Source organism: Bufo bufo, chromosome 5 (genome assembly GCF_905171765.1).
Source record: "Bufo bufo chromosome 5, aBufBuf1.1, whole genome shotgun sequence".
Taxonomy (NCBI): Eukaryota; Metazoa; Chordata; class Amphibia; order Anura; family Bufonidae; genus Bufo; species Bufo bufo.
Window position 1 is genome coordinate 438,629,795 of NC_053393.1, and position 539,018 is coordinate 439,168,812.

At 43.0% G+C, this 539,018-nt stretch overlaps 1 protein-coding gene and 1 long non-coding RNA gene across 2 annotated transcripts; one reads left to right on the forward strand and one right to left on the reverse strand.

Annotated features, from left to right (window-relative positions):
* Positions 1-21,207: 21,207 nt before the first annotated feature.
* Positions 21,208-397,892, forward strand: RFTN1 (raftlin, lipid raft linker 1). Its single transcript, XM_040433534.1, has 10 exons — positions 21,208-21,606; positions 101,353-101,508; positions 167,602-167,788; positions 248,399-248,507; positions 304,459-304,864; positions 313,880-314,083; positions 334,781-334,896; positions 364,647-364,750; positions 387,397-387,478; positions 396,051-397,892. The coding sequence occupies exons 2-10, from the start codon at positions 101,364-101,366 to the stop codon at positions 396,507-396,509; spliced, it is 1,812 nt and encodes a 603-aa protein (XP_040289468.1). The 5' UTR covers positions 21,208-21,606; positions 101,353-101,363; the 3' UTR covers positions 396,510-397,892.
* Positions 370,460-398,020, reverse strand: LOC121002195. Its single transcript, XR_005779246.1, has 4 exons — positions 397,884-398,020; positions 390,761-390,770; positions 377,041-377,047; positions 370,460-370,470 (listed from the first exon to the last, which is right to left on the reverse strand). It is a non-coding gene; the product is annotated as an uncharacterized LOC121002195 (long non-coding RNA).
* Between the last annotated feature and the right edge of the window lie 140,998 nt (positions 398,021-539,018).

Below are 539,018 nucleotides of genomic sequence, written 5' to 3' on the forward strand. Positions count from 1 at the left end.
AGTGCAACTGAACCTCTAGGAGCAATGGGGGCGTTGCCATTACACCTAGAGGCTCTGCTCTCTCTGCAACTACCACACCCTATGCACTTTGATTGACAGGACCAGTAAGTGAAAATGTCATCACACCTGGCCCTGTGTGCAGAGATAGCTGAGCCTCTAGGTGGAACAGTAATGCATGCCACCATTGCTCCTAGAAGGTCATTTGCATATAATAAAACATCATTTTTCTCAGCAATGCGGTCACATATGAACATGGGACCAACACAGATGTTATCAGCTGCCAAGTGCACATGCTACAGGTCAGCCAGTTTTATAGGTACAAATCTGCTGACAGATGTGTAACACCCCAGAGTTGTGTTACTACACGCCTCTACCTCGCTACAATCTTCTAGGAGCTTTATACTGTCATCAGATGGGATTTTGCCTATGTCATCCACAAATATGCATACAAATCCATGTTTAATGCAATTGTTCAAGTCATTTTGCTGGTATACCAGCAGGTGGCAGCATCATTGGTAGAGATAGTTTAAATTTTATGGCAGTTCAGAGTGGAACAATCCTGTTCTATTCTGCCCCCCTGCTGAAGAGAGGTGTACTATTCCATCTTCCTGCAGTAAGGGAGGGAAAAGCCAGTTAGAACCAGATTTAGTTACCCCCTGCATAGGGAAGACAGCAAGGACGAAATCTCGGTCTGAGACTTAGGCCAAATGCACAAGGCCGTGTTCCGCGGCCGAGAGCGGTCCGTGGTATGCCAGGCTGGATTCCTGTTCAGAGCAGGAGCGCACGGCGTCATTGGTTGCTATGATGCCGTGCGCTTCATGCCGCTGCTGTACAGTAATACACTCATATAGATCATACGAGTGTATTACTGTAGTGCTGCGGCGGCATGAAGCGCACGGCATCATAGCAACCAATGACGCCGTGCGCTCTTGCTCTGAACAGGAATCCTGCCCGGAATACCACGGACCGCTCTCGGCCGCGGAACACGGCCGTGTGCATTTGGCCTTAGTCATATTCCCAGTCTGAGCTCCTTCAGCCTCAGCTGGATGAAGAAGCAGAAAACTACAGACAACCTCCAGAGTTCCAGGAAGAAAGCATCCCCTGAGAAACCATCTAAGAGATAAGTCCTGATACCTAGGAGAAGCCATTCCTCCTCAGCTAGTCTGTCCCCATAAAGCAGAAGTTATAGAAAAGTGCAGAAGAGTAATTCCTGTCACAATTACAGAGCTACCAAGCAGACGACTTATCCTGCCAGCTCCAAGTTTAAAGCAGAAGCATTAATTTCCTGCCAATCATTGCTAAAACCTGCTGGGACCAGAGACCAAATCTGTATACTGCTTGGATACAAATTATCTTCAGTAAAGAAACAGTTGAACTTCATCTAAAGGTCTGGACATCATTTCTGCTGCAAAATTCCTCTATTACTCCTACTATCACTACACTCAAATTTATTGCAAGTGAGCCAGGAGTCCAGCCGTACCCAGGTAGGAGACACTGTTGACACAATTATCCCCACCCTATAGAGACATTATAGGCCATTACACCACTCTGGCATTCCTAATCTGGGACGTGCGTTATAACACCTTGGAAGGGTCCTGGGGTAGTACCCTGCGCACGCTGCAATTGGCGTCGCGACAAATACAGAACTTTAAATACCCGTATCCTGGCCATTGCAGATGCGCTTTGATAAATGTCCATCACCTGAGCACCTGGAATTTTTAATGGTGTTTTTATGTGCCGGGTGGGATTTTTTGTATACATTTTTTTCCCTACTGTGATCTCTGTAGAGCTGCATGGCAAATAAAAGCACTTGTGATGCAAAAAAGCAATTAAAAAAACACGAACATACAATAATTTACAACAATGCACAAAACGACTCCAGCCCCCTGGTGAATGTGTCAGGATAATTGTCACCCCCCCGCCATGCTCCCGTCACTCCTGCGAACAACTGCGCAAAATACAGTGCAACAAAACAGGGTCTTGTAATTTTGTTTTGTAAAATGACTCCCTACGTGTGAACCTATCCGTAAAGAGGACCTTTCACTAGAATAAAAAATCTAAACTAACATATACAGACATGGAGAGCGGCGCCCAGGGATCCCCCTGCACTTACTATTATCCTTGGGCGCCGCTCCGTTCTTCCAGTATAGCCTCCGGTAACTTCATAGTTAGGCTCCACCCAGGGGAACCTGCCGGGGTCTCCTTCTCCCATGCTGTAGCGCTGGCCAATCGCAGCGCTCAGCTCATAGCCTGAGAGTTTTTTTTCTCTCTCAGGCTATGAGCTGAGCGCTGCGCTTGGCCAGCGCTACAGCATGGGAGAAAGAGACCGCGGCAGGTTCCCCTGGGTGGAGCCTAACATATGAAGATACCGGAGCCTATACCGGGCGAACGGAGCGGCGCCCAGGGATAACAGTAAGTGCAGGGAGATCCCTGGGCGCCGCTCTACATGTCTGTATGCTTAGTTTAGATTTTTTATTCTAGTGAAAGGTCCTCTTTAAATACTTTGTTTTAAGCAACATCTGAGTATGATTTTGAAAATTCCAATGCACTGTATTGTATTGATTTCTGATGTAAAATTGAAGATTATGCTAGCGTTAGTGTACTTATAATCTTCATTTTAATAATGACAGGAGGCGAGTATTTTGCATTAAACTCTCTTTACTAACTCCATATAGCAGTAAAGAAAAGAGAAAAAAAACGATGACCAATCAAAATGCAATAGGAGGTATATAATGCATCGCGGTGAGACTCCTCCCCCTCTTTCTTACGCGACATCAGGGAACTTAGAGTACAAAGTCCAACCGTCTATAACACGAACAACGGAAAAGTCCCAACCAGAGGAATCTCGCGGAAAGAAGGCTGATCCCCAAACTTGAAACCAGCGCCAAAGGGTAACTTGCTTATACGAAGATCCTCAGCAGCTGAAGGTCGACCCGAATACGTCCATCCTAAGACGACACTGCTAACATTGCGGATTTACACTGAAAAGAGAACATGAAACGGGTTAGGAACCGTTTTTGAATCCGAATGCAGTAATGACCTGACATATAATTACCGCAAACATCTCATCAATGCAATAAATATTGCCCGTACAATAGCAACACACCCCCAACCTGAAAAGGAAAGAACAAGAAAGGTGAGCAAACCAAACTAAAAAATGTACTTACGCGAGACCCCAGACCTGAGGGTGGGAGAAAAAAAAAAAAAAGGGGGGTGGGAAAATACTCGCCTCCTGTCATTATTAAAATTAAGATTATAAGTACACTAACGCTAGCATAATCTTCAATTTTACCACATGACAGGAGGCTTCCTATTTTGCATTTTTAACGCTGATTTAGTAGACACATAGCCGCACCCGAGCTCGGGCGAAAGTAAAATGTCCGGAAAGTAGATTCTCTAGACCAATCCGCCGAGCGAAGGATGTCTGAGAGAGAAGCGCCCGCCAAGAAGGCCGACGAGGCCGCTGCCCCGCGTACCGAATGCGCCCCAAAAGTGGGATCCACTCCCGCCAGAGATAGGATCCATCGTATCCACCTGGCGAGCGTGGTAGTAGAGACGGGAACGTGAGGTCTAACATAGGACACAAGCAGCTGCCCCGCTGCCGAGACCCGAAGGGCGGACGTGACCTCCACGTATCGGTGTAAAGTAGAAACGACACATAATTGTGGTTCAGAAGCAAAGAAAGGATAAAACACTGACGAAGAGTCCGATTTGGTACGTCGAGACACTCTAAAGGTAACTCTATCGGGAGACACCGAAAAGGCGTCGATGTCAAAAGCTCGTACATCAGAAACCCGTCTGAAAGAAACAAGGCAAAGCAATAGAGTTAATTTGGCCGATAGTTGTCTGAGAGACAATTTATCATTTGACGGCCAATCCCTCAGAAACTGCAGGACTAGCTCTACGTCCCACAGGTGAGAGTATTTAGGTCCTGGGGGCCTCTGTAGACGTATACCCCTTAGAAGACGACACACAAGCGGGTCCCTGCCAACCGGGATTCCCGAAGCGGGAACGTGTGCCGCTGAAATAGCAGAGTGAACTACATTGAGAGAACGATAGGAGCGGCCCATAGAGAAAAGGTGTGAAAGAAAATTAAGGATGGCCGTCACAGGAGCTGTAAATGGATCGAAGTCCCGTTCACCGCACCAAGAGGACCAGGAATCCCAAGCTGAAAGGTAACATCTTCTGGTCCCGGGTGCCCAGGAGTCCCAAATGAGGTCTCTAGCCGTCTGAGATAAGCCGCTGGTCTGCCAGGCTCCCCTGAAAGAGTCCAAGCCACCAGGGTGAGACGGTCCTCGAGCACCAGGGGATGGGGATTCCCTTTCGGATCCGTGAGGAGCAACGGATATGATGGTAGGAGCAATGGATCGGCGTAGGACAGCGCTAAGAGGTCCTGGAACCACAGTTGACTCCGCCAAATGGGGGCGATGAGTAGAAGAGAGACCCGTTGATTCCTCAGGTACTGAATCGCCCTCGCTATCATGGAGAATGGGGGAAAGCGTATGCCCCTACGACTGGCCATTGCTGAAGAAACGCGTCCACTGCCCTGCTCTCCGGATCCGGGAGCCAGCTGAAATAATCCTGAGTCTGTCTGTTGTTGCGGGAAGCAAACAGATCCAGTCTGAAGGGGCCCCTTCTGGTTGAGAGCCTTTGGAAGATCCGAGGATCCAGTCTCCAGTCGCTGTTGTCCCGCCAATGACGTGAAAACCAGTCTGCTGTCAGATTCGTTTCCCCCGGGAGGTATTCCGCTTTGAGCGAGATATTGCGGGGAAGGCAGAAATCGAATATCTCCTTCGTTATTTCGGATAGGAGTCGAGACCGGGCTCCGCCCAGGCGGTTGATATAACGAACTGCCGAGATGTTGTCCATCCGGAGAAGAATACAACAGTTCGATCTGCCCTTTGCCAGACTGCGGATTGCGAATGATCCCGCGAGGAGTTCCAGACAATTGATGTGGAGAAGAGTCTCCTGAGAGGACCAGGTGCCTCCTGTTGACTCGCCTTCGCCCTATCACGGTCGGCGTGGCTATCACATACGTGACACAGAGGGAGGGAACGAGGAAGGCCCTGCCCAAGTGAGAGGGAAGATGGTGACCCCTGACTCACCTGGCGGCTGGCACCTGGCTGCCCTGACGTCCCTAGACGGGTTCCTCACCCGTACGCCGATCACGTGCCTAAAGCCCTGGCTTTCCCTGAGCTGAGCCCTAGGTAGTGAACAGGGCGATGGGAGCACTAGTCCGCACCACTAACTCTAAGGGAAAACACCAAGGGGAGGACAGACAACACAGACTCAACATATATTCCCAGGTGGGCGACAACAGGAGACAACAATAAGCCAAACAGGGATCCGGAGGGTAGCACACAGGAACGACAACCAGGATTAACCACTCCAGTGGGTCAGTATAGATGTCCAGGCAGGAAGCTCTATAACTGGCAACTAGAGAAGTGTGAGGGGAGAATATAAGGAGGTAGGGAGTGGCAGACAAGAAACAGCTGAGGAGGAGACGCTACGGATCCCTGAGAGAGACAAAAAGGATAGCAAGGCAAACACAGAAAACAATCATAAAGAAACACCGTGATCTTTAGATATAGAGCGCGCAGCCACCCGCTGCGACTTCCTGACCCCGGGTATAACGGAGTCAGACGTGGGTCTTGATACCCTCGTGACACCCCCGTTGCGCCCCAGCCCCAAAGGCTGGCATCCGATTCCAAAACGATGTCGGGCGAGTTCCCGAAGATGGCCCGGCCGTTCCATGCCTCCATACTGTCGAGCCACCATCTGAATTCCTCTCTGACCTCTTCCGTTATCGGGATCGTTTGATCGTAGGAAGGATTCCGGTGGAGAAAGGAGGTCTTCAGATGTTGCATCGCCCTGTAGTGAAGCGGTCCCGGGAATATGGCCTGGATGGAAGCGGATAGTAGACCTACAATCCGAGCCAGAGCACGAAGTGGGATGGAGTGACACCAAATGACCCTGCGTAGCTCCTTTTTGATGGCCGTGATCTTTGACGCTGGCAAACTTAACGTGCTGGACCTGGAGTCTATCACGAAGCCCAAAAACTGTACCGTCTGACTTGGGTATAGCTCTGACTTCAAGTTTACCACGAAACCTAGAGATGTCAGGAAATCCACGGTAAAGCGTGTGTGTTGACCCAGTCTGGATTTGTCTGAGCAAAACAGAAGCAGGTCGTCCAGGTAAATAATGCACCGAATTCCTTGAGTGCGCAGATGAGCGACCACTGGCTTCAGCAGCTTGGTGAAACACCACGGAGCTGAACTGAGGCCAAATGGAAGACATGTGAACTGCCAGGGAAGGTCCTGCCACCGAAACCTGAGGAAACGTCGGCAGGCCATGTGGACGGGCACCGATAGATACGCGTCCTTGAGGTCCAGTCTTGTGAACCAATCTCCGTCCTGGAGTAGGTCCCTTAGGAGGTGAATGCCCTCCATTTTGAAGTGCCTGTACAGAACGAAGGCATTGAGCTTCCTTAAATTTATGACTGGCCTGAAATCCCCAGTCTTCTTCTTTACCAGGAAGATATTGCTGAAAACCCCCCCCTGGTCGTGAGCGGGTTCTATTGCTCCTTTCGAGCAGAGTTCCTGCAACTCGTGTTCGATGAGCTGGCCGTCTTCCGTGGAGCAGTTTAAAGGACGTGGCGGGACCGTCTGCTCCGGGAAACCCACGAAGTCTATGATGTAGCCGTGCACCGTTTGAAGGATCCAAGCGTCTGTCGAGATAGTCGCCCAGTTCTGGAAATAACGAGAAATACGACCTGCAGTAAGATTGGCAAGGGGTACCTGAGACCAAAGACTTACCTGTGGGGTTGAAACGTGCTCTGCCACGGGAACGCGATCCACGACCTCTGTCGGCACCTCTGGCGAAGGAGGAAGGCTGTCTGTAGCCCACTTCTGGGTAAAATGGCTGGGGTCTCTGTGACCGGGGGCCTGAAGGCCAGAAGCGGCTGGCTGCACGGCCCCTGTAGCGGCCAGCCCTGCCAAAAACACCCCTCTGGGGGTTGCCCTTGAAGACTCGTTTAATCGAGGTCTGTGCTTTGTTGAGTGACGTGAAAACATTCACATGCCTGTTGAGCTCCTTCAAGAAGGCGTCACCGAAGAGCTTGCCCTGTGCCAGTGGCCCGAGTTCCTTGGTGCCCAATTCCACCAACTTTCCGTCCAAACGGAGTAGTGCTGCTTTCCTCCTCTCAGCGGAGATGGATACGTTGGCGTTGCCCACGAAGCAGAAGCATCGCTGTGCCCATTCGCGAATATCGTGCGCCCATTCACAAACCATATTGGTATCGAACTGGTCAGCTCGCGTGAGGGCATCATCCGCCAAGTATAAGATGCGGGAAAGTGGACCGATGGAGTCCAGTAATTTGTCTTGTGCGCCATGGAAAGCCTTCTCCACCCCTTTACGGGGATCGCGACCTCCTCTAGACATAAAGGTGGTCATGACCTGATCGAATTCCGGTGTCTGTGCCACGTGATCGGGTAGTGAAGGACGAGGACACTCGGAACGCAGACGGTTGCGCACCGTCTTGTCCATAGGCTTGCGCAGCCACAGGTGCATAAACTTTGCTAAGTGCTCAGGCGGTGTCCATTCCCCTGAACGCGGGTGGCGGATGTTTCTCGGGTCAAAAAGACGTTGGTCCGAGGGGTCCAAGATGGCTTCCTCCTCGTCCAGAGTTGGTACTGGGTCGTCCGGAAGAGGCCTGTTGTCGGGAAAGGCGCCCTGTCGAAATCCGGCTTGCGAACCGTCGTCCGATCCCCAAAAGTCTTCAGGAGAGTCAGAGTCCGCGGCTTGCCACGAATCCACGATATTCATGGAGGGGGAAAGCTTATCCTCCTCGTCCGAGGAGTAATGGCGTCTTGGAGAGGGAGCGGAGGGAGCATGTGTGCTATGCTTAGGGGCCTTGCCCCTGTCTGAGTTGGTGGTCCCCTTATCACCTTTCCAGTGGCGTTTAGGAGATCGGACTTCGGCACAGGCCTGGGATCCTGAAGCCTCGGAATCGTAGTCCTGGGCTTGGGCCACCGTGGGGTTCTTCTGTAGATCGGTAGAGGCCGTCATAACCCTAGAAAGAGCCTTTTCCATTGAGGCCGCCACAGCCTCATTTATCATAGCCTGAAAACTAGCCGCGCTCTGATCCATGGCGGATGTTCTCTAATAGAGCACACGGCACAGGGCAGGAAGGGCTAGGGGTCGGTCTGTATGAAAAACAGGTACCAGCAGTACCTATAACCCCAGCAGGGTAATTGGGTTTTTGTCTCTGGGTTACACCCAGGAATAGTGGATGTATGAGTCACACCACGTCAGCAGCAGGAAAAACAGGGCCTCACCCCTAAGCACAGGGCAGTCAACCCTATAGTGCTGTAATACCGGCTCCGGTACTGACTTGGTGACCCCCGCCTGAGCGCCGTAGAATAGGCTGACAAGCTGGAAATGCTAGTCACCGCCGAACGAGAGAGGACACGGCGGTATCCAAGATGGCGGCCTCAGATCTCGCGATGCGAGAGCTCAGATGGCCGCCGCAGCCGTCGGGCGGGGAAAAACCCTGCGCGCGCCGGGAGAAAAGAGATGAGGTAGGATCGCTGGGATTCGATCCTGTTTGGTAAAAAAAAAAACGGGGTGAGCGTTACCCCAAGGGAGGGAGAGGGGAGAGCGAATCCGCCGAAGATAAAACGGCGGACCGGCCTGGCAGAAAATCGCCGATGCGCGGTGAGCCGGGATAGGGAATAACCACCTGCCGCAACAAAATACCACATAGGGAAACAAAAAACCCTTAGTACTAAAACCCCTCTAATAACCTAAAGATCAAAATCATGAGAAACCAAATAATGAATAGAAGAGCTGAAACTCTGACCTGTCTGCTTGATGGAGCAGTAAAGAAAGAGGGGGAGGAGTCTCACCGCGATGCATTATATAGCTCCTATTGCATTTTGATTGGTCATCGTTTTTTTTCTCTTTTCTTTACTGCTATATGGAGTTAGTAAAGAGAGTTTAATGCAAAATAGGAAGCCTCCTGTCATGTGGTAAAATTCTGACAATCTAAGACCTCATGCACACGACCTTATGTATTTGGCGGTGCACAAAACACGGATCCGCAAAAAATACGGATGACATCCGTGTGCATTCCGTATTTTGCAAAACGGAACAGCTGGCCCCTAATGTGGACAATAATAGGACATGTTCTATTTTTGGGCGGAACGGAAATACGGACATACTGAAACGAACTGCACACTGAATAAGTTCTGTTTTTTTGTGGACCCTTTAAAATGAATTATTCTGCATATGGTCCGTAAAAAAAACGTAAAGGACACGGAAAGAAAATACGTTCGTGTGCATGAGCCCTGAACCAAATGAGTGGCCTCACTGGCAATTACCAGAGCAAACTACTTGCCATTAAAGGGTCTCGTGTTGTTCACTACCTGGCACGTCACGGCTTTCAATCAGTTTCATGGCAGACGTGGGTTTGTACACATTAAACCTTTACAGTTAGAGAAAAGCAAGAAAACCTCTGGTTTCCTGTCCCACTGAGCACAAATGAATGCATTTCCTCCCAGACACATTCAGTGCATGTCCAAATCTGCTCACTAGAAGAAAGCTGCTCAAACAATACCCTCACCTCCCGCTTACTACTAATCCACAGGGCACTTTAACTACTTCTAGGTCAGCAATATCTGCTGCAGAAATTGTCAGGCTTTTTAAAATGAGGATATAATAGCAATGGAGGCCTCTGCTGAATATTATATTCTCCTATAGCATATCGCTATGATGTACCTTTCTGCCTCAGCAGATCAGGCAGCATATGCATAGTGTAAGGGCTCAATCATATGACCATATGGTCGACGTTGAAATATCAGTCCGCAAAACCAGGACACCCGCCGTGTGAACTCTGTGCTGCGGTGACTTGAATGGGTCGGCGATCCACAAAATACGGAAAAAGATAGGACATGTACCATCTTTCTCGGTGCGGAAGCATGGACACAAAAGCCCACGGAAGGACTTTTGAGTATTCCTGTGGGCTACCAATCCATGCCTCCGCTCCACAAAAGTTAGAACATGCCCTATCTTTTGCTGTATCTTGCGGATCGTGGACCCGTTCAAGTCAATGGGTTTGCATCTGGCCGGTGCCCAGGTAATATGGACTTGCTGTTTGCAACACAGACACAGGGGCCATATAGGCGTCTGAATGGTGCCTAAGGCCCCTTTCACACGGGGAGCGAGTTTTCCAGCGCGGTGCAATGCGTGAGGTGAACGCATTTCACCCGCACTGAATCCGGACCCATTCGCTTCAATGGGGCTTTGCAGATGAGCGGTGATTTTCACGCATCACTTGTGTGTTGCGTGAAAATCGCAGCATGTTCTATATTCAGCGTTTTTCACGCAACGCAGGCCCCATAGAAATGAATGGGGCTGCGTGAAAATCGCAAGCAAGTGCGGATGCGGTGCAATTTTTACGCATGGTTGCTGGGAGATGATAGGGATGAGCAACCCAGGACCTCATTAAAGTAAATTCACAGTATTATTTTCTCTTATAACATGGTTATAAGGGAAAATTATTGCATTCTTAATACAAAATGCTTACTAAAATGTCGATTGAGGGGTTAAAAGAAAATTTAAAAAATGAACTCCCCTTATCCACTTGATCGCGCAGCCGGCATCGTCTTCTTTCTTCTTCTTTCAGGACCTGCAAAAGGACCTTTGATGACATAATCGCGCTCACCACGTGGTGAGGTCAGCGCAGGTCCTGCTGACCCCAACGGAACTTCTGCCCACCTACTCTTTCTGCCCTGCCCCATCCACTATGCCCCTGCCGACTTTTATCTCACCACTGCTTGCACGCCTGCAGTGCGAGGGGGGGGGGGGGGTCGACTTAGAGATTGGGCCATATGCATTGGGGCTTGGGCACCGGATCTTTTGAGACCCTAGCAACGTCCCTGCAGTTCGGTCCAAAAGTCATCGTATGGCAATGTGCATGAGCCATACAGTGTTTTTTTTTTATGCTGCCGTGAAGTTATAGTCTGGTTACAAAGTTGTTTCCCAAAACCCATAACTATAAGGCCTCTTTCACACGACTGTATGTATTTTGCGGTCTGCAAAACATGCGGATGGCGTCCATGTGACATCCGTGTTGCATCCGCTTTTTTGCAGCTCCATTATAACAATGCATATCCGCAAAATGGACAAGAATAAGACATGCTCTTTTTTTTTTTTTTTTGCAGGTTTACGGAAGCGACATACGGATGCGGACAGCAAACGTGGAATGGGTCTGCATCCTATGCGCCAAAAATGCGGACGAGCTTTTCAGTCGTGTGAATGCACCCTAATATGTCATTATCATTTTGTGTCCTCCTCGTATCCCACTGGGGTATTTTCCCGGTGCAGCAGCTTGAAGTCAGACTCCACTGGTATACAGTGCTTGCTGCTGGATGTGGATTCCCTGCTGAGGACCTGCTCTATTATCGGAACGCTTCTGCTTTTCTACAGAGTGGTTCTAATAATAGGCATTTATTAGATGTTGAAGTTGGATATACTGAGGCAGGAGTGGAGGTTGTATGTGTCCTTTGTATGTTATTCACTTTATAACCCACACTTTAGGCCTCATACACATGACCATTGTTTGGGTTCGCGTGCGATCTGCATTTTCTGCAGAGCACACACGGACGCGTTCATTTCTATGGGTCTGCAAAAAATGCAGACAAGACACGGATGTCGTCCTTGCTCTGTCCGCATCTGTGCAGCCGTTCTGCAAATGATAGAACATGCCCTATACTGGTTCGTTTTGCAGACAAGAAAAGGCAATCCTATTATCAAAATGTGGCATGCACATGGCCGGTATCCGTATTCTGTGTACTGCAAAATACAAGTGGTCGTGTGCACGTAGCCTTATTCTGACATCTGTGAATCATGGACCTGTGCGGTCCGTGATCTCCACAGACAGAACACATATCTATTGATTTTAATGTGTGTGTTCACACATCCCTGATTTACCATGGTAAACACCAAGGAAGACTGTATTATTTCTGTCCATGTTTATGGATCCACCCCCCTCATTATAGCCTATGGGTCAGTGGAAAACCCGGATACAACACGAATGGCTTCCATATTTTGTCCGTGTTTCACAGATCATTGCTAGGAAATGCTCATTTTCAACGTAGCATTGTCAGTGATATACGGATGACACATGGAGAGCAAAAAAAAACGGACACACTGACCAAACACGGATGAAGCACTGACCATCTCGTCACAGAAGGCATCACGGATGTGTGAATAAGGCCGTTTCCACACAGTCAGTGTTTGGTCAGTATTTTGCATCATTAGGCCTCCTGCACACGACCGTTTTTCCCCCCCGTTTACTGGCCATTTTTTGCGTTCCGTATACGGTCCGTATACGGAACCATTAATTTCAATGGTTCCGCAAAAAAAAACGGAATGTACTCCGTATGCATTCCGTTTCCGTATTTCCGTTTTTCCGTTCCGTTTAAAGATAGAACATGTCCTATTATTGCCCGCAAATCAGGTTCCGTGGCTCCATTCAAGTCAATGGGTCCACAAAAAAACGGAACATATACGGAAATGCATCCGTATATCTTCCGTTTCCGTTCAGTTTTTTGCAGAACCATCTATTGAAAATGTTATGCCCAGCCCAATTTTATCTATGTAATTACTGTATACTGTATATGCCATACGGAAAAACGGAACAGAAACAGAAACACAATGGAAACAAAAAAACGGAACAACGGATCCGTGAAAAACAGACCGCAAAACACTTAAGAAGACATACGGTCGTGTGTAGGAGGCCTTATTTGTAGGCCAAAACACAAACGAGGCACATTCCATTGTACGTTTTTTTCGTGTTTCTCCCACTCCTGGTTTTGGCTTATAAATGTTGATGAAAAATACTGACCATGTAAAGGTGGCCCAGTGGTGGACTGGAGTTCCTGGGGCACACCAGAGGAAAGTATTTTTGAGGCCCAACCCCTGTATCATCAAGAAAGCTTAACAGGTTTTAAATCGCAGTGGCAAGTGATTGGCTCCAAAGGCAACCAAATGGGGCTTTTCTTTGGAATCTTTGGGGTCCACCATGGTATCAGAGACTGGGCCCATTGGAGGATCCTCTAGTACTCTGTTGGGTCAGTTTGACCTTGAGGTGGCCTTAATCTTTCTCTTCTATTCAATCACCATCCTAAGGCTACATGCACACAACTGTTGTGTGTTTTGCGGTATGAAAATTGCGGATCTGCAAAACACGGATGGTGTCCGTGTGTGTTCCGCAATTTGCGGAACGGCACGGGCAGCCATTGATATAACGGACAAGAATAGGACAGGTTATATTTTTTTGCGGGGCCACGGAACGGAGCAACGGATGCGGACAGCACACAGAGTGCTGTCCGCATCTTTTGCGGTCCCATTGAAGTGAATGGGTCCGCACCCGAGCCGCAGTGGATGCGGACCAAAACAACGGTCGTGTGCATGAGGCCTTATTTTGCCATTGAAACAAAAATCACTGCCAAAAAATCCCTTTTTTGTGGCCAAATGAAGATATCACGTGTGTACTGCATCATCATCACCACAGATCACTGCATGCGGTTTTTGCATCTATATCACGCTACATTTCTCTGTTGCATGACCTTGATGTGAGAGCAGTGTGCATGGCTTCTCTTCATGGGATGATTAATATGTATGTTGTGTAGGATTTTCCCAGGGTCATCCCTATTTTTGACATTGGAAATCTGTAACGTGATAGGTGTTTTTCCAGATTTCTGACTCCCAGTGGTATTAGCAGAATTGGTGGGAATAGATTTACTGCATAAGGCAATAAAACGGATGCTGATTGAGGGATATATTGACTCAGAATGAGTGTCCTAGCATATCCTGTGTAAAAAAATCGAACACAACATGCATGGTAACAAATGTTACCCCTAAAATAAGAATTCGTGTTGTCCATGAGCTAACACATAACAAACCGTATAATAAGGAAGGTCACGCCTGTAATTTCTAATCCATGTGTAATAAATTTCTAATTTTGAATCCATTTTCTTCCCTGGTTAATTTGTTTCAGCTATAATTAAAATGTTGCTGTTTTTAGGATCATTAATTAGTGGATAAAATATGAGGCGGCATTAATTATTTTGATTAAATCAGCATTGTTCCTAAAATCAACTGAATTAACAGAAAGCAGATTAGACCATATTATATTTTGCTAGCATTGAAAGTTAGATTGCCTCTGGCATATGATCCTCATAGATTACCCGTAAGAAATGACATAATCGTGCAGATAATTTAGTGGATCTGAACACTAAGGCCCCTTTCACACGAGCGAGTTTTCCGCGCGGGTGCAATGCGTGACGTGAACGCATAGCACCCGCACATGAACATATTTTCACGCAGCCCTGGCCCCATAGAAGTGAATGGGGCTGCAATGTGTTTTTCACTGATGATTGCTAGGAGATGTTGTTTGTAAACCTTCAGGTTTTTATCACGCGCGTGAAAAACGTGTCAAAACGCATTGTACCCGCGCAGAAAAAAAACTGAACAACTGAACGCAATCGCAGACAAAACTGACTGAACTTGCTTGCAAAATGGTGCGAGTTTCACTGAAAGCATACGGACCTATTCCGTCACGCTCGTGTGAAAGAGGCCAAAGGGCTGTATTACACTGGCTGAAATTTCAGCCGATAATCACTAACGAGTGTTCGCATGAACGCTCGTTAGCGATCATCTTTCAGTGTAATACTGCTGACAATTGCCCGATGAACGAACAAATGCTCGTTGATCGGGCAAAGATTTTTAAGCATACTTAAAAATCAGCACTTGCCGGCGGCAGATTGTGCTGTCTTAGGTCTCTTGCACACGAACGTGTGCGCCCCGTTGCCGTATTGAGGACCGCATTTGCGGATCCGCAATACACGGGTGCTGTTCCGTGGGCATTCCGCATCATGGATGCGGACCCATTCACTTCAATGCGGAACGGAGGAACGGAACGGAACCCTACGGAAGCACTATGGAGTGCTTCCGTGGGGTTTCGTCCCGTACTTCCGTTCCGCAAAAGGATAGAACATGTCCTATCTTTTTGCGGAACGGGCGGATCGCAGACCCATTAAAGTGAACGGGTCCGCGATCCGCTGCGGCTGCCCCACGGACGGTGTTTGTGCATTGCGGCCCGCAGCACGACCATGGGGCGCACACGTTCCTGTGCAAGAGGCCTAATAGCGATCTGCCGCCGGCAAACCAACTAGACAGTATGGGGACGAGCAATGGAATAGAGATCACTCGTCCCCGTGCTGCAAAGGGGATCTCGGCATGAAGGTCTATGGATAACATGAAACACAAGACACACCGCGGTTTTGTTTTCATTAGATGTCTTTCTTTTAAAAAACATGGCATGCTGGAGCTGGGGCTGTTGCTGTTTTTTCACATCACCATCTCTATAGGGGAAAAATGCCATGAAGAAAACACTAGTGATTTTACACTGTCTTTGTTTCCCCCCTGTGCGGCAGGAAGATTCGGCTAATTGTGTGTGCCTTGTCATAAATTAGGTGCACTCCCGGCAGTCCATGCGCCCGGAGTGAAAACTACTCAAGCCCCTGACTGCAGTAGTTTTCACTCTGCTTTTATACCTGTCTCCAGGCGTAAAAGATGGTAAATTTGTTGGCCCGAAGTCCAGCGCAAAAACAACCATTGCACAAGCATTAAAAAAGTTGAAAAGTGGGGCCTTGTGACTTTTTTTTATTCCAAAAAGTAGCATGGTGTGCTTTGTAAATGACCCCCAAAGCTTGCAAAAATGCCACAACAAATGCAGATGGAAAAAAAGTGCATGTGGGTATTATGGCATTGTTTCTATTGATTGACCTCATTGTCCCCCCTCTTCTTCTATACTTGCTGGCATCTAAATGTCCTCCACATGGCCCAGTTGTTATCTCCTCTAATAAGAAGAATGTGGTTAAACCTTTGCATAATATGGGGGGTTATTTGTCAATTGTGTTATATGTTAAAGGAGAATATTGATTTATTGATTCCATGTAATTAGCTTGGCCTTGGATGTGTTGCTACATTTATATATATTATGTGGCGCCACAATCCAGCTGAGCGTTCTTATATAATATCGCTGTATGCATGGGCATAATTATTTGCCTGTCATTAAATCTCACTTCGACATTATCTCTCTAATAAATATATGAATAGAGATGGCCTTGCGGTTCGCCCGGCGGTCGTTTCGCGGCGAACTTTGCGTGTTCGCAATTCGCCGAACATGTGAACATTCGGAGAAATTCGCGCCCGCCATATTGTTTTACATTGTGATGAACTTTGACCCATGACACATCCATCAGGTGGTACAGGACAGCCAATTGAGACATTTCAGCACATGGACATACCCCCTACCTTATAAATAAATCTGATCTAGCTGCCATTTTACATTCAGTGTTTTGCCAGTGTAGGGAGAGGTTGCTGTGTGGAGCAGGGACAGGCTGATAGGGCCACAAAAGTCCTTTTAAGGACTGGTATAAGTGTGCTATCGATATGTGTGATACACAGAGGGGTGCGATATACTTAGAATATACTTTTATAATAAGTCAAAAACACATAGATCTATATAGTGATCACCTGGAAGTCAGGGGCCTGGGGGCTAGGGGCTTACTAGGGCCATTTTTATATAGGGTAAGGTTCCGGACGAGGTCGATCTTATCAGGGCGGGTGGTCTGTGGTTAGGCTATCAGGGCCAGTTCTTTGCCCACTGTAGGGTAATATCAAGGACAGTTCTTTGCCCACCCTGTCCTTCAATACCACATCATCATCTAGCCCAGGGATGGATGTTTTTTTGCTTTCCCTCCTGGATTCATCGATGTGCACTGGAACCCCCCGGATTGTGGTAGGACATATGGTTTCTGATTTGGTGCCACCGAGCACCTGATTTGGTGCCGCCGAGCACTTGTTATTGCCTACCACATCTATGCTTTTTGCTTAACTTTAATAATTTAATATATTTTCATTTTGAGGGATATCTTTTCCATTCACACGTCTGCAAAATGGGTCCGCATCTGTTCTGCAATTTTGCGGAACGGGTGCAGACCCATTCATTTTCAATGGGGCCGGAATGTGCTGTCCGCATTTGCGGATCCACATCTGCATTTGTGGATACGCACTTCCGCATCTGTGCTTCCGTTTCCGCAAAAAAATAGAACATGTCCTATTCTTGTCCGCAATTGCAGACAAGATTAGGCATTTTCTATTATAGTGCCGGGCGATGTGCGGTCCACAAATTGCGGAATGCACATTGCTGGTGTCCGTGTTTTGCGGATCCGCAAAACACTTACGGACGTGTGAATGGACCCTCATAGTAACATTATTAAAGGTTATGTTTTATCTTCATGTATATTCTAATGGATTGCCTTCCTTGTACAATGTTATAATGTACTTTCTATGTTGGAAAGTATATTATAGTGCATTTGTATTGTGCGGCCGTTGTGTGCGGTTCTGCTGCGATACTGCAGGTATATAGAGGGACAAGCGTTATTGGAACAAATAATTTCTACTGGTGTGATATACCAGTCGTCCCCCAAAAAAACAGATTGAAGCGGGGTGTTATGTACCAATATACACTCTTTATAGTGCATTTCGGTACTGTATAGTGCATTTGCGCATGCGCGTAAGCGAAAATTGAATTGCCGATATTTCGCATTGAAAAAAAAAATGAATGGAGATCGCAAATTCGAATAATACTTCTGGTATGTCGCTGTCCATGTTGTGGGACTATTTGTGCACTTCTAGTAATTATTTCTTGGCTGCAAATATGAGCTGAAGGTTTTTCAGGTTCGCCTGCCATTAAAATGAATGGGACCCGCCGCGAACTTGCGGTTCGCGAACATTTGATCGTGTTCGCGAACCGTCCCGGCAGATGTTCGTCCATCACTATAATCACATTTAAGATTGGAACACATTGTTGGGAGGTGATCTGTATCTAGTGCTGTTGTGCGCATGTCAGGAACTGACATCAGAATGATGTGCGCTCCAGTGTTCATTGGAAGAAGCGACCGCCTGTGTGCGTATGTCAGGAAGAGAGATTCTAGTGGCGTATGTTCCAGGCTGCAGCACTTTGTATGCCGGAACCTGTGGACCATAAGGGTAATTAAAGAGGCGCATTTCAATATCATAATGCCGTCATCATCTCATGCTTAAAGAGGTTGTCCCACGAACAATATTCTACACTTTTCAAACCAGCACTTGGATCTAAGTACTTTTGTAATTGCAAGTAATGAAAAATTTGGCGTAGCCACTTAGTTATTCAGTAAAATATATAGATATAAATCTAGCAGAGCAATGAGGAGATCTCTGGGTCCATGTGAGGTAGAGGGCTGGTTCTAGCTTTGTTAGGGTACTTTCACACTTGCGGCAGAGGATTCCGTCGCCGGCAATCTGGACGCAAACAGATGGCATTTGTCACCGGAAAAGAAAAACGCTAGTGTGAAAGTACCCTTAGAAAGAGATTGTCATGTACTATACTGTATGATGTCTGATTTTCATTTTTTACATTATTCATGAGATAACCCCATCTTACTTTGGTCTCCTGAAGAACCATTCATCTTAGGCCTCATGCACACGACCGTTCAGTTTTTTTGTGGTCCGCAAATTGTGGATCCGCAAAACACGAAACGGGCGGCCCATTGTAGAAATTCCTATTCGCAAAACAGACTTGTTATATTTTTTTTTGCGGGGCTACGGAACGGAGCAACGGATGCGGACAGCACAAGGAGTGCTGTCTGCATCTTTTGCAGCCCTATTGAAGTGAATGGGTCCGCACCCGAGCCGCAAAAACTGCGGCTCGGATGCGGACCAGAACAACGGTCGTGTGCATGAGGCCTAACTGGAGAGACGTGTTAGGACTGTTTGGCAAAGCAATAGAAGAAAGTATCAGGCTCATCCAGGTGGAAGTGAGTATTTAACCACCAAGAAGTGGGGTCGTCCCTGCTGGGGTAGGTGCTCCCCTTGTAGGCAGGGGTAGTCCCAGGGACACTATAGGGACAGTCCTGCAGCCCCAACTTCTTGGTGGAGACTCAAATCTTTATTCTGTGCAATGTAACCGTGAGTAGAAGTGGCCAAATGAGTTATCACGTTGTGGCCGCATCAATCTTTTAGTCCTGCTAGTACTGTCATATGAAAGGGTGACCACTGAGAATTTTTAGATTGTGATATCTAAAGGCATATGCATCTGATCTTGATTTTAGCATTTTTTGCATCTAGTTTAAATTTATGGGGGTGTTATTTGTGTTAATAATGTTTTACAATATGCAGCACCCCATTACAGGAGGTATCTGCAAATGATGTGTAATGCTATGTTATGTACTGTCATTTAATGTCATGTACACCCAGAGTGACCTGGTATATTTGGTATGGACAGGGTTAACCACCCTGCCCCCCCCCCTCTCTTGGCAGGAGTGGGCTGGTCCTACATCGTGACTAGGAGTTCTCATCTAGTGTGTGAGAAGGGAGGAAGCAAATTCATGTACTCCTTCTCCTTAGGCCTCAGGATCCAGAGACTATCCGATCTCTGTGAGATACTGTTTCTGTTACAGCATAAAATAGAGAAAGAAAGATGAACTTAGAATATGTGTGTTAACCTGCCACTACAGCTAACCAAACTTTGCTGCTTGTGAGGGATTACAGTTAAGACACCCGTCACACTTAACCACGTAGTGGCCAGGTGTGCCTCTAAAAACCTGTATCCCACTGTGGACACTACAGCCATAATTGCTAGATTACAGTTATTAGTCAGAGATTCTACAAAGAAAGACTTTAGCCAGATAGCATACCGAGAGTACCATTATAGCCAATGGGCTAGCCTCCATACCTTGCCACATGTGGAAAGGATTTGCACTGTGTACAGATTGTTGGACATACTACAACTCTGATTTTAGAGTAAAAAGAGACCTTTATTCTACTACCTCTGGCCTGGTTTCCTGACTCCCACGACACCATACACTGGCCATTGCACTACTACACCTCCTGCCAGGCACCCATACAGCCACTAACATCAAGGGCACCCCAAACTACCATCAGCCAGGAGCCCCAACTACAGGGAGTGCCCTGAGAGAAGAAAGTATGCACCCTTCTCTCACTGCGCCAGCCCTAGGGAGCAACGGCCTGAGGGAAACCACTGTGAGCCCATCCTATAGCCTCTACCACTCCTCAAGGCCTCGATGCACGTCGGGATTTAATTACTGTGATTTTGATTCTTGTGAGTTCCTTCATCCAATGTGTGGTGATTGCATTGTTTCTGCCAAAAAAAAATACCAGTGCAAATTTGTGTAAGGACACAGCGAAGCCTTATAGAAGACAGCTGTACGGAGGTACATGGTATCTCTTTTTTTCTCCCCGTGTCATAAGCACTTGCCCTATATGATGCCAACAATAGCTCCAAACTATTGCATCTGATGGGGCATGACACCCTTTTTCTCTTGTATTATTAAGGAATCCACAAATAAAAAAAGTCTGTAGCGATCTGTATGATATTTGAAGGGATATGGAGGTACACGTAGGGCTCCATGAAATTCTTTGGTTGTCTAAAACGGCCATGGGCAGAGGGCTAAGGCTACTTTCACACCAGCATTTCTGCTGGATCCGTCATGATGATACAACCGTCTGGATCTGTTATGAACGGATCCAGTTGTATTATCTTTAAAATAGCCATAACGGATCCAGTTGTATTATGTCTTATATAGCCATAACGGATCCGTCATGAACTTAATTGAAAGTCAATGGGGGACGAATCTGTTTTAAATTGTGTCCGAGAAAACTGATCCGTCCCCATTGACTCAGCGTTATTCTGTCCGCGATGAGGACGCAACCAAACGGAGCGGAATACATTCTGGCGCACTCCGTTTCGTTCAGTTTTGTTACCTCTGACAATGAATGGGGACAAAACGGAAGCGTTTTCCTCCGCTGTCGAGATCCTATTACGGATCTCAATAGCGGAAAGGGAAAGTGCTGACTGTAGACGGTTCCATTCACTCATGGCAAGCAGGGCTCTTAAACTGGTGAGGTGTGAAGACACCAAGACTATTAGTAGCAGAACTGTTCATCACACTGTGAAGAATCTGACCTAGAAGAGGGAAGCCCCTTAATGTACAGCTAGCGGTGCGGCGGCGAGGAGGGAGGGGGCGCCAGAGAGTGACAGATGAGGATTTCCTGGAGGAGAGGGAGGCTGCAGCCTGTGGGGAATGCTCCTGCACATCTCCGGGCTGCTCCTTCGTGCTGCCTGTTCTCAGCTGCTAGAACTTGGCTCTGCTCTCATTCTCCGCTCCGCTCTCCAGTGAAGTGGGACTCAGGGCGGCTCTGCCAGTCTCCGGAGTAGGCACTGCCCGGGCAGCAGAGGATGTGGTTAAACTGAACATGCAAAGCTACATATTTTGTTCGTGAGTTCAGCGCTGAAGGAAGTGCAGAGAAGCCGCGGCATTAGAGCCAGTTCCCGGAGAGCTCCCTGTCATCCCCGTGTCACCAGAGAGAGCCCCTGACAGTCAGCTCTGCGGAGCCCCAAAACTTTCCCGTGCCCCCTGCTATGTGACTGCGCCTGCCGGCTGCGAGGAGACCCGGAGCGACACTGCGCCTCAGGTAACAGCGGGGAGCGAACCATGTACGTGGGGTCACGGGGGTCTGAGTGCCGGGTATGCGGGGGTCACGGGGGTCTGAGTGCCGGGTATGTGGGGGTCACTTGGTCTGAGTGCCGGGTATATGGGGGTCACGGGGGTCTGAGTGCCGGGTACGAGAGGTCACGGGGGTCTGAGTGCCGGGTATGTGGGGGTCACGGGGGTCTGAGTGCCGGGTATATGGGGGTCACGGGGGTCTGAGTGCCGGGTATGTGGGGGTCACGGAGGTCTGAGTGCCGGGTATGTGGGGGTCTGAGTGCCGGGTATACGGGGGTCTGAGTGCCGGGTATGTGGGGGTCACTTGGTCTGAGTGCCGGGTATATGGGGGTCACGGGGGTCTGAGTGCCGGGTATGCGGGGGTCTGAGTGCCGGGTATACGGGGGTCTGAGTGCCGGGTATGTGGGGGTCACTTGGTCTGAGTGCCGGGTATATGGGGGTCACGGGGGTCTGAGTGCCGGGTACGAGAGGTCACGGGGGTCTGAGTGCCGGGTATGTGGGGGTCACGGGGGTCTGAGTGCCGGGTATATGGGGGTCACGGGGGTCTGAGTGCCGGGTATGTGGGCGTCACGGGGGTCTGAGTGCCGGGTATATGGGGGTCACGGGGGTCTGAGTGCCGGGTATGTGGGCGTCACGGAGGTCTGAGTGCCGGGTATGTGGGCGTCACGGGGGTCTGAGTGCCAGGTACGTGGGGGTCACGGGGGTCTGAGTGCCAGGTACGTGGGGGTCACAGGGGTCTGAGTGCCGGCTACGTGGGGGTCACGGGGGTCTGAGTGCCGGGTACGTGGGGGTCACGGGGGTCTGAGTGCCTGGTACGTGGGGGTCACAGGGGTCTGAGTGCCGGGTATGTGGGGGTCACGGGGGTCTGAGTGCCGGGTATGTGGGGGTCACGGGGGTCTGAGTGCCGGGTATGTGGGGGTCTGAGTGCCGGGTACGTGGGGGTCACGGGGGTCTGAGTGCCGGGTATGTGGGGGTCACGGGGGTCTGAGTGCCGGGTATGTGGGGGTCACGGGGGTCTGAGTGCCGGGTATGTGGGGGTCACTTGGTCTGAGTGCCGGGTATGTGGGGGTCACGGGGGTCTGAGTGCCAGGTATGTGGGGGTCACGGGGGTCTGAGTGCCGGGTATGTGGGGGTCACAGGGTCTGAGTGCCGGGTATGTGGGGGTCACGGGGGTCTGAGTGCCGGGTATGTGGGGGTCACAGAGTCTGAGTGCCGGGTATGTGGAGGTCACGGGGGTCTGAGTGCCGGGTATGTGGGGGTCACGGAGTCTGAGTGCTGGGTATGTGGGGGTCACGGAGTCTGAGTGCCGGGTATGTGGGGGTCACGGAGTCTGAGTGCCGGGTATGTGGGGGTCACGGTGTCTGAGTGCCGGGTATATGGGGGTCACGGGGGTCTGAGTGCCAGGTATGTGGGGGTCACGGGGATCTGAGTGCCGGGTATGTGGGGGTCACTGGGTCTGAGTGCCAGGTATGTGGGGGTCACGGGGGTCTGAGTGCCGGGTATGTGGGGGTCACGGGGGTCTGAGTGCCGTGTATGTGGGGGTCACGGGGGTCTGAGTGCCGTGTATGTGGGGGTCACGGGGGTCTGAGTGCCAGGTATGTGGGGGTCACGGGGGTCTGAGTGCCGGGTATGTGGGGGTCACAGGGTCTGAGTGTCGGGTATGTGGGGGTCACAGGGGTCTGAGTGCCGGGTATGTGGGGGTCACAGGGGTCTGAGTGCCGGGTATGTGGGGGTCACAGGGGTCTGAATGACGGGTATATGGGGGTCACAGGGGTCTGAGTGTCGGGGAGGTGGGATACAAGCAGGGGCTCATTGTGGGTGCCACTGTGGCTGTTACCACATGATTTGACTATTGGACCCAGTGGTAACTTTGGGGTCTACAATAAGGGGGTTCACTGCTGCCTGAGGGTCACTATATGACTTCAGTGTATCTGAGTGATTGGACATTTACTCTGTGCAGTTTATTATGGGTCTTCTTTTATTTTAGTTGGGGTTCACTATGAGTTCGGACTGATTTACATTGGGGATTCACTGTGGTTTCTGGTTGTAATTTATCTACGTTGGGGATCACTATTGGTTCTGATTGTAAATTACATTGGGATCACTATGGGTGAGGTTGCAATGTATATATTAGAAGGTCACTATCCATTCTGATTTCACTTTTCATTCTGGGATCACTACGAATTCCAACTTAATTTTACATTAGGATCATTATGAGGATCTAACTGACATTAGGATCACTATGGGGATCTGGCTGATTTACATTGGGATCACTATGAGGATCTGGCTGATTTACATTGAGATCTGACTGATCTACGTTGGGATCACTATGGGAATCTGGCTGATTTACATTAGGATCACTATGAGGATCTGAGTGATTTACGTTGGGATCCCTAGAGGGTCTAGCTGATTTACAATAGGATCACTGGGGTTATTTATGTAAGGTGGCTCAGTATAAGCAGATACATTTTCCGTGGTCCCCTTCGTAGATGCGCGTGCTGTACGGGTAGTCGCTGACTTTAGTCCGATGATTTGGGATTTTGTGGAGTGACATTGGAGCTACAGGTGAGAGATCTGTAAGAAATCACATATAGTTATAGTTAACCATTCACCTGATACGTCCGTTATATGGGTATGTTCACACTGGCAGATTTGTTGCAGGAACGTCTGTGTCTCAATTATCTGAATGAGAGTTACAGAAACCCACAGGCTCCCTGCTGAAACAACCCCATTCAGATGAATGAAACCAATTTTCAGTCACCGAAATTTCGGTACCAAATCTGCCATGTGTGAATATACCCTGAGGAGTCCCTGGTTCGTAGGTGCACAGCTTGGAAATCCGTACAGCGCTTGGAGCAGCTGGAGACAGATACGGAATGAACAAGTCTTCTCCGCATGGTTACTGCTCGCCTTCAGTCACACATGCTGGGGACGGGGACGCCACTCATGTCACTGAAGAATGAGAGGGACTTATGTGGATGGCATTATTTGTGACGAGTGAGCGCGTAGTGGGATGCGGAGCGCAGGGGGCGCGTATTACAGCAATTGTGTTCGATTTTTTTTTTTTTTATAGTAGATTAATAATTCATACATCAGTTTTGTCACTTACACTGACTGTCCATTAGTACAGGGATTTCTAGGTACGGGTCCATGAAGGCATTGGGTGATGACACAAGAAAATGTTTCTTCTGATAATTGCCTTCAAGACATAAAAATGCAGCTTTAAAAATGTAAAGTTGCGTATAAATAAATATATATAACACAAAAGAAGACATAAACATGTGGAAAGAGCCTCTAGTAAGTATAGCAGTAATTCGCCGTCTTTGTGCAGTGTGAACAGAGCCTCTATATTCCTTCAGGATCTACTATTTATATAGGTGGTTTTTGTTTTGTTTTTGCTGCTGACATATAGGGAGTCATTTATGTAGACCAACGTTTTAGACACCGGTCTTAAAGGGGTTGTCTCACTTCAGCAAATAGCATTTATTATGTAGCAGACGTTAATACAAGGCACTTACTAATGTATTGTGATTGTCCATATTGCCTCCTTTGCTGGCAGGATTCCTTTTTCCATCACATTATACGCTGCTCGTTTTCCAGTGGTCGCGCTTGCACACTATAGGAAAAAGTGCTGGCCTCTCTGGTGGCCGGCGCCGTGGGAGCGCACATCGGCTACTGCTTTTTCCTATAGTGTGCACCCACGTCCAATCGCTGATGGATTGCAGGGTGGTCGTAACCATGGAAACGAGCAGTGTATAATGTGATGGAAAAATGAATCCTGGCCTCTACATAACTTCGGTGGATCCTCCGCCACTTCTGAATGTCCTAGCTGTCTTATATTTAGACCCTTTTATACGCCTGAAACAGACGGGCCCGTCCTCTTCCCTGCCCACACCACAGTGAGCAGGGAGAAGTCGCAGATTGCTTTGCGCTGCAATGAGCGCCAGAAATATGCCTATTTTAATAAATGACCCCCATAATTTTTTGGGGGTGTTTCTATGAGTGTCCTGCTGATAAAAAAAATAAAAATCTAAGTATCCCGTGTAGAGGTCTCACTGACCCCTAATTTGTCCGTCGCATTTCATAGCTGATCCTCCAGTGAATGGAAACCCAATGAGCAGTCTTCGTGGCTAGCTCGCTGGCACGTGGGTGGTCTTGCCCTAGTGTAGGCGAGACTTCATCTTTTGTAATGATCCTTGCTAAACTACATTTTTTCAAGAGAATGTTTAAATATACGATGAGTTAAAATAAACCAAGCAATTAAGTGTTCAGGCAGTGACAACAATCCACTTCACGTAGCCATGGAGGAACACAGCTGATCAAGGGCAAAGATAGATCCGCAAAACCTAATAATATTCCCTGTATTTATGAGGGGAAGTCAGAAATTAAGGTTCATTGCTATTCATTACTTCATTACTAATCAAGTTACACTGAATTGATTACTGAGATTAAGATGAATCTCGTCTATTTTTAAAGGGGTTCTCCGAAATTTACTTATTAAAGACCTATATGAGATTGGCGGGGGTCGACTCCTGGCACTCCTGCCGCTCATCTGTTTGAGGAAGCCTCAGCTCCTCGCAGCTCACCAAGCAAATCTTCATCGATTTGACAGCGGCTGTGCTTAATATCCCATTCACATGAGCTGCGCCTAGGCCGTCTGGCTTATAAACATGACATCACGTGGCCTAGGAAGAGGCCACAGCCTCTACGTACAGTTGAGTGGTGGGGTTCCCGGAAGTCGGCCCACCATGGATTTGATATTGATGACCTATCCTGAGGATAGGCCATCAATATGTAAATCCTGGAAACCCTTTTTAACCCCTTAAGGACTCAGCCCTATTTCACCTTAAGGACTTGGCCATTTTTTGCAAATCTGACCAGTGTCACTTTAAGTGCTCATAACTTTAAAATGCATTGACTTATCCAGGCCGTTCTGAGATTGTTTTTTCGTCACATATTGTACTTCATGACAATGCTAAAATTGGGTCAAAAAAGTTAATTGTTTTGCATAAAAAAATACCATATTTACCAAAAATTTTTAAAAATTAGCAAATTTCAAAGTTTCAGTTTCTCTACTTCTGTAATACATAGTAATACCCCCAAAAATTGTGATGACTTTACATTCCCCATATGTCTACTTCATGTTTGTAGCATTTTGGGAATGATATTTTATTTTTTGGGGATGTTACAAGGCTTAGAAGTTTAGAAGCAAATCTTGAAATTTTTCAGAAATTTACAAAAACCCAATTTTTAGGGACCACTACAGGTCTGAAGTCACTTTGCGAGGCTTACATAATAGAAACCGCCCAAAAATGACCCCATTCTATAAACTACACCCCTCAAGGTATTCAAAACTGATTTTACAAACTTCGTTAACACTTTAGGTGTTGCACAAGAGTTATTGACAAATGGGGATGAAATTTGCGAATTTCTTTTTTTTTGCCTAATTTTCCATTTTAACCCATTTTTTCCACTAACAAAGCAAGGGTTAACAGCCAAACAAGACTGTATCTTTATTGCCCTGACTCTGTCGTTTACAGAAACACCCCATATGTGGCCGTAAACTACTGTACGGGCACACAGTAGGGCGTAGAGGGAAAGGTGCGCCGTATGGTTTTTGGAAGCCAGATTTTTCTGGACTGGTTTTTTGACACCATGTCCCATTTGAAGCCCCCCTGATGCACCCCTAGAGTAGAAACTCCATAAAAGTGACCCCATCTAAGAAACTACACCCCTCAAGGTATTCAAAACAGATTTTACAAACTTTGTTAACCCTTTAGGTGTTGCACAAGATTTAATGGAAAATAGAGATACAATTTCAAAATTTCACTTTTTTGGCAGATTTTCCATTTTAATATTTTTTTTCCAGTTACAAAGCAAGGGTTAACAGCCAAACAAAACATTATTTATGGCCCTGATTCTGTAGTTTACATAAACACCCCATATGTGGTCGTAAACCGCTGTACGGGCACACGGCAGGGTGCAGAAGGAAAGGAATGCCATACGGTTTTTGGAAGGCAGCTTTTGCTGGACTGGTTTTTTGACACCATGTCCCATTTGAAGCCCCCCTGATGCACCCCTTGAGTAGAAACTCCAAAAAAGTGACCACATTATAGAAACTACGGGATAGGGTGGCAGTTTTGTTGGTACTAGTTTAGGGTACATATGATTTTTGGTTGCTCTATATTACACTTTTTTGTGCGGCAAGGTAACAAGAAATAGATTTTTTGGCACGTTTTTTTTTTTTTGTTATTTACAACATTCATCTGACAGGTTAGATCATGTGGTAATTTTATAGAGCAAGTTGTCACGGACGCGGCGATACCTAATATGTATACAATTTTTTTTATTTATGTAAGTTTTACACAATGATTTCATTTTTAAAACAAAAAAAAATGTTTTAGTGTCTCCATAGTCTAAGAGCCATAGTTTTTTCAGTTTTTGGGCGATTATCTTAAGTAGGGTCTCATTTTTTGCGGGATGAGATGACGGTTTGAGTGGCACTATTTTGGGGTGCATATGACTTTTTGATCACTTGCCATTACACTTTTTGTGACGTAAGATGACAAAAAATTGCTTTTTTTACACCGTTTTTATTTAAATTTTTTTACGGTGGTCACCTGAGGGGTTAGGTCATGTGATATTTTTATAGAGCCGGTCGATACGGACGCGGCAATACCTAATATGTATACTTTTTATTTATTTATTTAAGTTTTACACAATGATTTGATTTTTGAAACAAAAAAAATCATGTTTTAGTGTTTCCATAGTCTAAGAGCCATAGTTTTTTCAGTTTTTGGGCGATTATCTTGGGTAGGGTATGATTTTTGCGGGATGAGATGACGGTTTGATTGGTACTATTTTGGCGTACATGCGACTTTTTTGATCACTTTTATTACCTTTTTTGGGAAGTAAGGTGGGCAAAATTTCAATTTCCTAATAGTTTTTATTTTTTTATTTTTATGGCGTTCACCGTGCAGGGAAAGTAACATGACCGTTTTATAGATCAGGTCGTTACGGACGCGGCGATACCAAACGTGTAGGGAATTTTATTTTTTTCATTTTTAATCAGTGATAAATGTGTTTTTTTCAGTCTGATGTCTGTGTAATACAGTACAGTACAATATATATTGTACTGACTGTATATTACTTACACTTTGTCTGAACAGATCTCTGCCTTTAGCACAGATCTGTTCAGCACAATGGACAGCAGGACGCCTGAGCATGGGAACCTTCCCCGTCTGCTCAGTAGTTGTCAGAACTGCGCAGACGGGGAAGGGTAAGGACGGGGCTGTCGGGGGGCTGTCTGGGGGCTCTCTCCCTCTCCATCGGGGGGCTGCAAAGGCACAGCAGCCCCCCGATGGGAGAGGGAGGGAGCTCCCTCTTACTGTTAACTTTTTCCATACAGCGGTCCGTTCGGACCGCTGTATGGAAAGGGTTAAACGGCTGACATCGCATCATCGATGTCAGCCGTTTATACCAGGGTGCCAGCAATGTGCTGCCACCCTGGTATACCCACTGAACACCAACAATTATTCAAGGGGAGGCGGGCGGGGGATCGCGATCCCGCCTGCCGCACCGCCCGCCTCCCGCACCGCCCCCACCGCCCACAACTCCCCCCCCTGCACCACCCGCCGGCAAAAAATCATGCAGGGGTGCAGGGGGGGTGTAAAATATATATTTTAGGGACACTAAAGCTTCTGATCCCCGCGGTCAGGGCCCGCGGGGATCAGAAACTGCAGAAAGCGCAGCAAACCGCAGGTCTGAATTGACCTGCGGTTTTCTGCGATCGCCGATGCGGGGGGGTCAAATGACCCCCCCCCTCCTGCATTGTTACGGGATGCCGGCTGAATGATTTCAGCCGAAATCCCGTTCCGATTAACCCCTGGGGCGCCGGAATACAGATTTCAAGTTATGACGTACCGGTACGTCATGGGTCCTTAAGGACTCGGGACCCATGCCGTACCGTTACGTCCTAAGTCCTTAAGGGGTTGAAGGGGTTATCCTATGACTAATGTAAAAAATGACATCAGATAGGACATGACAATCTCTTTGTAACAAAGCTAAAACCAGCCCTGTACCTCACGTGGGTCCAGAGATCTCCCCATTCATTGCTCTGCTAGATTTATATCAATCTGACAGCTCAAGGGGTGTGTCTTTTCTGCTGCAGCTCTCTCCCTATCACAACTCAGGGGGCGTGTCTTTTCTGCTGTAGCCCTCTCCCTATCACAGCTCAGGGGATGTGCTTTTTCTGCTGTAGTTCTCTCACTATCACAGCTCAGGGGGCGTGTCTTTTCTGCTGTAGCTCTCTCCCGATCACCGCTCAGGGGGCGTGTCTTTTCTGCTGTAGCTCTCTCCCGATCACAGCTCAGGAGGCAGTTGAAGGATGAAACTGAGCCAAAGAAATAAGAAAAAAATAAACAGCAGGTGGCGCTATACAGATATATTTTATTGAATAACTCAGTGGCTATGCTACATTTTTAATTACATGCAATTACAAAATAATTCAGATCCAGATGCTGGTTTGAAAACTGTAGAATATTTTCATGGGACAACCCCTTTAATATAATCAACTTGTCTATAGAGGCACTTATATAACCAGTAGAAGTAATCACCCTGCTAGTAAAAAAAAAACATTTATCCAGCATTTATAGCCATTTTTAAGCTACATTCACACAATAGTGGAAAAAAATGCAATTAAAAACTGACTCACTGTAATTTTTTTTCATGACCATTCTGTATCTGATGAAAAATGGCTGTAGTGCCCCCAGTGTCCATAATGCTCACCATAGTAGCCCCAGTATATATAAGAATGCCCACTGTGCCCACTGTATTTGATAAGCCCCCACAGTACCCCTGTATATAAAATACTCCCCAATAGTGCTACTCTGCATATAAAATCCCTCCCAATAGTGCCCCCGTGTACATAAAATACTCCCAATAGTGTTCTACTAGTATAAAAAGGTCCCCGGTAGAGCCCCCTGTATAAATAAGGCCACCCCCATAGTGGCACCGATTATGCGGAGTACGAGAAAAAATACTCCGCTCATCCACTTGAAAGCGTCGATACTTGCTCTGCACTGGAGGGACGTGGAAGGACCTGACGTCAAATGTCACGTCATGATGCTGTGATCGTCAGGTCCTTCCACGTCCCTCCAGTGCAGAGCGAGTATCAGCACTTTCAAGTGGATGAGCTGAGTATTTTTTCTCGTACTCCGCTTTTAAGAGGATGAGCTTTTTCTAACTCCTGAGAGGCACATGGGTGCACTCCTGTCTATATAATGGCTCATGTCCTATTTTATTGACTTCTATTCACTGGCTCTTAAACAAAAACAGCCACATGAATTGCCCCATGGACTTTGGGTTTAAAAATGGCCGCGTGTCAGCAGTTACTAAAATGTCTGTCACGTGGCCTTTTTTTTAACTGTTGGGTGAGTGTAACATTAGGCTTTTTTTTGTGTTGTCATCAGGTGGCGTCCACTTTAGAGAAGCTCCTGCCCCTACCCCCCTCATATCATGCCGTCTTGGTCAAACGTACATGTGTTATGAATGGGTAGAGGGGAGAAAGCCTCTGGTGACTGCTTATATCTTGAAAAAAATGGCTGATTCTGCACCCCCTAACATCTACAATTGGGGTTAGCCAGGAGGAACCCATACACATTAGATGGTCAGCCAAGTTCTGCTGAAATTGGTTGGTTTATCTGACATTAATCTAATGCGTATGTCCAGCTTGAACAGTTTCTTAACCAATTGTGCCCCAAAAATAGTTTGCCATTGTTTCATAAGACACATTAGGGTGAATTCACGCACAGCAAATGTATACATTTAATCTGCTGCATGTGAACTCGCCCATAAAGGGGTTATTCAAGAGTCAGACAGAGCTCACAGAGTGGCCGACCCGCATTGGAGAACATACTTACCTGGTCCCCGTTGCTGGGTTTGGTGTCTAATGCTCCCGAGCTGGCTCTTCCTCTCCCTGCCGCACAGGGGGAGAGGGCACATGACCACTGCAGCCAGTCTGGAGCGGTGATCTGCTGCCCTTGCGTCATGTGACCAGTTGTGAGGAAACAATGTTTTTTCCATCTACTCGAATTCACTATTACATTAAGCTCTGAGCAACACATCCATAAGACTAAACCTAAAATACAAAATTATTCGGCACCTCCTAACAAAGTGAAATAAATTGGCAGGTGCAAATCTGCTGTTACTGCAGTGCAAAGGCAAACAACCACACCCCGAAAGTGCTGAGATGTCTGCAGGCAACTAATATTTGTCTAATGTTAGATTACATTACGGCTATATATACTGTACTTACGAAAGTGTGGTTCTTAGCGGACATTTTGATAAAATTTTGTAAGCCCACCTGCCATGACAAGATTTTTTCAGATGGGAAACCTTAAAGGGGTTATCCCATGGTTAATGTAAAAAATTAAAAGCAGACATCATATAGTTTAAGACAATCTCTTTCTAACAAAATTAGAACCAGCCCTGTAGCTCATGATCTGATCCAGAGATCTTACCATTCCTTGCTCCAATTGCCCTACTTGATTTTAGGTTGTCATCTCAGGGGACATGTTCTTTCTGTAGCTCTCACTGTCACAGCTCAGGGAGTATGTTCTTTCTCAGGAGGTGTGTCCTTTCTGTTTCAGCTCTCGTCCTGTAACTGTACCAGCTTCTAACAGTAGATAGGGCTGCCAACAGTTAAAGGATGGAACTGAGCATGTGCGTCCACCTCATCGATGTTACTGAGGTGGACAGAGAAATAAAGGAAAGAACAAACAGCAGGTGGCGCTACACAGCTACATTTTCTTAAATAACGGAGTGGCTATACTACAATTTTATTACATGTAATTACAAAAATATTCGGGACCAGTTGCCCTTAATTTATACCTTTGGCTGCCCATACACAATAGAAGGAGGGGCATGGCAATTAGCTGGGAGCCGCATGCGGATCCCGCTACTAGGATGCATCGTGTATGGGCAACATTGCTGTTTTGCTTCATACTTTGTACAAGACTAGAAAATAGTCTTTTTTTTTTTTTTCCGAAATGGTTGGGCTGTGTCTTACGTTGAACCCATTTACTTGTATGGAGCTAAGCTGCAATGCCAGACACAACTATTCATGAATGGAGTGGTTCCTGGGGGGAAAAAAAGTAGGCCATTTATTTTAAGGTTTTATGTTCACTTAAGGCCTCATGCACACGAACGTTTTTTTTCACGGTCCGCAAAAACAGGGTCCGTAGGTCCGTGATCCGTGACCGTTTTTTCGTCCGTGGGTCTTCCTTGATTTTTGGCGGATCCACGGACATGAAAAAAAAGTCATTTTGGTGTCCGCCTGGCCGTGCGGAGCCAAACGGATCCGTCCTGAATTACAATGCAAGTCAATGGGGACGGATCCGTTTGACGTTGACACAATATGGTGCCATTTCAAACGGATCCGTCCCCATTGACTTTCAATGTAAAGTCCGGAGTCCCTTTTATACCATCAGATCGGAGTTTTCTCCAATCCGATGGTATATTTTAACTTGAAGCGTCCCCATCACCATGGGAACGCCTCTATGTTAGAATATACTGTCGGATATGAGTTAGATCGTGAAACCTCATTTCCGACAGTATATTCTAACACAGAGGCGTTCCCATGGTGATGGGGACGCTTCTAGTTAGAATATACTACAAACTGTGTACATGACTGCCCCCTGCTGCCTAGCAGCATCCGATCTCTTACAGGGGGCCGTGATCAGCACAATTAACCCCTCAGGTGCCGCACCTGAAGGGGTTAATTGTACTATCATATCCCCCTGTAAGAGATCAGGGCTGCCAGGCAGCAGGGGGCAGACCCCCCCCCCCCCCTCCCCAGTTTGAATATCATTGGTGGCCAGTGCGGCCCCCCCCCCTTCCTCCATTGTAATAAATCGTTGGTGGCACAGTGTGCGCCCCCCCCTTCCTCCCTCTATTGTAATAATTCGTTGGTGGCACAGTGTGCCCCCCCCCCCCGCCTCCCCCCCCCTTCCTCCCTCTATTGTAATAATTCGTTGGTGGCACAGTGTGCGCCCCCCCCCCCCTTCCTCCCTCTATTGTAATAAATCGTTGGTGGCAATCATTGGCCCCCCTCCCTCTATAGCATTTTCAACATTGGTGGCCAGTGTGCGGCCACCCATCTTGCGCCCCCCCCCCCCCCCCCCCCGATCATTGGTGGCAGCGGGTTACTAGCAATAGTACAAGATTCATACTTACCTGGAAGCTGTGATGTTCGTGTCCGGCCGGGAGCTCCTCCTACTGGTAAGTGACGGTTCATTTAGCAATGCGCCGCACAGACCTGTCACTGTCACTTACCAGTAGGTGGAGCTCCCGGCCGGACACGAACATCGCAGCAGCAGGTAAGTATTAATCTTCTACTATTGTACTATTGCTAAGTAACCATGGCAACGAGGACTGTAGTAGCGTCCTGGTTGCCATGGTTACCGATCGGAGCCCCAGCGAATAAACTGGGACTCCGATCGGAACTCCGCTGCCACCAATGATGATGGGGGGGAGGGGGGGGGGAGATGGGAGGCTGCACACTGGCCACCAACGTTGTTAATGCTATAGAGGGGGGGGGCAATGGGGGGCGCACACTGTGCCACCAACGATTTATTACAATAGAGGGAGGAAGGGGGGGGGGCGCACACTGTGCCACCAACGAATTATTACAATAGAGGGAGGGGGGGGGGGCCGCACTGGCCACCAATGATATTCAAACTGGGGAGGGGGGGGGAGGGTCTGCCCCCTGCTGCCTGGCAGCCCTGATCTCTTACAGGGGGATATGATAGTACAATTAACCCTTTCAGGTGCCGCACCTGAAGGGGTTAATTGTGCTGATGAAGGCCCCCTGTAAGAGATCGGGTGCTGCCAGGCAGCAGGGGGCAGTCTTGTACACAGTTTGTAGTGTATTCTAACTAGAAGCGTCCCCATCACCATGGGAACGCTTCTGTGTTAGAATATACTGTCGGTTCTGAGTTTTCACGAAGTGAAAACTCAGCTTTGAAAAAGCTTTTATGCAGACGGATCTTCGGATCCGTCTGTATAAAAACTAAACTACGGCCACGGATCACGGACACGGATGCCAATCTTGTGTGCATCCGTGTTCTTTCACGGACCCATTGACTTGAATGGGTCCGTGAACCGTTGGCCGTGAAAAAAATAGGACAGGTCATATTTTTTACACGGCCAGGAAACACGGATCACGGATGCGGCTGCAAAACGGTGCATTTTCCGATTTTTCCACGGACCCATTGAAAGTCAATGGGTCCGCGAAAAAAAACGGAAAACGGCACAACGGCCACGGGTGCACACAACGGTCGTGTGCATGAGGCCTAAGACACAGTATAATGTTAGCAGCTTGTGTTTTGGCAAGGGCACGTAGACAATTTCAGTTGTGCAACCCCACCACAAGTATGCTGCCTGACCTGAATCAAGTGATGTCAGTGTTGTCTGTGACATCTTTTCCCAAGAGTCGGTATTCAGTGGCAGATATTGCATGGCTGTCACCAAACATTTCTATGACTTAGGGTCCATCCACGGATCCGCAAAACACGGACACCAGTAATGTGCATTTTGCGGACTGCACATCGCCGGCACTATAATAGAATATGCCTAATCTTGTCCACAAGTGGACAAGAATAGGACATGTTCTATTTTTTTCGGGTACGGAATTGCGGTCCCGGAAGTGCGGGTCTGCATTTCCGGATCCGGGCAGCACATCGTGCGGCCCCATAGAAATGAATGGGTCCGCAATTCCGTTCTGCAAAATGCGGAACGGAATTGCGGACGTGTAAATGGACCCTTAAAGGGGATTTCCAGGAGTACAATATTGATGACCTGTCCTCAGTATAGGTGATCAAGATCATATCAGTGGGGGTCCGACTCCAGCCGCCCCACCGATTGGCTGAAAGGATGCAGTGCTCCAATACAAAGCATAGCGCCATACATTGTATAGTGGCTGTGCTTGGTATTGCACATAGGACATGTAACAGATGAAGGTGATGTCACTGGTTTAGGAAGAGGCCACAGCGCTCACCGGAGCACCCTTAGCCTCCTCAAACAGCTGATCAGAAGGAGTTGGACCCACACTGATCAGATATTTACTACCTATCCTAAGGATAGGTCTTCAATATTTTACCCCTGGAAACCCCTTTAAAAACGTGTCTGCTTTTTTTTTCTTTGAGAAACAGTGCCACACGTCCCTGGGTTGTATCTAGTATTGCAGCTTCGCACCATTAATGTGAATGTGCTGAGGTCCAAAAGCACATCACAACACGTGGACTGTTTCTGTGGGAAATAGGGCATGTTTCTTTGTTGCTGGACAAACCCCTTTCAAGGGGTATTCTAGTTATTAACATTTCTCACCTATCCAAGAATAGGTAATACATGTGATATCAGTGGAGGTCCATCTGCTAGAAAAGGGGACCCTCAGTCCTTCCCACCAAGATGGCCAAGGTGAGATGAGTTGTTTGGAGCCATGGCCAAGCATGCATGTGTGATACAGAACATGTGCTCACTCTGAATGGCAAAGCTTTGGTTCCTTCTGTTCTACCAATCGATGGGGGTCCCAGAGTTGGGAGTGGATAGCAGTAACTGATAATTGCTGGTATACACCTTTAAAGGGGGACAAACCCTCCAATTTGGCTGGACCTGTAAAGGAACAAGGACTTGCCTGCTTTTGGGCGCCTGCTCCCTCCTCCAGGCCTACAATGCTCTGCTGGGCACCCTCGATGTCAACATCTGATTTGACATTGCTGCAGCCAGTCACAGCAGATCTAGTCTCTGCTGCGGCCAATGATTGGCTGCGGCAATGTCCAACTGGATGTTGACATCAAGGGAGCCCAGTGGAGCATTGCAGGCCTGCAGGAGAAGGAGTGGAGGGTCATTGCTGGAAAGCAGGTAAGCAATCTCTTCTTTACAGGTCCGGCCTTGTGGGGGAAGGGGTGTTTGCACAACCCCTTTAAGATCATGCATGTTTAGCCCTAACTATACAATAACATTTTGGTAACTGTAACCATTCACTTAGATGCAGGTTTGATACGTTATGTTACAGCGTGGCTTTGAAATCCATGCCTGGTTTGCCACACTATCCCGACTGTAACTGAACTCATTGTACCTGGATTATATCATGTGTTCCTCTTCGGCATAATGCTCTGTGCGGTATGTAAGGGATTTTTCAGTGCAAGTATGTTTTATTTCATGCATGAAATGTGAGTTAGCCAGCAACAGGTTGCAGAAGTACAAAATGCAGATCTAATTTCCCTTCATCTACTCCCTCAAAATTCCTGTCAAACTGCAAAGTCTCGTGTGTTTCAGTGTCAGCCACAGTGCACGACCACGTCCCACCAACTAACATCTCAAAGCGCGCAAAAGAAAGACTATTTTATTTGGAAGAATGTCACATCTACCCTCAGACGTTCTGGACAGGATTTCACTGTTATGTAGAATATAAGCAGAGAGAAGTGCGTTGAAGATGACCCTTGTCCTAGTCCTGACAGTCATCATCAAAAGCGCAATAGAAAGAATTCCAGGCTGCACGTATGACAAGTATTATATACGGTATATTCTGTCACTTGGGGAGTTATACAGTGAAATATTCAAGTAAAGAAGGAGTTTTACAGTTTTGTTAAAGGGGTTGTCCGGGTTCAGAGCTCGGCATGAATGAGTGGGGCATGGAGCTTTTTCTTTATCTTTGGGTATTCTAGGCAGAGACTTCCACCTAGTGTCACGTAACGGAGGCCCAAGGCAGACCTCCGGGACGTCATGCAAACAGGAAAAACAGACCAAGGACCCACAGAGAACTTTATTACACATGTAATAAAAGCACATGCCAGTAAGCAGGTTAGGCAATAGTGGTAGCACTACCAAAGAAACCAAGTGCTCCGGCAGACCAGAGGAAAAACCCAGAGAGCGGAGAGCCAGTGAGCCACGTTCTTCACAGAGCCCCTGGTGGTGGGGATGAACTGGGCTGAGGGCTCACTGGTCGCACCTCCAGGAAGGTCCTAGTACACTTGGCCCCTACTTGCAGAGAACTAGGCTGGTGAAACCACTAGCGGAAGGACAACAAAACTGGAACCCAAGCAAACACAGGACAAGGAACAGACAACAAGACGAACAGGAACCAGTACAGAAGCAAATGCCTGAACCCCAAGCGGAATGGAAGCATGGCGGTCTCAGGCAGAGCTGCACACAGACTAGAGATCCACACAGACTAGAGATCCTCCCTCCGGAGAACCCAGGGGCCCTGTCACGAAGGCAGGACAAACACAGGATAGGAACAGTAAGGCACTGCCGGACAAACAAGGGACGGACTAAATCAGCCTCTGACTAGCCAACCGACCTGATGGTTGGGTGCTTCAGTCCTATGGTGAATACACAGAATTCTCTATATTTCCCACCATAGGATGTCTCAGACGGCTCCTGTAGGCCAGCAAGGCACCCACTGGTTGTGAAATAACGGCAGCGCTATTTACAGCTCCAATTACTTATATATGACCCAATTAAAAAGTTTTTTTTTGTATTCAGGTGAGATTTTACTCTTGTGTTAACAAACCTCTGCACATCAGGAAATATAGTTCATGTGGAAAATCTAATTTCCAATGTTGGATGAAGAGTTCCCAGTTGTATATGAGAACAGGGGTTCTGCATAATAAGTCTCATGAATGGAGTCTCAGGAGGGCTACTAGCGGAGTTCTATTAGAGACTGCTCATTAGAATTTTTCAGGTAGAAAACTCTGAGTCTTCTGGGTCAATTCAGTTAGGACATGTTCCTGAAAAGAACCTGTCACTTTAAAAATGTAGTCCAATGTGCAGGCAGTGGGCTGCAGGGTAGGAAAAGTTGAGTAGATTGATATACTTTGTTGGTCTTTCTGACCTTTGGAGTCCAGCGGGTGGTGCTAATCAGTGGCTGTTAGCTATTTTTCTATGCACACTGATACAGGAAAGGCTGTCAGTCATTAAAGGGGGGTGTTTAATATTGATGGCCTATCCTCAGGATAGGTCATCAATATCAGATTTATGGGGGTCCAACTGCAGGCACACCTGCCGATCAGCTGTTCAAAGAGGCCATCGCTTCAGCTCTTCGCAGCTTACCAAGCATAGCACCATCTATTGGATAGCATCTGTATTTGGTATTGCAGCCCACGCCCATTCACTTGAGCTATGCCTAGGCCATGAAACCGATGAACTAAAGGTCTCTGGCCAATGAAAAGTCTGCGGTGCTTATGTAGCACCAAAGCCTCTTCAAACAGCTGATTGATGGAGGTGCCTGGAGTTGGACCCCCACCAATATAATATTGATGACCTATACTAAGGATAGATCATCTATATTAAAGAGGTTATCCCATGGCTGATGTAAAACATAAAAATTAGAGATCATATAGTACATACAAATCTCTTTGTAACAATGCCAGAACCAGCCCTGTACCTCACATGGATCCAGACATCTCCACATTCATTGCTCTGCTAGATTTATATCCAGCTGAAAGCTCGGGGGCGGGGGGCTTTTCTGCTGCAGCTCAGGAGGCGTGTCCATTCTGCTGCAGCTCTCTCCCTATCACAGCTCAGGAGGCGTGTCCATTCTGCTGCAGCTCTCTCCCTATCACAGCTCAGGAGGCGTGTCCATTCTGCTGCAGCTCTCTCCCTATCACAGCTCAGGAGACCGTTTAAGCATGGAACTGAGCATGTGCGGCCTTCTTAGTGAGCCGGACAAAGAAATAAGAAAAAAACAAACAGCAGGTGGCGCAATACATATACATTTTACATTTTATTGAATAACTCAATAGTTACCTTTTTAAATTACATGCAATTACAAAAGTATTTAGAGTATCCAGGACCTGGTTTGAAAACTAGAATATTTTTAGTGGAAAAAATCCCTTTAAACACCAGGACAACTCTTTTTAAGTAGAACCACCCACTTGATTCCTAATCCCACAACGAACAGAGGTTTAGAACAGTAAGTTATGAGTTATACATATTTTTTTCCAACAAAAGTATATATCTACTCAGCTCCCTCTGCTTTGTAGCTGGAATGGACTGCATTTTCAATGTGAGAGGTCCCCTTTAAGACTAATCGTACAATGACAGTATGATAGATATGTAAAATAAATTTGTCATATTTAAATTAGCGCCACGCATTGGGATCATTCGTCGTACCCATTCCAGACATTATATTGCAATACAGAATTAGGAAGCTGCCCCATAAGCCTGAATGTTACTGATTCCTAATGGTAAATGATCAGATTTTTATCAGATGCCACATACGTAAATAGTGAGTGCTTCCATTTTCCAGTGGAGGAGGGGTCTAAAAAATGACTTGTAGTCTAACCAACTGCAGGTGTCTGACTTTACAGGAAATGTCTTATTTTCTACTCCAGTATTTCATTACTAAACATTTCAGGAGCAATTTCTGTATTTCCTAATTGAGATCGCTGCTCTGTATGTAAGCGCCAAGCATTGTACGATAGAAAACCAGCATATTATGACAATGAGGGGGATATATAATTTTATTAAAGTCGTTTTTCTTCCAAAATGCTGTAGAACTCTCTGTTGAGGCACTGAAGGATTTAGTGTACTTTACAAGCGAGATGTTTTCATCCACGCTTGGCTAATTGGATGATATCAAAGCCATATATGAGTTGGCAGCAAGCTGTTCTTACTTTTCCTGTGCCCACTTTGCATGCATAAATGTGGCAATTACCAAAAATATCCTCTTGTGGGATATAGAAAATATGTTACTCTTTAAAATATATACCGCCTACTCCATTTTTATTATTATTTTCTTCATATCTTATAGTTTCTTAAAGAAGTTGCCTTCTTTTTAGGGTACTTTCACACTTGCGTTTTTCTTTTCCGGCATAGAGCTCCGTCCTAGGGGCTCAGTGCCGGTAAAGAACTGATCAGGCATATCCCCATGCATTCTGAATGGAGAGCAATCCGTTCAGGATGCATCAGGATGTCTTCAGTTCAGTCTTTTTGACCGATCAGGCAAAAGATAAAACCGCAGCATGCTACGGTTTTATCTCCGGCCAAAAAAACGGAAGACTTGCCTGAATGCCAGGCATTTTTTTCCATAGGAATGTATTAGTACCGGATCCGGCATTCAAATACCGTAATGCCTGATCCGTCCTTCCGGTCTGCGCATGCGCAGACCAAAAATAAGGTAAAAGAAATAAGTGCCGGATCCGTTTTGCCGGACGATACCGGAAAGACGGATTCGGCATTTCAATGCATTTTTCTGACTGATCAGGCATTTTTAAGACTGATCAGGATCCTGATCAGTCTTACAAATGCCATCAGTTGGCATGCATTTTGCTGGATCCAGCAGGCAGTTCTGGCGACGGAACTGCTTGCCGGATCACTCTGCCGCAAGTCTGAAAGTAGCCTTACAAATGATGACCTCTTTAGGATAGGTGATCAATATCAGATCGTGGCGGACCCTCGTCGATCAGCTGTTTAAAGAGAAGGCAGCGCTCATGCAAGCAGGTGTAATTACAAGTATGGCATCCCCATTCACAGCTATGTGATGGCTCTGTCTGTTCAAGTGAATAGGACGGAGCAGTTCCATACAAGTGAATGGGGACGCCATACTTGTAATTACACCTGCTCAGCACTGCAATTGCTGCGGCGAGCAGGTAAACAGAACAGAGAAGGCAGCGCTCGTAGGAGCACTGCCTTCTCTTCAAACAGCTGATTGGCGGGGATGCTGGGAGTCGGACCCCTGCCATTTGATATTGATGGCCTATCCTGAGGATCAGTCATCAATTGTAAGAAGCGGACAACTCCTTTAAGCCGACTACGTAGTGTTGTAAGGACATCATTATGGTACTGCCAATAGATAGGGGACAGGTACGTTGATTGATCGATACACTACAGTTGTCAGGATCATTGCTGATGGAATCTGAATGCAGATTGAGGACCCAGCGGCTGGCATAATGTATATTCAGTGCCTTTATTTTTATTCAAGTTTGAGTCAGAAATCTTTGGTGCTGACATTTTGAGTAGTTGCCTGGAGACCTAATTCACAAGTGCGTTATGGACAACAAGATTATAAGTGAGCATCAGCTATATTTTGTGAAAAATAGGTCACTTCAAAAGAACCTACTTATTGCAATTCTGATTAAAAACGAAGTAACAGCTTAGATCCAGGAGGTTTTTCTCCTTGCTGGCACTTGGATTTTTATTATTTTTCTGCAGAATATCCTTAGTTCTGATTTGGCAAGCTATATATTATGATGTTCTGTAGAACTCAATAATTGTAGCCCTGGCTCTAGTTTCTGCCTCTGTTAGGGTGTCGCTACACCCACTCTTGCCTTTGAACGCAAAGAAAATAAGAATACGAGTGCAGAAGAACAAAAGGCTGCACGCCATGTAAGTGTTCCTGTATTGGCCTTATTTTTCAGGACTATAAAAGTTATTTGGAAAAGAACAACTATCATATTCTTGCACTGTTAAAGGGATTGTCCAGGACTCATGTAGTGACGAGGATAGATCATCATCAGTATGTGATCATTAAAGGGAACCTGTCCCCGGGATTTTGTATATAGAGCTGAGGACATGGGTTGCTAGATGGCCGCTAGCACATCCTCAATACTAAGTCCCCATAGCTCTGTGTGCTTTTATTGTGTAAAAAAACTCATTTGATACATATGCAAATTAACCTGAGATGAGTCCTGTCCATGACTCATCTCACATACAGGACTCATCTCAGGTTAATTTGCATATGCATCAAATCATTTTTTTTACACAATAAAAGCACACAGAGCTATGGGGACTGGGTATTGCGGATGTGCTAGCGGCCATCTAGAAACCCATGTCCTCAGCTCTATACACAAAATCCCAGTGACAGGTTCCCTTTAAAGGTTTGGTTCGTGACACCCCTGCCAATCAGCTGTTGGAAGAGGCCATGGCGCTCAGTTGAGTGGACGGATGATCAATACAGGGAGTGCAGAATTATTAGGCAAGTTGTATTTTTGAGGATTAATTTTATTATTGAACAACAACCATGTTCTCAATGAACCCAAAAAACTCATTAATATCAAAGCTGAATATTTTTGGAAGTAGTTTTTAGTTTGTTTTTAGTTTTAGCTATTTTAGGGGGATATCTGTGTGTGCAGGTGACTATTACTGTGCATAATTATTAGGCAACTTAACAAAAAACAAATATATACCCATTTCAATTATTTATTTTTACCAGTGAAACCAATATAACATCTCAACATTCACAAATATACATTTCTGACATTCAAAAACAAAACAAAAACAAATCAGTGACCAATATAGCCACCTTTCTTTGCAAGGACACTCAAAAGCCTGCCATCCATGGATTCTGTCAGTGTTTTGATCTGTTCACCATCAACATTGCGTGCAGCAGCAACCACAGCCTCCCAGACACTGTTCAGAGAGGTGTACTGTTTTCCCTCCTTGTAAATCTCACATTTGATGATGGACCACAGGTTCTCAATGGGGTTCAGATCAGGTGAACAAGGAGGCCATGTCATTAGATTTTCTTCTTTTATACCCTTTCTTGCCAGCCACGCTGTGGAGTACTTGGACGCGTGTGATGGAGCATTGTCCTGCATGAAAATCATGTTTTTCTTGAAGGATGCAGACTTCTTCCTGTACCACTGCTTGAAGAAGGTGTCTTCCAGAAACTGGCAGTAGGACTGGGAGTTGAGCTTGACTCCATCCTCAACCCGAAAAGGCCCCACAAGCTCATCTTTGATGATACCAGCCCAAACCAGTACTCCACCTCCACCTTGCTGGCGTCTGAGTCGGACTGGAGCTCTCTGCCCTTTACCAATCCAGCCACGGGCCCATCCATCTGGCCCATCAAGACTCACTCTCATTTCATCAGTCCATAAAACCTTAGAAAAATCAGTCTTGAGATATTTCTTGGCCCAGTCTTGACGTTTCAGCTTGTGTGTCTTGTTCAGTGGTGGTCGTCTTTCAGCCTTTCTTACCTTGGCCATGTCTCTGAGTATTGCACACCTTGTGCTTTTGGGCACTCCAGTGATGTTGCAGCTCTGAAATATGGCCAAACTGGTGGCAAGTGGCATCTTGGCAGCTGCACGCTTGACTTTTCTCAGTTCATGGGCAGTTATTTTGCGCCTTGGTTTTTCCACACGCTTCTTGCGACCCTGTTGACTATTTTGAATGAAACGCTTGATTGTTCGATGATCACGCTTCAGAAGCTTTGCAATTTTAAGAGTGCTGCATCCCTCTGCAAGATATCTCACTATTTTTGACTTTTCTGAGCCTGTCAAGTCCTTCTTTTGACCCATTTTGCCAAAGGAAAGGAAGTTGCCTAATAATTATGCAGACCTAATATAGGGTGTTGATGTCATTAGACCACACCCCTTCTCATTACAGAGATGCACATCACCTAATATGCTTAATTGGTAGTAGGCTTTCGAGCCTATACAGCTTGGAGTAAGACAACATGCATAAAGAGGATGATGTGGTAAAAATACTCATTTGCCTAATAATTCTGCACGCAGTGTATTTGTGTTTCAAACTGACCCAAGATACAAGATCTTGGGTATTATTTATGAAAACTGCTTTTTGAAATCACTCAAATAATTGTTGTGCAACTTTGTGCAGCAGCTTAGCTAGAAATAGTTGTCCTCATATTTTGCCATGCTAAAACATATTTACAGGGATATTCTCATCACAGACAATTGGGGCATATCGCTAAGATATGCCACCATTGTCTTATAGGTGCGGGTCCCACCTCTGGGACCCACACCTACAAGGAGAACGGAGAAGGGAGAGCTGTGGCTGGAGAACCCCAGGTTTCCCGGGGTCCGTCCACCACCAATGCTGCTCCCCACTGCTCCCATAGAAGTTAATGGGAGCGCACCGCGCACGGGTGGCCTCTGCTCCCATTCATTTCTATGGGGCAGACGGAAATAGCCGAGCCAGCGCTCGGGTATTTTCAGCAGCCCCATTTAAATGAATGGATCGTGTCTGCGCATGCGCAGTGCGCCCTCCATTAATTTCTCTGCTCCGTTCTCGTTGTAGGTGCGGGTCCCAGAGATGGGGGCATATCCTAGCGATATGTCCCCATTGTATGTGATGGCAAAACGCCTTCAAAGGATCATGAAATTTCAAAAAAACTTTTTTTGATATGTCATAGCAACATATGTTGAGATCGTTGGAGGTCTGAGTGCAGAGACCCCCCACTGATTGCAAGAATGAGGAGAGAAAACTGCCTGCAACTCGCTATCGCTCTCTGTTCTTGCTGCAGTAGACAGGCTCAATAGAAAGTCTTTGAGCCTGTCTATATTCTGTCTCCTGTAGCGAGGAGAGAAAGTGCGCCATGTGAGCACTTCTGTCTCCTCATTCTAGCGCACTCAAAGCTCCACAACTTTTCAAAGTTCAGTGATGCTTTTAATGGGGTTGTCCGGGTTTAGAGTTGACCACGGACATACCTCCATTTTCACCCAGGCAGCCCCCCGGACTTGAGCATCGCGCAGGGCAAAGGCATTTTTTGGAGATCCGGTGACGTACTGGGTTCTCCATGGGGCTGCCAGGAAGCCTGGTGACGTCACCGGCACTGATGGGCGGCCTTTAGAGCTGCCCTAGCCAGTAAAACAGCTAGGGCAGCGCTAAAGCATGCCCATCAGAGCCGGTGACATCACCGAACACACTGCCGGGCGGAAGCTTCCGCCCGGCAGTGTGTTATTGTAAACAAAAGAGCCCTTGCCCTGCACGATCTAGCGCAGAGCAAGGGAGCGCATCGGAGCATGAGATGCTCCGATGCTGACATCAGGGGGGCTGCCTGGGTGAAATTATGGGGAAGCAGATTTGTACCTATGAAACTGACTGACCTGTTACTTGTGCACTTGGCAGCTGAAGGCATCTGTGTTGGTCCGATGTTCATATGTGCCGGCATTGCTGAGAAAAATGATGCTTTAATATATGCGTATACTTCTCTTCCGGGTGTAGGGCTGACGTCATCAGCGCAGGAGCACTGAGGAAGGAGCAGCAAAGCGAGCGCCCTTCTCTCAGAGCGCCTGCGCCGAATGACGACCGGTACAGCGCAGGCGCGGGATTTGAGGCTGCAGGCAGGGCCAGCGAGAGGAGGAGAGCGCTCGCTGGCCCTGTCAATCAAGTGGAGGAGGGGGCGTTTTTTTCAAACAGAGGATGCGGCGGCTACCAGCAAGTCCGCCCAACTTGCTGGTAGTGAAGAAATTTACATATAATAAAAGTACGTTTTTTTACTGTAATTACTGCACAGCCCGAGGGGCATATATGGAATCTGCTTACATTAGCAAATATAATAAGTCAAAAACTGAAAATTGGGCGTTGGGGGGTGACAGAAGCCCTTTAAATATGGAGCAAGTGCAATTTGGTTTAGTCCCTGACCAGTGGGTTTCCTGGCATGGAGATGCAATTTTTTAAAAAGTCGCACATCACATATGAGTCATAACACTCTCCTAATCTCTAATCCCAACGGTAGGTTTCACTCCACTTTTGAAAGTGGCAAATCTCACCAAATGTCGCAACATTTGGCACAAAATGCTCAATTTTACTCCACAAAACTGGAGTACCAGATTTGATAAATGTCTTATGAAGTAGCTTTCTGGCAACCTTATTAGCCGTCATACTCAAGGTCCATCACTGGTAGTGTTGAGCAAAGCGAGCTTCAGATGCTTAATCCAAAACTTCGGATTAATACTGTACAGAGATCAGTCTCCGTACAGTATTAGAATGTATAGGCTCCGATGAGCTAAAGTTATTCGCGAAGTCGCGCAAGGTAATAGTCGGAACCGAAGCCAAGTTTGGTTTTCAAGTTTTAAAGTGGTTTTTCACTTTTAAAATCAACTACCGAAGTTATTCAACGAAGTTATGTACGACTTCGCGAATAACATACTTCGGTTCATCGGAGGCTATACATTCTAATACAGTACGGCGACGGATCTCCGTACAGCATTATTCCGAAGTATTGAACTAAGCGACATCAGGTTGAAGCATCCGAAGCTCGCTTCACTCAACACTAGTCACTGGGTCATCCAGGGGGTCCTAGGTTCTCTATCTTTCGAATCTCCATGTAGTTGCAGCCAATCACAAGGAGTGAATCCTCCTCTCTCGAAACCTATGACTTTGCATAAACCTGTATCAATGTATCTGTGCCTGTAGATGGCAGAATATTTTGAAGAAAGCTTTGGTTCTCAGCTGCTTTACTAGCAGAAGACACCATGTACAATGATCCTTCCAATTGTCTACTTCATCTAAATGCCTGGAACAATATTACATATCTATTTATGGTCATCTTCTAAATGTGCCTTTATTTCATGACATTGGCACTTCAAGACAAGTCGGTTTGGCTACTCAGCATCCAAACAAAAACGTAACCAGAGTACAGGGATTAAAGGGGTTATCCCACTTCGCCTTTTCATACTTACCTTCTGCCAGCGCGCCGTTCACTTCCTGGATTCTGGCTGGGGGCAGGCTTCATCTTGATTGAAGTCTTTTCCCGTCCGGGCCGCTCGCTGTCCTGAACGCGCACGCCACCACGCATGCGCCATGGTGACTTATTCCTGGCCAGTATAGTACAGAGCCGGCGTGCGGGTTCGCGGCTCTGTACTATTCTGGCCAGGAAGAAGTCACCATCGCGCATGTGCGGCAGCGTGCGCGTTCAGGACAGCGAGTGGCCCGGCCAGGAGAAAAGAAGGAGTCTTCTGCGCAAGCGTGGCCACCGGGATTCCGGAGAAGAGTGGTGGCCGTAACCATGGGAGACCGAATGACAACAATGAGGTAAGTGGGGATGAATTTTCTCCAAAATGGTGGGAATTGGTTAATCAAATATATTTGCAAAAATGATCACTGTCAAATCATTAACAGATTTAACAGTGATCATTATGATGGGATAACCCCTTTAAATACTTGCTGATGTTGTACTTGTGAAACTGTGATGCATAGTGGTGAAGGTAGCTTCAGTATTAAACGTCATTGATTTGGCTTTTAGTGACCTAATTCTGAACCATTATTGGAAATTCATTGCATGTGGGATGCAGGGACCTGGTTTCACTTTCATAGCAGATGGTTGCCTTCACCCACACAGTTCAGTAGAACTCAGGTTTGTTAGTGCTTTGATACCTTCACAGTTTCGTTCTGTCTCTCTTATAGTCAGTGCTCCTGAAATAGACCCCTTAGCTGAAACGGGGTTCAGTTGTGATAGCACCTTGCTAAGGCCACAGTCTAAACAGGTCTCTTTATCTACCCCCGGCTACCAGTGGTCTCTCTTCTCTGCTAGACCTCTCAGTCTGCCTAGTCCCAACCTCAACGTCTACTCTTGACCCTGCTTCTCCCCAGAGGCTGTAACTTATTTAAGCACACACCCAACCTGATTTTTTTGGTACCAGTCTAGTCCTGTTTATCAAACAATACTGTTCGGCGCAAAAACCATTGCAACTTGAAGATACAGTAAATGGAAATCCTCTTTTATTGTAAGGACAAGCCAGGAAAAGAGTGTTGGGTTTCAAAGCTTCCCTTTCTCACATGAATTACAGAATCTATTCTTAACCTGAAGAAGGGGAACTTTGAATCCCAGAAACGCGTTGTTTCCTGGTTTGTCCTTATAATAATAGAAGATTTCCACTGATCTTCAAGTTGCAATAGTTTTTGCGCCGAACAGTATTGTTTAATGTACAGCTCTTCCTCTGGAGAACTTGGGCACCTCGTCTTCAGGCACCTACACTGCGGCTGCATACCTGGCAACTATATCCTCTCTGGGAAGCCTGAAGTAGAGTTAGTTGTGCCTATAATTTGCACAACTCCATAAGGTGAGCTTCCACTTGGAGACCATTGGTCTATGGTAAATTACCAAAGAAGTACTTACCCTTTGTTGTGCCTCTTTTTCTGTTCCTGATACGGTAATCGCTTGCCTGCCATTTGATATCTAGTCCTGTCTATGTCTACAGCTTCTTCCATACGGTGCTGGGACACAGTGCCTATGACCCCATATGTTACCGTGTCACTCGAGTTGCCCCTGATGACTGTCTCCTAAAAGTTCCTGTGGAATGGCCAGTGGGCATAAAAAGGAGGCAGGCAGTTTGCAAATGTCACTTTTATAATGAATTATTCTTGTTTGCATCAGGTGCAAAAGAACAAAAATTACCCAGGTGCAAAAGGAACAAAGAAACCGAGAGGTGGGCTGCCCACTACCGTACAAACAAATGGCACTTTTCCATGAATTTGTTATGTGTGGCAGCTCTTACTCACTGTGACAAGGCCACCCACCTAAATCTGAAAAAATATGCAGTCTGTTTACTTGCTATTCTAGAATCAGCAGAAGGACTTTCTGTAATCCACTCCTTATGCTCAGTGGATGATTTATTATACAACGCTGAAGTTCTTATTTACAGATTTATCTATTCTTTAGAAGAACCTCTAGAAGACTGTTTTGGACTGTGCAGATAATACTTTTTTTATTCATGGTTATTCAATAGTAATTCTGGTTATTACAATTTATCCCCTCTCCACTAGATGGGGACTAGCTGTTAGATATGTGGGGGTCTAAGCGCTGAGACCCTCACTGATCACAAGAATGAGGACCTCATGCCCCTATTTAAAGGGGTTCTGCAGTTTGTTTAAACTGATGATCTATCCTCTGGATAGATTATCAGCATCTGATCAGCGGGGGTCCGACAACCGGGACCCCCGCCGATTAGCTGTTTGAGAAGGCAGCGGCGCTCCAGGAGTGCCGCGGCCTTCTCGCTGTTTACCGCAGGCCTAGTGACGTCACAACTAGTATCAATGGCTTGGGCGGGGCTAAGCGCTATTCAAGTCAACAGAGCTTAGCCCCGCCCAGGCCATTGATACTAGTCGTGACGTCACTGGGCCTGCGGTAAACAGCGAGAAGGCCGCGGCGCTCCTGGAGCGCCGCTGCCTTCTCAAACAGCTGATCGGCATGGGTCCCCAGTGTCAGACCCCCGCCGATCAGATGCTGATGATCTATCCAGAGGATAGATCATCAGTTTAAACAAACTGCAGAACCCATTTAAATGGAGCAGCAGTCAAACATGTGCAGTTCTGCTCCATTCAAACTCCATGGGACATCTATAGGTAGCCACATGCTGTACTGAGATATCTCTGGCAGTCCTATGGAGATGAATGGAGTGGCAGAATACATTCTCGACCACCCCTCCATTTATACAGTACATGGGGACATAGGACCCCTGTTCTTCTTATTGATGGGGGTTCCAGTGGTCAGACCTCCATCATTCTAACAGTTATGCGCTATCCAGTCAGTAGAGGATAACTTGATGTTATTTGAATACCCCTTTAACCCCAATTATTATTTTAAATCAGGATGATGTTTTTGCACACCTCAGCAGCTCTGGAAGTACGTGTATGCCGTTCCAGTAAAGAAAAGTATGGGGTGTTTTAGTTTGCATGTCCTGTGACATCGAACGTGGTGTCCCCCAGTTGTTGAGGAGGCAGTTTTAGCAGAACTCCTTGTTTCCGCTTCGTTCACAGTTGCGTTGACATTTCCGGACATACTGCCAGATCCCCAATGACTGTAATGGCATCTGGCGGTGCTCCGGCCGGTTTCTGGTATAAATGCCAGATTTTGGCCAAACAAATGCAGCTGCATGCCGTGTTTTTTGGCGTTTATGCTGGAACACGCTTACGGATTAGCCTGCTGGATTCCCTACACAACTGTGAATGAAGCCTTAGCAACATACCTGACTCATTTTATGCCTATTTTAATGTTCTGATGGGCTGGGGAGTCAAATTTGGAGGCAAAATGCAATGAGCAGGACGGTGATACGGTGACACGGATGCCAAATTATGCAGTGGGTCCGGATATGGATATAGAAGTATATTGTTTTTGTTCGTGACGCCAATTGCAGCGTGCGCAGGGTACAGTCTCGGGGCCCTTTAAGGTGTTGCAACTCACGTACCAGGTGAGGAATGCCAGAGTGGTATAATGTCTCTGTGTAGCAGTAGTAATAGTGTCAACGGTGTCTCCTACCTTGGTACAGCTGGACTCCTGGATTCTGGCTCACTTGCAATAAATGAGTGTGTTGCTAGTAGGAGTAATTGAGGAACTAGGTAGCAATGAATGAGATCCAGACTTGGGATATAATTCAACTTGTCTTTACTGGAGGCAGCATTAATCCATATGAGATACAGCAATAGTCCTTGGGTCTCAGCAGGTATTGGCAATATATGGCAGGGATTACTATCTCTTCTGCTTCTATCATGTGCCTGGAGAATATGGCAGGAATCTGTCTTCTGCTCTGTATGGGACGGACTAGCTGAGGAGGAATTTGGCTTCTCCTGGTCTCTGGACGTTACTCACAGTTATGCTCACAGGGAATGGTTCGTCCTGGAGTTCTGGAGGTGCTGCTTGCTTGTCAATCAGCTGAGGCTGAAGACTCAGACTGGGGATGAAGATCTTTGTTCTCAGCCGAGACATGATCCTGGGTTGGGATCCCTAGAACTGGGAGCTCCTACCAGCACAGCCTTCCCCTAGCCGGGGTGGCTGACACACACTAACTGAACTTCCTTCTCCTCCCCATGAGGCAGGACATGGGCCAGCCCACTTCTGCTCATAGAGGGGGAGCTAAACTGGAATGAACTATTCCAGTCTAGATATGCTAAACTGTTGCTAAGGCCCTGCTAACATTGCTGCCACCTGCTGGTGTACATGGAAATTACAGCAAATACATGTAACAGGCTTAGAATATGCACATTATTGAGGATGAGATGTTAAATTACACAAGATGACAGTACAAATACACTTAACAGGTTGTAGCGGGGTAAAAGAGTTTAGTAACATAACTCTGGGATGTTACAAAAGTAATATCTGCTCTTTCCCTTTCCGCTATTGAGATCCGTCAAAGGGTCTCAATAGTGGGCGAAAAGCAGCGTTTTTCTGTCTGCGATGTGGTGCGGAGCAAGACGGATCCGTCCTGACTCACAATGTAAATGGTGGCTATTTTAGAGATAATACAACCGGATCCGTTCAGAACGGATGCAGATGGTTGTATTATTATGACGGAAGCGTTTTTGCTGATGTATGACGGATCCAGCAAAAACGCTGGTGTGAAAGTAGCCTAAGGTAATTTTCAAGTATTTTGGCATAGACTATGACCAGTGGTAAGGCGCAAGCCTGATTATGTTTTGGCTGATGAGGCTGCAGTAGAAAAAAGACAGAATCTAAGCCATTCCCAGTCGTAGCAGTCAGTGGCTGCATGATTTTGGAGTAAAATTGAGCCACCATTGGCCACCGAATTTGTGCAGGGCTTGGCCGTCTACGTTCAGTCTAGCCACACTGTGTGATAACTTTTGCTTGAAAGATTTGTCTCTTCAAAGATGCCGCTTTACTAGGATATGCCACCAATGTCTGATCGGTGGATATTGATGAGACAACCCCTTTAATTCCTGGTTTCCAAGGATGATGTCAGTGGACAGAGGGGGGAAGTTGTTTTTATTACTTGTGTGAGCATCTGAGCTAAAAGCACTATATGCAGCCTGTACTGCCATCAAATAAGGCATCATGCACACGGCCATGTTTTGGGTCTGCGTCCCATCTGCATTTTTTGTAGATTGCACACTGACCCATTAGTTTCTATGTCGGATGTCATCCGTGTGCTGTCTGCATCCATGTGGCTATTCCACAAATGATAGAACATATCCTATTCTTGTCCATTTTGTGGACAAGAATAGCCATTTCTACTGAAGCGTGTGAGAAAATTACAGATTGCACATGGCCAATGTCTGTATTTTGTGGATCCGTGGATTGCAGTCTGCAAAATGGATGTGGTCGTGTACATGTGGTCGTGTTGTACAAACTGCAGGGATATACATGGTCGAGTCACATTATGACCACTCCTTACTTTTGATGTCGCCAGCGCGTAGCTCATGAAGGAAGTCACGTGCGGTGTGCGATAGGCTGTCTGCACCTGTCCCTCATTGCTGTCATGAGTAAAAGGGGCGATTTATCAGATTTGCAAAAAGGGTTGATTATTAGCTTTCGGGCCAAGGGTGTCAGTATTTCTGAAACTGCGCGTCTATTTAAGGTGTATGGCCATTGTAACAGTGACTGATTTTGGAGACTTTTTATGCAAGTTAGAATTAGATTGAGCTGATCAATATAAACATTTACATACAGACACTATATCTACAGTCCAACACTAAGGGGTTTTTCCTCATGGAAGTAGTCACTCCGGCACTGATCTGCCATCTTACATGCCAGCTATTCAGATTAAGGCCTCATACACATGGCTGTGTCCAGATTTTGGCCCACAAAAGATGCATACCTATTACCTTCCATGTGCACTCCGCATTGTTTTCTCTCCCATCGATAGAAATAACTCTTCTTGTCAGGATTGCGGACCAGAATAGCACACGTTCCTTAATTTGCTGGACAGCCACACAGATCTGCAAAAAATACGGATGTCTGCATGACATTGAAATGAATGGGTCACAGAATGGATAGTACACAGATGGGAAAAAAATGTGTGCGTGAGACCTAATGGCCAACTGTGTACTGCATGGAAGGCCCAGGCGGTCTAGAGCAAGAGCCACTCTTACTTAGCAGCTGTCCGCCCTGGCTTCCCTCTATGATGTCCTTATACCCTATCTGAACATATGAACAGGAGTTGTCCTTATTAGACAACTCCTTTAAAGGGCATCTGTCAGCAGATTTGTACCTGTGAAACTGGTGGACTTGTTGCATGTGCATTTGGCAGCCGAAGGCGTCTGTGTTGGCCCCATGTTCATATGTGCCCGCATTGCTGAGAAAAAAAGATGTTTTAATATATGCAAATGAGTCTTTAGGAGCAACGGGGGAGTGGCAGTTGCAGAGAGATCACAGCCTCTATTTGCATATATTAACCTCTTAGTGACCACCCATACACCTTTTTACGGCGGTCACTAAGGGGCCTTAGGCTAGGCTGCCGCTTTTTCACGGCGGCCCAGTCTAAGTGATGCACGGCTCCCCCATGCAGGGGGGGAGCGGGGGCCCGACTCTCACATGAGAGCCGCAGCCCTGCTCTAACAGCCCGAACTGGCAGGAGTGCCGATCCGGGCTGTTTAACACTTTACATGCCGCAGGCAATGGCGCCCGCCGCATTTAAAAGGCTGACAGAGGGAGCGGACTCCCTCTGTCTCCCATCGGCACCGCACGAATGCGATCGCAGGGTGCTGATGTGTGTGAAGACTGGCTGGGGTCTTGTATAGGCCCCAGACCAGAGAGGCGCAGCCTGCTGGTCAATGTAAGAATAGCACTGATATTAAAATGCAATGCACTATAGGAATAATGCATTGCATTTTAAAATCGATCAGAATGCTGTCTGTTATAGTCCCCTTGTGGGACTATAAAGTGGTAAAAAGAAAAGTAAAAAAAAAAAACAACAACATTTATTCAATAAAAAAATCACATAACAAAAGTATGCTTTTTTTCCATTGAAAATACACTTTTCAATAAAAAAATAGCAAAAAAAAATATATCCCCCATATGTTTGAACGCCGTAAAAAAAAAAAAAAAGACAGAATTGATCATTTATTCTCAGTTGCCACCGAAAAAACGTAATAACAAGTGATCAAAAAGCGCCATTTACTCCAAAATGATACCAATGAAAAATACAAGTAGTCCCGCAAAAATCAAGCCCTCACACAACTCCATAGAAAGAAAAATAAGAAAAGTTATGGGTTTTGGGAAGCGGCAAAGCAAAAATATTTTTTTCTTTAAAAAAAAAAAAGGGGGGTTTTATTGCAAAAAGGTAGTAAAACGGAAAAAAATAAAACTATATGTATTTGGTATCACCGTAATCGTAATGACCCAGAGATTAAAGATATTATGCTATTTATACCAAAAAAATGAACGCCATAAAATTGATAACGTAAAAATGCAGTGGCAGTATTGCTGTTTTTCCCATCTCCCTCCCAGAAAGAGTTAATAAAAGTTATGTGTACCCCCAAAGTGGCACCATTAAAAACTACAACTTGTCCCGCAAAAAAACAAGCCCTCATAAACCTACATAGACGGAAAAATAAAAAAGTTATAGCTCTTGGAACGCGACAATGAAAAAAGGAAGAAAAACGCTTGGTTCAGTAAGGCCCAAAACAGGCCGGTCACTAAGGGGTTAAAACATAATTTTTCTCCACAATACGGGCACATATGACCCTGGGACCACAATAGATGCCTTCAACTGCCAAGCGCACATGCAACAGGTCAGCCAGTTTCACAGGTACAAATCTGCTGACAGATGCCCTTCAATGGTCAGTTTTTAACAATAGTTGCTACACATAAACCAACATTGAAGAAATTGCTTTGCAAACATATGATCAGCATATAATTTATTATAGGTCACTGTATAATAAGCAACAAAGAGAACCGCAGCCTTTACATAAAAATGAGTAAAGCACTGTAGCATTATTTTCTATACGATTAGGACGTAAAACCATTGCTAAAGAATCCTAATGAGCGGAGCTTATGTTTTATGAACCCACGGGAGATATATCAAAGCTCAGGGAAAGCGGTGCCCTCGGAGAATGAAATGGCAAGTTCAGTGCTTCGAGCTATAGTACATGGAATCAAGGGTTAATGTCCTTTCAAAATTGCACTGGTATGAGACCCAGCGGTTGGCACTCATGTAAAATCAGGTTGCAAATAAACAATTTTCTGAAAATTTTGATGTCCTATAGAGCATTTTAGTATTAGGCTTTTTTCCCCTCCGGTGAAATAGCCATCCTCATAAATATGCTAATGCGAGTGTTTGTTCCCTGCAGAGCCCACATCGCCGGCTACACTTTCAATATATGGCTGGCTTTACATCCACCAGCCGAGCATTTCTTGTAGAGGAGTCACCTGCATAAGCCGAAATTGGCCTCAGCCACTATTGTTGGATCTGCTATAAAGCTATATAATTCAGCGCTATTACTCTTTTATCCTTTCATGAAATAGAAAAATCCATCCCCATTAAAAACGTATGACTACAGGGTGACCTCCGCCACTTAATGCTTAAATCCCACGGCACGGATGGGAAAATAATGGTCCTCTTTCAATGTTTCTCACACAGAAAGTGGTCAAGAAAGGAAAGCAGTGTGACATATTTAGTCTGGCGATTATTTAAGGTATTATCGTGCCAGGTTTTACCCATCAATAAAAATAAAAAAAGGGGGGGGGGGGGATGCCATTGTGTGCATAGCGAATAGAAAGGGAAAGGGGATTCATTGTTCTGGCCGATGGTTATCATCCTAATGATTTGTTCGAAAAGTTCCAGAAAATTTATCAGTGCAGAAATATGTCATTATTAGGAGTGAAATTAGAAAGTAGTAGAATAAAGAAGGGAGAGAACTTCCGGAATAAAAAATAATGGCGTATATAACATTTGCTTATTGGCGAGCCATAATCCCACAACCACCCCTCCCTTATGTCTAATAGCTTTGATTCTGCTTTAGGCTACTTTCACACTTGTGTTTTGGCTTTCCGTTTGTGAGATCCGTTCAGGGATCTCGCAAGTGGTCCAAAACGGATCAGTTTTGCCCTAATGAATTCTGAATGGAAAAGGATCCGCTCAGAATGCATCAGTTTGCCTCAGTTCCGTCTCCATTCCATTCTGGATGAATTGGTTAATCTTTCCTGAAGTATCTAGTGGAAGGGAGACACACAGGGCAGACAGCAGCACCTCAGCCAGTTCAAGGGGGTATGGCCAGCACTGTGACATCTCGCCACAAATCTGCTCTCTCATAGCTTGTGCACCAAACATTATCAGAGCAGGGAGAGAAGCTGACATCACAGGTCATGTGACCCTCAGTGAACTCAGATAACGGAACCACTACAGATAAAGTAAGTGCATGGTAAACACCTTAAATTTGCCTAGTTAGAAACATACAAAGGACAAATAAATAACTCGGACAACCCCTTTAAGTTGGAGACCAAAAAAATATATTAACAATTGCTTCCTAAATGTTTATACTTAGGTGCTAAAGGTGCCTACACGACTTAGGTTACTTTCCCACTCGCATTTGGTGTGGATCCGTCATGCATCTGCACAGCATTTTTATGCGTTTCGTTGTTGAAAGAGGAAAACTCTGAGTATAATAAAGTATACTGAATGCTTTTACCTACGGGTCTGCTCTATGTTGATTTCCTTTAAAGGAACATACGCTAATGTTTGCTGCCGGCTGATTTTTATACTGGGGAGGAATGATGAATATGCTCGTTGCTGGTCGGTTCAGAGTCTGAGGAGGTGGAGAAAGAAGATCAAGTGGAACAGCCACCAAAGCGGAATGGAGACGGTACGGAGGCAAACTGATGCGTTCTGAGCGGATCCTTTTCCATTCAGAATGCCTTAGTCTACTTTCACACTCGCGTTTTGGCTTTCCGTATGTGAGATCCGTTCAGGGCTCCCACAAGCGGTCCAAAACGGATCAGTTTTGCCCTAATGCATTCTGAATGGATAAGGATCCGCTCAGAATGCATCAGTTTGCCTCCGTTCCGTCTCCATTCCGCTTTGGAGACAGACACCAAAACTGAGCCAAACGGATCCGTCCTGACACAAAATGTAAGTCAATGGGGACGGATCCGTTTTCACTGACACAATCTGGCACAATAGAAAACGGATCCGTCCTCCATTGACTTTCAATGGTGTTCAAGAAGTCTTGGCTATGTTACAGATAGTAGAAACGGATCCGTTCAGAACGGATGCAGACGGTTGTATTATCTGAACGAATCCGTCCAAGACGGATCCGCACCAAACGCGAGCGTGAAAGTAGCCTTATTGTTTTTGCCTGAAGCCTCGATAGTAAAATATCCAAAATATTTTTGCTCGGTGATCACTCATTACCTGTGCTCTTTATTGCGTCAAAAAAACTCTAGAAGTCCGATATTTCCATGCAGCGCTATTTTGATCCATTAAGAAAACCTCGCTGGAACCTGAAGGACAATGTTGGACAGACTCATTAAAGGGAATCTGTCACCTACTGTGAGCGTTTTAGACCACTCATATCACGTTATAGCACAGTTGCCCAACATAAAAATAGTCCCTGAATTGCTTCTTTCACACCTCTACAAGCTAAAAAAAAAACACTTTATAAAGGTATGCAGATTAGGTTCCGCAAGTGCCCAGGCCCACTCTGATGTTCCGGTAAAACCGCTCCCCTTGGAGTCCACTGGTCCGCTCTTCTCTCCTTATAATCCTTCTCCTCAGGCTTAGATCTTATGCGAGCGCTGGTCACCACTGGGTCCATGCACTGCTCTGGGCAGAGGCACTGATCTTAACAGTGCACATGCGTGGGCTCCAAGGGGAGCGGTTGTGCTGGCACATTGGAGCGGGTCCTGGGCACTTGTGGGACCTAATCTGCATATCCTTATGAAGTTTTTTTAGCTTGTAGACATGGGGAAGACACAATACAGGAACTATTTTTATGTTGGGCAACTGTGCTATAACGTGATATGAGCGGTGTAAAACGCTCAATGTAGGTGACAGACTCCCTTTGTGTCTGTAACACGCTATTGGCGTGGATCCAACACTGCATTGTGTTTTCCTTTTATAACGAAAACCATGATGCCAATGTGAATAGAGGCTCACAAAACTTCATATCATGTTACGGCAAATAACAAACTGAGCTCTACTACATCTATAGGTGATGTTTAGAATTTCTGTACGTCAATAGGGTTTATGGAGGGTTACCCATATACTCCTGTCCAGATAAATAGCTCGTAAATACCAGTCCACCCACCTACGCCATCTCCTTTAATCACTTGGATGGATTGCGTTTTAGCACTACATGTGTTGTGTTCATTCAACCCTCTTTATGTCGAGCCGTAAAATCCCTTTTCACACTCTGCTGTCATTTAACCCATGTTTATGGAATGACCTATTGCTTAGATATTTCCGTGTGTGACATAGTTATGACTGCTCAGCCCTTTACCCATATTTCTTCAGCATTGTTCCCCGGGGAAGGGTCTACGCTACGCTAGTCCTGCAGTGTTTATATGACAGGAGGTAGGCATTATGCATAATATATATTTTTCGTCTTTTGCGCGATTGTCTTTGCCAGAGACCCTTTTATCTAGTCAAAACCACAAAAGGATGAGATAAAAAGCTGTCTGTGTGCTGCTGGCATTGATATGCAAATTATGCTAATTACCCCATCTAAACAGAAAACCGCAGGGATCTTACCTTGGGAGGAGTTGACCTGTAATCTAATTAGCATAAGTAGCAGTTTGTTTGTTTTTCTTGAAATAAAAAGACCTAAAAAAAATAAAAATTTGCCGCTAAAATAGCTTGTCAATGTGAGAACTCCATAAAGGTACCTTTTCTGTGGGTCTGCCCATGGGGTGCTGGTAAAAGGTGTGAAGAAAAAAAGAGTAACGAGAAATTCTAATAATACATGGCTGTTAATCTGAGCCATACATATCGATAGCCCTCCCCAATAAGCATGCACTCCCGAGCCAGCCGAACATGCCACTTTACTGGCATATGGCTTATGCACACGGCCATAGCCGTTTTTTTGGGGTCCGCAAAACACGGATACCGGCTGTGTGCGTTCCGCCCATAATAGCACAGTCCTATACTTGTCTGTAATACGGACAAGAATAGGACATGTTCTGTTTTTTTGCCGGTGTTGCAGAATGAATGCAGACAGCGCGGTGTGTTCATTGATGTGAATAGGTCCGCATCCGACCCACAAAAAATGCGGCTCGGATGCGGACTAAAGCAACGGTCGTGTGCATGAGCCCATAGGAAGAGGAGGAGAAGTCTGCCTGCCTTGACCTGTCTACTCTCTATGAGTGGGATCTATATAGATCCGGGGTGCACAAGGTTTTCTGGTCCGAAGGCCACATTGTCATACTGAACCACTCCCAAGGGAAGGTTGCGGGCAAATCGCACTCTCACTTGACTTGCAACCAACAATCAAACAATGTTGGATTTTTTTTTTTTGCGACGGTCGTGTCACATTAAGTCACACATCATATCATGACTCCATGCAATATAACATCGCAATGTTCGTACCGCATGACATGTCTCCATGCAGTGCCAAACGAAAAACATAAAGAATTGTCACCACCTGAGACATTTATGGCATATCAAAATGTCTGGTTGGTGCTGGTGCCATTTCCAGGACTCACCTATTGTGACGATGAAGGTCTCTGTCACGACCGCTACCCCAGCAGCAGTCGTGTCGCACCAGACGGAGGGGAAGGGGGACCCTTATCTACGGATGGGAATAGTATGGCCACCCCTGACTAACCCTAAGCTGGCACCTGTCTGCCCTGATACCCTAGACGGGGTGTGAACCCGTGCGGCGATCAGGATGCCTAAACCCTCAGTCACCCTAACAAGCCTAGAGTGGGGGAAAGGCCGATGGGAGCACTAGTCACCATCACTCATGTCTAGGAGAACAGCAGGGGAAGACAGCAACAAACAAACTATATCAGAGATAGACTTATCCAGTCACGAGCAGAGAAGGCGATCCCAATCACGACAGTCCACGCCGGACAAGAGCTCCACAGCAACACCATCAAACGATCTCCTTCAAAGGTCAGAATAGAACTGGAAGTAAGGACTATATCTGCCAATGACTGCAAGTGAAAGTGAAACTAATATAGTAGCTGGGAGTGGCAGACAGGACTCACCTGAGAAGGATGCCTACAAACTCCCAGTCAGGTCAAAAAGGTTCACAAGGCAAAACCCAGATGACATACCCTGAACCACGGAGCAAACTTACAAGCTATCGCGAGTAGCAAGTCGCTGCGACCTTCTCCTTCCAGACCTGTCTGGATCAGTCACAGTCGTGACAGTCTCCTTATCTCCCAGTAAGCACTCCAGGGAGTAGGAGGCGAGGCATGCATGTGGATTTTTCAATCGTAGATTATTTGGGGGACTTTATCATCTTAGAATAGGCACATCCTCCGGCAGTCTGTGGACTTAAAATGAAATCTATGCCAGCCCAAAGTTGGTTTAGATTTCAGTCATCATTTACGTCAGAAAACTGCCGTAAATGATGATACATGTGCTGGTGACGACACTCTGCCCTCACCACACCCCCTTTTTGGAAAGTGTCGAGGGCGAAGTAGAATGATAAATTCCCCCCTATGGGTCTTAGGCCCCTTTCACACGGGCGAGTATTCCGCGCGGATGCGATGCGTGAGTTGACCGCATTGCACCCGCACTGAATCCCGACCCGTTCATTTCTATGGGGCTGTTCACATGAGCGGTGATTTTCACGAATCACTTGTGCGTTGCGTTAAAATCGCAGCGTGCTCTATATTCTGCGTTTTTCACGCAACGCAGGCCCCATAGAAGTGAATGGGGTTGCGTGAAAATCGCAAGCATCTGCAAGCAAGTGCGGATGCGGTGCGATTTTCACGCACGGTTGCTAGGAGACCATCGGGATGGAGACCCGAGCATTATTATTTCCCCTTATAACATGGTTATAAGGGAAAATAATAGCATTCTGAATACAGAATGCATAGTAAAATAACGCTGGAGGGGTTAAAAAAAAATTATTTAACTCACCTTAATCCACTTGCTCGCGCAGCCCGGCATCTCCTTCTGTCTCCTTCTTTGCTGATTGTAGGAACAGGACCCGTGGTGACGTCACTCCGGTCATCACATGATCCATCACATGATCTTTTACCATGGTGATGGATCATGTGATGACCGGAGTGTTCCCGCAACGCACCGGCACATTTTCCCGCAACGCCCGTGTGAAACCAGCCTTAGGCTTCTTTCCCACTCGCGTTTGGTGCGGATCCGTCATGGATCTGCACAGACGGATCCGTTCAGATAATACAACCGTCTGCATCCGTTCAGATCCCTTTGTATTATCCTTAAGGCTGGGTTCACACCAGAGCGTTCTGAAAGGAGCGCTCTGTATGCGCGATTGTACGGGCGTTTACAAGCGTGCATACAGAGACAAGTGAACACACATTGTCGCGCGTTCCCGAAAGTCTATGTACGGGAACGCGCGACAAACGCCCAAAAAACCGCTTATGTACTTGTTTGAGCGTCGGGCGTTTTACAGCGCGATCGTACGTGCTGTAAAACGCCCAGGTGAGAACCATTCCCATAGGGAAGCATTGGTTTCTCCTTGTTGAGCGTTTTACAGCGCATAGGAACGCGCTGTAAAACGCTCAGGTCTGAACTGAGCCTAACAGAGCCAAGACAGATCCGTCTTGAACACCATTGAAAGTCAATAGAGGACGGATCCGTTTTCTATTGTGCTAGATTGTGTCATAGAAAACGGATCCCTCCCCATTGACTTGCATTGTGTGTCAGAACCGTTTGGCTTAGTTTCGTCAGACGGACACCAAAATGCTGCAAGCAAACTGATGCATCCTGAGCGGATCCTTTTCCATTCAGAATGCATTAGGTCAAAACTGATCCGTTTTAGACCGCTTGTGAGAGCCCTGAACGGATCTCACAAACGGAAAGCCAAAACGCCAGTGTGAAAGTAGCCTTAGGTGACTGATTAGCATTTCACAGCTGCCATTAACTACAACGGAGAGAGCTGCATGTATAGAGGTCCACGTCCAGGGGCGTAGCTGTAGAGGAAGCAGGGGAAGCGGCTGATTTGGTACCCACAAGGGGCCCCCTTAGGAGAAAGACTAAAAGATTTTATTGTCAAGACCCCCTCAACAGTATTACACAATGACACTATAGGAAATGGAGGGACTGGCTGCCCGGCCTCGTCTGAGACTAGCCACAGGAGTGTCCAGTATGCTCAGTATAATCCTGAAAACTGTCATCCAACCTTGATCTTGAAGACATTCTCCCGTGTTATATTTTATATTTCCTTGGCTGTAAAGAGGCCTCTGACCATAATTAAACACATTTGCATCCTATAACGCGTTATGCTAGCCAAAAATCCGTCATTCATTGTTCAGCATTGGCATGTAAAACATACTTCCCATGTTTTCAGATGGAAAGAAGTGTATGATGTTAAAGTGATAATCTCAGTGGCCCCATAACACAGACAGCAAGACTTATATGCTTACAAGGGTAATTAAAGGTGTATTCAATTATTATTATTTTTTTTAAACTTGTTTATATAATAGGAAATTGTAAAATTTTCTAATATACATGCATTTCAAATTATGCATACATACCTTTCTTAGATAAGGCAGTTGACCCCTATTCTCAGGATAGGTCATCATCACATCAGCGGGGGTCCGAGTTCCTACATCCCCCTGCACCCCAGCTCGCGGCATCTTTCCAGGCACAGCGCTACAAATTGTATAGAGGCTGTGCTTGGTATTGCAGCTCATCCCCATTCACTTCTATGGGGCAGAGCTGCATCTAGGCCACGTGACCAATGTGATATCAAATGGCCTAGGAAGAGGCTGTGGCGCTCACGGAGTGCCGGCCTCTTCTAACGGCTAATCATTGATGGTCCTGGGTGTCAGAACCCCGCCATTCTGATATTGATGACCTTTCCAGAGGATAGGTCATCAATATACCGTAAGTTACTGGATAACCCCTTTAAGGCTACTTTCACACTAGCGTTCAGGTGTCCGCTTGTGAGCTCCGTTTGAAGGGGCTCACAAGCGGCCCCGAACGGATCCGTCCAGTCCTAATGCATTCTGAGTGGAGGCGGATCCGCTCAGAATGCATCAGTTTGGCATCGTTTGTCCTCCGCTCCGCTCAGCAGGCGGACACCTGAACGCTGCTTGCAGCGTTCGGGTGTCCGCCTGGCCGTGCGGAGGCAAATGGATAAGTCAATGGGGATGGATCCGTTTGAAGTTGACACAATATGGCTCAATTTTCAAACGGATCCGTCCCCCATTGACTTTCCTTTCAATGTAAAGTCAAAACGGATCCGTTTGCATTATCATGAACAAAAAAAAAAAAAAAAATGTTTTTTTTTGTTTGTTTTTTGTTCATGGTAATGCAAACGGATCCGTTCTGAACGGATTTAAGCGTTTGCATTATAGCAGCGGATCCGTCTGTGCAGATACCAGCCTAAGACATTTTCTCCAGGTTTTGACACTTCTTGGTACTGGAACATGTCTTGCTTCCTTCCTATTTAGGCCCATGCACTTAGTCAGAAAAGGGACTGTTGGCAAGTTGGGGTCCGCTATTTAGGGTAGATCGTCCAAGTAGGTTTGTGGGACAGTGGTGTGGGTGGCATTCAGGGCTGCACTGTTTCCTCCCTATCATTACAGATGAGCTATACTAAGTTCCCACCTTGCGCCGGCTTGGAAAAAGTGAGTGCATGGCAGGAGCTCAGCATAGCACACTGCCCCTCTGCTAAAGCTTGGCCTAGCACATCTATGCCTGGCTTCAGGAGAGCAGTGCTGGTACAAACAAGAGCAGCGATGGACTATGAAGCTCCTGCCTGTACAGTACTTCCATACACAGCAGTGTACCGGAGTATGGATTGCAAAGCGCTGTAGACACCTGAACTTCATGTGCCTATATCACACGGAAAACAAAAAATTTAAGTATATTAGAAAAAATCATTTTAGTAGTTTTTTTGTTTTTTATACTTTATATAAGTTTAGGTACATTTTTTCTCACAAATTGTTTATTAGAAAATCAGAGCAATAAGTTTAGGAACATTTTAAGCAATTAAAAATATTGAATAATCTCAGGCAACCTCTTTACCCTTGTGGCAGAAAGTTTTTATGAGCATTAGTTCAGCAGCCATTAAGTTTAGCAGCCACACTGTTGATCAGCATAGGTGAAAGTCTTCCAGGTTAGGAGATCTGGGAGAAGAACAGAATTTGGGGACAGCAGAACAATACTGTCAATCCGTGACTGTCCCACTAAATATGATGTGATAAAAATGATCTCTTAATAAACTTTGCACTTAGTACAATTTTTATTTTTAAGAGCCAATTGGTCTAGATCACAGGTGATTGACGTAGAAGAAATTATCAATATTTTGTCACTTCAGCTCTACCTAAAGCCATTGATTTTAATAGGCCAATGTATTGGAGGGACATGCAGCATAGTATAGTCTTCTATGCTACTCCACCTCAAAGAAATAGAACCATTTCCATTTACTGGAGATAATGGGTATGCATAAGGCCATAACACGCTGTCTCTTTGTTGTCTTTCCATCTATCCCTCACTATAGTTATTTACTTATCCTGATGCCTGTAAAATGTGTATATATGTTGATTTGATATGTACAGTACACTTTGTATGCTTTCACGTATGTGACATCCATTAGAAAAAGGGAATAGTTAAAACTTCACTTTTGACTTATTTAAAATATAATTCATAATTTAGTGAGTAAGGCCTCATGCACACGACCGTTGTGTGCACCCGTGGCCGTTGTGCCGTTTTCCGTTTTTTTTCGCGGACCCATTGACTTTCAATGGGTCCGTGGAAAAATCGGAAAATGCACCGTTTTGCAGCCGCATCCGTGATCCGTGTTTCCTGGCCGTGAAAAAAATATGACCTGTCCTATTTTTTTCACGGCCAACGGTTCACGGACCCATTCAAGTCAATGGGTCCGTGAAAGAACACGGATGCACACAAGATTGGCATCCGTGTCCGTGATCCGTGGCCGTAGTTTAGTTTTTATACAGAGATGGGAGGCCGCACACTGGCCACCAATGTTGAAAATGCTATAGAGGGAGGGGGGCCAATGATTGCCACCAACGATTTATTACAATAGAGGGAGGAAGGGGGGGGGGGGGGGCGCACACTGTGCCACCAACGAATTATTACAATAGAGGGAGGAAGGGGGGGCGCACACTGTGCCACCAACGATTTATTACAATGGAGGAAGGGGGGGGGGGGGGCCGCCCTGGCCCCCAATGATATTCAAACTGGGGAGGGGGGGGGGGGGGGGTCTGCCCCCTGCTGCCTGGCAGCCCTGATCTCTTACAGGGGGATATGATAGTACAATTAACCCCTTCAGGTGCGGCACCTGAGGGGTTAATTGTGCTGATCACGGCCCCCTGTAAGAGATCGGATGCTGCTAGGCAGCAGGGGGCAGTCATGTACACAGTTTGTAGTATATTCTAACTAGAAGCGTCCCCATCACCATGGGAACGCCTCTGTGTTAGAATATACTGTCGGAAATGAGGTTTCACCATCTAACTCATATCCGACAGTATATTCTAACATAGAGGCGTTCCCATGGTGATGGGGACGCTTCAAGTTAAAATATACCATCGGATTGGAGAAAACTCCGATCTGATGGTATAAAAGGGACTCCGGACTTTACATTGAAAGTCAATGGGGACGGATCCGTTTGAAATGGCACCATATTGTGTCAACGTCAAACGGATCCGTCCCCATTGACTTGCATTGTAATTCAGGACGGATCCGTTTGGCTCCGCACGGCCAGGCGGACACCAAAATGACTTTTTTTTCATGTCCGTGGATCCGCCAAAAATCAAGGAAGACCCACGGACGAAAAAACGGTCACGGATCACGGACCTACGGACCCTGTTTTTGCGGACCGTGAAAAAAAACGTTCGTGTGCATGAGGCCTAAAGCATATGCACAGGCAATCCGGATATGCTTAAAATCAAAGGGTTGTAGCTAGGGAGCCGTATCATTGCCTCTTACTATTACCCGACTCATGGACCATGTTACTTACTTCTCCCTGATGATCCTCAGTTGGTGAACTGCGTTGAAGATGCATTTAGGTCCTACTAGTACCAGGGTCTGTCAGGTTGGGTTAAGAAACGTGAGCCGGTTGGGGTTTGCCATTCTAATGGAGAGTGATCCACTATGTCGGTGGTAAGGGCAGTTTCTTGTGTGCAGTGTTCTCGTTGAGATTAGTACAGGGTGAGATAGATCTCAACCATGATACTGCTCGGACCCTACCTACAACCCTAACCCTATAATCTAAGTCATGTCTCAAGACCTTTTAAAAGGTCAAACATTGACTTATAGGATAGCTGTCTTACATCTAGTGGCATTAGAGGCAGAGCTTGTTAAGAGCTCATTTGCATCCCTTTCTTCCCAGAATTCCAGAGGACTGTTGCCTGGCCTGTAAGACTCCTCTCGCCATTTGAAGCACTCTCCATAATGAGATCTTTTATTCCCCATACCTACAACCGTTTGATTTTAAGCAGATCTGGATTGACTATGCACAGGCTCGGACTGGCCCACAGGGGTACAGGTAAATCCCCTGGTGAGCACCTAGTCTCCCACCCCCTGAACAACTGGCATATAAACACAGTAGACTTCCTGCACTACATACACATATTCAATGTACAGCACCTCAACCAGCCTATGTTCATATAAAAAAACTTGATAGATTAGTAACCCCTTAAGGACCCTGCCATATTTCACCTTAAGGATCAGGCCATTTTTTGCAAATCTGACATGTCACTTTATGTGGTGATAACTTTAAAAGGCTTTTACTTATCCAGGCCATTCTGAGATTGTTTTCTCGTCACATATTGTACTTCATGACAGTGGTAAAATTGAGTCAAAAATAAAATTTTTATTTATGACAAATTGCCAAATTTACCCAAAATCTTTAAAAATGTGCAAATTTAAATTTCTCTACTTTTATAATAGATAATAATGCCTCCAAAAATAGTTATTCCTTTACATTCCCTATATGTCTACTTCATGTTTGGATCATATTGTGAATGCCATTTTATTTTTTGGGGACGTTACAAGGCTTAGAAGTTTAGAAGCAAATCTTGACATTTTTCAAAAAATTTCCCAAACCCACTTTTTAAGGACCAGTTGAGGTCTGAAGTCACTTTGTGAGGCTTACATAATAGAAACCACCCAAAATAACCCAATTTTAGAAACCACACCCCTCAAGGTATTCAAAACTGATTTTACAAACTTTGTTAACCCTTTAGGTGTTCCACAAGAATTAATGGAAAATGGAGATGAAATTTCAGAATTTCACTTTTTTGCCAGATTTTCCATTATTTCCACTAACAAAGCAAGGGTTAACAGCCCAAAAAAACTCTTAATTGCCCTGATTCTGTAGTTTTTACAGAAACATCCCATATGGGGTCGTAAACTGCTCTATTGGTACACGGCACGGCGCAGAAGGAAAGGAACACCATATGGTTTTTGGAAAGCAGATTTTGCTGGACTGTTTTTTTTGACACCATGTCCCATTTAAAACCCCCTGATGCTCTATATTGCACTTTTTGTGAGGCAAGATAACCAAAAATTGCTGTTTTGGCACAGTTTTTATTTTTTGTTATTTACATTGTTCATCTGACAGGTTAGATCATGTGGTATTTTTATAGAGCAGGTTGTTATGGATGCGACAATACCAAATATGAAAAAAAGGATTTTTTTAGTATCTCCACATTATGAAAGCCGAAGTTTTTTTATTTTTTGGGCGACTGTCTTATGTAGGGGCTCATTATTTTCCGTATAAGATGACGGTTTGATTGGTACTATTGTGGTGTGCGTATGACTTTTTGATCGCTTGTATTACACTTTTTGTGATGTAAGGGGACAAAAAATGGCTTTTATGACAGTTTTTTTTTTTGTTTTTTTTTACGGTTTTCACCTGAAAGGTGATGTGATATTTTTATACAGCAGGTTCTTACGGATGCGGCAATACCTAATATGTGTACTTTTTTTTATTTATTTAAGTTTTACACAATAATAGTTTTTAAACAAAAAAAAAATCATCTTAGTGTCTCCATAGACTGAGAGCCATATGTTTTTTTTATTTTTTGAGCGATTGTCTTAGGTAGGGCCTCATTTTTTGCGGGATGAGGTGACAGATTGGTAATATTTTGGGGGCATACGCCTTTTTGATTGCTTGGTATTGCACTTTTAGTGATGTAAGGTGGCAAAAAAATGTTTTTTTAGCACAGTTTTTATTTTATCTTTTTGACGGTGTTCATTTGAGGGGTAAGATCATGTGATATTTTTTATAGAGCCGCTCTATACGGACGCGGCGATACCTAATTTGTCTACTTTTCTTTTTTCCCTATTGTTTACAAATAATTTTTACTTTATTTTGGGAAAAGGATGCTTTTTTTTATTTTATTTGAAACTTTTAAATTTTTTTGTAAAACTAAATTTTTTCAACTTTTTTTACACTTTATTTTTTGTCCCACTCTGGGACTTCAACTTTTAGGGGTCTTATCCCTACAATGCATCACAATACTTCTGTATTGTGATGCACTGGCTGTAAGTGTATTACCAGTGTAATACAGGTAAAACTCGGAAAATTATAATATCGTGCAAAGTCCATTTATTTCAGTAATGCAACTTAAAAGGTGAAACTAATATATGAGATAGACTCTTCACTCATTACATGCAAAGTGAGATATTTCAAGCCTTTATTTGTTATAATTTGGATGATTATGGCTTGCAGCTTATGGAACCCCAAAGTCACAATCTCAGGTACCCTCGGGGGGTATGGATTAATTAGCTGACTAGAGTGGGACACTTTGAGCCTAGGATATTGAACCTTTTCACAATATTCAAATTTTAATTAGCATTACTGAAATAAATGAACTTTTGCACGATATTCTAATTTTTCACACATCGCACGTACCGCGGTCAGATCTGGATCACATCAAGTGTTAATGCCCCGACATCTTTGATTTCACCGATGCCGGCGCATGCAGCAATCAGTGACTGCCGGACCCCTGCTGCGGATCGGCGCTGGTCCTTAAGGGGTTAAAGAAACTCCCCAGTTTAATATTATGGACCCGGTCAGAGCTGAGACGACTTCTAGGTATAGAGTAATGCTAGCCAGTAGCCAGTATCCGTTTTTCCCAAGCACCTTCCTTCTCAAAGTTGCTGCAGGGAGCCCTATTCAATCATCTGGTAGCATCTTGCTGCTGTGTGAACAGGTAATATTTGAATGTATCTGTATGGTGGGCCCCCAAAATAAATTTTACTGGTGGGCCCTAGGCACCCTAGTCCGACACTGACTATACGCATAGTATGCTCTACTCACTAAATTATGAATTAAGTAAAGTAAAAGTGAGGTTTTAACTATTCCCTTTTTCTAATGGACACTTTAATCTGTGATTCCGTCCGCTTTAAGGGCTCATGCACATGAGCGTATTTTCTTTCCGCGTAGCTTCAGTTTTTTTGGCGGATCTTATACGGAACCATTTATTTCAATGGGTCCGCAAAAAAAAACGAAGTTACTCTGTATGCATTTCGTTTCTGTATGTCCATATTTCCGTTCCGCCAAAAAATTGAACATATCCCATTATTGTCCGCATTACGGACATGGATAGTACTGTTCTATTAGGGGCCAGATGTTCCGTTCTGCAAAATACGGAATGCACACGGACGTCATCCGTATTTTTTGCGGATCCGTTTTTTGCGGACCACAAAATACATACGGTCGTGTGCATGAGGCCTTACACATGTGATCAGCTAAAATGACTTTGGTGTTTACTTGAATTTATTTCAGCAGACCTTGGAGGCGAACCATATTTTTACTCAGTAATTGAGAACACAAACAGTATACTGTATGTGTCTGAGTTCACTATTTTTTACATCCATCTACTGGAATCCCAAAAGGTTTGTGTTGTGTGACCTTGGAAATTGTTAGGGTCTGACTTTGTGAACTGGTGGGGGTCTCTTGAAGTGCCTCTTATCTCAGCGCTCGTTTTACAGGGTTTCATATTTCACTGGCATGCCAGTGAAAACAAAAAGGAAGAAGAAGGGAAAAATAAAAGATAAATCAGCATAACATGTAAAAACATCAGTGGTTTGACCCCGCCATGATACTATTAGTCACCTCTAGAGTTAAAAAATAATAAAATAGTTTATTAGTCAATAAAAGAATTCCCGTCTTCCATATTTAGAATTTAATAATAATTAGACAAAACTCAGTGTATTTCTTTCCTTCCTATATTCATGGATGTGAAGATTGATTTTTAATAGCAGAAAGCGCTTCTGCAGTTCTTCAGCCGTTGTGGAACTGGCAGGGAATGCTGGGGAGTCACTTCAAGGATAAGTTCATATTTAGACACCTCACCCTAAGAGGGCATTTCCATGACTGTATTTTCAGTCCGCACCTGATCTGCATTTTATGCAGATCCCACCTGGAGCCATTCATTTCTATGGCGCCGCAAAAGATGCGGATAGGAGACGGATATCATTCGTGTTTTATCCGCAACTGTGCCGTGAGCTTCAAATTTTGTGGACAGGAATTGGTATTTTTTCAATGGGTCCCGCGAAAATTGCTGTATGCACACAGATCACATCCGTACTTTGACAATCCGCAATTTGCAGACTGCAAAACAGATATGGTCATTTGCATGCCCCCTAAGTTAGGCTACTTTCACACTCGCGTTTTGGTCGGATCCGTCATGGATCTGCAAAAACTGAACCGTTACAATAATACAACCACATGCATCCGTCATGAACGGATCCGTTTGAGTTATCTGTAACATAGCCAAGACGGATCCGTCATGAGCTTCATTAAAAGTCAATGGGAGACGGATCCGTTTTCTATTGTGCCAGATTGTGTCATAGAAAACGGATCCGTCCCCATTGACTTACATAAGTGTGCCAGGACGGATCCGTTTGGCTCAGTATCGTCAAGCGGACAGGAAAACGCTGCAGGCAGGCAGAGCCCATGACGGATCTCACAAACGGAAAGCCAAAACGCGAGTGTAAAAGTAGCCTAATACTTCTGACTTAGGCTACTTTCACACCTGCGCTAGGTGCGGATCCGTCTGGTATCTGCACAGACAGATCCGCACCTATAGATGCAAACGATGGTATCCGTTCAGTACAGATCCGTCTGCATCACTTATTAAAAAAAAAAGTCTAAGTGTAAGTCAAACGGATCCGTCCTGACTTACATTGAAAGTCAATGGGGGACGGATCCGTTTACAGTTGCACCATATTTGTGTCAATGTAAACGGATCCGTTCCCATTGACTTACATTGCAAGTCAGGAAAAAGAACCGTTTGGCTACGCATCGCCAGTCGGACACCAAAACGCTGCAAACGCTAGGTGTACCGGATATCCTCCGCTATTACAAAGTGAATCTTATAGATCAAGCTAAGGAATGGCTGGAGGTGGAGTCAGCTTTCATGGTGAAGAACTCGCTCCTTAGCTTACTGGCTGCACATTCTATGAGTCAAATCTCTAGACTCCCCTCTCTCTTGGCCATGCGCGCAACCATCGGGACTTGGTGTACCTGCATTCAACAAACGAGCCTCTTTATCCCCAATAATACAGAAATTCCACTGCTTGCGTTTACATATCTTATACCAGACATTCGTACTGATGCATGGGATGAGGCAGGTATCACTTGCCTAAACCAGCTATTAGATAATAACATGTTGAGAACCTTTGGCCCCTTTCACACGGGCGAGTTTTCCTCGCGGGTCCAATGCGTGAGATGAACGCATTGCAACCCGCACTGAATCCGGACCCATTCATTTCTATGGGGCTGTGCACATGAGCGGTGATTTTCACGCATCACTTGTACGTTGTGTGAAAATCACAGCAGGGTCTATATTCTGCGTTTTTCACACGCAACGCAGGCCCCATAGAAGTGAATAGAGCTGCGTGAAAATCGCAAGCAAGTGCGGATGCGGTGAGATTTTTACGCACGGTTGCTAGGAGACTATCGGGACGGGAACTCGATCTTTATTATTTTCCCTTATAACATGGTTATAAGGGAAAATAATAGCATTCTGAATACAGAATGCATAGTAAAATAGGGCTGGAGGGGTTAAAAAAAAATAATAATAATTTAACTCACCTTAATCCACTTGTTCGCCCAGCAGGCATCTCTTCTGTCTTCTTCTTTAAGGAATAGGACCTTTGATGACGTCACTACGCTCATCACATGGTCCGTCACATGATCCATCACCATGGTAAAAGATCGTGTGATGGACCATGTGATGAGCGCAGTGACGTCATCAAAGGTCCTATTCCTCAAAGAAGAAGACAGAAGAGATCCCGGCTGCGCGATCAAGTGGATTAAGGAGAGTTAAATTATTATTATTATTATTTTTTTTAACCCCTCCAGCCCTATTGTACTATGCATTCTGTATTCAGAATGCTATTATTTTCCCTTATAACATGGTTATAAGGGGAAATAATACAATCTACACAACCTTGAACCCAAACCTGAACTTCTGTGAAGAAATTCGGGTCTGGGTACCACATTCAGTTTTTTATCACGCGCGTGCAAAACACATTGCACCCGCGCGATAAAAACTGAACAACGGAACGCAATCGCAGTCAAAACTGACTGCAATTGGGTTCCTACTCGCGCGGGTTTGCCGCAACGCATCCGGACCTTATCCGGACACGCTCGTGTGAAAGAGGCTTTTGAGTCCTTTCATCAGACCTATCAATTACCTAACTCATGTTTTTATCAATACCTGCAGGTTCGCCACGCCCTTGATGGACTAAAGCTCTTCCGAAATCCAGTACCTAGAACTACCCCAATAAACATTTTCTTCAGTAGGCATACCACCTCCACTAAAGGTCTCTCCACTGCTTATCTTGCGGGGGCCCTAAGTTAGAAGATAAGTTAGGTTTTATGTTGAAATGGGAAGAGGAACTAGGATGTGAGTGGTCGTGGGGAGAGTGGCATGACGCTTTTTATTGGATGGTGTCTGGTTCTAATTGCATTAACCATGCAGAGCTGAATCTTAAACTTCAACTCCGATGGTACCTCACCCCAGCCCGAATATCCCGTGTCAATCCTACCTATGACGCCTCCTGCTGGTGGGCATGTGAGGAGAGGGGCATACCAGCACACATGTGGTGGCTCTGCCCTCTCATACTGCCTTTTTGGCAAAAGGTCTTTCAACTCCTATCTGAGGTTGCTGGGTTCCCTCTCTCCCCTTCTCCCTCTTTAGCTTTGTTGTCCATGGGATTTGAAACTCTTCCTCACAGTTACCGATGGGATGTGTCTAATATTCTGATGGCAGCACGGAAACTTATCGCAAACACATGGGAACTACCACTTACGCCTAGTATTGTTGAATTGATTGCCTTGGTTAACCAATACGTACAACATGAAAGCATATATGCCTCCTCACACCAATCTAGACTTCGCTTGCTGCAAAGATGGAAGCTCTGGATAGCTTCTCCGTATGCGCTCCGTTTGTCGGCTATGGCTCTGTAACCTTTCTCTCCATAAGGCCTCATGCACACGACCGTATTTTGTTTCTGTGTCCGAAACGTTTTTTTGGCAGATAGGATGCGGACCTATTCATTTCAATGGGTCCGCAAAAAACAGACAGCACACCGTGTGCTGTCCGCATCAGTATGTCCGTTCCGTTGCTCCGCAAAAAAAATAGTGCATGTCCTATTTTTTTCTAGTTTGCGGACAAGGATAGGCATTATTACAATGGATCCGCAAAAAAAACGGATCTGCAAAAAAACGGATGCCATACGGAACGTCATCCGTTTTTTGGGCGGATCCGCAATTCACATACGGTCGTGTGCATGTAGCTTAATCCTGTACTTACACTATAGGGTCCATTCACACGTCCGTGTGTGTTTTGTGGATCCGCAAAACACGGACATCGGCGATGTGCGTTCCGCATTTTGAGGACCGCACATCGCAGGCATTCTCATAGAAAATGCCTTTTCTTGTCCGCAATTTTTTTCAGGATCGGAATTGCGGACCCGGAAGTGTGGATCCGCAATTCCGGATCCGGGCAGCACGATGTGCTGCCCCATAGAAATAAATGGGTCTGCAATTCTGTTCCGCAAAATGCGTAACGAAAATGCGGATGTGTGAATGGACCCTTAACGGATGGGAGGTGCGATGGGTAGATTAACTTTTAATAGGCACTACTTGCTTCATGAGATGCACTTGACACATTGTTGTGCCACTTCTCTTTTCTGTGGATCGCTCTGTCTTGTTTGCTTACTACTTATAGACATTGCGTTGTTATGAACGTATTGTTCTATGCATAGTCCAGCTGTGTTCTGTTCAGCTACATACTGTATTTCCTTCTTCTGCATACCTGCATTTCTCTGCATGATTTCATGGTGATAAAAAAAAATCTAATAAAAATCTAAAAAATGTTATACAGTATACCGTACATGTCTATCCTTTATTAGTTCTGATTATAGATGAGGGAATATTATGAATCAATTTGCTCATCTTTAGTCATAATATAGTATATTTCTCTCTGTGTTGGATATATGTTTCACGTCTGTGTATACTGCTTACGTTATATCCTATATATATTACGTTATAATGATCAATTGGGGCCTACTTGAGTTATTAAAACTGATTGACTAATGGCCGTAGTGAATAATAGTAGTAAATAAACTCTTTTAAATGACAGATTCAGCCTTGTTCCTTCGTGGTTTAGGCTAGCTCTACACGAGGACATGTGTCGCACGACACATAGGGCACAACTACACTGCAACATGTGTCGCGCGACTATTTTTATAATGATAGTCTATGGTGTCGCACTACGACATACTGCGACAATCGCAGAAAAATCCATTTCGAATGGATTTTTTTTGACTTGCAGTCGCAGCATGTCGCAGTGCGACACCATAGACTATCATTATAAAAATAGTCGCGCAACAAATGTCGTCGTGTAGACCTAGCCTAATCCCACAAAATGTATTACTTTGCAATAATTAGGGCATTTAAATGAAGTATCATTGCAATATATGTACAATAAATATACAGTTTTTTGGTTTTTTTAAGTACATTTTCCTATTTGCTAGCGCCCCCTGATGTTTATCCCTTTTCCTGCTTTCAGAGGTGGACTAACTTGCCCAGTAGCTTCCCAGCTCCGCTCCGCTCAGTGCTGGCATACTCCTCTCATAATGAAGCAGTTCATTCCTCCCTACTACTAAATTAATAGACATATCTCTCTACACAGTGCGAAAAGAAATTGTGGAGCCATTACAAACCATATGTATCTCTGTGGCTATATGTGAGGGACTATTTTCTATGCATGGGAGGAAGGGGTTAACAAGAGCTAATGCTTCCTGGGAGATGCAGATGCTTGATGAGCTACTGCCCTCCCTTAAAAAGGGAAGAAAGTCCTCCAGATAAGCAAGTAAAAAATCCAATGTTCTTTATTTTTTTTATCATCTTCTCAACTACATAGTGAGGTGGTGTTCAGAATCTCTGAACTTATTGTGAGATTATTATTTTTTTTGCTTGTGCTTTAAATGTTCTTTGGGATTTGCATTTCTCCTGCTCCATAAAGTGACATTAGTTCAATTTGGTCCCATCAGAGATTGACATTTTAAAACCTTCTGATAAAGGCAGGATGGATAAGGATTTGCATTGTATTTACTATATCGACCAAAGAAATCAAAGTTAAAAAAGGAAGAAATCCCTTATCTCACATGTCACACATTGCTCTTTTGATGGCTAAGGAATGAACTCGGTGACAAACCGTCAAGTAGTGATCCCTTTACCTGGCATACATAGAACATCTGTGCTTTGTACTCTGTCTGACTATACAACACCGGTCAATTAGAGAGAATAATACAGTGCCATCTACAACGTGATGAGCTTAGTTGCTTACACCTAGCATCCAAGGTGGATCTTGGCCATAGGGCTTATTGACCGGATGGCCATATGATGTCTATGGCCAAAACATAGAGTACAAGGATGTTGAGAGTGCTGGTATTAGTGCAAGTAAAACATCAAATTTTCATGAAAAGGGAAATAATACGAAATCACGGCATTGCATTAGAGTTCTTTAAATAAAAGCTCTATGAATAGAACAGAACATAATCCTAGCTCAATTTGACCCAGCATGAATATGAAGCGTATTATTTAAATGCACATAACCAAAATGTTATACATTAGTACAGATTCCCCATCAGCAGTGAATTCTGTTTCTTTTGAGGGTATAAGGTACAATGGGAAACTCATTTTCTTTTCATACTGCCTTCATATTGAGAAATACCCAAAGTGTTATCCCCTCTTGCTGTTTGGTTAATTGAATGGGTGCATTCGGTGCCGTCAGATGTCCCACCCAGAGTGTCGATAGCCCTGAATCAATAAGATACCAGGCAATAAAATTTGATATGAGCAGATGGCGACACAAAAGGAGCAGGGGGAAATGTCAGGATGGTTAAAGGTGAAACTCGCAGCAAAAAATAATCTATCTGGAACACAAGAAGACTATGAATTTCTTTCCCTTTGATCCTAACATCTCGTTTAGTGGCAGAAGATTTTGAATTTGTATATGAAAGTGGGTTAAAGATCTTAATTAGGAAAAGATGAATGTTATACGGTATATGTAAATGAGAAATAGCTGCTACTCTACTTTTCTTGGTGATCCCATTAAAGGTTTAAAGGTGATGCCGGAATATCCAATCTTCTCATTAAGATTTGGCTTGCTGTTTTAATTTTCATTTCATCTTTGAGAAAATATCAAAAGCTTTTAATCTGTGCAGCTTTCAAATAGTTTAAGGTGCAGCATGGAACAACTATAGTGACAGAAAAAAAGCAGGAAAACCTACAATATATCATTTAGAAAAAAAAGGTAGCTTTATTTTAATGAGTTTGTTTTATGCATGAAGAAAGGGCAAACCTCCAGAAATGATATTTCCTTAAAGGGAACCTGTCACCTCAAAATCGCATATAAAACTGCCAGCATTACCTTATAGTAGCCCCCAGTCTGTTATTAATGATGTGTTTGATCCGGTAATCTGATGCTCCATACATGCCAAAAACAATGTTTTAATCGCCGTCAGCGCTATCTCGCCGGTCAGTTTGAAGTCAAGGGGGCAGCGGCCTCCTTGCTGCAAGTCAAGATGAGCACGCCCCCTAATGGTTCCCTCTTCTGTGTGATTGACATCCTGCAGTTCGGCCGGGAATCGCATTAGTCTCGCGCATGCGCGGTGTGCTGATGAAACCCGGCTAACTGCGGGAGCCGGGATCGCGCAGTAACAAGGAGCGCACCGCGCATGCGGGAGACTAATGCGATTCCCGGCCGCACTGCAGGATGTCTATCACACAGAAGAGGGAACCGTTAGGGGGCGTGCTCATCTTGACTTGCAGCAAGGAGGCCGCTGCCCCCTTGACTTCAAACTGACCGGCGAGATAGCGCTGACGGCGATTGAAGCATCGTTTTTGGCATGTATGGAGCATCAGATTACCGGATCAAACACATCATTAATAACAGACTGGGGGCTACTATAAGGTAATGCTGACAGTTTTATATGCGATTTTGAGGTGACAGGTTCCCTTTAAAGGAATTACCACAGGGGTTTTCTAGTATTTTGATATTGATGGCCTGTGCTCAGGACTGCCCATCAATCTCAGATTCGGAAGGATCAGATACCCTACTTTCCCCACCAGTCGGCTGTTTGGGAGTGGCTATGGACCTACACTGTTCCATCCAGGGGTGTAGCTAACAGCTCATGGTCCCTGGTGTAAGAATTCAGCTTGGGCCCCCCTTCCCTCAGTGCATTGTGTGTCTTCTTATGTGGCACAAGGGTCTTTGGGCCCCCTCAGGCTCCTGGGCCCAGTAGCGACTGCTACCTCTGCACCCCCTATAGCTACGCCCATGGTTCCATCCTTGGTGTAGTAGACGGAGCTGGTTGATGGAGCACTGCTCCTACCAAAAGAGGGAAACAGGTGGTTGTGTGATATGCAGCCAAAAAATTAAAAACTATATATTAATAAATGCATAAAAATAAAAAGACTCTATTTTATTATATCACATAAAGGCATTCACTTCAATGGGAGCAGTTCTGCAGTAACCAGAACCATCTGCTACACAATGGATGGAGGTAGTTCCGATGTCTACATCTAGTTCCTGCGCTAATCAGTGAGGGTGCAGGGTGTCGGACTTTCAGTGATCAGGTATTAATGACCTATGCTGAGGATAATGAAGTTTTGGTGTGATGTCCCTTATATTTCTATAATAATAGTATAATAAGAATAAAACTATAATAATTTTAATGAATATAGCGCAATCATATTCTACAGTGCTTGACATTTCATAGAGTACATGTATTAAAAGACAGAGTAGCACACTTATTACAAATTCAAACAAGAGGAAGAGTGGGACTGAGATTAAGGAATAATGGTGATAAAAGGACAGGAGTGAATTCAGGGAATGATATATGCCTGTCTAAAAAATATATTATTTTAGGGTAGTCTTATATCTGTGGATGTTGGGAATTAATCTGGTTGTCCAGTGTATGACATTCCAGAGAACTGGTGCAGCATGAGAAAAGGCTTGGAGAGAGAAGTGAGAGATTTGGATTATGGAGGATGTTAATCTTAGGCCTCCTGTACACGAACGTGTGCGCCCCGTGGCCGCAGTGCGGTTGGGCCGCAATGCACGAACACCGACCGTGGGGCAGCCGCAGCAGATCGCGGACCCATTCACTATAATGGGTCTGCGATCCGACCGTTCCGCAAAAAGATAGGACATGTTCTATCTTTTTGCGGAACGGAAGTACGGGACGAAACCCCATGAAAGCACTCCGTAGTGCTTCCGTAGGGTTCCGTGCTTCCTTTCCACTCCATTCCGCATCTCCAGATTTGCGGACCCATTCAAGTGAATGGGTCCTCATCCGTGATGCGGAATGCCCATGGAACGGCGCCCGTGTACTGGGGATCTGCAAATGCCGTCTGCAATATGGCAACAGATGAGAGAGGAGATGTGGGGAGGTGTAGTATTTTAGAGAGATTTGTGGGTTCAAGTGATAAGTTTAAATTGTATTCTAAAGTGAATGGGCAATCGGTATAGTGGTTGGATAGAAAGATGAGCCTGGTGCATTCAGGATAGATTAAAGATTGGAAGACGGACTAGTAATGAGTTACACTAATCAAGACAAAAATGAGCAAAAATAAATACCAATTTGATATGAAGCATGGGAATGATGTAGTGTTTATAAGTGCTTGTGGTTGCTACTAGAATAAGGACGGTCTTGACATTTTTTAAATAGACCAAAAGCAATTGAGGTGAGTAAAACAAATACTGTGACAACATTACAAAAGACCACCTCCCTGAGAAGACCAACCCTTTTGCAGACCAGGTTTCCTATGACATATCTTCAGTTTCACCATATATTATGCATACTGGCCATCTTCTTTGGAAGTGTTTTATGTGTCTCTGGCTTTTGAATCTCTGAAAAAGGAGCCTTCTGATTTATCACATGTTATCTACTCTATGTACAGCTGTGCAAACAGGATAAGGGCTGTGTTAGGCTACATGCACACGACCGTGAAAAGAAAAGTCAGTTAAAAACTGACATATTTTAACAGACGTTTTTTTCACTGATGCCTTTCTGAGAAACGGACGTCAAAAATTGACCCATTCAATTGTATGGGGCAATCTGTCAGTGAAAAACTGACAAGATAGAGCATGTTCTATTTTTTGACGTCCGTTTTTCACAGTCAAAAAAACTGCCATGTGAATAACCCCATAGACTATCATTGGTCTTAAAACGGACGTGTGATGGCCATTAAAAAAATGTACATCACATGTCCGTTTTTCACTGTCATGTGCATGTAGCCTTAAACTGGCAGATGTTCGGGCAGTGCAAGCACCAATGGATGATAACGCATCCACAGGCACTCGTTTGCACCAGCTTAATTACACAGGCCGATGCAAACTGGATGTGGTAGGAATGATCACATTCTGTTCTATTCATTATCGGCAGCACATCCTGATTACACATGAAGATGTGCTGCCGATAATTCGGGCATCTTTCATCCTGATCAAAGATGCCCATTAGCCGACAAACATGTGTTTGCTTGTTCATCGGCGAATCAGCTGCTCAATTATATCAGCAATTATTAGGAATGAGTGTTTCTATGAACATTCGTTCCTGATAATTGCCCTAAAAGTTGCGCAGTATAATAGGGCCCTGCCAAAAAATATCCCTCACTATTATACTTGATGTAAAATGTATTTATTTTACGCACTTAAATAGCGCTGCTATATTACGCAGTGCTTTACAGACATTAGCATCAAGCTGTCCCCAAAGGAGCTCTTATTAGGAACCACTGAAACTCTAAGCAGCTGAGCCCCATTGAGTCCCAAGCAATAGAAGGTTGAAAAAGATCATAGGAGTATATAAGTGTTTAAAGTAGTTAAAGTGTCATAATTGTTTGCATACATTAGTATGAAACTTTGTAATTAATCTTACTAGAGGAAAGAGGCATGTTTTCTATCCTTCAGCAGAATATACAGTACAGACCAAAAGTTTGGACACACCTTCTCATTCAAAGAGTTTTCTTTATTATCATGACTATGAAGGTATCAAAACTATGAATTAACACATGTGGAATTATATACATAACAAACAAGTGTCAAACAACTGAAAATATGACATATTCTAGGTTCTTCAAAGTAGCCACCTTTTGCTTTAATTACTGCTTTGCACACTCTTGGCATTCTCTTGATGAGCTTCAAGAGGTAGTCCCCTGAAATGGTCTTCCAACAGTCTTGAAGGAGTTCCCAGAGATGCTTAGCACTTGTTGGCCCTTTTGCCTTCACTCTGCGGTCCAGCTCACCCCAAACCATCTCGATTGGGTTCAGGTCCGGTGACTGTGGAGGCCAGGTCATCTGGCGCAGCACCACATCACTCTCCTTCATGGTCAAATAGCCCTTACTTTCAAAGTTTTTCCAATTTTTCAGCTGACTGACTGACCTTCATTTCTTAAAGTAATGATGGCCACTCGTTTTTCTTTACTTAGCTGCTTTTTTCTTGCCATAATACAAATTCTAACAGTCTATTCAGTAGGACTATCAGCTGTGTATCCACCTGACTTCTGCTCAACGCAACTGATGGTCCCAACCCCATTTATAAGGCAAGAAATCCCACTTATTAAACCTGACAGGGCACACCTGTGAAGTGAAAACCATTTCAGGGGACTACCTCTTGAAGCTCATCAAGAGAATGCCAAGAGTGTGCAAAGCAGTAATCAAAGCAAAAGGTGGCTACTTTGAAGAACCTAGAATATGACATATATTCAGTTGTTTCACACTTGTTTGTTATGTATATAATTCCACATGTGTTAATTCATAGTTTTGATACCTTCAGTTTGAATCTACAATTTTCATAGTCATGAAAATAAAGAAAACTCTTTGAATGAGAAGGTGTGTCCAAACTTTTGGTCTGTACTGTATATCTGCTTACCATGCCTTCAGGCTTCATGTAAGTGTTGAGACTAGGGTTGCACCGGGTATCGAATTCTTGATACCCAGTCGATACTTTTGTACCGGTATCGATTCGATACCGGGATTTGCCTTTTACCGATACTAGGCTGCACTACTGCGCAGCCTAGTATCACAGAACATAGATGTCGGGTGCCGCCTATGTGATTCTGCCGCCAGCACCCGCCTCCTGTATCTGTATTAGGCTACTTTCACACTAGCGTTCGGAGCAGATCCGTCTGATGTTTCATCAGACGGATCCACTCCGATAATGCAGACGTTTGCATCCGTTCAGAACGGATCCGTCTGCATTATTACTTAGAAAATTTTCTAAGTCTGAAAGTAGCCTGAGCGGATCCGTTCAGACTTTACATTGAAAGTCAATGGGGAACGGATCCGCTTGAAGATTGAGCCATATGGTGTCATCTTCAAGCGGATCCGTCCCCATTGACTTCCATTATAAGTCTGGACGGATCCGCTCGCCTCCGCTCGGCCAGGCGGACACCCGAACGCTGCAAGCAGCGTTCAGGTGTCCGCTCACTGAGCGGAGCGGAGGCTGAGCGCTGGCAGGCGGATGCATTCTCAGTGGATCCGCCTCCACTGAGAATGCATTGGGGCCGGACGGCTGCGTTCAGGACCGCTCATGAGCCCCTTCAAACGGAGCTCACGAGCGGACACCTGAACGCAGGTGTGAAAGTAGCCTTAAACGTTAATTATCTTCATTGGTGGCGCAGTGCTCCTCCCCAGTATTAAAAACATTGGTGGCGCAGTGCGCCCTCCCCAGTATTAAAGTCATTGGTGGCGCAGTGGGCCCCCCCTCAACCCCTCCAGTATTACAGGGAGTGCAGAATTATTAGGCAAGTTGTATTTTTGAGGATTAATTTTATTATTGAACAACAACCATGTTCTCAATGAACCCAAAAAACTCATTAATATCAAAGCTGAATATTTGTGGAAGTAGTTTTTAGTTTGTTTTTAGTTTTAGCTATTTTAGGGGGATTTCTGTGTGTGCAGGTGACTATTACTGTGCATAATTATTAGGCAACTTAACAAAAAACAAATATATACCCATTTCAATTATTTATTTTTACCAGTGAATCCAATATAACATCTCAACATTCACAAATATACATTTCTGACATTCAAAAACAAAACAAAAACAAATCAGTGACCAATATAGCCACCTTTCTTTGCAAGGACACTCAAAAGCCTGCCATCCATGGATTCTGTCAGTGTTTTGATCTGTTCACCATCAACATTGCGTGCAGCAGCAACCACAGCCTCCCAGACACTGTTCAGAGAGGTGTACTGTTTTCCCTCCTTGTAAATCTCACATTTGATGATGGACCACAGGTTCTCAATGGGGTTCAGATCAGGTGAACAAGGAGGCCATGTCATTAGATTTTCTTCTTTTATACCCTTTCTTGCCAGCCACGCTGTGGAGTACTTGGACGCGTGTGATGGAGCATTGTCCTGCATGAAAATCATGTTTTTCTTGAAGGATGCAGACTTCTTCCTGTACCACTGCTTGAAGAAGATGTCTTCCAGAAACTGGCAGTAGGACTGGGAGTTGAGCTTGACTCCATCCTCAACCCGAAAAGGCCCCACAAGCTCATCTTTGATGATACCAGCCCAAACCAGTACTCCACCTTGCTGGCGTCTGAGTCGGACTGGAGCTCTCTGCCCTTTACCAATCCAGCCACGGGCCTATCCATCTGGCCCATCAAGACTCACTCTCATTTCATCAGTCCATAAAACCTTAGAAAAATCAGTCTTGAGATATTTCTTGGCCCAGTCTTGACGTTTCAGCTTGTGTGTCTTGTTCAGTGGTGGTCGTCTTTCAGCCTTTCTTACCTTTGCCATGTCTCTGAGTATTGCACACCTTGTGCTTTTGGGCACTCCAGTGATGTTGCAGCTCTGAAATATGGCCAAACTGGTGGCAAGTGGCATCTTGGCAGCTGCACGCTTGACTTTTCTCAGTTCATGGGCAGTTATTTTGCGCCTTGGTTTTTCCACACGCTTCTTGCGACCCTGTTGACTATTTTGAATGAAACGCTTGATTGTTCGATGATCACGCTTCAGAAGCTTTGCAATTTTAAGAGTGCTGCATCCCTCTGCAAGATATCTCACTATTTTTGACTTTTCTGAGCCTGTCAAGTCCTTCTTTTGACCCATTTTGCCAAAGGAAAGGAAGTTGCCTAATAATTATGCACACCTGATATAGGGTGTTGATGTCATTAGACCACACCCCTTCTCATTACAGAGATGCACATCACCTAATATGCTTAATTGGTAGTAGGCTTTCAAGCCTATACAGCTTGGAGTAAGACAACATGCATAAAGAGGATGATGTGGTCAAAATACTCATTTGCCTAATAATTCTGCACGCAGTGTATAATCATTGGTGGCAGTGGCCACAGGGTCCCATCTCCTCCTCTTCATTGGTGGTGTAGTGGTAGTTCTGAATGGAGCCCCAGCAGTGTAATCACGGGGCTCTGATCGGTTACCATGGCAGCCAGGATTCTATTGAAGCCCAGGCTGCCATGGTAATCTCCCTGCTGCTGTGTGCACAAAGCACAGGGCAGCAGGGACAGTGTAAAGTCCTATTCACTCAGAGCTCTATTAGAGTGAATAGGACAAGGGTTCAAAAGATCCCAGGCTCTAGCCCCTAAGGGGGGAAATAGTTATTGAATAGAAAGCAAAAAAAAAGTAAAAAAAAAAAAAAAGACAAAATATTAAGTATAAATCACCCCCTTTCCCAATTTTACATATAAAATATATAAACAATAAATAAACATATTACATATCGCCATGTCTGAAAAGTCCAAACTATTAAAATATTTAAAAAATCTCCTATGCGGTGAACGCCATAACAGAAAAAATAAATAAAAACTGAGCGATTCGGCATTTTTTTTGTCACCTTGCACCACCAAAAAATAGGATAGGACTGTTCTATTATGGGCCGGACGTTCCATAAAATGCAGCAGGCACGCAGCTTTTTTGGGGTTTTATTTTTTTCACGTGGTAACTAGTATCGCAATACTTTTTCAAGGTATCGAAATTGAATCAAAATGTTGGTATCCTGACAACCCTACCTGGGATCCCTGCCGATCAGCTATTTGTGAAGGCACTGGCGCATGCAATAGAGACGTGGCCTTCTCGTAGCCTACCCTATCCCAAGTAATGTCACATTCATTGGTCACATGGCCTAGGCACAGCTCAGGCCCATTGAAGTGAATTGGGATGACCTGCAATTCCGAGCACAACCACTATATAATGGACAGAGCTGTGCTTGGTGAGGTGAGAGAAGGCCGTGGCGCTACTGCGGGCACTGGTGCTTTCTCAAACAGGTGATCGGCAGGGGTCCCAGGTGTCAGATGCCCACCGATAAGATACTGATGATCTAACCACAGTACCGGTCATCAGTATAAAAGTTTCAGGAAACCCCTTCAAAGGAATATATTCATTCAAATCATTCCCAGTTTGTCTGGTTTCTGTTAAACTGCTTTACGCCATGTTTTTGTGAAATTCTAAACATACTAGTCACTGCCTGTGCAATGTTCTGAGCGAAAGCGTAACTTAAAGAGAACCTGTCATGTTGAAAATGGCGTCCGATTTGTAGGCAGCATGTAATAGAGCAGGAGGAGCTGAGCAGACTAAAATGTAATTTTTTATTACCACCTACACAGCTCAAAGAGCAACCACACAGAGAACCACTATAATTTAATTATTTCCTTTATTGGATATCCAAAAACATTATATGGTATATCAGTTAAAAATATACAAAAAACAGTACGTAATGGGAACGCTACGGTGTAATGACAATTATATAAAAACAGAGAAAGCTCCAAACCAATAAGGGACTAGTATCCCCCCATGCACAAATAAGACAGTATCAGCTTGGTGGGGCACACATAGCAACATAAGCACCCAGCATATGTATACAAGCACACTCTAAACAATTGAAAGGGTGTGAGTCTGGGTGCAGCCCACAACAAGCAGAGGCTGCCAAAGGAGAGGGGGGGAAGAAAAACACACACAATATAAAGTGCTAGTGCAATAGTACCTACTGACCCTGGTCTGAAGCAGCCGCCCGACGATCGTTTCGCTAGTGCTTCCTCTTGGGGCATATTTTTGTATATTTTTAACTGATATACCATATAATGTTTTTGGATATCCAATAAAGGAAATAATTAAATTATAGTGGTTCTCTGTGTGGTTGCTCTTTGAGCTGTGTAGGTGGTAATACGAATAACTCCATGCGAGATATTTATGATACAAGTGTTTTTTTGGTGTTTTATAAAATGTAATTTTGTAGGGAAACATTCAGTCTAAGGGCTGATTCACACGTGCTGTGTATTGCTGTCCGCAAAACACTAATGTCGCAATTAACGGAACGGACGGCCCATTATAGAAACACCTATTCTTGTCCGCAAAATGGGCAAGAATAGGACATGTTCTATCTTTTTTGCGGGACCACGGAACGGAGCAACCGTGTGCTGTCCGCATCTTTTGCAGAGTTATGCAGACGGATCCATTCTGAACGGATACCAGCGTTTGCATTATAGGTGCGGATCCGTCTGTGCAGATACCAGACGGATCCGCACCTAAACGCAAGTGTGAAAGTAGCCTAAACCGGGAATGAACAGGAACTAAAATGAAAAAAAATATATATACAAGTCACGCGGAATCTTTGCCCACGCACCTAAATATAAATCTGTTCAGCTCCCCCTGCTCTACAATATGCTGCCTGCAGATCAAAAAATATATTACAAAAATATAAGTGTAAGCCCTAAAGCAATTCACTGCACAATGTCACATAGGCTACAAAACAATGATCCTTTGCTTGAGGTTAGAAAGGAAGAATTTTTCAAAGATCCCATGTCGGTTTTCAAGCAAATAAAATTCCCAAATTGATGTGCAATTGAAATTTTGCGCAAAAATGTGTTCCTTGGTGGCTGGAGGTTAGCAGGGTGGGGGACGCAACCTCCTGATGCCCCATAGATTTGCTATAATGTCTGTAGAAACTGCCATAAATTATAGGGCAGATCTCTGCAATCTCATAGATTCGCGTTTCTTGAAGACTCCCAGAAAATGCGCCAGATTTATTAACAGTCTTAATTTGCCGCATCTTAATTAAATTCAAATGGGAACTAGCAGCTAAGCCCCTGGACAGATATGCTGGTGGAAAATAATCAATACGTGCTGGCTGCTGTCATTTCTATAGAAGCACAGTGCAGTCGTCTGCTAATAATACTTATGCACAATTACAGTAAAAGCCATTTGCTTCCCTTTAAGTGCATGGTGACATCCTAGCCGAGGTTTTGCTATTGTTTTTGAAAACTGACAAGAAAATGTGTTTCCATATCAATTTCATGGGAACATTAAACAAATCCACTGCACCAAAATTAGATCTAAAATCTGACCATTACTATGAAACAGATCATCTAAAATTGGCCCAATAGGCAGTTTGTCATTGGGATTATTTTCGTATAGAAAGCCGGAATTACAGATCATTGTGGTCCGCATTCAGCTTGTTTTTGAGATGGACAATATGCTTCCATGCAGATACTGGAAAAGTAGACGGCATCTCTCTTGAAAGAATTGGGACCATTGAAAACCCATCATAAAAACGATCACAGAGCCTTTTTGGTTCACAATGGCGTAACACAGCTCAAAGTGAAGCCGCCAATGTGTTGATGACTGTGGCTGCTCGTGTCTGTCCTGCAGGGTACCTGTCAGCAGCAGGCTAGAGACGGGAGAAGAAAGGACAGGGAGGGAGAGCAATTTCAGCTGGGAACATTGTAATTTGCTGTAGCTGAAAATCAGGGAAACTGTTAAAATAATCACAGCTAGAGCTGGCTATGCATGTTCTTTCACACAGTTTTTGTATTTTCAGCAGAGAAACATTCTGGAAGCAGTGATTTCCTTACAGATAAGCATTTCAAATGAAGATGCATGAGATGCTTAATGCATTCAATGATAATGGCGGGATAATATGGTTTAGTGTATTCACTGTAAGTCTATAGCAATAATCTCCTAAAGTAATAAGATAATAAATAAACTCAGATTACTAGGCAAAACCTTAAATACAGCTTTCATTTTCTAAATTAATCCTACACAGGTCCATCATTATATGCTAACAAAGAACATATCATTAATTAAGGGCTAAAAAAAACACTTTAACATATAGAAACATACAGGAATTCATTGGCTTCATCGGATAATTCGATTTTCTAGTCTTATTGACACCTGGCTGGAAGGATTTACCTAAGCTGTGTAAAGCCCTAAATGACTACTTCTATCAATAACCGGAAAATTATTCTAAGTACATGTATTTTGCAGCAATAACTTTCCACTTTGGCTGGGGAGGGTTTCTGTAATATGCAAGTCCTAGGGACTGCCAAGCCCTTAACCTTATCTTCATAGTTCATGCCTTCAAGTGATTTAAGGGAAAGGCCTTTCAGGAGTTCTTAAAATTTCCATTGTTGCAGCAACAATGCCTTAAGGTACCTTTTACATGAGGCGATGATCGGTACGATTTAGCGACAAACGAGTAGTTTCTTGGTGTACTGAACGTTTCAACAATGACCGATCATTGCTCACAAAATCTTAATTTCGATCGCATATTCCATCCTTTGTAAACAGGGGTAAACTGGGAACTTAAAGTGGCCCTGGAAAAAAACTAAAGGTGGACCCAGATACCACAGTGCAGCACAAAATACTGCCTAAATTTATTAATGCTGAGAGTAATCGGCTCGTGTAAAGGTACCTTTAGTATTTCCTATTTCTAATTCATCTGATATCATGGATGTTAAAGCGGTTGTCCTGTTAGATCAGCCAGTGTCCATTTGTCCTTTAGTGGAATATGGATGTCCAAGAAAAGATTTCTTGAGGACCATTGGAGTTGGTGTCATTGTAATACCAGATTTCTCCTGCAGTGGCCACTGTTAGAAGAAGTGACAGGTCAAGGGCCATGTATGAGTTGACCAGAACAGAGCTCCAAGAGACTGGACAAAACTTTCATTTGTCTGCTTATCCATGTTTCCATAAAAGGGGTTGTCTGACCACTGCCCAAAACAGTTGTTCAGTCAAGGTGCTGGATGTCAGACACAGCGCCTCAAAATCTAAGTAATGGAAATCTGCTTTAAGGAAATAAACTATGTAATACTCCCCTTACCAATCCCCTAACGCTCCAAAACCAAAGCGACCCTGGTCCCACATTGGTCTTTGTACTTTTTGCTCTATTTCAACACTGAAATGTAAGTGCTCAGTCAGCAGACATATGTTTGTATTGACGAGGACCAAAAAGTACCTAGATCAATGGTGGACCCAGGAAGCATCATAACAGGAACGGCAGTAGATCAATGAGGTATTATTGCTTTTATTATGTAATACTATTTTTTAAATGATGTGGCCGTAAAACCCTTTAAGATTCTGATGCAAAACGCAAAAAAACAACAGAAAAAGTAGTCTTCTTGACTATTAAAAAAACACATTTAAACCAAGACTGTACAATTCTACCATCTACTTTTATATATTTTGCTTCTGCTCTAACGTGTCTATCTCTATAGATCAATGCTCTGAACAAAAACTATGGTTAGTACTGGAGTTGCAATAATGAGCTACATACAGCCAAATGTCTAACATTACAACTTCATAGCTGAAGAACAGTTCTATGCCCTTATGATTAACAAATCTGCCATGTAAAGTAAACACATGAAAGGATTCAATTCTTTCCCGTAAACCATCTCCAGAATCTTCTACGCCAAGTCCTTAGGCCACTTTGAGTGAAAACTACACCCTTTCCCTCAGCTGCATTATCACATCATTTGGCATAGAATGCCTATATATTGTGAACTCCCAGTTCTTATGTCAAAAGTTCAAGTGAACCCTGGGTGTGCACTCTCTAGATGGCGTCATATGGAGGATGAAAAATGGCCAACTCCTTACTTGATGATGTAGTATGACAGAAACTGGATAATAATTTGAACTGTTAGGGTAATTTCAGACAATTGTGTTCTCTGCGGAAATCACGCTCCGTATAGGAGCGCAAATTCCTGTTATGGACACTGCTCCTTTCACAGGACCGACGGCAGTCCTCTCTATTATGTTAGCACGCCATGGCAGTCAAGACTGTATTTCAGCACAGCTCTGAGAGTGGACAGTGGGGAAATAGGGGGCAGTAGAAAAAAAAAAAACTGTGATCTGGAGTCATCTATATCACTACTAACATAGTACTGCAGGTAATAGTCCAAGATCATGGGGACAGGTTCTCATTCATTATGAATATTGTCATTTCCCTTTCCTCAAACAGATTAAGATAACATCTAAAGGTGGATTTACACGGGCCGACAGAGCAGCCGATGTCATACAGAATCATTGTTTCTGGGCAGCAGATCACTGTTTAGATGGCACAATCTGCTGTCCAGAAGCCATGATCGGTGGTGCCTACATGAATGACAGGATCACCCGATGAACGAGCATTTCGCTTGTTCATCGGAGGCACCATTTGCAGAAACAGTCGTTCCCAATAATCTGCCGATTCTCGGCCAGGTAAATAATGTGCTGCCAAGTTTACATGACGGTTTTGTAACACCTATATGTTTACATTACTGTAGCCGATTCAGACAGCTGTATATTTTGTCAGTGCTATCTATGTATACAACAGACCGGTAAATAGTGCAGTTTCTACGAAACTAAGGGCACACACTGCTTTGGTGGCAGCCAGAAAATGTATGTCAGACCTGTATTCTAAAATATTTCTCCACTCCTCAGCATGCTTTTTGAAAAATTTATATTTTCGCTCTTCCTGCCTGTAAAGAGTGCAAGCTCTTCCCGGTGTGATGCTAGAGGTGAACTCCACAGACCAATGTCTACTCATATATGCTCCCCCTCTCACAGCATTTAGTCTCGCATTCATAAACACAGAGAACCTGCAGTTGCATCCCCCTCCTCCTTGTATTCTACTTACTGTATTACTGTGGATATTGAGGGGACTGAGGAGGAGTCTCAACTAGGGTTGTCACGATACCACAATTTTGATTCGATTTCGATACCATAAAAAAGTATTGCGATACTCGATACCACGCGAAAAAAATAAAACACCAAAAAAGCCGCGTGCATTCTGCATTTTATGGAACGTCCGGGCCATAATCAAACAGTCCTATCCGATTTTTGGGGGGGACAAGGTGACTAAAAAAAACGTCAAATCGCGCAGTTTTAATTTTTTATTTTTTTTCTGTTGCGGCGTTCACCGCATAGGAGATTTTTTTTTTGATTTTAATAGTTTGGACTTTTTGGACGTGGCGAAATGTAATATGTTTATTTATTTATTGTTTATATATTTTATATGTAAAATTGGGAAAGAGGGTGATTTATACTTAAAATTTTGGTGTTTTTTTTGTTTGTTTTTTTACTTTTTATTTAATAACCATTTCCCCCCTTAGGAGCTAGAACCTGGGATCTTTTGATCCCTTGTCCTATTCACCCTAATAGAGCTCTATTAGAGTGAATAGGACTTTACACTGTCCCTGCTGCTCTGTGCTTTGTGCACACAGCAGCTGGGAGCTTACCATGGCAGCCAGGGCTTCAGAACTGCCACTGCACCACTAATGAGGAGGAAGTAAGGGGACCCTGTGGCCACTGCCCCCAATCATTATAATACTGGGGGAGTTGAGGGGGGGCGCACTGCGCCACCAATGACTTTTTACTGGGGTGGGGGTGGGTCCGCACTGCGCCACCAATGTTTTTAATACTGGGGGGGGGGGGGGAGGGGGCACTGCACCACCAGTGAATATAATTAACTTTTAATACAGATACAGGAGGTGGGTGCCGATGGCAGAATCACATAGGCGGCACCCAACCTCTATGACAGGGAGCTGCGATTAACGGCAGTTAACACCTCAAGTGCCACTGATTGCAGCTCCCTGTATCTGTATTAATGGGTGATTTATCTTCATTGGTGGAGCAGTGGCCACAGTCCCTCCTCCGCCCCTCTTTTCTCATTGGTGGCAGCGGCAGTAGCGGCACAGGGGGGAGGAAGAGACTGCTTCCTTCTCCCCTGTGCTGCTGAAGGAACATGGCGCTCGCTGAGCCTAGTATCGGTAAAAGGCAAATCCCGGTATCGAATCAATACCGTTACAAAAGTATTGATCGGGTATCGATAATCCGATACCTGGTGCAATCCTAGTCCCAGGTGACAGACCCTCACTGATCAGATACTGATGACCTATCCTGGCTGCAATTTTCTCTCTAGTTGCTTTCCCCTTGGAGCATGTGGACAAGTAATGGAGTCATATTTCCTTGTTTAATCTGGACATGGATCGTCCTTGCTAGGGTATCAGTGATTGCTATCCTGCAACTTGCTTCTGTTCTCTCTTTTCCCTTGTTTGTGTGAGAACATGGGGAAGTGGGAAAGGGAAATGAGAGCTTACTTCTGTAGTTTGCTTCATAATTTCATTTTCTTCACTTTATCTTGACATGTGGTTCTGTTTGTCATGTAATCTCTGATTATCTGTATTATCTTCTGTGAAATATAACAAAATTGTACTTGAGATATTGGTTTGCAAACATTTTGTAAAAATAATAAAAACAGTTTTAAAAGAAACCAATAGGATAATCTATTTGTCCTTCTCACAAGAGGGTATCCTTGGTATGTATGAGTCTATTTACATAGGCACATTTTTGGGACAATTCATAAGATTTTGGGAACAAATATTTGTACAAATGCTTCTGCTTTTTCCCCCCTGTAAATGTACCGCTAATCACCCAGCATCACCTTGTGCAAACAGAGATGGGCTAGCTATAAAAATTACCGTATTTTTCGGGAAGGGGGGAAAAATTGCAGTGCGTCTTATAGTGCAAATGCTAATGACTGCACCATTATGGAAGCGGTCATTAGTATGCAGGAGGCACAGGGCGCAGTGAGTGAAGTGCTGCAGTGGGTGTACTCGCAACTGTCTGGTCTTCTGGACCTCGCTCTGCACTGTGTCCTGACTGCTCAGAGCATCAGGACGTAGTGCATATAGGCAATCACTATGACAGTGCTGTGAAACATCAAGTCACAGTGCAGCACAGGCCGGAAGAAGACCAGGGAGCGGTGAGTGCAGGAAGAGCAGGAGAGATAAGTTAATTTATTTATTTTGTCTAATTGATCTTGGAGGTCTGATGGGGGTCTGATGGAGCTTGGAGGTCTGATCTGAGGTCTAATGGGGGTCTGGTCTGAGGAGGAATAGGGTCTGATACAGTGGTCTGATGGAGCTTGGAGATCTGATCTGAGGTCTAATAGGGGTCTGGTCTGAGGAGGAATGGGGGTCTGATACAGAGGTCTGATAGGGGTGTGATACAGAGGTCTGATGGAGCTTGGGGGTTTGATCTGAGGTCTGTGGTCCGGTACATCTTATAGTCCGATAAATACAGTAATCATAGTAGTGATCATTCATCCCCATACAGAGGGGATGATCTGCTGTAAGCACAGTAAATGCATCTGAATGATTGGGCAACAATTGGGCCCATTAGTATCATATCAACAATATTGTTCACTAGAAAAGTTAGAGATATTTTTGTTCAAGTGAACTCTATGTAGTAGATAAAGGAAAGTCTAAACAGTTGTAGCATCTGGAACTGCCATCATTCATATCATGTACGTTGTACACTTTGTATAAATTAGCTTGGACTGTTGTATCATTACTGCAACTAATACTGACATACACATCATCCATCACTGTGTTCTCCTAACACTTCATTATGAATTATTTCATTGTAACTGTTAATATTTGTTGCATGCTCATGATGTTTCTGTTCTCACATCTGGGATCTTTTAGGTGTGGTCTACAGTTACAAACATTAAATTACTTTAACATTGGCATGAGAAAAAAGGGCAAGTGATTGTCTACTCCTTTTGGAATGTTCAGACATTGATGGTGGTGTTTCCTCACCTCAGAAATTTATGCTTCACTGTGAAATCACATCCTTCTTTTTTCTACTCTATCTAAAACACTGATAATTAGAATTAGTTAGAAACCAAAATTGTATCCTCTCCAAGCGCTACCTGATATTTATTCCTTTATGTTTTTGGCATCCTTTGTATTTTCCTACATTGCATATAGCGCACTCGCCAAATGCATGTGTCTTTCTAATACTTGTGTTGTCCATCTATATGCACTATTATGGAATATGGATTATTATTCTCTATAGCTCTAGCTGGACTTGGGGAATTCATGGGCTAAGTTCACAAACGTTCATCTGAATGTCCATCTTGTAATACTATATGGCTCGCTGGCTGCAACCCCACAGCAAAATCGGCTTCATAGCCATGTATGCATGGAAGACCTAGACAGCTCCCATATTAAATAGTGTCGCCTGTGATGAAACTATCCCTTTTGAGCACGCTAAACTGCTAAAAGCACTAGGTAGGGACTGGGGGAAACAATAAAAACAGACCTTTTTTAGAGCTTTTCTCATCAGTAGTAGTGTAAATATGAACGTTTATTCTTCCAGGTTCTGCTCCTGTAAGTGCACTGAGCTGCTTCACAACCCCTCCTCTCTGCTCTGGGTGACATCTGCAGTGGTCTCCTGATTGGATGCTATAGCTGTCACTCAGAGCAGAGGGGAAGGGCTATGAAGCAGCTCAATGCAGAGAGCACTCCCCAGTGAAGCTTCAACTACAGCGCACTTGCAGGAGCAGAACCTTGAAGAATAAAAGTTCATATTTATACATATCCTGATAATAAAAGCTCCACAAACAGTATATTTGTACTGCTCTGCCAAGCCCCTACCTAGTGCTGTTAGATGTTATCATGGCCAAAGCTCAAACCTGCTTTCAGACCCCCTTTTAGACCCTGTTCTCAATTTGCAGTATTTGGACACATGTAAATGTGTTTAAAAAAGTAAAATAATTTTTACTGTATCAGTCACATCACCTGGCCTTGAAGGGGTTCTCTGGGCCTGTTCCTAAAAAGCCTCTTTCTGTTGACCTGTGGAGAGGATAGAAGATATTTTGAGCAGTACTTACCCTTCTATCACTCTGCCCATTCCACAATCCCGTCTGTCACGTGACAGCGAGTAACGGCTATTGGCTCTGACGTTGGGAGTGGATGTGCTTCTATTTTTTCCTATTTGGCTACATCTACATTATGCAGCAGAACAGGAAGAAAGAGAGCACATCCGGTCGCAACATCAGAAGAAGAACCTGCAGCCTGTTGACTGGTCATGTGATCCCAGCTGTGAAGCGATGGAAGTAAGTACTGCTCAACGTGTCTTCTCTCCACAGGTTAGCTGGAAGATGCATTTAAGGGTCCAGGGAACCCTTTTAACTAAGAAATCTCTTAGTATGACAAATGTTCCATTTTTGATGGTACTAGTTCTCATAGATATCTCAGGCTGTTCCAAAGTGACAGCATTTGGAACTGTTTGGTAAGAAACTTTGTTGGTGTGTTACCACACTATACGTTATACACTGTGAAATTCTTTGGTTTTTACAAGCGATTTGTTGAGGTTTGTTTTATTTTTTTGTTGTTGTTGCAAAAGCTTTTGTAAGATTTTCTTGCCTATGAAGTCTACTGGAAACTGTCTTAATATGCCACTGCAAAAAAGTTGCGTTTGTAGGCCATTGTAGACTATCCCATCAGCCAGCATGTAAGAACTAGCTGTGCCATTTTTTTGTAAAAATAAAAAATAAAAATAACCTGCTATTTAAAAAATTTTGTAATATAAAATAAAGTGTAATCTTAACATTTTAATATAGAATATAAGGATAGGCCATCAGTAGAGTTGAGCGAACACCTGGATGTTCGGGTTCGAGAAGTTCGGCCGAACTTCCCGGAAATGTTCGGGTTCGGGATCCGAACCCGACCCGAACTTCGTTCCGAACCCGAACCCCATTGAAGTCAATGGGGACCCGAACTTTTCGGCACTAAAAAGGCTGTAAAACAGACCAGGAAAGAGCTTGAGGGCTGCAAAAGGCAGCAACATGTAGGTAAATCCCCTGCAAACAAATGTGGATAGGGAAATTAATTAAAATTTTTAAAAAAATAAAATAAATTAACCAATATCAATTGGACAGAGGTCCCATAGCAGAGAATCAGTCTCTTCATGCCATAGCAGAGAATCTGGCTTCATGTCAGCAGAGAATCAGTCTTCATGTCATAGCAGAGAATCAGGCTTCACGTCACCCACCACTGGAAGAGGCCACTGTCACACATTTAGGCCCCGGCACCCAGACAGAGGAGAGAGGTCCCGTAACAGAGAATCTGGCTTCATGTCAGCACAGAATCAGTCTTCATGTCATAGCAGAGAATCAGGCTTCACGTCACCCACCACTGGAACAGGCCACTGTCACATATTTAGGCCCAGGCACCCAGGCAGAGGAGAGGTTCATTCAACTTTGGGTTGCCCGGCAATATAATGGTAAAATGAAAATAAAAATAGGATTGAATGAGGAAGTGCCCTGGAGTACAATAATATATTGTTAAGGGGAGGTAGTTAATGTCTAATCTGCACAAGGGATGGACAGGTCCTGTGGGATCCATGCCTGGTTCATTTTTATGAACGTCAGCTTGTCCACATTGGCTGTAGACAGGCGGCTGCGTTTGTCTGTAATGACGCCCCCTGCCGTGCTGAATACACGTTCAGACAAAACGCTGGCCGCCGGGCAGGCCAGCACCTCCAAGGCATAAAAGGCTAGCTCTGGCCACGTGGACAATTTGGAGACCCAGAAGTTGAATGGGGCCGAACCATCAGTCAGTACGTGGAGGGGTGTGCACAGGTACTGTTCCACCATGTTAGTGAAATGTTGCCTCCTGCTAACACGTTCCGTATCAGGTGGTGGTGCAGTTAGCTGTGGCGTGGTGACAAAACTTTTCCACATCTCTGCCATGCTAACCCTGCCCTCAGAGGAGCTGGCCGTGACACAGCTGCGTTGGCGACCTCTTGCTCCTCCTCTGCCTTGGGCTTCCACTGGTTCCCCTGTGACATTTGGGAATGCTCTCAGTAGCGCGTCTACCAACGTGCGCTTGTACTCGCGCATCTTCCTGTCACGCTCCAGTGTAGGAAGTAAGGTGGGCACATTGTCTTTGTACCGGGGATCCAGCAGGGTGGCAACCCAGTAGTCCGCACACGTTAAAATGTGGGCAACTCTGCTGTCGTTGCGCAGGCACTGCAGCATGTAGTCGCTCATGTGTGCCAGGCTGCCCAGAGGTAAGGACAAGCTGTCCTCTGTGGGAGGCGTATCGTCATCGTCCTGTGTTTCCCCCTAGCCACGCACCAGTGATGGGCTTGAGCTGCTTTGGGTGCCACCCCGCTGTGAACATGCTTCATCCTCATCCTCCTCCACCTCCACCTCCTCCTCATCCTCCAGTAGTGGGCCCTGTCTGGCCACATTTGTACCTGGCCTCTGCTGTTGCAAAAAACCTCCCTCTGAGTCACTTCGAAGAGACTGGCCTGAAAGTGCTAAAAATGACCCCTCTTCCTCCTCTTCCTCCTGGGCCACCTCCTCTTCCATCATCGCCCTAAGTGTTTTCTCAAGGAGACATAGAAGTGATATTGTAACGCTGATAACGGCGTCATCGCCACTGGCCATGTTGGTGGAGTACTCGAAACAGGGCACACAGGTCTCGCATGGAGGCCCAGTCATTGGTGGTGAAGTGGTGCTGTTCCGCAGTGCGACTGACCCGTGCGTGCTGCAGCTGAAACTCCACTATGGCCTGCTGCTGCTCGCACAGTCTGTCCAGCATGTGCAAGGTGGAGTTCCACCTGGTGGGCACGTCGCATATGAGGCGGTGACCGGGAAGGCCGAAGTTACGCTGTAGCGCAGACAGGCAAGCAGCGGCAGGGTGTGAACGCCGGAAGCGCGAACAGACGGCCCGCACTTTATGCAGCAGCTCTGACATGTCGGGGTAGTTGCGAATGAACTTCTGCACCACCAAATTCAGCACTTGCGCCAGGCAAGGTTGTGCGTCAAACCGGCTAGTCCCAGAGCTGCAACGAGATTTTGCCCATTATCGCACACCACCAGGCCGGGCTTGAGGCTCACCGGCAGCAACCACTCGTCGGTCTGTTGTTCTATACCCCGCCACAACTCCTGTACGGTGTGGGGCCTGTCCCCCAAACATATCAGTTTCAGAACGGCCTGCTGACGTTTACCCCGGGCTGTGCTGAAGTTGGTGGTGAAGGTGTGTGGCTGACTGGATGAGCAGGTGGAAGAAGAGGAGAAGGAAGCTGAGTAGGAGGAGGAGGAGACAGGAGGCAAAGAATGTTGCCCTGCGATCCTTGGCGGTGGAAGGACGTGCGCCAAACAGCTCTCCGCCTGGGGCCCAGCCGCCACTACATTTACCCAGTGTGCAGTTAGGGAGATATAGCGTCCCTGGCCGTGCTTACTGGTCCACGTATCTGTGGTTAGATGGACCTTGCCACAGATGGCGTTGCGCAGTGCACACTTGATTTTATCGGACACTTGGTTGTGCAGGGAAGGCACGGCTCTCTTGGAGAAGTATTGGCGGCTGGGAACAACATACTGTGGGACAGCAAGCGACATGAGCTGTTTGAAGCTGTCTGTGTCCACCAGCCTAAATGACAGCATTTCATAGGCCAGTAGTTTAGAAATGCTGGCATTCAGGGCCAGGGATCGAGGGTGGCTAGGTGGGAATTTACGCTTTCTCTCAAATGTTTGTGAGATGGAGAGCTGAACGCTGCCGTGTGACATGGTTGAGATGCTTGGTGACACAGGTGGTGGTGTTGGTGGTACATCCCATGTTTGCTGGGCGGCAGGTGCCAACGTTCCTCCAGAGGCGGAGGAAGAGGCCGAGGCTGCAGCAGCAGAAGAGGCCGAGGCGGCAGCAGCAGAAGAGGTAGCAGGGGGAGCCTGAGTGACTTCCTTGTTTTTAAGGTGTTTACTCCACTGCAGTTCATGCTTTGCATGCATGCAGGTGCCTGGTCATGCAGGTTGTGCTAAGGTTCAGAACGTTAATGCCTCGCTTCAGGCTCTGATGGCACAGCGTGCAAACCACTCGGGTCTTGTCGTCAGCACATTGTTTGAAGAAGTGCCATGCCAGGGAACTCCTTGAAGCTACCTTTGGGGTGCTCGGTCCCAGATGGCGGCGGTCAGTAGCAGGCAGAGTCTCTTGGCGGCGGGTGTTCTGATTTTGCCCACTGCTCCCTCTTTTGCTACGCTGTTGGCTCGGTCTCACCACTGCCTCTTCCTCCGAACTCTGAAAGTCAGTGGCACGACCTTCATTCCATGTGGGGTCTAGGACCTCATCGTCCCCTGCATCGTCTTCCACCCAGTCTTGACCCCTGACCTCCTGTTCAGTCTGCACACTGCAGAAAGACGCAGCAGTTGGCACCTGTGTTTCGTCATCATCAGAGACGTGCTGAGGTGGTATTCCCATGTCCTCATCATCAGGAAACATAAGTGGTTGTGCGTTAGTGCATTCTATCTTTTCCACTCCTAGTGAAGGGCTAGGTGGATGCCCTTGGGAAACCCTGTCTTCAAACAGCATAAGAGACTGCTGCATAACTTGAGGCTCAGACAGTTTCCCTGATATGCATGGGGGTGATGTGACAGACTGATGGGCTTGGTTTTCATGCGCCATCTGTGCGCTTTCTGCAGAAGACTGGGTGGGAGATAATGTGAACGTGCTGGATGCACTGTCGGCCACCCAATTGACTAATGCCTGTATCTGCTCAGGCCTTACCATCCTTAGAACGGCATTGGGCCCCACCAAATATCCCTGTAAATTCTGGCGGCTACTGGGACCTGAGGTAGTTGGTACACTAGGACGTGTGGCTGTGGCAGAACGGCCACGTCCTCTCCCAGCACCAGAGGGTCCACTAACACCACCACGACCATGTCCACGTCCGCGTCCCCTACTAGATGTTTTCCTCATTGTTCCCGTTCACCACAATTTTGAAAATGGCAAATTATTTCAACCCAGAACAAAAACTGTGCTTTTATAGTCACTACAAATAATTTGACCAGCTAAAACAGTACTGATTTGTAGGAATATAAATGTCAGGGCTATTTTTTAGGCGCTGTGTGACAGGTATACCTTTAATCACAGAATTAGACTTGTATCTGCACTGTAGCGTGTGTGTTAAGTTTTTCAGAATGACACTATCAGCACCTTGAATCTAATATACCCTTTTTGGGATAGATTTAAAGTAGGCCTGATATAGCAGAAACTACTAATTTTGAAAATGGCAAATTTGGGAATACTTTTTCAACCCAGAACAAAAACTGTGCTTTTACGGTCACTACAAATAACTTGACCAGCTAAAACAGTACTGATTTGGAGGAATATAAATGTCAGGGCTATTTTTTAGGCGCTGGGTGACAGGCTCAACTTGCCCCTGATGTAGTATATGGCCAAAAAATAACCACACTATTGATGGTTAAATGCACTTGGGTGACACAGGCTCAGCCTGCACCTGATGTAGTATATGGCCAAAAAATAACCACACTGTTGATGGTTAAATGCACTTGGGTGACACAGGCTCAGCCTGCACCTGATGTAGGATATAGCAAAAAATAACCACACTATTGATGGTTAAATGCACTTGGTGGTAGCTTGTGCTGGCGCACCACAAGCCACAAAATGGCCGCCGATCACCCCAGAAAAAAGTGATCTAAAAACGCTCTGGGCAGCCTAAAAAAAGTGAGCAATTCAATATCAGCACTTCAATGTTCCACAGCTGGAGATCAATCACTGAATTAAGTCTTTTGGAGGAGTTAATCTGCCTAATCTCGCCCTAACGTCGCAGCAGCAACCTCTCCCTATGCTTGAATCAGCAGAGTGACGTGCAGCGCTACGTGACCCAAGCTTATATAGAGGCTGGGTCACATGCTGCACTGGTCAATCACAGACATGCCAATAGTAGGCAAGGCTGTGATGGCCTCTTGGGGCAAGTAGTATGACGCTTGTTGATTGGCTGCTTTGCAGCCTTTCAAAAAGCGCCAAGAAAGCGCCGAACACCAAACCCGAACCCGGACTTTTACGAAAATGTTCGGGTTCGGGTCCGTGTCACGGACACCCCAAAATTCGGTACGAACCCGAACTATACAGTTTGGGTTCGCTCATCCCTAGCCATCAGTATTAGATTGGTAGGAGTTCTACTCTTAGCATGCTGTGGCTCTTTCAAGCACTGCAGTCTCTTCTCTGATTACCCGCATGCCATCGACATGCTGTAGTGGCGGCAGTGCAGGGTAATTACAGCTGTAATTTCCCTGCATTACCACTGCTATGTAAATGGAATGGCGGTAAACATCAATGAGGTTGCAGCAGTTTCATGAACACCATTGTCCTTTCAAATAAGCCATCAATATTCTGAAACTAAAGAACTCCTTTAAGCTGTTGCCATTTACATTTAATCTGTTTCCAGGAAAGCTTTGTATGTACCTAACGTTTGACTCTCAACCTTTGAGATCAGTAGATCAGAAGATGTTGTGTCCTGTAGTACAAATGACGTTTGTTAATTATAAGCCAGTTCCTCTTTAGGGCTGCTTTGGGAAATCTGGAACTATTAGTTTTCAATTCTGGTTTCTAGTTTTTGTCACAAGAGTTGTGAACTTTACATCACAAAAACAAGCGCTTAGGAACAATACCTACTTTATTTTTATTATGTTGATTCGTAAATGATTAAAGTTGCTATTAAATATAATTTTTTTTTTATTACTATGGATTGATTTATAAATATTTTTCATTTTAGCACCTGATACAATGGGCTGTGGATTAAACAAGTTTGAGAAATTTGACGAGAAAAGACCAGGAAACATATATTCAACGTTGAAGCGACCACATGTTGAAACCAAGATAGATGTGTCTTATGAGTACCGTTATGTGGACTTTACGACAATCGTCCAAGGTAAGCCGATGTTCGTTCTTCAAAATTCATTGTAGTCCTACATAGTAACGCTTTTATATGTCCACCTCAGCTTAGGGTTTGTTTATATACGCGTTGGCGGGTCCATTTGGGGCCTCCATTGCAGATTGTGTCAAAAACATCAGAAAAAGGTCCTGCTTGTAGACCGGCACCCCGAAAGGGAACAGACCTCATTGTAGTCAGTGGGGTCCATTCACCAACATTCAGTTACAGTTATGTTCCGGAGCCGGCACTTCCGTTATTTTCGTTCTGCTCCTATAATGGAGCAGAATGATGGAAATAACTGGGATTGATGTGAACAAGCCCTTAGCATTCTGAAAAATGTGTAACAGCACTAAGTAGCTATTATTTTTGGAAAATGTGCAAAAAATATTACCAGCATTTCCTGATGTAGACTTCCTCCATGTTTAAAAAAAAATTGAAATTTGTTAAAAACCTGGAAGTACAAATTAAAAAAATATATACTTTGGGAACCTTTTTTTTCTATTATTGCATTCTACTTATCTTGGGCTAAAAAATCCTTTTTAATTGGTCTTTATTAAATGTTTTCAGCAGTTTTTCCATCTACAGCTGTCAGAGAGCTGCTCTGTTAGCTGGTTCTGTAGCCCATATCTTGGAACTCCTGACAGCTCTTAAGCACTCATTAAAGCAACATTTTTAATATACTAATAACAATTTAGCTATATTGGATGTTTATGAGCTGTTAGGAAAGTAGAGATAAGGGCTACTGATCGAGGTGTAAGGGAAGTTCTCTGATTGATTTAGTGTGAAGCAGAGGGCTTGCTAGTCTGTAAATGCTTTGAAACTGAAAGCTGTAGAAGAAAAGCGATTGGAAAGCTGTAGAAGACCAATAGAAAAATTTATTTTAAGAGCAAAATTAGTACAGTGCGATAATAAAAAAGTGCCCCTATGGTGTCCTTTGCCTTAAAGCTCATGGGGGGTATTTATCCCAGCATTTGTATTTCTCTACATCTTTTAGATCCGACTTGGTGCGGTCCGTTGCATCAAATGGTAATAATAAATTTGCTGCAAGAAGTTAGCCTATAGTATAGTAACTATGTTACTGTGTAAGGGTACTTTCTCACTTGTGTTGCTGGATCCCGGCAGGCAGTTCCGGCAATCTGCATGCAAACGGAAACCATTTGTAGACTGATCCGGATGCGGATCCGTCTCACAAATGCATTGCAATACAGGATCTGTTTCTCCAGTGTCATCCAGAAAAACGTATCCGGAATTTATTTTTATTTTTTTACATTTTTAAAGGTCTGCGCATGGAAGAAAATGCCGTATCCGGCATTCTGGCAAGTGTTCAGGATTTTTGGCCGGAGAGAAAAATGCAGCATGCTGCGGTATTTTCTCCGTCCAAATACCATAAAAGGTCTGAACTGAAGACTTCCTGATGCATCCTGAACGGATTGCTCTCCATTCAGAATGCATTAGGATAAAACTGATCAGTTTTTTCCCCGGTATTGAGCCCCTAGGATGGAACTCAATACCGGAAAACTTTGATGCAAGTGTGAAAGTACCTTTACTATGTTATGTTGCAATATAGTTGCAACTATTTCTTTGCAAGTAATCCAGGGAGTTGTGTGGCATGGCTTTGCAAGTTTTTTTTGCAACATTCTGAAAGTCACAAATGTTGCTTAACCTCCTTAGGGTACTTTCACACTTGCGGCAGGACGGATCCGACAGGCTGTTCACCATGTCATGTCTGTCCTTCCGTTGGACATGCAGGACTTTTTAGTCCGGCGGCTTTCGCCGTGCACCGCCGTACTGCGCTGGAGCTCCGCCCCCGTCCCCATTATAGTCAATGGGGAGGGAGCGGCGGCACGGCGAAATAGCGGAAGGACGGATCCGACATGGTGAACAGCCTGTCGGATCCGTTCTGCCGCAAGTGTGAAAGTAGCCTTAAGGACACTGCGAGTTTCCATTTTTTTCTTTTTCATAGGTGTATGAGGCATTGTTTGTTGCGGGACAAGTTGTTTTTTTCTATTTGCACCATTTATTAATGCATAAGATCTGGTGATATTCCAAATGTGGTGGAATTGGGGGGAAAAACTAGTTTTATGGTTCCAATAGTCTCTTTTGGTGTCAGTGAATGGAAATATTGATTCTTTTTACATCTAGAGGTTAGTCCCACCTTGTGGAAGTGGCTCCCCAAGAGTCAAAATCTGACTTTTTAACAATCTTTGGGACATGACAAGGGAAAATAGCCTAGTCAGATATCCATCCATAGACAGCCACTCATCAGTACAGAGTAGGATTTTAGCTGAGTGCAATGCCTTGAATGCAGCTAAGGTAGTATACTGGTTCTTCTTATAGAGACCAGCCCAGTATGGAAAATTACTGGAAGTACTCCGGGGTATGGAGATGTTTTGGCAATTCCCCATGAGAAAACAATATGCAAAGAGTATCTCCCAAGGAAAGAGAACCATCTCACTAGCGCCACCTTATGGAAGTGGCTCCCTTTGCATCAAAATCTGACTTTTTAACCAGCCTTGGGACATGAGAAGAGAAAATTATCCAAGCAAAATATCCATTCATAGACAGATGTTTCAGGGTGGTTTCCCCTCATCAGTACAGAATAGGATTCTGGCTGGCTGAGTGCAATGCCTTGGATGTAGCTTAGGTAGTATACTGGCTCTACTTAAAGAGACCAGCCCTGTATGGAGATAAGTCTTTATACAAATTGATATTTTGCTTGGCTATTTTCCCTTGTCATGTCCCAAGGCTTGTTAAAAAGTCAGATAGGGAGCCACTGTCTGGTGGTACTATTGAGATGGTTCTGTATCCTTGGGAGATACCTTTGCAAAACTATGGTTGTGTGCATGATGCCTTACAAATAAAAATGCACCAGAATTGTAGCATACATACTAAGTATTTTAGACCGTTTTTGCACCCCACCTGACAAGGGGCATGGCTTAGTGGAAAAGAAGGTGTGACTTAAATGATGTGGGCTAAAATATTGCCATAAACTTTTAGCCAACTAAAAATGCTGCATATTTATCATACAGAATGAGCCGCTTTGATTAGTTAAAGAAGCACTCCCACAAAAAATGTAATTCTCTGACCTGTTATGAAGGTACATGAAGTAAACTGTAGTGAAGGTTATCCTCTTACCAATGACTGTATTTCTGAGTTATAACCTCCCTACTGATTTTCAGTTGTGTCGTGTGAACAATACTCTGACTTTCCAAATAACACAGCATCTTATGTGTGGACAGGAAGCCAGTTTCTTTATGTATTTCCATGGGAGCCTCAATGTCAGTCTCTGACTTCCTGTCCCGAGTCAGTTGTAGATCAGAGTGTTGGTCACATGACATAGCTGAGGATCAGTAGGGAGGTTATAACTCCCAAATACAGTCACTGGTAAGAAGATTACCTTCACTACAATTTATATCATGTACCTTTCTAATGGGTCAGAGAGTAAAGATTTTTGTGGGAGTGCTTCATCAAGGAAAATTCTTTCACATTATTTTTCAGTCTGTATTATGTGTACTACAGTTTGTAGTGTCTTGTTTGCAGTGACTTTCAGAAGTAACAGAGGCTTTACTTAATGAATCGTACATTTCTTTATTTTTCTTGTGGAGTCCGCAGACATCAGAGGCATCTGGGATCAGTAACATTGTGTACTGTGTCTGTTTGACAATGCAGCATTTTTTCCATTGCCAACATCTTGTTTTTTTGTCGTGTAACTGTTTATATGGCATAGTGTCCTTTTTATGGTCTTTAGTGTAATAAGTACAGTACATGGCTGGTTTGTCCAGTGACTCACATGCAATGCAGCAATTCTCCTATTTTGTTTCTTGTACAGGAAATGACTTTAGTTACTTAGTGGTGTGCTGAGAATGGTAGATTTCTGTATTATATTACATGCCATTTATATGAGTTAGATAATGTCTTCAGAATGCTAATCACGACAGCCCAGATTCATTCTGGCTCCTTAGGCCCCTTTCACAAGAGCGAGTTTTCCACGCGAGTGCAATGCGTGACGTGAACGCATAGCACCCGCACTGAATCCTGACCCATTCATGTCAATGGGTCTGTGTACATGAGCATTTTTTTTCACGCATCAGTTCTATAGGCCTCATGCACAGGGCCGTGTTCCGCGGCCGTGAGCGGTCCGTGGTATGCCGGGCTGGATTCCTGCTGACAGCAGGAGTGCACGGCGTCATTGGTTGCTATGACGCCGTGCGCTTCATGCCGCCGCTGCACTACAGTAATACACTGGTATAGATCATACGAGTGTATTACTGTAGTGCAGCGGCGGCATGAAGCGCACGGCGTCATAGCAACCAATGACGCTGTACGCTCCTGCTGTCAGCAGGAATCCAGCCCGGCATACCACGGACCGCTCACGGCCGCGGAACACGGCCGTGTGCATTCGGCCATATTCAGCGTTTTTCACGCAGCCCTGGCTCCATAGAAGTGAATGGGGCTTCAGTTAAAAATGCAAGTGCGGATGCAGTGCGTTTTTCACTGATGGTTCCTAAGGCCCCTTTCACAAGGGCGAGAATTCCGTGCGGGTGCAATGCGTGAGGTGAACGCATTGCACCCACAATGAATCCGGACCCATTCACTTCAATGGGGCTGTTCAGATGAGCAGTGATTTTCGCGCATCACTTGTGCGTTGTGTGAAAATCGTAACATGTTCTATATTCTGTGTTTTTCACGCAACGCAGGCCCCATAGAAATTAATGGGTCTGCGTGAAAATCGCAAGCATCCGCAAGCAAGTTCGGATGCATAGCGATTTTCACGCATTGGTTTGCTAGGAGATTATAGGGATGAAAGCATCCCCAGACCCCATTAAAGTGTATTCACTGTATTATTTTCCCTTATAACATGGTTATAAGGGAAAATAATAGCATTCTTAATACAGAATGCTTACTAAAATGTAGATTGAGGGGTTAAAAAATAAAAAAAATTAACTCACCTCATCCTCTTGTTCGTGCAGCCGGCATCGTCTTTTTGCTGCTGCTTCTTTCAGGACCTGCAAAAGGACCTTTTATGTAATCTTCTATCTTCATTCAGCAGGACCTGCGCTGATGTCACCGCGCTCACCACGTGGTGAGCGTGATTATGTCATCAAAGGTCCTTTTGCAGGTCCTGACAGAAGAAGAAAGAAGACAATGCCGGCTGCTCGAACAAGAGGATGAGGTGAGTTCATTTTTATAAATTTTTTTAACCCCTCAAGGCACATTTTAGTAAGCATTCTGTATTAAGAATGCTATTATTTTCCTTTATAACCATGTTATAAGGGAAAATAATAAAATGAATAGAACACCTAACCCAAACCTGAACTACAGTGAAGAAGTCCGGGTTCGGGTCTGGGTACCTCACTCAGTTCTTTCTCACGCGCGTGCAAAACCCATTGCACTCGTGTGGAAAAAACAACATCGGAACACAATCGCAGTCAAAACTGACTGCAATTGCATGCCTACTCGCACGGTTTTCCCGCAGTGCACACGCGACGCATCCGGAGCAAATCCGGGACGCCCGTGTGAAAGAAGCCTAACGCTGGGTTCACACCAGAGCGTTCTGAAAGGAGCGCTCTGTATGCGCGATTGTACGGGCGTTTACAAGCGCGCATACAGAGACAAGTGAACACACATTGTCGCGCGTTCCCGAAAGTCTATGTACGGGAACGCGCGACAAACGCCCAAAAAAACGCTCATGTACTTGTTTGAGCGTCGGGCGGTTTACAGCGCGATCGTACGCGCTGTAAAACGCCCAGGTGAGAACCATTCCCATAGGGAAGCATTGGTTTCTCCTTGTTGAGCGTTTTACAGCGCGTAGGAACGCGCTGTAAAACGCTCAGGTCTGAACTGAGGGTTACTGTTTCAGTGCTCCAGACTAAAAAAAATACCTAGTAGCCATTGGCTCCTGAACTGAAAAATTTAGGAGCCAAATCAAATTTTTAGTCGCCAAATCGAAAGCGAATCAAAATTTTGGTATCGTGACAACGCTACGCCGATCAGATCGGCGTAGGGTTGTTTCGATACAAAATTTTTTATTCGCTTTCGTCACCATAAATACTGCGCAAAAAAAAATCCTGCATAGGAGATATTTTTTAATAATTTAATAGTTTGGACTTTTCGGACGCAGCGCTATGTAATTATGTTTATTTATTTATTGTTTATATATTTTATATGTAAAATTGGGAAAGGGGGATTTAAACTTAATATTTTAGGGTACTTCCACACTAGCGTTTTTCATTTCCGGCATAGAGTTCCGTCCTAGGGGCTCTATACCAGAAAAGAACTGATCAGGCATATCCCCATGCATTCAGAATGGAGAGTAATCCGTTCAGGATGCATCAGGATGTCTTTAGTTCAGTAATTTTGACTGATCAGGCAAAAGAGAAAACCGTAGCATGCTACGGTTTTATCTCCGGCGAAAAAAACTGAAGATTTGCCTGAATGCCGGATCCGGCATTTTTCCCCATAGGAATGTATTAGTGCCGGATCCGGCATTCAAAATATCGGAATGCACCCGAACTGAATCCGGACCCATTCACTTCTATGGGGCTGTGCACATGAGCGGTGATTTTCACACATGACTTGTGTGTTGCGTGAAAATCGCAGCATGCTCTATATTGTGGATTTTTCACGCAATGCAGGCCCCATAGAAGTTAATGGGGCTGCGTGAAAATCGCAAGCATCCGCAAGCAAGTGCGGATGCGGTGCGATTTTCATGCACGGTTGCTAGGATGAAAGTCTATTCACTGTATTATTTTCCCTTATAACATGGTTACAAGGGGAAATAATAGCATTCTTTAATACAGAATGCATAGTAGAAGGTCAATATAATAAACATTATATACACCCCAGTATAATAAACATTGGTGGTGCAGTGCGCCCCCCCCAACACCCCAGTATAATAAACATTGGTGGCGCAGTGTGCCCCCCCAGTATAATAAACATTGGTGGCACAGTGCACCCCCCCAGTATAATAAACATTGGTGGCGCAGTGTGCCCCCCCAACACCCCAGTATAATAAACATTGGTGGCACAGTGTGCCCCCCCAGTATAATAAACATTGGTGGCACAGTGCACCCCCCCAGTATAATAAACATTGGTGGCGCAGTGTGCCCCCCCCAACACCCCAGTATAATAAACATTGGTGGCACAGTGTGCCCCCCCAGTATAATAAACATTGGTGGCACAGTGCACCCCCCCAGTATAATAAACATTGGTGGCACAGTGTGCCCCCCCCCAGTATAATAAACATTGATTGACTAGATGTTGTTTTATCATGCATTCTTCAAAAGTACAGTACACATGATTTAAGAAATGGAAACTAGAGCTATGTTCACATGAAAAGCTTATGTCGTATAAACTAAGGGGGTCATTTAATAACCCGCGTTTTGGACTGAAATTGTTTGAGTTGGCCATGTTTGAAATTTTCAAAGAAACACCATTCACCCTGCGTCATTGAACATTTATGGCCATTTTAAACTGCTGTAGTAGTAGTAGTAAATATGGCTGCAAAACAGTCCTACACAATCCACTCAACAGTTGTTTAACCTTCAACCATATACAATTGTTTGTCTGCATATACTTCACATACATAATGATTTCCCTGTTTAAATGAAGCTTTAAAGGGGTTATCTTATCTGAGACATTGGTGGTGTATCGCTGGGATATGCCGCCAATGTCATATAGGTGCAGGTCCCAGCTCTGGGACCGTCCGTCACCTATGTCCAGAACAGGACCCCCTAAGTGAGTGGAGAGAAGCTGCGCATGCACGACCACCTCCATTCATGCTTTACCTGCAGACTGTCAGCTTTAATTTGAGGGTAATTTACATCCAAATCAGGTGAACGGTGCAGGAATTACAACAGTTTGCATATGTGCCTCCCACTTGTTAAGGGACCAAAAGTAATGGGACAGAATAATAATCATAAATCAAACTTTCACTTTTTAATACTTGGTTGCAAATCCTTTGCAGTCAATTACAGCCTGAAGTCTGGAATGCATAGACATCACCAGATGCTGAGTTTCATCCCTGGTGATGCTCTGCCAGGCCTCTACTGCAACTGTCTTCAGTTCCTGCTTGTTCTTGGGGCATTTTCCCTTCAGCAAGTGAAATGCATGCTCAATCGGATTCAGGTCAGGTGATTGACTTGACCATTGCATAACATTCCATGTCTTTCCCTTAAAAAACTCTTTGGTCGCTTTTGCAGTATGCTTTGGGTCATTGTCCATCTGCACTGTGAAGCGCCGTCCAATGAGTTCTGAAGCATTTGGCTGAATATAAACAGATAATATTGCCCAAAACACTTCAGAATCCATCCTACTGCTTTTGTCAGCAGTCACATCATCAATAAATACAAGAGAACCAGTTCCATTGGCAGCCATACATGCCCACGCCATGACACTACCACCACCATGCTTCACTGATGAGGTGGTCTGCTTAGGATCATGAGCAGTTCCTTTCCTTCTCCATACTCTTCTCTTCCCATCACTCTGGTACAAGTTGATCTTGGTCTCATCTGTCCACAGGATGTTGTTCCAGAACTGTGAAGGCTTTTTTAGATGTCGTTTGGCAAACTCTAATCTGGCCTTCCTGTTTTTGAGGCTCACCAATGGTTTACATCTTGTGGTGAACCCTCTGTATTCACTCTGGTGAAGTCTTCTCTTGATTGTTGACTTTGACACACATACACCTACCTCCTGGAGAGTGTTCTTGATCTGGCCAACTATTGTGAAGGGTGTTTTCTTTACCAGGGAAAGAATTCTTCGGTTATCCACCACAGTTGTTTTCCGTGGTCTTTCGAGTCTTTTGGTGTTGCTGAGCTCACCGGTGCATTTCTTCTTTTTAAGAATGTTCCAAACAGTTGTTTTGGCCACGGCTAATGTTTTTGCTATCTCTCTGATGGGTTTGTTTGTTTTTTCAGCCTAATGATGGCTTGCTTCACTGATAGTGACAGCTCTTTGGATCTCATCTTGAGAGTTGACAGCAACAGATTCCAAATGCGAATAGCACACTTGAAATGAACTCTGGACCTTTTATCTGCTCATTGTAATTGGGATAATGAGGGAATAACACACACCTAGCCATGGAACATCTGAGAAGACAATTGTCCCATTACTTTTGGTTCCTTAACAAGTGGGAGGCACATATGCAAACGGTTGTAATTCCTGCACCGTTCACCTGATTTGGATGTAAATACCCTCAAATTAAAGCTGACAGTCTGCAGTTAAAGGACATCTTGTTCATTTAATTTCAAATCCATTGTGGTTTGTGTATAGAGCCAAAAATGTTAGAATTGTGTCGATGTCCCAATATTTATGGACCCAACTGTATATTATGCCTAATTTTCAATTTTTACAATAATCATGGGATAACCCTTTTAATTGTACTAATCTGTGACCCTTACAAGTAATCTCTATAATGGAGGGAGTATGAAGTGTGCTATGTCCACATTGATGTGCTGCATATTGTCAGTCAGGGGAATAATACATAGGATTTTTCCACTTAACATGCTGAAAATGATGTGTAATCTAGCAAAGCAGGACTCTACTCTGATTTTGGGGCAAATAGCCCTGGAATCACATATTCTGGCATAGCTGATGCCAAAGTGCACTTAATGACTTAAACTGGGCAATTTTTGTAATAGCGCATAGGTATCTTGTAGAAATGACAGTCCTGTTATAGTCGTGTTTGGAATGAATAACTGTGTACTGACAGTAGGATTTCCAGACATGCTTTCTTGAATAAAAGCCTATTTTTATTCCTTCTTTTCTTTTTGCTTCCTTATTTTTCATCCCAGGTATTGTCAGAGAGCAGGCAATGCTTTCACTTGCCATGGGCACATTTTTTTTTTTTTGTGTACATGTCATGAACAAAAGACAGATTTGATGATTTCGGTATTATTATATTCAGAGAGCTTTTTTTTCCCTATCCAGCAGATTTTGAATTTGCAATTATTTTACGTTACGCTCGTTGTTGTAAACTTGGACAGGAAATGATTCTTGTACTTTTGCTCAAGTCAACAATGCCAGGATCAGAGACAGCTTTGGCATTAAAACTTACCCACATTTCAAAATGTCAGTTTCCGAAGTTTTGCTACATCTGTTCTCCTCATGAGCATCTGCTTGTGATTTGGGAAGTGACAGCACAAGGAGACACTTATTGGGATGCGGAGGACATGGTATTTCTATATGCATGTCATGCTATAGGTTAAAAAGTGCACTTGCCAAGAACGTATAAACTAAACTAACAGTTCCGAAAGTATGTTGTCCGGTTTCCTTTGTTTTTGTAAATCCACCCATAGCTATATGTCATTGTTCTCTGCAAGTTTATGTTCAGATGAGCGCAAAGCCTACTGTAGTGTGTTCAGTGTGTGTTTAAGTTGGATTTGTGGACCATCACCAAAAACTCCTTCACCAACTGCTGTCTCCTGACTCCATTATGAGGCCTTGTTCACATTTCCGTGTCTGTTTGGAATATCCTTCTGTGTTTCGTGTTTGAAGTTGTCTGTGAAGGATGCATGTTTCGTCCATGTGTCCCGTTCTTTTGCGTGTTCCACGGACACTGCTCAGCTGAAAACTAATTTCCAGAGCCTCTCCTATCAGTGGTCAGTGAAAAACGGACAGATGCCATCTGTGTTGTGTCAGTGGTTTTTCACAGACCCATAGACTTCAATGGGCACGTTTAGTCCACATGTTGGACCAAAATAGTGCATGTCACCAGCGGTCAGTGAAAAACTGCTGATTAAGAGTTGAGCGAAGTGAGAGCTTCAGATGCTTAATCCAAAGTCACTTAGTTCAAAACGTCGCAATAATACTGTACAGAGATCCATCTCCGTACATTATTAGAATGTATGGGCTCCGATGAGCTGAAGGAAGTTATTCACGAAGTCGCGTGTGACTTAGTTGAATAACTTCGGTAGTTGATTTTTAAAGTGGAAAACCTCTGAACTTGGCTTCGGTTCCATATTATACATCAATGTATAATATGGGAATATAGGGAAGCTGGTACACCGCTGATAACAGGAGAACTAAACATTTCTGATAGAACATAATACAGAGTTTCTTGTGATCGATTGTACTATTCATCTATGCAAAGTTGTGTGAATAGTTGGTGACCATTTAAGGCGGCCATACACATTCAATAGCTGTCAGCCAAATGGCTACCTTCCTGCCGAATGTGTATATGTATTTAATGGGGAGAGAGGAGAAAGATGCTTCTATAGACATCTGGCGGTGGCTTATCTCCAGGGAGAACAAAAGGATCGGGTTGAAAATATTCACTTCACTCGATCCTGCTCCGACATCATCTGTTGGGGAGAATTGGGTGCTCCCCATACGCATTAGACAGTCACCCGAAGCCGCCGTTCTCGGCAAAACACTAATGTGTATGGGGTCCTCTGTGAGGTCTCTACACAATAGTAACAATTAGACCTACAATGTCCATGTAACATGGGCAAGATAAATCCATACAGTGCAGTCCCTGAGATCTTGGCTGATCTCATCTGTGTTCATATCTGCATTGATGCAGATTTGACAGGAGAATTAGTTCTGCAGAACACAGTCGACTCTATTGCAAGTCTAAAGTAAACTGGAAACTGCAGGTGTGAACCTTGGCTTACAAATATAGATTACAGTGCTTGCAGCCATTGGCCCAGTGGCTTAGGAGCCCCACTCCGGTTCGGGAATGTTGTTCTCTTTAGAGAAGAAATAGATGGTAGCTTTCTGCTGTCTAGCACTTCTACGTGGATTCTCCTTCCCGTAGATCAGCTTCATTGGAGTACTACCCACCCCTTGATTGCTTCTCACATAAAGACACTTGTGCTGCTGATTGCACTTACTATACTTATAATTCATTCTCAACAAGTGATGGCTGCACATATTGAAAGGCTCTATAACCAGCAATACACAGGCGGTCATTTCAGTACTGCTATAACACACAAAATTGGATTGTAATTCTACCCTATGTGAACCATAATGGTTGATATTATAGCCATCCTGTTATTGGTCATTTTAGTTGTCTATAGGTTTTTGTATTTGGTCCACCCTATATAACTATAAATGGGTGAGGCAGAGGTACTAGGTATGTGGACGGCGTCCATTTCCATGAGTACTTCATATCTGGTGTGTCAGTTCCTGGATTTATTTAGTTTAAAGGGCCATTTCGGTAGGTAAAAGTTGGATCGGTGGGGTCCTACCGCTGGTACCGCCACCAATCATGAGAACTGGGGCTCCATACCCCCTGCAGGCCTCCTGATTCTCCCCTGAAATGACTGGAGCAGCCGGTCGCACATGCACGCAGCCGCTCCATTCATTTCTGTGGGAGTTTCGGAGATAGCCGAGGAAAATGTAGTAGGACCCCCACCAATCTGGTAGTTATGCCCTCACTATCCTGTGGATAGGGGATCACTTTTAGCTACTGGAATACCCCTTTAAGGCCACAGACACACAATACTTATTACATGTGGATTTTCCGCATGGATTTACATGCAGAAAATCCACAGCACACACGAACATATTTTGCGTTCCGTATATGGGCCCTTTTCTGCGTTCCACATATGGTCTGTATAAGGAACAATTCATTTCAATGGGTCCGCAAAAGATGCGGACAGCACTCTGTGTGCTGTCAGCATCCGTTGCTCCGTTCCGTGGCCCCGCAAAAATTATGAGCCCTCTCCTATTCTTGTCCGTTTTGCAGACAAGAATAGGCATTTCTATAATGGGCCTCCTGTTCTGTTCCGCAAATTGCGGAAGGCACACGGGCGGCATCTGTTTTTTGCGGATCCACAATTTGCGGACTGCAAAAAACGGCACGGTCGTGTGAACAAGCCCTAATACAGTACCAGCTAAGCAGATGAGATTTTCTCATATACACAGTGCGGAAATCATGGCAATGCAAAGGGTGAGATCTGGGGCAAAGCTGCAACAAAATCAGCAAGTAAGGCTAGTGCTTCATGGCGACATTTGTCGCAGAAAGATCTCGCAACATTTTTTATAATTATAGTGAATGGTGTCGCCATGCTGTGACACGACAGACAGTTGGATTTTTGTGCGTCGCAGCATGGCACAGTGTGACACCATTCACTATCATTACAAAAAATGTTGCGTGACATTGGTGCGACATGAATGTCGCGTGACACAAGTCGCAGTGTAGTTGTATGTCTAGCCTATGACAAGTAGTTTTTGGTTTGGATTGGGTGCGGAAGTGTAGCAAAATCTGCTCAGCAAATCTACATAAACTACACTGCTGTGTGCATGCATGCTTAGTTTATCCCATTCTTCCTTGTAGTTTATGTGGATTTGGCTGTGTTTTCCCACCAAAATCCACGTGTTACTTGCCGATTTTGACACATATTGGTACTGTATTACGCTGCGGATTTTCTGCGCACGAATGCACGCGTAATGTGCACTGTGTATAGGTCTCTAATGTGCTTTGTATACTTAGATGCTAATAAATCCATTAAAACATGGTAACATTACGGATTTCAAGAGTCTTTTTATTGTTTTTTGAATATTGTCCAGAATATATTTGGTTCAACTGTCCACTCCGGGCACATTTTAGATAGAATTGTTCAGCTTCATTAAAATGCAATTATCACGTTGTCAGCTCGATTTCAGACGGGCACGGCTTATTCTGAGGCCAGACACAGAATGTGCTAAAATCGGTTCATCCTGCGAGCTGGAGACTAGTGTAGGAAGGAAACGTTCTTTAGACTTTGTGAAAGATTAGTGTGTTGTGACAATGTCAGATTAAGATTGGAAGGGAAATGGGACAGCAGCCGCTGAGAAGCGATCAGGCTGGTTATGAAGAGGATATATTTTTTTTCATAATGTTTCCTGTTTGAATCTGTCAAAAAAATATTCGAAATTCTTCAATTCACGATTACAGTTTATTACAGTTGTTTTTTTCTTGAATGTAATTATCACCCTGAACTAGAGATCAAGATGGAAGACTAAGGTTAACGCTTCTGGACAGAAGGGATTTTATTTTCCAGTTTTGTTTGTCTTAATTCATTTTCGGGGGCCAGGGGAGTCGGGCGTTCTTAGGGCTAGAGCTCCAAGCATTGTGTATCCGTAAGCATTACATTCTGCTTGACCTCAAAGATAAAGTGAAACGTCTTGATTTTGGATTGCAGTTTTAAAAATTCTTACTATTTTGTGCGCACTGACAGCTCCCAAACTTTGCCTGCAATATCATTTTCAAACAGCTTAAAGGGAGTCTGTAATTCACTATTAATGTCTTATTCGCACAGTTTTAGGGCTCATTCAGACGGCCATATGTTGCTTTCCACACCTGATTTTGCAGATGAGATGTTGACCCATTCACTTCTGGTTTCGTTATGCAGGACTGAAAACAAAGTCCTGCATAGCAGAAACCAGACAGATCCGTTATGCTTGCCCATAGACTTCTATTATGACGGATCAAAAACAGAATGCCTCTTAAAAACTTAAGTTTTGCATTCCATCATCAAATTCCGTTATAACGGAATCCATTACGGAATTCCTTCACTACCAGAACCTGGTGAGGTTTGGGTTCGCTCATCACTACTGATGACCTATTCTCAGGATAGGTCATCATTATCTGATCGGTGGGAGTCTGACTCCCAGCACCCCCGCCGAGGCTGTGGTGCTCTGGAGAGCTCTGCGGCCTCTTCCTAGGACAGTGATGTCACGTTCACTGGTCACCTGGCTTAGGCATAGCTCAGTCCCGTTCAAATTAATGGGGATGAGCTGCAATACCAAGCACCGCCGCTATCTAATGGGTGGAGTTGCATGGCCTCTTCAAAGAAATGATCGGCAGGGGTGCTAGGAGTCCGACTCCCACTGATCAGATAATGATGACCTATCCCCAGGATAGTTCATCAATATTAGGCATCTTGCACACGACCATATGCCATCCAAGACATACGGTCCGTGAGCAGGCCATATGTCCTGGAGCGGCATTGATCGTGCACACGGGAGTACACAGCATCATAGATTACAATGATTCTGTGCACGTCGGCCGCCCGCGGGACTATTGTCCTGCGGACGTCCACGTCCACAGCATCATCAATGCACGATCAATGCCACTCCGGGACATATGGCCCACTCACGGACCGTATGTCTGGGAGGGCATACGGTCGTGTGCAAGAGGCCTTAGGCCTCATTCCCACTTCTGGTTTTAGCTCACAAATCACTGACCAAACACTGAAGTGAAGCCTACACAGAGATAAGGTATTATGGAAAGATCAGCACTTGTTCTGTGGTTTTGACCCATACCTGGATTTAGCTCACAAATCACTGACCAGACACTAAAGTGTGAATGAGGCCTAAACACTCGGAAAACTCCGTTAATATGGGAATAACCCTGACTTGGATTTGTGTATTATGTTTTTTGCTTTTGAATCTTATGTGACTATAAATCGTTAAATCATTCCATTGAAATATCATCTGTTGAAATGAAGTTATTATAAAAGCAAATGAGATGCCAAATTACTGCAGCATTTTATGATGACTGCATTATCATAATTACTGCGCTTAGGGAAAAAAATTGCAAACCCCTTTATATTCTGTATTTTCTTCACAATGTTTTAATGGGAGATTGTGTTTCTATACACAAATATTTTGTGCTCTTTCTTTGTTGCCAAAAAGTAAAAAATAGATTTTGCACCTGTAAGAAGCCAATCACTAAGAAATAGATTTACTACCTGTAGGAAGCCAATCACTAAGCCTCTGTTCACACTTGCAGTTGGTTAATGCATGCTGTGCTGTTCTTTCTTGATAAGAAAAAAAAGAAAATAAATGAAAAACATGTTATTTTCAAGCATGTCCATTTTTTCATTGCACTGTGTGGGTGATGGATTGATGAAAAAATACATTAGTCATGTTATTCGGTTGCGCTAAAACAGCATCCACTATTTTACTATAAAAACTGTCTGAACCCAAAAAACAACACAAACCCATCTACATAGCCACACTGCTATATGTATATATAGTGTGTGTGTATATGTATGTATGTATGTGTGTATATATATATATATATATATATATATATATATATATATATATATATATTACAGTGGATATAAAAAGTCTACACACCCCTGTTAAAATGTCAGGTTTCTGTGATGTAAAAAAATTAGACAAAGATAAATCATTTTAGAACTTTTTCCACCTTTAATGTGACCTATAAACTGTACAACTCAATTGAAAAACAAACTGAAATCTTTTAGGTAGAGGGAAGAAAACATAAAAATAAAATAATATGGATGCATAAGTGTGCACACCCTTAAACTAATACTTTGTTGAAGCACCTTTTGATTTTTATTACAGCACTCAGTCTTTTTGGGTATGAGTCTATCAGCATGGCACATTTTGACTTGGCAAGATTTGCCCACTCTTCTTGGCAAAAACACTCCAAATCTGTCAGATTGCGAGGGCATCTCCTGTGCACAGCCCTCTTCAGATCACCCCACAGATCGGATTCAGGTCTAGGCTCTGGCTGGGCCATTCCAAAACTTTAATCTTCTTCTGGTGAAGCCATTCCTTTGTTGATTTGGATGTATGCTTTGGGTCGTTGTCTTGCTGAAAGATGAAGTTCCTCTTTATGTTCAGCTTTCTAGCAGAAGCCTGACGGTTTTGTGCTAATATTGACTGGTATTTGGAACGGTTCATAATTCCCTCTAGCTTAACTAAGGCCCTAGTTCCAGCTGAAGAAAAACAGCCCCTTGGCATGATGCTGCCACCACCATGCTTCACTGTGGGTATGGTGTTCTTTTGGTGATGTGCAGTGTTGTTTTTGCCCCAAACATATCTTTTGGAATTATGGCCAAAACGTTCAACCTTGGTTTCATCAGACCATAACAGTTTTCCCACATGCTTTTGGGAGACTTCAGATGTGTTTTTGCAAAATGTAGCCTGGCTTAGACATTTTTCTTCATAAGAAAAAGCTTTAGTCTTGCCACTCTACCCCATAGCCCAGACATATGAATAATACAGGAGATTGTTGTCACATGTACCACACAGCCAGTACTTGCCAGATATTCCTGCAGCTCCTTTAATGTTGCTGTAGGCCTTTTGATAGCCTCCCAGACCAGTTTTCTTCTAGTCTTTTCATCAATTTTGGAGGGACGTCCAGTTCTTGGTAATGTCACTGTTGTGCCACATTTTCTCCACTTGATGATGACTGTCTTCACTGTGTTCCATGGTATATCTAATGCCTGGGAAATTCTTTTGTACCCTTCTCCTGACTGATACCTTTAACAATGAGATCCCTCTGATGCTTTGGAAGCTCTCTGTGGACCATGGCTTTTGCTGTGGGATGCGACAAAGAACATTTCAGGAAAGACCAACTAGAGCAGCTGAACTTTATTTGGGGTTAATCAGAGGCACTCTAAATGATGGCAGGTGTATGCTGACTCCTATTTAACATGATTTTGAATGTGATTGCTAAATTATGAACACAGAGCTACATCCCCAGTTATAACAGGGTGTGCACACTTATGCAACCACATTATTTTAGTTTTTTTTGTTTTCTTCCCTCCATCTAAAAGATTTCAGTTTGTTTGAGTGGTACAGTTTATAGGTCACATTAAAGGTGGAAAAGGTTCTGAAATTATTTAACTTTGTCTCATTTTTTTACATAACAGAAACCTGACATTTTAACAGGGGTGTGTAGACTTTTTATATCCACTGTATAGATTGTGGGGACTCGCTCTGGTAGACAGGATAAGCGGACGCAGTATAGAGGCAACAACAAGTTCATTGGATCAAACAGTTCAGTGTTTTATTCACACTTTAGGCAAGTGACAAAACAAGCAGTCATATTCAAACAAAGTCACTTTGCGGTGTTGGTGGTAATTCACACCATGCGGCTATTCTGCCTCAAAGAGTCCTTGCTGATAGCAAGGTAGCAAGCCTTCATCCAGACACAAGGCTCCCAGATCCCAACACAGAGACCTCGCTTCTGAGCCCAGCTGACTATTTAGGGACAACCAGGTGCTGCCAAAACCCGGACCGGCACTTAAAATCCGGTCTGGTATTTGACCTCACCTGGCTGTAAATCAGCCCAGCAGCACATGCTGGGAGGAAAATACCTGTTTTCCCAGACCAAACATCTCACTGTGTCACACTATATATATATATATATATATATATATATATATATATATATATATATATATATATATATATATATATATATATATATATAATATATTTACACATAAATCATTAGTATGTGAACATATGCAATGGGACTAATTTAAAAAATTAAAATTAAACATCATATAGGACATGGCAATCTCTTTCTAACAAAGCTAGAAAGCTAGAACCAGTCCTGTACCTCACATGGATCCAGAAATCTCCTCCTCATTACTCTGCTAGATTTATATCAAGCTGAAAGCTCAAGGGGAGGGTCTTTTCTGCTGCAGCTAAGGGGGCATGTCTCATCTCTCCCAATCACAGCTCAGGAGCCAGTTGAATGATGAAACTGAGCATCAGTTATTATCAGTGCACTGGACAAAGAAAAAGAACAAACGGCACTCTACAGATACCATTTTTGAGGTTATGCTAAATTTTTAATTACATGCGATTACAAAAGTATTCAGATCCAGGTGCTGGTTTGAAAACTGTAGAATATTTTTTGTGGGACAACCCCTTTAATATCTCTTCAGGTGTTGTCAAGCATAGTAGAGTTGCTGGTTCTTAGCAGGCTCAGATCAGCTCTACCTGTGTAAAATGCTCCAATAGGGTTTTTTTCCCCCGGTAATTGGGGCTTCTTTGGTTGCCTCTGTTACAGTGGAAAGTGCAAAATAAAAAACGGGTAATCTTGTCCTCCAGAACAGTGGCATACCTTCAGTGGAGGCAGACCACGTTACTGCCACGGGGCTGGTCGTTGAAGTCTTCCTTCTCTTCCCAATGTAAAAACACAGCATTTTCATGCAGCTGCCACTAGGAGGAGCTCAATGAAAACAGATTATTACAGCTTCTAATTAAGTCAATTGTAACAGCATTAAAATCCTGTGCACTGAGCTCCCCCTAGTGTTGGATGCATGCAGGTGTGTTTTCTGGTGTAAAAGGCATTGAGAAATAAGGTGTTCAGGACGAGTGACATATTTATGAAGCAACTATTCCTCTTTTCTGAGACAGATGTTGGGTAAAATTTCTAAAGCTTAATAAAAAAAGTAAATTAATTGGAAATCTAGAGAATTGTGCTTTGCATTGCTTTGAAGAGAGTGATGCAAGTGCACTGGGAAACTGGGTGGAGCAGGCGGGCTTATGCACACAACAGTAGCTTGCTGCTTTTCCATATAGCTTGCTGCTTTTCCAAGGCTGCTATTCCAAGTGCTGATTTACAAGTGCATTGGAGATATTCAGGAGATACTCAGGAGGTAATCTGGAGGTGGATACAATCTAAACAAGTAAGATTTGTTTGTTTAAAATCTTTCCCCTCTTTACAATGGCAGACCTGGTTCTGTGCAGGAATTGTTGTGCTTTTATTTCAGGTTCCACTCTTCAGAGGTTTGGATACTGTCTGATCTGTAGACAGCTCTCCATAATGCAGCAGGAAATTACCTTTTTGAAATATGAGATTTGTAAATTAACCATTAAACAAACTCAGGCTGAGAACATTGCAATGCCACTGCCACAGAGGCCCCCTAGAAATGGAAGATGGGTTTCTGTAGGTTCTGGTAGACAGAGTTGTGGATAGAAGACATGTACCACAGTCTGTGGCTCTCCATAATTCATTTTCAGCACTTTCAGAGTGCAAGAGCAACATGGAGGATGGCTCAAGCACAGTCGGTGAGAAACAATCATCTCCCATGCCTAAAGTATGCAAGACTGCAGCCAAAGACAAAAAGGAGAAGGTGAGGATTGATAGTAAGCAGCTGTTGGGTGATTCCATCATAAGAGGTGTGAAGTTTGAGGAGAATGGTGTTGTGAGATGTCTCCCTGGTGCTACCGCCAGCAGGGATAGACGACGGATCCTTAATATTGTTAGGCAAGCAAAGCAGGAAAGGGAAGTGGATGTTATTGTCCATCTTGGGACAAACAATCTGGCTTGCAATGAGGTTTCAAAGGTGAAAGAAGCTTTTCACACACTTGGAAAGGATATACGGGAGGTTGCATCAACTGTTTCATTCTCTGCAGTTTTGCCTGTGCATAACCTTCAGCATGACAGGAAGATGTGCATTAAGGAATTCAATGTATGGCTTGGTGAATGGTGTCTGAACCAATGGTTTGGCTTTGTGTCTCATGTTAGCTCTTGTTGGAATGGAAAAGAACTGTACAAGAAAGATGGTTTGCATCTTTCTCTCAAGGGAACGAATGTCCTCGGTGAACAGTTCCAAGTATTTGCTAAGGAGCATTTAAACTAGGAAAGGGGGGCAAAAGAGTGATTTTCCAGCAGTCCAATTGCCCCCCGGAACAATGCCAGAAGATGCCAGTAGCACAAAGGTTAAGAAATGAAAAGCTCAGATTCTTGTCTACAAATGCTCGCAGTTTAGGGAATAAGATCAATGAACTTGAGGCTATAATGGCATCTGAGAATATAGATGTAGTGGCTGTTACTGAGACGTGGTTCAAGGGCAGTAATGACTGGGATATAACCATACCAGGGTTCTCTCTATACAGGAAAGACAGAGGAGGCAAGAAGGGGGAGGGGTGGCCCTGTATGTGAAAGAAAATTTGATACAAGTTAGCGAGAACAATTTAGAGTCAGTTTGGGTTACCTTGCATGAAAACTGGAAAACCAAAATAGCTAGTTCTGCCAGGAGTACAGATATTCTAAATTCCCTACTTGGATTATCTCTACAGCAAGTAGTTGAGGAGCCAACCCGGAAGGAGGCCATTTTAGATTTAGTATTCACAAATGGGAATTTGGTATATGATATTGCTGTAGGGGAAAGCTTGGGATCTAGTGATCACCAGTCAGTGTGGTTTACTATAAGTACAGTGACTGAGTCACACCACACAAAAATAAAAGTTTTAGATTTTAGAAAAACTGACTTTTCTAAAATTAGATTACTGGTATACGAGTCCCTATCAGATTGGAACAGTTTTATTGGAGTCCAGGAGAAATGGGACTACTTAAAAGTGGCACTATTGAAGGCAACAGAAAATTGCATTAGGCTTGTCAGTAAAAGCAAAAAAAGGAAGAGACCACTGTGGTCAAAGTGACTAGAAGTGGCCAAAATCATTAAAAACAAAAAGATAGCATTTAGGAATTATAAAAAAAAACAAACGAGGATGACAGGCAAATTTATAAGATTAGGCAGAGAGAGGCCAAACAAGTTATAAGAGCTTCTAAAGCACAGGCAGAAGAGAAATTAGCTCAGTCAGGGAAAAAAGGCGATAAAGCATTCTTCAGATACATAAATGAAAAAAGGAAACTAAAACAAGGAATTACCAAATTAAAAACAAAAGAAGGAAGGTATATGGAAGAAGATAAAGAACTAGCTGACTGCCTCAATGAATACTTCTGTTCAGTTTTTACAAAGGAAAATGAAGTTAAAGGACCTCAGTTAGGAAAGAAGACTAATGAATCTTTTGATGCATATGTCTTTACAGAGGAAGAGGTTCTAAGTCAGCTGTCTAAAATTAATACAAATAAGTCACAGGGGCCTGATTGGATACACCCAAAGCTATTAAAAGAGATCAGCGGTGAACTAGCAAAACCATTAACAGATTTATTTAACCAATCACTGGCAACAGGAGTCGTCCCAGAAGATTGGAAATTAGCAAATGTTGTGTCCATTCACAAGAAAGGTAGTAGGGAGGAATCGGGCAACTATAGGCTAGTAAGCCTGACATCAATAGTGGGGAAATTAATGGAAACCATACTTAAGGAGAGGATTGTGAAACATCTAAAATCCCATGGATTGAAAGATGAAAAACAGCATGGGTTTACTTCAGGGAGATCATGTCAAACTAATCTTATTGATTTTTTTGATTGGGTGACTAAAATAATAGATGGAGGAGGTGCAGTAGACATTGCTTATCTAGACTTTAGTAAGGCTTTTGATACTGTCCCACATAGAAGGCTTATCAATAAATTGCAGTCTTTGGGCTTGGACTCCCATATTGTTGAATGGATTAGGCAGTGGCTGAGGGACAGGCAACAGAGGGTTGTAGTCAATGGAGTATATTCAGACCAAGGTCTTGTTACCAGTGGGGTACCTCAGGGATCTGTTCTGGGACCCATATTGTTTAATATCTTTATCAGCGAAATTGCAGAAGGCCTTGACGGTAAGGTGTGTCTTTCTGCTGATGACACAAAGATTTGTAACAGGGTTGATGTTCCTGGAGGGATACACCAAATGGAAAAGGATTTAGGAAAACTAGAGGAATAGTCAAAAATCTGGCAACTAAAATTTAATGTTGATAAGTGCAAGATAATGCACCTGGGAATATAAAATCAGTGATACAGTCCTAACCTCAGTATCTGAGGAAAGGGATTTAGGGGTCATTATTTCAGAAGACTTAAAGGTAGGCAGACAATGTCATAGAGCAGCAGGAAATGCTAGCAGAATGCTTGGGTGTATAGGGAGAGGCATTACCAATAGAAAGAGGGAGGTGCTCATGCCGCTCTACAGAGCACTAGTGAGACCTCATTTGGAGTATTGTGCTCAGTACTGGAGACCATATCTCCAGAAGGATATTGATACTTTTCAGAGAAGCTACTAAACTGGTACATGGATTGCAGGATAAAACTTACCAGGGAAGATTAAAGGACCTTAACATGTATAGCTTTGAAGAAAGACGAGACAGAGGGGATATGATAGAAACTTTTAAATGCATAAAGGGAATCAACAAGGTAAAAGAGGAGAAAATATTTAAAAGAAGAAAAACTGATACAAGAGGACATAGTTTTAAATTAGAGGGGCAAAGGTTTAAAAGTAATATCAGGAAGTATTACTTTACTGAGAGAGTAGTGGATGCATGGAATAGCCTTCCTGCAGAAGTGGTAGCTGCAAATACAGTAAGGGGTTTAAGCATGCATGGGATAGGCATAAGGCCATCCTTCAGATAAGATAGGGACAAGGGCTATCCATAGTATTCAGTATATTGGGCAGACTAGATGGGCCAAATGGTTCTTATCTGCCGACACATTCTATGTTTCTATGTTTTGGGGTCTGTATTTTGCCGAGCGGAATATCCGACCCATAATAGAACAGTTATCCTTTTCAGTAAAGAATAGGACATGTTCTTTATTTTTGCGAATAACACGTGCAAATAAGGAAAATTAATTTAAAAAAGACCATGAAAACCATCACCATAGCCACTCTGTTCACACGAGACTATACATATTATACTGTACATTAATATGACCAACACAAAATAGGAAACACATGTTAATGTTATGTTGGTGTCAGTTTGCAAATTTAAAGAAAATAGAGCAAAACAATTTTATTTTAAAAAGAGAACAAATTGTCACTGTGTGTCACAGAAAAGTTATGGCTGTTAAATCACCACATGTGCTAAATCACAAAAAAGTGTGGTCATTAAAGGGATTCTTCGAGATAATTAAATATCTCAGACAACCCCTAAAATTGCCTAGAATGAAAAAACTAAAATAAAAACATGTTAGAGTCACCCCTGCCACTACTGACTGTCTTCAGTGGTAGACTATCTTGACCACTATCATGCAGTGGTCACAAGTTGCATCCAGTTCATTCCAGTGTTGAGGGTCCTGCTCCTTCCATTCCCTGTAGTATAACCTTCCAGGAGAGGTCACAAGCGCCGATGAGGGGACTGTCCACAGTAGGGCACATCCCGCACCACGTCCAGAAGTTCATACACTGGGAACGGACAGCGCAGGACTGGAAACTTGTCACAGAACAGCTATAAGGAATTTAAAAGACTTTTTTTATGTTATGTACAGCGCTGTCCAAGGCCCACATAAAATTGTGATAAAAGTGGACAGCCCCTTTTAAAGACTTACTGATAAGCAGTTTTCGGTACTGTAGGAAGTAGTTTGGGAAGCGCAGTTCTACACAGGCACGTTCACTACTACAGCCATTTGCTGGCCTCAGCAGTCACGTGCTGCTTGAGGACACATCACCAATTAAACCAGTGAATGGCTGCAGCTGTGCACGTGATGACAGCCTGTCACACTGCCTTTCCACAGGGGATTGGAGGCAGCGGGGATAGGACCATCGCCACTGGAACAGATCCACTTTCATGGCACAGCTTGTTACAATCCACATATTTGCATTTTTAAGTTTAAAGATGTGCTAAAACGTAATAATATTTTTAATGCTAAGGTATAGATAAAATGCCTTTAGATTTGCCAAAATTTACATATAGCCTACACATCCATGATATAATATAGTCTACTTAATCCAGAGCCATCTGACAGCAACTCCCAAGACAAAATCACGATTTCATATGTAGGACTAATTGTACACTGACACGTACAAAGAGGAAAGTGCTGATATGACAGACAGGCCTAAGCCAAAGCTGCCGCCTGATAGACAGAAACAAGCCAACACATCAGTGTGAAGATCAGAACCAAGCCAACCTAGCAGACACAGCAGTGTTAATGACAGAAGAATGGGATGGAGACACCCAAGACATCACAGGTTCAGCAGTTCTAAAGACTGTGGCTTCTTTGTGTTGAAGAGAACACACAGACATACATCAACCATGTCTGTATTAAGGGACATAGAAAAAAGTCCACTTAGACTATTGAACTTCAATTGTGTGGGTGGAATAATATTTACCTGACAGCACTACAGACGAACTGTCATTCTTTAAGAAGTCCCTGTAGTCCTGGGCGATCTACATCATTTTGTGCATTAAACACATCTGCAACTGATTTATTGCATTATAGTTGGCTCGAAAATGTGACTCGTGATGGTATTTCCATAAAACGGATGACATTTTAGATGTTAAAATAACAGAAGGGAAAGTTTGTGTAATCTGACCTAAAACAATAAAATCCAAATTGCTCTTGTGGTTTACTTCATATTTGTTTAGAGGCAAATTTTGCGATCCAAATATTTGCCTGAGGAGGGACCAATACTCAGTAGCGTCATACATTACTGTAGGACCATCTCATGGAGCCGTAAAGGTCCACACCTATTCCTCAGGCCATTAGTTGGCATTACTTTAGTATATGACGCAATGATATGACTTAGTTATGTTGGTTTTATATATCATTATGTGAAACGTAATACTTTTGAAATCTCATAAACAATGTGGGAAAATAAAATATCTTTTATTGTAGTTATTGTGTATATTGAAAATTATTGGAAAAAATTACAGAGTTTTGCAGATATTTTTATTCCACATAGTTATTATTTAAATTATTCTGAAATTTAAAGTTGAGTGCTGTATGAAAGCTGGATATCTGACCGGACTGCAGGTCATGGCAAGAAACCCGCAGAATTGCAGATACATATTTTATATATGTACAGATTTACTATGTGACATCTAAATAGTATAGCTACAGTATGGTAAAGGAATTGGCGGCTTGATAGGCTCAGCATTGCTTCTGTTGATTTTAAAGGGGTTGTTTCATCTGGGACTTATGGCTAGGATATGCCATCAAAGTCAGGTTCAGATTCCACCTCTGAGACCTCCAACTATCTCTAAAATGGGCCCCTGAAAGCGAATGAGGGCACACTGTGCATGTATGACCTTCTCTCTGTTCATTTCTATAGGAGTTCCGAAAATAGATGAGTGAGTGCACTGAGCCATTTTTTGAGAGTCCCATAAAAATAAATGAAGACCACACTACTCAAGTGTGGTCACCTTTCCATTCACTTTTGTGGTACTGCCAGAGATAGTCAAGCCAGTGTTCAGTTATTTTTGAAAGTCTCAAAAAAATGAATGGACGACGGCTGCACATGTGATGCACTTCAGGGGTCCCGTTCTGGAGATAGGTGTGGGTCGCAGAGGTCGGGCTCGCACCTTTCTGACATTGGTGGCATATCCTAGCGATATGTCACCAATGTCTCAGATGAGACAACCCCTTTAAGCAGTTGATGGTAGTATAAATAGCTGATGGCTACAACAGATATGACCGCATGTGCCGTGCTTTAAAATGAAAATTAAAAAGAACAAACGTGCCCATGTTACGCTTTGCTCACATCTGCGTGGCAGGCTCTGTTAGGATCCTCTGTCGCAGATTCCAGAAAGATTAGCGGAAAATAGCTGCAAGACGATAGACACCACGAGGTCCATTGTAAGTCAGTTGGGTCCATCATGCGACAAGCCCAGCATAGTTAGAAATGGAAGCCACAACACGGTATGGAGGGAGCCTTAGGTGCATGTCTGCAGGACTTCAAGTTCATGAAACAATTGTCTAACAATCTTAGACATTCCCTCAAGTATAAGACTCTAAAGGAATCACTATATTGAAAAGTAGCAAGTTTTTTACATCCAGACAGCCACACAGCAGTCACTATGGGCAATGTAGAGACGGTGTGTCTGCTGAAGCCGCTGCATCGATGTAGATATGTAACCAGACCCATCACCCCAATACAGCAGTTCCTTAATGTAAATTTGGAGATTGCGTCGTGGTTAAATTTCACTTCTCTTTCTTCCACCACATATTTGCATGGGACTTATTTCTCCACATTATATATTACAAGTGATCCTGTGTGACAAACAAATACATTAGTTAAACTGTACAAGCCGCATTCAGCAGGAAGATTTCTACTTGCAGTTTATTCGACTTGTTACTATAATGAAAGAATAATCAGCAGTAGTTTCATGCGATTGATGAAAGCCCTGCGGTAAACATAGCTTTGGATCCTTCAGTCATGCTGTCACTGAGCTCTCATCTCCTCTCGTAAAATATATTCTTCGTATTCATATCCGTCACATGAAAAATTTAACATATTTTGTATGCAATAAGTTCCGAAGGCATGTTTCCAAGAGCAATGATGAAAGCTTCAGGGTTTTTAAATAGAATTAGCAATGAGGTCTATGGATGATGCGAAAACAGAGATGAGTGTTCATTAGAGGAGATTTATTTGCCTATTTTCAGCAATGGTTGTATCATTTTCTGTGCTATACGTAATGATGTGAATCTAACACCAGAATCCTGCGCATAGCAGTAAGATTATGCCTCTCAGCAGGGCCGTTTTGCCACTTTATAATGTCAGAGGTGGCTTTTTTTTTTATAATTCCAGTTACAAGCCATCTTTCTTGATATATCCAGTGTCCTTTCGTATGGGTCCATAGATTTGGTATTGTTTGCACGGTCTTCTCCTTCTGTTCATAAAACATCCTTCCACATTACAGAAATGCAATGGCAAATTAAACTGCAAATTAAACTGCTGACGTTTGGCTGTGTATGAGCCATATCAGCGCCTCCTTTATACTGGCTTTGTGTGTGACACCTATTTTCTACTGTCCCTGCCGGATGGCAAAGTGCACGGCCATCCTCTAGGTGATATCAGTGCATCCAATTTGTAGCTTGTTGCTCTCATTGAGTCTGGCACTGGATATTTTAGGTCTCAATAGTTTAATGTTCACTTGACCAACAATGAAGTAATAGGTGTGAATAAAAACAGAGCTCTACCTATTTGTCATTGTGAACTAAGCGTGACCTCCCAGTCAGCCTATTACACATTTAGTTTTTTAGGTCACACACCTCTTTATATATTTTTAATGCTGATGATTGATAAACTTCATTTGTTTTGCGTTTTAACGTCCTAATTATATGTGTTTAGTGCATTTTTTAATACATTAAAATGAATTCTATTAAGGACCCAGTTTTCTGAAATTGCTTATAATTTAAAATCTTCCAAAAACCAATTTCAAAGTACTCGATAATCAAGTTACTGGGGGCAAGAATGAGTGTGGACAAAATTCCTCTGCACCATTATTTGACATAACTATTCACATACACTGCGTGCAGAATTATTAGGCAAATGAGTATTTTGACCACATCATCCTCTTTATGCATGTTGTCTTACTCCAAGCTGTATAGGCTCGAAAGCCTACTACCAATTAAGCATATTAGGTGATGTGCATCTCTGTAATGAGAAGGGGTGTGGTCTAATGACATCAACACCCTATATTAGGTGTGCATAATTATTTGGCAAAATGGGTCAAAAGAAGGACTTGACAGGCTCAGAAAAGTCAAAAATAGTGAGATATCTTGCAGAGGGATGCAGCACTCTTAAAATTGCAAAGCTTCTGAAGCGTGATCATCGAACAATCAAGCGTTTCATTCAAAATAGTCAACAGGGTCGCAAGAAGCGTGTGGAAAAACCAAGGCGCAAAATAACTGCCCATGAACTGAGAAAAGTCAAGCGTGCAGCTGCCAAGATGCCACTTGCCACCAGTTTGGCCATATTTCAGAGCTGCAACATCACTGGAGTGCCCAAAAGCACAAGGTGTGCAATACTCAGAGACATGGCCAAGGTAAGAAAGGCTGAAAGACGACCACCACTGAACAAGACACACAAGCTGAAACGTCAAGACTGGGCCAAGAAATATCTCAAGACTGATTTTTCTAAGGTTTTATGGACTGATGAAATGAGAGTGAGTCTTGATGGGCCAGATGGATGGGCCCGTGGCTGGATTGGTAAAGGGCAGAGAGCTCCAGTCCGACTCAGACGCCAGCAAGGTGGAGGTGGAGTACTGGTTTGGGCTGGTATCATCAAAGATGAGCTTGTGGGGCCTTTTCGGGTTGAGGATGGAGTCAAGCTCAACTCCCAGTCCTACTGCCAGTTTCTGGAAGACACCTTTTTCAAGCAGTGGTACAGGAAGAAGTCTGCATCCTTCAAGAAAAACATGATTTTCATGCAGGACAATGCTCCATCACACGCGTCCAAGTACTCCACAGCGTGGCTGGCAAGAAAGGGTATAAAAGAAGAAAATCTAATGACATGGCCTCCTTGTTCACCTGATCTGAACCCCATTGAGAACCTGTGGTCCATCATCAAATGTGAGATTTACAAGGAGGGAAAACAGTACACCTCTCTGAACAGTGTCTGGGAGGCTGTGGTTGCTGCTGCACGCAATGTTGATGGTGAACAGATCAAAACACTGACAGAATCCATGGATGGCAGGCTTTTGAGTGTCCTTGCAAAGAAAGGTGGCTATATTGGTCACTGATTTGTTTTTGTTTTGTTTTTGAATGTCAGAAATGTATATTTGTGAATGTTGAGATGTTATATTGGTTTCACTGGTAAAAATAAATAATTGAAATGGGTATATATTTGTTTTTTGTTAAGTTGCCTAATAATTATGCACAGTAATAGTCACCTGCACATACAAATATCCCCCTAAAATAGCTAAAACTAAAAACAAACTAAAAACTACTTCCAAAAATATTCAGCTTTGATATTAATGAGTTTTTTGGGTTCATTGAGAACATGGTTATTGTTCAATAATAAAATTAATCCTCCAAAATACAACTTGCCTAATAATTCTGCACTCCCTGTATTAAAAACTATCTGATTAGCAGTACAGCAAAAGTCTAGACAACTGTTAGGTTATTCTTGGTCTGCATATGGTGTGACTAAATAAAATGATCGGAAGAAAGGGATGCAAATGAGCTCTAAATGAGCTCTGCTTCTAATGCCACTAGATGTAGGGCAGCTATCCTATAAGTCAATGTTTGACCCTTTAACCACCTCCGGACCGCCTAACGCAGGATCGCGTTCCGGAGGTGGCAGCGCTGCGCACAGTCACGCATATACGCGTCATCTCGCGAGACGCGAGATTTCCTGTGAACGCGCGCACACAGGCGCGCGCGCTCACAGGAACGGAAGGTAAGAGAGTTGATCTCCAGCCTGCCAGCGGCGATCGTTCGCTGGCAGGCTGGAGATGTGTTTTTTTTAACCCCTAACAGGTATATTAGACGCTGTTTTGATAACAGCGTCTAATATACCTGCTACCTGGTCCTCTGGTGGTCCCCTTTGTTTGGATCGACCACCAGAGGACACAGGTAGCTCAGTAAAGTAGCACCAAGCACCACTACACTACACTACACCCCCCCCACATCACTTATTAACCCCTTATTAGCCCCTGATCACCCCTAATCACCCCTGATCACCCCATATAGACTCCCTGATCACCCCCCTGTCATTGATTACCCCCCTGTCATTGATCAACCCCCTGTAAAGCTCCATTCAGACGTCCGCATGATTTTTACGGATCCACTGATAGATGGATCGGATCCGCAAAACGCATCCGGACGTCTGAATGAAGCCTTACAGGGGCATGATCAATGACTGTGGTGATCACCCCATATAGACTCCCTGATCACCCCCCTGTCATTGATTACCCCCCTGTCATTGATTACCCCCCTGTAAAGCTCCATTCAGATGTCCGCATGATTTTTACGGATGCACTGATACATGGATCGGATCCGCAAAACGCATCCGGTCGTCTGAATGAAGCCTTACAGGGGCATGATCAATGACTGTGGTGATCACCCCCCTGTCATTGATTACCCCCCTGTAAAGCTCCATTCAGATGTCCGCATGATTTTTACGGATGCACTGATAGATGGATCCGATCCGCAAAACGCATCCGGACGTCTGAATGAAGCCTTACAGGGGCATGATCAATGACTGTGGTGATCACCCCATATAGACTCCCTGATCACCCCCCTGTCATTGATTACCCCCCTGTCATTGATTACCCCCCTGTAAAGCTCCATTCAGATGTCCGCATGATTTTTACGGATGCACTGATAGATGGATCCGATCCGCAAAACGCATCCGGACGTCTGAATGAAGCCTTACAGGGGCATGATCAATGACTGTGGTGATCACCCCATATAGACTCCCTGATCACCCCCCTGTAAAGCTCCATTCAGATGTCCGCATGATTTTTACGGATGCACTGATACATGGATCGGATCCGCAAAACGCATCCGGTCGTCTGAATGAAGCCTTACAGGGGCATGATCAATGACTGTGGTGATCACCCCCCTGTCATTGATTACCCCCCTGTAAAGCTCCATTCAGATGTCCGCATGATTTTTACGGATGCACTGATAGATGGATCGGATCCGCAAAACGCATCCGGACGTCTGAATGAAGCCTTACACGGGCGTGATCAATGACTGTGGTTATCACCCCATATAGACTCCCTGATCACCCCCCTGTCATTGATCACCCCCCTGTCATTGATCACCCCCCTGTCATTGATCACCCCCCTGTCATTGATCACCCCCCTGTCATTTAGCACCCTTCTGTAAGGCTCCATTCAGATATTTTTTTTGGCCCAAGTTAGCAGAATTTTTTTTTTTTTTTCTTACAAAGTCTCATATTCCACTAACTTGTGTCAAAAAATAAAATCTCACATGAACTCACCATACCCCTCACGGAATCCAAATGCGTAAAATTTTTTAGACATTTATATTCCAGACTTCTTCTCACGCTTTAGGGCCCCTAGAATGCCAGGGCAGTATAAATACCCCACATGTGACCCCATTTCGGAAAGAAGACACCCCAAGGTATTCCGTGAGGGGCATATTGAGTCCATGAAAGATTGAAATTTTTGTCCCAAGTTAGCGGAACGGGAGACTTTGTGAGAAAAAAATTAAAAATATCAATTTCCGCTAACTTGTGCCAAAAAAAAAAAATTTCTATGAACTCGCCATGCCCCTCATTGAATACCTTGGGGTGTCTTCTTTCCAAAATGGGGTCACATGTGGGGTATTTATACTGCCCTGGCATTCTAGGGGCCCCAAAGCGTGAGAAGAAGTCTGGTATCCAAATGTCTAAAAATGCCCTCCTAAAAGGAATTTGGGCACCTTTGCGCATCTAGGCTGCAAAAAAGTGTCACACATCTGGTATCGCCGTACTCAGGAGAAGTTGGGGAATGTGTTTTGGGGTGTCATTTTACATATACCCATGCTGGGTGAGAGAAATATCTTGGTCAAATGCCAACTTTGTATAAAAAAATGGGAAAAGTTGTCTTTTGCCAAGATATTTCTCTCACCCAGCATGGGTATATGTAAAATGACACCCCAAAACACATTCCCCAACTTCTCCTGAATACGGCGATACCACATGTGTGACACTTTTTTGCAGCCTAGGTGGGCAAAGGGGCCCATATTCCAAAGAGCACCTTTAGGATTTCACAGGTCATTTACCTACTTACCACACATTAGGGCCCCTGGAAAATGCCAGGGCAGTATAACTACCCCACAAGTGACCCCATTTTGGAAAGAAGACACCCCAAGGTATTCCGTGAGGGGCATGGCGAGTTCCTAGAATTTTTTATTTTTTGTCACAAGTTAGTGGAAAATGCTTATTTTTATTTTTTATTTTTTTTTCATACAAAGTCTCATATTCCACTAACTTGTGACAAAAAATAAAAACTTCCATGAACTCACTTTGCCCATCAGCGAATACCTTGGGGTCTCTTCTTTCCAAAATGGGGTCACTTGTGGGGTAGTTATACTGCCCTGGCATTCTAGGGGCCCAAATGTGTGGTAAGGAGTTTGAAATCAAATTCTGTAAAAAATGACCTGTGAAATCCGAAAGGTGCTCTTTTGAATATGGGCCCCTTTGCCCACCTCGGCTGCAAAAAAGTGTCACACATCTGGTATCTCCGTAATCGGGAGAAGTTGGGGAATGTGTTTTGGGGTGTCATTTTACATATACCCATGCTGGGTGAGAGAAATATCTTGGCAAAAGACAACTTTTCCCATTTTTTTATACAAAGTTGGCATTTGACCAAGATATTTATCTCACCCAGCATGGGTATATGTAAAAAGACACCCCAAAACACATTCCTCAACTTCTCCTGAATACAGAGATACCAGATGTGTGACACTTTTTTGCAGCCTAGGTGGGCAAAGGGGCCCACATTCCAAAGAGCACCTTTCGGATTTCACAGGTCATTTACCTACTTACCACACATTTGGGCCCCTAGAATGCCAGGGCAGTATAACTACCCCACAAGTGACCCCATTTTGGAAAGAAGAGACCCCAAGGTATTCGCTGATGGGCATAGTGAGTTCATGGAAGTTTTTATTTTTTGTCACAAGTTTGTGGAATATGAGACTTTGTATGAAAAAAAAAAAAAAAAAAAAAAATCATCATTTTCCACTAACTTGTGACAAAAAATAAAAAATTCTAGGAACTCGCCATGCCCCTCACGGAATACCTTGGGGTGTCTTCTTTCCAAAATGGGGTCACTTGTGGGGTAGTTATACTGCCCTGGTATTCTAGGGGCCCAAATGTGTGGTAAGGAGTTTGAAATCAAATTCAGGAAAAAATGAGGAGTGAAATCCGAAAGGTGCTCTTTGGAATATGGGCCCCTTTGCCCACCTAGGCTGCAAAAAAGTGTCACACATCTGGAATCCCCGTACTCAGGAGAAGTTGAGGAATGTGTTTTGGGGTGTCTTTTTACATATACCCATGCTGGGTGAGATAAATATCTTGGTCAAATGACAACTTTGTATAAAAAAATGGGAAAAGTTGTCTTTTGCCAAGATATTTCTCTCACCCAGCATGGGTATATATAAAATGACACCCCAAAACACATTCCCCACCTTCTCCTGAGTACGGAGATACCAGATGTGTGACACTTTTTTGCAGCCTAGGTGGGCAAAGGGGCCCATATTCCAAAGAGCACCTTTCGGATTTCACAGGTCATTTTTTACAGAATTTGATTTCAAACTCCTTACCACACATTTGGGCCCCTAGAATGCCAGGGCAGTATAACTACCCCACAAGTGACCCCATTTTGGAAAGAAGAGACCCCAAGGTATTCGCTGATGGGCATAGTGAGTTCATAGAAGTTTTTATTTTTTGTCACAAGTTAGTGGAATATGAGACTTTGTAAGGAAAAAAAAAATAAAAAAAAAAATCATCATTTTCCGCTAACTTGTGACAAAAAATAAAAAGTTCTATGAACTCACTATGCCCATCAGCGAATACCTTAGGGTGTGTACTTTCAGAAATGGGGTCATTTGTGGGGTGTTTGTACTGTCTGGGCATTGTAGAACCTCAGGAAACATGACAGGTGCTCAGAAAGTCAGAGCTGCTTCAAAAAGCGGAAATTCACATTTTTGTACCATAGTTTGTAAACGCTATAACTTTTACCCAAACCATTTTTTTTTTTACCCAAACATTTTTTTTTTATCAAAGACATGTAGAACTATAAATTTAGAGCAAAATTTCTATATGGATGTCGTTTTTTTTGCAAAATTTTACAACTGAAAGTGAAAAATGTCATTTTTTTGCAAAAAAATCGTTAAATTTCGATTAATAACAAAAAAAGTAAAAATGTCAGCAGCAATGAAATACCACCAAATGAAAGCTCTATTAGTGAGAAGAAAAGGAGGTAAAATTCATTTGGGTGGTAAGTTGCATGACCGAGCAATAAACGGTGAAAGTAGTGTAGGTCAGAAGTGTAAAAAGTGGCCTGGTCTTTCAGGGTGTTTAAGCACTGGGGGCTGAGGTGGTTAAACAGGCCTTGAGACATGGCTCAGATATTAAATAAGCCAGCACTTCATCTGCAGACAGCTGTTTTGGGGTGATTGCCCCTCTTTAATACAGAGCAGAGAGCACTGGCTTAACTGAGTGAGAGGCCATATCAGGATTTGGGGGGTACTATCTCTCCTTGGGGAGAGAGCGCCCTAAACGGTGTGAAGAGACTTATAGGCCAGTTCGTGAGAGGAGTGGGACTAATGTCCTCAATCAGCGTTACCCTTTTAAGCCTTCAGATACTGTTGTCACATGTGCCGACGGCATCTAAGGGAGCAAAAACCTGGAAACGCGCACTTCCGGATGAACTCCGGCTCACCCCGGAGCAGATTAAGGATGCATTGTGCAGCAGCTTCTGAGCTCCTGAATGAGCAGAAGCCGTTGCACATTAGTTCCTATGAAGACTCTACCTGTGGCAGGGCTCCATAGGAACATAGGGCGCCATTTATTAAGACTGGCATTTTAGACGCTGGTCTTAATATCCTCTTTAGCCGGCGGTAGAACTGCCGGAGTTATGTAGAAGCGCCGACCTCAACATTACTTCGGCGGATCCACCCCCACTTCTAAATGTTAAATGTAAGACCGCTTCCTTGCTGTCTTACATTTAGACAATTTTCTACACGTTAACCAGGTGTAGAAAATGGTAAATGAGATGGGCCTACCGGCCCATCCCCTTGGCCGCCCCCGCCACGTCCACTTTTATAAACCTCCACTGCATTGGAGTGTATGAGAGAAGCAATCTAATGATTGCTTGTTATAGTTCCCTATGGGAACTATAAAAAAAAAGTTTAAAAAAAGTTTAAACATTTTTTTATTCAAATCCCGCCGTTTTCCCCAAAATGTAAATAAAAATATGTAAACAGTAAAAAAAAAATACACATCATCGGCATCCCCATGTGCAAAAAAGCCTGTACTTTTAAGATATAAAAATACAGCAAAAGCTGAAACTGGGAAAAAAAAAATCGAAATGGCCGATTCGGCATTTTTGGGATATAATCACACCACTCCTTGCTTTTTGTTGAGTTTGAAACCCTATGTGTACATTTCCTCTAAACTGTATTACTCTTGAACCCTTTTATCCCATAAATGATGCACTCAGCAAAATGATAGCACCATCCGAACCGGCATCATCCTGGAGTTTCATATTAGGCTATGGAAGGGACTGAAAAATTCATAGAAAATTCCTTCACTGATTAATCAAAGAGCTGTCAAAGAAATAAAATCGCCGTCCAGCGTAACACACAAGTGATCTCCCAGTGATGCTCTCATTAGCATTGATTGTCTTACACACACTCTTTTATCATACCAATGGAGTGGTGTTTTCTCTCCCTCACAATTCAGCTATTGCCAAATGAATACCCAAATAGCACAGCCATAAAGAACATATGTTGCTAAATTACACTGCTTCATAGTGATCATCAATTACCAGACTGAGGCGGTTAAGAAAAAATGCTTTCAAATTAACGTCTACTTGTGTTGTAGATAATAGATCCTTCCCTTGTTGTGCTATTGTGGAGTGAAGTTTGGAGCGGTATCAGAAGATGTATTTTTTTCTCTTCCTCTATACATCACTCTTTATCCGGGAAGATAAACTTCCATGCAGCATCTGTGTCTAAATGCTTTCCATAATATCTGCAGCTGGGATTGTTGACTTGTGGATGAAACCATGAAAGGAACCGACGCGTTTTAAAGACAAGTAAACACTAAAAATATGTAGTTAAAGTTTTTCTGTTGTCCTCTATTCATATACACAGCATGAAAGCCAGAGATGCTGGATAAAAATGTAATTACATACACGGCCCTTAAGACTTCTGAAGCTACACTTTAAATCTCCTTAGAGTAGACAGAATGGAAGAACATCTTCAAAAACGCCTCTCAGACGTGTCTCTAAATAAATGTCTGTAGTTACTGTGCAGCTCTTCCGTTAAAAGTGTCATAGGTCCAGATTCATTCCATTCATATATTGATTGATCTTTTACAGGTTAAAATGGTTTTTCAGTCGATTATGTCTATTAAAAAAAAAAAAGTCTATAATAGCATAACAGCTTCACTTTTTTATTGTGTTCTAACCCTTATTATGATCTGCTGGACAACCCCTTTAAAGGGCATCTGTCAGCAGATTTGTACCTATGAAACTGGCCGACCTTGTTACATGTGCGCTTGGCAGCTGAAGGCATCTGTGTTGGTCCCATGTTGATATGTGCCTGCATTGTTGAGAAAAATGTTATTTTAATATATGCAAATGAGCCTCCTGGAGCAATGGGGGTGTTACCATTACACCTAGAGGCTCTGCTCTCTATGCAACTGCCGTGCCCTCTGCACTTTGACAGGACCAGTAAGTGAGAACATCATTATGCCTAGCCCTGTCAATCAAAGTGTAGAGGGCACAACAGTTGCAGAGAGATCAGAGCCTCTAGGAGTAACAGCAACGCCCCCACATATGAACATGGGACCAACACAGATGCCTTTAGCTGCCAAGCGCACATGTCAGCCAGTTTCATAGATACAAATCTACTGACAAATGCCCTTTAAAGGTAAACTGTCAACATGGAAATGCTGTGTAATCTGCCGGCAGGAGGAGCTGAGCAGATTGATATATAGTTTGTGGGAAAGGATTCAGTAAAACCTGTAATTTACACGTTTAAATTCCTGCTCATTCTGAGCTTTGAAGTCCAGGAGGCGGTCCTATGAGTGACTGACAGCCTGCCCTCTATAACTGTGTATACAGAGACAGCTGTCAATCACTGGTAGGACTGCCTCCTGGACTTCAAAGCCCAGAATGAGCAGGAATTTAAAAGTGTAAATTACAATTTTTACTGAATCTTTTCCGATAAAACTATATATGAATCCGCACAGCTCCTCCTGCTCTATAACATGCGACCTTCAGCTCAGATACTGTGTTCAGTGTAACAGGTTCCCTTTAAGGCTGTATTACACTGCCTGATATTTGAGCAGTGTGAGTGCCCATGGATGATAACACATCCATCGGCAATTTTTGGAACCCGCCTGACTATACAAGCCGATGCAAGCTGAATGTGGGAAGATAGATTGCTACCGCAGTCGTTCCTCCTTCATTCAGTTCTACTGATTGTCGGCAGTGCATCCTGATTACACAGTAAGATGTGCTGCCGATAATTGGACATATTTTCTTCCTGATGAAAGACGCCCATCAGCCGACACACAAGCTCGTTGCTGATCGGCTGGCCAATTATTCGAGAACGAGCTTTCCTATGAAGGTTTGTTCCCGATAATTAGCCCGAAAATTGTGCAGTTTAATAAGGCCCTAAGTCCAATACACTTCTATACAATCTAGAAGAAACTGACTAAAATACCCAGTATAAGTCAGTTTGGGATTTTATGCATATTTTTGCACAAATGGCATTCTGAAATCTGCATAAAATACTATGCATCTGAATGGGATTTCCACAACCACATTCTCACCATATAGAAAACGTCTGCACAAAAGCAATCCAGAAAAATAGATTTCATGTGTGGATTAACCCCATTGACCCCCTATCTCCTCATAGATTGTAAGCTCTTGCGAGCAGGGTCTTGTCTTCCTCTTGTTGTAGTTATTGACTTGTCTGTTGCTATGTTATTTATGACTGTACATGACGATTGAACTGTAAAGAACTGCAGAATATGTTGGCGCTGTATAAATAAAGATTAATATATATATATTAATAATCCTTTGTGGCTCTGTGGCGCACCTCCTGTACATCAGTTATTTTTCAGCATGTTAATTTCAGTGGAAACCATGTAATGCGTCATTTTTACTGGGGGAAAGCCCCCAGCCGTATGTGAAATTTGAGTGTCTTTGTGCCATAGTTGATCACATAGAAGAAAAGCAGTAAAATGATGTATTTTACAGCATTGCAACGTTTCCAACCTTTCTTATTTAAAAGGCATTTTTAGAACAAACTGGCCTCTCTAGGTTGGTGTCACGTAGCCCATTAAAAACCCATGCCCTTTAGGACATAAAAGGTTTTCTTATAATTCTTTCCTTTACTTTGCTGCTGTAACAATGTGTGCATTTACAATATCTCTATGGGAGCACAAGCGTTTGATATGCCATTAAAAAGCACACTGACAGATACACTGAGCAAAAATATAAACGCAACACTTTTGGTTTTGCTCCCATTTTGCATGAGCTGAACTCAAAGATCTGAAACATTTTCTACATACACAAAAGACCCATTACTCAAATATTGTTCACAAATCTGTCTAAATCTGTGTTAGTGAGCACTTCTCCTTTGCAGAGATAATCCTTTCCACCTCACAGGTGTAGCAGTAATCTCATCATCATAGCAGGCAAGCTTACAATGAAAGGTAAAACCTATATATAGACAACACAGGATTTGCTATTCACCACAGGTGATGGTCACAGCTCCATCTGTTCAGGTGACAGTGCTCTCTCACATAAGTCAGTGAAATACCAGTGTAAAGGTAAAGTAAAAAAAAATCTAGTTGACACTTGCCCTTTAACCCTTTTAGGATTGGCCCATTTTCCTTTTTTCATTTTCCTTTTTTACTCCTTGCCTTCCCAGAGCCATTGTGTGGAGGAAATGTTTGAGGTGCGTGCCAGGGTTGCTTGCGTCTCTGTTTGGAGGTTCTGAGTGTATGGGCACTACTTAAAGGGGTTCTCCGGGCTCTCTAATATTGATGACCTATCCATCGGCAGGGGTCCGACACCTGGCACCCCCGCCGATCAGCTGTATGAGGAGACGGCGCACGCTGTGTGCACTTGCTATCTCCCGTCTCTTCCTGCTTGCTGCAGCTCTCTATGGTAAAGCAGCGGTGAGCAGGAAGAGAGACAGGAGATGGGACGTGCACACTGCGTGCGCCGTCTCCTAATACAGCTGATCTTCGGTGGTGTCGGACCCCCGCCGATCTTATATTGATGGCCTATCCTGAGGATAGATCATCAATATAGGAGAGACTGGAGAACCCCTTTAATCCGGGTGCTTCTGAGGGTATTATAATGTTTTGTAGCCAGTTCAGGAGAAGGAAGAGATTGGGGACAATGATGACTATAAATTTATGAGGGTCAATGGTGTGTAGATTTCTGAATGTGTGATAAATAGGAGTGTGCTGAGGTGGATGAGAATTAGCAATAGTGAAGGAGAGAGGATTGTGGTCAGAGTGGGCGAGGAGAGTTAGTAAAGTCAGAAACCAAGGAGATAAATGTCTTATGGCTTGGAGCTCCACCACTGGGATCCCCACCATCAGTAGACAGCCGAGTGCTGTACTGGACGGTTTGCAGAATGCATGTATGACCACCATTAAAACTCTTCCTCACTGAGGTTATACAGTGAGAAGGAATAGAGGTGTGAAGACCCTCATTCTAGTAATCAGTAGGGTTCAGTGGATCCCTAGTAATCAGACATTTATCAATTATATATTATGCTGTCACGGATTGACAAAAATGCTTTAAACGCCTACCTGAATGGAAGTCCCAAGGGATTGTGATGACGACAAACTATCAAGAAGCTGCCAGACTGTCTCTCCTATGCAGTGAGCACGTTTGCTTATTTATTTGTGGAAAAACGTTTTACATTTTTGTGTTACTAGTCCATTATTTGATAATTTGTAGCAATATTCAGAAAGAGCTAAATGTGTTTTCTGGGATCAGAATGCTCGTGGCAACCAATATTAGATTGGTGAGGGTCTGACTCTGAGCACCCTGATTAGCTATTTGACGAGGATGTGGTGCACGCAGGGCCGCTGATAGGCCAGTACAGCTGGCCCAGTTGTACCGGGCCCGGCTGGCAGGGGGGCCCGGCAGTGGCGTAGCTATAGGGGTCGCAGCGGTCGCAATTGCGACCGGGCCCCTAAGTCAGGGGGGCCCACGGGGCCCCCTCAGCCAGGAGAACGCGGCCCCAAGCTGGTGAAATCAGATTCACATGGGGCGGAGGCGGAGCGGAGGCGAGGCCCTGCATGACGCGCACTGTGCAGGGCAGGGCAGGCTAAGTAGGAGGAGGGAGGGGGAGTGGCTTCAGTTGAGGTCAGAAGACGAAAGAGGAAGCTGTGTGCAGCCGCCGGTACTGACTGACTCCGCCTCCTCTCCTGGCTGAGAGCTCCCCTCCTCGGCTCCTCCTATCCTGAGCCTGCGAGTGCGGCTGCCTGCCAGACTGTCTGCTGTGCTGAGGTGAGCGTGGCTAGCTGGACCATCCGACTGGACCAGGGTCCTGGTGGTCCGGTCCAGACCAGTTAAAGTGTGTGTCTGTGAACTGTGAGTGTCCCTGAGTGAGTGAGTCCGGTCCGGGGGCCCTAACCCGCCTGGTGGAAGCGCCGGTGGCGGTGACATAGTCAGTGATAACTAAGCCCAGCAGCCCCAGACCAGACCAGTCAATACCCGCTCCTTTAGGAAAAAACTAATCAGTACACTCATCACTCAGATGTGACTGCAGGCAGCACAGCAGCAGGCCAGAAGCGATCGATCAGCCAGGATTAATGTGCACAGCCTGGGTGGGAGGCCCCCCTTACCCTGGCCTTAGGCAAGTGACAAACTGCCCCCCCCTCCTCAATCTGAATCCACAGATCCCCTCCATAACAGTGCCATCCACAGATCCCCTCCATAACAGTGCCATCCACAGATCCCCTCCATAACAGTGCCATCCACAGATCCCCTCCATAACAGTGCCATCCACAGATCCCCTCCATAAAAGTGCCATTCACAGATCCCCTCCATAACAGTGCCATTCACAGATCCCCTCCATAACAGCGCCATTCACAGACGACCCCCCAGCGCCATAAATATCACTTGTAGACAAATCTGCATGTTGTTTCAAGGCGGCGTCTGGGGAGGGGCCAAGGGCGGGGCCAGGGGTGTGGCTGAAGGAGGGATCAGGGGGTGGAGCTGAAGGGGGCCCCGTCATGTATGCTGTACGGGGCCCCATGATTTCTATCAGCGGCCCTGGGTGCATGTGTGAGCATTACGGCCTCATCACTGTTGAAAGTCACCCGTCTACTTTTACACCATCTACTTAATAGTGGTGCAGCAGCTGTTGCATTTTTCTCTCGTTCACGTGAATGGGTCGAAGCTGCAATATCTTAACTACTACTAATGGTTAGGGTTAGGAATGTAAGCAGACAAACCAGTGTAAATAAAGAAGAGTAGAGATGGCTTTGTGGTTCTCCCGGTGGTCGTTTTGCGGCGACTTTGCGTGTTCGCGATTCGCCGAACATGCGAACATATGGAGAAATTCGCGCCCGCCATATTCTTTTACATTGTTAAGAACTTTGACCCATGACACATCCATCAGGTGGTACAGGACAGCCAATTGAGACGTTTCAGCACATGGACATACCCCCTACCTTATAAATAAACCTGATCGGGCCACCATTTTACATTCAGTGTTTTGCCAGTGTAGGGAGAGGTTGCTGTGTGGAGCAGGGACAGGCTGTTAGGGACACTAAACGCTGGCTAATAGGGCCACAAAAGTCCTTTTAAGCACTAGTATAGGTGTGCTATCGATATGTGTGATACACAGAGGGGTGCGATATACTTATAATACACTTTTATAATGAGTCAAAAATACACAGACCAAAAGTTTGGACACACCTTCTCATTCAAAGAGATTTTCATGACTATGAAGGCATCAAAACTATGAATTAACACATGTGGAATTATATACATAACAAACAAGTGTGAAACAACTGAAAATATGTCATATTCTAGGTTCTTCAAAGTAGCCACCTTTTGCTTAGATTACTGCTTTGCACACTCTTGGCATTCTCTTGATGAGCTTCAAGAGGTAGACCCCTGAAATGGTCTTCCAACAGTCTTGAAGGAGTTCCCAGAGATGCTTAGCACTTGTTGGCCCTTTTGCCTTCAAGTTTGAAAGTTTGAATCACTTATTCTGCTTTATGTGATTGTTGCATAATAAAGGCAGAAAAGATAAATGATGCTGAGAAATGTGCACATTAATAGTTCCTGCATCTGGAACCAACAAGACTGCGGGTATCTATAGCTGTTCCAGTTCTGTCAGTATCCTCCTAGCAAATCCTTTGGTAAGGGCACAATTATGTGTGAGTAAGAGGCCTGGTGCCTGACAATGCATACTGAATATAAACACAAATGACAATAATGAGGATTGCAACAATGTGGTTTCTAAAAAGCTTTTATCTTCACAGCTACCCATTGTGCTAGCAGGCGAGCAACCACATGTGGGTTACTAAGTTGTCCTGCCGTTTGAATGTCTTATCGTCTCTTCTGCTGCAGGCCCGTCTTTGCACAACAAGATACTGTATTGTTTCAAAATGCTTCTTACCAAGCGGATTCTGGCTCTAATATACAGCATTCCAAAGACAAACCAGTTCTATTAAACATACCAAAAAATGTGTGGAAGAGATTATTGTAAGGGAGCATTATAATGTACTCAAGAAGCCGAACACGTCACCCACATGATCCACTGGTGGATGGATAGGCCAACACTCAAAATAGTAGGGGCTGAAACTCAGCACCCTTGCAGATCAGATGGCACTTGTGCGATCACTGAGGTCTCTTCTTTAGTGATGGACGAACATCTGCTGGGACGGTTCGCGAACGCGCAAACGCGATCAAATGTTCGCAAACCGCAAGTTCGCGGCGGGTCCCATTCATTTTAATGGCTGGCGAACCTGAAAAACCTTCAGCTCATATTTGCAGCCAAGAAATAATTACTAGAAGTGCACAAATAGTCCCACAACATGGACAGTGACATACCAGATGTATTATTCAAATTTGCGATCTCCATAACAAATAGAAATGTGTAAATACGCCACCTGTTAGATATCGTTGCCCTTCAGATATAGTCTTTGTTTAGGACACTCTTTTTTCCTTCAGTGGTTGAGTAGAGAGCCTTGTGGATACCAGGGGCGGATTAAGTGCATGATAGGCCCAGGGCTGTCTACCCAACTCGGGCCCCTCCCTCCATTTTAGTTAATTTTTTTTCTGTATGAAGAGGTTGCGGTGCTTCGTGAGCGCCACAGTACTTCCTAGGCCATATGACATCACATTCATCGTTCACATGGTCTAGGTGCAGCTCAGTCCCATCTGAGTGATTGGGGCTGAGCTGCAATACCAAGCACAGTGCTAGCGAATGGACAGCGCTTGCTCTCCTCAAACAGCTGATTGGCGGGGGTGCAAGGAGTCTGACACCCACCATCTCATAACTCTCTGAGTACAGATCTCATAGATGTTACCTGCAGTCCTATGTAACACCCCACATAACATAATGAACTATTGTGTTATGTGGGGTGTTACATAGGACTACATCTACTACATTATCTGCACACAGAAAGTTATCACTGTTATCTGGGCTGTTACATAGGACTGCAGGTGACAAATTAAAATTTTAGTTGCCAAATATAAAATACATATGATTATGATAAAAAGACTTGGAGGAGAAGATGAGATGCAGGTCACAGTAGTGAGCCCGCTCTACATATAATAGAATACAGCACCACATACCTCTCACTTCCAGTGACATCTCCTGTCATGTAGATCTTCTCTTTCATCTTCTCCTCTGTTTGACCCAGACCGCTATGACACATTCTTTCAGCCGCATCTCGTCTCTACAGAGTTTGGTACACACACATCTTAGATTTCTTATAATTGGGGTCATTTATCAAACTGGTGTAAAGTAGAACTGGCTTAGTTGCCCATAGCAACCAATCAGATTCCACCTTTCATTTTCCAAAGGAGCTGTCAAAAATGAAAGGTGGAATCTGTTGCTATGGGCAACTAAGCCAGTTTTACTTTACACCAGTTTGATAAATTATCCCAAAGGTCCCTATAGTGTATAGCAGTTATAATGTTCCCTAGAGTGTCCCCAGTAATAACACCCTATATTTTGCTCCAGGTAATAATACCTGTATAGTGTCCCCAAAAATAATGTTGCCTAATAGCAACACACCACATTGCCCCATATAGCAATTTCCCCCACACTGCCCTCCCATGAAATAATTTGCCCCCACACTGCCCCCATGATGTAATTTGCCCCCACACTGCCCCATTAAGTAATTTTCCCACACACTGCACCCCTATGAAGTAATTTGCCCCATGTAATAATCTGCCCCCAAGGAAGTGATTTTCCCCCATGTAATAATCTGCCCCCACACTGCCCCCCATTAAGTAATTTGCCCCATGTAATAATCTGCCCGCAATGAAATGATTTGCCCCATGTAATAATCTGCCCCCACACTGCGCCTCTTGAAGTGATTTTCCCCGACACTGCCCCCATTTCCTCCTCTGCCCCCCATATTTGGCACACACCGAAAATAAAACCTAATACTTACCTGTGTCAGGGATGGTGAGGCAGTCCGCAGGCGCGCAATCTTCATTGTCCTGCGTTCCGGCGCAGTTGCGCAATGATGTCATCACGCATGCCTGCGTCGGGATTATACTACCACATAGGCCTCAGGTCTACTAGGCCTGAAACCTATAGCGTTGATTGTCGGCGGGGCAGGGAACTATGCGCTCCTGTGCCCCGCCACAGTATGTGGGCGTTTGGGTTGGCGTTGGGCCCCCCATCGATGCCGGATCCGGAGCTGCCGACCCGAACGCCCCTATGTTAATCTGCCACTGATGGATACATTCATGCTTGTTATAATGGGATTGTCCACATGGATCCATGGGACTTCATGTATGTGTTCTAAATGGGCAAAGGTCAGTAATCTGCTGCCACATACCTCTGGCTTATTCCCCCGAAAACAAAAAGATCAGCCTTGTTGAAATCCAACTGTTGGGAAGGCCCCACAAACTAGATCAGTGATGGCTAACCTCCAGCATTCCAGCTGTGATAAAACTACAACTTCCAAGATGCACACTTGCTTGGCTGTTCTCAGAACTCCATAGAAATGATTGGAGCATGCTGGGAGTCGTAGTTTCACCACAGCTGGAGTGCCAGAGGTTAGCCAACACTGCACTAGATGGTTGACAATTTTTGACAACTTCAGCCATCATTAATCTAATGTGTATGGCTAGCGATAGGCTTTATTTCTGCTATCACAGATGAGCTAAAAACAAAAAGTGGTACTGAACATAGCAATACTGTCACTTCTGGTCTGGCAGGACACAAAGGAGCTGTAGCACTTGATTTGAGGATGTTGACAGGTGAGCAAGTTTTTTTTATTTAACATACCATTGCCTGCTATTCATTTTTTTAACTTGGCCGGACAACTTTTTTAGGTTGCATTCACACAACCGTATGTATTTTTTGGTCCGCAAAATGCGGATCTGCACAAATACGGATGACATCTGTGCCCCGTCCCTGTTGTTTTTTTTTTATTTATTTTTTTGCGGACCCTTTGTAACTGCATATTCTTGTCCACAAAACGGAGAAGAAAAGGACATGTTCTATCATTTTTGCAGGAATGCGGAATGGACATACTAATACACACAATGTGCTGTCAATTTAGTTTTTCTTTTGTGGATCTATATAAAAAATAGATGCGAAAAAAATGTGAATGGGGCCTTAAGTTGTACATAACAAGGAAAAAAGGTGTGTTCTATCAAAAATTTCCTGTTTAAGTTAAGTTTGTAGTATTGGCAATATAGAGGTCATATTTGCAGCCGGAGTGGAGTGGTGGAGCTGCCGAAGGTATGAATAGGAGCCGGCCTCTACATAACTTCGGTGAATCCACTGCTGCTTCTAAATGTAAGACAGTTCCCTAGCTGTCTTACATTTAAACCATCTAAACCAACCAGGCGTAGGAAATGGTAAATGAGATGGGCCTATCGGCCCATCCCCTTCCCTGCCCATGCCATCCCCACTTTTTTAGACCTGGCGTGAGCTTGGTGAATCGCAGATTGCAGCACAAAAGAACTTTGCTCCAAAATATGTTCCAGAAATACGCCTGATATACGTCCATTTCTAAAAAATGACGCCCAAAGTATCTAAGTGTAACATTGGCTGCTGTGCACCGCTGTTCCCCTGCTTACCTCCGCGATCCTGGGCGCCATTTTCAGCTACCAGTGTTTCCTTTCAGCCCTGGCCACAGCATGCTTGCTGTTTGTTTCCTGCAGCATTTACTTAAGGGCTGGCAAGCGTCACTTCCTGTGCTTTATGGGTTGGATCATGTGACCTCGCTGACCAATCCTAGCCCTACTGCACATATATAAGTGGCTCAGCCCCCTTCCCAGATGCCTTATTGTCAAGGTCCTTATGACCTGTTAAGGTTCCTGATATCTGCTTGTGTTCCTGACTCGTACTTGTATTCCTGGACAATGCTACCTATTTGATCCCTGCCTGCTTGCCTTGACTTACCTGTTGCTGACCCGTATTGCCTGACCTGTGCCGCCTGCCCTGACCTGTTGTTGCCTGTTTGACTTTGCCTCTGCCTCATCCTTTGGTCTTGCACTGTTGCTCCTGGTTACGACTCAGCCTGCTGACAATTCCTGTACCTCTGGTACCTTGCTCAGGTACTCCTGGACCAGCTGCCTCGTGTACCTATCCTCCTCAAGAGGTAGCGACCTGGTGTTCCCCTCAGGAAAGTCTATCCCCACCATCTGGGGTACTGTGAAGATCGAGGGGTTCACTTAGACAATGCCCTTAGAGGAGGTAGGACACGTGGCACAGTGGGTTCACACCCGCTGGTTCGTGACACTAAGGCACTGGAGAGTCCTAAAACTTCAGCATTTGACTAATGCCATTTTAAAAGGCGATGTTTCAGACACACAAGGCATTTTTCAGGCCAAGACAAAATATGTTTTGCTATTTCGTCTCAGATTCAAAAAGATTCAAAAAGACACAAGCAAAATGTCACTTTATAATATGACAAAATATTGGAAGCTGTAAAGAATCTCTCTTGCCTTGTACATATACTTTGTACCAAGGCTCTGGTTGCAGACCACTCTACTAGAACTTTATAATGTTTTATAGCATGACTTATTCCCTGCCCACACTTGATACCGTAGCGACTAGCTTACTCCTATAAGGGCTTTTTCACATGTTGAGATTTCTGTTCTTCTGATCCTAAAAATTTGAAAAAAGGGTCAGTTTTATGCCCCATTTGTTTGAATAGGTGCTTTTAGAGCACCGTTATGCTCAGTTAGTGTCCACTCTGTTATATATCCGCTGTTTTTGGCAAAAGGAAAAGTCCTGTTTGCAGGACATTTGTTTCTGTAAAAGATAATGGATACATGATGGAATTGAGCTTTTTTTTTTTTTTTTTTATAACATGAAATAAGGATGATGAATGCGAATGGAATATGCCCCGTTTGTATCCGTCATTCAATTCATTTAACGGGTGGCTTTTTTTTCAGACAGATCAGAAGAGGAGTAAATGAAGTGAATAATAATGAGTGCTTCCATTCCACAGTAGGACCAGAGAGCAGTGAATATAGTGCTCCTGGTGCTGGTGCACTATGACCTGATGCTGTGCAACGTCAGGTCACAGTGCAGCGCGGCGCTGGCAGAACTCCAGGGAGCGGTGAGTACAGGAAGAGCAAGCTGGATCTCGTGTGTGGTGGTGCCATCTGGAGCAGGAGAGGTATGTTCATTTATTTGTTTTATGTCTGATCTGAGGTGTGATTTGAGATCTGCTGAGGAATCGTAGGTCTGATTTAGGGTTGTAAATAAAAAAATAAAAGGACTTAAAAAAATACAAGCAAAGCTTCAAAAGAGTGAGTATTATTTACACCTCACGAATAACCTTTTAAACAAGACTAATACAACTATGTGGATATAATTGTGGAGCCTGAGTGAGGTTCTGAATCAGGTCGTGGTATACTACAGGTGGAGCAACAGTCAATGATTGAAGAGGTCTGATTTAGGTGCCTGATCTGAGGTCTGACGAGTATAGGAGTATTTGAGGTCTGATCTGAGGTCTGCTGAAGATTTGAGGTCTGAATTTAACGATCTGATGAAGATTGGGGGTCTGATCTGAAGTGTGCGGATTGGGCGTTTGATTTGGGGGGGGGGGGGGTCTGATAAACATTGGGGTCTGATCTAAGGTCTGCTGAGAATTTTTTTTTCTTATTTTCGTCCTCTAGATCCTAGGTGCGTCTTATGGTCTGGTGTGTCTTATGGAGCGAAAAATACTGTAATTACATAGTGTATAATGGACAATCTCTTGCTAGAATGTGTAGCTTTTTTCAATTACGATTCGTATTTTGTTAATAAAAAAATTAATGTAGTACATTAATCAGTCAGTTGCATCTAAATTGCACTTTTGTGAACTATGATAAGGTAAATAATAAACACGTTGGAATATTTTCCAAATGTTCTTATTCAACATTAGTTGACATTTCAGCACTTGGAAAAGAAAAACCCTCCATCTTCTTACTCCCCCTGCCAGATGACCCCTGCTGCCAAACAAGATGATTAAAAAGCCTTTTTAAAAGTCAAATATCCCTCTCTGCGCCCCGTTTTAATGTAATTAAATTAGCATTACGAAAACAGCAGGCATGTTTGCTGATAGACGTCTGGGAGAAGGGAGTGTGTGCTTATGTTTGAGTATAACTCATTATATGCTTATGGCGGTAACTAGAGCGGAACTGCAAGAACACCTGTCAGTTCCATAGCTCTTGCCCAGATGCTTTTCAAGTTCATCACCCAGAGAAGGCATACTTGGGCACAGGAAACTAAATCCATATTTTCCACCATGTAACGTGATTAAGCCCACCAAGGGATAAGAATGCAGATTACAGATATTAATGTCTTGAATTTACCAGGGAAAGTGTTGGGAGAAAAAAAAAATTTATCTTAAAAGTGCGGTTGTCAATTTGGTTAGTGTAGAGATAAAACAGTTTTCTTACGTAAATTCCCTTGCAGTTCCCCAGTCTCATCTCTCTTTCTCTTTTAGTTGCTCACACTCCGCATCATTTACATATGCTCCCACTTGATATATAGACACAGCTAAAGAGGTTCCACTGGGGACGAATCCTAAATAAATATTCACACTTGATAGCTAAAAGAGTTTGCTGCTGGCTATAGAAAATGTAACACTTGCTATGTAGTGGCTGAATTGACACCAAAGAAGAAAAGACTGTAGTTCCCCCACCCTTTCCCACCATCTTTATCATCTAAAAGGAGCGCTTATTAATTCTCACATGCATTAGCCAGCACGGCAGAAATTGATTTATGGCAGAAATAAACTTTTCAAAGAGCAGCAGTTCTCCAGTTATTTGTAAAGTTCTGCATCTGCGTTCAATCAGTTTAGATAATGAATTGTGCATATTATATAGTGCCAGTGGGTTAGAAATGGTGAATGTTAACTACGCCATAAACCCTTGCTTGTATAACGCGCTAATGAAGTGTTACTGCAGTATAGTACTGTAATATAATTATTACATAGTATTTGGGTAGGGTTGAATATAAGAACTGGAGCTTGACAACTCTAGAGGTGAAATTTACTACTCTATCTACATTGGTGACCCTCGGTCCATAAGCAGACCCCTCAGGACCATGTGGGAGCTCAGCGACAAGATTTCTATTTATGCTGGCCGTAAATGTGGCTAAGTGCGTCAGTGGAAATTTGAGCTCTAAAGCTGGCCATACACTCGAAATATTTGTCGACCCAACCGCAGTTTGGCCCATGGCCATCTCTCGTAATTCCCCCATACATATGCATGCTCGACTTGGCTAAGCATACATACTTGTATGTAGAGAATGGGGAGAAGGGAGGAATTTTCTGCTGAACACCTCCCAGGTGTCCAGGTGAAATCCAACATGTCTGATTCCTATCCTCTGGGGAGAGTTGGGAGACCGCCATAAACACTAGCAAGCCAGCCAGACCCACCAAAATTTATAATCTGCAACATAGTCAAAAATTATCTGCACTCCGGCTGTAGAATTTATTTTAATCAACTTTCAGGAAAAAACTGTTCATCATTTTTCAGCACAATCTCCCTGCTTTTGAATACACTTTGTCCATCTGTCAACCAGCTTTCGTATTCCCTCAGTAAAAAATTTTTAGGCTCAGTTGCGAGCCATGAATGCACCACTGTCTTCACCTCTTCATCAGATGTTCATCTTCGTCCTTGTAGGACTTCTTTAACTCTTAATCCTCTGTCACTCGTCTGTCCAACATGACAAGACTATGAATCCTATAGATGGCGCTGTTCATGAGTAGTGTAGATCGCAAATTTTCCATGCAAATGGTTTTTCAGCTGTAAAACAAGGCAGATTCTTCTCATTTGTATTTCTTTCCCATATGCCCATGTTTAGGCAAATGAGTTTTTACGTGACAAAACTGTATAGAAAGATTATTGAATATTATGTTAGGACAATCAGAAAACTTTTTGTCACCCTCATGATATTGATCTAGGTGCGCAGGTCCACCCAAGCCATCCAACAGATGCAAAGCAACTTTGAGGCTTAATGGCTCTGAGTCAGATGAGAGCTGGTTTGGAATGTCTCATAGTGAACAAGGCTGCTATTGTAAGGTATGCTGACTGTTATCTGTCTCATGGCTAGATTGATGGCTTGCACATACCTGGCTTTTGGCATATAGCCTTTGTGTGGTTGTCTATTGTATGTCGTACATAATAGGAGTCCAAGACGCATCCAGCTATCCTCTTAATGCTGTTTCCAAACCATTTTGATGGGTTTTCCATCAATTTCTAGCCTTTTTTTGTGAACCAGACACCCTCTTCTCTTCCGAGCAGGGGGTGCCTGGGGTTCTCCAATTGACTTCCATTATGCTCGGGTGCTCCGTAGAGCACCCGGGCATACCGATGCTTCATGAGCACTTTGGTGCTCGATCAACACTACTCATTACCTTTTAAAGAAGTAAGATCTTTTCTGTGGGAAAATATATTTCAATGTTATATAAAGATTTCAAGACTGAGTCAGAGAGTTATCACACCTCACAGGTGCAACTGAACTAGGGAATATGGTGAGTGGGTGTATACGTATTGTAACTTTTATATGGTAAAGGTATGGCGACATGACTGCCCCATATTTCCGCTGCCCACATCAGTCTCTGTTATAGTGTGCTAAAAATGAATTTTGTTTCTTAAACTGTTGCAACATCTGCTGCATTTCTCTGATAACTGAATTATGTTTACTCAGGTAGAGAAAACCTTCCTGGAGCAGTGAGGCTCTAAGCACCCTGCGCTGCTGCTCTTGCTTTCCTTAAGGTATATGACAGGTAATTAGGCAGATTGAGAATTGCAGCAATCTCACTAGTTGTTGGCCTTGGGTAAGAATAAAAGGTAACTTTGCAATGTTATCCTTACTCACATTTCCAGCGCTTGTGGCAAGATATCAGCTAATGAATTATTTAGTACAGATCGTTGGATCATCAATGGCAACAGAAGAAATAGGGAGAGACATTTGGCAGTTGTGACTTCTGCATGAAAATCTTCAATTGCAGGATGAAAAACAATCACAGATGTTGTCATTAACTCGATGACATCAAGGGAAACTGCATGAAATATTCAGAACCGCTGGCTCCATTATTTGTAGTCAACATTAGTTGTTTTAACCTTTCTGGAAGTAAGAGTAAGGCCTTGTTCACATCTCGGTGGTGAGATTCGGCAGGCTGTTTCGACACAGAGCCGCCTGCCAGAACCTCTACTTCTGTCCCGGATCCCCATTGTCTGCAGTGGGATTCAGAGGTGATCCTGCCAGCATTCTCGCCGGATCCGGTAGACAGATCACAGAAACGAAGACCTGAGTTGTTTTACCTCACATATCTGTGATCCCTTCTGCTAATGAATGAGAGAAGACCATACAGCAGGTCAGGCGTGAGGTTTAGGTCAAGTTCACATCACCGTTTAGCTTTCCGTTCTTCTGATCCATTATTCTGATCTGTTAATTTGAGCATCAGTTTGTATCAATTCCGTCAGAGATCAGTTATTTTGGACAGGATGACTTTTTCTCCTATCTAGGGTTGGTTTCATATATCCGGTAAGAGATCCGGAAGGCTGCTTGCAACGATTTTTGTCTGGCCGATTCTCAGCATATTTGCCAGGTAGCGGCTGGATCTCCACCAGACACTATTATAGTTAACGGGGCCGGCGTGTATTCTGGTACCGTCTGGCAATGCCATATCCAGAGAACTCCTTCAACTTTAGACAACCAGCCTAAAATAACGGATCTCTGACGGAACTGACACAAACTGATGCGGATCCGGTTGTATTATCTTTAACATAGCCAAGACGGATCCGTCATGAACTCCATTGAAAGTCAACGGGGGACGGATCTGTTTTCTATCGTATCAGATTTGCTCCGCAACCCAGGATGGAAAGCAAACCGCAGCTTGTTTGCTCTCTGGTATGCGAACAGAACGGAATGCATTTTGGAGCATTCTGTTCTGTTCAGTCACGTTTTGTCCCCATTGACAAAGAATAGCTGGTTTGTACCCACCTGCTTGTCTGCTTGCTTTCCTACTGGGTACAAAGGTGACCGCAGACTGCAGGACACACATTTCCTTATTTATCACCCTAAGGCCTCAACGGTTGTTGTCCGCATCCGTTGCACCGTTCCGTGGCCCCGCAAAAAAAAATATAGCATGTCCTATTCTCGTCCGTTTTGCGGACAAGAATAGGCATGTCTACCATGGGCCGCCCGTTCTGTTCCGCAAATTGCGGAAGGCACACGGGCGGCTTCCGTTTTTTGCGGATCCGCGTGTGCATGTAGCCTAAGATAGTAAAATGAATGACATTTTTTTTGAAGGAACAGTTTTTCAGGATGTGTCAGAGATGTGGATCTGTACGATTACAGTTGTTTTTTATGTTCCACTACTTGCACAATAAAGCGGTTTAAAAAAATAATTGTTTCACCACATTTATTTCACCATAACATTGTTATTTTTCCACCACTGGAGCTGTCTGCTACTTTCACTCTAGCATTTTTACTTGGTCCGGCAGGATTCAGCAAAAACGCTTCTGTTACTGATAATACAAGCATCTGCATCCGTTATGAACGGATCCGGTTGTATTATCTTTAACATAGCCAAGATGGATCCGTTATGAACTCCATTGAAAGTCAATGGAGGACGGATCAGTTTTCTATTGTGGCAGATTGTATCAGAGAAAACGGATCTGTCCCTATTGACTTGCATTGGGGGTCATATGCCGGATCCGTCTTGCTCCGCATCCCAGGACGGAAAGCAAACTACAACATGTTGCAATTTGCTCTCCGGTATGAGGATGGAACGGAATGCATTTTGGAGCACTCCGTTCTGTTCAGTTCAGTTTTGTCTCCATTGACAATGAATGGGGACAAAACTGAACCATTTTTTTCCGGTATTGAGCCCCTATGACGAATCTCAATACTGGAAAACTAAAACACTAGTGTTAAAGTAGCCTAAGGGCTTGTTTTTTTTGGGATAAGCTGCCATTTTGTAGTCACTGCTTGGGTTATGTGAATGTGAAAATGTTATATTTCTAAAGGTTATAGATAAGAAAGAACAATATTACATTTGCTTAGCAGTTTTTATTTTCCATAATAAAGCCATAATGAAGCCTAAAAGGATTTTGTAGATGGCAGACCTGGAGACCATTGTCAGGGTCCTGGCTCCCATGATAACCCATAGGAACCCTGCAGTCACATTGCGAGGTGGCTGATGTGCTGACAGAGGGAACTTTTTCCTCCTGTATGACCTCTCGGATGCTGTGGTTGCTATTGACCACACCATCCAAGGGGTTAAACTGCTGAGATCACAGTTATCTGTGATTCTGGCAGTTGCAAAAGGTGCCTGGTTATGCGTTTCGGCAGTGTTCCTTGGTGCTGATCTCACGGTTACAGTGGCAGTGCAAGATCACTTTGATGTATGGCTCAGTGGTTAGCACTGTTGCCTTGCAGCGCTGGGGTCCTAGGTTTGAATCCAACCAAGGGCAACATCTGCATGGAGTTTGTATGTTCTCCCCGTGTTTGCGTGGGTTTCCTCCGGGTTCTCCGGTTTCCTCCCACACTCCAAAGACATACTGATAGGAACCTTAGATTGTGAGCCCCATTGGGGACAGTTGGATGATAATGTCTGTAAAGCGCTGCGGAATATAGTGGCGCTATATAAAATGCATAAAAAAAATAAAATAAATGTATATGTATGTGATAGAGCCCCAAGTACTATGCGGTCATGAAGGATATATACATCATAGAGAGAGTTAAAGTGTTAATATACCAGTAAGTTTTGGAAAATAGAGCAACCAGAGGAATATAAATCAAATATGGGGAAAATTCTGGGTCAGATTTTACCTCGGTTGGATTTCAAGAAGACCGCACTGCATGGAAACAGTGCTCCAGTGAGTTTGTAGTATTCAGCAGGTATGGAGTGTAACGTTGGCAGCCGCCAGCGTGCAGTGCATCCTGCTATGTACCTCAGCCGAACTGCACACAAGACTCTTCTTCTCCGGATCCGCTTTCCTGCTCTGTCGCAGGCGGCGACAGCTTCAGTTGCACCTTGTAGGAGCCGCACGCGTCCTGTTTCTTTAAGGGTTCGTGCACGCCTCTGATTCCGCCTTCTCTCCAATCCCGGCCAGGCACCACCTTTATAAGGGTGCTTCCCCCTTCCTGTGATGCCTGAGCAATATTGTAGTTTTCTACAGCGAAGGTTCCAGCTTGTTTCCTGCTTCCGACCTTAGCCTGTATCCTGACCTCGTTTCTGCCTGATCCTCCTGTACCTCGCTGCTCTCAAGTGTATGATTCGGATTGTTGACCAGGCCTCTGTATGCTGTTCAGCTCGTTACACCTGCTATTCAGCTCTGCAGTTCTAACAGCTCCAGCTCTGCGAAATCACTAACTCGGCTCTGCTTCATCTGACTCTGCTGCTGCACTCCTTCCATCCAGTGACAGCTCGCTCCACCTGCCTGTATCCCCAGTGCTTGCACTGGGGCGTTCTGGCCTGCTCGGGACCACTCTTGCGGTAGCGACCTGGTGTCTCCCTTGCAGCTATGACCAGCTTCCACATCTTGAAGCGGGATAAAGGTCGAAAACCAGGGGAACACTTAGATTCCGCTCCCAAGTTTTGCCCAAAGCCAAACCGGTAAGTGGCACAGCGGGTCCACACCCGTTGGAGCGTTACATGGAGTCTACTGCATGCTGTGGGATTAGATTTATCTGTGCTGTAGCAGAGGGTTTCAACATTATTTTTTTTTATATTCTATCCATTTGTAGTCATGTTTTACATTTAGAGTAATAAAAAAACTATTCAACACTATGGGCCTTAGTGTTACCAGTTCTGCATGTAGACATATGGATAAATCATTTGATTGGCGGGTGTAGAAAATCGTGTCTAATTCAGCTGTGAAGATGTCACTTTATCTTCAGAAAAGATTTCAGTATCACAACTCTTCATATGTTTGTTAAAAATATCTCCTCCAATATTTGCTTTGCATTTGGAACAGATGTAGGACACTTGTTTTAAGTTCTAGCAGGACTTTAGTTATAATAATTTGCTCTGTAGACTAATGGAATAGCTTCCAAGTTTTACCGCTGGAGTTAGGCTGCTCACTAGCTCCAATAGAAATATGCACTCACAATGCTGTGGAATGCCAAAACTGCTAATATAGGGATTACACTCAGGTTTCAATAATATAATTCTATTCCATGTACTTTATATACACAGGTTTATTTTACCATTTATGGTCAGTAATACTAAATCTGTGTTGTTTTCATTCTGCCGATGGAGATGTCACATGAATCTGTTGGTTATTCCAAGATGTTACTAGTGATGTGATGCCTTCATAGATTGGACTTGCTTTCTAGCATATCCCACACGTGATTGAGATCTAGAGAATTTGAAAGCTAACTCAACATTCTTTGTACTGTTCCTTAATTAAAGTCTGTCATGTTTTAATAAAAATAAAAATAAATAACAATTTTGGCATATGTTACTGCTGCTGCAGTATTATGCATAAAGCAATCTTTAGTTTCTTCACATACAACTGTTTTTCTTTAGTTATGGCTGTTTTGAACCCAACAATATGAGTATCTTCTCAAGATGGCTCCTCTGCCAGTTTTCTGCGGCCAAAACTGCCTTCCCTCACTTCACATACACACTTGCTGTAGCCAGCAGCTTTCTGCCAGCCAATCAGATTGGATTATTGAAAGACACACCTCCTCACTCTAAAGCCTAATGCAGGCATGCAGTGTGAAGGACCGCCTCTGTCTTCTATTTACGGTCTTTTAAGAGACCAGTGGAAAGGGGCAGGGGACATTTAAGGGGTATTCCCATCACATACAATGGGGCATATCGCTAGGATATGCCCCTATTGTCTGATAGGTGCAGGTCCCAGAGAACGGAGCGGGGAGAGCTATGGCTGGAGGACCCCGGATTTCCAGGGGTCCGTCCACCACCAAGCACTGCTTCCCGCTGCTCCCATAGAAGTGAATGGGAGCGCACTGCACACGCGAGGCCCCTGCTCCCATTCATTTCTGTGAGGCAGATGGAAATAGCCAAGCCAGCGCTCGGCTATTTTCGGCGGGCCCCATAGAAATGAATGTGTCACAGGTAATGGGGAGGGGATAACACCAGATAACACACGCTGAGGGAGAGGGATGGTGACCTGCTAGGAATCAATAGACCTCTCCCTGACTCCTGCCAGTATGAGTAGACCCTGAAAGTGGAAATACTCATACATCGGAACCTTAGCCCTGGAGACCCTGGAAGGCCTTGGAGTGCTGGCAGGGAATGAGACTACTGGTTCCATCCCAGATGAAGGAACCAGCATCTCCCTGAGGCCTAGACAACAACACACACAAGCGAACAACAAAATGCAAAACAAAATGCACTTAGGTTAACCCCTTAAGGACCAGGCCATTTTTCACCTTTCTGCCTAGGCCATTTTGAGCAAATCTGACCCTGACTTGTCACTTTATGTGGTAATAACTTTAAAATGCTTTTACTTATCCAGGCTATTCTGAGATTGTTTTCTCGTCACATGTTGTACTTCATAGTAGTGGTAAAATTGAGTCCAAAAATGTAATGTTTATTTATAAAAAAATACCAAATTTACAAAAAATAAGGAAAAATTTGCAAATTTCTAAATTTACATTTTGCTATTAAATAGTAATACCTCCAAAAATAGTTATTGCTTTACATTCTCCATTTGTCTACTTCATGTTTGGATCATTTTGTGAATGCCATTTTAATTTTTGGGGACGTTAGAAGGCTTAGAAATTTGGAAGCAAATCTGGAAATTTTTCAGAAAATTTCCAAAACCCACTTTTTAAGGACCAGTTCAGGTCTGAAGTAACTTTGTGAGGCTTACATAATAGAAACCACCCAAAAATTACCCTACTTTAGAATCTACACCCGTCAAGGTATTCAAAACTGATTTTACAAACTTTGTTAACCCTTTAGGTGTTCCACAATAATTAATGGAAATGGAGATGAGATTTCAGAATTTCACTTTTTGGGAAGATCTTACATTAAAAAAAAAAATCCGCTAACAAAGCAAGGGTTAACAGCCAAACAAAACTCAATATTTATTGCCCTGATTCTGTAGTTTACAGAAAAACTGCATATGTGGTCGTAAACTGCTGTACGGGCACATGGCAGGGCGCTGAAGGAAAGGAACCCCATATGGTTTTTGGATGGCAGATTTCACTGGGATAATGTTAAGTTGTCATGTCACATTTGAAGACCCCTGATGCACCATTAAAGTAGAAACTCCAAAAATGTGACCCCATTTTGGAAACTACGGGATAAGTTGGCAGTTTTGTTGGTACTATTTTAGGGTACATATGATTTTTGGTTGCTCTATATTACACTTTTTATGAGGAAAGGTAGCAAAAAAGAGCTGTTTTGATACCGTTTTTATTTTTGTTATTTACAATGTTCATCTGACAGGTTAGATCATGTGCTATTTTTATAGAGCAGGTTGTTACAGACGCGACAATACCAATGTGCTTTAACTGCAGACTGTCATCTTTAATTTGAGGGTATTTACATCCAAATCAGGGGAACGGTGTAGGAATTACGACAGTTTGCATATGTGCCTCCCACTTGTTAAGGGACCAAAAGTAATGGGACAATTGGCTTTTCAGCTGTTCCATGGCTAGGTGTGTGTTATTCCCTCATTATCCCAATTACAATGAGCAGATAAAAGGTCCAGAGTTCATTTCAAGTGTGCTATTTGCATTTGGAATCTGTTGCTGTCAACTCTCAAGATGAGATCCAAAGAGCTGTCGCTATCAGTGAAGCAAGCCATAATTAGCCATCAAAAAACAAAACAAACCCATCAGAGAGATAGCAAAAACATTAGGCGTGGCCAAAACAACTGTTTGGAACATTCTTAAAAAGAAGGAACGCACCGGTGAGCTCAGCAACACCAAAAGACTCGGTAGACCACGGAAAACAACTGTGGTGGATGACCGAACAATTCTTTCCCTGGTGAAGAAAACACCCTTCACAACAGTTGGCCAGATCAAGAACACTCTCCAGGAGGTACGTGTATGTGTGTCAAAGTCAACAATCACGAGAAGACTTCACCAGAGTGAATACAGAGGGTTCACCACAAGATGTAAACCATTGGTGAGCCCCAAAAACAGGAAGGCCAGATTAGAGTTTGCCAAACGACATCTAAAAAAAGCTTTCACAGTTCTGGAACAACATCCTATGGACAGATGAGACCAAGATCAACTTGTATTAGAGTGATGGGAAGAGAAGAGTATGGAGAAGGAAAGGAACTGCTCATGATCCTAAGCATACCACCTCATCAGTGAAGCATGGTGGTGGTAGTGTCATGGCGTGGGCATGTATGGCTGCCAATGGAACTGGTTCTCTTGTATTTATTGATGATGTGACTGCTGACTAAAGCAGCAGGATGAATTCTGAAGTGTTTTGGGCAATATTATATGTTTATATTCAGCCAAATGCTTCAGAACTCATTGGACGGCGCTTCACAGTGCAGATGGACAATGACCCAAAGCATACTGCAAAAGCAACCAAAGAGTTTTTTAAGGGAAAGACGTGGAATGTTATGCAATGGCCAAGTCAATCACCTGACCTGAATCCGATTGAGCATGCATTTCACTTGCTGAAGGGAAAATGCCCCAAGAACAAGCAGGAACTGAAGACAGTTGCAGTAGAGGCCTGGCAGAGCATCACCAGGGATGAAACCCAGCGTCTGGTGATGTCTATGCGTTCCAGACTTCAGGCTGTAATTGACTGCAAAGGATTTGCAACCAAGTATTAAAAAGTGAAAGTTTGATTTATGATTATGATGTTACTTTTGGTCCCTTAACAAGTGGGAGGCACATATGCAAACTGTTGTAATTCCTACACCGTTCATCTGATTTGGATGTAAATACCCTCAAATTAAAGCTGACAGTCTGCAGTTAAAGCACATCTTGTTTGTTTCATTTCAAATCCATTGTGGTGGTGTATAGAGCCAAAAATGTTAGAATTGTGTCGATGTCCTAATATTTATGGACCTGATTGTATACTTTTGTTTTATTTATTTAAGTTTTCACAATAACAGCATTTTTAAAACCAAAAAATTCATGGTTTAGTGTCTCCATAGTCTGAGAGCCATAGTTTTTTATTTTTTTGGATGATTGTCTTAGGTAGGGGCTCATTTTTTGTGGGATGAGGTGACTGTTAGTTTTGTACTATTTTAGGGGGTATACGCCTTTTTGATCGCTTGGTGTTGCACATTTATTGATGTAAAGTGACCAAAAAATTGTTTATTTAGCAGTTTTTATTTAAAAAATTTGACGGTGTTTACCTGAGGGTTTAGTTCATGTGATATTTTTATAGAGCTGGTCGATATGGACGTGGCGATACCTAATATGTCTACTTTTCCTTTTTTCCCTATCTTTTTTACAATTTTTTGAAACTGTATTTTGGGAAAAGGATGTTTTTTTTTTTTTTTTTTTAATACTTTATTTTTTTCAAATTTCTTTTGTCCCACTCTGAGACTTCAACTTTTGTGGGTCTGATCCCCTTTACAATGCATTACAATACTTCTGTTTTGTAATGCATTGGCTGTAAGTGTATTACTCAATGTAATTCACTTACAGCCTGCTTGCCTGTGAGATCCAGGGGGCTGGATCTCACAGGATCTCCCAGAAGGCAGCCACGATGCCTAAGGAAGGTTTTTTCTGCCATTGGTTCCCCGTCACAGCAGCGCAGGAACCTGATGGCCACCCTGCACATGTCTGAATCCCGCACGTGCCGCGGTCAGCGCTGACCGTAGCCATGCAGTGGTTAATGCGCCAGCATCTGTGGTTTCACCGATGCCGGTGCATACAGCAGGGGTCCGGCTATCAGTGACTGCTGAACCCCTGCTGCTGATCAGACGGGCGCAGCTCCTTTGCAAAGTCACTCAGATCCTTAAACTTTTTTCCGTTGCTCCTGTTTCCAACACGTCGAAATCAAGAACTGGCTGTTCACTTGCTGCTTAAAGAGATTGTCCCAGACAAAGTATCTGATCGTGGAGTGTCACAACACTGGGACCACTGCTGTTCACAAGATCGGGGGTCGTCTCCCATGGTTGAATGTAGTGGCAGTCACGCTAGTGCTCTGTTTTATGGATAGAGAACAATTTGTCTTAATGGGACAAATCCTTAAATTTATTCCATATTTCTTACCATTGTCACAAGATAATCAGTTTTATTCACCTGTTACCTGCCAGTAATCTTATCACTGATATATACAGTGAATAAAAAAGGTTTACCCACCCCTGTTAAAATGTCAGGTTTCTGTGATGTAAAAAAATGAGACAAAGATAAATCATTTCAGAACTTTTTCCACCTTTTTAATGTGACCTATAAACTGTACAACTCATTTGAAAAACAAACTAAAATATTTTACAGTAGGTAGAGGGAAGAAAAAATATAAAAATAAAATATGGTTGCATAAGTGTGCACACCCTTAAAAAATACTTTGTTGAAGCACCTTTTGATTTTATTACAGCACTCAGTCTTTTGGGGTATGAGTATCAGCATGGCACATTTTGACTTGGCAAGATTTGCCCACTCTTCTTTGCAAAAACACTCCAAATCTGTCAGATTGCGAGGGCATCTCCTATGCACAGCCCTCTTCAGATCACCCCACAGATCGGATTCAGGTCTGGGCTCTGGCTGGGCCATTCCAAAACTTTAATCTTCTTCTGGTGAAGCCATTCCTTTGTTGATTTGGATCTATGCTTTGGGTCGTTGTCTTGCTGAAAGATGAAGTTCCTCTTCATGTTCAGCTTTCTAGAAAATCACAATGAATGGGTAGCTTTATAAAGTATTTAAAACATGACATTTAATTATGTATAGGATAAAATAATGGGCCCTACTAAATTTAGTTTAGTAGGGCCCATTATTTTATCCTATACATAATTAAATGTCATGTTTTAAATACTTTATAAAGCTACCCATTCATTGTGATTTTCTATATTGATTTAGGGTCTAGCCCAATACTTCATGATAGTTTGACCAACTAGAACTGGTTGTGTTAAATCATGTTCAGCTTTCTAGCAGAAGCCTGAAGGTTTTGTGCCAATATTGACTGGTATTTGGAACGGTTCATAATTCCCTCTAGCTTAACTAAGGCCCCAGTTCTAGCTGAAGAAAAACAGCCCCAAAGCATGATGCTGCCTCCACCATGCTTCACATGGTGTTCTTTTGGTGATGTGCAGTGTTGTTTTTGCGCCAAACATATCTTTTGAAATTATGGCCATAAATTTCAATCTTGGTTTCATCAGACCATAACACCTTTTCCCACATGCTTTTGGGAGACTTCAGATGTGTTTTTGCAAAATGTAGCCTGGCTTGAATGTTTTTCTCCGTAAGAAAAGGCTCTCGTCTTGCCACTCTACCCCATAGCCCAGACATATGAAGAATACGGGAGATTGTTGTCACATGTACCACACAGCCAGTACTTGCCAGATATTCCTGAAGCTCCTTTAATGTTGCTGTAGGCCTCTTGGTAGCCTCCCAGACCAGTTTTCTTCTTGTCTTTTCATCAATTTTGGAGGGACTTGGAGGGACCAATTCTTGGTAATGTCACTGTTGTGCCATATTTTCTCCACTTGATGATGTCTTCACTGTGTTCCATGGTATATCTAATGCCTTGGAAATTCTGACTGATACCTTTTAACAATGAGATCCCTTTGATGCTTTGGAAGCTCTCTGTGGACCATGGCTTTTGCTGTGGGATGCGACTAAGCAGCTAAACTTTATTTGGGGTTAATCAGAGGCACTTTAAATTATGGCGGGTGTATGCTGACTCCTATTTAACACTATTTTGAATGTGATTGCTTAATTCTGAACACAGCTACATTGCTCCAGACTAAAAAAAATAACCAGGAGCCATTGGCTCCTAAACTAAAAAATTTAGGAGCCAAATAAAATTTTTTAGTCGCCAAATTTAAAATGCATATAATAAAAAAAAAGGACTTGATGGAGAAGATGAGACGCAGGTCACAGTAGTGAGCCAGCACTACATATAGGAGAATACAGCACCACATACCTCTCACATCCAGTGGCATCTTTTGGGGGACAAGGTGACTAAAAATGGCCAATTGCTCGGTTTTGATTTTTATTCTGTTACGGCCTTCACCAGAGCGGAAATATTTTTAAATATTTTAATAGCTCACACTTTTTCGGATGTGGCGATATGTAATATGTTTATTTTTTATTGTTTGTAAATTTTATATGTAAAATTGAGAAGGGAGCAATTTAAACTTTTTACTTTTTAATCCATTTCCCCTCTTAGGTGCTATATCCTGGATCTTTTCATCCCTTGTCTTATTCACCCTGATAGAGCTGTATTAGGGTGACTAGGACTTCACACTCTCCCTGCTGCCCTGTGCATAGTACACACAGCAGCAGGGAGATTACCATGGCAGCCAGGGCTTCAGTAGCGCCCCGGCTGCCATGGTAACCGATCGGAGCGCCAACAGTGTAATCTACCACTGCCACCAATGGAGGGGAGGGGACCCTTTGGCCACCATATAACAATGAGGGGGGGGGTGGCCACTACTAATAATGGGGGGGGGGGGCGGGAGGGCTTTGGGAGGGCGCATTGCACCACCAATGATACTAATGCTAAGGGGGGGGGCGCACTCGCCAACAATGAATGTAATTAAAGAGGACTTTTCATGGGTCCAAAGAATATGAACTATGTTGCAGGCTACATAGAGCGGCGCCCTGGGATCTAAGTGCACATACTATTATTCCTGGGCGCCGCTCAGTTCGCCCGCTGTGGTTCCTGGTATTTTCAACATTCAGAGCAAGGAGGAGGAGACGCCAGTGTCTCAACTTCTCCCTGACAGCAGCGCTGTCCAATCGCAGCTCAGAGCCAGGGAGTTTTTTTTTCTCTCTGGCTCTGAGCTCTTGAGCTCTACGCTGCAATTGGACAGCACTGCTGTCAGGGAGAAGGAGAGACACTGGCGTCTCCTCCTCCTTGCTCTGAATGCGAATGGAGCGGCGCCCAGGAATGATAGTAGCCTGCTACTTAGTTCATATTCTTTGGACCCATGAAAAGTCCTCTTTAACTCATTTATACAAGTGTCGGCAGCAGTATCACAGACCCAGCACCCGGCCTCAATAACAGGGCATGCGATCCGCGGCAATTAACCCCTCAGATGTGACACCTGAGGGGTTAATTGCCGCGTATCGCATGCCCTGTTGTTGAGGCTGGGTCTGTGATACCGCTGCCTATACTTGTATTAATATGTTTTACATTCATTGTTGGCGCAGTGGCCACAGCTCCTCCCCTCCGCCTCCCTGCTATCTCCCCATTGGTGGCAGTGGCAGCAGTGACTCCCTCCTACTCCACTGTGCTAGTGAAGAGAACATGGCGCGTGCCATGTTCTTTAACTGATACTAGGCTGCACAGCAGCGCGGCGGTCCAATCGCAAATGGCGACAATACTAAAAAGTCTTGTCGCCATTTGCAAATTTTAAGGCGCGTTGGTGACCATTTTGGTCGCCATCTGGAGCCCTGAGCTACATCCCCAGTTATAAGAGGGTGTGCACACTTATGCAACCACATTATTTTAGTTGTTTTTTTTTCTTCCCTCCACCTAAAAGATTTCAGTTTGTTTTTCAATTGAGTGGTACAGTTTAAAGGTCGAAAAAGTTCTCATTTTATTACATCACAGAAAGCTGAGATTTTAACAGGGGTGTGTAGACTTTTTATCCACTGTATATATATTTATAAGACTTATCAATTTAACTTTTTTTAAATCCAAGCTCCTGGGATTTGTCTGAGCAATAACACATTTACACCTTTGTTTGTGGCTCCTAGTGAATTTATAGTGAACAGATATGTAAATTTGGTTGAGCAGATCAAATAGTTAAAGAATTTAAGATCTGAAAAAAATCTATGTCGGGGAGCTTATCTGAACTCCTGACAGCTCATAAACACTCTTTTAAGCCATATTCTTAGAAGATTGATAAGAATATTACAATGAAAATGCAATATTCTATCACAGTTTTTTCAATCATACTTTTTTCACTTCTTTATTATATTGTATTGCTACACAGACACAAAAAATTATATATATATATTTTTTGTATACCTGGTTGCCACAGTGACTACAGAACTAGTCCTGGTGACCAGATCTTGCTCTACATGCATTTGGCTTCTGTATCAGGCACCAACTGTACTTGTATTTTCTGAACAGATTTAATATTGCATGATAACTATATAGTCTGCTAATCCAGTGGGAAAACTCCAACTCATATTTAGCAATCTTCTAATGTTCTAGGTGAGCTTTCATATCAAGCCATGTGAGAGCCATGTGAGAGGAGAAATTGTTGAAGGAAAAAATAAAATAAAGGTCATTAGATGCATATTTTAAATAAGGCAAGGAACAATTTCTCACAAAACAAAAGCGTTGCATAAGTGGAGTTGATCCTTTGGTCATGCTTGGATACAGCACAGCAGAATACATTGGAGAATATGTTTCTTTATAAGAATGTTTATGGATGGATTGTACAATCCTCAGTGGGATCGTCCAGCTCTATTAATGGAAGTTAGAAGCAGAGTGTGTTTCCATTTAGCGAGTCAATGGAGATCACATTGTCCTACTTTTTAAATTGGGGAGTAAAAATATCTTGTGTCTTTTCCATGGCTTTACACCATGTATGGTTTATTCATTAGCGGACTAGTAACATGTAGTAATATGAAGAAGTAACACTTACACATCAATATATTGCTAGGATTGCATTGTAAACATAGTGCTGGGTGTCTGTAGCCACAATGTTGTGGGCCCCCCTGACTGACGATGACATGTGGCAACCCACATTTGGTTTTTGCACTATAGTGCATTTTCTCCCTCACTATAAAGTCGTGATGATATATTGATTGCTTTAGTTGAAATTGGCCCCTGTGTGTGTCTGAATTTAAATTGTGCGCCTCTTTGAAGACAGGGATGGATGTGAATGGTGACAATCTATGTACATCGCTGTGGAGTATGTTATCATTATATAAACAATGGGTAATAAACATTGGTTGACTAGGGCCTCCATTATAGTATTGTCGGCTAAACCTGACATTTTTGGCTTGACAATGGACAATCTAACATGTATGGGGATCTCCTGACTCCCCCGCCCCCCCCCCCCCCCCCCCATACAAACACACACATGATGATGGAGGAGAAAAGGACAGAGCAAGTTGAATTCCAACGCCTAATCCTTTTGTTCACCCAGGAGATGTCTCTTCTTGTACCTGTGTATGGGGGAGTCGAGAGAGAGCTGTCCACCAAACCAGTGTTCAGTAGACAGATACTGAGTAGGAGCCACCAGTATTTAGTTACTCACTGTATGAAGGTCTATGCAGTACATGATTTTATATTTACGATGCCTATGTCTTTTAAATCGTAGCCCAATTACCAGGATCATCTGCTGTCCGAATTGCCTCTCTGCGTGATTTACCTGAAAAGTTACAAGAACTGTACCAGCAAGGCTTCACTGTCGTTGCCATACATCCGTTTGTTCTGTACACTGAAGGAAATGAGAGAATTCCTCAGGAGGAGATGTTCCGGGTAGTCCTCATAAAGAAAACAGAAAGGTAATTATGGTAACTGTTATGCTGTCATAGCTTTGTGTCTTCAATAACCTGTATGTTCAGAATGGCAGAACTTTTAATTTAAAGGGGTATTCCCATCTCATACAAAATGCAAGTGCCAACTACTTCTGCTCAGATGAAATCTGTGTTGGGGATTCAGTAAAAATGAGCTCCGTTTCTCCTTGGCTCTCTCTGCAGCTATGTGAAGCTTTGGCATCAACACCCTGTTGATGGGGCCACTTGACCTGTCACCCATGCCGTAAGTCACTGCTGCAGTCGGTGATTGGTTGTGATAGTCACGTGGCACCCGTCAACAGGATGTTGATGCCAGAGCATCGTGGAGCTGCGGAGACGGCCGGGAAACAATGGAGCCTTGAACCCTGCAGCGGCCACCAGGTACGGTAAGTATGAACCCCACCTTGGGTCAGCCACTCTTTAAAGGGGTTGTCCGCCTTCTGCATATGTTTTAGAAATGCGTTTCACTGACTGACATGCACTACATTATTTCAGGGCTTACTGTAGTCCACATGGAGAATCCAACCCTTTGCACCCTGTTTGCAAAGATGGCGGCTGTGTTTCCTGCTGTGAGGGTCCTGAAAGCATTCAGTGCAGGTGCAGATACGTACACGGAAGTTAATGATGTCCTTTCAGCTTAGTAGAGGACGTAGCCTCCATTTTGGAAAGCTAAAGATGCTGCGTCTTGTTTACATCAATTACCAATAGGCCTCAGGTGGAGGCTAAGGTAAACCCTGAAGTGATGTAGCGATTTCTTATGCCATTGCATGTCAGAAACGTATGCAGAGAGCAGACAACCCCTTTAATACAAACCGTTTTTCCCAATTGTAGAGATCTCAAGGGGGAGCAGTAGTAAAAGTGGGTGTCCTGGTGAGTGGTCAAAATGGAGTATTTTTAATAAATGAATGCCGGTACTGTCAGCAGAAAACTGTCATATCCAGGGTCATTGGAAGACATAGATGAGGTGATTAGAATACATTTACTGGCTCCTTAGTCAGTAGTGAAGTAACAAGTGACATAAGCCTGCTATGTACTTAGTATTCACCGCTAATAATTGGTTAGCAATGTGAATATTATGTTAATGAGCATTAGCCAGAGTTGCTCTAAGATATGAAATTCTGCCAATGACAAGTTAATTGTATTAAAATTAACCTTTCACTATTGTAATATGGTATATTAGTATTCTACTTGTTGTGTGTCAATCAGTATTCTTTACGGAAAGCTCACAGGCACTGTTGCTTGCCTGAAGGCAGAAGTGGGCACCCAGATTTGTCTAGCAGTGTTCACAGTACACACTGATTAGCTATTACCAGGTAGGCCGCTTTCACAATGCCGGTGCATTCTCATTTTACCGAATCAAACTCATTGTAAAACCTTGTAGTGAACTGTCTAAAGGGAATGTGTCATCAGAAAATCACCTATTATTAAAATCATGTTTTATGTTTAACATATTTTTTAAGAATTGTTGATTTTATTTAAAATTTTAAACAAAACCATAAAATCCTGCAGTTTTCGCATTCATGTTTAGGGAACAGAATAAAAAAATCTGTAATCAGAAAACAAAATTAGATTAGAAAAAAAGGCATACGGCAGAATACATTGGAGAATAAGTTTCTTTATAAGAATGTTTATGGGTGGATTGTACAATCCTCAGTGGGATCGTCCAGCTCTATTAATGGAAGTTAGAAGCAGAGTGTGTTTCCATTTAGCGAGTCAATGGAGATCACATTGTCCTACTTTTTAAATTGGGGAGTAAAAATATCTTGTGTCTTTTCCATGGCTTTACACCATGTATGGTATATTCATTAGCGGACTAGTAACATGTAGTAATATGAAGAAGTAACACACATCAAATTATTGCTGGGATTACATTCTAAACATAATGCTTGGGTGTCGGTAGCCACAATGTTGTGGGTCCCCCTGACGGATGATGACATGTGGCAACCCACATTTGGTTTTTGCACTGTAGTGTATTTTCTCCCTCACTATAAAGTTGTGATGATATATTGATTGCTTTAGTTGAAATTGGAAAAGTTTATATAAACATACTCTTATGACATTTAAAATAACATTTAAAATAACATTTAAAACATATAAGAACAATATTCGATTAATTTTCAAATAATTTTCAATGGATGTTATAATCGACTTTGATGGTATAAATCGATATAATAATCGACTCTTAGGACTAATATGAGATGGTCAATTTAAAGTATTCAAAAGAATCGATCGAGAGCATCGACTATTTGAAAACATCGACTAGTTGAAAATAGCCACAAATAATACTGGAGAAGCAGCAAAAACACAGAAGCTCTAGATGACTTTAGAAGCGATCTTTTCAAATAATGACTTTAGAAGCGATCTTTTCAAATAATGTTCCCAGTTTTAGCATATAAAACCACTTATGCTTTTTAGCACGTTGATGAACATATGGAAGAAAGGAAAATAAGCAGTCTCTTTGTTATGTCTTCACCACTATCAGTGGTTTTTGTTCGTCAGGATAGACCGCACGCTTAGTCAGCGATAGTTTCTTTTTCCATTAGTTTAACATGGGTAAAGGCTTCAGTTGAAACTCTCAGAACTTTCGAGTGGTGATCCCAAATTTTTCAAATGGTAATCACGTACCTGGTGGCGTCTCACGTGGTTTCTGTACGTCACCTCTTTACAGATTGCAGCGCGCGGTTTCTTTCGGATGAAAGTCTGTAAATACTGTAGTTAGAATCAGATAATTTGACTACAGTATTTACAGACTTTCATCCGAAAGAAACAGCGCGCTGCAATCTGTAAAGAGGTGACGTACAGAAACGACACCAGGTACGTGATTACCATTTAAAAAATTCGGTATCACCACTCGAAAGTTCTGAGAGTTTCAACTGAAGCCTATACCCTAAGCGTGCGGTCTATCCTGTCGAACAAAAACCACTGATAGTGGTGAAGACATAACAAAGAGACTGCTTATTTTCCTTTCTTCCATATGTTCATCAACCTGCTAAAAAGCATAAGTGGTTTTATATGCTAAAACTGGGAACATTATTTGAAAAGATCGCTTCTAAAGTCATCTAGAGCTTCTGTGTTTTTGCTGCTTCTCCAGTATTATTCTGTGGCTATTTTCAACTAGTCGATGTTTTCAAATAGTCGATGCTCTCAAGATCGATTCTTTTGAATACTTTAAATTGACCATCTCATATTAGTCCTAAGAGTCGATTATTATATCGATTTATACCATCAAAGTCGATTATGACATCGATTGAAAATTAATCGAAAATTAATCGAATATTGTTTTTATATGTTTTAAATGTTATTTTAAATGTCATAAGATTACGTTTATATAAACTTTTCCGATGCAACACCCTATGACTTGAGTGCCCGTTTTTCACATATATTCACTTTTCTATTTGTTTATTGGGGTAAACATTTACGTGAGCACCTGATCCCATTCGGATTGGAGGTGAGCCGCCTTGTTTTCATTTTAGTTGAAATTGGCCTGTGTGTGTGTCTGAATTTAAATTGTGCTCCTCTTTGAAGACAGGGATGGATGTGAACGGTGACAATCTCTGTACATCGGTGTGGAGTATGTTATCATTATATAAACAATGGGTAATAAACATTGGTTGACTATGGCCTCCATTATAGTATTGTCAGCTAAACCTGACATTTTTGGCTTGACAATGGACAATCTAACATGTATGAGGATCTTCTGACTCCCCCACCCCCCACCTCACCCCCATACAAACACACATGATGATGGAGAAAAGGACAGAGCAAGTTGAATTTCAATGCCCAATCCTTTTGTTCACCCAGGAGATGTCTGACAGCGTCTTTCTCTAATTGTACCTGTGTATGGGGGAGTCGAGAGAAAGAGCTGTCCACCAAACCAGTGTTCAGTAGACAGATACTAAGTAGGAGCCACCACTATTTAGTTACTCACTGTATGGGCAAGCCAGTTCTGCTTTACACCGGTTTGTTTTTTGACAATAAGTGGGAGTCATGTGTTGCAAATATAGTGAATTAGTAGCTAAAAGATGTGCGAGTGGTTGTACACTGGGGGGTGGAATCAACTTCCCTAATTAGCTAGATGGTTGAGACATGGGGGGAGATGTACTATAATTTGCACCAGATACTGGCGGAAATTGTAGCTGAAATTTACACTGGCTCCTACGTTAGCTGGTGTAGATATCAGTTTCTGGTGCATGGACAGCCAGAAGATGTATAAAATTTAATACAAGGCGTGTGCCTCTTAAGAAATGTGGAGCATTTTACTTGAGCACAATATTAGGAAACACCAGTTTTAGTAAATCTCTCAACATGACAACCCCATTCTAAAAGCTATTCCTCAACCTGAATATGCTGCCGAATTCCGGACTAACAGTTACTGCTCATGTACATGGCCGTTTCCTTATTTTGCGCCACAAAAACTGGATCGACAAAATACAGTTAGCTTTCATGTGTTTTCCATATTTTCTTGTTTCACTTTCATCAATAAAAAGTTCTCGTCAGCAAATACGGACAAGAACAGGACCATCTGTAACACTGGAAACCTGGATCCACCAAAAATATGTGTAGAGTCAAAGTGCTATCTGCCAAAATCCAGATAGCACACTGAAGAAATATACAGTCATGTGCATGAGCCCTTATGCTAGTATATAATACCACCATATTAACAACATGTTGTCATATGTCAACTTTATTTTTAAAAGGGGTTTTCCTAGATTTTTTTAACTTGTGATCTACCCTGGATGGGTCATTAGTATCTGATAAGTGGGGGTCTGGCACCTGGTAGCTGTTTGAGAAGGCAACGGTGCTTGCAATAGTGCAGCGGCCTTCTCTCAGCTCACCAAGCACAGCACTGTATATTGTATAGCAGCTGTGCTTGGTATCGCAACTCGGACCCATTCAGCTCAATGAGTCTGAGCTGCTCCTAGACCATGTGGCCAATGAATGTGACGTCACATGGCCTAGGCAAAGCTGAGGGAAGCTGTGGTGCTAATGCAAGCATCGGTGCCTTCTCAAACAGGTGATTGGGTGTCGGTGTCACGGATGGTGTACAGGAAACAAGACAATACCATATAAACAATGTCTCTCTGGATCCACAACTAAGGAACAAAGGGAGACCCCTGCAATAGACCTGCCGCTCTCCCTCAATGCTCAGCCTATGCGAACACCCCAAAGGTGGATGGCCGCATATCCACGTTCCTCGGCTATCTATTACTTGAAGACCCTACTATAGTGAAGGGAGACGACCACCGGCTCCCTACACTGACACGGAGGGAGTCAGGGTCACCTGGATCCAGAAAAGACAAGATCATAAATACATAAACAGCACTTATCTTGCAGACGACTGAGGACTGGGAACTGGGAACAGCATGCGCACACACACTCCAGGAAGTTGTATCAGCCGCACACTACTGCATTATGGGGAGGAACTTAAAGGGTAGCAATCAGTCCAACTGCATGACAGCTGAGATAAACTAACGAGATGAGAAACTAAACCAAAACAAAGAAATTCAAGGAGGAGGATCTGAGAAGCTCCTGTGAGCGCTTCTCAGCTGTCTGGCTGTGACAGTACCCCTCCCTCTAGGAGTGGACTCCGGACACTCAGAGCCCACCTTCTCAGGATGGGACCTGTGGAAAGCCCTGATGAGACGAGAGGCCTTAATGTCCGTCACTGGGACCCACATCCTCTCCTCAGGACCATAACCCTCCCAATGAACGAGGTACTGGAGGGAACCGCGGACAAGACGAGAATCCACAATCCTAGAGACCTGAAATTCAAGATTTCCATCAACCATAATCGGAGGAGGAGGCAAAGGCGAGGGTACAATAGGTTGAACATAAGGTTTCAATAAGGACTTATGAAAAACATTATGGATCTTCCAAGTCTGAGGAAGATCAAGACGGTAGGCAACAGGATTGATGACAGACAGGATCTTGTAAGGCCCAATAAACCTAGGACCCAACTTCCAGGAGGGAACCTTCAATTTGATATTCTTGGTAGACAACCACACCAGATCACCAACATTCAGGTCCGGACCAGGCACACGTCTCTTATCCGCCACACGCTTATATCTCTCACTCATGCTCTTTAGATTATCCTGAATCTTTTGCCAAATAGATGACAAAGACGAGGAGAATCTGTCCTCATCAGGCAAACCAGAAGAGCCCTCTCCCGAGAAAGTCCCAAACTGCGGATGGAACCCATATGCACCAAAAAATGGTGACTTATCAGAGGACTCCTGACGACGGTTATTTAAAGCAAGCTCAGCAAGGGACAAAAAAGAACACCAATCCTCCTAATTCTCCGCCACAAAACAGCGCAGATATGTCTCCAGATTCTGATTGACGCGCTCGGTCTGGCCATTCGACTGCGGATGGAAAGCAGAAGAGAATGACAACCGAACCCCCAAGCGAGAACAGAAAGCCTTCCAGAATCTGGAAACAAACTGCGTGCCCCTATCAGAGACTATGTCTGAAGGAATCCCATGCAATTTGACAATGTGGTCAATAATGCCTGCGCCAGCGTCTTAGCATTGGGCAAACCAGGAAAAGGGATAAAATGCACCATTTTGCTAAAACGGTCCACCACCACAAGAATCACAGACTTCCCCGAGGAACGAGGCAAGTCCGTTATGAAGTCCATAGACAGATGTGTCCAAGGACGGGAAGGAATGGGCAAAGGAAGGAGAGGACCTGATGGCCGTGAATGAGGGACCTTGGCACGAGCGCAAGTCTCGCAAGCTGCCACAAAACCCTCAACCGACTTACGAAGCGCAGGCCACCAGAATCTCCGAGCGATGAGATCCAGTGTGGCTCTTGCCCCCGGGTGCCCAGAAAGGACCGTGTCGTGGTGTTCTTTAAAAATCTTGTGTCTCAAAGCGAGAGGCACAAACAACCTCCCAGGAGGACAAAGATCAGGAGCTTCTGATTGGGCTGCCTGCACCTCTGCCTCCAATTCAGGAAAAAGAGCAGAGACCACCACACCTTCAGCCAAAATGGGACCCGGGTCTTCAAAATTCCCACCTCCCGGAAAACAACGTGACAGGGCATCTGCCTTCACATTCTTAACCCCAGGGCGGAACGTAACAACAAAATTAAACCTTGAAAAGAACAAAGACCATCTGGCCTGTCTTGGGTTCAGACGCTAGGCCAGATTTTTATGGTCAGTAAACACGGTAATAGGGTGTCTGGCTCCCTCTAGCCAATGGCGCCATTCCTCAAAAGCCAACTTGATGGCCAACAATTCCCTATCTCCCACATCATAATTTCTCTCTGCGGAGGAGAGTTTCTTTGAGAAAAAGGCACACGGTTGCCATTTGGCAGGAGAGGAACCCTGAGACAAGACCGCACCCACCCCTACCTCAGAAGCATCAACCTCAACTATGAAGGGTAACGAAATATCAGGTTGTACTAGGATGGGAGCGGAAGCAAAACTCTCCTTGATATTAGAAAAGGCCTTACGCGCCTCTACCGACCAGGAAGAAAAATCTACCCCCTTTCTGGTCATATCAGTGAGTGGTTTAACAACAGAGGAATAATTCAAAATAAATTTCCTGTAATAATTGGCAAAGCCCAAAAAACGCATCAGCGCCTTCTGATTCTCAGGAAGCTCCCACTCAAGCACAGCGCGGACCTTCTCGGGGTCCATGCGAAAACCAGAAACGGAGACAAGAAACCCCAGAAATTGGATTTCTGGAACCGCAAACACACATTTTTCCAGTTTCGCGTATAATTTATTCTCCCGCAGGATGAGCAAGACCTGACGTAAGTGTTCCTTATGAGTCTTGAAATCAGGAGAAAAAATCAAAATGTCATCCAAATACACTAATACAAATTTTCCCATTAAATGATAAAAAATGCTGTTGACGAAATGCTGAAATACGGCTGGGGCATTCATCAAACCAAAAGGCATAACCAAATTCTCAAAATGGCCCTCAGGGGTATTGAAAGCCGTCTTCCATTCGTCTCCTTCTCTGACCCTAACCAGGTTGTATGCCCCTCTTAGGTCTAATTTGGAAAAGACTTTAGCCCCAACAACCTGGTTAAACAGGTCCGGGATCAGAGGAAGCGGATAAGGGTCACGAATAGTGATACTGTTCAGCTCCCTGAAATCCAGACAAGGTCTTCAAGAACCATCTTTTTTCTTAACAAAGAAAGAACCAGCGGCAACAGGTGACTTCGAGGGTCGTATGTGTCCTTTTCTCAGACTCTCAGAGATATAAGCCCGCATAGCGACCCTCTCAGGTTGGGAGAGATTGTATAAACGAGATTTAGGCAGCTTGGCGCCTGGGATGAGATTAATAGGGCAATCATACTCCCTGTGCGGAGGTAAACCCTGAACTCCACTCTCAGAGAAGACATCCAAAAATTCAGAGAGGAAAGGTGGTACAGTCTTAGTAGAAACCTCAGAAACAGATGTTATGAGGCAATTCTCTCTGCAAAAGTTACTCCAATTATTTATTTGCCTCGCTTGCCAATCAATGGTGGGGTTATGTTTAGTGAGCCAGGGTAGCCCCAACACTAGAGGAGTAGGCAAACCGCTAAGGACGAAATATGACACATCCTCAACATGAGCATCACTCACAATTAAACGGATATTGTGAACTATGCCCTTTAATGATTTCTGAGAAAGTGGAGCTGAATCAATAGCAAAAACAGGAATATCCTTTCCCAAAGTGCATACCTGGAAACCATGAGTTATTGCAAATTGATTATCAATGAGGTTGACAGCTGCTCCACTATCCACAAAAATCTCACAAAAAATGCTCTTGCTCTCTAGCGCCACCCTAGCAGGCAGGACAAAACGGGAACTACAAGCAAACGGAAAACCTTCAATTTCCGCCTCAACCCTGCCAATAGTAACAGACGGAACATTTTTAAAAGATTTTTTCCTTTTTGTCTCTTTATTACTCCCAGAAAACTGCCTGAATCTCCTAGAGGGACAAACATTTGCCAGATGATTTATACCTCCACAACAAAAACAAACCCTCCCCTGCGGGCTGAATCTTCTATTGTCAGAGGCAATCAACCCCAGCTGCATGGACTCCTGCTCAGAAGGGGCTGACAGCGACTGAGACCCCTGTGCACAGAATGAGACCGCTGCACTGTCCCGGGACTGAGTATGACAGAAAGGAGAGATCTCTCCTCTCTCTCTAAGACGCCTGTCAATACGAACAGCCTGAGACATAGCAGAATCCAAGGAGGTAGGTCTTTCATGAAAGGCAAATGCATCTTTCAATCCCTCTGAAAGACCATAGCAAAATTGACTTCGGAGTGCAGCATCATTCCAACCCGTATCTGCTGCCCATCTCCGAAATTCTGAACAGTATATCTCTGTGGATTGTTTACCCTGGCATAACAGACGTAGTCTAGACTCAGCCAGAGCAATACGATCCGGATCATCCTATATCTGACCCAGGGCTAAAAATAATTCATCCACTGAACGAAGGGGCCGTGCCCCCTCCGGCAGCGAAAAGGCCCAGGACTGAGCGTTACCCCTGAGCAGCGATATACAGGGAGTGCAGAATTATTAGGCAAGTTGTATTTTTGAGGATTAATTTTATTATTGAACAACAACCATGTTCTCAATGAACCCAAAAAACTCATTAATATCAAAGCTGAATATTTTTGGAAGTAGTTTTTAGTTTGTTTTTAGTTTTAGCTATTTTAGGGGGTTATCTGTGTGTGCAGGTGACTATTACTGTGCATAATTATTAGGCAACTTAACAAAAAACAAATATATACCCATTTCAATTATTTTTACCAGTGAAACCAATATAACATCTCAACATTCACAAATATACATTTCTGACATTCAAAAACAAAACAAAAACAAATCAGTGACCAATATAGCCACCTTTCTTTGCAAGGACACTCAAAAGCCTGCCATCCATGGATTCTGTCAGTGTTTTGATCTGTTCACCATCAACATTGCGTGCAGCAGCAACCACAGCCTCCCAGACACTGTTCAGAGATGTGTACTGTTTTCCCTCCTTGTAAATATCACATTTGATGATGGACCACAGGTTCTCAATGGGGTTCAGATCAGGTGAACAAGGAGGCCATGTCATTAGATTTTCTTCTTTTATACCCTTTCTTGCCAGCCACGCTGCGGAGTACTTGGACGCGTGTGATGGAGCATTTTCTTGCATGAAAATCATGTTTTTCTTGAAGGATGCAGACTTCTTCCTGTACCACTGCTTGAAGAAGGTGTCTTCCAGAAACTGGCAGTAGGACTGGCAGTTGAGCTTGACTCCATCCTCAACCCGAAAAGGCCCCACAAGCTCATCTTTGATGATACCAGCTCAAACCAGTACTCCACCTCCACCTTGCTGGCGTCTGAGTCGGACTGGAGCTCTCTGCCCTTTACCAATCCAGCCACGGGCCCATCCATCTGGCCCATCAAGACTCACTCTCATTTCATCAGTCCATAAAACCTTAGAAAAATCAGTCTTGAGATATTTCTTGGCCCAGTCTTGACGTTTCAGCTTGTGTGTCTTGTTCAGTGGTGGTCGTCTTTCAGCCTTTCTTACCTTGGCCATGTCTCTGAGTATTGCACACCTTGTGCTTTTGGGCACTCCAGTGATGTTACAGCTCTGAAATATGGCCAAACTGGTGACAAGTGGCATCTTGGCAGCTGCACGCTTGACTTTTCTCAGTTCATGGGCAGTTATTTTGCGCCTTGGTTTTTCCACACGCTTCTTGCGACCCTGTTGACTATTTTGAATGAAACGCTTGATTGTTCGATGATCACGCTTCAGAAGCTTTGCAATTTTAAGAGTGCTGCATCCCTCTGCAAGATATCTCACTATTTTTGACTTTTCTGAGCCTGTCAAGTCCTTCTTTTGACCCATTTTGCCAAAGGAAAGGAAGTTACCTAATAATTATGCACACCTGATATAGGGTGTTGATGTTATTAGACCACACCCCTTCTCATTACAGAGATGCACATCATCTAATATGCTTAATTGGTAGTAGGCTTTCGAGCCTATACAGCTTGGAGTAAGACAACATGCATAAACAGGATGATGTGGTCAAAATACTCATTTGCCTAATAATTCTGCACGCAGTGTAATGATCCCCACCCTCCGTTCTTCATCACCAGAAGAATGGGGAAGAAGGCGAAAATGGAGTTTGCAAGCCTCTCTAAAACGCACAAAATTCTCACTACCCCCGGAGAATGTATCCGGGAGCGAGATCTTAGGCTCAGCACAAACTCCATGAACGCAAGCTGAACCGGTCACTTGAAACTGAGAAAAAGTCTTACGGAGATCAGCTACCTCCAAAGAAAGACCCTGAAAGCGTTCAGCCAAAAGGGAAACCGGATCCATGCTTGAGACGGTTTTGGCGGCTGATAATGTCACGGATGGTGTACAGGAAACAAGACAATACCATATAAACAATGTCTCTCTGGATCCACAATTAAGGAACAAAGGGAGACCCCTGCAATAGACCTGCCGCTCTCCCTCACTGCTCAGCCTATGCGAACACCCCAAAGGTGGATGGCCGCATATCCACGTTCCTCGGCTATCTATTACTTGAAGACCCTACAATAGTGAAGGGACACGACCACCGGCTCCCTACACTGACACGGAGGGAGTCAGGGTCACCTGGATCCAGAAAAGACAAGATCATAAATACATAAACAGCACTTATCTTGCAGACGACTGAGGACTGGGAACTGGGAACAGCATGCGCACACACACTCCAGGAAGTTGTATCAGCCGCACACTACTGCATTATGGGGAGGAACTTAAAGGGTAGCAATCAGTCCAACTGCATGACAGCTGAGATAAACTAACGAGATGAGAAACTAAACCAAAACAAAGAAATTCAAGGAGGAGGATCTGAGAAGCTCCTGTGAGCGCTTCTCAGCTGTCTGGCTGTGACAGTCGGACCCCCATGCTCAGATACTAATAACCTATGCTGAGTATAGGTCATCAGTTAAAAAATCTCGGAAAACCGCTTTAATGAAGGGCATAAAAACAAAAGAAGTGATAAATAACTGATCCCCCACATCTCCTATGTAGACGTTTCCTTGGTTTCTACTTCCTGGTCCCTCTCAGAAAACAGGAAATGACAACTCATCCAATTGCTGGCTGCAGCGGTGACTAAGTGGTCATTTCCTTTGTGTCAGGAGAGATTAGAAAGTACAGACTTGTTAGGTTCCAGAAATAGTTGGAACGGGAGTGGCAGAGTAAGGTATCACTTTTTTTTTTTTTTTTGCCACAAGAGAAGGCAGTCGTCATACATTTCTCCAAGGTCTGTTTCTTCCATATCAAGGTATAGATGACACCTGCACTCCCAACAGTGGTGGTGCTTTGTGAGCTTACACAACCGGTAAATAGAAGGAAATACCACAGTACTCTCACTCATTATTCTATCTCAAAAGCTTTATTAAACCAAACTCCAGTTCATTCCAGTCAAATTAAATCAAGAGTTTAGATGAATTAGTCATGGATAAAATGAACGTTTCGGTTAGCATGACCTTCATCAGGAAATATGAGTCTATAGAGCACTGTGTGACTGCTCTACAGAATCATATTTGCAGTGACTCATTTTGTCTATGAGTGATCTATTGATCTAATCTCTTGATTTAATTGACTGGATCAAACTGGAGTTTTATTTTGGGCCTTACTGGTCAAGCGTTTTTCTTCCTTTTTTCATCGTCATGTTCCAAGAGCTATAAATTTTTTATTTTTCCATCTATATAGCTTTATGAGGGCTTGTTTTTTTGCGGGACAAGTTGTAGTTTTTAATGGCACCATTTTGGGGTACATAATTTTCTGATTAACTTTTATTAACTCTTTCTGGGAGGGAAAAGATAAAAACAGCAATACTGCCACTGCTTTTTTACATGATAAATTTTACGGTGTTAATTTTTTTTGTATAAATAACATAATATCTTTATTCTCTGGGTCAGTACGATTACAGTGATACAAAATACATAGTTTTTTTTACGTTTTACTACTTTTTTGCAATAAAACCCCTTTCATTTTAAAGAAAAAAAATGTTTTTCCATTGCCACTTCTCAAGACGCATAACTTTTTTATTTTTCTTTATATGGAGATGTGTGGGGGCTTGATTTTTGGGGGACGACTTGTATTTTTCATTGGTATCATTTTGGAGTAAATGGCGTTTTTTGATCGCTTGTTATTGCGTTTTTTCGGTGGCAACTAAAAATAAAGTAGCAATTCTGTCTCCTTTAAAAAAAATTTTTTACGCCGTTCACCGTGGGGGATAATTTACATGATATTTATGTAGTCCGGGTCATTACGGATGCGGCAATACCAAACATATGGGGAAGATTTTTTTTTTGGAATTTTTTTCATTGAAAAGCATATTTTCAATGGAAAAAAAGCGTTTTTTTTTTATGGGATTTTTTTATTGAATAAATTATTATTATTATTATTATTATTTTCTTTACCACTTAATAGTCCCACAAGGGGACTATAACAGACAGCTTTTTGAAAGCTTTTAAAATGCAATGCACTATCCCTATAGTGCATTGCATTTTAATGTCAGTGCTATTCTGACATTGACCAGCAGGCTGCGTCAGAGAGGTGCAGCCTGCTGGAATTTACTCAAGTCTGGTCTGGGGCCTATATCAGACCCCAGGCAGCCTTAACACACATTCGCACCCCGCGATCACATTTGCGGGGTGCCGATGGAAGACAGAGGCAGTCCGCTCCCTCTGTCAGCACTTTACATGCGTCGGGCAGCATGTAAAGTGTTAAACAGCCTGGATCGGCACTCCTGCCTGTCCGGCCTTTTAGAGCAGGGCCGAGGCTCTCATGTGACAGCTGGGTCCCCGTTCCCCGCTGCACGGGGGACCCGTGTACCGCTTAGACTATGCCTAAGGCCCCTTAGTGACCGCCGTAAAAACATGTATAGGTGGTCACTAAAGGGGTAATGAAGGGATAGAATAAAGTGTTAGGTCTGTTTCTCCTTCATTTCATTTATTTTTTCATTATTTTCAGATGACCTTTTGGAGAGAATTTATTAAAAGGGTTGTCCGCTTTTTACTGTTGATGACATATCCTCTGGATGGGTCATCAATATCAGATTGGCGGGGGTCTGACACCCAGCACCTTCGCCGATCAACTGTTTGAAGAGTACGAGTACTGCCTTCTCTGCTCTGTTTACCTGCTGGCCGCAGCAACTGCAGCAGTGAGCAGATGTAATTACAAGTGTGGCCTCCCCATTCAGTTCTATGGGATGGCTCTGTCTGTGCAAGTGAATACTACAGGTCCTTCTCAAAAAATTAGCATATTGTAATAAAGTTCATTATTTTCTGTAATGTACTGATAAACATTAGACTTTCATATATTTTAGATTCATTACACACAACTGAAGTAGTTCAGTTTTAATATTGATGATTTTGCAGGGCTGTGGAGTCGGAGTCGAGGAGTCGGAGTCGGGGGAAATTTTGGGTACCTGGAGTCTGAGTCGGCAAACAATGCACCGACTCCGACTCCTACTAAATTTAGATTGGAATAAAAAAAAAAGCAAGTTTAAATGTCCCAATTCACAAAAAGTTATAATTAATGACTTCTCTACTGTAAGAATAAAGACCAATGCATGCAGTGCCTCACGTAACCGCAAAACGAACACGTTAAGTGACCGTGAAGAAGCATGCTTTTCATGTGCTTCACTATATGGCACGCAACGCACAATTAGGAGCTGCAATACTTATACTTTCCATAGTGTTGTGTTCTGCTTTTACAGGGAACGCAGCGTCCATGTGTAACCTAGCCTCTCACTGATAAGGGATTAAATAAATATGTTTTTTGCAGGACTAGAGAGTGAGACACTTGTATAAGTGAAGGGAATGGAGGGCCAATAGTTCAAGACTGAAGCTGTAAACCATTGGAAAAACTGCTGTCATTTAGCTAAGGCTATAAAAACTAGCTAAGGCTATAAAAACTTGTTGGCTTCCCAGCCAGTAGTCCTGTGGTAGGTTGCGTTTCTTTCCCTCAAGGAATGTATAAAATACATTTGCATATTAATACAGAGGAGTCGGGGAGTCGGAGTCGGAAGTACATAAAACTGAGGAGTCGGAGTCGGAACATTTATCTACCGACTCCACAGCCCTGTGATTTTGGCATACAGCTCATGAAAACCCAAAATTCCTATCTAAAAAAATTTGCATATTTCATCCGACCAATAAAAGAAAAGTGTTTTTAATACAAAAAAAGTCAACCTTCAAATAATTAACTTCAGTTATGCACTCAATAGTTGGTCGGGAATCCTTTTGCAGAAATGACTGCTTCAATGCGGCGTGGCATGGAGGCAATCAGCCTGTGGCACTGCTGAGGTGTTATGGAGGCCCAGGATGCTTCGATAGCTGCCTTAAGCTCATCCAGAGTGTTGGGTCTTGCGTCTCTCAACTTTCTCTTCCCAATATCCCACAGATTCTCTATGGGGTTCAGGTCAGGAGAGTTGGCAGGCCAATTGAGCACAGTAATACCATGGTCAGTAAACCATTTACCAGTGGTTTTGGCACGGTGAGCAGGTGCCAGGTCGTGCTGAAAAATGAAATCTTCATCTCCATAAAGCTTTTCAGCAGATGGAAGCATGAAGTGCTCCAAAATCTCCTGATAGCTAGCTGCATTGACCCTGCCCTTGATAAAACACAGTGGACCAACACCAGCAGCTGACATGGCACCCCAGACCATCACTGACCATCCTCCAGACTCTGGCACCTTGATTTCCGGATGACATGCAAAATTTGCTTTTATCCGAAAAAAGTACTTTGGACCACTGAGCAACAGTCCAGTGCTGCTTCTCTGTAGCCCAGGTCAGGCGCTTCTGCCGCTGTTTCTGGTTCAAAAGTGGCTTGACCTGGGGAATGCGGCACCTGTAGCCCATTTCCTGCACATGCCTGTACACGGTGGCTCTGGATGTTTCTACTCCAGACTCAGTCCACTGGTTCCGCAGGTCCCCCAAGGTCTGGAATCGGTCCTTCTCCACAATCTTCCTCAGGGTCCGGTCACCTCTTCTCGTTGTGCAGCGTTTTCTGCCACACTTTTTCCTTCCCACAGACTTCCCACTGAGGTACCTTGATACAGCACTCTGGGAACAGCCTATTCGTTCAGAAATTTCTTTCTGTATCTTACCCTCTTGCTTGAGGGTGTCAATGATGGCCTTCTGGACAGCAGTCAGGTCGGCAGTCTTACCCATGATTGCGGTTTTGAGTAATGAACCAGGCTGGGAGTTTTTAAAAGCCTCAGGAATCTTTTGCAGGTGTTTAGAGTTAATTAGTTGATTCAGATGGTTAGGTTAATAGCTCGTTTAGAGAACCTTTTCATGATATGCTAATTTTTTGAGATAGGAATTTGGGGTTTTCATGAGCTGTATGCCAAAATTATCAATATTAAAACAAGAAAAGGCTTGAACTACTTCAGTTGTGTGTAATGAATCTAAAATATATGAAAGTCTAATGTTTATCAGTACATTACAGAAAATAATGAACTTTATCACAATATGCTAATTTTTTGAGAAGGACCTGTATAGAGCCATCCCATAGAAGTGAATGGGGAGGCCATACTTGTAATTACATCTGCTCCCTGCTGCAGTTTCTGCGGCCAGCAGGTAAACAGAGCAGAGAAGGCAGTACTCGTACTCTTCAAACAGCTGATCAGTGGGGGTGCCAGGAGTCGGGCCGCTGCTGATCTGATATTGACCTATTCTGAGGATAGGTAATCGATAGTAAAAAGTGGACAATTCCCTTTATGGGTAGTGTTTCATACATCAGTTTTACCAAGAAGTGCTACATTTAGCACATCCTCTGGTAGTCTGGGTGCCAGAAAAACATATTTAAACCAGCTATGAGCTAGCATACAGTTGTGCTCTAATTTGATTGTTAAGACACCCCTATCCCCCAAACTCTGTGATTTATTTATTTATTTTTTACACCAGAAAACTGGCACAAGTCACACAATAAGAGCCACCAATTGTCTTGAGGGTAGTGGTGTGGGGCATAGATGCTTGCGTTTTGAAAATCTTGCCATTTTCATTTCATTGCCTACAGTTTTCAGGGGTTTATCTTTTACTATTTTAATCAGTTCTGTATGGCCCATAAAAGTAATGGAGAGAGGGGCAGATGGCCATAGACCATTTCCTGTTGGGCCCTTACCCACGGGGCTTCCTGAGCCTTCCTCGTAGCTACTAGCTGGGTACATCATGTAATCATGTACCTGGCTGGCGGCTGTAGGTGCCTAAATTTAATTTTATTGCCGTCTTTAGGACTGTCATACAAGTGAATACTGCAGCAGGGCACAGGCTCTCTGCCCCGTTGTTCACCCTCATAAGCCAAAGGCCGCTATATGAGGCAGTGTACAAATGGCACAGGGACGCAGGCTGGAGGAGGCCTGTGGACTACATTGCACACAAAAGCTTGGAACAGGACTTGACTGGGGGCATTTTATGGGTCATTACCAGGGGAAGTTCGGGCAGCATGCTGAAGGTAGTGCACCTTCAGACGGTTTTGCCACATATCGCACTGTGCTGCGTTTTAGAGGTGGAAAAACGCATGGAGTTTTTGCAACAACATACCTGCAGTTATGGAGCTTTTCTTTCCAGCAAACACGTGAAAACTACATTAATTACAAAATAGAGCTACATGGATGTAATTTAAAGCGGCTGTCCGGGAATTAATATTGATGACCTTTCCCCAGGTCTGCTGTGTGTTTTCCCTTTGCATTAAGAAAACGCACTGTAACCACAAGTATGTTGTTGCAGAAACCACATGCATTTTTGGAAAACCTCATGCATGTTTTTTTAATTATGATTTTTTTTTGCCACATCCAAAACGCAGCACAGCCCCGACATGTGGCAGCACCCTAATCCCCTACTCCATATCTTAATTCGAGACATCTTTTGGGAGGTATTTTGTACCGCACTATGGTATTGCTGATACCGCCTACTCACATTGCCCTACCTTCTGTCAATTTGGACCCACTACAACATGGGGCTACTTTTAGGTGAGTTTTGAGTTCCCAGTCTGCCCCTGAATGTAGATCATTATAATTATTTAGCTGTGGGAATCTGCACTTAAATATATTCTTAGGTTGGAAACTATTGCTGCACTTTCCCCCACTTTTTTTACTTGCGGTAACATGGCTAGAGGAAAGCTATGCAGATAGAAAGGAATGCAATGTCTGGTGATTAGCAGCACTGTCCCCTCATATGCACAGGCTCTCATTAACCTCTTGGACCATAGCTGAGCTTGCACACAAATTGATATATTTTTCTGTTTTGCAGAGCTGATAGAGGTTCTCTGAGTCATATCAGGCACTAAATCAAATAAGACCTTTTTGATGTGTTTATATTTTTTGCATATATGTTACTCAGAATGGTGTGCTACAATTGACTATTTTTCTCTTGAGTCAAATGATTTTATCTATGTCCAACCAGTTACCCGTAAATTTTACAGGCCTTTGAAACCTCATATGCTGCTGGACAATGCGCAGGCCGAGCACCGGAATGAAATCTATGGCAGCACGGAGCCGCCGTAGATTTCTGTCTTCACTTGCACCGGAAAACAGGCACAAATAATGATTAATATGGCAGACCCGCTGGCTCTGCCAACTCCCCACCCTCATCCAGGCTCGGACTGGCGCACAGGGGTACAGGCTGCACAAGTGGCGCATAACACAGTAGACTTCCTGCACTATGTACATCTATTCAATGTACAGCACCTCAACCAGCCTATGTTCATATAAAAACTTAAAAGATAGATTATTTAAGAAACTCCCCAGTTTATTATTATAGACACGATCAGAGCTGAGATGACTTCTAGGTATAGAGGAAAGCTACCAGTGTCCTCTTTTCCCCAGGACCTACCTTCTCGAAGTTGCTGCAGGGACCCCCATATTCAATCATCTGGTAGCATCTTACTGCTGGGTGAGCAGGTAATATTTGAATGTATCCATACGATGGGCCCGCAAACTAAATATTATTGGTGGGCCCTAGGCACCCCAGTCCGACACCGCCCTCATCACACCTCCTTTTAGTGAAAATGACGAGTGCGGCACAGAAGTGCCACTTGCGACAACATTAGCAAATTTGCAAACACATCGTTTGTGACTTTTTTACACCATAAAAGTCATGCAGGGAGATGATAAATGTCCCCCAATATGCATATCGGCCATAACATTAAAATCACCGGACTAGTTAATAACAATGATTATCTCTTTACAATGGCACCTTTTAGGGGTGGGATACATTAGGCAGCAAGTGAGCAATTGGTTCTTGAAATTAATTTGTTGGAAGCAGATAAAATGCACCAAAATGTGATGGCTAGGAGATTGGGTCAAAGCATCTACAAAACTTCAGGTCTTGAGGGGGTGTTCCTGGTATGCAGTGGTTAGTACCTACCAAAAGTGGTCTATGGTAGAACCAATTTTGCAGCTATAATAAGATGTAACTTGACCAAACTATGTTAATATACCCTTAGGGCTCATGCACACGACCACGCCGTGTTTTGCATACCTTCAAAACACGGATTCCGGCTGTGTGCGTTCCGCAATTTTCGGAACCGAACGGGCAGTCCATTATAGAAATGCCTATTCTTGTCCGCAGAAACGGGCCACAGAAGTTAATGGGTCGGCATCTGTGCCGCAAAAAATGCAGCTCGGATGTGGACCCAAACAACGGTTGAGTGCATAAGCCCTTAGGCAGCGACCAGGCAAACAGAAATGTATGGATGAGATTTATTAAGTCTGGTGCTTCTAATTAGAGATGGCCTTGCGTTTCACCCAGTGGTCGTTTCGCGGCGAACTTTGCTGAAAATGCAAACATATGGAGATGTCCGCTGGCGCCATATTCTTTAACATTGTAAAGAACTTTGACCCATGACACATCAATCAGGTGGTACAGGACAGCCAATCGAGGCGGTTCAGCACATGGACATACCCCCTACCTTATAAATAAACCTGATCTGGCCGCCATTTTACATTCAGTGTTTTGCCAGTGTAGGGAGAGGTTGCTGTGTGGAGCAGGGATAGGCTGTTAGGGGCACCAAAAGCTAGCTAATAGGGCCACAAAAGTCCTTTTAACCACCTCCAGACCGCTGTACGCACAGACGCGTCCTGGAGGTGGTTGTTTCATTCCACCTGGACGCGCCGGCGCGTCCTCTCGCGAGACGCGAGATTTCCTGTGAACGCGCGCACACAGGCGCGCGCGTTCACAGGATCGGAAGGTAAGCGAGTGGATCTCCAGCCTGCCAGCGGCGATCGTTCGCTGGCAGGCTGGAGATGTGATTTTTTTTAACCCCTAACAGGTATATTAGACGCTGTTTTGATAACAGCGTCTAATATACCTGCTACCTGGTCCTCTGGTGGTCCCCTTTGTTTGGATCGACCACCAGAGGACACAGCTCAGCAATATGTAGCACCAAGCACCACACTACACTACACCCCCCCCTGTCACTTATTAACCCCTTATTCGCCCCTGATCGTCCCTGATCACCCCTGATCACCCCATATAGACTCCCTGATCACCCCCCTGTCATTAATTACCCCCCTGTCATTGATCACCCCCCTGTAAAGCTCCATTCAGATGTCCGCATGATTTTTACGGATCCACTGATAGACTGATCGGATCCGCAAAACGCATACGGACGTCTGAATGGAGCCTTACAGGGGCGTGATCAATGACTGTGGTGATCACCCCATATAGACTCCCTGATCACCCCCCTGTCATTGATTACCCCCCTGTCATTGATCACCCCCCTGTAAAGCTCCATTCAGATGTCCGCATGATTTTTACGGATCCACTGATAGACTGATCGGATCCGCAAAACTCATACGGATGTCTGAACGGAGCCTTACAGGGGCGTGATCAATGACTGTGGTGATCACCCCATATAGACTCCCTGATCACCCCCCTGTCATTGATTACCCCCCTGTAAAGCTCCATTCAGATGTCCGCATGATTTTTACGGATCCACGGATACATGGATCGGATCCGCAAAACACATACGGACATCTGAATGGAGCCTTATAGGGGGGTGATCAATGACAGGGGGGTGATCACCCCATATAGACTCCCTGATCACCCCCCTGTCATTGATCACCTCCCTGTCATTGATCACCCCCCTGTAAGGCTGCATTCAGACATTTTTTTGGCCCAAGTTAGCGGAAATTATTTTTTTTTTCTTACAAAGTCTCATATTCCACTAACTTGTGTCAAAAAATAAAATCTCACATGAACTCACCCTACCCCTCACGGAATCCAAATGCGTAAAATTTTTTAGACATTTATATTCCAGACTTCTTCTCACGCTTTAGGGCCCCTAGAATGCCAGGGCAGTATAAATATCCCACATGTGACCCCATTTTGGAAAGAAGACACCCCAAGGTATTCCGTGAGGGGCATATTGAGTCCATGAAAGATTGAAATTTTTGTCCCAAGTTAGCGGAAAGGGAGACTTTGTGAGAAAAAAATAAATAAAATCAATTTCCGCTAACTTGTGCCAAAAAAAAAAAATTCTATGAACTCGCCATGCCCCTCATTGAATACCTTGGGGTGTCTTCTTTCCAAAATGGGGTCACATGTGGGGTATTTATACTGCCCTGGCATTTTAGGGGCCCTAAAGCGTGAGAAGAAGTCTGGGATCCAAATGTCTAAAAATGCCCTCATAAAAGGAATGTGGGCCCCTTTGCGCATCTAGGCTGCAAAAAAGTGTCACACATCTGGTATCTCCGTATTCAGGAGAAGTTGGGCAATGTGTTTTGGGGTGTCATTTTACATATACTCATGCTGGGTGAGAGAAATATCTTGGCAAAAGACAACTTTTCCCATTTTTTTATACAAAGTTGGCATTTGACCAAGATATTTATCTCACCCAGCATTGGTATATGTAAAATGACACCCCAAAACACATTCCCCAACTTCTCCTGAGTACGGTGATACCACATGTGTGGCACTTTTTTACAGCCTAGGTGGGCAAAGGGGCCCACATTCCAAAGAGCACCTTTCGGATTTCACAGGTCATTTACCTACTTACCACACATTAGGGCCCCTGGAAAATGCCAGGGCAGTATAACTACCCCACAAGTGACCCCATTTTGGAAAGAAGACACCCCAAGGTATTCCGTGAGGGGCATGGCGAGCTCCTAGAATTTTTTATTTTTTGTCACAAGTTAGCGGAAAATGATTATTATTATTTTTTTTTTCCTTACCAAGCCTCATATTCCACTAACTTGTGACAAAAAATAAAAACTTCCATGAACTCACTATGCCCATCAGCGAATACCTTGGGGTGTCTTCTTTCCAAAATGGGGTCACTTGTGGGGTAGTTATACTGCCCTGGCATTCTAGGGGCCCAAATGTGTGGTAAGGAGTTTGAAATCAAATTCTGTAAAAAATGACCGGTGAAATCCAAAAGGTGCTCTTTGGAATGTGGGCCCCTTTGCCCACCTAGGCTGCAAAAAAGTGTCACACATGTGGTATCTCCGTATTCAGGAGAAGTTGGGGAATGTGTTTTGGGGTGTCTTTTTACATTTACTCATGCTGGGTGAGAGAAATATCTTGGCAAAAGACAACTTTTCCCATTTTTTTATACAAAGTTGGCATTTGACCAAGATATTTATCTCACCCAGCATGGGTATATGTAAAATGACACCCCAAAACACATTCCTCAACTTCTCCTGAATACGGAGATACCACATGTGTGACACTTTTTTGCAGCCTAGGTGGGCAAAGGGGCCCACATTCCAAAGAGCACCTTTCGGATTTCACTGGCCATTTTTTACAGAATTTGATTTCAAACTCCTTACCACACATTTGGGCCCCTAGAATGCCAGGGCAGTATAACTACCCCAAAAGTGACCCCATTTTGGAAAGAAGACACCCCAAGGTATTCCGTGAGGGGCATGGCGAGTTCCTAGAATTTTTTATTTTTTGTCACAAGTTAGTGGAAAATGATGATTTTTTTTTTTCTTACAAAGTCTCATATTCCACTAACTTGTGAGAAAAAATAAAAACTTCCATGAACTCACTATGCCCATCAGCGAATTTTTTTACAGAATTTGATTTCAAACTCCTTACCACACATTTGGGCCCCTAGAATGCCAGGGCAGTATAACTACCCCACAAGTGACCCCATTTTGGAAAGAAGACACCCCAAGGTATTCACTGATGGGCATAGTGAGTTCATAGAACTTTTTATTTTTTGTCACAAGTTAGTGGAATATGAGACTTTGTAAGAAAAAAAATAAATAAAAAAATCATCATTTTCCGCTAACTTGTGACAAAAAATAAAAAGTTCTATGAACTCACTATGCCCATCAGCGAATACCTTAGGGTGTCTACTTTCTGAAATGGGGTCATTTGTGGGGTGTTTGTACTGTCTGGGCATTGTAGAACCTCAGGAAACATGACAGGTGCTCAGAAAGTCAGAGCTGCTTCAAAAAGCGGAAATTCACATTTTTGTACCATAGTTTGTAAACGCTATAACTTTTACCCAAACCATTTTTTTTTTACCCAAATATTTTTTTTTAACAAAGACATGTATAACAATAAATTTAGAGCAAAATTTATATATGGATGTCGTTTTTTTTTGCAAAATTTTACAACTGAAAGTGAAAAATGTCATTTTTTTGCAAAAAAATCGTTAAATTTAGATTAATAACAAAAAAAGTAAAAATGTCAGCAGCAATGAAATACCACCAAATGAAAGCTCTATTAGTGAGAAGAAAAGGAGGTAAAATTCATTTGGGTGGTAAGTTGCATGACCGAGCAATAAACGGTGAAAGTAGTGTAGGTCAGAAGTGTAAAAAGTGGCCTGGTCTTTCAGGGTGTTTAAGCACTGGGGGCTGAGGTGGTTAAGGACTGGTATAGGTGTGCTATCGATAGGTGTGACTTACTGAGGGGTGTGATATACTTTCTAACATAGAAAGTATATTATAAAGCATTTGTATTGTGCAGCAGTTGTGTGCGGTTCTGCTGCGAAACTGCAGCTACACAGAGTGACAAACGCTATTGGAACAAATAATTTCTACTGGTGTGATATACCAGTCACCCCCCAAAAAAAACTGACTGTAGCAGGGGTGTTATATACCAATTATATACTTTCTATATAGTGCATTTGGGTAGTGCAGCATATGAAACAACGTACTGAAAAACAACATTGGAACGTACTCCCGTGGCCTAAAATAAAAAATTTCTAGGCTCCAACAGGACACATTTCAGAGAATTTCCCTTTAAGACGCATAAAAATGTCCCCTGTTTAAGATACATATTTTTTGTTGGAATTTTTGTCATTGATCCCCCTCTAGTATGTCACTGTCCATGTTGGGGGACTATTTGTGCACTTCTACTAAGTATTTGGTGGCTGCAAATATGAGCTGAAGGTTTTTCAGGTTCGCCTGCCATTAAAGTGAATGGAGCCCGCTGCAAACTTGCGGTTCGCGAACATTTGATACCGTCCCGGCCGATGTTCTTCCATCACTACTTCTAATACCAGTCTTAATCTACTTAGCAGTGGTCTTAATATTTTTGGTGCATGTCAGCAGGTCCATGTGCCAGGATTTTAAATCTAGCCAGCTAGGAATTGCCATAGATTTTAGATGTGACTTGCGCCATAAAACTAGTGCATCGACCCCACCTTGCCCATTTTTTTTTACAAAATTCACACAATTTAGCAAAAAACTGGTTTGCGCTAAAATCTGTGTTCATCCGCCAAGTAGTAGTAGGCGGCTTTTGGTGATGCGCTAACTGCGGTTATCTGTATGGAATATTTTTGAAACCACACATCATGTCCTTTAACGATCTGATCAGTGCCGGCTTCATTATATTTTTGGCATTGCTGATATTTTGATAACTTTTGATTCATTCTTTTTTGTACTGATTACAATCAGAGCATTGTAAAGTCAGCTCTAACTAAAGCCCCGTGGATGAAGACAGCAACCACGTGAGCATCCAAACAAACCAGTTCAGGAAGATCGCGGCTTCCAACTCGGCTGCATATGAAACAAATTTTATACGTTGAAGTTTGCAGAGGGGAACTGCTTTTTAATGAAAACCAAATGCTGTGCACCATGCTTATCCTGCATTGGAGGAGTGCGAGAATTCCAGCGTGCCCACAATACGATGACTGCAGAACTCTGCCAGTATCACATCCAGCTGCTAATAGTTTATTTGCTTCACAGCCGTAACTGCAAGCAGCTGAGCAGGAAATGACGCGGAAACTTAATTACAAGAAGCGGCATGTTGTTTCTAGTTGGAATTTGCTTGAGGAATCGAATCTACCGTATAAAAGTTTGCACTTCATGCTGTCATGTGTCATGTTCAGAGGTATTATGTGATAGCTGATTCATACTTGTACCAGACTGGGAAAAATTTATAAAAAAAAATGGTTCTGACAGCAAAGATCTGAAAATACTTGCACACATTTAGACCTGGAGCGCACAGTTCTTGGCCTTATTGTTTCACAGGAAGACAGTAATACTGCCACAGACAACCTCCAACATGAGAGCCACCGCAACGGTGATCAGCCTACTACACTAGCCCCAGCAAGTAGCTGATGTTTTCATCTGGCTTTACGTTTCCCCTGCGGTGGGAATGGAGTGTTACATGCAGCTTTTCAAATACGTTTCACCCGGAGTGTTCCTTTGCAAATTTTAGGCTAGGGCTGAAGACATTTTAGAAGCAAGATTTTCCAATTTTTAGAATTTTTTTATTGCGCTACAGCTGCCGTCCAAAGGAACACACTGAGTTGCATGCAATTTATTTCACTCCTGTGGACTGCAGCTGTTCAGGACCAGCTCCTTATGGGATTTTAAGACCCTGACACCAGGGCTGTTTGAGGAAGGCTCGTGCCTGAGCTGAAACGCGTTACATGTATTCACATTGATGCGACAAGCATTGAATTGCATGATGCAAGTGCCGGTCTTTTTGCAACAGATGCCATCCCTAGACGCGAGCACAGCGAAGAATTGGTAAGGTAGTGCCGACTGGGTTATATACAAACCAGGGCTGGTGACATGATTTTTGTGACTTTATTTTATGTACAATACGAGTTAATGCTTTTTGGAATTTATAAAAAATAAAAAAAAAATATGTAAATATGCATTTTTTTTACATTTTACCTTTTTTTTTTTTCCTTTCTGGTAATAGTATTAAGGGGGATTTATCAAGACCGGCACTTTCTCCGCTAATCTTGATATCCCCTGTGCTGCCAGAGGATACGCCTTATTTTTGAGGGAGTGTAGGCCTCGTTAAAATTAGGCACATCCCCCGGCAGTCCTTGCGCCCAAACCAAAATCTGCTCTGACAGTTCTGGCTTCATTTCTGCCAGTAAACTGAATGAGTAAATGTGTTGCGGTGGATGGCCACAACCCCTTCTCACGGAGTTCTGTCTGCATCTTTTGCAGCCCCATTGAAGTGAATGGGTCCGAGCTGCAAAAAATGTGGCTCGGATGCGGAACCAAACCACGTCTGTGTGCATGAGCCCTTACTATACTGAGGGTGGCTGCATATTTTGGGGATATTAAATCCAAAGAACTTTCGGGCCCTAAATCTTTTTATTTTTTTTATTTTTGAACAATATTATGAGGCCGTGTCCAGGTTAATGGTGCCATACTTGAAGTTATCTTTCTTTTATTACACCGATTGACAATTTAACAAGCCTGATTGCCTGGAAATTGAAATACAGCAACAAATGTTTACATCCTCAGAAAATATAATGGCTTTGTATCGAGGGAGAATTGACTGACTGGGGTTTTTACCGCAATATTTTCTGTCTCGGAGATGAGCTTTGCCTTATGAACAGCTGATGCTAGTAATATGAGATGATTTGCTGTAAAGTAATCGCTTAGCATATGCTGGCCTTTCAGAAACCATAAGTAATTCATGTGTTTTATGTTCCCTAAACCAGCGAAACGAGAGGCAAACACAATATTGTGGAAGTAAATGATATTTACTGATTGTGTCAGTGGAAGATGGGATAAGGAGCAAGAAAACAGAAACCACTCCATCAAAACTCATATGGTCGTAGCCCAGTGCGTGTTGACATAAAGATCTGGTTACAGTTCCATATTGCACAGTATGATTTGTAGACAGACATATACAGTGGATATAAAAAGTCTACACACCCCTGTTAAAATGTCAGTTTTCTGTGATGTAAAAAAATTAGACAAAGATAAATCTTTTCAGAACTTTTTCTACCTTTAATGTGACCTATAGGCCTCATGCACACGACCGTTGTTTTATTCCGTGTCCGTTGTTCCATTTTTTGTGATTTTCTGCGGACCCATTGACTTTCAATGGGTCTGTTGAAAACTCGGCTAATGCACCGTTTGTCATCCGCGTTCGTAATCCGTGGTTCCAGTCTGTCAAAAAAATATAACCTGTCCTATTTTTTTCACGGAAAACTGTTCGCGGACCCATTCAAGTCAATGGGACCGTGAAAAAACGCGGAGGCACACAAGATTGTAGTCCGCGTCCGTTTTTCTCCTATCATTTGCATGGCAAACTTGACTTAGACTTTTTTTTACTTTCCTTCATGTTTGGTGATCCTCCAAAAATAAAGGAGGACACATGGAAACAAAAACGGATCACGGAACAACGGAACCCCATTTTGCGGAACGGAACACAACAACGGTCGTGTGCATGAGGCCATAAACTGTACAACTCAATTGAAAAACAAACTGAAATCTTTTAGGTGGAGGGAAGAAAACTAAAATAATGTGGTTGCATAAGTGTGCACACCCTCTTATAACTGGGGATGTACCTGTGTTCAGAATTAAGCAATCACATTCAAAATCATATTAAATAGGAGTCAGCATACACCTGCCATCATTTAAAGTGCCTCTAATTAACCCCAAATAAAGTTCAGCTGCTCTAGTTGGTCTTTCCTGAAATTTTCTTAGTCACATCCCACAGCAAAAGCCATGGTCCACAGAGAATTTCCAAAGCATCAGAGGAATCTCATTTTTAAAAGGTATCAGTCAGGAGAAGGGTACAAAATAATTTCCAAGGCATTAGATATACCATGGAACACAGTGAAGTCATCATCAAGTGGAGAGAATATGGCACAACAGTGACATTACCAAGAACTGGACGTCCATCCAAAATTTATGAAAAGACGAGAAGAAAACTGGTCTGGGAGGCTATCAAGAGGCCTACAGCAACATTAAAGGAACTGCAGGAATATCTGGCAAGTACTGGCTGTGTGGTACAAGTGACAACAATCTCTCGTATTCTTCATATGTCTGGACTATGGGGTAGAGTGGCAAGACGAAAGCCTTTTCTTACGAAGGAAAACATCCAAGCCAGGCTACATTTTGCAAAAACATATCTGAAGTCTCCCAAAAGCATGTGGAAAAGGGTTTTATAGTCTGATGAAACCAAGGTTGATCTTTTGGGCCATAATTCCAAAAGATATGTTTGGTGCAAAAACAACACTGCACATCACCAAAAGAATACCATACCCACAGTGAAGCATGGTGGTGGCAGCATTATGCTTTAGGGCTGTTTTTCTTCAGCTGGAATTGGGGCCTTAGTTAAGCTAGAGGGAATTATGAACAGTTAGAAATACCAGTCAATATTGGCACAAACCCTTCAGGCTTCTGCTAGAAAGCTGAACATGAAGAGGAACTTCATCTTTCAGCAAGACAACGACCCGAAGCATACATCCAAATCAACAAAGGAATGGCTTTACCAGAAGAAGATTAAAGTTTTGGAATGGCCCAGCCAGAGCCCAGACCTGAATCCGATTGAAAATCTGTGGGGTGATCTGAAGAGGGCTGTGCACAGGAGATGCCCTCGCAATCTGACAGATTTGGAGTGTTTTTGCAAAGAAGAGTGGGCAAATCTTGCCAAGTCAAAATGTGCCATGCTGATAGACTCATACCCAAAAGACTGAGTGCTGTAATAAAATCAAATGGTGCTTCAACAAAGTATTAGTTTAAGGGTGTGCACACTTATGCAACCATATTATTTTCGTTTTTTTAGTTTTCTTCCCTCCACCTAAAAGATTTCAGTTTGTTTTTCAATTGAGTTGTACAGTTTATAGGTCACATTAAAGGCATTTTAACAGGGGTGTGTAGACTTTTTATATCCACTGTATGTATATGGTGCATATTATAAATGTAAACATAATTTTGTTTGCTCACTTTTTTATATTTGTCATCAGCATTTATCTTGGTCTTCTTTCCTTTTATTGAATCTTGCATCACTCCTAGCTCTTGCTCGCACAACACCGGATGTTTTTTTCATACCTATAGGTTGGGTCCAAAAGTAACAATAGTGTGCAGAGTGGCAAAAAACACAGTTTTTTACCAACACTTGCTGTGGATTTGAAGTGTTGTTTAAACATATCTGAGTTTCACATGTACAAAAAGAACATCCAGAAATGCAGCCATAAATGGAAATTTGCCACATGGTAATTGGCCTTGGGACATATTATGCTATGCGTGAACCAAACCTTACAGCTTCCCTTTCTATATACAGGCAGATGTCTCAGGGCTTATCAGATATCAGTCTGTTCTTAAAGGGCATCTGTTAGCAGATTTGTACCTATGAAACTGGCTGACCTGTTAGATGTGCGCTTTGCAGCTGAAGGCATCTGTGTTGGTCCCATGTTCATATGTGCCCGCATTGCTGAGAAATATGATGTTTTAATATATTCAAATGAGCCACTAGGAGCAACTAGGGAGTTGCTGTTACTCCTAGAGGCTCTGCTCTCTGCAACTGCTGCGTCCTCTGCACTTTGACAGGACCAGGCAGTGTAAATGTCATTATCCCTGTCCATGTCAATCAAAGTGAAGAAGGCACGACAGTTGCAGAGAAAGCAGAGCCTCTAGGTGTAACGGCAACACCCCCGTTGCTCATAGAGGCTCATTTGCATATAATAAAACCAAATTTTTCTCTGCAATGCCTGCACATATGAACATGGGACAAACACAGATGCCTTCATCTGCCAAGCGCACTTGCAACAGGTCAGCCAGTTTCATAGGTACAAATCGGCCTTTAAATACTACATTCAATTGCAGTGCAGATGGAATCCTGTTCTTTTTATTCTCGAATAAAGTGAGGTTTTGCCATATACAGAATTTAAATTTTCATACTGGAAAATGTATTTATGACTCTTTAGATCATCATGAGTAGGGAATATCTTCACCTACATACAGTCCTTATCAAAAGTTTAAGACCACTTGAAAAATTGCAAAAAATCATATTTAGCATGGCTGGATCTTAACAAGGTTCCAAGTAGAGCTTCAACACGCAACAAGAAAAAATGAGAGTGAGACAAAACATTTTTTGAGCATTCAATTTTATGAAAACAACGAATAAACTGAAACAGGCTGTTTTTCAGCTGATCAAAAGTTTAGGACCACACCTCCAAAAAAAAACAAACCCCAAAACAGAAATCCAACTTCCAAACATGAACTCGGTAATGAGTAGCTCCGCCGTTATTGTTTATCACTTCCAAAATTCGTTTCGGCATGCTTGATGCAAGCGTTTCCATTAGGTGAGTGGGAACATTTCTCCAAGTGGTGAAGACGGCCGCACGAAGGCCATCTACTGTCTGGATCTGTTGTCCATTTTTGTAAACTTCCCTTTCCATCCATCCCCAAAGGTTCTCAATTGGATTTGGATCAGGGGAACACGAAGGATGGGCCAAAAGAGTGATGTTATTCTCCTGGAAGAAGTCCCTTGTCCTGCGGGCATTGTGTACTGTAGCGTTGTCCTGTTGAAAAACCCAGTCGTTACCACACAGACGAGCGCCCTCAGTCATGAAGAATGCTCTCTGCAACATCTGGACATAGCTAGTGGCCGTTTGACGCCCCTGCACTTCTTGAAGCTCCAATGTTCCACTGAAGGAAAAAGCACCCCAGACAATTATGGCGCGTAGAAAACATCTCAGGTGGGATCTGCTTGTCATGCCAGTAACGTTGGAAACCATCAGGACCATCAAGGTTAAATTTTTTCTCATCAGAGAATCAAACTTTCTTCCACCTTTGAATGTCCCATGTTTGGTGCTCTCTTGCAAAGTCCAAACGAGCAGTTCTGTGGCGTTCAAGGAGACGAGGTCTTTGAAGACGTTTTTTGTTTTTGAAGCCCTTCAGTCTCAGATGCCGTCTGATGGTTATGGGGCTGCAGTCAGCACCAGTAAGGACCTTAATTTGGGTCGCGGATCATCCAGTGTCTTGACGGACAGCCAATTGGATCCTCCGGCTCTGTGCTGATGATTTTTTTTTGGGTCTTCCACTTGACTTTTTTGTTTCATAACCCTCAGGATCATTTAATAAATTCCAGATTACTGTCTTACTGCGTCCCACCTCAGCAGCGATGGCGTGCTGAGAGAGACCCTGCTTATGCAGTTCAACAACCCGACCACGTTTAAAAAGGGAGAGTTTTTTTGCCTTTGTTATCACAACGTGTGACTACCTGACAGAAAATGACAATGAATCCACATCTTTGCACAGATTTGGCCTTTTAAAGGAATGTGGTCCTAAAATTTGGATCAGCAGAAAAACAGCCTGTTTCAGTTTAATCGTTATTTTCAATTAATTGAATGCTCAAAAAATGTTTTGTCTCACTCTCATTTCTTCTTGTTGGATGTTGAAGTTCTACTTGGAACCTTGTTAAGATCCAACAATGTAAAATATGATTTTTTGCAATTTTTTAAGTGGTCTTAAACTTTTGATCAGGACTGTACCATAATTGCAAACAGAACTGCATATTGCCAGAATTAACCTGATTCAGTTCAAATATAACCACCAGACAAAAGATATGGGGCTAAAGTTGTCACAATGCTGCTGCAGCATTTTGGATGAAAGCAGGATAAGGGCTCATGCACACGACTGTGTGGCGGCCGGGCCCATGCTGCAGACTGCAAATTGCGGTCTGCAATGCACTGGCACCGACTGTGAAGCCGTCGCATGAGGATCGCGGACCCCATCTGCATCCGACGTTCCGCACCACAAAAAAAGTGGTGCGGAGTCACGGACAGAAACCCCACGGAGAGCTCCGTAGTGCTTCCGTGGGGTTCCTTCCCTCCATTCTGCACCGACCTTCCGAATTGCTGACCTATTCAAATACACAATACTGTCCCGGCCAGCACACGGTCATGTGCATGAGCCTTTAGGCTAGTGCTAAATGACGACATGTGTTGCGTGACTTTTCAGCCACAAGAAGTCTCACGACAAATTATGCCGTGTAGCTGTACCCTTTTTTTGTTGCGTGACTTAATGTCACTGCGTAGCAGTAGCCTTAGAAAAAAAGGATCTGATTATTTTCAGAAAGAGTGCCATTTCTGTTCACAGTAGGAGTCTGGCATTGCAGCTCAGACCTTTTCAGGTTGCTAAACTGCAGTACGGAGTATGCATCATTTGTGTCTGGGGGAAAAAAAGCAGATCATTTCATTAAATTATGGACAACACTTTGAAATTAAAATTTAGGTATATGCATGCGGCGATTTACCTCCCTATACCTTTTAAAATACCATTGCGACTAAATTTAGTTGTAGTTAGTGTTGTTACACTGCCCTCATCACTTTCTAAAAATGGGGTGTGGACGGGAACTATCGACCACAATACATTCATCATCATTTACGTCAGTTTTCTGACCTAAATGGTGATTGAAATAAATTTCACATGCATAGACTGCCGGAGAATGCACTTAATTTATGAAGAGGTGTGTGCCTTGTCATAAATTAGATACGTCCTTTGGTGGCGCAGGGGATATAAAAACCGGTGTAGCACATGCCAGTCTTGATAAATCAGGGTCTTAGTTTCCTATTCTACTTATTTGTAGTGCAAAAAGACACACCTGTGGACAGTACAAGAGCTTGAAAAAGGGCCCAGTTTAACAGGCCCAAAACCTCTTTGTATCTACTGAACATGATGCACTGCTTGGCTGGACCAATAAATGAACACTTCTTATAGGAGTTATCCAATGATTAATGTTAAAAATGAAAATTTGATATCATATAGTGCAAACTTAGAACCAGCTCTGTACCTGTACTGTGCCTGCTGTGCTCCCCCATGCCCACAAACACTATACTGTCAGAATTAGAGATTCCATAGTAGTGTCCCAGACTGACCTCTTTAGTAATAGGTCCCCAATAATGATAATACTTCAGTAGCACTGCCCTTTATATTGTGCCCAATAATAATAATGCCCCCACTGTATCCTTGCTAGTAATAATGTCACCAGCGCCCCAATATTTATAATGCCCCTCCTGTAGTGCCCCCTGTATTATATAGCTCCCGCATAGATCCAGTACATAATACTTCTCCATCCCCCCCTCTGTAGTGCCAGTATATATATATGCCCCCTGTAATGCTAGGATTTAATGATCTTTTGCACTCCTATAGTGCCAGTATATACATTCACCTAAAGAATTATTAGGAACACCTGTTCTATTTCTCATTAATGCAATTATCTAGTCAACCAAATCACATGGCAGTTGCTTCAATGCATTTAGGGGTGTGGTCCTGGTCAAGACAATCTCCTGAACTCCAAACTGAATGTCAGAATAGGAAAGAAAGGGGATTTAAGCAATTTTGAGCGTGGCATGGTTGTTGGTGCCAGACGGGCCGGTCTGAGTATTTCACAATCTGCTCAGTTACTGGGATTTTCACGCACAACCATTTCTAGGGTTTACAAAGAATGGTGTGAAAAGGGAAAAACATCCAGTGTGCGGCAGTCCTGTGGGCAAAAATGCCTTGTGGATGCTAGAGGTCAGAGGAGAATGGGCCGACTGATTCAAGCTGATAGAAGAGCAACGTTGACTGAAATAACCACTCGTTACAACCGAGGTATGCAGCAAAGCATTTGTGAAGCCACAACATGCACAACCTTGAGGCAGATGGGCTACAACAGCAGAAGACCCCACCGGGTACCACTCATCTCCACTACAAATAGGAAAAAGAGGCTACAATTTGCACAAGCTCACCAAAATTGGACTGTTGAAGACTGGAAAAATGTTGCCTGGTCTGATGAGTCTCGATTTCTGTTGAGACATTCAAATGGTAGAGTCCGAATTTGGCGTAATCAGAATGAGAACATGTATCCATCCTCTGATGGCTACTTCCAGCAGGATAATGCACCATGTCACAAAGCTCGAATCATTTCAAATTGGTTTCTTGAACATAATGAGTTCACTGTACTAAAATGGCCCCCACAGTCACCAGATCTCAACCCAATAGAGAATCTTTGGGATGTGGTGGAATGGGAGCTTCGTGCCCTGGATTTGCATCTCTCAAATCTCCATCAACTGCAAGATGCTATCCTATCAATATGGGCCAACATTTCTAAAGAATGCTATCAGCACCTTGTTTAATCAATGCCACGTAGAATTAAGGCAGTTCTGAAGGTAAAAGGGGTCCAAAAACCATATTAGTATGGTGTTCCTAATAATTCTTTAGGTGAGTGTATAATGCCCCCCATAGTACCAGTATATAATGCTGCTCCAGCCCCCGTTTTGCCAGTTTATAATGCTATATAATGTTTCCCCCCCCCCTTGCAGACAGTATATAATGCTCCCCCCCACCCTAGTACATATATTTGATGCTCCTTACCCCCTTCCTTGGTGCCCCCAGTACTACTAGTGCCAATATTTAGGGGGAAAAACAAACAAACACTTACCTCTCTCTCATTTCCAGACACTATCTGCGCTGCAGGCCACAGACCTCTTCTGATCTGCTGCTTGTGTTGCTGCGCAGGCAGTCCCCGTGACATCAGTGCTCCTGCTCCAGGTCTCCTGCGATGACGTGATCATGCGCGACCTGGCACAGGAGATCACAATGACATCATTGCGACCTCTTGGGCAGCTTCACTGCTTCATAGTATTCATGCCTAGTGGCCTGAAGCCTATGAGACTGAACGGCCACAGATTAAGCCATTTTAGAGCCCCCCTCCCTTATGGGTAACGAGGTGGCGCCCTAGGGGTGTGCTTCTGCCACTTGTAGAGAAACCAACAAAGGATAGCCCATGTGGATGGTAGCGTGTGTTCATATCATCCACCAGCAGCACTTCCTACCCTGACACCATGGGAAGGAAGGTAGCACCCATGATACAGTATTGGATTGTGGCTTTTGAGTTGAATTTGACTGTATTTTTATAAATATTTTTATTTTTCAGGTTATAGAGTGGATTAGGAGAGTTTTTTACTATCTGACTCATTCTTTACATGTTATATTATCAGGTTTTTGTGTATCCTTTACCTCCCAGGACACTGGCAGTGTTAATGTTCTCGGTAATGTAATTAAGACTACCTAATCATTGTGAGCCAGTGGAGTACATTTTTATTCTTCATTAGATAACTAATCTCCCACAGGGAAGATTTACCACTAGATATGTTATCTCTCGTTAAGTACAGTAAGTAAGTAATTGGTATAGTGCACACTAAGCATACCTAAATGCAGAAGAGTACAGCATAGAAATATCTTGTGATTGCATTTGCATCTGACATAGAAGGATTTGTAATCTCAGCAGATCGCTGACGATTTATCATTCTTAGCAGCTTGCCATACGAACAATTATGCCATGGTTGAGTAAGTCGAAATAAAAAATTAGGAACTGAAAGTGGTGATGTACTGCTTAATAATGCCTTTAATTAACTCTAAATAAATTATTGAACGTAGCATCATTTTCACACAACCCGCAATGTATGCATCGAGTCTGAGCATTGTGACAGTGAGAACAATATACGCTACGCAGAGCATTTGCCAAATGTGATTCTGCAGGAAAACCCAGAGGTCATATAGTAAATGAGCATCATCACAAACTGATTTCTCTATAAGAAACGACCACTTAGTAAGAAATAACACTGTACTGGGGAAAATGGAAAAAACGTAGCTTGTCAAGAAGTAGGTCAGGGCACCTGCTTATCTCCTACAGACATTTTCAGGCATAGAACATATTCAACACAAAATGTTATTACACTTGTGGATGATAGGAAGTGCCTACCGGTTGTCAAAGTATTTCAGTATATTGCATGTGTGCAACTCATTGGAAGAGACTTAGTGTTGTAGGAACATCACACATGGAAGGAAGTAGAGCAGGTTTTTATTAAAGATGACCAATCTTAAGGGAATGTGTCATCAGAAAATGACCTAAATCATGTTTTTATGTTTAATATTTTTTAAATAATTTGTGATGGTTATTTTTAATTTTCATGTCAATATCTATATTTAAACAAAACCCATAAAATCCTGCAGTTTTTAAACTGGTCACTAAGCCTAATAATAGGCCTACTTCTTGGTTTGTACAGATCACTTTACTGCAGTTACCTGCCTGTTTTTCATTCTAATCCTGCCTGTAATGATATCACCTCTGTGTATAGATAAGACAGGATCCGCCATTCACAATAGGTTTTGTCAACCTTATCTATTCCTTCCTTGTACAATGACCTCTGCACAGGTCACAGAGCATGCCAAGAAAACTCTCCCATAGATGTCATGGCCCATGGGGCTGCCGTAAAGCAATTTTCTTATTGCTTTCTAAATGATGTTAAGAACAGCTGAGGCAAGATGGCTGCCTCCATAATCATGTTCAGGAAATAGAATAAATAAATTAGAAAATAAAAACAGATTAGAAAAAAGGAAGTGCGTTGCTAACAGGTTTTAATTGGCAGATAAAATTTAGATGCCACATTTCCTTTAAGAAGGTTAGCTCACCAAGACAACTTATTTTTGGATTGAGATTGTGTCCCAATTTTCTAACCCCCGGCAATCATACACTATCCTTGGAGGTGGCCATGGCTGACAACTCATTTCCCGTCACATGTGGCAGTATCCATATAACGCATGGAGATGCCAGGACTGCCAGATCAGTATCCACTCTTACTGCTTTTATTCAGTTCATTGAGTAGGATTGTTGAGTGGCGGACCACCCCCTTTGATGTACCCTAATAGGGCATATAGAACAGTGTTGTATTCATGAGGCATCCCCTTTAAAGGCAATCAGCGCAATCTCCTCCCATCAGTACCCTCTTCCCCTACCCATTGTCGCTTCCCCTACCTAAACCCTGGCTCATAGATGGGGTTTCAAGTAGGTCCATTTGGAAGCAGGTTGCCCAGATGGTGGCCAGGTCAACTCTTAAAAATAAGTTTGTCATTACTCAGGACGTCATCACTGAAGACGACATCACTCCAGACCCAAGACAAAAAAAAGTTGGAACACTGTAGAGATCATCCATACACATAGGGGTGTGAACATGTAATTATGCTCTAGTAATTAACATGTTGAATCCTTATAATAAAATGCAGGAGAACACAATGTTTCGCTCTTAGATCATGTTACTTAATGGTGGTACAAATTTTTAGCAGTTGTAAAAATGTAATCAAATTTTGCTCATGTGTTTTTAGCAGTTTTGGTAGCAACTAGAGCTGAGCGAATCGAAGCTAATGAAGTGGAATTCGATCCGAATTTCAGGAAAAATTCAATTTGCACCGAAATAAAGTTTTTTTCTAAAATGGCTGCTGCACGTGTGAGGACATGGAGCAAGGAACTCTGGGAAGGTGGGATCACCCATAATGCCATGCACGCATCCAATCAGCAGCCAGCCAGCCCTGTGATGTCACAGCCCTATAAATAGCCTCAGCCATCTTAGATTCTGCAATTTTCCGGTGTACTTAGTGCAGGTAGAGACGTCAGCAGGCGCTAGGGACAGTGATGGAAAAAAATTAATTGTGCTAAAAAAAAAGATTTACAAGTTCAAGGAAAGATTATTCAAGGTGTAGAGAAAGGATAGGGAGGAATCATTCCGCAGCATTTATGTTGAACAGGGTTCAGTAGGGGAGGTTACAGCCTGGGTAATAGGAACAATCCTATTACACTTTGCTGCACTGACTGGGCACCCAAATTTCCACTGTACAGCTCTGTATTTCCAGCAAACCGTTCTTGTTATTGGGGTGTTTCAGCAATTAACAGGGTTTATTACGAGGAAATATTTCTAAGTCTTATTTGCCCTTGTGCGGTGCAGTTATATATTCTAAAGCATTTTTTGGCTTGTATTAGTGGGAAAAAGGGCTTATTAGCCGTTGTGTGGTGAAGTGCGAAAATGACAGCCCTTTTTGTCATGTATTAGGGGAAAAAGTAAAATATATTTGCCATTCAGTGGTGCAGTTATATGTTCTAAAGCCTTTTGTGGCATGTATTAGTGGAAAAAGAAAAAATATATTTGCCGTTCAGCGGTGCAGTTATATGTTCTAAAGCCCTTTTTTGTGTACTAGTGGCAAAATTTAAATATATTTGCCGTTCAGCGGTGCAGTTATATATTGTAAAGCCTTTTCTGGCGTGTATTAGTGGCAAAAGAAAAATATATTTTCCTTGCAGTTATATGTTATAAAGCCTTTTGTGGCGTGTATTAGTTGAAAAAGAAAAAATATATTTGCCGTTCAGCGGCAGTTATATACTGTAAAGCCCTTTTTTGCGTGTATTAGTGGCACAAAAAAAGTATTTGCCGTTTAGCGGTGCAGTTATGTTTTTTGGCGTGTATTAGTGGAGAAAAAGGGCTTATTAGCCGCTGTGTGGTGAAGTGAGAAAATTACAGCCATTTTTGGTGTGTATTAGTTGCAAAAAAAATATTTGTACTACACCATTTACAGGGTGTATTAATAGGATAGATACGTATGTCCTATTAGTCATTCTGCGGTGAATTGTGATTTGTTATATTTATTTTTTGGGGTGCATTAATAGGAAAAAGTATACGCCTTATTAGCCGGTCTGCAGTGAACAGACATTGTTATACTGCCATTGTGGAGTGTATTAATGGGAAAAATAAGTAAGTGTTATTAGCCGTTCTGCAATGAATTTACATTGTCATACAGACATTGTTGTGCTGTATTAATAGCAAAAATAAGTATGTGTTAGTAGCCGTTCTGCAGTGAATTTACATTGTCATTCAATGGTGAAATTTGTTTGTGATACAGCCTTTTTTGGGAAAATTGATGGGTGATTGTCAACTTCCTTTTGCTGTATGGACCGAATTACGTTGATTAGCCATTCAGTGTTGAAATGTTTTTGTGAAACAGCCTTTTTTGGGAAAATTGATGGGTGATTGTCAACTTCCTTTTGCTGTATGGACCGAATTACGTTGATTAGCCATTCAGTGTTGAAATGTTTTTGTGAAACAGCCTTTTTTGGGAAAATTGATTGGTGATTGTAGACCCCCTTCTGCTGTATAGTGCTCCTCCAGCTTACCACATGTGCAGGGCATGGTGGTGTCAGGCTGTTCTACACCTTATTTGCCTGGGCGAACTGAGTCACACAGTGGAGGAACTGATCCGTGTCCTTCATTAAGAATTCGAATCCTGGGTTTCTCCCCGTCAACTCAAAATCGGAACCATGGTGACCGACAACGGGAAGAACATGGTGTCGGCGCTGCGTCAAGGAGGGCTGAGCCATGCGCCCTGCATGGCACACGTGTTCAATCTGGACGTCAAACGGTTTCTGCAGTCTTCCACCTATCTGCAAGACATTTGCCGTTTGCTCAGGCCCTTTGAGGAGGCCACGTTATTTGTCAGTCGCCAGGACTACGGGATGAACAACGTCATTCCATTGCTTCATGTCCTGGAACAGATGCTGGTAAATCTGTCTGGTCAGGGGACTGTAGACGTGGCACCTAGATCTCACTGGAGGAGGAGGACATTGAAGCACAAGCAATGTGTAGCGAAATGGGTTGAGTAGCCAGAAGAGCTACAGGGTGATGAGGAAGACTAGGCAGAGGACCTAGACACACCGTGGCAGTATGCAGTAGAGTTGGAGGCAGGGAGTCCCTCTGAGTCCCTTGCGCAAATGGCCCGATGCATGCTTTCTTGCTTGCGTAGTGACAGCCAAATTGTCACCATTCGGCAGAGGGATGACTTTTGGCTCTCCACCATGTTGGACCCTCGCTACCGGTCCAAAATGGGGGCTTTTTTTACACTTGCTGAGAGGGAGGACAAACTGAACTACTATAGAGACATCCTATGTAGTCAGTTATCCGCTGCCTATGTGCGCCATCGCCCATCCTCACGCAGGTCTGACCTGGGGGGCCCTCTGCGCTCACATTCCACTGCCATGGCTGCTGGAGGGGGGGGCAGGAGCAGTACCAGCTCCATCAGCAACAACTTAAGTCTAGACTTGCTGATGAGCAGTTTTATTCACCCGCCTACTAAAGAAACTACTTACCAGCAGCAGCAGGTAGACATAGAGCAGAACGTGAACCAGCAGGTGGTGGCATATTTGGGGTGGCAGGGTGCTGTCCAAGTTGAAGATCCGCTGGGATACTGGGCAGCCAAACTGGATTTGTGGCTGCAACTGGCAGACTTTGCCCTGGAAAAGCTGTCCTGCCTGGCCAGTAGTATGGCATCAGAGCGGGTGTACAGTGCGACAGGGGCCATAATTACCCAAAGAAGAACTAGCCTGTCCACCCAAAATGTGGAGAGACTGACCTTTGTCAAGATGAATCAGCCAGGATTTCCACCCACCAATGCCTCATGCATCAGACTAGATCATCCATGGTGCCACACCAACACTTTGACAAAAGAGACCGGTTTCTTCTGGCTACCTGGCTCAGCTACTATTCTGATGCTGCCACCTGCCTGATGCCACACATCTGATGCCAAGTGCTTCTTTTTTCACCCACCATCTTCAGTGGGTACTGGTATTGCCACCCACCTCCACACTATGTCACCTTTCCACTCTGTGGCCTCCTGATGCTGCTGCCACCTCCACACTATGTCACCTTGCCACTCTGTGGTCTCCTCATGCTGCTGCCACCTCCACACTATGTCACCTTGCCACTCTTTGGTGTCTTCATGCTGCTGCCACCTCCACACTATGTCACATTACCACTCTGTGGTCTTCTGATGCTGCTGCCACCTCCACACTGTCATTGTGCCACTCTATGGCCTCCTGATGCTGCCGCCACCTCCACACTCTTTCATTGCGCCACTCTGTGGTTTCCTCATGCTGCTTCCACCTCACCACTATGTCATAGGGCCACTCTGTGGACTTCTCATGCTGTTCCCACTTCATGACTGGCCCACTATTTTTCCTATCGGCCTGGCTGACATCATTTATTTGACCCTTTTTCTGATCTGTCAGAAGGAAGGAAAAATGAGACGCACAACGGATCCTGTCTGTGTAGCAGCTGTATGGCCTTTATGGTCCCATCAGAATTGGCTTGTGATTTGGTAGCCAAAAGCAGGAGTGGGTACAAAACACAGAAGATATGCAAATATTCTATTTACGTGTCATCTCTGTTTTGGATCCACTCCTGTTTTTTTTGGCTTTAGCAATACTGATGGATTATTGACCAAATGCTGACCGAGTGAAGGCTGATGCTCCACAGACAGGATCCGTTTTTTGTGGGTTATTATTCTGACGGATCAGAGGAAGGGCAAAATAATCAGTGACTTCAACACAAACTTACTGCTGACACCCTCTCCACTCTGTCAGGGGGCTCTACTTGTATAAGCGTCTAATAGAACAGGTTCTGTAGACATCTATGTGGAATCAGCTGATGACAGTGTAAAAACAGTGGGCTTCTTCTTGGCGCTAACATTGACCTGTAAGGCTGAGTTATACTTGAGTTATTTGGTCAGTTTTGCTCACATGACTGCCCAAATAAGTGAAGTGTGCAGTAATTCTAAGAGAGACACCTGTCATCTGCATGTCATACGAACTCACAGTATAATTTCACTACCACAGCAGTGGGTGTTACTGCAAGGCACAGTGTTCTACGCCACTATAAAGGCTTTCTGCATCTAGGAAATAGCCGTTTTTTTATGGGATTCGCTGCAAATAAATTCAGATCAAAACAAATAGAATTTTTGAAATATTCGCTCATCTGTAGTACCGTAGCAACTATTCTTCCATGGGTTATTTGGGAAGCAAGGGGTTAAATGTTAAGCTTCGTTTTCAACCTGACGATATTCATTCACAGTCTGATTGTTATCTCCACTTTTTTCAATTGAAGAAACTGTGATCCTCACTTCAGCAGATCTCTGAACAATGTACAGAAGAAGAACTTTGAATAATGATGGTTAAGAGCATCTTGAGCACAGTAATTGAGTAGAACAGAGATGAGCAAGAAGGGTGAATATATGTGCATAGAAGTATTTGATATTGATGGGGTATATAGGAAGCAGGGCCCTGGGCGCTGGTGCATGAAAGGACGCAAGGTCTGGGCTGCCATGTAAGAAGCTGCCTGTGTAGATGAGGGAAACTTTAAAGATTTTGCATTGTGTCCAGGAGCTTTAGCATTAGGACCAGATAAAGCCTAATTCAGCTTTTTCACACTGATTTGGGGGGCTTGTGATTAATTAGTAGGGGGTGGAAATTAGAAGAGCAAATCCTGTGTCAGGGCTCCCTGTTAGGCCATCTTCATGTGTTGCATTTGCATATTGGACATCCAACACATATCAGAATACAAGAATTCCTGGCAGAAATTTAAGGCTCCAGGTGTTATTTAAAAGGGTATTCCAGTACAAAACAAAGATATCCTTTGTCTATCAATTAGTTAAGAAACATGAATGAACTTATACTCACCTTGCCAATCCCCCACCGCTGCATTCCAACAGTGCCCGAGTTCCTGCAGTACGCTCAACTTCCTGCTGTTGTCATGACTGAGCAGGAAATGGCTGGGATAACCACACAGCAATAACCACATTGATTGGCATTCCCAGCCATTTCCTCCTGTGTTGTGACGTCAGTAGGAAGTGAAAATCCATTATGGCTATTTTCACATCTGCATTTTCCTTTCAGGTTTTGACATCCGTCACAGGCTCCCAAAATGCTTCAGTTTTTCCCCCATTCTTTGTTAATGGGGACAAAACTGAACAAACTAGAACGGAGTGCACCAGAATGCGTTCCATTCCGGTTTGTTACATTCTGTGTCCTGCATGGGAAACTGAACAATCCTGATTCGGCACCAAAAACCATGTAAGTCAATAGTGCTAGATCAGTTTTTTGCATACACAAAAAAATTACCGGAACCAGCGCCCATTGACTTACAATGGTTTTAGTGCCGGATCAAGTTTCTTCATTTTCGATATAATACAACCGTATTCGTTCTGAGCGGATGCAGCCGGTTCTATTTTTCGAACAGATGCATTTTGCTGTGCTTTTGAGATCCCATGCCGGATATAAAAAGTGGACAGCATAAACACATTCAGTTGCAAGAAAAAGTATGTGAACCCTTTGGAATGATATGAATTTCTGCACAAATTGGTCACAGTCTGCTTAAACTAATAACACACAAAGAATTAAATGTTACCATGTTTGTATTGAACACACCATGTAAACATTCACAGTGCAGGTGGAAAAAGTATGTGAACCCTTGGATTTAATAACTGGTTGAACCTCCTTTGGCAGCAATAACTTCAACCAAACGTTTCCTGTAGTTGCAGATCAGACGTGCACAACGGTCAGGAGTAATTCTTGACCATTACTCTTTACAGAACTGTTTCAGTTCAGCAATATTCTTGGGATGTCTGGTGTGAATCGCTTTCTGGAGGTCATGTCACAGCATCTCAATCGGGTTGAGGTCAGGACTCTGACTGGGCCACTCCAGAAGGCGTATTTTCTTCTGTTTAAGCCATTCTGTTGTTGATTTAGTTCTATGCTTTGGGTCTTTGTCCTGTTGCAACACCCATCTTCTGTTGAGCTTCAGCTGGTGGACAGATGGCCTTAAGTTCTCCTGCAAAATGTCTTGATAAACTTGGGAATTCATTTTTCCTTCGATGATGGCAATCCGTCCAGGCCCCGACGCAGCAAAGCAGCCCCAAACCATGATGCTCCCGCCGCCATACTTCACAGTTGGGATGAGGTTTTGATGTTGGTGTGCTGTGCCTCACACATAGTGTTGTGTGTTTCTTCCAAACAACTCAACTTTGGTTTCATCTGTCCACAGAATATTTTGCCAGTACTGCTGTGGAACATCCAGGTGCTCTTGTGCAAACTGTAAACGTGCAGCAATGTTTTTTTTGGACAGCAGTGGCTTCCTCTGTGGTATCCCCCCATGAAATCCATTCTTGTTTAGTGTTTTTTTTTTACGTATGTTAGCATATGCCAGAGACTTTTGTAAGTCTTTAGCTGACACTTTAGGATTCTTCTACACCTCATTGAGCAGTCTGCGCTGTGCTCTTGCAGACCTCTTTACAGGACAGCCACTCCTAGGGAGAGTAGCAGGCAGTGCTGAACTTTCTCCATTTATAGACAATTTGTCTTACCGTGGACTGATGAACAGCAAGGCTTTTGGAGATACTTCTTAATCGTAGGTCTTCTGAGAGCTCTTTTGTGCGAGGCATCATTCACATCAGGCAATGCTAATTGTGAAAAGCAAACCCAGAACTAGTGTGTGTTTTTTATAGGGCAGGGCAGCTGTAACCAACACCTCCAATCTCATCTCATTGATTGGAGTGAGGTGTCAGCCAACTAAAGTCCAATTAGCTCTTGGAGATGTCATTAGTCTAGGGGTTCACATATTTTTTCCACCTGCACTGTGAATGTTTACATGGTGTGTTCAATAAAAACATGGTAACATTTAATTCTTTGTGTGTTATTACAGGGAGTGCAGAATTATTAGGCAAATGAGTATTTTGACCACATCATCCTCTTTATGCATGTTGTCTTACTCCAAGCTGTATAGGCTCGAAAGCCTACTACCAATTAAGCATATTAGGTGATGTGCATCTCTGTAATGAGAAGGGGTGTGGTCTAATGACATCAACTCCCTATATCAGGTGTGCATAATTATTAGGCAACTTCCTTTCATTGGCAAAATGGGTCAAAAGAAGGACTTGACAGGCTCAGAAAAGTCAAAAATAGTGAGATATCTTGCAGAGGGATGCAGCACTCTTAAAATTGCAAAGCTTCTGAAGCGTGATCATTGAACAATCAAGCGTTTCATTCAAAATAGTCAACAGGGTCGCAAGAAGCGTGTGGAAAAACCAAGGCGCAAAATAACTGCCCATGAACTGAGAAAAGTCAAGCGTGCAGCTGCCAAGATGCCACTTGCCACCAGTTTGGCTATATTTCAGAGCTGCAACATCACTGGAGTGCCCAAAAGCACAAGGTGTGCAATACTCAGAGACATGGCCAAGGTAAGAAAGGCTGAAAGACGACCACCACTGAACAAGACACACAAGCTGAAACGTCAAGACTGGGCCAAGAAATATCTCAAGACTGATTTTTCTAAGGTTTTATGGACTGATGAAATGAGAGTGAGTCTTGATGGGCCAGATGAATGGGCCCGTGGCTGGATTGGTAAAGGGCAGAGAGCTCCAGTCCGACTCAGACGCCAGCAAGGTGGAGGTGGAGTACTGGTTTGGGCTGGTATCATCAAAGATGAGCTTGTGGGGCCTTTTCGGGTTGAGGATGGAGTCAAGCTCAACTCCCAGTCCTACTGCCAGTTTCTGGAAGACACCTTCTTCAAGCAGTGGTACAGGAAGAAGTCTGCATCCTTCAAGAAAAACATGATTTTCATGCAGGACAATGCTCCATCACACGCGTCCAAGTACTCCACAGCGTGGCTGGCAAGAAAGGGTATAAAAGAAGAAAATCTAATGACATGGCCTCCTTGTTCACCTGATCTGAACCCCATTGAGAACCTGTGGTCCATCATCAAATGTGAGATTTACAAGGAGGGAAAACAGTACACCTCTCTGAACAGTGTCTGGGAGGCTGTGGTTGCTGCTGCACGCAATGTTGATGGTGAACAGATCAAAACACTGACAGAATCCATGGATGGCAGGCTTTTGAGTGTCCTTGCAAAGAAAGGTGGCTATATTGGTCACTGATTTGTTTTTGTTTTGTTTTTGAATGTCAGAAATGTATATTTGTGAATGTTGAGATGTTATATTGGTTTCACTGGTAAAAATAAATAATTGAAATGGGTATATATTTGTTTTTTGTTAAGTTGCCTAATAATTATGCACAGTAATAGTCACCTGCACACACAGATATCCCCCTAAAATAGCTAAAACTAAAAACAAACTAAAAACTACTTCCAAAAATATTCAGCTTTGATATTAATGAGTTTTTTGGGTTCATTGAGAACATGGTAGTTGTTCAATAATAAAATTAATCCTCAAAAATACAACTTGCCTAATAATTCTGCGCTCCCTGTAGTTTAAGCAGACTGTGATTGTTTATTGTTGTGACTTAGATGAAGATCAGATCACATTTTATGACCAATTTGTGCAGAAATCTATATCCTTCTAAGGGTTCACATAATTTTTCTTGCAACTGTATATTAAAGTAGCCTAAAGAAACCTGATTCACATGCATAGTATCTGTATCTTTTTCAGATTTGATACAACTTTAGCTGAGGAATCCTCGCCAAACCCATGAGAAGCACTAATGTTTGAAAATCTGCCTACTAAATTTTTTTTAGCACGTTTTTTCGCTTGTTTTTAAAAAAATGCATTTTGGATGCGTTTTTCGGTTCTTTTTTTTTTTTTTAACCAATGAGTGTTCAATATAAAGCTGCATTTTCACCTTGTGGTTTTTGGCACACACGGAGCTATTTTTTTTTTAAACTTCCCTTTTATTTCAAAGGGAGGTTTAAATGAATAGTAGGCTGTTTTTGAGGTATTTTTTGGGAGATGATCTTGAGTTCGAAACGCTCCAAAATAAGCATAAAAAAACCATGTGAACTGGCTCTAAGGCTGTGGCTACATGGCGATCTTGGCCTTGAAACGCGTTGTAACCAAGGATCGGCTTGTAGTCACTGAACTGTATAGTCAATACGACTCGCAAATTGCCATGACTGCAACCCCAGAATCTCCAAAAAATCCAACACTGCTGGATGCTTTTTTAAATTTTTTTTATTCAGTTCAGTGCTATAAAGCGATCCTTGGTCGCGTGACGTATGTCACAGTCAAGATTGCCATGTAGCCCCAGCTTAAGGCCTGGGCTACACTGTGACTTTTTGCAGCTCTACTGATTCATTTTATCTATTAGGTGACAGGTCTGGTGTTACAGCTCATTCCCATTCAAGTGATTGCTGATGTGAAAATCAGCTAAAAGATGTACATCCGAGCTGCTTTTCCAAAAATGTAGACATCCTTGTATCTATGTAAGCATTTCTTTGTGGCATAAGGGATTTACTGACAGTAACATTGTGGATTAGACAGGCTCTGGGCACCACCAGGCGTACTGAACACCTGGCACGGCAAGTAGTCCAAAATGAAAAGCTTGCGATTCAAATGAGCAAACGTGTAGCTGACTGGGTGAACATGAATGCATTCTCTTCCTTTGAAAGGGACCATAGGGGTTTTCACATTTAACTAATAGAATTACAGAAGTACTGGAGATGCTTTAATAATGTTCAAAGAGAAAGCCTCAGACATGGGTCTGCACCTGTGCCCAGATCACTTGTGGGTGGCCGGGCATTGTATTTATAAGCACTGTAGGTGCACACACATTTAGAAGCATTTATAAAGGGCCGCACAATGGGGCAAGTATTACCAAGGGCGTAGCTATAGGGGGTACACAGGTTCAACTAGCAACGAGGTTCTGGTGCCGTAGAGGACCGAAAGGCTGCATAAGAAGTCACTAGTGTCATTTATTGCATGAAGTATACAGATATTTGTATTGTGCTCCTTTCTGAACGTTATAAAATTGTAGACAAACTCCTTTCACCCCGATTCTGCTGACAGTACATTAGAATTTTCTTTATCCATATGGCTTTATTAATCGCTGATCCGCACAACCACCATTATTGTCAACAGCAGGATACCTTGGGCACGCCATCGACTAGCACAGCATTAGATTCACTGTTATTGAGAGACTATTTGTGGATGACAATATTACATTACATTAAAGGGGTTGTCCACTTTCTGGCTTCTTCGGACCAATGTGTATATTGTATGATGTAGTATAGCCTTTGTTGATATTCTGTGCCGTTTCCTATATTTCATAAGCCATGCTCCGTTGTTAGGCTACATGCACACGACCGTTGTGTGTTTTGCGGTCTGCAAATTGCGGATCCGCAAAACATGGATGTCGTCCGTGTGCCTTTCTGCAATTTGCAGAATGAAACGGGCAGCCATTAATATAACTGCCTATTCTTGTCCGCAAAACGGACAAGAATAGGGCAGGTTATATATTTTTTGCGGTCCACACTCTGTGTGCTGTCCGCATCTTTTGCGGCCCCATTGAAGTGAAAGGGTCCGCATCCAAGCCGCAAACACTGCGACATGGATGCGGACCAAAACAATGTTTGTGTGCATGCGGTCTTAGGCAAACATTCTGTGTGGTCTACACAGAGGTCCTGTCCGTAAGATGGCTACTGATGGAGGGTCATGTGACCAGGAACATCACTCAGTCTCCTCTATTCATGCACACTGCACTAAACTCCCAACAGTGCAAGTGCAAATGTCAGGTGCAGTGTATTTAAATGGAGGCGACATCACATGGAAGTGATTTGTCTGGTCACATGACCCTCCATCAGCAACCATTTTATGGACAAGACTTCTGTGTGGACAGCACAAAAAGGGCAAACAAAGGGGCATACCTTATGAAATATAAAAAGTGGGACAGAATGTCGACAAAGGTTGTATTAGTAAGAGCCATATAGTCATCTTACAAACACATTAGACAACTGTAACCAGAAAATGGCCAACCCCTTTAAAGTTAAATTTGTTCTTGGCATTGCATTGCATTGCATTCAACAAAAGCAGTGGTTAACGGGAACCTGTCAACGGGTGTGAAGCCACTAAGCCACCAGCATGCCTCTATAGAGGTTAGTTTTAATGTCCCAAATCTGCCGATAGCAAATCCATCCATCTCAAATAAAAACAGTAATATCAAACTTACCAGAAGAAGAGTCTGGGACTCTTCTCCAGCCATATCAGGAGCATGCGCACTGCTTCAGTGAAACTGATGATAGTACACTTCACCTCATTGCACATTTACTGCATTGGGCGCATGCACAGTGAAGCAAGTGTACCGTCCTCAGCTTCATCGGCTCAGTGAGAATGCGTCTGATCCCTCTGGAAAACATTCAATGACTCTTCTCCCAGTCAGTGTCACTATTCATTTAATATTCTTTGTGGGGACACATGGGTTTTCTACGGGCAGCTTTGGGACCCTAAAGCCCACATGCATAATGGCTTTCTGGTGGTCTAGTGGTTCCAAAGCAGATAACAGGTTCTCTTTAATGTTTGCAGTGGTCATGTGAAGTTCCATGAATAGCTTTGTAAGTGGAGTGCATATCGATCATGTAAAAGCTCTCATGCTCCCTAGAATCGAAACGTACGAGTATAGATCTCGTTGCTGATGAGTTGTTACAACTAAGGACAGACATCTGATTCAGATAAACATTCAACGGGGTTCTTGAAATGTGTCTCATCTTTAATGGATCTCTTCAGGTTTAGACAAACAACACAGTATTTCCCCCAGAGCTAGTACTTTCTCTTGTGCAGATTTGAGGCTGCTTGAGTATGTTTCATTTGCTCTGTATTGTCACATTCAGTGATAGATTAAAGGCTTTGGTATTTTGACAAGTCCTAAGGGGTTATTCCATGATTAAAGGGGTATCCAGGTTTTGCAATTTTCAGCATCAATTTACAGAAAACACCATATTCACTTAGTAGAAAAATCGATCGGCACTCGATATCTGTTTTCACGCTGAATGCAATTTTAATAGATAAACAATGGAAATGCATTTATATTCACATTAAAACACAAAAATTAAAATCCGGAATTTCGAATAAAATGTTAATTAATACACTTGTGCTCGGATCGGCTCATGCTGAGAGGGTCCCCTACCTACGCCTATACTCCACCCCCCCAACCTAGAAGCAGCAGAGTTATGCCGGAACTGCTTATCGAAGGGTAGCCTAAAGGGGGCTACCCCAATAATGAGACCTGAAAGAAGGGAGGGCTCCTGGGTGGGTTGAAATCGTTCGAACCGACAAGTGGGGGGAGGAGGGCCAGGTTTAAATAGTGAACGCCCCGCCTCCCCTCACACAAATACGGCACTCTTAATTGCCTACCACTTGTGCTCGGATCGGCTCATGCTGAGAGGGTCCCCTACCTACGCCTATACTCCACCCCCCCAACCTAGAAGCAGCAGAGTTATGCCGGAACTGCTTATCGAAGGGTAGCCTAAAGGGGCCAAAAGAACCATGCATAGGAGTTAGAAAACTTGATAACAGAAACTACAGACCAAAACTCGAAAGCCAATGATATTTCGTATAAGGATCCGGGATATTACGTATGGAACACACGGAACTGCGACGACCCAACCGTTTGATGACATGTACTGGCACCTTATGCATGGACGCCGCCGCTGCCGCGCCCATGCGGAAGGAATGTCCTGTGATCCAGCGAGGACCGACCCCTGGACCTGTCAACTAACCTGAAAGTACGTAAGAAAGGCCGCGGTGGTTAGCCGGGCATTGACTAGTTAGAGTACGGGAGAACATGCCGCTTGGACTAAATACTACGCAGCCAAGCCTCCAAGGCCTGCACCGGACACCATCTGCTGTCCGTGGGAAAGTATCTGACCGCCACTGGTTGCCCCGGCCGTGACGTCTTGGACGAGGCCAAGGTGAGGACATAGATGGACCCGCGCCGGATGAGCTGACCTTTCCGCAGGCACCCAGCCAGCGTATTGGTGCCCATGAGCTCGCCTGACCTGAGGAATCCATGGAAAGCCAGGTACAAGGCTGTTTCTACCAGAGCGCTAACCTGCGGCCCGAGCGGTTTGCCCCTGCAGTTTGCCTGTCACGGCCTGAACAAGCTACCGGTAAATGGCTGACGCCCATGTCGTTTCACAACAGACATCTTGCGCAAACCCTTCAACGCCGCTTTGATCGGGTGGGCGGAGAAGAGTGACGGTAGGTCCGGATGTAGCCTGCACCAATGGTGCTGAATACCTGCCATGTATAGTTAACAATGCTATAGGACAGGTTTAATTGAGAGTGGCAAAACCCAGACGAAGCCCAATAGGTGAGTGATAGGTCCCCGGCCAGCGGCCGGGTAGGTGTTCTCATATCTCTGAAACAGGTGCCAAGCTGTCTTGTAAGCCCTCAGAGTATTACTGGCCAAGGAATTGGCCATCAGTCTCTTAGCTATGGTGAGATGGGAGACTAGTCCCAGCGCAGCTGGGCCTGGTGAGGAAATTTTTTTTTTTTTTTTTTTTTTTAATCTCCATGCGTGAGAGACTCTAATGGCGGAGTCATATGTGTAAAACTAAAACGGAGAAGCTCTGCGTGAGAGACTCTAATGGCGGAGTCATATGTGTAAAACTAAAACGGAGAAGCTCTGCGTGAGGGACTCTAATGGCGGAGTCATATGTGTAAAACTAAAACGGAGAAGCCATGCGTGAGAGACTCAGATGGCGGAGTCATATGTGTAACCTAAAACGGAGAAGCCATGCGTGAGAGACTCAGATGGCGGAGTCATATGTGTAACCTAAAACGGAGAAACCATGCGTGAGAGACTCTAATGGCGGAGTCATATGTGTAACCTAAAACGGAGAAGCCATGCGTGAGAGACTCTAATGGCGGAGTCCTATGTGTAAACCTAAAACGGAGAAGCCATGCGTGAGAGACTCTAATGGCGGAGTCATATGTGTAAACCTAAAACGGAGAAGCCATGCGTGAGAGACTCTAATGGCGGAGTCATATGTGTAAAACTAAAACGGAGAAGCCATGCGTGAGAGACTCAGATGGCGGAGTCATATGTGTAACCTAAAATGGAGAAACCATGCGTGAGAGACTCTAATGGCGGAATCATATGTGTAACCTAAAACGGAGAAGCCATGCGTGAGAGACTCTAATGGCGGAGTCCTATGTGTAAACCTAAAACGGAGAAGCCATGCGTGAGAGACTCTAATGGCGGAGTCATATGTGTAACCTAAAACGGGGAAGCCATGTGTGAGAGACTCTAATGGCGGAGACATATGTGTGAACCTAAACGGAGAAGCCATGCGTGAGAGACTCTAATGGCGGAGTCATATGTGTAACCTAAAACGGAGCAGCCATGCGTGAGAGACTCTAATGGCGGAGTCCTATGTGTAAACCTAAAACGGAGAAGCCATGCGTGAGAGACTCTAATGGCGGAGTCATATGTGTGAACCTAAACGGAGAAGTCATGCATGAGAGACTCAGATGGCGGAGTCAAATGTGTAACCTAAAACGGAGAAGCCATGCGTGAGAGACTCTAATGGCGGAGTCATATGTGTAAACCTAAAACGGAGCAGCCATGCGTGAGAGACTCTAATGGCGGAGTCCTATGTGTAAACCTAAAACGGAGAAGCCATGCGTGAGAGACTCTAATGGCGGAGTCATATGTGTAACCTAAAACGGAGCAGCCATGCGTGAGACTCTAATGGCGGAGACATATGTGTGAACCTAAACGGAGAAGTCATGCATGAGAGACTCAGATGGCGGAGTCAAATGTGTAACCTAAAACGGAGAAGCCATGCGTGAGAGACTAATGGTGGAGTCATATGTGTAAACCTAAAACGGAGAAGCCATGCGTGAGAGACTAATGGCGGAGTCATATGTGTAAAACTCACGCGGAGAAGCCATGCGTGAGAGACTCTAATGGCAGATCTGTATGTGTAAAACTAACACGGAGAAGCCATGCGTGAGAGACTCAAAAATGTATATATTATTATTTTTTTTTATATATATATATATATATATATATATATATATATATATATATATACACATACTTTTTTTTTTTTTTTTTTTTTCACTATCAACCACTTAAGCAGCTCCCGTATGGGCACAGCTCTGAGTACGAGCATGAAGAGCATGGTATAACGCAGATCACCTGCACGGACTAACTAACATCTTGTGCCTAAATAACCCCCTTGGAACCTAATGTACGGCCGGCAGCAGGAAGCCAGCCACCGCCTATGATCTGCTCCCCCTGACCGAGCCTAGTACTCCTTCCCCTGATCCCTGCCTACCTAACGGCACGGCGGCCCGTGCCAGACTTTATTGAAGATGAGGAGCCTTACCCCCCAGCCGCGTGGGGAGCTCACGCTGCTCCCTGGCAGAATGCACCAGTGCGGGAGGGCCGACCCACCGCCGGCTGGACACTCGTACCGCGTGGGGAGCAGCGCCACTCCCTGGCAATGTGCACCGGATCAGAGGGAGCCCTTCCTTTACCGTGGGCCCCGGCCCCCACTGGTTTGAACCGTGTGCCGCGTGAGGAGCCGCACAGCTCCCTGGCATTGTGCGCCGGTGCGGGAGTGCCCCCCCTCACCTAGGGGCTGGTTATTGTGACTGGAACCCGCTGGGAGACTGAAGCCTAACTGGACCTACCTGTGACCGTGAAGGCTGACCTCCCAGGCCGTGGCTGACCCACGTGCGTAGTCGTGACGCAACTACCCGTAGATGCCCACCCAGTGCCTGTAGTTAACGGGAGTGCGACCGAGTCTGTGGATGTGACCGACTAGCCCCTATAGTCGTGAGGGGACCCTACATCGAGAGTAGCGGTAACGGACCATCGCCTGTAGACGTGGTAGTATTACCTCATGAGTCTGTTGACATGAGACTAATGCCTGCAGTCGTGGCCGGTCTTAATAATGAGTCTGCAGTCGTAACGGATTTGTGCCTGCAGTCGTGGCAGGGCTTTATAACGGGTCTGTAGTCGTGACAGACTGATGCCTGCAGTCGTGGCAGGACTTTATAACGAGTCTGTAGTCGTGACAGACTGATGCCTGCAGTCGTGGCAGGGCTTTATAACGGGTCTGTAGTCGTGACAGACTGTTGCCTGCAGTCGTGGCAGGGCTTTAGAGCGGGTCTGTAGTCGTGACAGACTGATGCCTGCAGTCGTGGCAGGGCTTTATAAGGAGTCTGTAGTCGTGACAGACCTGGCAAAGCAACATTCCTATCTATACCATTATTATAATTTTTTCTTTTTTTTTTTTCTTTTCCCCCCCACCAAAGGCCACGACTGTAGGCGCCACCCTGTAAGAGATGCGCCAGAGGCCTGGACATAATAAACCACCATCCCCTGTCCCCCAAGCCTATGCAGGAGAAAAGAGGGGGTTGGCCCCCGCATGCACCACCCCTGACTCACCTGGCGGCCATGACAGCCACGAACCCCACAGTATCGTAAGTTAGCCCACCACCTGTGAACCTGAATAACCAAGGACAGACGTGTGAGTGAGCGCACGCCAGCTGGGCGACACTTCACTCATGCCACTGCTCCCTAGCTAACCACCGGATTATTGTGACTGCGCCCGAACCAAGCCCCTGACTGACCGTATGGGCTTATGGGCGGCCCGGCTGCGTGCGCAAAGTGACGTGGCCAGCCCCCCTCCTTGAAGCCCTCTTTATATTTGATCCTTGAACATATTCCAAAAATTTTTTAAATATATATATATTTTTTTTTTTTTACTCCTGCCTTAGTACCTAGCCACTGTGCCTGAGCAGAGGAGCCCTGCACCAAGACTGCAGTACCAGTATGGGCCTGTAGGTGTCGACCATCCCCCGCCCTCTCTCAAGCCAGGACCTGCTGGAGCGCAGCAAGCCAGTGATTCCCTTCTAGGTTAGAATTAACCATTGAAATCATAACTTGTTATACAGTGCACATGTCTGAGTATCTGCTTATCTCGTCTTGCCTGAGTTTGGCGCAGTAAAGAAGACGAGTTTATTCTGCAGCGGATTCCTAGACATGAATAAGCATGTCCACCTTCACAGCCTCGCTAATTGTAATTACCAGGAGAACGTGCATCAGGATCGGCTGCGAGGGATTTGCGCTCCGCCATGTGGAACATTGCATCCCGTGCCCACCGCTATCGACTATTTGTACAGGGAAAGCCGCGGCGTATTAATCGCCTATAGGTTTCGGCTTCCGTCCCCTGATCCTGCAGCTGGACCTCCGCTTACTGATTGCAGCTAATGAATAGACCCCTGTGTGAGCGGACGGCGTTTTCCTCTACGGCGGAACGTTCTGATACGGGAGTGAGTGATATATAACGCTGCGTCGTGGAGCCGACGGCCGGCGTGACCGATGCTCAGGGTATGCGAGCGGACGTCGTGACCCGTCGCTGCTGAGCCACAGGTGAGGGGTGCCTGCCTGGGGGACGCTGCATGTGGGAGCGGGGGTGCTTAGCGCAGGGCCTGGAGCGGATCGGGGTGCCTGTCTCGGGGTGCCGGAAGCGATCGGGAGTGCGGGCAGTCTCCAGCGCAGCTGGGGACCGGCGGCACGCTCGGCAGCCCCACATGTTATACATAGCGAGACGGGTGTGCAAGCCACCCTGCCTACCTAATCACCGTAGCGACGAGCTCGACGCAGCCGATCCCCCGATCCTCCAGTGACGCATGCCCTTCTCTGGCACCAACCCACAAGCCGATTCGAAATCGTTCGAACCGACAAGTGGGGGGAGGAGGGCCAGGTTTAAATAGTGAACGCCCCGCCTCCCCTCACACAAATACGGCACTCTTAATTGCCTACCACTTGTATGCATAGGTTAACCTAATACAAGGGCAGCAGGGACAGTGTGATGTCCTATTCACCCTGATAGAGCTCTGTCAGGGTGAATAGGACAAGGGATGAAAAGACCCCAGGTTCTAGCCCGTAAGGGGGTAAATAGGTATTAAATAAAAAGTAAAAAAAAAAAAAAAGGTTAAAAAAACAAACACCAAAGTACTAAGTTTAAATCACCCCCTTGCCCAATCTTACATATAAAATATATAAACAATAAAAAAAATTACATATCTCCACGCCCGAAAAAGTGTGAACTATTAAAATATTTTAAAATATCTCCTATGCGGTGAACGCCGTAACAGAAAAAATAAAATAAAAATCATTTGCAATTTTTTTGTCACCTTGTCCCAACAAAAATTAGGTTAGGACTGTTCTATTATGGTACAGATGTTCCATAAAATGCGGAATGCACACGGCATTTTTGGTGTTTTATTTTTTTCACGTGGTATCGAGTATACTTATTTATGGTATCGAAATCGAGTCAAAATTTTTGTATCGTGACAACCCTAGGTAAGACGTGTGTTTTTATTTTTTATTTTATTATACCGTAATTATATGTATTTTAAGTTTGGTGACTAAAAATTTTAGTTTGGCTCCTAAATTTTTCAGGTAAGGAGCCAATGGCTCCTTGATATATTTTTTTTTAGTCTGGAGCCCTGCATACAAGTGTATTAATTTACATTTTATTCGATTTCCAGATTTTAATTTTTGTGTTTTAATGTGAATATAATGCATTTCCATTGTTTTATCTATTAAAATTGCATTCAGCGTGAAAACAGATATCGAGTGCCGATCGATTTTTCTACTATATTTTTCTTTACGTAATTGGAGGTGTCATATCGACCAGAGCACCAACCATTGCATCTGGGTCAGTTGTGCCTCCCTTTATACATAGATCCTATTCACTTACTAGCGGTGATTGTTTATCTGTAATTTCCCATTTTCCTGCATTCCATCACGGTCACCTGCCATTTTCCTCTGTGTTGGTTCCCTATCCTGATGACATCATGTCGACATTTGAAGCATTGCAGGGCTTGTAAGGCTCCGCCCTGTCAACGCAATATCATCAATGACCTTGCCTCTGAGGGCCGTGTTCTGCTCACTCTTCTGGACCCTGCCCTGTAGGTGTGATGTCAGCAATGATGCTGTATCTTAGTGTTGTTTTTTCCAGCAGGGCTTCAAGCAGGCTTGGGTCACAAATCACACATACTCAGGAAAAGTAAAAAATGCACTCACCTTACTTAAATAATGCGACAAGTTTGAATGTTGGTGTTATTTAATTTTTTGTGCAACCAGAAAAACCCTTCAATAAAAAATGAGAAACAGACATCATATAATAGATAACAGTCTCTTTCTAGCAAAGCCAGAACCCACCCTGTACCTCACTTGGATGCAGAGCTCCCCCCAGGGTCAGAGTGGCCCTGGAAAAAAAACTAAAAGTTGCCTCATGTGGTAGGTGGGTCTAAATAAGTATACATAGCCAATACAAGTAGGAGGAGGTCATCAATACCACAGTGCATCACAAAATGCTGCCTCAGCAGAACCAGTTACTACAGTGCAGCACAAAATATTGCTGCAGAAGTAATTAGAAGTCTCCAGTGCAACACGGTGTTGTTCTGTTGCCGGCCTCCAGTTGATGTGTCAGACAGGAAGGCATTCCTCGATCTTAGGAGGAACTTCTCCCTGTTCTGGTGTTGTGCCCGGAATTGCACAACACTCTCAGATAAAGAGCTCATCATCCTAGAGGCCCACCATCGGGTACCAGAGGTATTACACTAGGGAGCACCCCTCTGTGCTGTCTCTCTTGAGGACTCCAGAACTCATAAAAGTGGCCAGAGCTTGCATTCGCTGCTATAGGAAGTACAGAAACAGCGGTGCACTGGCCACCCCTGCCTGGTGCTTACTGTGCGTTATTCCTATCTTTGCCATGAAAGACAGAAAAGGGACAACCCCTTTAACATGTTAAACCTATGTATCCATCCTTGTATCCATGGGTCTCCATCCATTCAGCTTATGTCAAAAGTGCCCCTTTGGTGTACACTGTGTCAGTATGCGTCAGTGTCTTTTTTTATTTTTTATTTTTTGTGAGTCTTTGGTAAACATGTATTCCTGATGTATACCTCCAACGAATGCTAAAAATGAAGTTTAAACAGAGCTTTGGTGTTATCTATTACAGAACTGACTAGTCATGTACGGGAGCACTTTCGAACAGAACGTCATGACCTCATGTGACATTGACAATACTGACGTGTAATCTTCTATAGCAGTATTTATGTTGTATTTAAAAGGGAACGTACGGCCTAATATATTAGAACTGTTTTAGATAAAATGACCCCTTTCTGCTCATAACAAATAATGGAAGTTTATTTCTGCTTTTGTAAAGCAGGTTGGTTGCCACGAGACATTAAACTACTTACTTGCATGTCATGATTGGTTTTAGACCTCATGCTAGGCCGTATAATAGTTTTATGGAGTGGAAATAGACCACCTATAGACGTCCATTTGTGTGGATATATATTTCATTCACTTATACAGAACCACGTGTAGAAAGATTGTAATCAATCACATCTGCCTGTGTTGTTTTTGAGGCTCAAAATCTAAATTTCAAATTAAACAATCCGTGAGAGCTGGCAGGAAATCCACAGTAGCACATGGAGAACATGCAAACTCTACGCAGATGTTGCCTTTGGTCAGATTGATACCCACGACCCCAGTGCTGCAAGACAACAGTTTTAACCACTGAGCCACCATACTTGCCCATGGATCTTTTATTACACATTCATCAGAAAGGGTTATTTTACTAAACTCATAGAAAACATTATTAGAATTGTTGCCTGCTTTGCTTTTTAATTTTGGCAGTACTATACCATTGAAAATGAGATACAAAATATTGTCCTTCTGTAACAGTCAACAGAAGTTTTATAGATATATAGATAGGTAATCCATTGTCAGTTTATGGCTGCTATGAGTGGAAGATGTTATCTGGAGGGCAATCCTCATAATAATAGTAGCTGCAGAATTGTTGTGACAGCTCTATTGCTCCCTTGATAGGCCTAGATAAAGATGTCCACAGAAGAGAATTGCATTGATTAGTGTAATATGTGACCATCTAAATGAGTCACTACAGGGGGGTCTCTCTGGTTACAGTGATGGTCTGACTGAGAAATTTAAGCACGACTGTTTGTCCAAACAAAGAGGAAGTCAAGGTGTCAGGACAGGAAGTAGAATACAAAGAGTGACTTAAAAAAATGATATAAAAAGAAATCCACTTGTTTTTTTTATATTAAACAATACACTGAATATTCATACGTAGGTAGTTAATATGCACTAGCCATCCAAAAATGGCTCGGGATTATGTAAGCTACACCCATGGGTCCTCCCCGTTGGGGTTGGGCATTCCCAGGGCGGAGCTTACATGCTTACAAAGTATGAGATAACAGTCCGAGGCAATACACAGTAGCAAATATCAGTCAAAATACTAGTGAAGTAAATGAGTCTGCTCAATAAACACAAGTATACTCACAAAATTCACAGAGAGACAAACCAGGCTAATGAAAAATTACTGGTATGGAGCAAAAGGACAACAGGATTTAAGTAGAGCACAGATCAAATGATTGGCTCTCAAGCCAAGCACCTTCCTGCCTCTCTCTTCCATCTCTGTAGCTAAAACCGGTGAACTCATCACAGCTCTGTCTACGTCTTCTCCTGCCTCTTTGCCTGACTTCTGGAGCAGAATTAGGTGAACTTCTCACACGTTGTCTCATGTATACAACCTTTGTCCATATTTGCTGTTATGTCTGTGAGCCAGAATGGAGAACTGCATTTTATAATCCATGGATATGTGGAAAACTACATGGAGCCTGGTTGGTTCTTCTGGCAAAATCTGCTGTTTTTCAGGGGTACTGATAGGGGTGATCATCACGGTGACTCTTTTCTGAAAGAGAGAGTCTCCCACTAAAGTCACCCACAAATGTCTCCAGGCAGAGCCAATGATGAGGTAGAAATAATGCATATCTTATTTTTATTTTTTTTATCAATACATTTTTGAGTATTTGATAGGCAAAAAGGACAAAGAAATACAATTACCATAATAAAAATAACAATAATAATGAACAGTGAATAGTTCCATACAAAATTGCTATGTTGATATATTATCTACTATATTCATGTGCATAGACACTGTGCACCTCACACAATCACTGTATCAGTAGAGGTGAAATGGTAGTGGATTGGCATAGGAGCTGGACAACCACAAAAGCCACTTATTATGTGTTGTCACCCTGTGGTTCATCGAATAGGCAAATACAAACTCACATTGCATTTGAAAGTTCACCAGACTGACCACTTCTAATTGAGGGGGAATGCACCTCCTTCCATTGACGTGCTATCACCTTTTTTGACGCATTAATCATATGGGCTACAATTCCCCTAGCGTTATGTGGGATCTCCGCCAATCCTATGCTTAAGATAGCCAATTCAGGGTTTAAAATCCGCTGCAGACCCGTCACCTCCTCAAGGACAGTAGATACAGTTGCCCAGAAATGCTCAAGTGAAGGGTAAAGCCACCACATATGATACGGGGTGCTCACTTGACCACAGCCCCTCCAGCATAAGGGTGAGTAGTTCAGAATGATATGAGATAACCTATTTGGTGTTAAATACCACCGAAGCTGTATCTTCCTATTCTGCTCTGCGTGGTTGATACATCTCAAGCTTTTCATGGACCAGTACATAGCATCTGCCCATGAATCTAGGGTAAATACTTTCCCCATTTCAGCCTCCCATGTAACCATGAAGGGTTTTTTGTACCCACTATCGACTGACTTAAGAATCGTATACCAGACTGAGAGACTGGAGCGAGAGGTGGTACCTTCTTTAAGTAGACTACAGAGTGTGTTATCTTCACCTTTATCTGCCTGAGACGGAAGAGAAGAAAGAAAGTGACGGATCTGCAGATAATGGTAGAACAACGAATTGGGCAACTTATAGGTGGAGTGTAATGATTCAAAAGGCTTCAATGTGGATTGGTCAAAAAGGCATCCCAAAGTACTCACCCCGCAATTCAACCAGTTAGTGAGTAAAAGTGTAGGTATATGGTACTCTATAACCATGATAGGAAAGAGCACAAATACCTCTAGACAATGGGCCATGAGTCAAATCAGGTGTGCCCAGGCAAAAAGGGTAGCTTGCATAGTGCTCAGAGTCAAAGAACAGCTAAAGGGTTTTAACAAGTATGCTGCCAATAGTGTTTTCAGGGACCGTCTTTTGACAAAGTGTTCTTCTATATGCAACCATTGGTGGGGTGTAGTTGGAGACCACCATTTCATGGCCTGATTTAACAGATTAGCTAAGTAATACGTGTACAGTTCTGGAACGCCCAGGCCCCCTAAGCGCAAAGAGGGATATAACGTTCTCTTACTGATTCTGGGTCGGGAATTACATATAAAGCACAACATATCCTCCTGTAGTTACTCAATGAGCTGCTTCGGTATTTTGAGGGGAATACAACGAAACAGATACAGGATTTTTGGGAGTATTAACATCTTAACTGTGTTAATTTTCGCTATCCACGAAAGTTGCGCCTTGGAGTATTTAGAATAGTCCCTCTGCAATTCAGCCCTTAGTCTCCTAATATTAAGGGGGACCATCTCAGTGACTGAGTTAGTTAATTCCACACCCAAATACGTTATTGATTTGTCAACCCAGTTTAATTGGTTCCAAGCACAGATTTCATGCTTCAGAGTATCCGGCACGTTAATGGGCAGTACATTAGTTTTATTGATGTTGAGTTTGTAATATGATATTCAGGAATACTGATGAAGTATCTGTGTTAGGATAACATCGTCGGCATATAGCCCTATGCAATGGGAGCGCGTTCCTAACAGAATCCCTGAAATTTCATTACACGTACAGAGCTTTTCTGCCAATGGTTCCATAACCTACACAAATATAAGGGGTGAGAGTGGGCACCCCTGTTGAGTGCCATTAGTGATTAAGAAAGTTTTTGATAAAACTCGAGGCCAGGACACTTGCAGAGGGAGCAGAGTATAATCCCAGAATAGCTTGTAGGATGTGCCCATGGAAACCAAATTTCCTAAGCACTTGGTCCAGGAAACCCCAGTGAACTCTATCAAATGCTTTTTCAGTGTCTAGGGAGACAAAGACAGAGGGGGTCCTGGACCATTCCACAACCTGGATTTAGTTTATCATTCTCCTAGTGCCGTTCCTGCACTGCCTGCCCGGCACAAAACCGACCTGGTCAGGGGCAACACAACGTTAATGCGAGCGGCTAGAATTTTAGCAAATATTTTAAGGTCTGAATTGAGCAAGGAAATCGGCCTAAAATTTTTGGGGGCAGTAGGAGATTTCCCAGGTTTGGGCAAGGTGACCACTGTAGCTGCTAGCATGTCAGGGGGTATATTTCCAGATGACATAAAACCGGTATAGAGATTTCCCAAGTAAGAAAGTAATGTGGGATGAAACGTTTTATAGTATTCTGCCGGATAGCCATCCGGCCCCGGTGCTTTATTAGATGGAGTGGCTTTAATAGTTGTGAGGATTTTGTGAGTAGTTATGGGTCTGTTCAAAATGCTTATGGCATCCGAGGACAGTTTGGGGAGAGATATAGAGTCTAGGAATGAAGAGATGGCAGCTGAAGAGGGCTGAGGGGTGTTGCTGTCAAGCCGCAGGTTGCAAAAGCATTAGCTATATCTTGTGGGTGAGTGAACACAGAATTAGCGTGGTGTAGTCTGTCAATTCTAGCTTCAACCCGTCTGCGATTCAGTTTGCCGGCCAATAGTGCACCTGCTTTATCTCCTGAATGGTAGAAATTAGATTGTAAGCGCTTCATTCCTGATTCTTGGCGGTATAAGAGCAAGGTTCTGAGAGAGGACCTGCACTCTTGAAGGGAAGCTAAGGTCTGGGTGTTATTGAGAAGCTTGTGGTTCTTCTCTGCCGCTTGTAATTGGATGAGGGCATCCTGCTTAGGAAATTTGGTTTCCATGGGATCCCTCTCATAAATGCTTTGTGTGTGAGCCACAAAGTATTAATGTTTATATCAGGGGAGTCATTAAAGTGTAGAAACTCTTGTAACGTGGCAGAAAACCCCTCAACCCTTTCCGGGCATTTGAGCAGATAAGGATTCATTCTCCATTGTGGGGGAGGGGGGTTTGGGAGGCCGTCTTTGATAATTATACTCACAGGTACCGACCACGCTGCTCCACCAATGTCGGACCTCAGGACCCTATGCAGCAGACTTCTAGATACTAATATGTAGTCGATACGTGACTGGGACAAATGCGCCGTGGATATGAACGTAAAATCACGTTCGTCACTATGCTGATAACGCCATATATCATGAAAGGGTGATTCATAAAGGGTCATTTGAAGATCCGCACGGCGGCTCTCATGCGAAGACTTATAATCCAAGTCTGAGTTAACCGGGATATTAAAGTCACCCCCTGTGACCACATCACCCACTGCTACTTTTTGCACTTTGTTAAACAATCTTCTGCAAAAGGCCCGACATTCGGGGCGTACACAGACACTAATGTGAATGGCTTACCATCTAGTGTGCATATCAAAATGACGTACCTCCCCACAGAATCTATTATACAATCTTTTAAGGAGAATGCAAGTGTAGACTTTATGCCAATAAATACCCCTGCTTTCCTTTTTTGTTTTGTGTGAGAGTAGTATATTTCATGGAATCTCCTATGCGTACATCTGTGGGCATCTTTCTCTAATAAGTGAGATTCTTGAATAAAGGCCACATCACATTTAGACTTGAGGATCTCCGACCACAGATGGGTGCGTCTATACGGAGAATTTAGCCCACGAACATTAAGTGAAAAAACCTTTATCCCCATGACCCGTAATTGTAAATTCCCTGTAAGTTGTGCTGCCAAACTGCAGTGCAGCGGCAGTGTGAAACCAGGCGGTGCACCTTACAAAGCACATTAACGGCATTTGCAGGAACATAATTATAAACAAAACATAAAACAGATAATAGAGACATGAATGTTAAGGTACATGTTAAGGCCAACATGGCAGGATAGCCTGGACAGGCTTATGGTCTAATTGGCCAAGGTGTTTGAGAGTGAAGAATACGAGTTGGGACAAAGAAACAAAAGCTCCCTACCTCGGACCAACACTACAAACTATAATTAACTGCTCCCGAACATTGAGAGACTCACAAATCAGGCAGTGTCCCAGTCCGGAGAGATCTTATCTGGACTCGATGTGGTATCTTTCACCAACTGGGAGTCTTCGATGATGAGGCCCCATTCAAGTAGCCGGCAAGATTCCTCTTGTGGTGAGTTGAAGACTTGCAGGGTCCCTTTGTAGATGACAAGCACTTTTACCGGAAATCCCCATCGATACTTGATTTGGCGCTGTCTCAGCACTGTAGTAATCGGGGCAAACTTCTTTCTTTTGGTGAGCGTTGCTGCAGAAAGATCTGTGTAAATAGAGATGCCCTTGAAAACATCAGATAGTGTAGGGTTTTGTCTCAGGACCCTTAGAAATGCTTCTTTGACGGTGTAAAAGTGGATTCTCGCAATGACATCCCGAGGCAGGGATGCGTCCAACCCCTTTGGTTTAGGCACTCTGTGAATGCGATCGATTATCAAGTCCCTTTCTGTGGACTCTGGTAATGCTGCTTTAATAAGCTCGTGGAGGAGAGATTCAAGCTCGCCTGACTCCACTGACTCTGGTATCCCCCGAATTCTGACATTGTTACGGCGGTGTCTGTCCTCCAAATAGTATAGTTTGGCCGACAGTTTAGCAATATCTTCCTCCATAGCCTCATGAGCGTCAATGAGGGTATTATGTGAAGTGGCAAACTCCGTCATCTTGACTTCCAGATGGGATGTACGATCGCCTATACTTTGGATGTCCTTCCTAAGGTCTCTCAGTAGGCCCAGCATGTCTTCTTTCATAGAAGATCATAAATTGTCCAGCAGAGACTGCATAACATCTGCAGTAAGGTAAGTATGATCATGGGCTTCCCGCTCTAATCCGCATCTGCCTGCGGTAATATGTGGCGACACTGCCGGCGATCCCGCAGGGGAGGCCAGCGAACACGCCGGCGGCGAGGCTCCCCTCGGGCCTGTATATGCTGGGCCCGACTTACCGAAGAATTCCGTTAGCTTCGCCGGGGCAGGGCGTCTTTTCACTTTCCCCATAACTGGTAGGCGATATGAGGCTTCTTTATGCTGATAGGATCGTCAGGAGGTTATGCTGTGAGCCGCTTACAAGTGTTTTGGTCCGGAGCAGAAGCGCTATGTGACCAGCGCCATAATGCATGTCTTATAAAACAGGTGTTGTTGATGGAGAGTCATGTAAACCCTGGTTAGGTTATTTTATGTATTCCTTCTGCGAGTGACTGAAATTTCCTAGTTGTCTGCAGATTTCATCTCTTTAGTGTTTTATCATTCCCAGCAGTATGTATGGATTCTCTCAGCTAGCAGTTTTATTTCTGTTTATCTATATCTTATTTTTTTCGTTACCTCCTGGGTATTGCTTGTCTCAGAGATACAATGCATCAGCAAAGTAGTTTGTATTCCTCAGGGTCTATTTAGGAGCAATAGACAAATGGGATCCAGTCTTACAGACAGGGTGTGCAGAAATAACAGGTCATTTTCCAATGCGATATTGGTGGCAAATGACTCATTAAAGTCGCTTCTTATTACTGCAGTGTAATGAATCAGCCTTTCCATCAGACCGTTTCTGCTTCCACTTCACATATGAACATAGATGTCTATAATAATGGGCGCAGGGTGACTCGTCTTCTTCAGATCATCAAAAGACAATGCTATGCTCCGTAATACAAATAAAGCAAGATGACATTGGGCATCTGCTGTCCCCGAGTGCTTAAATGGACAATATACTTATATGAGTTTCACTTAAATGACGTTACCCATTATAAAAATGTTGCAGAGCTGAATTTATCATTTTTCTCTTTTGGAGTTTACTGCGCTGCATCGTTATTGCATGGTAGTGGTTCTCAGACTAAATGTAATGTGTTAGCGTAATCTGCAGTTGTATGCAAAACTGGAGATATCACATTGAGCTGAGCCAAACTCAGCTCTGCTACTTATGTATCGGTTCTTCCAAGCAGAAAATACGTAAGTGCCAAATGACAAACTTAGTTTGACTACATGTGTTAGCTAACGTTTTATTTTGCACACTGCTTGCATAGCACTGTAACTGATCATGCTACTGACTGCCTGTCTGGAGTGATATCTTTACACTGTAAAACTGGAAACGCAATCATAAATCTTCTATTAGAAAATAATCAGAATCCTTAAAGGGGTTGGCCCATCTCATACGTACTGCTAGGATATGCTGCCAATGTCTGATAGGTGCGCGTCCCACCTCTCGGTTACACTCAACTGTCTCTAAAAAGGAGACTGCAAAGTGAAAGAGAGCCGACAGCAGCTGCCTTCTATTAATTTCTATGGGACCGTCGAAAGTAGCCGAACAGTGCGTTTTTTTTTCTAATCCTCAACTGTGGTTTTGTCAGGTTGTGACTACCCGTAGGCGGTTATTCCGCCCTCCCTCTTTTTACAGTTGCTTGTAGGATTAATTGGCAGCGGTTGTAATATATGAGGGTTGGGCTTATGCAGCATTCATCTTCCTAACACTAGTTCATAAAGGGATACTACTATAAAAAAAATTTAACCATGTATTAGGGTAGGTTAACATCGCTTTTGATGTATACGTTACAAAAAAATGGATTCAAAAACGCAGCGCACCACGTTCTTGTATCCTGAACAGTCCTGTAAAAAAAAGTATACTTTTTTTTGCAATAGAACTCTATGGTGAACTGATACTACTATATGGCATCTGTTTACCGTATATGTTTTTTGTATACGTTAAACGGATGGGAAAAACATGATGTTTACCCAGCCTTAACTGCCTATACTATGTCAATATTCTACTCTTTCTTTTCACAAAAACAGATGGATGGTTTTCTGAATATAAAGTTTTGAAATCATTCCATGTATTCTACTTTCATTCCCGGAGCTTTAACTTCCCTTTGGTTTTGACATTTAGTGCGGCAAACAGCTTCACTTGACTTTCTCAGTCAGACCATTCGTTCTGACCAGAGAGGGAAGGCGGTGAGTGACTCAATTAGACCTTCATACATTACACTGAGAAGTTTAGATTCTGTGGGCATCTTTATCTGGGCCTATCAAGAGGCAAAAAAAAAAAAATTGGTGACAAAAATATCCCTTTTAAAGAGGACCTGTCGCCTTTCCTGACACGTCTAGTTTAGTAACTACTTGCATTCCCCATATAATAACAGTTCAGGAGCAGCCATTCTGTTGGTTCCTGTGGTGCTCAGGCCCATAGTCTACACAGAACCGTGGAAACTTGCACTTGACAGACCAGAGTGCAAGAATTTACAACCCTAGTAAGCTTATTTTATTAGGCTACTTTCACACTTGCGGCAGTGTGATCCGGCGGGCAGTTCCGTCGTCGGAACTGCCCGCTGGATCCGCCGATCTGCCGCTGACGGCAGTTGCGGATCCGTCTCACAAATGCTTTGCAAGGACGGATCCGTCTCTCCGCTTGTCATGCGGACAGACGGATCCGTCTTGTATCTTTTTTCACATTTTTACCGGTCTGCATTCCGGTATTTTGAATGCCGGATCTGGCACTAATACATTCCTATGGGGAAAAATGCCGGGTCCGGCATTCAGGCAAGTCTTCAGTTTTTTTTCGCCTGAGATAAAACCGTAGCATGCTGCGGTTTTATCTTTTGCCTGATCAGTCAAAACGACTGAACTGAAGACATCCTGATGCATCCTGGACGGATTGCTCTCCATTCAGAATGCATGGGGATATACCTGATCAGTTCTTTTCCGGTATAGAGCCCCTGTGACGGAACTCTATGCCGGAAAAGAAAAACGCTAGTGTGAAAGTAGCCTTAAATAGAGTTTCACTTTAAATTATCGTCTAAACTTGAACATGTCCTCGATTCACGTTTGTCCTTGAACATAAACCAGTTGTGGGCTGGAATAAGTAATGCAGATCACATTGTGCACTAACCGGGCCGCAGTTATTATCCAAAACCATTACAATTTGTAATAACAAAGAAATAAAACAGACGTTTGGATCATTGCCTGTGCTCGTGGCCATGAGTACTCTGCAGAGTTACGCCAGTTCATTATTTAGAGCTCTACTTATAATATCTTACACCTTTCAAACCCAATAATCCTCCTCACAAGATAAAACTATGAGGCTGCCAGCTTCCCAGCTAATTAATTGTGCCAGGGGCATGTCGACATAAAAGCCTGGAAATGTGCACAGTATACTTTGGTGTGTATTTTACTAGTGTTGCCCATTCCGCTGTCCCAAGGTGCTTCGCTGTTTATTCTGCATAGATAAATCTTTTATTGACTCATCTAAAGATTTATGATTGCTCATAGTTCATAGGAGCTCTGCCAGCAAACCAGCCAAAATCGCCATCCATATCCTTTTCTTTTTGTGTTAGTCTGTGCTCTCAGCTGAATAGGACGGTTTCTTTATCGCAATATTAAAAGGGCTGTGCAAGTTGGGGGGCCAGACCTGTGAAGGGAGGCTTAACTGCTCCCCATTGCTGGCTTCCCGGTCATTATTTTCCAGGCTCCTACGTCGAGCTCTCTCGCTGTAAACATCTGGCTTTACACTGCTGCAGCCAAGACACCGGGAGCCAGACACCGCCGCGGCTAGCCTTTGACTGCAGCCGTGTCAAACCAGATATTTACAGCAAGGGAGCACAGCGGATGATCCCAGGCCTGGAAGAGAAGGAGTGGGGAGACAGCAGCGGGAAGCAGGTAAGTAAGCTTCCCTTTACAGGCCTGCCCCCTTCCCCCAAACTTGCACAACCCCTTTAAGGTGAAAATCAAATGAAACAAGGAGACAGGAATGTGGGGTAAATTTCTAAAGCGTTATTTGTATGTAACGTAAAATTCATATTTGTTGATGGGTGTTTTTTGAACTAGTAAGGTATTCAATATACATAATAATCTAATAGCTGTATGATTCAATAAGTTTGAAAGCCTAAATTGGTTAAAGGGGTGTTTTCGGGAGTTTAATACTGATATCCTATACCCAGGATAGGTCATCAGTATCTGATTGGTGGGGAATCCTGACCCATTTATTTCAATAGGTCTGTGCACATGAGCGTAGTTTTTCACGCTTCATTTCTGCATTCAGGAAAAATCACAGCATATTCTATATTCTGAGCTTTTCATTCAACCCTGGCTCCATAGAAGTGAATGGGGCTTCAGTGAAAAACGGATTGCATCCGGATGCAATGCGTTTTTCACAGATTTTTGCTAGGAGATGTAGATGATTATTCTTCAGGTTCTTTTCACGCGTGTGAAAAACGCATCAAAACTGATTGCACCCGAATAGAAAAATCTGAAACGCTGAACGCAATCGCAGACCAAACTGACTGAACTTGCGTGCAAGACCATCATTTTTTTCCTGAACAGACCTTGACTGAATCTGTAACGCTCATGTGAAAGACGCCTAAGTATTTAATTTTATCTACCTTTCAAAAATACTGTAAATGAACGCCCCATACAAATTTGATACTTCTATGCTTCATGCAGGGCATGAAAGGGTGGTGCATGATATAGGGATTCTCTCTTTGACCTCAATGCACCAGCCTATCATGCCCTGAACCAGGAATAAGAGAGAGCATGGGTTTTGCCAGTTCCTTTAAAATTTACATGAAGACATTTTTATGAGTCCCCTGAACTGCAGGAACTGTATATACTGCACTGTCTTCACCCTAGCTAGCCTTATATAGTATCTTCAGGCGCAGATTGTGACGCAACAGCTACTTGCGCTGCATTCTGCGACTTCTCCCCGCTCATGCTGGGGTTTAGGTGTAGAAAATGGTCTAAATGTAAGACCGCTAGGAAGCTGGCTTACATTTAGAAGCGGCGGTTGATCTGCCAAAGTTATGTAGAGGCCGGCGCCTCTTCATAACTTCGGTGTCCCGCCGCCACCGCGGGGCCTTATCAAGACCGGCGTCTAATGCCAGCCTTAATAAATGTGCCCCTTTTGTTTTTACAAAATGTTCCTGATAAATGTTTGCATTATTATTTTCGCTGCCAGCTTAGGGATTTATTAAGACCGGCATCTAAAACACCGGTCTTAATAAATGTGCCCCAAAGTGTCCAGTATCTTCCTGTACGGTCTACTGGTTACTGCAGGTCGATATGTGCGGAGTTATTCATGACCACGTAGATGTGCTTGGCTAAAATTGTGGCATGAGCTGCTACAGTGAATCTCCAGGTCTATGGGACACGTGCTGCTCTGTCTTACTTGTTTTATTGAGAAAATGTGGAAATTAGTGATATGTATGTAAAACTATAGAACCATGTATATTATTTCTCTACGTGACCGTTGGCCCAATAGAAGTTGAATTCTTTATTTTCATTATGTCTCAATTTTTAGACCTGGCAGAGTGTTAAGTAATTACACAGCGATTAGCAAGCATGGGTGAAAATGGTTGGCAGAGTAAATGAGCTGGGTGATGCTGCCATCAACAACATGACTTTTATACCTGGTATTTTTTCATTGCTTTGCTTGGATGTAAAAATAACACATCGAGAAAGCAACATAATTAACACTTCCAGTTTCTCACAGGGGCTACCGCCTTTGGGATCTGAAGGTTAGATTGATTATGTAAATGTTAAATGTAATTACTGCAAGAAGAACTCTGGGGATTTGTGTGAGTAGTAATTGATCTAGCCGTTTCACTGGTACACGTTTTTTGTGATGGTATCTTACCTGACTACATCATACATGACCCTACATCAACGGGCGATGCGGGAAAATGTGCGGGTGCGTTGCGGGAACACGCGCGATTTTTCCGCGCGAGTGCAAAACATTGTAATGCGTTTTGCACTCGCGTGAGAAAAATCGTGCATGTTTGGTACCCAATCCCGAACTTCTTCACAGAAGTTCGGGCTTGGGATCGGTGTTCTGTAGATTGTATTATTTCCCCTTATAGCATGGTTATAAGGGAAAATAATAGCATTCTGAATACAGAATGCATAGTAAAACAGCGCTGGAAGGGTTAAAAAATATATATATTTAACTCACCTTAGTCCACTTGATCGCGCTGCCGGCATCTCTTTCTGTCTCCTTCTTTGCTGATTGTAAGAACAGGACCTGTGGTAACGTCACTCCGGTCGTCACATGGTCCATCACATGATCCATCACCATAGTAAAAGATCATGGGATGGATCATCTGATGACCAGAGTGACGTCACCACAGGTCCTGTTCCTACAATCGGCAAAGGAGGAGACAGAAGGAGATGCCGGCAGCGCGATCAAGTGGACTAAGGTGAGTTAAATTTAAAAAAAAAATTTTTTAACCCCTCCAGTGATGTTTTACTATGCATTCTGTATTCAGAATGCTATTATTTTCCCTTATAACCATGTTATAAGGGGAAATAATAATGATCAGGTCTCCATCCCGATCGTCTCCTAGCAACCGTGGGTAAAAATTGCACCGCATCCGCACTTGCTTGCGAATGCTTGCGATTTTCACGCAACCCCATTCACTTCTATGGGGCCTGCGTTGCGTGAAAAATGCCCAAAGAGGAGCATGCTGCGATTTTCACACAACGCACAAGTGATGCGTGAAAATCATCGTGAACAGCCCCATAGAAATGAATGGGTCGGGATTCAGTGCAGGTGAAATGCGTTCAACTCACGCATCGCATCCGCACGGAATACTCGCCCGTGTGAAGGGGGCCTTACATGACTACAGTCATGGTTGGCATCGCTGCAGTCAAGTGTCGTGAAGACTGGACCACAAAACTGCAACTTTGCAGTCTACAGCAGTCTTTGGTCTATAAATCTTAAATAGGATTTCCACCCCAAAAAAACTGGGCATATGGGGGATTTGGCATTCTCACACCAGATTTCTGGTGTAAAAATTTGCAATAACACAATTGCGCCTAAATTTAGGTGCAAGTGGCATTTCTACACAACCCTTGTCACTTTCCTGAGAAGCGGGCATGGCGGAGGCAGAGCCAGCATATTTATCTTCTTTTGCACCAGTTTTCTGGCTGACTGAAATCTGTGCCCGCTCTGAGCTGACGTAGATTTCACTTTAGGCACACAGACTGCTGGAGGGGGTGACTAATTTATGACGAGGCGTGTGCATTTTTATAAATCAGGTACAACCTGCAGCAGCGCAGGGGATATCGTAGTCCTGTGTAAAATGCTGGTCTATGAAAAATTCCTCCCATAGTGCTTTACTTACAAATATATGGCGTTGTCCTGTAGCAGTAGCAGCCATTTTTTGGCAAAGTGACAGGAAGTTGTTTTAATGTTTGAATGGCTTCTTGATAAATTGTCACTTGGTTACAGCTTTAATGTTCTGATAAAATGTCAGCTTTAAGGTGGATTTACACTTGCAGATTATCAGGAACAAACTTTCCTGTGACCACTTGTTCCCCACAATCTGCCCCTGTAAGGCCCCTTGCAGACGAGCCTGTCCAGATGCGTCCCGGTGCATTGCGGCAAACCCGCGCGAGTAGGTACACAATTGCAGTCAGTTTTGACTGCGATTGCGCTCCGTTGTTCAGTTTTTATCACGCGGGTGCGATAGTTCAGGTTTGGGTTCAAGATTGTGTAGATTGTATTATTTTCCCTTATAACATGGTTATAAGGGAAAATAATAGCATTTTTAATACAGAATGCATAGTACAATAGGGCTGGAGGGGTTAAAAAAAAATATAAAAAAATTTAACTCCCCTTAATCCACTTGTTTGCGCAGACGGCATCTCTTCTGTCTTGTTGTGTGAGGAATAGGACCTTTGATGACGTCACTACGTTCATCACATGGTCCGTCACATGATCTTTAACGATGGTGATGGATCATGTGACGGACCATGTCATGGACGTAGTGACGTCATCAAAGGTCCTATTCCTCACAAAAGAAGACAGAAGAGATGCCGGCTGCGCGAACAAGTGGATTAAGGTGAGTTAAATATTTTTTTTCTTCTTTTTTTTTTTAACCCCTCCAGCCCTATTGTACTCTGCATTCTGTATTCGGAATGCTATCATTTTCCCTTATAAACCATGTTATAAGGGAAAATAATAATAATCGGGTCCCCATTCCGATCGTCACCTAGCAACTGCGCGTGAAAATCGCACCCCATCCGCACTTGCTTGCGGATGCTTGCGATTTTCACGCAGCCCCATTCATTTCTATGGGGCCTGCGTTACGTGAAAAACACACAAGGAGGAGCATGCTGCGATTTTTCACGCAACGCACAAGTGATGCGTGAAACTCACCGCTCATGTGCACAGCCCCATAGAAATGAATGGGTCCGGATTTAGTGCGGGTGCAATGCGTTTACCTCACGCATTGCACCCGCGCGGAAATGTCGCCCGTGTGAAAGGGGCCTAAAGGTTCTGGCTATCACCAGATGAATGAGCGAACGATCCTGTAGTTCGTGCAGGCACCGGGCAGCAGAACGTGCGGTCTAAACAGCACTCTGCTGCCTAGAAACAATGCGGCTGTATGAGGTCAAGCAATAGCAATCCCTCGTACTCATACTGTGGAGTTGATCGCTGCATGTAAGGCTACTTTCACATCTGCGTTTTTGCTGGATCAGTCATGGATCAGCAAAATCGCTTCCGTCATGATAATACACCCGGCTGCATCTGTTATGAACGGATCTGGTTGTGTTATCTCTAAAATAGGCAGGACGGATCATTCTAAATTAAAGTGCCCTGAAAATTGTAGGCTTAGGTAAGTCCAAGAGAGGCGGTATCTTAGTGTTAGGTACCCATCTGCGGAAGCCACCTTGACGCCTGGTAGATGGGCCCGACACACGTTTGATCAAAAATGTGTACAAAGAGCTTTTTTTTTTCCATTTATAGTAGGTATAATACCATTTTAATTTAGAATGATCCCCATTTCTCAGCTCTATTGTTTGTATGTGAAATGTTGTGCAATCAGGACTATGTTCTCATCACGGGCATCTATGCTCCTTTTGATGAAACCCTTTGATCTTATTGGTCTTAGCAGCAGCTGCCTGACACTGCTTTCTACAGTTTAGTTTCTAAAATGTCTAAGTCCTTTTTCATGTCAGTGTTACCCTGTGTTTTACCATTTAGTATGTACGGGTGACTTGCATTATTCCTTCCCATGTGTAACCTTACATTTGTCAGTGTTAAACCTCACCTGCCACTTCTCTGCCCAAGCCTCCAATCTATCCAGATCTATCTGTAGCAGTATACAGTCCTCTTCCGTGTTTGTGTCACCTGCTAAAAAAAATTATTTTACTGTGCAAGCCTTCTACAAGATCATTAATAAATATATTGAAGAGAATTGGGCCCAATACTGACCCCAGAGGTGCCACACTACAGGGAGTGCAGAATTATTAGGCAAGTTGTATTTTTGAGGATTAATTTTATTATTGAACAACAACCATGTTCTCAATGAACCCAAAAAACTCATTAATATCAAAGCTGAATATTTTTGTAAGTAGTTTTTAGTTTGTTTTTAGTTTTAGCTATTTTAGGGGGATATCTGTGTGTGCAGGTGACTATTACTGTGCATAATTATTAGGCAACTTAACAAAAAACAAATATATACCCATTTCAATTATTTATTTTTACCAGTGAAACCAATATAACATCTCAACATTCACAAATATACATTTCTGACATTCAAAAACAAAACAAAAACAAATCAGTGACCAATATAGCCACCTTTCTTTGCAAGGACACTCAAAAGCCTGCCATCCATGGATTCTGTCAGTGTTTTGATCTGTTCACCATCAACATTGCGTGCAGCAGCAACCACAGCCTCCCAGACGCTGCTCAGAGAGGTGTACTGTTTTCCCTCCTTGTAAATCTCACATTTGATGATGGACCACAGGTTCTCAATGGGGTTCAGATCAGGTGAACAAGGAGGCCATGTCATTAGATTTTCTTCTTTTATACCCTTTCTTGCCAGCCACGCTGTGGAGTACTTGGACGCGTGTGATGGAGCATTGTCCTGCATGAAAATCATGTTTTTCTTGAAGGATGCAGACTTCTTCCTGTACCACTGCTTGAAGAAGGTGTCTTCCAGAAACTGGCAGTACGACTGGGAGTTGAGCTTGACTCCATCCTCAACCCGAAAAGGCCCCACAAGCTCATCTTTGATGATACCAGCCCAAACCAGTACTCCGCCTCCACCTTGCTGGCGTCTGAGTCGGACTGGAGCTCTCTGCCCTTTACCAATCCAGCCACGGGCCCATCAAGACTCACTCTCATTTCATCAGTCCATAAAACCTTAGAAAAATCAGTCTTGACGTTTCAGCTTGTGTGTCTTGTTCAGTGGTGGTCGTCTTTCAGCCTTTTTTACCTTGGCCATGTCTCTGAGTATTGCACACCTTGTGCTTTTGGGCACTCCAGTGAAGTTGCAGCTCTGAAATATGGCCAAACTGGTGGCAAGTGGCATCTTGGCAGCTGCACACTTGACTTTTCTCAGTTCATGGGCAGTTATTTTGCGCCTTGGTTTTTCCACACGCTTCTTGCGACCCTGTTGACTATTTTGAATGAAACGCTTGATTGTTCGATGATCACGCTTCAGAAGCTTTGCAATTTTAAGAGTGCTGCATCCCTCTGCAAGATATCTCACTATTTTTGACTTTTCTGAGCCTGTCAAGTCCTTCTTTTGACCCATTTTGCCAAAGGAAAGGAAGTTGCCTAATAATTATGCACACCTAATATAGGGTGTTGATGTCATTAGACCACACCCCTTCTCATTACAGAGATGCACATCACCTAATATGCTTAATTGGTAGTAGGCTTTCCAGCCTATACAGCTTGGAGTAAGACAACATGCATGTGGTTAAAATACTAATTTGCCTAATAATTCTGCACGCAGTGTAGTGACAGTGACCCAATCTGAGTATGTACCATTAATAACCACCCTCTGTTTTCTATTATGGAGCCAGTTACTTACCCACATACAGAAATTTTTTCCCAGTCCAAGCATTCTCATTTTATATACTACAAATTAGTATATAAAATGAGAATGCTTGGACTGGAAAAAAATTTATGTGGCACAGTATTATATACTTTGAAGAAGTCAAGATATACGACATCCATTGATTCGCCGCTGTCAAGTCTAGAACTTACCTCCTCATTGAAACTGATTAAATTAGTTTGACCTAACTGAACCCTCATGAAGCCATGCTGATATGGTGTTATACGCTTATTTTCATTGAAGTACTCCACGATAGCATCTCTTAACCCCTTAAGGACATAGGACGTACCGGTACGCCCTATTTCCCGAGTCCTTAAGGACCAAGGACATACCGGCGATCCCCCGCCCGCCTCCCCATGAACGATCGTTGGCTTCTAGTGGTTATACCAGGGTGCCAGCACATTGCTGGCACCCTGGTATAAATGGCTGACATCTGTGCAGATGTCAGCCGTTTAACCCTTTCCATACCGCGGTCCGTACGGACCGCTGTATGGAAAAAGTTATCTGTCATCGGTCAGGGAGCTCCCTCCCTCTCCATCGGGGGGCTGCTGTGCCTTTGCAGCCCCCCGATGGAGAGGGAGAGAGCCCCCAGGGAGCCCCCCTTAGCCCCGTGCTTACCCTTCCCCGTCTGCGAAGTTCTGAGCAGACGGGGAGGGTTCCCATGGCAACAGGACGCCTGCTCAGGCGTCCTGCTGTCCATGGTGCTGAACAGATCTATGCTGAAAGCATAGATCTGTTCAGTGTAAGTAAAATACAGTACAGAACAATATATATTGTACTGTACTGTATTATACAGACATCAGACCCACTGGATCTTCAAGAACCAAGCGGGTCTGGGTCAAAAAAATGTAAAAAAAAGTGAAAAAAGTTAAGATAAAAAAAAAACATTTATCACTGAATAAAAATTAAAAAAATAAAATAAACTACACATATTAGGTATCGCCGCGTCCGTAACGACCTGATCTATAAAATGGTCATGTTACTTTCCCCGCACGGTGAACACCATAAAAATAAAAAAATAAAAACTATGAGAAAATTGAAATTTTGCCCACCTTACTTCCCAAAAAAGGTAATAAAAGTGATCAAAAAAGTCGCATGTACGCCAAAATAGTACCAATCAAACCGTCATCTCATCCCGCAAAAAATGAGACCCTACTCAAGATAATCGCCCAAAAGCTGAAAAAACTATGGCTCTTAGACTATGGAAACACTAAAACATGATTTTTTTTTGTTTCAAAAATAAAATCATTGTTTAAAACTTACATAAATAAAAAAAATATATACATATTAGGTATCGCCGCGTCCGTATCGACCGGCTCTATAAAAATATCACATGACCTAACCCCTCAGATGACCACCGTAAAAAAATAAAAACAGTGTAAAAAAAGCCATTTTTTGCCATCTTACGTCACAAAAAGTGTAATAGCAAGCGATCAAAAAGTCATATGCACCCCAAAATAGTGCCAATCAAACAGTCATCTCATCCCGCAAAAAATGAGACCCTACTCAAGATAATCGCCCAAAAACTGAAAAAACTATGGCTCTTAGACTATGGAGACACTAAAACATTTTTTTGGTTTTAAAAATGAAGTTATTGTATAAAACTTACATAAATAAAAAAAAAATGTATACATATTAGGTATCGCCGCGTCCGTGACAACCTGCTCTATAAAATTACCCCATGATCTAACCTGTCAGATGAATGTTGTAAATAACAAAAAAAAAAAACGTGCCAAAAAAGCTATTTCTTGTTACCTTGCTGCACAAAAAGTGTAATATAGAGCAACCAAAAATCATATGTACCCTAAACTAGTACCAACAAAACTGCCACCCTATCCCGTAGTTTCTAAAATGGAGTCACTTTTTTGGAGTTTCCACTCTAGGGGTGCATCAGGGGGGCTTCAAATGGGACATGGTGTCAAAAAAACCAGTCCAGCAAAATCTGCCTTCCAAAAACCGTATGGCATTCCTTTCCTTCTGCGCCCTGCCGTTTGCCTGTACAGCTGTTTACGACCACATATGGGGTGTTTCTGTAAACTACAGAATCAGGGCCATAAATAATGAGTTTTGTTTGGCTGTTAACCCTTGCTTTGTAACTGGAAAAAAAATATTAAAATGGAAAATCTGCCAAAAATTTGAAATTTTGAAATTGTGTCTCTATTTTCCATTAAATCTTGTGCAACACCTAAAGGGTTAACAACGTTTGTAAAATCAGTTTTGAATACCTTGAGGGGTGTAGTTTCTTAGATGGGGTCACTTTTATGGAGTTTCTACTCTAGGGGTGCATCAGGGGGGCTTCAAATGGGACATGGTGTCAAAAAAACAGTCCAGCAAAATCAGCCTTCCAAAAACCAAACGGCGCACCTTTCACTCTACGCCCTACTGTGTGCCCGTACAGTAGTTTACGGCCACATATGGGGTGTTTCTGTAAACAGCAGAGTCAGGGCAATAAAGATACAGTCTTGTTTGGCTGTTAACCCTTGCTTTGTTAGTGGAAAAAATGGGTTAAAATTGAAAATTAGGCAAAAAAATGAAATTCTCAAATTTCATCCCCATTTGCCAATAACTCTTGTGCAACACCTAAAGGGTTAACGACGTATGTAAAATCAGTTTTGAATACCTTGAGGGGTGTAGTTTCTTAGATGGGGTCACTTTTAGGGAGTTTCTCCTCTAGGGGTGCATCAGGGGGCTTCAAATGGGACATGGTGTCAAAAAACCAGTCCATAAAAATCAGCCTTCCAAAAACCGTACGGCGCACCTTTCCCTCTACGCCCCGCTGTGTGGCCGTACAGTAGTTTACGGCCACATATTGGGTGTTTCTGTAAACGGCAGAGTCAGGGCAATAAAGATACAATCTTGTTTGGCTGTTAACCCTTGCTTTGTTAGTGGAAAAAATGGGTTAAAATGAAAAATTAGACAAAAAAATTTAATTCTCAAATTTCCTCCCCATTTGCCAATAACTCTTGTGCAACACCTAAAGGGTTAATAATGTATGCAAAATCAGTTTTGAATACCTTGAGGGGTGTAGTTTCTTAGATGGGGTCATTTTTGGGTGGTTTCTATTATGTAAGCCTCGCAAATCGACTTCAGACCTGAACTGGTCCCTAAAAATTTAGTTTTTGTAAATTTCTGAAAAATTTCAAGATTTGCTTCTAAACTTCTAAGCCTTATAACATCCCCAAAAAATAAAATATCATTCCCAAAACAATTCACACATGAAGTAGACATATGGGGAATGTAAAGTCATCACAATTTTTTGGGGTATTACTATGTATTACAGAAGTAGAGAAACTGAAACTTTGAAATTTGCAAATTTTTCCAAATTTTTGGTAAATTAGGTATTTTTTTGTGCAAAAAAAATAATTTTTTTGACTTCATTTTACCAGTGTCATGAAGTACAATATGTGACGAAAAAACAATCTCAGAATGGCCTGGATAAGTCAAAGCGTTTTAAAGTTATTAGCACTTAAAGTGACACTGGTCAGATTTCCAAAAAATGGCCTGGTCCTTAAGGTGAAAATGAGCCCGGTCCTTAAGGGGTTAAAAAATCTTAAAACAGTTTACCCCCGACAGATGTTAAACTTACCGGCCTATAGTTTCCGGGCTCTGCTTTTGACCCCTTTTCGAATATTGGCACCACATTTGATAAGCGCCAAACCTGTGGAACAGTCCTTGTCAATATACAGTCCTTAAATATTAGAAATAAGGACCCATCTTTTTGTGTTGCCCTGCCTTCTTTCAATTTGAACCAGCCTACAACATGGGGGCCACTTTTAGGCTATTTCCAGGGCCACTTTAAGTTCCCAGTCCGCTCCTCGTGACAGATTCCCTTTAAGTCATCAATGACATCATGTAGCAAAAAGCAATGTTTTGAGCCTGAGGGGTCCTTTATCAAGCCAGTAGAAGTATAATGCAGGGACTAAGTTGTCATGGGAGATGGCATACTTTTACTTACTTGCTGAATGATCCCATGGGCTCGAAAAGTCGCTTGCTGCTGTGTGGTGTTATCGGAGCCTTTTTGGACATTTTTGGACCTCTTCAGCAGCATGATTTTAAGTGATACTTCCTAAATTATCTGTATTCAGTGATGTGTATATGTTGTTTATAGGTGAACATATACATTAGAAATATCTATGATTAGGTTGCTGCGTGAATTTCTCTGTAGTAGTTAACTCTCCTAAGTGGTCATTAGAGCCCCAGGAAGAGCCCCAAGCATGGCTCTGGTTAATGTGCACTGTATGGAGTTGCCCAAAGCATAATGAATAGAAAATTATTCTTTCGTTTAATGTGAAGACTCAGCAGGACATAGTTATGTAACCTGCGCTGTAGTCTCCTGTTAGGCTCCATACAAAGACAAATAATGCGATTATGGAAGAACGTAATCTTCCATGATTAAAAACAGACTCACTAGAGATATTCATTGTGTTGGGTTCTTTTGTTTATCCTTAACTTCATTCTTTCTGCTTTCTTTATGCCGCATAATTGCTTTTCTTTATTCTAATATATAACTGGTGATGTACCTTGTTCCCAGCAAGAACATAAACAATTATGCCTGATTAATAAAGAAAATTAGAGGGAAATTCAAGGTTGAAATCTGAAAGCAAAGTGGAGCTTTAAGCTGGATTAGTTTTATGGGGAAATGAAACTGGCACCTAAAAACCAACTAAACATTTCATGAAAAAATAAATGTTTATGTGAATATGGTCCTTCCTGAATCTCGTATTCCAAATAAGCTAAAATGCCAAAATATTTGTAAAAAAGAAAAAGTGATAATTAAATGTTCAGTAATTGTTTTTTATTTAAAAAAAATGTTTTTTTAATTTAAAAAGATGTTAATATAATTTTTTTCAATTTCTTGTGGCGTTTGTGTTTAAAACAGTGACAATAGGAAGTGCAGACATATTAGTTGTCACTTTTGAATTCGCTTCTCAGCAACTATGACATTTTGTCAGCTTGCTCTGCCAATAACAAAGTGGCAACTTACCATCAGATGCCGAGATAATTCAAAAGTAACAACCAATATGCTCTTTCTGTTATTTTTGCGAAAATGGCCTCCGCAACAACTGGGGAAAAAAATGGCAATATCTCTGTAAGAAAGAAAATATGTGAACTTTAATCTTGTTTAACAATACCCACTTGAGATCAGTTTCTTATGCAGCTTGTCTTGCTCTTCTCAGAAACTCAATTTGTGAACAGAATACTGAAGAATATTGCTTGGAAGTTGAACCTTGTATGTCTTCTGACCAACAACCAGACCAAAAAATGATACCAGATTTGGTAAAAAGGGTAAGTAGCACCTCAGTTCAAATTTAATTCATTAAGGTGGGTTTACACACTCCGAGGAGCCGCCAATTATCGTGAAGGAAGCGTTAATTTCCGACAACTGGCTGCTCGTTCAGCCAGGGTGAAGCGCTCCATTTACATGCGGCAATCACCTCCACAGTATGAGAATGAGTGATCCCTACTACAATTGCTCGTCATCATACATCTGCATTGGTTCCAGACAGCAGAGTGCTGTTTAGACAGCACGATCTGCTGCCCAGAAATGATAATGAGTTCCTTGCACAAATGACTGTCCCACCTGAGCGTTCATATGAATGTTTCTCCCCGATATTCTGGCCAACAATCGGGACTTGTAAACATGACCCTAAATTGCTACACATGGTTGGGCTGTGCATGGACATAGTTTTCTGTCCAAGTGGAATCTCTATTTTCCTTGCTCCCACACTTTCTGTTGAAGTCAGTTCACCTACAGGTAGAATACACCATCTATGCCGAATGTGCACTGGCCAGAATCCCAATAAGGCTAGGCACATCCTTACCACAGTGCATCATTATATATATTGCTGTTTACATACATGCTATGGATGACAAGTTAATTCTTAACCTGGTCAAATCGATATAATTAAATATAATTCAAATTGTTGCATACCGTAAGTAGTAATTAATAAGCATGTGGATGGTGTACAATATTTACGATCACTGGTAGCAAGGCTTCAATTATCGAGGTGACTGTTGTTTAATATGATTGACGTAACGCTATGGCCACCTTTGCACTGCTTTTTCATTGTTCATTTGCTTCCTAAATACAAAATTAAGCAACTTCCTAAATAGTCTTAAATATTTCCTACTTTTTTATGCAAAGTTTGTGCAAGTCCTTCATCTAGATGCTGTTGTTACTGAATCTGCTTCTTTTTCTGAAAGTCCTCTGCTCTCCCGTTCTGTTCAATCGGTGTTAGAGGTAGCAGCAGGGATGGGGAGAAGCTTGTACATGGCAGTTCAGAGTGTGACTGAAAATAGGGAAAGTATCCAAACGGGGCAGATCACACAGGATGTAGATAGGGAGGAAAGCACAGACAAGACAATTTGTAGAGTTGAGATCAAGGACACACAGACCTCCCATCCAGCATGTATTTCTGGGAGGGATGCGACCACATGAGAAAAGTCTTAAACTAGGAGCAGGTTGTAAACTACTGTAAATATCAGGGGCTTTGAAAATAAATGAAGGAATGAAGACACTTAGGCCTCATGCACACAAAGGTTTTTTTTTTTGTTTCCGTTCCATTTTTTGCGTTCCGTAATAAAGTCCGTATACGGAACCATTCATTTAAATGAATCTGCAAAAAAAAAACGGAAGGTATTCCGTATGCCTTCCGTTTCCGTATTTAGTTTCTCCGTTCCGTTTAAAGATAGAACATGTCCTATTATTGTCCGCATAACGGACAAGGATAGTACTGTTCTATCAGGGGCCAGCTGTTCCGTTCCGCAAAAAACGGAATGCACACGGACGTCATCCGTATTTTTTGCGGACCGCAAAATACTGAAAAAGCCATACGGTCATGTGCAATAGGCCTTAGCATAACTTGTTTTTTCCCCAGAGTAACCACTACCGTGTGTAAAAATCATATTTTCCAGTTCAAAGGTATCCATAACCTTGAATTGTTACTATGACCATTCACAGCCCAGTATTATGGGCCACCTGATTGAGTGCTTTCAATGGTCATAAGATAAGGCTACTTTGACACTTGCGTTCGGAGAGGATCCGTCTGGTGTCTGCACAGACGGATCTGCTCCTATAATGCAAACGATGGTATCCGTTCAGAACGGATCCGTCTGCATTATATTTCAGAAAAAAATCTAAGTGTGAAAGTTAGTCAGATGGATCCGTCCAGACTTTACATTGAAAGTCAATGGGGGACGGATCCGTTTGAAATTGCACCATATTGTGTCAACTTCAAACGGATCCGTCCCCATTGACTTACATTGTAAGTCTGGATGGATCCGTTTGGCTCCGCACGGCCAGGCGGACACCCGAACGCTGCAAGCTGCGTTCGGGTGTCCGCCTGCTGAGCGGAACGGAGGCCAAGCGGAGCCAAACTTATGCATTCTGAGCGGATCCGCATCCACTCAGAATCCATTGGGGCTGGACGGATGCGTTCGGGGCCACTTGTGAGAGCCTTCAAACGGAACTCACAAGCGGAACCCTGAACGCAAGTGTGAAAGTAGCCTAAGATGTTGGAAAATATTCTTTCAAAGAATATTTCCATTTCTTATACTCTTTGCTTACAGCTCTGTGTACACTCGCTCTGCATGGGAGCTGTATATTTATTTACCAAGAACAGGATTGCATCCTATCCTGTAAGATCTTGAAGTAGCAACACTGTGTGGTATGCCATTCTCCTAGCTTGTATAAAGATATGGCCTCCTACTTTTCCCATGCCTAATTGGTAGTTTATCCATTCTGCCCTATTCACCATTAATAACCAGCCAGTCCACCTACTACAATATATAAAAACTACCAAAAATATCATATATGTAAAAGTATCAATTCAAGCGATTACAAAATATCGCAAATAGTTCTCACACACATAAAATAGTGCCAGTCATAATTCACATATACTGTAGTAGTGCTCATAATGGTTATATATAAAACCAGCCATTGCCTTCAAAGTACCAGCCGTAGTGCCACCAAAACAGCAGCTAAGTTGAAGGGTACTGTTGCTGTAGTACCCATAAATTATATAGGAGGTAGTTACATTTACAGTTATAACTATATGCAAGACTTTCAGAAGCTTTAAAAACCGAACTGAATATTTGCATTGTTATCTTTCTGGAGGGATGTTCTCATTACAGCCAGCTCTTATTCCACTTAAAACTGCTGCGCAAGTGGAATCCAGTGTGCACGGAGCTACTCAGAAAATTGTAATTTTATGGGAATTAACTCGGCTTAAAACAATAATCTTATGGTTTTGTTAGTTTATATTTATTGGCCCTTTAAAGGCTATGGACACCTTTTGGGGAATTTTTATTTTATTTCTTTGTATTCATTTTGGGCCAAGTATATATATATATATATTCTCAATTGGTCTTTATTAAAAATGTTCACCAGTTTTTCCTCTACAGCTTTCAGTTTTTACAACATCTACAGACTATTGCTCTCTGCCTCACACTGAATCCATCAGGAAGCTACTCTGATCTGTAGCCCTTATTTCTGAACTCCTGACAGCTCATAAACACTCTTAAAGGGGTTGTCTCACATCAGCAAATGGCATTTTTCATGTAGACTAAGTTAATACGATGCATTTGCTAATGTATTGTGATTGTCCATACTGCTTCCTTTGCTGGCTGGATTCATTTTTCCACCATATCACATAACCATACACTGCTCGTTTCCATGGTTACGACGACCCTGCAATCCACCATCAGTGGCCATGCTTGCACACTATAGAAAAAAGCACCACCATAGTGGTCATCTAACCAGGATGACCACTAGGTTTGTCACTGAGAGCAGAGAATAGGGTCTATAAAGCAGCACAGTGCAGAGAGCAGTTGACAGTGAGGCTCACCCTCTATTGCAGCAGACGGACAATCTGGCAGAATAAAGGTCCATACTTTCACCGCTACTGATGATAAAAGTTTCACAAAAAGTATGTTTGACCTGCACTCTCCAACCCCTATTTAGTACTGTTAAAAATTTAGCATGGTCAAAACTGTTAATACAGTCATGTGAAAAAATTAGGACACCCTTTGAAAGCATGTGGTTTTTTGTAACATTTTTAATAAATGGTTATTTCATCTCCGTTTCAACAATACAGAGAGATTAAAGTAATCCAACTAAACAAAGAAAACTGAAGAAAAGTCTTTTCAAGATCTTCTGTAAATGTCATTCTACAAAAATGCCTATTCTAACTGAGGAAAAAGATAGGACACCCTTGCCCCTAATAGCGAGTGTTACCTCCTTTGGCTGAAATAACTGCAGTGAGACGGTTCTTGTAGCCATCTACCAGTCTTCGACATCGGTCTGAGGAAATTTTACCCCACTCCTCAATGCAGAACTTTTTCAGCTGTGAGATGTTTGAGGGGTTTCTTGCACGTACAGCCCTTTTCAAGTCACCCCACAGCATCTCAATGGGATTCAACTCTGGACTTTGACTTGGCCATTCCAGGACTCTCCATTTCTTCTTTTTCAGCCAATCTTTGGTTGATTTACTAGTATGTTTTGGGTCATTGTCATGTTGCATGGTCCAGTTCCGCTTCAGCTTTAATTTTCTAACTGATGGTCTCACATGTTCTTCAAGCACCTTCTGATACACAGTAGAATTCATCGTGGATTCTATGATGGTGAGCTGACCAGGTCCTGCTGCAGCAAAGCAGCCCCAAACCATGACACTTCCACCTCCATGCTTCACAGTTGGTATGAGGTTCTTTTCTTGGAATGCTGTGTTTGGTTTACGCCAAACATGTCCTCTGCTGTTGTGTCCAAATAATTCAATTTTGGACTCATTTGTCCAAAGAACATTATTCCAGAAGTCCTGGTCTTTGTCAACTTTATCGCTGGCAAATGTCAGTCTGGCCTCGATGTTTCTCTTGGAAAGCAAAGGTTTCCTCCTTGCACACCTCCCATGCAAGTTAAACTTGTACAGTCTCTTTCTGATTGTAGAGGCATGTACTTCTACATCAACAGTAGCCAGAGCCTGCTGTAGTTCTCGAGATGACACTTTAGGGTTTTTGGATACCTCTTTTAGCATCTTGCGGTCTGCTCTTGGGGTGAACTTGCTGGGGCGACCAGTCCTGGGCATGTTGGCAGTTGTTTTGAAAGCCCTCCACTTGTAGACTATCTTCCGGACAGTGGAATGGCTGATTTCAAAATCTTTTGAGATCTTTTTAAATCCCTTCCCAGACTCATAGGCTGCTACAATCTTTTTTCTGAAGTCCTCTGACAGCTCTTTTGCTCTCACCATGGTGCTCACTCTCACTTCAACAGTCAGGAGCACACCAAACTAAATGTCTGAGGTTTAAATAGGGCAAGCCTCATTCAACATGCAGAGTAACGATCTACTAATTATGTGCACCTGGTGTGATATACCTGTGTGAGATCTGAGCCAATTTAAGAGGGAATACATGTGAGGGTGTCCTATCTTTTTCCTCAGTTAGAATAGGCATTTTTGTAGAATGACATTTACAGAAGATCTTGAAAAGACTTTTCTTCAGTTTTCTTTGTTTAGTTGGATTACTTTAATCTCTCTGTATTGTTGAAACGGAGATGAAATAACCATTTATTAAAAATGTTACAAAAAACCACATGCTTTCAAAGGGTGTCCTAATTTTTTCACATGACTGTAGATTGTCTTTAACATAGCTAACTGGGCCTGCTTTTCCACCCACTTTATAAAAGTGGCAAGAGCAGGTAACAACACAAAAAGTTGCAAATTCTTGTATAAATATGGTGTGCATATGCTAAAATTTAAATCCGCAATTTTTTCCTCACACAATTCTGGATACATTTCCCTCATAGAGCCTCATAAAGGCTGGTAGATAGCATTACGGCAGAGTACAGACCTTGTACTCATCATTTAATACTGAGCCATATAGTTTTTGTCAAACTTTGACCCTGATTTATTATACCTTCACTCCAGAATTCTGGCATCAAAAAGTTGCAAAATAGGGCTTTTGTGACTTTTTTGCACTTGATTGCACAAAAATTTTGCGACTGTGGCCTGTATTGCGGCCTACAAACAGCGGGTCCGCAATATGTGTGCACCGGCTGTGTGCACCCTGCATCACGGATACGGACCCATTCACTTGAATGGGTCCGCCATCTGGAGCTGGGGTGCGGAACGGAGGCGCAGAACCCCACAGAAGCACGACGGAGTGCCATGTGCAAGAGGCCTTAAGGACAAGCCAAATTTATCAAACAACCTGTGACATTTGATAAGTGTGGCACAAAATACTCCAACACACACTCAAGCAAATATGACTTCAAATATTCCCCTTATGATAAATTCCCCCTTTGTGTTTACAGAGTTTTTCTCCCATATAGAGCTAGACTATGACATTTTCATGGTGGCTTTAGATGGAATTCATCTTACAAATGATCATGATCCCCATGTTCTAGTAAAGGCATATGCATGTACAGTAGTCACATCTACGGAGCTGTATTATAGTACATAAAGATACGAGCATGAGTATAAGCCCCATGTCCATACTGATAACTTTTGGAAAAGCTAAACATTTCACTGGATATTATTTTGCTGGGTAAACCTTTTTTTTCCCTTTGGTCCTAACCTTGCAGAATATTTTGATTGATACTTGTGATTGATCCACGTGGAGAAGGCCATAATAAGTCTACCCTATTAACTCAATTTCTAAAGAACATAATTCATATTTTCAGGGTAATTGCGTTTGGCGGGCCACAGTGCAGTGCTTAATTTTGACAAGGGTTTTGATCTCTTAAGCCAACTAGTTCAAGGCTAAATAGTTTCTTCCTCAGCAAAGATGGAAAATCAGTCTTACATGACAGAACTGTGATGGACAAAAGCATGTCTTGTTCTCCTTTGCCTTTTTGTTCCTTCAATACCTCTTAGGAATAATTCAGTGCATGCCTATTTTACAATGGTTGAGGTAATCATGTATCTCAGTTCGGTAAAAAAAAGGATTTAAAAAGATTTTTCTTGAGTTATTCAGAAGTTCAATTATGTCCGTTTTAAGATGGAGCCATACAAAGGCATGATTCAAACAAGGAGGTAAAAAATGATAATAAAACGCATGGTTTGACCTTCTGGCTTGGTTAGTTGAGCAACTGAATAACAAAACAGTAAAGCTTTATTTTATGGTAACCTTTTTGCTACTGGTTAAGATTCGGTGAGATTTTAAAAAGAATTAGAGAGACCATAATTCATCATTAAATAGAAAATGTGCTTTGAGAAAATGTGCTCAAGAGGGATTTGTGGTGATGGTACTCCGTGACACTGGTGGAACTACCGCTACAGAAGCCATTGTGGCTGCAACTGGGCCCGGGCTCTCAGTGTGGCCTTGGCCGAGTCTGGCCAAGTACATTTTGTAGGTCTTAACTAGTATTCCTGAGACTACAGCCAAAACTACTGCAGGAGAGCGTAACTAGGAGGTGTTTCATTGCTTCCAGTGGCAACTGCATCTTGTCCTTAGCGGACCTGGGCTGAAAGATAGAGCAGAGGCGGTGGCATGGCATGAGCCAAAAAACTGCCCGCATCACCACACAGCCAGAGATTACTCCTCACCTGCTGTCTGGGATCTCCATGAAAAGTTGAAGGCAGTACCCATGGCCCAGACTGGTGGCTGTTCTTCAGCAGATCAGTTTCTATGTGCTGTACACTGGCTGAACTCTCTGTGCTATCAGTAAAGAGAGCAGGACATACTATAGATATGTAACACTATATTACTGTACATGTAACACCATACTGTATTACGCAGTTAATATCATATTTCTAGTCTCAGTTTATTATATATCCTGGGATATATACATTAAATGGCATCTGTCAGCAGATTTGTATCCATGAAACTGGCTGACCCGTTCATGTGCACTTGGCAGCCGAAGGCATCTTTGTTGATCCCATGTCCATAAGTGGCTGCATTGCTGAGAAAAATGATGACAGGGCCATGTGTGATGTCATTTACACTTCCTGGCCCTGTCAATCAAAGTGCAGAGGGTGTGGCAGAGACAGCAGAGGCTCGAGGTGTAACAGCAACACCCCCATTGCTCCTAGAGAGTTATTTGCATATAATAAAACCAAATTTTTCTCAGAAATGCAGGCACATATGAACATGAGACCAGCACAGATGCCTTCAGCTGCCAATTGCACATGTAACAGGGCAGCCAATTTCATAGGCACAAATCTGATAACAGAGGCATACAGAAATGTATGCCTCTGATAGATGTCCTACAATGGCATCTGTCACTCATAGGGTTCCATTGTAACAAAGTTTACAGTCCGTTAATATGCCACTGTATGGAATAGTGCGGTAATTCCACTATTTCTTACTGTTTTTATGTAGTATACTAACATACACCAGTCAGACAGAGGCCACAATTACCTTTTTTTTTTTTACCTCCGTCTGGCTAAGAGCCACATAATGCCATCAGTACAGTTCAGTAGATGTCGGGCAAGAACACACAGCATTATAATGCTGTGAATTCCTATCACAATAGCAGTCTTCAATCTGGGAAATACATCACTCACATGGAGTGTATTTCCCGCACTCGTGTGAAATTGCCCTAATATAGCCCTATGGACTTGTTAAAAGGGTTCTCCGGGAATTAAGAAAATGAAAATACTTAAATATTACTTTATTATAAATATATTCTCAAATACCTTTTTTATTAGTTATAATGGCTTGTTTTGTCTGGGGAGCATTCATCGGAGGAAACAAAATGGCCGCTGTCCTATTAGTTGACACAAAACTTGTCCTGATCACACATGAGGACAAGTTACTTTACAACACTGAGGTAAAGAGCTTCCTCATCCTCCTCTCTACTTGTCATGGATTATGATCCTAAATATAGATGATATGAACTTTAGCTGAATCTCTGGGGAATTTAGTTCACAAGGAGACATGAAGTACAGACAGGACAGACTGTGGTAATGTGTTGCTGTGGTAATGGAGATTGGAAACAAGTGTTGCCGCTCATTAGCCACACCTCACCCTCCTCTTGTATCTTTTCAACTTCTCCATTCCCACAGAGATTCACCTGTATTCAGGATCATGATTCCTGACAAGCAGAGCAGAGAGGAGGAGAAGGCAGCACTATGGCTCATTGTGGTGAAATAACTTGTCCTCCTGTGTAACTAGGACAGGTTTTGTGTGTACTGATAGGACGGCGGACATTTTATTTCTCCTAATGATTGCTCCCTAGACAAAACAAGCCATTCTAAGTAATGAAAGGTATTTGTGAATATATTAATTATAAAAATAATATTTAAGTATTTTCATTTTTTTTAATTCCTGGAGAACCCCTTTAAGCATGTATGCCAGGAGCATTCCCAGCATACATGCCAATTGGACATCACATTCCTGATGTGAACACTGTACATATTACAAACTATACTGTATTACACCACACTGTAGATATAAACTATTAAATCCTGTGTAATACTGTATTACACTGCAATATATATCAGCGCAATATACTCTTGCGACACGGTTGGTCAGCTGTAGAGATACAGCAGCACTCTGCGTGTAATGCTTAGATGTAAGTAAGCATTTAATATATGGACTGTAGCATCCCGGTGGTAAGACGGAGGGAGGGGGCTTCCATGACCTCTGTTACCCCATTAGCGCATTGTGACCCCAAATTACCTGGTGGGTCCATTAAAAATGTTGCTATGGGGCAAAGCCAATTCTAATTACACCCCTGCTCTGCGATGCTTCGAGAAGATGTCATCTTCCATTATGAAGTGTAAAAATGGCAATGATAGGCTTACTTTACAGTGGAGAGGTTTGTTTCACTTTCAGCCTGCAGGGATTATTGCATGTATCAGTCTTTAAGTGCCTTCCCTGATTTGCAGGTAAAGAAATACAAATTGATCTTGTACTAATCAGGACAGATTGCTGTATAGACATAACATTTCAGGCATTTAGACACATGGTGATTATCTGCCTTGTTATAACTCAAACGTGCGAGAAAATAGATTTAGTAACATCAAAAATATTTTTACTTTTATATTCTGTTGAGAAGATTCAAAATGTGCCATTACTAAGAGACAGGATTTCCTGATGTGATCCTGATTTATTTGTACTTGCTTAAAAAGCCATTCCCTAATATAATGCTGGTGCTGGAATTGCTTCCTTTAGCTGTTGATTCACCACACAAGAGTGTCTTGTGATCTGACCTGAATGGTGACACACAAAGCCCCGACAATTCCATATTGCAGAACTATAGGCACTTCATGAGATACCATGTTCTACACCGAGAAACCATACTTCTATGAGAGCATGACACTATTTATTCTCAGAAAATCACCTTTGTGTAAAATTGGAGGTACACAGAGGTAAAGGAATGACCCATAGGGTTCTGGGTAGGTTTTAATATAGATTCATACCCTGGGTCATAGCTAAAGGTTCATGGGCCCTGGTGCAATAGTTCAGCCATGGCCCCCCATCGCCTGCTTTGTGGCCAGGGAAGCAGAGGCAAAAATTGAATCAAACAACGTTCGTGTGCATGAGGCCTAACACTGATGTCCCACATGGTGGCTGTTATGTGGGCAAAATGCAGCCATGAGGTAACCAAAAGCCAGATGATTGCGCAGTCTGCAAATTAAGTGTTTCACTGTCCTATATGGGACAAAGGTGCATCTAACGGAGGCAAACAGTTGTAACATTTTCCTTAAAGGGGTTCTCTGCTTTGGGCAATCCTTTCTTATTAAAATGATCCCTTGGAAATAAGCAGCTAACAAAACGATCAGCTGTAATCTGTGGGGAAAGTAAGTGTTCAATTTTCCTGCAACGCCACCACAGGGGAAAGTAAGCATTGTCCATCAGTGGATTTTCTGTGTATTGCAGGACAGGACTGGTCCTCCAGAGCGAGAGACTGTCTGTATAACCACTCTCCAACCTGGCCAAGAAATAAGGATCCCCAAAAGGAGGACTCCCTATATCAACTCAGAATTCCCCAATAGGATATATGAAAACAAAAAAGTTTTTTCTTAACCGGACAACCCCCTTAATTCACAGATATTACAATCAGTAGTGTTTTACACTTCTGTGATTTCCATGTATTTGCAAACTATGGGCTTCTTTATAACCCTAAGTGATTGTACACATAGCCTTATTATGTTTTGTTTTGTCAGGAGCCATAGTAGGGCTTCCATAAAGGGTGCGTGAGCCTCTATCGAACCCCACTGTACCCCACTGATATCATATGGACACATACAGAATTCTTTTGTTGTGTTGAATTTTGTACAAATCTGACAGAAAAAAGTAATTGGTATGTTCCATCAGACTCATGCGTGTAAGGTCTCTTGCACACAAATGTTTTTTTTACCGTTTACGCTCCGTTTTTTGCGTTCCGTATACGGACTGTATACGGAACCATTCATTTCAATGGGTCCGCAAAGAAAACGGAAGGTACTCCGTATGCCTTCCGTTTCCGTATTTCCGTTCAAAGATAGATCATGTCCTATTATTGTCTGCAAAACGGACAAAGATAGTCCTGTTCTATCAGGGGCCAGCTGTTCCGTTCCGCAAAAAAAAAAAATGCACACGGACGTCATCCGTATTTTTTGCGGATCTAGTTTTTTGCGGTCGTGTGCAAGAGGCCTAAGGTGGACTATTCAGTAAATCTGATGGAAGGCTCTGTAAATTGGTGTATAGGCTCAGTGAGGCCTAAAAGTGAGATTCTGAGCATAGCTCATGACAACACTTAGCTCTGTAATCGCCTACACACTTTCTGTCACTGGAAGTACATGACGTTATATGAAATGTCAAAAGATAATTTGTGGAGAAATTTACCAATAAAGATGTTGTCCAACTTCATATAGCTATTTAAATACCCCTTCAACCCAGTCGGACCTGTTGAGGGTAGCATACCGGTGTGTTGAAGTGTGAAGATGGCCATTTCCTTAGCAATGCTGATTTAGAGAGTGCTTCTAAGGGGCAACTTCAGAGCGATTTTTCTCATAGGAATGTACAAATTCACTAAATAAAGTATATTACAAAAACATTCCATATCACTATCCCTACACATTAGAAAAACAAAAATAAATGACAGTTACATTTTAAAGCTCCAATATTGCACAGACATTAATACTAGCTTTTTCCTGAATTTCCTCGGGCCCTGAGTAAATTAGGTTTTGTAGCTTTATAGGGCAGAACTAATGTGAAAATACATTTGATTTATAAAGCATGCAAACTTTGGACAAATTTTTGGAACGACCCAATAGCAGCGTCCTCCTCTGCTAGCAAACAGGAACGCTTCCCTCCCGACAATCGTCTGCCACATTGGACTGTGTAATACCGGCTGAAGTGTGTACTTGTTTTACAACAGTACTACAGATACTAGTCTTAACTGTGGCATGCTGTAGCACAAGCATTTCATGGCATTTCCATCACTGCCTTCAATGGCAATAAACTGCAATGTTGAAATTACATATACAATTCTACATGAGATTACCGGTATATACATTTGGTTTCTTGTTAGGAACCATTTTAAAAACATTATGGCTTGTTCTGTCTGAAATCCTAACGAAAATCCTTTATAAAATTCCCTTAATGTCTTGGACCGCTGGGTGACGTCTGTTCTTATTTCACAAGGTCAGGTGCATTAAACATGACTGCTCCTTTTTGCTGATGTATGCCATGTGAAGTGTTGAAATAATCAACTGTGAAAACGTAATAAAATTGCTGGATGCATTTTAGTTCATGAATTAGAGTCATAACGTTAACGTACAAATGGTGGTTTATAAGTCGGTGTGTCCGTGTTGTGGGCACTGCTAATTATTTGTAATCAAATAAGATGTAACTAATTCAGATGATGCTATATCTCCTTATGGCGAGTGTCTTATCGGCATGAAGAGTCTTAAAGGCCAGGCAACCCTCCTCTGGAATTCTGGGAAGAAGGGATGCAAATGAGCTCTTAGGAAGCTCTGCCTCTAATGCCCCCAGAGGTAAGGTAGCTATCCTATAAGTCAACGTTTGACCTTTGGTCTTGAAACCTGACTTGGATAATAATTACGCCAGCATCTCATCTGCAGACAGCTGTTTCGAGATGATTGCTCCTCATCAGTGCACAGCAGAGAGTAGTGGCTTAACGGGCAAAGAGGCCTGTCAGGATTTCGGGGTGCTAGCTCTCCTTATAGAGACTGCCTTATCGAAGTGAAGAGTAATATAGGCCAGGCATCACTGGTCGTGTGTTTAGAGCAGAACGCAATCAAGAGTAATCACCCACCATTGAAGCATTCTGGCCCCGACACTCTAACCCATTCACATTACACAAATACCAGTAACAACACTTCACAGATTAGTTAAAAACTTCATGTCATGCAGGTACAGCTTAACCAATCCTGTAATATTGCAAAATTAAATTTTTGAAAATATTTCTTTGCATCCTATTGGGAACACAGAACAACATCCAAAATGTTTCTTTGTTCATCAGATTGCGTCTGTGATCACCACCTTTCTCATAACTCATAGTACCATTTTTCTGGCATTCTGTATGTCATAATGCCAGTGATCTGTGATCCCATATGTCACACTGCCATTGTTCTAGGATCCAATAAGTCACAGTGCCATTACCGTGTGTCAGTCTCATTGTTCTGAGTTACAACAAGTCACGGGGCTATTGTTCTGTAATCTCATGAGTCACAGTGCCATTCACGTGAGGCCCTATAGTCACAGTGTCATTGCCCTGAAATCACATAAGTCATGATATCATTGTTCTGAGATCCCATAAGTGATAGTGCTGCTGTTCTCCGACCCCATGTGTGTGTCTCATTTTTCTGGGATCCCAAGTGTCCAGTGATTCCAAGCTATGGTGTCCAATAAAATGATCTCAGATGACACGTTATCTTTCCTCTGCCGTGTTGTCCTATATAAAGCGATATTGTATTCAGCTTCCTTAGAAGTTAAACTTATCCTTGTTCAATGTAATTTGTTTACAGCACTTGACAAGTGACACTTGACATCCAGGCTGCATTATATCCACTAAAAAGCTTGCTGGATCATCGTGATGTACCTGTAGTAGTGTTTTAGGGTAATTAAGAATAATTTATATCTCTTGTTACTAAGAAACGTGCACCAAAGAGCAGGGCCGGCGTTAGGGGGGGGAAACTGGGCAGATGCCCTGGGCCCCTGTCACCAAAGGGGCCCCCTTCCAGTCAATGGCAGATGACGTTTGGGTCGGCAGCCCCGGGCCCAGCGCCGACCCGAACGCCCACATACTGCGGCAGGGCACGGGAGCGCATAGTTCCCTGCCCCACCGCCGATCACCGCAATAGGCTTCAGGCCTAGTAGGCCTGAGGCCTATGCTGTAGTGAAATCCCAGCGCAGGCGTGCGTGATCACGTCATCAGGCTCCTGTGCCGGGATGTAGTGTGCGCGCCTGCCATTGCGGGCCTGGACATAGGTGAGTATTTAGCTTTTAGCTTTTTTTTTTTTTTTGTTTTGTTTTATGTGCCAGCTTTGAGGGACATGGGGGGGGCACAGGAGGACATGTGAAGAGACAGTACATCGGGGGGAAATTGCAGTATGGGGGCAAATTACTATGTGGGGGAAAAATATTATGGTGGAATTACATTGCGGGGGCAGATTATTATGGGAGGGATTACTATGTGGGGGCAAATTATTATGGGATGGGGCAATGTGGGGTAAACTACTGTATGGGGGCAGTGTGGGGGAAACTAATGTGTGGGGGCAGTGTGGAGTAAATTACTGTGTGGGGGCAGTGTGGAGTAAATTACTGTGTGGGGGCAGTGTGGAGTAAATTACTGTGTGGGGGCAGTGTGGAGTAAATTACTGTGTGGGGGCAGTGTGGAGTAAATTACTGTGTGGGGGCAGTGTGGGGGAAACTACTGTGTGGTGTTAATTACTGTGTGGGGTAAACTATGGTGTGGGGGCAGTGTGGGGTAAACTACAGTGTGGGGACAGTGTGGGGTAAACTACGGTGTGGGCGCAGTGTGGTGGAAATTACTATGTGGGGGAAATTACTGTGTGGGGGGGCAAATTACTATGGGGGGCAGTGTGGGGGAAATTACTATGTGTGGGAAATTACTGTGTGAGGGGGGCAAATTATTATGGGGGGATTGCTATATTGGGGCAGCGTGGGGGGCCTTGCTATTGGGGAGGCATTGTAGGCACAATTCTAAAAAAAAATAGTGACCCTAATAGACATAATTGGGGTAATTTATCAAACTGGTGAAAAGTAGAACTGGCTTAGTTGCCCATAGCAACCAATCATATCTCACCTTTCATTTTTGAAAGCTCTTTTTGAAATGTAGTTCTAATTTACACCAGTTTGATAAATGACCCCAATTATGTATATTAGGGTCACTATTTTTTCAGCAGGATAGTACCTGGGACATTGGGGAGCACAACAGGCACAGTATTGGGAGTGGCAGCAGGATGACACTGTGGGGGACACTAGGATGGGAAGGTTGATGGAAAAATTAGAAATCTAACGTGTCTGTGTTACAAACTCTGTAGAGACGAGATGCGACCGAAATAATTTGTCACGGTGGTCTGGGACAGACACAGGAGAAGAGGAAAGAGAAGGTCTACATGACAGGAGATGTCCCTGGATGTAAGAGGTATGTGGTCACTATGACATGTAGAAAGTGTTTTTAAAGGAGGGTTACCGGTACACTTTAAAGGCTATATTTGTTTGTCTTTCCAACCTGCTTCTTGTTTTTCTCAGTTAAAAGGTTTACCTGGGAATTTGATATGGATGTTCTATCCTCAGGATAGGTCATCAGTATCAGATCAGTGGGGATCTGACTCCTGACCCCCCTGCTGATCAGCTGTTTGAAGAGGTGACGGCGATTACCAGAGCTCCGGTGAGCACAGCGGTCACTTTATAGTTTACCAAGCACAGCGCCGTACATTAGACAGCAGCGATGCTTGGTATTGCAGCTCATCTCCTTTCACTTGAGTGGGACTGAACTGCAACTAGGCCATGTGACTGATATACAGTTGATCGGCAGGTGTCCTGGGAGAAAGACGCCAGCTGATCTGATATTGATGACCTATCCTAAAGATAATCTTATACACCTTGCTGGTACGGTATTACACTGCAGTTTCTCTGCACGAGAATCTGCGTGGAAAAAACATGTGTAATCCGCAATCAGTGCAGACAGGCTATGTGTGAATGTGTTGTCTGTGCAATATTTCTTTTGGGGCCCCACTTAAAATTTTTCCCAGGGTCACACTTTGTCTAGAACCGGCCCTGCCAAACAGGCAAAATTGCAGCAGCTATTGCGTGTGTACGCTCTGTCTTTTTTACTTTTTGGTATGGGCAAACAATAGTTAAATATGAGAGCACAGACTTCTTACCACCTACATGTGACTTTTATAATGGTATGTAATGCATGGACAATATGCTTCACTACACGAGGATGTAACTTTTATTACATGCATAAAATATTCACAAGCGAGAATCACATACTGTAGTAGCCATGTAAAGTGGGAAATCTGTTACTCTCTTAACCTTATATTACGGGGACACATTATTTTAATGTGTCTCCCAAGACATTCTGATTGCTTTTATGGACAGGCTTTGACATTGGAGATACAGTCCTGATCAAAAGTTTAAGACTACTTGAAAAATGGCAAAAAATCATATTTTACATTGTTGGATCTTAACAAGGTTCCAAGTAGAGCTTCAACATGCAACAAGAAGAAATGAGAGTGAGACAAAACATTTTTTGGGCATTCACTTAATTGAAAATAACGATTAAACTGAAACAGGCTGTTTTTCAGCTGATCCAAATTTTAGGACCACATGCCTTTAAAAGGCCAAATCTGTGCAAAGATGTGGATTCATTGTCATTTTCTGTCAGGTAGTCACACGATGTGATGGCAAAGGCAAAAAAACTCTCCCCTTTTGAACGTGGTCGGGTTGTTGAACTGCATAAGCAGGGTCTCTCACAGCGCGCCATCGCTGCTGAGGTGGGACGCAGTAAGACAGTCATTTGGAATTTCTTAAATGATCCTGAGGGTTATGGAACAAAAAAGTCAAGTGGAAGACCCCAAAAAATTTCATCATCACTGAGCTGGAGGATCCAATTGGCTGTCTGTCAAGACACTGGACGATCCTCGACCCAAATTAAGGCCCTTACTGGTACTAACTGCAGCCCCATAACCATCAGACGGCATCTGAGACTAAAGGGCTTCAAAAACAAAAAACGTCTTCAAAGACCTGGTCTCCTTGAACGCCACAGAACTGCTCGTTTGGACTTTGCAAGAGAGCACCAAACATGGGACATTCAAAGGTGGAAAATTCTTTATTCTCTGATGAGAAAAAATGTAACCTTGATAGTCCTGATGGTTTCCAACATTACTGGCATGACAAGCAGATCCCACCTGAGATGTTTTCTACGTGCCACAGTGGAGGGGGTGCCATAATGGTCTGGAGTGCTTTTTCCTTCAGTGGAACAATGGAGCTTCAGGAAGTGCAGGCCGCTGGCTATGTCGAGATGTTGCAGAGAGCATTCCTCATGACTGAGGGCCCTCGTCTATGTGGTAACGACTGGGTTTTTCAGCAGGACAACGCTATAGTACACAATGCCCGCAGGACAAGGGACTTCTTCCAGGAGAATAACATCACTCTTTTGGCCCATCCTGCGTGTTCCCCTGATCTAAATCCAATTGAGAACCTTTGGGGATGGATGGCAAGAGAAGTTTACAAAAATGGATAACAGTTCCAGACAGTAGATGGCCTTCGTGCGGCCGTCTTCACCACTTGGAGAAATGTTCCCACTCACCTCATGGAAACACTTGCATCAAGCATGCCGAAACAAATTTTTGAAGTGATAAACAATAACAGCGGAGCTACTCATTACTGAGTTCATGTTTGGAAGTTGGATTTCTGTTTTGGGGGGGTTTAGTTTTTTTTTGGAGGTGTGGTCCTAAACTTTTGATCAGCTGAAAAACAGCCTGTTTCAGTTTATTCGTTGTTTTCATTAAATTGAATGCTCAAAAAATGTTTTGTCTCACTCCCATTTCTTCTTGTTGCATGTTGAAGCTCTACTTGGAACCTTGTTAAGATCCAGCCATGCTAAATATGATTTTTTGCCATTTTTCAAGTGGTCTTAAACTTTTGATCAGGACTGTATTTGCTTTTCAACATAATATGTAAGATTTGTTTATTTTTTGCTAATGTGAAATATTAATGCTCTTACTTTGTAGAGGGTTGAGGTACCATGGTAAAATTTAAAGCGGTTATCCAAACACATATAATGCCCCCCAAAATGTCTGGGCACCTCATATAGCTTATTCTTATCCCTCTCCCCCGCATCACTCCTGATGCCCGCATGCTAGCATTAAGGGTGGTGCTAGTGAGGCTCATTCCTCTCGTGGCCTGCTATTTCTTTTTTACTCTGGTCTATCATATCCCCTGCTCTGCTGAAACCCCTTTGATGTCCGTTTGTCATAGACAGAGATCTAGGTGAATGAAACAACCATTTTACTGATCTCTGTATTGACATAGTAATCCAGCTTAGTTTTGTCTTTCTCATACAAGTGCCAAAAACTGTATATATTTTCATGTTCATTAATGGATTTCATGATTTTATTTGCCCTGTCAGCAGCTGCCTGGCACTAGCCACTACACTTACCCTCAAAGTCAGTTTTACTTAGTGTTTTACCACTTAATAAACCCCATCTATTTAATGGTAATACCCCATCAGAAAGAAACTCAATATTTAATTTAAAAAAAACACTTTATGTAAGAGTAGCTAAAAATGTCCCAAGTGCCCTAAAATCATTTTATACTTTAATAGATTTTGCCTTTTTAATAAAGAAAATTGACACCCAAAGTAGTATTTTCTACAGCGCTTTAAATTCCATATTTTCACCCCTCTGATTTCTGCGGTAAACGGAGTACAGACTCTTCATTATAGCAATAGGGCCGCAGTGAACTGTGCCCCCTGAGCTTGGCTAAATGCTGGCATAGCACATGGGTACCATGCTCCTGCCTTTCCCCGCTTAACTTAGGTTTTAGGTTAGCCAAGGTTAGTGGGCACAGGCACGAGCCCACTCTGCTTGGCTAACCCTGATATAGCACATTGTTATATGGTACCCATGTGCTATTCCAGCCCTTAGCCAAGCTCAGGAGGTATAGATAGGCGCTGTGATGAGTACTCCTGCCTGCACACCGTTCACTGTGGCCCTATTGGTGCAGTGCAGAGTCTCTGTGCAACGCTGAGAAATCAGCGATGTGCGAAAATAGTGAAATTAAAGCGCAGTAGATAATTTGTAGGACTTGGTGGGTGTCAATTTCTTTATTAAAAAGTCTATTAATAGAGTAAATAATCTATATAAAAATATTTTTAGGACATTTTGGACATTTTTAAATAACGTTGCGTAGAGGGACTGACTGGGAACTTGAAGTGGCCATGGAAAAAACCTAAAAGTGGCCCCATGTTGTAAGGGGGCCCAAATTGACAGAAGACATATACTTATACCACAGAGCAGCACAATATATTGCCCCAATAGCTGTCCCTCTGTTGTGGCCATCATTAGATGCCATTTTCTGTCCTCCAGCTGTCTCTGATTAAGATATGGAGCAGGGGGTTTAGGAGGTGAGATGTGGGCCACAGAAGTTAAATTCAGAGTGCATGTGAGGTTGCTGGTGTGGTATATGAGTTTCTGATTCTCACAGGGTTAATTACCCCTGGGAGCTCATTATGTACCTGGCCAGCGGCAGAGAGGAGGGCTTGGGTGGCCCCTTGGGCACCGGCCCACTGTGAAATTTCCCTGTAAAGTCTCCGGCCAATCTGCCCCTGGTTGCATAAAAGTTTAGTTACTCTTTAACCCCTGCACGGCCGCGGTCAGCGCTGACCTCAGCACGTGCAGGATCATGCCGGGTGTGGGGTGGCCATCAGGTCCCCGCGCTGCTGTGACGCATCGTGGCTGCCTTCCAGGAGAGCCTGTGAGATCCAGCCCCCTGGATCTCACAGGCAAGCAGGCTGTAAGTGTATTACAGTGTGTAATACACTTATCGCCAATGCATCACAATACAGAAGTATTGTGATGCATTGTAAAGAGGATCAGACCCCAAAAAGTTGAAGTTCCAGAGTGGTACAAAAAATAAAGTGTAAAAAAAAAGTAAAACAAATTAAGTTTTACAGAAAAATTTTAAGTTTCAAGTAAAAAAAAAAAAAGTGTCCTTTTCCCAAAATAAAGTAAAAAAAAAAATAATTTGAAAAAAGAAAAGTAGACATATTAGGTATCGCCGTGTCCATATCGACCAGATCTATAAAAATATCACATGACCTAACCCCTCAGGTGAACACCGTCAAAAAAATAGAATAAAAACTGTGCTAAAAAAAACATTTTTTTGTCATCTTACATCACTAAATGTGCAACACCAAGCGATCAAAAAGGCATATGCCTCCAAAATCGTACCAATCTAACCGTCACTTCATCCCGCAAAAAATTAGCTCCTACCTAAGACAATCGCCCCAAAAAAAACAATGACTCTCAGACTATGGAGACACTAAAACTTGATTTTTTTTGTTTCAAAAATGCTTTTATTGTGATAAATGTAAAAAAAATAAAAAAAAGTTTACATATTAGGTATCACCGTGTCCGTAACAACCTGCTATATAAAAATACCACATGACCCAACACCGTAAAAAAAATTGTCACAATGCATTTTTTGTCACCTTACATCACAAAAAGTGTAATGGCAAGCGATCAAAAAGTCATATGCACCCCGAAATAATTGCACTCAAACCATCATCTCATCCCGCAAAAATGATATCCTACCTAAGACAATTGCCCGAAAACTGAAAAAAACTATGGCTCTCAGACTATGGAGACACTAAAAACATGATTTTTTTTTTGTTTCAAAAATGATATCATTGTGTAAAACTTACATAAATAAAAAAGTATACATATTAGGTATTGCCACGTCCGTAACGACCTGCTCTAAAAAAATATCACACGACCTAACCCCTGAGGTGAAAACCGTAAAAAATAAAAACGGTGTAAAAAAAGCAATTTTTTGGTAAAAAAGTTTACATATTAGGTATCACCGTGTCCGTAACAACATGCTATATAAAAATACCACATGACCCAACACCGTAAAAAACCTTACATCACAATAAGTGTAATAGCAAGCGATCAAAAAGTCATGTGCACCCCAAAATAGTGCCAATCAAACGGTCATCTCATTCCGCAAAAATTATACCCTACTTAAAGAGGACCTTTCACCCATTATGACAATGTGAACTAAGTATACAGACATGGAGAGCGGTGCCCGGGGATCTCACTGCACTTACTATTATCCCTGGGCGCCGCTCCATTCTCCCGCTATGCCCTCCGGTATCTTCGCTCACTAAGTTATGGTAGGCGGCGATTTCAGTCACTAAGTTATGGTAGGCGGAGTCACAGCCTGGGAGGTTCTTTTCTCCCAGGCTGTGAGCTCTGCAATGCGATTGGCCAGTGCTACAGCAGAACAAGGGCAGACTCCGCCTACCATAACTTTGTGAACGAAGATACCGGAGGGCATAGCGGGAGAACGGAGCGGCGCCCAGGGATAATAGTAAGTGCAGTGAGATCCCCGGGCACCGCTCTCCATGTCTGTATACTTAGTTCACATTGTCATAATGGGTGAAAGGTCCGCTTTAAGACAATAGCCCAAAAAATAAAAGAAAGATGGCTCTCAGACTACGGAGATACTAAAATTGTTTGTATTAGGTATCGCCGCGTCCGTAAGAACCTGCTCTATAAAAATATCACATGACCTTACCCCTCAGGTGAGCACCGTAAAAAAAAATTATAAAAAAAGTTGCAAAAAAGCTATTTTTTGTCACCTTACATCACAAATCGTGTAATACCAATCAAAAAGTCATACGTACAATAGTACCTATCAAACTGTCAATTCATACCGAAAAAAATGAGCCCCTTCACTAGACAGTCGCCCAAAAAATAAAAAAAACTACGGCTTTCAGAATGTGGAGACAATAAAAAAATCATTATTTTTTTTTTTTAAAAATGCTTTATTATGTAAAACTGAAACAAACAACAAAAAAGTCATATTTGGTATTGACGCGTCCGTAACAATCTGCTCTATAAAAATACCACATGATCTAACCTTTCAGATGAACTATGTAAATAACAAAAAAATAAAAACCGTGCCAAAACAGCTATTTTTTTGTTACCTTGCCTCACAAAAAGTGTAATATAGAGCAACCAAAAATTATTTGTACCCTAAAATAGTACCAACAAAACTGTCATCTTATCCCGTAATTTCCAAAATGGGGTCACATTTTTGGAGTTTCTTCTCTAGGGGTGCATCAGGGGGGCTTCAAATGGGACATGGTGTCAAAAAACCAGTCCAGCAAAATCTGCCTTCCAAAAACCATATGGCGTTCCTTTCCTTCCGCGCCCTGCCGTGTGCCTGTTTACAACCATATATGGGGTGTTTCTGTAAACTACAGAATCAGGACAATAAATATTGAGTTTTGTTTGGCTGTTAACCCTTGCTTTGTTACTGGGAAAAAATTGATTAAAATGGAAAATCTGCCAAAAAAAGTGAAATTCGGAAATTTCATCTCCATTTTCCATTAATTCTTGTGGAACACCTAAAGAGTTAACAAAGTTTGTAAAATCAGTTTTGAATACCTCGAGTGGTGTAGTTTATAAAATGGGGTCATTTTTGGGTGGTTTCTATTATGTAAGCCTCACAAAGTGACTTCAGACCTGAACTGGTCATTTCTAGATTTGCTTCTAAACTTCTAACGTCCCCAAAAATAAAATGGCATTCCCAAAATTATCCAAACATGAAGTAGACATATAGGGAATGTAAAGTAATAACTATTTTTGGAGTTATTACTATCTTTTCTAAAAGTAAAGAAGTTGAAATTTGGAAATTTTTCAACATTTTTGATAAATTTTGTATTTTTATTATAAATAAAAATGAAATTTTTTGACTCAATTTTACCACTCTCATGAAGTACAATATGTGACAAGAAAACAATCTCAGAATGGCTTTGATAAGGCTGTTTGCGGTGCTAAAAGTCCAATCAACTGAGCAGGTTAAAGAGCCTGGACAGGAAGTATTACATTGTGTGACTTCAAAAAAATTATATCCAGGAAACCATCCACCTGTTGTTTTTTTTTTTTAAAACAAAATGCCTAGAATATTCACATATAGACTGGTGATATGATGACCAGATCCCCATTCACTTTGATGGTATCCATTGGGTGTCTGTTAATAATTATAGCTTTCTGCATGCATCTTTTTTCCAGCACAATGCCGTCATTCGTGCCATTCCCATGACGGATCCCGTTACAGTGAATGGGGATCCCGTAGGCCACGGCGGTTTCCAGCTTTTCCGGAAGGCAATTGAGGTACTTTTCTCCTCTTCCGGAAAAGAGTACCAGAATACCATTTTGCAGATGTAGCCTTAAACAGTCACTGAAAGCATTTTTCAGGTGATTTTGCTGGCCGCAGCTTGGAAACCCATCCAATGTCATTGGATATAAAGGCAATTCTGGTGGTGTGGAAAGCGTTAGTAGGCTTTATAGAAAGGGTTAAAAGCTATCCTGCCTTGTCAGCCAGGCCAGAGCATTAAAGGATATGTGCTATTAACTTGTGTCTGTGTTCCAGATTTGCTAAATCAAATTATAGTGATTTCAATTCTAAATATATCTGGAGTGCTGCCGCTTCCTGCAGGCGACAAAAGGTCATTGATAAAGCTGGGCTGGAACTGAGGTGCATTTGAAAGGACAAAATGGTTTAGAGGATTTATAATTTATTGCTCCATTGTGTCTCAGCTCAGTTAACCCTTTCTCTGCAAACCATGGCAGTCTAGAAATAAAGAACTATATGATTCGTCTTTGTTTGTAGGGACTAGTTTTGGCCATGCACGTCCATGCTTGATATTGAGAAAAGATATGGCCATAGATGCAGAGATAACTTTGCTGATGTGACATTTTATACTAATAATCTATGCCCCTACCAGTGGGGAGTACTTTCCCGCAAAAAAGGATTTGGTCTATCTGTTTCAAAGTCTGGTTGACTTGCCCACAGATGGCCAAGCCACTATATTATTGGGGCCTCAGAAGTGGCCTTTGACTCTTTACACACATGACTTCCAATGTTGCAGCTGAACGTGAACCACAATCGCCTTACTTCTCTTCTCAAATCTTATCCTTTCCTTGTACAATGACCCCTGAACAGGTCACAGAGCATGCCTAGAAAACTCACCCATAGAAGTCGATAGGGCCCCCACCTGACCATTGTGTCTACGGCCCATGGGGCTGCCATGAAGCAATTTTCCTAATGCTTTCCAAATGCTGCTAAGAACAGCTCGGGCAATATGGCCACCCCCATAGTCCTGTTCAGGAAAAAATGGTGACACATTTCCTTTAAGTGGCCAGACAACCCCTTTAAAAAAACAATGCAGGGATAATTATTGAAGCTTTAAAGAGTTGCCTGTTTGTCATGACTGGGGAGCTAGGGGCTGCAGAGGCACTGGCCTATATGGTAACACCCAGGGTCGTAGCTAAAGGCTCATGGGCCCTGGTGCAAAAGTTCAGCTTGGGCCCCCCTACCCTCAGTGTTTTGTGGCCAGGGGCAGGGAAGCACATATCCTTCATGCTGTCTGAGGCAAAAATTGAAACAGTACCCGCCATGCCAAATTCTTGACCTAACCCCTTCCCTCCAGCCAGAGCTGTAACTTGACCAGCATGCACTTTCTATAATACTGGTGTCTTCTTATGTGGCACAAGGGTCTTTGGGCCCCTCAGGCTCCTGGGCCCGGGAGCGACTGCTACCTCTGCACCCCTGTAGCTACGCCCCTGGTAACACCTTATTTATCTCCAGCCTATGAAAAGCTGTTTCGCTAGTGGCAAGAAAATGAGTGGATAGGCATAGGTTTTAAGCATAGTCAGAGAGTTCATTTTGAGGTAGAATGTCAGGCTTTTGCAAAAAGGCTGCTCACGTGTAAACCCTGAACCTATTTGCAACATATAGTCATTTGCGGTATCTGTGTCATTGGGAAACCAGTGAGCTGACCACTTTTCTCTCTTATAATATATGTGCCGTATGTGGAAAGATATTGAATTTACTTTCTCTGCCTCATTTTGGTGTATTGTTTTCTCATAATTCACATTTTCTTCAGGGAAATTGGACTTTTCCACAATATGCGACTAGTTGGAGCAATAGGAGAAAGACGCATATAGGAAAGCAATGATGAATTATTTATACATGTTATTGTGGCTGCAAAAACTGCAGGTCCAGCCAACTAAGCCGATCAGACTGCAGTATATATTGTATAAAAATAATGGTACGCCAATAATTGCTAATAATCGGTAATGTGATTTGATGAACTAAATCTGACATGAAGACATAGTCATTGTGGCAGCGGTTTCTGCTGCAGGCATAGATGTTATAGTCTTGACACTTGCCTATACCGTAATGTCATTATTGCTTCTGTTCACAGCCTGCCAAAGCTCCATCTCTGGAGTTTAAGAGATTGTGCTAACCCTATGTGTCAGATGTATGGCTCTAAGATACTTCTGTGCTTTCCCAATACAAATTCTCAGTTTCTGTAATAGTAATAGTGCCCGTGTCATTTCATCTCAGGTTGTACAGAAAATAGAGATGCATTGCTTGTAAAAACCATTCCGATAATAAACATGATGACGGTAAGAGAGACTACATACCGCAGACTGCTATATATTGCGCTCTGTGTTCAGCATCAATGGCGATGTTCTAAACCCCTGTTCATGGTAGGTTTTGCAGATCCCACTATTTTAAGAGAGACCCACTAGTAATCTACTGTATGTCTGGGAGTAGTTTCTCTTCTAGGACCAAAGGAAACATAGTCCTAGTGTAGGACCATAGTCAGCTGTGCTATTATATAGAGTAAAAAAAGGTAGTCTGATGTTTACCAGCCTAAAGAATGCCAAAAGATTTTTTTTTTTGGTAGCCATCTAATGGATATGTTTGGGAGATGTGTCTGGGCTTTCCAAATATAGGGCCCAAATGTGGTGTGAACAGGGCATATGGGGCAAAATATGTCATTTGTAGGTTACTGTAGGTGGACAAAAATGTCATTATAGGACCAAGGTATCCCTTTAAGGGCATTTCCACTTTCCAGGCTCGAATGCTTTGATAAACGTAAAAACTGAATGATGTATGGATGTCTGGGTTTCTGCATTCAGTGCTAATAACAGGTTCTCTGCTAAGGACACCTCTTTACCTTTCCTAGATGATCACCTACATAAGACACTCAATCTGCTTGTCCTTTAAATGTAGTAGTCAGTGACGGGAATTATCCTCTAACAAGAATTTCTGTATCTTATTAGTTGTAACAAGCAGTGACTTTTAATCTCACAGTTCATTACCGGCTTAACTGACCAAATGTTGATGGAAATGTTGGCTGTGCTAGAGTTATTTACTCTAACTGGGTTTCAACGGCTGAGGACATTTTGCAGTTTTCTACCACCTGTATTCACCGCATAGTATTCCTATCAATTCAGTGCACCCTGCTACTTCAATTGAACCAAGGTGTATACAATATAAACTAGCAGACTGACAGAACCTTCTTTTTTTCTACTAAGGGAACTTTCACACTTGCGGCAGAGGATTCTGGCAGGCAATCCGGACACAAATGGATGGCATTCCAGATGCATTGAAATACCGGATCCGTATCTCCGGTGTCATCTGGAAAAATGGATCCGGTATTTATTTTTGTTCACAGATTTAAAGGTCTGCGCATGGGCGGACCGGAAGAACGGATCCGTCAATGCGGTAATTTTAATGCCGATCCGGCACCAATAGTAATGAATGCCAGATCCAGCATTCCGGCAAGCGTTCAGGATTTTTGGCCGGAGAGAAAAATACAGCATGCTGCGGTATTTTCTCCAGCCAAAAAACGTAAGAGGGACTGAACTGATGCATCCTGAACGGAATGCTCTCCATTCAGAATGCATGGGGATAAAACTGATCAGTTCTTTTCCGGTATTGAGCCCCTGTAATGGAACTCAACACCGGAAAAGAAAAACGCTAGTGTGAAAGTACCCTCATTCTTTATTATCAGGGGAAATATCTCTTCTACATTGGAAATCATAGAATTATGGCACCCTGATAGGCTTCACGGAGTGAAGGATTGGGTCAAATGAATATTTTCGTCCTATCCTTTTGTTCTCCAGGGAGATAGGCCACCGTCAGAAGTGTCTGGCAGTGGCTTTCTCCACTCTTCCCATATGATACACAGGCACATTCAGCCGAGCCGGGAGAGATATCTGTCGGCCAAACAGCTATTGAATGTGTATGGCCAGCTTTAGGGCTCATGCAGACCACAAAAGCCTGGTGCATGGTGACCATACTGCCATCACATAGCTTCAACGGGATAATATCTCTGTACATACAGAGTCTGATAAAATATGCCATATGGCCAACAAAGGTGAGAAATCTGGTGACACTTTTTTAAATTCTTTAGAAGCGGGAAGTTCTACAGAGCTCACCTTTCCTCCTTTTGGACAGTCATGAGCACCACTGGTGTCTGAGAGCGCTCACTGAGAAGATTGACCCCCTCTGATCAAACATTAACGACCTGTACTAAGAAAAGGCATCAATATTTAGCTCCCATATTAAATCTCTTTAACATATTAGATGATTATTAATAATATTATTTTGACTTTTAAGATTTTTATTTTAAAGACGCGTGAGAACATTTGACTATTATGGATATTTACTACTAGCTCTACATTATAATTACGAGGCATTCACTTTGCACTAAAGGTGGTATTTAGAATGTAATTTAACTTGCCACTTATTAAAATGTCAGTGCCATACGGCATTCTGAGAGACAGGTAGACTCTATTATGACTTGCTAATGTGTCTGTTAATATGGTTTATTTAAAACAAAAGCTTTTCGTTCACACAGTAATTCCAGCAGCTCATTTAATCAGTGCAGGCAACGATTCATTAATTCATTTATTTATTCATTCGCGCTTTCATTTTCGGCCTCCATCTGTTATGCTATTATGTAACATTTAACATCTTTAATTATATCTGGAAATGGAGAAAAAATGGTCATTTTATAAAGAGAGAGCAGATAAAAAAAAAAAGTAACCAAGAAGGACCCTGTCCTCTGACTCACTGGAGGAGATAATCAAATCCCACAGATAGAAATAGATAGTTTCCCTCCACTCCTCCAATATTATATGCACTTCTGGCAGAGAAATGATATAGTTAGCAATTCACCTTGATCAAACGGTTAGGAATATTGTTTCTTATTGGATTCCTTGTCTCTGCACATGACCAAAGCACAAAAGAAGAGTGCATCAAAAGGATTGTAAACTCAAACAATTGGCAAAAAGGCAACTATTCCTTTCTTAATTTATAATTAATAGTATGTGTGTATATATATATATATATATGATGCACAACTGATAACAACAATAATAATAATATTCAACATCAAAACTGGACAAGGAAAAATGTATAAAACTGGAAAAAAATATATTTGTTTCACACCTAATAAGTTAACACTTGTGTGGATGGGTTTTAAACTTTTTGTTCACACGTTGCTCTGCTACTCCAATTGCTTCACCTGCTCTGAAAACAAACTGAGTCCCACCTCCAGGGAATATATGAGGGTTGAACTAGGAGCATGAAAGAACTGAGGACTAAGATAGCAAATGAAAAAGCTACTAATGACTTCTCAGGTACCAAAGTCTGCCACGTCCCAAGTGACTTCAAGAGATAAGCTGTATCATTTATTGCTATACAAAAAGTATAAGAAAGGAAAAGAAGGACATTATGCTAAAGGATGTTGTGCACCCAGGACTACACAGTTAAAAGACAGAAGGTAGCTGGTGAGGGACAAGCAGAAACTTTTGCCAAGACCTAGTTCCATCCAAAGCAAGTATAGAGACCAAAGAAATTTTGCTATACATGTATTTCAAAAATTTGTATGACCATATCCAACACACAGAGCAATACCAAAAAAGTTGGAAATTTCAAGCGCACAATAGATAACTTGCAGATACGCAAAAGCCTATCAGAAGGTCAAAGAAAATTGATAATGTCCCTCTTGAGGCATTAAGGGACAATGGTGCTCAACTAGATACCATCAATGGAAGTTTGAGACAGCACTATCTTCCTCAAACCCCACTCGGGAAAGTTGTGGGCTCTGGACTTTTATGTGCAAGAGCAGTAAATACGACTTTTATTGGATGGATATACAGTAAGTGACTTTCCAGCTAAACACTCATAAGAACATACATGTAGTGGATCTCCTAGACCTAGTACCTTTCCTAGTATCTAGTGACAATAACAAGAATCATTTTTTAATTATAATGACATTGAAAAAGATCAAGCCCTTCAGCACCTTTAGTGAATTCAGCAGTTGCATAATTTTTACTGCCGAGAAGAAAAGCAGAGATGGAGATGAAATTTGTTCAAGTGTGTCAAACAGAGACATTTTGCAAGTAGTTAAGAACTGGAGTATGCTATGCTATTATCCCAGTAGGCACTTTGATTGGAGTGAATGGAGGTGTTCATGTGGGACCCCATCAAAAGACGGCAAAAATAACCAGATCTAAAAAGAAAGCTAAAAGTCAACTTCCTGCCCAACCCTCCATTAGTTGGATTGATCAGCATCAAGAAATACTGGGAAGCGTCATTGATTTTTTTTGTTTCAGCCACCAGTGATAGGGTATCCTGATTTGAACAGCCCATTTATATGTTATTGTGATGCATCACAGGAAGGATGTGGTGCAGTTCTATATAAAAAGTAAAATGGAAAGAGTAGAGTTATCTATTATGGCTTGGGAACTTTTACAGCAGCAGAGAAAGACTATTACGTGCATTATAGAAACTTGAATTTTTAGCATTGTAAGATATTCAAGTGAGTCTTTCAGAGGCTACTTGTACTACAGTCCGTCGTTATGTTACTCTGCTACATCTCACACAAAGCTTTATATGATGATAAACAATCCCATGGTCTTTAGGTAGATATGTGTAGTGTATAAAGCAGTGTGTTTGTTGAGTCTCCTCACAGTAACCTAAAAATCCCTAACCTTAAAGGCTATGTACACCTTTGGGGGCAAATTTATTTTTATATTATTGCATTGTATTCAGTTTGAGCTACAAATATATATATTTTTTAATTGGTCTTTATTAAAAAATAAGGTATCCTTTTTTCTGTACTGAGCTGACATGCTTTAGAAGCACCCTTTGGATTTTCTCTCTTTTCCATCAGTTGGGGAGCTGACAGGCTCCTTATCTCTGTTCTCTGCCCTTATACACTCATCATAGCTCAGTTCTTATCTTACTGATAAGAATGTGGCTTAAATAAGTGTTTATGACCTATTAGTAGTATAAAGATGATGCTTATTAGATGACAGTCTAATAAACCTTAACAAACTGGTACTTTCACAAAGTGAAAGTACCAGTCACACAGTTAGAAAAACCGTTAACCCTTTGTGACAGAACAGGTCAATATTTTTAATAAAGGCCAATTGAAAAAATATTTAGCCAAAAATGAGTAACCTGCAATCATAAAACAAAACACAATTGCCTCTGAAGGTGTACATAGCCTTTAAAGCCACTGCAAACTACTATATTCCCATTGGGGATAGGAACTGAATCTTTGCTCTTTGTACAGCATTGCCAAATATGTTGATGAGAAATGCAAATAATTTGCCACAAAGTTGGAAAATAGTTTGATGGAATTGCACAGTTTAATAAAACCTGTTCAAACTGAATTATTCTGTAGGAGTCCATATGCATTTGAATTTGTGTGAGACATACATATTCAGATCCAGAACTTTCAGAAATTTCTAGGCAGAATTGAATTCTGAGGGTAATAGCCACCGGTTGTATCTGTAATAGCATGTTACAGTGTGAATGACAGGACTGACAGATTTTCCAGAATAGTGTTATATGTGTCACTGTCATTTGTGTAAATGTTAATTAGTCAAAGAAATTAAAGAACTGAGTGCTAAAATAACTTGCCCTATTCACAAGATTATGATAGATATGTTATAAATTATGAAAAAGGTTCAAAAATTAAAATTTCTGTGATAATTTAGATTTAGATGTTTTTGTAGTCTCACACTTTGCTTATGATGAACTTAAGGTTAGATTTACTGCAGCAGACTATCCATGCTGGAAACCTAATAGACTGGAAACCTAATGGACATTATAGTCAATGGGATCCATTATTATTATAATTATAATATAATTATCTGGATGAGTGGATGGTGTCCTTAAAACTTGGTGAGAGATACACCCAGCTACCTTCAGGACACATCTGATCTACTAAATAAAATGTCTGCAATAAGTCTCCTACCTGACAGAACTATCCTGGCCCTCCATGGATGTGAAATCTTAATATTCCAATATTCCACACCGGGGTGGATTAAAAGCCTGCCGGATTTTTATGAAAAATAAAGGAGTTGGGACCAAATCTGTTGTAGAGCTTACAAAATTCATGTTCATTCACAACTACTTTATTTGGTGACAGCATATACAGGAGTACAGCAATGGGAAGCAAAATGGTATCACAATATGCAAATCTGTTCATGGCCAAGCTTGAAAGCGACTTTCTATCCTCTTGCCCCATTAAGCCTTTGGCCTACTATTGTTACATTGATGACATCATAATCATCTGGACTAAATCTGAACTACAACTAAAAATATTCCATGAATGCTGCAATCAGTTTGATCCCACCATCGATGTAATACTCAACTACTCCTTTACTGAAATGAACTTTTTGGACACCATCATCAGGATACAGAACAATAAAATAGAGACATCACTTTACCAGAAACCAACTGGCCTTTGAACCTAAAATGGGAAAGTTTCCATCTCAAACACCTAAAAACCTCCATCATATACAGTCAACCTATCAGATAAATTTGATATAAAACCGCTTATGCTCAAATTCTACAGACAGCGATGTATACCTTGGAAGCCTCAAAAACATTTTTGAGTAAGGGATGCCATCCAATTACAGGGAAAAACCAAATTGCCAGAGCCACTAGATTAGCAAGAAGTGAGCTCCTACAAAGCAAAACAAGAAAACCATTGGGTACCTCAAAAACTCACGTTCAGTCCAAATCTGGAGATTCAGAAGAGAGCTGCTCGGAGACTACATACAATACTACAAGATACTGACAAGATACAGATCTCTAATACACATCATGACTGCCAGATCCACCACTTGCGCCATGCCAAATTTGGTCTACTTGATTATTATGTCCTACTGGGAGTCTCTATGTAGTTCAAAAAAGCTTAGAACAAGAATAAACCATCATTGCCACACAATAAAAGAATAAAAGGAAAAATCTCTGTACCGAAACATTTTTGTAGCTATTTCCACAACATCATCACAGACATGAAAGTCTTGATATAAAAAGGGAATTTAAAGTAACAGAAGACAGAACAATCTGGAAATGCAAGCTCATGACAACCTTTGACATGCTCAGATCAGGAGATAATGCATTTATGTCCTTCTACATCTCTTAATGAATTTTCTCCTCAGACATCTTGGGTTCATTACATTCATTGATGGGATGTCATGTAACAATAAAACTTTTACATTCCTTATCTATAACTGCTACAACAGTTTACTTCCACAACTGTTTGTTTCCTCTTCTACTCCAATTGATCTGCTCTACATCACATGTCTTATCTACCTCATTATTATTATATACTTTTGTGTATAAATGTTTAATCTTTAGATAGTGTTTAACATGTCTGATAAAGAGACCTGAGTAGTGTCGAAAGCTTGCAATTTTGTCATCTTTTCAATGAGCCATTAAAAGGTATCGGTAGTCATTCAAGATGCAATTGCCTCAACTTAAAATAGTCTTTCCTTGGGCATCATGAGTTCAAACTAGACTAAACATGCCTCAGACTCAGATCCAACCAATCAACATGGCCATTTCTCTAGTAAATCAACTTTAATGGCTGTCTAGTAGGTTATCTTTACAGTACAGTGTGGTACTACATATCCTGTACTGCTCTCTGTCAGAATGAGCTGCTCATTTGAATGTCAGATAAGGCGGCTTCATTTTATTTTTTTGGTACTCTGCCATACAGGACCGAGGAGAAGCTCCTGTCCTCATAATAGATAGTAATGTACAGCTTAAAGCATTTATTCCTGACTTTTATATGTGAGGAATTGCTTTATCTGTCTAAGTTATCTGCTTATTTTTCTTAAATGTTTATTTTCTTGGGGTGCCATTTTGGGGCTTTGGAGGCAATTACTAGTTTTCCATAACATTATGGACTCAAGTTACAATGGTTTTAACTTAGTGTTGGTCTTGGATCCTATTAATTTTGAAAATGGAGGGACCACTGTATAAAGTTTGTTGGACAGATTGCATGTAAGAAGACAATAGGAAGAAACAACGGAGGACGGTACCTTCCATAAACTGTTTAAGACACCATAAGAGCACCGTGTTAGGTATTTGTTAACATATAATGTGACTCAACAGCAAAGGTATCCTATTTTTGGAAGTATACCTCTACATAAATACACATATAAGTTTATAGCCTCTGAGGTAAAATATAAAAGTACATTATTTAAACCTCCATGTGAATCACACGCTTCTAGAAATCAGCTAACTGAAGCAAATAAAGTCAACTGGCCAAATCATAAGAAGAATGAAATAGAAGAAAATGAAATTCGCATAGAGAAGTGTGACAAATGTGGTTGTGCTGTGAATGCTATCAGTAGTCTGCAGTGACGGCTTTTTCTACTCTATATATTTGTTCATCCTCCACGGGGAAAAAAAATGCAGGAAAGCTGTCATTGAGAGTCTGCAGTCACTATGCCAATAGATTTTATAGAAACTATCATGACCTCTGGACATTCTGAAAGCATCGGCTGTGTGGAGATATAATATATCATCATTCAACCAAAGTATATTGCTTCAAGTTTGACTTTCTTGGCTTACTTTAACAACGATTTGTAGAAAATTCAATTCTGTTTTAGTCCGGTCCTTGTTGCCAATTTAGGGACATGGCTTATCAAATATAAATATATGACGTAATTGTATTTTAGCGGTATTGCTAAAGATTTTTTAGTAATTTTGGAGTGTCAGCTTGGTTCTCATCAAAAAACTATCTCGTCGCCTTATAAGATATGGTTTCCCACCCAAACCCCACTCATGTTGGACACTAGATGATTTTCATATGTACAGTGCCATGGAATGAATGGCGCTTTAATAATAAATAATAATACTAATAATTGTGTCAATTACTGGTAAGACTGCACACTGGACTTCTAAGCATATAAAGAGTAGAGATTTAAAGGCATTATGCCATGATTAATGTAAAAAATGAAAATCGTACATAATCTAGAACATGACAACCTCTTTCTAATAAAGCTAGAACCAGCCCTGTACCTCACATGGATCCAGAGATCTCTCCATTCATTGTTTTAATTGTTCTGCTAGATTTATTTCAAGCTGGCAGCTCGAGGGGAGTGCCCTTTCTGCTTCAGCTCTCTCCCTATCACAGCTCAAGAGGCAGTTGAAGGATGAAACTAAGCATGTGTGACCATCTCAGTGAGTCGGACAAGGAAATAAGAAGAAAAACAAACAGCAGGTGACTCTTAACAGATACATTTTATTGAATAACTCTGTGGCCATACAAAATTTATAATTACATGCAATTTCAAAAGTATTCAGATCCTGCTGCTGCTTTGAAAACTGTAGAATATTTTTTGGTGGGACAGCTCCTTTAAACTCAACTACAGTTAGGTACATATATATTTGGACAGAGACAACATTTTTCGATTTTTTTTTCGGAACATTACCACAATGGATTTTGAACAAAACAATTCAGATGCAGTTGAAGTTCAGACTTTTTCCGCTTTAATTCAGTGGGTTGAACAAAATGATTGCATAAAAATGTGAGGAACTAAGGCATTTTTTTTTTAAACTCAATCCCTTCATTTCAGGGGCTCAAAAGTAATTGGACAAATTAAATAATTGTAAATAAAATGTTCATTTCTAATACTTGGTTGAAAACTCTTGGTTGGCAATGACTGCCTGAAGTCTTGAACTCATGGACATCACCAAATGCTGTGTTTCCTTCTTTTTAATGCTCTGCCAGGCGTTTACTGCAGCGGTTTTCAGTTGCTGTTTGTTTGTGGGCTTTTCTGTCTGAAGTTTAGCCTTTAACAAGTGAAATGTTCTATTGGGTTCAGATCAGGTGACTGACTTGGCCATTCAAGAATATTCAATTTCTTTGCTTTATGGCAACCAATTCTTGCCTGATCAGTGCTTTGAGTATATCACAATCTCTGTGTTTTTGTTTGTCCGACTGCTTTTTGAGGATTGATCACAAGTTCTTAATTCGCCAAGCCACTTAGTCATCCATTTTGTATCGTCATATGATGCTCCATCATGCTGGAAAAATCACCGTTCGCCAAATTTCATTCAAAATAGATCGTTGGTAGAATTTTCTCCTGGAAGATGTTGATATCATTTTTTATTCATGGCAGGGCTCTTAGGCAAAATTGTGAGTGGCCCCAACCCCTTGGATGAGAAGACCTCAACCCTGTACTTCCTGCCGAATATTAGTCTGTCATTGATGGTTTTTCTTGGAGAGAAGTGGCTTTTTGGCTGACACCAGGCCATCCTCCATAAGCCTTCGTCTCACTATGTTTGCAGATGCAGTCACACCTGCCTGCTGCCATTCCTGAGCAACCTCTTCACTGGTGGTAAGCCAATCCTGTAGATGAATCCTCTTTAGGACAATCCTGACACTTACTGGACTTTCTAGGGTACCCTGAAGCCTTCTACATAGCAATTGAACCTCTCTTATTGACGCTCTTGATGATCTGATATAGGGCTGATCTAGGTGCAATCTTACAAGAAGCAATGTTCTTGCCTGTGAAGCCCTTCTGATGCAGAGCAATGATGACACACATACCGTATTTACTTGCAGGCAACCATGGTTAACAGAAGTAAATTATTTCAAACCCCCCCCCCCCCCCCCCCATCCTCTTTCAGTGATACCAGCTGCCTTTTCCTAGTTAACACTTTCTTCTGAGCTAACAATAAGATCACTGAAATGACGTTAGGAAGTCATTTTGTGGCAGGCTGAAATGCAATGAAAGTTGTGTTTTTGTGATTAAAGGGACACTGACAGGCCCAATAAGCATAATTATCCATATATATTCATGCACAGGTCTTCTAATGTATATTAAAAACATATAAGTCTAACCCCTGTCCACCTTATGAATACTGCAAACTGATGTTTTATAACCTGATGTAACCGCTGTTCTTTCTGCCCAAGGGGCGGCTTTTCCAGCTTCACTTCTGCCCAGCCAGCCGCATCCCAACAGCCGTTTTGAAGCGCCGCCCAGCTCATCAATATTCACTTCGCTGGGCGGCTTCTGCTGTCCCCGACGTTCCGAGATCCTGCGCATGCCCAATAGAAAGCTACCGTATGGGCATCGGATTCACTTTCAGCTTCTGCGTGAGGGTGCCGGGCGCAATCTATCTGCCCTTGGAAACTGTCACTAATTGTAGCAAAACTGAGATTTACATTAATTTGTACATTGTTAGGGTACGGCCACATGTTCAGGTTTGTTGATGCCATTTATGAAGCCAAAAACCAGGAGTTGATTCGAAAAGTGGAGTAGTGTTTGTCCTACATTTTCTTCTTTTTATGAGTCACTCCAGAATTATGGCTTCCAAAACTGCATTATAAAAAAAACTGAACATTATCATTATCTGATACACATAGATGATTTGACACTATCAGCTTGCAAACTTCCATTGACTCTTTTTGTTACTACACACTTGATATTATACTTGTAATGACGGGTCACACCCATACTCCAACTGTTTACAGCAAGTGGCAGCAGGAACTTCCCAGCCCTGGCACAGCATGGACACAGGAAGTTTCCTAATAAGATGGGGAAGTTATAAAATATGCACTCATAGCTCACAGATGTTTATGTAATGTCCACGTGTGTATAAAGTATCAGCTCATTAAGAAAAAACCTGCAATTGTAACAGATTATTGAAATCACTAGATGTGCATTAAACTGTATGTTGTAAAGGCTCATATGCTATATTATGGTTTGTTTCTTATATCGTTGTATTAAGGCTCCTATAGGGGTTCATAGACTTTATATTTTACCTTTGCATGTCTTTGATTTCATACAAAAACATATTTTTTTATGCTAGATTTGAAATGTATGGAGTATTGCTTCTAGGGGAGACTACCTCCATATATCACCTAATGGAGCCTGTATGCCAGCACACAGGGCTGGTGCAAGGATTTTTTCCACCCTAGGCAAAAGCTAATTTTGCCGCCCCCTTGACTCCGACCATTGACCACACCCCTTTTCCGCCCCTTTTTCAGCCACCTATTGCATGCAACATTTAACTATGGTCGTGTACCCTGTGCCAGTCTATAGTCATGTACCCTGTGCCAGTCTGACTATGGTCATGTATATATAATATCCAGCCATTGTTTGCCACCTAGTACCATCCCAGTGATGCCAATCACTCTGCGCTGTTCAGCAGGTTGGCACACCAAACACGAGCAGTGCCACCTATTCACTGCCAGGCGCCATTCAGCCACTGTCTGAAATCCTGTGCCACCAGGGCAACATAAAACAGTATGCTGCCTTGTGCCCTCTGCCAGTCTGGCACTGTCCTGCACCCTGTACCATTCATAGCCCTTTAGACAGTCTGTGCCACCTATTAGGCTCCATGTGCCACTGCTGGGCACCCTGTGCCAGTCAGAATCTATGGCCCCTAGTCAAGCAGCAGGTGTGCTCTGACCCCTGTACACAAGTGTGTGCAACCCTGCTGCCAGTCACTGTCCTGCAGCCTCTGACACCCTAGTGCAGGTTGTCAGAGTGTGGTTGCCAGGGGTGCTCACCAGGTTCTGCTCCTCGCTGTGCTTCAGGTCCACATTGCCTTGGCTCTTGCCAAGATCATGTGTCTTTGGCGCGTGATCCCGCGAGACCCACCTCTGGAGGTCACTGGTCTCGCGGGATTGCGCGCCCGAAGTCAGGGCCGGTGCAAGGATTTTTGTCAACAGAAGAAAATCTACATTTTGCCCCCCCCCCCCATCATTTCACATTTCTGCCCCTCATGATTCATGTCCATTTCTTGCCCCCCCATGTTCTAATATCATAGTGCCATCCTCTCCCCCTGCCCCCTAATGTGCCAGTATCAAGTGCCTCTCTCCTCCCCCCTCCATGTGCCAGTATCATGGCGGCCATTAGACCACCCCCGAATCTTCTCCTTGCTGGTGTCACAGAGCTGGAGCGCCGAAATCTCGCGATACTTAGTGTACATCCATACACATGACAGCTGCCCCAGTACACTGTGTATGGATGTAGCAGAGCTGGGTGTGTTGGCGCAGCTGACATGTGTATAGATGTACACTAGGTATCAAAGTTACCTACAGTAGAAGTCTTATATTTATTTATTTTAAGAAACTGGTAATACAGCTTTAATAGCTGTGAGGGTAAATGCCTTACCTCTGATGTGTAAAGGTCGTGAGTTCAAATCCCAGGAGAAACTTTTCTGAAAGAAAGCCTAAATGAGATTTAAATACACCAGGGTCTCGTAGCTGTGTGTCGGCTGCGTGCCGCTCTCTGTGCCCGAAGTGAACAAACTCCCGCAGCGCATCCGGCCGGCAAGTACAGGAACAGAAGGAGATGATGTCAGATGGATGACAAGTAGGGGGCTGGATGCAGGCGGCGGCCGGCGCCCCCAGGCAGAGTGCGCTCTACGCGGTTGCCTACTCTGCTTATGGGTGGCGCCGTCCCTGCCAGCACATTTCTTAAAATAAATAAATATAAGTGTAGGTTAATACTAGAGTCATACTGTTTGGACCTTTGCATAGACAGCTATGACCTCAACATCTCTCGTTTCCACATTTCCTGGGGCCCCACTGGTCTTTACTTTCTGGTCTCTCTGGACAGGTAAGAAATGTCCACTCAGCCGATCACTGAGTAGTCATGTGATGTCAAGAGGGACCAGGAAGCATCAGAACGGGAGAAGCGTGGAAATGTTGAGGTGGGGGCCACTTCTGTCCTATGACTGGGCAGGTAGCTGCAAACTTTAATTTATGATTAACCTCTGCTATTTTGTTTCATTTTATAACATACCTTTGAAAATGTTTTAGCATTTTTTATCAAGAATTCCAAACTCCAAACTTCAGTTGAATCATAGCATTAAATAGGTTTTCCCATAAACAACATAGTGTCCCTTTGGGGCCCCTGCCGATTGCAAGATTGGGGGATCTTTGAGTCTCCTGTGTGCATGCGTAACACCGGTCCAATCACTTTTAGTGTACTGCCAAGTACAGCACTCGACTACCCTCTTCAGTCCCATATAAGTGAATGGAGCGGTGGTCATGCATGTGCATCTCTGCTACATTCATATAGGGATCCTCATTCTTATGATCGGTGGATGTCTCTAAGGTTGCACCATACATCATACACTTATCACCTACTCTGTGCATAGGTAATACATTTTGTTTGTGGATCAAGCCCTTTAAGTAAAATAATTGTGGCTGCCTATAGCCAACACAATTAGGGCTGAGTACATACATAGTTATAGAGCTCCCGGGTACATTCAGTGGGAGCAATATAACCGCACATTCAGCCAGCTCCCCATAATGGCCGGCTGCCAGCAGACTTGCCTACTTGTCTGGGAGTGCAGGAGATCTCCCCTATTTCAGGAGACTTCTAGACAATCTAGAAGAGCAGAGAAGTATGGTGTCATTTTTTTTTAGGTCTGTGTATGTAACAGTGTTTGTCCAATATGCCCAAGAGAACGCAGATGTCACAAAAGTTGTGACCAGCATAGGATTTCTGTGTTTCTAACTTCTGCGTTTCCGCATAACTCAGCGTTAATAGAGAACAGCAACATGCAAACTGCATGGTGGAATATCACATAAACATATTTTTATGTCACTGAGCCTGTCATTTGCTAGTCACGTTGCATAAAAGATCCACATTGCTTGTTATCATATTTAATTTTGTTCCAGCATTTTGATAACCTACAGAGTGTGAAATGCAATAATGTATCACTGAATCAAAGCCAATTAGAAACTGATCCATGAATATGCCAGGTGTTTAAAAATAGGATGAACATGTTTTAATTCTGACAGGCAGATATGGCACAAATACCTCGGCGGCAGTTCTGTTCTGTAATGCAAACTAGAAGATTGTGTATAAGGCACCTCCTCGGGAAGAGAAACACTGCCTAGATGTAGTTGGACATAAAAAGTCCTTTTCTCCCCTGAAGTTCTGGAAAGCAATGGCTACTTTAGTAATAACTTTTCATTCTGGCCCTTATAAGACTTTAAGGATATCTCCTTTCCAGTTCAGTTATTGTTACTTACACAATGAATCCCTCATGTAGGGATTAAGGATCCTCATAGGAAATAATGACATTTTGGAACGATTTTCATGTCAGTCCCTGTTGTAGTTGCATAGTGCTGCATTATGTAAAGTGAAAGGGTACGGCCATACCGTTAAATTTTTTTGATGCAGTTTTGAAGCCATAAAGTATTACGCCTCAGGCACACGACCATATCCATTTTGTGGTCCACAAATAAAGAATCCACAAGATACGGATGTAGCCCATGTGCCTTCCAACTCTGTCTTGCCCTTTAAGCTACTTTCATATTGGAGATATTCTCACGTGGGTACTGTCCATGTTTAGAACATATAGCTGCTAGGCTGAACATTCAGTTGAGAGGGTATCTTCATATGAGTGGTTTTCTGCATGGATGATTGGTCCAGAAATCACAACATGTTCTCTATTTGTCAGTTTTCCCTCAAGACTCCTTCATTCAAATGAATGGGTCTGTGGAAAAAATGGACCACACACAGATGCCAACCATATGCAGACTATTTTTAAAAACTCATATCCACTCACCATCTGGAACATGGACAATTTCCCTGTCGCCGATCTGAAATAGCCTTAGGCTTGTGCTACATGCTGTCTATAGTAGTGGTGAAACATGTTCGGTGGACACCTAGCAGTCAGATCAATCAATTGAACTTGGTCATTAGTTGGTCATTAGCTGTTGTCATGGGGAAACTGCTTCTGGCCATACATTTTCACTGCAGGGTTATGTGATACCTACCAGGGATATTTAGGCTTGGGCTACACTGTGATTTTGGATGTACTACATGTGGCAAGGCTAATTACGACTTTGGACATGCTACACGTGGCATGGGCAAAGATTGCAGGGTAGAGATGCTACATCGCAACATAACGAAAGTGAATTTTGATTGATGCAGTCTGCAAGTTGCCACCACACACAAGTCACCAGAAATCCAGCAGGTTTGGTTTTCTAGTGAATTGCATGTCAACAAGTTATGTGTCTCAACACGACCACATTCACTTCCATTATGTTACGATCTAACATTGCGTACTTCGATCTTAGGATACACAGTCAAAGTTGCCATGTAGCCTAATCAAAGTATTACTCGCAGGTCATGCAAATGAATGACTGGCAGTTTAATACATGGATGGACCTGTTATGCCAGAGTGGAAGCTGTACTTTACTATTGGTCATAGAGGGACCTCCCTCTTTGACATCCATCTATAAGATGGTCTTGAGATGTAGCAGCCCATTTTAGCTTTTGTCACAGTTGTAAAAACTAAAGAAATAAAATGTAAAAAAATAAAAACTATAAAAAGCTAGAATTATCAGTCTATATACACTTTTCCTTTTTGTAAGACACACTTACGAATTTAACTGTCCTGTGTGACATTGGCCATTTAAAGTAGTTCTCCTGGAATGATTTAAAATGGCCGCCAGCAGCGTGTCCTGGAATGTGAGCAGGACTGATTGCCTCTATTTGCAAAGCTGCCGGAGGGGGTTTAGGCAGGGGCGTAGCTATAGGGGGTGCAGAGGTAGCAATCGCTACTGGGCCCAGGAGCCTGAGGGGGCCCAAAGACCCTTGTGCCACATAAGAAAACACCAGTTCTACAGAAAGTGCATGCTGGTCAAGTTACACCTCTGGCTGGAGGTAAGGAGTTAGGTCAAGAATTTATCTTTTGCCATTACAATTTTTGCCTCAGGCAGTACGAGAGCTATGTGCTTCCCTGCCCCTGGCCACAAAGCACTGAGGGAAGGGGGCCCAAGATGAACTCTTGCACCAGGGCCCATGAGCCTTTAGCTACGCCCCTGGGTTTAGGGGCCGGGCAGGGACATTGCTAGGGTCTCAAAAGATCCAGGGATGGCCCAATTCTCTAAGTCGACCGATTTCCCCCCCCCCCCCCAAAAAAAAACTAGCACTGAAGACATTTTCCTGTACTTGCTATACAGCGGCACATACCGCTCACATCCAGGGCCTCCCAGGTGACGTCTCCTCTGACGTGGATCTTCTCTGTCATCATCTCCTCCATTTGGTCCGGACAACTTCTCTCAGCCGCGCCTCGTCTCTGCAGAGTGTGACACACAGACATCTTAGCTTCCTCACTTTTTTATCATCATCCCCCATCCTCGAGTCCTAATAGTGTTATCCTGCTGCTCGCCGTGCTCCCCAATACCCCCAAATACTATCCTGAAAAAAAATGAGCGCCCCCCATTGTGATAGTGCTCTCAAAGTCCCCACCAATAGTAATCCCCTTCTTGAATGCCCTCAAGAGTAATACTGCCCCATACAGTGATAATGCTCCCCAAGAGTGCCTTCATTAATAGAAGAGTATTAATAATGCCCTACCAGTAGAAGTAAGGCACCTTATTGTTCCACCAGTGGTAAAAAATACTCTCCACAGACAGTATTAATAAGGCCCCCACAGTGCTCTTACTAGAAATAAGGTGGATCTATAAGTCCTTCCCATAGAGCCCCAGTAGTGATAAGAACACCTATAATGTCCCCTATATTTAAAATACCCCTACAGTTCCCCCAGTATTTTTATCGCCCCCCCCCCCCTACTGTTATAATGCTCGCCCTGAAGTGCCCCAGTATTCATAGTGCACCCTGTAGTTATATTCCTCCTTTAATGTCCTCAGAAATTATAATTCCTCAGCCTCTCCACCATATACTCCCATGTAAATAACATTATTTCCCTCCCTCCACCAGAGTCCCATGTAAATACCATTACACCATCTCTCCAGCCCCCTCCAATTTACAGTCCCATGTAAATAACATCCCTCAATATACAGTCCCATGTAAATAACATCCCTCTCTATCTACAGCCCCCTCCAAAATACAGTTCTATGTAAATACCATCACACCATCTCTCCCGGCCCCTCCAATATACAGCCTCACGTAAATAACATCACCCCCTCCCCAGCCACCTTCAACATACAGTCCCATGTAAAGAATATCACCCCATCAATATTGAGTCCCATGTAAATAACATCACTCCCTCTCCCATACACCTTTAACATACAGTCCCATGTAAAAAACATAACCCCTTTCCCTAGCCACCTCCAACATTTAGTCCCATATAAATAACATCACTCCCTCCCACAGCCGCCTTTAACATATTGTCACATGTAAATAACATCACCCTGCCCCAGCCACCTTCAACATGCATTCCCATGTAAATAACCTCACTCCCTCAACATTTAGTCCCATGTAAATAGCATCACTCCAACATACAGTCCCATGTAAATAACTCCGTAAAATACAGTCCCAGTTAAATAACTACAACTCCGAGCATTGCTCTGCCTCTCACACTGACCTCTCCTCATGTAGCAGACATCACCCCAGCTTCTTCCTAGGACTTCTCCTCCTCACTTCTGAGCCACGCTCCTGCACTGGTCACATGATGGTCACATCATTGCAGGTCCTTTTCAGCTACTGCATTTAGAACTAATCACATGGACTGTGATGTCATCACAGGTCCTTCAGCTCTTCCAGTGCATTAGATTCAATTGTATTGCCATCCTGAGGATGGCAATACAGTTCTATCTGGCAGGCAGGACATTCGGGGCTTGGGACAAAACATGAGGGGCCCAAGCCCCGAATGTTTTAACCTAGCAACGCCTCACTACACCATTTTACAATAGATGGTAATGATGTGATCCTGCTTATGATATGTCAATATATAGTATATAGAAGTGCCAGAGCGTAGTGTGTAGTGAAGACTCACCCCCAGGTAGCTCCACAAGTGGAGGCAACCAGTCCTGCTCTCATTCTAGGACAGGTTGCTGGAGGCCATTCTAAATAATCTCCATAATACTCCATTAATGTCTCTGCAATCACAATGGCAGTGATTAGGGTAAATTTATAAAATTTGATGTGAAAAGTAGAGCATCTGGGCCCAGGAGCATCAAGTTATACCTCTGCAAAAGGAAATGTGTGAAACTGAGAGCTGGAAGATGAGTGGTTGTTCTGAGCTCCAGTTTTCTTCACCAGTTTTGATAAATCTCCCCATTGTGTAGATACATCGTTATTCTAGCCTCTTTCTTTGGTTCTGTGGAAAAAGTAGATTTGAGAGCTGCTAGTTGTTGTTACTGCATGGGTGGGATATTATCAGGATATGCAGGAACTTGACGGTGATGACAGGACTTGTATGTATATTATTTCAGGTGAAGTGTACATTGTGTAGACTGTATGGCCCTTGTACCCCATCCTTCCTATGTTTGACTTCTCCCAGCATATGCTTCCGCTTTGTACATATGTGTAATATTAAGAACATATTTCTATATGACTTAAGAATTTTACAGTTTTTTTTTTATCTGTGTTAGTGTTAGAGAAACCCCTAAGATAGATAGATATATATATATATATATATATATATATATATATATATATATATGTGAGAGAATTCTTTTAAATTATTAGAAGTGTGAGATAAAATGAGTATGCATATAATAGTACTTGGTACGCAATCTGAAAGTATGTAACAGTCGGTACCAAATAACAGACTACAAATGGTTTTATGTAATATGGATCCCATTAACAAACTGCAGGCTGCCATAAACAGCAGCAGACTATAGAGAGAAGATTGCATATAACAAACACAGTCCGTGATCTCACTTAACCAAACTGCTGTACAGATGACCTTACTGGAGCTTAGCAATGTCTCCTGTGTATTTCCAAATCTTTCCAACCTGCCATCTTTATAGCCATTTTAACCATAACTCATCTGAGAATACCCTAGTTAAAGGGGTTGTTCGGGCTTTACGAAGTAATGGCTTTCCCCCTAACTGATCTTGAATGATCCTTCACCTTGCACTGCTGCCTATAAGTTATTTATGTGTAGCAACATCGGTGGAAGTCTGTTCCAGAAGTACACAGCTGCAGCGTAAACCTTGTAGTGAACAAGCTACTGCAGCGCTGATCCCACTGACTTCACCTGAGCTACAGTATATCCATGCAGCTGATCAGCAAGGGAGAAGAGTGTCAAATCCCACTGATCATCTAGTGATGGCCTATCCCAAGGATAGGCCATCACTTAGTAAAGCCTGGACAACCCCTTTAACCCTTTAGTGACCACCCATACGTATTTTTACAGCGGTCACTAAGGGGCCTTGGGTTGGAGCGCTGCCTTTTTATGGCAGCACTTCAGCCCAAGTTAGATCAAGCGCTGGAGCTCCGTGCCCGCAGCTACCAGAGGTAGCTGAGGGCTTGGGGCAGTGATCAGAGACCATGATCGCCGTGACATGATACTGCAGTGTATAGTGTACTGCAGTGTATTATAGAGGCATCAGACCCACTGGATCTTCAAGAACCAAGTAGGTCTGGGTCAAAAAAAAAAAAGTGAAAAAAAAGGTAAAATAAATAAATAATTTTAATAATCTAATTTCTTCTTATAGCCGCACATTTATAATTGAATAAAAATTGAAAAAATAAAATATACTACACATGTTTGATATCACCACATCCGTAATGACCTGATCTATGAAAGTGTCATGTTACTTTTCCTGAAAGAAAAAAGAAAAACTATGATGGAATGGAAATTTTGCACACCGCACTTCCCCAAAAAAGGTATTAAAAGTGATCAAAAAAGTCATATGTATCCCAAAATGGTACCAATCAAACTGTCACCTCATCCCGCAAAAAATGAGCCCATACATGAGACAATCGCCCAAAAAAAAAAAAATATGGCTTTCAGAAAATGGAGACACTAAAACATGATTATTTTTTTCTAAAATGCTTTTATTATGTTAAAGTGATACATATTATTAAGTATTGCCGCATCCGTAACAACCAGCTCTATAAAAATATCACATCACCTAACCCCTCAGGTGAACACCATAAACAAAATTAAATAAAAACTGTGCCAAAAAGCCATTTTTTTGTCACCTCACATTACAAAAAGTGTAATATCAAACGATCAAAAAGTCATATGTACCCCAAAAAGACAATCGCCCAAAGAATAAAAAGAATATGGCTTTCAGAAAATGGAGACACAAAAACATGATTATTTTTTTCAAAAATGCTTTATTATGTAAATGTGAAACAAACAAAGAAAGTAGACAAATTTGATATCATCGCATCCGTAACAACCTGCTCTATAAAAATAGCACATGATCTAACCTGTCAGATGAACATTGTAAAAAACAAAAAATAAACACTGTGCCAGAACAGCCATTTTTGGTAACCTTGCCTAACAAAAAACGTAATATAGAGTGATTAAAAATCATATGTAACCCAGAATAGTATCAATAAAACTTTTCCTGTAGTTTTCAAAATAGGGTCATTTATGTAGGTTTTCTATTGTTTTGGCAGCTCAACGCCATTACAAGTGTGCAATGGGGCCTAAAACATTTTCAAGCAAATTTTGTCTTCTAAAAGCCACTGGGTGCTCCTTTATGTTTGGGCCCTGCCGTGTGTCAAGACACAATGGGGGTATTTCTGAAGACAGGAGAAATGGGGTGATACATTTTTGGGTGTATTTCTTCATTTTCCTGTGCTTTGTAAAAAAAAAACCTGTCTTTAAAATGGATTTATTTCACCTTATTAGCATTAATTTCTTTAAAAGACTAGGGGGTCAAAAAACTCGCTACACCCACAGATAAATACATTAAGGGGTCTAGTTTTTAAAATGGGGTCACTTTTGGGGGGGTTCTATTATTGTGACACTTATAAGCCTCTGAAAACTTGGCTTGTCGCAGGAAAAAATATGTACTTCAAACATTTTAAAATTTATGTTAAAATGGTAAGTCTCCTAAATAAAAATAAAAAAGTTAAAGTTTTTTTGTGAGTGCAGCCAAATTAAAGTAAAGATATGGAAATATATTTCTGATAAAAATATTGATTAGTATTTATGTATGTATGTGAAATATTGCAGTTGAAAATAGGAAAATATGCAAATTTTTTCATATTTTCAGACATTGTTTTTTAATAAAGATACGCATATTTTATTGGTAAAATTTTACCACCTAGGTAAAGTACAATATGTGACAAGAAAACATTGTCAGAATTACTTTGATGTGCAAAACCTTTTTACAAAGTTATTCTCTACTAAAGTGACACGTCAGATTTCCAAAGTCTGGCTTGGTCATTAAGGCTCAAACATGCTTGGTCACTAAGGGGTTAAGGGCCTCTCAAGCCTTTTTGCTGGAGCCTTGCCATAATTACCAATTATTACTTGTAACTTTTTAAGACATGTCAAACATACATATCTTATAAGATGAGTAAAGGATTGTGCAGTGAATATCATCACCGATCTTGAGAGCCAGCAGATCTTGGTTCCATTTCTCTTTGAGGCGGCCATCTACTTCTCAACTGTGATTGAAAGGTTAGAAATAAGGCTATGATACTGGCTTTACTGGTAGAAGAAGGTGTACTATAAATTCATATAGAAGTTGAATGTATAATATGGCATAAATCATGGGAAGAAAAAGCATACTTTTACTTCACTATTAGTAAAGATAGGCAAGTATTAAATTGATGGCAATTCTTAAAGTTTCATTACCACTGACTCGTCAAGATGCACTTCTTCACTGTGGTAGAGACAGTGACTAACAAGCACTTGAAGTAAAATGATCAGTCACATTGTGTCTATTGCTCTTCCTGAGTTTGAAATGTCATAAAGTGATCAGATAGCATTCGCTTTAAAGGGGTTTTCCAGGCTTCTGAGATTGATGACTTGTCCTCAGGATAGGTTATCAATGTACAATCGGTGGAGGTTCGACATCTGGCACTGATGCGGCTGGAGCTAGCACTTGGAATGAAGCCAAAAGCAGTCCTCCATTCAAAGTGTAGCTCCATTCAGATCACAGATGATATTCAGTTTATAAACGAAAACGCTTATAGAACACATGGGAAGCACTTATCAAATACTGTACACCAGTTTTCGGCGACTCAACAGTTGAAAGTCTTGTACAAGCTGCATTTTGAGCAAACATTATCAACAATATTTCAACTTTTGCAATAGTGGGAGGGACAGGTTCTCCCGTGTGTCGACAGATTTACTTTTATTTACACCATAAATTGACATAAATTATAGCACAAAGATACCCCAGATCATAGTTTAGTCACTTCATAACAGCTGGCTGAAAATAAATACCTTTGGAGGGCAAAAGTGTTGTTGGGTTGTCATTGCATTTTTCTATTAATCCTTTAATGCCCAGGCTTTTCTGTCACTTAAAGATGGTGTCTATGCTCTTGATATGGATGATCTATACTTAGATACTTAGAATAGATCATCAGTATCAGATTGGTAGGGGTCTGAGGGGTTTGTATTGGGTTTTTGCATTCCATTCAAGTGACTGGGTGCAGAGCTGCAGCTACTCAGCATGACCACAATGCTTTGGATTGAGCTTTCTGTATCTGTATCTGTCATGGCCTTTGTTAGGCCCCTGCCTGCCATGGTAATGCATTACTGCCTTGGATTTGCATAATGGAGTTGTGATGGCCGGAAAGAGGGAGCCCCACCCCTGTGACAACTATTTAGATACTACAGTCAATCCAGGCAGTTAATTGTGAGTTTGCACCAACTGCAGTGTCCTCTATTGGTCATTTTCAAAGAGATTCATGTAGGGCTGAAACGATTACTCAAATAAATCGAGTAATTCAACACAAAAAAAACCTTGATGCAAATTTTTTCATGTGACCACGGAGGGGGAGTGAAGGGCTTGCTATTACTCCCGCTCCGTGGTCTCCCGCTGCACTTGGAATACCCCCTTTTCCAGCAGGGGGCCTCCGGACACTTCACAGCACGTCCATGGTCCTGCACTGCACTGACCTCCTGACGTACGTATACGCCGTGACCTGACGCGCTGTGTGACGTCAGGCGCAGAGCAGCGCGGAACGATGGAGTGTCAGCAGAGCCCCTGCTGGAAAGGTAAATTGGTGAAACCGATGGGGTGGGGGTGCGACTAAAGCTGGGTGCCCAGAGTGCACAGCGTCATAGCAACCAATGACGCTGTGCAATCCAGGTGTCAGGAGGAGCAGGGCAGCAGAGACTATGGCACAATGGGGGGAGAGCTGATGGCACAATGGGGGGAGAGCTGATGGCACAGTGGGGGGAGAGCTGATGGCATTGAGGGAGTAAAGCTGATGGCACAAGGGGGGAAAGATGATGGCACAATGGGGGCAATTATCCGCATTACAGACAAGGATAGGACTGTTCTATGAAGGGCCAGCTGTTCCGTTCCACAAAATATGGAATGCACACGGATATGATCTGTATTTTTTGCGGATCCGTTTTTCGCGGACCGCAAAATACATATAGTCGTGTGCATGAGCCCTTACTCTAATATAAGTAAAAATTCCTTAATTATAACTGAATTGTTTCCTCTCAGGAGGAGGGATGTACCCTAGGTTATGGGTCTTAAAGAGGCTCCAACAAGGCACATTCTGGCTATGTTATTTGGTTGTAGAGCTCAGACTGCTGGCTACATCTTTGTTCCAAGTGAATTAAAGCCTAGTTATGACTCTGCACGGTGCTCATGACAGCCACCAGTTGGACATCAGTTTTCTGATAAGAAGCTTCATAAAGATTAAAAAAAAGACAATCCAAAAAGTTAGTTTCCAGCAAATATCCAGGTACATTCTTGTCATCTGAGAGTGAAGGCCCATTTACATGGGATGATTATTGGGCTGATTACTGTGAATAAGCATTTGTAGAAATGCTCGTTCCCGATAATTGACCAGTGTGGATGTGCCACTGATAACCCGGTGAACAAGCACCATTGATGTAGTTTCTGGGCAGCAGATTGTTCTGTGTAAACAGAAATCCAAGGACGAGGAATAAGGACTACTACTACTGCAATCACTTGTCCCCATATAGAGCAATGATGACGGCTGCATGTAAATGCACTTCTCATGATCAGGTACAAATGGTTACAAATATCTGCCATCCTAATGAGGTTGACCAGGATTTTGATCCTTATAGCCAATCCTCGGGATCCCCACCAAACAGCTCTAACTTTGTAGCCTTGCTGATGAAATTCGGCATCAAAACTACACAGCACCGTCCATTGTGGTAACTGCAATGCTACTCCTGAAACATTGTCATTACCAGCTTGGTCCACTACACAGTGGACTGAGCTGTGTAGTTCTGGCAGCGACATCTGACGCCAGAGCTTACAGGGTAACAACTGATCAGCAGGGGGTGTGGGGTGTGATGCCTGCGTCAAACTGATATTGATGACCTGTTTTAAGGCTAGGCCATCAATATCAAAATACTGGATAACGCCTGTGAGGTTGAGTCTTCCAATGATATTACTTTGTTTTTGTACCTATATGTAGTAAAAGTATTTTTTTTTACAATGGAATTTATATTTTATGCCTGCATACAAAGTAATTTAATGGATGTGAAACAAAATACTCATGGACCTAGGGCATATGAACCTAATTATTGTAAACTTTGGAATTTAAAGCCAAGATAATTAAAATGCTTGAAAACATATGTTGTTCCTGGAGGCAGGATGAGAGCCTGTGGTGCATATAATGTATGAAGTGATATTGGTTGCTTGCTTGATTACAGTATCCAGCTCATGATATAAGGGACTTGGTATTTACTACCCTTTGTCATATTAGAGGTAATCTATTATCTTTCAGGTTTGGTTTACTTTTTCTTTGTATGTTATTTTTAGTGCCTGTGATGCTGAACTCCACTTTTATGGTATCCATATCTGCTTTGAATTCCATTGATCCTTCTGACAAAATTCAGATGATTCTCTGTGTATTTTTGCACAGATACATTATCTGTTTGCCCCATACTGTCCTATGTTAAATCTAAGAACTTATCTCCTTATCCAGAAGCTCAGTGACCAGAGTGATAGGATTATAGACTTTGTTGATATGTCCCAGTAATGTCTAAATTATAAGATGATGGGCAGAGTCTAGACCCGATATGGATGTAAAATTTATAAATTTATGACCCTCTGTACAAATGCACTTCGCAAAATACTTAGCGTGACCCTGTCCAATGATTTTTCCCAAAGATATGAAGGAGAGAAGTTGAAGTCTATATAGCTTTATATGATTTGGACTTCAGAGTAAAATGCAGAGTAAATCCTGGAAGGACTCCTAGAAGATACAGTGAGAGTATTGATTACCCCCACACAGTTATTGTCAGCCTTCTGTGTATACACATTGATACAGGGAAAAGCTGACAGTCTCTATATGTACTGGGGTTATCAGGTGTAACGATCAGTGGGTGTGGAACTACTATGTCAACCAACTGGTTTTACTTTGGGCTAAACCTATGGGTGTAACTTGGCAGTCCCCTTGTATTAACCCCATAACCCTTATACAGGGATCTGGACTATGCTGCAGGGGAGCCACCAGGCTCGTTAAAAAGGGATCAGGCACAACTAGTAGTCAGTAAGGGTATGGCCACATAGAGTTTTTGGATGAGGTTTTGAGGCAGATCTGCCTACAGAATTTTCATCAAAAGCCAGAAGTGGATCACCCAGGAAGGAGAAGTTTAAGTCCTTACTTCATATTTCTGATTCCTTTCAAATCCACTTCTGGCTTTGGCATAAAATCCTATAGGCAGATCTGCATCAAAACTTTTTCCAAAAAACTCTGTGTGCCCGTACCCTAACAGCCTGAGTTCAGGGCAGGAAGATTTTTGTTTTTGAAAATCCAAGAAACAGTCCAAAGGTCAGGGCAGCACAAGGTCAGTACGGTGATAATGCATGTTCAGGTCAGGTGGCAGATGGTTGGAATCTGGTAATCAGGCAGACGTCGGTACACAGGCAGACAAGCAGAGTTTAGCACCTTTGCAGGATCTAGCAAGCTAGTGAACCTATTGTTCAGGCAGTGAATAAACAAACAGAACAGCATATATAGCAGAGCTGATTACCACATTAGAATCAGCTAGAACCAAAGGACGCTTAAAGGGGTTGTCTCATCATGGATAATGGGGGCATATCGCTAGGATATGCCCCTATTGTCTTATAGGTGCAGGTCCCACTGCTGGGACCCGCAACTATATCGAGAACGGAGCCCTGCAAGTGGTGGCTGGAGGACTCTGGTCCGGCCACCACCAAGCTGGCTCCCTATAGAAATAAATGGGAGTGTACCGCGCATGCTCAGCCTCTGCTCCCATTCACTTCTATGGGGCCAACAGAAATAGCCGAGCACTTTTCGCCGGCCCCATAGAAAATGAATGGAGGGCTGCGGTGCATGCGCAGTGCGCCCTCCTTCACTTTCGGGGCTTCATTTTCGATATAGGTGTGGGTCCAGCAGTGGGACCCGCACCTATAAACCAATGGGGGCATATCCTAGCAATATGCACCCATTATCCATGATGAGACAACCCCTTTAACTCTTGCAATACTGCTGAATGAGGTGAGGTTCAGTGATGAATATCTCTAATTGACACATAGGACACAGTTGACCAGACCTGCTGCCAAAGTACTGGAACTTCCACAGATATGGTGTGAGAGGAGCTTCGCCCCTGCCAACCTGAAGTAGCAGGGCAGTGGTGGACACAGGCTGCCAAAGTAACATCAGGACTCATTGTCTATCAAATCATATGAACCTATAACAGAGCTCAGCTTCTCTACCTATGCCATATCCTGGACAGCAGAAATTACCTCACTAGTTCACTCTAAGACCAACATGCAACACATAATATTTGATAATTAATAATATTTACAGAATCCTGTATATGGCTGGTGACCGACCAAAAAAGTTAAGATTCATTCTCATTGGGTTTTATGTTACTAACTATCTACTTTTGAAAAATTCTGTATTGTTAGACCATTGTTACATGTTTAATCAGTTGGCTCCTGAGTTAAAAAGTGTTTTCCAGGACTTCGGTATTGATTCTAATGCGTGGGAGCTGGGCTGCCGTAGCCCCACACAGCCACTTCACAGTGTACAGAGCATTCCGCTTCCAGTTCTGTACACTGTTATGGTGGCTTCAAATCCTGCTAGCAGCTGATCATGGAGGAACAAGGTGTCAGATCCGCACCAGTCTGATACTGATGACCTATTCGAAGTCCTGGAAAACCCCTCTATAGGAGTTGTCTAGCCTTTACAAAGTGATGGCATATCCTCAGGTATTTGGGAGCAACGGTGTAGTAACGAACTCCTCCACTACAATGTTGATGGTGGTGACTTCTGGCAATGAGCTACTCTAGAACAGCTGATTGGCAGAGGTGCAGAGTGTCAAACCCTACTGATCTTCTAGTGATGACCTATCCCGAGGATAGGCTATCACGTAATAGAGGCTGGTCAACCACTTTAAGGATTTTAGCTGAATTTTTATTTATTTTTTGCTTGTAGTACCAATATGCTCTGCACTGCTGTACAGAGATTGTCAATATCCACATTGGTCTCTGTTCCCAGTTAAGTTCACATTATAAATTCTTAGACCCACACATGGTCAGGCCAGCAGTATGTGCCCAGAAATATTATACATGCTTGAAAAGATATCATATGTGATATTGGTAAAGATGCCATAATTGATGTTTCTTCTACAGTAATGCATAATGTGTGTACTGTAAGAAGGTACCTGGAATCATTGTGGATGGAAGGTATGTGTCACTGAGGTTCCTGGCCTCGATGAAGTGAGAGCCGCTATTTTATGTGTCAGCAGCAGCTATTGCTAATTGACACCTTGAGATTTAGCATGGCTGTCATAGCTGATCCGGGATGGCTCTTACTGGGAGTAGTCAAAGTGCTGGGTGGGTGACTACTCCCCATGTTCCATGCTGAGTTTTGCCAGGCAAAAAAACAGCCAGCACTGCCAGATGTGGTGGATTTACCTCCCTCTGACAGTGAAGCTCAGGAGTCTGTGTGCTGTGAACTGAGGGCTATGCTGGGATTTGAGGTTTGAGCTGGGCTGGAGGACTCAGGTTCCTCTAAAGGCGAACAGGCCGCCTATGGACTTGATAAATCTGAACGGCTAACAGGGTGTGAATTAACACCCAGGAGAAAAGGTGACTTTTTTTTTTGTTTATGGACTTTCCTTGTGTGTGAACAAACACCAAGCCATCTGCGTTTTGTGATACAACTTAGCTGCATTTTGTTATACACCAATGTGTGAATAAACACCGCTGTTTGATTCAAGAACGGTGTACTTTGCCTCTATACTGCATCCGCTAGTCCTAACTACCAGAGCTAATCCCCACAGTACATTTTGCACTGACTCTTCATTTAAAGGTTCACCTACAATTTTTATTTTACTAGTTAAAACCAGATAGTAACACATCTCTTTTTTTTTTTATCTGTATTTATTTTCTGATTGTAGGATTTTTTTTTCATTCTGTTTCCTGAACATAATTATGAGGGGCAGCCATCTTGTCTGAGCTGTTATGAACCGCATTTAAAGCTAGGCTTTACAGCAACCACCATGGGCCATAGACACAAAAGACTGTATGGGTCTCATTGATTTCTGTGACCTGTGCAGAGGGCATTGTACAAGGAAGGAGTAGATAACCTTTGACAATCACCTGTCATGAATGGTGGATCCTGCGTTAACAATTTATAGATGATACCTGTCACTGTATTTCTGCTTGTGATGATAATGAGATGACTGCGAAAGAGTAATCTGGAAAGCCCAAGAAGTGGCAATTATTTTCGTGCCTGGTGCGAAAACTTCAGCAGGATTTTAGGATTTAAAGGGAGTCTGTCACCTCCATATGGCCATATACAGTGCTTACATGGCTCTGTAGCACACCTATACAGGATTGTAACAGTACCTTTGTTCTTTTCTTTAGACTTGCACCAGCAGGAAAAACCAAGTTTAATTCATATGCAAATGAGCGCTCGCAAGTGTCCAGGGGCGGCGTTCAGTGTGTAGGTGCCCAGGCTGCTCTGCCTTCTTTTCACTTTACTCCTCCCCAGTCTCTGCCTTTGCCCTATCGATGAGGCAAGAGACTTGAAGGGCGGGCAATGCATATGAATTAAACTTAGTTTTTCCTGCTGGTGCAAGTCTAAACAAAGGTACCGTTACAATCCTGTATAGGTGTGCTACAGAGCCATGTAAGCACTGTATATGGCCATATGGAGGTGACAGACTCCCTTTAAAAAAAAAAATATAGATAGTGACATGAATAATTAAACATGGCTTCACTAAACATTTGTTAACAATATGTTTGACATGAAAACTTGATTTAAACAGTAGTTAATTTTCTTAGGCTACTTTCACACTTGTGGCAGAGTAATCCGGCAAGCCGTTCCGTCGATCCGGCAAAACGTATGCTAATTGATGGCATTTGTAAGACTGATCAGGATCCTGATCAGTCTTAAAAATGCCTGATCAGTCAGAAAAATGTATTTAAAATGCCAGATCAGTCTTTCCGGTGTCATCCGGCAAAACGGATCCGGCATTTATTTTTTTCACTTTTTTTTCGGTCTGCACATTCCAGTATTTTGAATGCTGGATCCGGCACTAATACATTCCAATGTAAAAAAAAAAAGGCCGGCATTCAGGCAAGTCTTCAGTTTTTTGGGCCGGAGATAAAACCGTAGCATGCTGTGGTTTTATCTTTTGCCTGATCAGTCAAAAAGATTGAACTGAAGACATCCTGATGCATCCTGAACGGATTGCTCTCCATTCAGAATGCATGGGGATATAACTGATCAGTTTCGCTTCCGGCATTAAGCCCCTAGGACGGAACTCTATGCCGGAAAAGAAAAACTCTAGTGTGAAAGTACCCTTATGACACATTTTCTGTAAGAGGGCCAGAGCATGTACACCATATTGATTCACATGTCGTAGTTTATGCTCTGGGCTATACAGCTCATTCTGTATTGTTGTTCTATTGGTTTGGCTGAAGCCGTTATCGATTCTTTTCACATAATTATTGTGTTCATTCTAAAGCATATTATTGTAAACCTGTGCTACCCTTCATAAGAATTCAAACTGAGATTTCCGAGAAGTCACTAATCTACGTTAAATGTATGCCATTTATTTCTAGATTGAGGATGCTGCCAGCCAAGGATCAAAGTTTGCCGGAATAGTACAGGGATACTACATTCCAAAGGAGCTGCCGTACAGCCTGTCTGATAGCTTGAGTCAGACAAGCTCTCCAGACTTCACAGCTATCAATAAAGCATGCAGTGATGCCGAGGACCATACTTCAGCGGATAAGAAGTCAGACTGCACTAATGGAAGCACTTCACCAGCAAAGAGCAGGGAAAATGCTGAACAGTCCAAAACAGTCGATGGGCTGGAAGTTATTGAGCAGCAAAAAGCAAAGTCTTCACCTCTGGATGATGTAGAGCAATTAGAAGAACTCAACTTCAGTGTCTCAAATGAGGACGTGTTCGTTCCAGATAAGATTACGACACAGCCTACGATGCCGAATAATTGCATTAGTAGAAGTAAGTATAACATTCTGCATATTGTAGAATAAAAAGTAAAATAAAAAGTAAGTTTGCTTCCATAAACAAAACACAACAGGGGCCGATCTTTTAGACACATCATTATTATATATCTACCTTAGAAACTGGCACCTCATTAAAGGAACATGATGCGTCCTAATTCATATGGTTGAGTTGATCACAGATGTACAAAGACAGTGGGGCAGGTTTACAAAGCCTGTAAATAGCGTGAACTTAGACACTTCTGCCTTGAACAGGGTAATGAGGCTCAAGACTGGGGCAGAAAACGGAATCTTTGTCCAAGTTAATGGAAGAAGGTGTGCAAATGAGCTCTTAACAAGCTCTGCCTCTAATGCCACCAGATGTAAGGTAGCTATCCTATAGGACAATCTTTAACCTTTTAAACAGGCCTTGAGACACGACTTGGATAATAATTAAGGCTACTTTCACACTCGCGTTTGGTGCGGATCCGTCATGGATCTGCACAAACGCATCCGTTCAGATAAATACAACCGCATGCATCCGTTTGTATTATCTTAAACATAGTCCAAACGGATCCGTCTTGAACACCATTGAAAGTCAATGGGGGAAGGATCCGTTTTCTATTGTTTCAGTGAAAACGGATCCGTCCTGACACACAATGTAAGTCAATGGGTACGGATAACTCGGTTTCGTCAGACGGACACCAACATGCTGCAAAGCGGAATGGAGGCAGAACGGAGCCAAACTGATGCCTTCTGAGCAGATCCTTTTCCATTCAGAATGCATTAAGGGCAAAACTGATCAGTTTTCGACCGCTTGTGAGATCCCTGAATGGATCTCACAAACGGAAACCAAAACGCTAGTGTGAAAGTAGCCTAAGCTAGCACCTCATCTGTAGACAGCTGTTTTGGGGTGATTGCCCCACATCTGTGGAGAGCACAGAATAGGCTAGACTGGGTGAGAGGCCTGGGTCAGGATTTGAGGAATGCAATATATCATTATGGAGAGTGCCTCAATGGCCCGAGGAGTCTTATAGACCAGGCAACAGTCCTTTGGAATTCCGGTAGGCACTCTCCATAATGAGATATAGTATCCCGTGAATCCCAGTTAAATGAAAGCATAGCTATGCCTCTCCAGTACCTACATTCCGGTTTGGCCAACACCTAGAACATAATGAGTATTGTATGATAGCAATAGTATCAGGTTGCTAGTCCAGCCCTAAAGCAAAATAGGTTGGTGAGGTAGCAATGCCTGTAATGCCTTCATAACTGCAGTGTTATGATTATTACAGGCTTAGGGCTCGTTCACACGACCGTATGACTTTTCCAGGGTTTTGCGGGACGTTTTTAACGGATCAGTTTTTCCGTTTTTTGTTTCAGTAGTGTTTCCGGTTCCGTTCCGTTTTTCCATATGGCTATACAGTATACAGTAATTACATTGAAAAAATTGGGCCTGGCATAAAATTTTCAATAGATGGTTCCGCAAAAACGGAACGGATACGGAAGACATACAGAGTACATTCCGTATGTGTTCCTTTTTTCTGCAGACCCAATGACTTGAATGGAGCCATGGAACGTGATTTGCAGGCAATAATACCGTAGGACATGTTCTATCTTTGAACAGAAATACGGAAACGGAATGCATACGGAGTACATTCCGTTTTTTTTTTGCGGAACCATTGAAATGAATGGTTCCATATACGGACCGTTCATGTGAACGAGCCCTTATCAAGTCAGTCAGTGACAATCATGCTAGCGTAACTAGATCCTAGGGGGCATGAGCTCATGATACATTTAGCATCATATGATGTCACTGGCAGAATGGCAGTAAATAAACTTACAAAGCTATTCTTGTGGATGAAAGGAGGCCATTGAGTCATTCTTCAAAATGAAATTAATTAGTGTCTTTTTTTTTTTTAAAGAGGACCTTTCACTGATCCTGACATTGTGAACAAAGTATCATGACATATACAGCGGCCCCCAGGGATCTCACTGCACTTACTATTATCCCTGGGTGCCGCTCCGTTCTCCCGTTATGTCCTCCGGTATGTTCGGGGACTTGGTTATAGTAGGCGGAGTCTGCCTTTGTTCTGCTGGGCGTCTCCTTCTCCTAGGCTGTAGCGCTGGCCAATCGCAGCGCAGAGCTCACAGGCTGTGAGCTCTACGATGCGATTGGCCAGCGATACAGCCTAGGAGAAGGAGACGCCCAGCAGAACAAGGGCAGACTCCGCCTACTATAACCAGGTCCCCGAACATACCGGAGGACATAACGGGAGAACGGAGCGGCACCCAGGGATAATAGTAAGTGCAGTGAGATCCCTGGGCGCCGCTGTATATGTCATGATACTTTGTTCACAATGTCAGGATCAGTGAAAGGTCCCCTTTAAATATTCAGATTTAGCTTCAGGCTGACAGTTTTTTTTTTTTTTGTTTTTTTTTTACACAGGTTCAGTATGTTTCTAAAAAAATAAAATCTAGATTTGATGTAGTCTGTGTCACATGTGCTATAGCCTAGTTCTAATCAAAGGCAAACACAACATAAAATTAGATTGATATGCCCTGTATGTATAGTTATGACCAGAACCTAATACACTGTACATGTGTGCAGCTTATTAAATTCCAGACACTGTTGTCAGCACTTATTGAGATAGGAGCTGTACTTAAATCATGTAGCCTAAGGCAGAAGGAGCACTGGAAACCTGGTGGCGTGTGTAGAAATTTCAGATTCTTTCTATAAACACTTGTAGTTCATAGTTTTGGCACTTTCTGACTTATACTATATATTAGATTTTTGAGCTATTTAGCAAGGAAAGCTAAATGTTAAATTGAATGTCAGTCTAACCACACCTAAGCAATATGGCATGAGCCGTACATCCCAGAACATCATCCAGGGTTATGTTTGCATCCTTTTGCTCCCCAACATCATTTTGACAGATTAGGCTGAGTTCACACATCAGTTATTTCACTTTTGAGCCAAAACCAGTAGTGAAGCCTACTATGAGAAAAGGTATAATGGAAAGATTCCTAACTGTTCTGTGTCTTTGACTCGCACCTGGTTACACCTGGTTACACCTGGTTTTGGTTCACAATAAGGGCTCATATACGGAACCATTCGTTTTAATGTGTCCCCTAAAAAAGGGAATTTACTCCCTGCGCATTCAGTTTCTGGATGTCCTTTCCGCAAAAAAAATTAACATGTCCTATTATTGTCCGCATAACGGACAAGGATAGTACTGTTCTATTAGGGGCCAGCTGTTCCGTTCCGCAAAATACGGAATGCACATGAATGTCATACGTATTTTTCGCGGGTCCGTGATTTGCAAACCGCAAAATACATATGGTCGTGTGCATGAGCCCTAACTAATGGAAATACCTAACCAAATAACTGAATTGTGAACTCAGCCTTAGGGCTCATGCACACGAAGGCTTAACTGGGTGAGAGGTCCGCAAAAAATGGATCCGCAAATAATACGGATGACGTCCGTGTGCATTCCGTATTTTGCAGAATGGAACAGCTGGCCCCTAATAGAACAGTCCTATCCTTGTCCGTAATGCGGACACTAATAGGATATGTTTTATTTTTTTTGCAGAACGGACATACGGAAACAGAAAGCACACGGTGTAACTTCTGTGGGTTTTTTTTTGCAGACCCATTGAAATGAATGGTTCCGCATACAGTCCGCAATAAAAGCAAAACAGACATGGAAAGACAATACGTTCATGTGCATGAGCCCTTACAGATTGCATTAATCCGCATAAGTTGTGTAATTTAAGACTAGTGTTGAGCGAACTTCTGTTTTAAGTTCGGCGTCTAAAGTTCGGCTTCCTGTTAGCGGAGAATCCCGATATGGATTCCGAATTCCGTTGTGGTCCGTGGTAGCGGAATCAATAATGGCCGATTATTGATTCCACTACCACGGACCACAACGGAATTCGGAATACATATCGGGATTCTCCGCTACCCGGAAGCCGAACTTTAGATGCCGAACTTAAAACAGAAGTTCGCTCAACACTACTTAAGACACATTTGCTGTTCCATTGCATTATATGAGCTCCTCTTAGGCGCTGTTCACATTACGTTATTGCTCTTAGTAAAGAATATATATGCTTTAAAAAAATAATTTACGTTTACTTCAGTTTATCGATTGACTTTCAATGGTCAGACATAGTCCAAATACATATACCTTTGACTATGTTCAACTTCTTGTACATCGGAATATGTGATTTGCTTTGTGGGCAGAATAGTCTACTATATAATTCTGAAGCTTGAACCCTAAAATTACACATTTTTTTACTTTAAAAACGCATGCAAAGGGGTGCCTATCCATTTAACATACACATAAAAAAAATAGACAGAAACGTTAAAATTGTATTTGTAGCATATGCATTAAATGTATATGCTAAACATAGACTCAGTATGAACAAAGCCTATATTGTTAAGGATGTGTCTGACATCAAGCATGCCCCCTTTTCAGTAGCGACCAGCAGATCTGTGACTATATATATTTATATACAGACATACATACAGTGTTACACCACTGTATGTAAACTATATTTATGGAGAAACTTGAAAATGGTATCTAAAAGGGAACATATGTTTTCATTTCTTAACATGTTTGTGCGTCCTGCCAGTGCCAAGTCTGTTACATGTCTGTGAATTACACATTCCCTAAGTGACACCATCACAGTTTGTAAGTAAACAATAGAGCACTTCCTATAAACTGAAACACTTGTGACATCATGATAATCAGGTTAATTTTAGGAATGAAAACGAACACTGCTGTAACATCATCTGAATACTAAACACAGCCTAGGAATTAAGACAAACATGGTCGTGACATCATCACAATAGAACTCAGCCTATAAATGAAGACACTATCTATTGTGAAATCATCTAACAAAACACAGCACAGGGTGGATAAAAATCAATGATTTTTTTTTTAAATAAATTTAAAAAAATCTTATTTTTTTTATTTAAATCTTATTTTTTTAATATAAATCTTATTTTTTTTAATAAAATGCTTTTTGAGGAAATATATATTACCATCCAAAGGTTATTCCATCATGAAATAAAGATTAGTTTTTTAATTATGTATTTAATGGTAAATAAATTCCATTAATCCATTCACAATGTCATGCTCTTCCAGAGGTTTTTGTAAGATTATTGGGCAGTTTCTCTGCCTACAAGATATTATCACAGATGCTTGGTTTACTTTTGCAGTTCTCAAAACTGAATTTGACTCAGCAGAGATCACATGCCTCTTCTTCACAGCAAAAATGTTATAACATGAACAGAGTTGAGAAAAAGACCTTAATCCTAACTTCTACAAACCTATGAATACAGAATCAACCTAATCAAACTAATATGAAAAGTTGTTATTCTAAAAATCTTCATCTACTTGCATATTATAAGTTATACCAGCAAGAATTAGTCTTTATGTAGAAAACTATGATTTATATCGTGATATAAATCAAATCCACCCTGACACAGCATATTCAATTCAAATTCAAGCCATTGTGAAATCATCACAGTAGAACACAACTTAGAAATATAGACAAAGACTCTTGTGATATCATGACAATAGAACACGGTTTAGTCGTGATAAGCGGCATAGGCAATATTCGTTTTCGTGATATTTAGCAAATTTTTCACATAATATTCGCAATAAATTTGCGAATTCTAGAATTCGTGATCTCCAGTCATTATTTTCGCGATTGTGCAAATTGGAACTAATGATGCGCATATTTTTTGCGCAATACATGTAAGGCTACTTTCACACTCTAGTTTTGGCTTTCCGTTTGTGAGATCCGTCATGGGCTCTCACAACTGGTCCAAAACAGATCAGTTTTGCCCTAATGCATTCTGAATGGAAAAGGATCTGCTCAGAATGCATCAGTTTGCCTGCAGCGTTTTGCTGTCCGCTTGACGAAACTAAGCCAATTCTCTGACACAATCTGACACAATAGAAAACGGATCCGTCTCCCATTGACTTTCAATGGAGTTCATGACGGATCCGTCTTGGCTATGTTACAGATAATACAAACGGATCCGTTCATGACAGATGCATGCGGTTGTATTATTGTAACGGATCCGTTTTTTGCAGATCCATGACGGATCCACCCAAAACGCGAGTGTGAAAGTAGCCTAACATCACATTTTATCAGGTGTGAGTAGATATTACTGATTGGTGCACTAAGTATTGTTGTGACATCACAGCACTATGTCTATAGCATGTATGTATGGACAGCAGAGAAACAGTAATTCCTATCACACTACCTAACACCCTGCACTGGAACCTATCAGCTACACTATATCACTATCTAACCTACACTGACTATCTCCCACTAACTATCTGTATTATATATATGAGCTAACCAACTATCTAATGTATATATCAAGGGGATAAAAACAGAACTGGATCGCACATCCACAATGCTATGCTTAGGGTACTTTCATACTAGCAGCAGGGGACTCCGGCAGGTGAACAGCCTGTCGGATCCGTCCTGCCGCTAGTTCACGTGTGCCCCCAGACAACGCACGCTGAGAGGCAGCAGGAGTCCTCTGCCGCTAGTGTGAAACTACCCTTAGATCTAATTAAACTCACTTTTCAGCGCAATATTAAGAGTACAGCTACCTATACTGCATGCTGTACAAGAGGCATTAGTGTACATTTTGATCAAAAGGCATAAGCCCACTCACCACGTCAAGGTTGCCTCTTAGAGTGGGAACTACTATGACAAATAGGCGCAGCACAGTGCGGCGACAACGTGGCGCTGCCCTAGTAGGCGGCAGGACCCAGGAGTCAGACTGCAACCCTGCTATCTGACAATGCCACCCATAGCATTGTGGATGCGCGATCCAGTTCTGTTTTTCTCCCATTGATAACTATCTAATGGAATTGGATGAGGAATAGGATCCAGATGAAAGCACAGAGCACAGCAATGTCACTGCTCTCTCTCTCAGAACTGCAAAAAAACTGCAGAAAATGGCTGCTGGGGAGGTTGTTATATAGTAAGGGGGTAGGCAGATTTCCTATTGGTTTCTAGGGATGTTGCTAAGCTCTGAAAAAGATATTGCAGCCTTCTCATTGGCCCACAAGCAAGAAGGGCGGTTACTGCTGAAAAGTAAATCTTTTAAGTAGAATATTCGCTCTTACGAATATATAGCACTATATTCTACATCTTCACGAATTCTTGAAGTGACGACATTCCTGATAAAAATTAGCAATTAGAATATCCGTGATAAACACTACGGTTTAAGAATAAAGGCAAATACTATTGTAACATCACCTCTGTAAAATACAGCTCTGCAATAGACAATGAATATTGTGACATCACAACTGTGCACATGATAGGAATAAAGACAAACACCATTGTGACAACTTATTGTGATATCATCATATAATAACTGATTAGTCTATTGTGACATCATCACAATAGATCAACACTTAACTGAATACACAGTCGATTGTGACATCATAGTAAACCTTATAAATGAAAACACGGTCACTTGGGACATCATCACAATACAAAAAAGCATAGGAGTAAGAACAAACACTATTACCATATCACAATAGAGCAGTCTTGCAATAAATATAGATGTTATTAAAAACCCATCAGCTTTTCAATGAAGACACATGCTATAAAAAGGGCAAATCCCATATATGTAGTTTTTGCTTTTGCCCTATTGGCAAATTAGCTATTACTATTAAAAAAAACTTCTTTTGGGAGTCTACTAAAATGGTTATAAGAAACTGATTAATTCTCTTGTGATATACCAGAGAAAAGAGCACAACCGTGAGCCGTTTGTTCTAGAACAAGAAAAGTGCTGTATGGTAAACTCTTGATGAATCTCCTGTGAATGGCCCACATACCTTTCCTGCACAGAGGCTCCTTCAGCCTGTGTCCACCACTGCTTAGATGCTTTGCTAAAAAAACTTTTAGATCAATTTGTAACTCGGTCACTGCGTTCCAACGGATTTGACTTTTGACTAAACCTGGGATTGGATTCCCTGGGGTTTACTCTTTAACCCTTGTACAGAGATCTAGAGCTCGCAGTAGGGAATCCTTAGATCACAGCCACAGAAGTAGACTCCGTTAGCAGCAGGTGACACCAGAAGAAGGTCAGGGCACTGGGAAAAGACCCCTTCGGAGCCTGGGTCAGCTGACCATTGGCTGATTAAATACTTGAATTGTGCTGGCCTTTCACGAACCGGGAGCTAGCAAAGACCCGGCAGCAAAGCAAACCTGGGATGGAGTGTAGGAGGGAGGCCCATGATGTCAGGCATGCAAAGACCCGGCAGCAAAGCAAACCTGGGATGGAGTGTAGGAGGGAGGCCCATGATGTCAGGCATGCAAAGACCCAACAAGATGGAAGAACAGTACATAAAAGCAGTAGGAAGAATTCTCAGATATTAGTATTATCATACTAGCGATACAGTCCCAATTTGGGCAGGACAATGCTGGCTTGTCCCCTTCCCCTCCACACCCACTTTTTTAGACCTGGCAAGAGCGGGGAAAAGTTGCATATTGTGGCAAAAATAATAACCTTTGCACCACATTCTGCGCCAGAATTATATTCTTTTTTCTTGATCGTAAATGACCACTTTTGTATTTCCATGGTTGCGACCACCCTGCAATCCAGCAGCAGTGGTCGTGATTGCTCACTATGGGAAAAGGAGCCAGCCTATGCTCACTTCCGCTTTCCCAGCCACCAGAGAGGCCGGCACTTTTCCCTATAGTGTGCAAGCATGACGACCACTGCTGGATTACAGGATGGAAAAATGAATCCAGCCAGCAAAGGAGGCAATATGGATAATAACAATACATTAGTAAGTGCCTTGTATTAACTTTCTCTACATAATAAATGCCATTTCCTGAAGTGAGACCACCCTTTGATGGTACTCTCTCCCACTAAAGTGTTAGGGTCAATGTGCATCCCTTTGACCAGTAGTAAGGTCTGGAGTGCCAGTGGGTACACTCATAATATTGGGTTGATGATATGAAATTAAATGGTCATCTTTTCTTTTTTCAGAATCTGAAATTTTGGCTCTTTTTAATAAACCGAAAACACAACAAAGGTACAGAAAATATTACACGGTGAAAATTCCCATGAGGATCACAAAAGACAAAAATGCCATCATTGGCCTGGAAGCAAACTGGTTGGAATACATGACTGATCATTTCCGAAAGGGATGCTCTCTAGTGAATGCTGTCTATTATCTTGGAATGGTAAATGGTATGGAATTTTACATTTGCCAATCTCTTACGTTTAATACATTTTTAATAGTCATTTTTAAATATGTCCGCCTTCTAGAAGCAGCGCCACTCTTGTCCATGGGCTGTGTGGGGTATTGCAGCTTAGACCCAGTTATGTAAACGGGACTGAGCTGTAGTACGGCACGCAGCCCATGCACAAGGACGGCGCAATTTCTGGAAGAAAGTAGTTATGTTTTTCATAATACATCAGACACAAATCGTTTGGGTCTAGCATTGCTAACTCTTCTTGTGGAGAGCAGTTGCGTTTTAGTGATATCAGATGACATCTTCACTTTAGCTTGTTGATGACTAAAGTGATTGATACGTAGCTCTCTGAGAAGAAATCTGGGCATAACCGGCTGCCTGCTCTAATTATATTCTTCCCATATGGATGCGAGGAGCTGTGTTCATAAATAGTCAGACAGTGGGAGAATGTCACTTAGTAAATATATTGGAAATAGCTCACTAGTCCCACAACCATAAGAGGTGCACAATCTGATGAATTCACCCTTCAAATTGTATAACTGTCAATGTAGGATTGGCACACTCAAAACATGCGGAGCCCCACGGAGTTGAAACAATTTATTATAACTACGTTTGATAAAATATGATAAAATACAATAAAATACATAAAATAAATTAAACAATGGTAGTAGTTTTGTAATATTCAAATCAACTTATTGCAGACAAAGTATCCTAGATGTTCTCAATAGTGGATGGGTCTGCAATGACACACAATAGATGCTTAACTGCAGATCCTAACAACAGGGTGTTGTCTTGCAAATAAAACGCACTCTAGGTCACTACAGTCCATATGTATACAAGTCACAAAATATTCAGAAGGACTGTTTGAATTCCAGGAGGTTGCATCAAACTCCGGTTATATTCATATGCAAGAAAAACGCACTGAGAGACTCTACATGCAGAAAAGCGCATACAGTGATTTCCTATGCAGGCACTATATTCCTATCTCTGTATATCTACAGTTTCTGCAATCCATGCATTCCAAGGTTGTTATAGGAGTTTTTCATAAGAATTTTCTGCATGCATTTATATTTGTATTTTTCTCAAGAATTCTATTCAAGAGGATCCTCAAAGAGGTTATTCCACACAAAGTCCCGATTGCAATATTCACATATGAACGCTATATTGTTGTTTCGTTATAAATGTAGGTTTGTAACGATAACCCACACTTGTGGGCTTACCTGGCCTTTTTATTCAGCTGTTTTTTTCTGGGTGATTGTCGCTTCCGACTTTAGGCCGGCGTCCCGGTCTTTGCTGTGTCAGCGGCTTAGTATTCCCCAGTGATGACTTTCAGCTGGTTGCAGGCAGGTTAATATAGAGCGTCTTGTTTGAATCCTAGATATCCTCTGGTTTTTAATAGTGCACTGTTATTTCGGGGTTCAAATCCTTCAGGGGTGAAACTCTCGCCAGACGCGTTTCGGGGACACTCTCCCCTTCCTCAGTGGCATCACCCCTATAAGTGAATGGTGGGTTTTTATATCCCTCATGGTCTTGTGTGGAAAAGGATCATGGGAAAAGAAAGGGATCATGGGAAAATGGTATTCTGGAAAAGAAGGAGTATGGATTCTCCCAACATAAGTCTTCCCCTACCATATTTATTTTTCAATCTTTTTCAATCTTATTCATCCATGATCATTCAAGGATTAATAAATGATATGATTTTCATAATTTTCAAAATATTTTTATGCATGCGTTTTTTGCATGCGTTTTTTTGCATGCGTTTTTTGCATGCGTTTTTTTTTTTTTTTTTTTTTTTATATATTCTTTACTCTTGAATCTGCTGTAAACCATATTTTCTCAGAATAACATTCATAGATAGTTCAAAGTTCATAAGTCATACGATATTGTTGCTTTTCATACATGCAGTTTTTGGTTACGGTTATTGTGCGTTTTTTTAAGATTGCGTTTTTTCACCATTTGTTGCATTTTTTGAGCCATTTGTTGCGTTTTTTGAAAATTTGTTGTGTTTTTACTTCAAAAAGTACTATACCCCATGTTGCATTAAAATAACATTGATATTTAAAATTGTAGGGCAATTTTTGCAGCTTAAAAATGACCTCGAATTGGGTCGGATGGCGATACCTAACTCTTCCCTGAACGTGTCGGATGTATCGCCATCCGACCCAATTCGAGGTCATTTTTAAGCTGCAAAAATTGCCCTACAATTTTAAATATCAATGTTATTTTAATGCAACATGGGGTATAGTACTTTTTGAAGTAAAAACACAACAAATTTTCAAAAAACGCAACAAATGGCTCAAAAAATGCAACAAATGGTGAAAAAACGCAATCTTAAAAAAACGCACAATATCCGTAACCAAAAATCGCATGTATGAAAAGCAACAATATCGTATGACTTATGAACTTTGAACTATCTATGAATGTTATTCTGAGAAAATATGGTTTACAGCAGATTCAAGAGTAAAGAATATATAAAAAAAATAAATAAATAAAAAAAAAAACGCATGCAAAAAACGCATGCAAAAAAACGCATGCAAAAAACGCATGCATAAAAATATTTTGAAAATTATGAAAATCATATCATTTATTAATCCTTGAATGATCATGGATGAATAAGATTGAAAAAGATTGAAAAATAAATATGGTAGGGGAAGACTTATGTTGGGAGAATCCATACTCCTTCTTTTCCAGAATACCATTTTCCCATGATCCCTTTCTTTTCCCATGATCCTTTTCCACACAAGACCATGAGGGATATAAAAACCCACCATTCACTTATAGGGGTGATGCCACTGAGGAAGGGGAGAGTGTCCCCGAAACGCGTCTGGCGAGAGTTTCACCCCTGAAGGATTTGAACCCCGAAATAACAGTGCACTATTAAAAACCAGAGGATATCTAGGATTCAAACAAGACGCTCTATATTAACCTGCCTGCAACCAGCTGAAAGTCATCACTGGGGAATACTAAGCCGCTGACACAGCAAAGACCGGGACGCCGGCCTAAAGTCGGAAGCGACAATCACCCAGAAAAAAACAGCTGAATAAAAAGGCCAGGTAAGCCCACAAATGTGGGTTATCGTTACAAACCTACATTTATAACGAAACAACAATATAGCGTTCATATGTGAATATTGCAATCGGGACTTTGTGTGGAATAACCTCTTTGAGGATCCTCTTGAATAGAATTCTTGAGAAAAATACAAATATAAATGCATGCAGAAAATTCTTATGAAAAACTCCTATAACAACCTTGGAATGCATGGATTGCAGAAACTGTAGATATACAGAGATAGGAATATAGTGCCTGCATAGGAAATCACTGTATGCGCTTTTCTGCATGTAGAGTCTCTCAGTGCGTTTTTCTTGCATATGAATATAACCGGAGTTTGATGCAACCTCCTGGAATTCAAACAGTCCTTCTGAATATTTTGTGACGTGTATACATATGGACTGTAGTGACCTAGAGTGCGTTTTATTTGCAAGACAACACCCTGTTGTTAGGATCTGCAGTTAAGCATCTATTGTGTGTCATTGCAGACCCATCCACTATTGAGAACATCTAGGATACTTTGTCTGCAATAAGTTGATTTGAATATTACAAAACTACTACCATTGTTTAATTTATTTTATGTATTTTATTGTATTTTATCATATTTTATCAAACGTAGTTATAATAAATTGTTTCAACTCCGTGGGGCTCCGCATGTTTTGAGTGTGCCAATCCTACATTGACAGTGGGAGAATGTCATTAGTCTCCCTGGTTCCCTGTATGCTTGGGCAAAGGATGCGCAGCAGGGTGACACCGGGTCGTAACGGACTCGTCACACTGACAGAGATCTAATGTTCATATGTGTATGTCTGGGAATGCTCGTAATCACTATAGTGTTCTGGTTTGTTTTATTGTGTCTGGAAATTTCCATATTTCTGAATAGTTTTATTTTCATTTTTATTCCATTAATTTACATTTATTTACCATTATTTTAATATATAGAGGTTTTATTGCCTTGGTTTGTGGGTTTACTTTTTTATTTTTTTATTTTTTTGCTCATACATCCAGATTTTCTTACTTGATAAAAATAGATGACAAAATGAGAATTTCAGTTTCCATGCAGCTGTTCCTCTTCAAAATAAGTCATAATCAAGCATTTTCAATTTTTTTTCATCATTAGTGTGATTATGGTATTGTGTCGAGGCCTAACAATCACATTATGGAAAATCATGGTTAACCCATTCTTTATCCGCTACTGAAGCGAGTGCATTACTGTTGGTATGCACAGAGACCTTGATATCGGCCACGCCATGTTCCCTGGGTTCCGGCACAAATAAGATTGGACATATGAGTAAAAATTATTGACTGTAATAAGTGTTAGAAAACTAAGCTTCTGTGACAGAGTTGTGGCACCATTACACCTCGCAGCTTGAAAATTGATTTTTGGATTGTGACAGAAAAAGCAGCATGTGTTTGCTTGTAAAGCTGCTGACAGGTTTTACATGCTACATTAAATATAGCATCCAAGCGAGAACACCCCAGTAAAAATTTACCCCGCAAAGATTATTATTTTCCTTGAGAATTTTCAAAGCGTAGAGTGCGCGACTGTCATGTCTCATCATGATCCTTATTGAATGTTTACACAAGGAAAATACCTGTACCTTTTGGAAGGCTTCACTTTATTTGCTGTGTATTTTAAATCACGCAAATGTATTTTCTTCCACATTTCAAGAGAATGTGGCACCAAATTTTTTTTTTCTGCCAGTTAAAACCAGATAATAAGACATCTCCTTTTTTCTTATTTTTCAGATTTTATTTTCTGATTGTACTGTAGATTTTTTTTAAATTCTGTTTCCTGAACATGACTATGAGAGCGGCCATCTTGCCTCAGCTGCCCTTAACCTCATTTAGAGATATGCTTTACAGCAGCCACATGGACCATAGACACCAATGGACAGAAGGTGACCTCATTGACTTCTATGGAAGAGTTTTCTAGGCATGTTCTGTGACCTGTGCAGAGGTCAGCAGGGAGTAGATAAGCGTTGACATATACACTCACCTAAAGAATTATTAGGAACACCATACTAATACGGTGTTGGACCCCCTTTTGCATTCAGAACTGCCTTAATTCCACGTGGCATTGATTCAAAAGGTGCTGATAGCATTCTTTAGAAATGTTGGCCCATATTGATAGGATAGCATCTTGCAGTTGATGGAGATTTGAAGGATGCACATCCATGGCACGAAGCTCCCGTTCCACCACATCCCAAAGATGCTCTATTGGGTTGAGATCTGGTGTCTGTGGGGGCCATTTTAGTACAGTGAACTCATTGTCATGTTCAAGAAACCAATTTGAAATGATTCGAGCTTTGTGACATGGTGCATTATCCTGCTGGAAGTAGCCATCAGAGGATGGATACATGTTCTCATTCTGTTTACGCCAAATTCGGACTCTACCATTTGAATGTCTCAACAGAAATCGAGACTCATCAGACCAGGCAACATTTTTCCAGTCTTCAACAGTCCAATTTTGGTGAGCTCGTGCAAATTGTAGCCTCTTTTTCCTATTTTTAGTGGAGATGAGTAGTACCCGGTGGGGTCTTCTGCTGTTGTAGCCCATCCGCCTCAAGGTTGTGCGTGTTGTGGCTTCACAAATGCTTTGCTGCATACCTCGGTTGTAACGAGTGGTTATTTCAGTCAACGTTGCTCTTCTATCAGTTTGAATCAGTCGGCCCATTCTCCTCTGACCTCTAGCATCCACAAGGCATTTTTGCCCACAGGACTGCCGCATACTGGATGTTTTTCCCTTTTCACACCATTCCTAGTAAACCCTAGAAATGGTTGTCGTGAAAATCACAGTAACTGAGCAAATTGTGAAATACTCAGACTGGCCCGTCTCGCTCCAACAACCATGCCACGCTCAAAATTGCTTAAATCACCTTTCTTTCCCATTCTGACATTCAGTTTGGAGTTCAGGAGATTGTCTTGACCAGGACCACACCCCTAAATGCATTGAAGCAACTGCCATGTGATTGGTTGACTAGATAATTGCATTAATGAGAAATAGAACAGGTGTTCCTAATAATTCTTTAGGCGAGTGTATATATACAGTACAGACCAAAAGTTTGGACACACCTTCTCATTCAAAGAGTTTTCTTTATTTTCATGACTATGAAGGATTCAAAACTATGAATTAACACATGTGGAATAATATACATAACAAACAAGTGTGAAACAACTGAAAATATGTCATATTCTAGGTTCTTCAAAGTAGCCACCTTTTGCTTTGATTACTGCTTTGCACGCTCTTGGCATTCTCTTGATGAGCTTCAAGAGGTAGTCCCCTGAAATGGTCTTCCAACAGTCTCAAAGGTGTTCCCAGAGATGCTTAGCACTTGTTGGCCCTTTTGCCTTCACTCTGCAGTCCAGCTCACCCCAAACCATCTCGATTGGGTTCAGGTCCGGTGACTGTGGAGGCCAGGTCATCTGGCACAGCACCCCATCACTCTCCTTCATGGTCAAATAGCCCTTACTTTCAAAGTTTTCCCAATTTTTCGGCTGACTGACTGACCTTCATTTCTTAAAGTAATGATGGCCACTCGTTTTTCTTTACTTAGCTGCTTTTTTCTTGCCATAATACAAATTCTAACAGTCTATTCAGTAGGACTATCAGCTGTGTATCCACCTGATGGTCCCAACCCCATTTATAAGGCAAGAAATCCCACTTATTAAACCTGACAGGGCACACCTGTGAAGTGAAAACCATTTCAGGGGACTACCTCTTGAAGCTCATCAAGAGAATGCCAAGAGTGTGCAAAGCAGTAATCAAAGCAAAAGGTGGCTACTTTGAAGAACCTAGAATATGACATATATTCAGTTGTTTCACACTTGTTTGTTATGTATATAATTCCACATGTGTTAATTCATAGTTTTGATACCTTCAGTTTGAATCTACAATTTTCATAGTCATGAAAATAAAGAAAACTCTTTGAATGAGAAGGTGTGTCCAAACTTTTGGTCTGTACTGTATATACAAAGATGATATCTTTCATTCTAATCCTGCCTGTAGTGATAAGCCGTAAAATGATCTGGCCAGTGTGCAAATTTCTGAATTTAGATTTTTGTTTAAATATAGATATGGGCATGAAAAATAAAAAATAACACCTACCATTCTTTAAGAATATGTTTAACACAAAAACACAAAATCATTTTCTGGTGACACATTTCCTTTTCAGTAAATGGAAATGTCTTGATGCCTGTACTTTCATAGCCTGTCTATGACATATATTGGGCTTAATGATATAAAAAATTGTTTTTTTATTTGACAATTTCTTTACCTTTTTCTTTTTTTTTCTAAGTGTAGGTGCGTATTTTTTTTAACATGTAGACCATTTCTAGACCATTTACCCTTACTAAGTTGTTGCCTAGCCCCAGAATAGGCCATCACTAGCTGAACAGTGGGGTCCATCACCCCGCACCCCTGCCAATCCGCTGTTCTGGTAGAGCTCTGTCGCCCAAAGTCAGTGCCTGAACCACACAACACTGTCAGCATTGTCAATGAACACAGCGCTGCAGTGATGAGCGCTGTCCACTACAATGTTAATGGAACTGTGTAGTTCTGGTGCCCACTGATGGCGACGGAGCTACACCCAAACAGCTGATCAGCAGGGGAGTGGGGTGTCGGATCCCCACCGATCAGCTAGTGATGGCTGATCCTGAGGATAGACCATCACTTAGAAAAGGCTGGACAACCTTTTAAACAAAAACTGTACCTGTGCAGTATATTACAGTGTTTGTTTGTTTTTTGTTGTACAAAAGGAATGGTTGCAGTCTCCTAGGAACTACAATATGCTAAAACAGTTGTCCGGAATTCTTAAGAAATAAAATAAATAACCATTACTCACCCATTAAACATTATACTGCTATAGCTTCACCACTTCAATCCTTGCCACTCCAGTTGCCACTGGTCGTGCACCAGTGGCATCACTTACATCGTTCTCTAGCCTCAGCAGTGATGTTGGCATGAATGGCAAGTGTCTGCTGAGGCCAGCAATTGGCTGCAGCAGTCACATGAACGATGTGAGTGATGTCATCAGTGCAGGACCTGTGATAACTGGAGCAGCAGGGCATTAAACATGTGAGTATTGGTTTATTATTTTATTATTTTTTATTAATTCCCACTCTTTGGCCTTTAAAAAAAATGTGGGAGATTTAATTGCACTTTGGGTAGGTTGCAGAAGCAGCCATTCAAGTGTCCACAAGTCAGACAGTTTCTAGGAGTCCATTAATGTCCCCACACCCCTCTGCACGACCACTTTAAAAAATGTAAAAAAATAAATAAAAAAAAACCCTTAACAATTAGCATAAAAAACTATTGAACAACATGTACAATGTTAACATTTTTACTGGTGGTAGGTGAGTGGCATTCCCTTATTAAAATGAAAATAATATAATTTGTGCATAAGTTAATATAAATTAAACTCAAACTTACATATACCTCAAATGGTAACTAAACAATTCAAAAATACATCAAACTTAACCCAAAATAAGTTATAGGTGTCAGGAGGAAGAAGTCAAAATCTAAATAATTTTAGTCAAGGCAATATTGGATGCGTCCTTAATAGGTTAATATTTGGGGAATATATACAGTGAAGTTAGTGTTCAAAAAAACTTTGGCACTTTTGTCTGGGGTGAGAAAAGTCATATAGTGCAACGAATACCCCATTTATTATTATTGAGATGATATCATATTGTATTACCATGAATTCTGAGATCCGGTAATAATTATGACTTCACTGTAATGTGTCCACCAATATCAGAATCTGCAGTCATAAATTAAGTTTAGTTAGATTGCCTGAATGAGGTGGGACCGACGTAATACAGCACATTTCCGATATCCATCTGGGGCTTTTCAGGAACAATAATGTGAAATAATACTCCGCTGCGTATTCTTCTCTGCTCTGTAAGCGGTTCAATAATGTTGTTATGACTAATATCAGGAAATAAATGAGTTTTCAGTAATGAATTAGTTAGATGTTCCAGCCATGTACGTTTAAAGATTATATCTGAAACAGGAAATTAGATGTAATGAGCCTGTAGAAATACTATATGACTTCATTACTTTCCTAAAAAGGGCGTATATTCGCTCTAAGGCTTAATGGAATCCATAATAAGATTGGACTTCACCACAAATACATAGTTAGCCACTATGTAGCCAAGCATGAAGGATAGATACAGCAGAATATTACTGTACAAATGTGTTCCTTTAATAGCTAGAAGAACATTTCACCTGCTTTAACCCCTTAAAGACTGGGCCTATTTTCATTTTTACACGTTCCAATAGCCATAATTTTTTAATTTTTCCGTTCACGTAGCCATATGAGGGAATTTTTTTTTCTGCGGGACAAGATGCATTTATTAATGCTGCCATTTAAATTACTATGCCTTGTGTTGGAAAATAGGAAAAAAAATCTTTGTGTGGTAAAATTGAAAAATAAAACCACAATTCCGCTAAGGTTTTTGGGGTTTTGTCATCACGACGTTGACAATGCACCAAAAATGACATGACGTCTTTATTCTGTAGCTCAATACATTTGCGGTGATACCAAACTTGTAGAGTTTTTATTTTCATTACTTAAAAAAAAAAAAAATTCTTTGAAAAAGTCAGAATTTACTTTGCACCGCCATATTCTGACAGCCATAACTTTTTATATTTCGGTCTGCAGAGCTGTATGAGGGCTTGTTTTTTGCCTAATGAACTGTAGTTTTTATTGGTACCATTGTTGTGGTATGTCCGACTTTTTGATCACTGTTAGGCCTCTTTCACACGAACGATACGGATTGTGTAAGGATCTGTTCAGGAGAAAACAGAAGGTTTTGCACTCAAGTTCAGTCATTTTTGTAGATTGCGTCCAGTGTTTAAATTTTTTCTGCACTGGTGCAATTGGTTTTTTAATACTTTTCTAAAGTGCGCAAAAAAAACAGAAGAATGACAAACTACATCTCCTAGCAACCATCAATGAAAAACGCATTGCATCTGGAATCCGTTTTTTAGGCAGCCCTGGCTCCATAGAAGTGGCTGGGGCTTGCGTGAAAAACGGATTCCAGATGCAATGCGTTTTCACTGATGGTTGCTAGGAGATGTAGTTTGTTATTCTTTCGTTTTTTTTTTCACGTGTGTGAAAAACGTATCAAAAAACAATTGCACCCGTGTCTGAATAGCGTGTCAAAAATCGATTGTACCCGCGCAAATTTAGAACATGCTGCGATTTTTCCTGAACGCAGAAATGATGCCTGAAAAACAACGTTCATGCGCACAGACCCTTTAAAATAAATGGTTCAGGGTTCAGTCCGGATGCTGTGCTTCACGCATCGCACCCTGACAGAAAACTTGCTCAGGTGAGGCCATATTAAATTTTTTGGGGGGGACAAGTTGACTATAAAAAGGCGAATTGCGTGTTTTTCTTTTTTTTTTTCGTTACGGCGTTCACTGCACAGGAAAATTTTTTGAAATATTTTAATAGTTCAGACATTTTTAGCCATGGCGATACCTAATATTTTTTTTTTATTATTGTTTATATATATTTTTTTGGGGAATGAGGCTGATTTAAACTTTAGATATTTTGTTGTTTTTTTGTTGTTGTTTTTTTAACTTTTTTTAGAACCTGGGATCTTTTGATCCCTTGTCCTATTCACCCTAATTGAGATCTATTACGGTGAATATAATTTTTACACTGTTACTGCCTTGTGCACAGAGCAGCAGGGAACTTACCATGGTAGGCTTGGAAGGCTTCAGCATCGTCCAGGCTGCTATAGTAACTGATCGGAGCCCCGCGATTTCAATGTAGGGGCTCCGATCAGAAGGCAGAAGGAGCCGCATCCCTCTGCCTGACTCCACAGATGCTGCCATCATCATTGATTGTGGCATCTGAAGGGTTAAATGACGGGGTTTGGTGGGATCGCCATTCCTCGTCATTGCGGCCAGGTGCCTGCTGTATAATACAGCCAGCATCCACCGCGCATGGAGCGGGCTCACCGCAGCAGCCCGCTCCATACAATTGCGGGCGCATAATGCCGTACATACAGACATGTAAGCAGTTACATCAGTGACACGACCGTATTTTCGGTCTGCGTCCGAGCTGCACTTTTTTTGCAGCTCGTGCGGACAGCACACAGATATCATCCATGCAGTCATGCCGTATATTATAGAACCTGTCCTATTCTTGTCCATTTTGCAGACAAAAATAGGCATTTTGACGATGGGGCCTGCAGAAAGTGCGGGATGCACACAGCCGGTGCATTTTGCGGATCTCAACACAGATACAGCCTTGTGAACGTAGCCTTATTCTGTATGTTTAAACATGACTTAGCTGTCATTCAGTAAGTAGGACCACCCTCATGACTCCTCAGCAAAGAAACAGAAGAGGTTTAAATGCATAAACGACAATTATTATTGAATCTTTACCCACAAACCTATATATCAATCTGCTCCCCTCCTCCTGCTCCATATCCTGCTGCCTGCAGATTGCACTGCATTTTCTTGGTGACAGGTAACCTTTAACATGTGAATCTGAAGTCATTGGCCAAAATATGGAGCTTCAACTTTGAGAAGGTTGTCCCCAGCCAAAGCAAGAACTTGTAACTGCCTGTCTCATGGGCGGACTAACCATAGACCCTGCAGGGAAATTTCCCAGTGAGCCAATGTCCAGAGGGCCACCCAAGCCCTCTTCTTGGCCGCCATCCACGTGCATAAAGATCTTATGCCCTCATTACTGTAGGAGCATCAGGCACTAATGCACATAAATTCATCTGTACTCCTGAATTCATCTGTTTTGCCGTCCTCAGGACGATGATACAGTTTCATGTACTGTCTTTCCATTACTGTGGCATGGGTGGTATTTGGTTCTGCTAGGGCAGTATTTTGTGCTGCACTGTGGTATTTGGTTCTGCTAGGGCAGTATTTTGTGCTGCACTATGGTATTTGGTTCTGCTGGGGCAGTATTTTGTGCTGCACCGTGGTATTTGGTTCTGCTGGGGCAGTATTTTGTGCTGCACTATGGTATTTGGTTCTGCTGGGGCAGTACTTTGTGCTGCACTATGGCATTTGGTTCTGCTGGGGCAGTATTTTGTGCTGCTCTACAGTATTGCTGTCCCCGCCTACTTCTGTTGTCCCTGCTTATCATTTTGGACCCACCTACAACATCTTTTTCCAGGATTACTTTACTTTAAGTTCCCAGTCCGCCCCTGGCCTGTCCCCTAAAAGGAGCACTCCCACAAAGATTTTTATTTTTTGAAAGGTACATGATGTAAACTGTAGTGAAAGTAATTCGAGATGAGTGAATTTCATATTTTGAAGTTTGTGTGCGAGTTCGTATTGTGGTATGTACTGAATTGCGTTATGGATTTCGTTACCACAGACCATAACGCAATTCCATGACTGAATGCATAACGGAATGCCTTTAGAGGCATTCCGTTATTTATTCCGTCATAATAGAAGTCTATGGCCTGCATAACGCATCCACACGGTTTGCGTTATGCAGGAGAGGACTCCAGCATAACGGAAACCGTACGGATCCGTTATGCAGGCCATAGACTTCTATTATGACGGAATGAATAACGGAATGCCTCTAAAGGCATTCCGTTATGGTCCGTGGTAACGTAATTCATAACACAATTCAGTAAATACCACAATAGGAACCCGCACACGAACTTCAAAATATGAAAGTCGCTCATCCCTAAAAGTAATCTTCAGTGACTGTATTTGTGAGTTATAACCTCACTTCTGATCCTCAGCTGTGTCATGTGACCAACACTCTGATCTCCAACTGACACAGGACAGGAAGTCAGTTACTTCTCTTATTTTAATTTTTTATGAGACTGACATTGAGGCTGCCATAGGAATACATTGAGAAACTGGCTTCCTGTCCAACATAAGATGGGTAAATATATTGTGCTGCATTGTGTTATTTGCTTCTGCTGGGGCAGTATTTTGTCCTGCACTGTGGTATGTGGTTATACAGAAGAACCCAATACCAAAGTGTAGCACAATATACTATCCCAGAGAAACAAAATATTACCTTAGCAGAACCAAATACCACAGTGCAACAAGTTCTGCTGGGAAAGTATATTGTGCTGCACTGTCTTGTTTGGTTTTGCTGGGGCAGTAAATTGTGTTTCACTGTGGTATATCGTTCTCCTGGGGCAGTATTTAGTGCTCCACTGTGGTATTTGGTACTGTTGGGGCAGTATATTGTGTTGCACTGTGGTATATTGTTCTCCTGGGGCAGTATATTGTGTTGCACTGTGGTATATTGTTCTCCTGGGGCAGTATATTGTGCTCCACCATGGTATTTGGTTCTGCTGAGACATTATATTGTGATGTGGAGGGGCAGTATTTTGTGCTGCACTGTGCTATTTGGTGTTATTAGGGAAGTATATTGTGCTGTGGTATTTGGTTCTGATGGGACAGTATACTGTGCTGCAATTTGGTATTTGGTTTTGCTGCAGAACCATATATCAAAGTGTAGCACAATATTGCCCCTCTCTAGTATTGCTGGTCCTATCTGCGTGTTAGACATACCTACTTCAATTGACCCCACCTACTTGTGTTGGTCCCACTTTCTGTCAATTTTGACCCGCCTACAACATGAGGTCACTTTAAATTCTTAGTCCACCCCTGTGCCCACCTCTCTCTTAAAGGGACACTGTCACCTGGATTTCACTTACTGAGCTATTAACAGCACCACATCAGTCTCCACGATTTATATTAAAATATACTAGTATTACTGCCCTGGGTCTTGTAATTTGTCTATAAAATCGCTAATTACCTGAATAAGGAGCCCAATGGGCTGTCCCTCCAGCCGTTGGAGCCCCACAGCGCCCCTTATCTTGGAGCCCAGCACCGCCCCACTGCCAATTTATTCACTGTTCATCGCCGACATAATGTGTTTGTTACTCCCGAAATCTCGCGCATGCGCCGTGGATACTCATGTCAGCGCCTGCGCGTTGCCCTGGCATTGGCCTCACAGAACGAAATGCGCATGCGCCAGCTTCGCTGGATTCGGAAATGCGCAAGATTTCGGGCGCAACACACACATTACATCGGCGATGAGCAGTGAATAAATTAACAGTGGGGCGGTGCTAGGCTCCAAGATAATGGTCGCGGCTGGGCTCCAACGGCCAGAGGGACAGCCCCTTGGGCTCCTTATCGAGGTACTTTACATATTAATAAAAGCGATTTTATAGACAAATGACAAGACACAGGGCAGTAATACTAGTATATTTTAATATAAATCATGGAGACTGATGTGGTGATGATGTTAGCTCAGTAAGTGAAATCGTGGTGACAGAATCCCTTTAAGTGGAACCCCAGACACCTGCTACTCTGTCTACCGCTCCCCACATCCCGGCTCTGATAGGGAGTATCTAAACTTGGCACCTAGGGCAGCACCATCTATAAATACATCCCTTATCAAGACTAGGGGGAAGTCCGTCTTAATGTGGAAGACATCCTGTACAGTCTGGGCAAGGGGGGGGGGGGGGGGTGGCGCTAGGGTCCATCACACAGTTTGCAAACCTCTGATGTAGCTGATACTATTACATTGTTCAAATCTTAGATTTGTATTCACACTTTAGGAACTCTGTATAAGCCCTATAAACCTTCTGAAAATGTATGTTCAGCTAGGGAGACGTTTTGCAGCTGGTCAGGTCAAGCCTCCAGCCTTCAGGTTTCATTGACCTCCATCCAGACTGAGCAGTAGACAGGCACTGAGACTAGATGCTGCCTTATTAAATATTGATGTATGTTTATTTTCATTTCTCACTGCACCTGCTCCTCTAATATTCAGCAATCTCAAGATTTGCCTCAGTGGAAGTCCAAGCCCATAAAGCGTTAAGCCGAAGCTGTCCCACAACCAAAGGAAATTCCTTTAACCCTGTCCAGTACTCTTATGGGGCAGTTAAAAGACTTGTGTGCCATTTATTTTTTTATTAAAAGTTGATGAAAATTTAAGTAGCGCGTGATTAAATATATGATAGGTAGTACCAACTAACCAGTTTGACTGTGCACTAGTCCTAAGGGCATTATCCTGGGGATTCCCTGGTTTTCACCCTTTAACCCCTAAACAGGGATCTGGTCTTCGCTGCAGGGGACCCACCAGGCCACTACCTCTTGGAATAGTCCTGGAGTGAAGAACCAAGGGGGTCAGACAATACTCGTAGTCAGGGGACAGGCAGACAGATTTTGTGCAATAACGTGAAACTACTCCAAGGTCTGGGCAGGCAGCAAAAAGTCAGTACTACGGATGAGCGAATCTACTTCGGAAGAAACGCCGGGTGCCTCCAAGGTATACAATCACTGAAATAGGTGCAACAATATTGCATTTGAGCCAACCATGCACCACGTTCATAAATGTGGCCCAGGTTAGCATAGCAACCCCTCTCTTAGGCGTCTTGCACACGAACATTGTGCATCTGTTCCGTGCATTGCAATTTGCAGTCCCCAACGCATGAGCAACGGCCGGGACGGATCGAGGCCCATTCATCTTGAATGTTTTTTTGTTTTTTTTTGTGATTCGTCCGCACCGCAAAAAATAGAACAAGTTCTATTTTTTGCGGTGCGGCGGCACGGACAGAAACACCACGGAAGCACTCCGTAGTGCTTCCGTGGGGCTCAGGTCCGTGCTTCCGTTCCGCACCTCCGTGATTGTGGACCCATTCACGTGAATGGGTCCGCATCCATGATGTGGGGTGCACACGGACCAGTGTCCGTGTATTGTGGACCCGCCGTATGCGGGCCGCAGTACGGCCATGGAAACACAACGTTCATGTGCAAAAGGCCTTAAAACTAGCTTTAAATACACCTGCGATGATGATTTCCCCTTCACTGACTTTTTTTTCAAGACATAAGGCAACTCGTGCTTAGTAGTCGGTAAATGGGAATTTATACTCCTCCGGTAAATCAAAATACAGAACATTAAAGTGGCATTTAGCCAACAGAAAGGCATTAAATATTAATGGACACCAGTGAAGACAGCTTTTTATGCACAGTAGGGCAGCATAATTTCCTTAATAAAAAATTTAGTGGCATAGGACCAATTTAAGAAAAAAAATGTCAGATAGTGATTTAATTTTTAAGCTCCAGCACCCAAAGATATAGTAACAGAGGTATATGAATAAGGCAGGTGTAGACGGCAGATGATCAGTATGAGAGACGTCTCCAGCAGCCAGCTTGTTTGTCTGACATGTTTTAATGAGACTGAATGGTGTGCCTGCTGTTCTGAGCTTACTCTCAAGAAGCTGATGAAGTCCACAAGATCCCAAGTATCAGCAGTCGTCTGTGCTGGATAAAACATGTGGGGTCCATCAAACACTGGTTATAACTGAAGATCTCATCATTCAGTGACTTGTTTAAGGCTATGTCTACACGACGATGTGTTGCGCGACAATAAATCGCACGACAGGGCACAACTACACTGCAACTTTTGACGCGCAACATTTTGTATTTTTTTTGTAATTTTTATAATGATAGTCTATGGTGTCGCACTGCGACATGCTGCGACTGCGACAGTCGCAAAAAATCCATTTGAGATGGATTTTTCTGCGACTGTCGCAGTCGCAGCATGTCGCATGTCACATTGCGACACCATAGACTATCATTATAAAAATGGTCGCGCAACATTGGTGCGACAAAATGTCACGTGACAAATAGGGCACAACTACACTGCAACATCTGTCGCGTGACACATGTCGTCATGTAGACCTAGCCTAAGAGCTCATGCACAAAGCCGTAACAGCGGCTCCGCAATAAATGGACCCATTGACTTGTATGGGTCTGCAATCCTCAAGATATGGAGCAGTGTGGAGTGGAGGCACAGATCAGTAGTCCACGGAAACACTATGAAGCGCTTCCGTGGGATTTCTGTTCGTGCCTCCGCATTGCATGTTACATTTTTTTGCTGTGCGGAACGTATCTTGCTGATCGCGGACCCATTCAAGTGAATGAGTCCGCATTCGCAAGTGGCGTGCGCTCGGCCAGTACCATTGCATTGCGGACATCAAATAGGTCACAGGACACACACGCTTGTGTGCATCAGCCCTAACTCTTAGGGGGTCATTTACTAATGAGAAATACCCCTATATTAGGCGTATTTCTGGAGCAGATTGCGGAGCAAGGGTCCTTTGCGCCGCTATCTGCGACTTTTCCACACTCTTACCAGGTCTAAAAAAGGGGGCCGCGCGCTCAGCTAGTTTCAGAAGTCCTATAGGAATTAAGGAAAAACACACTGGGAAAGCCACCGCTCCTTGCACCTCTATAGAACTGCCAGAAATAGCCAAGCCAGTGCTCCGCTATTTTCGTTGCTTCTATAGAAATGAAGGGAGGCTGCGCATGTGCAATACGCTCTTGTTCTAGAGATAGGTATGAGTCCCAGAGCTGGGACCCATGCCTATCTGACATTGGTGGAATATCCTAGTGCAGTGTTTCCCAACCAGTGTGCCTCCAGCTGTTGCAAAACTATACCTACCAGAATGCCCGGACAGCCAAATACTGTCTGGGCATCCTGGGAGTTGTAGTTTTGCAACAGCTGGAGGCACCCTGGTTGGGAAACACTGTCCTAGTGAGATGCCACCAATGTTCCAGGTGAGACAAGCTCTTTAAGGAAAAATGGTGTCCTTCACCTTTAGGAAAGAGACTCCGTTCAACCCACCTCACCAGAATCTTGTTGTTTATCCAGTCTTTTTCCATAGGCACATGCATCTCTTAGCCAGTAGTATTTGGCTAACATTGAGTTATTGGAGAGTCCTAGCCTAGAGTTGTATGCACCCGCGTTTTTCTAACATTGACTTTTATTTGACCTACTGTAATTGATGTCTCTGCTTTTCATTTCTAAGTTGTACATGTACAGTTACCTACATGGCTTTGTTGTGCACACTATATATCTTCAGTGAATACACGCCTTCATATCTTTATTCTTTCTTGACATGGCATGGACAAAACTAAGTTGTCATTACACGTGTGGGTAAGAAAGGGTTCTCCAGATGTGACAAAGCAGCCACCGTGGTCTGTGACTAGTTGTAATGTAACATAACAAGAAAGACGTGTCTGAAGATTTCATGGGAGATTTTTGTGAAAAAACAAGGCTTTTTTTCATTAGAATATTTGGTCATGAGCAACCTCACTCAAGAATGCTTTTCCACTGTTGTCTAGATGCTGGGGTGAAATAAGGGCCTATAAAGACTTGTGGCTATGAGCCATTACAGTGCTTATCCCCTTCATTGAAAGCAGTGTCTCGTGATCGCTATTAGCCCAGCGGTGACAGACCCTTCACCTCCTCTCAAACACTTACTTCCCTTGGGTCCACCTTTTTGCATATATCTAGTGCGAAGGCCCTAAGCTATACATCAGCGTATCACTTTAAATTTCAGATCTGTCTGAAATTTAAAAGCAATACCCAAGAATAATGCAGCATTGATTGATTAGGAGTCATGCTGTTGGCTGAAAGAGTAAGACTTGCATATTACCATCATAGGACTTAGAATGGTAGGTCTGACTACCCAATAAAAATCTCTAGAGCCCAATTATCCTGGTAATTGGTGGAAATTAATGTCACTCATAAGAGATTATACACCCGAAGATGTAGATTAATTGCTGTGGCTGCTCACAAAGAACCTATGCAATGGCCTTCATGGTAGATATTAATATGATGTAAATCATGACATTCTGAGCCACATAAATTTACTGTACATTCGCTACTGCTTTCTGGCATTCACAGCTATTACTGTTTTCCATTTTGTTACCTTCAGTAATAAATCTGCATCGTTAACCGAGACTATTTTTATATGAGTTTCCGTATCCCCGGAGAATTTGCCATTTTTAAGTCGTGAAATTATGTATCTGTATTATTTTGAACAGTAAAATACGCAGTAACATTAGTTGTTTTTGTTTGTTTTTTTACTTTAAAATGGTGTTAAACTTTAATTAGAATTTTCACTTTTCTTGGCTGTGGCGTAATATTATCTGTTATGTTTAGAATGATGTATGGTAAACACATCTTATTTTAAACCCATAATATTGGACATACTTTTAACCATGACAAATAGCTTAGTAATTTCTATTATGTACAGGGTTAACTGCTATAACCTATAAGTCAGTTCCTATAATTTTCCTTCAGTGCAGAGAGGTTCTATATAAAAAAAACAATCTCTATGAGTTTACCCCCTTAAAGGGTTTATCCAATGTCAAAAACCTATCCCGTATACACTGGATCTGATTGGGGGTCTGACCACAGAAGCGCATGCCGATCAAGAGAATTGTGTCCCTGTAATCAAGAATGGGGGCCTCATGTTCCCCTAGTCAAGCGATCATCTCTCTTGGACCTTAGAGCTGAAAGGAACAGCAGCATGCGTTCGTGATCGCCGCTCCTTTTAACTTTTTGGGACTGCCAGAGAGAGCCGTAGACTTGAATAGGCTGGAAAGGAACTTAAACGGGTTATCCATCTTTGGAAGGCCTTTCAGACAGACCCCTTCCCCATATGCCACCGGACCTGTGGAGGGAAATATACATACCAACTCACACTGCTGGGTTCTAGCTCCTTCGGTCCTCTATAGCCACTGCTGTGCTCTAGTCCCTTCTAGTAAACTTCCTGGTTGAAGGGGGTCAAGTGGTCACTGCAGCCATGACGTTTTTTTTTTCTCGGACATGGACGTATTTAGCTTTGTTTTATGCCACAAAAAGTGTTTTATCTTTTGTCACTGTTTGTAGATGACCAGCAGATTTGATCTGGGTGCGCGAAGATCCAGCATTACGATTGAAGACACTCAATCAAAAACACTTCTATCTTCTCCTCAGGGTCCCAACCTTTTGCTTGATTGCTGGAGCAGCACCTGCACCACCACGGTCAAAAGACGGAGTTAAGGTGTTAAAAGAAAACATCTAAAATGCACTAAAAGCAGGACCATACTCACTGATGTCTTGGTGTTATTTTAGTATATACAGTGAAACCTTTTTGAGATGATCATCCAGAAAAGCACCAAAAAATGGTCTTCTGGAGATCTGGTTTTCTCAAAGACGATGGCCAATAATATATATGCCATAATATGCTTTTTTATTATCGTCTGATAAGCTTATCAGGTTCCATTAACACCTGATTTAAGGAATTTTGAGGATGTAATTCTGTGGCATTATTCCTATGTTTATGATATATATCTTTAAAGGGAACCCAGGAGACCAGAGCGTTATTTTTTATTTTCCTGCTGTTCCCCTGCTGTCAGTGCTCAAAGCTGCGTTAAAATACACAGCCCAGACTGCTGTGTTGAGCTAACATAATAGAGAGGACTCCTGTGCACACAGCAGTCCTGACAATTCATTTCAGAGCATCTTTGAGTGCTGATAGCAGGAGAACAGAGAAGAATAGAAAAATAAAAAATAGCAATCTGGACTCCTTATTTATAGTACTATTCATGGAGTACTGCAGTTAATAGTACATTATGTAGATTATGGTGACAGATTCCCAAGAACCGGCAGTGAGTATTCCCAGTATAAAGCAAGTTACCGATCATTTTTATAAACGCATGTGGTAAAATATGCATTTAAAAAATAATTAAAATTAAAAACAACTTTTAATATATAACGTATAATACATTCCAGTAGATGATGTCCCGTGCATATTACTCTTTGTCTGAAAATATCTTTTGTTCACTCCACAGATACTTCATCAGAGTTTACAGATGGTGTATTTATTTTTGAAGACTTTCCAGAGCAAGATCCAAAGACTGTAAAACGTTATGATGCCATAGTCGTGGAACAGTGGACCAGTATTGAGGTTGGTCTTTGTTTAAAACTATATTTTCTGTGTGATAGTATTCACTACTTTACGTTAAATTGGGTATTACATATGTACTACTGATGCCACTTACTATGAACTATAAAACAATGATCATTACCATTATGATGACCTGCTTGTAAGTGGAGTCAGACAAAGGATCTTTTTTGGCCTTAAGTGTTAATGTCTTAAGTGGAATGCAATCAAACACAGACGGAACTTGCAACCAGGATTTTTTTGAGATCTGACATCCGGCAAAAAGCTTGATGGTTGCAACAGTCTTATTAGAGGCAACAGGCTCAATGGTTACAGCCTCACATGGCTTATATGGTGACAAAGTCTGTCGATAGGGGTTTAGCGTTGGAGACAACAGGTATATCAGTAGAATTGTCTCAGAGGCAATAGTGGATTATCACCCTCAGCTACTAACTTCCTTGGCTGGGTATTGACACTCTGACTGGAGTGTTCTCAAGATAGCAGCAATGAAGATGGCTAAGCTGCATTTGGCTCCACAATATCTATTCCACTCGGTAAATTCTCACATAGTATGGGAAATCTTCAGGCGCTCCTAGATTGTTGGGATCTCTGTCCTTGCAAATTCTGTACACACTGTACACTGTCCCTACACTTTGGCACTATCTCTCATGATGCACAGTACTGCCCACAGTTCTGCACACAATGTTGCTTACATTTAGATACCCCTGCACAGTGTGCTTGCCAGCAGGCTGGCTGGTCTTGGTCTCAGACCTGTGTTCTATATGGACCTAGGCTGCTATCAGTATGTGAGGGCTATGTTCTCTCTAGCTGTAGCTCCACCTGTGCCCCATCTAATCCTTGACGTAGTGCCCCTCATGGTTTATGGCTAGTGTCACTCACCTCCACTGCTAGCTAGCTGCACACAGGAATCTTGCAGCATCTCCCCGCTTACACTAGTGTCATGTGGCTCCATGTGTCTGATAACAAAGTTTTGTCTAAACTATTATTTATCCTCTCTGTAGAATTTCCAGCAATGTGTCCCTCACACTGACCTCAGCCCAGACTCTGCCTCATTACCAGGCAGTTAATTATTTATAACCACTTTGGGGACTCGCTCTGGTAGATAGGATTAGCGGACACAGTATAGAGGCAACAACAAGTTCTTTGGATCAAACAGTTCCATGGGTTTGTCCCGATGGGGACAGACGATCCTTATGTGGCCAGGCTTTTGACACCACCAGCAGATTAACGGAACTAGGTCTGTAGGGGGTATATCCTGGGTGGGTTTTGCTGGCACCAGTCGCCGGGTCTGGGGTGGATATTTCCAGGGTTTGACTGCCCCCCTCCCAAAAGAACCCCCCCGTAGAGTCCTGGTAGCCTCATAGCGCTCCACCAGGTCAACCATCTCAAGGGCATTACCAGGAGACACGAGGCCAATCCAGTGCTGGAGAGGGTACGGCAAAGCCCTGCAGATTATGGTACATCAGCCAACAGATGGTCCAGCATAGCAGTGGAACTCAGCACGTCAGGCTGCATCTATTTTTGCAACTGGTGTATCAGATCATAATACTAAGGTCTCGCAGGTTCAGCTGGGTTAAACTCCCTCTGATGCATCCGCTGGGCCCGGACCAACACATGCACCCACAGCCAGATAGGTCTCTACGTTGTCTGAGGGGCTCATCTTAGGGATCGCTGCACGGACCGCTTTTCGGGCATCGTGGATGCTCTGGGATGCTCCTGCCGCTTGTAAAGCCATCACATGTTGCAATAGCAGCTGGTTGGTTTCCTGCTGCTGCTCATTAGCCTCCCACTGTTGCAAGTTAGCCTCCATGAGGGCTTTCACGACCGCTTCCATTTTGTCAAGAGACAAGGGTTGTAATCTCGCTGGTTTGATGTAAGACATACAACCGTGCCCGGAAAAACAAAGATATTTCGGCCTTCATGCCAGCTTCACTGCACATGACCGCATCCTCCACCAATTGTGGGGACTTGCTCTGCTAGACAGGATTAGTGGATGCAGTATAGAGGCAACAACAAGTTTTTTGGATCAAACAGTTCAGTGTTTTATTCACACTTTAGGCAAGTGACAAAACATAAAGTCATAGTCAAACAAAAAGTCACCTTGTGGTAATTAACACCATGCAGCAATTCTGCCTGAGAGTCCTTGCTAAAAGCAGCACCAACCTGTTTTTACGCCAAACAGGTAGCAAACCTTCATTCAGACACAAGGCTCCCAGATCCCAACACAGAGACCTGGCTTCTGAGCCCAGCTGCCTATTTAAGGACAGCCAGGTGCTGCCAAAACCCGGAGCGGCATTTAAAATCTGGTCCGGTATTTGACCTCATCCGGCTGTAAATCAGCCCAGCAGCATATGCTGGAAGGAAAATAACAGTTTTCCCAGACCAAGCCTCTCACTGTGTCACACCACCAATGGTTCATGTAATATAGTACGCAAATCGCATAAGTGTGTTTCACATTGTGGTTCATCAATAATCAGTGCAGACCTTCTGTAAGGCCCAGGGATTTACAGATGGTTGCCTTCCCTGGCACATGATAGGGGGGTCATTTTGGATTGTCTATGCCGGATCCTTTTTAAAGCAATTAACCAGAGTAAGATGAAGAGGGGATGGGATGAGTGGTGAGGGGTTAGACTCCAAAAAAAGGTGGAAAGGACAGAGGAAGTGGTGAGGAACAACAAAAGAGAAGAGTGAAAACTAGGTTGGAGGGGCGAGTGTGGCATATAAAGAGAATGACAAGAGAAGGCAACCTTGTGTTCACGTAAGGCCCTGTTCACGTCACATTAATGGTCACTGCTTCACATATCCAACAAAAGCCTGCAATGTATCCTACTGTATAAGAATATGTCTCCTATAGGGTCTCCTTGTAAAAAAAAAAAAAAAAAAAAAATGCAACGTTGCAGGCTTTTTTTTTCTTTTACTTCATTATGTTGTATGGAATATTTAGTCTGCCGCTTTATTTCTGGTGTACATGCTAAGCATAGGCCATTAAAGTGGACTAAGTTATACACCATGTCCTCCTAGTGCTGAAATTCCAGTAGTTCTTCTGTGGTGTTTTGCATTATGCTGCCAAGAAAAGTCATGTGCTGCAAGTTAGTTCTTCAGTATAACCTCACGTAATGTTTTCATTAAGCATTTCTATTTTTATTCAATTTGCCTTCACAATATTAGTTGGAAACTAGGTCACAACCTTATAGCATGCAAAATATCTTAATCAATTAGATGAGTGCTGCTCTGTTTCCTAATGGTGTGGTCTACATAACAAAAAGCTCTCGGATTTCTGCTGTGCTTCTGTTACTGATACAGGATAAAACAACATTTTACATTTGTTGCGTTAATGCTTTTTTTTTTTGTTGTTTTACTAAGACAGTAAAGAGTATTTTTTTTCTTTTTAGTTTAGCAAGTCATATTTCTAAAACTGCGCAGTATTCCCACTGATGACAATTAACTGGTTTCATCTTTACGCCACATGGTAAAAGACCCACTGGTCCTCTTTGGAAAAAAAAAGTAGAAACTCAAAGATAATTTTATTAAAACCCAATTTTCTCATACAGTTCAGATGAAGCAGAGCTGAATTTGCCAATGCATTGAACCTGAGTTTGTCATTTGACATAAATAATTTTTCACAGGACTGCAGATAAACCCATAGTAGAGTAGCTGAAATCTTGGCTGCCATTGTGGCATTGCTAGTCACTTAATAAATTGCAAGACACACTGCATACGGAACATTGGCCCAGATTTACTAATCCCATATATGGTGCAAAACTTAGACCGGCAATCTAGACCCACACCAAATTTATCACAGGGGCTCAAGTTGTATGATAAATGTGGTGCAGGCACAGACACTTTTGTCTATTTCTATACCGATTATTGGTCGGCTTACATTGAGACAGAATTTTACACCAGAATTGTGGCGCAAAATGGCGCCATGGCCCCTTTCCTGTGAATCTCCTCATTTCCATTAAGCCACTCTCTCAAGTAGTCAGAAAAAAGTGTAGAAATCCTAGGTTTAGACAAATTTTAGGTGCAGAGTGCAGACATATTAGTAAATTGGGGCCATTGTATTCAGCCTTTAAATCAGGTGGGTAACTAAAGTAATAAATGGAATAGGTGGACTACATTACTAGAGATTACAAAATGTGGGTGTTTTAGGTTAAATAGATCTCTCCTATGATCCATATTCAGAGGATGCCGGTGTTGGGATTGGCAGACAGCGCAACCAAGGCAATGCGGGCTGCAGATGACCACGTTATGTAAAGAGACGAACATTAAAAGTTAGAGTTGAGCGAACCTGCCTCTTGGCAGGTTTGAGTTTAGGGTTTAAGTGAATTACGTAATGGATTCCGTTCTCACGGAAATGTATCAGGTAATTGAATGCCTGCATACCGCATAATGCAAGTGTACGGCCAACTCCGCAGGTTCTGTTCTGCTGGTCATACACTTGTATTATGACGGCATGCAAAATGAAATGCCTCTAAAGGCATTCCATTTGGCATGCCGGCATTGAATTGTGCTATGGAATCCGTGAGAACGGAATCCATTACGTAATTCACTTAAACTCCGAACCCGAGCTCAGCTCTAATAAAAGTTATAAATCAACTCACCTGAAGCATTGCCTTGGTTGAGCCGTCCGCCGATCCCAAAACCTGCATGTTCCTGACTAGTCCGTGCTTAGAGGGAGACGCTTGGCAGCACCAAACAATTTTTACTAAATTCTATCTCGGGTGTCGCAATCCCAGCACAACATTGCAAGGTGAGCCCCGCCAACCCCGTGTGCCCACCAGCTTTACAACTAGACCCACCTATGAGTACTGCTTTCCTTCTCTTCTACACTGCGTGCAGAATTATTCGGCAAATTAGTATTTTGACCACATCATTCTCTTTATGCATGTTGTCTTACTCCAAGCTGTATAGGCTCGAAAGCCTACTACCAATTAAGCATATTAGGTGATGTGCATCTCTGTAATGAGAAGGGGTGTGGTCTAATGACATCACACCCTATATTAGGTGTGCATAATTATTAGGCAACTTCCTTTCCTTTGGCAAAATGGGTCAAAAGAAGGACTTGACAGGCTCAGAAAAGTCAAAAATAGTGAGATATCTTGCAGAGGGATGCAGCACTCTTAAAATTGAAAAGCTTCTGAAGCGTGATCATCGAACAATCAAGCGTTTCATTCAAAATAGTCAACAGGGTCGCAAGAAGCGTGTGGAAAAACCAAGGCGCAAAATAACTGCCCATGAACTGAGAAAGGTCAAGCGTGCAGCTGCCAAGATGCCACTTGCCACCAGTTTGGCCATATTTCAGAGCTGCAACATCACTGGAGTGCCCAAAAGCACAAGGTGTGCAATACTCAGAGACATGGCCAAGGTAAGAAAGGCTGAAAGACGACCACCACTGAACAAGACACACAAGCTGAAACGTCAAGAAATATCTCAAGACTGATTTTTCTAAGGTTTTATAGACTGATGAAATGAGAGTGAGTCTTGATGGACCAGATGGATGGGCCCGTGGCTGGATTGGTAAAGGGCAGAGAGCTCCAGTCCGACTCAGACGCCAGCAAGGTGGAGGTGGAGTACTGGTTTGGGCTGGTATCATCAAAGATGAGCTTGTGGGGCCTTTTCGGGTTGAGGATGGAGTCAAGCTCAACTCCCAGTCCTACTGCCAGTTTCTGGAAGACACCTTCTTCAAGCAGTGGTACAGGAAGAAGTCTGCATCCTTCAAGAAAAACATGATTTTCATGCAGGACAATGCTCCATCACACGCGTCCAAGTACTCCACAGCGTGGCTGGCAAGAAAAGGTATAAAAGAAGAAAATCTAATGACATGGCCTCCTTGTTCACCTGATCTGAACCCCATTGAGAACCTGTGGTCCATCATCAAATGTGAGATTTACAAGGAGGGAAAACAGTACACCTCTCTGAACAGTGTCTGGGAGGCTGTGGTTGCTGCTGCACGCAATGTTGATGGTGAACAGATCAAAACACTGACAGAATCCAAGGATGGCAGGCTTTTGAGTGTCCTTGCAAAGAAAGGTGGCTATATTGGTCACCGATTTGTTTTTGTTTTGTTTTTGAATGTCAGAAATGTATATTAGATGTTATATTGGTTTCACTGGTAAAAATAAATAATTGAAATGGGTATATATTTGTTTTTTGTTAAGTTGCCTAATAATTATGCACAGTAATAGTCACCTGCACACACAGATATTCCCCTAAAATAGCTAAAACTAAAAACAAACTAAAAACTACTTCCAAAAATATTCAGCTTTGATATTAATGAGTTTTTTGGGTTCATTGAGAACATGGTTGTTGTTCAATAATAAAATTAATCCTCAAAAATACAACTTGCCTAATAATTCTGCACTCCCTGTATGATCTGTACTCAGGACTGTGACTGTGACAGGGGGGACATCTTCTACCTCTAGAGGAAAGAAGGTTTGTACACAAACATAGAAGAGGATTCTTTACGGTAAGAGCAGTGAGACTATGGAACTCTCTGCCTGAGGAGGTGGTGATGGTGAAATCACTAAAAGAGTTCAAGAGGGGCCTGGATGTATTTCTGGAGTGTAATAATATTACAGGTTATAGTTACTAGATTTCTGGAGATACATTTAGGGTATTGATCCAGTGATATATTCTGATGGCCAGGTTTGGAATCAGAAAGGAACAAAAAAGAAAGTACAAAATTTAATAAGTTCAGCGTTTTTACATCTCACAGATATGTGTATGATCATTAAAATTTTACACTCTTCACTTTTTTCTAATTACATGGAGTTCTGCGTAAAATATACAACTTTATATGTCCCTTTTGAGTTTTATATTAATCAGAATACATTTAGACAGCTGGCATTGTATCATTGGTTTAAAAATCCTAGAATGATTCATTTTCCTTCTTTACCAGATATGACATAACCTGACATGATCTGTTGCCCTCATACATTTACTGTTATTAAAAAATTCTACAGCTTTTCTAACATGTTGATGAATAGTCACCACATAGAAAACAGCATATTTATTATTGTACCAGAAAGTTCCTTTATACTGTAGCTTTAAAGGGAACCTGTCACCAGGATTTTGTGTATAGAGGACATGGGTTGCTAGATGGCCGCTAGCACATCTGCAATACCCAGACCCCAAGTGCTTTTATTGTGTAAAAAAAACGATTTTATACATATGCAAATTAACCTGAGATGAGTCCTGTCCTTGACTCATCTCAGGGACAGGACTCATCTCAGGTTAGTTTGCATATGTATCTAATCGGGTTTTTTTACACAATAAAAGCACACAGAGCTATGGGGACTGGGTATTGCGGATCTGCTAGTGGCGATCTAGAAACCCATGTCCTCAGCTCTATACACAAAATCCCGGTGACAGGTTCCCTTTAAGGTAAAACTTTTGACCCACCTTATTAAACAGGTATTAATATACTTATATTACCTAAATCACTTTTATAAGAAAGAGCAATATATGTTGTAGAGGAGAGGAACCATGGAGAATTAAAGGGGATTTCCGATATATTTTAACTGATGACCTATCTGACACCCGGGACCCCCACCGATCAGCTGTACATTGTATAGTGGCTGTGCTTGGTATCACAGCTCAGCCACATTCACTTCAGTGGGGCTAAGCTGTGCCTAGGCCATGTGACTGATGAATGTGACGTCACATGGCCTAGGCAAAGCAGCGAAAAAGGCCCAGGGTCTACTGTGAGCCCTGGTGCCTTCTCAAACAGGTGTCAAACTCCCACTGATCAGATCAGAGGATAGGTCATCAGTTAAAATTTCTCAGAAAACCCCTTTAAAATTACCAGTTTCTGCTATGACATCATCTGATGGAGACATTTAAGGATCTATTGGGTTCATTTATCAAACTATACAATTGTGCAGTACGTAGCCCTGCAGGGTATTGCGATAGTGAGGTCACGGTTATTAGGCAAACGAGGGTTGCTCTTGGTTACTCACAGTTTATAGGGAGACCCTGGGCAGGCGTACAGCAGTGATGGAGAGGCTGGCACAGAAGTCCTCAGGGGCGCACTCAATGTATAGGGACCAGGCCGGTGGTAGGTGAGGTGCCCTGGGTGTTGCAGGTTTAACGTGCCGATGGCAAGGTCCCTTTGAGTTCTTGACGCCAGTGCCGGTAACGGTGGCACACCGATTGATAGGAGTAATAAGTGAGGAACACAGTTTGCAGTGAACCAAAACTTTCTTTACTGGAACAGTTAACTATTTACAGTTCTGTAGGTTCAGTTCCATATGACAGAAGCAGTCTTAAGCAGGCTTTTACAATAATGGCAGGCAACAATGTTCTTGCAAGATACTCAGAGGGTTAAACACACTTACAGACCAGACTGCACCTTTTCCTCAGAAATCCTGTGCACTATTCCTCAGAACTCCTGGCTGACTTTACCCCAAGGCCCCTATGCCCTAATGCTGGCTTTATCCTTGGTAGAAAACTTCCTCAGGTATATATCCTTGCTTTAGGTACAATACTTCTGCCCTTCAGCTCTCTTGTCTAGCTCGAATGCTGGCTCTGCTCTGCTTGGTTATGGGAACTTGGTTTCTCAGGAGGCAACTCTTCCCCTGGTGACAATCTTCTGAGCTAACTCTGTCTCATTATCCTCAGGCAGGCTGGACCACATGTACTAGCCTCCTGGTGCAACAAGAAACCTGGGCTGTCTAGTTGCATGTCAGAAGCTCCCTTCAGCTGTTGCCTAGCTAAAGTCCTCACTCCTGACTCTTCACACCCTTTCCCTGAAGAGGACCTCACTATTTATATTAGGGGTTCCCTAGCTCCCTCTACTGTCTTGGAGGAGGAATTACACCCTAACAGGCCTGATACTCAGATACAACACGGAAATACACATAAAAGCATAGAAATACACATTAAAATGTGGTATAAAATACAATGCCACTGTTCCACAGGAGGTGGAGTACGACGTGGTCCAATTGACCATTGTGTAGTGCCCACATTTACCTAGTGGGACACTACAATTGGTTTGGGGGGCACTCTGCTATCTAGTGCTGTATGGACTGAGGATAGTCAACTGGATATAAAATAGTAAATTTATTGGATAATACATACAATATAAAACATGCATAGAATGAAAACATGCATGGATATATGGCATCCACCATGTGCATAGAGTAAAAAATACGTATATAAAAAAAATGGTTGATCAACCTGTTATAATAAAAAAGAAAAAAATATGAAAATGTAGAAAGAATCATGTAGAAAAAAGAAATAAAGAATATACCATAAAATGTGATATATAAAAAGATGTAGGAAAGGAAAGTCACTTGTATAGAGTCAGTTTACTCCTCTGGTGTATAAAGCAGAGGTAAATTGGGATATGTAATCCTAATTGTGTCAGTCCTGATGACACATAAATGGCACTGGTGTCTGTGTCTCAGTAGTGTATAAACAGGACTGATATTCCTTCTGTTATCTCCCAATCAATGTGTCCTTTGTTATATGGGGAGATATTAGTCTCTTATATATACTTCTGACTCCAAAAAGGATCGATAGCTTTTATGGCTAATAGCCAGTACGCTACCGGTCCCTGTTGCGCGATGTTGAAGTCCGGGTTAATAGTGATACTGCCAGATGCGCGCTGTTTTCATCTGCTGCGCTCACTGCCACATGGCGTGGCGTCCCACGTGATCAGGAGCTGCAACGCTGCTCCGGTCCCTGCATAGATATGTGGATGCCAAGTGTCTTGATACTTTTGGCTTGTTCCGTTGGGCTGGAGGAGTGTTGGACCTTACGATTATGTAATTTTAAAAGAGATGCTTTGACATATTTATAACTGCCAGGTTACCAATTATCAAACTGGTGTGAAATAGAACTGTCTTAGTTGCTCATAGCAACCAATCAGATTCCACCTTTTATTTTTGACTGCTCCTTTCTGAAAATGAAAGGTGGAAACTGATTGGCTGCTATGGGCAACTAATCCAGTTCTAATTGACACCAGTTTGATAAATGACCCCATATGTGACTGTTAGTAGTTTTTCACAGTCCATCTGCTCTCTGCATTCACAGAATATGGATTGCTGTAAACCATCACTTTTCTGCTTTATTCCAGAAGCCAAAGGCTATGCCAAAATTAAACATTTAGGTCAATTTAGCATGACATTACAGAAATGTCCCTGTTGCATCATGATCACCTCATTACTAACTTTGGTTAGTTTTTATGCGATGGGGGCGTGATACAGTGGGCTTGTGCCCCGGATGTTTTTAGACCCTAGCAACGCCCCTGGTCTCCTCCATCTGTGATGCTCATCATCTATTCCCTGCTATCTGTGAGTGAGTTTTATTTTAGTGTCTTGTTTTCTGCCAGTATTGATATTTTTTCTTGTTGTGCGATTTAGCTCTACATAATTGCTGGGGTATCTGAGTACCAAGAGACATATTTGGGAAAGGCGGCTGCTATAGGTAAAGACCAATTAAGTGGTCTTGTGCACAATCTGCGTCATTACAGTTGTATAGTACAGTTGAGATAAGGTATACTTCCATAAAATTTAACCAAGGTAGTGGAGAGGATGTGCACGAAGGGTAGGGGTGTGGGGGAAAAAAAAGAGTTCTGTACATTCCCATACGCTCTACTGTTATTTTATTTTAAGAAAACAAATTTTATTTGTCTGTTGAACCCAAGGAGGAGTCAATTATGTTGGTAAACCAAAAATTGGCGCAGCCAGAGAATGTCCTGATCATGTCATACCTGTCTTTGGCCATGCTTGCCAACAACTGGGGTTGGCTCACAATTTTAAAAGCACTGCCTATGTTCTGCTGACTGTATCAGGTGTTCTTGGCGCCGACCTCAGTAGAAGAGAGAATTTTATTTTAAACTAGATAAGATTAAACCGTAGGTTTGTTGAATGTGAACCTCTCCTCACTACAAAATGTTAATATTTGAGAACTAAAATGAAAATGAATAAAGCCACATCCTGCACATCAGACTGTGTATGGGTTGCGGTTGGATGAGAAAGAAAGCAAGTAAGGCTGCTGTGAGAGGAACCAGGCACCTGCTACATTTCCTGTTGGGTAGTGCTTTGCACGTCTGATCAGACTCCACCAGTCTCGGCATTCTGTAATTGAACGCTGTGAGTAGGAAGAGCTGAGGAGACGTGTGTATTGCTTTTTGTCATTTCAGCTGCCTATATCAAATCACATTCTGAAATCTGTTTTGACACACCATTTTTTTTATTCTAGGTAACAGGTGTGTGCGTGCGCCAGGGTATATTACTGTTAAATAAGCGCAATTCAAATTATAAGACGCTGCCTTAACTGGAATAAACCAATGTCTTATCAGCAGCAACTTTGTAGGATATTTTAACAGAATATGTAAGACACAATCTTACATAGAACATTGGAAAACACAATTTTCTTACAATATCTAGCAGCAGGCCTTGGGGGCAGTTGCCCTGAGTCTCTTGCCTAGTGCCCCTGGTCTCTTGTGATCACCACATTCCATTTTGTCTGCATCCTTTCTCTCTGACAGTGCCTTATAATGGCCCAGGTGTCTTCAGAATAGACAAACACTTCTGTTAAAGTGGTTGTTAACACCTCGAGGCCTATTGGGCAGGCCTCAAAGCGTGCACAGATCTGCAGAGGGAAGCATACTTACCTGATCTCATTGTTACAGCTCTCAGGCCTCTTCGCATCAACATCTGGTTTGATGTAGTTCACGTGGCTGCTGCAGCTTTCAAATCTCCCCGTGTCAACATCTGGTTTGACGTGGATCATGTGGCTGCTGCAGCCAGCCAGCCTAGGTGAGAATTTCAGCTAACTTGTATCTAATATATTCATACAAAAAGAATAACTTCTGAAAATACTAAAGAAAATATATTTTAGAGACAATAAGAGTTTTTGAGTTTGCATTAACATCCTTTAAAATCTTTTATAAAGCTAGCTGTAATTTATTTATTTTACCTTTATCGCTTTTATCTTCCATTTTGGGCTTTGACCATGTACATGCTACCCTTTCTAATTTCCTGTGGTGTTACGTAGTGATGATCGAGCATGCTCGGCCGAGTACCGGTTCGGCTCGAGAATCGCTGTGCTCGGCAGATCCGAGCGCTCTGCCGAGTACCGCATGTGCTCGAGCGCCATGCTCGAGTCTCCTCCCCGGACGTTTGGCGCCTTCTAAGCAGCCAATAAACATGCTGGTAAGTATTGCCATCACTGTAATGCCATTAGACATGTTTTGTACTGGCATTACAGTGATTGGCTGTCCGGAACACGTTATCGCGGGTTCGGCTCATTGCGAGTCAGGGAGAGCTGCTGTTAGGAAGCGACAGAGCGAGTGTAGAGCGAATTTGATCTCAAACCTTTCAGAGACCCAAAAGTCCTTTTTAGGACTATTGTTAGAGGTGGCAGCAAAATTTATTTTGGGGGAATTATTTTTTTGTGTCAGTGCGACCGTTAGTGACATTCATTTTCTGCATTCTACAAACGCTGCTTGCTGTGACCAGTGAGAAGCAAATCAGCACTGATATCTAGGCCGTGTGTGACGCCTATATTTAATCCAAATTGCAGTTAGTCAGTTTCAGTATTATACAAACTCTGCTTGCTGTGACCAGTGAGAAGCAAATCAGCACTGATATCTAGGCCGTGTGTGACGCCTATATTTAATCCAAATTGCAGTTAGTCAGTTTCAGTATTATACAAACTCTGCTTGCTGTGACCAGTGAGAAGCAAATCAGCACTGATATCTAGGCCGTGTGTGACGCCTATATTTAATCCAAATTGCAGTTACAGTCAGTTTCTGTATTATACAAACTCTGCTTGCTGTGACCAGTGAGAAGCAAATCTACACTTATTTCTAGACAGTGTGTGAGGTCTATATTTATTCCAAATATCAGTGACATCCAGTGTCAATATGAAGAAGGCTAGTATTAAGGGACGGGGAAGTGGACGTGATTCTGATGGTTCACGCAGAGGCCGTGGCTCAGGGCACGTTGCAACTGTGCCTGCTGCCAGAGCACAAGGAAAACAGTCATCCACGATACCTAGCTTCATGTCCCAGTTTGCAGGGCGTCGCAAGACAACACTCTTGAAGTCAGACCAGTGCGACCAGGTGGTCGGTTGGATTGCAGCAGATAATGCTTCCACTGGGTTAAGCACCACCCTGTCTTCCCCTAGTCCAGTCTAAGTAGCCAACAGTCTGGTCAACAACACAATCCTCACCCTGATCATCCTTCCTCCCACCATGTAGAGTCTGGCCAAACAAGCGATCCGGTACTCGGATGTTCCGAGGAGCTATTTTCACCCCCATCACTTAATTTGGCCCTCTCCCCAAGCACTCTTGAAGAGGGACATGAGATCTTGTGCCCTGATTCTCAACCTCTAGAGCCTTCACACTCACAAGATGATGTATTTAAGGAGGTGGATGATGACGAGACACAGTTGCCATCAAGTCAACCACAATTACTGTCTGCAGAGGTTGATGAAGAGGATGATATACCATTGTCAATCACTGAAGTTGTGTTGGGGTCAGCAAATGAGGAGGATGATCGGAGTGGGGAAGTTGAAGAGGACTTGGTGGACGATGAGGTCACTGACCCAACATGGGAAGGCGGAAACGCGAGCGAGGACAGCAGTTCCGAGGGGGAGCGATCTGCAGCACTGCAACAGGCTGGAAGAGGCAGTGGGGTGGCAACAGGGAGAAGGCGGGCCACGCCAAACAGGCCCGCAAGTGTTCCACGGAGCACCCCCTTGTGGAAATCTCCCTTGCCAAGGGGTAGGTCTTCCACGGTATGGCGCTTTTTTGCGGAAAGTGCAGACGACAAAAGAATAGTAGTTTGCAACCTGTGCCACACCAAAATGAGCCGAGGTGTGAACAGTAGCAACCTCACCGCCACTAGCATGATCCGCCACATGGCAGCCAAGCACCGCAATAAGTGGGAGGAAGGCCTGGGTCCACAATCTGTGTCCGCGGGTCACACCACTGCCTCCTCTTCCCCTATGTTGGGTGACGACCAATCGCCTGTCGAAGGCGCAGGCCCGGATGCCTCCCGCGCTGCACTTGTACCGTCGCAAGCACCATCAGCAACCACATCCACTTCCCTGTCCCAGCGCAGCGTCCAAATGTCTTTACCCCAGGCATTTGAACGCAAGCGCAAATACCCAGCCACCCACCCACAGGCCATGGCACTAACCGCCCAACTTTCTAAGTTACTGGCGGTTAAAATGTTGCCATTTAGGCTTGTGGACACCGAGGCCTTTCGCGGCCTGATGTCGGCGGCCGTCCCTCGGTACTCAGTCCCCAGCCGCCACTATTTTTCCCGGTGTGCCGTCCCCGCCTTACACCAGCATGTGTCTGCTAACATCACCCAAGCCCTGACCAACGCAGTTACTGCTAAGGTCCACCTAACGACTGACACATGGGCAAGTGCTTGTGGCCAGGGACGCTACATTTCTCTGACGGAACACTGGGTGAACGTAGTGGAGGCTGGGAGCGACTTGTACCCTGGGATGGCACAGGTGCTACCGACGCCCAGGATTGCGGGCCCTACTTCCATCAGGGTTACCGCCAGCACCTATGTAAGTGGCTCCTCCTCCTCCTCCTCCACTTCCACCTCCGAATTCTCTGCGTGCAGCACCAGTCAGCCATCAGCTGGTAGCTGGAAGCAGTGTAGCACTGCTGTGGGGATGTGTCAACAGACCGTGCTGAAGATGATATGCTGCAGGGGATAAGAGACCAGACTGAGCTGTGGCTCTCGCCACTCAACCTGCAACCAGGCATGGTTGTGTGTGATAATAGGCGTAACTTGGTGGCGGCTTTGGAGCTCGGCAAGCTCACACTCATCTCATGCCTAGCCCACGTCTTTAACTTAGTGGTTCAGCGGTTTCTGAAAACCTACCCCAATTTGCCCGAGCTACTGGCGAAGGTGTGCCGCGTGTGTGCAAGTCATCAACAGCAAGTCATCAACAGCTTCAGCCGGTCTGTTGACGCTGCAGCAGCGCTTGAAATTGCCAGCTCACTGGCTGTTGTGCGACGTGAGCAGCAAAGGGCAGTAATGGAATACCAGCTGCAGCACGGTCGTCGCCTTTCCAGTCAGCTTCCGCTCTTCACAAGCGAGGAGTGGGCATGGATGTCTGACCTCTGTGAGGTGTTAAGAAACTTTGAGGAATCGACACAGATGGTGAGCGGCGATAACGCTATTGTCAGTGTAACCATCCCACTTCTGTGTCTACTCAAACGCTCGCTGCTCACAATTAAGGCCGACGCTGTTCGTGGGGATGAGTTGGAAATGGGGGAAGAAGACATGACCCTGGGTGATAGCCAGTACACCCTTAGTTTGTCTTCTCAGCGCGTATTTTTCATCTAAAATCGCTTTTATCTTCGGTTTTGTGAGTTTTATGTTCAGTCTGTAAAAGTGGCGTACAACTCGGGCAACATCGTTACCAGCAGCGACATTGTAGTCCAAGATGCATCCAGACATCCTCCACATGCTGTCCCCGACCCATTTCGGTGGGGTTTCCAGCCATTTCTGACCTTTTCCTATGAACCAGGCACCCTCCCCTCTTCAGAGCAGGGGGTGCTTGATTTAATGCTCGGGTCCTCCCATTGACTTCTATAGGGCTCGGGTGCTCGGTAGAGCACCCGAGCATCCCAGAGTGCTTGGGCAGAGCACCCGAGCATCGGGGTACTCGATCATCACTAGTGTTATGTCCATGGGTGTGTCAAAGCAGCAACAGGGCCAATGATATGGGAGAGTCTATGTAACTAGCTGGGTGGGGCGAGCTATAAACTAGCTGGGCGTTGTTAGTTGTGGTGCTGGAGCTGTGTCAGAGAAAGAAGTGCATCATGGGTTTGGTTGGATACAACAGGAAGGGCTACATACAGGATGGAAACCACAGTCATTTGTTTACATGGTGGAAATAGGTCAGGAGAGTCCAAATTGGAAACCAAAAGCATGGGGAAGATGTACATGTTGATTAATTGGGCACAATTTTGCCATTTTCACTTAGGGGTGTACTCGTGTTGCGTTATTTTGAGGGCACACCAAATTTACACTGTTATTCAAGCTGTACACTGACCACTTTACATTGCATCAAATGGTCATATCTTCAGTGTTGTCCCATAAAAAGATATAATAAAATATTTGGAAAAATGTGAGGTACTGTATATGAGGTAAACAACTACATAAGCATATTTGTTAAAAACCATAGTAATCCCAGAAAACTCCTTTAAGTGTAAAAAAGGAGTTTTAGTACTGCATGTGGAGGAACCTATGTTAGACAACATTACAGAGCTCCATCACTGCTGTTTACAGACAGGTTTAGAGATCACTTTGTTTCAGAATATAACACAGGATATAATAGTTCTCCTTTATATAACCATTTCCTGCCAGACTCTGCACAAATAATGGGTCACTGCAAATAACTGTGGTGGCTGCTACTGAGGAAGAGCGCTTAACCTTGTATCACATGTTAACCATAAAAATGTCAGCCCCCACTATTTCCAGCATGGCCTGTGACTTCTATTATCTCGTTGCATTGTATTTTTCTGTCATGCTGGCAGTTTTTAGTTGCAAGCAATTTTAATTTTTTTTTGGACATCTGTTTTGTCCTGAGATAGTATCCGTAACAGTCATCATTTAATTTTATACAGTTTTCTATATTTTTAATATAAGCGATTTCAGGAACAAGTTAGCAATTCGGACAGTGGAAAATTCTAATATTTCCCAGCTCTCCACCTGAAGTTAGGAGCTGAATACAGTATCCTTTTTACAGCAATGGAGAAGGAGACAGTACAGGACTGTCACTATGTCAGTACAGCTACACATCTATAGTCACTTTGTTCACATTAAGTGCTGACAACATTTATTAGGCTGTGTGTTTATTAATTCTAAGGAATGTTTAAGATTTTAAGAATTTAAGACCACTTAAAGAGGTCTCCAGATTTTTTTCATTATTTATTTTTTTTTTATTCCCAACTCATTGGCTCGAGTTACTAGTCTTTCAGTCTCTGTCTGTAAACTTCTGCTGCACTGTACAGCTGCAGTCAATGGCTGGCGTCAGTGGTGACTTGTCGCTTGGGGATAAGTGAGTGCTGAGGCCAGTCATTTGCTGCAGCGGTACCCAAAGCTCCAGTTACAGACAGGAACTGGAAGACCAGTGAGGTGGAACAGAGAGGCGGGGAGCAGGTGAGTATGGATTTTTACCTCTGGTTGGGGTGTAAACTTAAATTAAAAAATCCTGGACAATATCGTTAAAGGTGTTGCTACAAATGGACATTCACTTCTTAAAACAAACTTCATCATGGATCAGTTGATCACTATGGATTCAGTTTCCCTAGCAGAAAGCTAACCTGCTCAGAACACGCCGGTATGTTCTGTCCGCATCTGATCCACATTTTCGAGGATCGGATGCAGACCCATACATTTCAGTGGGACCACATAAGATGTGTACAGCATATCGTGTGCAGTCCGCATCCGTATGTCCATTCCAAGGTAAAGCATGACCTATCTTTGGCCATTTGCATACAAGGATAGGACATTTGTAGAGGAAGTTGAAAAAAAGTGGGGGCATGGACACAGCGGGGATCTGTGTTTTGCAGGACCGCAAAACGGATACATTGTGTGCATGAGGCCATATAGACATTATTAATATAGCACCAACACATTCTGCAGCGCTTTATTGGGAAAGTAACGTTACAAATAATGGAAACAACATTTAGACAGTAACACAAAATTTGAGAGGTCCATGTCTGTAAGAGTGACATGAGCTAATTTTGCCCAGGAGATGGTCCTATGTGTTGTCATGGAGAATAGGAATAAACTTGCATGAACCAGGACTGGACATAACAGGACTGGATTAAGTGGAGTTATTTGTGACCATGTCAGGTTGTGTATGGACCTTGGACTGTTGTTATAGGACGTGGGCCTCCTTGAATAAGTGAGTTTTCATGGCACACGTTGTTTTTTATTTTTTTTAAGAAAGTGGGTGCGGCATGAGAGAGGTCATGTAGAAGGAAATGAGAGGATGTAATAAAGTTAGATGGGAGCCATAGTTCATGTACATGTGGAAAATATTACACAGCACCCATGCATATATGGTTCTCAACTCTAATGGAGGTAGATCTGGTCTATGGCATCCAAATGCTTTAATAAAGCATATTGATTGGGGTTGTCCAGCTTAGACATTAAGTAGCCATTTGTTTTCATTTTGAGATTCTTCTGATAACTTGCAAACAATACTATTTGTTCACAATAAAACATCAAGGTCTCTTATAATAGAACAATATCAGCGAGGGAGTACTACGGGCTTCAGGAACAACAAGGCTTTTTTTTTACACATATTTTGACACTTTTGAAGCTTTTTTTGTTATTCTTACTCCTATCTTATTTCCACTTCTGAGGATGGTGTGAATATCACTTATGTAGCTGGAGCGTCTGAATTATAGCAGCACATAGTATATTGTCCTTTCTGTGACATTTATGTTGTACGTTGCCAGCTGAGCTCAACATGGATTGTCTGCCTTTAGCATCAACTTTCCGTATGCCCCATTGTTAGGTCTGCGGTCTGTGCCCTCTGCCCTTCTGATGTTCCCTGCGAGCGTGAATGCCGCAACACAATGCTATCTGGTTGCTGTTGTCCTCTCCATGCTGCTACCTTAGGGTGAGAACTCACCTCCAGCCTCCTAAAGAGCCACTATGGGTGCTCCCAAATCCTTCCTCAATCAATGACTGAAGGTCCCTGGGTATTTAAAGGGGTTTTCTAGTTACACTAGCAGTCTTACTGCATTCTATGTCAGATGATGACGTTCTGAGTACAGTTTGACTTCTCCAGCATAATTGAGATCTGTGACCCGCACCCTGTGTTTACATCCTAGCACAAGACTCACAGGGACTGTCTATAGCATCAGATCTCTGCCACTGCTCTCCCTCCAAGTTGGAACTTTACAGATCCAAGCAGAGTGAGCAGTCTAATTAATTTTCACTTCAGTGTTGGATATGGGTTGGGAGAGGGACCTTCTTCCAGCATATACGGTACTGGTACTAATTAAATTATTTAACGGTTCTTCATCAGGATTTGAACCCCAGGCCTTCTGTATGTCAGGCAGAAGAGTTACCATTACACTACATACATGCTCTGTTGAGAGGGCTGAATTTTCTGTTCGTAAACAGCTATTTTCTTCACAAGCATAACAGTAAATAAATAGCATATTACTTAAATAAAAGAAAAGAAAATTGTGCCATCTACCAATCCCCATAAATAATTGTTAACTATATTGTACAGCTTATTATGATTACAGGGATACCAAATACTGTTTTGTGATATTTCATACTAACTGTAATGGTTTTTATTTTTTAGAACAATAACTTTGCAGAAAATTTTAACTTTTACCAAAAAGCTGAAAAGTAAAAATTCTATTTTCCTGCCATGACTTTTACAAAAGATTATTTTACAGGTTTCCGTGAGATTTGAACCCCAGACCGTCTGTACAGTGAACAGCTGCCTTATCCAATCCTTTATAGAAAAATTGTGCTGTGAAGAGGGGATTTTTATGCCTTATAGTTTAAAAACAATTTTAAGTAAATATCACAAAACAGTATTTGGTATCACTGTAATCATAATAACCTGCACAATATAGTGAACATATTATTTATGGTGATTAGTAAACAGTGTGAATAAAAATGGGGGGTGGGGAAAACAGTTTGCCTGCATGGAGCCCTGAAATTTCTAATGGCAGCCTTGGACTCAAGCCTGCTTGAAGCCCTGCTGACATTACATCTACAAGGCAGGGTCCAGGAGAATAAACAGAACACCGCCCTAAGAGGAAGGTCACTGATGTGTCTACAGGGCAGAGCCTTATAAGCTTGGCCCCGCTTTAGATGTAGATGTGAAGTCATCTGGATAGGGACCCAACACAGTGGAAAATGTCATGTGACCACGACGGAGTGCAGGAAAACAGGGCATTACAGATAATCTATCACTATTAGTGATTGTATACGGTGTGAGGGTGCCTGAACTTTAGGTTCTCTGGTGACCAGCAAAGCTGTTTGATAGTCTAGTGCTATTGTGATTTACCTGTGTTTATCCTGTGTTATTTCCAGCCTGTGTTCCTACTGTGCTCCAAGTTTGGTTTCCATCCATCCTGTGTGCTCCTGCACTTTCAAGTCCAAGTTTAGTTCAGTTTGTGTTTAAGTTAACACAGTCAGTCTTCTCTTTTTCCTGTGTTTATGTTAACTGTTCACTGCCTGGATCCCTAAAACTAGTATTCAAGCCTTGGTGCCTGTTCAGACTGTACCTGTGGTTCTCCTGAATTTGGTGTGTTTTCTATATCCAGGTCTCGTGGTGCTTGCACTGGAGTCCCTGACCCCAGTGGGTAAGCTGCCAACTACACTGAGACTATCCCAGGAGGTAGTGGTCAGGTTGATAACACACAGCGAAGTCCAGATCCCTATACAGGGGTTAAACAGTGAATACATGGGAAACACCAGAATAATGCCCTTAGGGTTAGCCCCTTGGCAAACCAGTTAGTTGACACAGTGGGTTCACCCTCGCTAATCCGTAACACCTGTTAGGACGTGCTGAGGTATTAGTGGAGGCTTTCCTGCATTGGTCTGACCTAGCTGTCGATTTATTATCCTTTAAAGGAGGGATCAGCAACCTTCAGCACTCCAGCCTCTGTGAAACTACAACTCCCAGCATGCACATTTACTTGGCTGTTCTTGCAACTCACATTAAAGTGAAAAGTGGATTCTGGGAGTTGTAGTTTCAGAACAGCTGGAATGACAATGGTTGCTGATCCCCCACTGTAAAGTGTACATTCTGAATAGTGAACTTTTTCATTGATGACAGGGGTTCCCGGAAGACTGACACACCATGACTAACTGGTCTTCGGAGACAGGAAAACAACTTTAGTTGAAGTGTCAGTCTTTTATATATTAAAATATAAGCAACACCCTGCATTTAAATGAGTTCTCCAGGATCCCTGGGGATCTCTAGAATAGGTCATCAATAGATTGGAGGGGGTTCTGACACCCTCACTGATCAGCTGTTCGGCACAAGCTCTAGCGCTGGCAGTCGGTGCTGCAAGAACAGCCAAGTAAATGTGCATGCTGGGAGTTGTAGTTTCACAGAGGCTGGAGTGCTGAAGGTTGCTGATCCCTCCTTTGAAGGATAATACAGCTCTGTCCATTGTGTAGTGCACAGAGCTGGTAACTACAGCACTGTTCCCCTTGAAGTGAATGGGAGCTGTGTTACAGTAACCAGGTCCTTCCGCTACACAATGGGCTGTGTAGTTCCAGCACCTATTTCCGGCACCAGAGCTCCTTCCAAACAGAGGATTGGTGTGGGGGCAGGGACAGGTCATCATTAAATAAATCATGAGGATTGGAACACCTTTACATTTTGTGCAACCAAATGAAGACTATTTCTGACCAGCTTCTATTGATGTACAGGATATATACAGGATATATATTATATGTGTATGTATGTAATATATGTATATATATATACTGTGTGTGTGTGTGTATATATATATATATATATATATATATATATATATATATATATATATATACTAGCAGAAGGACCTGGCTTTCACGGGTATATTTCATCTATTTTATTTAATGCTTCTGAGTCATTAAAAGATATCGACAGTTTGCACTATAACAGTGACATCTACAGTACCCCGCCCCCTTAACAGTGACCTCCACAGCCTTAACACTGACCCCCCCCCCCCCCCACAGTGCCCCACCTACTTAAAATGGGACCTCCACAGCAGCCCATCCCCTTAACTTTGACCTTCACAGCAGCCGCCCCTTTAACAGTGAGTTTCACAGCACCCCACTCCCTTGATAGTGACCTCCTCAGAGGCCCCCCCCTCTTAACAGTGACTTATACAGCACCTCGCCACTTAACACTGACCTCCATAGAGGATCGTCCCCTTATCTGTGACCTCCGCTGTTCCCTGCCCCCTTAACAGAGATCTCCACAGCACCTGTCCCTTTAACAGTGACTCCCATAGTACCCTATTCCCTTAACAGTGACCTCCACAGTACCCCGTTCCCTTAACAGTGACCTCCACAGTACCCTACTGCCGTAGCAATGGTTGGGTGGTGCAGCCAACGTATTATAGGCCGCAATTGCATTTGATAAGGTAAATTACATATGTTGATTGAGGTGATGTTTAATTTGAAAGGTGGTTTTATTGGTATTAGATGAGAAGGTTTGTTTATTGTGCACTATGGTGTGGCAGCAAAGGCATCGATTGGTTCTACAGTTATAGCTGCCTGGTTTGTCTGTTATTGAAATCTGTGTTTTTTTGGGGGGGTGTTTGGGTTTACTAGGGGGCTATGAGATTTTTGATTGTGAGTGCACGGCGATAAGTAATTCTTGGTTTGGTTGGAAGATGTTTTTTCAGATGGAGATCTTGAAGTAAAATGTACCAGTGTTTTTTTAATATTTTTAGGATTTCATGATTCGATGTGCTGTATTTGGTGATGAGATTTGTATTATTGTACTCCAATTATTATATTTTTTTTTTTCTAGGCATTCTGTTTGTGTTAATTTGAGGCTTTTTTTGTATGCGTGCTGTATTAGTTTTTTGGGGTATTTTTTCTTGGTAAATCTCCTTCCTAGAGTTTTGGCCTGCTCTTAGAAGTCTTCTGTATTCGTGCAATTTCTGCGAATTGTTTTGTATTGACGGTATGAAATTGTTGGTGTCGACTGTTTTGAAGTATGTTTTGGTGGTTAATTTATCGTTTGTGCTTGTGACTACAATGTCTAGGAATTCTATAGTGAATTTGTTATAGTTTGCGGTGAAACTGATTCCCCAGTCGGTGGAATTGAGGGTTTCTTTTTATCAAATAATAGCAAAGACAGGTGCACTCTGCGGTCTTACTAAACCCTCAAACTGATTTTAAAATTGAGAGATTAGCCAAAATGTCCTACGGTGTAGGACATGTCTGAGCCCGAGCACCGCGCCAAGGTTTCTCAAGTAGCTCGGGACCTAACACTCACCTACCTGTGCCATGTGGGCAATACCAGAGGCCAGTGGGCAAATTACAGGAGCATGAGGCCGACTCACAAACAATTCACTAGTTACCTCCAGCATGTAACCATGCTTGCAATGGGAGGAGGGAGGAGTCTGCGAGTCCCACTCAAGACTGGCTGATATGGCCCAGGCTTCACAGGTGCACCTAAATGTAGCCTGTAGATGGAAAGCAGGCACATTTAAATTGGAGTTTATACACCTCCAGACATCTTTATATATGCAAACTAAAAAGAATGGCGTGGTATTAAACAGGCAGGAAGTGCTCAAACCCACATGCAGTTGTGCATATATATACAGGGGAGCAAATCCTGCACTTGTGGCCTGTTGCTAATGATGATCCCCAGCAAAAATGCATACAGTGGAGGATGCCCGCAGCGAACCACAAGTACCACAATAGACATCCTACACAAGATAGCAATTATGTGGATGTGATAATCAATATAACAATATAACAAATAATAGCAAAGACAGGTACACTTTGCGGTCTTACTAAACCCTCAAACTGATTTTAAAAATTTTAATACCACGCCATTATTTTCAGTTTGTATATATAGAGATGTCTGGAGGTGTATAAACTCCAATTTAAATGTGCCTGCTTTCCATCTACAGGCTACATTTAGGTGCACCTGTGAAGCCTGGGCCATACCAGCCAGTCTTGAGTGGGACTCGCAGACTCCTCCCTCCTCCCATTGCTAGCATGGTCACATGCTGGAGGTAACTGGTGAGTTGTTTGAGAGTCAGCCTCATGCTCCTGTAATTTGCCCACTGGCTCCTGGTAATGCCCATATGGCACAGGTAGGTGAGTGTTAGGTCCCCGAGCTACTTGAGAAACCTTGGCGCGGTGCTCAAGCTCAGACATGTCCTACACCGTAGGACATGTTGGCTAATCTCTAAATTTTAAAATCAGTTTGAGGGTTTAGTAAGACTGCAGAGTGCACCTGTCTTTGCTATTATTTGTTATATTGTTATATTGAATATCACATCCACATAATTGCTATCTTGTGTAGGATATCTATTGTGGTACTTGTGGTTCGCTGCGGTCATCCTCCACTGTATGCATTTTTGCTGGGGATCGTCATTAGCAACGGGCCACAAGTGCAGGATTTGCTCCCCTATATATATGCACAACTGCATGTGGGTTTGAGCACTTCCTGCCTGTTTAATACCACGCCATTCTTTTTGGTTTCTTTTTATCCTATGTGGAGACTAAGGGCCTGCGAGCTTCTATTGGCTGATAAGGGACATGTGACCGTGTGTATGGCAGTTGGGATATGAAGAGAAAGACTTGTAGGCTTCTATTGGCTAATGCGTGTCATTTTTCGGGAATATCTCAGGAACAGTACGTCCTAGAGAGCTGAGACCCGGTCTAAAACCTTCCCGGACACCTGATGTACCTGTGTCAAATTTGGTGAAGATCGGTCCAGTCGTTTGGTCGTGCTTAACGAACAGATAGACAGACGTTCAGACAGACAGACAGACAGAAACTAATTTTTTCATATATACTAGCAGAACGGCCCGGCTTCGCACGGGTATATTTCATCTATTTCATTTAATATTTGTGTGTGTCGTTAAAAGATATCGACAGTATCCCCCATAACAGTGACCTCTACAGCACGCCGCCCCTTTAACTCCACAGTCCCCCACCTCTTAACAATGACCCCCCCACACACAGTGCCCTGTCACTTTAAAATGGGACCTCCACAGCAGCCCATCCCCTTACCTTTGACCTTCACAGCAGCCCGTCCCTTTAACAGTGCGTTTCACAGCACCCCACTCCCTTGACAGTGACCTCACAGTACCCTGCTGGACTCATAAGACCACATGACCTTCTTCCATTGCTCCAGAGTCCAGTCTTTATGCTCCCTAGCAAATTGAAGCCTTTTTTTTCTGGTTTGCCTCACTGATTAGTTGTTTTCTTACGGCTACACAGCTGTTCAGTCCCAATCCCTTGAGTTCCCTTCGCATTGTGCGTGTGGAAATGCTCTTACTTTCACTATTAAACATAGCCCTGAGGTCTACTGTTGTTTTTCTTCGATTTGATTTCACCAAATGTTTAAGTGATCACCGATCACGATCATTCAGGATTTTTTTCCCGCCACATTTCTTCATTGAATACGATGGATCCCCACTATCTTTCCAGTTTTTAATAATGCGTTGGACAGGTCTTAACCCAATTTTAGTAGTTTCTGCAATCTCCTTAGATGTTTTCTCTGCTTGATGCATGCCAATGATTTGACCCTTCTCAAACAGACTGACATCTTTTCCACGACCACGAGATGTGTCTTTCGACATGGTTGTTTAAGAAATGAGAAGCAACTATTTGCTTAGATGAATCCAGGTGGTGACTTTTTTTTTTGGGACAGGCAGTGTATATATTATATACACACACACACACACATACTACTTTAGCAGTCTCCTAATTTGGAACCTGCTAATGAAGAGACAGTGTCCTTACATGATCTCAGGGGATTAAAAATGGGATTTTTCAGTCATGCAACCTGCATATTTACACTGTTCTGTCTGTCATCCAAATATCATTTTTGGGAAAAAAATATTTGAAAAAATATAAGACATGAAAACATTCACACTTGTTCCTATTCCAAGCTGTTGTGTGGGAGGTAATAGAGAAAGCTATTTTCCTTGTCCCAACGGCTCTTAATCTGTCAAAAAACAAAAGGCGTATATGTGGAAGAAGGTTTAAGCCTTGCAGGAGGTCATGAAGCTGCCCACGGCTAGAGACAAGAAGATAATTTGTTACACTAACAAGTTTAAAATCGTGACATGGGTCACCCAAAGACCACAGGCTTTGTAATTTTCCAACAAGCTTTTACCTCCCTCGTAGTGTCAAAAGATAATAACATGCTACCACACCAGTCATTTAAACGCTTTCTTTACTTGCTTTTTGCCACTGCTGACTTGTCCAACACTATAAATAAGATTTGAAAGAGCGATCAGAGCCATCGGCGGGGGGCTTCCACAATAGCTGGAATCGTACAGTTAAATTATATACCCCACACAAACTAAATGTTGTGATTGTTTGGAAAACTGTGGTCACCATTAAGGCATGTTTTATTTTTATATATATATATATATAATGTGTGGGTGTGACATCATGTGGGTGAAGTTCACCTGCTTCACTGATAAAGCTGTGTTCTGCAGATCCTACTACGTGATTCACAGATTTATTTTTGTGCCTGGATGTATATGGACAGGTGCTGTATACACAGAGGAGCATTGGCTGATTTGCCCTTTTCCCTAAATAAGTGGTTTCTTAGAATAGACTAGGATTGCACATTTCTAAACGAGTTCTGTTTATTTCCATGCGTTCATTCTTCTTCACGGCTGGTCCTTAGAATAATTGCTAGTTCGTGCTGTGTTAACCTAAAAATGTACTTCTGCCTCCTCTTTGGAAAACACATATGAAGAGGTTTTCACGATTGGTGCAAGGGAACAGTTGCCGTTAGCAGGTTGCAGCTTTTTTATATTGCTAGGAGGCTCTGAAAAAGAAGAATTTGAATGGGATCGGTTACTGTAGGTAACAGTTCCAGTTTTGGTAAATCTTCACCATATATAAGAGCCCGCCCTAGTCTGTTTCATGCTATATTATGTATACGTCTTACAGGTAGTGTGTGAAAGCAAGGTATTGTATAGAATGCCTAGCATTTTTTGGGCAAAATATGAAATCATTATTTCACTCCTACCTTTATATACTTTACCTACAGATTTTATAAAATGCCTAGTGATTCTATAGAATATCAAATAATAGGTTTATGGTTAGGGTTAACCGTAATAATATGGTTAGGCTAGTTTCACACCATATTATTGACTATAATTGCCGGACAAAAACTGGTTCCCGGCATTGTCTGCTAGAAAACACCGCCCCAGGTGTGAAAGACACCATAGATTAATAGGGTTAGCCCTAATAAATTTAATAAATGGAATTCAAACTTATTGTAAGGATATGTTCACATGACAGATTTTAAAAAACCGCTTGCAAAATTCAGCGTGGACTCTACTGTTTTTTTGTTATTCTTGCATTTTTTTCAACAAGTTTTTTTTAACGAATAGGTGTTTACTTGAATATAAAAACTGCATTTTCAGCTCATAGTTATTGACACCAAAAACATACAAAAAATATGTGGACACGTACAAAGCAGTTTTTTGACCCTTCACATTTTTTCCAGTGGGAGATTCAGAGCGGATTCTGTCCCAAGATAGGGCATGCTATTTTTTTCCATGCTTCTTTTTTCCACATGGAAGCAACTGCTGCTTCCCATTGAAATGAATGGGAGGCTGTATTGCAGTGTTTTTTGGGAGTTTGAGGTGGAAACTTGCCAACAGTGTGAACTGGCCTTACATTATTATTATTTATTATTAAAGCGCCATTCATTCCATAGCGCTGTACATATAATAAGGGGTATACATACATACATAATACAGACAATTGCACTAAGCATAAACAAGACGAGCTACAAACTACATGTCCGTGATTCTTCTCCAGTGGCATTTGGCACAAACACACTAAAGCCGAGGATGGTACACCTCACTTCACTGTGCATACACGGCACATCAGGTGAGGTTTACCATCATTGGCACAGTGTGCATGTGTCCAGTGCCGCTCAAGAAGAGTCCCGGATTCTTCTAGTGGTAAGTTTAAATTTCATTTTTCTTTCTGTTTACAGGAACAGATGGGTTTTTTATGGGCAGGTTTGGGGCCCTAAACCCCAGCAACACAACAGCATGTTGGTGGTTTAGTGGCCCCAAACCAGGTGATTAAGAATCTGAATCTCTCCTTTCAGTTACTGTACACTGACATAATATTGTTCTGAAAACAAGAAGAGAGGTAGAGAGGTACATTTGTTTTTTTTTCCTACAGAGGACATTTTTTGTTGGTTAGCTGTACAAAACATTTTAATCCCACTGGATGCATTTGATAGCCTAAGTGATTTCACCATAGAGCTCAAGGGACAACATGATAAATAAGGCTGTGGGAAAAGCTTGAAAGGGTGCATGAGAAGGCAGTCTTAAATACATCCAAAGTTAGACATGCAGCAAATATAAAATATAGGAGTAATTCCATAATGGATAACCTGTAACTGAAGCATCTTAAATAGGACCTTCTTATAAATCTATATTTTGCCATTCTTCTATTTTTGCTACAAATGTATGGATAAAGGTACAGATGGGTGTTACCAGTTGGGGGGGTTGTCCCTGCACTGTCGAGCGTTGTCCGGTAAATGCTGCCAATGACACCCCCCCAACTGGTACCACCCATCTGTACCCATTGCTGTGGCCAGTGTTTGACTGAGCAGGCGTCTCCTGCCATTTCCTCTATGATGAGTCTGGACCAGGATGCTGAGAGCAGCCGGGACCTGTAGGCACCAGAAGTAAGAATTCAGTTAAAGGGGTTTTCCGACAGTTATTTGAATAGGTCATCAGTATCTGATCGGTGGGTGTCTGACACCCAGGGCACCCGCCAATCAGCTGTTTGAGAAGGCACCAGCGCTTGCAGTAGTGCCGCAGCCTTCTCTCAGCTTACTAGGCACAGCGTCGTAACATTGTACAGCGGTTGTGCTTGGTATCACAGCTCAGCACCATTCACTTTAATGGGACCGAGGACCCCCACCGTAACTAGTAACCAGAAAGCGAATTTATGTTGCCTCATTTTGAAAATATATTAAACTACTTTCACATCTGAGTTGTGCTGTTTGGTTTTGAGATCTGGCACAGGCTCTCAAAACCGCAGCACAACGCTACAGTTTTGTCCCTATTCATTGTCAATGGGGACAAAACTGAAAAAACCGGAACGTAGTGCACCAGAATACATTCCGCTCCAACACAAAACCGCTGCAAGCAGCATTTTTGTGTGCAGCATGGGAAACTGAAGAAGCCGGCACAAAAAACCATGTAAGTCAATGGTGCCGCATCCGTTTTTTTCGGACACTAAAAAACCTGATCCAGCTCCCATTGACTTACAATGGCTTTAGTGCCAGATCCGGTTTCTTCATTTTCGGTATAATACAACTGAATCCATTCAGAACGGATGCAGCTGGTTGTATTGTAATAACTGAAACGTTTTGCTGTGGTTTTGAGATCCCATGCTGGATCTCAAAAGCGGACAGCAAAAGTTCAGATGTGAAAGTAGTCTTACACCAATCAAACGAAGGCTCTGTTCGCACACGTTTGGCTTCCATTTAGAACAGTCAAGCACTGTGAATTTGTGACACATCTCTTGTGCAACTGATCCAAATGGAGACTGTTTATGAGGGTCATCAGGGCTCTGCTGAGGCTTCTCCTGTTTTGATGGCTAGAGAATCACCTGAATGCTGCATTTTTCTTAACAGTAAGGAAAACTCTGGCCGTAGTTCTTTCATTTTGCTTTCCTCTGGTTGCGAGATTATCCTATGCACATTGTGCTTTGCTAGTCTGAAACACTACCCCTGCTCTTGGATGGACCAGTTCCGCAGGTCCCTCGCCTCGAGAGAAGGGGTTTGTGATTCAGAAGCTTGCTTTAAAAACCTGGGAAGCAAAAAAGCACTAAAATTAGAATCAATTTTTTTTTTAAAAACTATGAAAAACAATGGCTGATGGCCTGATGTTACCATGTTTATGAACGAAATTTTAGAGGATTACCCTCACACAATGAAACATGCAGATCAACCTGGCCTTTGTCTTAATTATGAATTTTGTGTGTGGACATGTTTGTATTCTATGTGTAATATATCTTTTTTCTCTTATTTTGTAGGGCTTTGATGTGCAGGCTGACTATATGCCCCTCTTAACATCCCTGGCAGTGTATGGATGGCAACTCACATGTGTCCTTCCGACGCCTATTGTAAAAACCAATAGGTAGGTATCACTATGTGACCAGAGAGTGTTGTAAGGCACTCATGTATGTATTTTATATGCACAAAAATCCTTTCAGAGCCATATTCCAGGAAACACAAAGGCTCAACAAGATTTACTTACTCTCTTCTTGTTATTGTAAGTAACACCATTCCTACTTTTCCTTGGTATGTAATGCTAATAACAATGGCCTGCAGAACTCTTTATGCTATGTCTATGACTAGATTATTACCATAGTACTTCTAATAAATTTTCATCCCTTTCAAATGTTACGTATATCAGCAAAGGACAGGTGTTAAATTGAAAGAGATCCCGAAAGCCTGTACAGGGTTAGACCCAGGCAGACCAAGCTGAGCCTCCCATAGACTGAAATAAGCTGCAGTAGGGAGCTAAGCACGGCATGTGAGCAGACCCGAGGCTGCTGAGCTCCTCTGCATTATCGGCAAATATATCCTGTAAACGGGCGAATATAGCTCACAAACAACCCCTAATCTACCTCTGGGCCGTTACTGACCTGTCCGGTGCGCAGCAGGGCCGAAAAATCGCGGCCATGAAGATAAAAAAGGACGCCAAAAGCGGGGACAGAGATATTCAAGATGGCGGAGCGGCAACCCCAGGCCGACAGAGCCGCTTGGGGGAGGTGCAGAGAGATACAGCGGTGAGGCTGGAGAAGTATGCCAGGACACCGATGTCACAGAGCACCAGGGGTATGAATAAAAGGCAGACACAAATGTCAGAAGAATCGCTGGCAGATGATGTGGCTGAAAAAGAAGCTGCTGCAGGGGCGCACAGTACTAAATCCAACAGGTACAATGCCCTGCAGTCAGAAGATGATGACATCGACACAGGGGAGCAGGACTCTGACTCTGATGAACCCACCCTGAAAGATGTTATGCATGCTATATCAAAGTGCGGCAAATCACTGAATGCTCTCACTGTGCAAGTGGGTGCTATAAAGGAGGATGTCACTATAGTCCGCCATGACATGAAAAAGTTGGCAGAGCGCACCTCAGCTTTGGAGGAAAGAATGGGAGCAGTTGAGGATGCCATACCACCCATGAAGCGTGATGCTACAGAATATATGCGACGTCTAGACATTATTGCGGCTAAACAAGATGACCTAGAGAACCGGTCACGCCGTAACAATATAAGGTTGGTGGGAGTGCCTGAAAAAACCGAAGGGGCTAATCCTACAGACTTTTTTGAAACCTGGTTAAAAGAAAAATTTGGGGAGGCGGCGCTGACACCACTATTTGCGGTCGAAAGGGCTCATAGAGTTCCGACTCGCCCGTTGCCCCCAGGCGCACCCCCGAGACCAGTCTTGATGAAAATATTACACTACAAGGACCGGGACATTCTACTGAGAAAAGCCAGAGATGTGGCTGACCTTACCATTAACGGGCAGAAGGTGGCGGTTTTTCCAGATTTCTCTCAGGAAGTGCAAAAAAGAAGAGCTAAATTCCTGGACATTAAACGTCGCCTTAGGGCGTTGAATGTATCCTATTCCATGATCTACCCAGCCAAGCTAAGAATTGTCGCACTGGGAAATACAACATTTCATGAGGATCCGAAGGAGGCGCTGAGATGGCTGGATCGACATGAACGGCAATTGGCGGAAAACAACAGATGAAATTATCCGAGATGATAAAGAACATGCTCCCGTGTGGGCATACTTTTTGCTCATCATCTGGCAGAATGAGTATATATGGGCGTGATTGGAGGGTATGAATGCTGTAATGGTTGCATAACAGTTGTTATAAGGTTGAAATATGCATCAGAGTATTTAGCAGGTTTCAGTAGCCCGTTAATATCACTATATATGAAAATGCAGAGGGAGCAAGTAGACCTATAAGGTAAAGGAGGGATTTATACTACATAAACAATTTAAGTGTTGATAAGTTTTTAGGGTTAGCCAACCCAGTTACTAAGGGTAAAGTGCTGACCAGTGCTAGGCCTCAGCAGCGGGTGCTGTTTTATCCCACGGGCCAATCAAACGGTGTTGTAGTGGGGACTCGTGGAGGAGGTTGAAGCACTAACCTTGTCTTTTTGGAGACAAAACTGTTAAAGGGGAAGTTACCAGTTGTTTGTTCAGATACTGCGACCATGATAGTTCAGACTAACTATGTTAGAGCTTGGTTTGTATACCATACACCAGAGAAATGTCTTGATATGTCTTATATTTATATAGGGTTCTACCCGATGAATATGTGTGCAACGTGTAGAGATGGCAGGAACAATTAAATTTGTTAGTTGGAATGTCAGAGGGGTAAAAGATAACAACAAGAGAAAGGCAATATTGGATAGCATGAGGCAATGCCACCCCGTGATCGGTTGCTTACAGGAAACACATTTGTCTAAAGAACAGACATCGCTGCTCAGTCCTCGTTGGGCGGGGCATTGTTTCCATGCTACCTATTCCACATATGCAAGGGGTGTGAGCGTTCTCATACACAGGAATATACCATTCAAATGCCTATCCCAAAAAATAGATAATGAAGGGAGATTTATTTGTTTATATTGTACTGTATTTAATACAAGATGTGTTATAATAGGAATGTATATACCGCCGCCGTATTCCCCTACTGTGCTCAGAACTGCTCTGGGTTTTATGACGGATCTACCAGAGGTCCCGGTTTTAATGTTAGGAGATTTCAATACGGTAATACATACTGATATGGATAGAATGAGTGGGGGTCCACAATCTGCGGGGGGTGGTGTCACTCAGTTTGGCAAATTAATTCAGGAGGTCTCCCTGTTGGATTACTGGAGGATGAAACATCCACAAACAAAACAATATTCATGCTATTCTACAACATATGGTTCCTTGTCAAGGATAGATATGATATTGGGTAATGAGAGCATGGGACAATATGTCCAAAAGGTGGAATATCTCCCACGAAGGATCTCAGATCATTCCCCAGTAATGGCAACGGCTGACTTTCTTTCTTCCCAACATAAAGGCATTAAGGTATGGAAATTCAATCCGTACTGGCTGCATATACTTCCAGATATTGGTGGAATAGGGGAGAAATTGGAGGAATTTTTCACACTTAATAATCCATCAGCCCCCAAAATGATAGTATGGGATACAATGAAAGCTTTCTTAAGGGGGTTATTAATAGCTGACATAAATAAAAAGAAAAATGAATCCAGGTTTAATGTACGTAGACTAATGGCTGAGGTGGAAACAACAGAAGCAGAGTACATTGTTTCACCGGACGTAACAATGGAAAAGAGATGGCGGGAGGCACAACAAAAATTGAACGACAATCTACTACAAACTGCACAAAATAAAAGGTTCTTTTCAAAACAATCCCATTATGAAGAAGGAGAGAAGGCAGGTAGGATGTTAGCATTAATCTCTAAAGCCCAACAACAAACAGCATACATAGCGGCTCTTAGGGATAGGGAGGGGAACATACACACATCACCAGAGTATATACTGAAAATCATGCACACATTTTATTCTTCTTTATATGAGACTAAGAGGCGTGCACCGGATGACGATTTGCAGGGCTTCCTACACCCGTTACATTTAAATGTCCTCTCTGAGGATCAGAGGAATATGCTTGAGGGGCCTATAACATTAAAAGAAATGGAGTTAGCCCTCACTGATATGGCCAATAATAAAGCCCCCGGCAAAGATGGGTTACCGGTGGAAATATACAAGTCTTATGCTTCAACACTTTTGCCTCAGTTGTTGGAGGTGTGTGAAGAAGCTAATGGTTTGGGTACATACATACTGACCAAGCTGGCTTTATGCCAAATATGTCCACAGCGGTGAATATTAGGCGTCTGTTTTTAAATATTCAGGCAGGTCATGTTCACACCTCGAATGCGGCGGTCGCATCTCTTGATGCGGCCAAAGCATTTCACAGCGTGGAATGGCGGTATTTGTGGTCTGTACTCCAGAAGATGGGCTTTGGCCCAGAGTTCATAAAATGGATACAGTTATTATATGCTAGTCCTAGAGCGTCCGTAAGAGTAAATGGTAATTTATCAGACCCATTCAATATTTATAGGGGGACTAGGCAGGGGTGCCCTTTGTCACCGCTATTGTTTGCGATGGCGATAGAGCCGCTAGCTGAAGCCCTTAGAAGTGCAGGTCTAGTAAAAGGTTTTCAATATGGGAATCTTATAGAAAAAGTCGCATTATATGCAGACGACTTGTTGTTATTTTTGGAAGATTGGGAAACATCCCTTTCGGAAGCTATTAAGATTATAAATTACTTTGGCCAACTATCTGGATTGACCATAAATTGGTCAAAATCTACTGTAATGCCTTTATCTAAAACAGTGAATCCGTCTTTGCTAGTGTCATCGGATCTCAAAGTTGTTACATCCTTTACGTACTTGGGGGTGAAAATATCTACTGATACTCGAGAATATAGTGATCTGAATCTAGTACCCCTACTTGAAAAGTTCAGGAGTAAAATGCAAGCATGGACTAAGTTACCCCTTACGTTGATTGGCAGAGCCAACCTTATTAAAATGATTCTTATGCCCCAACTGTTATACCTCGTCCATAATGCTCCAATATGGATTCCAATCCGTTTTTTCCACAAGGTTAATACAATTTTTAGGGATCTTATATGGAAACGAGGTGTTCCTCGCATAAAACTAAATACATTACAGAGGCCTAAAACGCATGGGGGACTAGCTATACCAGACCCTTGGGTGTATTATGTCGCAGCCCAACTGCAGCATATCAGGGGTTGGGGAGACAGTGAAAACCTAAACAAGACGGGAAAAATAGTGAAACACCTTATAGGGAAAAAATGTTTGCTATCAGCCTTGGAGGAGGGTACTTTTTATGATAGAGGTGCGCAATATCAGATATTGAGAGTGATACACAAAATATGGTGGAAAGCCAGGTCTATGGCTAAAATATCGGGATATACAAAATATACACCAATATGGCCGAACTATATGTATAAAGAAGTAGGTAAAGTGTCAGAAACAAAGGGGTGGGAGAGGTATGGTCTTAATAGAATGGTTCAGTTATTCTCTAATAACAATCTAAAAGAATTTGCACAACTAAAACAAGAATTTAATATACCACATAACTCTTTTTATCTTTATCTTCAGCTCAGACATGCTATACGATCGCAAATAAAACATGAAAACATTGTTCAGGCACCAAAGCATAGTATTATAGACCTCACCACAACGCAGGGGAGCACAAATGGGGTAATAGCTCTTCATTACATGACCCTGATGGAAGTGCAGTATAAAAATAGGCCGTTAGGATTATATGGGAAATGGAAGTCTGACATTGGAGATCTAACTGAGGACTTATGGGATGAAGTAATGAAGAATTTTCAAACCATAGCAGTGAGTGAAGCACAACGGGTATCACAATTGTACTTGATGCACAGGGTATACAGAACCCCGGTTTTGTTGAAAAAGATGGGATATAGAGCAGATGACTGTTGTCCGAGGTGTAATAGGCATAAAGCTGATCTAATCCATCTGATGTGGAACTGTCCAAAGCTTAGGAGATACTGGATGGATGTTGTGAACTTGATAAATGTTGTGTTCCAAACTAACATAGAGGTTACACCACTAGTGTGTGTTTTAGGATGTGTTAAAGTTCAGCCAGGGATGGCAAAAAAGAAAACGGCCATTATGCGTGTTTTATATCAAGCCAGGAAAAGTATTGCACAACATTGGATAGATCCAGAAGCACCTACATTGAAAGAGCTAATAGACAGGGTTCACATCTTGGTAAAGTTGGAAAGGTATGTCTATCAGAAGAGAGGAGCGGTCAAAAAATTTGAAATAGTATGGTTCTCGTGGTTGAGATATTACAACATTAATTAATAGTATATTGGGTGGAAAATGTCCAAAATATTGTATGCTGGATTATTTTATTTCTTGCCTGCTGGGAAGAATGGTGACCATTTATATGTTGGATGGATGAAAGATGAATATGTGAGCTGTTGAGGACAAGGGATGGAATGGCGGTCACGGAAGATATATGGGAGAGAGTATGTTAATGGTGTATGGTGTTACAAAGACTATCACGGAAATGACTCTGGACTTTACTTGGTCGCAGGACTGAAGAAGGGGTGGGTGGGAAGAGGGGGGTGGGTGGGTGTAAGGGGTTGTTACTGTAATAATATTTTGTTTTTATGAAACTCAAATAAAAATTATCTGATTTAAAAAAAAGAAATAAGCTGCAGTAGTACCAGAAAAGTGCTGAAGAGGCTAATAAATGCATATATACTAAATATATGTGTTGTTCACACACATAATTTAAAGAAGTTGTCCAAGTTATGAAAAAAAAAAAAAAAATTTAAAAACCTGATGGTCAGCAATAGATAACTAAGCTAATCAAGTTTTAGGCAAAAAAAAAATTTCTATTTCCTCATTTCCCTCGTTCTCTTCTAGCCCTTTGTTTACCTTCAATAACAACAATCTCTGAGGTTTTCCTTATGTATATTTGTGGGTGTCCAAAAAGACTGCCCAACCCCTGCTCTGCAAAGGGAATGAATGCACAGTGCTGCCCTGAGTGACATGTCTGACTGCTGGGATACTCAGCAGCATGTTGTATGTGTAGGACTACAAGTTCCAGCTGTACAATGACATTGCTGATACACACAGGATTTCCCCTCTATCTGTTCTTGTGCAATGCTCTGCAGAACTCCTCCAGTCTGTCAGCTCTGTGTCTGCAGGATGAGGAGGGAAAATCCTGTGTCTCTCTTTACTGCCTGCAGCTACTCAGGTAAGCCTCCAGCCCTGAGTCTGTGCTGCAGAAGGGGTTAAAGTTTCCTGAAGAATCCAGCGAGAGGGCAGACGTTAGGGCGTGGCCAGCACAGTGACGTCTCGTGTACATACACATATCTGGTCTCTCAGGCTTGTGGACGAAACATCATCAGAGCAGGGAGAGAAGCTGACATCACAGGTCATGTGACCCTCAGTGAAATCTGATAAAGGAACCACTACAGATAAATAAAGTGCATTGTAAACCCCTTACATTTGCCTAGTTAGAAACATACAAAGTACAAAAAAATTACTTGGACAACCCCTTTAACATTTGAGGTGCTAATGCTGCTTTGTTCAGTGCCTTTGGAGCTATTTAACCAGTGTCCCTGAGACAAAATCTACAGTAAAATGCCTGTGTTCTGTTCCATGCATCTCCAGATTCGGCATCCAGTGGATGCCATTGACTGTAGTGTATTCCACTAGATTTCTGGCATAGATACCAACATACTGCCAGACAAAATACTACTGCATCTCATTGCATAAAGTCCTGTAATTCACTTCACCAGAAGAGGCTCAGCTACTCAAATAAATCACAAACCTGATACAATAAGCAACTGAGCCAAGACCAGGGGTCAAGTCCTGGGAAAAAAAGTGTGGGAACTCACCCAAGATCCACTGCAAACCCCCCCCCCCCCCCCAAAAAAAAAGAAAAATATATATATATATTTCGGCCCACAGCAGAAGTATATGCCTATCGTCCACCAGCAAGGCAGCTGGCACTGGGATCTCCATGTTATTGGTCAGTTAATACATCAGGGACCCCCTGGCATGGGGCCTGGGCATAGCTAAGTGCAAACTGGGTGATCCATAGGCAGGACCGGGTGGCTGCCCTCATCCACCAGCCCGTCCCTAATGCCAGTCAATACCCCCTTAGGAAATCTCTCATCAGATGTGAGAGCAGCAGCGATCGATCATCCCAGGATTAATGTGTACAGTGGGAGGCCTCCCTTAGGCAAGTGACAAACTGCCCCAACTATTCTTAGGCAAGTGACAAACTCAGCTCTGCTACATCTACAATGAGCAACTACAACAAATGTAATGCCAAACTGCAGTTCCTCTATGTGAAGCCTTGGATAGCTTCCACTAGACCCACAGGCTGTGGGTCCAGTGGAAGCTATCCAAGGCATCACAATCACATAGAGGAACTGCAGTTTGGCATTACATTTGTTGTAGTTGCTCATTGTAGATGTAGCAGAGCTGGGTTTGTCACTTGCCTAAGATTGAGGAGGGGGGGGGGGCAGCTTGTCACTTGCCTAAGGCCAGGGTAAGGGGGGCCTCCCACCCAGGCTGTGCACATTAATCCTGGCTGATCGATTGCTTCTGGCCTGCTGCTGTGCTGCCTGCAGTCACATCTGATGAGAGTACTGACTGAGATTTGTTTCCTAAAGGAGGGGGTATTGACTGGTCTGGTCTGGGGCTGCTGGGCTTAAGTTATCACTATGTCACCGCCACCGGCGCTCCCACCAGGCGGGTTAGGGCCCCCGGACTCACTCAGGGACAGTCACAGACACTTAGGTCTGGACCGGACCACCAGGACCCCGGTCCGGTCGGATGGTCAAACCACGCTCACCTCAGCAGACAGTCAGGCAGTCGCAGGCTCAGGATAGGAGGAGGGGAGCTCTCAGCCAGGAGGAGAGTCAGTCAGTCAGACAGTGAGTCACTCGCAGCCAGCACCGCTGCACACAGCTTCCTCTTCCGTCCTCAACTGAAGCCTGCCCTGCACTTAGCCTGCCCTGCACAGTGCGCGTCACGCAGGGCCTCGCCTCCGCTCCACCCCCTGTGAATCTGATTTCACCACTTCCCCTCCTGGTCCTTTTGCCCTGAAAGGGAACGGCGTTCCTGCCATGAAAAAAGTGCAGAAACGCAGTTCCCATGCGTTCCCCCTCGACTCGACCCCTGGCCAAGACCATCTTGCCCATAAAAAGATCTTTATTAAATATACAATATTAAAATAAGCAAGTAACCCCAATTAATAAGGAAATGGGATACCAACCCGGGGTGGGACCAGAACCGCCCTATAAGTACAAATGAATAACAGTGACAAGTGTGACTACTAATGGCACTGTAACTAGGAAAGTAAATTCACTGCATACCCGTAACCAGAAATGATTAATCATATATCAATGCTGAAGCCTACTCCTAAATGAGGATCAGTGAAACAAGCAATACTAAAAATAAATGCCATAGTATGGTTAGAACGGTGTGTAAAGAACTGCACAGATATCAAAAAAAATTAAGCGCCTAAGAAAAAATTAGGACAAACCTAACACCATTAAAATAGGAGTGAAACAGGTTATAGGTAATAGGTTATAGGTGTCACGTGCCGGGGGTCCAATGCAGACCTCCAGGACGTCAGGGAACCGGTATACAGGTAGAACAGATCAAGGATACAGACATACGCACAGGCGCACTACACGGAACAGCGGGTGTGGACCCACTGTGCCACTGACTGGCGATACTTTGGAGGGGTGTGACTAAGCAACACCTGGTATTCACTAAAGCCTCAGATGGTGAGGATAGGCTTGGGCCAAAGGTAGTTGCCAGGGGCTATTCCAGAGCGTAAACAGAGTCAGTAGCAGCTGGTCCAGATAGACCAGGAGGTACCTGAATTAGGTACAGTCAGGGAGCATAAACATATGAGCAAAGACAGAGACGTAACCAGGAGCAACAGAATACACTGAGAATCGCAGAACAGAGATACAAGGCGCAGAACAGGCAAGAGCAGAGACAGAAGCAGTTACCTGCGCTGCAAGCAGTAGAAGCTAAGCGGCCCCAGGCAGAGCTGCACAGAACAGAGAATGGGCAATCCCCCTCTGGGGACCACAGGAACTCTCTTCCGAAGGCAGGACGGAACAGGCAGACATGAACAGAACAGGGACAGAAGCCAAAGGCACTACAGAACAGACATGGGACAGGATACATCGGATGCAGTTAAGCACTGCCAGGCTCTCAGATGCAGTTACGCACTGCTAGGTGATACACGAAACAGAACAGGATAACAGACCATAACATGATACATCAGACAGGGCAGGTACAGATCAGAACATGACATAAACACCATAACAGAACAGGAACCGGAGAACAGACACTTGATGCAAAACCAGGCGACACCACGCAGAAGGGTAGATGGAAAAACCCCTGGAACAGAAGCGAGGTGCTAGACTCAGCAGCCACAGACAGGACAGACTGACAAAGATTGAACAAGACCCCCAGAACCACAGCTCACAGGTCTATATAACTGGGTAACGAGGCACCTGGAAAGCCACACCCAGGCACAACAGACAGGGGAAGTTAACCCCATCAGAACCGGAACGCAGAACAACAGGATACACATGTACAGAACCGAGCGTTGCCCCTGGCAACTGGCATGCACGGAGACACCCACAGCCAGTACACCAGAGCACAACCAACCCGGCACCACAGACAATCAGAAGCATCACGGGGAACCAACCTCCCGTGACACCACAGAGACGGGGAGAGCAAACATACACAGGCGGTTCACAACAGACCCTGCAGCCAGCACGCAGCCTCTAGCAACCAGCCTGCACAGGATTTCGGCCTGCAGCCAGTACGCAAGGGTGCATGTAGCCAGCCTACACAGAAAACGTCACTGTGAACCGCAAACGGGTGGAAAGATTAGCCCTAGTTCACCCTCACTACCCCTGAACACAGGGAAATCATCCTGGTGGTGGATGAACCCCATACCGGAACCTACCCCTGCTTACCATAATTGACTCTATGATGTCCTGACACATTTCCCCCACTAGGGTTCTTCAGGGGACCAAAGTAGACTAATGGATTACACTTGTCCTGCTTTACACATAATGCAAAACGCCATGTTAAATAAAGACCGAGTACAGAGACAAATACAGTACCCCAAGCAATTTATGCAGATGTAACAGATACATACAAAGGAACAATGCCCCAAAGGCTAAAATAAGGTGGACTGATGTCAAATATACAAGACATCAGATAGTGTAAATAAACCAACTCATGATGTTTCTCTCCATGTAATATACACATTCATTCTGAATACTGAACAGGTTTACATTGTCATCTCTCTATTAATATAGTGAATTTGAGGACAAGATTGTGTATGGAGGCAGGCTGCAGTTTTAGGTTTTCAATACCAGTGCCAGTTTTCTTGTAAACACTAAGGAGACATTTATTAAGACCGGCAATTGATATGTCGGTCTTCATCCCTGTGCGCTAGTGGTGGATGCACCAAAGTTATGTGTGAGGCACGGCCTCCACATAACTTTCGCACTTGCTGACGCCAGCTTTACAACATGCTTTAATCTACGCCAGCTCCCTCGCTGGAGTAGATAAAGATCATTTTCCACGCCAAAAACTGGTGTGCAACATGATAAATGAGAACAGCCTCCCGGCTCAAACTTCTTCCCAACCCACCCTACGCCTCATTTTTTTGCCACTTTGCAAAAGTGGCATGAGTAGGGAAAAGTCACAGAGTTTGCCGCAAAACACTTTTACGCCAAAATCTGCTACAAAAATACGCCAAAATGTGACGTAAAAAACATAATGTATAACCCCCTAAATTCATTAAAGAGGACCTTTCACCGATTCTTACCCTATGAACTAACTATACAGATAGGTAGAGCGGCACCCGGGGATCTCACTGCACTTACTATTATCCCCGGGCGCCGCTCCGTTCTGCCGCTATGCCCTCCGGTATCTCCGCTCACTAAGTTATAGTAGGCGGAGATACCAGTCCCTAAGTTATGGTAGGCGGAGTCTGCCCTAGCGCTGGCCAATCGCAGCGCAGAGCTCACAGCCTGGGAGGTTATTTTCTCCCAGGCTGTGAGCTCTGCAGTGCGATTGGCCAGCGCTAGGGCAGACTCCGCCTACCATAACTTAGGGAACGGAGATACCGGAGGGCATAGCAGGAGAACGGAGCGGCGCCCGGGGATAATAGTAAGTGCAGAGAGATCCCCGGGTGCCGCTCTACCTATCTGTATAGTTAGTTCATAGGGTAAGAATCGGTGAAAGGTCCTCTTTAAATGCATATTTTTCAGGACAAAGTCTGTAAGAAAAGTATTCTTTACTGAATACAGATGATGTATTTTATTACAGTTCCAGATTTCTGTGAATAATTTGAAGTTGGTAGACAGAGGTCAAATTAAACTAATTTGTGAGTTGTCAGCTTGCAGGGACATCCGTAGGCTGCACGTGCACATGGTAAATTAAAGTCCATTGTCTAGAAGTGGAAGGAATAATTGTCAGGATATTTTTTATGCTGGTAATCTAAAATGTGAAAAAGAACATTGGTTTATTTTTGTAAACAATCTACAGCCTTTCTGCTCTACAAGCAAACATCCTAAGTACAGAGCGCCAACTTGAGAGGCAGCTCAAGTTTGGTCAGTGGAAAGGCTAGTTAGAATAGGATAAAGGCAATGAGAGTTCATAAAAGAAGACTCTTGAATCCATTCAAGACCAAGCCAGTTTTCACCATGAGGACCAAGCCACATTTTGCAAAAATGACGTTTACGTGGTAATAACTCTGGAACGCTTTTACTTGTCCAAGCGATTCTGAGATTGTTTTCTCGTGACATATTGTACTTTATGTTAGTCAATGAGTCAATATGTTTTATCTTTATAAAAAAAATTCACTAATTTCTAAATTTGGATTTCTCTGCTTTTAAGACGGACAGTTATTACTTAACATCCCCCATATGTCTACTTTATGTTGGAATCCTTTTGTAAATGTCATTTTATTTTTTAGGACGTTAGAAGGCTTTGAATTCTAGAAGTAATTTTGAAATTTTTAAAGAACATTTCCAAACCCACTTTTTTAGTTACGAAAACATTTTGTGGGGCTTGCATAGTAGAAATCACCCATAAATGACCCTAATTTAGAACCTACCGTACTCCTCTCAAATTATTCAAAACTGATTGTACAAACTTTGTTGACCCTTTAGGTGTTCCATAAGAATTAAAGGAAAATGGAGGTAAACTTTCAAAATGTCTATTTTGCAAGTTTTCCATTTAGTCCTGTAACGCAGCTAGGGGTAACAGCTAAACAAAACTCAATATTTATTACCCTGATTTTGCAGTTTACAGAACCACCCCATATGTGGTCGTAAACTGCTGTATGGGGACGCGGCAGGACGCACATAATTTTAAGTTGCCATGTCACATTTAAAGATCCCGTGATGCATCCCTACAGTAGAAACTCCCCAAAAGTGACAGCCTTTTTGGAAACTATAGGATAGGGTGACAGTTTTATTGGTACTATTTTGGGGTACATATGATTTTTAATCGCTCAATATTATGTTTTTTTGTGAGGCAAGGTAACCATAAAATAGCTGTTCTGGCACGTTGTTTTTTTTTTTTTTTGACAGGATAGATCGATCAAGTGTTGTTTTTATAGAGCAGGTTGAAACGGACGCAACAATATAAAATATGTCTATTTTTAGTTTCAGTTTTACCTAATAAAGCACTTTTGAAAAAAAATCATGTTTTTGTGTCTTCATTTTTTAAAAGCTATATTTCTTTTAATTTTCTGCTGATCGTCTTGTGTATGTTCTTGTATGTTGCAGGAAAAGCTGACATTTTTATTGGAACCATTTTTGGGTACATGTAATTTTTTAATCATTCAATATTACACTTTTTTGGGGTATGGTGACAGAAAAAGGCACAGTTTTTAATTTATTTCTTTTAACAGCGTTCACCTGAAGGGTAGATCATGTGATATTTTTATAGAGCAGATCATTACAGACGCAGCAATACCTTATATGTCTATTCTTTTTTATTTATTTCAGTTTTATACAATAAAATCATTTAAAAAAAAAAAAGTTTTTTGTCTCCATTTTCTGAAAGCTATATTTCATTTATTTTTCTGCTGATCATCTTGTATAGGGGTTTTATTTTTGCAGGAAGAGCTGACATTTTTATTGGTATCATTTTTGGGTACATATGATTTTTTGATCATTCAACGTTATACTTTTTAGGGGCAAGGTGACCAAAAAATTGCTTTTTTTGGTACAGTTTTTATTTTATTTTTTTAACCGTCTTCACCTGATGTGGTAGATCATCTGACATTTTTATAGAGCCGGTTGTTACGGATGGCACAATACCTAATATGTATTTTTTTTTTGCTAAGTTTTACACAGTAAGGCTACATTCACACGTCAGTATTTTTCTATAATCCGATTTTCTGTCCGTTTTTTGCGGATCCGTTGTTCCTGAAAATGTTTCCGTATGTCATCCGTATGTCATCCGTTTTTTGCGGATCAGCAAAGAACGGAAACATGTATTAATTTCAATAAGCAAATAAAGTTGTTTGGATTTCTTGAAAAAAATAAAAAATAATAATAATTTAAATGTAATTTCCAGGAACGGATTCCGTATAAAACGGATGACATACGGAATGACATCCGTATGTCTTCCGTTTTTTGCGGATCCATTGACTTTGTATTGTACCAGGATCCGATTTTTCAGGAAAAGAATAGGACATGTTTTATATTTAAACGGACATGCGGAACGGAACAACGGAAACGGACAGCACACATTGTGCTGTCCGTTTTTTTTCCAGGACCCATTGAAAATGAATGGGTCCAGATCTGGTCCAGATCTGTTCCAGAAAAAACGGAACAGATCAGGAAAGAAAAAACGGACGTGTGAATGGACCCTAAAAGAATTTTTGAAAAGAAAAAATCTTGTTTTTGTGTTGCCATATTCTGAAAGCCATATCTTTTTTTATTTTGATGGCAATTGTCTTATGTGTGAGCTAATTTTTTGCAGGATATGGTGATGTTTCATTGGTACCATTTTGGGGTGCTCGCTCGCTATTACGCTTTTTGTGAGGCAAGGTGGCAAAAAATGGCTATTTTGGCACAGTTTTTATTTATCTTTTTTAACGATGTTCATCTGATGGGGTAGATCATGGGACATTTTTATAGAGCCGGTCGTTATGGATGCAGCGATACCTAATATGTCTTTTTTTTTTATTGTATATGATTTTATTAGGTGAAAGGACATTTTTTTTCTTTACTTGACACTTTAATTGTTTTATTATTAAAAAACACTTTTTCAACTTTTTATTTTTGTCCCACTGTGGGACTTCAAATTTTCAGGGTTTGATACCAGTTTCAATGCAGTACAATACATGTTGTATTTTGCTGCATTGTCTGTCAGCGTAATACAGTGTAAGACACTGATAGGGGTTGGGTCTCCTAGGCTTCCGTGTGTAAGGCTGCCATAGCAACCATGGGCCCCCTGTCACTGCAGCACGTGGGGCCGATGGCGTTAGAGAGGAAGCCGTTCTGTGCAGGATACAAGAAGCTGGTGTGCTGCATTTTGTATTCTTTTTTTTTTCTAACGTGTACGTCAAATGGAGGCATAAAACGTGATGTGAGCCCACCCTAAATGACACTAACCAGAAAGTCCCTACTCATTCAGAAACGTACAAACCAATGACGACCAAAGACCTGCATTATCATATTGTCACCATTGTGATATTTACTGTCTACCATTTCTTAAACCTTTCATTTCCATGTACTAAAGAGCCCTGCAGGGATAGGGAGATGCCACAAGTCATCCATATGCATTCAGCTAAGGCCTCTTTCACACTTGCGTTGTCCGGATCCGGCGTGTACTCCACTTGCCGGAATTACACGCCGGATCCGGAAAAACGCAAGTGTACTGAAAGCATTTGAAGACGGAACCGTCTTCCAAATGCGTTCAGTGTTACTATGGCACCCAGGACGCTATTAAAGTCCTGGTTGCCATAGTAGGAGCGGGGAGCGGGGGAGCGGTATACTTACAGTCCGTGCGGCTCCCGGGGCGCTCCAGAGTGACGTCAGAGCGCCCCATGCGCATGGATGACGTGATCCATGTGATCACATGATCCATGCGCTTGGGGCGCCCTGACGTCACTCTGGAGCACCCGGGGAGCCGCACGGACGGTAAGTATACTGCTCCCCCGCTCCCCACTACACTTACCATGGCTGCCAGGACTTTAGCATCTTGGCAGCCATGGTAACCACTCTGAAAAAGCTAAATGTCGGCTCCGGCAATGCGCCGAAACGACGTTTAGCTTAAGGCCGGATCCGGATCAATGCCTTTCAATGGGCATTAATTCCGGATCCGGCCTTGCGGCAAGTGTTCCGGATTTTTGGCCGGAGCAAAAAGCGCAGCATGCTGCGGTATTTTCTCCGGCCAAAAAACGTTCCGTTCCGGACCTGAAGACATCCTGATGCATCCTGAACGGATTTCTCTCCATTCAGAATGCATTAGGATAATCCTGATCAGGATTCTTCCGGCATAGAGCCCCGACGACGGAACTCTATGCCGGAAGACAAGAACGCAAGTGTGAAAGAGCCCTAACATCAGAGAAGAATACTGTTCTTATTGTACTACTGTAGATTTTGCTTTAGCCCACTGGGTACAAATAATGAAGGAAAATCCAGCATGAAATTAGATAGCCCTAGAATTATTAAAGAAAGTAATTGAAACCCACATTTAACCACTTTACAATCAGCAGCTAAAGCTGTGTATAGGGATTTAACCTTTTTTGAAAAAATACTACTTTTTCCATTATGTTTCTGATGTATTCATAGCACTGACATTCTTTTGAATTGCTATAAATATGCATTTAAGAAGTTATTTTGCAAGGGCAGCAAATTCAGGACTATGGGTATACCAAGTAAGGCCACTCTACATGAATCACTTGTATCCAGACAGTTGTTTTAGGCCACAAATGTACATGAGAGAAGTTTCTGTTGAGTGTGAGCAACAATCTTTTGTGCAAGCAAAGAAAGTGAACTCACTATAATCATTCCTCTAGTGACACCAGTTGCATGTAGAATTCCATTGAGAGAGATGTAATGGATGTTCATTTAGGTAATTTATTGAATGTACCCTAAGAAATAATGATAGAGGTCGAAGGAAAATCGTCTCTCAAGCTCTGAGATACATATCTGACAAACAGGAATAGACTGAAAGACACAGGATGTGAGCTCACAGAAGAGGGGGGGTTGCAAGATCAATGACATAATGAAATTACAACCATAGATAACTTAAAAAAAACAAATATAACAATGGCCAAAGCACACGAAGTATAGCTGCTAACAGATATAACACTGAAAACAATTATGATGGATTTTAGTTTAGAAGCCATTAGCTGGGAGAGCACACCAGGAGCCAGACACAATTTATATTTGTGTACAGCACTTCAGTACACAGATCCGGCTTACATAAACTGATAGCATCTGATGGAAGAACGTAGCATGCTGACATTTGGTGTCATAAATAATGCGCCAGATGTATGTGAACGATCCCATAGAACACTATGGGATCAGTTCTGGCTTCAGTTCCTCTACAAAGTTTTCTGCACCACGCCAGGGGGGATCTGAGCCGGATATATGCGAAGCGGGCCTCACTATGGTTGTTTTTTAAGCTTTCTTCTCATGATCATTAGTTCAGCCCTTCAAAATGACATCCAACTAGGAGAGGTTTTATGAGATTAGAATGTCATTCCTAACCATAGGCTGTACCTGGTATTGCTATTCAGGCCACATTACTTCAATGAAACTGAGCTGCAGTCCTAGAAACATTCCACAGCCAGGAGTGATACTGTTTCTGTACCTTATTTTTAATTTCAGATCAATTTTGGAAATTACATTTTTGATTTCTCATCCTCGCCTGTTTTTTGTTTTTTTTGTTTTTTTTTAACAATCACACCATATTTGTATGTATAGCCACATATGAATAACTGATTTACTCTTATCGCTTGAAGACTGTTTCTGTGTACCTTTGGAGAAATTTCAATATAGTGCATACGATTTTATGCATTTAGTGACATACTGTATGGTTTGGAAGGACCCTTGTTCCTGACCACTGCCAGATTGCTGCTACCTCTCTTAATCGTACATACCTTCGAACTGCCATTATATATTTTTAGAGGAATTTTTAATACAGGACATTCGATTTTATGCATTTAGCGATACACTAGATGGTTTGTTGAGACCTCTTTTTCCTGACCATTGGAAGTTTTACAATATAGGATTGCTGCTACCTCTAGTACCAATTGCACATATCATCTTTATTAATGTTATTAATTGTATCTATTGCATTTCATTTCCTTTTATTTGTATCAATAAATTGCTTTCAGTTGACACAATTGTCAGTGAGTGCCCAGATGTTACTTTTATATCTTGGGGAACATGCAACTTTTTGATGTTTTTTTTAACCTTTATTTGTAAGGCAAAGTGCTTAGAATTTTATTTTATGCACAGTGTGGGATACATAACATCAGGGGCGGATTGGCCATAGACCCTACAGGGAAATTTTCCGGTGGGCCGATGCCCAGGGGACCATTAAAGCACTCCTGATGGCAGCAGGCCAGTTACAAAATGATCTGATGATTAATGGCCGCAGTTGCCCTCCTGAACTTAACTGTATTACCGTCCTACTTATGTTGCCCCATGTTCTATCAATTTAGACCTGCCTACAACTTGAGGCCCCTTTTAGTTTTTTTCCAGGGCCACTTTAAGTTCACAATCTGCCCCTGCATAACATGATATTTTAGTAGATGCAGCATTTCCGAACGTGGCAATACCAATTATCTTTTTTTGTATTTATAATTGTTTTTTTTACTTTTAATATGATAAATGGAGAAGGGTGGTTGATATGAATTTTTAGTATTTGTGGTATTGTTTTTATTTTAACCCTTCAGTACTTTGCAGTTTTTCATTTTTTTGTTCTTTTACTCCTGACTTTCCCGATTCATAACTGTTAGACTTTTCGGTTCATGAGGGCTTAATTTTTGTGGGACAGTTGTAATTCCTATTGCCACCTTTTAATAGTACATAGGATGTAGCTGGGAAAAAAAAGTGGGAAAAAATTCCAAATCAGGTGGAATTGGGGAAAAAAAACTGATGTTTTATGGGTTTAATTTTTATGGCGTTTCCTGTGTGGTAAAATGGGGCTGTGTACATGAGTGGTGATTTTCACGCATCACTTGTGCGTTGTGTGAAAATCGCAGCAAGCTCTATATTGTGCATTTTTCACGCAACACAGGCCCCATAGAAGTGAATGGGGCTGCGTGAAAATCGCAAGCATCTGCAAACAAGTGCGGATGCGGTGCGATTTTCATGCATGGTTGCAAGGAGACGATCAGGATGGGGACCTGATCTTTATTATTTTCCTTTATAACATGGTTATAAGGAAAAATAATAGCATTCTTAATACAGAATGCTTAGTAAAATGTTCATTGAGGGGTTAAAAATAACCCCATGGTGATGGACCATGTGATGAGCGCAGTGAAGTCATCAAAGGTCCTTTAGCCAGGTCCTGAAGAAAGTAGAAAGAAGAGGAGATCCGCTACACGACCAAGTGGATGGGGTGAGTTAAAGGGTTTCTATCACTTCGTATCACATATTTAGCTGTCAGACACTAGCGATCCGCTTGTGTCTGCTCTAACAAACCATCCTAATATGATAGGTTTTGGGGCAGCCGTTTTGCTAAAATAACAACTTATATCTATATGCTAATGAGCCTCTAGGTGCTATGGGGGCATCATTAGCACCTAGAGGCTCAGTCTACCTTCATAAACTGCCGCCGCCCAGCGCGTCTCTCCAGCCCGCCCATCTCCGGCTGAATGCGATCCTCCCCGTGCGCGTCTCTGTTCGGCGCATGCGCAGTGAATGTCTGACTGCTTCCCTGCTCAGACATCTCCACTGCGCCTGCGCCGATGACATCATAGTGCTCCGAGGAACAGGCGCAGTGGAGATGTCTGAGCAGGGAAGCGGTCAGACATTCACTGCGCATGCGCCGAACAGAGACACGCACTGAGAGGATCTCATTTAGCAGGAGATGGGCGGGCTGGAGGGACGCGCTGGGCGGCGGCAGTTTATGAAGGTAGACGGAGCCTCTAGGTGCTAATGACGCCCCCATAGCACCTAGAGGCTCATTAGCATATAGATATAAGTTGTTATTTTAGCAAAACGGCTGCCCCAAAACCTATCATATTAGGATGGTTTGTTAGAGCAGACACTAGCGGATCGCTAGTGTCTGACACCTAAATATGTGATACGAAGTGATAGAAACCCTTTAAATTTGTTAATTTTTAACCCCTCAATGGACATTTTACTAAGCATTCTGTATTAAGAATGCTATTATTTTTCCTTATAACCATGTTATAAGGGAAAATAATAAAATCTACAGAACACCGAACCCAAACCCAAACTTCTGTGAAGGAGTCCGGGTTTGGGTCTGGGTACCAAACATGCCGATTTTTCTCACGCTCGTGCAAAATGCATTAAAACGCTTTCGCACTCGTGCTGAAAAATCGCACATTTTCCCGCAACGCACCCGCATCTTGTCCGGCCCTCACACGCGATGCCCGTGTGAAAGAGGCCTAAGGGCTCTTTTTTTGCAGGGCAGTCTGTGATGTACATCTTCTTCAGGGTGTGTGAAAAGGCTAATGTAAATAGTTTTTAAAATAAAAATTAAGTATTATACATTTTGTATGATTTTTGGTTTAGAGCCACTATATTGGGGATATGCATTTGTTTCTTTCAAGCACTGTCAGCAGAATACAGCAGCTGTTGGATGGTGGCCTGCATTGTGTGAATGGACAGAACATAGAGGCTGAGACATGTCACAGACATTGTGACAACCCCTGTGAGAATGTCCTTTAAAGGATTGTCGAAATCCATATATTTTTTATTCTGCTGACAGCTCCCGTATGGAGTTGTAGGTAATGTCTCCTATACTATATTATTGGCATTTCTCCCAATAATTGTAGTATTAATTTCTACCTTGTTTCTTGCCTGCTGTATTGTCAGCATTGCTCCAGCTATTAAAAGAGCATTTATGGTTATATTAACTTTATATAAATAAAAAATCTCATTAAGCGACATGTCATAGGCAGAGAGGCTCAAAGATTGATTTTCACGTCTTTGTGTGCTTTGCAGATTTTCCTTAAACTGTTCATTGCCATTATGATATTATTGCTATTACTTGTAGTTATTTATATACTGTTCATATCTTCCATTGCATACTAATTATAACAGTTAATTAAACTGAGAAAATGCATGTATAATAAGAATAACATTCCAGCACCACCAGTTTTATTAACTAAATTAAAAGAAAGGCACTGTGAAGAATTGCATAAAATTGTTAGAAGATTAAAACTGATGCCATGTAATATAAAAGTATAATAACACAGCGAAATATTCTCAGAAATTTGTGTCCAGATAGATAGACAGATGATTGATTGATAGAGTAGATAAATATATTGGATAGATTGATAGATTTGAAAGATTAGATAGATAAATAGATACTGTAGATAGATGAGATAGATACTGTAGATAGATATATAGATAGACATACAGGTAGATAGACAGACAGATGATTGATAGATTAGATAGAGTAGATAAATAGATTACGGTAGACAGATTGATAGATTGGAAAGATTAGATAGACAGACATAATACCAGTATATACGGTACTTACAAGATAATGCCATATTTAGCCCATATAATTCACAAATCATATACTGTACTGCCTAATTACTATGCCATATGACTCCAAAGAATACTACCTCCCACATCATATTATATATATATTTCCTGCATAATGCTACAAATTAATTCTCAAATAATACCAATTTAGTTCTCTCCTGGTGTTCCTATTCTCTTGGGGCCTCTAGTAAATGGGGTCCAGTAAATTTCCACCCCCTAAATCCGTCTGTGACTAGATAGAGGGAAGTTACTGTACATCATGTACATTACCCTTCAGTAATTTCTTTTGCTCTCATCACAAATAGTTTTTTCCTCTCACAGTTGGCTCATCCCTAGTAGCTATCTATGCATACTTGGGCTACTTTCACACCAGCGCTTTCCCTTTCCGCTATTGAGATCCATCATAGGATCTCAATAGCGGAGGAAAATGCTTCAGTTCTATCCGCATTCATTGTCAATGGGGACAAAACTGAACTGAAGGGAATGGAGTGCACCAGAATACATTCCGTTCCGTTTGATTGCGCTCCTATCACGCACATAAAAGCGCAGCAAGCAGCGTTTTTGAGTGCATCCTGTGATGTGGAGCAAGACACAATAGAAAACGGATTCGTCCCCCATTTACTTTTAATGGAGTTCATGACGGATCCGTCTTGGCTATTTTAAAGATAATACAACCGGATCCGTTCATTGTATTATCATGACGGAAGCGTTTTTGCTGATCAATAGAAGCAAATGAGGCTATAATGGATTAAAAAGGAAAAATAAATATGAATGGCAGTGTACTGAAATAATACAGTGGTAGCAGTCATTATGAGACATATAGTATATTATATGTAGTATATTTAATTAGGAATTAATTGCAGGAGAAGTGGAAGATCCAACAATTTTGGTCATTGTTTACCTGAAACCTTTGATTTTCATACAGTGTAATGAATTTATTTGCTCTGATATGTTGCATTTCCACTTTATTCTGTAGACAAGGTTGAAGTGTTGGTTTGACGTGCGAGAGGGGATCTATAAATTACAATTTCAGTGTAGGAAATAAGATGATATTTTTCTGTCAAATTTCATTTCAACATTTGAGTCATACTTGACATGGAAGTCAGAGGACTAGGTTAAGCTTATTAAGATTTCCTTCAAGGGGTACTTGATAATTGATGGCATCTTGGACATAGATAGCTATTCATACATCTGTGCACATATTTTGGAAATAAATTGTGTTCCACTTGTATCCTTGTAGAGGATTTCCTCAATTCCAGTTGTCACCATTTCTGCATAGTGTGAATTTAATATAAATGGAAATTCAGGACACATGGTTAATGGCAAATGGTTATGTGATATTTGCACTGTGGTGACTGATAAAACATTTTACTTATTCATTAATCTCTTTTCCAGGGATGGTAATGTCACTACCAAGCAAATTGTGTTCATGCAGAGACCAACACTTCCGCATAAGACCAAGAAGAAAGAACCAAAGGTAACAGCATGAAATCTGATACTCTACCTTTCTAGTGCTGGCAGAGGAATAGCTATATGGGGAGCAGAGATAGCAGTCACACCTGGGCCTTGATGTCTGAGAGAGCCCAAAGGCCTTCTTCCACATATACCAGCAGCCATAACTTAAAAACCACTGACAGGTGAAGGGAATCATTATTTCGTTATAATGGCATCTGTCAAAGGGTGAGATATATTATTCAGCTAGTTAGTTCTTGAAATTGATGTATTGGAAGATGAAAAAATGGGCAAACTTGTGACTTTGACAGGGGCTAAATTGTGATGGCATCTCCAAAGCTTGTGAGGTTTTCCTGGTACCTAGTGGTTAATACCTACCAAAAATGGTGCAGCTGGTTGGGTTGAGCGAACCCGAACTGTAAACCCCGGACCCAAACCCGAACATTTCAGTAAAAGTTTGTGTTCGGCGAGTTAATGGCGCTTTTTTTAAAAGCCATCACAGCCATGCCCACTATTGGCATGGCTGTGATTGGCTAGTGCAGCATGTGACCCAGCCTTTATATAAGCTGGAGTCACGTAGCGCTGCACGTCACTCTGCTCTGATTAGTGTAGGGATAGGATGCTGCTGCTGTGAGGGAGATAATAGGAAAGAATCTTTTATCAGAAGTGCTTGTTTAACTCAGCGATCTACATCGATTTTGTTTTGTGGGTGCAGTGCACAATCTTTTTACCCTGCTCTAAGCCCAGTGACACTGAATTTTTTTTTTTATCTGTCTGTTATTTAGGTGGGCGTCGGCGGCCATTTTATGCAAGTTCAGTGCACCAGCACAGCATATGTCAAATACAAGCTTGAAATACTGCAATTATATTCTGGGTTTAAAAAAAATCGCCCATTTTTGGCAATACCCTACATCTGGGGCCTTTGCTGCATGTGTCAGTGTGAAATACAAGCTTGAAGTACTGCAATAATATTCTGTTATTAAAAAAACACCCATTTTGGGCAAAATACATAATTTGCGGCCTTTGCTGCATCTGTCAGTGTGAAATACAAGCTTGAAATACTGCTATAATATTCTGTTATTAAAAAAAAAACGCCCCTTTTGGGCAATATACTAAATTTGCAGCCTTTGCTGCATCTGTCAGTGTGAAATACAAGCGTTAGATACTGCTGTTATTTTCTGTAATTAAAAAAAACACTAATTTTGGGCAAGATTCTAAATTTGTGGAGAATGAGGCGAGCGTCAAATAAGGGATGTGGCCCCGGTCATGGTGCTGCTGGTGGAGCTCCTGTTGCAGGGAGAGGACGTGGTCGATCTGTGCCAGCTACACACACCAGTGAAACACCTTCCTCAGGTGCGAGTAGGCAACAGAATCTTCAGCGTTATTTGGTCGGGCCTAATTTGGCTCTACGAATGGTGAGGCCAGAACAAGTACAGGCGATAGTAGATTGGGTTGCTGACAGTGCCTCCAGTTCCTTCACATTGTCTCCCACCCAGTCTCCTGCTGAAAGATCAGAGTTGATACCTGCAGTCGATGTCCATCAGTCTTTCACCTCACCCCCTTGCAAATCAGCAAAGCAGTCTTAGCCCCAGGTCATGCAGCAGTCTCTTCTGCTTTTTGATGGCTAGCAGGAGTTCCCAGGGCCATCCACATAGCCCTGTCCCAGTATGGATGAGATTGAGTGCACTCAACCACCTATCTTTCAAGATGAGTACATGGGAGGACCACCGCAGCACGTCTCGGATGATGACGAAACACAGGTGCCAACTGCTGTGGCTTTCTGCAGTGTGCAGACCGAAAAGGAGGGAAGTGGTGAAGACTGGATGGAAGATGATGCGGAGGACGATGAGGTCCTCGACCCCACATGGAATCAAGGTCATGCGAGTGACTTGTGTAGTTCGGACGAAGAGGCGGTGGTCGCACGGAGCCACCAGCACAGCAGAAGAGGGAGCAGGGTGCAAAAGCGCATTGGCCGTCCCCTAGACAGTACGCCTGCTACTGCCCACCGCACCAAGGAACCGAGCACACCAAAGCCAACTCCAAGAAGTTCCCTGTCATGGCAGTTTTTCAGACAATGTGCTGACGACAAGACCCGAGTGGTTTGCACGCTGTGCAATCAGAGCCTGAAGTGAGGCATAAATGTTCTCAACCTGAGCACAACCTGCATGATCAGGCATCTAAGTGCAAAGCACGAGCTGCAGTGGAATAGACACCTCAAAAACCAAGAAAGGTCTCTGGCTTCTGCTGCTTCCTCTTCTGCTGCAGTCTCGGCCTCTTCATCCACCTCTGGAGTGACAGTGGCACCTGCCACCCCGCAAACAGAGGATCTGCCAGCAACACCACCACCACCTGGGTCACCAAGCATCTCCATAATGTCCCATGGAAGCGTTCAGCTCTCTATCTCCCAAACACTGGAGCGGAAGAGGAAGTACCCCCCTACCCACCCACGATCCCTGGCCCTGAATGCCATCATTTCAAAATTACTGGCCTTTGAAATGCTGTCATTACGTCTGGTGGAGACGGAGAGTTTTAAAAGCGTTATGGCGGTGGCTGTCCCACAGAATGTTGTGCCCAGCCGCCACTACTTTTCCAGGCGAGCCATCCCTACCCTGCACAACCAAGTGGGGGACAAAATCAGGTGTGCACTGCGCAACGCCATCTGTGGCAAGGTCCACCTAACTACGGATCCGTGGACCAGTAAGCACGGTCAGGGACGTTATATCTCCCTAACAGCACACTGGGTAAATGCAGTGGCAGCTGGGCCTGAGGCGGATAGCAGTTTGGTGCATGTCCTTCCACCACCGAGGATGGCAGGGCGCTTCAGTTTGCCTCCTGTTGCTTCCTTCTCCGCTTCCTCATCCTCTACCGCCTCCTCATTCGGTCAGCGTAACACCTTCACCACCAACTTCAGCACAGCCAGGGGTAAACGACAGCAGGCAGTTTTAAAACGTATCTGTTTGGGGGACAAACCCCACACCACGCAGGAGCTGTGGACGGGCATGGAACAACAGACCGATGAGTGGTTGGTGCCAGTGAGCCTCAAGCCCGTTCTGGTGGTGTGCGATAATGGGCAAAATCTCGTAGCAGCTCTGGGACTAGCCGGTTTGACGCACATCCCTTGCCTGGCGCATGTGCTGAATTTGGTGGTGCAGAGGTTCCTTAAAAATTACCCCGATATGTCAGAGCTGCTGCAGAAAGTGCAGGCCGTCTGTGCGCGCTTTCGGCGTTCTCACCCAGCACTGCAGCATCACTTCGGGCTTCCCTCTTACTGCCTCATATGCAACGTGCCCACAAGGTGGAACTCCACCTTGCAAATGCTGGCCAGACTGTGCGAGCAGCAGCAGGCGATAGTGGAGTTTCAGCTGCAGCACGCATGGGTGAGTCGCTCTGCGGAACAGCACTTCACCACCAATGAGTGGGCCTCCATGCGAGACCTGTGTGCCTTGTTGCACTATTTCGAGTACTCCACCAACATGGCCAGTGCCGATGACGCCGTTCTCAGCGTTACTATCCCACTTCTATGCCTCATTGAAAAAACACTTTGGGCGATGATGGAAGAGGATGTGGCACAGGGGGAGGAAGAGGGATCATTTCATAGGGTTTCAGGCCAGTCATTCACAAGTGGCTCAGAGGGTGGGTTCCTGCACCCACAAACGCCAGGTACACAATTATCCAGCCAGGGCACAGTTCTGGAGGATGACGAGGTGGAGGAGGAGGAGGAGGAACCGTGTTCACAGCAGGGTGGCACCCAAACCAGCTCATGGCCATCACTGGTGCGTGGCTGGGGGGATTACAGAGGACACAGACAATACACCTCCCACAGAGGACAGCTTTTCGTTGCCTCTGGGCAGCCTGGCACACATCAGCGATTACATGCTGCAGTGTCTCCGCAACGACCGCCAAGTTGCCCACATTCTAACTTGTGCTGATTACTGGGTGGCCACGCTGCTGGATCCCCATTACAAGGACAAAGTACCGTCCTTAATTCCGTCACTGGAGTGTGATTGTAAAATTGTAGACGCGCTGCTGGTGGCATTCCCACTTGACAGCGGGGGCACAGTGGAAGCACAAGGCGAAGACAGAGGAGGAGGAAGAGGTTGCCAACGCAGCTGGGGCACCACCAGCACCTCAGAAGACAGGGTTAGCATTGCCGAAATGTGGAAAAGCTTTGTCAGCATGCCACAACAACCAGCACCACCAGCTGATATGGAACGTCTTAGCAGGAGGCAGCATTTCAGCAACATGGTGGAGCAGTATGTGTGCACACGCCTACACGTACTGACTGATGGGTCTGCCCCCTTCAACTTCTAGGTCTCCAAATTGAGCACATGGCCTGAGCTTGCCCTTTATGCCTTGGAGGTGCTGGCCTGCCCTGCAGCCAGTGTATTGTCTGAACATTTGTTTAGCACGGCTGGAGGGGGTTATCACAGGTTATATTTCCCAATGTTTTGGAGTGTACCTTAATTTAAAAAAAATAAAACAAAAAGCAGTGTAGGCTACCTCGTCCTCCTCCACCGCCGCTTCCACCTACACCGCCACATCCACCGCCTCCTCAACCTCCTACTCCATATGGACCTCGTCCTCCAAGATCAAGATTATTATTTTTTATTTTTACGTATTCTATGTTATTTTAAGTCATTTCCATATCCACATTTGTTTGCAGAGCACTTGTCATGCTCATAACCATTTTGCTGCCATTTGCAGCCCTCTAGCCCTTTCTATGACTTTTTTCGAGCCATTTTAGTGCTCCAAAGTTCGGGTCCCCATTGACTTCAATGGGGTTCGGGTTCGGGGTCAAGTTCCGGTCCCGAACTCGAACTTTATGTGAAGTTCGGCTGAACCCGTCAAACGCGAACATTCAGGTGTCCGCTCAACTCTACAGCTGGTAGACCGAGGACATGCCCATTATTGCCCAGCACTTGATAAATAGGGTCAGTGAATGCTGGCTATTATAGAAAGAAGGGAAGAAGACACAATGTGAGTAAAATAAAATAAATTGCAGCTTGCTCCATATGGGGCTGTGTAGGCAGAGACCAGTCAGAGTGCCCTTGCTGACCAGTGTCCACTGCCGAAAGTAACAAGAATGGGCACATGAGCATGAGAAATTAACTTTGAAGCAATAGAAGAAGGTGACCTGATCTAATGAATCATGTTATCTTTCACATCATACGGAGAATCGGGTGCATGTACACGGAAATGACCACACCAGGATGCATTATGGGAAGAAGGCAGCAGAAGCAGTGTGATGTTCTGGGCAATGTTCTAGTAGAAAATCCTGGGACCTGACTTTCATGCAGTTGTTAATTTAACATGTACCACCTGCCTAAACATTGTTGCACACCAAGTACATTTCCTCCTGGTAACTGTATTCCTTAATGGCAGTGGTAGGGTAATGATCCCTGCCACACTGGAAAATTGATCAGGAGTAGCTTTAGGCACAAAACAAAGAGTTTAAGGTGTTGACTTGGCTTTCATACAGTCTCAGTCTGATGGAGCATCTGTGGGATGTGCTGGAAAAACAAGTTTGATTCATGGAGACCCCACCTCTCATCCCACAGGACTTGAAGGCTTTTTCTCAAAATACAAACATATCCCCTATCCACTGGATATGGGATAAGAATCTGATGAGTGGCGTACAAGGCTCAGTTGTCTCTGGGAGTCCCATAGACAGTAAATGGAGTATCAGTGCGTATGCTCGACCTGCTGCTCCATTCATACCGGCACATGGGACCACTGTTATCATGATTGGCGGCCAGTCTCAGGAGTCATACACCCACCAGTCAAATCGCCTATCCCCTACGACATTCTACAGCAACTACATCCCACCTGTTACATACTAGCAGGTTAATATTTGGATATTAACATTTTACAGCACCAAGTAATTATGAACTATTGTATTTTGTATGCCATAGGAATCACATAAGGCAGGGTGTAACTTTGTGTCATTAACTGCATTAATTTATGTACTGTTTTCCAATACATTTGCACTCTTGTACAAAATGTGAGCTCCCTGTGGAGAAAACCAAAAGAGAGATAAGATGGGTGTTTACAGCTTTACTGAAGCGCACTTTTTACATTGCCAGATGGTTTAGAATTATTCATGATCAAGCTTTAAACATTTCACATGTATGGTTAGCTACATTCAATTTTTCTTTACTGTTCCATCCATGATAAATAGAATTCTTAACAACCTGATAGAAGGGGACAACGTTCTGAATTATAGTACAGAGCTGAATTCACAAGTTGAGTTTCAGACTGTAATCTCCCAACATTCTTCGCTGTCTCAGTGTCTGTATAAAGCATTCTTTTAAAGGTTATGGACATCTATGGGGCTTTTTTTTATTTAAATGTACATAGTTTTGGGTTTTATTAATAATTTTGCACTGTTTGGCTTCAGCAGCTTCTGTGTATCACAGTACATAACAAGTGGCAGAATACTGTTCATTACCACATCTGTCTCCAGGTACACTCTCTCCTCTTCTGAATGATTTTCTATGCTGATTTATGACCAAATCAAAATTAAACTTTGTAGTGGTCATAAATTATCTTAGAAGATTGTTCGGAGGGAGAGAAATAGGGGTTGGAAATTAGGCAATCAGACAAGCTCTCTGACAATCAAAGGCATTCTATGGCCTGCTATGTACTGTGAAACACAGAAGCTGCAGAAGCCAGATAGTGCAACATGTTTAATTGAACCCTATTGCAAAAAATCAGCCTAACGTACATAGTAAAACAGAGGTGCCCGTTGTCTTTAAAGGGCTTGTCCAACCAGCAGGATAGGCCATCACTAGCTGATTGGTGGTAGTCTGGCAACACAGCCAATCTGCTGTTCTGTGATGTTAACAGTCAGGGTTATTGCCCTCAGCCATACATGGCTGAGATCAAAATACCCATCGTATGCAGTGACCAGGGTGGCAGAGTCACAGAAACAACTGAGCCGACAGTGCTATACTATTTCCGTAGCTCCCATAGAAATGAGTGTAATCTGCAGAAACAGTGTAGCACAGAGCACCATATGTTCTCAGAATAGCAGTGCCTTCAGAATTTCAACACGTATCGTACACAAATGTGCCACCCAGTGACCAAGTGATAACCATTGCAGCACCTACTTACTATTGTCATACAGGGTCCTCAATAATATAATTACTACATATTTAGTTATAATACATAGGGGGAAATTATTTATTAAAGGTTGTATGACGGTTTTCTGCCTATAGAAGTTGCAACTTTGTGCTTAAGTGGCATTTTGCACAAACATTTTTTTTTTTTTTTTTCCATATTGACACCACACTAGCCACTGTTAAAAAGATGTTTGGGGCTCTTCCGGAGGGGCTGTGGCCTCCCTTGGGCCGGTTCATAGCTTTTAATGCCATAGATTTGTTTTTTTAATGCATAGACTGCAGTTTATTAATAGGGCTGCACCTTTTGACTCCAGTGTATCTAACTCCATTCTTGATAAATTCACTGCATGTTTTTTCTGCCCACACATAGATTTAACATCAGTTCTACATAGTAATCATGCATTACTGTACCACACACACATCTTATAATGACATCTGATCTGCTGTCTAAATCCTCTCCACTGGATAGGCATGTAGTCAGCCAGGCACATAATCACCAAGATCTTTCAGCTGGTTCTTATAGTCCGAGTAACCATCTTTAATTTTAGAGACAGGCAGCAGTGCAATATCTTTTAAACAAATAAGTAATTTCTGCGATGTGTAGGGAGCAATGTCCCAACATACAAAACAGAAAGTCGCTCTGTAAATGTGGCTCCTATTCTGACTGACCTGACCATGTCATGCATTATATGGACTGTCATTAATTTGATTTGACACGGACCCCCTGTCGATATTAGATGATCGTTGAGGGGTTAGAAAAGCCACAACAGTACCATTTTAAGAGGGTTTACTTCATGATACAATGTTCAGTTATTTCTCTTTTTTTTTAACAGTGTTAACTACACAGCAGAATGTTCGCATGAAAACCTAAAACTTGTGATTTCCTTTATTCCTATTAGAGAGCTATTCATTTGTTTTGCAAATTGTATTCCTGTCTCTGCTCCTCCAGGCATCATATGCAGAACATTAAACTTTGACAAAAGCCTTGTGTGAAATACAAGCTGCACGGAGTCATTCACATGCACTTTCTGAAAACATTTTAGTTTCTGTTGGATTTGCATATTATCTTTTTTGGATTAATCAGATAAAATACAATCTAGTTTTAATAGGGTAATTCTTGTTTCTCCCAGGGTTGATGATGGAGATGATCACTTTCTATTAGCTCCAGTCTTTGATCTCTGGCATGTATAGTTTGATCATCTGTACAGCATATTTGAGTTGTTTTGAAGGAGTCAAATTGTTAATTGAAACGTAAAGTCAGTTTATAGTGAGATTAGATCCATCCATGGTTGGCACACTGTGACCATATAGAAAGGCATCACCATATAGTGGAGATAATAACATGCAGTAATTTCTGCCATTAGTAATTCCTGCCAGTCTCAAATTTGGATTGTTTTTTTTTTGTTTCAATAAACTATTTGTTCTAATATAGTACCGTGAACTTGAGCCTTTAATGTTTCTGCTTGACTATTACAGTTCCACTTGAGGTTTTCCAAAGATGAAAGACACAGCAAGCACTCAAGGAAAGGGAAAGGAAAAGTTAATTCCAAAGACAGAGAGACTGATCGAAACAAGAAAAATGAAGAGCAGACAAAAACTGATGATACAGTAGACATACATGGGAACCACCAGACAGATGGCAATATCTTACAAAAGAGTGAGGGTGTTCAGGAGGATTTAATTAGTCAAGAAAAGAATGAGGTGGTCGAAGAAACCCCATTATTGCGTAATGCAAATTCTTCTCCACTGTTGGAAGAGTCATCTAAAGACATAAAGGATGAAGAATCAAGGTGCACAGATGGGACTAAGAGTATGGAAGTAGAATCAGCTGATGTTGGGATTGCAAGTGATGTAAAGCAAGCTGAGAACGATGCCAGCGAAGCAGGTGTAGATACCCCACTGATGGAAAATCTCCAGATTGACAACAAAAAATAGGACCAGCTGCCCGGTGTAGGACTTACAGAGCACTTTGACACTGATGATGTATATCCAGAGTATTATGCTTCAGTTCTTTCTGTACTATTACATTCAGAAAATTGTTGACCCTATGGTAGCAAGAAGAGAGAATTTCCAGTCTTGGTAGTGTATGAAAACACCTTAGGAGCTTTTTTTTAACAGCCCACAATAAAGTCAAAATAAAGGTCTTTTTGCTAAATGGTAAAATTTTAAGATCAGCAGACAGAGCAGAACAAACCCGTTTGAGGTCATGTGGGATACACTGTAATAAGGGGAACATCATGAGAAGGGACACATTGACCTTATACACCTTTATCTATTGAATGACATTTACATTGCCAAGATAGAAATGTACTGTAACTATGTTGATAACCATGATGGTGATAGTATAATAGAAGCTGGGACTTATTATACCATCCCAAAACATGGCCATAAGCCCCAGTTAGCTTAAACAGGAAAAGCAATATGGAGAAGCCTAAACATAAAAAATAAAAAAAAATGTTTCCCGCTTCATCACATTTTAGATATATTTATATAGATGCTTAAATTATCTGCACAGGCAAACTTTGAAACTGTTTTGTATGCAGCATTTTGCATATAGTTGCACTTCATATTATTTTGATATAGTTTTGTTTACTGTTTTGTATAAAGAGATATTCTGTATTGAAAAGATTTAGCTATCAGATATACCGATATGGTAATTATTGTTACATGCAGCCTTACAGCACATATTCTGTTTACTGTTCGTGGGCGGACTTTGTTATAATTAAAGCTTCAAATGACATTTTCCAACAGGCTAAAATAATATATAGCCTTTTCTTCTGAGTTTCAGTTACTGCTTAATCATAACGTGATGAACAAGTAAAATTCTAAATGAAAACATTTGGACCAGTGTTATCTCTCAAATGATATTGCATATTGTATGGAATTTAGGTGTATGTATCAATACATATATGTACAAGGCTTAAAGGGTCACTGTATGCAAACAGATAAGTGGTTTTAGGTCAAGTGCAGGGAGAGAGAGAAGAACTGAGGTGCCAGAGTTTAGCGTTGACCGTAAATGTACTATGTTCTTGTATACCTACTGTCAGTGCTAAGCGCTGGCAGTCTGGTTCTCCTCTGCCTTCCCTATTACTGAGTGCAGGAAGGAGACAGAAGAACCAGACTATCAGCCCATAGCACTGACAGTAGGTATACAAGAACATGGTGCATTTACTGTTAGCAATAAGTGCTGACAGTCCTATTCCTTTCTCTCTTCCCTACACTCAGTAACTAACAAAGAAGCTCAGGGAAGAGAGAAATGTACAGAGCTGCCAGCAGTCAGCACTGGCAAGAAATCAGATAGTGAGGGACATATAGGGAGGCAGGGACTGGATAGTGAGTTAAGAGGTAGGCTGAGAAGCCTGCCTCTCCATGTTCCACATATTGACAGCATAGATGGATTCATTCTAGCAATGCTCAGTTAGAAGTACTGGTAAACTCTTGACACCCTGTTTTCTAGCAAAAAGAAACAACTTTCATAATAAAGTATATTACAAAAATGCTCCATGTCCCTGTCCCTATCCTCCATTATTAAAACTAATCCATAATGACAGTTACACTTTAACGATTCACAATCTAAAAAGAGCACAGATAAGTAAAATACATTGTAATAAATACATCAAGAATATGTTTGTGTTGCTTGAAAACCATCAAAAACCACAAGAGTACTATTGATATGTGTGCATTAATAGGCAAGAAAATCACCTGGGAGACAATTAAAGTACTCCATATATTCCCAATATAATTTCTTTTTTATGTATATATATTCTATATGGAACACAGACGCATTGCCAGACATGTCCTGGAAGAGGACCAATAATATACCGTATTTTTCACCCTATAAGACGCACAGACCCATAATACGCACCTAGGTTTTAGAGTAGGGCAATAAGAAAAAATATTTTTCATTAGACCTCAGATCAGACCAGCAGTCAGTCCCCCAATGTTAATAAGGCCCCCCATTCAGACCTCAGATTAGCTCCATTGCCCCTCATATCAGCCCCTTCCCATTGCCTCTCATTTTAGCCCCGAATTGCCTCTATCAGCCCCCATAAAATAAAATAAACGCCTCTCGAGCTCCAGACGCTGCCGCTCCTCACCTATAGTACGCTCTGTCTTTTCCATGCTGTGGCTGTGCTCTGACCTGACCCGCACAGCTTGTGTGCCCTTACACTGTGCGCAGCCACAGCACAGCCGAGGACCAGGAAGCGGTGAGTACAGAGCCTTCACCGCTTCCCGGTCCTCCGATACTAATGAGCGCTTCCATAATGGAAGTGCTCATTAGTATTTACCCAAGACGCAGGGACATTTTTTTCCCCCATTTTGGCAGGGAGAGGGGAAACTGTGACTTATGGGGTGAAAAATACTATATATATATATATATATATATATATATATATATATATATATATACTCACCCATATGTTCCTTAGTTTGGAATCAAGTCAGTCGGATGTTTATTTATAACTTGCAGTTTTCTGCAGCACCATCCGTGACATTATAAACCGCCAAAACAGTCTTAAGCATGGATCCGGTTTCAGCCTTGATTGACCGCATGCAGGGTCTTCCACTGGAGGTAGCAGATCTCCGTAAAACTGTGTCTCAGTTTCAGGTGACCGGTTCTGCTTGCGTTCATGGAGTTTGTTCCGAGCCTAAGATCTCGCTTCCGGATACGTTCTCCGGGAGTAGTGAGAATTTTGTTCGTTTTAGAGAGGCTTGCAAACTCCATTTTCGCCTACTTCCCCATTCCTCTGGTGATGAGGAGCAGAGGGTGGGGATCATCATCTCGCTGCTCAGGGATAACGCTCAGTCTTGGGCCTTTTCCCTGCCGGTGGGGGCACGGCCCCTCCGATCGGTGGATGAATTTTTTTGTAGCCCTGGGGCAGATATATGATGACCCGAATCGTATTGCTCTGGCTGAATCTAAACTGCGTCTTTTATGCCAGGGTAAACAGTATTGTTCAGAATTTCGGAGATGGGCAGCTGATACTGGTTGGAATGATGCTGCACTCCGAAGTTAATTTTGCCATGGTCTTTCGGAGTGATTGAAAGATGCATTTGCCTTTCATGAGAGACCTGTCTCGTTGGAGTCTGCCATGTCTCGAGCTGTTCGTATTGACAGGCGTCTTAGAGAGAGAGGAGAGATCACTCCTTCCTGTCATATTCAGTCCAAGGACAGTGGGGCGGTCTTATTCAGTGCGCTGGGGCCTCAGTCTCTCTCAATCCCCCCTGAGCAGGAGGCCATGCAGCTGGGTTTGCCTGCCTCTGATAGTAGAGGATTCAGCTCTCAGAGGAGGGTTTGTTTCTGTTGTGGAGGTATAAATCATTTGGCAAATGTTTGCCCCTCTAGGAGATTCAGGGAGTTTTTTGAGGGTAATAAAGAAACAAAAAGAAAAAACCCTCTAAAAACTTTCCATCTGTTACTATTGGCAAGGTTGATGCGAAAATTGAAGGTTTGCCGTTTGCTTGTAGTTCCCGTTTTGTCCTACCTGCCAGGGTGGCGCTAGACAGCAAGAACATTGTTTGTGAGATTTTTGTAGATAGTGGAGCAGCTGTCAATCTCATTGATAATCAATTTGCTATAACACATGGTTTCCAGGTATGCACTTTGGGAAAGGATATACCTGTTTTTGCTATTGATTCCACTCCACTTTCTCAAAAATCGTTAAAGGGCATAGTTCACAATATCCGTTTGACTGTGGGTGATGCTCATGTTGAGGATATGTCATGTTTCGTCCTAAGCAGATTAGCTACTCCTCTAGTGTTGGGGCTACCCTGGCTCACTAAACATAACCCCACCATTGATTGGCAAGCAAGGCAAATAAATGGTTGGAGTGACTTTTGCAGAGAGAATTGCCTCACGGCGTCTCTTTCAGAGGTTTCTACCAAGACTGTACCATCTTTTCTCTCTGAATTTTCGGATGTGTTTTCAGAGAGTGTTGTCCAGGAGCTGCCCCCTCACCGGGAGTATGATTGCCCTATTAAACTCATCCCAGGCGCCAAGCTGCCAAAATCACGTTTATACAATCTCTCCCAACCTGAAAGGGTCGCTATGCGTACTTATATCTCTGAGAGCCTGAGAAAGAAACACATCCGACCCTCGAAGTCACCTGTTGCCGCTGTTTTGTTTTTTTTTGTTAAGAAAAAAGATGGTTCTTTAAGACCATGTCTGGATTTCAGGGAGCTGAACTGTATCACAATTCGTGACCCTTATCCGCTTCCTCTGATCCCGGACCTGTTCAACCAGATTGTTGGGGCTAAAGTTTTTTCTAAGTTGGATTTAATAGGGGCATACAACCTGGTCAGGGAAGGGGACGAATGGAAGACGGCCTTCAATACCCCTGAGGGCCATTTCGAGAATTTGGTTATGCCCTTTGGTTTGATGAATGCTCCAGCCGTCTTCCAACATTTTGTGAACAGCATTTTTTTATCATTTTATGGGGAAATTTGTACTGGTGTATCTAGATGACATTTTGATTTTTTTCTCCTGATTCCAAAACTCATAGGGACCACCTACGTCAGGTCTTGCTCATTCTGCGGGAGAATAAATTGTACGCTAAACTGGAAAAATGTGTGTTTGCGGTTCCAGAAATTCAATTTCTTGGTTTTCTTCTCTCCGCTTCTGGTTTTCGCATGGACCCTGAGAAGGTCCGCGCTGTGCTTGATTGGGAGCTTCCTGAGAATCAGAAGGCGCTGATGCGGGTTTTGCCAATTATTACAGGAAGTTCATTTTGAATTATTCCTCTCTTGTTAAGCCACTCACTCATATGACTAAAAAGGGGGTAGATTTTTCCTCCTGGTCGGTAGATGCGCTTAAGGCCTTTTCTAGTATCAAAGAGAGTTTTGCTTCCGCTCCCATCTTGGTACAGCCTGATGTCTCTCTGCCTTTCATTGTTGAGGTGGACGCTTCTGAGGTGGGTGTGGGTGCGGTCTTATCTCAGGGTCCCTCTCCTGCCAAATGGCGACCGTGTGCCTTTTTCTCAAGGAAACTCTCCTCCGCAGAGAGAAATTACGATGTAGGAGATAGGGAGTTGTTGGCCATCAAATTAGCTTTTGTGGAATGGCGCCATTGGCTAGAGGGAGCCAGACACCCTATTACCGTGTTTACCGACCATAAGAATCTGGCGTACTTGGAATCGGCCAAGCGTCTGAACCCGAGACAGGCCAGATGGTCTTTATTCTTTTCTAGGTTTAATTTTGTTGTCACGTTCCGCCCTGGGGTTAAAAATGTGAAGGCGGGAGGGGGGAACTTTTGAAGACCCGGGTCCCATTTTGGCTGAAGGAGTGGTCGTCTCTGCTCTTTATCCTGATTTGGAGGCAGAGGTTCAGGCAGAGGCTCCTGATCTTTGTCCTCCTGGGAGGTTGTTTGTGCCTCTCGCTTTACGACACAAGGTTTTTAAGGAGCACCACGATACTGTCCTTGCTGGGCACTCGGGGAGTAGAGCCACAGTGGATCTCATTGCTTGGAGATTCTGGTGGCCGGCTCTTCGTAAGACGGTTGAGGGTTTTGTGGCAGCCTGCGAAACCTGCGCTCGTGCCAAGGTCCCTCATTCACGGCCATCGGGTTCTCTCCTCCCGTTACCCATTCCTTCCCGTCCTTGGACACATCTGTCCATGGACTTTATTACGGACCTGCCTCGTTCCTCGGGGAAGACTGTGATCCTGGTAGTAGTAGACCTATTACCGTGTTTACCGACCATAAGAATCTGGCGTACTTGGAATCGGCCAAGCGTCTGAACCCGAGACAGGCCAGATGGTCTTTATTCTTTTCTAGGTTTAATTTTGTTGTCACGTTCCGCCCTGGGGTTAAAAATGTGAAGGCGGGAGGGGGGAACTTTTGAAGACCCGGGTCCCATTTTGGCTGAAGGAGTGGTCGTCTCTGCTCTTTATCCTGATTTGGAGGCAGAGGTTCAGGCAGAGGCTCCTGATCTTTGTCCTCCTGGGAGGTTGTTTGTGCCTCTCGCTTTACGACACAAGGTTTTTAAGGAGCACCACGATACTGTCCTTGCTGGGCACTCGGGGAGTAGAGCCACAGTGGATCTCATTGCTTGGAGATTCTGGTGGCCGGCTCTTCGTAAGACGGTTGAGGGTTTTGTGGCAGCCTGCGAAACCTGCGCTCGTGCCAAGGTCCCTCATTCACGGCCATCGGGTTCTCTCCTCCCGTTACCCATTCCTTCCCGTCCTTGGACACATCTGTCCATGGACTTTATTACGGACCTGCCTCGTTCCTCGGGGAAGACTGTGATCCTGGTAGTAGTAGACCGTTTCAGCAAAATGCCGCATTTCATTCCCTTTCCTGGGTTACCCAATGCTAAAACGCTGGCGCAAGCATTTGTTGATCACATTGTTAAATTGCATGACATTCTTTCAGACGATAGACATCGTTTCTGATAGGGGCACGCAGTTTGTTTCCAGATTCTGGAAGGCTTTCTGTTCTCGCTTGGGGGTTCGGTTGTCGTTCTCTTCTGCTTTTCACCCGCAGTCGAATGGCCAGACCGAACGCGTCAATCAGAATCTGGAGACATATCTGCGCTGTTTTTTGGCAGAGAATCAGGAGGATTGGTGTTCTTTTTTTTGTCCCTTGCTGAGTTTGCTTTAAATAACCGTCGCCAGGAGTCCTCGGATAAGTCACCATTTTTTGGTGCATATGGGTTTCATCCGCAGTTTGGGACATTCTCTGGTTTACCTGATGAGGAGAGATTTTCCTCGTCTTTGTCATTTATTTGGCAAAAGATTCAGGGTAATCTGAAGAGGATGAGTGAGAGATATAAGCGTGTGGCGGATAAGAGACGTGTGCCTGGTCCGGACCTGAATGTGGGTGATCTGGTGTGGTTGTCTTTGTCTACAAAGAATATCAAACTGAAGGTTCCCTCCTGGAAGTTGGGTCCTAAGTTTATTGGGTCTTACAAGATCTTGTCCGTCTTCAATCCCGTTGCCTTCCGTCTTGATCTTCCTCAGACTTGGAAGATCCATAATGTTTTTCACAGGTCCCTATTAAAACCGTATGTCCAACCCACTTTACCCTCCTCTTTGCCTCCTCCTCCGATTGTTGTTGATGGTAATCTTGAATTTCAGGTCTCTAGGATTGTGGATTCTCGCATTATCCGCTTCATTGGGAGGGTTATGGTCCTGAGGAGAGGATGTGGGTCCCAGTGGCGGACATTAAGGCCACTAGTCTTATCAGGGCTTTCCATAGGTCCCATCGTGAGAAGGTGGGCTCTGAGTGTCCGGAGTCCACTCGTAGAGGGAGGGGAACTGTCACCGCCAGCTCTCTGAGAAGCTCTGGCAGACGTTCTTCTGTACCTCTTGCATGATGTTCTTTGTTTTGGTTTCACTTTGTCATCTCTTTTCCTTCTCCCAGCTGTCATCTATTCACACTGATTGCCTCCCTTTATATTCCCTCCCATACTGCCTCACTGTGCGGTTTATACTACTTCCTGGATTGTGTTCACTGCTAGATGCTTCAACTGCTGGTTCCTCAGATAAGTCTTTTCCTTTATTTGTGTTTCCGTGCTGGCTTGATTCTAGGTGACCCTGACTCCCTCCATATTAAGTGCAGGGAGCCGGTGGTCGTGTCCCCTCACTATTATAGGGTTTTCAGGTGTCACACAGTCTAGGTACGAGGGCATGCAATTATCTATCATAAAGTTCTTTGCATGGGCAGAGCAGTCAGGGAGAGCTCTAGGGGTTTTATAGGACTCACCCATATGTTCCTTAGTTTGGGATCAAGTCAGTCGGATGTTTATTTATAACTTCCAGTTTTCTGCAACACCATCCGTGACAGTAAGTGAATAAAATAACCTCTTTGTTAGTTTACAGCAGATGCTGTCACTCATATATTAACTTTAAGCTGGGATATTTTTTCTTTATCAACGTCCGAAGGTTGAAGTAAAACAACAAAAATATCCCAGCTTAAAGTTTATATATGAGTGACAGCATCTGGTGTAAACTAAAAAAAGGGTTCTTTTATTCACAGCTTACTAAATCTTTTTTGTTATGGTCTTTTTTAGCACCCCCCTTTTTTGTGATTATTTTTGAAGTATTAAGGGGTGCAAACCTGGTTTGTTTTATTTTTTAGTTTTTGTGGGCCCAAATTTACTCAAAAACCTTTAAAGACTGCATTACGATGTGAGGCAAAGGAGTTGTGGGAAAATGTGTCAAAAAGCATGATATATATAATGCTCACAGACGCTCACAGACTAAGGCTCCATTCACACATCCGCAATTTCGTTCTGCATTTTGCGGAACGGAATTGCGGACCCATTCATTCCTATGGGGCAGCATGATGTGCCGCCCGGACACGGAATTGCGGATCCGCACTTCCGGGTCCGCACTTCCGTTCCGCAAAAAAATAGAACATGTCCTATTCTTGTCCGCAATTGCGGACAAGAACAGGCATATTCTATTAGTGCCGGCAATGTGCGGTCCGCAAAATGCGGAACGCACATTGCCGCTTTCCGTGTTTTGCGGATCTGCAAAACACATTGCTGACGTGTGAATGGAGCCTAAGAGCTGAACTTGTTTTACACAACAGAAGGTTCATAGCAGATGAAATAAGTTGCAAGACAATCAGAGGGAATCAGGTGGCATTTTATATTGGAAATATTTGTTGAGTTTACAGATTGAAATGTGCCAAAAAAAGTGGGATAAATGGTGTGCCCCAAATGTGTTTTAGACACAGGAAGGTGTCTAAAAATGAACAGATAAGAAAAGTCATAAAATGTATCAGATTTATTAACTGTGTGCACTATTTTAGTGGCACAAAGTACTGGTGTAAAGTAAGTCAGCTTAGAGGTGGTGTAAGAAAAATAGTCTACAATGTCTAGAAAGAAGTGCCAAAAATCACTCACTGTGCACCACTGTATTTAGTTTGGTGCAGCTTCTGTCTGTCTAGTTTACATTTAGGCCACTATTTAAAGTCTGCCCCCTTGTATTAAAAAAAATGTTTACAAGAAAACAGCATCATACTTCTGCCTCTTTGGTCTTATGGATCTTTTGTGGAGACCTTGAAAACGTAAAAAAAAATGTGCAACTGTTTCAGGTAATTTTTCAGAATAAGCCTGCGTGTGTACATGAGGAATAAAATTCCAAAAGAAAAAGAGAAAGCATGGATCGCACATCCACATGCTATGTATTGATCATTTGCTTCTCAGCATAATTAATTTTTATACAATGCCATAATTTATAAACTGTATATGAGGCTATTTGCAAGGCCGTTTATATATGTTTTGATCAAAATGCATAAGCCCACTCAGCACGTCAAGGTTGCGTCTTTCTAGTGGGTATCTACTCTAATTTTACACAGCACAATGTTGCGACCACCATCGCCGCAATGCAGTTTTTTCCTTTTCTGTTGGAATTTTACATGAGGAATAAGACTATTTCTGGCCACGATATGACTTGAATCTGGCATTCTTTTGCAGTATATCCCTCTGCAAGCTGTAAATTTTTTCTGAGCTAGTGGGCGGAGACTAGCTGGAACCAGCACAAGGACAAACAGAGTATCCTGCTTCCTAACTCTCTATAGTACATCCTCAGGAGCAGCAGAAGTAATGGAGGACATTATACAATAGGACTAAGCAGTATAGATGTAAATCCAACAGTACATCGCTTACAAACTAGCAGTGGTCTCTTGTCAATCTCTTTGCCTCTGCCTTTCTGAAGCAGCCCCTAACTTCTATTCCTTCTCCATAGACTTCTAGGTAATCTGATCCTTCAGTAAGCAGTCCCTCTTCACTGAAGACTGGTATGAATGGTGAATTGAGAGTTAACAAAGAAAAGAGGGGAGAAGGAAGCATCTTTCTCTAATCAGATATATTGCAATTTTTTGTATATGCTTGTAATTTATGAAAAAAAAATGAAATGACAGTTACTCTTTAGGACTATGGACACGATTGGGGCATTTTTATTATTGCATTATACTTCTCTTGGGCATTAAATAAGAATCAACAATCAGCAGAGTCAGTGAAGGCTGAAGCTTGTAGAAGACAAATGGTTAAAAATGGTTAAAAAAAAAAGACCAATAAGAAAATGATTTTAGCCCAGGAAAAATAGAATGCAGTCATGAAAACATACCCTAAAGGTGTCCAAAGCTTTTAACTACAGGCTGTGGACATAACACTTACAGCCATAGGAATGCCCTGGTTTTTGCAGCTGAGATATCAATGTTCTTTTTGACAGTAACAGGCTGGGCTGTCATATTGTGGAAAAAGTTAAATGGGTTATGCCATGACGAATGTAAAAAATGAAAATCAGACATCATACAGTGCATGACAATCTCTTTCTAACAAATCTATAACCAGCCCTGTACCTCACATGGATACAGAGATCTCCCCATTCATTGCTCTGCTAGATTTATATCAGGCTGGAAGCTCAAGGGGAGTGTCTTTTCTGCTGAAGCTCAGGGGGCGTGTCCATGCTCTCCCTATCACAGCTCAGGAGGCAGTTGAAGGATAAAACTGAGCATGTGCGGCCTTCTCAGTGAGCCGGACGAAGAAATAAGAAAAAGAACAAACAGCAGGTGGTGCTATACAGATACATTTCATTGAATAGCTCTTTGGCTATGCAAAATTTGTAATTACATGCAATTACAAAAGTATTCGGAGTATCCAGGAGCTGCTTTGAAAACTGTAGAACATTTTTTGTTTAAAAGTTATCATTTAAAACCATTGCAGCGGTAGTCAAGGGGAAACTACAAATTGAAAGCTGTTCATCTGTTTATTAAACCTCAGTGTAGACTAGTATCAATACTTTGGCGGCCCATTTATTATTGGCCAGACTGGAGGAAGATCTGACCAACTTATAAAGCGGCGCACGCCTCAGAATAAATTTATCACATCTTCTGCTGTCCATGTGCAGGAACTGAAATATACTTCAGTCAGCAGATGTAGTAGATTTCTGGTGTAATGTAGACCGGTTTTCTGACATGTTGTTAAATGAGGTAGTCACAGAGATCACACCCAAGGCCTACCTCACTTTTGAAAAAGTTGTGTGGGTGTTGGAAAAAGCTAAAAAGTCACTAATGATGTCACAAAACAGCATTTGCACCCAAATTTGCTACTTTTCTACGTAGAGCTATAGTAAATCATCCCCATTGTGCATTTGTTCTTTAATCTCAGTTGTTATCGGTAGAGAATAAATAGCTCCTCTATTAAAAGAAAGTTCTGTAAATTCCCAGTATGTTTGTGATTACCCCTATATGAAAACTGTCTGTGGCTTTTTATGAGTTATACATATGTTTTCAACTATATAAACTAAATTCTACAATTTGAATGTTTTATATCATAAATGGGTGATGTAGACCCTACAGCTCCTAGTAGGGCCAAGTAAAATACATATGTAGCGATGGTTGGAGCTAAAAAAAAATAGGCATAATGGTTCACAACAACATTGACATATGAAACCTCTATGAGAACACTCAATAATAATACATTTTCCATATGTACTAAAGCATTTAACAATTTGTGGTTTGGTCTTCAAGTACCTCTTTCTTATATACTATATATATATATATATATATATATATATATATATATATATATATATATTTTTTTTTTTTATTTTTTTTTTAATCTTCTCATTTTAATTTCAGCATTATCACACAGGGTCATAAATTAGTGACTTGCCTAGAATCCACACTTTTAATATATTTTCCTGCCACTTACCAGATGTGTAAATTGCCTTTTTTTTAACATTGGCCCCACCTGTGCGTTACCAGTGGTGGGTATCAGTAAATTTCACTACCAGCAGTCACCATAGCATGTCCCTGAAATACGGGCCACTGCAATCTATGTGCTGTATGCGACTGGAAGGACCATTGTAACCTGCTTAGCTCATAATCAGCCTTCCTATAGACATGGTAGGCTCCAGGTCATCTGTGGCTCATTATGTGATGGTGCTGAGGTCACTTCACGTGTTTCTCAGGATAGGCTGTAAATTATGAATGTCTTTGTCATAGTATGATAACGTAATGAAAACTGTTATATCTGCATGATCATAGCAGTGTTGTGAGATTCAGGACCATCCCACAACGATTACTTTTAGATATTTGTCCAGCTTTGGCCTAGATTTTATTTTGACATCTGTTCTTGTCCCCATGTCCTTATAAACATGTTTTAAAGCACAACCCTATGTGAACTACGATAAGGGGACACGTAAATACTACATATCAATTGCCCCAAAGTGACACTGGGTTCCGTAAAATAAGGCAAAAACCACTGTTGATGTACAGTCCAGCAGGCAGAAAATACATAATTGGCTAAAATGCAATAATAAAAACATCAACAATATTGCCTAGGAGCTCCCATTATGTAAGTCTATATGACTATTACAACATTTATTGGCTCTCAGGTCTGCTGTTTTGCCATTATATTGCCATGCCAGATGGTAAGTGAATTTGTAATATATATAACTGTGTATTTATCAAGGTAAATTCTGGGATATATTCTCCCAGTGGGCTACAGTATATTATGTACCATGCTATATTGTGAGCAGTTTATTTCAGAATGTATTACAGTTTTGTTGTGTTCTAGAGTTAAACATGCTTGAAGCAAATGAAAATATATATAATTATTGTCCTGGAAGCAATGACCACTGGTTGGTTATATTTGCTGGCTCACTGCAGTTTTTTATGTTGATCAATAAACTTGTTCTTCACGTGTCAATGTTTATATGGTTGTTATTTCCTTCATGCTAATTTCTAGTTTTCCTTCTAGTTCTAATGAATTGGGGCTCTACATTACAGTGTCCTAATATAGGAGGACAAACCTGACTTCTCAATATACACATCATACAAAGCGCCAGGCATACTGTGCAATAAACGGACCCATTTCAGACAGATCATCCAGTAAAAAAACCTATACCACAGTCTTTTTTTTTTTTAACATGGGCATCTATGGGTGACAGATACCACTGTGAGACTGCCATTTCTTTGGAACGCATACTGCTAACACAGTGTGTCCTTGCCTGTGAAGCCCTTTTGATGCACAGCAATGATCACTGGACGTGTCTACTTGGAAGTAACCATCGTTAACAAAAGAAGACAATGATTTCAAGCACCACCCCCCTTTAAAAGCAACCAAGAGCAACTGCTCTTCTAAGTCAGACAGCATGATAGAGTAATATCATCTGCCTTGTCCTTGTTAACAATTTCTCCTGAGCCAATGAGAAGATCACTGAAATGATGTGAGCATGTCATTTTGTGGCATGGCTGAAATGCAGTGAAAATTGTTTTTTATTAAGTTCATTTTCATGGCAAGGAATGACTTTGCAATCAATCTGATCATTGTTCTGAACAATACCGTGTTAATGCAAACTGCCACCATAAAAATTGGAGCAGCAAACTTTGTGAAAAACACATTTTGTGTCGGACTAAAAACATTTGACCATGACTGTACAACAGGCATCTTGCTGTCACTGCCAGGGTCAGACTTAACTCCTAGAAGTTAACCCCCTCTTATACAGAGGTCAATAGCAATCATGGTATCTGAGCAGTTAGACAGAAGGTGGAAGATACCTCTGTCCTCCGATTGGCATCCCATGAAAGTAGTTGTCAAAGCACCCAGGGGGCTTCTGGAGGCTCCCAAGTCGGGCATAGTCCAGCTTGTATTACACCCTGCCTCTGCTAAATTAATCCACAGAAAGACAAAGCTCCCATAAGATAGAAGCATATTTTCCTCATCTTAGGGAAAAATACTTTTCTAACTTTAAAACTTACAATCAGAATAACTCCCTAGATCAACCACCCTTTTCCAGAAATCTAATAACCACAACTTGTAATGTTGTTACATGTGTGAAATACATCCAAGTCCCTCTTGAACTCTTTTAGTGAGTTCACCATCACCACCTCCTCTGGAAGAGAACCCTCTTCTGATGTCCCCTTGTCACAGTCCTGAGTATAAACAGATCATGGGAGAGATCTCTGTATTGACCTTTGATGTGTAGGGTTCCTTTGGGTACTCTGGTTCCCTCCCACACTCCGGAAATGTACAGTTCATTAGGAATTTAGATTGTGAGCCCCAGTGGAGACATGTACCAACATGAGTGATGAAAATATCTGGACAGCGCTGCAATATATACACTACTCACAATAAGTTAGGGATATTTGGCTTGTGGGTGAAATTTCAGGATGAACCTAAAATGCACTCTAACCTTTACAGGTGAACTAAAAGTGACCTTCTCTAAACTTTTGAATGCCCGTGTCCAACTGTTCAAGTTTTTGAGACATTGACATTTTTGTGGGGATATACCCTCCTCTGTTGATGGCTTTTGTTTCAAAAAATTGTTTGAGATGAGGAAATCACTATTGCATGCTTCTACTTAAATGCCCGACTTTCATGATATAATATCACTGTACAACTTTAAGTTTTCCATACATTTCAGCCAGATATCCCTAACTTATTGTGTGTAGTGTATATATAACTTAAATTATAATAGGTCTTGAATATTTGCCCTGGGATTACCTCACTGAAATCTACATTCAGGTGTAGAAAACAACAAGACAAAGCAATACCATATATATATATGAAAAAAGAGCAAGGGTGTAAGCCTCAGCACTCCAACCCAGCATTCTCTAATAAAATAAAATTAAAAAAAATAGAAAATGGCCACACTCCAAAAATGTTATTTGTAAATCATTTTTGGAGTGCTGCCATCTTTTATTTTTTCTTCCAGGGATAGACAAGTATGTGATGTATGTGCAGTATATACAACTGCAGTATACACAGGGATATAAGACTTTGATCCTTTAGCTCATACTTCATAAATTTTCTTGTAATTGTTTCATCTCCAAAATGATTAATTTGAGTGGTGCCCTGCATGAGCCACATCCACTGCTCAGCCTTTTGAATTGTGCTTTGTGCTATAAATGACTGTCTGCCATCTCTATTATACATGACATTTCTACAAAGGCACAGTGTGAGTAAAAAAGCAGGAGCCAATTAGAAATAAACATTACCTGGAGAATAGCTACACGGACGATGCACAATAAACGGGGCTCGGTGATTAGGTTTGAACTCTTTGTAACCTCACCTTCGGAAAAAAAAACACAAAAGAATCTGCTGGATGAAAAAATATTCATTTCCAATTTGTCATTCACCTCCAGCTGAAAATCCTGTTTAAACAGCACTCCCTTTGAGCTCGTAATGATCTCAGCGAATTAAACTTGTGGGTCTGTTAGGCACATTTCCAATCTCTGCACTATATAAAAGTACTAGCTCCCGAGGGGGAAATCACTTGTGGGATCCTAACAGATTGTAATGTTTTGGGTGACAACATTGGCATTTTGAGACTTCTCTTTTTTCTCTTTGCTTAGGATAAAATGCAAGACATAATGACTAATAATTTCAAAAGCAAGGACACCATGCAAAAAATCACTGTAACAGCTAATAAAATAGATAGTTAAAGAGGACCTGTCACCTCTCCTGACATCTGTTTTAGTAAATAATTGCTTTACAAATGAAATGACAATTCTGGAGCATCTATTTTTATGACTTTATAATGTGCCTTTCCTCTGTTATTGTTACTAGAAGTTTATGAACAAATTTCCAATTGGGTGTTACCAGTTGTGGGTGTGTCCTTGTACAGTCTGACATTGTCCAATCAGTACTGGCAGTGGCAGACTGTGCAGGGACAAACCCCTTTGATAAGGGGATGGTATAGTACCATCCAGTTGGGAATTTATTTATACATCTAAAGTAGGGATGACTTTAGATGAGGAAAACATGCTTCAATTGTAAAGGTCAGGGGTATTACAATGTCAAAATGTCTGCAATGTCAAAAGTTTACATACACTAAGATTACTATGCCTTTAAATTCTTCCCGACCTATGATGTACTACTACGTCATGGGAACCACTGCGTTCCCGCAATTTGACTTAATAGTACGTCATGGTGATCGTGCGGACACTTGAGCGGTGCGTGCGCGATTACTGCAGGGGCCCGGCAGTCCCTGGTAGCCAGGCCCCTGCTGTATCCGCCGGCATCGCTGTGAAAGCCGATGCTGGCGGATTAACCCCTTTTATTCCGCGGTCCGCGCTGACCGTGACATAGAAGGGGTTTGTGTCGGGTGAGTGAGTGCATGACTGATGCATGACAAGGCAGCCCGATGCCGTGCAGAGGCTGCCCAATGCCTTGCACGGCATCGGGAACTGCCTTCTATGGGTGCCGAGGAGATCAGCCTCAGGCTGGGTCTCCTAGGCAACCTGTTAGTGTATGACTCAGTGTCATACACTAACAGGCAATGCATTACAATACAGATGTATTTTAATGTATTGCAGAGGGGATCAGACCCCCAAAAGTGAACATCTGTAATAAAGTAAAGAATTTTTTTTATAAAGTAATCAAATTATGTAAAAAAAGAAAAAAAACGCCCCTTTCCCCTTATTTTATAATAAAAAACAGAAGAAAAAAAACTCACATATTGGCTATCACCGCGTCCGTAATGACCCGCTCTTTAAATATATAACATGATCCACCCTGTCCGATAGACACCATAAAAAAAAAATATGGTGTAAAAAAAAAAGCCATTTTTGTCACCTAACATCACAAAAAGTGCAACACTAAGCGATCAAAAAGGCGTATGTACCACAAAATGGTATCAATAAAACTGTCACCTCATACCGCAAAAAATGAACCCCTACCTAAGACAATTGCCAAAAAATATAAAAAAATATAGCTCTCAGAACATGGAGACACTAAAACATCTTTTTTTTTGTTTCAAAACTGCTATTATTGTGCTAAAGTTAAATACTTCAAAAAATATATATACATATTAGGTATCGCCACATCCGTAACAACCAGCTCTATAAAAATATCACATGACGTAACCCTCAGATGAACACCGTTAAAAAAAAAAAAAAAGAAAATAAAAGTGTAAAAAATGAATTTTTTTGTCACCTTACATCACATAAATTGCAACAGCAAGTGATCAAAAAGGGGTATGCCCCCCAAAAGTACCAATCAGACTGCCACCTCATCCCACAAAAAATGAGACCCTACCTAAGGGAATCGGTCCAAAAATAAAAAAGCTATGTCTCTCAGACTATGGATACACAAAAATATCATTATTTCGGTTTCAAAAATGCTATTCTTTTGTAAAACTTAAATAAATAAGAAAAAGTAGACATATTAGGTATTTCCATGTCCGTAACAATCTGCTCTATAAAAAAGTCACATGACCTAATCCCTCAGTTAAACGCTGTAAAAATAAATAAATAAAAACTGCGCCAAAACAACAAATTTTTTGGTCACCTCGCCCCATAAAGTGTAATATTGAATGATCAAAAAATTATATGTACCCTTAACTCTTCCTGCAAAAAACTAGCCCCTGCACAAGACGACTGGCAGAAAAAAAAAAAAAAGGGCGTTCAGAAAATGGAGATACAAAAACCTAATTTTTGTTTTCAAAAATGCTTTATTATGTAAAACTGAAACAAACATCATAGAAAGTAGACATATTTGATATCATTGCGTCCGTAACAACCTGCTCTATAAAAATAGCGCATTATCTAATCTGTCACATAAATGTTGTTAAAAATAAAAAACGATGCCAAAACATCAATTGTTTGGTTACCTTGCCTCACAAAAAACGTAATATAGAGCAATTAAAAATCATATGTACCCCAAAATAGCACCAATAAAACTGGCACCTTATCCCGTAGTTTCAAAAATGTGGTCACTTTTTTATTTTCTACTGTAGGGGTGCATCAGGGGGCTTCAAATGGGACATGGCATCTAAAAACCAGTTCAGCTAAATCTGCCTTCCAAAAACCATATGGCGTTCCTTTCCTACTGCGCCCTGCCGTGTGCCCGTACAGCAGTTTACGATCACATGTAGGGTGTTTCTGTAAACCCCAGAATCGGGGTAATAAATATTGAGTTTTATTTGGCTGTTAACCCTTGCTTTGCTACTGGAAAAAATGGATTAAAATGTAAAATCTGCCAAAAAAGTGAAATTCTGAAATTTCATCTCCATTTTCCATTAATTCTTGTGGAACACCTAAAGGGTTAAAAAGTTTGTAAAATCAGTTTTGTATACCTCTAGGGGTGTAGTTTCTAAAAATGGGGTCATTTTTGGGTGGTTTCTATTATGTAAGCCTCACAAAGTGACTTCAGACCTGAACTGGTCCTTAAAAAGTGGGTTTTGGAAATTTTCCGAAAAATTTCAAGATTTGCTTCCAAATTTCTAAGCCTTCTAACATCCCCAAAAAATAAAATGTCATTTTCAAAATGATCCAAACATGAAGTAGACATATGGGGAATGTAAAGTAATTACTAATTTTGGAGGTATTACTATCTATTATAAAAGTAGAGAAATTGAAATTTGGAAATGTGCTAATTTTTCAAAATTTTTGGTAAGTTTTATATTTTTTAATTAATAAAAATTTTTTTTTTTTTACAAATTTTTACCACTCTCATGAAGTACCATATGTGACCAGAAAACAATCTCAGAATGGCGTGTATAAGTAAAAGCGTTTTAAAGTTATTACCACATAAAGTGACACGTCAGATTTGCAAAAAATGGCCTGGGCAGGAAGGTGAAAACAGGCCTGGGGTTGAAGGGGTTAAACAATTCTGGACTGCCCATATGATGTGTTTGGAAGCTTCGGTTTTACGGCAACATCTGAGTTAATTAGAGATACACCTGTATATGTATTTAAATGCACACCTGAAACACACTGCTTCTTTGTGTAGCATCATGGGAAAGTCTAAAGAAATCAGCCAAGATATCAGTAAGAGAATTGGACTTGCACAAGTCTGGCTCAACCTTGGGTGCAATTTCAAGATACCTGAAGGTGCCTCGTTCATCTGTACAAACAATTATATGCAAGTACAAACAAGATGGGAATGTCCAGCTATCATACCACTCAGGAACGAGACTGGTTCTGTGTCCCAAAGATGAACGTGCTTTGGTCCGATATGTACATATCAACCTAAGAACAAAAGAAAAAGACCTTGTGAAGATGATGGCGGAAGCTGGTAAGATTGTGTCAATATCCACAGTGAAACGAGGACTGTATCAACTTGGGCTGAAGGCCACTCTGCCAGGAAGAAGACATTACTCCAAAAGAAACATAAAAAAGCAAGATTAATGTTTGCAAATGCACACAGGGACAAAGACCTACATTTTTGGAGACATGTCCTGTGGTCTGGCGAAACTAAAGTTGAACTTGTTGGCCATAGTGACCATCGTTACGTTTGGAGGAAAAAAGGAGAAACTTGGAAGCCTAAGAACACCACCCCAACTGTGAAACAAGTGGATGGCAACATCAAGTTGTGGGGCTGTTTTGCTGCAGGAGGGACTAGTGCACTTCACAAAATAGATGGCATCATGAGGAAAGAAGATTATGTGGAAATACTGAAGCAACATCTCAAGACATCAGCCAGGAAGTTAACCTCCTCCCGTCCGCCCATAGGATATAAACGTCCTATGGGTGAATCTCTATTTCTGAACGCACGTTTTAAAACGTCCGTTCAGAAATTGCAGCTGCACGCTAATCGTGCAGCTGCTGATCGGGTTGCCCGCTGTCAGTGACAGCAGGGCAACCCAGAGAGAAGGCAGGGACAGTTCCCAGGTGTCCCTGCCTTCTGGATCGCTGCATACAGACCTCACACAGCCCCTGCACTCTCCGGTCACGGCGGTCACATGACCGCCGGGCCGGAACAGGAAGCGCTATGCGCTTCCTGTTCCGGCCCGGCGGTCATGTGACCGCCGTGACCGGAGAGTGCAGGGGCTGTGTGAGGTCTTTCAGAGACCTCGATCAGCCCTGCTCTGAGGCTGTACAGCGCAGAATTATGCTGTACAGCCTCTCTGGGGGGTGCATTTCTTCTGTAACTGGGGCTACTATGTCAGCCCCAGTTACAGGAGAAATCAGCAGTGAAAAAAAAAATGAAAAAGTGAAGCAAATGTCCCCCAGAGGTCTTGTATGACCTTATGGGGGACGAAAAGTGTAAAAAAAAAAAAAAAGGTTGAAAAAATAAAAAAATAAAAAGTTTCACATGTAAAAAAAAAAAAAGTCCCCAAGTAAGGAATAAAAAAAAATGTTAAAATAGAAAAAATAAAATAAAATAGACATATTTGGTATTGCCACGTCCGTAAAAAACAGCTCTAGAAAAATATCACATGACCTAACCCCTCGGGTGAACACCGTAAAAAAAATTAAAAAAAACTGTGTCAAAACAAGCAATTTTTGTCACCTTGCATCACAAAAGGTGCAACACCAAGTGATTAAAAACGCGTATGTCCCACAAAATGGTACCAATAAAACCGTCACCTCATCCCGCAAAAAATGAGCCCCTACATAAGAAAATCTCTCAAAAAATAAAAAAATATAGCTCTCAGAACATGGACACATTAAAACATAATTTTTTTGTTTCAAAAATGCTATTATTGTGTAAAACTTTAATAAATGAGAAAAAGTATACATATTAGGTATCGCCACGTCCGTAACAATCTGCTCTATAAAAATGTCACTTGACTGAACCCCTCAGGTGAACGCTGTAAAAATAAATAAATAGAAACTGTGCTAAAACAACCAATTTTTTGGTCACCTTGCCCCATAAAGTGTTATAATGAATGATCAAAAAATCATATGTACCCAAAAATAGTACTAATAAAACTGGCACCTTATCCCCTAGTTTCCAAAATGGGGTCACTTCTTGGGAGTTTCTACTGTAAGGGTGCATCAGGGGGCTTCAAATGGGACATGGCATCTAAAAACCATGTGGAGTTCCTTTTCTTCTGCGCCCTGCCGTGTGCCCATACAGCAGTTTATGACCACATGTGGGGTGTTTCTGTAAACTGCAGAATCTGGGTAATAAATATTGAGTTTTAGCAATGGATAAACACTCGCGCTGCCGTCTGGGTGAGGTGGGTTGGAGGTGAGCTCACACAAAAGGACTATGTGTGGGCCCCGTCGCTGCTGGGTTCTGCTGTGGGGTTAATTGCCAAAAAACAGCCCACAGAATAGGAGAAGACCTAGTATTGGAAATAAAAGAAGAAAGAACCCGCGCTGACCTTGTTCCTACCTATAAGATATACTACTAATGAAGCACTGGATATAGTAGACACTGCCCTAAACTTTCTGGTGTCTATTGTGGTACCTCTATTATCGTTCGTTTATACACAGTCACAACATGCGTTTTGTTCCAGGAACATATGGTGAATATTGCACTGTGATATAGTACTCCTAAGATAGTCTGCTGTGGCAGGGCAGTGGTTAACACTTACTGTTATGTGCCCCGCTCAGTCCGTTCCTGCAGAAACCGCTGTTGTAGGTAGAGATGCTGGTAATCCTCTTCTCTTGTCCTGTTCTATCTTCAGCTTGCTTTGTATTGCGTGCGCAGCTCCGGCCGGTAGCTTGCGCGCGCACAGAGCAGCCGTTGTTAGGTTCGTTGTCCTGGAGACCTGCAGTGTGACGTCACACCTGAAGCTACGGAAGCCTCTAGGGTCCACAATTCCTCCGACGCGTTTCGGAATAGACGTATTCCTTCCTCAGGGATCCCTGAAACGCGTCGGAGGAATGGAAAGTCCCAAACTGCGGATGAAACCCATATGCACCAAAAAATGGTGACTTATCAGAGGACTCCTGACGACGGTTATTTAAAGCAAACTCAGCAAGGGACAAAAACGAACACCAATCCTCCTGATTCTCCGCCACAAAACAGCGCAGATAGGTATCCAGATTCTGATTGACACGCTCTGTCTGGCCATTCGACTGCGGATGGAAAGCAGAAGAGAATGACAAGCGAACCCCCAAGCGAGAACAGAAAGCCTTCCAGAATCTGGAAACAAACTGCGTGCCCCTATCAGAGACTATGTCAGAAGGAATCCCATGCAATTTGACAATGTGGTCAACAAATGCCTGCGCCAGCGTCTTAGCATTGGGCAAACCGGGAAAAGGGATAAAGTGCACCATTTTGCTAAAACGGTCCACCACCACCAGAATCACAGACTTCCCCGAGGAACGAGGCAAGTCCGTTATGAAGTCCATGGACAGATGTGTCCAAGGACGGGAAGGAATGGGCAAAGGAAGAAGAGGACCTGATGGCCGTGAGTGAGGGACCTTGGCACGAGCGCAAGTCTCGCAAGCTGCCACAAAACCCTCAACTGACTTACGAAGCGCAGGCCACCAGAATCTCCGAGCAATGAGATCCAGTGTGGCTCTTGTCCCCGGGTGCCCAGCAAGGACCGTATCATGGTGTTCTTTAAAAATCTTGTGTCTCAAAGCGAGAGGCACAAACAACCTCCCAGGAGGACAAAGATCAGGAGCTTCTGACTGGGCTGCCTGCACCTCTGCCTCCAATTCAGGAAAAAGAGCAGAGACCACCACACCTTCAGCTAAAATGGGACCCGGGTCTTCAAAATTCCCACCTCCCGGGAAACAACGTGACAGGGCATCTGCCTTCACATTCTTAACCCCAGGGCGGAACGTAACAACAAAATTAAACCTTGAAAAGAACAAAGACCATCTGGCCTGTCTCGGGTTCAGACGCTTGGCTGACTCCAAGTAGGCCAGATTTTTATGGTCAGTAAACACGGTAATAGGGTGTCTGGCTCCCTCTAGCCAATGGCGCCATTCCTCAAAAGCCAACTTGATGGCCAACAATTCCCTATCTCCCACATCATAATTTCTCTCTGCGGAGGAGAGCTTCTTTGAGAAAAAGGCACACGGTTGCCATTTGGCAGGAGAGGAACCCTGAGACAAGACCGCCCCCACCCCCACCTCAGAAGCATCAACCTCAACTATGAAGGGTAAGGAAACATCAGGTTGTACTAGGATGGGAGCGGAAGCAAAACTCTCCTTGATATTAGAAAAGGCCTTACGCGCCTCTACCGACCAGGAAGAAAAATCTACCCCCTTTCTGGTCATATCCGTGAGTGGTTTAACAACAGAGGAATAATTCAAAATAAATTTTCTGTAATAATTAGCAAAGCCCAAAAAACGCATCAGCGCCTTCTGATTCTCAGGAAGCTCCCACTCAAGCACAGCGCGGACCTTCTCGGGGTCCATGCGAAAACCAGAAGCGGAGACAAGAAACCCCAGAAATTGGATCTCTGGAACCGCAAACACACATTTTTCCAGTTTTGCGTATAATTTATTCTCCCGCAGGATGAGTAAGACCTGACATAAGTGTTCCTTATGAGTTTTGAAATCAGGAGAAAAAATCAAAATGTCATCCAAATACACTAATACAAATTTTCCCATTAAATGATAAAAAATGCTGTTGACGAAATGCTGAAAAACGGCTGGGGCATTCATCAAACCAAAAGGCATAACTAAATTCTCAAAATGGCCCTCAGGGGTATTGAAAGCCGTCTTCCATTCGTCTCCTTCTCTGACCCTAACCAGGTTGTATGCCCCTCTTAGGTCTAATTTGGAAAAGACTTTCGCCCCAACAACCTGGTTAAACAAATCTGGGATTAAAGGAAGCGGATACGGATCACGAATAGTGATACTGTTCAGCTCCCTGAAATCCAGACAAGGTCTTAAAGAACCATCTTTTTTCTTAACAAAGAAAAAACCAGCGGCAACAGGTGACTTTGAGGGTCGTATGTGTCCTTTTCTCAGACTCTCAGAGATATAAGCACGCATCGCGACCCTCTCAGGTTGGGAAAGATTGTATAAACGAGATTTAGGCAGCTTGGCATCTGGGATGAGATCAATAGGGCAATCATACTCCCTGTGCGGAGGCAAATCCTGAACTCCACTCTCAGAGAAAACATCCAAAAATTCAGAGAGGAAAGGTGGTACAGTTTTAGTAGAAACCTCAGAAATAGATGTTATGAGGCAATTCTCTCTGCAAAAGTCACTCCAACCATTTATTTGCCTCGCTGGCCAATCAATGGTGGGGTTATGTTTAGAGAGCCAGGGTAGCCCCAACACTAGAGGAGTAGGCAAACCGCTAAGGACGAAACATGACACATCCTCAACATGAGTATCATTCACAATTAAACGGATATTGTGAACTATGCCCTTTAATGATTTCTGAGAAAGTGGAGCTGAATCAATAGAAAAAACAGGAATATTTTTTCGCAAAGTGCAAACCTGGAAACCATGAGTTATTGCAAATTGGTTATCAATGAGGTTGACAGCTGCTCCACTATCCACAAAAATCTCACAAAAAATGCTCTTGCTCTCTAGCGCCACCCTAGCAGGCAGGACAAAACGGGAACTACAAGCAAAAGACAATTCTTCAATTTCCGCCTCAACCCTGCCAATAGTAACAGACGGAATATTCTTAAAAGATTTCCTCCTTTTTGTCTCTTTATTACTCCCAGAAAACTGCCTGAATCTCCTAGAGGGACAAACATTTGCCAGATGATTTATACCTCCACAACAAAAGCAAACCCTCCCCTGCGGGCTGAATCCTCTATTGTCAGAGGCAATCAACCCCAGCTGCATGGGCTCCTGCTCAGAAGGGGCTGACAGCGACTGAGACCCCTGTGCACAGAATGACACCGGTGCACTGTCCCGGGACTGAGCATGACAAGAAGGAGAAATCTCTCCTCTTTCTCTAAGACGCCTGTCAATACGAACAGCCTGAGACATAGCAGAATTCAAGGAGGTAGGTCTTTCATGAAAGGCAAATGCATCTTTCAATCCCTCAGAAAGACCATAGCAAAATTGACTTCGGAGTGCAGCATCATTCCAACCCGTATCTGCTGCCCATCTCCGAAATTCTGAGCAGTATATCTCTGCGGATTGTTTACCCTGGCATAACAGACGTAGTCTAGACTCAGCCAGAGCAATACGATCCGGATCATCATATATCTGACCCAGGGCTAAAAAGAATTCATCCACTGAACGGAGGGGTTGTGCCCCCTCCGGCAGGGAAAAGGCCCAGGACTGAGCATTACCCCTGAGCAGCGATATAATGATCCCCACCTTCCGTTCTTCATCACCGGAAGAATGGGGAAGAAGGCGAAAATGGAGTTTGCAAGCCTCTCTAAAACGTACAAAATTCTCACTACCACCGGAAAACGTATCCGGGAGCGAAATCTTAGGCTCAGCACAAACTCCATGAACGCAAGCTGAACCGGTCACTTGAAACTGAGAAAAAGTCTTACGGAGATCAGCTACCTCCAATGAAAGACCCTGGAAGCGTTCAGCCAAAAGTGAAACCGGATCCATGCTTGAGACGGTTTTGGTGGCTGATAATGTCACGGATGGTGTACAGGAAACAAGATGATACAAATAACAAATGATGACTCACTGGATCCACAACTAAGGAACATAAAGGGAGACCCCTGCAATCGACCTGCCGCTCTCCCTTAATGCTCAGCCTATGCGACCACTCTAAAGGTGAATGGGCGCATATCCACGTACCTCGGCTATCTTAACCTGAAGGCCCTACAATAGTGAGGGGACACGACCACCGGCTCCCTACACAGACACGGAGGGAGTCAGGGTCACCTGGATCCAGACAACAGAAAATCATAAATACAAAACAGCACTTATCTGAAGACGACTGTGAACTGAGAACTGGTAGCTGGGAGCTGAAGTCAGCATGCACACTCATTCCAGGAAGTAGTATCAGCCACACCCAACTACCTTATGGGGGAGAATATAAAGGGAGGTAATGAGTCTGACTGCATGACAGCTGAGATAGCCTAACGAGGTGAGGAACAGAAACCAAAACAAAGAAACTCAAGGGGGAGGATCTGAACGGCTCCTGTCAGAGCCTCTCAGCTGTCTGCTTGTGACAGCAATATGTTATGTTTATATTGTTTAGTTATTAATACTACATTGAAAACTAATTTACCTCACATTAAATGGACACTATAGTCCCAGAACCAGTACAGTTTAATGTAGTGGTACTGGTGTCTATAGACTGTTCCTGCAGAGAAAAGACACTGTGCAATACTGGTGTTAAAGGAGCACTATAGTGCCAGAAAAACAAACTCATTTTCCTGGCACTATATAGTTGTTAGGAGTGGGGCACCCTCGTGTCCCCCTCCCACTGGGCTGAAGGGGTTAAAACCCCTTCAGCCACTTACCTTTCTCCAGCGCCGGCACTGGGAACTCTTCTACCCGATCCTCGTCTCAGCTGCGAATGCGCATGCACACGCATTCAAAATTATGTTCCGCGTCTTCCCACTGTAATTTTCACAGTGAGAATCGCGGAAGCACCTCTAGCGGCTGTCAGGGAGACAGCTACAAGAAGCTTGATTAACCCTAAGGGAAACATAGCAGTTCTTTTAATTTAAATTCTGAGAAAGGGGTGGAACATATGTGAAGTCATGATATGGGCAGATCATCTGATAAGGAGGGGGGCGGCAATTTTTATCTTGCCTAGGGCGGCAAAAATACTTACACCGGCCCTGCCCACAGGTTTTGTAGAACAACCAGTAACCCCGTACAATACATTCAGACACTCCCACACAAAAATCCTCCCCTCTGCCTGTGATGCAATTACCTTACATAATGGGTTAATGTAATTATCACAGGCAGGAGAATACACAGTTTTACACAATGTCTTCTGTCCTGGAGACAATTGGGAAGTAAACCAATTTATCTTCAAGGGCAGAGGCAAAACTCCATTAGCCACATGGTAGCAAAAGACAATAAAAGACATAAGAATATTTAACTGTGCAGCTATTGCATAAAACATAGACATTTAACATATCCCCAGATAGCTCAGGTCTGAGTGCATTCAATTATTAGTAGAGTTGAGCGAACCCGAACTGTAAATTTACGTAAAAGTTCGGGTTCGGTGTCCGGCAATTTTTATGGCGCTTTTTGAAAGGCTGCACAGCAGCCAATCAACAAGCGTCAAACTACTTGCCCCAAAAGGCCATCAAAGCCATGGCTACTATTGGCATGGCTGTGATTGGCCAACTGCAGCATGTGACCCAGCCTCGTCACTCTGCTCGGATTAGTGTAGGGAGAGGCTTCAGCTGCTGTGAGGGAGAGATCAGGGAGAAATCTTATCAAGAACAGTTTTTTGTACTCAGCGATCCACAGCAAAAGTGTTTTGTGGGTGCAGTGCACAATTTTTTTAAACCTGCCCTAAACCAACTACTGCTGAAAACGAACCTTTTTTTCTTCAGTTAGTCAATATCAATACATGATCGGCAGCCATTTTATGCAACGATAGTGCACCAGCACAGGCTATTTGCATGTCTGCAAGTCCAGAAATACAGCTTTGGCATACTGGGGTGAAAAAAACCTCTAATATATTGCACATCTGGGATTACACGTGCATAAGTGACTGTCACATTTAGGACAGAAATACGGCTTTGGCATACTGGGGTGAAAAAAGCCTCTCATATACTGCACATCTGGGATTACACGTGCATAAGTGACTGTCACATTTAGGACAGAAGTACAGCTTTTTGGTTAGGGTGAAAAAACCCTCTAATATACTGCACATCTGGGATTACACGTGCATAAGTGACTGTCACATTTAGGCCATAAATACAGATTTTTGGTTACTGCGGTGAAAAAACCCTCTAATATACTGCACATCTGGGATTACACGTGCATAAGTGACTGTCACATTTAGGCCATAAATACGGCTTTGGCATACTGGCGTGAAAAAAGCCTCTCATATACTGCACATCTGGGATTAGACAAGCATAAGTGACTGTCACATTTAGGCCATAAAAACGGCTTTTGTTTACTGGGGTGAAAAAAACCTCTAATATATTGCACATCTGGGATTACACGTGCATAAGTGACTGTCACATTTAGGCCATAAATACGGCTTTGGCATACTGAAGTGAAAAAAGACTCTGATATACTGCACATCTGTGATTACACGTGCATAAGTGACTGTCACATTTAGGCCAGAAATACGGCTTTTTGGTTACTGCAGTGAAAAAACCCTCTAATATACTGCACATCTGGGATTACACATGCATAAGTGACTATCACATTTAGGCCAGAAATACGGCTTTTTGGTTACTGGGGTGAAAAAACCCTCTAATATACTGCACATCTGGGATTAGACAAGCATAAGTGACTGTCACATTTAGGACAGAAATACCACTTTTTGGTTAGGGTGAAAAAACCCTCCAATATACAGCACATCTGGGATTAGACAAGCATAATTGACTGTCACATTTAGGCCATAAATACGGCTTTTTGGTTACTGGGGTGAAAAAAGCCTCTAATATATTGCACATCTGGGATTACACGTGCATAAGTGACTGTCACATTTAGGCCATAAATACGGCTTTGGCATACTGAAGTGAAAAAAGACTCTGATATACTGCACATCTGTGATTACACGTGCATAAGTGACTGTCACATTTAGGCCAGAAATACGGCTTTTTGGTTACTGCAGTGAAAAAACCCTCTAATATACTGCACATCTGGGATTACACATGCATAAGTGACTATCACATTTAGGCCAGAAATACGGCTTTCTGGTTACTGGGGTGAAAAAACCCTCTAATATACTGCACATCTGGGATTAGACAAGCATAAGTGACTGTCACATTTAGGACAGAAATACAGCTTTTTGGTTAGGGTGAAAAAACCCTCTAATATACTGCACATCTGGGATTAGACAAGCATAAGTGACTGTCACATTTAGGACAGAAATACAGCTTTTTGGTTAGGGTGAAAAAACCCTCTAATATACTGCACATCTGGGATTAGACAAGCATAAGTGACTGTCACATTTAGGACAGAAATACTGCTTTTTGGTTAGGGTGAAAAAACCCTCTAATATACTGCACATCTGGGATTAGACAAGCATAAGTGACTGTCACATTTAGGCCATAAATACGGCTTTTTGGTTACTGGGGTGAAAAAAGCCTCTAATATATTGCACATCTGGGATTACACGTGCATAAGTGACTGTCACATTTAGGCCATAAATACGGCTTTGGCATACTGAAGTGAAAAAAGACTCTGATATACTGCACATCTGTGATTACACGTGCATAAGTGACTGTCACATTTAGGCCAGAAATACGGCTTTTTGGTTACTGCAGTGAAAAAACCCTCTAATATACTGCACATCTGGGATTACACATGCATAAGTGACTATCACATTTAGGCCAGAAATACGGCTTTCTGGTTACTGGGGTGAAAAAACCCTCTAATATACTGCACATCTGGGATTAGACAAGCATAAGTGACTGTCACATTTAGGACAGAAATACAGCTTTTTGGTTAGGGTGAAAAAACCCTCTAATATACTGCACATCTGGGATTAGACAAGCATTAGTGACTGTCACATTTAGGACAGAAATACTGCTTTTTGGTTAGGGTGAAAAAACCCTCTAATATACTGCACATCTGGGATTAGACAAGCATAAGTGACTGTCACATTTAGGCCATAAAAACGGCTTTTTGGTTACTGAGGTGAAAAAAGCCTCTAATATATTGCACATCTGGGATTACACGTGCATAAGTGACTGTCACATTTAGGCCATAATTACAGCTTTGGCATACTGGGGTGAAAAAAGCCTCTGATATACTGCACATCTGTGATTACACGTGCATAAGTGACTGTCACATTTAGGCCAAAAATACGCCTTTTTGGTTACTGCGGTGAAAAAACCCTCTAATATACTGCACATCTGGGATTAGACAAGCATAAGTGACTGTCACATTTAGGACAGAAATACCGCTTTTTGGTTAGGGTGAAAAAACCCTTTAATATACAGCACATCTGGGATTAGACAAGCATAATTGACTGTCACATTTAGGCCATAAATACGGCTTTTTGGTTACTGGGGTGAAAAAAGCCTCTAATATATTGCACATCTGGGATTACACGTGCATAAGTGACTGTCACATTTAGGCCTTAAATACGGCTTTGGCATACTGGGGTGAAAAAAGCCTCTGATATACTGCACATCTGTGATTACATGTGCATAAGTGACTGTCACATTTAGGCCAGAAATACGGCTTTTTGGTTACTGCGGTGAAAAAACCCTCTAAAATACTGCACATCTGGAATTACACATGCATAAGTGACTGTCACATTTAGGCCAGAAATACGGCTTTTTGGTTACTGGGGTGAAAAAACCCTCTAATATACTGCACATCTGGGATTAGACCAGCATAAGTGACTGTCACATTTAGGAAAGAAATACAGCTTTTTGGTTAGGGTGAAAAAACCCTCTAATATACTGCACATCTAGGATTAGACAAGCATAAGTGACTGTCACATTTAGGACAGAAATACAGCTTTTTGGTTAGGGTGAAAAAAAACCTCTAATATACTGCACATCTGGGATTAGACAAGCATAAGTGACTGTCACATTTAGGACAGAAATACAGCTTTTTGGTTAGGGTGAAAAAACCCTCTAATATACTGCACATCTGGGATTAGACAAGCATAAGTGACTGTCACATTTAGGACAGAAATACCACTTTTAGGCCATAAAAACAGCTTTTTGTTTACTGGGGTGAAAAAAGCCTCTAATATATTGCACATCTGGGATTACACGTGCATAAGTGACTGTCACATTTAGGCCATAAATACGGCTTTGGCATACTGGGGTGAAAAAAGCCTCTGATATACTGCACATCTGTGATTACACGTGCATAAGTGACTGTCACATTTAGGCCATAAATACGGCTTTGGCATACTGAAGTGAAAAAAGACTCTGATATACTGCACATCTGTGATTACACGTGCATAAGTGACTGTCACATTTAGGCCAGAAATACGGCTTTTTGGTTACTGCGGTGAAAAAACCCTCTAATATACTGCACATCTGGGATTAGACAAGCATAAGTGACTGTCACATTTAGGACAGAAATACCACTTTTTGGTTAGGGTGAAAAAACCCTCCAATATACAGCACATCTGGGATTAGACAAGCATAATTGACTGTCACATTTAGGCCATAAATACGGCTTTTTGGTTACTGGGGTGAAAAAAGCCTCTAATATACTGCACATCTGGGATTACACGTGCATAAGTGACTGTCACATTTAGGCCATAAATACGGCTTTGGCATACTGAAGTGAAAAAAGACTCTGATATACTGCACATCTGTGATTACACGTGCATAAGTGACTGTCACATTTAGGCCAGAAATACGGCTTTTTGGTTACTGGGGTGAACAAACCCTCTAATATACTGCACATCTGGGATTAGACAAGCATAAGTGACTGTCACATTTAGGATAGAAATACAGCTTTTTGGTTAGGGTGAAAAAACCCTCTAATATCATCTGGGATTACACATGCATAAGTGACTGTCACATTTAGGCCATAAAAACGGCTTTTTGGTTACTGGGGTGAAAAAAGCCTCTAATATATTGCACATCTGGGATTACACGTGCATAAGTGACTGTCACATTTAGGCCATAATTACAGCTTTGGCATACTGGGGTGAAAAAAGCCTCTGATATTCTGTGATTACACGTGCATAAGTGACTGTCACATTTAGGCCAAAAATACGGCTTTTTGGTTACTGCGGTGAAAAAACCCTCTAATATACTGCACATCTGGGATTAGACAAGCATAAGTGACTGTCACATTTAGGACAGAAATACCGCTTTTTGGTTAGGGTGAAAAAACCCTTTAATATACAGCACATCTGGGATTAGACAAGCATAATTGACTGTCACATTTAGGCCATAAATACGGCTTTTTGGTTACTGGGGTGAAAAAAGCCTCTAATATATTGCACATCTGGGATTACACGTGCATAAGTGACTGTCACATTTAGGCCTTAAATACGGCTTTGGCATACTGGGGTGAAAAAAGCCTCTGATATACTGCACATCTGTGATTACATGTGCATAAGTGACTGTCACATTTAGGCCAGAAATACGGCTTTTTGGTTACTGCGGTGAAAAAACCCTCTAAAATACTGCACATCTGGGATTACACATGCATAAGTGACTGTCACATTTAGGCCAGAAATACGGCTTTTTGGTTACTGGGGTGAAAAAACCCTCTAATATACTGCACATCTGGGATTAGACAAGCATAAGTGACTGTCACATTTAGGAAAGAAATACAGCTTTTTGGTTAGGGTGAAAAAACCCTCTAATATACTGCACATCTGGGATTAGACAAGCATAAGTGACTGTCACATTTAGGACAGAAATACAGCTTTTTGGTTAGGGTGAAAAAACCCTCTAATATACTGCACATCTGGGATTAGACAAGCATAAGTGACTGTCACATTTAGGACAGAAATACAGCTTTTTGGTTAGGGTGAAAAAACCCTCTAATATACTGCACATCTGGGATTAGACAAGCATAAGTGACTGTCACATTTAGGCCAGAAAAACGGCTTTTTGGTTACTGGGGTGAAAAAAGCCTCTAATATATTGCACATCTGGGATTACACGTGCATAAGTGACTGTCACATTTAGGCCAAAAATACGGCTTTGGCATACTGGGGTGAAAAAAGCCTCTCATTTACTGCACATCTGGGATTACACATGCATAAGTGACTGTGACATTTAGGACAGAAATACAGCTTTTTTGTTAGGGTGAAAAAATCCTCTAATATACTGCACATCTGGGATTACACGTGCATAAGTGACTGTCACATTTAGGACAGAAATACAGCTTTTGGTTACTGGGGTGAAAAAACCCTCTAATACACTGTACATCTGGGATTAGACAAGCATAAGTGACTGTCACATTTAGGACAGAAATACAGCTCTTTGGTTAGGGTGAAAAAAACCTCTAATATACTGCACATCTGGGATTAGACAAGCATAAGTGACTGTCACATTTAGGCCATAAATACGGCTTTTTGGTTACTGCGGTGAAAAAACCCTCTAATATACTGCACATCTGGGATTAGACAAGCATAAGTGACTGTCACATTTAGGACAGAAATACCGCTTTTTGGTTAGGGTGAAAAAACCCTTTAATATACAGCACATCTGGGATTAGACAAGCATAATTGACTGTCACATTTAGGCCATAAATACGGCTTTTTGGTTACTGGGGTGAAAAAAGCCTCTAATATATTGCACATCTGGGACTACACATGCATAAGTGACTGTCACATTTAGGCCAGAAATACGGCTTTGGCATACTGGGGTTAAAAAAGCCTCTCATATACTGCACATCTGGGATTACACATGCATAAGTGACTGTCACATTTAGGACAGAAATACAGCTTTTGGTTACTGGGGTGAAAAAACCCTCTAACACACTGCACATCTGGGATTAGACAAGCATAAGTGACTGTCACATTAAGGACAGAAATACAGCTCTTTGGTTAGGGTGAAAAAACCCTCTAATATACTGCACATCTGGGATTAGACAAGCATAAGTGACTGTCACATTTAGGCCATAAATACAGCTTTTTGGTTAATGGGGTGAAAAAAGCCTCTAATATATTGCACATCTGGGATTACACATGCATAAGTGACTGTCACATTTAGGCCAGAAATACGGCTTTGGCATACTGGGGTGAAAAAAGCCTCTCATATACTGCACATCTGGGATTACACGTGCATAAGTGACTGTCACATTTAGGACAGAAATACAGCTTTTTGGTTAGGGTGAAAAAAAACCTCTAATATACTGCACATCTGGGATTACACATGCATAAGTGACTGTCACATTTAGGCCATAAATACAGCTTTGGCATACTGGGGTGAAAAAAACCTCTGATATACTGCACATCTGGGATTAGACAAGCATAAGTGACTGTCACATTTAGGCCATAAATACGACTTTTTGGTTATTGGGGTGAAAAAAAACTAATATATTGCACATCTGGGATTACACGTGCATAAGTGACTATCACATTTAGGCCAGAAATACGGATTTTTGGTTACTGGGGTGAAAAAACCCTCTAATATACTGCACATCTGGGATTAGACAAGCATAAGTGACTGTCACATTTAGGCCAGAAATACGGCTTTTTGGTTAGGGTGAAAAAACCCTCTAATATACTGCACATCTGGGATTACACGTGCATAAGTGACTGTCACATTTAGGCCAGAAATACGGCTTTTTGGTTACTGCGGTGAAAAAAAAACCAAATATACTGCACATCTGGGATTACACATGCATAAGTGACTGTCACATTTAGGCCAGAAATACGGCTTTTTGGTTACTGGGGTGAAAAAAACCTCTAATATACTGCACATCTGGGATTAGACAAGCATAAGTGACTGTCACATTTAGGACAGAAATACAGCTTTTTGGTTAGGGTGATAAAACCCTCTAATATACTGCACATCTGGGATTACACGTGAATAAGTGACTGTCACATTTAGGCCATAAATACGGCTTTGGCATACTGGGGTGAAAAAAGCCTCTCATATACTGCACATCTGGGATTAGACAAGCATAAGTGACTGTCACATTTAGGCCATAAAAACGGCTTTTTGTTTACTGGGGTGAAAAAAGCCTCTAATATATTGCACATCTGGGATTACACGTGCATAAGTGACTGTCACATTTAGGCCATAAATACGGCTTTGGCATACTGGGGTGAAAAAAGCCTCTGATATACTGCACATCTGTGATTACACGTGCATAAGTGACTGTCACATTTAAACCAAAAATACGGCTTTGGCATACTGGGGTGAAAAAAGCCTCTCATATACTGCACATCTGGGATTAGACAAGCATAAGTGACTGTGACATTTAGGACAGAAATACAGCTTTTTGGTTACTGGGGTGAAAAAACCCTCTAATACACTGTACATCTGGGATTAGACAAGCATAAGTGACTGTCACATTTAGGCCAGAAATACGGCTTTTTGGTTAATGGGGTGAAAAAAGCCTCTAATATATTGCACATCTGGGATTACACATGCATAAGTGACTGTCACATTTAGGCCAGAAATACGGCTTTGGCATACTGGGGTGAAAAAAGCCTCTCATATACTGCACATCTGGGATTACACATGCATAAGTGACTGTCACATTTAGGACAGAAATACAGCTTTTGGTTACTGGGGTGAAAAAACCCTCTAATACACTGCACATCTGGGATTAGACAAGCATAAGTGACTGTCACATTTAGGACAGAAATACAGCTTTGGCATACTGGGGTGAAAAAAACCTCTGATATACTGCACATCTGGGATTAGACAAGCATAAGTGACTGTCACATTTAGGCCATAAATACGGCTTTGGCATACTGGGGTGAAAAAAACCTCTCATATACTGCACATCTGGGATTACACGTGCATAAGTGACTGTCACATTTAGGACAGAAATACAGCTTTTTGGTTAGGGTGAAAAAACCCTCTAATATACTGCACATCTGGGATTACACATGCATAAGTGACTGTCACATTTAGGCCATAAATACAGCTTTGGCATACTGGGGTGAAAAAACCCTCTAATATACTGCACATCTGGGATTACACGTGCATAAGTGACTGTCACATTTAGGCCAGAAATACGGCTTTTTGGTTATTGGGGTGAAAAAAGCCTCTAATATATTGCACATCTGGGATTACACGTGCATAAGTGACTGTCACATTTAGGCCATAAATACGGCTTTGGCATACTGGGGTGAAAAAAGCCTCTCATATACTGCACATCTGGGATTACACGTGCATAAGTGACTGTCACATTTAAGCCATAAATACGGCTTTTTGGTTACTGGGGTGAAAAAAGCCTCTAATAAATAGCACATCTGGGATTACACGTGCATATGTGTCTGTCACATTTAGGCCATAAATACGGCTTTGGCATACTGGGGTGAAAAAAGCCTCTCATATACTGCACATCTGGGATTACACGTGCATAAGTGACTGTCACATTTAGGACAAAAATACAGCTTTTTGGTTAGGGTGAAAAAACCCTCTAATATACTGCACATCTGGGATTACACGTGCATAAGTGACTGTCACATTTAGGCCAGAAATACGGCTTTTTGGTTACTGCGGTGAAAAAACCCTCAAATATACTGCACATCTGGGATTACACATGCATAAGTGACTGTCACATTTAGGCCATAAATACGGCTTTTTGGTTACTGGGGTGAAAAAACCCTCTAATATACTGCACTGGGATTAGACAAGCATAAGTGACTGTCAAATTTAGGACAGAAATACAGCTTTTTGGTTAGGGTGAAAAAACCCTCTAATATACTGCACATCTGGGATTAGACAAGCATAAGTGACTGTCACATTTAGGACAGAAATACAGCTTTTTGGTTAGGGTGAAAAAACCCTCTAATATACTGCACATCTGGGATTATACAAGCATAAGTGACTGTCACATTTAGGACAGAAATACAGCTTTTTGGTTACTGGGGTGAAAAAAGCCTCTAATATATTGCACATCTGGGATTACACGTGCATAAGTGTCTGTCACATTTAGGCCATAAATATGGCTTTGGCATACTGGGGTGAAAAAAGCCTCTGATATACTGCACATCTGGGATTACACGTGCATAAGTGACTGTCACATTTAGGACAGAAATACAGCTTTTTGGTTAGGGTGAAAAAACCCTCTAATATACTGCACATCTGGGATTAGACAAGCATAAGTGACTTTCACATTTAGGACAGAAATACAGCATTTTGGTTAGGGTGAAAAAACCCTCTAATATACTGCACATCTGGGATTAGACAAGCATCAGCTACACGTCCTACTGAACCTACTACCTCAGGTCCCAGTAGCCGCCAGAATCTACTGTACAGCGATATTTGGTCAGGCCTAATGCCGTTCTAAGGATGGTAAGGCCTGAGCAAGTACAGGCGCTAGTCAATTGGGTGGCCGACAGTGGATCCAGCACGTTCACATTCTCTCCCACCCAGTCTTCTGCAGAAAGCGCACAGGTGGCGCCTGAAACCCATGCCCATCAGTCTGTCACATCACCCCTGTGCATATCGGGGAACCTGTCTGAGCCTCAAGTCATGCAGCAGTCTCTTATGCTGTTTGAAGACTCTGCTGGCAGGGTTTCCCAAGGGCATCCACCTAGCCCTTCCCCAGGGGTGGAAGACATAGAATGCACTGACACACAACCACTTATGTTTCCTGATGAGGACATGGGAATACCACCTCAGCACGTCTCTGATGATGACGACGAAACACAGGTGCCAACTGCTGCGTCTTTCTGGAGTGTGCAGACCGAATAGGAGGTCAGGGAGGAAGACTGGGTGGAAGACGATGCAGGGGACGATGAAGTCCTAGACCCCACATGGAATGAAGGTCGTGCCACTGACTTTCAGAGTTCGGAGGAAGAGGCAGTGGTGAGACCGAGCCAACAGCATACCAAAAGCGGGAGCAGGGTGCAAAAGCAGAGCAGCCATTGCCAAAACATTTTGCCTGCTACTGGCCACCGTCACCACCAGGGACCGAGCACACCAAAGGCAGCTTCAAGGAGTTCCCTGGCATGGCACTTCTTCACACAATGTGCTGATGACAAGACCCGAGTGGTTTGCACGCTGTGCCATCAGAGCCTGAAGCGAGGCATTAACGTTCTGAACCTTAGCACAACCTGCATGACCAGGCATCTACATGCGAGACACGGGCTGCAGTGGAGTAAGCACCTTCAAAACCAAGAAAGGGCTCAGGCCCCTCCTGCTCCCTCTTCTGCTGCTGCCTCGGCTTCTTCCTCCGCCTCTGGAGGAACGTTGGCACCTGCCGCTCAGCAAACAGAGGATGTGCCACCAACAACACCACCTCCGTCACCAAGCATCTCTACCATGTCACACGGAAGCGTTCAGCTCCCCATCTCACAAACCTTTTAGAGAAAGCGTAAATTCCCACCTAGCCACCCTCGATCCCTGGCCCTGAATGCCAGCAATTCTAAACTGCTGGCCTTTGAAATGCTGTCATTCAAGCTGGTGGAGACGGACAGCTTCAAACAGCTCATGTCGCTTGCTGTCCCACAGTACATCGTTCCCAGCCGCCACTACTTCTCCAGGAGAGCCGTGCCCTCCCTGCACAACCAAGTATCGGATAAAATCAAGTGTGCACTGCGCAACGTCATCTGTGGCAAGGTCCACCTAACCACAGATACGTGGACCAGTAAGCACGGCCAGGGACGCTATATCTCCCTAACTGCACACTGGGTAAATGTAGTAGCGGCTGGGCCCCAGGCGGAGAGCTGTTTGGCGCACGTCCTTCCGCCGCCAAGGATCTGTCACGGCTGAGGATGGGGGAAATCCTCAGCCGTGTGCAGCCCGATGATGTTTAGGTTGCTTGGCCATGTAGACAGGATTAGGGAGCAGGTCACCTCCTAAGGCATCCCTAACCTGACCCTAGCTCCTAGTTACATGGGCCAACCTTGATGGTAGGAGGGCCCATGCTCCGGAACCTAAAAGTCCCTGCTGGCCCTCAAGATGACCCTCACCTAGGAGCTGAGTAAGACAAGCCCACTCCTCCTAGACACGGAGGAGCAGGAGTCTCAACGGCCAAGCTACAGGAAAAGGGGAGACATAAACAGCTCTATGGATATGGCAGGTGAACTAGAGTTCCACCTACCTGCCACAGCCTTGCTGACTGGATCCCTGTGTTAGCAGGGTGCAGATCATAAACGCATCCCCACACAGGGACCCAGATCCATAGCTGCACAAATGGAGACATATAAAACATCACACAGACATCACACATAACTGGAAATAACTTAAAGCGACATTATGGTTATGACATTAAGGTTTATGACCACAGGGGTGGCTCTTACTGGCAGGTAATAAATACATGAGGCTGCTCTCAGCTAAGCATGGCTGAAGCAACCTCAAGGCCTGCAAAAGCAGTGAGGCTTTATAGGCCAAGAAGCCACACCCCACAGTCGGACACACCCAGTGATCACACACACTAGGAAGGGGATTAACCCTTCCAACACCAGGGAAGGGAAAACACCACTTAAAGGGAACGTGCACACAATAACATAAAACACAGTGCACACATCCACACATCACCCACAAAACCGCATGCGCAGCGTAGCGAGCTGCATGGCACAGCTCAGCCTGCTACGCTGCCACATACATACTGTTGCCAGCGGCAACCACAGGTGAGGCCAATACCACAGCCCTCACCTGTGATTGAACACCAATGAAAACCGCTGACAACCGCATGCGGTTCAGGAGTCACGGTCATAGCCATGGCCGTGACAGGATCGCAGGGCATCATTCTTTGCCTCCTGTTGCCTCCTCTTCCTACTCGGCTTCCTCCTCCTCTTCTACCACCTCCTCATCCGGTCAGCGACAGACCTTTACCACCAACTTCAGCACAGCCAGGGGTAAACGTCAGCAGGCCGTTCTGAAACTAATGTGTTTGGGGGACAGGCCCCACACCGCGCAGGAGTTGTGGCGGGGTATAGAACAACAGACCAACGAGTGGTTGCTGCCAGTGAGCCTCAAGCTCGGCCTGGTGGTGTGCGATAATGGGCGAAATCTCGTTGCAGCTCTGGGACTAGCCGGTTTGACGCACATCCCTTGCCTGGCGCATGTGCTGAATTTGGTGGTGCAGAAATTCATTCACAACTACCCCGACATGTCTGAGCTGCTGCATAAAGTGCGGGCCGTCTGTGTGCGCTTCCGGCGTTCTCATCCTGCCGCCGCTCGGTTGTCTGCTCTACAGCGTAACTTCGGCCTTCCTGCTCACCGCCTCATATGCGACGTGCCCACCAGGTGGAACTCCAACTTGCACATGCTGGAGAGACTGTGGAGCAGCAGCAGGCCATAGTGGAGTTTCAGCTGCAGCACGCACGGGTGAGTCGCACTGCGGAACAGCACCACTTCACCACCAATGACTGGGCCTCCATGCGAGACCTGTGTGCCCTGTTGCGCTGTTTCGAGTACTCCACCAACAGGGCCAGTGGCGATGATGCCGTTATCAGCGTTACAATACCACTTCTATGTCTCCTTGAGAAAACACTTAGGGCGATGATGGAAGAGGATGTGGCCCAGGACGAGGAGGAGGAAGAGGGGTCATCTCTAACACTTTCAGGCCAGTCTTTTAAAAGTGGCTCAGAAAGAAGATTTTTGCAACAACAGAGGCCAGGTACAAATTTGGCCAGCCAGGGCCCACTACTGGACGATGAGGAGGATGAGGAGGAGGAGGAGGTGGAGGATGGGGATGGGGATAAAGCATGTTCACAGCGGGGTGGCATCCAACGCAGCTCGGGCCCATCACTGGTGCGTGACTAAGGGGGTACGGAGGACGCAGACGATACGCCTCCCACAGAGGACAGCTTGTCCTTACCTCTGGGCAGCCTGGCACACATGAGCGACTACATGCTGCAGTGCCTGCACAATGACTGCAGAGTTGCCCACATTTTAACGTGTGTTGACTACTGGGTGGCCACCCTGCTGGATCCCCGTTACAAAGACAATGTGCCGTCCTTAATTCCCTCACTGGAGCGTGATCGGAAGATGCGCGACTACAGGCGCACGCTGGTAGACGCGCTCCTGAGAGCATTCCCAACTGACGCCGGGGGACAAGTGGAAGCACAAGGCGAAGACAGGAGAGAAGGAAGATGTCGCCAACGCAGCTGTGTCAGCGCCAGCACCTCAGAAGGCAGGGTTAGCATGGCCGACATGTGGAAAAGCTTTGTCACCTCACCGCAACAACCGGCCCCAACTGCTGATATGGAGCGTGTTAGCAGGAGGCAGCATTTGAACAACATGGTAGAACAGTACCTGTGCACATGACTACACGTACTGACTGATGGTTCTGCCCCATTCAACTTCTGGGTCTCCAAATTGTCCACATGGCCAGAGTTTGCCCTGTATGCATTGGAGGTGCTGGCCTGCCTTGCAGCCAGTGTACTCTCTGAACGTGTATTTAGCACGGCAGGAGGCGTCATTACAGATAGACGCAGCCGCCTGTCCACAGCCAACGTGGACAAGCTCACGTTCATTAAAATGAACCAGTCTTGGATCCCACAAGACTTGTCTGTACCTTGTGCAGAATAGACATTTATACCACCATCAAACATACATTCTTGTACTCAAGTCAAGTGCAATGATTCTTTGTTTTCTTTTTTTTTTTATTTGTCCCAATATTTTGGGGGCTACCTACCTCAATAAAAAAAAAAAAAAAACATTGTTGGCTACCTCCTCCTCCTCCATTGCTGCCTCCACCAACAACACCACATTCACTGCCTCCTCAACCTCCGACTCCATATCCACCTCCTTCTCTGAGATGCAGGTTAATAATTTGTAATTTTTTGTTATTTTATTTCATTTTAAGTTATTTCCCTATCCATATTTGTTTCCAGAGCAGTTGCCATGCTCTTAAGCACATTTTACTGCCTTTTACATCCCTCTAGCCTTTTCAAGGACTATTTAAGAGGCCTTTTAGTTAAAAAAAAAGTGCCAATTTTAGTGCCCTAAATTGAAAAAATTCTTATTTTCAATTGTCGGGTGATATTTCACCATTTTTGGCGTATACAAACCCCTGCTGTGCCGGGGTGACAGGGGCCTAAATCTCTCAAAATCGTCTGTTGTATTGCTGGGTGACAAGAACCCCCTTTTGCCGTGAATGAACCCCTGCTGTGCCTGGGTGACAGGGGCCTAAATCTCTCAAAATCCTCTGTTGTATTGCTGGGTGACAAGAACCCCCTTTTGCCGTGAATGAATCCCTGCTGTATCTGGGTGACAGGGGCCTAAATCTCTCAAAATCCTCTGTTGTATTGCTGGGTGACATGAACCCCCTTTTGCCGTGAATGAACCCCTGCTGTGCCTGGGTGACAGGGGCCTAAATCTCTCAAAATCATCAGTTCTATTGGTGGGTGACATGAACCCCCTTTTGCCGTGAATGAACCCCTGCTGTGCCTGGGTGACGGGGGCCTAAATCTCTCAAAATCATCTGTTCTATTGTTGGATGACATGAACCCCCTTTTGCCGTGATTGAACCCCTGCTGTGCCTGGGTGACAGGGGCCTAAATCTCTCAAAATCCTCTGTTGTATTGCTGGGTGACAAGAACCCCTTTTTGCCGTGAATGAACCCCTGCTGTGCCTGGGTGACAGGGGCCTAAATCTCTCAAAATCCCCTGTTCTATTGCTGGGTGACATGAACCCCCTTTTGCCGTGAACCCCTGCTCTTCATTGCTGACAGGGAACTAAATTTAGTGAAAACATCTGTTACTGATCGGAAGATGCACGACTACAAGCGCACGCTGATGATAGCATTGCCACCTGATAGCGGGGGCACAGTGGAAGCACAAGGCGAAGGCAGAGGAGGAGGAAGAGGTCGCCAATGCAGCAGAGGCACCACCAGCACCTGAGAAGGCAGGGTTAGCATGGCCAAAATGTGGAAAAGCTTTGTCAGCCTTGGAGGTGCTGACCTGCCCTGCAGCCAGTGTATAGTGTGAACGTGTGTTTAGCACGGCAGAGAGCATTATCACAGGCCACAGCCAATGTGGACAAGCTTACGTTTATTAAAATGAACCAGGCATGGATCCCACAGGACTTGTCCGTATCTTGTGCAGAATAGACATTTATACCAGCCTCAACCATCCATTCTTGTACTCAAGTGCACTTATTCTTTGTTTTATTTTGTTATATGTCCCAATATTTTGGGGGATACCCCAATTTAAAATTTAAAAATAACACAAATCAGTGTTGGCTATCTATTCCTTCTTCACCGCCGCTTCCACCTACACCGCCACGTCAACCTACACTGCCACATCCACCGCCTCCTCAACCTCCTACTCCTAGATCCAGATTGTTATTTTTAATTTTTCTGTATTTTATATTTTAAGTCATTTCCCTATCCACATTTGTTTGCAGAACAGTTGTCATGCTCTTAAGCACATTTTGATGCCTTTTGCAGCCCTCTAGCCCTTTCCAGGACTATTTTAGAGCCATTTTAGTGCCCAAAAGTTCTGTTCCCCATTGACTTCAATGGGGTTCGGGTTCGGGGTCAAGTTCGGGTCCCGAACCCAAACTTTTTTTTCAAGTTCGGCCGAACCTGCCGAACCCGAACATCCAGGTGTTTGCTCAACTTTAATTATTAGGTGAATGGCACTCAGACTACACGAATACAGTTCAATTGCCATGGAACCAAATTCTTTCACATAGTCTTTGCAGGGGAAAATCAAGCGTTTCAACATGGGGCCATAGTCTAAAGGAAGCAGGCGGGCAACCAGGCTTCTCCAATGCAATGTGGCGAGATTGGTCTCCTCACATCTCTCATCATCTATTTATCCCCAGGACTGTGACAAGGGGACATCCTCTACTTCTGGAGGAAAGGAGGTTTGTACGGTAAGAGCAGTGAGACTATGGAACTCTCTGCCTGAGGAGGTGGTGATGGTGAGTTCACTACAAGAGTTCAAGAGGGGCCTGGATGTATTTCTGGAGTGTAATAATATTACATGTTATAGTTACTAGAGATGGGTCGTTGATCCAGGGAGTTATTCTGATTGCCTGATTGGAGTTGAGAAGGATTTTTTTCCCCTAAAATTAGGGAAATTGGCTTTTACCTCATAGGGTTTTTTAGCCTTCCTCTGGATCAACTGGCAGGCTGAACTGGATAGACATAGTAACATAGTACATAAGGCCGAAAAAAGACATCTGTCCATCCAGTTCGGCCTGTTATCCTGCAAGTTGATCCAGAGGAAGGCAAAAAAAAAAACCTGTGAGGTAGAAGCCAATTTTCCCCACTTTAGGGGAATAAAAAATTCCTTCCCGACTCCAATCAGGCAATCAGAATAACTCCCTGGATCAACGACCCCTCTCTAGTAGCTATAGCCTGTAATATTATTATGCTCCAGAAATACATCCAGGCCCCTCTTGAATTCCTTTATTGTACTCACCATCACCACCTCCTCAGGCAGAGAGTTCCATAGTCTCACTGCTCTTACCGTAAAAAATCCTTTTCTATGTTTGTGTACAAACCTTCTTTCCTCCAGACGCAGAGGATGTCCCCTCGTCACAGTCACAGTCCTGGGCATAAATAGATGATGGGATAGATCTCTGTACTGACCCCTGATATATTTATACATATTAATTAGATCTCCCCTCAGTCGTCTTTTTTCTAAAGTGAATAACCCTAATTTTGATAATCTTTCAGGGTACTGTAGTTGCCCCATTCCAGTTATTACTTTAGTTGCCCTCCTCTGGACCTTATCCAGCTCTGCTATGTCTGCCTTGTTTACAGGAGCCCAGAACTGTACACAGTACTCCATGTGTGGTCTGACTAGCGATTTGTAAAGTGGTAGGACTATGTTCTTATCACGGGCATCTATGCCCCTTCTGATGCAACCCATTATCTTATTGGCCTTGGCAGCAGCTGCCTGACACTGGTTTTTGCAGCTTAGTTTGCTGTTTATTAAAATTCCTAGATCCTTTTCCATGTCAGTGTTACCGAGTGTTTTATCATTTAGTATGTACGGGTGACTTGCATTATTCCTTCCCATGTGCATAACTTTACATTTGTCAGTGTTAAACCTCATCTGCCACTTATCTGTCCAAGCCTCCAATCTATCCAGATCCCTCTGTAGTAGTATACTGTCCTCTTCAGTGTAAATTACTTTACACAGTTTAGTGTCATCTGCGAAAATTGATATTTTACTATGCAAGCCTTCTACAAGATCATTAATAAATATATTGAAGAGAATAGGGCCCAATACTGACCCCTGAGGTACCCCACTAGTGACAGTGACCCAATCTGAGTGTGTACCGTTAATAACCACCCTCTGTTTTCTATCATTGAGCCAGTTACTTACCCACATAAAGACGTTTTCTCCCAGTCCGAGCATTCTCATTTTATATACTAACCTTTTATGTGGTACAGTGTCAAATGCTTTGGAGAAGTCCAGATATACAACATCCATTGATTCGCCGCTGTCAAGTCTAGAACTTACCTCCTCATAGAAACTGATTAAATTAGTTTGGCATGACCGATCCCTCACGAAGCCATGCTGATATGGCATTATTTGCTTATTTCCGTTGAGATGCTCCTGGGTCAGACAGGACACTTTTAATGGGGATTTTATTTTTACATTCTGCATGTCATCTGACAGTTTATTTTCCTCAGTGAATACATTAGAGAAAAAAATATTTAACAGCTTTGCTTTCTCCTCGTCGCTCTCTGCGACTCCCCCCTCATTACTCTTTAAAGGGCACCTTCAGATTTATACTTTCTAACATTTATATAATTGAAGAACATTTTAGGGTTAGTTTTACTCTCTTTGGCAATTAATCTCTCGGTCTCTAGTTTGGCCGCTTTTATTTGTTTTTTACATGTTCTATTTTTTTCCTTATAGTTTTTCAGAGCTTCCGTGCTACCCTCCTGTTTTAGTGATTTATATGCTTTATTTTTGTCATTTATTGCTTTCTTTATAGTTATATTTATCCACATTAGTTTCTTTTTGTTCCTTAACCTTTTATTCCCATACGGTATGTACCTCTCACAATGAGATTTTAGGATGTTTTTAAAGATATCCCATTTTGTGGCTGTATTTTTATTTTTGAGGACTTTGTCCCAGTTAGTTAGGCCTATGGCCTCTCTTAGTTGGCTAAATTTAGCTTTTTTGAAGTTTGGTATTTTTGTTCCTCCCTGTAGAAACGCTCTTTTAAATGATAATTGGAAGGTTATTACTTTATGGTCACTATTTCCCAGGTGTCCCCCAACCTGCACGTCTGTTGTTCTGTCAGGCCTATTGGTTAATACTAAGTCCAGTATGGCCATCCCTCTAGTCGGGTCCTGAACTAGTTGGGAGAGGTAATTGTCTTTGGTTATTGCCAAGAACCTGTTTTCCTTATGAGATATACAAGTTTCAGTTTCCCAGTCTATATCTGGGTAGTTGAAGTCCCCCATAATAACCACCTCATTATGATTTGCCGCCTTGTCTATCTCGTTTAGTAGTAGATTTTCTGTGGACTCTGGTATATTAGGTGGTTTATAGTAAACTCCTATTAGTAATTTATTGTTGTTTTTAGCTCCATGTATCTCTACCCACAGTGACTCCACATGTTCATGTCCCTCACTTATATCTTCACGGAGTGTGGGCTTTAGACAAGACTTTACATAAAGGCAGATCCCTCCCCCTCTCCGGTTTTGACGATCCTTTCTAAACAGACTGTAACCTTGTACACTGCTCAAAAAAATAAAGGGAACACTTAAACAACACAATGTAACTCCAAGTCAATCACACTTCTGTGAAATTAAACTGTCCACTTAGGAAGCAACACTGAGTGACAATAAATTTCACATGCTGTTGTGCAAATGGGATAGACAACAGGTTGAAATTATAGGCAATTAGCAAGACACCCCCAATAAAGGAGTGGTTCTGCAGGTGGTGACCACAGACCACTTCTCAGTTCCTATGCTTCCTGGCTGATGTTTTGGTCACTTTTGAATGCTGGTGGTGCTTTCACTCTAGTGGTAGCATGAGACGGAGTCTCCAACCCACACAAGTGGCTCAGGTAGTGCAGCTTATCCAGGATGGCACATCAATGCGAGCTGTGGCAAGAAGGTTTGCTGTGTCTGTCAGCGTAGTGTCCAGAGCATGGAGGCGCTAGCAGGAGACAGGCCAGTACATCAGGAGACGTGGAGGAGGCCGTAGGACGGCAACAACCCAGCAGCAGGACCGCTACCTCTACCTTTGTGCAAGGAGGAACAGAAGGAGCACTGCCAGAGCCCTGCAAAATGACCTCCAGCAGGCCACAAATGTGCATGTGTCTGCTCAAACGGTCAGAAACAGACTCCATGAGGGTGATATGAGGGCCCGAAGTCCACAGGTGGGGGTTGTGCTTACAGCCCAACACCGTGCAGGACGTTTGGCATTTGCCAGAGAACACCAAGATTTGCAAATTCGCCACTGGCGCCCTGTGCTCTTCACAGATGAAAGCAGGTTCACACTGAGCACATGTGACAGACGTTACAGAGTCTGGAGACGCCGTGGAGAACGTTCTGCTGCCTGCAACATCCTCCAGCATGACCGGTTTGGCATTGGGTCAGTAATGGTGTGGGATGGCATTTCTTTGGAGGGCCGCACAGCCCTCCATGTGCTTGCCAGAGGTAGCCTGACTGCCATTAGTTACCGAGATGAGATCCTCAGACCCCTTGTGAGACCATATGCTGGTGCGGTTGGCCCTGGGTTCCTCCTAATGCAAGACAATGCTAGACCTCATGTGGCTGGAGTATGTCAGCAGTTCCTGCAAGACGAAGGCATTGATGCTATGGACTGGCCCGCCCGTTCCCCATACCTGAATCCAATTGAGCACATCTGGGACATCATGTCTCGCTCTATCCACCAACGTCACGTTGCACCACAGACTGTCCAGGAGTTGGCAGATGCTTTAGTCCAGATCTGGGAGGAGATCCCTCAGGAGACCGTCCGCCACCTCATCAGGAGCATGCACAGGCATTGTAGGGAGGTCATACAGGCACGTGGAGGCCACACACACTACTGAGCCTCATTTTGACTTGTTTTAAGGACATTACATCAAAGTTGAATCAGCCTGTAGTGTGTTTTTCCACTTTAATTTTGAGTGTGACTCCAAATACAGACCTCCATGAGTTGAAAAATTTGATTTCCATTTTTTTTATTTTTGTGTGATTTTGTTGTCAACACATTCAACTATGTAAAGAACAAAGTATTTCAGAAGAATATTTAATAAATTCAGATCTAGGATGTGTTATTTTTGTGTTCCCTTTATTTTTTTCAGCAGTGTATTATAAAATAGATTCTACTGTACGTAAAGGGGTTGTGTCATCTCATACATTGGGGGCATATCACTAGCAGCTATTTTGGTCAGTCTCATAGAAATGAATGGAGGGTGGCCCCACATCCTTGGTGCGGCCTCCTTCACTTTGCGGGCTCAGTTGGAAGGATAGGTGTGGGTCCCAGAGGTGGGACCCGCACCTATTAGACATTTCGGGCTTGTCTTAGTGATATGCCCCCAATGTATGAAATTATACAATCCCTTTAAGAAAACATTATGCTTATGCTCATAAGGTGGTTTGCAACAAGAAAGAACAGTGATCCAGCCAACCATCAATGCCAGGACACTTCAAGAAGGTAGAAGATAAGGGAGCACATCTGATATCCACCGGCCCATCTCCAGTATTGACTGTTCACATTGTGATTCTCTCTTTTACAATGTTTCATACTATAAAAGCCCCTTTACATGGACCAGAGCCCAGGCAATTATCAGGAACGAACCAAAAGATTCCAATAATTGTCTGATCATGGGTGGAGGTGATAGCTGCATTTACACATGCCAGTCATCCCAACTTTCATGCAACTTTGCAGCAAACAGTGGTTAAAATATAAACTCTGAAGAAAACCGTAAAATCTGAGGAGTTCATTCATACATATCACACATGTCTAGACTGAAGATCGGGTATGGACAGGAGAGTAAAATGTAAACCTTATTCACGTTCGTACGTTTTTAGAGTGTTTGGTGAGATATACAATGCACGCTTTCAGTTTTTCCACAGTTTGTTATGCTAGCGCCTTGTGTTAAAAGAAGAATAAAAAAAATAACGTTTTTCCCCATCGTTCTGTACTCAGTAACCAACAATGAGAATGTGAAAACAGCATGTTACAAATCTTCATTAGTTTATTGAAAAGGAAAAACTAAAATCTTGCACTGACATAAGTATTCAGACCCTTTACCCAGTACTTAGTTGAAGCACTTTTGGCAGCGATTATAGCCTCCAGTCTTCTTGGGTATGATGCCACAAGGTTTGCACACTTGGATTTGGAGATTTTCTGCCATTTTTCTCTGAAAAGCTTCTCAAGCTCTGTCAGAATGGATGGGGACCATCAGTGGAAAGCCATTTTCATGTCTCTCCAGAGATGTTCGACAGGGTTCAAATTAGGGCTCTGGCTTGACCACTCAAGGACATTCCCAGAGTTCTCCCTAAGCCACTCCTGTGTTGTCTTGGCTGTGTGGCTACGGTAATTGTCTTGTTGGAAGGTGAACCTCCAGCCCGATCTGAGGTCCAGAGCACTCTGGTTCAAGGTTTCATTAAGAATAGCTCCGTACTTTGCTCCATTCAGCTTTCCCTCATCCTTGATCAGTTTCCCAGTCCCAGCCACTGAAAAACACCCCCACAGCATGATGCTGCCACCTCCAGGCTTCACTGTGCTGTGGAGTTAGAAGGAGCAGTGTCTCGTCTTCCCCAGACATCACGCCTAGAATTGAGACCAAAAAGTTCAATCTTGCTTTCATCAGGACATAGAATTTTGTTTCTCACAGACCAAGAGTCCTTTTATATGTGTTTAATGCATCTTTCTTTTGACCACTCTGCTATAAAGCCCTGATTGCTGGCATGCTGCAGTGATGGCTGACTTTCTTGAAGATTCTGCCACCTGCATGCAGGATCTTTGGAGCTCAGTCAGAGTGGCCATTGGGTTCCTGGTCGCCTCTCTTACCAAGGCCCTTCTCCCTTAATTACTTTGGTGGAGTAGCCAGCACTAGGAAGAGACTTGGTTGTTCCAATCTTCTTCCATTTAAGAAATATGGTGGCCACTTGGGAAATCGAAATGCAGCAGGAATTTTTTGTACCCTTTTGTACCCTTCTCCAGAATTGTGCCCCCACACAATTCTGTGTCTGAGCTCTACGGGCAGTACTTTCCTCCTCATGGCTTGGTTTGTGCTCTGATATGCATTGTCAGCTGCGAGACCTTATATTCACGGGAGTTTGTCTTTCCAAATCACATCCGGTCAACTGAATTTACCACAGGTGGACTTCAAACCAGGTGAAGATACATCTCAAAGATGATCAAGAGAAATGTTTAAGCCCACAGAGCTAAATTTGAAGTGTTATAGCAAAGAGTAAAAGCACTGAATAAAAAGGCCTAAATGGGAGGAAATGATCAACCCCAAACACTGTAGCGTGTTTATAATCGGGGGAGCAATTCCTCTGTAAGTGATCCGTTGCTAACGGCAATCGCCAGCAAAAATGCATACAATGGAGGATGCCGGCAGCGGTCCACATGCACCACAAAAACATCCTACACAAGATGAAATAATGTGTGGGTGAAAATATAAAAATACATAAATCACTGAAAAAAGGCGCACCACAATAATATGGGCTATACCATTCGACTGCTTATAGGGGTCATATATGCAAAATTTTAAATAAATATGTATTAAAAAGTTGTAAGTTGTATGACTTTCTATTCCTTCTTAGATTGACAAATAAAAAAAAAATTAAATAACAACTGGAATATCCCTTTAGGTTGTTGAGCAAAGAACATGTCAGACCAGTCAGCAGCCAGAAGGTAGTGGAATATACTATATTGTACATTTTAGGGGGTATTAACATTTATAAGAAATCGTTTTCATTAAGAAACACTGGTGAATTTCAAGGCAGATCTCTTCACATAGTCAATGTATAATTATCATGATTGGTAGCAAATACATCCAAAAAGAGCATTTCTACATTTGTAGGTGCTATATCAATAACAGGAACACACACCCCGCAGCAAGTACAGTGGTTCTGTCCAGTGAGCAATGACATCACAAACTATCTCTATGATGTAACATTCTAAACGTTCTATCGCTAAGGGAGCGGAACCTTCTGCCAGTAACCAGAGGACTCAGTGACAACCCACTACCACATTGCTTCATCTTCACACCACAGCAGGCGGTAAGTTAATTGCTCGGGTACTAAACCAAGGGCTGTATTACATTTGTGACAAAAGGACCTATTCCTGGTCACTTATGGGGACATGGGGTGAGTGTACCATAGGAAGAGTTGTGCCAGCTGTCAGACAGGGCTTAAACCTCTCAGGTGCTAATGTTTCTGAGAGGCACCCTGGGGAGACTAGATACAAAAAAGTTATTCCGAAAGACGGATAAAGCCTGGATGGGGTCCTTCTCCTGGACAGGTTGAGGAACTGAATTAATAAATAGGTTTCACATGCCAGTCTTAGTAAAAAGCCCGCTGGTGAAAGAAGCAACCAATTTATTAGGAGGGGAAGGGTTTATAATAAATTTCTCACATCTGTGAGGCCTGTGCACCATAACCTGAAAAATAATCTACTTACTTGCTGGCGTAGGTTTCAGTAATAATTTATGTCACTTTTCTGGCATCAATTCCATTAAATGTGCCAGTAGTTGTGGCCCCATCCCCTTCTTCTAAGTTTCGCCCACTTTTTTTTTTAATTGGCAAGAGCGGTGTAAAACGTTAAAAGTTGCAAAATACCTTTTGCACAAATTTTGTGACTTTACACCAAAAAACCTTTGTAAAGCCTTTGTAACTGGTTTTTGGTTATTTGCTCGCCATAGACGGTGAAGCTTGTGTTGTTATTGATGAGGAATTTTGTACCAAGATTGAAGATTCTTATTGAATCCCTTTTCCTGGATGGGGTCTATTGGTCTTTGGTTTAACAATATGCTTTCCAGCTTCCTAAAACCTAGTGGTTGTGATAGGATTGATATTACTGCTCTTATTACTTGTAAATTATTAACATGTTATGTGTCTCGTTGCAGTAAAGCCGTGGATAGGAAGGATGACATCACAGCTACAGAGACCGACCGTCTGATAGCCCAGCTCGACTGCCCGCCTCTCCTGAAGACCCCTCAGCTTTTTGAGAGTTGGGTGGAGGACATCGTCTCTGAAAGAGGGTCCCAGAGCTGCACCCCAGCAGTATGAGTGTTACTTCTATAACAACATCCAATGTCCTAAGCATTGGGATGAATTGGGATGCACCTCTGGATGGCTGTGATCATCCTATTAGTTAGATTGTGTGTGTGTGTGTGTGTGTGTGTGTGTGTGTGTTTTTGTATGTATGGTATGCAGGGGCGGCGCCACCTATAAGCAAGGTAAAGCACTGTGTAGAGTGCACTCTTGATGGAGGGGGATCTGTGGATGACACTTAGGGGAATCTGTGGATGACATTTATGGGGATCTGTGGTGGATGACACTTAGGGGGATCTGTGGATGACACTTGTGGGGATCTGTGGATGACACTTATGGGGATCTGTGGTGGATGACACTTAGGGGGATCTGTGGATGACACTTGTGGGGATCGGTGGATGTCACTTATGGGGATCTGTGGTGGTTGACACTAAGAGGGATCTGTGGATGACAATTGTGGGGATCTGTGGATGACACTTATGGGGATCTGTGGATGACATGGTATGTAGCTGGAGGGAGAAAACGTGGCCTTGCCACAATGAAGGGTACAGTCTGTATAAATAGGTGGGCGACAAAAAAAGGGGCGGGTCAAAGGGCGTGGTCAAGGGGAGCGGCAAAATTAGCTTTTGCCTAGGGTGGCAAAAATCCTTGCACCAGTCCTGACGGTATGTGCTTCTGTCTGTGCATGTGTATGTGTGTTTTTGCATTTGTTTGCTTGTTTGTGTATTTGTGTGTGCGCGCGTGTTTGTGTATTTGTGTGTGTGCGTGTTTGTTTGTGTATGTGTTTCTGCGTGTATGTGTGTGGGTGCATACATGTGTGTATTTATTGGCGAATAAGCCAATAATAATGTGTGACTGTTTAGATGAAATGGCTACTATGAGGCAGCCAGGAATGGATGTCTAACATCCCATGATCTCTGCAGCTTATCTGTAGACTTCATGAAGTAGAGGCTGTCTGAGGGGCCATTTCTGGGTAGGTAGGTCAGATAGTTAGCAAATAAATGGGAAATACACATATGTATAAAAAATAAAAATAAAATAAATCTATTAATTTCACCACTTTGCCTATCGTTAATATCCTTTTGATTCATTCTTAAACATATATTATAAAATAGATTCTACTGTACGTAAAGGGGTTGTGTCATCTCATACATTGGGGGCATATCACTAACACTAGCAGCTATTTTGGTCAGTCTCATAGAAATGAATGGAGGGTGGCCCCACATCCTTGGTGCGGCCTCCTTCACTTTGCGGGCTCAGTTGGAAGGATAGGTGTGGGTTCCAGAGGTGGGACCCGCACCTATTAGACATTTATGGCATGTCTTAGTGATATGCCCCCAATGTATGAAATTATACAACCCCTTTAAAAAAACATTATGCTTATGCTCATAAGGTGGTTTGCAACAAGAAAGAACAGTGATCCAGCCAACCATCAATGCCAGGACACTTCAAGAAGGTAGAAGATAAGGGAGCACATCTGATATCCACCGGCCCATCTCCAGTATTGACTGTTCACATTGTGATTCTCTCTTTTACAATGTTTCATACTATAAAAGTCCCTTTACATGGACCAGAGCCCAGGCAGTTATCAGGAACGAACCAAAAGATTCCAATAATTGTCTGATCATGGGTGGAGGTGATAGCTGCATTTACACATGCCAGTCATCCCAACTTTCATGCAACTTTGCAGCAAACAGTGGTTACATGAAAAGTGGATAAAAATTCCAATTTGCAAATAAAATATAAACTCTGAAGAAAAACGTAAAATCTGAGGAGTTCATTCATACATATCACACATGTCTAGACTGAAGATCGGGTATGGACAGGAGAGTAAAATGTAAACCTTATTCACGTTCGTACGTTTTTAGAGTGTTTGGTGAGATATACAATGCACGTAGAGTTGAGCGAACACCTGGATGTTCGGGTTTGAGAAGTTCGGCCGAACTTCCCGGAAATGTTCTGGTTCGGGATCCGAACCCGACCCGAACTTCGTCCCGAACCCGAACCCCATTGAAGTCAATGTGGACCCGATCTTTTCGGCACTAAAAAGGCTGTAAAACAGCCCAGGAAAGGGCTAGAGGGCTGCAAAAGGCAGCGAAATGTAGTTAAATCCCCTGCAAACAAATGTGGATAGGGAAATGAATTAAAATAAAAATAAAATAAATAAAAATTAACCAATATCAATTGGAGAGAGGTCCCATAGCAGAGAATCAGGCTTCATGTCAGCAGAGAATCAGTCTTCATGTCATAGCAGAGAATCAGGCTTCACGTCCCCCAAAACTGGAACAGTCCATTGTCAGATATTTAGGCCCAGGCACCCAGGCAGAGGAGAGAGGTCCCATAACATAGAATCTGGCTTCATGTCAGCAGAGAATCAGTCTTCATGTCATAGCAGAGAATCAGGCTTCATGTCACCCACCACTGGAACAGGCCACTGTCAGATATTTTTAGGCCCCGGCACCCAGACAGAGGAGAGAGGTCCCATAACAGAGATTCAGGCTTCATTTCAGCAGAGAATCAGTCTTCATGTCATAGCAGAGAATCATGCTTCACGTCACCCAACATTGGAACAGTCCATTGTCATATAATTTAGGCCCCGTCACCCAGACAGAGGAGAGAGGTCCTATAACAGAGATTCAGGCTTCATGTCAGCAGAGAATCAGTCTTCATGTCATAGCAGAGAATCAGGCTTCATGTCACCCACCACTGGAAAAGGCCACTGTCAGATATTTTTAGGCCCCGGCACCCAGACAGAGGAGAGAGGTCCCATAACAGAGATTCAGGCTTCATGTCAGCAGAGAATCAGTCTTCATGTCATAGCAGAGAATCAGGCTTCATGTCACCCACCACTGGAAAAGGCCACTGTCAGATATTTTTAGGCCCCGGCACCCAGACAGAGGAGAGAGGTCCCATAACAGAGATTCAGGCTTCATGTCAGCAGAGAATCAGGCTTCATGTCATAGCAGAGAATCAGGCTTCATGTCACCCACCACTGGAACAGGCCACTGTCAGATATTTTTAGGCCCCGGCACCCAGACAGAGGAGAGAGGTCCCATAACAGAGATTCAGGCTTCATGTCAGCAGAGAATCAGTCTTCATGTCATAGCAGAGAATCAGGCTTCATGTCACCCACCACTGGAACAGGCCACTGTCAGATATTTTTAGGCCCCGGCACCCAGACAGAGGAGAGAGGTCCCATAACAGAGATTCAGGCTTCATGTCAGCAGAGAATCAGTCTTCATGTCATAGCAGAGAATCAGGCTTCACGTCACCCACCACTGGAACAGTCCATTGTCACATATTTAGGCCCAGGCACCCAGGCAGAGGAGAGAGGTCCCATAGCAGAGAATCTGGCTTCATGTCAGCAGAGAATCAGTCTTCATGTCATAGCAGAGAATCAGGCTTCATGTCACCCACCACTGGAACAGGCCACTGTCAGATATATTTAGGCCCCGGCACCCAGACAGAGGAGAGGTTCATTCAACTTTGGGTTGCCCCGCAATATAATGGTAAAATGAAAATAAAAATAGGATTGAATGAGGAAGTGCCCTGGAGTACAATAATATATGGTTAAGGGGAGGTAGTTAATGTCTAATCTGCACAAGGCAATGGACAGGTCCTGTGGGATCCATGCCTGGTTCATTTTTATGAACGTCAGCTTGTCCACTTTGTCTGTAATGACGCCCCCTGCCAAGCTGAATACACGTTCAGACAAAACGCTGGCCGCCGGGCAGGCCAGCACCTCCAAGGCATAAAAGGCTAGCTCTGGCCACGTGGACAATTTGGAGACCCAGAAGTTGAATGGGGCCGAACCATCAGTCAGTACGTGGAGGGGTGTGCACAGGTACTGTTCCACCATGTTAGTGAAATGTTGCCTCCTGCTAACACGTTCCGTATCAGGTGGTGGTGCAGTTAGCTGTGGCGTGGTGACAAAACTTTTCCACATCTCTGCCATGCTAACCCTGCCCTCAGAGGAGCTGGCCGTGACACAGCTGCATTGGCGACCTCTTGCTCCTCCTCTGCCTTCGCCTTGGGCTTCCACTTGTTCCCCTGTGACATTTGGGAATGCTCTCAGTAGCGCGTCTACCAACGTGCGCTTGTACTCGCGCATCTTCCTATCACGCTCCAGTGCAGGAAGTAAGGTAGGCACATTGTCTTTGTACCGTGGATCCAGCAGGGTGGCAACCCAGTACTCCGCACACGTTAAAATGTGGGCAACTCTGCTGTCGTTGCGCAGGCACTGCAGCATGTAGTCGCTCATGTGTGCCAGGCTGCCCAGAGGTAAGGACAAGCTGTCCTCTGTGGGAGGCGTATCGTCATTGCCCTGCGTTTCCCCCCAGCCACGCACCAGTGATGGGCCCGAGCTGCGTTGGGTGCCACCCCGCTGTGAACATACTTCATCCTCATCCTCCTCCACCTCCTCTTAATCCTCGTCCTCCTCGTCCTCCAGTAGTGGGCCCTGTCTGGCCACATTTGTACCTGGCCTCTGCTGTTGCAAAAAACCTCCCTCTGAGTCACTTCGAAGAGACTGGCCTGAAAGTGCTAAAAATGACCCCTCTTCCTCCTCCTCCTCCTCCTCCTGGGCCACCTCCTCTTCCATCATCGCCCGTAGTGTTTTCTCAAGGAGACATAGAAGTGGTATTGTAACGCTGATAACGGCGTCATCGCCACTGGCCATGTTGGTGGAGTACTCGAAACAGCGCAACAGGGCACACAGGTCTCGCATGGAGGCCCAGTCATTGGTGGTGAAGTGGTGCTGTTCCGCAGTGCGACTGACCCGTGCGTGCTGCAGCTGAAACTCCACTATGGCCTGCTGCTGCTCGCACAGTCTGTCCAGCATGTGCAAGGTGGAGTTCCACCTGGTGGGCACGTCGCATATGAGGCGGTGAGCGGGAAGGCCGAAGTTACGCTGTAGCGCAGACAGGCGAACAGCGGCAGGATGTGAACACCCGAAGCGCGAACAGACGGCCTGCACTTTATGCAGCAGCTCTGACATGTCGGGGTAATTGCGAATGAACTTCTGCACCACCAAATTCAGCACATGCGCCAGGCAAGGGATGTGCGTCAAATCGGCTAGTCCCAGAGCTGCAACGAGATTTCGCCCATCATCGCACACCACCAGGCCGGGCTTGAGGCTCACCGGCAGCAACCACTCGTCGGTCTGTTGTTCTATACCCCGCCACAACTCCTGTGCGGTGTGGGGCCTGTCCCCCAAACATATGAGATTCAGAATGGCCTGCTGACGTTTACCCCGGGCTGTGCTGAAGTTGGTGGTGAAGGTGTGTGGCTGACTGGATGAGCAGGTGGAAGAAGAGGAGGGGGAAGCTGAGTAGGAGGAGGAGGAGACAGGAGGCAAAGAATGTTGCCCTGCGATCCTTGGCGGCGGAAGGACGTGCGCCAAACAGCTCTCCGCCTGGGGCCCAGCCGCCACTACATTTACCCAGTGTGCAGTTAGGGAGATATAGCGTCCCTGGCCGTGCTTACTGGTCCACGTATCTGTGGTTAGGTGGACCTTGCCACAGATGGCGTTGCGCAGTGCACACTTGATTTTATCAGATACTTGGTTGTGCAGGGAAGGCACGGCTCTCTTCGAGAAGTAGTGCCGGCTGGGAACAACATACTGTGGGACAGCAAGCGACATGAGCTGTTTGAAGCTGTCTGTGTCCACCAGCCTAAATGACAGCATTTCATAGGCCAGTAGTTTAGAAATGCTGGCATTCAGGGCCAGGGATCGAGGGTGGCTAGGTGGGAATTTACGCTTTCTCTCAAATGTTTGTGAGATGGAGAGCTGAACGCTGCCGTGTGACATGGTTGAGATGCTTGGTGACGCAGGTGGTGGTGTTGGTGGTACATCCCATGTTTGCTGGGCCAACGTTCCTCCAGAGGCGGAGGAAGAGGCCGAGGCGGCGGCAGCAGCAGAAGAGGCCGAGGCGGCAGCAGCAGAAGAGGTAGCAGGGGGAGCCTGAGTGACTTCCTTGTTTTTAAGGTGTTTACTCCACTGCAGTTCATGCTTTGCATGCAAGTGCCTGGTCATGCAGGTTGTGCTAAGGTTCAGAACGTTAATGCCTCGCTTCAGGCTCTGATGGCACAGCGTGCAAACCACTCGGGTCTTGTCGTCAGCACATTGTTTGAAGAAGTGCCATGCCAGGGAACTCCTTGAAGCTGCCTTTGAGGTGCTCGGTCCCAGATGGCGGCGGTCAGTAGCAGGCGGAGTCTCTTGGCGGTGGGTGCTCTGCTTTTGCCCACTGCTCCCTCTTTGTCTTTTGCTACGCTGTTGGCTCGGTCTCACCACTGCCTCTTCCTCCGAACTGTGAAAGTCAGTGGCACGACCTTCATTCCATGTGGGGTCTAGGACCTCATCGTCCCCTGCATCGTCTTCATCCCTGACCTCCTGTTCAGTCTGCACACTGCAGAAAGACGCAGCAGTTGGAACCTGTGTTTCTTCATCATCAGAGACGTGCTGAGGTGGTATTCCCATGTCCTCATCATCAGGAAACATAAGTGGTTGTGCGTTAGTGCATTCTATGTCTTCCACCGCTGGGGAAGGTCTAGGCGGATGCCCTTGGGAAACCCTGCCAGCAGAGTCTTCAAACAGCATAAGAGACTGCTGCATAACTTGAGGCTCAGACAGTTTCCCTGATATGCATGGGGGTGATGTGACAGACTGATGGGCTTGGTTTTCATGCGCCATCTGTGCGCTTTCTGCAGAAGACTGGGTGGGAGATAATGTGAACGTGCTGGATCCACTGTCGGCCACCCAATTAACTAATGCCTGTACCTGCTCAGGCCTTACCATCCTTAGAACGGCATTGGGCCCCACCAAATATGGCTGTAAATTCTGGTGGCTACTGGGACCTGAGGTAGTTGGTACACTAGGACGTGTGGCTGTGGCAGAACGGCCACGTCCTCTCCCAGCACCAGAGGGTCCACTAACACCACCACGACCATGTCAGCGTCCGCGTCCCTTACTAGATGTTTTCCTCATTATTACCGTTCACCACAATAAGAAAAATATTATTTGGCCCAATGTATTGAATTCAAATTCAGGCCTTTTTTTACAGACACCTAACACTATCTGGCTATCTATTTAGGTACCGTATTACACTAATACAGGCACAGCAGTAATGACAGATTTAGCTGAATATAAATTTGAGGCCTATTATTTAGGCGCTGGGTGACAGGTATACATTTACGGACAGAATTAGAGTTGGTAAATATTAAACAGTGTAACAGGGCACTCAAGAAATCCTGACCATGTGGTACAATTTAATATCTTTATTACTATTGTGAATAATGTTGCTCAAACCAGTCAATTGTAATAATCAATGGATGAATCAATAAAATATTTGATATCATTGAATAAAATATTTGATAATATTGAATAAAAATAATCGATTTACACAAGGGCTCAGAACAATATAGTGCAAATATCGACAATCATAAAATAAAATCTCAAATTCAATTGTTCAGTCCAAATTTGGTATAGTTTAGTCAGTGAGGAAGGGGCAATAACTTGGACCCCGAAACGCGTCTGGTGCTACACCCCCCATCTGTACATTGAAGGAACAAAGTACCCCAAACCGACCGACTTACAGACTACACTTGGAAGCCTCCTTTGACGGAATATCTCTGCTACAAACATCACTGCAGTTTTTCCACCAACAGATTGAGATCTGGTGGACTTGGCAGTTAAATTCAACAGAAACACAGAGTCGTCTAGGTAAACCTCTTGATACATTGTGTCACAGACACTTCTGAGGAGAGGAGAGGACCCAAAGTTTAAAGTCTGGAGAACCTTCGGTTGATATAAGGTAAATCTTACTTGCAAGTAATTTTATAGCGGGACGCCGCTATCTACTTCATGTTCAGCGGGACGCTGCTGTAATGAGAAGTGGGACATAATAATATTTGATTGGACTGCACCAATACCCAGATTATTATACCAAATTTGGACTGAACAATTGAATTTGAGATTTTATTTTATGATTGTCGATATTTGCACTATATTGTTCTGAGCCCTTGTGTAAATCGATTATTTTTATTCAATATTATCAAATATTTTATTCAATGATATCAAATATTTTATTGATTCATCCATTGATTATTACAATTGACTGGTTTGAGCAACATTATTCACAATAGTAATAAAGATATTAAATTGTACCACATGGTCAGGATTTCTTGAGTGCCCTGTTACACTGTTTAATATTTACCTATTGCATTGAGTGAGTGGTCTCAATACACAGGTGCACCGATTTGGGGTCCATTTATTCGAGTGCGACATCGTATTTAATTTTAGAATTAGACTTGGATCTGCACAGTAGCGTGTGTGTGAAGTTATTGAGAATTACCCTATCAGCACCTTGAATCTAATATACCCTTTTAGGGATAGATTTAAAGTAGGCCTGATACAGCAGAAACCACTAATTTAGAGAATTGCAAAATTGGGAATTGTATTTCAACCCAGAACAAAAACTGTGCTTTGACGGACACTAAATAACTTGACCAGCTAAAGCAATAATGACAGATTTGGATGAATATAAATTTGAGGCCTATTTTTTAGGCGCTGGGTGACAGGTATATGTTTACACACAGAATTAGACTTGGAATTGCACTGTAGCATGTGTGTGAAGTTATTGAGAATAACCCTATCTGAACCTTGAATCTTATATACCCTTTTAGGGATAGATTTAAAGTAGGCCTGATACAGCAGAAACCACTAATTTAGAGAATTGCAAAATTGGGAATTGTATTTCAACCCAGAACAAAAACTGTGCTTTGACGGACACTAAATAACTTGACCAGCTAAAGCAATAATGACAGATTTGGATGAATATAAATTTGAGGCCTATTTTTTAGGCGCTGGGTGACAGGTATACGTTTACACACAGAATTAGACTTGGAATTGCACTGTAGCGTGTGTGTGAAGTTATTGAGAATAACTTCCTGGCAGGCTCAGCTTGACCCTGATGTAGGATATAGCCAAAAAATAACCACCCTATTGATGGTTAAATGCACTTGTGACAGGCTCAGCTTGCCCCTGATGTAGTATATGGCCAAAAAATAACCACACTGTTGATGGTTAAATGCACTTGGTGACAGGCTCAGCTTGACCCTGATGTAGGATATAGCCAAAAAATAACCACACTATTGATGGTTAAATGCACTTTGTGACAGGCTCAGCTTGCCCCTGATGTAGTATATGGCCAAAAAATAACCACACTATTGATGGTTAAATGCACTTGATGACAGCTTGACCCTGATGTAGGATATAGCCAAAAAATAACCACACTATTGATGGTTAAATTCACTTTGTGACAGGCTCAGCTTGCCCCTGATGTAGTATATGGCCAAAAAATAACCACACTATTGATGGTTAAATGTACTTTGTGACAGGCTCAGCTTGCCCCTGATGTAGTATATGGCCAAAAAATAACCACACTGTTAATGGTTAAATGCACTTGATGACAGCTTGACCCTGATGTAGGATATAGCCAAAAAATAACCACACTATTGATGGTTAAATGCACTTGTGACAGGCTCAGCTTGCCCCTGATGTAGTATATGGCCAAAAAATAACCACACTGTTGATGGTTAAATGCACTTGATGACAGCTTGACCCTGATGTAGGATATAGCCAAAAAATAACCACACTATTGATGGTTAAATGCACTTGGTGACAGGCTCAGCTTGCCCCTGATGTAGTATATGGCCAAAAAATAACCACACTATTGATGGTTAAATGCACTTGATGACAGCTTGACCCTGATGTAGGATATAGCCAAAAAATAACCACACTATTGATGGTTAAATGTACTTGGTGGCAGCTTGTGCTGGCGCACCTCAAGACACGAAATGGCCGCCGATCAACCCAGAAAAAAGTGAATGAAAAACGCTCTGGGCAGCCTAAAAACAGTGAGCAATTGAATAGCAGCAGTTCAATGATCCACAGCTGTAGATCGATCACGGAATGAAGTCTTTTGGAGGAGTTAATCACTGCCTAATCTCGCCCTAACAGCAGCTGCAACCTCTCCCTACACTGATCAGAGCAGAGTGACGTGCGGCGCTACGTCACTCCAGCTTAAATAGAGGCTGGGTCACATGCTGCACTGGCCAATCACATCTATGCCAATAGTAGGCATGGCTGTGATGGCCTCTTGGGGCAAGTAGTATGACGCTTGTTGATTGGCTGCTTTGCAGCCTTTCAAAAAGCGCCAAGAAAGCGCCGAACACTGAACCCGAACCCGGACTATACAGTTCGGGTTCGCTCATCCCTAAATGCACGTTTTCAGTTTTTCCACATTTTGTTATGCTAGCACCTTAAAAGAAGAATAAAAAAAATAACGTTTTTCCCCATCGTTCTGTACTCAGTAACCAATAATGAGAATGTGAAAACAGAATGTTACAAATCTTCATTAGTTTATTGAAAAGGAAAAACTAAAATCTTGCACTGACATAAGTATTCAGACCCTTTACCCAGTACTTAGTTGAAGCACTTTTGGCAGCGATTATAGCCTCCAGTCTTCTTGGGTATGATGCCACAAGGTTTGCACACTTGGATTCGGAGATTTTCTGCCATTTTTCTCTGAAAAACTTCTCAAGCTCTGTCAGAATGGATGGGGACCATCAGTGGAAAGCCATTTTCAGGTCTCTCCAGAGATGTTCGACAGGGTTCAAATTAGGGCTCTGGCTTGACCACTCAAGGACATTCCCAGAGTTCTCCCTAAGCCACTCCTGTGTTGTCTTGGCTGTGTGGCTACGGTAATTGTCTTGTTGGAAGGTGAACCTCCAGCCCGATCTGAGGTCCAGAGCACTCTGGTTCAAGGTTTCATTAAGAATAGCTCCGTACTTTGCTCCATTCAGCTTTCCCTCATCCTTGACCAGTTTCCCAGTCCCAGCCACTGAAAAACACCCCCACAGCATGATGCTGCCACCTCCAGGCTTCACTGTGCTGTGGAGTTAGAAGGAGCAGAGTCTCGTCTTCCCCAGACATCACGCCTAGAATTGAGACCAAAAAGTTCAATCTTGCTTTCATCAGGCCATAGAATTTTGTTTCTCACAGTCCAAGAGTCCTTTTATATGTGTTTAATGCAGCTTTCTTTTGACCACTCTGCTATAAAGCCCTGATTGCTGGCATGCTGCAGTGATGGCTGACTTTCTTGAAGATTCTGCCACCTGCATGCAGGATCTTTGGAGCTCAGTCAGAGTGGCCATTGGGTTCCTGGTCGCCTCTCTTACCAAGGCCCTTCTCCCTTAATTACTTAGTTTGGTGGAGTAGCCAGCACTAGGAAGAGACTTGGTTGTTCCAAACTTCTTCCATTTAAGAAATACGGTGGCCACTTGGGATATCGAAATGCAGCAGGAATTTTTTGTACCCTTTTGTACCCTTCTCCAGATTTGTGCCCCCACACAATTCTGTGTCTGAGCTCTACGGGCAGTACTTTCCTCCTCATGGCTTGGTTTGTGCTCTGATATGCATTGTCAGCTGCGAGACCTTATATTCACGGGAGTTTGTCTTTCCAAATCACATCCGGTCAACTGAATTTACCACAGGTAGACTTCAAACCAGGTGTAGATACATCTTAAAGATGATCAAGAGAAATGTTTAAGCCCACAGAGCTAAATTTGAAGAGTTATAGCAAAGAGTAAAAGCACTGAATAAAATGGCCTAAATGAGAGGAAATGATCAACCCCAAACACTGTAGCGTGTTTATAATCGGGGGAGCAATTCCCCTGCAAGTGATCCGTTGCTAACGGCAATCGCCAGCAAAAATGCATACAATGGAGGATGCCGGCAGCGGACCACATGCACCACAAAAACATCCTACACAAGATGAAATAATGTGTGGGTGAAAATATAAAAATACATAAATCACTGAATAAAGGCGCACCACAATAATATGGGCTATACCATTCGACTGCATATAGGGGTCATGTATGCAAAAATTTTAATAAATATGTATTAAAAAGTTGTAAGTTGTATGACTTTCTATTCCTTCTTAGATTGACAAATAAAATAAAAAAAATAACAACTGGAATATCCCTTTAGGTTGTTGAGCAAAGAACATGTCAGACCAGTCAGCAGCCAGAAGGTAGTGGAATATACTATATTGTACATTTTAGGGGGTATTAACATTTATAAGAAATCGTTTTCATTAAGAAACACTGGTGAATTTAAAGGCAGATCTCTTCACATAGTCAATGTATAATTATCATGATTGGTAGCAAATACATCCAAAAAGAGCCTTTCTACATTTGTAGGTGCTATATCAATAACAGGAAAACACACCCCGCAGCAAGTACAGTGGTTCTGTCCAGTGAGCAATGACATCACAAACTGTCTCTATGATGTAACATTCTAAACGTTCTATCGCTAAGGGAACGGAACCTTCTGCCAGTAACCAGAGGACTCTGTGACAACCCACTACCACATTGCTTTATCTTCACACCACAGCAGGCGGTAAGTTAATTGCTCGGGTACTAAAACAAGGGCTGTATTACATTTGTGACAAAAGGACCTATTCCTGGTCACTTATGGGGACATGGGGTGAGTGTACCATAGAAAGAGTTGTGCCAGCTGTCAGACAGGGCTTAAACCTCTCAGGTGCTAATGTTTCTGAGAGGCACCCTGGGGAGACTAGATACAAAAAAGTTATTCCGAAAGACGGATAAAGCCTGGATGGGGTCCTTCTCCTGGACAGGTTGAGGAACTGAATTAATAAATAGGTTTCACATGCCAGTCTTAGTAAAAAGCCTGCTGGTGAAAGAAGCAACCAATTTATTAGGAGGGGAAGGGTTTATAATAAATTTCTCACATCTGTGAGGCCTGTGCACCATAACCTGAAAAATAATCTACTTACTTGCTGGCGTAGGTTTCAGTAATAATTTATGTCACTTTTCTGGCATCAATTCCATTAAATGTGCCAGTAGTTGTGGCCCCATCCCCTTCTTCTAAGTTTCGCCCACTTTTTTTTTAATTGGCAAGAGCGGTGTAAAACGTTAAAAGTTGCAAAATACCTTTTGCACAAATTTTGTGACTTTACACCAAAAAACCTTTGTAAAGCCTTTGTAACTGGTTTTTGGTTATTTGCTCGCCATAGACGGTGAGGCTTGTGTTGTTATTGATGAGGAATTTTTTACCAAGATGAAAGATTCTTATTGAATCCCTTTTCCTGGATGGGGTCTATTGGTCTATGGTTTAACAATATGCTTTCCAGCTTCCTAAATCCTAGTGGTTGTGATAGGATTGATATTACTGCTCTTATTACTTGTAAATTATTAACATGTTATGTGTCTCGTTGCAGTAAAGCCGTGGATAGGAAGGATGACATCACAGCTACAGAGACCGACCGTCTGATAGCCCAGCTCGACTGCCCGCCTCTCCTGAAGACCCCTCAGCTTTTTGAGAGTTGGGTGGAGGACATCGTCTCTGAAAGAGGGTCCCAGAGATGCACCCCAGCAGTATGAGTGTTACTTCTATAACAACATCCAATGTCCTAAGCATTGGGATGAATTGGGATGCACCTCTGGATGGCTGTGATCATCCTATTAGTTAGATTGTGTGTGTGTGTGTGTGTGTGTGTGTGTGTGTGTGTGTGTGTGTGTGTGTGTGTGTGTTTTTGTGTGTATGGTATGCAGGGGCGGCGCCACCCATAAGCAAGGTACAGCACTGTGTAGAGTGCACTCTTGATGGAGGGGGATCTGTGGATGACACTTAGGGGGATCTGTGGATGACATTTATGGGGATCTGTGGTGGATGACACTTAGGGGGATCTGTGGATGACACTTAGGGGGATCTGTGGATGACATTTATGGGGATCTGTGGTGGATGACACTTAGGGGGATCTGTGGATGACACTTAGGGGGATCTGTGGATGACACTTGTGGGGATCTGTGGTGGATGACACTTAGGGGGATCTGTGGATGACACTTGTGGGGATCGGTGGATGACACTTATGGGGATCTGTGGTGGTTGACACTAAGAGGGATCTGTGGATGACAATTGTGGGGATCTGTGGATGACATGGTATGTAGCTGGAGGGAGAAAACGTGGCCTTGCCACAATGAAGGGTACAGTCTGTATAAATAGGTGGGCGACAAAAAAAGGGGTGGGTCAAAAGGCGTGGTCAATAGGCAGAGTCGGGGGGGCGGCAAAATTAGCTTTTGCCTAGGGTGGCAAAAATCCTTGCACCAGTCCTGACGGTATGTGCTTCTGTCTGTGCATGTGTATGTGTGTTTTTGCATGTGTTTGCTTGTTTGTGTATTTGTGTGTGCGCGCGTGTGTGCGCGTGTTTGTGTATTTGTGTGTGTGCGTGATTGTTTGTGTATGTGTTTCTGCGTGTATGTGTGTGGGTGCATACATGTGTGTATTTATTGGCGAATAAGCCAATAATAATGTGTGACTGTTTAGATGAAATGGCTACTATGAGGCAGCCAGGAATGGATGTCTAACATCCCATGATCTCTGCAGCTTATCTGTAGACTTCATGAAGTAGAGGCTGTCTGAGGGGCCATTTCTGGGTAGGTAGGTCAGATAGTTAGCAAATAAATGGGAAATACACATATGTATAAAAAATAAAAATAAAATAAATCTATTAATTTCACCACTTTGCCTATCGTTAATATCCTTTTGATTCATTCTTAAACATATATTATAAAATAGATTCTACTGTACGTAAAGGGGTTGTGTCATCTCATACATTGGGGGCATATCACCAGCACTATCAGCTATTTTGGTCAGTCTCATAGAAATGAATGGAGCGTGGCCCCACATCCTTGGTGCGGCCTCCTTCACTTTGCGGGCTCAGTTGGAACGATAGGTGTGGGTGTTAGAGGTGGGACACGCACCTATTAGACATTTCGGGCATGTCTTAGTGATATGCCCCCAATGTATGAAATGATACAACCCCTTTAAGAAAACATTATGCTTATACTCATAAGGTGGTTTGCAACAAGAAAGAACTGTGATCCAGCCAACCATCAATGCCAGGACACTTCAAGAAGGTAGAAGATAAGGGAGCACATCTGATATCCACCGGCCCATCTCCAGTATTGACTGTTCACATTGTGATTCGCTCTTTTACAATGTTTCATACTATAAAAGCCCCTTTACATGGACCAGAGCCCAGGCAATTATCAGGAACGAACCAAAAGATTCCAATAATTGCCTGATCATGGGTGGAGGTGATAGCTGCATTTACACATGTCAGTCATCCCAACTTTCATGCAACTTTGCAGCAAACAGTGGTTACATGAAAAGTGGATAAAAATTTCAATTTGCAAATAAAATATAAACTCTGAAGAAAAACGTAAAATCTGAGGAGTTCTTTCATACATATCACACATGTCTAGACTGAAGATCGGGTATGGACAGGAGAGTAAAATGTAAACCTTATTCACGTTCGTACGTTTTTAGAGTGTTTGGTGAGATATACAATGCACGTTTTCAGTTTTTCCACATTTTGTTATGCTAGCGCCTTGTGTTAAAAGAAGAATAAAAAAAATAACGTTTTTCCCCATGGTTCTGTACTCAGTAACCAATAATGAGAATGTGAAAACAGAATGTTACAACTCTTCATTAGTTTATTGAAAAGGAAAAACTAAAATCTTGCACTGACATAAGTATTCAGACCCTTTACCCAGTACTTAGTTGAAGCACTTTTGGCAGCGATTATAGCCTCCAGTCTTCTTGGGTATGATGCCACAAGGTTTGCACACTTGGATTTGGAGATTTTCTGCCATTTTTCTCTGAAAAGCTTCTCAAGCTCTGTCAGAATGGATGGGGACCATCAGTGGAAAGCCATTTTCAGGTCTCTCCAGAGATGTTCGACAGGGTTCAAATTAGGGCTCTGGCTTGACCACTCAAGGACATTCCCAGAGTTCTCCCTAAGCCACTCCTGTGTTGTCTTGGCTGTGTGGCTACGGTAATTGTCTTGTTGGAAGGTGAACCTCCAGCCCGATCTGAGGTCCAGAGCACTCTGGTTCAAGGTTTCATTAAGAATAGCTCCGTACTTTGCTCCATTCAGCTTTCCCTCATCCTTGACCAGTTTCCCAGTCCCAGCCACTGAAAAACACCCCCACAGCATGATGCTGCCACCTCCAGGCTTCACTGTGCTGTGGAGTTAGAAGGAGCAGAGTCTCGTCTTCCCCAGACATCACGCCTAGAATTGAGACCAAAAAGTTCAATCTTGCTTTCATCAGGCCATAGAATTTTGTTTCTCACAGTCCAAGAGTCCTTTTATATGTGTTTAATGCAGCTTTCTTTTGACCACTCTGCTATAAAGCCCTGATTGCTGGCATGCTGCAGTGATGGCTGACTTTCTTGAAGATTCTGCCACCTGCATGCAGGATCTTTGGAGCTCAGTCAGAGTGGCCATTGGGTTCCTGGTCGCCTCTCTTACCAAGGCCCTTCTCCCTTAATTACTTAGTTTGGTGGAGTAGCCAGCACTAGGAAGAGACTTGGTTGTTCCAAACTTCTTCCATTTAAGAAATACGGTGGCCACTTGGGATATCGAAATGCAGCAGGAATTTTTTGTACCCTTTTGTACCCTTCTCCAGATTTGTGCCCCCACACAATTCTGTGTCTGAGCTCTACGGGCAGTACTTTCCTCCTCATGGCTTGGTTTGTGCTCTGATATGCATTGTCAGCTGCGAGACCTTATATTCACGGGAGTTTGTCTTTCCAAATCACATCCGGTCAACTGAATTTACCACAGGTAGACTTCAAACCAGGTGTAGATACATCTTAAAGATGATCAAGAGAAATGTTTAAGCCCACAGAGCTAAATTTGAAGAGTTATAGCAAAGAGTAAAAGCACTGAATAAAATGGCCTAAATGAGAGGAAATGATCAACCCCAAACACTGTAGCGTGTTTATAATCGGGGGAGCAATTCCCCTGCAAGTGATCCGTTGCTAACGGCAATCGCCAGCAAAAATGCATACAATGGAGGATGCCGGCAGCGGACCACATGCACCACAAAAACATCCTACACAAGATGAAATAATGTGTGGGTGAAAATATAAAAATACATAAATCACTGAATAAAGGCGCACCACAATAATATGGGCTATACCATTCGACTGCATATAGGGGTCATGTATGCAAAAATTTTAATAAATATGTATTAAAAAGTTGTAAGTTGTATGACTTTCTATTCCTTCTTAGATTGACAAATAATAAAAAAAAATAACAACTGGAATATCCCTTTAGGTTGTTGAGCAAAGAACATGTCAGACCAGTCAGCAGCCAGAAGGTAGTGGAATATACTATATTGTACATTTTAGGGGGTATTAACATTTATAAGAAATCGTTTTCATTAAGAAACACTGGTGAATTTAAAGGCAGATCTCTTCACATAGTCAATGTATAATTATCATGATTGGTAGCAAATACATCCAAAAAGAGCCTTTCTACATTTGTAGGTGCTATATCAATAACAGGAAAACACACCCCGCAGCAAGTACAGTGGTTCTGTCCAGTGAGCAATGACATCACAAACTGTCTCTATGATGTAACATTCTAAACGTTCTATCGCTAAGGGAACGGAACCTTCTGCCAGTAACCAGAGGACTCTGTGACAACCCACTACCACATTGCTTTATCTTCACACCACAGCAGGCGGTAAGTTAATTGCTCGGGTACTAAAACAAGGGCTGTATTACATTTGTGACAAAAGGACCTATTCCTGGTCACTTATGGGGACATGGGGTGAGTGTACCATAGAAAGAGTTGTGCCAGCTGTCAGACAGGGCTTAAACCTCTCAGGTGCTAATGTTTCTGAGAGGCACCCTGGGGAGACTAGATACAAAAAAGTTATTCCGAAAGACGGATAAAGCCTGGATGGGGTCCTTCTCCTGGACAGGTTGAGGAACTGAATTAATAAATAGGTTTCACATGCCAGTCTTAGTAAAAAGCCTGCTGGTGAAAGAAGCAACCAATTTATTAGGAGGGGAAGGGTTTATAATAAATTTCTCACATCTGTGAGGCCTGTGCACCATAACCTGAAAAATAATCTACTTACTTGCTGGCGTAGGTTTCAGTAATAATTTATGTCACTTTTCTGGCATCAATTCCATTAAATGTGCCAGTAGTTGTGGCCCCATCCCCTTCTTCTAAGTTTCGCCCACTTTTTTTTTAATTGGCAAGAGCGGTGTAAAACGTTAAAAGTTGCAAAATACCTTTTGCACAAATTTTGTGACTTTACACCAAAAAACCTTTGTAAAGCCTTTGTAACTGGTTTTTGGTTATTTGCTCGCCATAGACGGTGAAGCTTGTGTTGTTATTGATGAGGAATTTTTTACCAAGATGAAAGATTCTTATTGAATCCCTTTTCCTGGATGGGGTCTATTGGTCTATGGTTTAACAATATGCTTTCCAGCTTCCTAAATCCTAGTGGTTGTGATAGGATTGATATTACTGCTCTTATTACTTGTAAATTATTAACATGTTATGTGTCTCGTTGCAGTAAAGCCGTGGATAGGAAGGATGACATCACAGCTACAGAGACCGACCGTCTGATAGCCCAGCTCGACTGCCCGCCTCTCCTGAAGACCCCTCAGCTTTTTGAGAGTTGGGTGGAGGACATCGTCTCTGAAAGAGGGTCCCAGAGATGCACCCCAGCAGTATGAGTGTTACTTCTATAACAACATCCAATGTCCTAAGCATTGGGATGAATTGGGATGCACCTCTGGATGGCTGTGATCATCCTATTAGTTAGATTGTGTGTGTGTGTGTGTGTGTGTGTGTGTGTGTGTGTGTGTGTGTTTGTGTGTGTTTTTGTATGTATGGTATGCAGGGGCGGCGCCACCCATAAGCAAGGTACAGCACTGTGTAGAGTGCACTCTTGATGGAGGGGGATCTGTGGATGACACTTAGGGGGATCTGTGGATGACATTTATGGGGATCTGTGGTGGATGACACTTAGGGGGATCTGTGGATGACACTTAGGGGGATCTGTGGATGACATTTATGGGGATCTGTGGTGGATGACACTTAGGGGGATCTGTGGATGACACTTAGGGGGATCTGTGGATGACACTTGTGGGGATCTGTGGTGGATGACACTTAGGGGGATCTGTGGATGACACTTGTGGGGATCGGTGGATGACACTTATGGGGATCTGTGGTGGTTGACACTAAGAGGGATCTGTGGATGACAATTGTGGGGATCTGTGGATGACATGGTATGTAGCTGGAGGGAGAAAACGTGGCCTTGCCACAATGAAGGGTACAGTCTGTATAAATAGGTGGGCGACAAAAAAAGGGGTGGGTCAAAAGGCGTGGTCAATAGGCAGAGTCGGGGGGGCGGCAAAATTAGCTTTTGCCTAGGGTGGCAAAAATCCTTGCACCAGTCCTGACGGTATGTGCTTCTGTCTGTGCATGTGTATGTGTGTTTTTGCATGTGTTTGCTTGTTTGTGTATTTGTGTGTGCGCGCGTGTGTGCGCTTGTTTGTGTATTTGTGTGTGTGCGTGATTGTTTGTGTATGTGTTTCTGCGTGTATGTGTGTGGGTGCATACATGTGTGTATTTATTGGCGAATAAGCCAATAATAATGTGTGACTGTTTAGATGAAATGGCTACTATGAGGCAGCCAGGAATGGATGTCTAACATCCCATGATCTCTGCAGCTTATCTGTAGACTTCATGAAGTAGAGGCTGTCTGAGGGGCCATTTCTGGGTAGGTAGGTCAGATAGTTAGCAAATAAATGGGAAATACACATATGTATAAAAAATAAAAATAAAATAAATCTATTAATTTCACCACTTTGCCTATCGTTAATATCCTTTTGATTCATTCTTAAACATATATTATAAAATAGATTCTACTGTACGTAAAGGGGTTGTGTCATCTCATACATTGGGGGCATATCACCAGCACTATCAGCTATTTTGGTCAGTCTCATAGAAATGAATGGAGCGTGGCCCCACATCCTTGGTGCGGCCTCCTTCACTTTGCGGGCTCAGTTGGAACGATAGGTGTGGGTGTTAGAGGTGGGACACGCACCTATTAGACATTTCGGGCATGTCTTAGTGATATGCCCCCAATGTATGAAATGATACAACCCCTTTAAGAAAACATTATGCTTATACTCATAAGGTGGTTTGCAACAAGAAAGAACTGTGATCCAGCCAACCATCAATGCCAGGACACTTCAAGAAGGTAGAAGATAAGGGAGCACATCTGATATCCACCGGCCCATCTCCAGTATTGACTGTTCACATTGTGATTCGCTCTTTTACAATGTTTCATACTATAAAAGCCCCTTTACATGGACCAGAGCCCAGGCAATTATCAGGAACGAACCAAAAGATTCCAATAATTGCCTGATCATGGGTGGAGGTGATAGCTGCATTTACACATGTCAGTCATCCCAACTTTCATGCAACTTTGCAGCAAACAGTGGTTACATGAAAAGTGGATAAAAATTTCAATTTGCAAATAAAATATAAACTCTGAAGAAAAACGTAAAATCTGAGGAGTTCTTTCATACATATCACACATGTCTAGACTGAAGATCGGGTATGGACAGGAGAGTAAAATGTAAACCTTATTCACGTTCGTACGTTTTTAGAGTGTTTGGTGAGATATACAATGCACGTTTTCAGTTTTTCCACATTTTGTTATGCTAGCGCCTTGTGTTAAAAGAAGAATAAAAAAAATAACGTTTTTCCCCATGGTTCTGTACTCAGTAACCAATAATGAGAATGTGAAAACAGAATGTTACAACTCTTCATTAGTTTATTGAAAAGGAAAAACTAAAATCTTGCACTGACATAAGTATTCAGACCCTTTACCCAGTACTTAGTTGAAGCACTTTTGGCAGCGATTATAGCCTCCAGTCTTCTTGGGTATGATGCCACAAGGTTTGCACACTTGGATTTGGAGATTTTCTGCCATTTTTCTCTGAAAAGCTTCTCAAGCTCTGTCAGAATGGATGGGGACCATCAGTGGAAAGCCATTTTCAGGTCTCTCCAGAGATGTTCGACAGGGTTCAAATTAGGGCTCTGGCTTGACCACTCAAGGACATTCCCAGAGTTCTCCCTAAGCCACTCCTGTGTTGTCTTGGCTGTGTGGCTACGGTAATTGTCTTGTTGGAAGGTGAACCTCCAGCCCGATCTGAGGTCCAGAGCACTCTGGTTCAAGGTTTCATTAAGAATAGCTCCGTACTTTGCTCCATTCAGCTTTCCCTCATCCTTGACCAGTTTCCCAGTCCCAGCCACTGAAAAACACCCCCACAGCATGATGCTGCCACCTCCAGGCTTCACTGTGCTGTGGAGTTAGAAGGAGCAGAGTCTCGTCTTCCCCAGACATCACGCCTAGAATTGAGACCAAAAAGTTCAATCTTGCTTTCATCAGGCCATAGAATTTTGTTTCTCACAGTCCAAGAGTCCTTTTATATGTGTTTAATGCAGCTTTCTTTTGACCACTCTGCTATAAAGCCCTGATTGCTGGCATGCTGCAGTGATGGCTGACTTTCTTGAAGATTCTGCCACCTGCATGCAGGATCTTTGGAGCTCAGTCAGAGTGGCCATTGGGTTCCTGGTCGCCTCTCTTACCAAGGCCCTTCTCCCTTAATTACTTAGTTTGGTGGAGTAGCCAGCACTAGGAAGAGACTTGGTTGTTCCAAACTTCTTCCATTTAAGAAATACGGTGGCCACTTGGGATATCGAAATGCAGCAGGAATTTTTTGTACCCTTTTGTACCCTTCTCCAGATTTGTGCCCCCACACAATTCTGTGTCTGAGCTCTACGGGCAGTACTTTCCTCCTCATGGCTTGGTTTGTGCTCTGATATGCATTGTCAGCTGCGAGACCTTATATTCACGGGAGTTTGTCTTTCCAAATCACATCCGGTCAACTGAATTTACCACAGGTAGACTTCAAACCAGGTGTAGATACATCTTAAAGATGATCAAGAGAAATGTTTAAGCCCACAGAGCTAAATTTGAAGAGTTATAGCAAAGAGTAAAAGCACTGAATAAAATGGCCTAAATGAGAGGAAATGATCAACCCCAAACACTGTAGCGTGTTTATAATCGGGGGAGCAATTCCCCTGCAAGTGATCCGTTGCTAACGGCAATCGCCAGCAAAAATGCATACAATGGAGGATGCCGGCAGCGGACCACATGCACCACAAAAACATCCTACACAAGATGAAATAATGTGTGGGTGAAAATATAAAAATACATAAATCACTGAATAAAGGCGCACCACAATAATATGGGCTATACCATTCGACTGCATATAGGGGTCATGTATGCAAAAATTTTAATAAATATGTATTAAAAAGTTGTAAGTTGTATGACTTTCTATTCCTTCTTAGATTGACAAATAATAAAAAAAAAATAACAACTGGAATATCCCTTTAGGTTGTTGAGCAAAGAACATGTCAGACCAGTCAGCAGCCAGAAGGTAGTGGAATATACTATATTGTACATTTTAGGGGGTATTAACATTTATAAGAAATCGTTTTCATTAAGAAACACTGGTGAATTTAAAGGCAGATCTCTTCACATAGTCAATGTATAATTATCATGATTGGTAGCAAATACATCCAAAAAGAGCCTTTCTACATTTGTAGGTGCTATATCAATAACAGGAAAACACACCCCGCAGCAAGTACAGTGGTTCTGTCCAGTGAGCAATGACATCACAAACTGTCTCTATGATGTAACATTCTAAACGTTCTATCGCTAAGGGAACGGAACCTTCTGCCAGTAACCAGAGGACTCTGTGACAACCCACTACCACATTGCTTTATCTTCACACCACAGCAGGCGGTAAGTTAATTGCTCGGGTACTAAAACAAGGGCTGTATTACATTTGTGACAAAAGGACCTATTCCTGGTCACTTATGGGGACATGGGGTGAGTGTACCATAGAAAGAGTTGTGCCAGCTGTCAGACAGGGCTTAAACCTCTCAGGTGCTAATGTTTCTGAGAGGCACCCTGGGGAGACTAGATACAAAAAAGTTATTCCGAAAGACGGATAAAGCCTGGATGGGGTCCTTCTCCTGGACAGGTTGAGGAACTGAATTAATAAATAGGTTTCACATGCCAGTCTTAGTAAAAAGCCTGCTGGTGAAAGAAGCAACCAATTTATTAGGAGGGGAAGGGTTTATAATAAATTTCTCACATCTGTGAGGCCTGTGCACCATAACCTGAAAAATAATCTACTTACTTGCTGGCGTAGGTTTCAGTAATAATTTATGTCACTTTTCTGGCATCAATTCCATTAAATGTGCCAGTAGTTGTGGCCCCATCCCCTTCTTCTAAGCTTCGCCCACTTTTTTTTTAATTGGCAAGAGCGGTGTAAAACGTTAAAAGTTGCAAAATACCTTTTGCACAAATTTTGTGACTTTACACCAAAAAACCTTTGTAAAGCCTTTGTAACTGGTTTTTGGTTATTTGCTCGCCATAGACGGTGAAGCTTGTGTTGTTATTGATGAGGAATTTTTTACCAAGATGAAAGATTCTTATTGAATCCCTTTTCCTGGATGGGGTCTATTGGTCTATGGTTTAACAATATGCTTTCCAGCTTCCTAAATCCTAGTGGTTGTGATAGGATTGATATTACTGCTCTTATTACTTGTAAATTATTAACATGTTATGTGTCTCGTTGCAGTAAAGCCGTGGATAGGAAGGATGACATCACAGCTACAGAGACCGACCGTCTGATAGCCCAGCTCGACTGCCCGCCTCTCCTGAAGACCCCTCAGCTTTTTGAGAGTTGGGTGGAGGACATCGTCTCTGAAAGAGGGTCCCAGAGATGCACCCCAGCAGTATGAGTGTTACTTCTATAACAACATCCAATGTCCTAAGCATTGGGATGAATTGGGATGCACCTCTGGATGGCTGTGATCATCCTATTAGTTAGATTGTGTGTGTGTGTGTGTGTGTGTGTGTGTGTGTTTGTGTGTGTTTTTGTATGTATGGTATGCAGGGGCGGCGCCACCCATAAGCAAGGTACAGCACTGTGTAGAGTGCACTCTTGATGGAGGGGGATCTGTGGATGACACTTAGGGGGATCTGTGGATGACATTTATGGGGATCTGTGGTGGATGACACTTAGGGGGATCTGTGGATGACACTTAGGGGGATCTGTGGATGACACTTGTGGGGATCTGTGGTGGATGACACTTAGGGGGATCTGTGGATGACACTTGTGGGGATCGGTGGATGACACTTATGGGGATCTGTGGTGGTTGACACTAAGAGGGATCTGTGGATGACAATTGTGGGGATCTGTGGATGACATGGTATGTAGCTGGAGGGAGAAAACGTGGCCTTGCCACAATGAAGGGTACAGTCTGTATAAATAGGTGGGCGACAAAAAAAGGGGTGGGTCAAAAGGCGTGGTCAATAGGCAGAGTCGGGGGGGCGGCAAAATTAGCTTTTGCCTAGGGTGGCAAAAATCCTTGCACCAGTCCTGACGGTATGTGCTTCTGTCTGTGCATGTGTATGTGTGTTTTTGCATGTGTTTGCTTGTTTGTGTATTTGTGTGTGCGCGCGTGTGTGCGCGTGTTTGTGTATTTGTGTGTGTGCGTGATTGTTTGTGTATGTGTTTCTGCGTGTATGTGTGTGGGTGCATACATGTGTGTATTTATTGGCGAATAAGCCAATAATAATGTGTGACTGTTTAGATGAAATGGCTACTATGAGGCAGCCAGGAATGGATGTCTAACATCCCATGATCTCTGCAGCTTATCTGTAGACTTCATGAAGTAGAGGCTGTCTGAGGGGCCATTTCTGGGTAGGTAGGTCAGATAGTTAGCAAATAAATGGGAAATACACATATGTATAAAAAATAAAAATAAAATAAATCTATTAATTTCACCACTTTGCCTATCGTTAATATCCTTTTGATTCATTCTTAAACATATATTATAAAATAGATTCTACTGTACGTAAAGGGGTTGTGTCATCTCATACATTGGGGGCATATCACCAGCACTATCAGCTATTTTGGTCAGTCTCATAGAAATGAATGGAGCGTGGCCCCACATCCTTGGTGCGGCCTCCTTCACTTTGCGGGCTCAGTTGGAACGATAGGTGTGGGTGTTAGAGGTGGGACACGCACCTATTAGACATTTCGGGCATGTCTTAGTGATATGCCCCCAATGTATGAAATGATACAACCCCTTTAAGAAAACATTATGCTTATACTCATAAGGTGGTTTGCAACAAGAAAGAACTGTGATCCAGCCAACCATCAATGCCAGGACACTTCAAGAAGGTAGAAGATAAGGGAGCACATCTGATATCCACCGGCCCATCTCCAGTATTGACTGTTCACATTGTGATTCGCTCTTTTACAATGTTTCATACTATAAAAGCCCCTTTACATGGACCAGAGCCCAGGCAATTATCAGGAATGAACCAAAAGATTCCAATAATTGCCTGATCATGGGTGGAGGTGATAGCTGCATTTACACATGTCAGTCATCCCAACTTTCATGCAACTTTGCAGCAAACAGTGGTTACATGAAAAGTGGATAAAAATTTCAATTTGCAAATAAAATATAAACTCTGAAGAAAAACGTAAAATCTGAGGAGTTCTTTCATACATATCACACATGTCTAGACTGAAGATCGGGTATGGACAGGAGAGTAAAATGTAAACCTTATTCACGTTCGTACGTTTTTAGAGTGTTTGGTGAGATATACAATGCACGTTTTCAGTTTTTCCACATTTTGTTATGCTAGCGCCTTGTGTTAAAAGAAGAATAAAAAAAATAACGTTTTTCCCCATGGTTCTGTACTCAGTAACCAATAATGAGAATGTGAAAACAGAATGTTACAACTCTTCATTAGTTTATTGAAAAGGAAAAACTAAAATCTTGCACTGACATAAGTATTCAGACCCTTTACCCAGTACTTAGTTGAAGCACTTTTGGCAGCGATTATAGCCTCCAGTCTTCTTGGGTATGATGCCACAAGGTTTGCACACTTGGATTTGGAGATTTTCTGCCATTTTTCTCTGAAAAGCTTCTCAAGCTCTGTCAGAATGGATGGGGACCATCAGTGGAAAGCCATTTTCAGGTCTCTCCAGAGATGTTCGACAGGGTTCAAATTAGGGCTCTGGCTTGACCACTCAAGGACATTCCCAGAGTTCTCCCTAAGCCACTCCTGTGTTGTCTTGGCTGTGTGGCTACGGTAATTGTCTTGTTGGAAGGTGAACCTCCAGCCCGATCTGAGGTCCAGAGCACTCTGGTTCAAGGTTTCATTAAGAATAGCTCCGTACTTTGCTCCATTCAGCTTTCCCTCATCCTTGACCAGTTTCCCAGTCCCAGCCACTGAAAAACACCCCCACAGCATGATGCTGCCACCTCCAGGCTTCACTGTGCTGTGGAGTTAGAAGGAGCAGAGTCTCGTCTTCCCCAGACATCACGCCTAGAATTGAGACCAAAAAGTTCAATCTTGCTTTCATCAGGCCATAGAATTTTGTTTCTCACAGTCCAAGAGTCCTTTTATATGTGTTTAATGCAGCTTTCTTTTGACCACTCTGCTATAAAGCCCTGATTGCTGGCATGCTGCAGTGATGGCTGACTTTCTTGAAGATTCTGCCACCTGCATGCAGGATCTTTGGAGCTCAGTCAGAGTGGCCATTGGGTTCCTGGTCGCCTCTCTTACCAAGGCCCTTCTCCCTTAATTACTTAGTTTGGTGGAGTAGCTAGCACTAGGAAGAGACTTGGCTGTTCCAAACTTCTTCCATTTAAGAAATACGGTGGCCACTTGGGAAATCGAAATGCAGCAGGAATTTTTTGTACCCTTTTGTACCCTTCTCCAGATTTGTGCCCCCACACAATTCTGTGTCTGAGCTCTACGGGCAGTACTTTCCTCCTCATGGCTTGGTTTGTGCTCTGATATGCATTGTCAGCTGCGAGACCTTAGATTAACGGGAGTTTGTCTTTCCAAATCACGTCCGGTCAACTGAATTTACAACAGGTGGACATCAAACCAGGTGTAGATACATCTTAAAGATGATCAAGAGAAATGTTTAAGCCCACAGAGCTAAATTTGAAGTGTTATAGCAAAGAGTAAAAGCACTGAATAAAATGGCCTAAATGAGAGGAAATACTCAACCCCAAACACTGTAGCGTGTTTATAATCGGGGGAGCAATTCCCCTGCAAGTGATCCGTTGCTAACGGCAATCGCCAGCAAAAATGCATACAATGGAGGATGCCGGCAGCGGACCACATGCACCACAAAAACATCCTACACAAGATGAAATAATGTGTGGGTGAAAATATAAAAATACATAAATCACTGAAAAAAGGCGCACCACAATAATATGGGCTATACCATTCGACTGCATATAGGGGTCATGTATGCAAAATTTTAAATAAATATGTATTAAAAAGTTGTAAGTTGTATGACTTTCTATTCCTTCTTAGATTGACAAATAAAAAAAATAAAATAACAACTGGAATATCCCTTTAGGTTGTTGAGCAAAGAACATGTCAGACCAGTCAGCAGCCAGAAGGTAGTGGAATATACCATATTGTACATTTTAGGGGGTATTAACATTTATAAGAAATCGTTTTCATTAAGAAACACTGGTGAATTTCAAGGCAGATCTCTTCACGTAGTCAATGTATAATTATCATGATTGGTAGCAAATACATCCAAAAAGAGCATTTCTACATTTGTACGTGCTATATCAATAACAGGAAAACACACCCCGCAGCAAGTACAGTGGTTCTGTACAGTGAGCAATGACATCACAAACTGTCTCTATGATGTAACATTCTAAACGTTCTATCGCTAAGGGAACGGAGCCTTCTGCCAGTAACCATAGGACTCAGTGACAACCCACTACCACATTGCTTCATCTTCACACCACAGCAGGCGGTAAGTTAATTTCTCGGGTACTAAACCAAGGGCTGTATTACATTTGTGACAAAAGGACCTATTCCTGGTCACTTATGGGGACATGGGGTGAGTGTACCATAGGAAGAGTTGTGCCAGCTGTCAGACAGGGCTTAAACCTCTCAGGTGCTAATGTTTCTGAGAGGCACCCTGGGGAGACTAGATACAAAAAAGTTATTCCGAAAGACAGATAAAGCCTGGATGGGGTCCCTCTCCTGGACAGGTTGAGGAACTGAATTAATAAATAGGTTTCACATGCCAGTCTTAGTAAAAAGCCCGCTGGTGAAAGAAGCAACCAATTTATTAGGAGGGGAAGGGTTTATAATAAATTTCTCACATCTGTGAGGCCTGTGCACCATAACCTGAAAAATAATCTACTTACTTGCTGGCGTAGGTTTCAGTAGTAATTTGTCACTTTTCTGGCATCAATTCCATTAAATGTGCCAGTAGTTGTGGCCCCATCCCCTTCTTCTAAGTTTCGCCCACTTTTTTTTTAATTGGCAAGAGCGGTGTAAAACGTTAAAAGTTGCAAAATACCTTGTGCACAAATTTTGTGACTTTACACCAAAAAACCTTTGTAAAGCCTTTGTAACTGGTTTTTGGTTATTTGCTCGCCATAGACGGTGAAGCTTGTGTTGTTATTGATGAGGAATTTTGTACCAAGATTGAAGATTCTTATTGAATCCCTTTTCCTGGATGGGGTCTATTTGTTTATGGTTTAACAATATGCTTTCCAGCTTCCTAAAACCTAGTGGTTGTGATAGGATTGATATTACTGCTCTTATTACTTGTAAATTATTAACATGTTATGTGTCTCGTTGCAGTAAAGCCGTGGATAGGAAGGATGACATCACAGCTACAGAGACCGACCGTCTGATAGCCCAGCTCAACTGCCCGCCTCTCCTGAAGACCCCTCAGCTTTTTGAGAGTTGGGTGGAGGACATCGTCTCTGAAAGAGGGTCCCAGAGATGCACCCCAGCAGTATGAGTGTTACTTCTATAACAACATCCAATGTCCTAAGCATTGGGATGAATTGGGATGCACCTCTGGATGGCTGTGATCATCCTATTAGTTAGATTGTGTGTGTGTGTTTGTGTGTTTGTGTGTTTGTGTGTGTGTGTTTGTGTCTGTTTTTGTATGTATGGTATGCAGGGGCGGCGCCACCCATAAGCAAGGTACAGCACTGTGTAGAGTGCACTCTTGATGGAGAGGGATCTGTGGATGACACTTAGGGGGATCTGTGGATGACATTTATGGGGATCTGTGGTGGATGACACTTAGGGGGATCTGTGGATGACACTTGTGGGGATCTGTGGATGACACTTATGGGGATCTGTGGTGGATGACACTTAGGGGGATCTGTGGATGACACTTGTGGGGATCGGTGGATGTCACTTATGGGGATCTGTGGTGGTTGACACTAAGAGGGATCTGTGGATGACAATTGTGGGGATCTGTGGATGACACTTATGGGGATCTGTGGATGACATGGTATGTAGCTGGAGGGAGAAAACGTGGCCTTGCCAAAATGAAGGGTACAGTCTGTATAAATAGGTGGGCAACAAAAAAAGGGGCGGGTCAAATGGCGTGGTCAATAGGCAGAGTCAAGGGGGGCGGCAAAATTAGCTTTTGCCTAGGGTGGCAAAAATCCTTGCACCAGTCCTGACGGTATGTGCTTCTGTCTGTGCATATGTATGTGTGTTTTTGCATGTGTTTGCTTGTTTGTGTATTTGTGTGTGTGCGCGCGTGTGCGCGCGTGTGTGCGCGTGTTTGTGTATTTGTGTGTGTGCGTGTTTGTTTGTGTATGTGTTTCTGCGTGTATGTGTGTGGGTGCATACATGTGTGTATTTATTGGCGAATAAGCCAATAATAATGTGTGACTGTTTAGATGAAATGGCTACTATGAGGCAGCCAGGAATGGATGTCTAACATCCCATGATCTCTGCAGCTTATCGGTAGACTTCATGAAGTAGAGGCTGTCTGAGGGGCCATTTCTGGGTAGGTAGGTCAGATAGTTAGCAAATAAATGGGAAATACACATATGTATAAAAAATAAAAATAAAATAAATCTATTAATTTCACCACTTTGCCTATCGTTAATATCCTTTTGATTCATTCTTAAACATATATTATATAATAGAATCTACTGTACGTAAAGGGGTTGTGTCATCTCATACATTGGGGGCATATCACTAGCACTAGCATCTATTTTGGTCAGTCTCATAGAAATATTTGGAGGGTGGCCCCACATCCTTGGTGCGGCCTCCTTCACTTTGCGGGCTCAGTTGGAAGGATAGGTGTGGGTCCCAGAGGTGGGACCCGCACCTATTAGACATTTCGGGCATGTCTTAGTGATATGCCTCCAATGTATGAAATGATACAACCCCTTTAAGAAAACATTATGCTTATGCTCATAAGGTGGTTTGCAACAAGAAATAACTGTGATCCAGCCAACCATTAATGCCAGGACACTTCAAGAAGGTAGAAGATAAGGAAGCACATCTGATATCCACCGGCCCATCTCCAGTATTGACTGTTCACATTGTGATTCGCTCTTTTTCAATGTTTCATACTATAAAAGCCCCTTTACATGGACCAGAGCCCAGGCAATTATCAGGAACGAACCAAAAGATTCCAATAATTGTCTGATCATGGGTGGAGGTGATAGCTGCATTTACACATGCCAGTCATCCCAACTTTCATGCAACTTTGCAGCAAACAGTGGTTACATGAAAAGTGAATAAAAATTCCAATTTGCAAATAAAATATAAACTCTGAAGAAAAACGTAAAATCTGAGGAGTTCATTCATACATATCACACATGTCTAGACTGAAGATCGGGTATGGACAGGAGAGTAAAATGTAAACCTTATTCACGTTTGTACGTTTTTAGAGTGTTTGGTGAGATATACAATGCACGTTTTCAGTTTTTCCACATTTTGTTATGCTAGCGCCTTGTGTTAAAAGAAGAATAAAAAAAATAACGTTTTTCCCCATCGTTCTGTACTCAGTAACCAATAATGAGAATGTGAAAACACAATGTTACAAATCTTCATTAGTTTATTGAAAAGGAAAAACTAAAATCTTGCACTGACATAAGTATTCAGACCCTTTATCCAGTACTTAGTTGAAGCACTTTTGGTAGCGATTATAGCCTCCAGTCTTCTTGGGTATGATGGCACAAGGTTTGCACACTTGGATTTGGAGATTTTCTGCCATTTTTCTCTGAAAAGCTTCTCAAGCTCTGTCAGAATGGATGGGGACCATCAGTGGAAAGCCATTTTCAGGTCTCTCCAGAGATGTTTGACAGGGTTCAAATTAGGGCTCTGGCTTGACCACTCAAGGACATTCCCAGAGTTCTCCCTAAGCCACTCCTGTGTTGTCTTGGCTGTGTGGCTACGGTAATTGTCTTGTTGGAAGGTGAACCTCCAGCCTGATCTGAGGTCCAGAGCACTCTGGTTCAAGGTTTCATTAAGAATAACTCCGTACTTTGCTTAATTCAGCTTTCCCTCATCCTTGACCAGTTTCCCAGTCCCAGCCACTGAAAAACACCACCACAGCATGATGCTGCCACCTCCAGTCTTCACTGTGCTGTGGAGTTAGAAGGAGCAGTGTCTCGTCTTCCCCAGACATCACGCCTAGAATTGAGACTAAAAAGTTCAATCTTGCTTTCATCAGGCCATAGAATTTTGTTTCTCACAGTCCAAGAGTCCTTTTATATGTGTTTAATGCAGCTTTCTTTTGACCACTCTGCTATAAAGCCCTGATTGCTGGCATGCTGCAGTGATGGCTGACTTTCTTGAAGATTCTGCCACCTGCATGCAGGATCTTTGGAGCTCAGTCAGAGTGGCCATTGGGTTCCTGGTCGCCTCTCTTACCAAGGCCCTTCTCCCTTAATTACTTAGTTTGGTGGAGTAGCCAGCACTAGGAAGAGACTTGGTTGTTCCAAACTTCTTCCATTTAAAAAATACGGAGGCCACTTTGGAAATCAAAATTCAGCAGGAATTTTTTGTACCCTTTTGTACCCTTCTCCAGATTTGTGCCCCCACACAATTCTGTGTCTGAGCTCTACGGGCAGTACTTTCCCTTTCATGGCTTGGTTTGTGCTATGAAATGCATTGTCAGCTGCAAGACCTTATATTCACGGAGTTTGTCTTTCCAAATCACGTCTGGTCAACTGAATTTACCACAGGTGGACTTCAAACCAGGTGTAGATACATCTCAAAGATGATCAAGAGAAATGTTTAAGCCCACAGAGCTAAATTTGAAGTGTTATAGCAAAGAGTAAAAGCACTGAATAAAATGGCCTAAATGAGAGGAAATGCTCAACCCCAAACACTGGACTCCAAATCCAGACCTCCATGGGTTGAAAAATTTGATTTCCATTTTTTAGTTTTTGTGTGATTTTGTTGGCAGCACATTCAACTATGTAAAGAACAAAGTATTTCAGAAGAATATTTAATTAATTCAGATCTAGGATGTGTTATTTTTGTGTTCCCTTTATTTTTTTGAGCAGTGTACATTAACTGCCCAGTCATAGCTATCATCCAGCCATATCTCAGTTATTCCCACTATGTCATAGTTCTCCTCACACATCACGAATGTCTTTTTTCAGCCGTATAAATTATGTTACTATGTAATGTCCTTAAAATATACTTATCGATCACGCTGATCAGAGATTATTCCATGGAGCTAGAGGGTTGGGACCAAGCCCCATTTGTAATTCAGACCAAATTCATGCCTCTGTCTATCTATCCCTCTATCTAGCTATCCAAATTCAAATGATGAGACAGGCCCTCAGTGCACATGTGCCGGCTGTCAAACACATCAGGGAGGCGTAAGATAACACAATCACCAGAGTGACTAGTAGACAGTAGCAAAATAATGGCTATTGCCATGAACTAATAATACATCGCTGGCTAGGGGGTCCCTCAGGGATTATCTATCTATCTATCTATCTATCTAATATATATTTACATTAAATTAAGGTATAATAGGAGAATTGAGCAGAATTGTACACGAGTCGTAGATATTAAAATCTAGAATTACCACACAGGTGGATCCTGCATCACCAGCGTGTTTATCAGCATAATGTACCTTTCCAGCAGTGTAAATGAAGAAATAATGAATGACGCACTCTCAGCTCCTCGCATAGATTAATATAATAGACTGCTCCCTGTAAGCACTTTAAGTGGCACTGACAATGAGTCTTAATTTGTGACTATAATACATATCTCAATCTGCTGCTTCATTTACAAATTCGGAGATTGAGAGGCAGAAAGAAGCTGCAATAGGTTGACACTGGCCCACTGATGATTAGTGGGTACAACAATGGGTCAATGACTAGACCAATCACTATATAAGCCATCCTCTTGAGCCGATGTGCTGTGTGCTCTGATTTAACAATAACCATATCTCTATAATAAAAAGGCTATATCGCCATGTGCGGGTCCTAGTTCTGGGTTGCTGATCAGTTTTTAAACTAAAACATATTTTAGGGTCAGAAGTAGATGCAAGTACTACATTTTACGATCATAACATTTGCTTTGTAGGCCAGTCAGTAGGCACAGGTTGTTGTCTGTTTTATTTCTTGCTTTATCCTTGGTATATCTGACTTCCCAATTATTTTACTAGGGAAAAACCCATGTAAAATACTCACATGTAGGTTTCTTCCACTGATATCTTACATACTTTGAATTACAGTACAGCCTCATGGAACCTGAAGTTGGCTGTAATTCTGCAGATTTCAGTCACAGAACATGTCGTAAATGCTTTATAGATATTGTCCCACCTCTGGGAGCCTAACCTATCTGGAGAATGGGGTCTAATTCAGGTTGATTGTTCACATGATATGGACCTAAATGGAAAGGACAACACACAAGCATAGGCTCCTCTCCATTGACTTCTAAGTGCCATAAAAAGAGCTGAGTTGGAGTTTTATGGAGGACCTCTGTTCTCCTGATAGCAGAAGATCCACACTAGAGTATGCGTCCCAAATGCTTATAATGGGAATACCTCTTCAAAGTGCTTTTCCAGAGGAATCCAGAGTGCTTATACACTGAACAAAAATATAAACGCAACACTTTCAGTTTTGCTCCCATTTTGCATGAGCTGAATTCAAAGATCTGAAACATTTTCTACATACACAAAAGACCCATTACTCTTAAATATTGTTCAAAAATATGTCTAAATCTGTGTTAGTGAGCACTACTCTTTTGCCGAGATAACCCAGTCCATCTCACAGGTGTGGCATATCAAGATGCTGATTAGACAGGTATGCCTTAGACTGCCCACAATAAAAGGCCACTCTGAAATGTGCACAGTTTTGCCTTACGGGGGGCAGAAAACCAGTCAGTATCTGGTGTGGCAACCATTTGCCTCACGCAGTGCAACACATCTCCGTCACATAGAGTTGATCAGGTTGTTGATTGTGGCCTGTGGAATGTTGGTCTACTCCTCTTCAATAGCTGTGCGAAGTTGCTGAATATTGGCAGGAACTGGAACACGCTGTCGTATACGCCGATCCAGAGCATCCCAAACATGCTCAATGGGTGACATGTCCGCTGATTATGCTGGCCATGCAAGAACTGGGATGTTTTCAGCTTCCAGGAATTGTGTACAGATCCTTGAAATATGGGGCTGTGCATTATCATGCTGCAACATGAGGTGATGGTCATGGATGAATTGCACAACAATGGGCCTCAGGATCTCATCACTGTATCTCTGTGCATTTAAAATGCCATCAATAAAATGCACCTGTGTTCGTACTCCAAAACATACGCCTGCCCATACCATAACCCCACCGCCACCATGGGCCACTCGATTCACGTTGACGTCAGCAAACCGCTCACCCACACGACGCCACACACGCTGTCTGCCATCTGCCCTGAACAGTGAAAACCGGGACTCATCCGTGAACAGAACGCCTCTCCAACGTGCCAGAAGCCATTGAATGTGAGCATTTACCCACTCAAGTCGGTTACGACGACGAACTGCAGTCAGGTCCAGACCCCAATGAGGATGACGAGCATGCAGATGAGCTCCCCTGAGACGGTTTCTGACAGTTTGTGCAGAAATTCTTTGGTTATGCAAACCAATTGTTGCTGCAGCTGTCCGGGTGGCTAGTCTCAGACGATCATGGAGGTGAACATGCTGGATGTGAATTGCGGACCCATAAATTTTTTTATGGGGCCGCATGATGTGCTGCCCGTATCTGGAAATGCGGATCCGCACTTCCGGGTCCGCAATTCCTTTCCCGAAAAAAATAGAACATGTCCTATTCTTGTCCGCAATTGCGGACAAGATTAGGCATTCTCTATTATAGTGCCGGCGATGTGCGGTCTGCAAAATGCGGAACGCACATTGCCAGTGTCAGTGTTTTGCGGATCGGTGGATTCGCAAAACACATACGGATGTGTGAATGGACCCTTATGGTAGAGAAATGAACATTATTTGCATGGGCAATAGCTCTGGTAGACATTCCTGCAGTCAGCATTGCACGCTCCCTCAAATGTTGCTACATCTGTGGCATTGTGCTGTGTGATCAAACTGCACATTTCAGAGTGGTCTTTTATTGTAGGCAGTCTAAGGCACACCTGTGCAATATTCGTGCTGTCTAATCAGCACCTTGATAGGCCACACCTGTGAGGTGGGATGGATTATCTCGGCAAAGGAGAAGTGCTCACTAGCACAGATATAGACAGATTTGTGAACAATATTTGAGAGTAATGGGTCTTTTGTGTATGTAGAAAATGTTTCAGATCTTTGAGTTCAGCTCATGCAAAATGGGAGCAAAACCGAAAGTGTTTTTGTTCAGTGTATTTAGAGTAGTCCATCATTGCCAGATCTTTGAAAGTCTGAACCCCCGTTCAGAACAAAGGGGTCACTGCACTTGCCTCTACAGTGTTGTCCCAGACATATCCATAGGTCAGCCGCATTCGAATAATTCCTGAATACACCTAGAAAAAAACTTTTAAAAACTTTAAATACGTTTCTTAAATTGTTTGATCCATACTGTAAATCTGTATGGTTAATTATACATATAAGAATCTCAGACCACTGAATTGTCAGCATGGGAAACAATAGAGAGAGAACTTTCCTCTTGTGTTTTTTCACACAAGTCCTACATTAGCCAGTGCTCGCCTATGCTTAATACATCTTATTCTACACGACAGCTTGATGAAGTGTTAGCCAAACACGAACCCTGATATTTTTTGCAAATTAATAATTGCATTGAATATTGCAAAGGACAGAACAGGGCAAACTAATCAGTCCCCTATTTGGGGTTGCCATAGGAAATGACCATTGTTGAAAAATTAAATGACCTCTATTAATTCTCAGAAGATAATAAATGCTGGTAATTTCTGCAGATTTCATGACACTGACAACTATGACCTAATCAGCAATCAGAATCCTAATTCAAAGGAACAAATCAGCAGCCCTGCCGGCATCAAAAAAGTCAAAGTAGTCAAATTAAGCCCAACTGTTCCCCTGTAAATTAATGAATATGACAAATTAGTCTCCTCATGTCTGTTGACAACTAGCTGGTATTTAATTGGCAGACATGTAAAATTTGGCTTCAAGTCAATAAGAACTAAATGGCAAGCACATTCTCTATGAAGAGTGACAGCTATGAGTAAAGTTCCTTGCATACAAAAAAAATCTGTGCCCACATTACTTTCCTCAGAATGTCCCTTTATGGGATCAATCTTAAAATAACACAGTCAGATTAGGACATCTTTTTTGTCATGCACCAACTACTGACAAGTCTTCATGATATACTTACCAAGTTCAAAATACAACTTTCTCCTTCTGCCTGGACTACGTGCAGAGGTGATTTATAAAGGTTTTATTATGTGCAGAGAACATTTAATATTATATAGTAATGATCAGGATTAGAGATGAGCACATTTTTAAAAAATTCGAATCGCTGGTTCGCAGAATTTTTCAGGAAAAATTCTGTTTGATCCGAATAAATTTGCGGCGAATTACGTTAAAAAAACGTCTATTTCCTGGCTGCTGAGAGCCTTTATAGTGGTGTAGAACACTGTGCCTTGCAGTAACACGTATAGGGAGTCTGCTGTGGTAGTGAAATAATATTGTGAGTCAGTATGACATGCAGATGACAGGCGTCGCTCTTAGAATCACTGCACACTTATTTGGGCAGTCATGGGGCCAAAACTGACCAATTAACTCAAGTATCAACTCAGCCTTACAGGTCGATGTTAGCGCCAAGAAGAAGCACACTCCTTTTACACCGTCGTCAGCTGATTCCACATAGATGTCTACAGAACCTGTTCTATTAAACTAGTAGAGCCCCCCCCCCCCCCCCGACAGATAGGGTGTCAGCAGTAAGTTTGTGTTGATGTTACTGATTATTTTGCCCTTCCTTTGATCTGTCAGAATAATTACCCAGAAAAAACGGATACTGTCTGTGTAGCATCCGCCTTCACTCGGTCAGCATTTGCTCAATAATACATCAGTATTGCTAAAGGCAAAAAAACGGAGTGGATCTAAAACAGAGATGACACGTGAATGGAATATTTGCATGTCTTCTGTGTTTTCTACCCACTCCTGCTTTTGGCTACCAAATCATAAGCTAATACTGATGGGACCATATAGGCCTTAAAGCTGCTATGCAGACAGGATCCATTGTGCGTCTTGTTTTTCTTTCCTTCTGACAGATCAGAAGAAGTGTCAAATAAATGATGATCAAAAATCAAAAAATGGAGGGGCACTCAAATATCTGAGTATAATGGACAGCAATGACAGATATATATGGTTTATTGATATATTAAAATGTCAAGTAATATAGATGAAATAAAAGATCATGAAATAAACACATAAAATAAACACCATACAATACAATGTATAAAATGATAGATATCTAAGTATCTGTCCCAATAGGAAGTGTGGTACACTGTCGGGTGACTACTGTCAGGTGACCTTATGGGGTAAAGTTCCATTGGTATCATTAATCACAGAGTCAATGTTAGATGTTCAAGTGGTACATTCCATATAACATAAATGAATGATGGATGGTACGTTACCACTCAACTAGCCAGCGTTTGTTCAACTTCTTGATCTGCCCCTCCATTTTTTGATTATTGATTTTTGACTTTACGGAGTTGGGTGATTCCTGAGGAGTGCACCATATTCATAGGAGTGTTTAGGTGAGCCGCTATAGTATTTATCCAAATAAATGATGATGTCAGCCAAGCCGAAAGCCAAAATAGTGGACCAGTCATGAGGTGGGGAGAGTGGGAACAGCATGAGAGGTCCACAGAGTGGACCTATGATATAGTGGTGAGGTGAAAGCAGCATGAGGAGACTACAGAGTGGCCCAATGACAGGGTCTGAAGGTGGCGGCAGCATTAGGAGGCCACAGAGAGGCACAATGACAGTCTGGAGGTGGCAGCAGCATCAGGAGACCACAGAGTGGCAAGGTGACATACTGTGAAGGTGGGTGGCAACACCAGTACCCGCTGAAGATGGTGGGTGAAAGAAGGAACACTTGGCATCAGATGTGTGGCATCTGGCGGGTAACAGCATCAGAATAATAGCTGAGGCAGGTAGCCAAAAGAAGCCGGTCTCTTTTGTCAAATTGTTGGTGTGGCACAATGGATGATCTAGTCTGATGCATCAGGCATTGGTGTGTGGAAATCCTGGCTTATCCACGCCTGATTCATCTTGATGCAGTGTCCCAATATGTGCTATATGTGGGCACTTTAAACTCTTGCTAAATGTCATATCAAATGTATTGTGGTATCATGCTGTATTTCGCTTTAACAGGCTGGCAGTGTAATTTACCTTTATTCGCCCCTAGGTGGTGCTTGCACCACTTATATATATATAGCTGGGTGGGGTGTAAAGTTAGTGTGTCCGATGCCAATGAAGCGATGAGGAAGTTAATAGAGGAGGTGGAAATTTGTATTTCCACCGAAATAATAAAAAAAAGATTTTAACGCATATAAGTGCAGCGCTTAATGCTGAATACCAGATTTTTTGTCTACCGAAATAATTCAAAAAAGATTTTACCGCATATAACTGCCGCGCTGAACGCCAAATATCTTGTTCTACTGATATATGCCACTAATGGCTTTACCACAAATAACTGGAACAGTGAATGGCAAGTATATATTTTTTTTTTCACGTATATACGCCACTAAAGGCTTTTCAACAGAGGGTTATAGGCTGTCAGTTTAAAAAAAAACAACGGCACCTGAGGCGGAGCGATCTGAAGTGAACGGGACGTAGAGGAGAAAGTAGGTCTGCACTGGAATAGCGAGACGTGGTCCTCGTGCAGTTTCTGTGCTGCAGAGAAGTCCCCGTAGTGTCCAGTAAGCAATACCGCAGATAGATGCGGGCTGGTGTGAATTAGTTAGAATTTTTGTGCAGGGTTAATGCATAGTGTATTCACCTGTATTGGTGCGCCACTCTTATGGACGTCGTCACATAAGCGCGCAAGGTGTGAAACGTAAATACAAAATTTCACCACAATGTAATTCGGTCCATACCGCAAAAAGGACTTTCCTACATATGACTGCAGCGCTGAATGGTGAATACATCTTTATTTTTCGACTGAAATACGCCACTAAAGGCTTTACTACATATAACTGCAACAGTGAACGCTAACTATATTTAGATTTTTCTACTGATATACATCAATAAAGGTTTTTCAAGATATAAGTGCAGGAACGAATGGCGAATGTATATTTCTTTTTCTACTGCAATACGCCAGTAAAGGTTTCACGAGTTGGAGGTACCAGGAGAGACCTCCGCGTCAACAAGCAAAAACATACAGCAAAACGGTACAGTCACAACAGAGTTTATTGCACAAACAGAATCCAAGGAGGGAAACACAGGGAAATTGAGAGCTCTATGTACCGTCCACACAGTGGGAGGAAAACCCCCACTGCGCCACTGTCTAGTAATACTCCAGGGGGGTGTGACTAAGCAACTCCTGGTATTCACTAGGGACCCAGATGGTAGGGTTAGGCTTTGCCGCAGGGAGTTGCAGGGTCCACTCTGGAGCGTGAACTAGACAGTGACAACAGGAGCAAACGGACAACAGGTACCAGAAGGTACCGACGGCACATAGGCAAACATAACAAACAGGCAACTAAAAATACAAGCAGGAGTTCACGCAAGGGAACAGGAGTGGCAATGAGCAGAGAAGGACTAGCTCCACCAATGGTATACTGCGTGGCCTTGCCCATAGCACTCTGCAGCAAGGGCTTGCTGAACAGAGACATATAACATAACAAACAGGCAAATACAAGCAGGCAACTAAAAACACAAGCAGGAGTTCATGCAAGGGAACAGGAGTGGCAATGAGCAGAGAAGGACTAGCTCCACCAGTGGTATACTGCGTGGCCTTGCCCATAGCACTCTGCAGCAAGGCACGCTGCAGCAAGGGCTTGCTGAACAGAGACATATAACATAACAAGGTGACTAAAATATAACTGGCAGAACAGATAACAGAAACACAGGAAAGAGGAAGTCAATGAACAAGTAGGAAACCCACAGAGCTGACACAGAACTGAGGAAACCTCAGCCTTATATACAGGTTCCATGGGTGCAGCAGAGAGGCCACACCCATGGAGCAGACAGAGAGGATTAACTCCTAATAGGCACACAGGGGAGTTAACCCATAAAGAACCACAAATAACACACAGGAACGGAGCTGCAGCGAGAGCATAGACAGAAGGTCACAGCCAGAGGTAACGACTGTGACAAAAAAAGGCTTTACCAGACATAACTGCAACAGTGAAGTGAGAATATATTTTTCTTTGTTACTGAAATATGTCCCTATATGCTTTCACCAGAAATAACAGTAAAATGCGTATATATTTTTCTTGCAGTAGTGAATAAGATACTAAGATATAAGCCTCTAAGGGCTTTTCAACATAACACTTGCAGCCCAATAACAAAAAGCTGGAATGACAGAGCTGTCTAAGGGTACTTTCACACTAGCGTTATTCTTTTCCGGCATTGAGTTCCGTCCTAGGTGCTTAATACCGGAAAAGAACTGATCAATTTTATCCTAATGCATTCTGAATGGAGAGCAATACGTTCAGTATGCATCAGGATGTCTTCAGTTCAGTCTTTTTGCCAGCAGCATGCTGCAGTTTTATGTCCGTCCAAAAAGACTGAACACTTGCTGGAATGCCAGATCGGGCATTAATTTACATTGAAGTGTATTAGTGCCGGATCCGGCATTAAGTGTTTTCCGGAAAAATGGATAACGGATCAGTTTTTCCGAATGACACCGGAAAGACGGATCCGGCATTTCAACGCATTTGTCAGATGGATCCGCATTCAGATCTGTCTGACAAATGCCATCAGTTTGCATACGTTTTGCCGGATCCGGCAGGCAGTTCCGGCGATGGAACTGCCTGCCGGAATCCTCTGCCACAAGTGTGAAAGTACCCTAATGACTATTTGGATCCCCAAATAATCGTTCCCTGCACTTGTAAATCACTTTCCTATCAATGTCCCTAGCACCTTCTGACGTCTCTCCCTGCACTAAGATGCTTTGAAATGATTCCTCTCTATCCTTTCCCTGCACTTATAAATAGTTTTTTCTGTCTTTTTTTTTTCCACAATGAGGTTTTTCCAATTGCTGTCCCTAGCGCCTTCACACGTCTGTCCCTGCACTCTGAACGCTGGAAAATGTCAGAATCTAAAATGGCTGCCGTATTTATAGGGCTGTGACATCACAGGGCTGTCTGGCTGCTGATTGGCTGCATGCAGGCATGTCAATCTGGGTGATCCCGCCTTCCCAGAGTTCCATGCCCCATGTCCTCAGTCCTCACACGTGTAGCCACCATTTTAGAAAAATTGCGATTCGTTACCACGAAGCGTGAGGAAATTCACATTTGTTGCAAATCGAATTTTTCCTGAAATTCTATACGAATTCCACTTTGTCAGCTTCGATTCGCTCATCTCTAATCAGGATCAAATCACATTTAAAGGGAACCTGTCAAGTTGAACATGGTCATGTATACAGGCTTTGTTTACTATACAAATAAACAAAAAGAGAGTCTCCCCATAGGGTGAAAAATGTACATACAAGGTTCCAAAAAGATACTCCAATTGGAGGCTCACCTTAGAGTGTTGTGCAAAAGTATAGACACAACACTATTGTAGTCGTGTTGGGAATAGCTTTTTGTTCCCCAGATGCGGTCGGTATGCAGCCACGGATCTAAATATCCTCAAGTGTAGTATTATATACAAGGGCATTATACATCGCTAATGCAATGTTTTAAAGCTATAGAAATTAAGTAGTTTGTTATTTTATTGTAAGGGTGCAGCTAGCTGTTTCTTTATAGGACGCTGTACCAGCCGGAAAAGTGGACAGAAATTGGGACACTAAATAAAATATGGCTAATAAGGTGGGCATAAATTATAGTGTAATTTACAAATACATTATAGATCATATTTTGTGATATATAAAACCATAGGAATATAGCAGTGCCTATATTATAAAACTTTTGTATACGAGTATGGGTTTCAATATCAACCCAATACTCCAAAAACCATGGAGAAATAATGGATGTGGAATAAAGCGGAACGGGAGGGGGGGTTTGGGGGAAAACAATGGAACCAAAGTGCAGGTCTTGTTCTAGGATGAACTATTTCTAGATGCCTTATTAAAAGCTGTAATTAGGGTTAGATGTTTTATATAATTTTATTTTTGGAGTAGATGTTGAGAATAATTAATTCTGGAGTGGGTAAGTGAGCTGTTGTCTAAAATATGGGATGGGGGATGCTGGTACTAAATGGAGCCCCCTATCCCCATTTTGTCTAGAGAATCATTTGCATAGGCTATGAAAATGTTTCTGGGCTTTTTATGAGATCCATATTTGCGGTATGGGGCTTTTTTTTTTTTTGTGAAGCATCAGTGTTAAATTTCACAAATGTATTTAGAAAGCCTCGTTAAGGCCATTAGGATTCAAGCAATTCAGTTTGAAGATCCAGAACATTTCTTGTCTTTTTAGAGCTTGGCCAGTGTTTCGACAGTCACTTGATATTTTTTCGATGGGCATTACTTTGAAACCTACTAAGCTGCCCTCATGATGTTCGGCCGCATGGCGAGAGACACTATGCTGAAGGTATCTTTTCTTTATGTTGGACCTGTGTTTATTGAGTCTATTCCTAAGTGTCTGTATAGTGCGGCCAAAGTATTGTAATCCACAGGGACATTCCAAAGGATAAACGATTTTATGAGATCCCCAGTCAAGATGGTCTTTGATCGGAAAGGAGTCCCCTGTGGAATTGCTACAGAAGGTGGGGGATAGCCCTATGGTGGAGCAGCAAAGGCATCTGGATTGGTTACACCTAAAACTGACCACAGTTGCACCATTCCCATTCACCCAAGGGATGCCTTTTTTACTGTTATTTATGGTAGATTTTAATTTGCTAGGTGCCAGAAGGTTTTTCAGGGTTTTGGCCCTCCTAAATGTGAGGGAGGGTCGGACTGGTATGTTTTTTTTCAGATGGGGATCTTTTCGCAGTATGTGCCAGTGTGTTTGGTCAGTATATTTCGAATCATATTGTGATTATCACCATATGTTGTAATAAAATTCGTACTGAAACTTTTTGGGGGATTTGGCTCGTTCTTTTCATTCTTTTTGAGACACTCCTCCTGAGATAGACATCTAGCTTTCTTACATGCGGCCTCTATAACCATCGGGGGTATCCCTTTTGCAAAAATCTGGTGCGAATGATTTCGCTCTGGGATGCAAAGTCCCTATCTGAAGTGCAATTGCGCCTAATCCTTTTAAACTGACTAAACTGAATATTAATCTTCCATTTCTTGTAGTGTGTACTGGAATAGTCCAAGTAGCTATTGCTGTCTACTATTTTTTTAAAAAGTCTGTGTTGTTATTTTCTGACCCATCGAACTCAGTTCTAGATTGAGATATTCTATTGTTTGTATATTGTACCTGATAGTTTAATGACCCAATTCATTTTATTCAGCTCTTTAATAAAAGAAGTGATGGATGTATCATTGCCCTTCCATATAAATAGCAGGTCGTCAATGTATCTTCGATAAAAGATTATATTTTCTGTCCAACACTTTGATCTGTAGATTTATTCCTCCTCGAAATGCCCCATAAACAGGTTTGCCAGGCTCGGCGCGACTTTTGTCCCCATAGCGGTTCTCTTCTTTTGTATATACAGTGTGTCCTCAAATGTAAACACATTATGTGTAATAATAAATCTGATGCTATTCAGCACAGAGTTTTTGTTCATCTGGGATCTCCAGGTCATTTTCAAGATACCATTTTGTGCACTCAATACCCAAATCATGCGAGATGTTGGAGTACAAGGCTGTGACGTACAGCGTGATCCAACGGTACGTATCTCTCCACCCAATTTTTTTTAGCGATTGTATTAAAGATGCAGAGTCTCTCAAATACGATGGTAGGGTCACCACATATTTTTGCAGGAGGACATCCACATATTGTGACAGATTGCAAGTCAAAGAGGAGATGCCAGAGATGATCGGTCGGCCTGGTAGATTTTTAACATTCTTGTGTATCTTTGGCAGATGGTAAAATAGGGCTATTGTTGGGTCAGGTGCCAGTATAAATTATTTTTCCTTTTTATCCAATATGTGGGATGCCGATTCGATTAAGGCTTTAAACTCCGTCCTGTGTTGGATCGACGGATCGGTTCTCAGGGGTAGGTAGTATTGTGTGTCTGATAGGATTCGGATAGCTTCCCCAATATAGTCCACCTCATCTTGAACAACAATCCCTCCCCCTTTATCAGCATTGTGAATGACAATGCTAGTGTTTTCCTCAAGGCTCTTGACGGCTGCTCTCTCTTTCTTGTTGAGGTTACCAATTGGAATGGATTTTTGGTGTATATTGCAGAACTCATCCATCACTATGTTATGAAAAGTATCAATGAAATTCCCCTAATGCTGGACAGGGTAATAGTTGGAGGGGGGTTTTAGGTCCGTATGCTTATATGGAGGTTGGAAATTTTCAATGGTTCCAGTTAGATCCGATGCACTGTCTTTTGTTCTGGATTTTTCTAGTATGCCGAAATGTCTTTTCAAGGTTAATTTTCTGGTAAAATTATGGAGATCCAGAAATAAGGAGTAACTATAGACTAAATTTTGCGTATATATGCGAAGAATATGTTTAACTGCCTGAATACACGCTTAAAGGAAATTTTATTAATAATATATTAAAAATCGTGGCGAACCTGCCACATAATGAATTTGTCAGGCTAAGCCTGGACAGGTGGCTCACTCCACAATTGTATGGGTATAGCCACTCAATCCACGCTTTCAAAACGTGCAATATTGGATATATCAGGATAATCTGCTTTATATATGTCTCCTGATAAATTTCCAGATGCACTGACAATGCTCACTAAGTGCGCTGGATATGCTTACAGTTTATCAAGGGCACCAGCTGTAACATTGGTAGCAGCTTAAGCAATAAACCGCAACAATGTGTTCAAGTAGTGAGTATGGAAACGTTAGTAAATGGGATAGATAAGTTGCGGGTGAGAGCTTTATGTTTGAGCTCTACTTACAACCCTGCTATTCTTTGTCTCTAGTATCCCATCACTAACTAGCAAAAGGACCGTCTCTGCCTATTCATGCGTCTGCTCAATGCGTTTCTATGTCACTGTATAACTAGTGACATGTCCTCAGGAGCAGAGTAACAGTGGCATAGATGCAGTTTATTTAATCTCTGAAGCTTGCACTATGTACACTGATGGAGAACGCTGCACGCTTCTGTTTGCGCGCGTAGCAGCTCAGAGAGATACAGCCTGAACACATTGTTGCGGTTTATTGCTTAAGCTGCTACCAATGTTACAGCTGGTGCCCTTAATAAACTGTAAGCATATCCAGCGCACTTAGTGAGCATTGTCAGTGCATCTGGAAATTTATCAGGAGACATATATAAAGCAGATTATCCTGATATATCCAATATTGCACGTTTTGAAAGCGTGGATTGAGTGGCTATACCCATACACTTGTGGAGTGAGCCACCTGTCCAGGCTTAGCCTGACGAATTCATTATGTGGCAGGTTCGCCACGATTTTTAATATATTATTAATAAAATTTCCTTTAAGCGTGTATTCAGGCAGTTAAACAGATCCAGAAAAAAAATCAAAACCCCCAATGTTTCTGGAGGGGCAAAAAGATAAACCCTTAGAGAGGAGAGAGAGTTCATCAGGAGTGAGTTTGTGGGATGATAGGTTGAATATCTTTAATTTTCAAGTTTATTTTTTAGAGCACCTATCTGTTCCTTATTGTTTTTGTACTCCCCCCCCCCCCCCCCCCCCCGCCTACATCCTCTTCTACATTTTTTCTTATTGTCTATCTTCGGCCTAGAGGGTGAAAATAATTGGTGATTGTCACCATGTTCGGACTTTTCAGTATTGGGTATATCGTAGTGGGAGTTAAAATTGGGGGAAGGGATAAAAAAGAAATCGGACCAGTGGTGGACAAAAGGGTATTATTCAGTGTGTCCACCTGCAATATGGTAGGAGGATCCTGAAAATCCACAATGTTTTTTACACTGGACGTTGAAGGTTGAGTAGGTGAAATGGCATGGATAGTACCAAGTGAATCTACCTCTAGGTCTATTGATGTTGATGGGGAAGATGTGTCCGGCTGGGGAGATGGCTCATGGTGCACTGGCGAAGTAGGTGGAGGCTTGATGGTCAGAGGAAAAAACGTAGTAGGTGGAAGGTCCAACCGGCCGCACTTTGATAATGTCTCAATGTCAAAAAGAGCAGGAAGGGAGGATGTCTGATCAGCATTTCCGCATTGAACAGAGGGAGTGGTCAGGGAGAGTGGTCTGTTTTTTTCTGTAAAGAAACTGGTGGAGTGTCAAATTGCATATTGGGGGGGTACTGGGTAAAATGAGGGTTTTTGATGGCTGGGCACTCTGTATTGATTGGTTTTGCATGGGAGGATTCCCATTGGTCATATATACTGAGTGTGGTTCGCGAGGACGAGCAGACTTTTGTTGTTGTTTAGTGTCATAGTATTTTGTTTATGGCTATTATAAAAGGTAGAACTCCTAGTGCAAGTATGGTGTGGAGATCTTTTTTTATATATCATTTTGGTTTCCGTGAGGGTGGTGCTTGTTGGGGGTACCCTGGGATTTGGGATCGTATGTGTAGATGTTAGTGTACTTATTTGGGGAGGGGCTTCCTTGATCCAAAGTTTTATATTGCCAGAGGCGAAATCGTCTCTGTCCCTGGATAGTTTATTTCCTTTTTTGTTCAGCACATCTTTTTCATAGGAAGTGACACGAGATATGACCATACGGCCAAATCTTGTGTACGCAGCATGTTCCCTATGGTTAATTAAATTCTCATAGCATTTGCTGATCCTGACCTCAAGTTCTGAACAGATATTTCTCAGCTTTTCAAGTTTTCTGCTCATTAATCCTCTCAAGCAGTCCAATAGATAATTGTCCCAATTCTTACAGAATTCTTAATCATCAATAAAAGAATTATTACAACGCAAACGAAGGCCCCTAGGGACCAGGCCTTCTAGGAAACAAGCATCCAGTTGATGCTGGATTTCATCCAGCATGATCTTTTCCAAGGACTGAAATAGTAAAAACAAAGATTTCTCATCTGTACCTTCATATTCCAAGTTGCTAGATGGCGGTGCTTTATGCAGAATATTTGAAGGTTGTACATATTCAATAACAAGATGTTCACGTTGTGCCAGGCGGTTCTGGACGTAATCCATATTATGGCAAAGTTAATCCTATGTGCAGCCCACAGGTTACTGGATATACCAGATAGAAGAATCACATATACATGATTTTTTTTTATAAACAAACACTCTTTTATAATATATACCATGATTCTTTTATCAAAGAGGTTTAGAGCTCCATAGTAGATATGCTTTTTATGTGTTTTTATAGGGATTTCTTCATGATCACCCCTGAAACCAGGGATCACCCCCACCCCGTCTCCTTTCACCCCTGTTTTAGGCGGGTTTTTTTCAATTGAAATGTGTGTATTTATACCTGCTCATATGACACTGTTTTAAGCAACCATTTTCACACGAAGAAGGGGAGTTGTTTTCCTCGAAACGGGTTGTGAAGTGATTTTACAATCAACAAACCTTGAAGTTTACGACTAACTCCAACTGGCCGGTCCGTTCTTTGCGCCGAAGGATGATCCTTTCTGCATCTACAAGTTGAACATGTTGTCTGAGCTGCATGAACCATGTTGTAGAGCAGGAGGAGCTGAGCAGATTAATATATAGATGTAAGGGAAATTATTCAGTATAACTTGTATTTCATTCATTGAAATTCCTGCTCACTCTGGGCTTCGAAGTCCAGGAGGCGGTCCTATCAGTGATTGCACAGTCATAGAGGAAGGCTGTCAATCACCTCCTGGACTGCAAAGACCAGAATGAGCAGGAATTTAAATGAATGAAATACAAGTTATGCTGAATCTTTTCCCATAAAACTATATTTCAATCTGCTCAGCTACTCCTGCTCTATAACATGCTGCCTGCAGATTAATTCACATTTTCATGGTGACAGGTTCTCTTTAACCCCTTAATGACTAGCCTGTTTTGGGCCTTACTGACCAAGCGTTTTTCTTACTTTTTTCATCGTCACGTTCCAAGAGCTATAACTTTTTTATTTTTCCGTCTATATAGCTTTATGAGGGCTTGTTTTTTGCGGGACAAGTTGTAGTTTGTAATGGTGCCATTTTGGGGTACACATAACTTTCTGATTAACTTTTATTAACTCTTTCTGGGAGGGAGATGGGAAAAACAGCAATACTGCCACTGCGTTTTTATGGTATAAATTTTACGGTGTTGATTTTTTGGTATAAATAACATAATATCTTTATTCTCTGGGTCAATACGATTACAGTGATGCCAAATACAAATAATTTTTCTTGCAATAAAACACCTTTTTTTTAAGAAAAAAATGTTTTAAATTGCCACTTCCCAAGACCCATAACTTTTTTTTTTTCTTTCTATGGAGTTGCGTGAGGGCTTGATTTTTGCGGGACGACTTGGATTTTTTATTGGTATAATTTTGGAGTAAATGGAGCTTTTTGATCGCTTGTTATTAAGTTTTTTTCGGTGGCAACTAAGAATAAATGAGCAATTCTGTATTTTTTTAACAGTGTTCACCGTAGGGGATAATTTTCGTGATATTTATGTAGTCAGGGTCGTTACGGATGCGGAAATACCAAACATATGGGGGAGATTTTTTTCATTGAAAAGCGTATTTTCAATTTAAAAAAAGCATCATTTTTTTATTGAATAAATTATTTTTTTTTTTGTTTTCTTAACCACTTAATAGTCCCACAAGGGGACTATAAAGCTTCATGCACACGACCGTAATTATGGTCCGCATGATGTGGACCCATTCACTTCAATGGGGCCGCAAAAGATGCGGACAGCACTCGGTGTGCTGTCCGCATCCGTTGCTCCGTTCCGAGGCCCTGCAAAAAAAATATAGCATGTCCTATTCTTGTCCATTTTGTGGACAAGAATAGGCATTTCTACAATGGGCCGCCCGTTCCGTTCCGCAAATTGCGGAAGGCACACTGGCAGCTTCCGCTTTTTGCGGACCACAAAAAAACAGCACGGTCGTTTGCATGAGGCCTAACAGACAGTATTTTGATTGCTTTTAAAATGCAATGCATTATCCCTATAATGCATTGCATTTTAATGGCAATGCTATTTTAATATTGACTGGTAAGTACTACAGCCTGGAGCGGGGCCTACATCGGAAGCCAGGTAGGCTTCACACACAACGGCACCCCGCGATCGCATTTGCGGGGTGTTGATGGGAGACAGAGGGAGTCCGTTCCCTCTGTCACCGCTTTACATGTGGCGGGGGTGCCATTGCAAAGTGTTAAACAGCCCGGATCGGCACTCCTACCGGTCTGGGCTGTTAGAGCAGGGCCGCGGCTCTCATGTAAGAGCCGGGTCCTCACTCACCGCTGCACGGGGGACCCGTGCAGCACTTAGACTGGGTCGCCGTAAAAAAGCGGTGGCACAGCCTAAGGCCCCTTAGTGACCGCCGTAAAAAGACGTATGGGTGGTCACTAAGAGGTTAAGAAGCAGTTTTATTGTTCACTGCTAAAATTTGCTATTATTGATTCACATTCAGTGTTTTTTTGTATGTGAGGACTGATGTATAGTAGTATGTATTTGGAGCCTACATAAAACTTGGAGAGTGTATTGAAATGTGTATATTAACAGCACTTCTGGTGCTTTTAAATATGTTATACTATGGTATGACTAAGTAGACCAGAAATACACAGTCAAGTCACATTATTATGACTACCAGCTAACCGCCATGTGCAGCACAGACAGAACCTAGACTGTCCTGGTAGGTTGTCACAGGTATCTGGAACCATAGTGAGTGCATAGTGGGGGATGATCCATAAAATGAACACAATGATCGAGGTGATCCCACCTAAATTGGGTTCAAGTCTGGGGAATTAGGGGGCCAGTGAAGTATTTGAAAGTCTTGGTCATGCTCTTTCAACCAATGTTGGACATTCCTAGCCATGAGAAATGTTGCATTGTCTTGCTGGAAAATCTCATCCGCCCCATAGAAGACATCAGCATGTATGGGTAGGTGATCTGCAAGGATGGATTCATACCCAAATTGGTTGAGAATGCCTTCCACATGAATGAATGGGCCAAGAGAATGCCACAAAAATATTTCCCAGACCATTTTGCCACCATTTTGTCCAAATTGTTTGCAACTTTTGGTAAAATTTAGCGACTTTCAAAAGTGGAATGAAAAGTATTTTGGGATTACAGATTAGAACACTTTTATGTCTCATTTATGATGTGCAACTTTTTAAAAAGTAGCAAAAAAGTTGCATGTCCATGCCAGGCAACTCCCTGGTGTACTTTCACTGACAGAACCAACACATACCTCAGATATAACAGCGGCAAGTTATAGAGGGGCCTAGACATATACACTCACCTAAAGAATTATTAGGAACACCTGTTTTATTTCTCATTAATGCAATTATCTAGTAAACCAATCACATGGCAGTTGCTTCAATGCATTTAGGGTTGTGGTCCTGGTCAAGACAATCTCCTGAACTCCAAACTGAATGTCAGAATGGGAAAGGAAGGTGATTTAACCAATTTTGAGCGTGGCATGGTTGTTGGTGCCAGACGGGCCGGTCTGAGTATTTCACAATCTGCTCAGTTACTGGAATTTTCACGCACAACCATTTCTAGGGTTTACAAAGAATGGTGTGAAAAGGGAAAAACATCCAGTATGCGGCAGTCCTGTGGGCAAAAATGCCTTGTGGATGCTAGAGGTCAGAGGAGAATGAGCCGACTGATTCAAGCTGATAGAAGAGAGACGTTGACTGAAATAACCACTCGTTACAACCGAGGTATGCAGCAAAGCATTTGTGAAGCCACAACACGCGCAACCTTGAGGCGGATAGGCTACAACAGCAGAAGACCCCACGAGTACCACTCATCTCCACTACAAATAGGAAAAAGAGGCTACAATTTGCACGAGCTCACCAAAATTGGACTGTTGAAGACTGGAAAAACGTTGCCTGGTCTGATGAGTCTCGATTTCTGTTGAGACATTCAAATGGTAGAGCGCGAATTTGGCATAAACAGAATGAGAACATGTATCCATCCTCTGATGGCTACTTCCAGCAGGATAATGCACCATGTCACAAAGCTCAAATCATTTCAAATTGGTTTCTTGAACATGACAATGAGTTCACTGTACTAAAATGGCCCCCACAGTCACCAGATCTCAACCCAATAGAGCATCTTTGGGATGTGGTGGAACGGGAGCTTCGTGCCCTGGATATGCATCCCTCAAATCTCCATCAACTGCAAGATGCTATCCTATCAATATGGGCCAACATTTCTAAAGAATGCTATCAGCACCTTGCTGAATCAATGCCACGTAGAATTAAGGAAGTTCTGAAGGCAAAATGGGATCCAACACCGTATTAGTATGGTGTTCCTAATAATTCTTTAGGTGAGTGTATAGTACAACTCCTACACCGAAAACATAAGGGAGAAGGAGGTCCATAAGAACCCCTCACCCCAAAACCCCTGGTAGTGGAGGCCACACTGGAGCAACTCAGGTTATCAGCCCAATAGAATAATGGTATAAATATCCACAAATAATATATGTGCATGTAGCCCAAGTCATACACAGTTAGAACATGATAGAGCAATTGTTAAATCTAAGAACAAGGATATGCTGCATACATACGATGTGTAAGCGGCAAGTAACCGCAAAACAAAGTCCGGTCACCAATGACACGAAATAGCGTGATGGTGGGTACGCACCCCAAAATGCGTATGCAAGAACTACATGACACTGCAACATATAGCTGAAAATGACAGAGATCAATTACCCATGATGGACTGTATAACCGAGGCTCTCAGTATGCTGCTGCCCCAACGCGCGTTTCGCCAACCCTCTGGCTTCGTCAGGAGGAGTACTTTCACTGACAGTCAACAAAAAACTGGTAAAATTATAAATACCCTTCTAAACCTCTAAACACGTAAAAAATAAATACATGTAAAAATTTCACTCTTAGGTATCTCTGCAAAACTGCCTTGAGACCGACTGTTTATATGACATCACAAAACCGAAAGTTTAGGGGAAATCTCCGCGGCTTGCTATGGTCCGTGGTAGCGGAATCCATAGCGGAATTCTTAGATAACCCGAACCTTGTACGCCAAACTTGAAAACACAAGTTCGCTCATTCATAGTAGCTTCAGAACTCATGGTAGGAGGGCACAATAGTGCGGCTGCTTGAACTGATGATCTGGTAGCTTGTGCTGATATCCCTTCCTATCATTTGCACTCTCTAGTTTCTTTCAGCAACATTTTAACACGGGGAGTATAACAATATGAGTAAATCCTGTGCTTGCTGTTTGTAATCAAACTTAAAGGGGCTGCCTCACAATGGGAGGGGTTCCCCTGCTTGGGACCTTCCTTTATGGTGCAATTCCCACACTGATGGACCTAATGCACCCTTACATTACATGGACATCCGTTCATTTGTGACAGAGGCAGACACAGACTGCAGATTGCAACTGTGCAAAGAATTAGCTTGGGTCTTCCACCTCCCAGGTGACAGCTGCAGAAAATGTCACCAAATAATGGATGTATTTTTCCAAGGAGTGGATTAAAATAAATTAATATTTATTCATAATAGGGGATTTTTAGGCTGGGTATATGGCACTGGCAGCAGCATTGTCTTCTTACACTTCTTCCCCACTGGCAGCAGCAGTGTCCCCCTTCACAACCCATTTTCACACTTCCCAGCCATTACTGGCAGCAGCAGTTTCCATCTTCCCACCTCTTTAACATTGGCGGCAGCATTTCTCCCCATGCCACCCCCATCCCGCTGGCAACAGCATTATCCCCCTCTCATCCCACCCCACTGCTAGCAGCATAGACCCCTTTCCCACCACTTCCCCATTGTAAGCAGCACTTTACCCCATTTCTCAGCCCTTTAAGAAGGCAAGACAGCAGCATAGATAATGGGGAGAGTGCAGGAGAGCTCTCTAGTCTCTTATCTCCTGCTATTCTGGTCCTCAGACTGCTGTTCTCACCTGAGGAACCTGTGCTAATGTGACCACTATGCCACTGCAGGTCCTTCTCAAAAGGGAATCTGCACTGATAATACAGGGCCAGCATTATCAGTGCAGTTTATGCTAATGACTCCCTGGCCCACCAATGCCCCCTCCTTTTGGCACCCATACATCTGAACAAGGGATACCTCCATCCCTGGGACACATGCCACTTAAGTCATTGGTTGCATTGGCACACATGACCCCCATCGTTTACAAGCGGCAAATGCAGAGGTGGATCAAAGATGCCGGAACAGAGCAGCAGGGAGTAGCCAAGTATGCTTTCCTCCACAGGTCCGATAAGGAAGTCAAAATTTGTTAAACCTGGCAACTCCTTAGACTCCACACTCCACAAGTCTAAGGCTACATTCACAAGACCGTATTGCATCTGTTTTTTTGCGGATCCATTGTAACAATGCCTATCCTTGTCCGCAAAACGGACAATAATAGGACATGTTCTGATGGGATATATGTGACTCCATTTTGTCTTATTCAGCCACGTGTATTACATTTGGTTAGTGCACTACAAAACCTCCCTTCCCCCTTAAGGAATGTGTGTGACACATCCTGGGCTGTTTCAAGAAATCCATACATTCCTTAGTTTGAAAGTATGAACAGTCCTAGCCATATAAGGTCATCTGGCTCAAGTGTCTGCTAGCTTATGTGTATATACCTGATTGGTCAAATGCTGTTTCTAGGAGTCATCTATTATGCTAATGCAGAGCTCATGTGTGACCATATTATAGGTCAAATACTAATGCTAACATATGATTGGATGTCAAGGAAGCTCAACCCCCTCTATTAAAACTGTTTGCCAGCTGTGAATAAACCAGAATGAATTGGAAATAGACATGTGTTCATGTGGTCAATCTAGTTCATTCTCCCGGTACCGGATAAGGCTTAATTCAAGCTGATCACTGAAATCATGTGTCAGGGACACACCGTTAGGCAAGAGAGTAAATTTTCCTAACAGCTTGGGGGCTCGGTTCCGGGATTGGGAGGGTCCTCTTCAGGTCTACAGTGAAAGACATCAATTTTTTTGTCCTCCTCTTGGACCTGGAGCAATGACCAAAATCCCATTCAAGTAAGTCGAACCATCTATTTATGATTTCAGTGGACTGCGATGTCTGGGACACGCAAATGTTGATTTTAAGAGGCTCATTGAGTCCATATCGTTAGATAGTGCACTAAGAATAATCTGTTCCGGGAACAGAAGGATACAAGCTTGAATTAACTCTTATGTATATATAGTATAAGTATTTTAGAAGTATTAAGATTATCTGTCTGTGTGAGATGTTGGCCGGGTGGTAAGTTTACGGTCGCATCCCGCTTTGAAATCATTCTGTTTCTATCACTGCCAACATGTAAACTTTGTTGCACGGTCTAGTCCCACAAATTATTTCCTAGTTAACACATGAGTAGACAATTGGGCAAGATGTGAGAATTGACAGTTAAAATGTGAAACAGAATGTTATGCCCGGCTGGCAACAGGGATGAAAAGCTGTAAAAAAAAATCTGTTAGAAGCTTACAGACAGTGTACATCAGAACTCCCGTGATTGTGAAGGGGGGCTAGGGTGAGTGACAAGACACAGCAGAGTCAGGAAGTTAATTCATGGCAAGGGAAAAAGTGTCTCAGTGTTTGCAATTAGAAAGGGCTTGTGTTAAACATTCAGAAATGAACTGGTTAAGTTTTGTTGCCCTAATGATCTGTGTGTGTTTAAAAAGTGACGATTTATAGTCCTGGAATTAGAGATTACAGCACTAAAAGATGGATAGTTAATGCATAAGTGTATTGATAATTGAAGTTAGAGAAATGAAATGAGCAGCATTTCTTATTTCAAGATGGAGGATTTTGAATCCTATAGAGAGAACAAAGTTGCCATGAGGCATCCCCCCCCACCACATCTGCTGTAAACTCCAAAATGTCACTTGTAGTCCCACAAAACAAACTTCTTCCTGTTCTGTCTGAGATGTGCTCTCAGAGAGAGAACTCCCTCCCATCTCATACCCCCCTCCTCTGCTCAGGAATTTCATATGGGGGTTGGGGGGGGGGGGGGCTGCTAATTGGAAATGCATAAGCAGAATGTGAAGATGCTAACCTGTGTTATCTATAAGATATTCCAGACAGGGCTCCAGTATTTGATTAGATCTTTCCCAATTGTATGTTCCAATGGTTTAGGTGACTCAGAATGGGAGGAAGGAAATGTGAGCCCTCTATGGGAATAAATGGGGTACTGACAAGGACATACAGAACAGATTCCTTACCAGTAGAAACCATTGACAGGGAATACATCACAAATACATCACAGATCATGTCATGTATTTAGCATTATACTAGATTGCCCAGTCAGCCTATTAGGGAGAGATTTGTTCATTAAGCTTGACTTGCAGGTATCAGCAAAGACTCAGGGCATAAGAGTACACTCAGGTCTCATTCCAGTCTCTACACCAGTGCCACTGATTCTTGCAAACATACAGGACCACCCAGAACTTAATAACATTAACCCTGCATTATGGTCCTCAAATGAATATGACACAGGATTCATAGATTGCACACCTTACAAAGCTACTGTGAAACCAGGTGTCATCTCAGTGTTCCAGAAACAATACCTGCTGTAAAAAAAGAGAAACTTGATGGACTTAGGCCAATGATAAAGGAATTCCTACAAAAGGGAATCCTGGAAGAGGTGATTTCACCCTACAGCACGCCCGTTAATCCAGTGACAAAGGCAGATGGTACTGCCCGCTTTGTACAGGATTTAAGGGCCATCAACAACATCATTGTGCCTATAGCCCCTGTTGTACCTGATGTCACTTAATTATTATCTGCCATTCCAGCAGACGCTGTTCGGTTCAGTGTGATAGATCTGAAAAATGCATTCTTTTCTATCCCAGTTGATAAGATAACCAGACTACTTTTTGTTTTTTCCTTTGACAGACGTCAAACTGACCTGGTGCAGAAATGCCCCAGGGATATGCTGATTCACCTGTAGTGTACAGCATAGTCCTCCAAGCGATGTTAGAATCATGATACACCCCCCCAAGGTTCTGTGCTGCTGCAATATGTCGATGATTTATTACTGTGTAGCATGTCAGCGGAGGCCAGCATTCAGGATGGTTTATCACTGTTATAATGGTTGTCAGGATGTGGTCACAAAGTGACACTTAAGCAAATGCAATGGTGTAAAATGCAGGTTGAATACTTGGGCTTTGTCCTCACAAAAGGTGAATGGAGAATCAGCGCAGAAAGGGTCCAGTCTATTGCGGGTTTGGTCGCCCCGCACACTAGGAAAGAAATGTTATCTTTCCTTGGTATGATAAACGGTAGACAATGGATTCCTGATTGCTCCCACTATTGACAATGTTTTGAGGCAAGCCACTCTGGATGGAAATCCAGATTTGATTAAATGGTTTTCTGAAATGTACAATGCATTTGATTATTTGAAATGTTTACTCATGTCGAGCCCAGGGCTGGGCCTCCCTGACTATAATATGCCCTTCCACATGTTTGCACGCCAAAATTGTAAAACCATGGCGGGTGTACTGACACAAGAAAACGGAGGCAAGTCGCGTCCTTGTGTGTTTTTCTCAAAGGTAATGCCCACCCCTGTTCAAGGGATGCCGGCATGTCTGTGTTCTCTTGCAGCCTGTGCTATGATGGTAGAGTTGACAAATTCTTTCACAATGTGACATTACACCATTTTGCACACCACTCATGATGTTGTAGGCCTACTCAAGCACATCCGCACTCAACACAGCAGGCAGCTGAGCTTATTGCACTCACTAGGACATGTATTCTACATGCTGATAGACCTGTCACCATTTATACTGAGAGTAGGTACACACATGGGGTAGTGTGGGACCATGGTATGATCTGGCAGAGGAGAGGATTCACGGCAGCAGATGGTAAGGATCATGTCTCACAGGGCAATGCGCTGGCAGTTAAGGTGGCGAAATGAGTGGCCAAATGCAACCTCACAGGTTTGTATAACCATTGGGAGATGCCATGTTTGGCACCTCCAACCCCTGAGATGTTGCAAATGCTTACTGATCTTCAGTGGTATGCCACTGAACAGGAACAGCAAGACTGGTGTTATCCAGTATTGCAGAAAAATCCTGAGATAGGATTAGTCTGCGAAAAGGGGAAGTTATGCATTCCCCCAACACAGTGCTTCCATCTTAATAGCACATTTCCACAGAGTAGGACATAAACAGCATTGAGATACTCATGGGTAGGCCTTTCCCCACACCATGGGCAAGATGCCCCCTGGTGGTGCAGGAAGGGGACTTGGACCTGATCAGGGAGGAGTATGTTACTAATCTGATCAAAGTCCTCAGTAAAACTGAAGAATAAGTTGCTTGTAAGTCTCCTTCTCTTTCTCAGGAATCAACCCGTCCATTCCGGATAGGCAACCAGGTGATGATCAAGATCTTAAAGAAGGGAAAGGAACCAGGAAGTTTCACCTACGGACAACCCACCGAGGTAGTCGTGATCACCAGAACAGCAGTCCTCACTGAACAGTCGCCCACGTGAATCTACGCCACAAGGATTAAGTTGGTGAAGAAAAGAGAGGTACTAACGGGGGCAGACAGCCCTGACCTCCAACGAGGCCCAGAGGTACTAACGGAGGCAGACAGCCTTGACCTCGAAGAAGATACAGAAGGGGTACTAACGGAGGCAGACAGCCTTGACCCCCAACGAGATGACGCAGTCGGGAAATTCCTCGAGATGGCTGAGATGTAGTGCCTTAATAATTGTAATTTTGTGTCTCCTACTTACTGTCCCATGGCTGTAGAACAGACAGATATACCTGAAAACAGAATGCAGAGGGGAAGACAGTCTATGCAAGACAAAGGAGAACTTATGGCTGTACCTGGCCAAAACTCTGAACTTAACTGACTTTTGTCTCCAAACCACTTTATCGGCATCTAACATTTTGGAGACATGTCTGGTAGCGGTCCCCACCCCACTAGATGTATGGACGGAGCTCCTACGTTCCCAATGGAATGACGAAGATATGGAGCATCATGATGTTAAATATGGATATGTAAATCCTTATCATGCTTGTTATGACTGTCCTACATATGAGACTCTGCAAAGTAATGTGATAGAAATAATTACAGGTCTTGTCACAGCAGCAGAAATATGTTATAACTTCACCTGTGATGAGACACTATTGCCTCCCTGCATACAAGCAAAAATGCAGAATAAGACTAAACCAAATATTTGTGATAGAGATTTAGGTAGTTGTAAAAAGATAATATCAGGAAAGAATATGCAATGTAATATTACAAAAACAGTACCATCCCTAGACAAACATGTACCTCTACCAACAGGATGGGTATTGGCCTGTGGGAATACTAGTTACACATACATACCGGCCAATATTACAGAGGGACCCTGTACAATAGCTAGGTTGACATTAGCAATGATACCACTATTCCCAGCAATGCAGACACGACACACGAGAGACACTTCCCTACAGTTACCAGAAAATTGTGATTATAATGTGAATCTCCTCTCTAGATCAGAATATATGAGTTTAGGGGTATCTTTGATAGGGGTACCAGGGTTGGCCATATATAACCACAGGACAATATCAAAACTTGCCTGTTTTATGGTAAAACAGATAAATGTCACTAGTGCAGTTCTGCAAGATATGCTGCTGGATATACAATCGTATGAAAAGGCTATCTTGCAGAATAGGGCAACTATTGACTATTTATTGTTCCAACATGGTGTAGGATGCTCAGCGTTCGCAGGGATGGTTTGTTTCAATTTATTAGATCACTCCCGTGGAATAAAAGATAAAATAGGCCAATTAGAGGAGATGAGAAAACATATAAAACAAGATGTTGACCAAGGTTGGTGGGACTGGCTTTTTGGCTGAATACCTGACTTTGGTCAAATAAGATATGTTTTAAGAGTGGCACTCGCCGTTGTCGCTGCAATAGTGGGTCTCTGCTGTTGTCTACAGTGTGTGCCCTCCCTTCTTGTCATATGTCAAAAGGTGGCCGAAAGAGGGGTACACTCAACATTCCTCTATACACCGGTAGAGGTAGAAGAGGTAAACCCAACCTCAACAAAGCCTGAGGATTATACTCCTGAAGGGTACATGGAATACCTAAAGGTTTACAAGCAAACCAAGGAGGAGCAGAGAAAGAACCATATAGTATATATATATGTCGGATGAGACTAAATTAGATGAGACCTTGGGCTCCATGGCCCTGAAATTTCAGGATAGGGGCTACCCCAAACGATTGCTGAAAGAGCATATTAACAGAGTGCACAATTTGGAAAGGGCGGATTTACTGACAAAACGAAATACTGTCCGCAACGCGGACAGGATTCCGTTTATCTCTGTATATGGTGAGCATAGTTCCTCAGTTAATAGAATCCTAAAAAAGCATTGGGGCCTGCTAGGCTCATGCTTCGGTGACATCCCAGAATTTCAGCGTCCACCTCTTCTCTCCTACCGTCGATCCAGAAATTTGAAGGATCAGTTAGTCAAGGCGGATATTGGCTCAAAAGGATCCTTGAGACAGACCACGTTGGCGCAATTGGGTTTGGGTTGTTATCCCTGCCTCAATTGCGTTAACTGCAAATACATCCGCAAGGGGAGGAATTTCATACATCCTGGCACTGGGGTATCTTTCCAAATTTTATTTCACCTAACCTGTGACTCCAGTCACGTTATCTATGTACTATCCTGTCCATGCAACTTGATATATGTAGGCGAGACGACCACTGAACTCAAGACACGCCTAAATAACCATCGCTTGAGTATCCGTAAAAAACGTCTGGACCTACCTGTGTCCAAGCATTTTACGGAACTCAAACATAGGGAGAGCGACCTGAGATGCTGGATAGTGGACCATATTCCCCAGCCCAGACGAGGCGGGGACAGATCGAGGGCATTGAGGCGTAGGGAGCTCAACTGGATCCACAGGTTGGGCAGCCTGAAACCCCATGGGTTAAATGTAGAGTATAATTTTGGGGATGTTCTGTAGGGATGGTTTGCCTCCTGAGTCACGATGGATGCCAGTAGGTGTCACGTGTATACACTAAGAGAGTTATATAACTCAAAAAATGTTTTTCTTGCTTTAAATTATAATAATGTTTTTTTCTGTTCTCTACACAGATTACTCACACTTCACTACAGGAGGAATGACAGATCTGATTGGGGTGATCGCGGCATACCGTATAGGAGAGGGTTATTTTGGACGTTTCGTCCTTTTGTTTTTTTATTTATGATGGTTGTATTTTTTTCCCTGTGTATTTTGTATGTTTTTTAATTTTACAAGCACCTTGGGATTGGTCGATCAAGACAGCAAGCCTGGGCGACACGATATGTATACGCTATCTGCATTCTGTGGCATCTGTGTGCCCACAAGAGGAGACCCCTCTCGGATAGGATGGCTCTCAGTAACCCTGGTGGTATCCCTGCATGGGCCGCGGTTCCGTGGTCGGGATGGGGCTTCACTTGGATAAATACAGATGGACACCCTGGTTACCAGGTGACCTCTGTCTTTCTGAGTTGCCTATATCCGTTATGATGTGGGACTGATGCACTACACTGAATGCTTTGTTATAGTGATCCTTTTCCCTTAAGCAAGATGGCGCCGTCAGCAGGTTTCTCCCCACTGAGCATGCGCCTGGGGCTAGAGGTTTTGACTGAGGGAGATGACGCTGCAGCCTGGCCTGACGACACCGGACGCCTGCGACTTGCATATCCCTGATTGGTGCTGCGCTACGTCTGCGCACTGAATAGTAAACAACGCCGAACAGCGGCATGACAGGAACCACCTCGCCCTCTTGGTATGTTTGTTCGATCGCCCCTCATCTCCGTCGTTCCCTCCTGTATATATAATATATCACATTATATTGCACTGATCGGACAGATCAATCCGTGTTCAGATATTTGTGGCATGTGCCTCCAGTCACCATATATATGACATGTATGTTATATACATTCCTTAACTGATCTGCACTTTATTTACTGTCTTCTTGTGATGTTTACATTTTGTGCTCACATTTGATTGTTATGAGTTGTAACACACCCACTGGGTGGAGTGTGATCACATGTCGATATGCTAATTGTTTCACCTGTATATAATGTTGTGATTTGAGTTGTATCTTTGCTTGAAAAAGGCTCAAGTGTAGAGCCGAAACGTCGCACCACCTGGGTGAATAAAGGTTCACTTTCTTTTATCTCTTGGAGTGCCGCCCGTTTTTCTGGATTTATATATATATATATAAGGTTCTAAGAGGGGATTTGATGGGATATATGTGACTCCATTTTGTCTTATTCAGCCACGTGTATTACATCTGGTTAGTGCACTACAAAACCTCCCTTCCCCCTTAAGGAATGTGTGTGACACATCCTGGGCTGTTTCAAGAAATCCATACATTCCTTAGTTTGAAAGTATGAACAGTCCTAGCCATATAAGGTCATCTGGCTCAAGTGTCTGCTAGCTTATGTGTATACCTGATTGGTCAAATGCTGTTTCTAGGAGTCATCTATTATGCTAATGCAGAGCTCATGTGTGACCATATTATAGGTCAAATACTAATGCTAACATATGATTGGATGTCAAGGAAGCTCAACCCCCTCTATTAAAACTGTTTGCCAGCTGTGAATAAACCAGAATGAATTGGAAATAGACATGTGTTCATGTGGTCAATCTAGTTCATTCTCCCGGTACCGGATAAGGCTTAATTCAAGCTGATCACTGAAATCATGTGTCAGGGACACACCGTTAGGCAAGAGAGTAAATTTTCCTAACATGTTCTATCTTTTTTGCGGGGCACGGAACGGACATATAGATGCGAACATCACACAGTGTGCTGTCCCCATTTTTTGCGGACCCATTGAAATGAATGGGTCCGCATCCTATCCGCAAAAAAAACGGAACGGACACGGAAACAAAACACGTTAGTGTGCATGACGTCTTACTTGCATCAAACTGACTGCAGCTTAGGAAGTCCACATTTTGGTACGTGATCGTGTAGAGCACATCCAGGACAGTGATCAACATTCTCTGCCGGTTCTTGTAAGGCCTCTTTCACACTAGTAATAAGGATTGTGTCAGGATCTGTTCAGGGAAAAACTGATGGTTGAATCAGTTTTTTTCTGCAATTGCGTTCAGTGTATGTTTTTTCCATGAGGATGAAATAGATTTTTGTAAAACTGAATAATACTCTTTTCCTTGCAACCATCAGTAAAAAAAAACACATTGCATGCGGATGCCTTCCATTTTTCACGCAAGCCCCATTAATTTCTGCGGAGTCAGAGCTGTGTGAAAAATGCACAATATAGAACATGCTGTGATTTTCCTTACCGAAAAAAAGATGATGCATGAAAAACTATACACAGACCCATTGAAATGAATGGGTCCAGGATTCAATGCTGTGCGTTCACTACACGCATCGCATCCGGACGGGAAACTCGCTCGCGTGAAATTATCCTACGAGGAAGCACTATGCTACTGCGTGTGCCCAATCCTACTGGAGCTGAGCTAATGAATAACTAACAATTAGAGATGGAGCATGCAAAAATGGAAAACTGAGAATAAATATATAGTACAGGTATGGTTGTCGTCATAAATACTATTATTACTTAGTTACATATGTGATGGCTTATATTGAATATATAGCTGGAAAATATAGTGCCACATTAAGATGTGTACAGTTTGGAAGCCTTTATGGAGCAATATAACATCTAGAATGAACTAAAATTAGGATTTTGGAATTTATTCTGGTTTCCATTTTGTTGAAGAATCTCAGTCTTCGTCTGGATCAACTCTGTATTATTTCTTTTTCAACTTTACTAGCTAGGTAACAATGTAACTACAAAACGCGCTCAGACTACTGGGGCTGGTGAATGCTTGCTGCGCATTTACGGTTATCAAGGTACCGTATGGCACCAGAGTTTAGATACACTTTCTGCTGATGGAAAGAAGGCACATGATTACTTTCAGGTACTTCCAGGTCCATTTTCCATTCTTTGCTGCACTCTAGGGGAGCAACTCTATTCAATAGAGAAGTCCCTTTAGAGGAACAAAAACAATCTCCTCTGTGCACCAGCAAAATATCTACTGAAAATTTCTCTAGTTATCTTCGAAAGGTCACTGTGATTACAGAAGTTTAAAAAGAACAAAGGGTGCTTGTTATCTCTCCCTTTCATGCAGTGCCAAAATCATATTAATGGCAGTTCCCCACTGCAAATGATTTTATACAGTGTCAAGACATTAAGTTCAATTCATGTATTTTATTCTAAATTTTAGCTTGAGACACTTTCTTGTAATCTTGTAGAATACATTTACATCTTTATGCTCCATCCCCCATCCATTATTAAGAAACGCATATTGTCTTGATTTATGTAATTTATGAGGTCTTATTTTCTTTCTCAGAGTTTAAAAAAGAAATATATTGCTACAGACATGAAAACATAATGGAGATAACACACAGTGCCCTCCACTTAACATTTCCTCATAATACGACATATCCAGAAATACCGCGTTAAAAGATGCCTCTGGCAGATACCATCTATCTCTCTCAGTCTCCCATGTTAAAAAAAAGTATACATGTTTTCTTCTACTGCCTGTATTCATTTTGTTTGCTGATAATTTGGGGCTCTTAACGAAATTAAAAAAAAAGTCAAAGGGAGTCTGTCAGCAGTTTTGTCCATGATAAGCTGCTGACAGAACTAGGTACGAGCTGGACAGAGCAGTACAAACAGCTTTTGCTGAGCTTTTATTATCAGGAGTAGTATGAATGTGAGGTTATATTCTGCCAGATTCTGCTCTAGCAACTGCTTAGGAGATGGCGCATCACTGTGAAGTCCTCTCCACGTTGAGATGCTTCACTGCCTCTCCCTTCTGCATGACTGTTGTAGTGGTATTCTAGTTGGATGCTACAGCTGCCACACAGAGCAGAGGGGGGGGGGGGGGGGGGGGGGAGATGCAGCTCAATGCAGAGATCACTACACAGGGAAGCCCTGCCCTGGGCACTTGCAGGAGCAGAATCTGCCAGAATAAAACTTACATATACACACTACTTCTGAAAATAAAAGCTCCACAAAAGGTACTTTATACTGCTCTCCCCAGCCCAGTGGCGTTGCTAAGGCTGGTGTCACCCCGTGCGGTAGAAAATGGTGTCACCCCCCCAGGATGAGTCACGTAGGGGACGTCCTTCAAGCTCCGTCGCGGTGCCGCTGACACCCCTTACGTCCTTCACTGAGCCTGCCGACTGACCCAAGCGGTAATGCGGGGGGGAGGGTTTGGATTAGGGCTGCAGCTAACGATTATTTGAATAATCGATTAGTTGCCGATTAATTTCTACGATTAATCGATTAATCGGGAAAAACGACAAAATTACAAAACAAAGCGGTTTATATGATTTTACTTGAAAAATTATGTTCAAAGGCCATATTAAAACAAATTATGGATGGCACTGTTATGGGGAGGATCTGTGGATGGCACTGTTATGGGGAGGATCTGTGAATGGCGCTGTTATGGAGAGGGGGATCTGTGGGTGGAGCTGTTATGGAGAGGGGGATCTGTGGGTGGCGCTGTTATGGAGAGGGGGATCTGTGGGTGGCGCTGTTATGGAGAGGGGGATCTGTGGGTGGCGCTGTTATGGAGAGGGGGATCTGTGGGTGGCGCTGTTATGGAGAGGGGGATCTGTGGGTGGCGCTGTTATGGAGAGGGGGATCTGTGGGTGGCGCTGTTATGGAGAGGGGGATCTGTGGGTGGCGCTGTTATGGAGAAGGGGGATCTGTGGGTGGCGCTGTTATGGAGAAGGGGGATCTGTGGGTGGCGCTGTTATGGAGAGGGGGATCTGTGGGTGGCGCTGTTATGGAGAGGGGGATCTGTGGGTGGCGCTGTTATGGAGAGGGGGATCTGTGGGTGGCGCTGTTATGGAGAGGGGGATCTGTGCACTGTTATGGAGAGGGGGATCTGTGCACTGTTATGGAAAGGGGATATGTGCACTGTTATGGGGAAGGGGATATGTGCACTGTTATGGGCATAACAGTGCACAGATCCCTTTCCCCATAACAGTGCACAGATCCCTTTCCCCATAACAGTGCACAGATCCCTTTCCCCATAACAGTGCACAGATCCCTTTCCCCATAACAGTGCACAGATCCCCCATCCCCATAGCAGTGCCATAGACCGATCCCCCTACCCATAACAGCCCCGCCCCTGCTGCTCACAGCAGACTAATCACTCACTGCATCTTTATTTTACCTTACAATCGTGACGCTCCAGTAACAACTCTGCAGGCAGAGCGGAGGGCGGCGTAACGTCACTTACTCACGTGACGCACCTGCTCCGCCCACTTTATGAATGAAGGAGGCGGAGCAGGCGCGTCACGTGAGTAAGTGACGTTACGCCGCCCTCCGCTCTGCCTGCAGAGTTGTTACTGGAGCGTCACGATTGTAAGGTAAAATAAAGATGCAGTGACTTAAAGTAAACCGCCCGCCCGGCGCCCGCCTGCATAGCAACGAATCGGCGATTATTCGATAACTGGATTCGTCGACAACGAATCCAGTTATCGATTATTATCGATTACATCGATTAATCGTTGCAGCCCTAGTTTGGATAGTAAACAGACCGCTGACGTGGGAGGGGGGGCTAAGCAGGCAGATCGTCAACTGGGGGGGTCGGATTAAAATTTTTGAGAACAGGTTCCCTACTACGGCGGGCGCGTGGCGTCGGGACACGTACACCATATATATCCAACACACATACATATAAATACACCATATACATGGTACACATACATAAATACACTATACTATACAGCAGCACATACCTCTCACATCCAGGGCCTCCCAGGTGACGTCTCCTCCGATGTAGATCTTGTCTGTCATCATCTTCTCCATTTGGTCCAGACACTTCTTTCAGCCGTCTCGTCTCTGCAGAGTGTGAAACACGGACATCTTAGTGTCCTCACTTTTCTATCATCATCCATCAACCTGGAGTCCCCACAGTGTTATCCTGCGGCTCGCTGTGCTCCCCAATACCCCCAAAAACTATCCTGAAGAAATAATAGTGCCCCCATAGTAATTGTGCTCCTCATAGTCCCACCCATAGTAATTCCCTTCTAGAGTTCCATAATTAGTAATACTGCCCCCTACACTGCCCCACATTAACCACCTCAGCCCCCAGTGCTTAACCACCCCAGGACCGCCGTACGCAGGATTGCGTCTTTGCGGCGGTCCTGTTGTTCTGGGTGGACGCGCCGGTGCGTCCTCTCGCGAGACGCGAGATTTCCTGTGAACGCGCGCACACAGGCGCGCGCGTTCACAGGATCGGAAGGTAAGCGAGTGGATCTCCAGCCTGCCAGCGGCGATCGTTCGCTGGCAGGCTGGAGATGTGATTTTTTTAACCCCTAACAGGTATATTAGACGCTGTTTTGATAACAGCGTCTAATATACCTGCTACCTGGTCCTCTGGTGGTCCCCTTTGTTTGGATCGACCACCAGAGGACACAGGCAGCTCAGTAATATGTTGCACCAAGCACCACTACACTACACCCCCCCCCCTGTCACTTATTAACCCCTTATTCACCCTTGATCACCCCTGATCACCCCATATAGACTCCCTGATCACCCCCCTGTCATTGATTACCCCCCTGTCATTGATCACCCCCCTGTAAAGCTCCATTCAGATGTCCGCATGATTTTTACGGATCCACTGATAGACTGATCGGATCCGTAAAAATCATACGGACGTCTGAATGCAGCCTTACAGGGGAGTGATCAATGACTGTGGTGATCACCCCATATAGACTCCCTGATCACCCCCCTGTCATTGATCACCCCCCTGTAAAGCTCCATTCAGATGTCCGCATGATTTTTACGGATCCACTGATAGACTGATCGGATCCGTAAAAATCATACGGACGTCTGAATGCAGCCTTACAGGGGAGTGATCAATGACTGTGGTGATCACCCCATATAGACTCCCTGATCACCCCCCTGTCATTGATTACACCCCTGTCATTGATCACCCCTCTGTAAAGCTCCATTCAGATGTCCGCATGATTTTTACGGATCCACTGATAGACTGATCGGATCCGTAAAAATCATACGGACGTCTGAATGGAGCCTTACAGGGGAGTGATCAATGACTGTGGTGATCACCCCATATAGACTCCCTGATCACCCCCCTGTCATTGATTACCCCCCTGTCATTGATTACCCCCCTGTAAAGCTCCATTCAGATGTCCGCATGATTTTTACGGATGCACTGATAGATGGATCCGATCCGCAAAACGCATACGGACGTCTGAATGAAGCCTTACAGGGGCATGATCAATGACTGTGGTGATCACCCCCCTGTCATTGATTACCCCCCTGTAAAGCTCCATTCAGATGTCCGCATGATTTTTACGGATGCACTGATAGATGGATCGGATCCGCAAAACGCATCCGGACGTCTGAATGAAGCCTTACAGGGGCATGATCAATGACTGTGGTGATCACCCCATATAGACTCCCTGATCACCCCCCTGTCATTGATTACACCCCTGTCATTGATCAACCCCCTGTAAAGCTCCATTCAGATGTCCGCATGATTTTTACGGATGCACTGATAGATGGATCCGATCCGCAAAACGCATCCGGACGTCTGAATGAAGCCTTACAGGGGCATGATCAATGACTGTGGTTATCACCCCATATAGACTCCCTGATCACCCCCCTGTCATTGATTACACCCCTGTCATTGATCAACCCCCTGTAAAGCTCCATTCAGATGTCCGCATGATTTTTACGGATGCACTGATAGATGGATCCGATCCGCAAAACGCATCCGGACGTCTGAATGAAGCCTTACAGGGGCATGATCAATGATTGTGGTGATCACCCCATATAGACTCCCTGATCACCCCCCTGTCATTGATTACACCCCTGTCATTGATCAACCCCCTGTAAAGCTCCATTCAGATGTCCGCATGATTTTTACGGATGCACTGATAGATGGATCAGATCCGCAAAACGCATCCGGACGTCTGAATGAAGCCTTACAGGGGCGTGATCAATGACTGTGGTTATCACCCCATATAGACTCCCTGATCACCCCCCTGTCATTGATTACACCCCTGTCATTGATCAACCCCCTGTAAAGCTCCATTCAGATGTCCGCATGATTTTTACGGATGCACTGATAGATGGATCCGATCCGCAAAACGCATCCGGACGTCTGAATGAAGCCTTACAGGGGCATGATCAATGACTGTGGTGATCACCCCATATAGACTCCCTGATCACCCCCCTGTCATTGATCACCCCCCCTGTCATTGATCACCCCCCCTGTCATTGATCACCCCCCCTGTCATTGATCACCCTCTGTAAGGCTCCATTCAGACATTTTTTTGGCCCAAGTTAGCGGAATTTTTTTTTTTTTTTCTTACAAAGTCTCATATTCTACTAACTTATGTCAAAAAATAAAATCTCACATGAACTCACCATACCCCTCACGGAATCCAAATGAGTAAAAAATTTTAGACATTTATATTCCAGACTTCTTCTCACGCTTTAGGGCCCCTAGAATGCCAGGGCAGTATAAATACCCCACATGTGACCCCATTTCGGAAAGAAGACACCCCCAGGTATTCCGTGAGGGGCATATTGAGTCCATGAAAGATTGAAATTTTTGTCCTAAGTTAGCGGAACGGGAGACTTTGTGAGAAAAAAATTAAAAATATCAATTTCCGCTAACTTGTGCCAAAAAAAAAAAAATTCTATGAACTCGCCATGCCTCTCATTGAATACCTTGGGGTGTCTTCTTTCCAAAATGGGGTCACATGTGGGGTATTTATACTGCCCTGGCATTCTAGGGGCCCCAAAGCGTGAGAAGAAGTCTGGTATCCAAATGTCTAAAAATGCCCTCCTAAAAGGAATTTGGGCACCTTTGCGCATCTAGGCTGCAAAAAAGTGTCACACATCTGGTATCTCCGTATTCAGGAGAAGTTGGGGAATGTGTTTTGGGGTGTCATTTTACATATACCCATGCTGGGTGAGAGAAATATCTTGGTCAAATGCCAACTTTGTATAAAAAAATGGGAAAAGTTGTCTTTTGCCAAGATATTTCTCTCACCCAGCATGGGTATATGTAAAATGACACCCCAAAACACATTCCCCAACTTCTCTTGAATACGGCGATACCACATGTGTGACACTTTTTTGCAGCCTAGGTGGGCAAAGGGGCCCATATTCCAAAGAGCACCTTTAGGATTTCACAGGTCATTTACCTACTTACCACACATTAGGGCCCCTGGAAAATGCCAGGGCAGTATAACTACCCCACAAGTGACCCCATTTTGGAAAGAAGACACCCCAAGGTATTCCGTGAGGGGCATGGCGAGTTCCTAGAATTTTTTATTTTTTGTCACAAGTTAGTGGAAAATGATGATTTTTTTTTTTTTTTTTTTTTTTCATACAAAGTCTCATATTCCACTAACTTGTGACAAAAAATAAAAACTTCCATGAACTCACTATGCCCATCAGCGAATACCTTGGGGTCTCTTCTTTCCAAAATGGGGTCACTTGTGGGGTAGTTATACTGCCCTGGCATTCTAGGGGCCCAAATGTGTGGTAAGGAGTTTGAAATCAAATTCTGTAAAAAATGACCTGTGAAATCAGAAAGGTGCTCTTTGGAATATGGGCCCCTTTGCCCACCTAGGCTGCAAAAAAGTGTCACACATCTGGTATTGCCGTACTCAGGAGAAGGTGGGGAATGTGTTTTGGGGTGTCATTTTACATATACCCATGCTGGGTGAGAGAAATATCTTGGCAAAAGACAACTTTTCCCATTTTTTTATACAAAGTTGGCATTTGACCAAGATATTTATCTCACCCAGCATGGGTATATGTAAAAAGACACCCCAAAACACATTCCCCACCTTCTCCTGAGTACGGAGATACCAGATGTGTGACACTTTTTTGCAGCCTAGGTGGTCAAAGGGGCCCATATTCCAAAGAGCACCTTTCGGATTTCACAGGTAATTTTTTACAGAATTTGATTTCAAACTCCTTACCACACATTTGGGCCCCTAGAATGCCAGGGCAGTATAACTACCCCACAAGTGACCCCATTTTGGAAAGAAGAGACCCCAAGGTATTTCGTGATGGGCATAGTGAGTTCATAGAAGTTTTTATTTTTTGTCACAAGTTAGTGGAATATGAGACTTTGTAAGAAAAAAAAAAAAAAAAAAATCATCATTTTCCACTAACTTGTGACAAAAAATAAAAAGTTCTATGAACTCACTATGCCCATCAGCGAATACCTTAGGGTGTGTACTTTCCGAAATGGGGTCATTTGTGGGGTGTTTGTACTGTCTGGGCATTGTAGAACCTCAGGAAACATGACAGGTGCTCAGAAAGTCAGAGCTGCTTCAAAAAGCGGAAATTCACATTTTTGTACTATAGTTTGTAAACGCTATAACTTTTACCCAAACCATTTTTTTTTTACCCAAACATTTTTTTTTTATCAAAGACATGTAGAACAATAAATTTAGAGCAAAATTTATATATGGATGTCGTTTTTTTTGCAAAATTTTACAACTGAAAGTAAAAAATGTCATTTTTTTGCAAAAAAATCGTTAAATTTCGATTAATAACAAAAAAAGTAAAAATGTCAGCAGCAATGAAATACCACCAAATGAAAGCTCTATTAGTGAGAAGAAAAGGAGGTAAAATTCATTTGGGTGGTAAGTTGCATGACCGAGCAATAAACGGTGAAAGTAGTGTAGGTCAGAAGTGTAAAAAGTGGCCTGGTCTTTCAGGGTGTTTAAGTAATATGCCCCCCCACACTGCCCCACATTAAAGGGGTTCTGCACTTTTTTTTAACTGATGATCTATCCTCTGGATAGATCATGAGCATCTGATCAGCGAGGGTCCGACACCCGGGACCCCCGCCGTTCAGCTGTTTGAGAAGGCAGCGGCGCTATAGCAGTGCCGCGGATTTCTCACTGTTTACCGCAGGCCCAGTGACGTCATGACTAGTATCACTGGCCTGGGCTGGGCTAAGCTCTGTTCACTTGAATAGAGCTTAGCCGGGCCCAGGCCAGTTGATACTAGTCGTGATGTCACTGGGCCAGCGGTAAACAGTGAGAAATCCGCGGCACTGCTATAGCGCCGCTGCCTTCTCAAACAGCTGAACGGCGGGGGTCCCGGGTGTCGGACCCTCGCTGATCAGATGCTCATGATCTATCCAGAGGATAGATCATCAGTTAAAACAAAGTGCAGAATCCCTTTAACCACCTCCCGACCGCCTAACGCACGGATGCGTCCGGAAGGTGGTTGATTCATTCCTCCTGGACGCATCCGTGCGTCATCTCGCGAGACGCGAGATTTCGGGTATTGCCGGCCCGCGCATGCGCATCGCGGGCCGGCAAAAGTTAAAGAACAATTTCGTCACCAGCCTGCCAGCAACGATCATTGGCTGGCAGGCTGGCGATTTTCAAAAAATCCAATCACAAGCCATATAACAGATCATATTAGTAAATATGATCTGTTATATGGCTTGTCTGCTCCTGTGCTGGTCCTTTTCGTCGGTTGGATCCAGCACAGGAGCAGACTGAACTGTGAGTACACCAAACACTACACCTTAGCCCCAGATCACCCCCCTGCACCCCAATTAACCCTTTGATCACCCCTTTGATCGCCCCTGTCAATCACTAGTGAAAGGAAAAAAAGTGATCAGTGTAAACTGTCACTTTTTTTTTTCCACTAGTATTGGCTGTTAGGTTTTAGGGATAGTTTAGGCCCCTTGGTTAGGTAGTTAGCGTCAGTTAGCGCCCAGCCCACTGCACCGCAGTCACTTTTATTCGCTGATTAGCGTATCGCTAATCAGCATTTGTACTTTTATAGTATCTGTAAGTGATCAAAACTGATCACTGTCAGATCTATACTTGTATTAGTGTCACCTTAGCTCGCCCTCCACCCAAAACGCAGTGTTTGCCCGATCAGGCCTGATCGGTCGCCCACACGTGCGTTCACCCACGCCCGCCCCGCCGCAGTGACAAAAAATTTTTTGTTTTTTGATCACTGCACATTCACTGTACACGCACTGCGGCGATAAAAAAATCAGTTTTGATATTTTTTATCAACCGCAGCGGCCTCCGGTACTTCGCTAGCCTCCCCTTTGTAAGACAGGTTTGCTTTTTTTCTTGGGTAGTCTCAGGGAATACCCCTAAATTTAGTAGTCCAAAATGTCAAACAGGGGGTATTCTTCTGAAGAGGCCTACAGGATTCTGACCCAGTCGGATGAGGAGTGGGAACCCTCATCTGACGAATCTAGCGGGTCAGAATATGAACCTGTGGAAAGCAGTGGCTCTCTGACCCAAAGTTCGGACGAGGAGGCTGAGGTCCCTGATAGCACCAGGCGTACCCGGCCCCGTGTCGCTAGACCACAGGTTACGCAGGATCCGCTTCAAGAGCAGCAGAGTGGGGCTGTCGCTGCCGGATCACGTGGTGAGGCATACACCAGCAGCGCAGCCCTTCCTGGACCTAGTACCAGCACTGCCGTACAACATGGTGAAGTAGCGAGCACCAGAAGGGCAGTTGAAGCTGGTACGGTGGCACGTGCAGTAGTTACCCTGTCGCAGCCACCGCACAGACAGGCCCGTAGAGCCCCTAGAGTCCCTGAGGTGCTGGCAAACCCTGATTGGCAGTCACCAACTTCAGCCGCACCTGTAGTTCCCCCTTTCACCGCCCAGTCTGGAGTTCGGGTTGAGACGGCTCAAATCGGTTCGGCCCTGGGATTTTTTGAGCTGTTCTTGACTGCGGAGCTCTTGGACTTAGTCGTGGCAGAGACAAACCGGTATGCCACACAATTTATAACCGCAAACCCGGGAAGCTTTTATGCCCAGCCTTTCCGGTGGAAACCAGTCCAAGTTTCCGAAATTAAAATTTTTCTGGGCCTTCTCCTCAACATGGGTCTAACTAAAAAGCATGAATTGCGGTCATATTGGTCCACGAACCCAATTCATCACATGCCCATGTTCTCTGCTGCTATGTCCAGGACACGATTTGAGACCATCCTCCGTTTTCTGCATTTTAGCGACAACACCACCTCCCGTCCCAGAGGCCACCCAGCTTTTGACCGGCTCCACAAAATTCGGCCCCTCATAGACCATTTCAACCAGAAATTTGCAGATTTGTATACCCCCGAGCAAAACATCTGCATAGACGAGTCCCTAATACATTTTACCGGGCGCCTTGGCTTCAAACAATACATCCCAAGCAAGCGTGCCCGGTATGGGGTCAAATTGTATAAGCTCTGTGAAAGGGCCACAGGCTATACCCACAAATTTCGTGTCTATGAGGGAAAAGATCAGACCCTGGAGCCGGTCGGTTGCCCTGACTACCTGGGGAGCAGTGGGAAGACAGTCTGGGACTTGGTGTCACCCTTATTCGGCAAGGGGTACCATCTTTATGTGGACAATTTCTACACAAGTGTGGCCCTCTTTAGGCATTTGTTTCTAGAACGGATTTGCGCCTGTGGCACCGTGCGACCTAGTCGCCGGGGCTTCCCCCAACGGCTTGTTACCACCCGTCTTGCAAGGGGGGAGAGGGCTGCCTTGTGTAATGAAGAACTGCTCGCGGTGAAATGGAGAGACAAGCGTGACGTTTACATGCTCTCCTCCATTCACGCAGACACGACAATCCAAATTGAGCGAGCAACCCGTGTCATTGAAAAGCCCCTCTCAGTCCACGACTATAATTTGCTCATGGGAGGGGTGGACTTCAATGACCAGATGTTGTCTCCGTATTTAGTTTCCCGCAGAACCAGACGCTGGTATAAGAAGGTGTCTGTATATTTGATTCAATTGGCGCTGTATAATAGTTTTGTTCTCTACAGTAAGGCTGGGAGAACACGATCCTTCCTCAAATTCCAGGAAGAGATCATCGAGAACCTCCTGTATCCAGAAGGTTCCGTGGCCCCATCCACCAGTGTAGTTAGCCGTCTACACGAGCGACATTTCCCCAATGTCGTTGCTGGTACCTCAATCCAACCGTCACCCCGAAAAAGATGTCGTGTCTGTAGCAGGAGTGGAATAAGGCGTGACACCCGCTATTTCTGTCCTGACTGCCCTGACCACCCTGCCCTATGCTTAGGAGAGTGTTTCCGGAAGTACCACACACAGGTACACCTAGCATAGGGATCACATCTCACCAGGACAGGCACACAGGGCTATTAGGGCCCATTCACTCACAGCTGCTGCAAACGTCTCCTTTCACATGGGACAAAGTGCATAACGTACTTCGCCACATCTTTGGGCGATTTGCGCTTTGCACATTGACCCATGGGGAAGGAGAGGTTTGTTCTATAAAGGTAAAAAAAAAACAAAAAAAAAAAAAACACCAGTAAGCAAAAAGGTTAATGTTCAGTTCAAAAAGTTAAAGTTTCTATGTTCTCTTCCAAAGTTAATAAAATTATTGTGTTGCGGCCTGGTTTTTTCTCTTTTTTTTTTTTTTTTTTACCTTCCAGGTGGACCAACCGATCGACTAGCTGCAGCACTGATGTGCATTCGGACAGAAGCATTGCGCTGCTGTCAGATTACACGCAAGTCGGTGTATGCGGCGCTGCAAGACGAGATTTCTCCTCTGCAGTAAAAGATACGTTTGCCGAGGCATATGAGCTGAGGAGGTGGCGGTGTTCATATACTTTGGCAAACACTTTGTATATATAAAAAAAAAAATCCCGGCAATGATTTATTCATCCACATCGATTGATGTGAATGGAGAAATCGGGTTTGCCAGGGCATACGAGCTAAGTGGGCATGGATGTTGGGCGGAGCTCCTATGTCCTGGCAGACGCCTTTCCCCTCCTTTTTCTTTTTTTGGCAGAGATTTTTTCATCCACATTGATCGATGCGAATGAAGAAATCTGTGCTGTTCATTTTTTTCTTTCAGCCCAGCGGCTGAACGGAAAAAAAAAATCTCATTACCTGTATGCTCAATATAAGGAGAATAGCAGAAACTCCTAATGCTGGGCATACATGTAATGATTGCGGAGACCCTCAAATGCCAGGGCAGTACAAACACCCCACAAATAACACCATTTTGGAAAGAAGACACCCCAAGGTATTCGCTGAGGGGCATATTGAGTCCATGAAAGATTGAAATTTTTGTCCCAAGTTAGCGGAAAGGGAGACTTTGTGAGAACAAAATCCAAAAAATCAATTTCCGCTAACTTGTGCCAAAATTTTTTTTTTTCAATGAACTCGCCATGCCCCTCATTGAATACCTTGGGGTGTCTTCTTTCCAAAATGGGGTCACATGTGGGGTATTTATACTGCCCTGGCATTTTAGGGGCCCCAAAGCGTGAGAAGAAGTCTGGTATCCAAATGTCTAAAAATGCCCTCCTAAAAGGAATTTGGGCCCCTTTGCCCACCTAGGCTGCAAAAAAGTGTCACACATATGGTATCTCCGTATTCAGCAGAAGTTGGGGAATATGTTTTGGGGTGTCATTTTACATATACACATGCTGGGTGAGATAAATATCTTGGTCAAATGCCAACTTTGTATAAAAAAAATGGGAAAAGTTGTCTTTTGCCAAGATATTTCTCTCACCCAGCATGGGTATATGTAAAATGACACCCCAAAACACATTCCCCACCTTCTCCTGAGTACGGAGATACCAGATGTGTGACACTTTTTTGCAGCCTAGGTGGGCAAAGGGGCCCACATTCCAAAGAGCACCTTTCAGATTTCACAGGTCATTTACCTACTTACCAGACATTAGGGCCCCTGGAAAATGCCAGGGCAGTATAACTACCCCACAAGTGACCCCATTTTGGAAAGAAGACACCCCAAGGTATTCCGTGAGGGGCATGGCAAGTTCCTAGAATTTTTTATTTTTTGTCACAAGTTAGTGGAAAATGATGATTTTTTTTTTTTTTTTTTTTTTCATACAAAGTCTCCTATTCCACTAACTTGTGACAAAAAAAAAAAAATTCCATGAACTCACTATGCCCATCAGCGAATACCTTGGGGTCTCTTCTTTCCAAAATGGGGTCACTTGTGGGGTAGTTATACTGCCCTGGCATTCTAGGGGCCCAAATGTGTGGTAAGGAGTTTGAAATCAAATTCTGTAAAAAATGACGAGTGAAATCCGAAAGGTGCTCTTTGGAATATGGGCCCCTTTGCCCACCTAGGCTGCAAAAAAGTGTCACACATCTGGTATCTCCGTACTCAGGAGAAGGTGGGGAATGTGTTTTGGGGTGTCATTTTATATATACCCATGCTGGGTGAGAGAAATATCTTGGCAAAAGACAACTTTTCCCATTTTTTTATACAAAGTTGTCATTTGACCAAGATATTTATCTCACCCAGCATGGGTATATGTAAAATGACACCCCAAAACACATTCCTCAACTTCTCCTGAGTACGGGGATACCAGATGTGTGACACTTTTTTGCAGCCTAGGTGGGCAAAGGGGCCCATATTCCAAAGAGCACCTTTCGGATTTCACAGGTCATTTTTCACTGAATTTGATTTCAAACTCCTTACCACACATTTGGGCCCCTAGAATGCCAGGGCAGTATAACTACCCCACAAGTGACCCCATTTTGGAAAGAAGAGACCCCAAGGTATTCGCTGATGGGCATAGTGAGTTCATGGAAGTTTTTATTTTTTGTCACAAGTTAGTGGAATATGAGACTTTGTATGAAAAAAAAAAAAAAAAAAAAAATCATCATTTTCCACTAACTTGTGACAAAAAATAAAAAATTCTAGGAACTCGCCATGCCCCTCACGGAATACCTTGGGGTGTCTTCTTTCCAAAATGGGGTCACTTGTGGGGTAGTTATACTGCCCTGGCATTCTAGGGGCCCAAATGTGTGGTAAGGAGTTTGAAATCAAATTCAGTAAAAAATGACGAGTGAAATCCGAAAGGTGCTCTTTGGAATATGGGCCCCTTTGCCCACCTAGGCTGCAAAAAAGTGTCACACATCTGGTATCTCCGTACTCAGGAGAAGGTGGGGAATGTGTTTTGGGGTGTCATTTTATATATACCCATGCTGGGTGAGAGAAATATCTTGGCAAAAGACAACTTTTCCCATTTTTTTATACAAAGTTGTCATTTGACCAAGATATTTATCTCACCCAGCATGGGTATATGTAAAATGACACCCCAAAACACATTCCTCAACTTCTCCTGAGTACGGGGATACCAGATGTGTGACACTTTTTTGCAGCCTAGGTGGGCAAAGGGGCCCATATTCCAAAGAGCACCTTTCGGATTTCACAGGTCATTTTTCACTGAATTTGATTTCAAACTCCTTACCACACATTTGGGCCCCTAGAATGCCAGGGCAGTATAACTACCCCACAAGTGACCCCATTTTGGAAAGAAGAGACCCCAAGGTATTCGCTGATGGGCATAGTGAGTTCATGGAAGTTTTTATTTTTTGTCACAAGTTAGTGGAATATGAGACTTTGTATGAAAAAAAAAAAAAAAAAAAAAAATCATCATTTTCCACTAACTTGTGACAAAAAATAAAAAATTCTAGGAACTCGCCATGCCCCTCACGGAATACCTTGGGGTGTCTTCTTTCCAAAATGGGGTCACTTGTGGGGTAGTTATACTGCCCTGGCATTCTAGGGGCCCAAATGTGTGGTAAGGAGTTTGAAATCAAATTCAGTAAAAAATGACGAGTGAAATCCGAAAGGTGCTCTTTGGAATATGGGCCCCTTTGCCCACCTAGGCTGCAAAAAAGTGTCACACATCTGGTATCTCCGTACTCAGGAGAAGGTGGGGAATGTGTTTTGGGGTGTCATTTTATATATACCCATGCTGGGTGAGAGAAATATCTTGGCAAAAGACAACTTTTCCCATTTTTTTATACAAAGTTGTCATTTGACCAAGATATTTATCTCACCCAGCATGGGTATATGTAAAATGACACCCCAAAACACATTCCTCAACTTCTCCTGAGTACGGGGATACCAGATGTGTGACACTTTTTTGCAGCCTAGGTGGGCAAAGGGGCCCATATTCCAAAGAGCACCTTTCGGATTTCACAGGTCATTTTTCACTGAATTTGATTTCAAACTCCTTACCACACATTTGGGCCCCTAGAATGCCAGGGCAGTATAACTACCCCACAAGTGACCCCATTTTGGAAAGAAGAGACCCCAAGGTATTCGCTGATGGGCATAGTGAGTTCATAGAACTTTTTATTTTTTGTCACAAGTTAGTGGAATATGAGACTTTGTAAGAAAAAAAAAAAAAAAAAAAAATCATCATTTTCCGCTAACTTGTGACAAAAAATAAAAAGTTCTATGAACTCACTATGCCCATCAGCGAATACCTTAGGGTGTGTACTTTCCGAAATGGGGTCATTTGTGGGGTGTTTGTACTGTCTGGCCATTGTAGAACCTCAGGAAACATGACAGGTGCTCAGAAAGTCAGAGCTGCTTCAAAAAGCGGAAATTCACATTTTTGTACCATAGTTTGTAAACGCTATAACTTTTACCCAAACCATTTTTTTTCTACCCAAACATTTTTTTTTTATCAAAGACATGTAGAACTATAAATTTAGAGCAAAATTTCTATATGGATGTCGTTTTTTTTTGCAAAATTTTACAACTGAAAGTGAAAAATGTCATTTTTTTGCAAAAAAATCGTTAAATTTCGATTAATAACAAAAAAAGTAAAAATGTCAGCAGCAATGAAATACCACCAAATGAAAGCTCTATTAGTGAGAAGAAAAGGAGGTAAAATTCATTTGGGTGGTAAGTTGCATGACCGAGCAATAAACGGTGAAAGTAGTGTAGGTCAGAAGTGTAAAAAGTGGCCTGGTCTTTCAGGGTGTTTAAGCACTGGGGGCTGAGGTGGTTAAGTAATATGCCCCCCCACACTGCCTCACATTAGGTAATTTGCCCCCCACACTGCCCTCCATTATGTAATTTGCCCCCCCCCACTAAGTAATTTGCCCCCCACACTGCCCTCCATTATGTAATTTGCCCCCCCCACTAAGTAATTTGCCCCCACACTGCCCTCCATTATGTAATTTGCCCCCCACACTGCCCTCCATTATGTAGTTTGCTGCATTTCCAGGAAATGCACTTTAATGCTCCATGAGTCATAGAGCATTAAAGTGCACTTCCACCTTCTGTTCAAGCTTTAACCTGGCTGCCAAACCCCCCCCCCCCCCCCTAAATTTAATAAATACTATAATGGGGTATTAAATGAAATAATCTAAATATAAAGTCAATATGCGCTCTCTGCGCTACTTACCACACCTCCTCCTCCCTCAGGCGCGGCAGTGGCAGGTCTGGCTGGCTGTGTGAGTGAGTCACTGCTGTCACGTGACTCACCACCCAATCCATTAGCTCCAGACTCGAGTCCTAGGCCTGCTGGCTGCTCCTGCAGTGCATCCGCCGCGGCGCCACTCACCAGGCAGTCACACCCCCTTCACCACGTGATGGCCGGGCAGAAGTGCTTGCCAGAAGTAAGGAGAACTCCGGCGGCCGGCGGGTGACACCCCATCAGACTGGTGTCACCCGGTGCGGCCCGCACCCCCCGCACCCCCCTCGCAACGCCACTGCCCCAGCCCCTACCTAGTACAGTTTAGCACAGTCACAACTGCTAGCAGGTATACACTTGCAAAAGTAATAAAAGCCTTACTTTTATGAATGTTTACATAATGGTTATCTTAGTGGTAGTGTCTGATGTCCAATCAAATACATCTACTGCCTTAAAGGGCTTGTATCATGAAGGCAACCCCTGTCTATATGTCCTAATAGGTGTGTTCTGAGAGGGAGGACCACTTCATGAGCTCAAGGCTTTGTTTTTTAACCCGACCTCTCTCCATCATTCCTACTCTATACCTGACAACCCCCCTAGCAACTGTTCTCTGTAACACGAATATTTCTGTTCATGGTCTTTCTGCTATACTAATTTCTATTAATTATTTTTTTTGCTACAATGGGGACAATGCGACAAGCCGTGTTACGTGGCTATTATGGTATAATGCTAGATTATATATTTTTTGTATATATTTTGTCAGATCCTGGAAGAGGATGGAAAATGTACAGTGGAAAATGCTTTCTTTTTCCTTCTTCAGGGACTCCATGATATTTTTGGCGAAATTAAAACATTTAAGAACATAAATTCCTTTCTCTTGGCACTGGCCAAATGTGATGAATTGCTTTCCAAAGGAGTCAAGGGCTGTGTGAGACTTCATAAATTAGACAAGATGACGATCATTGGCTTAGGTTGAAGGTGAGGAATTACACCTACATGTAATTTATTTTTAATGGGGAAATTAACAATTGGGGCCCAAGCAAGAGATAGTGTAAAAAGAACAAAATAAGCATTTACCTGATGAATCCTCCTCTGCTCCAGTGCCACCATTCAGGTCCTCCACGTGGGTCTTTGTTTACAGGGCTGCAGCCCAATGGCCTCTACAGTAGACCTTTAAAGCCCTGTAAACAGAGACCTGGGTGCTGGAATTTTAGCTCAGCAGGGTAGTAATGCTTATTTTGCTATTGTACACCCTTCCCTGCCTGTGCCCCAATTTTTGCTAATATTGAACAACCCCCATAACTTGAGTTAGGACACAGGGTTACATAGGTTACCTCTCATTTTATCATAAAAAACAAGGCCTCATGAATGAGATGATTGCTTTTAAGAAGACAATTACACAGATCATTACTGCAAATGTACAATAAGAAAGTCACTTATACATGATTACAAGTGCTAGCATCTGTCAGTGTTTGTAATGATTACCTCGGAATGTGTGGATATAATTATTTGCTGATATTCCATATTCCCAGATCAATACTGTGGTTTTCAATTTCCAGTGACAAAAAATTGCCATTAGGGCTCAATCATGCATCCGTATTACGGCTCAGTACAAGTTCCCAATCGTGCTGAGAAGCCCATGCTGTACCTGTGAATATACAAGGTTCTTCCATGTGCAGGAGGCCTTTAAAAAACGATATTGCACATGTGACAAAGGGCAATAAACAAATATACAACGTTCAAACAACTAACATAAGCACTTATGCTAGTTAATGAGGCTATATTCACCCAAAACGTAAGAAAAAAATAAACATAAAAAATAGACCGGTTTTCATGGCCATCTTGCATCCGTGTGTCACCATTTTTTTTAACCATTTCCCGGCTGTCTAGCCATTTCTCACAGTCATCCATTCACAAGGTATTTTTAATGACCATTTTAAAACGGATGAATTACACTGGCTTTTTTCCCCCCCAACTCCCTGAAAACACCCACAGGATAGTCACATATTTGGCCAGGTGGCATTTTCTCTTGCCTCTCCAGCATATTATTATTATCTTCCCCCTTTCCTATCAACTAGTTTTTAATGGTCGTCAGATAGGTGAAATTCTGTAGAACAGCCACTATATACGGGCCCATTGACTTCTATTGGTCCGTCAGGCCGTCAAAAATAGGATATGTTCTAGTTTTTGACAGCGAGTGTTCACGGTCCGTTACAACAACAACAACAAATGTGAGACTACACCCACAGACGTCAATCATTCTGAAAATGGCTGTGTGATGGCCGACGTGTGAATACAGCCTTATAGTAAATAATAAGAAAAAATCAGTTGTAAGTGACCAGTAAGTAAATATTACCAAAATCAATTGGACAGCCCGTTCCTAAACCCGTTTCTATATCTATACGTGTGGCACCAAACATTCTATTGCAGAATGATGGATTTTGAATTTCTGACATTTATAAAGGGGAAACAAGTTATTTAGTATGCTGAATGGCTTCTGGCTCTATGGTGCTGACCTTCAGAGGTTTGCTCCTTTTATCCATGTTGAAGTGTTGTGTGAGAAGTCACTCAGGTTCATTTACTGTGCGAATTGATACAGGCAGCTCAAAGCACAACCGTCAGTGTACAGTTCTGCTTTGCTTCATGCTATGTGTAAGAAGGATTCAATATGGGGAGGTCATAAACTATCGAGCTCATAATAGAGGAGCCTCTAGTCTATTACCTCTGACAATCTGTATACTGCATTTGGTTCTTAATATCTTCTCATCACAAAACCATAAAACTGATGCAATCTTGCAGTCCAGAGCAGGAGAGGAAAATGTATCTATACATGTAGAGATTTTTTTATACTATGTTGTACTGCTGTCACTTTTTAATATATAGGGCCTAGCTACCTTTCTGTAGTTGGGGAATTGTCAGGGAGGACATACACACAGAGTAGAAGATGTCATTTGTCTCTTTTTGCCTGTAGTTCTATACAATGATACAGCAGTAACAAAGCACCAATGAAATAAGCATACAGGACAAATAATATATTGTAAACCGTAAACGTAAAACTAACGATCACCTGGAACTGGCAATGGATGTCCATGGATGGTTAAAGAAAGTCTCCAGCTTCAGCACTGGGTTCAGACATCTTCCTTTGAACTGTATGAAATCGGGAGGGCCATAGTCAGCATACAACAGGAAAAATTATTTTAACCACACATTCCTCCTTAAAAAAATAAAAAATAAAAATCATCTACAGTATTCCCCGAAAAAAGTTTTAGTGGAAAAAAATTAAAAGAATAAAAACCCTCTACATAATTAGTATCGCTGCATCTTTAAGACCTGAACTAAGCATCAGTACATAGTTCATGCAGGCGTGCACTATGACCTGATGCTGTGCGTTGTCAGGTCACAGTGCAGAGCAGGCCCAGAAGAAGAAGAAGACCAGAGAGCGGTGAGTGCAGGAAGAGCGTGTGATCCAGAGCAGGAGAGGTAAGTTAATTTATTTTAGTCTGATCTGAGATCTGATGAAGATTTAGGAGTCTGTTCTGAGGTCTGAAAGTTTGGGGATCTGATTGGGGGAACTTACATCTGATACAGTTTGGGGGTCTGATCTGAGGTTTGATAAATATTGTGGATCTGATGGGGGGGGGCTGATCTGAGATCTGATGAAGTTTGGGGGGTCTGAACTGAGGTCTGGTAAAGATCGAGGGTCTGATGAAAAATATTTGTTTTCAGATTTTTCTGCTCTAAAACCTAGGTGCACCTTATTATCAGGTGCGTCTTATAAAGCAAAAAATATGACATTTGGCCCAAAACATGCTGATCACTAAGTTAAGCTGTGGTATTATTATTCATTCAAGGAGAGTATGGTATAATATTTTAGCACTAGTGAAAATCCAGGGACCTATAATTTACAGATATCACAGAACGATTTCATGCGTTTTAGCTATTGAAGAGCCGATGTCTTCACCATCAACAAAAAGTCAGGATTTTATATAGAGATCTCCACAATACAGACATTAGAGTGTAGTCACAGAGTCATCAGCCATATCTAATCCACATCATGAGCTCTGCATCAGACCTACCTCATTATATAGTAATAGCGGAAAGGCAGATGATTTTAAATAATGTTCACATTTCACTGCTTATATCATGCCAAGACTCACCATAATATCCAGTTCTCAAGGTCAAAGTGTCTGTACCTACAATACATTCCAGTAGATGATAGTTACTCATGGCATTGATATAGACTGGTTATTTGATACCTTTTCGTTTTTCACATTACACATAAGATCACCACTTCTTCACATAATAGTTCTGTAATATAATAACCACTAAATGACTTCATACTTTCTGTGGTTTGATTGGTCTGGATTTTCCATTCATATGTGTCTAGGGCACTTATGAGATTCACGTGTTCTGTGTTAGGTTATGTCATACGGTGTCTTAATTTCCCCATTACAACTTAAAGAAAAAAGAATTTTAAGAATGTATAAGAAAAGCTTCTAAACAAAGGGAGAGATCTATCAAAACTGGCGTTTTTAATGCCGCCCTTGATATCCCCTGTACTGCTGGATAATGGCCTTAAAAGGGTCACTGAGTTTTAGTAAACTTTTGTTATGTCGCTAGAACGAGGAGAGCAAAGCACGGGTATGTTCCGCTCTTTCTTTGCTGCAGGAGACAAGGCCAATAGAAGTCTATGGGCCAGTCTTGATTCCGTCCTCTGCAGTGAGGAGAGCCCTACATGCGTGCTCTTCTCTCTCCTTGATCTAGTGATGGGTGGTGCTCTCAGTGCTCAGACCCCCACCGATCAAAACTTTTTGTCTCTATAACATATCAAAAGTTTTATGATGAGGTGCATGCTTTGTCATAAAATTAAACATATCCTTTGGCAGTCCATGCGCCTAGAATGAAATCTAAGAGCTGGCACAGATTTCAAGTCACCATTTTTCACCACAGAACTGGTGTAAACGATAAATCTATTAGGGCTGATAGTCCTGCCTGGTTTTTTTTGGAAAGAGGAGAGGTTGGCGGTAAAACGCTAGGTTGTGCGAATTTTTTATGTCAAATTCATCTGTGTGCTGCTAGAGGAAGAGAAGCTTGTCTGGTCTCCAGGTATAAAGGCCTATTTCTGCAGCAGTAATATGCCTCCCAACTTGAGTCCCAACTGTTTTGATAAACTTATTCCAAATGTATGCACATCGGAAAGGGAATGGAGGGAAGACAAATATATGTCTCCTGGGAAATATATTGCAATACTCTCTTTTTACCATTTTAAATAAAAAAAATAACACAGAATATCACCAATGGAAAATACTATTTTTATTGAGTTTTCAATTTTAGAAAAACAAACACAAACATAAGAAAGGAAAAAGAAAGGACAAAACAAAAAAACAGTTTGTCATCATCTATATCTGTTTTTGACAATTCTGAAGCGTAGTAGTCGTCTACGGCTTTCCGGATTCATACAGACAGGATATCAAATTGGTATCATATTTTCAGTATAAGCGAGGTTAACACAATAGCATATGTCAGTCTCTGACAATGACCAGTCTATGATGGTTTGGACATATAAGATCCACCAGTAACCAGCAAGTTATTTGCTGTAACGTTTTCTCGTTGCTTGGGCCTCAAGTACCTTTTAATGTGTTTTTCGCAAGCAAGAAGAAAATGAGCAACAACAACAGAAAATAAAATAAAAATGCTTGGGTTTATCTGGGCACTTCCCCCTTCCCCCCCGCCCTGGCCTCAGGCCAACAGCACTGGCTCTTCGCCCATCAACACCTGCTCCTGGAACCAAGTGGTCACAGAAGAGCACTCGTGAATAGCCTTACGTACATGTAATGGTAATACGTTAATAGAGCTTTCCCACACCTGGAACAAGTGTTTTACTTTCTTGTCTTTTCAGTGCAAGGCCTCAACCCAATCCATGTGCACGATGTAGGAGAGTTTCTCCAATAATAGTTTGAAAGGGGGATTGTAGGTTTTAGACAAACTTGCAAGATTGCCTTGGTGCCTGCTGCTGCCACAAAATGCAAGTTTTATGCATCCTGGGGTGCAGTTATATTTGTCTATGTCCAGGTACCCGAATAAAGCCCAAAGGGGGTCGGGTGGGGTGAAATTAGTTAAATGTGTGTTAGTGAAATTAATGATTTTGTCCCAGAACTCTCTGATCTTTGGACAATCCCATAAACAGTGTTATAGTTCTGTGAGGAATATGGATTATTATTTCATGTCATGTTCCCACACCAGCCATAAGCTGTCAGATAGCAGCGGTAGTGAACTCCACATGAGGGCCCTGCTTCAAAGCCCCAGCCATATGGCAGAGAACTTCTTGCAGGCCACCTTTGTTTACAATTTCACACCCCATTCAGACAGCATGGATCCTGCAGGAAAACCTCCCTGGTCTAAGCAATTCCCCAGTTCAATCAAATCTAGCAGACAGCCTGGAACTGGCGATTTATAAGGAATTATTAATCGCCTGGCCCTCACAGGCACAAACTGGATACATATTTGTGTCCCAGTGGCCACGATGAACATGCCCATGGTCTTAGTGTGGTGGTGGTGAGAGCCCAGGGAAGAGAGATATACATATCTCCCCCACAGAAACCAAATAACTATCATGTTTGGACTCTACTTGTAGCCAGAACACAGGCGGATCTGTTGGTCCCAGAACCATCCCCCTGTGACGTTCTGGAGCTATGAACCCTAAAGGGTTTTGTGGGTCATTTAATGCCAGCCCAGAAGAGGGGGAGTGGAGACTTCCCAAAGGAGGGGCCGGCTGCAGTTTAAAAGGCTTGTGCCAGCAAGCAGATGGGTCTTTACTTTGAAGGAGGGTAACATTCTGCCATGTGTTTAGAGGGCCATGCAACCAGCTGACATCACTGCCCTCCATGTGAATACAGCAAAGGACTAATCATAACGCAAAGGAACATTCATCTACCCGGTAACTGACTTGTGCTCTGTGTAATCCTGTGTGTACCAGTACAGTATATTGGGCAGACTAGATGGGCCAAATGGTTCTTATCTGCCGACACATTCTATGTTTACCATATTACCTGTATTTCTAACCTCAGACCACTGTATATATTCTTTGTGTATAGTGTGATCTAGTGTGCCCTTAAGGCGATTAGATAGATAATTTAATCTTGTGCTGTTTTGTATCTCGATCACAAATCCCCACGTCCGTGTTTCGGCCTAGTTATAAGCTACTGCGGGTTGGTTTCTTACCCTATATAATTCAGTTAGCGGACAGGGCTTATATCAAATGAGAAGCTAGTGGCAATATACCCGGGCTGAGAAAGCGCTGTTTCACTGCGGCAGTGAAAGGCTCTCTCAGCGCCCACGTGGACAGATGGTGTCTGTGAAAACTGTACCAAGCTGACCTTACATGCTCCTCTGGGAGGGAGTAACATCACGTCTTGGTACCCAGTGACCATACCACGTCTCGTGAGCTCGACGTAGTTGACGTCAAACGGGCACGTGGGGAGGTATTGCTCCAAAGTTCCGCATCCAGAGCCCCACATTTAAAACAGCATGTAGAGTCATAAATGCCCATTTTGAATCCTCTCCTTGGAGTCAAATAGGATCTATGGCATATTTGTAAGACCATCTCTACATAGCGTGCTACGGGTAAGTGCTTGTGAGAGAGTTCGAGTGTCCTAAGTATCACAGCTGGGGTGGCCTGTGGTACCGCAGTCTTCTACTTTGTCAGGGAGACTTTGGATGTGGTGTAATCAAGAGGTATGTACAGGAACCTGTAATTAACCGAGATTTGTTTTTTCCCCTGATTAGGGCTCGAGTACCATTTTTTCAAATATGGGCTCCACTCAGTGTCTGGCATAGAGGAAATTACCTTAGTAATGTAGCTCTTTGCCTGTAGATACAGGAAAAAAACTATGTTTGGGTAGTCTCTCTGTAACTGAAGGATCGGTTTGACCGACTTAGTTTGCTCATTTATGAGTTTACCTATATTAGTGATGCCTTGCGTTTGCCAACGGGCAAAAATTGGGTGTGAGGACCTATTCTGAAAAGAGGGGTTCAGCACCAATGTTAATTGTGCCAAGAATGAAGAGTGCAATTTACACAGACCCCTTGATTTGCACCATGCTCGCCACGTTGTCAGGAGAAGTGGATTATCCTTCACTATTTGGGGGAGATTCCCGTGCGAGGTGTGTAATAGGTTTGGCAGGGCTATGTGCGGTATGAAGGATTGGTCTATGGTCACTGAAGTATATCGCAATGAGGAGTGTAACCAATCCCGCACTACTCTCATCAGGGCTGCAATATTATACAGTTTAATAACAGGGAAATTTAAACCCCCGTTTAGTTTGGACTGTTGCAATATGTGCCAGGCTTTCCTGGGGTGTCTCCCAGTCCAGATAAATTTCCTATACAAGTAGTTTATTTGCTTTTCATCCTTCGGTCTTAGGTAGATAGGCAGCATTTGAAGTTTATAAAGTAACCTAGGGAACTCATTTTAAGAAGATTTATTCTTCCCACATATGATAGCGAGAAGTGTTGCCAAACCGTGAGAGTAGACTCTAGGGAGGAAATATAGGGTTTTACATTGTAGTTATATAATTGAGATGTTTTTTTAGGGATGGATATCCCCAGGTACATTATGGCCCTTTCCTTCCATGTAAATAGAAAAGCCCTAGTCCAAATCGGTTGCTTGAGCCCGCTCAAAAGTAATATATATCAGGGGGAGAAAAACAGAACTGGATCGCACATCCACAATGCTATGCTTTGATCGAATTAAACCATATTGAAGTGTACAGCCCCCCATACTACATGCTGTACAAGAGGCATTAGTGTACATTTTGATCAAAAGGCATAAGCCCATTCACCACACAGAGGTTGCCTTTTTGAGTGGGACCTACTCTGACAAAAAGACGCAGCACAATGCGGTGACAAAGCGGCAATGCCCTAGTAGGCGGCGGGACCCAGGAGTCAAACAGCAACCCTGCTGTCTGACAATGCCACCCATGGCACTGGGTCCCACCAACCCAGCGCCACAAAAACAAAGGCCACCACGCAGTACTGCACCATGTGAACAGTTGTCTAACACAACATGTCCATTGATATCAAGAGCTACAGGTCAATGACCACTTATATGCAGACTTCTGCAAAATTAAAACAACCTGTGCTAAATGGGAGGAGTGCTGATGCCAGTAGTAAAGAAGAAAGATTCAAATAACATATATCAGGGGGAGAAAAACAGAACTGGATCGCACATCCACAATGCTATGCTTTGATCTAATTAAACTTGCTTCTCAGCGCCATATTGAAGTGTACAGCCCCCCATACTACATGCTGTACAAGAGGCATTAGTGTACATTTTGATCAAAAAGCATAAGCCTGCGGGATTTTGATCGCCAGGAAGGCTATTAGGGCCTCTGCAGTTACTGATTCCGGAATCCTTACAAATCGGAGGTTGTTCCTCTTATCTGTTTTCCAGATCTTCCAATTTTTCTATGAGCAGCATCTCTGTGGTTTCTCGTTGTCGCAGTGAGGCCAGTACCGTCTCCATACTTGCTTCCCCCGTGTCCATTGTTTTTTAATTCAGTGATTTTTTTTGCGTGTTAGCGGTGATCTGAGCCATCACAGAGTTGATGGAGGCGTGTAGGACTGATAGCGTTTTGCGCTGTTGTCTTTGCAGTTGGGGTCCCATAAGGGGAAAATACTATTTTTAACTTTAGTGTCCTTTTCATTCAACTGACCTTTTATTGCAAAATTTCCAGTTTATACAGATTCAATAATGTTTTAGCTCAAAGTTCTGTGCAGTAGCCTATAACATGATTGAATCTGGCAAAACTGGAAATTTTACAATGATTGCACAAACAAATTGAATTCTGAGGGTGAAGAATCACTTCTAGTTGATTACTGTGGAGCAGAAGCAGCAGATTTTTCTATAAGCACCAGCCTTTAAGAAAGAGACTTTGTTTTGATGTCCTCATATACACCTTGCAACACTAGATCTATGGGACACTTTGGTCAACCATCAGCATAACAATTTTGGTTAGTACACAGTAGGACTGGGGAGTGGCAAATATAGCCCTCCTGGTGCTGGCTTTGCTCACCGCTCTCCCGGCACTGCACTGTGTTCTGACTGCAAACACCGTCAGGACATAGTGTGTGTAAGCACACACTATGCTCGCACACAATGATCACTTGTGCAACACCAGGTCACAGTGCAGACCTGGAGGAAAAGTGTGCCATACCTCCCAAGTGGTGGCACCATCTAGAGCAGATACAAAAAGAAAGATAAACAGCACTCCAATCCCCTTACTGGAATAAATCCATATTCAATGTTCAAGTCACCTGGTATGCATTCAGGGCAATGCGGTGCACGCAGTGAGGGGTCCTGGCTCAGGATCCCAGTAGAGCAGGAGAGGCAAGTTTTTATTTATTTTATGTCTGATAGACCCCCTGATGCACCCCTAGAGTAGAAACTCCAAAAAAAATGACCCCATTATGGAAACTACGGGATAAGGTGGCAGTTTTGTTGGTACTATTTTAGGGTACATATCATTTTTGGTTGCTCTATATTACACTTTTTGTGAGGCAAGGTAACAAAAAATAGCTGTTTTGGCACTGTTTTTATTTTTTTACAATGTTCATCTGACAGGTTAGATCTGTGCTATTTTTATAGAGCGGGTTGTTACGGATGCGAAAATACCAAATATGACTACTTTTTTGTTGTTGTTTGTTTCAGTTTTACATAAAACTCCCCATATTCTGAAAGCCAGTTTGTTTTATTTTTTTAATTTATTGCGGGATGAGATGACGGTTTGATTGGTACAATTTTAGGGTGCAAATGACTTTTTGATCGCTTGCTATTACACTTTTTGTGATAGGTGACAAAAAACAATATATAGTTTTATTTAGATTTTTTGGGCAATTGTCTTAGGACTCATTTTTTGCGGGATGAGATGACAGTTTGATTGGTATGATTTTGGGGTGCGTAAGACTTTTTGATCGCTTGGTGTTACACTTTTTGTGATGTAAGGTGACAAAAAACTGCTTTTTTTTTTACATGGTTTTTATTTTTATGGTGTTCACCTGAGGGGTTATGTGATATTTTAATAGACCTAGTTATTACGGACACGGGATACCTAATATGTCTTTTTGTTTCACTTTTAACACAATAAAAGCATTTTTGAAACCAAAAAAATCATGTTTTAGTGTCTCCATATTCTGAGAGCCATAGTTTTTTTTATTGTTTGCTCAATTGTTTTATGTAGAGGCTCATTTTTTGCGGGATGAGGTGACAGTTT

What these genes read in the sequence shown, in the direction of transcription:
- RFTN1 (XM_040433534.1), top strand. Translation starts at nt 101,364, where the DNA reads ATGGGCTGTGGATTAAACAAGTTTGAGAAATTTGACGAGAAAAGACCA. An exon ending in CTCATAAAGAAAACAGAAAG is followed by an intron (nt 167,789 to 248,398) that starts GTAATTATGGTA and finishes TGCTCTTCTCAG; the next exon opens with AAACTCAATTTGTGAACAGA. An exon ending in CCTATTGTAAAAACCAATAG is followed by an intron (nt 364,751 to 387,396) that starts GTAGGTATCACT and finishes TCTCTTTTCCAG; the next exon opens with GGATGGTAATGTCACTACCA.